General features: G+C 40.7%; 3 protein-coding genes and 1 pseudogene across 8 annotated transcripts; 1 reads left to right on the top strand and 3 right to left on the bottom strand.

Annotated features, from left to right (window-relative positions):
• Window positions 1-94201: 94201 nt before the first annotated feature.
• LOC126416768 (gastrula zinc finger protein XlCGF57.1-like) lies at window positions 94202-346369 on the bottom strand. The gene is made up of 13 exons (XM_050084613.1): window positions 346258-346369; window positions 301077-301126; window positions 267389-267537; window positions 265457-265643; window positions 232375-232475; window positions 227839-228007; window positions 224256-224374; window positions 224014-224170; window positions 201289-201398; window positions 158431-158572; window positions 130919-131098; window positions 130754-130830; window positions 94202-95724 (listed from the first exon to the last, which is right to left on the bottom strand). Exons 2-13 carry the CDS (start codon window positions 301099-301101, stop codon window positions 95185-95187), a joined length of 1956 nt encoding a protein of 651 aa, XP_049940570.1. The 5' UTR covers window positions 301102-301126; window positions 346258-346369; the 3' UTR covers window positions 94202-95184.
• LOC126417214 (5S ribosomal RNA) lies at window positions 298416-298534 on the bottom strand (annotated as a pseudogene).
• LOC126416769 (vesicle transport through interaction with t-SNAREs homolog 1B) lies at window positions 346331-364927 on the top strand. 5 transcript variants are annotated; one of them, XM_050084617.1, is made up of 3 exons: window positions 346331-346447; window positions 349104-349231; window positions 364461-364927. In XM_050084617.1, exons 2-3 carry the CDS (start codon window positions 349127-349129, stop codon window positions 364704-364706), a joined length of 351 nt encoding a protein of 116 aa, XP_049940574.1. In that variant the 5' UTR covers window positions 346331-346447; window positions 349104-349126; the 3' UTR covers window positions 364707-364927. The 5 variants fall into 5 exon arrangements, with proteins under 5 accessions (XP_049940574.1, XP_049940575.1, XP_049940573.1 ...); XM_050084618.1 differs by having other exon boundaries at window positions 346358-346447; window positions 349114-349231; XM_050084616.1 differs by lacking the exon at window positions 346331-346447 and adding an exon at window positions 346454-346614.
• Window positions 364928-394642: 29715 nt separating this feature from the next.
• Window positions 394643-422649, bottom strand: LOC126416321 (lysM and putative peptidoglycan-binding domain-containing protein 1). Of its 2 annotated transcripts, none has more exons than XM_050083983.1 (3): window positions 422302-422649; window positions 421479-421735; window positions 394643-399018 (listed from the first exon to the last, which is right to left on the bottom strand). In XM_050083983.1, exons 1-3 carry the CDS (start codon window positions 422467-422469, stop codon window positions 398751-398753), a joined length of 693 nt encoding a protein of 230 aa, XP_049939940.1. In that variant the 5' UTR covers window positions 422470-422649; the 3' UTR covers window positions 394643-398750. The 2 variants fall into 2 exon arrangements, with proteins under 2 accessions (XP_049939940.1, XP_049939941.1); XM_050083984.1 differs by having other exon boundaries at window positions 394643-399003; window positions 422302-422621.
• Between the last annotated feature and the right edge of the window lie 154067 nt (window positions 422650-576716).

The following is a 576716-nucleotide window of genomic DNA, read 5'->3' as shown; positions in this document are numbered from 1 at the left end:
CATTTAATATCTTTTCGAATTCAGGCATTAGTTTGGCCCACCGAGTATGTTTATGTGCACAATAAGTTCTACATAATCGTCCTAATTCTTTCATGACTCTTTCTACTAAATTACTTTGAGGGTGATATTTCGAAATTAAGATATGTTTGATTCCATATTGTCTTATCATATCTTGAAATCTTTGACTAATAAAGGCACTACCGTTGTCAGACATAAGTCGTTTAGGAATGCCCCAGTTAACAAAGTAATTTCGGGTGAGGCAGCGTATAACGCTTGCTGTATTCGCTCGTTTCAAAGTATATAGTTTCACATGTTTGGACCAACATTCCATTACAACAAACACATATGTTAATCCTCCTGAACTCCGAGGCAGAGGGCCGAAAAAATCTAATGATAGTAGATCCCACAAACCTCGAGGAATTACAGCATATAATTTATAACGCTTGGATTTGTTATTAACTTTAACCTTTTGACAGGTTTCACAAGCCGTAATAATACTTCTCACAATACGTGACATATTTTTGAAATAATAATACTTCATTAGATGTTTAATACATTTATGAATTCCAAAATGCCCGTAACCTTCATGAATATAAGTAATTAACTCGTCCACAACAGCTTTCGGAATGCAGATTTTCCATCTCTGGTGTTCCCTCTGTGCTTTCCAATACAACAAGTCGTTAAAATATAACCACACACCCCGGGTGTTAACTGTTTCGTCCCCATTATTAATGTTTTGTATAATTCGTAGAATAACATTTTTCTTTCCTTTATGTAATACGGTAACCTACTACTTAGGACTCGTATTAGATGACTTTCAATAATTGGTTCTTCAATTAATTTAGCACGGTTTAAATGCCATTCAAAATAATTCCTATAACCTCCCCACCGTTTAGAATATGGAGGAGGGTCTAACAACTCTAAAGTTAAGTGTTGTTGTTTTCCTCTTGACCAATAATTTTGTTTAAACTGCTTAACAAAATCATCCCAATCCCTGAATTCATTTCTATGCAGTACTGCCCATTCCGCAGCTTCTGCTTCTAAATGTCCTATTACAAATTGAATGCGTTTTTCATTACTCCATTTAGGAGATAATGATGTTTCAAAAGCTTTTATAAAGATTATAGGGTGCAGTTCGCCTCCTGGTTTGAATACAGGAAATCGACTTGCTACATTTGAATTTGTTGTTATGTCATCCAGACATTCTGCGAGAGAAATAGTCGGATTTTGTTTAGCTGGCAGAGACGGAGTTGCATCGGATTGGCTTGCCGTGACTGCCTTATTCATATTGTTGCCATCCGTGCTAGCAAATTCGATGCGACTGTTGTCTCTGATTATGTTATTACCTCTGCTACCTGAAATGTTCTCGTTATTATCTAATTCCGATAACCGTTTCGTAATTTCCTGTATCCGCATTTCTGTATTGGATACGCGATTAGCTAATATCGATTCTTCACTGTGTTCACGATGTGAACGCTCGGTACCTTCGTCAATATTATTATCTTTGGCAGTCTCAAGATTACTGCATATTTCAGTAATTAAAAATTTCATGTTTTCGATTTCGGTATGGTCCTTTTCTACTTGATGAGTTAATGTCTCTAATTCTACATTATCTATTGAAGAAATCTCTCCAGGTTTGGTAGAGACCTCTTTAATAGATTCCAATAATTCTCTGCGAACAGTTTCTGTTTGCATAGAAAATTCATCTCGTAACATATCGTTATTTTTCTGTATTTCACTTACAACTAAGATATTGACACTATCTAGTCTCTCGGATAAGTCAGTAATATCGTGTCGCATGCGAGCTTTTTCCTCGCGCGATTCCTGGATATGTTCTTCTAACCTTTTACAATTATCAGCAATCTTGTTACTAAGTCCTACTAATTTTTCCTGCATTTCAACTTTAGAAGACTCTATTTTATCACTTAATTCTCGACTGGTTTCATTAAGATATTCCTGCAACCTGTCTGTTGATTTTGTTAGCTCCCCTTTAAGTCTAGCAGTAGATTCCTCGTTAGACTGTTTTAATTCCTGTTTTAGTTCCTGTTTCAATCTAGCAGTAGATTCCTCGTTAGACTGTTTTAATTCCTGTTTTAGTTCCTGTTTCAATCTAGCAGTAGATTCCTCGTTAGATTGTCTTAATTCCTGTTTTAGTTCCTGTTTCAATCTAGCAGTAGATTCCTCATTAGACTGTTTTAATCTAGCCATAGATTCTTCGTTAGACTGTTTTAATCTAGCCATAGATTCTTCGTTAGACTGTTTTAATTCCTCTTTTAATCTAGCAGTAGATTCTTCGTTAGACTGTTTTAATTCAGCTAGGAAATCCCCGTTAGATTGTTTTAATTTAGCTATCGCCCTAAAAAGGGATCTCATGCTCCTATCGGACATAGATTGCTCTTCGTCTGACATTTCACTTCCCGACATTATTGTAAGATATTAACTATTTACACACGCAGACTTGTAATCAACAATCCTATAAAAGCACACTTCCTATGTACAACACTCCACTTCCAACTTGAAACAAACTCACCGGACACTAATATTGTAATTTGTAGTTCTCGATGATCAGTGTGCTGCTATGGGCTGCAGATGTAACAGCCGTCGATGCAGCCGCTGAGATGCTGCGACCCCGCTTCCGCAACCGGCCGGACGCTGAGTCGAACACCGGAAACGTCGCTGGCTACAACCACGCCCGGCACCGCCGTAGACAGGCGAAGCCCTCAGCAACACCTCTAATACCAGCCGGAGGAACGCCCCGCAGCTGACGTACTGGGCCTATTAGTTTAGGGAGAAAAAAGGTTGTCGGGGTTTGCAGCGTTCAGCTGCTGCCCAACAGATGCGCCTTCTCGTGGAACAACTGCGTGACCGTACTGCTTGGCTGCGGCTCCGTCAGATGCCCACACCCACGAAGTCGCCGCTGGCTGGTGAAGGCTCCACGAAAACTCGCGTTGACTTCCGAAGGACTCTTGATGTTTTGTTTCGTACCTGTGTGCCTTAGTTGCACACAAGTCCTGTTTCTAAGGTCGCCACGGTGCGGTGTAACTGACGTATTTAGGTTTTCGTTTGATATATGTATGACCATGTGCAGACTTCGTCACCTACGTCAGTTACAACCCACTTCAAAAATGATTTATATTCTTTTTAAATTGTCATAGAATGGTTCTTGAACGAAACTGTAAAACATCAGTTGAGTCGTGTGCAGAGAATTACATCACTTGGGCCAATTGGTTTTCGTAACTTTTTCGAATTTAAATTTCGTTTGTTTCTCCTCAGAAAATTATATCGACACACATTATCTTGATCTAATCGATATCAGAATCACACATTAAATAAACTTTTTAGATTCAAAGTTTCGGCCAACGCTGTCTGAATCAATAATCTTGTCAAATATATTATTAATCCGTTCACATAACTCTTCATAAATAAATCTTCAAGACACGTGTTTCACCTTTAGTAACATACACTATTTTATTAGCTTCCTACACATACAGATGTGAACTTGAGCGTTGACAGACAGTGACTAACATTTCAATAAGATTAAGATCTACATGATGTCATTGTTGTACAAAAAGAGTATAAAACTTCATTTTTAATTTTTAGAAGCACGACGCAACAACTCGGTTCCAGGATCTTCTGTTGCTCCTTGGCTGTCGACCCGCGACGTATAGCGGCCAGCAATTTCCTCTCTGGTCGCGGCAACGAAGATGCTGTCCCCGTTCGTTGCGCCGACCTCTCCGTACATGAAACACATAAAAAAAATACAAAACTTTTAGATAATTCACATTTATTACAAATAATAAGAAAACACATAAACAAAAACTAAATTAAACTTATAGTCACCTGCAAACTGGGCTGACTTGGTGGATGGGTGACGTTTAATTTCGTCCCACTACACCTGCCACCTTTAGAATTTGAAAGAGAGTATTCCAGTCAACATTGTCAAAAGCTTTCTCTAAGTCTACAAATGCTAAAAATGTAGGTTTGCCTTTCCTTAATCTTTCTTCTAAGATAAGTCGTAAGGTCAGTATTGCTTCATGTGTTCCAGTATTTCTACAGAATCCAAACCGATCTTCCCCAAGGTTGGCTTCTACCAGTTTTTCCATTCATCTGTAAAGAATTCGTTTTAGTATTTTGCAGCTGTGGCTTATTAAACTGATTGTTCGGTAATTTTCACATCTGTCAACACCTGCTTTCTTTGGAATTGGAATTATTATATTCTTCTTGTAGTCTGAGGGTATTTCGCCTGTTTCATACATCTTGCCCACCAGATGGTAGAGTTTTGTCAGGACTGGCTCTCCCAAGGCTGTCAGTAGTTCCAATGGAATGTTGTCTACTCCCGGGGCCTTGTTTCGACTCAGGTCTTTCAGTGCTTTGTCAAACTCTTCACACAGTATCGTATCTTCCATTTCATTTTCATTTACATCCTCTTCCATTTCCATAATATTGTCCTCAAGTACATCGCCGTTGAATAGACCCTCTATATACTCCTTCCACCTTTCTGCTTTCCCTTCTTTGCTTAGAACTGGGTTTCCATCTGAGCTCTTGATGTTCATACAAGTGGTTCTCTTATCTCCAAAGGTCTCTTTAATTTTCCTGTAGGCAGTATCTATCTTACCCCTAGTGAGATAAGCCTCTACATCTTTACATTTGTCCTCTAGCCTCCCTGCTTAGCCATTTTGCACTTCCTGTCGATCTCATTTTTGAGACGTTTGTATTCCTTTTTGCCTGCTTCATTTACTGCGTTTTTATATTTTCTCCTTTCATCAATTAAATTCAATATTTCTTCTGTTACCCAAGGATTTCTACTATCCCTCGTCTTGTTACCTACTTGATCCTCTGCTGCCTTCACTACTTCATCCCTCAAAGTTACCCATTCTTCTTCTACTGTATTTCTTTCCCCCATTCCTGTCAGTTGTTCCGTTATGCTCTCCCTGAAACTCTGTACAACCTCTGGTTCTTTCAGTTTATCCAGGTCCCATCTCCTTAAGTTCCCACCTTTTTGCAGGTTCTTCGGTTTTAACTGAAGTCTTACAATTTAAAATCTGGTTCCTAAATCTCTGTCTTACCATTATATAATCTATCTCATACCTTTTAGTATCTCCAGGGTTCTTCCATGTATACAACCTTCTTTCATGATTCTTAAACCAAGTGTTAGCTATGATGTGTCTGTGCGCACTGAAATTGGTCTAATCTTGTCTTTGTAACCCCAGTGGGAACAATATGTAGGGGGTTGTAATATATCCCCAGATTAAATGGTTAACCTCAGTTCTAAAAACTTGCACGCTGGGTTTTCAGATGACAGTACTGTCTGAAAGAAGCCGCACAAATATTCACTCAGATCTCAGTAAGATTTCAGAGCTGTGCAAAGATTGGCAACTTGTTTTAATTGCTCAGAAATGTAAAACACTGCACTTAACAAAACTAAAAAAAAAACAACATAGTATCCTATGACTGTAATACCAATGAGTAATTGCTGGAATCAGCCAACTCATACAAATACCTGGGTGCAACACTCTGTAGGGATGCAAAATGAATGATCACATAGACTCAGTCATGGGTAAAGCAGGTGATAAGGCTTCAGTTTACTGGTAGAATACTGGGGAAGCGCAGTCAGTCTACAAAGGAGATTGCTTACAAATCACCTGTGTGACCCATCCTAGAATATTGCTCAAAAAAGGGCAGCATGAACAGTCATAGGTTTGCTTGATTTTAGGAGAGAGTTACAGAGATACTGAAGAAAATTAACTGGCAGACTCATGTAGATAGACCTAAATCATTCTGTAAAAGCCTCCTTACAATGTTTTAAGCACCAGCTTTAAATGATGACTCTAGAAATATGCTACAACTCTGTATGTATTACTCATGTAGCGATTGTGAGGACAAGATTAGATGAATTACAACATGCACAAAGACATTTAAACAGTAATTCCTGCCTTGCTCTATGTGTGAATCATTCTTCACACAAATATGTGAGTGGAATGGGAAAAGCCCTAATAACTGGTACAGTGGAATGTACACTCTGCCATGCATTTCACACTGGTTTGCAGAGTATAGATATAGATGTAGAAATTATGATCAGTCAAAATTTAGCAAGCGGATAGCAAAGATGAAAGTCATACTAGAAATGTCAGAGGACTAGAAAAAATAAAATATGTGTGATCTATCTCATACTGGTTTTTAAATGAGACTGGTCACATTTATTTTTTGTCATAGGCCTATATACATAGTGGTAGCAACCAGATATAATTCCTCAAAATGGCAGGGATTTTAGTTCATCCATTTTTGAATTGATGGATGTGGCATTAAGTGGGGGTGGAATTAGTTATTGGTGGCATACAAATCAATTTTATACCATGAACATTAACGATCCTGAGAAATGGTGGACTGAAGTAAAATGGTAAACTGTCTCAAAGAATAACTTTAACATCATCAAATGTCTGGCATGTGGTGGAAAAGGTCCATCCAACCAGTCCATCGATGTTGCCTTATAAATTCAACCATATGAAGTACAATGGTTTTGAACTCCCACAGTAGAATACAAATTGTTGCAGCAAGGCTAGCCTTTGTGGCCATTTTATTTGCATATCTTCTGAATGTGCTCACCTCTGTTTATCATTTAGACTCGGAGCACATCACCAGCATCAATGCACTCATTGCAAACTTCGAGTGACTGCATATCTGATGCGTGGAATATCTTGTGTTCTGTTGTGTCTGCCTACCCACCTTTTTGGCATGCTATCTACCTGTTGACTATGCTGTTGCCTTGGTTTCATGTACCAGCATGTGAGTTATAATAAAGTGTGTTATCTCACTATTCGCAAGTACTTACTGTACACATTGTGAATTGATGTTTTCTGCAAATGGTGACTCCACAGAATGCCATGGATCACAAGGAGCATGTCAAGTGTGAATTTACAATGCTTGCTACAACAGACACTGGTCCGCTAGAACAGTTAATGTGCAAATCAGATGGAACAACTCCTGCTCCCATTCCTCAAGTGCTTCCAATCAATAGACATTCACTGGAAAATCCAGATGCTTTGCAGCCTGTAGACAATTTACCAGGTAGCTGCATCACATCTTTCATACCATGTAGCAAAATTGTTGGTCCACTATAAAAGCTGCAACAACTGGATGTGTGGTTGAAACTATTGGTATTTTCGTTTACTGCCTATGGTGTATAAGATTTTAATTGACAACTTGTGAATACCATGAGTCCTTTAGGCACTCAAACCCTTTTGTCATTGTCAGATATTATTCATAACATACCTGCCATGTGCAAGTACGCACACCTCAAAGATAATCTGCTTAACTGTGTTAAAAAATTAAGAGACCTAGACATTCAACAAGTGTTAAACCTGAGGTTACTGGTAACAAATCCCCTTCAGAACTTTGATGCTATGTATGATTCCTAGTGACTAAATCTGAAATTTCAGATATTACCTTGAGATAAATGTGGTATAATCAGTTACCTTTCACTTTTAAGAGTGCTGCAAGTTCAAATAGCATCATAGACTTGCTGATTTATTTGTTTGATTTTAAATGGTATCAACCTATTAACCATCTACTTTTGTTTATACATAAGATTTACAGATAACATATTCTGATGCTATTGTCTATAACAAAACTGAAATACACATTAATGTGATAATTTATACTTATGCTGTATCTTCTGAATGAGATACAGCCACACAAGAGCACCACAGACACAAAGATGCAAGCTGGTGCCAATGCCATAGAGACTCACCACTTGTACGAGTTCCACCAGCAACACGGGCAGCGCTGAGGATGAAGGTACTGACTTTGCCTTGGCCAATCGCTGGCTGAGTACAATCGGCCAATGAGCAGACAACAACGGACAGAAGTGTACTCAGAAGATAGAAGTGCAGTTTTCGCCGAATTGGTTATAGATCATTGTTCGAGGCTGACCTGGACAGGGAATGTTGTTTAGTGAACTCTTAGAAGTGAACAGACAGTTGTTGTAAATTGCATTTGCTATGTACTATGAAGTTTACCTATGATTATTTGCACTTAGCTATTGAGGACCTTTTTTATTTTATATTACATGCAGTGTTGCAGACAAGTCACAAAGATAAGTAAACCTTTTTACTCATTTGTGTGACTTTCTTAGTAATTTGTTGGAATGTTGTAGAACATTTGTTCTCCTATCCTGTACCTGACCCTGTGGCATAGTGTCTTAGTGTTGTACTGCATCAGAAGCCATTTCACAAACTCAGCCTACTGTAAGAACAGTGGCATCTCGGCCTCCACAGAAGTAGCAAAGAGGGCTTTACAAAACTGGCAATGAGGGTTTACAAAACTTAATAACACTGTAATGGATTTCAGCCGGGAATCTTTGGCTGGTTGAGCTTTTGATGTAATGTCATTTCTGTGGCTGGTATTTGGTGCATGCAAAAATTACATGATGTAGTCAGCTTTTTCTTCACTACCTTGGTTGGACATTGGGGAATCAACAACTGAAATATTATAAAGGTGACTGGCGTAACATCCAGGTGCTACTTACATTAGTATTATTATGGAGCTCTGGTACCCAATGCTCATTCTGGTTCTGTCTAACCACTGTTTTCCCAGCAGTTTGGGTCAAATACGAGCATAAAATCAACCTATGTTCTACTGAGTAATTTTCTACACCCTGTTCCATTCTTCCTGTGTTTGGTGATTTGTTTCCCAACTAGTATTTTCTTGGAATAGAGATGTACTTTCTTTAGCATAACTGACAGTTGTTTCATTTCCTAAAATGACTGTATGTCCTTTGACTTGCAACAAGTTTACATCAGTATCAAGCCATCTTGCAGTATGAAGCAGACTCATTATTTCTTGGTGATATAATCAGGGGTGGCTGTGTTCTGATATGAATTTTCTATTCTATGGAGAGTACTTTTTGACCCTCTTAAGATTAAAACTTAAGGAAATTTTTACTTTATTCCAAATTGCTAAATTTCTGCAGCATAAAATGGATGCTTCATTAGGAATTGTATATCCCTCCATATAGTTTATTAATGGGCAATAGAACTCATACCTTGTCCCTTCTGGAATGGCTACCTGTGTAGATCTGAACATAATTTGACCACCTGCTTTGTGCAAGATAATGTTGTCTGTCTGTCCTCACTATTACTTTCTGATACAGACAAATAAAATACCTTGTTACACAGTAAGCTGTCTTGATGGGTAACTTATTATTCCTGTATGTTGCTGTCTTGTAGGATTAATGGTAACAATGGTTGGAGCTGATGATACCTTGTTATAAGTAGAGGAGTTCTATCAGTATGTTTTTTATTTTGATGTTGCATGGTTTGATATAACTGCTGTATTTCCTTCCTTGTCAGAGACTTGCAGCTGAACGAGTACAAAATATTTTGTTAAAAGGCAATTTGAGTATGAGTCCTGAAATTAGTGCTGGTGTAGCAGAAACTAACACTGCTAGATGGCAGAAGCTCCCAGTGGATGAACCAGTTCACATACCCCAGCAGAAATTGAACACTTTTGTGTGGCAGTTCAATGAATCTCCAGCAGCAGTGCTGACTCATGACAGCTAACATGCCAACAGCCGATGGAACACGTGTCACGATGTGAAATATTTACACTGCAGCGGCATGGCATAAGCCAGAGCCCAATGCTGAAACATGAACATTTGCCAGCAGCAGCAGGCTCAACACTTACGTCATGACAGCAGTTCTGACCGTCACTGGGGCTATAACCAATCTTTCAAGACATTTTGATGGTACTTGGTGGTCAATGTAGTGACCTCAACCACAATGAGAGCTGCCTTGTACTAAAGCTGGCTGTCCAGCCAGGCTGGGAATTTTGACGCAGCCAGGTTTCAAATCAGCATCCACTGCATATTGGGTGCTGCTGTGAGGTTGCCAACATTCTTCGTGCTGTAGATGGCTGCCAGATGGGGCAAGAGTCAAACTTGTGTCCTCCTAGTCATAAAGACACAAAGACATAGGGCGACTGCCTGCACCCAACACTCATATTCACCTGGGCAGGACACAACCCTACCCCCCCCCCCCCCCCTACCCCCTCTGCTGGCATTATAAATGATGTAGCCTACAGGCGTACAATTGTGTTTCACAGTTCTTTACTTTTACTGTTCACAACCCCCTAATATTACACAGTTAATATGGCCAGTGCACTATTGTTTAACTTTCGATAAGCCTCATAACTAGTATGCAGGGAAACCTCAGCATACTGCTACAATAGTTTACTGTTGAACATCTACAAACAGTAAAAACCTAACCACACAGTTCACAGTGCTTGCAGAATAAAACAGTATGTATTGAACAGACAATGTAACTGTTTTAACACGAGGCCTAATTGTGTTACACTTATTTCACGGATACATTGTTGTTGATCTAACAAATACAGGTTTCTTGTCTGAAAATTGGCCTTGGGCTGACTGTCTTGGGACCACAAATCAGGCCTTTATATATCGTCACAATAATTGGTGCTGAAACTACACATTGTTTGATGTTTAATTTACAGAAATTACAATTAAAACTTAACTCATTCAATTAACTGAAAACTTGGAAAAATTCTTTCTTTTTAACAGTTTCTTCTACTACAAGGGTTAAGCTGAATTACTTGTTTAAAGGATGAAATTAACATATATAGCGTGGTCCATTGATCGTGACCTGGCCAAATATCTCACGAAATAAGCATCAAACAAAAAAACTACAAATTACGAAACTTGTCTAGCTTGAAGGCGGAAACCAGATGGTGCTATGGTTGGCCCACTAGATGGCGCTGCCATAGGTAAAACGGATATCAACTGCGTTTTTTAAATAGGAACCCCCATTTTTTATTACATATTCGCTTAGTACGTAAAGAAATGTGAATGTTTTAGTTGGACCACTTTTTTTGCTTTGTGATAGATGGCGCTGTAGTAATAATCACAAACATATGGCTCACAATTTTAAATGAACAGTTGGTAACAGGGAAGTTTTTAACTTAAAATACAGAACATAGGTACGTTTGAACATTTTATTTCGGTTGTTCCAATGTGATACATGTACCTTAGTGAACTTATCATTTCTGAGAATACATGCTGTTACAGCATGATTACCTGTAAATACCACATTAGTGCAATAAATGCTCAAAATGATGTCCGTCAACCTCAAAGCATTTAGCAATACGTGTAATGACATTCGTCTCAACAGCGAGTAGTTCGACTCCCATAATGTTCGCACATGCATTGACAATGCGCTGACTCATGTTGTCAGGCGTTGTTGGTGGATCAGAATAGCAAATATCCTTCAACTTTCCCCACAGAAAGAAATCCGGGGACGTCAGATCCAGTGAACGTGCGGGCCATAGTATATTCGACGACCAATCCACCTGTCATGAAATATACTATTCAATACCGCTTCAACCGCAAACGAGCTATGTGCTGGACATCCATCATGTTGAAAGTACATCGCCATTCTGTCATGCAGTGAAACATCTTGTAGTAACATCGGTAAAACATTACATAGGAAATCAGCATACATTGCACCATTTAGATTGCCATTGATAAAATGGGGGCCAATTATCCTTCCTCCCATAATGCAGTACCATGCATTAACCCACCAAGGTCGCTAATGTTCCACTTGTTGCAGCCATCATGGATTTTCTGTTGCCCAATAGTGCATATTATGCCGGTTTACGTTACCGCTGTTGGTGAATTACACTTCGTCGCTAAATAGAACGTGTGCAAAAAATCTGTCATCGTCCCATAAATTCTCTTGTTCCCAGTGGCAGAACTGTACACAACATTCAAAGTAATCGCCATGCAATTCCTGGTGCATAGAAATATGGTATGGGTGCAATTGATGTTGATGTAGCATTCTCAACACTGACGTTTTTGATTCCCGATTCTTGCGCAATTTGTCTGCTACTGATGTGCGGATTAGCCGCGACAGCAGCTAAAACACCTGCTTGGGCCTCATCGTTTGTTACACGTTGTGGTTGACGTTTCACATGTGGCTGAACACTTCCTGTTTCCTTAAATAACGTAAATATCCAGCGAACGGTCCAGACACTTGGATGATGTTGTCTAGGATACCGAGCAGCATACATAGCACACGCCCATTGGGCATTTTGATCACAATAGCCATACATCAACATGGTAACAACCTTTTCTGCAATTGGTAAATGGTGCATTTTAACACAAGTAATGCATCACGAAGCAAATACCGTCCACATTGGCGGAATGTTTTGTGATACCACGTACTTATACATTTGTGACTATTACAGCGCCATCTACCACAAAGCAAAAAATGTGGTCCAACTAAAACATTCATATTTATTTACGTACTACACGAATATGTAATGAAAAATGGGGGTTCCTATTTAAAAAAACACAGTTGATATCCGTTTGACCTATGGCAGCGCCATCTGGTTTCCCCCTTCAAGCTAGATGAGTTTTGTTCTTTGCAGGTTTTATGTTTGATGCTTATTTTGTGAGATATTTGGCTCGGTCACTATCAATGGATCACCCTGTGTAGTTATATACAATACTGGTAATTACTTCAGAATTAATTAACGGCTGGCTTTGCTGACATATTTTTGAATAGAGCCAAATAAATACTTAAAGAATGCTGTTAGTTGTTCCTCCAAATCTTTATAATTATTATAAAATTTATATTTGCTTATAAGTCAACAACAGAATTTAAGTTATGAAACAGTTATTGATTTTACCATATAACAAAAGATAGTAACTAGGCATAGTCAAAATAAATTATAAAATCAATTACATACATAAAACTAAGCACAAAATTAGATCTGGTGTTATATTCTTTAAAACTAAGGGCCAATGTTTCTCTTTTATGAAAATGCAGATTATACTCAGGTATGTTAATGGTAATTAGTCTGACATGAAAAAATGAACTATAAGGAGGCAGATGGCAAAACAAGAGGGGAAGTAAAAATATCCCAGCTTGCTTCGTCACATCACCCCCTCATTGAATTGACCAGATAGATATTTCAAATAGCTAACTGCGCAATTCAGTGACCACGAGTGACCCAGACAGTCAGTTAAAAATCTGCACACGAGAAAATATTACATAAGGAATCTTACCAAAAACTAGAGTACATATATTTTTTTTCAAATTTATACTTATATGAACTGGGCATATGAAAATCCCCGTACAAAATATTTACATACATTGTATTGTACAATGGCACAAAATATCCACAAGTTATACTTTTAATAAAATTTAGGCATCTTCATCATAAGTGATATCCTTTTTGGGTAAACATGGATTACATTCTAAGATACTGTCACTTTATACAAATCCTGTCTTGCTTTAAAAAAAAATCCTCATGGGTTGTAAAACCTTAAATTACACTGTGCATTGCAGTTCACTTTCAGACAGAAAATTTCACTTGCTCAATGTTTAGTATTTTTCACTCTCTGCCCAAACTCTTTGCCTTTACATATGTCTGCTTGTGTCTGTATATGTGCAGATGGATATGTGTGTGTGTCGAGTGTATACCAGTCCTTTTTTCGCCTAAGGTAAGTCTTTCCGCTCCCGGGATTGGAATGATTCCTTACCTTCTCCCTTAAAACCCACATCCTTTCGTCTTTCCCTCTCCTTCTCTCTTTCCTGATGAAGCAACCATGGGTTGCGAAAGCTTGAATTTTGTGTGTGTGTTTGTGTTTGTTAGTGTCTCTATAAACATACCAACACTTTCGTTTGGTAAGTTACATCATCTTTGTTTTTAGATATATTTTTCCCACGTGGAATGTTTCCCTCTATTATATATATAGACACACACACACACACACACACACACACACACACACTAGAGAAACCTTTTCTAAGTATCCTGCTGTACAAAATCAAATTAAAGTCGAAGATAGAATATTTCTGATCCGATTCACTTGTAAACTACAGATAGGATAAGAGAAGAGTTTGTCTGTCTCAGGAAACACGAAAAATGAGACGGACAGCTGAGGTAAACATTATCACCACATAATGAATCCAACACAGAATGCTATGCCTCCTACTTGCTTGTAGGCCTTACTTCTGTTTGAATGTACATTATTGTAAGTTCCGCCTCTCCTTTTATGAGACAGACATTGTTACCCGCACCATCATTCAACATCTCACTAGAATTGGAAATTTCACTTGTTTTGCGACTATAATTTACATTACCCTTACCTATGATCACAGTACATATATATATACACAGGGCTCTTCATCGCTGCCTGCTCTAGTGTGAGCCAAAACTGGAGCATTATATAGTTAAAATGGTTTGATCCAGAATTAAAATCATCTCCTCCATTTCTGTTACTTGAATTTCTCCTATTATTTCTGTGCCCATTCCCACTATTCTCCACCCAACCATTCCTTGAATTTCTACTACAATTAGTTCTGTTCATCCTATTTACCTGAAATTCTCTCCCTGCTTGATTATTGTCATCAAAATTCATCCTACGATCTTCCACTGAGGGCTTCACCCTCTCCACTTTATCAACATAATTCAAGAAATAACTAATATTATCTCTAGGGGCAGGTACAAGCAATTCTCTAACTTTCTGAGGGAACTTAGTTTCTAAACCCATAATTATTGATTCACTACCTAGCTCTTTGTCCAAATATTTCAGTTTGTTTATCCAAAGCTGTCAGAAACCTTTCACAGAACACTTCTTTGAGTCAAATGTCTCTCCGCCTCAAAATACACTCAAAATTCTCTGCTGCTTCTCTTTGAACCAACATTCATCAAAAAATGCTTTCCCAAAGCTTTTCCACAAAGTACAGCTATCAGCTACCTGGGCTGCCCATCCATAAGCATCCCCTTTCAAAAAGCCTCTCACAAATGACATTTTCTCTTTATCATTCCACGTTCCAGGTAAATCATTAAATTGCCTAATGAAATCCAGTGGGTGCACTTCCCCATATGATTCAAAATGATTAACTTTCTTACAACTAACAAAAGAAGGACTGTTTGGGATGCTATATACTCTATGCTTTAGATTTTGTACCTCTTCCATCTTTTTCTCTATTTCAGCCAATTTTGAATTTACATATTTATTTAATTTTATCAGTTTTTCCTCTACCACTATTGAACACTTGGTTTCAATCTCTGTTTCTAAATCAATTTTAATCTGATCAAATTGGTTCTCAAGTTTAACCCTGTTTTTAGCATAAAATTTCCTGGCAGCTTTGACTTCATCTTTACCCTGTTTTTCGGAAGCCTCCACTTTCCTACTATAGTCATCACAAAGTTTCTTTCTCTCTTCTACACATTTACTACTCATTGTTGATGTGGTCTTCAGTCCTGAGACTGGTCTGATGCAGCTCTCCATGCTACCCTATCCTGTGCAAGCTTCTTCATCTCCCAGTACCTACTGCAACCTACATCCTTCTGAATCTGTTTAGTGTATTCATCTCTTGGTCTCCCTCTATGATTTTTACCCTCCACGCTTCCCGCCAATACTAAATTGGTGATCCCTTGATGTCTCAGATAATGCCCTACCAACCGATCCCTTCTTCTAATCAAGTTGTGTCACAAACTCCTCTTCTCTCCAATTCTATTCAATACCTCCTCATTAGTTATGTGATCTACCCATCTAATCTTCAGCATTCTTCTGTAACACCACATTTCGAAAACTTCTATTCTCTTGTTGTCTAAACTACTTATCGTCCATATTTCACTTCCATACAAGGCTACACTTGATACAAATACTGTCAGAAATGACTTCCTGACACTTAAATCTATACTCGATGTTAACAAATTTCTCTTTTTCCGAAACGCTTTCCTTCCCATTGCCAATCTACATTTTATATCCTCTCTACTTCGACCATCATCAGTTATTTAGCTCCCCAAATAGCAAAACTCATTTACTACTTTAAGCATCTCATTTCCTAATCTAATTCCCACAGCATCACCCGATTTAATTCGACTACATACCATTATCCTTGTTTTGCTTTTGTTGATGTTCATCTTATATCCTCCTTTGAAAACACTGTCCGTTCCATTCAGCTGCTCTTCCAAGTCCTTTGCTGTCTCTGACAGAATTACAATGTCATCGGCAAACCTCAAAGTTTTTATTTCTTCTCCATGGATTTTGATCCATACTCTGAATTTTTCTTTTGTTTCCTTCACTGCTTGCTCAATATACAGATTGAATAACATCAGGGAGAGGCTACAACCCTCTCTCACTCTCTATACAAATTGTAAATAGCTTTTTGCTTCCTGTATTTTACCCCTGCCACCTTCAGAATTTGAAAGAGAGTATTCCAGTCAACATTGTCAAAATGATTTCTCTAAGTCTACAAATGCTAGAAATGTAGGTTTGCCTTTTCTTAATCTATTTTCTAAGACAAGTCGTAGGGTCAGTATTGCCTCACGTGTTCCAACATTTCTATGGAATCCAAACTAATCTTCCTCGAGGTCAGCTTCTACCAGTTTTTCCATTTGTCTGTAAAGAATTCATGTTAGTACTTTGCAGCCGTGACTTATTAAACTGATAGTTTGGTAATTTTCACATCTGTCAACACCTGATTTCTTTGGGATTGGAATTATTATATTCTTCTTGAAGTCTGAGGGTATTTCACCTGTCTCATACATCATGCTCACCAGATGGTAGAGTTTTGTCAGGACTGGCTCTCCCAAGGCTGTAAGTAGTTTTAATGGAATGTTGTCTACTCCTGGGGCCTTGTTTCAACTTAGATCTTTCAGTGTTCTGTCAAACTCTTCACGCAGTATGATATCTCCCATTTCATCTTAATCTACATCCTCTTCCATTTTCATAATATTGTTCTCAAGTACTTCGCCCTTGTATAGCCTCTCTATATACTCCTTCCACCTTTCTGCTTTCCCTCCTTTGCTTAGAACTGGGTTTCCATCTGAGCTCTTGATATTCATGCAAGTGCTTCTCTTTTCTCCAAAGGTCTCTTTAATTTTCCTGCAGGCAGTATCTATCTTACTCCTAGTGATATGTGCCTCTACGTCCTTACATTTGTCCACTAGCCATCCCTGCTTAGCCATTTTGCACTTCCTGTCGATCTCATTTTTGAGACGTTTGTATTCTTTTTTGCCGGCTTCATTTACTGCATTTTTATATTTTCTCCTTTCATCAATTAAATTCAATATTTCTTCTTTAAATGATGATTATCCAGTTCTTATAGGCATTATAAAATGACCATAGGGATTTACCTTGGATTACTTTTTTTTGAATAGTTCAGGTGAAACTCTTCTTCTGAAAAAATGTACATATATGTTACGGGTATGTTTGAATGCATTTAGGAATGGTGAGCTTTGTATCAGAGATGATTTTACGTTCATGCAAGAGTCATGCATAGGTGTATAAAGGAGACATTTTGCTGTACTTAAAGTAAGCCATTAGGTAGTAGGTTAAATGAACTTCTGGGTGAGATATCTCATTACAGGGAATTTCTATATTGTGCTGTGTATAGTGGAAACTTAGCATGTTTCATTTAGTCTGGTAGAGAAGTGTTGATGCTATGTATTGAAAACATGTTGATCATTGTGTGACATTAAGTATAGGAATCAGGGAGAAGAGCACATGAGAAAGAGGGCATATATACTTCCATAATATTGTAGTATGCCTCCTGGAATCTCAGTCTTCCATGGCTACAGCTGTGTGCATTTGTGTGTCTATGTGGTTGTGTGCACATTTACTAGAGAAAGGGCAAGAGCTCAAAATCTGGGGTAAATAATGTTTTCTGCTGCATGTTTCTATGTGCCGCACATCAGTTAGCTATAGTAGGTGTTTCCTTTTCTTTATTTTAAGTATTGTTCTATTATTCTTTGTTTTTAAATATTCCTCAGATACCCTCTTGAAAATGGTCTTGGTGGCTGAAACTGGTAGTAGCTATTGGCAATGTAAGTGCAACAGTTGCTTTTATTTGACATCACGTAAGTACTACAGTTGCAGATCCTGCACAATCATGTTCCTCATGCTGTACATGAAATAAAAGATAGATGAACCACTCATTCAAGAAAAGTCCACATTTTATATACAAAAGGGCAATGAGGGAATAAAATGAAAGGCTAGGCAACTGTAGTTTGCTAACAGAGACCATTAAATCCAATAAGAATCTAAATTGCTTCTGAATAAAAAGACTTGGTGAATAGAGTGTTGACATACCCAGTCACAGATAAGGTGTTGCATTAAGTCATTGGGCTTATCAACATAGATCCTAAAGAACTAAAAAAACAATGGCAAAACTAAGGATTGAGTTACAGTAATAGCATATTGAGAAACAAATATTACATTGGAACTTTTAATTGTTACGCATTGAATTAATAAAAGATGAATTCCCATGACCAGAAGCTTACACATATCTTCAAAGTTAGACACACACTTCTGGAATCCAAGTGAAAGTGAACTTGTGGGATATGTGGCCTGGATGCTTGCAATCCAAGCTTATCCTGCACATCCATCTTGCATCACCTGTCCTAGCAAACATCAAATTTGATCTAAGGTAGGCTGCTCCAACACTACCCAAGGGAAAAGGGTGCCCCTGACTGTTCCCCATCATGTTTGTGGGCAAGCCCAGCTAATGCATGTTACCCACTAGCCAACACTATTGCACACATACAGCATGTGCAAGGGGGTACTTAGACACCGCTGTCTACATGTGCTTGGCCAGTGGAGTATGATCACGTATGCTGTTTACCCATCCTCGTCCACCTTTGCCCATGCTTCTCCTGTTCCCAGGATGGACATCTGAACTGGAAGACCCGGGTCAAAGAAATTCCCAGTCCACGTAGAAAAAAAATAAGATCCAGATGTTGGAGGTGATGGTACAGTTGTCTTACATGGAAGCAAGGAAGGTCTACAAGGCTGTACAACTTCCAGTTCTTTTACCCTAATTTTTTGATGATATAAAGTCAGATGTCTCACTGAAAATACTTTGTGGGGATGTTAGTACCCCCAGCTGTGCAAGCAAATATGTCTGTAGTTTCTTTATAGTTTCTAATGCTACAAAATCAGAACTTAACACAGATGTCCATCTTGCGAATTCAGTCCAAAAAACATAGCCTGAGAATGAGACATCTCAGTCTATGTCCTCTTCACCATATCCATAGAAGTAAACAGTATGGATTTAAAAAAAATCCAGGAAGTCAGAGATCAAATATTCTGTCCTTGAGGCTGATGGTGAGGATTCTCTGATGCAGTTAGAAATATGTTCAGATGGACTGCCAAGTCTGTCTGCCCATACCCTCTTCATCTTCAGCCCACCTACCAGATGGCAGGAGAGGGTAAGAGAGAAGTCCATTCGGTATTATGATTCCTGTCCATCACCGGAATCTGGAAAGATATAGTAAATGTGAAAGACTAAAACTGTTAGCACATCACAATCCAGCATGTACGCATCCAGAGGAGACACATTTTAAGGCTATGGACAACTAACTATCCTCGATGAATAGGAGACAGAACACAGCTTAAAGATATTGCAGACCCAATGCTCAAAGTGGCCAAGGCTCCTCTCTGAACTGTGACATGCCGTCTTTATGGCAAGTACCAGACACATCTTTCTTACAAGGGAACCTCCCCATCGCACCCCCCTCAGATTTATTTATAAGTTGGCACAGTGGATAGGCCTTGAAAAACTGAACACAGATCAATCGAGAAAACAGGAAGAAATTAGTAAAATATACAAACTGAGTAGTCCACGTCAAGATAGGCAACATCTCGGACACTGGGAGTCAAGGAGCGCCATGGTCCCATGGTTAACGAGAGCAGCTACGGAACGAGAGGTCCTAGGTTCAAGTCTTCCCTCCAGTGAAAAGTTTAATTTTTTATTTTCAGTTTATGTGACAAACTATTATGTTTTCATCACTGTTTTGGAGTGATTATCACATCTACAAGTAAACCTAAATCGGGCAAGGTAGAAGAATCTTTTTACCCATTCGCCAAGTGTACAAGTTAGGTGGGTCGACAACATATTCCTGTCATGTGACGCACATGCCGTCACCAGTGTCGTATGGAATATATCAGACATGTTTTCCTGTGGAGGAATTGGTTGACCTATGACCTTGCGATCAAATGTTTTCGGTTCCCATTGGAGAGGCACGTCCTTTCGTCTACTAATCACACGATTTTGCGGTGCGGTCGCAAAACACAGACACTAAACTTATTGCAGTGAACAGAGACTTCAATGAACGAACGGACAGATCATAACTTTGCGAAAATAAAGAAAGTAAAATTTTCAGTCGAGGGAAGACTTGAACCAAGGACCTCAAGTTCCGCAGCTACTCATGCTAACCACGGGATCACGGTGCCCCTGAACTCACCTTCTCCTTGATGTTGCCTATTTTTCGCATGGAGTACTCAGTTTGTATATTTTACTAATTTTTTTCACGGTTCCATACAACTTCTTCCTGTTTTCTTGATTGATCTGTGTTCAGTTTTTCAAGGCCTATCGACTGTGCCAACTTATAACTAAATCTGAGGGGGGTGCGATGGGGAGGTTCCCTTGTTAGTAAGAGCACATTTACAGGGCACTAGAGATGTGCTTAATGTAAATGCTTGTGCTATGCCGGCATACCAGCAGGAGCTTGTTTCTAAAAATGAAAGACATGGAAAAACAGAACAGCAAATTTCAGTATCTGCAGAAGATGTGTCCACAAGAAGGTGAAAGCTGAAGCCTAATGACTGTTACTAATCTGATGGAGAAGGAACTGAATAAAGCAACTGATCCAGCCTTCACCAAAGAACTAAAATTAGTTCCAGTTTCAAGAACAGTATCAATATGCGAAATAATAAAGGAAAAACAACAACTCCATGTTAAAACCAGAGCAATATAAGCCTTACAGAGTGACTAAGATGTAGATGTCTTGCAGCAGACCGAGGTAAGCTGAAGACACACCACTACTGATGGAAAATTGGCATCCAGAGAAAAGAACAAGAATCTTACACCAGCAGTGAAATGGAAGACCATTTTGCATCTCAACAACTTGGGCCTAGAAAAAGGGATCACCAGAATGCTGTACCCTAGAGCACTGGTGCTGTCTTAATTCTGTAGTCTCTTAAAGGGGAATAAGGAGGAGTAGGGAGTGCTGCTGTGACCAACAGCAGGCACCATTAACTCTTCATTCCATTATCTGATTAAGTTTCTGGCCAAGCAGTTGAAACACTTAGTTGGACACTGTAAAGAACCTAGAAGAGTTGTGGGATTGCTCCAAGATACAATTATAAGCAAAGAAGTTCTACTGGTCAGTACTGAAGTCAAGTTTCTCTCTTTCCTTGGGTGGCAACAGCGGACTCCTGAAACTGCTGTGGAGGCATTTTAAAAATAGCACTTTGTTACTGGTCTGTCATGCACTTACCACCATGTATTTCAAGTATGGTGGCAATAATGTTCTCTCCTGGCTCGAGTAACTGCCGGCTTCTACATGGAGAGCTGAAGAAACAGCACTGGACACTGCTCAGATGAAACCTAAGTGCTACTGTTGGTCTGTGGAGGACATTGTCATGATTTGGTTGTGACATAAGAACACCTCACATTTGTGGGAACATGAAGTTTTCTTTGGAAGTGGAAGAATATTGTTGCCTACGTTTCCTGAACATTTTGCTTAACATTAAACTGTATGGAACAACCAAGCACAAAGTACATTGTAAGAATACCCACAAGGGTCTCTAATAGCTCCCATCATTTGGTGCAGCAATGCAGGATAGAACCCAAACTGAGAACCTGCCTTACAGACTGCAACATCAGTGAGAAATATTCTGCAGGAAACATTACTCAGAAAACAAATAAAATGTGAACCTCAAATCTAAGGAGAAAAAGAAAAAGTTGGAGGGTGAGAGTAGCAACCTGGTATTTCTATTATGTGTGGTACCATTAAAAGCCAAGATGGCTAGAGTATTGGGTGAATAGTGACGCGGCATGGTAGAAATTGATTAATAATTGTTTTAATAATTGGAAAAATTGATTGGAATGAATAACTGAAAGAAATTTGAAGGTAATTTATGAATCTGTGCACAATCCTGGGTGAACTTTAACTGATACCATTATCAACAGACCTTTAATGTCAATACATTCAGGTTCAATAAACATAATTTGCATTATGAACTGCTTCATGTTAATTACATTGTGTTTAGTCTTGATTGTGACAATATCAGTGCAGGAACGCTCCTCTGGATACTGCGTAAATTCTTCTTGTGTGCACCGAACCTCTTGAAGCAGGATCTCAGCGGCGAGTGAAATGATGAACAGAAAAGAGTTGACCTCTTTGCTTTTTGAATAACTTTTTATAACAATTTTAATGAATGGTTGAAATACACATTTTTAACAATGCTGGTATGATGGATTCAAGCATATGTCCATGAGCTACCACATTTCAAAACGAAAGGGTGAAGATACATGAATTAATAAATTGAAGAATGTATTTCTTACTTTGTTTCATACAGATATTCAATGATGTATTAAAACATTACCCTTGCCACAAAACAACTCCTTAATTTACCTTTGGCGATGTCTATAACATGTTCAGTTTACTTATAGCTTATATATAAGAAAAGAAAAGAACAAAAAAATAATATGATTCAATACAACTGCCCCCCCCCCCCCCCCCTCCTTTTGCCTGTGCACTAATGTCATATGGAGGTGCACAGTGTCTGAGCTTATTCCCCTTTTTGAAGGTTGATAATCCTGGCCAGTATGGGCATAGCCTTTATTTTCGGCCATTGGAGTTATCTTGAATGGTTGTCAATTTATATGGGCTTCACAGCTTCTTTTAACATGTACATATATAAGTGTTTTCTCCTAACAAAGTGCTTGCTGTAACCACCTAGTTCCATTGTTGTCAATCAGCATCTGCACAGTGTTTAGCTTGTGAAGCATGCGGATGCAGCGCAATGTCCATTATCATCACAGTTTTCATGCTCACATGTTCAGTACGAGGACATAGTGCCCGTTTTGTGCATTTGCAGTAGCTTTCACTGCACAAATTCATGAAGCTTGTGTTCAGCGGCATGATCCTTTGGGAAATCTTCAATGTGGTGACAACTGGTTTCCATATCAGTGCCCCGAGAAATTTATTTCACCTCATCGCTCTCACTTATTCAGTAGGAAGACCCGACATCCATTGACAAGATAAGTTCCTTGCTCCTTTACAATGTTGTTGAGTACAGAAAATTCATGCTACATGAACTGTTGCCAATATTAGTTTACCATGTGCATATCCACATATTGTTTTAACACACATACACTTAACACTTTGCAGCCAGGTTTAGTAAGTTTTTGTGCTTTGTCTTTGAGTGCTTTTCATACAGTTGCGTTACGTAAGGTTTCTGTAGTGTCCTTTCCACATACTGTGCACATAACATAATAAAATACAAATACAATTACAAAATACACTTATCCTATTCATTTTCCTTTATACCATTATTGTCACTTATATACATTATAGTCTGTAACATATTCTCTCCCCATTATATATATATTGTCATTACTTGTCATTTTGTTTTAGTAGATTTTGTTAAATTTCATTTTGTTACATTATTTGATTCCAATTATATGAGTACACATTTTACTCTCATGTGGTTATACATGCATCATATAACATTCGTACAACAATAGATTCTGCTTTCATTTATAGCATAAATTGACATACATTTCATTTCAATTTACAATGAATTCTTGTTGGAGTATATTTATCAATTTAAAAAGAATGAAAGAAGTAAATAATAGTCACTACAACAGATACTATGCACCACTCAGATAACTAAGCATGGCCTTGCCTCCCTAGCATTGTCTAGGAAGGATCTACAAACTACAGGGTTTTGAAAATTCTGCAGAAAGGAATTTATGTGCTGGTATGTTTTGTTAATAGATTTAATTGTAATACCAAGAACAAAATAGTTTTTTGTTTCTAAGCACAGTTCAAATATGATGATACCAATTGTATCAAATACTTATTCTATGTTTAAAAGTGCATCTCAATATTTACTTGTTATGTTGATTATATAAAGGATAACCATTTTATGTGCTGAGGTTTACAGAGTTGTATCATCAACTTAGGCTTTGATGCTTTCATGGGTGGTCAGTGCTCACAGTAGTTAGGTTTCGACCCCTTGATTATTTGGTAGTGCTCACCCTTAGTTCAGCATCGTAATATGTGACTTACTGCAACTGTTTTCTTCTTCACATACTTTCACACTATCACATTCATACATATCATAAACTTACAATTATATTTACCTGTAGTGTGGTCTTTCTAATGTTTATATGGTACCTAACACTGAACAAGCATTTATCTTTCTTCGCTTAAGGACATGTCGATGCATTGTTCTCTGGAAGAAAAAACTTAATATTAACTTACAACTAAATCTTCATAGATAAGTGTATAGTGCCTCGATCGCTACTAATACCTTTTTCTTATTCATTCACTTCAGTGTGCAATCATGCTATCAGAAAACTTATTTAATGTCATGTATGCATCTCTACTTACCTTATAAATCTGAAAGATAAAGTGTATTAGAGGCGTAGTGTGACCTCTTATTCAGTTTGCCACTTATACTGTACTCGCTTGTTTACCCACATAAGATTTTTCTCGTCCATCAAGTATAATTACTGCATGCACTTTCAATACTTAAATCTGTAAATATTGTGCATACATAGAAATAATGTACATAGTAGTACAGCCTAAGTAAATATCTCCTAGTTCAGCATCCCTTTCCTTTGTATACAATTCCTTAGCTTATCTTTGTGTGTGTATTGTGTAAATAGTCATAGAGGATAGACTCTCTCTTAATTTTCTGTGTCCTGGTTTATTCAATAGGCTTTACAAATGCTAGTGTGGGCTGTAGCTCATCAGGTTTGTTTGTTTCAGGTGCTCCAACACTTCCAGTTAGCGCACACACACTTGCGGTTTGTTGACTAGCTTGCTCCCCAATGCGCATGCACTGTGTCACACTGATACCACTTGCATCAAGGCGAGTTGTGTATTGCATTGCACGCTACCGTGCATTTCAAACATTCATTTATGTGTTTACAACTGGGCTATGCACAAGGCAAAGTATTGTATTTAGAGTATCGTCATCTCTAACACATAAAAGTAAACACAAACAAAAAATTTTCCTTAACAACTAACAACATAAATTCTGAAATGTGACTTTCCAGCATCCTAAATCTAATATTATTACACATATATACAACTTAAAGGGTATATAGCTCTTCTTCATTATATAAATGTTCTCAAGTCTTTGGCCCTTGTCCTTACCTGTGTTCACGTGTACCTATCTGTATGTTCCCAGAGAGGGGATTTTAGTAATCATGTATGGTCCGATGGATAGTAGTTGCCACTTATGGTTCAGTTTTCCAATTTTTGTGGGTTTGGGATTTGTTCTAAGTAACACCTTTTGTCCTATATGAAATTGTGCTGTACGTTTCAGCTTTCTGTCACAAAGTCCTTTCCTATATTTAGCCCAGGTCTCAAGGCTGATTACCACTTGCCATTTTTTATCTTCCAGTGATAATTCCTGTATCAGTATCTTGGGCAAAGGTTTCTCCCATTCGTCTACTTGTTTGCAACTGAACATCAGCTCATTTGGTGTAAATCCATTTGATGGTTTGAAGGTTGTTAACAGTTTGTAAGATGGGAATGACATATTCAATCCATTTGGTATGTTTATGAGGTATATAGGTCCTCACAAACCTATTGAATTCCTTAGACACCCTTTCTATGGGGAATGCTTCGGGATGAAATTTGGATACTAAAACCTATTTGATTTGATTGGAATCTACAAACTCTTAATTTATCCAACAAAATACAAGGCATTATCTATTAACATGACTTCTAGTTTTCCTACTCTTGCAAAATAATGCTCTTTGATTTGTCTTATAATTGAACTGGCTGTAATGTTCTGTACTGCATACAGTTTTACATATTTGGTGAAAATGTCGTAGAGGCCTACTATGTGCTTTACTCCCTAGTTACCTCTGGGATAGGGTCCAGCCACATGCAACAATACCTTTTCTAGAGATTTTTTAGCCACAATGAGATGTAGTTCAATCTGTTTGGAGATGTTAGAATGTTTTGTTTTCTGGCAGACAGTACACTTTCTTACCACCTGTAGTACTCTTTGTCTAAGATTGGGAAACTAACAAAGTTTACCTATTTTGTCAGTGCACTTTGCAGCGTCATAATGGCCCCAAGTGTTGTGTGTCTATAAGATAAAATCATCCACATATTCCTCTGGCAAACATACGTGCCATTGTTCTTGTTCAGTTTGGTTCCTATGGAACAGAACATCTTTGTGAATAGGGAAAAACCTTTTTAACTTTTCAACACCATTTTGCAGAAGTTTCACGCTTACCTTACTCCAACATGTGTCTTCTTGCTGTAATTGCTCCATGTGTTTACAGATGTGGACATGGCATGGTCGGAGTGTTTTGTCTTCCATCAACATAGCTCTTATTTCACCTTCCTGCTCTAAAAGATCGTTAAATTCCTCTAAGCCTTGTGGTAATCAAGAAAGAGCATCAGCTATTATGTTCTGGTTTCCTTTTATGTACACTATTTCAAACCCCCCCCCCCCCCCCCCCATGAACCATGGACCTTGCCGTTGGTGGGGAGGCTTGCGTGCCTCAGCGATACAGATAGCCGTACCATAGGTGCAACCACAACGGAGGGGTATCTGTTGAGAGGCCAGACAAACGTGTGGTTCCTGAAGAGGGGCAGCAGCCTTTTCAGTAGTTGCAAGGGCAACAGTCTGGATGATTGACTGATCTGGCCTTGTAACAATAACCAAAACGGCCTTGCTGTGCTGGTACTGCGAACGGCTGAAAGCAAGGGGAAACTACACCCGTAATTTTTCCCGAGGGCATGCAGCTTTACTGTATGATTACATGATGATGGCGTCCTCTTGGGTAAAATATTCCGGAGGTAAAATAGTCCCCCATTCGGATCTCCGGGCGGGGACTACTCAAGAGGATGTCGTTATCAGGAGAAAGAAAACTGGCGTTCTACGGATCGGAGCGTGGAATGTCAGATTCCTTAATCGGGCAGGTAGGTTAGAAAATTTAAAAAGGGAAATGGATAGGTTGAAGTTAGATATAGTGGGAATTAGTGAAGTTCGGTGGCAGGAGGAACAAGACTTCTGGTCAGGTGACTACAGGGTTATAAACACAAAATCAAATAGGGGTAATGCAGGAGTAGGTTTAATAATGAATAGGAAAATAGTAATGTGGGTAAGCTACTACAAACAGCATAGTGAACGCATTATTGTGGCCAAGATAGATACGAAGCCCACGCCTACTACAGTAGTACAAGTTTATATGCCAACTAGCTCTGCAGATGACGAAGAAATTGAAGAAATGTATGATGACATAAAAGAAATTATTCAGATTGTGAAGGGAGACGAAAATTTAATAGTCATGGGTGACTGGAATTCGAGTGTAGGAAAAGGGAGAGAAGGAAACATAGTAGGTGAATATGGATTGGGGGACAGAAATGAAAGAGGAAGCCGCCTGGTCGAATTTTGCACAGAGCACAACATAATCATAACTAACACTTGGTTTAAGAATCATGAAAGAAGGTTGTATACATGGAAGAACCCTGGAGATACTAAAAGGTATCAGATAGATTATATAATGGTAAGACAGAGATTTAGGAACCAGGTTTTAAATTGTAAGACATTTCCAGGGGCAGATGTGGACTCTGACCACAATCTATTGGTTATGACCTGTAGATTAAAACTGAAGAAACTGCAAAAAGGTGGGAACTCAAGGAGATGGGACCTGGATAAACTAAAAGAACCAGAGGTTGTGCAGAGATTCAGGGAGAGCATAAGGGAGCAATTGACAGGAATGGGGGAAATAAATACAGTAGAAGAAGAATGGGTAGCTTTGAGGGATGAAGTAGTGAAGGAAGCAGAGGATCAAGTAGGTAAAAAGATGAGGGCTAGTAGAAATCCTTGGGTAACAGAAGAAATATTGAATTTAATTGATGAAAGGAGAAAGTATAAAAATGCAGTAAGTGAAACAGGCAAAAAGGAATACAAACGTCTCAAAAATGAGATCGACAGGAAGTGCAAAATGGCTAAGCAGGGATGGCTAGAGGACAAATGTAAGGATGTAGAGGCCTATCTCACTAGGGGTAAGATAGATACCGCCTACAGGAAAATTAAACAGACCTCTGGAGATAAGAGAACGACTTGTATGAATATCAAGAGCTCAGATGGAAACCCAGTTCTAAGCAAAGAAGGGAAAGCAGAAAGGTGGAAGGAGTATATAGAGGGTCTATACAAGGGCGATGTACTCGAGGACAATATTATGGAAATGGAAGAGGACGTAGATGAAGATGAAATGGGAGATATGATACTGCGTGAAGAGTTTGACAGAGCACTGAAAGACCTGAGTCGAAACAAGGCCCCTGGAGTAGACAATATTCCATTGGAACTACTGACGGCCGTGGGAGAGCCAGTCCTGACAAAACTCTACCATCTGGTGAGCAAGATGTATGAAACAGGCGAAATACCCTCAGACTTCAAGAAGAATATAATAATTCCAATCCCAAAGAAAGCAGGTGTTGACAGATGTGAAAATTACCGAACTATCAGCTTAATAAGTCACAGCTGCAAAATACTAACACGAATTCTTTACAGACGAATGGAAAAACTAGTAGAAGCCAACCTCGGGGAAGATCAGTTTGGATTCCGTAGAAACACTGGAACACGTGAGGCAATACTGACCTTACGACTTATCTTAGAAGAAAGATTAAGGAAAGGCAAACCTTCGTTTCTAGCATTTGTAGACTTAGAGAAAGCTTTTGACAATGTTGACTGGAATACTCTCTTTCAAATTCTAAAGGTGGCAGGGGTAAAATACAGGGAGCAAAAGGCTATTTACAATTTGTACAGAAACCAGATGGCAGTTATAAGAGTCGAGGGACATGAAAGGGAAGCAGTGGTTGGGAAGGGAGTAAGACAGGGTTGTAGCCTCTCCCCGATGTTGTTCAATCTGTATATTGAGCAAGCAGTAAAGGAAACAAAAGAAAAATTCGGATTAAGTATTAAAATTCATGGAGAAGAAATAAAAACTTTGAGGTTCACCGATGACATTGTAATTCTGTCAGAGACAGCAAAGGACTTGGAAGAGCAGTTGAATGGAATGGACAGTGTCTTGAAAGGAGGATATAAGATGACCATCAACAAAGGCAAAACAAGGATAATGGAATGTAGTCTAATTAAGTCGGGTGATGCTGAGGGAATTAGATTAGGAAATGAGGCACTTAAAGGAGTTTTGCTATTTGGGGAGCAAAATAACTGATGATGGTCGAAGTAGAGAGGATATAAAATGTAGGCTGGCAATGGCAAGGAAAGCGTTTCTGAAGAAGAGAAATTTGTTAACATCCAGTATTGATTTAAGTGTCAGGAAGTCATTTCTGAAAGTATTTGTATGGAGTGTAGCCATGTATGGAAGTGAAACATGGACGATAAATAGTTTGGACAAGAAGAGAATAGAAGCTTTTGAAATGTGGTGCTACAGAAGAATGCTGAAGATTAGATGGGTAGATCACATAACTAATGAGGAAGTACTGAATAGGATTGGGGAGAAGAGAAGTTTGTGGCACAACTTGACCAGAAGAAGGGATCGGTTGGTAGGACATGTTCTGAGGCATCAAGGGATCACCATTTTAGTACTGGAGGGCAGCGTGGAGGGTAAAAATCGTAGAGGGAGACCAAGAGATGAATACACTAAGCAGATTCAGAAGGATGTAGGTTGCAGTAGGTACTGGGAGATGAAAAAGCTTGCACAGGATAGAGTAGCATGGAGAGCTGCATCAAACCAGTCTCAGGACTGAAGACCACAACAACAACATTTCAAAACCAAATTCTTGAAGATACATACACCACCTAGCTATTCGCCGGTGTAGCAATTTACAAGTTAACAAAAACGGTAAGGACTGATGGTCTCAGTACCCTTTTTTTGTTTACCCCAAAGGAAATATTCAAACATTTTAAAGGACCAAATAACAGCCAAACTCTCCAACTCACTCAGACCTTGAGAGAAGCATTGGTGCGTAAACAAAAATCCTTCTTCACGTCTGATTGAGATCAAATACTCTGTGTGATCAAAAGTATCTGGACACCCCCAAAAACATATGTTTTTCATATTAGGTGCATTGTGCTGCCACCTACTGCCAGGTACTCCATATCCGTGACCTCAGTAGTCATTAGACATTTTGAGAGAGCGGAATGGGGTACTCCGCGGATCTCACAGACTTCAAACGTGGTCAGGTGATTGGGTGGAACTTCGGTCATACAGCTGTATGCAAGATTTCCACACTCCTAAACATCCCTAGATCCACTGCTTCTAATGTGATAGTGAAGTGGAAATGTGAAGGGACATGTACAGCACAAAAGCGTACAGGCCAACCTCATCCGTTGACTGACACAGCCCACCGCCAGTTGAAGAGGGTTGTAATGTGTAATAGGCAGACATCTATCCAGATCATTACACATGAATTCCAGACTGCATCAGGATCCACTGCAAGTACTATGACAGTCAGGTGAGAGGTGAGAAACTTGGATTTCATGGTCAAGTGGCTGCTCATAAGCCACACATCACGCTGGTAAATGCCAAACGACACCTCACTTGGTGTAAGGAGTGTAAACATTGGATGATTGAACAGTGAAAAACATTGTGTGGAGTGACAAATCACAGTACACAATGTGGCGATCCGATGGCAGGGTATGGTGAATGCTCGGTGAATGTCATTTGCCAGCGTGTGTAGTGCCAACAGTAAATGGTGTTATGGTGTGGTTGTGTTTTTCATGGAGGAGGCTTGCACCCCTCGTTATTTTGTATGTCACTATCACAACAAAGACCTACAATGACGTTTTAAACCTCTTTTTGTTTCCCGCTGTTGAAGAAACAATTCAGGGATGGTGATTGCATCTTTCAACACGATCGAGCACCTGTTCATAATGCATGACCTATGGTGAAGTGTTTACACGACAATAACATCTCTGTATTGGACTGGCCTGCACAGAGTCCTGACCTGAACCCTACAGAACACCTTTGGGATGCTTTGCAATGCTGGCTTCATGCCAGGCCGCACCGACAGACTTTGTACATCTCCTCAGTGCAGAATTCTGTGAGGAATTGGCAGCCATTCCCCAAGAAACATTCCATCACCTGATTGAACATGCACCTGTGAGAGTGGAAGCTGTCATCAAGGCTAAGGGTGGGCGAACACCATATTGAATTCCAGCATTACCGATGGAGGGTGCCACGAACTTGTAAGTCATTTTCAGCCAGGTGTCCGGATACTTTTGATCACATAGTGTATTAGCATTTAATAAGGCTTGCTTGATGATCTTGAAATCAGTTTGACATTCCTTGTCCCATAACCAAGGTCTGTTCATAAGTTGGTTAGGGATGAATTTCCTGAAAAATGAGAGTAGACCTAAATATGCCTTTATTTGCCTCTTGTTCTGAGGAACAGGAGAGTTCCTAATAACATCAAGTTTTTTAGGATCTGGCAGTAGGCCTTCTGAAGAGATTGTGTGTCCTAAAAATTATACCTCTTTTTTGTCCAAAATTAGATTTATTGAGATTTGTCATTGCTCCATGTAACTCAATACTTTTTCAATTAATCTTAAGTGTTCTACCCAAGTAGATGTTGTGACTAAAGGGTCATCCACATATATTGTTACCTTACTCAAAAGTTCAGGCTCTAGCACTTTGTCCAGAGCAAAGGTAAATGCACCTGCACTTATGTTCAATGTGAACAGTCATGCTTGAAATTTTAAACTCTTGCCCCCACATACGAAGGTGGTATACTTCCAAATTCTTTCAGTAGTTTTATTTGCCAATACGAGGATCAGAGATCAAGAGTTCCTCCACGTTACCTGGACATGTTCGAACTGGTACAATAATGTTATTAATGTTACATGTGTTGAGGACCAAGTGCACCTTGCCATCTGGCTTACTCATGGCCAAAATAGGAATACAATAAGTGGAAAATGATGGTTGTATTATGCTCCATTCATGCATGCTGTTAATCTCTTTTATTACTACTTCCCTCTTTGTCCATGCTATAGCATATGAAGTAGAACAAAAAGTGTCATGAGGATATACTTCCATTTTGTACATAAAATCCCTAGTGATACCTTGTATTTTTTCAAATACATGTATATAAGCAATTATCAGTTCCGTAAGGTCTGCTTGCTGTTCTTGAGACAAGCACTTTGATTCACTTGCTTTTGTGTTTATTGTGTCGACATTTACCTCTTCTGCTGCCGACTTTTCATTATTGTATGTGCTGACAAACATGACTATGGGATTTACCAATTGAACCTCAAAATTGTGAGTAACTTCAGTTTTACGTCTGTCAGTACTTCCCCTGATTAAGTATATTGTGAATAATTGGTTCTTTACAGTGAAATGAGACTGGGCCTTGCCTACTGGATCAATCTGTACTTGGTATGTACCAAACAATGGAAAATCCAGGATGGAATGTAACAATATTAGAGAAGGAAAGTTGCATCTCTGCTATATGGTGAGTAGCAACTTTCCTTCTCTAATATTGTACTTGGTATGTCTTACATGTATTCGTACTGATTAAACAATCAGCTATTAATATCTCTACTATAGAAAAATTGGATCATACATAAAACTGTCTGAATGAGAGGGAAATTAAGGCTTGTATTTTAACTCTTTTCAGTTTCTGACCAGTCACAGTTTGTACTTGCAATTTTGCACTGGCAGTGTGAGTATATGCCCACATTTCTTCAGTTCTTGAAAGAATTCCTGTGACATCAAATTAGTTGTAGCACCTGTGTCAAGCACAATGGGTGTATCAAGGCCAAATATTTTGGTTTTAATAGTAGCTTGCACCTTGCTCTCTGTCAAGTTTTCCTGTGTACCATCATTACTTTGATACAGATCATCTTTCACATCACTATTTTGATTGTATCTGATAAAGCAAACATTGATTCAAGCTCATGATCCCACTCTCCTCCCTGGTCAGGGAAAGAGGGCCTATTGTGACTGGTTCAAGCTTTCCAGCATTGCAGTGGCATCGGTCTATGGATTAGGCATAACTTCCACTATATGGACTGTTGGTGTTTGATTATGACAATTAGTATCCTGTGAGGCTCTCGACTGAAATCCTCTTTGCCCTTATGTGCTATTCAGTATACGTGTGTTACTTTGCTGGTTGGATTCTGCTGTCTGTAGATTATTTGACTGTCTGGTATTGTTTTGTGTTTGCCAAGTGATCGGCTGATTATTGCCGGTAGATTGTCTCTGTACATATTGTACAGGCTGTCCATACTCTACTTGCCCATTGTAGTTGTTTTTGTTAATTTTTTGCCCATTTCTCTTACATCCACCCTTGAATTTACAGCTTTTGCCATTGCCGTTGTGATGACTGTTGCTGTTACCATAGGTCTGTGTATGGTAAGGTGTTATACTACAAATCCATTGTTCACTTGTTGGACTGTAAATCTCTGTGGCAGTATCTGCATATTAACAGGCTTGGGTTGTACTGGTCTCTCTTCGTATACCAAATATATTGAGTCCAGTACAGATAGAAAGTATTCAGTGTCATGTCCCGAAATGGTAATGAGTTTTTCTCTTATGTGGGCAGGAAGACAGCTCTTTAAAATTTTCAGCACGTCTGCTTGAGATATCGGGTTCATCCAGTATCTGGTTTTATTCAAATATTTTTCAGAATAGTCCCTTAAGCTTCCATGATTGCTATTGGATGGAGCGGGATTGAATACTTCACATCTGAACCTCACTTGTATGGCCTCAGACTAATATTTATCTAGAAAGGCTCTCTCAAACTGTTCATAGTAGTGGCAACATTCCGCCATGTTTGAAGCCCATAGTAGAATGTCAGCCTGTGTATGCAACAACAAATCTAATTTTCTGGGCTTCAATCTAGGTATAAGGTAAAACATTTTGAAATGCTCTGATAAAGACCATGAGGTTTATTCTTTTTGCTTCAGAAATTGTCAGTGCCTCAGTAATCCCTCATATGCAACTAATGTTGACAAATACACTGGGCTGTCAGTGACAGACTTGTTTGTGTTCACTTGTGGCATAGCGTATGGCAGTTGCGCTTGTTCGACAGGTACAGCTGGCGGCAAGTGTTGCTGCATTCTGCAACCTTTGATAGTTTCCTTTGATGAGCTAGTCACGTATTGTGGGTAACCAGTGGAAGTATCTAGCTTCTCTAAAAGCATGGGTTTGTTTTCTGTCAAATGTTGCTTTGGAATGTCAGTAGTTTTAGCAATACTGCCTCATAGCCTTTCCTCTGCTTCCTTTGAACTGGAATTTATTTTAGCTAGAAATAGACGTTCTTTCTCTTTTAGAGTTTCTTCTACTATATCTACATAAATTTTTAACTCTGACACAATCTTTTCAGCAAGGGTACTGCCCATACGCAGCACCCCAGCTTCAGCCTTTTCAGTTATTTCCTTTACATCTGCACTTACCTTATCTCTCTGTTTTTTGGCAAATTTTCACTCTAAACTTAACTAGTCCACTCTTAGACTTAACTTTTGTACTTCTGTAAATAAGTTTTTGCACATGTCTTGCAGCGTGCTGACTGTTCATCACATTTTTTACCGATGCTCCACTTGGGATTGCATCCCCTGAATTTGGGAATATGCTTCACTGAGATTTTGTAACTCACCTGCTAGTTGTTTATGTTTATTGTCTATGGACGATACTCTTTCCATTAACGTATTTATATTGTGGGATATGTCAGTAATTATTTCTTGTTTTAGTTGTTTACCTGGTTCTATCAGCTTCCCGGATAGTTTGTCAGATAATTCAGTGCGTATAGTTGTACTCATCTCACTGAACTGTTGAGTAACATTATTCTTGAAATCATTAAGTGCCTGATTTTGCTGTGTCAGCTTCCTGAATAGTTCATCAGATAATTCAGTGTGTATAGTTGTGCTCATCTCACTGAACTGTTGAGTAACATTATTCTTGAAATCATTAAGTGTCTGATTTTGCTGTGTAAACTGTTGTTCTATACCATTAAGTTTTTGTGTTACACTTCTTGAAATTCCCATTGTTTTGTAAACTGTTGTGTTATTTGTTGCACGAGTTGTATCAAATTGTGTTTCTCACTAGTATTTACATTGTTTTTATGAACTGTTTCCTGTTCTTGTGTTGGAAATGTTGTGAGCAAGTACTCAAAGGAATTTTCACTGTCATGCCCTTCAGTTACACTATTTGAAAAACCGTTTCTCAGTGAGAACTGAGAAATTATCTCATCAAACGTCATAAAAGTGACATCATGGTTAGTTATATTACCAGTGCCATCATTTATTGATAGTGGGATGCCAACTTCGTTGTTTTGGTTTCCATTGGCAAATCACGAGTTGACGTGTTACCTTCGACTGTTGCGAAGCTCGGATTTCTGACATCTTGGCATATTGCATTTTGTAATGAGTTTTCAACAATGGCCATTTCCTTTGACTCCGTTGTGAATAGTTTTTAACAAAATTATGAATAAATTTTTTTTTCAAAATTGAAATTTTGTCTGTATCAGTACTTTTCAATGGAAGCAGATGTAGATCCGTATTCACTAATGAACATGATTATTATCTGACACAATCTTATAGGATTTGAATGACTTATCTTGCACTTTAATGATGACCTTGTACAAATTTTTATCTTTTCTGTAGAAATACACTGCCCATAAATGACATTAATTGGAAGGAAAAGAGATTATCTGCTGCGAGAGAAACAGCACCAAGCACGGCCATATAAGCATACAGCGTAGCAAATTCCTACCTTTACTGCTGATATCAGCATTCTGGCTCAACTCATTTGTAGACAGAATTTAATTTTAATTTTCTCCTTCAATGTTTTTAACATTTCCAATCTCATGGACATGTAACAAATGCAATGAAAGTTTCATTAGTTTCTTGTAACAATAATGTGAATCATTTATCTAAATTTTTTTTGTCTCAGCAATTTAAAGGTTTGTTCATATTTCACTTTGCACTGTCCTTTAAACTGTCACCATTGAATAGTAATGTGGCATGATGGAAATTGATTAATTATTGCTTGAATAATTGGAAAAATTGATTGGAAAGAATAGTTGAAAGAAATTTGTAGGTAATTTATGAATCTGTGTACAATCCTGGGTGAACTTTAACTGATACCAATAGCAACAGATCTTTAATATCAATACATTCAAGGTCAATAAACATAATTTGCATTACGTACTGCGTCACGTTAATTCATTGTGCTTAGTCTTGATTGTGAGACTGCGTATGCAGGATGCTCCTCTGGATACCGCATAAATTCTTCTCATCTGCACCGAGTCTCTTGATGCAGGATCTTGGAGGCGAGTGAAATGATGAACAGATAGGAGTTGATCTCTTAACTTCGTAAATAGATATTGCTTTTCAAATTAATTTTTATAACACTTTTAAGGAATGGTTGAAATACACATTTTTAACAATGCTGGTACGGCGGAACCAAGCATACGTCTGTATGCTACCACTTCTCGAAACAAAAGGGTGAGGATACATGAATTAATAAACTGAAGAATGTATTTCTTCCTTTGTTTCATACAGATATTTAATGATGTATTAAAACATTATCCTTGCCACAAAACACCTCCCTGATTTACCTATGGCGGTGTCTACATCTTATTCAGTTAAGATATAGCTTGAAACTTCCTGGCAGATTAAAACTGTGTGCCCGACCGAGACTCGAACTCAGGACCTTTGCCTTTCGCGGGCAAGTGCTCTACCATCTGAGCTACCGAAGCACGACTCACGCCCGGTACTCACAGCTTTACTTCTGCCAGTATCCATCTCCTACCTTCCAAACTTTACAGCTCTCCTGCGAAACTTGCAGAACTAGCACTCCTGAAAGAAAGGATACTGCGGAGACATGGCTTAGCCACAGCCTGGGGGATGTTTCCAGAATGAGATTTTCACTCTGCAGCGGAGTGTGCGCTGTTATGAAACTTCCTGGCAGATAAAAACTGTGTGCCCGACCGAGACTCAAACTCGAGACCTTTGCCTTTCGCGGGCAAGTGCTCTACCATCTGAGCTACCGAAGCATGACTCACGCCCGGTACTCACAGCGTTACTTCTGCCAGCTTTACTTCGCAGGAGAGCTTCTGTAAAGTTTGGATGGTAGGAGACGGATACTGGCAGAAGTAAAGCTGTGAGTACCGGGCGTGAGTCGTGCTTCGGTAGCTCAGATGGTAGAGCACTTTCCCACGAAAGGCAAAGGTCCCGAGTTCGAGTCTCGGTCGAGCACACAGTTTTAATCTGCCAGGAAGTTTCATATCAGCGCACACTCTGCTGCAGAGTGAAAATCTCATTCTGGAAACATCCCCTAGGCTGTGGCTAAGCCATGTCTCCCTTAGTATCCTTTCTTTCAGGAGTGCTAGTTCTGCAAGGTTCGCAGGAGAGCTTCTGTAAAGTTTGGAAGTTAGGAGACGGATACTGGCAGAAGTAAAGCTGTGATTACCGGGTGTGAGTCATGCTTCGGTAGCTCAGATGGTAGAGCACTTGCCCGCGAAAGGCAAATGTCCCGAGTTCGAGTCTCGGTCGGGCACACAGTTTTAATCTGCCAGGAAGTTTCATATCAGCGCACACTCCGCTGCAGAGTGAAAATCTCATTCTGGAAACATCCCCCAGGCTGTGGCTAAGCCATGTCTCCGCAGTATCCTTTCTTTCAGGAGTGCTAGTTCTGCAAGGTTCGCAGGAGAGCTTCTGTAAAGTTTGGAAGGTAGGAGAGGGATACTGGCAGAAGTAAAGCTGTGAGTACCGGGCGTGAGTCATGCTTCGGTAGCTCAGATGGTAGAGCACTTGCCCGCGAAAGGCAGAGGTCCCGAGTTCGAGTCTCGGTCGGGCACACAGTTTTAATCTGCCAGGAAGTTTCATATCAGCGCACACTCCGCTGCAGAGTGAAAATCTCATTCTGGAAACATCCCCCAGGCTGTGGCTAAGCCATGTCTCCACAGTATCCTTTCTTTCAGGAGAGCTAGTTCTGCAAGGTTTGCAGGAGAGCTTCTGTAAAGTTTGGAAGGTAGGAGACGGATACTGGCAGAAGTAAAGCTGTGAGTTGTGCTTCGGTAGCTCAGATGGTAGAGCACTTGCCCGCGAAAGGCAAAGGTCCCGAGTTCGAGTCTCGGTCGGGCACACAGTTTTTATCTGCCAGGAAGTTTCGTATCAGCGCACACTCCGCTGCAGAGTGAAAATCTCATTCTGGAAACATCCCCCAGGCTGTGGCTAAGCCATGTCTCCGCAGTATCCTTTCTTTAAGGAGTGCTAGTTCTGCAAGGTTCGCAGGAGAGCTTCTGTAAAGTTTGGAAGGTAGGAGACGGATACTGGCAGAAGTAAAGCTGTGAGTACCGGGCGTGAGTTATGCTTCGGTAGCTCAGATGGTAGAGCACTTGCCCGCGAAAGGCAAAGGTCCCGAGTTCGAGTCTCGGTCGGGCACACGGTTTTAATCTGCCAGGAAGTTTCGTATCAGTGCACACTCCGCTGCAGAGTGAAAATCTCATTCTGGAAACATCCCCCAGGCTGTGGCTACGCCATGTCTCTGCAGTATCCTTTCTTTCAGGAGTGCTAGTTCCTCAAGTTTCGCAGGAGAGCTTCTGTAAAGTTCGGAAGGTAGGAGATGGATACTGGCAGAAGTAAAGCTGTGAGTACCGGGCGTGAGTCATGCTTCGGTAGCTCAGATGGTAGAGCACTTACCCGCGAAAGGCAAAGGTCCCGAGTTCGAGTCTCGGTCGGGCACACAGTTTTAATCTGCCAGGAAGTTTCATATCAGCGCACACTCCGCTGCAGAGTGAAAATCTCATTCTGGAAACATCCCCCAGGCTGTGGCTAAGCCATGTCTCCGCAGTATCCTTTCTTTCAGGAGTGCTAGTTCTGCAAGGTTTGCAGGAGAGCTTCTGTAAAGTTTGGAAGGTAGGAGACGGATACTGGCAGAAGTAAAGCTGTGAGTACCGGGCGTGAGTCATGCTTCGGTAGCTCAGATGGTAGAGCACTTGCCCGCGAAAGGCAAAGGTCCCGAGTTCGAGTCTCGGTCGGGCACACAGTTTTAATCTGCCAGGAAGTTTCATAACAGCGCACACTCCGCTGCAGAGTGAAAATCTCATTCTGGAAACATCCCCCAGGCTGTGGCTAAGCCATGTCTCCGCAGTATCCTTTCTTTCAGGAGTGCTAGTTCTGCAAGGTTCGCAGGAGAGCTTCTGTAAAGTTTGGAAGGTAGGAGAGGGATACTGGCAGAAGTAAAGCTGTGAGTACCGGGCGTGAGTCATGCTTCGGTAGCTCAGATGGTAGAGCACTTACCCGCGAAAGGCAAAGGTCCCGAGTTCGAGTCTCGGTCAGGCACACAGTTTTAATCTGCCAGGAAGTTTCATATCAGCGCACACTCCGCTGCAGAGTGAAAATCTCATTCTGGAAACATCCCCCAGGCTGTGGCTAAGCCATGTCTCCGCAGTATCCTTTCTTTCAGGAGTGCTAGTTCTGCAAGGTTCGCAGGAGGGCTTCTGTAAAGTTTGGAAGGTAGGAGACAGATACTGGCAGAAGTAAAGCTGTGAGTACCGGGCGTGAGTTATGCTTTGGTAGCTCAGATGGTAGTGCACTTGCCCGCGAAAGGCAAAGGTCCCGAGTTCGAGTCTCGGTCGGGCACACAGTTTTAATCTGCCAGGAAGTTTCATAACAGCGCACACTCCGCTGCAGAGTGAAAATCTGATTCTGGAAACATCCCCCAGGCTGTGGCTAAGCCATGTCTCCGCAGTATCCTTTCTTTCAGGAGTGCTAGTTCTGCAAGGTTCGCAGGAGAGCTTCTGTAAAGTTTGGAAGGTAGGAGAGGGATACTGGCAGAAGTAAAGCTGTGAGTACCGGGCGTGAGTCATGCTTCGGTAGCTCAGATGGTAGAGCACTTACCCGCGAAAGGCAAAGGTCCCGAGTTCGAGTCTCGGTCAGGCACACAGTTTTAATCTGCCAGGAAGTTTCATATCAGCGCACACTCCGCTGCAGAGTGAAAATCTCATTCTGGAAACATCCCCCAGGCTGTGGCTAAGCCATGTCTCCGCAGTATCCTTTCTTTCAGGAGTGCTAGTTCTGCAAGGTTCGCAGGAGGGCTTCTGTAAAGTTTGGAAGGTAGGAGACAGATACTGGCAGAAGTAAAGCTGTGAGTACCGGGCGTGAGTTATGCTTTGGTAGCTCAGATGGTAGTGCACTTGCCCGCGAAAGGCAAAGGTCCCGAGTTCGAGTCTAGGTCGGGCACACAGTTTTAATCGATAGGAAGTTTCGTATCAGCGCACACTCCGCTGCAGAGTGAAAATCTCTTTCTGGAAACATCCCCCAGGCTGTGGCTAAGCCATGTCTCCACAGTATCCTTTCTTTCAGGAGTGCTAGTTCTGCAAGGTTTGCAGGAGAGCTTCTGTAAAGTTTGGAAGGTAGGAGACGGATACTGGCAGAAGTAAAGCTGTGAGTTGTGCTTCGGTAGCTCAGATGGTAGAGCACTTGCCCGCGAAAGGCAAAGGTCCCGAGTTCGAGTCTCGGTCGGGCCGAGTCTCAGTCGGGCACACAGTTTTTATCTGCCAGGAAGTTTCATATCAGCGCACACTCCGCTGCAGAGTGAAAATCTCATTCTGGGAACATATAGCTTGTATATAAGAAAAGAAAAGAGTGAGAACATAATATGACTCAGTACATGGGCTAGCAGAGACTGCAGATAATTTTTCATCCTTACTACAAATTACACCAAATACTGGTATCCATGAGAAACTGGTTAGGTTGACAAACATCTGGCGTGTTTGGCATCATATGTTAGTATGGATGGAAATATGTAGGCCAAACACAATGCTATGGTTTGCAAGATGCATAGGACATGCAAAACACATGCACTTAGGATACATGGAAAAACTGGCAGTGGTAGTGCACAGCATCAAAGAAAGCCTTACATTTGCCCTTGAAGACACCTAGACATTGTCATGGTAGGGGAGACTGAGACTTTGTCACCAAGGAGGTAATAAGGTTAGAGCAACATGTGTTGTTTTTCCTGTGGGCCATCCCCCGCACACACACACTTAAAAAAAATTAACAAAACAAATAAAATAAAAAAATACGCCTGCCTGAGATAGGCAGTCAGACAGCTAGGTACGTGCAGCAGAGTAACAAATTCTTGAGAACAGTAATGGATGGTATTTGACTGGATAACAATTCAGTTTTCACACTATATTTATTTCTCACTTGTCATTGAAGTACAAGACAACAGAGGAAATGGTGATCCACTCTGTAGCAAGAGACTAATCAACAAAAGGCAGACACTTTTTCCTACATTAGCAACTGAAGGAATATCCTGATGTATTTTTAGTATTATCAAATGTCTCTTAATTCAATCAAACAGTTGTTATGTACAATGGTAAGTGACATTTCCAAAACAAGTACAGTGATCAGAGATTGCTTGTTTCAGTTTCAGGTGTGGCAGATAGCAATTACTGTTTCAGATACATTGACATGGAAGGCTGTGACTATAAAAGAGATTCAGATTTGTTCAAAGTACCTGATCTACAGAAGAAAAAAATTACATACAGACATTAAAGTTGGCTTAGTCGAAACATCTTAGAAATGATCTGTAATGGAACTGGTCAGCTGGTCATTTTCATCATGAGTTTTGCAAACAACCAGAGTACCCAATATAATGCATTGTAATATCCTTAGCAAATCCATTTCTGTAATGTAATACACAAATGCCCTTGAACACAAACTGGATGCAATTACAAAAAATGTGACTATGATAAATATCACACTTTGCTATGTATATTACAATGAATTGCTCTGTAAGTACCCAAAATATAACAATCTCTCCATTTCATAGATACTTCAGTACTGCTAATTAAATTTCCTTCATTTTTGCCAACACCATTACCTCAGCATTTAGCTACATTTCTTTTGTGATATAATGTTCCTGTAATAACTCCATCTAATGATGAGCCTGCAGTGGCTTGAAAACTAGTTAAAATCTCACAAATTTGCATCATACCAGTTCTGTGCCAATAACTGGAAGGTTAACTGTTTTTGAATGCCGGTGCCGGTCCATGCTGATTCTTCATGAACCTATCAATGGTTCTGACAAGTACTGAATTCTCCTGAGTGTTCAGAGTACCTCTAAAGCACCATGATTTTTGATTTTTATCTTTCATCTAGAAATTTATTCAGGCATTAAAGGGTTAATGGTACAATAAAATCATGTCAATAATCCAAAAAACAACTGGTTGCACATTTATATCCAAATAAATTGCCTATTACATGTGAAATGAAGGAAATAAACCAACAGATGGATTCAACTTAACCACCTGGCACTCATATCTAAATAATCAAACCTGAAGCATACTGCCAAGATGTAAATTATTCTTACAATAAGCCGTGTCTTCCAGTGAGCAAAATTTTTGCCAAGTGGCTACAAGAAACAGATGAGTAATATAATGTAATGTTGCACAATATTCCTTCTCAGACATTTATTAGCAGCACTCCTATTGCTAAAAAAGTGCACTTGATTGGATGATTTTCAGATTTGAACATTTTAATGGTTTTCTGCAATAATAGAGGGGTCATCATATGTCTTTCCATGTACCTCTTACTTTTTTTTTTTTTTAAAGAATCTTCAACTCCAGGTCATAGATGTTTTGTTGAATGTGCATTTGGCATTTTAGCAAGTAATGACAGATTTTACACTAGCTGACAGATATGAGTATTGAATGTGTTAACATTATAGTTATAACATGTTGTGTACTTCATAATTATGTGAGGATTGTTGATAGTTATAACTTTTATGACACTCTGACATGTCCATGACAAGCATATCTGCATGAAGAACTAGGGACAACTCTAGCAGAAAATTTGTTGGAGACAAATTGACAGACCATTTCTGCTCTAGTCATGGATCAGTGCCTTGGCAAAATTTCTGTAAGAATTAAATCTTAAATGGTTGGCCTAACTGGAATATGGAGGACAACATGCTTTAAATACCTGTGAAGTAAAAAATAAAACTTTTTATTCTTTTCCTAACCATCAACTTTATTTCTATCTGCCAATTCTATTTTCTCCCACTCTCTCCCGTAAGTGGTATGGTAATTTCTAGCAACAACTCTGTCTTCATACTCCTGTGTTTATATTTTTGTACCTCCAAATGACCCTTGCTGCATGTCAACACTGAAACATTCTGGTCAGGGGCATGCAGTAGGCTAAACACTGCATGAAAAGTTGCTCATGTGGCCTCTGAGGAAGCTAAAATTGCTAAAAATACAGGCCAAGGCATATTTTGCTGCATGCAGTCTTGAATATGCACCCCACCTGTGCAATAGCAGCATGAATTTCAATGGTACATGGCCATATTCACTTAGATGTAGCAGCTGTATTTCTGCTGCATTTTTTCCAGTTTGAATCCTGATGGAAAAACTGCACATATGGCTACAGCTTAAAAATGGGATTCCACAAAGGCTTTTCAACTTTCATCTTAGCTCCCCAAGGATGTCCTCTGGGTAGTACATAATGACAGACAAGCAGCTTGACATGCCACTACCACCCACCAGGGCCAAGGCACCCACTTCTTCACTTCAAATACTTGCAACTTGTCCACACTGCATAACTATTGTGGATGCAGAACAGAAAAGTGGAAGATATAAGTATAAACATCTTACAGCCCCCACCCCAACTTTTGCACCATGGGCAAGAAAGAAGCTTGCTAAAATATCACAATAAATCAAATAGTTTACTTGGCTGATATTCTAACAAGAATTCATCAGTATCTCATGAAAATTATCAAGTCTGAGCATTGTTATACCAATGATGAAGTAGAAGACCCCTAGGAAAAGTTACATGAATTGAAAAATGACAGCAAATCTCAACATTCATAAGATGATAATCAAGATTTTCAGTGATAATGAAGGACAAAAACTAATGAATAATTTGTTCATTGAGAAATTTTTGGTGTGATAGAGTTCATGCATTCATAGAATTTTTCACGAACCATAACATGACTAAACACATTCTTTCAGAAGAAAATAAATAGAAAATGCACCCAGCAAGGACCAAACAGGTATATAAAGAAGTTCACTGTATTTTATCAAACAACATACGAATTATACAGGATGTGATGACTGTGAATCATTTAGACTTTCAAGTAATTATAAACCCATAAGAAACAAAGTAAAAATAGATGCAAAGCTAGAAAGAAAGACTCATCAAGTAGGATATCATAAATGCAGAGCATGAGAATTTATTTAAGAATAATGATGTGTAGAACGTTAAATTTAGAGAAATGTTCAGTATCTGAGACAATGGGGTTTACAAAGACATAGACAAAAAGAGTAATTATTTAACAAATATGTCTGAGCAAACATCAAAAAACATTACAGCCATCAAGGAAGCAGAATAAAGAAAATCTCAAATGGAATGAGGTAGCAATGAGAAAGAGAAGCTTTCAAGCAAATGATAATAGTAACTTTAGTAGCAAACGAATAGTAACATGAATTACGCAAAGGTATTCCTAAATATCTTTGAGAGGATAGGAGAAGATACAATCAAAATTTGACAAGAGAAACAGTTTGAAATGATGAAAGTCTGAAGAAACAAAGCAAACTTGTGTTGGGTAGACATCACATCAGTTAAGTTGGTAGGTGGCACAGAAACTAACAGGAAGAAAATGTACAATCACTTGGTGATTTCTTAAAATGTTTGTATAGTTTAAAAGAGGAATCAGAAACACAGACAGGATTCCAGACGTAAACCCACTTTGGTAAAGGAAAGAGGTAAGGAGATGATGGTGTTTTAAAAGAAATTCTTAAAGCTGTACACAAAACAATATAAAAGGAACTTGGTAAATTATTTACAGCATGCTTGTGAAAGATTTCCCAAAAAAAGATGCTGAATGGTGGATTACAATGATTCTTACAGATACGTAACAGACTTAAGGAATTATACTTATCTGTCCATCCATTTAAAAACTGATCTGCTTAAATTTGTTTGCCACAATATGGTTAGACCATCACATCCATGATGATCCATCAGTGAGCATAAGTCATTGTTCTACTTTTTCTTCTTGATAAGTAGTTGCTTTCTGCCAAACAAGTGGTTATTCATTTTTATGTCCCCCCCCCCCCCCCCCCCCCCCCCCTCCCCTCCCCACTCCCACGCTCGAGGCTACTTTTTGCAACTGAAGATTTCTCTCCAGTAAAAGTAGTGTTGTATGTTATATTTGCTAGGAATTCTTCAACCCAATCACACAGATGGTCTGGTATTTTGTATGCTTGTATTTTGTTCATTATGTGACAGTGTGAAACTGTGTCAATGCCTTCTGGAAGTCAAAGAACATGGAATCATGGTGGACAATGGTATCTACAGCCTTCTGAGTCTTATGAATGAACAGAGTGAGCTAGGTTTCACACAAGTGTTGTTTGCTGAGTCAAAGTTAATTCTTCTAGAGGAGATGTACAGTCTCCTGAAAGGTTCTAATATGCAAACTTAAAACGTGTTTTCAAAGGCAACGATAGACTAATGTCAACATTATGGTCCTGTAATTGTGTGTGTTTGTTTGATGTCCCTTCTTGAAAACAACAATGATGACCTATGAATTTTTCCCATCACTTGGAACCATATGTTCCTTCACCATCATACGATAATCTGCTGCTTGAAGAGGATCAAGTTCTTTCACATACTCTATGTAGAATCCTATCAGTTACATTTGTCTTTAATCTGTTGAGCAATTTTAGTTGATTTTTTTCATCTTTTGGTCACTTATTTTAACAACAGTCATTTTGGTGTTTGTGTGATGATATAAAGGATATAAAGGAGTTTATTTATTTCTTTACTAGTCTTTTCCTTCTGGTTTTCCCCAACCCCTCACTACAAACATATCTTCTTTCCTCTTCCGCTATCCATATAATGCTTCCCTTCTCACTGTCCATCTCCTCCTCACCCTCTTGTTCTTCCATCTGCCCACTACCCCTCTACACCTAATGTGCCTCCAGCATTTCTCCCTCCTGTTCCCCTCTTTGCCCATTTCCTCCTCTTCTCTCTCTCTGTCCATATCATCCCCCCATCTCTGTCCATCTGCTCCTACTCCCTCTCTCTTTCTGTCCATTTCCTCTTCCCTCCATCTCTCTGCCAATATCTTCTTCCTCCTCCTCCTCCTCTCTCTCTGTCCTTCACCTTTCCACTCTCACCATACCCATCTCCTCCAACCTCATCCCTCTTTTCCTTTCCTTCTGTTCCCCTCTGCCTAGCCATCTCCTTCTGCCCACCTCTCTCCTCTCCCTATTCACCCACTCCTCCACACTTCTGCCTATTCATCTTCCCCTGCCCCCTCTCTCCCTATCCATCCTCTTCTCTACTCATCTCAGCCTTACCCTAGCTATGCCCATCTGCACATGTAGCACCTGTAAAACAGGCCACTAAAGCACCCTGATACTATTCCAACATAACATGCCTGCACACAGAGGCAGCCTAAATGTTGGGCACTGGAAAACTGTTACTTTCCCCTAGCGTATTGGCTACCAACAATGCGGTTTGATAACATGGGCTGATGCTATTCCCAAACAATGCACCTGTCATGCAGGGCAGCCAATATGGCAGGGGCTGGAAAAAACAGACATTTTTGCTGATATTTCTGCTTCTATGGAAGCTAGGAGGTTGTAAGCCCCACTCATGATGAGTATGACATATGGAAGTTTGAGTCAGTCCTGACAGCTGCTTAGATAGCTGAAGTGTTTAGGGTGATCATTCATGACCAGTGTCAAATCTGTGTTCAAGTCCCTGTCCAGCACAAATTTTCATGTGTCACCATTAGATAATATCTTCATACCTAATGAAGCTGATGTCAGAAAAATTCTGCAGTTGTGAATAAATTTCAGAAAGATGCTCATGAAGTTTGCTGTTTGTGTATCAGATTTTGTTTAAATTGATCCAGGAATTTGGGAGGAAATCCTGGACGTGGTTCTTTTCTTTCTTCTGCAGCTTTGTCCATGTATGCATTTGACACATGTACTGCACACATCTCCTCCACTCCTCCCTCTATGTCCATCTCTTCCTGCCCCCATCCCTTCATCCAGTTCATTCTCCCCATCTTCCTTTTCCGTCTGCCCACTAACCCTCTACACCTCCCACCTGTACTCTATTTCTCTTCCTCCTCCCTCCTCTTTGCCCATTTCCTCCTTCCACTCTCTTCCTCCCCCCTCCCAGTCCATCTCCTCCTCTCTCTTCCTGTCCACCTCCTCCTCCCATATCTTTGTATGTCCAGTAACACTCTGCTGGTTGACATCGGAGCCAACATCTTGCTGCATCAATATCCACCATCATCCACATACTGCTTCCCACAGAATGTATCCTCCATTCCAAAGATCATTCTTTGTTGCTCTTTATGGTCTTCTGTTAGGCTACAAATAATGCAGCTGGCACACACCTTTGAGTACCCCAACTCAAGGACGAGTGTGTCACTACTACCTACAGATGTCCAGCTGATTGTGATCTGAATGAGAATATCCACAAGTTCCAACACTGCAGGAGTTACAGCTGTGAGCGATCAGGTGGCACGTGGGAAATAGAACAGGTTTGCATGACATTGTTGCCCAATGACACACCATGCTTTTGATCATTGCCAGGTCTCTATAGACATTCTGCAAGTATCTATGAATATCTGTGATGCTCTGGTTTTCCAACAAATGAAATTCAATGACAGCTCTCTGCTTGGAATGTGCCTCTTTTACAGATGTCATTTTGAAGGCTATTTATAGCAATGCCACCTATCAGAACTTCATGAAACTGCGGGGCTGAAGTGGGAATATTCCACAATGTCCCACAAGAAATTTCACATTTTTTCAACTGAAATTGGCCAAGGAAAAAAATGTTGCATTACTTATTGAATGACCTTTGTATAATAGTGAAACATTGTTGACAAACATGAAAGTTGTATTTATAGTTTACTGGCTTATGATCAGAATACTACTACAGACTCTGAATTTGCAATAACAATAAACAAGGCTCAAGGCCAAATGTGGGAGGAGGGGAGATGGACAGAGGGGTGGAAGTAAATGAACATAAGAAGTGGTAAGGAGGAGATGGACAGAGAGAGGGGGGAGGAGAAGATGGACAGAGAAAAGCGATGAGAGGGGGCAGGAGGGGATGAAGAGAAAGGGAAGAGGAGAAGATGGACAGGAGAAGAGTGGGGAGGTGATGGATAGAGAGAGGGGGTGGCAGAGGAGTTGGACAAAGGGGGAGGGAGGAGATGGACAGATTGCAGGGGGGGGGGGGGGGAGGAGATCAGGATGAATACCCAAGTCCAATACATATTAGAAATGTATGCTTTCTCTTCTCTTTCTTTTCCATTAACCAAACTGAGCCAGAGCAATGCATGGCCAGGGACAGCTTGTTATGAATATAAATTTTAGGCTAAGGACCTTTTTGCCCTTGCTAGGAGGTTGCACATGTTATGATGTGTTATAATAGCTTATATAACAATAATAATAATAATAATTTTAGGTTATGTTAGGTGAAGGTACTGAAAACTGTGAATGTAAATGAGTTGGATTCTGAGGACTTTTTGTGTCCTGGATAGGGGACTACAACTATTAAGGTGTACTGTGATAGATTAAGTAATTTTCGGTTCATGAGGAATCATAGCAGTACCTGATCTGTTGGTCTAGGAACTGATTTTCCTTTACCTTTTAAGGAGTGGGTATCTACACAGTGTACATTAATGTAGTGTGAAGGAGTGGGGACTCATGGAGTGTATATCAATATTTACATAATGTTATCTAAAAACAAAGATGATGTGACTTACCAAATGGTCTTTAAATATGTCTGCTTGTGTCTGTATATGTGTGGATGGATATGTGTGTGTGTGTGCGAGTGTATACCCGTCCTTTTTTCCCCCTAAGGTAAGTCTTTCCGCTCCCGGTATTGGAATGACTCCTTACCCTCTCCCTTAAAACCCACATCCTTTTGTCTTTCCCTCTCCTTCCCTCTTTCCTGATGAGGCAACAGTTTGTTGCGAAAGCTTGAATTTTGTGTGTATGTTTGTGTTTGTTTGTGTGTCTATCGACGTGCCAGCGCTTTCGTTTGGTAAGTCACATCATCTTTGTTTTTAGATATATTTTTCCCACATGGAATGTTTCCCTCTATTAATTTACATAATGTTAGTACTCTTTGTCTTCCATGCGAGGAGAATCCCTGTCGATCCTTGCTACAGGTATAACAGTTTGTCAGTAACAACTTAACCTGTCACTGTATCATTATTAATAGAGGATAGTGGCTTATCATTTGTTAAATCCACATTATGTGTAATCAGCCCACTATCAGAGATTTCTACAATAGCTTGTAAATCATCTAATGGTTCCATATTGTTTCTAGTTATTGTAACAGTCTCCACATTCTTAAATGTAACATGTTCTGAATATCTGATATTGCCAATAATTCTGTTTCTACCATTTGTTCTTCATTCACTGTAATATCTTGCACTTAGTTAATAGTAACAAAATGTTCAATATTACCTTCTACTGTTTCTTTTATTACATTTAAAGAATCATTAAAATCTGGTACCATTTTATCATCTATTTTTGTTATTCATGCCCTTTCCTTTAACAGATTAGACTTATTATAAAATCATAATAACAACAATTTGCTGTTATGTGGCTTCTGCTTCAGGGAACCCATATCCTCAAAGTGTTGGAGTTTTCCTCTTTATCTTTAATGCTATTGTGAAACAGCTTTTTTTAAATATTCCTTATTTTGTGTATTAAGTTTCCATTTGCATTTTGTCTTCTTATACCCTTGATTATGTTCTGCTTTTTCTGTATCATGTTCATTATCCTGGTTTGTTTCATTTGACATTTTATTACTTGAACTATTACTGTTTTGCCATTTGTTGGATAATTTCTCTAGCATGTCAGTCTGTTCAATACTCTAATAATATTGATAGCTTTACCCAATCTTTATAAAGTAGTAATAGTAGTAGATTTCCCATACACAAACAGCAGTTGACTGACGTTGCCTGGTGAAACATTGTTGTGATGCCTCGTGTAAGGAGGAGAAATGCGTACCATCACGTTTCCGACTTTGATAAAGGTCGGATTGTAGCCTATGGCGATTGCGGGTTATTGTATCGCGACATTGCTCCTCACGTTGGTCGAGATCCAATGCCTGTTAGCAGAATATGGAATAAGTACTGCTACTAAGTGATCTTCTCTCCTAGGGTCATCTAAATATATTGTTTTATTTAAATGCCATTCAACACGATCTCTATATCTTTTCCAATTACTATTACCAGGCTTTGAACTAAATAATTCTAAATGTAATTTATTTTGTTCACCTTCATGCCAATGCTTGGACTTAAAAGTTGTAAAATCTTCAAATTGTAACCTACCCCATCATGCTGCATCCCCTTCTAGCTAGCTTACAGTAAAATGGATTTTCTTTTGGTCACTGCAGATCTTGGGTAACATACCCTTACATGATTTCAGAAATGAAACTGGGTATACCTCTCCTGATGGAGTAAAAGCTGGGAATCTATGGCTTAACCTTTTACCATATACAACAGAGAAGTCGTCACAAATGTTGTTTTGTAATATATGTTTGGCTATTGCATGTCATTCTTTTCTTATCTCATGACTTGCTCATTCAGAGTTTAGATAATCATTAATTGGTAATCCCTGTGTAGTATCTCTTTTACCCCTTTAGTATTTGATATGGATCCCACATCTCCCAGTACTTTAGTAGGTGAAGACAGTAACTTATCCTTGAGTACATCTTTATATCAACCCCAATGAAAGCCACTGAGTCAATCTGCTGACAAATGCTAATATACGAGATTGACATACAAAGCTTACAACTACCACTATCATACCTTAGCAAAAGATCTTGCTGAGCCAACGTACAAAGCTTACAACTACCACTATCGTACCTTAGCAAAAGATCTTGCTGAGCCTCTGAGAAAATTTTGGTCTTGGGCAGGCCTAAGGCTTTTATTGGTTCACTTGTTGACCAATCTGGTGTTTCAGAAGAAGATAGCTAAAGGAAAGATGAATTTTTAAATTTTGCAGTTAAGAAATAGTTCAAAGCAAGAATTATATCGATAGGTGTGTTACTAATAAACTGTACACCTGCCCTGTAATAATTGTCAAACTCCCAGCTAGGTGAATTCTTCTTAAATCTTGATTCAGCACCAATGTTTACTAGATCAGCATTCTGACAACTTGGAGTTACAATTGGACTTTATTACACATTGACTACTATACATCAGGCAGAGATCAGTCATCAGCATGTGTCTCTATGTTAAAGTGACACCCAGTCTACAATGTGATATTCAACCAACTAAACAAAATGCTATTTCAGAAAAAGGAGTCTGTTTGCTGCACTTCTGATGATGTTAAGCAGGACGTTACAGTTCTCATCGCCACACAAAGCCTATAAGGAATACCTCAGCCAAAAAAATAGAACACCCACAACAGAACATGCTTTGTAATAAACCTTCATACATAATAAGGATCCATCGAAATGACCTACTCTACTTTACCAAAACACACCACTATGTATGCCTTCTTTTTTATATCAATTTAGTTCAGGATTTTCCCATTAATGAAATGGTTTCCTGATTTGAAATCTTTACCAATACAATAGTGGAAGATCTCATACCCTCTCACCTGCCGTCCCATATAAATGAACCAGTGTCATACTGCCTAAGCACATTTAATAAATATTAAATTCATGTGAAAACAATTTCAGTTATTAACTTTACAACTGTTGGACTGTTGATCAGTATATTCTTTCATTTTGACTATTGATTACACTAGTGTATAATACCTTTTTTCTCAGATCAACCTAAGTCTGTATCTCATACATACATAAAACTGTATATGTATTAAGTCATTTTCTATCACATCATGTTTGCAAAAGGTGCCAGATAGATGATTAAGAAAAATGAATAAAACAGGAGCTCATTGGTTGCATAAAAAATGGCAGTTCCATGTAATATTTGATAATACTGTGGTTGAATTCACCTTTGAAAGATTAGTAGTGGTTGTTAAAGTATTTCACAGCAATCTTAAAATATCTGTATTCATGACTGGTAGAGTAAATCAAAATACGCCACTGTCCAAAATTAAAGCAACAAACAGAAATTTTGCAAGGTTGTATTTATTTTGTTACAGAACAGTGCAAGCAGGTGGCAGTAATGTAGAAACGATATAAAGAATACAAAAAGCAACAACTGCAATGTGCATAACAGTAGACAAAATCGGTCTTCATTTTTTCCAACTTAATGGATTTGCACACACACTCTGATGACTGGTTAATGTGCTCAGCATGGAGTGTGATCATCTTTGGCAGCAATATAGGCCTGACAACAATGAGGCATGCTGTGAATGATGTCATCAATCTCATGCTGAGGCAATAACCCCCACTATTCCTGCAAAGCTGCTTGCAAGTCTTGGAGAGTGGTTGGTGGATGCTGACATGACGCAACCCATCTGCCTAGTGCATCCCACACATGCTCTAAGAGATTACAATCAGGAGTGCGATCAGGGCCATGCCGTGAGTGCAATACCTTCAGTTTCCAAGAAAACAACACCTCCCTGTGCTCTATGAGGTCAAGCATTGATGCCCGTCAGTATGAAGTCTGCCCTTGTGACAGTCGCACATGAGGTCTCTAGATCTCATCACAATACCACCAGATAGCAGTTAAAGCTTGCTGATTCACCCGTACAATTTAATGAAAAGGTGTTCGATTGGTCAACATAATGTTTGCCCACACCAGTAAAGATCCTCCTTGATATTGGTCTCTTTCCATAATAATTGGGTCCCAAAATCATGTTCCATGTTCCCTCCAGATGCGGATCTGTTGAGAATCACTCTCCAGATCAAATCTGGACTCATCTGTGAAAAGAACACTGGCCCACTGTTTGACCATCCAGATGACATCTTGACGACTCCACTCTAGAAGTTCCCTTCTAAAGACGCATCACAGATGCGCATGCAGCAGGTCTCCAACGATAAAGGTCACTCTGTTGAAGCCTTCTGTACACCATTTAGCTCAATACAAAATGTTCAGCGGATGCTGTGGGGTCAAAAAAATGGCTCTGAGCACTATGGGACTTAACTTCTGAGGTCATCAGTCCCCTAGAACTTAGGACTTCTTAAACCTAACTAACCTAAAGACATCACACACATCCATGTCTGAGGCAGGATTCGAACCTGCGACTGTAGCAGTCGCACGGTTCCAGACTGTAGCACCTAGAACCACTCTGTGCTGTGAGGTCAGATGCCAGTTTCTGTGCATTACTAAGGCAGCACAATCTTGCTCTTACAACCAAATAATGGTCCTCCCTTTTTAATGTCACATATGGTCGGCCCTGTCCTGATCTTCAGGATACAGTTTTGGTCTCTATAAATTGTCACCACAGCCGAGAAACAACAGAACGATTCACATTAAGTCACCGGGCCACATCAGTTTGCAGCTGTCTTGCTTCCATTCTTCCTATGGCCCTTCACCATCTTCATAGTACAGTTTTGGTCCCTATAAATTGTCACCACAGCCGAGAAACAACAGAACAATTCACAATTAACCATCGGGCCACATCAGTTTGCAACTGTCCTGCTTCCTTTCTTCCTATGGCCCTCCACCACAGGGAGTCTGGTAGGCATCTTATCTGCCACACTGCACCACCTGTGACTGTGTGCACAGAGATTGTGAATGTGCAACTACCTGGCAAACACTACCCCATTTGATAGTGCTCTGATGTCATTGTTGGCATGGTTGTCAGTTGACCAGAATGCTGTCTTCCATGCTGAACATAATTGTATGGCCATCTGATGACAGATGTTTGGTTATACCGTGAATAAGACACAGGAATGGGAAATAGCAGTTTGTTGCTTTAATTTTTGGACACCAGTGTAGATTGTGGTGACTACTGAGAAGAGAAAAGCATCTTTTATCTGTGAACGACTTTCTTTGGACCAGTTAGATGCCAGCTTTCACATGTGCTGTAACACTCTTGTTTCCTGCTGTATTGTGTCCAGTTAGTGTTTGATAAATGTATTTCCATTTAAATGCATGTTATTAGTGACATACGTTACCTTGATAGCATTAATAACTGCAATAGCAATCTCAAAAACTGTTAGTAACATTAAAAACTGTGAGCATCTATCTCCTTTGTCTCATCTGCTTCGGTTCCCATTGTTCACTGCCAATGTGGACCATACTATTCCTTTGCATTTGGACTTCTTCATGCCTACTGTAAAGATTGACTGTGAATCTGCTATCATAACTACCTCATCACTCACGGCTAAGGCGGACCTATCTAACTATCTGACACCACCGAGTTAGCCTCACCCGTCACAATATGTGCCTCACCTGCTACCTTGCATGCCAATCATGCCATACCAAGCAGCCTGCTCAGTGACCTTATCCCTGCAAAGGGCATCACCACACTGTTTCACACTACAGGTGTAGTAACCACAACCAACTGCGGGAACGCCTTGGGCTGCGGATCGGAGCCTCCAGGCGGGGAAGCCGCCGGCGGTGGAGCACGCACCACCGGGTAAACACGAGGACGAGTCGGACGACAGACCAACGACAACTGACAACAACCGACCACGACTGACTATGACTGACACAACAAGGAAGAGATAAACAACAGAGGTTTGTAGAAACCACAACACCAAACACCAACAGTAAATCTACTCGGAACCAGAGCCAGACAAAAGTCAACAACGAGCAACGACAAGAACACAGTACTGCCAAGATAGAAACTCAATCCAGAGTGAGTACCAGACTGACTGGACTAGGGCAGAGCGGGTCCCTATATACGAAACTGGAGGGAGTGGCTTTTGGCCGCTGTCTGCACGTGGCGTAGCGGAGGCACCCTCGCTGCGCGGAATAGCTGCCGTGGACGCAGAGCCCTCTATGGGCTGACCACGTCCATTTGTTCTGGCGTGTGTTTGACTTCCACGGCGTGAGGTACTAGAACAGGTTAGAGCTACACAGCCCAATCGGTGAGTCTGCAGGTTGTTGCCTTGTTCCACTCAACCCCTCATTCTGCAGTGTTGTCACAATCTGCGTCCATGATGCCTGTCACCCCCCCCCCCCCTCCTGCCGTGATGACCCCTGGTCACACGGTTTCAATTTCGCCTGCTTACTCAGCAGTGCTGGTCACTTCTGCCATGCTGGTTCACCTGCATCCTTACCAGGCATTAGATTTTGCCTCTTCCTTGTTGCTGCCAACTTTTGCAGTGATGCCAGTTGCCCCTGCTGCATCGGACACCCGCACATCTGTGCATCTCACCTTCCACTCGCAAGGATTTTCAGGAACACTGATCGCTTCTGCTGTTTCATATACATTCGCTCTTGCACCTTATGCACCTCTCACCTCCCATCTGCACAGATTTCCACTGATACTGATTGCTTCTGCTGCACTGGATGCCTTTGTTCTCACACTTTCTGCACAGGCTCCTGTTGGTTTGCGCCTGCTGCCTTTGATTATGGTGCCACTGCCTCGTCTGCACATGCTTGGCTCGCCACTACTGCCCATGTGCTCAGCCCTGCTATTATGAACTACGCCACCCCTGCTCTGACACCCTCCAATGCCCTGTTGTCGGCACACCTGTTTTGCCCATGCCCATTCTGGACATTAGCAGACTTCAACAAGCCAGACCAGGCTTCCACTGCTTCAGTCACTGGTCTGATAACATCCTTTTGCCGCTCAATCAAAATTTCGCAACACATCCCAGTATGGCTCTCTTGCCTCAGTGCATGTTGGTTGCTTCCTCGTACACTCCCAAGCTGCCAGCCCTGCAAAAGACAGTCCTAAGATGTGGTTTGCCCTAGTGGACAATTCCTCGATTTCCATGGCATCTCAGATGGTAGCACGAGGTTAATTTTCTTAATCAGTCATTTGCACTACCACATCGACCTCATCAGTGATATATTGATTTCGCCGCCTAAGGATTGCTAATAGATGTCAGTTAAAAATTGCCTCATCGAGTGTCTCTCCCATCCTCCCATGGAGGCAATACACCACGTTATTCATAACAAACCATTAGGCGTGCGAACGCTGTCCCAGCTCTGGCGGCACCTTCAGTCCCAAATCGAAAGTGAAGTTATGCCTGACATCACTCTCTGAACTCTTTGGCTTCTCAAACTTCCTTATGATCTACAGCTGCAATTGCTTTCGCACGTCCTGGTCCCTCTGGAGTCATGCTTCCATTTCACTGACCAAGCATTCACTATTAATCACCACTGCCAGTGCATGCCTTGAACGCCATCACCGACAGCAGTGGTGGGGGCAGTGACCTCCCCACTACACCCTTCCTTGTGCGGCCACAGCAGTGTCTGCCCATGCCAGTCTGCTGTTGCTACAGTGCTGCCACCTGGTGGCCTCCAGCCTGCACTGCTGTGTCAACAATCTGACGTGCACTGGCTTGAGCAGAAGCCGTGCTTGATCAGCTCGAGTGCTCAGCAATGACGCGACCTGTCCTCCCATACTGCCTCCCCGCACCACCCCCCTATCTATCTCTACTGTTGATTTTACGTTATGTTTGACACTGCTGCTCGCAACTGCAGGCCTCCGTGCAGTCACCCAAACTCCAATGGCAGGAACGTTTAGGTGCGCCTCATATGGCTCTGAGCACTATGGGACTTAACATCTGAGGTCATCAGTCCCCTAGACCTTAGAACTACTTAGACCTAACTAACCTAAAGACATCACACACATCCATGCCCAAGGCAGGATTCGAACCTGCGACTGTAGCAGCAATGTGGTTCCGGACTGAAGCGCCTAGAACCGCTCGGCCACAGCGGCTGGCGTTTAGGTGTTGTGTCCTGCCTCGATGATACATGGTACCTACCAGCTCAGGTCACACAGCATCTGCCTCAGGCACACACTCACCACCTCTATGTGCAGGACATTGTGTCCAGCCTCTGCTTTCTCATGGACACAGGAGGGATGTCGACATCATACCTGCCGCTGCGATGTCGATTTATACCTCTCTGGCTTCGCCACTCTTCAGGTGCTTTAATCTCCTTTGACAACAGCCACTGCTGCACCTGCTGCCTGTTCCTACATCCATGCAACTGCAGTCCTTACAGAATGCATGTCACTGACCTCTCAGATCCTGACCATGCTCTCTGAGTTCTTGCATGAGTGCCCTCAGACAGCAGTCCTCAGTGCACAAAACTCGGAGCTGCTCTCACACATCACAGGGCGTTGCACAAACTGTCATGTGTACAGGCACACTTTCAGCGGCTCTCTACTGATGCCAGGGCTTTTGACCGTGATCTCAACCTGACAGTTGTGACCCAAGCTGACACACTGCTCCCTCTATCCACAGCAACTGTACGAACTCCAATACTCGGGGCCCAGCAACCGCACCCACTTCCGTGTGACATGCATACTGACTGCAACATCGTTCTTGCTGCCACACGCACTGCCAGCTGTTGCAGTGCGCCTCACTAAGGGTCTCCTTACATCAGCTGCCACATCACTGGCAGGCCCCACCCCTGCCTCCCATGTGCCAATACTCTGTCCTTTGTCAACGCTATGTTTCATTGGCAATCAGTGACCCGCATCTCTCGCCACATGACCCCCCCCCCCCCCCCCCCCCCTGCCTCACCTGCTGCTAAGGCACCATCACCAGTGGCACCTGTCGTAAAGTAAGTACCACAGAGGGTGCTTCGGTTTGACACAATGCTTGGTGCCTTAACACATCCAAGCTCTGCTGAGCTAAAGACATTGTAAAAGACTCATTCGATATGGGTATCTTATGGCCCTTGAACACTAACTGGTCCTCACCAATACACTTCGTGTTGAAGAAAGATGGTACATTTCGCATGTGCAGCAATTACAGAACCCTAAATTCTCACATGATCTTCGATAACTACCCTGTTCCCCACATCCAGCACTTCATACAGTTGCTACATGATGCCCCAGTGTTTATAGTGTTCAACTGCCGTAAGGTATACCACCGAATTCCCAAGCACAGAACCAACATGTCTAAGACTGCTATCATTACACTGCTTAGGATTTTTGAGTATCTGTTCATGCCTTAAGGCCTTAAAAAATGCTACCAAAATGGGGAAACATTTTATTGACTCACTGTTGTTTAAATTTCCCTTTGCCTATGCGTACCTCAATGATATTCTTGTGTTCTCATAATCTATCAGTGTGCATCAACAGCATGTTGAACAAGTTTGCGTGGCCTTGGAATTGAATGGCATCAAAATGAATCATGAAAAGTTGCAGCTTAGTAGCACCACTGTCACTTTCCTGGGGTGCTACTGCTTTGTCTGATGTCGTGTAGCCGGCCGCGGTGGTCTAGCGGTTCTAGGCGCTCAGTCCGGAACCGCGCGACTGCTACGGTCGCAGGTTCGAATCCTGCCTCGGGCATGGATGTGTGTGATGTCCTTAGGTTAGTTAGGTTTAAGTAGTTCTAAGTTCTAGGGGACTGATGACCACAGATGTTAAGTCCCATAGTGCTCAGAGCCATTTGAACCATTTGATGTCGTGTACCCCACTTTGGACCGAGTCGACCTCGTTCGCAATTTGCCTCTCCCAGAAGATTATTCTGAACTAAGATGCTTTCCAGGTATGGTCAGTTTTTATCGTCAACCCCTCTGCCATGGGGCTTCCATACAGATACCTTTGACTGATGCGTTGGCTGGGAAGTACACATCAGGCAAATGGCGTCTTTCTTGGACAAATGAAACGATTTATGCATTCAACAATCAGAAGACCACACTTTACAAGGCTGTTACCCTTGCCCACCCAATCCTGGAAGCACACGTGTCCCTCACAGCAGACACCAGTGACATGGCCATCGGTGCCACGCTACAACAGCATGTGGGTGACACTATGGAACCACTCCGCACCTTCTCGAAAAAACTGACAGCATCTCAATACAAGTAGTAAGCGGTTTATAAGGCAATGAAATACTTCCATAACAATATCAAAGGGTGTCCCTTCACTGTATACACGGACCATAAACCTCTTGTTGACACCATTCACAACCCTGTCTCAGGATCTCTCTCCCCACAGGTTTCATCATCTTGACTTCATATGCCTGTATTTCACAGACATGCAATGCATCCATGGGGCAGAGAACATGATGGTGGACTGCCTCACATGGGTCAATATCATTAATGTGCTTATCAATCTCAATGACGAGGCATGCCAGCAGGCCGTTGATACGTCAATCCAACAGCTACGCACTGACTGATCGAGTGCATTTATGCTTAAAATGCGCCACCCTCTCAGAGTGATGACACCAGTGCTCTGTGAAACATCAACAGACAGGGTCTAACCAATCATCCCTGTGACATTACATCTTCAACACCTTACTACCAGTGCATAAGAGCAACCACCACTCTCATAACCAAATGCTGCATCTGGCCAGGAGCCAGGCATGACTGCCACACATGGGTGAGGGCATGCACCCCCTGCCAATGTGGCATGGTCATCAGATGTGCCTGGCCCCCCCCCCCTCCCCCCCAATCTCCAGCCTTGGTACCTTTGCCATTCTCCCTGGCAGGCTGAGGCACGTCCACATCAATCTCAAGGGTCCACTCCCTCCAGCCAGGGCTTTCAAATATGAAAACACACTGCCTGCGATCAACCGGGGGCACCCAGTGGCTTAAGGCCATCCCTCTGAAGGACATCACAGCTTACACTGTTGCTCGCATGTTCATAAACATGTGAATCTCTTGACTTGGCTGCCCTTTATCCCTGATGATGGACCAGGGCTGCAAGTTGGAGTCTAACCTGTTTGACTGGCTGTGTGCTCTGTGAAGTGTGTTAAAGTTCCACACCAGGCCCTACCACCCGCAGAGCAACAGCCTGATCAAATACTGGCACAGGATACTCAAGGCTGCACTCATGGGCCATAGTGGGCTGTAGTTCGAGGCACTTCCCTGGAGACTTCTAAACATATGTGTGATGCACAAGGAGGACCTGGATGCATCACTCGCAGAAATCCTGTGCAGTGAGCCACTAATCCTGCCCACCACGTTCGTGGATGGCGTCCCACTTCCCTCTCAAGACTCACTATCTGCTCTGGTCAAGCGTGTCTGTATGCACATCTCTAACCTTTGGACACCACCACCTAACCCTCACACCACACCACCTGTGTTCCTCCATAAGGACTTGGAAACATGCTGCTATGTCATGTTACGAGATGATTCCACACATGCAGCTCTTCAACCCCACTATTCGTGACCACATAAAGTGCTTACGTGTGACACCAATACTATGTGCATCATACTCAGTGGCAAACCTCAAACAGCATCGGTGCACCGTGTGGAACCTGCTTGGACCCTGGGAGACTCTCCTAAGGCACTGGCTCTCCCATTGCTCCAAGATGACACCCCCTTGTGTCCACCCTCAGTGTACGAACACAATGACAATGCTCCCACTGAACCAATGCAAGCTGATATGCTTCCCATCTCCAGACCCAGATGCCTTATTTCACCACCCCGCTGGTATGAAGACTACTATGTCTCTGCACTTCCAGTATAGGGGGGTGCCTCAGTGGCAACTATTGATAAGTGAAAAGCATGTTTTATCTGTGAATGACTTTCCTTGGACCAGTCTGATGCTGCCTTTCTCAAGTGCTGTAACATTCATGTTTTCTTCTGTATTGTATCTAGTTATTCAGTCTTTAGTAAATGTATTTCCATTGAAACATGTGTTATTATTGATTAATGTTACCTTAACTGCTTTAATAACCACATATCCTTCCAGTCTTACTGCAGTACAAACTCATACCCAACAATTAAAAGTTAACACTACTAAGGTCAGAAACCTTGTGGAGCTGCACTAACTTGGCTTGATTTCTGAAGAGAAACAAAAGGAAAGGAAACTTAAAACTATGGTACTAAGATTATATACCACATATTCAAAAGGTTCAAAGATATCTGCTTGTTTCTGTAGAATGGGAATGGTTTCTACTTAATACCTTCCCTAAAAAAATTTTTATACAACCTGTACCATTCCACTTCAACATACCAACAAAAACAGGTACAATTTCTTTTCCTACAACACTTATTCAAGCTACAGCTACCTTCCCGTAGAAAGATATACACTTTACCACCTAATGATCTTACCTGATTGGTGTCCACGGGGAAAAGACCAAAAAAACATCTCCTCATGTTCTGATCTCAACAAGTCATGTGACCAACTACTTAGTCAAAAGTCTATCTGCAGCCCACCGCATTTGATCATAACAGTCATTTACACTTAACATTATAAATATATCCACAAAAATCATTTAGCAAAAATATTTAATTTTATTATTTTTTATTTTTTTAGATTGTTACATCACTGGAATCAGCACTCATTAGTCAAGGCTCTTACTTTATTTACTCCTGGTGTTTCCATGCTGCATTATTCTAATGTCTTATTTTATGATAGTAATATCCAATTTTTCACATAATAAACATACAGTCAAATCTTATTACAATCATCAATGCAAAGCCTTAACTGTTTTTCTGTGGATGAAATGTCTTGGCATATAGCATCAATATTAATGTTTTTTATTTATAAAAAAATAACTTAATTTACTCTATTGTTGATATACTTATTAGTTTCCCAGTCTCACACATTCACAGTCGTGATTTTAAGAGCAGTGGAAACATATTGCTTTGGCAGTTAATGATTGTATTGCCAAATGAGATTCCTCTCATTTTGTCAGAAAATTCTCGGCAAAATTCCACACAGTACACATGTTCAGCAGACAATGCGATGCCATAGCTGTGATATCTGTGTTATTATATAACACTGTCATCTGCTATCTTACAACGCCCTCATTTCATGAAAACTTCAACATTATCTCGGTAATACATGTTCTCTGTAAAGCAAAAAAGAAATGACACACCATTAAGGAATTATCTGAATGGGACGGAAATCAGTACATCTGATGTTCATATACAGACAAACAAATGATTACAATTTCAGAAATATTGGATGATTTAATCAAGAGAATGAGATTCACAAATTGAACGAGTTATTCAGCTTGGCATTGATTGAAAGGGTTGTTGGATGTAATCCTGAGGGATATCATGGCAAATTATGTCCAACTGTCACATCAGATTGTCAAAATCCTGAGATAGATGGAGGGCCCTACCCATAATGCTCCAAAATTTTTCAATTGTGCAGAGATCTGGCAACCTTATTGGCCAAGGAAGGGGTTGGCAAGCACAAAAACAAGCAGCAGAAACTCGCGCCATGTGCACAAGGACATTACCTTGCTGAAATGTAAGCCCAGAAAGGCTTTCCATGCAGGGCAATAAAACGAGCCATGTACCTGCTGTCCACCTACTGGGATCAGCAACCCCTCGGACAATGACGCATCGTGGGTTTGCATATGTACGAGGCATTGCCACTCAGGACTGCATTGGTCACAATAAGGACAACAGATAACAGATGGCAGGACAAGTGTCACCAGAGGTCCTGTGTGCCAGGGAATTCTTCCACACCCCAGCTGTATAGGGCAGTGCCGGTCAATATGTTGACAGTTCGCTCCACTGCAGCTCTGGGCCAATTCATGCACTGGCTCTAGTAGCCCATCAGCCAGAGTCTGGTCACAACATAACCTGTGACTTTCCAGCAATACCATGAGGTGTATCTGTCAGCCAACTACACTGAAAGCTCAGCATCCATTGTTGGGCATTAAGAGTGATATAGTCTTCACATACCGCTATATTTATTCACTATGTGTTCCAGGCATATGCCTGTTTTAGTGGCTGAGAAAATGCATTATATTTTACTGAGAAGATTTTTCCTTTGGTGTTAAATCTTTCTACTGTGGTCATAATAAATCATTGTTCTTGTTTACCTGACATTATTTTTTACCAAGCATCTTCCCATGGGAGACATAGCAGTGGCAATGTGGTCTTTGGACCCAGGTGGTCACATGTGTGTTTTTTTCTGTTCCTTATTCTCCCAGGACACCTGATGTTCAGCTTCTTTTTCTTGCTTCACCATGGCCAAACAGTCAGTATCTGAACCCCTAGACATGACACAACAAATTTTGCTCTTTCCACGACACACACAGCAGGTCATGCAAGGATTGGTTGAAAAGGAAGCAAGCTTTACAACAGCATCCGCTGATGGCCGCCAAAACTTTTTGTGGGCAGACATCATGGCTAAAGGCTTTCGTGCTGCACCTCCAGACAAGAAATTTGAACCTTGGGTGATGACTATGGCATGCCTTGAGCAGCATTTTCTGGAACATAGTATCTCAGGCAATGCCCATTGTAGAGGGTTTCTCGTCACCTATGTTGGACCAGAGGTTTACCTCCTCCTCCAGAAACTGACACCTGAATTAGAACTGCATGCACTATCATATGAGTAAGTAAAATTGTGCCTACAAGAATATTTTGACCCACATATTCATGACTGGAGGTCTGCCAGAAGCAATAGCCATGGACAGTGGGCCTTATTTTATATCCACCAAGTTCATGTCTTTCTGCTAGTCAGATGGAATTGCTCTTGTCCACACAGCTTCTTTCCACATGGCATCTAGTGGTCAGCTGGAGTGGTTTGCTTAGACATTTAATGATCAGCTATCAAAGCTTCATCATCCCCACTCTCTGGACAATGAGCTCTCCACCTTTTTGGCCTCCTATCGACTGACACCACAGGAGCTGACAACAGTCCAGCTGAACAACTCTTTCGATGGCTGCAGCGATCACTTCTCTCCCTCCTCCACCCACGGCAGCTGAAGGAGCTACCATTAAGGTCATACGCACCGCTTTTCCATCTGCGATGACACTTGGGTCCTGATGTCCTCCCGACAAGGCTGCCATTGGACTCCAGCAATATGACACAGCTGTTGGGATGGGAAATGGTCAAAGTACAACTACTGGATGGGTCATGCAGTCACGAACATCTGAATCAAGTCCACCCCAGGTTCATCTGCACCACAGTGGAACACTGTTGCCCAGACACCATCTCCGATCGCCCCTTTGTCTTGGACTTCAACCACACTGCTTTGGACCCAAACCTGCCAGGAGGCCCTGCTGACACCATGGATATTGGCCCTGATGGCAAAATCAACTACCATCTCTCTCATTCTTTTTTGGGGGGGGGGGGGGGGGGGGGAGATATTATGTACCCGCCGTTCACCTACCTAAAGGGATCGGCAAGCCCTCAGCACTGAAGCATCATGCGTTTGCATACGTACAAGATGTTGTTTACCCAGACTGTATCGATCACAAGGATGACAGACTACAAGGCAATCACCACCAGAAATCCTCTGTGCCAAGGACCTATTTCCTCTGCTGTGTCTCATGTGTGGAACTGGATCGTTATGAATTTCTCAGCACCCCAGCTATATAGGAAGGTGCAAGCCAACACGTCTCTCTACTTCGACCATCATCAGTTATTTTGCTCCCCAAATAGCAAAACTCATCTACTACTTTAAGTGTCTCATTTCCTAATCTAATTTCCTCAGCATCACCTGATTTAATTATACTACATTCCATTAGTCTCGTTTTGCTTTTGCTGATGTTCATCTTACATCCTCCTTTCAAGACAAAGTCCATACCTTTCAACTGCTCTTCCAGGTCCTTTGCTGTCTCTGATAGAATTACAACGTCATCAGCAAAGCTCAAAGTTTTTATTTCTTCTCCATGGATTTTAATTTCTACTCCAAATTTTTCTTTTGTTTCCTTTACTGCTTGCTCGATATACAGATTGAATAACATCAGCGATAGGCTACATTCTCCTGTTAACGACGTCTTCATGAGTAGCCCCCATCTGGAGATCCAAATGGGGGACTATTTTACCTCCAGAATATTTTACCCAAGAGGATGCCATCATCATTTAACAATACAGTAAAGCTACATGCCCTTGGGAAAAATTACGGCTGTAGTTTCCCCTTGCTTTCAACCGTTCGGAGTACCAGCACAGCAAGGCCGTTTTGGTTAGTGTTACAAGGCCAGATCAGTCAATCATCCAGACTGTTGCTCCTGCAACTACTGAAAAGGCTGCTGCCCCTCTTCAGGAACCACACATTTGTCTGGCCTCTCAACAGATATTCTCCATTGTAGTTGCACCTACGGTACAGCTATCTGTATCACTGAGGCACACAAGCCTCTCCACCAATAGCAAGGTCCATGGCTCAGGGGGGGGGGGGGGGGGGCGGCGTTCCAGTCATATCCCGAGACATACCTGTCAGCCAACTATGCCAAACGATCAACCTCTGGCATTAGGGATTATCAGTATTAGAGTCTTTATATCCCACTATGTTTATTCCCTTGTTCCAGGTATATGTCTGTTAGTGTCTGGGAAGATGTTTTGTTTTTAGGGAGAAGAGTTTTCCTTTGTTATTAAATCTCTCTAATGTGGTTATAATAAACCCTTGGCCTCCTTTACCTGTGACATATTATTTCTTATCAAGCATCTCCCCATGGGAGATAAAGCAAAATTGGGCATAGAATTCATCAACATACCACTGTGTATAAGCAGTAAAAGAAACAAAAGAATAATTTTGAGTATAAATGAAAATCCAAGGAGAAGGAATAAAAACCTTGAGGTTTGCTGGTGAAATTGTAATTCTGTCAGAGACAGCAAAGGCCGTGCAAGATCAGCTGAGTGGACAGTGTCTTGAAAGGAGAATATGAGATGAACATCAACAAAAACAAAACAAGGATAATGGAACGTAGCCAAACTAAATCAGATGATACTGAGAGAATTAGATTAGGAAATGAGACACCTTAAGTAGTAGATGAGTTCTGCTATTTGGGCAGCAAAATAACTGATGGTGGCCAAAGTAGGCAAGATATAAAATGTAGACTGGCAATGGCAAGAAAAGCATTTCTGAAGAAGAAGTTATTAACATCAACTATCGATTTAAATGATAGGAAGTGTTTTATGAAGTATTTGTATGGAGTATAGCCATGTATGGAAGTGAAACATGGACAATAAATAGTTTAGACAGGAAGAGAATAGAAGCTTTTGAAATGTGGTGCTACAGAAGAATGCTCATCAAATAATTAATGGGGAGGTACTGGATGGACTTCGAGAGAAAAGAAATTTGTGACGCCACTGGACTAGAAGAAGGGATCCATTGATAAATACATTCTGAGAATTGAGGGATCATTAGTTTAGTATTGGGAAGAATTGTAGGGGATACAAATTGTTGCGGGAGACCAAGAGATGAATACAGTAAGCAGATTCAAAAGGATGTAAGTTGCAGTAGTTATTCCAAGAGGAAGAGGCTTGCTCAGGCTAGAGTATCATGGAGAGCTGCATCTAACTGCAATACAATATGACAATGAGGTTACAGGGAACTTCACACTTCTGTCTTTTAATAGAAAAATCCTGAATTTAATTGTGTACCATCATAATAGTGCACACCTTTCTGTAAAATGTTTAAGGAAGTATTGTGCAAGTGCATATTGCTTTTATGTTTAGTATTCACTTTTAATGAATGTGACTGTTTCTTTCGAATTAGTGTATATTGTCAACAATGAATCCTGTGACGTGAATACATGTATAGGTATCACAAAGTTAAAATTCTAAGAAATCTCAGTAAGTGTTACAAGTAACCTTAGTAGAATCTTAATCCATGAAACAATTTTGGAAAAAGAAATTTAATATTTTGGCCTTCCCTCTGACATCCTACACTTCAATTTTACGACAGACTGATAGAAATAATTATGCTTTAAAATTCACTGAATGCTTCACATGTGACTCTCTTTACACTTATTTTGGCTTGGGACATGTTTTGTCTTCGAGGCTTTGGCTAAATTTAAATCTGTGATGAACCTCTCAAATATATGTTCACTCATGACACGCATGATTTCAGAGATCACCATGCAGTGCACAGGTCCTCTTATAGAGGTTGTAACACCAAGGTCGATTATAAATAATTTATACAATGTAATTGTTGTGACAGTGCCATGACATTTAACAGTGCCGCCACGACAGTACGTGCAAACGGCGATAGAGGCGCTCCGCAACTCGGCTGAGCGCGGGAGCGCCACCTAGCTACGAACGGCGCCGGCTGCATGTCACGGCACGGCAGTCGAATAAGAGATACTGAGTTGTTATCATGCAACCAGCTATTGTTTATTGGTGATTAAAGGTTATAACACTTTTTGGCGACGAGGTCGGATATTTTCACTGCGTTGTGGATTTGTGTGTTCGTGACGGGGCAGACATGGAACAGCTTATGCAAGCACTCATTGAACAACAAACACAGCTGACAGCTGCTATTCAGGCACAGCAAACTCAGCTGACGGCTGCTATTCAGGCGTTGTCGATGTCACTTACTCATCGTCTGTCTTCCTCTTCTCCGCCTCCATTCCCTCCTTACGACGAGGCCGCTGAAGACTGGGAGGATTATGAGAAGCATTTGTGGCAACACTTCTTGGCTTTCGGCGTTGTCAACGCTCCTATGTGTAAGTTGTTATTTCTATCTTGGATTTCCCCACTGATCTATCAGCTGCTATCTCAGTTAGCCCCTCTGCGGGAACCTGCCTCTCTGTCCTTCCAAGAAATGTGTGACTTATTGTCTAACTATTACCGAAAAAATACCCACGTCGTTTCCGCCCGCGTGGCGTTCTACCGGTGTCGTAAACAGCCCCATCAATCTTACCGGGCTTGGGCGGCGGAACTACATGGTCTGAGTAGGAAATGTCAGTTTGTCACAGACACTCATCATGAGTCTTATGCTGATTCAATGGTGAGGGATGCTATTCTACGGCTTGCTCCTGATAAAGAAGTTTGGCAACATGCCCTACAACTGCCAAACTCGTCGTTGTCGGAAGTTCTAAGCATCTTTGAAGTGTCTCACGCTGCTGGCGTGCAAATAGACGCGTGGTGTGATGTAGGCACTGTACAGTCAACTTTCGACACGGACAATTTGCCTGTTTCACAGGAGAACGAAGATGTGGTGGCGGTTCACTCGCGTAAACAACGTCGCGCTGGGCCGCAATGCTCGCAGCGAAAACAGCAACCACAGAAGCAGGTTCGTTCCGCACTTCCTTCTTGTCCATGTTGTTTCGTACAGCATGACAGGGCCGCGTGTCCAAAATGTTGGGCCACGTGTAATTCCTGTAGGAAAAAAGGCCACATTGCTTCTGTGTATCAGTTCCCTAAAGTTCCTGTCGATGAGGACGAGGCATCGTACATGGATGTTAACTGTGTGCTTTCTCAAACAAATAAGTTGTTTGTTACTGTTCGTGTTCTGGATAAAGACATTCGCATGCAAGTGGACACTGGCTCTGCAGTAACTCTCATTAATTCTCGCACGTATTTGGAGTTGGGCCCCCCTCCCTTGTCTCCAGTTACAGGAAATCTGAGAACTTATAATAAACAGAAAATTCCTAACATTGGCCAGTTTGATGCTTCCACTGCCTACAAGTCTGTTGTTAGGCCCCTCACGTTTTATGTGGTGGATCATGCGGCCACTGAAAACCTGTTCGGTTATGATGCTTTCCAGTTGTTCGGGTTCTCCATTGATGATGACGTGCACCTCATATCTGAGGATATTCTGTATCAACAGCTGGATGGATTGTGTTCTGAATTTTCGTCCGTGTTCTCTGCTGGTCTGGCTCATGCCAAGGATTTTGAAGCCCACATTACTCTTAAACCTACAGCTCGCCCTAAGTTTTTCCGGGCACGCCCTATTCCGGTGGCATTGTGTGCACCTGTCAAGGCTGAGATAGACAGGTTAACAGCTTCAGGGATTCTCCTTCCTGTTACCTCCAGCGAATGGGCATCGCCAATCGTGGTGGTTTCTAAACAAAATGGGAGTCTGCGATTGTGTGGTGATTTTAAAGCCACTGTCAATGCTCAGAGCCTCATTGACACTTATCCTCTTCCCCGTCCTGAGGAGTTATATACCAAGCTCGCTGGGGGCCAGTTCTTTTCCAAACATGACTTATCGGAGGCGTACCATCAGTTGCCGTTGGATGCTTCTTCCAAGGAATTTCTCATCATCAACACTCCTTGTGGGTTGTATCAGTACCAGCGGTTACCATTTGGCATCGCTAGTGCGCCGCCCATTTTTCAGCGGATTTTGGAACAGCTCACGGCTTCCGTTCCTGGCTGCATCAACTATCTGGATGACATTGTTGTCACAGGGGCCTCCACTGAAGAGCACCTTCGCAATTTGCATTCACTGTTTCAGGTTTTGCATTCGGCTGGGTTGAGGTGCAATCTGGACAAGTCACAGTTCTTCCAACCCTCCATTGTGTATCTTGGTTTCCACTTGTCCCGTGAGGGTATATGTCCTCTACGTCAGCACGTTGGGGCCATTAACGCTCTACCCCGGCCGTCTACGGTCAAAGACCTTCAGGCGTTTCTAGGCAAGATTGCTTATTATCACAAATTCATTCCATCCGCGGTGGCGGTAGCTCATCCTCTGCATCAGCTGTTACGTAAAAACGTCCCTTTCTGTTGGTCCGACGAGTGTGAGCAGGCCTTTTTCCGCCTGAAGGCTCATTTGCAGTCAGCATCTTGTCTTGCCACATTCCATCCGGGTCAGCACTTGGTTCTGGCGACTGACACGTCACAGTATGGCCTAGGGGCTGTTCTCGCCCATCGGTATGAGGATGGGTTGGAACGACCCATCGCCTATGCTTCGAAGACCCTCAACGATGCGCAACGGCGTTACTCTCAAATTGAAAAGGAGGTGCTCGCTATCATTTATGCTCTAAAAAAGTTCAGCATTTTTTTGTACGGTTCTAAGTTTCACCTCATCACCGACCACAAGCCGCTGATCTCTCTGTTCAGCCCATCGGCGTCGCTTCCGGATAAGGCAGCTCACCACCTGCAACGTTGGGCCTTATACTTGTCTCGTTTTCACTATGAGATTCACTATCACCCCACGGCCCAGCACGCCAACGCTGACGCATTGTCGCGATTGCCGATGGGCCCCAACCCAGTTTTCGATCGTGATGAACTACTCTGTTTCCACATTGATGAGGAAGAACGTCGTGCGGTCGAGGGTTTTTCACTTACAGGTTTGCAGGTCGCGTCGGCTACTGCACGGGACCCGGTCCTGCGTCAGGTGATCGGTTTTGTTCAATGGGGTTGGCCGGACAGGACCAAGGGCTGGGCATCAGATCCCCTTCGCAACTACCATGCCTTGCGCCTTCGTCTGTCTGTTCGTGATGGTGTTGTTCTTCTGGCCACGGATGGCGCATCTCCACGGGTCGTGGTGCCAGCCTCTTTTCGCAAAAATGTTCTCAAACTGTTGCATGAAGGCCATTGGGGTATTTCTCGGACTAAGTCCCTGGCCCGCAGGCACGTTTATTGGCCCGGTATTGATTCGGACATCGCCCACATGGTTGCTGCATGTGGTCAGTGTGCTCGACAACTGGCTGCACCTCGTACAATGCCCTCTCCGTGGCCTGATCTGTCGCAGCCAGGGGAACGGGTGCACGCTGACTTTGCTGGCCCCTTCCTCGGTACTTATTGGCTACTGTTGATTGACGCCTTCTCGAAGTTTCCGTTTGTTGTTCGATGTCCGTTGCCCACCACTGCGGCGACGATGCTGGCTTTGTCCAAAATCTTTGCGCTAGAAGGTCTTCCATCCACGGTCGTCATGGACAATGGCCCTCAGTTCTCTTTGCAGGCCTTCCGTGATTTTTGTACTGGACACAGATGACACTCTGCTGCAATTTCTGAGTTCTTATCGCTTCACGCCTCTGGGTGATCGCAGCCCTGCTGAACTCTTGCATGGCCGCCAACCGTGCACTCTACTGCACCTGCTTCACCCTGTCAGGCCTTGTGCTGTGTCCCCTAGTGTGGGAAAATACTCGGTGGGCGCCGACGTGTGGGCACGAGGGTATGGATCTCGCTCTAAGTGGATTCCAGGGGTGGTCAAGGCTCTTCGCGGCCGCCGGCTTTGTGAAATACGTACGGACGACGGCATGGTTGTTCGCCATTACGACCAGATGCGACCACGAGTGGTGGCCACGCCGGTGCCACCGCCACTTCCTTCGCCTCCACCAGCCCGAGAAGCCAGTCCTGTCGCTGCTGCCGATCTACCGTCCGTGTTGATGCAGCCGACGTTGCTACCACTTCCGCGTACGCCGGAACCGGCCCCAGTCGCGACGCTGTCTTCTCCGGGACCCATCTCGCTGGAGCACACCCCCAGGTCCACGACACCTGTGGATGCTGCTCCGGAGTTTTCACCCATCATCTCGTCCAAGAGGCACGTTCCACGCACGAGCTTCCGTCCTGGACATTTTCGACCATACTTTCGTGTCTCTCCGCGGGATCTTCTCGGGGCCTCACAAGAGGCCATGGATGTCTCCGCACTCTCCATGTCTCCAAGGAAGTGAGTGTTTTTTTTTTTTTCAAGGGGGGAAAAGTGTTGTGACAGTGCCGTGACATTTAACAGTGCCACCATGACAGTACGCGCAAACGGCGATAGAGGCGCTCCGCAACTCAGCTGAGCGCAGGAGCGCCACCTAGCTACGAACAGCGCTGGCCGCATGTCACACCATGGCAGTCGAATAAGAGATACTGAGTTGTTATGATGTAACCAGCTATTGTTTCTAAGTGAGTGTGTTTGAATATCCACGTAATTATTGGTGATTAAAGGTTATAACAGTAATTATGTGTATGTAACTATGAAGGTGTTGGTCTTTAATGATTAAGTTCATTGAGTTGTGAAAGGGAAGTTGATACATATAATATATGTAATACAATAACTTAAAAGATGTTTAAAAATAATGAAATTTTGTAAATTATGTCTGTTTATAAAAGAGAATTTGTAATTTGAATACTGGTTCACACTTATGGAAATTGTATGATGTAACTTAAAAGATGTTGTAATCCCCTCCGCTATGGAAGGGGTTTGGCGCGTGGGAAAAGGTGGATCTGGCGGTCGATCTGGGCAGCAAGAGAGAGAGAGCACATTATGCAGTCAGTGGCTAGACGTTGTACTGTTAACAACATGGGTGCCAAGTATTGTATTTGGAAGCAAATTTATGTTGAAATTGCCTCAGATGTGGTTTTGGCTGTCATGTGGTGCTCTTGTTATCACGGAATGGCTCCAAAATGAAGGAAACATGTCACCAAGAAGAATTTATAAAGAGCATTCAACTTCAAGAGCATGGGACCACTTAACCGCCACGTGGTTGCCACCACCATTGCACCACTGCTGCACCATCTGCAGTTCAGATATGTTGCAAAGTATGGGCCAGTATATTGATGTGAGTGTTTTTCAATAATAATTCCAGTGACATAAAACTGTGTTTGCACCTTAAAAACTGTCCTAATCACAAACCAATGCAGGGTCCTGTCCTTAATGTCTAGATAACAGAGCATCCTGTTTCTGAAAATATAATGGTTTGTTGTTGCACTAAAGGTGCTAAAGTTCAGTGCTAAAATGTTTAAATGTTGCTATCAAAGTTACCTGCTTCACAGGTAGTGAGAAAGGCACATATATTGGACTATTATGGAAAGTAAATTGCATTGATTAGTATCATGAACTTTTTCTGAAACTGATTGAGCTTAATATTTGAATAACTTGTTTTAAAGCATTAAAACATAAACAAATTTAAGTGGGGGTTAGAAATCCACTATAGTGTAAGATAATTTGTCTCTGAAATAGTTACAGAATTTCCAGTACAGTAACTGACTGTTTATGGGCCCCTACTATATTCTTTTCTATTATGAGAAAATTAAACTAAAGATTGTTTTGCTAAAGAAATCTGAAGTATTTCCATAAATGAGAGAGAGTAAAAAAGTGTTTGTACAGTGCCATTTGTCTGCATTTGTGGTGTGTGTGTTAGTTAAACCAGGACTCTTGTCATACTTCATTTAGTCTCGTAAGGTCTCTGATAACTTTTTGGTGCTGAATAGGTTAATGGTTGAGGTGGTGATTATTATCAATAGGAGTAAAGTGCTAATTATCTTTCTGTGATTGCCAATTTATGCAAATTATAACTGCTGCTTACCACTGGCCAGTTCATCTGGTATTTGTGTGTGTTCATTGCACTTTACAAAGAGAGGAAGAATGAAACCCCCTTTTGCTAAATTATATTTAAATTCTTTGAGAGTAATGTTCCAATTGATTATGCCTAATTTGGCTGGTGACCGTTTGTAATTTCATTTGTATGCATTTACTACGTTCTTTATTTTCAAGGTCTTTCGGCTTTCTATTAATTGTCATAGTAACGAAATTCATGTTCGATAACCTCTATCCATTAGGTAAACACACAGTCAAATACAAAATTCCTCCCTGAGGGTAACACTGTGTTAGTGTCATATTTAGCTGCTGATGTACAGTATAGGTGTTATAAGGTCATCTGGGTTGGCCCCCTGGCAGTTCTGGTGAGTTGTCAAAGAAACAGTATATTTAAATGATTGCAGACGAATGCTCAGCCTGTTCTCTAGCCTATATTACTGTTGTCCAGTCAATGTGTTCAGTGCTGTGCACTATCTGTGATTCATTGCACCTTATGCGTTTCTCTATACAGTATATCTAAAAACAAAGATGATGAGACTTACCAAACAAAAGCGCTGGCAGGTCGATAGACACACAAACAAACACAAACATACACACAAAATTCAAGCTTTCGTAACAAACGGTTACTTCATCAGGAAAGAGGGAAGGAGAGGGAAAGACGAAAGGATGTGGGTTTTAAGGGAGAGGGTAAGGAGTCATTCCAATCCCGGGAGTGGAAAGACTTACCTTAGGGGGAAAAAGGACAGGTATACACTCGCACACACACACATATCCATCCGCACATACACAGACACAAGCAGACATTTGTGTCTATACAGTATTACGTCCCATAATTGCGTTTGTTCTTTGCTGTAGCAAAATTGGCGATGAGTGAGGGTTACATTTTCTCCACATGTTAGTGTCAGTGCTATGTCATCCGGCAAATCTCTCAATGGGAGAAATACTCCAATGTATCATTGCCCAGCAACAAGCTTTTGCGAAACAACAGCAGGCTCTCACCACCGCTCTAAGTGGCAGCTACCTGCTCGCAGCAGGTTACTCTTCTATCAGTGCAACCATTGTCCTTTTCAGCACATTGTGAATCGGCTGAAAATTGGAACTTCTACAAGACATGGTTATGCCAACATTTCCAGGATTTTTGCATGTACGATGCCAACCTGTGTAGGGCTTTCTTTCTTTCCTGGTTTTCACTGCACATTTACCAATTTATATGCCAACTTGCACCTTTGCAAGAACTGACCAGCTTATCACCTGATGAAATGTGAAAGCTTCTCTCAAACTATTACTGCGACAGGATGCATGTCATTGTGATGTGTGTAGAATTTGACCATTGTCAGAAATGCCAAAACCAATCTCACAAAAAATATATGGGTCTATCCAACATTATAATTTGTCACTAGTACCCATTACAAATTCTACACTGATAACATGGTGTGTGATGTTATTCATCTGGCCCTGAATAGTGAAATCCGCAAAAAAGCACTTCGGTGTGGGAATCTGGCACTTATGGATGTGTTCAGTACAGCACAGTCCTTTGAAGTGTCATACGCCCCAGGTGATCAGATTGCTGCGTGGGGGGAGATATCGGAAGTTGCTCAGTCAACGCCTGTTAGGCATACTGCAAGTGTTAAGGATGATGGGCGAGCCATTGCAGCAGAACAACCTTCAATGCAGGGTCACATGGGGCAGCTTCGGTTACGGCCGCAGCATCAACAAAATGCATCACAGCAGGGGCCACGTGTCTCCCTTCCATCTTGCCCGTGCTGCTTCATACAAAATGAGTGTCCTGTGTGCCCTAAGCATTGGGCAGTTTGCAACAAGTATTAAAAGAAAGGCCACATTGCACGACATGGTGGACACAGTATTACCAATAGACATAAACCTTATCTCTACAATGACTGTTTCCCAAAACAAATGGTTTATTGACTTGCAGTGTTTAATAAACCACTAAAAATGGAAGTGGACACAGAAGCTGCAGCGACTTTAGTAAATGTACAAACATATGTGGACTCCCCTCCCCCAACAAAGGATTCATGGAAGTTGGTTAGCTACAATAAACAGCAGTTTCTGGTGCTAGGTCAGTTCTCCATTCCTGTCTCTGACAAACGTGTTGCGTGCCCCCTCAACTTCCTTGCTGTGGATCGTTCCCAGATTGCAGACCTGTTTTTGAGTTGGATGCATTTAATGCTTTCGGTTTCTCCATTGGCAATGAGGTAAATTTAGTGTCATATCAAGTTTCGTATCACCAACTGGAGTCCCTCTGCTCCGAGTTTTTGTCTCTGTTTTCCCCTGGGCTCAATTGTGCTACCAGTTTCCAGGCCCACATTACCATGAAAGAGTCTGCCCACCCTTGTTTTTCTCAGGTGCCTCTCACATTGCACAATTCTGTCAAGGCCAAATTAAACTATTTGATATCGCTCAGTCTCATTTGACCTTTTTCTTCCACTGAATGGGCTACACCACTGGTCATCATTAAGAAGCCGATGGGTATGCTTTGCCTCTGCAGCGACTTCAGTGTCACGATTAATGCACAGTGTGTAATAGATACATATCCTTTGTCCTGCTCTGATGAGTTGCTTGCAAAATTATCAGGTGGCCACTACTTTTCCAAGATTGATTCATCGGAAGCATAGCTCCAGCTCTCCTTGGATGAGGTCATTAGGTGCCTTATCATTGTCAGTACATTTTTTGGCAGGCGCCTTCTCATTATCAATACATCTTTCAGCCTATACCAATGCTCTTGCCTTTTGGTGTCGCTAGTGCACCTGCAATTTTTCAGCATTTTTTAGAACAGCTGACAGCTTCTGTACCAGGATCCATCAATTAGCTTGATGACATTATTGTTTTGTGTTCTTTCACCAAAGATAACCTTAGTAATCTTCGATCATTGTTTTCTGCTTTGTAGTCTGTGGGTCTCAAGTGCAACTGTGCAAATCTCAAATTTTTTCAGCTGTCAGTTGAGTACCTAGGTTTTGAGGTTTCTCACACAGGGGTGGTCAAGCTTGCATCACGATGTTGATGCAATTGTGGCTTTACCATGGCTGACCTCCATTAAGGAACTGCAGGCATTTCTAGGTAAAGTTGCTTACTACCATAAATTATTACCCTGATACATCCACCGTTGCGCAGTCCTTCATGCGCTTTTTTGTAACAATGAGCCTTTTTTCTGGTACCCAGCTGGTGAATGAGCATTCACTTTGCTTAAATCTAAGCTCCAATCTGCCCCACATCTGGCCACTTTTCAGCTGGGTCAGCATCTCGTGTTAGCTGCAGATGCCTCTCAAGACAGTCTTGGTGAAGAGTTGGTGCACAGATATGCGGACAGGTCTAAACAACCCAATGCTTATGCTTTTAAGACTTTAACTAGCGCTCAGCAGTTGTATTCTCAGATTGAAAAGAAGGCTTAAGTGATTGTGCTCACCCTCAAGAAATTTCAGGTCGTCTTGTATGGTTCTAGCTTCCATTGCACCATGGTTCACAAGCCATTGGTTGCTATTTTTAACCCTTTGGCTTCCATGCAAGACAAGGCAGCACGTCATTTACAGCAGTGGGCTCTCATTCTTTCCCGTTATCATTATCAAATCCATTACTGGCAGAGAGTGCAACATGCCAATGCCAATGCCTTATTTCTGCTTCCAATCGGACTGGAGCTGGCACTCAATCAGGACAAGTTGCTTTGTTTCTATTTACATACTAAGAACCAAAACAGTGTCAATGGTTTTCCCATCACTCATGCCATGATAGCATTGGACATTGGCATGGATCCTGCACTAAGTCAGGTCCTCTCTTTTGTGCAGCGTGGTTGGCCGGAAAAACCTCTGGGCTGTGCCTGGGATCCCTTCCATAATTACTTCGTCCTCCAGCACTGACTTTCTGTGTTTGATGGGGTTCTTTTGTTAGCTACAGAGGATGCTGCTCCATGGATTGTGATTCCCACTTCCTTATGTCGTAATGTAATGCAGCTTCTGCATGTCAGTTGTTTGGAGACCTGTCACACCAAAGCTCTGGCCCACCTGCATGTGTATTGGCCAGGCTTAGATGGGGATATTGAGCAGCTTATCACTGCTTGTGCTCACTGTTCAGCAACAGGCGGCCCTGCAGGTGCCTTTTTCCCCCTGGCGAATGCCACAGTGCCTGCGGGAGCATCTATGTGTTGATTGTGCCGGGCTCTTCCTAAATCAGTATTGGCTCATTGCAGTGGACACCTATTCCAGGTTCCCCTACATGGCACATTGTCCGTCCATGTCTGCAGTGACCACTATTTCAGCCCTGTCTAAGATTTTTACAATTGAGGAACTTCCTTGTACCGTAGGTACCAATAATGGCCCCCAGTTTGTTTCCTGAGAATTTGCATCTTACTGTCAGGGTAGTGGTGTTTGACATCACATAGCTCCCCCATTTCATCCTCAATTCGATGGTGAGGCAAAACACGTGGTTCAAACATTTAAAACTCAGATGCAGAAATATGTATCCGACAGGCCCCTTGAAGCTGCTTTAAACCATTTTTTTTAGTTCATACCATTTCACTCCAGTGGGGGACAGGAGCCCGGTGGAGCTGCTACATATACACCAGCCACAGACCCTCCTTCACCTGCTGCAGCCGATGCCATGTCTGCTGGCTCCATGATGGTTCCAGCTGGGTGCACCTGTCTGGCCTCCAGGCTTAAGCTGCCAGCCAAACTGGGTTACAGCCAACATCAAGCATCAGCGGGGCTGGTGCATCTGCGTCGTCCACACTCCTGACAGGTGGACATCGTGTCACTTTGACCAGCTGTGTCCGTGCACAATGGGGTCTGTTCTGAAGGCCCACTGCCTCTCCTGCACTCACCACCTCCAATGCCTGTTCCTGTGTCACAGATGGTCCAGTTCGTGCTGCTGTGGGGGTCGCTGCCATACAGATTACTGTTTGTGGTTCCTGCTTCTGCCCCCACTCCTCGATTGCTGTCGCTGTTGCAGTCCCTGCTGCACCTGATACCACAGCCACTACCATCTCTGGTGTTGCATTCTGTGCAGCCATCATCTCTGAAGCCTCCCCCCTGCCCCTGGTGCTGACCATTGACCTTGCTGTGGACTTCACTAAGGAGACTCCGTTCCTGGTCCTGCCCTATAACCTCTCATGAGAGGAGGTATGCTGCACCAAACCACCCCCTCATCACTTCAACTTCTGCTTGCCAGTGCCTGCTCACCACATGCTACAGCAGCCACCATCGTCAGGCGATGGAATGGTGTTTGGAGTTTTCCTTGACTTGTAATCTCAGTGCCTTGTGAGATCAGTGCTTTTTTTTCACGGTACAAGTGCTTTTTTGGTACCAGTGCTTTTTCTGTACCATGCATTTTTTCTGTACCATCTATACCATGCATTTTCTCTGTACCATGTCTTTTTCTGTGCCTAGTGTTTTTATGGAAATGTTTTCCCACCCCTGGAAGGGAGGAGTGATGTACTTTCAATCAAGATGGGCATGATTTCAAAGATCGCTTGTCCATACAGTTCACAGGTGCTCTTATAGAGGCGACATGCATTAGACCCTGGCCAATGAGTGCTTGGCCTAGTCTGTAACCTGTATTACTGTTGTCCAGTCAATGTGTTCAGTTGTAGCGATGCAAGGGGCGCCGAATTTGTTATACAAGTCAGTAAATTACTCAACGGACAGTATTTTTCAGTACAGGTATTTCACTCATTCCAAGCAATTGTTGATTCGTGACGACATTGTCCAGACATGAGTTGACCGTAATCTAAATCCGTTTTAGCAAACTAATAATTTCTCTCAGGCGATAAAATTTTATTGATTATGAAATACAAGTTCTTGAAGTTTATTCAGAATCGGAAATGGTTAATTACTAATTACATGTCATAATTTATTTGTTTAATATAAAGGTGTTTTGAATTTTTTATGCATAAAAAAGCGTGAATTTACGAGCTACTTTTACTCTGAGACGAGTTATCACTTAGAGTGCTAAAAGTGCGCGTGTACAGTTCGCTGACCTATGTGGTGAATTTTATTTTGTGATCTTGACCCAAATGGAGAGTAAATCCAGTTTCATTTAAACTTTACATGAGATAGACACATCACGCTATTACAAAAGAGTCATTTGGCCCATTAGGGAAAACTGAAACCTGTGTGCTCGATTTGAAATACTTTACATGTCAGTGCTTGATCGAGCTGTCCAGTAAATCGCATACAATAGTTACAAATGCATTTGGACTTAATGCACGAAGTTGGAAATTAATTTTGACAAGTGCTGATTTTGAGAAAAAATGAACCGAAAGTTTATTCAAAATATCGAGGTCCAGTTTTAATTGAGACACATATCACATTGTTGATTACTTTGCCTAGCAACACTGTAAAGCAGTTTAATAAGTTCATTAGAATGATTTGCGACTTAGTAAGGCCCATTACACACACAAAATGTTACATGAAGTTTGCTGACCGCATGAGAGTATGAGAGTGTTTTTCTTTCCATAAATGCCAATAAACTGGCAGTTTCAAAAGTTAATAATTTAACTGTTGTGTAACTTCATTGATTGTCCTACACCACTACGGAACTTGATGTATCGTGTCTCTTCACAAGAGATCTCAAGAAGCCGGGATAAGCAAGAATAAGAAAAAGACTAAAGAAGAGGCATTGGTATACAGTGCTATGCACAACCTGTACTTCATTGTGTCTTATGTGTTTCTCTATACAGTACTAGTTCCATAAATCATGTTTGATCTTATTATAGCACTCTCTTTTCTTTAGGAGCAGTTATTTAATGCAACTCTTTAACCATGGTGGGTCTTTCCCAATCATCACTGTGTAGTGTTTCGAGAATTTCCGCGTAAATTCTAGAGCCACTCGGCCTTCTACTGTCTTGAACACATGATATTTTAGATATGAGTACGAGAGTGTGGAATCCTACCTACTGCGCGTCACATGTCTGTGTGTGCAGTTTTAAATTCACTCTCAGGAAGAATGTAGATGCGGCGGTTGAGTGCATACAAGAGGATGGAGTATTTATGTAACTCTATGATAATAGTGTCAGTGGCTATTTTTAGTGAAAAAAGAACTCTTAAAAACCTCTTATTCCAAACTTGCTAGAAGCAAGACATGTTTATGATTTTGGTGTAATAGAGTCATGGTTATTATATCAACTCTGTTGTAAATGTAACTTAATTATTTTTAATGTGAGACGACACGGGTGACTTACAAAGTTGAATGTTTATGTGAGAAGTGTGAATTTTGTTCTTTGTTGAAGTTGAAATATACAGACAGTGAACTAAAATCATTCTTTGAGTACCTCCTTATTTCACAAATAAAGAGGGAGTCTTAGAGGGTCCTTTAACTAGCATCATCCTTCGGAGAAGTAGTTTATAGAGATTCCAGCAGCTGCCCAACCAGCGAAGAAGATCGGCTGCGCACTCCCAAGTAAGTCAAGTGTAAAGGAGGTGGGAAGGTGGCATACATACACTTCACACACTCTTCTGCCGTCGAAAGCGTTAGAACTGACATTGCCACATACCTGTCTAAGGCATATTGTACAATACTCTTGAACTTTATCCATTTGTAGCCAACATTTTCAGTCTCGGATATGAATGGCTGATGTTGGCTGCTCAGGTAATCTGTTATCTATTTCTTGTTGGTTTTGGGAAGCAGAAATATCTTTCTTTATATTCCTACTAAAACTCTAGTCAGCAATATTATAGCACCCTATGGAAGACTAGCTTCCTGCCCTGGATTAACTGAGCCAAAAGCTCCAGGCCTATCTGTAACCAGGAGATCTAAGATGTTACCCACATGAGTTGGTTCTCTGATATGAAAACCACTAGGGTTTACAGCTTGGTGACAGAACTGAGATACTGCAACATTTCGATGAGTTTCATATCATTATCTTCAGACAAAGTGTCAAGACAGTGCAACTGTCCCTATATGTATATTAGTGGGGTGGCTGCTCCCTCCAACTGGCTGTGGCACCAGGGTCTTGCATGGCCACAGAACAGGGAGGACCATTGAGGAAGAGAGGGGAATGGGGGGAGTGGGCTGGAGCTCGCACTTTTATATCTGCATGAATATTCTTGATCCATCTTGAATCATGCCTACTGCTGGACGCACTCTCAGTGTACAGCTGCGAACATATAGGATTCCATGCCAAACACAGTTGACAACTTTTGCCCCTATTTATGAGATTCTCATGGATCTTATTTTTATGGATTTCTTAATAATGCTTTCCCGACAACCTAAACCAACTTGCTTGGCACAGCAACCAGGTGTTCACAAAATCAAATGTGTGTTCTTCATTTAGACTGTGCTCCAGCCTAACTGATTTCTCTGTGTATCTCATATATACATACCTGATATGTTTCACACAATTTTTCAAAATATAGTGCTACATTTTCCCTGTATATTGATGGCTGAGTTTTGCAATGTACCTCTGCCTGTTAAGTTACTCTGGGTGGAGCAAAGAATATTTTTTGTCTTCTGCTCTGGTTCGGAGGATGATTTTTATCTGAGTCACTTAAGCAGCATCCTCCATCAAAACATAACTTTCATGTTTGTATACCTTCTGTTCAAAGGAGTAGTAGTTCAGTGTTACGATGTAGTTGGTAAAGTGTATAAGGAATGAGGAAGTTCTCCTTGGAAGGAAACATATATGAACAAATCTACAGCACAGCCATGGGCACCCACTATAGCACCCCCCCCCCCCCCCCCCCCCCCCAAAACACATGGTTTGGTTCAGTTTCACTGATGATATTTTCATGACCTAGAATCAGAGCCAGGATATCCTACCTTCATTCCTTCACAACCTCAATACTTTCTCTCACATCCATTTCACTTGGCCCTCCTCAACCCAGCATGCCACCTTCAAGGATGTTCACCATCTCCTCTGATAGCTCCATCCACATCTCTGTCCACATTCAACCCAACAACAATGGACAGTACCTATATTTTTACAGCTGCCATTCCTTCCACACCAAAATATCCCCCCCCCCCCCCCCCCCCCATACAGTCTGACCACTTGGAGATGGTGGATCTGCTGTGACAATAACTCCCATGCTTAGTATGCTTTAGGTCCCACCAAGGCCATCACCAGACCTAGCCGCAAACATATCTCCTGTGCCATTTCCCCATGCACTACCAATCCTCCCACAACATCCATGAACCAGCTACAAAGGAGCTCCCCCTTCATCACCCAATACGGCCCCGGACTGGAACACCTGAACCACATCCTTCATCAGGGCTTTGACTATGGAACATCATGTCCTGAAATTGAGGACATCCTATCCAAGAACTTTTCCACTCCTTATAAAGTGGTGTTCCATCCCAAACCTCAACAACATCCTTGTTCTATCTCTGTTGATTCATTGTGGATGCAGGACAATGGCTCATCAAATATTTAACAAGGAAAATGGCCACGCAGCCATGCAATTTGAAAATTTATTTTATTTTATTTTCACAACCACCTTTAGCGATTCGGTATACCATCTTCAGGCCCCATATGTGAGTGCCTATACATGAGGTGCACATGGGGCCTGAAGATGGCATACTGAATTGCCGAAACTGGTTGTGAAAATAAAACAAAATAACTTCTCAAATTGCATGGCAGCTTGATGATTTTCCTTGTTAAACACCTAGTTCATCCCTATGCTACTCCAAATCACAACCTATGCCTCAGAGATCATATCTGCATGGAAGATCCAAGTGCAAGACCTGCCCAATCCATCCACCCAGCACTTTCCATTCCATTCCTGTTACAGGCTTATCCTACCCCATCAGAGGCTGGTGAAAGCCACCATGTCATATACCAACTCTATTGCAGTCATTGCTCAGCTTTTCATATTGGTGTCACCACCAACCAACTGTCGACCAGGATGAATGGCCATTGCCCAACTGTGACCAAGAGCAAAGGAGTCCACCCTGTTGCACAACATGCAGCTGAACATAACATGCTTGATTTCAAAGGCTGCTACACGATCCAGGCCCTCTGTATACTTCCCTCCCCCACAGCTTTTCTGAACTGTGCAGATAGGAGTTATTCTTGCAACACATTTTCCACTCCAGGAATCATCCCGGCCTCCTATGGTAACCTATTGTCCCCACACCTGCTACCCAACTCTTTCTGCCCCCTGTGACCTATCACCTCCACCCAACTCATGTCCTCTTACCCTCATTGTTCTCTACTCTCTGGCTACACACCTCCTTCCCACAGCCTCCTGATACTGTTCTTGGCAGCCTTATTCTGCCACCTCTAGTTCCTACACACTTGCCAGGCACCCTACCCTACCCTACCCTCCTTGTTCCCTGCCCCACTGTGGATTGTTGCTCCCATTAAACGTGTTTCAGATGCGTTCTCATTGGAGCAGCTGGAGACAGTGGTCATCTGTGTATGAGGTGTGCTTGCTTGTGTGTTTTTCTTTTCTGAAAATGGCTTTGGAAAAAGCTTATATAAGAGTCTTTTTGTCGCCCCTGTCTGCAGCTCAACATGTCATGTTTACGGTGAGTAGCAGTCTATCCTTTTCAAAATATTGTTGATGACCAAAGTAGAGAAGATATGAAATGTAGACTGGCAATGGCAAGAAAATTGATTCTGAAGAATAAAAATTTCTTAACATTGAATATAGATTTAAGTGCTAAGAAGTATTTTCTGAAGGTATTTGTTTGGAGTACAGGCTTGTATTATAGTGAAACTTGGATGGTAAACAATTCAGACAGTTAGAGAACAGAAGTTTTTGAAATGCAGTGCTAGTGAAAAATGCTGAAGATTAGATGGGTTGAACATGCAATTAATGAGGAGATACTGAACAGAACTGGGAAGAAATGAGATATTTGGCACAACTTGACTAAAAGAAGGAATCGGTTGATAGGACATCTTTTGAGATATCAAGGAATTATCAGTTTATTACTGGATAGAAGTGTGGAGGCTAAAAATTTTAGAGCAAGACCAAGACATAAATTCAGTAAGCAGGTTCAAAAGCTGTAGGGTGCAGTAGTTACAAACCAGTTTTTGGATGGAAAACCAGTAACAACCAGTCCACAGTTATTATGGCGGCTTTGGTTACTACCACAGGTCCCCCAAAAACCCAAGTGGTGTTCCCTATAGCTTAATATTGCCTCCCTCAGCCAATGTCTGTGGTGCAGTGCTTATTTTGAGCAGCTGTTCATCTGGATGACAGTGTGTCTGGAAATGAAACACGATTCCTTTGATCAGGCAACATGTTTCCACTGACCCACTGTCCAATCTCAATGATCCTGTGTGCATCACAGCCATAGTTTATGCTGTTGTTGGGTCAACTTGGGAATATAATGGGTTGTATGATGCAGAGTGCCATTTTCGACAATATGTGCTGAACAGTATTCTCTGAAACACTTGTGCCTCCAGCAGCATTGTACCCTGTTGCCAGATCTGCAAAGATCACAGAATATTATGCTGTATAGAGTGAACAAGCCTCTGATCCCTACATTCTGCGATGAAGTGTGGATTTACAACTCCTTGTTGCCTACTCATGGTTTCACTTTCCATTGGTGCTCATGACAGTAGTATGCGAACAGCTGACCTTTTTAATCAGTTCCGAGATGCCAAGCCATAACGATCTGCCATTTTTCAAAGTGTTTATGTCAGTGGATTTCCTCTTATGTGGTCCACATCATCTCAAGAATGAGTCCACTTATATATCTTGTTTATATATAATTTTTCCCACGTGGAATGTTTCCTTCTATTATATATATCTTGTTTGCCACATGTGTCTGAAATACCACCAGGCCACATTAAACCTCACAATGGGGCAGCAGTCGTAATGGAAAGCACCCCAGCTTTTAGATTTCCTTAGTACAATGAATATTTTTATGGATAGAGTTGACAGTTGGCAGTGCACATTTTAGAGGAGATAACTTGGTATGATTTATTTGCATGAATTTAGAGTGAATAATTATCCAAGAGAATGGCTGGTTGGTTATTACACCAACATACAATGACTTAGAATACAAGTCACTTCTGTACTCATAATTTGCTGTGTCTCTAATGAGTTTCCTCCTTAGCCTAGAACGCAAACCACTCTATGGTGCTTGTAGTGTTCCAGTATCAGTGTGCCACAACCAAGTTGGTTTGTTTTATTGGTTTACAATAGGGCATGCCTACAATTATGTAAGACTTTACATCCAATTTAAGTGATGAGTGCAGCACACCACATTTTAGGTGGTAGTGCTTTATTAGCTGACAAGAAAGCACTCATATAATTAGCCAGGGGCCTGGCTACCATTTTAAGTAAAGTGCAGTGCCATCATTTTAAGTAAAGTGCAGTGCAGATGTTAAAATTTTCTTAAGTGTCCCTTAGGTATTAGGATGTAGATTGTAACCAGTATCAGAGCAGCTGGCTCTTTCCCACAGAGAATTATTTCACTTTATGACTGTTCCTGTTAACATCATCACAGAAAGGATTTTATCAGTTTTAAAGCTCATTCATCCATGAAGAATTTTTACACCTCAGCATGAGTACATCAAAACTGAGGACCGTGTAATAGAGGAAAGGAAACAATTCTGCTGCTGCAAAGTGAAGCATGTCAAATGAAGGAAGGAGGATATAAGAAGCAGACTGTCAAAAGCAAAGAGAGCATTTCTTGCTTAAAGAGTGTAGTGTATCAAATACAGGCTTTGAGTTGAGGAAGAAATTTCTGAGAACATTCATCTGGAGCATAGTGCTGCATGGACAGAAGATTATCAAATATTTGAAATATGGTGATGTAGAATGATGCTGAAAATTAAGTTTACTGACCAGATAAGAAATGAGTTGGTTCTCCACAGGCAAGGAATGAAAAAATATGTGGAAAACAGTGAGTAGATGAAATGACAGGATGGTAGAATATTTGTTGGCTGCCATGTCACTAGAGGGAGCCACAGAGGGCAAAAGCTGCAGGGGAAGACCAAGATTATTGTGTATCAAACAAATAACAGAACATTAGGTGTAAGTGCAGCTCTGTAAGGGGTTGGCAAAAGAGAGGATCTCAAAGTATGGTGCCATGAGAAGGAAGGAAGGAAGGTGTGGTTATAAGAGACAGAGCATGAGCTCAGCAGACTGGAGAATGAAACCAGCCATACCCTTTCAAATGAACTATCTGGGAATTTGCCATGAGTGATTTAGGGTAATCATAGAAAACTTAGGGTTATCATAGAAAACCTAGACAGCCAAAATGGGAATTAATTTATCATCCTCCCAATTATGAGTCCTGTATCTTACTACTGGATCACATAATAGGTAGTTTGTTGGAGTATCAGGAGCGGTTTATAGCAAATAATTATTGGGGGATTAGAGACCTATTTTGGGAAGGATATTATCGATTTTATGCACAGCACAAGATGATAGTTGTGTTTGTGTTTTAACATAACATTTACTCTAGTATTTATGAGCACAGTTAGGATTTCATTTCCTCTAGAGAATGTAGTGGCTTCAAATCTATGACACTTTGATTACTACTAAACACTGTAATTCCTTTTTTTTACATTTATTCAGAAAATGCTTTCAGAATGCTGCTTCTTAATATTTTTGATAAACTCAGGTAGTTACACTGCTGATACAGGGACAACCTTCTTTCAAGAACTACTACTTTAGATAGCGAAACAGTGTCTCATTTCAAATCAAACATTTTTCAGGTTATCATAATAGAAATCACAAAACTCTGGAATTAAACAGAAAGCAAGTTTAATCAATGTTTAAACAATGTGAATATCTACAACAAATAAATATTAACATGTACAGCATGCAAAATTGTCTGGAACTTCAGTAAATTATACATGAAATTAGAGAATGTATTAACAAAACTGCAAGAATCACAGTAATATAACATAATTTTGAATGTAGCACTCATATTATTACTCTACTAATACATAACAGGTATATCAAAGGAAAAAAAGACCCAAAAATATAGCATCTCTTTGCCTTTCAAATTTGTATTTTTATATACTGTCTGTCAATAATGCTTCAAACATTATAGGCACTGAACAAAATTTTGTATTGTGAAGGGAATAAAAGATCTGCATTAAAGCACCACAGTATACAAAGTCTCAATACAGTCAAGTGCAGAGTAGCAAAACCAGAATGTACACAGAAAAAGTGTTTAGTGAAAGAGAAGGCACTTTTATGTCTTATTTTAAGCCTAAAGTAAATACATTTCTCTAAAAATAACACACTATTCACTGAAACAAAACAGAGTGTTCTGTATATTCACAAAAGATTCAGAACAGTATAAAAATAATGAGCACAACCTCTGATGCAATATATACACATATATATCTCATTTTCATTGGTTGCTTCTACTTCATTCTATGAAATATTTTCCCTCCATATTTGATGAACACATGGTTAAATTACCAAGAACGAAAGTTCATACAGGTAAATCTTTACACACACACACACACACACACACACACACACACACAAGGGGGTGAGGTGGAGGGGGGGAGAGAGGGGGAGGGGGGGGAGAGGGGGAGAGAGAGAGAGAGAGAGAGAGAGAGAGAGAGAGAGAGAGAGAGAGATAGATATGACTAATATCACATATTTCTGCAGTAACCATTTACAGCTGAACATGATCATGATTACACACTTTGGTGCAAAAAAAGTATGAAATAATGATTCACAATGTAAAGTATGCATGCACAATGTACCTGTCAGTAAAGGGGTTAAACAATCCTGTATCATGTCCTTTAGAATTTCTCATAAAGTTCGTAAACAATAACTAAGAATGAAAGGATCTTAAAAAGGCATATCAATGTTAAGCTTTCAGAACAAAATAAATTTGTCTAGAGAAAAATAAGAGTGCAAGAAGTGGAAGAGAAGGGAAACATTTTTAGAAATTACAAGGTATTAAACATCCACAACTTCAGCTCATATGGATTCAACAGAAATCATCAATAAACTACCAGGCAAATGAGAAGTGCTGAAATAAATGAACAAAAGTATTTTTTTTTGCAGAGAGAACTACTATCTGTAACTGACAATTTATGGTTACGTGGAAATCATTTTTATTATTAACTTTGAGGAATCACACAATGCAGTGTGAAGAGTGGTGATCAGTAGCATGATGAGAGCAGGAATCAGCTACTAACGTGGAATGATTTCAAGAAAGTGAATTTCCGTTAATCCAATGCTTCAATGACTGCATTAGCTTAGCAAACTTGCTATTTAGTCCTTACCTTTTGAATTGGTAGAAAAGACACAGTGTGTTTCATTATATGCTCCAAGGATTATAAAAATCCATTGAGTTATTGTGAGAAAACTGTAGAAAATTTTGACTGATATAAAATTTGATACACTGGAGGAGGGAGGGGGCACGAATGTTTATTTCTCATATGACAACAAATATTTTTTCATGCATTGAAAAATACCTTAAATGAGTTCTGCAGAAGTTCTCCGAGATGCCAAAAGCACTTCAGTGATTGTCCAGACTGCTTTACTTTTTAAGATAAACAGAATGCTTATGTATAATGCCTTTCTGGGGTGAAAACTGTAGAATACTAAAAAGAATGACATGGCATAGAGTGATGTGATGCACAAAAGACTTAATAAGAAGTATCAGAGAGTGACTGTGTACTCACTTTATGAGAAAGATAATTTCATGTTGCACACACCATTACTGCCAATTCCTTAAAAACTATACCGTAAACTGGGGTGAATAGGGACTCAAGTGTGAATTGGGAGAGCAGTTCAGGAAAAAGTTTTGTGTGTTATCAACACAATGAAAAATCATTTGTCTGTAGTGAAATCTGATATCCAAAACACCTTACGAGTTTGTTTCTCTGAAATACTTGGTTACTATCATCTTTGACTTATTTCAGAAGTTTGCAGCCTTGTTCAAACTCGTCATTTGTTTGTGTCGTTCTTGTTTTGACAGTAAAACTTCAGCTGTACATGCTACATATTTTTGAGGATTCTTTTCAAAAGTTTCCAGGTAAATATTATCACAATACATGAGAGACATGCTCAGAGATTTATGATACAATCATGTTTTTGTAGAAACTGTAATATATTTTCTCTTATGCTGTAACTTTTTTTAACTTTCAGGGGTGATTAGGGACAGCATGGTTAGGAAATATCAGTGTGATCCTAGAGGTCATCGCCACAAACGTTACACAAGAGGACCTGGAAAGCACTATAGAAGCCATTAAAAAAGGGATATCACTCTGAAAAGCTTCAGAAAATTAAAAAAAAATTTGAAATCTGCATTGCAATGGTAGAGCAAAATGTCTAAGCAGGAAATTGAAAACAGAAATAAGAAGGGAGGACAAACAGCTCTTGGTGTGCCAACTGAAGTGAAGATTGTGGAAAGTGTTGTTACTTGTGGAAGATGGTGATATCCACTATGCATGTTTGACGTATGATGTTATGTTTTGTGAAATACTATCTGGACAGAGAAGGAAGAATAATAAAGCAATTTAAAAACAATCTTCCAGCTCCAGATTGGGCACAATTTTTCATCGAGAGACACAAAGTTATTTCTTCATGAATATGTCAAAATATATCCCAAATCAGGGCTAAAGTTACCTCATAGGATATTCTTCATTATTTTGAAGAGTTGAAAATAACTCTAAATGGTGTTCCCCCAGAGCAAATATTAAAGCATGATGAGACACCTGGTGGACGGCCCTGGAAGGAAAAAACTTCTGTACAAAAGAGGCTGCAAATATCCTGACAGGGTTACGAATCAAACAAAATCCAATGTAAGCATGACATTTGCTGCTACAGGCGATGGCACACTGTTGCCACCTTTCACGATATATGAGTTCTCATCTGTCTCCAGCTGTCATTGATTTGTGCAAAAAGCATGACATTGAGTGTGTTTTTTTACCACCGAACTCAACTCATCTTGCACAACCTCTAGATGTTGCACAGAACTAACAAGTGTTCAGGAATTGATAAGAAGTACTTTCCTCGACTTTTGAAAGAAACCCTTGACATGTTATCACCAACTGTAGAAAGAAACATTTGTTCAGGTTTCAAGAAGACTGGTATTTATCCTTTCAATCAAGACCAAGTTCTTGGAATGTTGCCATCTGAAGAAAGTGGAGAGGGCAGCACTGGCACTGTTAATGACAGCCTGGTTGAATTCTTAAAGCATCAAAGGTGGCCTGAAGGTAATTTTCCAAAACCAGGTAGAACAAGCAAACTGAACATACCACCTGGCAGGAGTGTTCATGCACATGACTTGTCAAATTCAGTGACTGAATCAGAAGAAGATAGTGATGGTGACACCAGTGATCACAGCTGTGAATAGAGAGAAGACTCCACACCTACTCAGAAACCAGAAGAACTGTCTATTCATGGGGTGTTACACGTTGGGGATTGGGTGAAAGTGAAATTTGAGAGTGTAAAGGGGGCTCCAAAATATTTTATTGGTAGAATTACCGAAGTTGTGCTTGAAGGAAAAACATATGTGGCATCATTTTTGAGACAAAACTGCAAAGACAATAGTGTTTATGTTTTCCCAGTTGTAGAAGATGTATCTGAATTTGATTCTATTCAGGTGATTCAAGTCATGAAAGAACCATTCATTAATAAGATGAGGCAGACATATGTTTAAATGATTTTTTAATATTTTAAAGTATTAAGGTTAATTTGTGTTTTTAAAAACTATTTTTGTGTCCCTTTCGACCCCTGTGCCTGTTGCAATAGGGTTCTGTGAGTTATATTTATCACTGTCCCTATTGACCCCTATCAAGGGGTAAATAGGGACACTTTATAATTGCTACTTACTACAAATTATATTAAGCAATACCAAATATACCTAGTTTCAAGGTTGAATGACTATACCATCTTCCACTTTAATGATTAAAAACTCATTTTCAGATTGTATTTCTGGATTTATTATTTAAAAACCTGAAATTCTGTCCCTATTCACCCCAGTTTATGGTATTAAAAATGAGTGAAATGGTAGATTGTATCACAAAAATAATACAATTTTCCCTTTAATTTCAACTCAGAAAATAATACTCGAATCAAGTAACTAACAGACAAGTGAAATGTTTACTGTAAAATACAAACTACTGAATAAAAACCAGCATAGTATTAATTACAATAATCAGAAACTCATTAGGAGTCTTTAAAAATTGGATGTGTAATGATCCAGACCATAAAACTTTAATTCTGAGCCTGCTACATGGACAAGGGTTGGTCAAACTTTCAGCTGCCAAATGAAAGTTATGTACATCATTTTTAAATGAAAAGAAAATAGTTACAGCCATACCTCTTTGCGGGACGATTCAAGGCAATCTAACACACGTTCGTAGTGTCATGTTATACATTTCTTTCACTTTTTGATGGGTTTGAAACATTACTACAGTTGCAGACAAAAACATGAGCAGCTTACTCATCTACACAACTTGAGTCCAACAGTAAAGTGACCAGTCCATACTGCATTCTCAACATGAGGACTTACGATTTCAAAGGTTTTCTGCAGATGGCAGTGATATTGGTACAGAAAAGAGATAGTGTATTTGCAGACGATGTGTGTTTGGAAGGTGTCCCAGTGTTTTGTTGTACAGACATCATTACAAAATGTAAGTGACTCTTTATTGTTCAGTAACGTGTCTATAACAAAAAAAAGTGTGTGCGAAAACGAAGTCCTTTTCTGCAAGATGCAGTCTTTATGAAATTGTTTATAGCAAAGTGAAAGGTCAAAATGCAATGATACTAATTTGGTTCTAAGTTTATGGTCCTACCTATTTGACATTCTACATTGATTTTAATGCAGAGGGAGAAGATATTCTTGCTTCTGCTTCAGGAAAAAATATTGATTGTGATAATCAAGTAACATAAAATCCAGAATGGAATAACAAATGTGCCTGTCTGCCACTCAACATCACCTCTTTGTGGTGGGTAAACTCTATTCTTTATCTTAAATGTCTTTTTTAATATTTAGAATGATATTATTTTATTCACTGAATCATAACGGATAACAGACTATCAAAAGAAATGTTGTGTTTGTCTGTTTTACTATGCATGAGAGATAGAGAGAGAGAGAGAGAGAGAGAGAGAGAGAGAGAGAGAGAGAGAGAGCAGACAGGCCACAGCAAATAGCAAACCACAGAAATGACTCACGTAGCCCTCCATGCAGTTAAAATCAAAGATGTATAGTGCATTGAAACACCATACCAAGAAAGAATATTACATGACATGTTTGTTAAAGGCTGATGTAGAGCAAATATCATCATTTCCTGAAAATTTAGTACTCTACTAAGAATTTTATGTCAATCACTGACTTAAATTTTGTTTGTTCTCTTTTTGCCTTGCTATATGACAAGCATCTCTTGATAGTTCACTGGTGAAAACTACAGCAGTGATGCTGAAGCAAAAGAATCACAGCAGTTTTTGCAACACACATCCACTTTAATGGAATCATGTCTAACATTTTATGCTGGAAACATCTTTGCAGATTTAGGAGATATACCAATTAACTATGAAACAGAATTCAAAACATTCAATGCAGCATACTTCAAGAGGAAAATGTAAACACTACAACTGTACTGTATTATATGCACCAGATGATACTGAGCTCTGACAAAGCTATACAAAGCATCTAGTTTTTTGTGGAGATAAAGAATACAAAAAGATATATCTAGTGTGGTAGTCTAATGACATGAACATCTGTCATAAATAAATAAATAAAATATCTGTAAAGTCTTAAACATGAATTAAAAAAAAAAAAAAAAAAAAAAAAAAAAGAGAAGAAGAAGAAGAAGAAAAAACCACTCACCCTTTTAAAAACTGGAAGATGTGTCCAAGGTACAACAGTACAGTACTTCAAGCAGAAGGAAGGGGAAAGAATCCTAACCATTTCTTCCACGAAAAGTAGTTAATCTTATCAGATATGTGCCATACAACAGAATTATATCAAACATTTCAAATTCTTAAATTTTACATACATTATTTTTTAACAAAACCTCTTTCTCTTGAAATTTTCTCTAAAAACATCAACTATCGCAACTTGATAATGTGCCCAACATGATTATTACCTGTGCTGAACCAGCATACTACATACATGAAATCTAACAATTACTAATAATGGTATTAGTCATTTTGCTTTGTAGATGAGGCATACAGATCTGATCATGATACACTTTTGGAAACCCACACGTATGTTCCAATTATATAACCTATTTTCCCACAAATCACGCAAAAAAATTAGATACCTTATTAAGGTATTCACATGAAGTTCTCTTGCCTTTAAAAATGCAATAAGTAGGAAATTTCACAACACCTCGACTAGGCCATTAAAAATGAGTTAATTAGTTAACACTTTGATTTAACAAATACTGAGTGTCACAGTTAGCACTTTGATTTAACAAATATTGAGTGTCACAGTTTGGGTAACTAATCTCTCTCTCTCTCTCTCTCTCTCTCTCTCTCTCTCTCTCTCTCTCTCTCTCTCTCTCCACCCCCAAAAAAATCTATTAGTATTTGGATCCAATTCAGCTGAGACAAATAAGTGATTTTATGTTTAAGTTTGCACGTGTAAAAAAAAAAAAGTGAATCAAAGAATATGCAAATATATTCAAGTGTAATATATCATATCACACACTACAGTGTGTTACCTGTGAGGAAAAATGTAGTATTGTAATATTTGCAATAAAGTTACTTTCACATCTCAACTTGCTTTGGAGCATCCTACAATCAGCTGTCAAGCAACACCTATATCAAATGGATATGAAAAATAAGACAATAGTCTTAGATTGTACTGTTAATACATTCAGCTGCTTGATATCCAGGTAACTGCTATTTAACAGCACAGAATAAATAATTATTACACAGTAAGTACTACAACATGGAAGCATCTTCATCTCAATTGTAAAATGAAATACTTCTCTAAAAATATATTCCACACTCTCACTCTCGCAGAGTGTCTCTCAAATAATTAAATGTATGTCCTACGAGGCTGGGTTCACATCTTCTTTTCTGACACTTGTGTTGCCACAATCCAATCTCTTTGCCATAAAAATTTACCTTATTGCCATAACATACTGTAAAGCAGTATGTTCCTTTGTTACAAAATATATATTTACCGGCATTTATTGACATTTTCTCATCAGGGCTGAAAGATTACTGGATCATTTGTGGAAGAAAATGTTGCAAGGAAAATATAATCAATGATAGATATAAGAGCTATTCAACGTAAAACTACAGCCTATCAAAATATAAAAAATGCTATAATCTCTCAAATTAGAATTGCATATCTTTCTGTGCTGCTTTTTCATATATTTCTGTAACTATATTACAAGAAAGTGCCAGAAATTTTACAAAATTTGATTTGTACAGAGCACTTATGTATCAAAAGACTTTATAATTATAAAAGAATGAGGTCAATATCTCAAAAAAATAATTCATATCTTACATCCTCATCATTTACATACAAAAAAATATAGTTACACGTTTCATCATATTTCTTTTTACAAATAATTAATTTTCTGCTGGTGCTCTTAGTTGCCAGATGGCTCTTAGTATCAGTCAAGATAACGAGTATTCACAAAATGTAATCTGTATTAATAAAAGTAGGATTTGATATTTCACTCTGAAAACAAACTGATAAATTTCATGGTCCCTAAAGCTAACATACATTGGACTCCTTACAAATACGGCTGTTTTTTTGCAACTGTGCGAGCCTCAAAGATGTCTATATTTTGTGATTACATCTGCATTTGACACAAATTATGGATCATGTCAAACAGATACTTCCCCAAACCATGGAGAAATTACGATCAGAATGATTTTACATATGGAAGGAAAATAGCAGACAAAAAAATTTCTAATCAAGAAAACTCACACAATGGAATGCAGTTTGCATAGAAATGGTGTAAATGTGAATAATTCTGATATAAGGAAGAGGTCTGTAACAATTGCCCTAAGGTTAACTGAGACATCTCCATTATTAAATGCAACAATCAACTGTTACTGAAGTCTGGCAGCAGAAAGAGAAAAAAGAACGGTTTGTAAAAGCATAACAGAAACTTCATACCTGAATCCTTTGATGATTCGGTGGTATGCAAAGAGAAATGTTCTGTACAAGAAGCATCTACATTTGTGCTAACAAAATCACTGACTTCAGACTCTGGATGTAATGTGTTCATTGAAGAAGAATCAAAAAGACAAACTTTAAGTTCAACACATAAGATGCCATCAAATATATATCTGAAATGACTGAAATGAATGCAACAGGTTCTGTTGTAACAATATAAACACCAGGGAGACAGGAGCTAACTAAGTGCATGCGCGCACACCCATCCACCCACCCAGCCACACACACAATTATTTTTATGACTTGGCGAGACGAAGTACATGCAAAATAACTTCGTCCACAGTCTGATTGTTGAGCAAAGTCTTGACAGCAGAGTCATCTATGACAACAGTGAACAGCAGCTTGGCATTTTCACGCAATCTATCTGTGTACAATAGCTCCTCTGAGGTTACAGGCTGATGACCACATCGACGAATGACTGCCTCTAGCAACTGGTCAACTTGTGTTTCTGGCCACCCAAAAGCCTTTAGAGTGGCTTCGTCCACTAGCAGTGCCAGCAGCTCACGAACTGAGTCAGCGAGAGCAGCTTCACTGAGTGATGGTATGCTACTAGGATCGCCTGAACTTCCATCACTTCCACTACCATTCAGGCCCACACCAGATCCAACAGGCCCTTGAGCTGCTGCTGCAGCTAGAAGCTGCTGTTGCAGTTTTTTCTTTTCTGTTTCAGCCAATATCTCCTCCAACATGTCTCTGTGCTTGGTGCGCATGTGACGGAGTAAACAATCTTGCCGAATGAATGCTCTTCCACATTCATCACAAGAACGGGGTGGTTCCTGCAAATAATTGAATCACCTATAGTTTCCTCTTATTTTCTTATAACTATTCTACAATGATTATTATTAATGTTTCTCACAAATGAGCTACTGACAAATATTCACATTTAAATGTGCAAGCTAGGCAAATCCTTAGTGATAACATTTTACAAAATAATATACATGATTTTTTGTGAAAACTCAATAAAAGAAAAGAATTTATGTTAAACCTGCTAAGTATTATAACATATTTCAAATTATGCATATGTAATGTGAACTCGCTGTTATTTGCAGGTCAACATTATGACTCACAGAAAATCAAGCACACAACAAATGATGTAGTTGTCATCATTTAATCAGAATAAACATACACGTAAATTCATAGAATTTACTCAGGATAGAGTTCAACAGTTCACTCTGAAAGCCTGATTTCCTTGCGTCTCCTAAGAGATATTAGAACAATAACATTACTATTTGCTTACTAAAATGTAGTACTTGATCTACAAGAGGACGGCTTGGGCCCTACAGGCGATATATATTGATGGATATTGAGCAGTGAAAGTACAGATACTCACTTTATGATCACAAAATAACACTGAAACTCCCTCACTCGAAACCTCTCTGCAATGACTACTATTGGTGGTGTTCCAACCATTGGATTCACTACACTTCAACAATATTGTATAGCCCAAGAACTCACCACTCATCCATATCTCACTGTCGTATATTATATTAAGGTGGGAGGTGGGCAAAAGCAAACCAGTTCTTCTAACACTTTTCCAATGACAGTAATACGAAATACACATGGGCCCCTCATACTCATTAATGAGTGCAGAATGTGAACTATTCATTACATGTGGTATATCTGTGGTCAGATGCTCAATGCTGATGACACTATACAACATGGTGAGAGAATCTTACAAAATAGGGAAATAAAAAGTATTTTCAATAATATGCAAAATAAATGAAAGTCACCTATAGCCGACTGATGCATAGAAATACACAACAGAAAACAATATTCACTCTAGCTTTTGAGTTCTTACTTTGTCTCCAGCAAAAGTACACACTTATCTATTTTGTCCATGTGATCAGATAGCACTCACTGTTACAGGTGCTGGATAAAATTTGTTAACATAGACGATGGATAGATCATGGTATTATAATACACTGCAATAGTCTGATTAAATAGCTTCACCGAATAATGAATGTTTTGCACTTAAAGATAATCAGCAAGATTAATTTTCTAGGTATTCTATTACAGAGTAAGGAGGAGGAGGAGATTAGTGTTTAACGTCCCATCGACAACGAGGTCATTAGAGACGGAGCGCAAGCTCGGGTGAGGGAAGGATGGGGAAGGAAATCGGCCGTGCCCTTTCAAAGGAACCATCCCGGCATTTGCCTGAAGCGATTTAGGGAAATCACGGAAAACCTAAATCAGGATGGCCGGAGACGGGATTGAACCGTCGTCCTCCCGAATGCGAGTCCAGTGTGCTAACCACTGCGCCACCTCGCTCGGTATTACAGAGTAAAAAGAGTGACACAGCAAATAGGATGTCACAGCTTTACTAGATCGTATGTTCTCTTCAATAGATTTGGAGCACAGTTTATGTGTACTATAATGTTAGACACAAGTGATTACTATTTTGAATGATTGTCTTTGGCACAGTCAGTGAGTTATGTTTTCTCTTTGTTTTATTTATGTTTTATTGTTGCTGGATGTGCTATGAAAAGGAGTCGTATGAGTTGCAGTTTAGTTTTATGTTGCAATAAATCTAATTTGTCTAGCCCCACAACAGTTGGTGACACCGATGCGGTCACCCATGTGAAATTCGATGGTCACTAACACTACATATTGTGCCACATCACACTAAGTACAAACATTCATGTCAACTGTGTCTGGCATCTTCTGCAACCCAGTTCACCATAACTCCACAATGTCAAACCTGCCACCAAGAGTGGGTTGTCTGCTGCATAGTAATTAATCATGTGACAGTAAAACTGCCACTGTTTTAGCAACAGAATCCCTTACTGTGGTTTGTGCAACAAGAAAGACAGTTTAGGGTAGTAGTTTAGACAAGAAGCACAGTTATATAGCTGCTGCACTCAAGGCCACAAAGGCACAAGACATTCTGGTGTCATCGAGTACTGATTGTTACGTAACCATCAAGAATGATGCCCTGATTACCTGGCTCTTGCAATTCAAGGGAGAAGTTACTTTACACTGAAGAGCTAGTTGATCAACCCCCAATGCAGCTACTACACCGAATGCGTACATTAGCAAGCAATACAGTCAGTGACACAATTCTGTGGAATATTTGGTTATTGTGTCTATCACCCAGTGCGCAGAAGATACTGACAGTGTGCACTGGTGATCTAGACGTACTCGCGCAACCAACGAATCACATAGCAGGAATGCATCTGTACACATGTGTCACAACAGTTTTCCCCCCAGCCTTGGGCAGATAACGGCCTTTCTACCCTACAATCATAGTCTTACAAGCTCACTGGAAAAGTTGCTGCATTATGGATCTAGACTACTAGTCACCAATCTTGTCGTCCTCCCCCACAGGGAAAGCACAGCTGCTCACCTTCATCAGCAAAAGTCTGCTGGTACCATCGATGGTATGGTTCCAAGCCGCAGAAGTGTAGAACAGGGAAACTCAGCGGGAAGTCAAGGGCAACGGCCAATGTTTCTCCAGGCAGCAGCCAACGGTTTGTAATGCAACATGGCACAAAGTTACAGTTTTTGGTAGAAGGGTGCTGACAGCTCAGTCTATCCATCTGCCCACCTGTTTGTTGCAACTGTGATTACTGCCACTTTTTTCCCACCTATGGTTCTACAATTGTAATGTATGGTCATGTCAAATTAGTGCTCAACTTAGACCTATGGTGCAAATTTGGGACATGATGCACCCTGTACACTAAGCAAACTTTTTATCGTTTTATGGACTCCTACCTGACCTCCATCATTGATGCCTTCTTGACACTAACACCAACCTAGCAAGCTAAGGGCGAATGCGCCATGTGGAAGACACAGCAATACAGATGATTACTGGTGATTCTCCATTCATAAGCCCCTCAGACAGTTTCCAGAGATCGCTTGCTAGACTCTCACACTAGCATCTGCACAGCACTCGATGGCGCACTATATTTTGACTTCACTGGACCACCACTTCGTCCTTGACCACAGCACTTGACACCCCCAGGAACTGAAGATAGTTAAGCAGGAATTCTCATCTGTGCTTGCACAAGGAGTCTGCCACCCATCAACCAGTAGTTGGGTGTATCCGCTGTACTTGGTCCCAAAGAAGAACAATGAATGGCATCTATGTGGTGACTACAGGCAGCTCAGTGTAAGAGCCATTCCAGATCGATATACAGTAACACTGGACGACATTACTAAGATTGCCGTCTGGACGGTTTGAATTTACCCGAATGCCTTTAGGACTTATTAATGCAGTCCAAACATTTTAATGGTTCATGGATGAAGCCACATGTGCTTAGACTTTTGTTATGTATATATCAACGTTATTCTGGTCATGTCAAACTAAGAGGCATAAACTAGACACACTTATGACAGATCTTCACTCATCTCTGTGCATATGGCTTGCTCATCAACCCTCAAAGTGCATCTTTGGAGCAGCTGAAGTGCAATTCCTAGGCTACGTTATCAATGCATGAGGCATAAGGCCAGTGTAAGAGAAACTATAAGCTATACTTCATTTTCTGCAGCATATGGCAGTTAAAGAATTATGATTATTTCTTGGCATAACCAATTTTTACCATTGTTTTGTTCACAATCAAAGTCTCTTAGCTGCACCACTGAATAATTTCTTGCATAGTGCACTTAAACCGAAGGATAAGCTCCAGTGAAATAGTGAGGCCGAGTTGGCATTTACCACGCTCCTGTTGGAGGGACAGCAGTTCACTTTCATCACAGATCATAGGCCACAAACATACGCTTTCTGCCAGAACACAGAGGAAGCATCACCATATCAGCTGTGACATCTCAGCTATATCAGACAGTTCACTACTAATAGTGTTCACATTGAAGAGGTACTGAATATGCCAGCTGATGCTCTCTCTTGGACGGAAGTGATCACTTATGCTGTTCATTCTGAAACTCTCGCCGCAGCCCAGCCATCAAATAGTGAGATACAAGATTTGCAAATAGTGAGATACAAGATTTGTTGGAGCAACCATCAGGCCTACAACTCTGCCATGTTGTGTTGCCACCACCAACAACGCTGCTGCATTGTGCCGTTGCCACTAACAAAACATAACCATTTGTGACTATTGACTTTCACCATCAGGCAATCACCTCTTTCTATCAGATGTTGCACACAGGAGTACGATCCACTACCAGCATGGTAAGGCAAGCTTTTTCCTGGTCACACATCGACAAAGATTGCATGCAATATGTGCGACAATGCATGGTATGTCAACAGGATAATGTTAGCCTGCATGTTAGGTCACCTCTTGACACATTTCTTCCGCCAAATGTCGATCAAGACCTTGTAGGACCTCTCCCGGCATAACAAAGATATACCTACTGCCTTACAGCCATTGATCATTTTACATGCTGGCCTGAGGTGTTCCTGATATCTGACATTACCACAGAAACAGTTTCAACCGTGATCTTCCATGGATGGATCACCCATTTCGGTATATCTTTACAAATTACAACAAACTGGGAAAGATAATTTGCATCATATCTTTTTAAAGCACTAAAACGTCCTACAGGGTATGAAGCACATTAGATCTACAAATTATCACCTGGCAGCAAATGGTTTAATTGAGCACATGCACTGCCAACTGAAAGTGTCACTTCAATGCCACAACTCACAGCGGTGGACAGAGATGTTGCCCATCATCCTGTTGGGTCTTCGAGCATCACTGAAAGGAGACCTGAAGTCATGATTGCGGAACTTGTTTATGGCCAGCTGATACAATTGCCCAATGAGTTCTTTGCCAAATGCAATACAACTGCATTGGTCTTTCAAATTTCATACAAAAGCTGCATATACAAATCTGGTAACTATGCTCAGTTGCTCCAAAGGATCAGTGGACCGATCCTTCGTTTGCTTTTGATGAGCTACGGAGTGCCATCTTGTTTTTGTACAGCATGACACATACACCAGCCACTGCAGCCACCCTACAATGAACCTTACTGTGTCATCAACAAGGAGGACAAGATATTCAAAGTCGATGTGATGGGTATGCCAACCATCAACAGGCTAAAACCAGCTTTTCGTGCACCCTACACTGGTACAAACTCCTCTACACAGACCACATGCCCAACAAATGATGCAACTACTCCACCACCTGTCACAGATCAGCTGCAATGGATGTCAGATGCTACCTCTAATGTACCATTACCAGCCTGTGCATGACTCATTGTTACCCGGTCTGGATGACACATCTAATTCAACAGAGAATATCGTTGACAATAAGGGAGATGGATGATGGAGTTCAATGTTATGTGCATGTAATGCTAGATGCAAGTGATTACTACTTTTAATTATTATGTTTGGTGCAGTTGCTGGCTTATGTTTTCTCTTTGTTTTATATGTGTTTTATCCTGTTGATGAATGTGCTATTGAATGGGGACATGAGTTACAGTTTAGTTTTTATGTTGCAATAAAGGTAATTCAGCTTGCCCTGTAACATACCTAATAAATTTTTGAAGCTTGTTGAACAACTGGAGCCCCCTGTATAATGCACAGTTTTTATGATGTTAAGTGTTTGCACATAACACATGCAGATCTGAGATTAATTGCTGTTGTATTTGTGTATTTTACTATTTTCTTTCTCCGGTCTCGATTCTGTTGGCACCGTGTGGTCTTTAAAAATATTTACAGACTCTAGAAGGCCGTGTCATGATCTCCAGCTTCCTGAAGATGGGTTTGCAGGAGTCTTTAGGTTTGCTTCCATTAATAATCTTCATGGTTCTCTTCTGTATTTTGAAAGTGCTCAGAACAGTTGAAGAATTTCCCCAGGACATCACAACACACAGACACCTAAACACGCACACCCATGGCGAGACTGTCCTCAATATGGTTGTATGCATCTATCCATTTGGGCAACTGTGTGATTGTGTGTAATTTTGCTAGAAAAAGAGGAAGAGCTCGAAAACTAGCATGAATACTGTTTTCTATTGTGTGTTTCTACACATCACACATCAGTCAGCAACAGGTGAGCCATTGCCTTTCCTTTATTTTAAGTATTATTCTATCCAGAAATTTCCATTGTTATTATACATATTCAATAATGATGATTGATTAATTTAAACAATGGAAAATCCAGGACGGAATAATGACAATATTATGAAATGGATAGACTGCTACTCACCATACAGCAGAGATGTTGAGTCACAAACGGTAGAATGTATAAGGGGCGTTCAAAAAGAAACGAGCCAGAGTCTGGTATGCGCAAACTGGTGACAGGAGGGCAATATCATGGCGGGTGTAACGAGGTGTGCTTCCAACCAGAGCATGAAAGTTCACAGCCCGTCACTAGAGGGCACACGTGCACGTCACGTGACTGAACAGAGTTAGCAGCAGCATGCATCAATTGTCCAACGCTGCTAGTCACATTGCAAACAGTGACATGGAGGCATCAACAGAAGAGCAAAGAGGTGTTGTTCATTTTCTGACAGTGGAAGGTGTAGGAAAAATGGACATTCATTGACGAATGTCACAAGTGTTACGGCGAACACACTATGTCTCTTGCAAAGGTCAAGGTGTGGCACAAACGCTTCAGGGAAGGACTGGTGTCATTAGCCAATGATGCATGGTCTGGAACACCACACTGCATCACTGATGACATCATCCAGCTGGTGGATGCACTCATTACCCAGGACCACCAAGTGACAATGAAAGCCAAGCCCAGCGTAACCTGCAAACCTTGACCACCCTTCACCAGGCGATCAAATCAAAGCAACCAGGCAATCTCACCCATGGGGTCACTCTGCTCCACAACAGTGAAAAGCCTCATATGGCCAACACAGTCGTGGCACTCCTGCAGAAATTAAAACGGGAGGTTCTCGGCCACAATCCATCCAGTCCGGACCTCTCTCCCTGTGATTACGCCATTTTTGGTCCCCTTCAAAAGGCTCTGAGGGGCAAACGATTCACCTCAAATGACCATGTCCAGCTGTATGTGCAGAACTGGTTAACATTGCAGCCTTGGGAATTTTATGAGACAGTCATTCACCACCTTGTGTCACAATGCGACAAGTGTTTCAATGGCCAGGGTCAATACTTTTAACATACAGATACTGGTTTCTGTAATTATGGCTCTGGCTCGTTTCTTTTTGAATGCCCCTTATAGTTTATTCGTCTCATAACGTACAGTTTAAAATCAAAGCTTTTTGTACTGGAGACATGTCAAATTACTTTAAAGAAATAAAGTTATAATAAATATCTAAAAACAAAGATGATGTGACTTACCAAATGAAAGTGCTGGCAGGTCGACAGACACACAAACAACCACAAACATACACACAAACATATATGTCTGCTTGTGTCTGTATATGTGTGGATGGATATGTGTGTGTGTGCGAGTGTATACCTGTCCTTTTTTCCCCCTAAGGTAAGTCTTTCCGCTCCCGGGATTGGAATGACTCCTTACCCTCTCCCTTAAAACCCACTTCCTTTCGTCTTTCCCTCTCCTTCCCTCTTTCCTGATGAGGCAACAGTTTGTTGCGAAAGCTTGAATTTTGTGTGTATGTTTGTGGTTGTTTGTGTGTCTGTCGACCTGCCAGCACTTTCATTTGGTAAGTCACATCATCTTTGTTTTTAGATATATATTTCCTACATTGAATGTTTCCCTCTATTGTAACCATAATGTTATAATATTATATTCAAGCAGGCATTTTTGAGTTTTTAGACAAGAACAATTTAACAAGAACATATATAACACTTACAGTCATTTTGCAGCTTGCAATACAATTTCTATAAAATATTAACAATTTATTATAGAATACATAATCTTTATTGTTTCCTTTCTTAACAAATTGCCCAACTGTCCTGCATCAATTCTTCAATTGAATAATAACATTTTTTCCACTAGTGTATTAAATAAGTATCTTTTTAGTGAGTCAAACTCCATATTTAACAGATTTGTGTTATTTAATTTAACGTAATTTTTTAACACTGTGTACAACGGTGTTTAAGTGTAAAGTTTTAAATTATGAGATGGAAGTTAGAAACTGTGTCTGTGATGAGTACTGCAATTGTGGTTGAAATGAAAATTGTCAAGTAACTTTTGATTTTTATACGTGGAAATAAAAATTTCATACATTTACAAGGAAGGAATGGTTAGTATTTTTAATTTTTTAAATAATGGGTATGATGTTCTTTTTTGGACTAAACACGTTTCATATAATTCTCTTTTGATGTGTAAGTAATATCAGGCTGTTTGTAGAACTTCCCCAGAAAATTATTTCGTATCAAATTATAGTTTGAAAGTAGCTGTGGTAGACTATCTTCCTGATGTCCATAAGGGTGGAATCAGATAAGACATTCATCACATAAGCTAGGCTGTTTAGTTTGTTAGTTAACAAGTCTACATGTGCCTTCCAATTTAAATTTTTGTCGAGATTTAGACCTAGAAATTTTACATAACTTGCTTCAGTCATTTCCTGATTGCCGTGCACTATTTTTATGGGAGATGCTGACGATGTTTTAACGCTGAACTGCACTAATTGTGTTTTTGTGACACTGAGTTTTCAACCATTTTGCTGAAACCATAATTCTAGGTTTCCCATTATATTTTCCACAGTATGATGAATTTGTCCTAAAATGTCATTTTCAATTAAAACTGAGGTATCATCTGTGAATAAAACAGAGTGAACATCAATGCTTAAAGGTAAATTGTTTAGGTACAGCAGAAAAAGATAAAGCCCTAAAATGGAGCCCTCAGGTCCCCTGTACAAATCTTTTTCCTGTCTAAAATTATTTTTTCCCATTTGAATTTAGAATAACTCTGTCTTCTTTCAGACAAAGAAGATTTGAACCACTGTAATGCCCTACCTGTGTCCTTTTTACACTTGTCTAAAGCAGAGCTTATCTTTTCAGTGAATTCCCTGATAGCATTAATTGTATTTTTCCCCTTTGAAATCCAAATTGATTTTTAACTATAATATCACTTTCTATAAGAAAGTTTTCAAGATGTTTTGCAACAATCCCTTCTATCACCTTAGGAAAACCGGTAGCAGGGAAATAGGACAGTAATTCCCCATGCCATCTGGCGAGCCTTTCTTGAACAATGGTCTTATTTCAGCATATTTTAAAACATCCGGGAAGTATCCTTCCACAAATGACTGATTAATATTTTAGCCAATGGGTGAGAAATGATGTTAGAAACAGCCTTGACTACAGTGGTTGGAATTTTATCCCATCCAGCTGATTTCTTGTTTTTTTAAAGAAACTATAGCATCATCTAATTCTTTTGAATGTTTTAAGGTGCGCATTCACAGCAAAAAGACTACTAAACACATAAGCTTTCAAGCTTTCAGCCAGAAGGCCTTCTTCTGAAATAGGCAATAAACACACACACACACACACACACACACACACACACACACACACACACACACATTCATGTGAAAGCAGCTCAATGAACGAGAGACAGTGGTCTGTTTGAGCTGTGTTTGCTTTGCGTGAATAAGTGTGTATTTTGTCTGTTTCAGAAGAAGGCCTTCTGGCTGAAAGCTTAAGTGATTAGCAATCTTTTTGTTGTGCCTGTCTGCAACTCATCATCCCTGCTATATGGTGATTAATTAGTTTCATGCTCATGGTGAGCATGTTGGCAATGATGGAACGTGAATTTACTTACTGTATTGGCAGTTGAGTGTACCCACCTAAGTTTACAATGTTAATTAAATGAAGTGAAAATTAAATAATAGTAAATAATAGTAAATCCTCCCCACTCCGCCAAGAGTGTCTTTCTGCCGTCCACCTAACCTTCGTAACCTCTTAGTTCATCCCTATGAAATCCCCAAACCACCTTCCCTACCCTCTGGCTCCTACCCTTGTAACCGCCCCCGGTGTAAAACCTGTCCCATGCACCCTCCCACCGCCACCTACTCCAGTCCTGTAACCCGGAAGGTGTACACTATCAAAGGCAGAGCCACGTGTGAAAGCACCCACGTGATTTACCAACTGACCTGCCTATACAGTGAAGCTTTCTATGTGGGAATGACCAGCAACAAACTGTCCATTCGCATGAATGGACACAGGCAGACAGTGTTTGTTGGTAATGAGGATCACCCTGTGGCTAAACATGCCTTGGTGCACGGCCAGCACATCTTGGCACAGTGTTACACCGTCTGGGTTATTTGGATACTTCCCACTAACACCAACCTGTCAGAACTCCGGGGATGGGAACTTGCCCTTCAGTATATCCTCTCTTCTCGTTATCCGCCAGGCCTCAACCTCCGCTAATTTCAAGTTGCCGCTGCTCATACCTCACCTGTCTTTCAACAACATCTTTGCCTCTGTACTTCCACCTCGACTGACATCTCTGCCCAAACTCTTTGCATTTACAAATGTCTGCTTGTGACTGTGTATGTGCGGATGGATATGTGTGTGTGTGCGAGTGTATACCTGTCCTTTTTTCCCCCCCAAGGTAAGTCTTTCCACTCCCGGGATTGGAATGACTCCTTACCCTCTCCCTTAAAAGCCACATCCTTTCGTCCTTCCCTCTTTCCAGATGAAGCAACAGTTTGTTGCGAAAGCTTGAATTTTGTGTGTTTGTTTGCGTGTCTATCAACCTGCCAGCGCTTTCATTTGGTAAGTCACATCATCTTTGTTTTTACATAATAGTAATAATGATAATAAAGCAACAGGAAGGGCTGAAATTGGTGTACTGAACAATGGGACATGACGAATGACATGACGAGGAAGACGAAAGTCTGTTGATCCAACTGTCATTGTTGGTGGCTCATACTTGTATCTGAGCTTTCATTTTTCTCCTCCATTTGTATTACTGCATCACAGTTTAGGTATGGAGATGCCTTTGATGGCTTAGCAGCCCAATCTTGGCATCAAAAATGTGGCCACATGCGTTACACATAATAGAGAGTGGAGGGTGTGGCTGGGCCTGGCAAAGCTTGCATTTCTGATGTTTTTCATTTTTCTGCCTCTGACATTCCTGATCAAACTGTAAGACAGCAGCTTAAGTAGTTGTGCGGCAATGTTTGCATTCTGCTGCTGCAGTGGACCAGTTACTTGGATCAGTATTTAGATTCCTTATGTTCTTCTTTAACAGGTCCTTATAGTACTTCAGATAAGCACCATAAAGCCTACTGCCTGTGCTCACTTCACTATACAAAATTTGTCGAGGAGGTCTGTTGTTTCTTATCCCCTGGACATGCTAAATCCATCTCAACTGGCGACCAGTAATGGTGGCTTCTGTACTGTATATATTTGCATGCAAAAGAACAGTAGTGTTTGATATGAAATCATCCCATTTGGTGTTCATAATGTATCTAAGCTTCTGTTTGCTGAAGTGTTCTAATTTCTTATGATCACAGTGATGAAGAGACCAAGTTTTGTAACCACAGAGTAGGGCAGAAACAATTGCTCGATGCATTATCAGTTCGGTTCAGTGTCAGATCTTTATTTGGGGAAGACCCGATGTAAGATTTGTCCAAATGCAACATGTGCAGCATGCATCCTGTTCTCCACATCCTTTTCTGATGAGCAGTTACTTGATAATATTCTTCCTGGATATAGAAAGTGATTATTGTACCAAAGGTGTGCTGAAAACAGATATACTGAAATCCAGAAAGGCCATTCCAGGAGCTGGCTGTGCTAGTATCTTTGCTTTTTGGATGTTGACAGTCCGGCCATACCATTTATATGCAGTACCAAAAAAATTTACAGCTGCAGTTTTGCGGGTGTGAGAGATGGACAATCACTGTTGGCAGCATACTGCAGTTCAGTTTCCTGAGTGAGACTTGTGAACTTTTTAGAGTGCTGTCTGGACTGACTAAAATCGGAAAGGCCATTCGAGGAGCTGACTGTGCTAGTACCTGTATTTTTTTGATGTCGATGGTCTGACCAAACCATTTATATGCAGTACCAAAACTATTTACAGTTGCAGCTCTGTGGATGTATGAGCTGGAGAAGTACTGTTGTCAGCATAATCCAGTTCAGTTATGTGAGTGAGACTTATGAACTTGTCTGGACTGACTAAATAGCCCTGTGTCAAACATGTATTTACGTTCTGCTCCTGCATTGTTTGCAGATGATGTCTCATAAGGAATGGTGGCTAGGTACCGAGCAAAGAATGCTGGCATGAAGACACAACCTTGTTTGAGCCCATTAGTAATAGGTGAATTGTCAGATGTTTAATTTTGGTATAGCACTTGCCCAGATATATCATCAAGAAAAGCCAAAATATTTTAAGACCCTCCACAGAGCTTCTCCGGACACTGTATCAAAGGCCTTTTCTAGGTCATAGAACACAAACAGGACAACTTATGTTGTACCTTGCACTTCTTCTGCAGTTGTCGTTCACAGAAGATCATATCACTGGATCCTCTGAAGGGGCAAAATCTGCACTGAGATTCAGGAAGTACAGTCTTGGAAAGAGTCTAGAGGCAATTGAACAGAATTCTAGTAAACATTTTACCAGCCACAGAGAGCAAGCATATGCCACAGTAATTACCACAAGTGCTTCGGTCACCTTTTTTTAAAGATGTTCACAATCGTGGAGTTCTTCATGTCACCTGGTAACTTATGGGTTTCCCACATTAGGGAGAAGAGTCTGGTTTTTACACATGAGCCACCATTCTGAATGATCTCCAGGGGAATGCTATCTGGTCTGGATGCCTTTCTTGGTTTCATACTATCTAGAACCTTGCTGAATTCATGAAATGTCAGTGAGACTGCCATATAAGGTTTTGTTGAAGGTTGTGGGTCATGTTTGAGAAAGTCATCGGTAGCAGTAGAACTACAGTTTAAAGTCATTGGCAGCAGTAGAACTACAGTTTAAGAGTGAGCTGAAATGCACTTTCCAGCAATTCAAGATGCCCCTTGACTGCCAGTGAGGGTTGTCGTGCTCACTGCGGCTTTCAGGGTTCCTGATGACGAGCAAACAGGCCCATGTATTTCTTTTATTCCAGCATTCCCTACTGTAGGGGGGAGTGAACATACTAAACTTTTACATGAATATTCTAAGCATTTTTCATTGGTCTGTCCAATGGTTTTTATAAAAAATCATTGCAAATTACACAATCCACGTTTGTTGAAGGTTGTTGGAAAGAAAATAAGCCACAAGAAAAAGTACAGCTTGTGAGCTACTGTTTGAACAGTATAGGACTGATCCAAGTTTATGAATTATCGTACAGAAATCATTTGAAACCAACTTAAAAAATATCCAAATAGGTAATTGGCATAGCTACACGGGTACTTAGAAAACTGATTTCTTATTCTGAAATAACAAAGTCCAAATACTTGGGGTCAATATCATCACTTGGTACCACTGGACTGTAACTTTTGCAGTAATCTTACTTAATCTTGCTTGTAATTCAAATCTGAATTTATGTACTACTTTGGTGGACAAGCCTGAATGCAACTCCAGCCAAGACACTGTGATGAAAGAACACCAGGGTATATTTTGGACCATGATCTTCCAAGACACAAGAGTCATCTATTGTCCAAAAACTGGACTGGTTTCATATGAAAACAATGTATGGACATCTTACTACCCATCTCCTGACAGGTGCTGCCCTCTGTTGTAAGTTATAGAATTACTTTGACAGAAGCAGTGGCAAAGGTAAGAGCTGCTTTGAAACTGACTGAGTCATAGTGTGCTTGTGTTATTGCGATATCAGTGCAAATACTCATTAAGTTTTGATGTCTTCTTTAACTCTGCTAAAGTTTGTTGGCTGAGTAAGAACTTTTTGAGGAAGAATACAATGATTCTGAACTGAAGGGGGAAATATAGGAATGGGCATAGCCTGATGAAATTTGTGAAGGACTCTTTCCTGCAACTGAGACAATCCAGCATCCAACCTGGGTTTGGATGATTGTTCAGAGAAGATGAAATAGTCTACTAGTAAAGCAATCAGTAAAGAAAAAGCTGGTACTGCCCCAATTGCAACATACTTTTCTGCATGTCAGAAAGTTTCATGCTTTTCTATACAAAAGCCAAATGCACATGAAATTGCTCAAGAACTCACCTTGTACTTTTTTTAAAGGATGGTTAGACTTTCTGTCATCATTACTGTAAAATTTGTAATGTATCACAGAACTAAAATAAATATGTTAGTGTGTATTACCGCTTTAGATACACCAAACACAATTGTGCCAGAAACATTTTAAAGAATGGCATAAATTCTGGTTTTTTAGACCCAAAAGTTTGCTAACTGGTTGGGTGTCAAAAGTGTTGAGGAGGTTATACAAGGAATAAATAGGTGTACTGAAAACTCTGAACAACTTTACTTAAAGGAATAAAACCCCACACTATCTAATGCCAGTGGTAGCAATTGCTCTCCTGTAGATATGAAGTCGTAGAAACTAGTAATAACTGTTAAATAAAAAATTGCATGAATGTGTTTGAACATAATATTTGAGAAATGTTAGTAAATTCATTACTGTTTCATTTTAAAAATGTAAACCCCTTCATGATTTGTTTTAAAAATGTATTTCTTCTTTGGTTGCTTCTTTTCCTGCATTTTTCTTCTTCTTTAATTCTTATCATGATGCTGCTTCTTCCTGTCTGTTATAATTTTTGATTTTGAGTCTGTTTTTCCCTAATGATCCATTTGCCACTTCTAGCAGTTGGGGATTGGAGGCTTACCAAGATACATGGAGAGCACAAGTGCAGCCTCAACGTCACAGAGCTGAGTGAAATGCAGCAGTGTGCAATCTAGAAAGAAGTCTGCATACCATTTTCACAAGCAATGCACTTAGATATGTATAAAACAACATAAATTGTGCGTGCGTGTGTGTGTGTGTGTTTGAGAGAGAGAGAGATCATAGTTAGAAGAACAAGAGTACTCTGCACTTTTCACTATTGCTGGGCTAATGCAGGTGCTTCTGTAAGGAGTTAGAACAAGTCATAGTGCTCATCTCTGAGTCACTAAGGAAAAAAAAGTGTGAGACACATGGATTCTCTATAAATAAGCAGACTGAGTCGTGAAGCAGTACTCGTCTCTGGCAACTAGGAACCAATATTTTTAGAGTAATTAGGAGAATTTGCTATACCGCAACTGTCTCTTGAAGGAGTTACGCTAGTAAGCCTTAAAGATAAAGCCACCATAAGACACATCTCCCAATAAGGTCAATATGTGAAGTAAACTGTTTAAACTATTTATGTGTTACCTGACTGAAATTCAGAATACTTCCTACGCTGATAACAACCCTCTCCATTTCCCTCACCTTTCCTAAGTACCTGAGGAAGGCTTTTGGTCCCTCTCACTGCCTATGACTACACAAAGCACCCAGCCCATAAGCAACTGTCACTCAAGTCCTGACAGGAACTAATGGGGATAAGACGTGTCAAAGAATTTTTGGTGGCAGATGTGGAGGGTGGAGGCATTTTGGTAGCCAAGACCAGAAATTAGGTGAGGGAATGGGAAGGATATCTAGTCAAACTTACAAATGCTTACAGCAAGACGATAGAAGATATTAAGTATAAAGGTAATATGGAAAGAAGAAGCAGCCCATTCTGAAGCCCAGCCAAGCTTATTGAAGGCACAAAAATTGAAGAAAAATGAAAGAAAAGCCCAGAAGGACTTGTAAGAGCACAGAAGGCAACACCAAAAGAAGAACAGCACAGCTATCACTACTGCTATTTAATCAAAAACCTCTGGTCCCTTCAACCCCCACAAACCAACCAACTGAACTAAAGACCACACGGGCGAGCAACAGCAGCATTAGTATTAAGATCTTATATGGCTGTATAAAATGAATCCTTTTAGAAGGAATGAAGTTAGTGGAATCAGTGCTAGAGACATACCAATATTAACAATTAAGTCTATCTAAAAACAAAGATGATATGACTTACCAAACGAAAGCGCTGGCACGTCGATAGACACACAAACAAATACAAACATACACACAAAATTCAAGCTTTCGCAACAAACTGTTGCCTCATCAGGAAAGAGGGAAGGAGAGGGAAAGACGAAAGGAAGTGGGTTTTAAAGGAGAGGGTAAGGAGTCATTCCAATCCCGGGAGTGGAAAGACTTACCTTAGGGGGAAAAAAGGACGGGTATACACTCGCACACACACACATATCCATCCACACATATACAGACACAAGCAGACATATTTAAAGACAAAGAGTTTGGGCAGAGATGTCAGTCGAGGCGGAAGTGAATGACAGGTGAGGTATGAGTGGCAGCAACTTGAAATTAGCGGAGATTGAGGCCTGGTGGATAACGGGAAGAGAGGATATATTGAAGAGCAAGTTCCCATCTCCGGAGTTCGGATAGGTTGGTGTTGGTGGGAAGTATCCAGATAACCCGGACGGTGTAACACTGTGCCAAGATGTGCTGGCCGTGCACCAAGGCATGTTTAGCCACAGGGTGATCCTCATTACCAACAAACACTGTCTGCCTGTGTCCATTCATGTGAATGGACAGTTTGTTGCTGGTCATTCCCACATAGAATGCATCACAGTGTAGGCAGGTCAGTTGGTAAATCACGTGGGTGCTTTCACACGTGGCTCTGCCTTTGATAGTGTACACCTTCCGGGTTACAGGACTGGAGTAGGTGGTGGTAGGAGGGTGCATGGGACAGGTTTTACACCGGGGGCGGTTACAAGGATAGGAGCCAGAGGGTAGGGAAGGTGGTTTGGGGATTTCATAGGGATGAACTATGAGGTTACGAAGGTTAGGTGGACGGTGGAAAGACACTCTTGGTGGAGTGGGGAGGATTTCATGAAGGATGGATCTCATTTCAGGGCGGGGTTTGAGGAAGTCGTATCCCTGCTGGAGAGCCACATTCAGAGTCTGGTCCAGTCCCGGAAAGTATCCTGTCACAAGTAGGGCACTTTTGTGGTTCTTCTGTGGGGGATTCTGGGTTTGAGGGGATGAGGAAGTGACTCTGGTTATTTGCTTCTGTACCAGGTCGGAAGGGTAGTTGCGGGATGCGAAAGCTGTTGTCAGGTTGTTGGTGTAATGGTTCAGGGATTCTGGACTGGAGCAGATTTGTTTGCCACGAAGACCTAGGCTGTAGGGAAGGGACCGTTTGATGTGGAATGGGTGGCAGCTGTCATAATGGAGGTACTGTTGCTTGTTGCTGGGTTTGATGTGGACGGACGTGTGAAGCTGGCCATTGGACAGGTGGAGGTCAACATCAAGGAAAGTGGCATGGGATTTGGAGTAGGACCAGATGAATCTGATGGAACCAAAGGAGTTGAGGTTGGAGAGGAAAATCTGGAGTTCTTCTTCACTGTGAGTCCAGATCATGAAGATTTCATCAATAAATCTGTACCAAACTTTGGGTTGGCAGGCTTGGGTAACCAAGAAGGCTTCCTCTAAGCGACCCATGAATAGGTTGGCGTATGAGGGGGCCATCCTGGTACCCATGGCTGTTCCCTTTAATTGTTGGTATGTCTGGCCTTCAAAAGTGAAGATTTTGTGGGTCAGGATGAAGCTGGCTAAGGTAATGAGGAAAGAGGTTTTAGGTAGGGTGGCAGGTGATCGGCGTGAAAGGAAGTGCTCCATCGCAGCGAGGCCCTGGATGTGCGGGATATTTGTGTATAAGGAAGTGGCATCAATGGTTACAAGGATGGTTTCCGGGGGTAACAGATTGGGTAAGGATTCCAGGCGTTCGAGAAAGTGGTTGGTGTCTTTGATGAAGGATGGGAGACTGCATGTAATGGGTTGAAGGTGTTGATCTACGTAGGCAGAGATACGTTCTGTTAAGTCTTTAAGTCTTTTGATGGGAAAAATTTCGAGCTAAGAGCAATTACTGTGGACCTGAATGCAGCATTTGAGGACATGCAGAATGAAGATAAGATATTGTTACAATATGGAAAGTCTAACATTACTTGGGATGGAAGGGTCATGTGAACTGTAAGTGATAAGACTAGCACTGAAAGCCAGATATGCAAATTGTTAGAAGAGAATTACTCAGGTAAAAGAACTAGATGTTTGAAACCAGACAATGCCCATATGAAGCAATAACATCATGGGGAGAATAGATGAGCTGTCCAAATCAGGCAGAGTGGCTGTATCCAGGGTGACAGATGTGGTCCAATTTAAAAGGTGCTTTACACTTCATTTATGCATTAGTATGAGCTTGTTTTATTCAGGTTTTAGCAAGTAACTGAATTCAAATGATCACACAAAGTAGTAGTGAAAAGATAAGTCCCAAAGAGAAACAGGAAGAAAAAAATAATATGGGGAGAAATATTATAATTATAGACAAAACGGTCACCTAGCTATAAACTGCTGAAAACCAAAGAGAAAGCAAAAATACAATGAGTAATAGCACCCACTAACACACAAGGGGCTAGAAGTTTCAAAATTACTGTCATCATTGTGATAAGCCAGCCATACAGATGCTAAGTGTAGAAAGAAATGCCAGAAATGTTGTAGTGCCTCAAGAATTTGGACGCAAATTCTAGAGACCCTCAGCTTTCCACCATCTTGAACACCCGATATTTTACGTACGAGTGTGAGAAACGGGAGAGTGTCTACTTCTTGCCGGTTTTGTGTGTGCGCAGGGTGGATGTGTATTGGGAGAATACGGCAACAGTGACGGTCGATCGGTGGGGGCAAGTGGTTGCCGCGCTCGTCAAGGAAGTTACATGACCAGCACCAGAAGCAAGCGCGCCTTACTCCGTGACGGTGCTATGTCTATCATTATTGTGAACAGTTGAACTGTGTAAAAGAAAAGAAAAGAGACTTCTTACTTACTTACTTACTGACTATCTAGAGTTGCAGGTGGCGGACTTGCGAGAACCTTGAGAGATTTTTGGAACTGTATTTATTGTAAAAGTAATTAATAGTTTCTGACAGACCATGAGTCATTGGGCTTATAAAATATGACTCATATATGTGAAAACTGTTGGAGAAGAAGTTGGGAGAGATTGTCGCAGCTGGGTATCCTGGAAAAGAAGATTGGATTTGTTGTTTTGGGGAAGGAGACCAGACAGCGAGGTCATCGGTCTCATCGGTTTAGGAAGGACGGGGAAGGAAGTCGGCTGTGCCATTTGAAAGGAACCATCCCGGCATTTACCTGGAGCAATTTAGGGAAATCATGGATAACCTAAATCAGGATGGCCGGACGCGGGATTGAACCGTCGTCCTCCTGAATACGAGTCCAGTGTTTAACCACTGCACTACCTTGCTTGGTAAGAAGATTGGAAAAGCACCTTCAAGTAAGTGCAATTATGAAGAGGACGTGTGACTCTTGCACACCAACACCACACGGCTTCCTCTAGTCGCCGGAACCCGCCAGAATGTGGGCATCAAGCAAAGGATTGTCAAACACGAAAACACTACTGTACACTAAGTATGGGCATATTAAGCCTCAGTGTACAGAGAAAGTGACTGGAAATTTGGTGGGAAAAAAGGGAAATGAATAACACTGAACATGAAGCAGTCACATGTTACCACAATAAAGTACACAAAAATTACAATTATAGGATGCAAAGCAAAGAATGAGATAATTACGACATAATGCTATGATTAAGCTAAAACGTTATGGTTATTAGCTGATAGGGGGCACATGTAAGTCTCTTGAAGAAAGAGTGGTCGGAAAAGAGTAATTAAGGTGAAGAAATTTGTAGGCTGAAAGGGGTCTAGCAAGATATGAGGATACATTGGCGACCATGGATATGTGTTTGCTCATAGCAGAGAAAGTGCAAGTAGAAAACAAGTTTCATGCCATGAGACAAGTGCCTGACATTCCGTGTGAAGGATTAATAGGAAGATATTTTTTTAACAAACAAGGGTCTATAATCACTTATGGTGAAAAAGTGTTCAGAATATGGGATCGAAATAGTCTGCTGTTGATAGTGTCTGAAACAGTGACACTAATATACAAAGTAAAGCAGCAAGTTTCTGAAATACCCATGGGTTGGGTGAAATCAGTATGTAATACAAAAAGAAGTATTACTAGTTGGATGAAAACAAAGATCAGTATGGCAGTCAATTCTAGGGAGAGAAAATCTTGAGAGTATATGTAGATAAAAAAGCAATTTTCATGGATGGAAACACAGTGATTACTCCCAAGCAGAAAATAGTATAAGTGTACTAAATGTGAACAAGGCTGAGTGTGACCTATGTCCAGTGAAAATAATGACAAACCAAATAGTAAATATTGGGAGGATACACGAAGGAGCAGACAGAGTAGACAAATATAAGAACCAAGTGACTCAAGTAAGACTGGCAAACAACAATGAAGAGAAATATCAATTAGGGGAACCATGTAGTGAGTACTGTGACATATTTTATTTGAAATGTGATTTATTATCCTATACCAAAACAGCGAAGCATGCTCTGCCTGCAAAATGTTGTAAATGTATGTCATTACAGAACACCAGTGGTAAAAAGAAATGGTTACAAGAACACAGTGAGAAAAAGCTAAATGAGGATACAGGGTCTCAGACACAAAATGATGTTCCATGGAGTAATTATCCAAATGGGATGGAAATTGGTAGATGTGATGTAGGAGGGTCGTTCAATACGAAATGCCCCAATTTTTTTTAAAAAAAGCCACTGGTGCTTCACATTTGATGTTTGTACTGTGTGACGGTGAAGTTTTGAACCATTCTGGTAGATGGCAGAGCCGTAGTACACCATCAAAATGGTGTTTACATATGACTCGCGTTACAAGCAATGTGCTGTTATTGAATTATTGTGTGCAGAAAAGAAACCATGGTGAACATCCATAAACATTTGTGTGCTGTTTATGGAGATGCTGCTGTTGACAGGGGTACGGTTGGGCAATGGGTGAAGAAAGTAACAGCCTCAGGAAATGTAGAAACAGAGCTCCATGATCAGCCAAGCTCAGGGTGTCCTGTCACAACCCCTGCTCCAGACATGCTGAATCATGTGGATGCCGTTGTTCATACCGACAGGCACATCATAACTCGACAATTGATTCTATAGTTGTTGGTCAGCATTGGAAGTGCATCTGCAATGATTGAGACTCTAGGATATTCAAAGAGGTGCTCATGATGGGTTCCACGAATGCTCATAGCAGACCACAAGATTCAAAGAAAGGCCATTTCATCTGAATTATTGGAGCATTTTGAGACTGACGGAGAGGTCTTTCTATCACAGATTGTTATGGGGGACGAAAACTGGTGCACCACTTTGCGCTGGAAACAAAAAGGCAGTCCATGGAGTGGCATCATCCTAATTCACAACAAAAGAAGAAATTCAAGACACCCAGTCTGTCAGAAAAGTCTTGGTTACAGTCTTCTGGGATTGTGATGGCATCATCTCAGAGATCTGATGCCAAGAGGGTCAATCATCAATTCAGAGGCATACATGAAGACTCAGAATATTGCATTGGACTGGTTCTGGCCCTTAAGCAAGCCATATTCAGCTTATCAGTGATTGATAGAGATGTTGGGTGTCCTCCTGAGGGATACCATGCCGTATTCTCTCCAAATGGTGTGTTAGATTATCAAAACCCCAAGATGGTTGGAGGTCCCTACCCACAATGCTCCAAATATTCTCAACTGGGGAAAGATCTAGTGACCTTGCTGCCCAAGGTTGGGTTTGGCAAGCATGAAGACAAGCAATGGAAACCCTTGCCACATTTGGGCAGGCATAATCTTTCTGAAATGTAAGCCCGGGATGGCTTGCCATGAAGGCCAACAACATGGGGCACAGAATATCACTGATGTATACTGTGTAGTAGGGAAGCTACAGATGACAACCAAAGGGGTCCTGCTATGAAAATAAATGTCACCCCAAGACCATCACTCCTGGGTGTTGGGCCATATGCTGGGTGACAATCAGGTAGTATCCCATTGCTGTCCAGGGCATCTCCAGACAGGTCTTCACTGGACATAGGGGCTCAATTCAAAGCAATGCTCATCACTGAAGACAATTCTACTCTGGCTACTGAGATTTGAGGGCAAAGATGTGGCTGGAGATGCCCCGAACAGCAGTGGGATACCAGCCTGATTGTCGCCCGCCATATGTCCCAACAACAAGGAGTGATGATCTGGAGCACCACTTCTTCTCCATAGCCTGACATTTTTGGTCAGTATCCACAGCACCTCTACGGCACACGATACATCGACAATGTTCTACGCACCATTTTGTTGCCCTTCATGGCAAGTCATCCTCAGGTTACATTTTTGCAAGATAATGCCTGCCCCGCACTTAGCGAGAGTTTCTACTGCTTGTCTTCATGTTTGCCATATCTTTTGGGTAGCAAGGTCACCAGATCAGTCCCCAATTGAAAACATGGGGTACATTATGGGCAGAATTTGGCACAATATCCTTCTGGAGGACATTGAACAACTCTATGAATCAATGCCAAGGCGAATAATTGCTTGCATAAGGATGAGAGGTGGACCAACACATTATTGTCTTGCTCAACTTGTGAAGCTCTTTCTTTTGAATAAATCATCCTAGTTTTCTGAAATTGTAATCATTTGTTTGTCTGTACATGTGCATCACATCTACCAGTTTCATCACACCTACCAGTTTCCATTATTACCAGTAATTCTTTTATGGTGGAACCTTTTTTTTCCTCTTTGACAGCCAACATCTTTGGACTTCAGTGGCGTTGTTAGTACCAAAGAAAAGAGATGCATGTGGACAGTGAAATACAGGTCTGTGACAGATTGTAGAAAGTTGAATGAAATTTCTGGAAGGGAGGCTTTACCATACACAATGTAAGTGAAATATTAGATCTGTTGTGAAATGCAAAGTATTTTTCCATTTTAGACTTCACGTGTGGATACCATCAGATCTTAACGGAATGACAGAATAGCAAATTTCCTGCACTATGAATGTAAAAGAATGCAAATGGCATTGAGCAATCACAGGAAGAGGACACAGGCCCTGACATCATGCACGCCAAGGTAAATGATCAGCATGTCTTGCGGAAGAACAAAAGGAAGAACTGCATGAGTTTTTAATACATTACACTCATGTTTTTGAATGATGCCCTGGTATAATCAAAGGATACAAATACTAAATGGAGATGTACCCACACAAAACCTTCTGCTTTTCATCTTATGTCATTCCATGGGCCAAGGAGGAGGCTGTGAGGAAAGAGATCAATAGAATGCTAAAATTATAAATAATACAACCATCCTTATCTTCATATTGTAGCCCTATTTTGGCCATTAGCAAATCAGATGGTAGTGTCCGGCTCATTCTCGACTCAGGATGTGGCCTGGCAACCTGAAAGAACAACTTCTAAAATTCCTTAACATTAAGTACTTCACCATAACAGATCTCCAGGCCTCGTACTGCCAAAACACACTACATGAAGACAGCTGTAAGTACACTGCCTTTTAATGTGGGGGCAGATGCGATGTGTTCTGTTTCTAGCTTTTGGTTTAAATATCAGTGCAGGCATTTTTTTTTTCTGCTTTAGATCGAGTTTTAGGACCGGAATTGTTAAGTAGAATTGCTATGTATGAAGATGATTCACTGATTGCTACCCCAACATGGTCAGAACACTTACGGCTCTTGGCTCAAGTCTTGTATAGGTTTTCAGAATACGGAGTCACAGCCAGCTTAATTAAGTCACACTATGGTAAAAGAAGGGTTATCTCAAGGCACACCTCCAGACCCTAAGAAGCTCGATGCTATCAGACACTGCCCTGTACCTGAATATAAGAAACAGCTTAAGGGATATCTTGGATTAGTATATTTCTTCAGAAAATTTATACCACAGCAGCTTTTAAATAGTGATGCTCCATTGAATTTTCTATGGAAGAATCACCCCTGGTTATGGATCAAGCAATGACACACTGATTTTGACAACATTACAGAAGCTCTTTCGAATGCCAACATCTTACATCATCCTGACATGACTCAAGACTTTTGTCTGTGTACAGACGTGTCCTCCCAAGGGCTGGGCACTTGTTTATTTCAAGTCACAGACACGAATGGGGAGTTTACCCCCAAGGTAATTAGTTTCGCTAGTATGACCCTATCTGAAGCTGAACAACCATATCCCACGACCAAATTGGAAGCTCTTGCAGTAATATAGGTGTTCAAAAAGTTCCAATATTACTTGTGGGGAAAGCATACCAAGGTGTATTGCAACTGTCAGTCTTTGTCCTTCCTACTCACTTGTAAACTCTTACACAGGAGGATCACTAGGTGGCATTTGTGTTTACAGGGATTTGATTTTGAAATTGTGTATATCAAAGGTAATCAAAATGTAATTATTGATGCCTTATCAAGGCTTCCACAAAGTCTAGACAAATTCTTGGAATTCCTGGAGAACAATTCAGGAAATCAGGGTTTTGTTGATGAAAGATAAAACACAACAGACATACTACATTAGGATGTGTAAAAGCCTGGAACAACTATAGCAGAAGGGTCCCAGATGGCAAAAGTAAGGCTAAAACTGCTGCAGAACAATTATGACAGGTTGAAAAAATCTTTTACGATTTACCAAGGTATATTGTTTCACCAACACCACCCACAGCAGAGCCAGTGGTGTGTTTGTTTACCAGAGGATCTTGTTAACAACTTTATATCATACACTCACAATGTTTGGGGACACTGTGGTGTCTTCAAATGCCTTAGTAAGATAAGCACTTATTGTTACTATCCAAATGTAAGACAAAACGTTCTGCAGGTAATATGGAAATGTGTTGTGAGTCAGAAGAATAAATATGCAAATAAGTCAAAACTGATTGAACTACACCCGATACTGCCTAAAAGACCCTGGGAGATAGTTTCCTTGGACATGGCTGGACGTATCCACAAGAGAAAGGAGGTGTAAGCCATGTTGTTGCTCTATACTATGTTTGCTCCAAGTATGCCAAAGTGTATACTCTATGGTCAACAACTTACCATCATCAGAAGAATTACAACAGATTAACCACCCAAGTAGGCAAGCCAGAAATACTGATGACGGACAATGCATCATACTTTACAGGCACCCATTGGAAAGAGTTCATGAACACTCACAACATTAAACATATACTTGTCTCCAGGTCTCACCTAGAAGCAAGTCTCATAGAGAGAACATATAAGGATTTTAACAAATTTACCCAGACTTACACCCCTCACAAACAAGCAATGTGGATTGAATAAGCTACCACATTCCAGAAAGCTGTTAATCATCTCCCACATAGCTCAACTGGCTTTATACCTAGGGAACTGCTGTTTGACAAACGACAAATAGACAACTGGGGAAAACCTATACCCATGGTAGCTAGGAAGAAAATATTGCATGAGGAGAAAATACGCTGGTTAGCACTTAAGAAAAGGTAGAATATAGAAAAAAAATGTGTCGTAAGTAATTAGGATACACTGTAGAGTACCACTAAGAGCGAAGAGTACTCCTCAGGCATCATCCAAAATTGACAAAGTATGGTAAGTTGAATAGCAAGTGGTGGAGTGGAATGAGGACAGAACTGTGCACGCGCAGTGGCTAGTTTTAAGGTTGACAACCTCCACGCATGCGGAGAGCACAGTGTAAGACGATGAATCGCTGCTAGACAACTATCGTAGCCTAGCAAAACAAACACCAAGCAATCTACACTTAGAGCAAACTTTATAATGTGAGTTGACTACTAACGAAATAAAATGTCTACACTACAGAACTAAACTAAGATGAAGAGATTAGGAATAACTAATCTAAGGAATACATAACAGAGGACAAAGTAAACACCATCTACAGGACACACAATATGATACTATGTACAAGCTACTTATATTTATACAAGTGGATATTTACGTGCTACGTGCAAGGGAATATCTACATGAGGAATGAAGGAATATAAATTAAGTCTTGAATATACTATGAGAGATAGGATTGTGCCCCGCCTATGACAACACTTTTCTTTCCTCGTGCAAAAGGATACGTCAAAATGACAACTGCAGCACAAACATGTGCACTCTTACAACACATAAAAAAATTGATAAAGAATGAACTGCATGCTGACAGAAATTGAATATATGAATACTGAAAGTGTGACGCATTAGTAACCAGCGAGCAACGTGTAGTGCTTCCGCCTGCTTTATTTATTTCATTTGTTGTCCTCGGTGTCGACGTACCAAGTTGCTACATCGGCTGAAAAATGGATTGTGGATTCCGACACTGACTACTGTAAATAATGTAGCCGACAGGAGCACAGTTGTGTTTCAAAGTACTTTAATTTCACTTTTCACAACCCCCCAATAATACACAGTTATATATGGCCAGTGCACTATTGTTCTAACTCCCTACAAGCCTCATTAAGAGTTATCAGGCGAATCATCCACATACTGCTACAATAGTTTACTGTTGAACATCTACAAGCAGTAAAAACATAACTATATAATTCACAGTTCTTTGGAATAATCAGGTACATATGGAAGAGACACTGTCATTGCTTTAACACATGGCCTATTGGTGTAACACTTCTTTCACTGTTAATTTGATGCATTGATGTCGTTCTAACCAACACAGGTTTCTTGTCTGAAACTCGGCCGTGGACTGACTGTCTCGTGACCAAAAATCGAGCCCTTATATATCATCACAACAATAGGTGCTGAAACTACACATTGTTCGAAGTTAAATTTGCAGGAGTTACAATTAAAACTTAACTCATTAAATTAATTGAAATATATAAAAAAATCATTCCTTTTAGAAGTTTCTTCTACTACAAGGTTTAGGCCAAATTATTTGTTTAAATCATGAAATTAACATATATAGTTATGCAAACAATACTTTTGACAAAAGTGTTAATTACTTTGGAATTAATTAAGGGCTGGTTTTGCTAACATGTTCCTGAATAGAGCCAACTAGATACTTTAAGAATACTAGTATTTCATCTTCCAATTGTTCATAATTAGTACAGAATTTATATTTGTTTATATGTCAACAACAGAATTTAATTTATGAAACAATTACTGATTTCACCCTATAATGAAAGATACTAACTAGGAATAGTCCAAATAAATTAGAAAATCAATTACATATATAAAACTAAGCACAAAATTAGATGTGGTGTTATATTCACTAAAACTGAGAGCCAACTTTTCCCTTTTATGAAAATACAGATTATACTGGCATATGTTAATGGTAATTAGTTCAAATTTGAAAAAAATGAGTTTAAGGAGGCAGATGACAATACAAGAGGGGAAGTAAAATTTATCCCAGCTTTACTTCGTTACAAACTATGCACTTAGTGTTATGTTTGTATTTAAGTGTCCTTCCAGCAAACGATGCAGAATTACATAGTGGGCAAAACAGGAAACACAATAGTCAGGTGTTTGGTACCAAAGCATAAGAAACACCAAAATAAATAATTATATGTATAAAAATATGTGTGCATGTGATGTTGTGAATGTGTGTGTAAATAAGCTACAGTGTGCCAGATGTATAAAAAGTTGAACTTAGGTCTTGTGCTTCCAAATGAAAGGAATCAGACCAAATATTACAAGTACATGAGACCGAGTTATTACACTACATTTGCACATGAAGACAAGTTATCTCAACATTGTTTTACACTATTTAACTGGCATAATTCTCATAAAGCACAGAAGAATATGCAAGAGTGATATCATGTAGCAAAAGGAAGTGTAAGTCACCGATGCTGAATTACACAGTTTGCTGTTGATGATGACACTTTTATAACACAATAGTGTACTGTCAGAATGTACCAGTAGATAGTAAACATGAAGTAAGTGGATTAATAAGAGTAGATAGTCATGAAATGATGTATTCAATAGTTTTCTAATGATGAACAAGGGCTTGCAGTACCAAAGTAAAAATGAATGCTTTTTCCTGTCCATAGCATTTTCTGTAGACCAGTAGATACATCCTAGTAAACTTGTTAGAGGCATAGCTAAATGTAGTTATATAGGTTTATCACGATTTCATGTTATGAAGCTCTCTTTCCTCAGCATATGTAATGATGGATACTTGTGTCAGGTGTGATGTAAGAACACAAAATTTGTACACATCATATGATAATGTTGTATGCAAATATTATGTCAATACTGGAAAATGAGATTGAAAAATATGACAATCTGTGTAATGTTACGGTGATACTATGAATACAGATTGTTCACAAATGAACATTCAAAAGGGTAATGTCAGAGAGCAAAATGGGATAAAAAAATTGATAGTGCAAAAATGGAAAAATGTTACACGAGACAAAATCACAAGAAATGTACGTAATATTAACTGTCTTGTATGTATAATTTCTGTGCAGTGTTATGTAAATTTTCGTACAATATTTATGTAAAGAAATGTAATGTCATATGAAAAAGTATGTGTACAGAGTAAGAAATATGCAAACCCGACATGCCAGTATACGAGGTGCGGCTAGAAAAAAACCGGACTGATGCTGGAAAAAACATTTATTTACAATTATTTACAATTTCATGTTATCTCCTTCTATGTACTCTCCTCCTCGATCTCTACACCGCTCCATACAAATTTTCCAGTGTTCATAGCAATGCTGCAGATCATTTTCGGTAAGTCCATACATTACTTCCGTCGCTTTTTCTTTTACTGCTTCAACAGTCTCAAATCTAGTTCCTTTCAAAGCTGACTTGACTTTAGGGAAAAGAAAAAAGTCACAGGGGGCCAAATCAGGTGAGTAGGGTGGATGATCTAAGATGGGAATGTTGTGTTTTGCCAAAACATCTTCACTGACAACGCACTGTGAGCTGGGGCATTGTCTTGGTGAAGCATCCATGACTTTTTTCTCCACAAATCGTTCCGTTTTCTCCGTACTCGCTCACGTAGGGTAGCCAGGACGCTAATGTAGTAATGCTGATTCACTGTTTGTCCCTCTGGTACCCAATCAATGTGCACAATCCCTTTGATGTCAAAAAAAAAAAAACAATCATCATTGCCTTGAATTTCGATTTTGACATTCGTGCTTTTTTTTGTCGTGGAGAACCAGGAGTTTTCCAATGCATCGATTGGCGTTTAGTTTCGGGATCGTAAGTAAAAAACCACGATTCATCGCAAGTAATAACATTTTGTAAGAAGGTGGGATCACTTTCAATGTTTTCCAGGATGTCAGAACAAATCATTCTTCGGCGTTCCTTCTGTTCAATTGTGAGACACTTTGGAACCATTTTTGAACACACTTTGTTCATGTTGAAACTTTCATGAAGAATCTGCCTAACACTTTCCTTGTCAACTCCTGTTAACTCAGACACTGCTCTGTTTGTTAAACGGCGATCTTGTCGAACAAGTTTACCGATTTTTTCAATGTTTGCATCAGTTTTTGCTGACAATGGTCTGCCAGTGCGAGTGTCATCACTGGTGTCTTCGCGGCCATCTTTAAATCGTTTAAACCACTCAAACACTTGTGTTCGCGATAAACAATCATCGCCGTACACTTGTTGTAACATTACAAACGTTTCACTTGCAGATTTTCCTAGTTTGAAACAAAATTTGATGTTAACACGCTGTTCTTTCTGTACACTCAACATTTTCTGACGCACAGACAAAACGTCAACTACTTAAAACAGACGCCACGGGCAGACTGAGTGCAGGAGGCAGATGAAACTCGAGCAGTAGGTGGAGCGAGAGTCACGTGACAGGCCACGCGACTTTCAGCCTTATTGCATTCGTTTTATTGTTTCACCAGTACTAGTCCGGTTTTTTTCCAGCCACACCTCGTATTTTAAAATTTAAGTAATTAGGTTATCGTAATAATGATGAAATGTAAAAAGTATGTATATGGTGAATTGTAAAGCTGAATATGTTTTCCAGGACTGCATACATGAACTAATAACTGTAAATGAGCTACAAACATTTTCTGAAGGTTTGAAAGCAAGAATTCCATATGTTCCCATGAAAAATGTGTGCCAGTGCTAGACAGTGATGAACAGTTATATTCTATGTGGACACTGGTATCGAAAACACATTTTATCACAGAGAGGGTATGGAAACAAATATGGAATTGTAGACTTACGTTGAACCCATTCAAGTGTCTTTGGGATGCTGTAGTGTGAGCCTGGTTCAACAACTGAAATGTGTGGATTACAACAGGGCCATAAATGACGAACCTACTCACTACAGCATTGATGGTTTCACTATGCACAGTACACAACATTGTAACAATGGGATGAACACTTTTATTGACTCTGGGTAAATAAGTGAAATTGTAGCACACTCATGGACAGCGCAACTTAATGACAGTGTTAACAAACTCAAGTGCGTATGCAGCATATGTCAGATAAGCTGTGAGCGCCGGACAATGTCGCAATAGCAGTGGTTGGATTCCAACAATCAAACTATAGACTCTGAATTCAAATGCAGCTGCTGATAAAACCCTTAAAATTTTTTTGTAAGTAGCAGTAGTAAAGTCTACATTCAACAAAAATGGATATATATGTTATGTGATGTCATGTTCCAGGAGTAAATGAGGTAAACTTGGCCACGAATAGAGGTCTCAGTACCCTGACAGGTCAAGAGTTTAAAGAACAACAGAGATGAAAAGGTGCATATAGTGTAAATGCATTGCAACTGTATACGGATGTCCAGTTATATGGGCACACCAGTATACAGTGGGCATGGGAGGGGAGGGTGGGGGGTGGGGGGTGGGGGAGTTGTGTAGGTTCTTTAAATGGCCTACGCAAATAAAAAAAAATATTTGTAATGATTCTTATTCACGCTATCCCTGTGCAGCAAAAATATTGTAGGGAGGCATGATTATATGTGAGTAAGCTGACAGAAAATTTAAAGGTATACCATCAGTTTTTTTTTGGTACCTCAATTGTTTTTTTCACCCATGTTGGTGCCTGTCGGTTCTTTCAGCTGGTGCAATGAAGACATATGTACTGGCACTGATTAAAAGTTAGAATATGCAGAAGTGACAAGTTTTCATTCTCTTACTGAGCTACATCCTAATCCCCACATCCCGATGCGATGAGGACTTGCATTTTTGAATGGACGTTTTCGGAGAAGAAGACAACATGAAAAGAGAATACCCAATACAGCCACTCTTGGCATTATTGTACATCATTGAGGAGATGAGATAAATATCAAACTGTACACCAATACTCAAAGGAATAAATCTTCAATCAGTGTTCCAGGGTTGCCACAACAATTCTTAACCCGCACACATCCATATCTGTGTCTGTTTCTGGACTTACAACTTGTGTGATTGCTAAATGTGCATCGGCATAGCTACATCAGCTCTGAACAATTAACATCATCTCTCTCCCTAACCACTACAGCCTCTTGTACAGACTGGATTATGTCCAAAATAGAGGTATTTGAATTTGAAACTTGATGCAGTGTTTTACACTGGATATTTACATTTGCTTTGTGACAATAGTATAGTATTCACCAAATGAAACAGTCAAAATTGTTATTTCTACACCCCGCTTTTTACTGGATGATGCCCATTCTGCACAATTAAAAAACTCAACTTCCTTTTACCACCTACAGACCTTATTCACAATGTGTTTGAAGCTGTCAACAAATACAATAGCATCAGCAACCAGCATCCAAATGAGTAAGTTAATCTACCTCAGTTACATTGTTCGTGAAGTTCAAATATGTTTCCTACAGTTCTACAGCTCTGATTGCACAGTATTTCTACCATCTACATTCTTCACCTGCAGACTAAAGCACTTACAATATGTCTGAAGTGTCCCAAACAGCATCACACACAGTATGTGAATGCAGAAGTCACAACAAGATATGTAGTAGCTCCTTCTATATCAACAACTACATCTACATCTATACTTCACAAACCACTGTCCAGAGCATGGCAGAAGCTGCAACTGCTTAAATGCCTTTGTAGGTGTAATTAATTACTTTAATCTTGTCTTCATGATCCCTATGGGAGCATTATGTAGAAGACTATAATGTATTCTCAGTTTCTTACATAATAATTATTTATGAAATGAAGTACATAAGCTCTGATGGATCTATTGTTGTCTTTCATCAAGTGTCTGTCACAGGTGTCTTAGCACTTCAGTTATATCCTCCATTGGGTCAAGCAGAGGCAATGGCCTTGCCGCAGTGGATACACCGGTTCCCGTCATATCACCAAAGTTCAGTGCTGTCGGGCGTGGCCGGCACTGGAATGGGTGACCATCCGGGCCGCCATGCGCTGTTACCATTTTTCGGGGTGCACTCAGCCTCGTGATGCCAATTGAGGAGCTACTCGACCGAATATTAGCGGCTCCGGTCACAGAAAACTTAACGACCGGGAGAGTGGTGTGCTGACCACATGCCCCTACTATCCGCATCCTCAGCTGAGGATGACACGGCAGTCGGATGGTCCCGATGGGCCACTTGTGGCCTGAAGACGGAGTGCTTTTGTGTCAAGCAACATGAGTGTTATACTAGTAATCTCCTCTGCAGACTGACTGAATTCTTCCAGTATCCTACCAATGAACCACAGCCTGCCACCCAATTTACCTATGTGATCATTTCATATCATATCTCAACAAATTGTTAATCCCAGGTATTTGTATTCCCATGATATGAAATCAGCTCACAGCTACTGTGAATGCTGACACCATAGCTCTTGATACAATTAACTAACAAGAAACAGTTATTTTTTATCAATATTATGCTGTGGATTCACTTTCCCAAGTGATGTCATAAGTTCAGATTTTGTTTGTACAGCTGAGTATTTTCTCTTATAATTTTATGTTTGGAGAGTGCCTGTACAGTTGTGTAGGCACTTATTTTATATTAAAAGTTTTCTCATTACAATTGATGGACAAACTCAGAAATTTCCAGGTTTTAACAAATCATTTTGACGATCCTAAGCATTACATAAGGACTAATCCACCAGTTTGAGAGATAAGCAAGCGGTATGAAGCAGTTTGTATAGCAGCCACTGCTCTTCCACATGACAGCAGTCTCTCAATGAATTCAGCTAATTTCTTTTGCTTTCATCAACTGTATAAGAGTTAATATTTCTGGAACTCAGGATCATATGGGAGGCCTTACATGAATTGTTGTACAAGCTCATAACAGTACTTGACAATGTATGCAAAATCATGCAACTGGATTTTTTTGTAGGCTGACATTATCAGTATATTACTGGTGCCAAATTACACCAGACTTCTCAAGCAGAAGGGTTCATTTACCTGAATTTGTCATCAATTGATTTTGTTATTCTGTCCTGTTAACATAAATCTGAAATAAAATATCTTCAGAAACATCTAACATATTCTAAAGAACATTAAAAAGACAGTAACAATGTGCATTATGAATAGCAATTATGTTCACTTCATTACTCTAATTAACAACAGAATGTACTAAATGTAAACTATTTTCCAGAGCAAATAAATCTGGGTCTTTCTTTGTGTGTTAATAGCTGTTACACGAGGCCTATATGTGTCATGTCTTGTTCTCAATTTCATCATTTCGTTTGTATGTACGAGGTGTGTTTTTTTAAGTAGGGTCCGTTTTGTTGTAGACACTAGTAGTTCGTGCGCATACTGCAATGAGTGCGTGCGTCGTGTACTGGCATGCCTCGGGAAAAACTGTGCTCAGTTTCAGCTCTGTAGCTAACATGTACGGTTCTATTCTGTGCTTTCAAAATGTTTAAGACTATCAACTCGCCCGCCGCATGTGAGGTTCCATCAGTGACATGGTTTTCGTCAGCAAGGAACCTGTCTACTGCAGAAATTGATCGACAGATTTGCGAAGTGTACAGTGATACTGTTATGAGTGAAAGCAAAGTGCGTAAGTGGGTACAAGAACTCAAAGATGGCCGTGACGAAGTCCATGATGAGGACTGATCCAGTTGCCCTTCATTGATTACAGACGATTTGGTGGCTTTAGTTGAAAGGATTCGTGAGAACAGGCACTTCACAATAACAGGTCTCTCAAACGAATTTCCAGATGTGTCGAGATTAGTGCTTTATGAAATTATTTCTGAACACCTAAAGTTTAGGAAACTACGATCCTGTTGGGTCTTGAAACTCCTAACAGGGGACCACAAAAACCAAAGATTTGAGTGTGCGATGAAGTTCTTGACACACTGTCACGAAGAAGGTGACAGCTTCTTGAGTCAGACTGTAACTGGAGACGAGGCATGGGTTTCGCATATCATGCTCAAATTGAAGCAACAGAGCATGGAATGGAGACACACACACTCGCCTGTAAAGGTGAAGGCCAAACAGACTCTGTCTCAGTGCAAAATCATGGCGTCGGTGTTTAAGGATAGGCATGGTGTTTTGTTGGTTGAGGAACCACTATCAATGCAGAAGCGTACTGCCAAACCCTGAGAAAGCTACGCAGAGCCAATTCAAAACAAAAGACGTGGCATGTAGACAAATGGAATTGTCCTTCTCCATGACAATGCAAGACCTCACACTGCAGGTCAGACCCGCAATTTATTGGACAGTTTTGGCTGGGAAGTTTTAGACCATCCACCCTACAGTCCTGATCTTGCACTGAGATATCACCACCTGTTCCTCCACCTCAAACAACACCTCAGTGGCAACCGTTACAATGACGACAATGACGTTAAAACGGCAATGAACTCTTGGTTATCGGAGCAGGAGGCAAGTTTTTATGAAGACACTATTTTAACATTGGTTGAGAGGTACAATACATTTTTGAACAAACTTGGCAACTATGTCGAAAAATACAGTGAAGTATGTACTTTCTGAAAATAAATTTACTTTTTTGAAATAACCTTTCATTGTGTACTTATGTTCAAATGGATCTTACTTCAGATATATGCCTTGTATATCATGAAATTTACTATGAATGTTGTCATATTTACATATTACTTTTTCATTAAAGATGCAAGAAGGGTTAATGCCTATATACTTACAAATTTTTGTTTCAAAAAGCGTAACTTACTTCATATAATCATAAGCAAGTAGTTTGGAAACTGGTTTATGACAAACACACATTGAGGACAGTATTCAGAATGTATCAGTGAATTTCCTTACATAACAACATTAAGAAAACTGAAAAAATGTGATACCTTTGTATGTGTCAAAAGATGTATCTTCAATGAAGATTTCATGGCGAAGCTCTTCTGGCAAATTGGGCATTTGTGTGCTAGAAACATGAAAAGAAAGAATCACAGTTTTGGAAAGTAGATTACAAGAAAGCCTACTACAATAAACTACATAACGGTTTCACATACCTTTTATGCCTGAGTGTAGAATAGTGTGACGAGCCAGATCTTCCTTTCGGACAAAAGTTTTTGAACATTGCTCACATTCATATGGTTTTGCACCTTCATGAATATATTTCACATGCATAAGAAGACGAGATCTGCGATTGAATGCCTTGCCGCAATGGCTACATGTGAACCCATTTTCACCTACACAATCATAACCAGGAGTGAAAGACAATATTTACATATCTGTTTGGTGTGAAAATGAACTATACTAAAAATAAGTTGTGAAATTAAAAGAAATGTTTGAATCTATTTGATGTGCATATAATTTTTTTAGTCTCCCCCACACATCATACAAACATGAAAGCCAACATCAAATATGGTTATTCAGCTTTTGGTTGCAATATGCAAGACATCATTGGTGGAGAAATCATCTTAAAACACTTAGAGTTGAGTTTCAAGACATTGCTTGATTAGCAAACTGAATGTACAATGTTACTGTACATTACAAAATTGTTAAGGCTTTCGTGGCCACTTGTTGACAAACTGCCTATTGGCTTCTGTCGCGGGTTCTTCGGCCGACGTTCATCTAATGATTTTTCTGACGTTTCGCCAGCACGAGTGGCATGGAGGCTGTTCAAGTGTCTCAGGAATTCACCGAGCTGTTTTTCACCATGGCTCCACACCACGAAAGTATCATCGACGGTCCTGTACCACACCTTAGGTTTGCACTGGACTCGGCGACTTGCAAACCTAAGGTGTGGTAAAGGTACGTCGATGATACTTTCGTGGTGTGGAGCCATGGTGAAGAACAGCTCGGTGAATTCCTGAGACACTTGAACAGCCTCCATGCCAACATAACATTTATGATGGAAGTAGAAAAGGACAAGAAACTGCCATTTCTAGATGTGCTGGTCACAAGGGACGGCGAAAACCTGGGACACAGTGTGTATCGGAAACCAACACACACGGACCGATACCTGCACAATCTGTCAAACCACCACCCGAGCCAGAAAAGAGGCACGATTAGTACGCTCGTAATGAGAGCAGGACGAATATGTGAGCCTCAACACCTCAAACGAGAAATGCAACACCTGGAAACTGTTCTGCGGAGCAATGGGTACTCCACAAATTACATTAGAAGTGTAACAGAGCCAAACACTCGGCGAAGTAAGGAACCAGAAAAAGAAATGTCGGGTACGGCCTTTCTGCCATACATTCCCAGAGTGACGGACAGAATCGGCCGTATATTGCGCAAACACGGCATAAAGACGATTTTCAAACCGACAAGGAAGATCAAAGAGTGTCTTAGATCGGCGAAGGAGAAAAGAGACCCACTTGCAATGTCGGGAATATACCGTATACCATGCACATGCGGAAAAGTTTATGTCGGAATGACTGGACGATCAATTAACACCAGTATCAAAGAGCATAAGCGACATTGCAGGTTGGGGCAGGTGGAGAAATCGGCCGTGGCAGAGCATGCACTGAATGAGACCGACCACGTAATAAAATTCGCCGACACGGAAGTTCTGGCTGTAGAGAAGCACTATCACACGCGCTTGTTCAGAGAAGCTGTAGAAATCCAAAAACACGCAAACAGTTTCAACAAAAAAGAGGAAAGCATTAAGGTAAATGGATCCTGGCTGCCTGTACTGCAGCGAACGACCGTCGAGGGTAGCAAGAGGAGAACCGCACCAGAAATGACCGCAGAGAAGCCCTCGGACGTTGGCGCGCAAGGTACATACAGTCTGCGGCCGCGAGCTCGCCTCCAGTTCACCACCGGCAATGGAGAGTGAAGCTTTGACAATGCCTGGCGAAACGTCAGAAAAATCATTAGATGAACGTCGCCCGAAGAACCCAAGACAGACATTTATTCTGGTCAGTTTATGAATTTGCTGCATGACCACTAAAGTATGGGAAAAGGCACAATGTTAATATATCATTTCTGGCATCCTTTACCTGTCTTCCAGCAAAATAATGGGAACAAAACAGATATTGAGATATTTGTCTACTACATGAAAATATTGACAAAATCAAAGTTGAACATGACATAATATTTCTATTTAAGAATTTGCACGAAAAAAATCTGCAAGGACAATCTAATGTGTAAAATGAGAACTTTCGTGTTTCCATTTCAGAGAACACACAAGATAACGAGAATAAAGTAGTAAGCACAAAAGTCAACAGCAGCAGCAATCAGCACACAGATACAGTACACACTTAAATCTTTTGACAGCAGCAGTACGCAATGACAACTTAATCACTCTACCAGGAATCAATAAAAATGCCTAGGATGAATAATCTTCAGTTTTCGTATGAAGTGATACCTGTCAAGTACCAGAGACAGTCAAAGGTCATGACAAAATAAAATCAACAGAATGTCTCAAGTAAATGCATGTGCTTGTCACCGAAAAATTACTGTATCTGGGAAACATATATGATATTGATGGTTCAGAGCAATACTATTATAACTAGCCTTTCTTAAACATTATTGCATGATGAATTGAAAGTTCTAGTATTTCCCAGAAATCAACCTGGAAACTTAAACTTGCGAATGCTGCTTAAAATATCTTGTTGTTCCATTGTTATTAAGTACTTTGTACCAAAAAACTTTCGAGAAGTTACCGTTCTAACATATCTTTCTAAAGAATTCAAAAGGTTGGTATGAATGTAACAGAACAATTATGCTTCAATAATTTCACTTGCCTGTGCTTTTATTTACAGTTGTTTTGGCTGTTTTATCAGGGTTGTCTGCTGATTGCCCATGGACAACATTATCTACCCCATCTGAATTCTCAGTTACGAGAGCCCGCACTAATTGGCAGTCATGTGGAATAATAATAATAATAATAAGACGAAGAAGAAGAATTCCTCATGGCAGTGTAACTCCATTGATTTACTATAATAAGATTGCAATATTACTAAATGTATAGAGTAGTCCAATAAATTAAGCTTACGCACACATTTTCCTTTGTACCTGAAACCAATGGTTCACTATCATCACTTGCAGAATTATGCGATGGTTGATATTCTGATGAATCATTGACACTGGAATTTCTTCTACAGAAGAATCACCACTTTTCCCATCGTCAATAGCTAAACAATAATAATCATAATCATAATATTTTAGACCAATCTGTGCCAATAGTGCTTAATGTGCAACTGTATTATTACCTTCTTGGTTATTTTTTGTTTCCTACACTTTTTGGCAAGCATGTGGAATTTCTATATAATAATAATTTCTCATGACAGAATAACTCCACTGATTTATTATGACGTTTTTGCAGTACTGCTGAATGTATTAGTGCAGCCCAATAAATTAAGCTTAAACTCATTTTCCTTTGTACCTGAAACCAGTGATTCACTATCATCACTCTCAGAATAATGTGATGATTGATAATCTGATGAATCGTCTGACACTGGAATTTCCTCTACAGAAGAATCACCACTTTTTCCATCATCAATATAATAATAATAATAATAATAATAATAATAATAATAATATTTTAGACCAATCTGTGCAATAGTGTTTAGCCTAGAACCACATTACTATATTACCTTTTTGACTGTTGTTTGTTTGCTGTTTGGATGAAAGACTGCTCCTACGGGGCACACCTTCATGTTTTGCGTTTTCTGATGAAGAGTCTGGTTGCGGAAAATTGTTCTTTCTTACTTTTTCTAAAGCCATTTGTAACATTAATCTGGAATGTCTCATTTTATGCTTGCAACCAAAAGACAGAATGTAAGCTAGGTCAGGCTAAACAATCAATTAGGATAACTTTGTACCACTTTTTACCATTTTTGAAAATACTGGACATAAAATAAATTACACTTCACAACAGACTTTCTGACATTTTACATCTATAGTTACTGAGCGCTTTGAAAACTGAAAATGTGTGCTAACTACACCATATTAAAGTAAAATTTCAGTTTTAATGCTGGTACAAAGTTACACCATCGTTCAGGATAACTTTAGACCAGTCTCAAAAAACAAAGAAGTTTTCCTATTTCTAATGCTCTGAGTAAAGTTAGATTGTGCTAGAAGGAAACCAGGTGGTAATAAGAAGTAAAAACAAACAGTGTTAATTCAATACTACAGGTTTACTTTGAAATATCAAGATACTTGTATCGACCTGGTGTTGTTCAAATTAAATCACTGTCACCAGAAACGATGTTCATAGCCAACACAATTAAAGGATAATCATAAGCCTAAGAGCTTGTAGGACATTGGAAATACAACTGAAATATTAACTAGAAATCATGGTAGTAGTAAAACTGTTACTTTTAGTAAAAAATAATGCAAATAGATGAAGCAGCAGCCATCTGAAACAAATTTGATAAGTAGTACAAAGATACCATGACTGGTAAAAGTTACCTTGATTGACTGTATACAACACAACACATTGTACTGTAACCTGATTCATTGATTGTTACTACAATACCTTTAAATGATCATTCAAATACAATAATCATGCTTATGGCACTAATGACTGGTTGATACTACACAATAAACACAGCACAAAATGGATAAATATCTACAAAAACAATCTGCTGCTTCAATTCAGTGAAACAAAATCATAAAAGGCAGTTATGTTAAAAGACAACCAAGCTGCTGAAGATAAGAATGCAAAATGATTGTAAAGGCAGTTGCGATGATATTACACTGAGAATATATGAAGTTTGTACCTAATATGTTTGGACACCTTCTATGTATGATGGATCAGTAAGCGGGGCAGTTACGATTTTATTTCACAAACAAAACATTAGCTTGGACAACACAGTGGCACTGTAACTTCATTTTCTCCTAAAGTGTAGTTATGATAGTACTGCTCTGAATCATCAGTATATCAGGTATAAAATATATCCATTACCAAAAAATATCAGTTTCTAATCCACACTCTACAACATTGCCATCAAAATAGAACATACATATTAATTCATTAAAGGACATTTTGAAATTATTCCTCTCAACTGTTTTTAAAAAGTTTACAGTTTATTATATATTGCATGATTGGCCAGTTTCGGTCTTACATACCATTTTCAAATGCAATAGGTGTCAATGTCTTGTACAAATACCCTGTTACTAAACAGTGGATATAGCCAAAAACAAAGTGAGCACATAACATGCAAGGATCAAAACTAAAACCAGAAAGGTTCCTGCCTGAAGTAATAGTCATATTCTTTACAAATTTTGCATTACAGGACACTATAAGTACTAGCTTTTGTTGTTGGACACCTTTTTGAAACAATTATTATGATATGTCCTTACATCACAATAATGTTAGAAGTAGCCATTAAAAAAAGTGTAAAGATGGGGGGAAAAATAACTTTTTGTCAAAATATTTAAACAAAACACCAAATTTACAATTTAATTGATAAATATACTGTTATAAGGGAACAGGTCAATGAATTAATCAAAATTTAAATAATAATTGAGCTGCTACTGACTACAAAAGTTTTAAAAGAAAAAAATGAATAGAAGCAACGACTCATCTGTAGATAATGGATAACTGATGCATTTCCATTTTAGAGCCACCCTGTGACGAAGCAAGCTGGGATAATTTTAAGTCCCCTCTTGTTTTGCCATCTGGCTCCTTAAATTAGTTTTTTTTTCCACTTTTAACTAATTACCATTAGCATATGCGAGTACAATCTGCATTTTCATACAAGAGAAAGGCTGGCTCTCAGTTTTAAAGAAAATAACACCAGATCTAATTTTGTGCTTAGCTTTATGTATGTAATTTATTTTGACTATTCCTAGTTAGTATCTTTCATTATAGGACGAAATCAGTAATTGTTTCATAAATTAAATTCTATTGTTTACTTGTAAACAAATATAAATTCTGTATTAATTATAAACATTTGGAAGACGAAATACTAGTAATCTTAAAGTATCTTTTTAGCTCTATACGAAAACATGTTAGCAAAGCTAGCCCTTAATTAATTCCCAGGTAATTAACAGTTTTGTCAAAAGTATTGTTTACATATCAATATCAAAGCTAGCCCTTAATTAATTCCCAGGTAATTAACAGTTTTGTCAAAAGTATTGTTTACGTAACGATATCAGTTTATTTCATCATTTAAACAAATAATTCGACCTAACTCTTGTAGTAGAAGAAATTGTTAAATGGTGGAAATTTTTTATGTACTCGGTTAATTTAATGAGTTAAGTTTTAATTGTAATTTCTGTAAATTAAACATCGAACAATGTGTAGTTTGAGTGCCTACTATTGCGATGATATATATGGGCCCGATTTTTGGTCACGAGACAGTCAGTCCACGGCCGAGTTTCAGACAAGAAAACTGTGTTGGTTAGAACAACAACAATGCTTCAATTTAACTGTGGAATAAGTGTTAAACAATTAGGCCATGTGTAAAAACAATGACAGTGTCTGCTCTATATGTATTTAATTATTCTTCAAGAACTGTGAACTTTGTGGTTAGGTTTTACTGCTCGTAGATGTTCAGAAGGAAACTACTGTAGCAGTATGTGGAGGTTTGCCTGCAAACAATCCATGAGGCTTATCGAAAGTTACACAATACTGCACTAGCCATATCACTGTGTATTATTGGGGGGTTGTGAACAGCAAAAGTAAAACAATGTGGAATGTAACTGTGCATCTGTCAGCTACATTACTGACAGTAGTCAGTGTCCAAATTACAAACCCCATTTTTCAGCCAGTGTAGCAACGCAGTATGTCAACACCAAGGACAACAAACGAAGAAATAAAGCTGGTGGAAGCGCTAAATGTGGTGCCCTGCCAGGTGAGGATTATTGTAAGTAGCCACAATAAAACAAGGTTTCGCAAACTTTGAAAACTGAAACCAACAGTGGTTTACAGTGAAGAGGTGACACAGCCAATCAACACTGGAGTTACATAACAAAGAAGTATGACAGCAGCCAATCAGCGAGCTGGTTCTATGGAAGCAGCCACTGAGTACAGGAGCAGCCAATCAGCACGCAGGTTGACACACCTGACTGGAGGTAAACAAGACACCCTGCCGAGAGAATTATAACTTGCCACAGCCGTGCAGACAGAGGACCGAGACGACAACCACAACAACAACCACAGCAGAGCAGCAGCCGATGAGTGATTAAAAAACAAGGTAATTAATTGCAAAAGCTGTTTTATATTAAGTGATAAATAATGAGCAGCCTTAACGAACAAGACAGTGTGACTGAGGACAAAGCTGTAGAGGTTAAGTTGTTAAATGAATAGAAGGACCTAAGTGACTGGTTCTGTAGCTGACTATAAATCAGACATGAATGTAACTTTGAAGGATGGGGACGAAAGTCCTATTGCAAAGAGTAAAATGGACAAAAACAGTACTGAAGTGGGTGAGATCATTAAGGTTAAGAAGGAGGAATCTAGTGGTGACAGTCAGCAAGGGCAAAAGTTTATGACATATGGAGATGTGGAAGCAATGTTAAGGTATATTATGAATAATATAAATATGAAAGAAGACAGTAATAATTTGAGAGAAGACTTAGCAGGGTGGAAAATAGTATAAAGAAAGAAGTACATAATACTAATGAGAAATTAACATTGAATAGTAAAGGTGTAGGAGAGAGAAACTTTGTGACGACGATAGTAGGAACGTGGAGGTTTTCGAGAGCCATGTGCTGAAAATAAGAGTTAAACTTGACAACGGGATTGATCACATTAGAAATGATTCAGAAACTGAGGTAGAAAACAAGTGTGCTGTAGTGGTAGAGGAAAAACTGGAATAAGTAAATAAAATTGTAGATTCAAAATTGACTGAAATAGAGAAAACAGAGGAAGAAGTACTAAATATAAATCATAATGTAAGTGAAAGTGTGTCTGATTCTGACTGTAAGTGTAATGATGATAGCCATGACGAATCCAGTAGTGATGAGAATGGGGTATTTGAATCTGTAATTGATAATGAGGGCAATGTGTGTAGTAAAGAAAGAATTAAGGAGGATTTGTTGTATGACGATCACATGATAAGTAAAAAGGAAATGTATCGACAGAAGGTGTACAATATATACATGTTAAGTGTTTACTGGGCAGTGGTAGTGACTTGAATGGTATTTAACAGGCATTTTCTGAATCTATTAAGAACACAGGGGGCATGGTAGCGATGCAAGTTTCTAGAATAAAAATTGTTGGTGCTACTGGTAAGCTATTACAGAGTGTGAAACAAGAGATACTATTAATTGTGGAATTGGCAGGACAGTTGTTGAAATGCAATTTCTTGATGATTCAAAATCTCAGCATTTATGTAATGTTTGGAACTAATTTCCTTTGCAATTAGCTGGTAGGGGGTTCAACATTCCGTGTTGGATTCATTATGTGGTGACAATGCTTATCCCAGCTGTCTGTCTCATTTTTCATGTTTTATGAGGCAGTCAAACTCTTCTCCTATCCTATCTGTAGTTTATAAGTGTATCACAAACATTTTATCTTCTACTTTCAAGTGATTTTGTGCAGTAGCATACTTCAGTATAGAAATATGTTAGAAAAATTTTCTTCAGTGTTACCTAAATATCTATTTATGTCATATTAGTTATAAATAATGATTCACAAGAGGATGGAAGAAAAGAAAGTGATACCACGGTTAAAGATTTTCTGTCAAACAAAAAGGTAAGTTAAACTGAAAATGAAAGGTGTCAGTATGTGTGGAGGATAATTAATATCTGAAGTAATGAGCTCACTGGTGCAGCAGCAGAGACAGTGTGCAGTATAAACCATCTTAAATATGAGGTCTTAATATTCATTTTGGTATAAAAGAAGTTTTTGTGTTCAATGCAATCAGTGTATGTGAGATAACTATTTATCTGTGTCAAGGTACAGCCTTTTCTAACATAAGGAATTCCAACTTTAAACATAGTTGCTTGGAGTAATGCGTGTGGAAAGAGTAAACAAGGTTTGTACGTATATCGCCCTTCAGGCTAGACTACAGTGAAACAACAGTTTGTCTGATCTGTAATGAGAGTTAAGTTTGCCTTAGCATTAAGAATCTGTTACTGTGGGCTGTTTTTCAGTCTAAAAAAATTTTGCATTAGATAAGCAGAGCAGGTGTTTATTTGTTGGACAATGCAACAATAAAGAAATAATAAAATAATAAATAATGTTAGGGTATTAATGGTTAGAGAGCCTGTCTCTACTGTAGGGATATTTTTGAGAATGCACTCCACTAGCTAACAAGGTAAGCTAGAAATAATAATAGAAATTATAGTAATATCATGAGAACTATGTAATGTATGTATGTATATTTATGAAGTTATGACTATCATTTGTCATTGGTGTTAAACAATTTTTTCTTAGACTTATGTTAGAAGCATACGTGTACTAATGTAGTGAGTGTATTTTGTCTCATTTTTTCATGAGGGGAACCGCCTCCAAGGCAACTGACATCAGTGCATTTCCTTGTTAACTGCCACTTCGACCTGTTGAAGGCATGGACAGCTTGGTGAGAAAGTGTATAAAGGCTCATTAAAAATGTGAAAGTGATTGTGAAAAGTACTAAACATTGACAAGTGAAATTTTCTGTCTATTGCAACCCATGAAGATTTATTTTGTTTAGCAAGACAGGACTTGTACAAAGTGATATGTATTTTAAAATGTAATCTTTGCTTAACAAAAAAAGGACATCACTTATGATGAAGATGCATAATTTTTGTTAAAAGTATAACTTGTGGGTATTTTGTGATATTGTACAACAATACACTATATGTAATTATTTTGTATGGTGATTTTCGTAAGGCCAGTTCTATTTGCAATATCTATCTGGTCAATCCAATGAGGGGGTGATGTGATGAAGCAAGCTGGGACCATTTTAATTCTCCTATTTTTTTGCCATATGCCTCCTTAAATTAGTTTTTTCAATTTCAACTAATTACCATTAACATATGCGAGTATAATATGTATTTTCATAAAAGAGAAAAGTTGGCTCTGTTTTAAAGAATATAACCCCAGATCTAATTTTGTGCTTAGTTTTATATATGTAATTGATTTTCTAATATATTTTGACTATTCCTAGTTAGTATCTTTCATTATAGGGTGAAATCAGTAATTGTTTCATAAATTAAATTCTGTTGTTGACGTATTAACAAATACTAATTCTGTACTAATTATAAACAGTTGGAAGACAAAATACTAGTAATCTTAAAAGTATCTATTTGACTCTATTCAAAATCATGTTAGCAAAACCAGCCCTTAATTAATTCCAAAGTAATTAACAGTTTTGTCAAAAGTATTGTTTGCATAATTATATATGTTAATTTCAAACAAAAATTAACGAAGTACTCTCCTCCATCACTCCAGTTCAAAAATGACCATGGGGAAATTGCTCATACCAACACCGAAAACTGTGAAATTCTTGCAAAATACTTTTCTAAATTACTGAATTGTGAAAAGCCTGTAGGAAAATTTGAGTTCCATCCTACACAACGAAACCCAGACTCAAAGCCACCAAGTTTACAAGAGATTAAAGAGATAATTCAGTCACTGAAAAATAACAAAGCATCAGGAGAAGACCAAATCATCGCAGAATTATAGAAAAATGCAGGAGAAAATCTTATTGCAAAACTCAAAGAAATTATATATGAAGTCTGGAAAACTGAAAAAATCCCCACAGATTGGAAGACTGCAATCATACATCCTCTGTACAAAAAAGGAAGTAAAACAGACCGCAACAACTATCGTGGAATCTCTTTATTGTCAATAACATACAAAATTCTGTCTAAAGCCCTACTAAACCGCGCAGAACCTCAGCTGGATTCAAAACTAGGCGAATACCAAGGTGAGTTCAGAAAAGGTCGATTTTGCGTAGAACAAATCCTTAACTTGAAAAACTCAATGAAATATTTACATAGTACTTCAAACAAAAGTTATGTCATCACGTTTGTCGACTTTAAAAAAGCATATGACAGTATAGACCGAGAATCCCTTTTTGAAGTATTAGCAGAATTTGGACTAGATCAAAAGACAACAAACATCATAAAAGAAACACTCACGGAGACCAAATCCAAAGTAAAATTTATGGGAGAATTGAGCACAGAATTTGAAATAGACACAGGAGTACGACAAGGGGATGTACTGTCCCCAGTGCTCTTCAATTGTGCTCTTGAAAAAGTTGTTAGAGAATGGAAAAAAGCAGGTGCACCAGCACACAGACTGGGACCAAGACATAAGGGCATAGAATTACACTGTTTAGCATTTGCTGATGACATGGCACTGATTGCACAAGACATTACTGATGCACAGAAACAGCTAGAATTATTACAAGAACAGGCAGCTAAAATAGGATTACAAATTTCATTTGAAAAAACAAAATTTATGACTGACGTCAAAGATGCACCTTCTGATCTCAAAATTGGTAATCACTACATCTCTCGAGTAAAAGAATTTAAATATTTAGGTGAATGGATTGCAGAAAATTGTAATGAAAAGAAATCTGTCAGATCAAGAGTCCAGAAAATGGAGACGGCGTTTCAGTTAACAAAAAACATTTACAACAAAAAGAGTCTCTCGTGGAACTGCAAAATACGACACTACACAACAGTAATTAGACCCGAAGCTCTCTACACATCTGAGACACTAAACCTTCAACACAGAACACTAAGAGAGGAATTAGAAGTGAAAGAACGTAAGATAATGAGGAAAATCCTAGGACCAAGAACTAAAGATGGGGTACATTATCCAAAACCCAATGCAGAAATATATAAAAATATCTCCAAAATAACAGACACAATGCGCGTGAGAAGAATCCAATTCATGGGGCACTTAGAAAGAATGGACTAAAACAGATTAATGCACAAAATCCATACATTTTTAAAGAACAAAACTACAAGACCGAACTGGTACAAACAGACGGAAAAAGACCTGAGAGAATTAGGGTCTCCAAATCTACATGATAGAAATGAAATCAGAAAAATCACAAATACCCGGGGTTTTGAGGAAGAAGAGAGAAAAACTAATTGACATACATGGTTTACCAACGAAAGCGAGCCCATTCGTTGTTTATGAAGGAATACTGGGCGAAAAGGAAGGCCAACAAATGTTGATTACGCATGGTCCTAAGTGATCCATCCACGAAGAAGAAGAAGAATATGTTAATTTCATGATTTAAACAAATAATTCGGTCTAAACCTTGTAGTAGAAGAAACTGTTAAAAGAACGAATTTTTTTTATGTATTCAGTTAATTTAATGAGTTAAGGTTTAATTGAAATTTCTGTAAATTTAACTTTGAACAAAGTGTAGTTTCAGCACCTATTATTGTGATGATATATAAGGGCTCGATTTTTGGTCACGAGACAGTCAGTCCACGGTTGAGTTTCAGGCGAGAAACCTGTGTTGGTTAGAACAAAAACAATGCTTCAATTTAACTGTGGAATAAGTGTTAAGCAATTAGACCGTGTGTAAAAACAATGACAGTGTCTGCTCCATATGTACCTAATCATTCTTCAAGAACTGTGAACTTTGTGGTTAGGTTTTACTGCTCAAAGGTGTTCAGCAGGAAACTATTGTAGCAGTATCTGGAGGTTTGTCTGCAAACTATTAATGAGGCTTATTGAAAGTTACACAATAGCGCACTGGCCATATCACTGTGTTTTATTGGGGGGTTGTGAATACCAAAAGTAAAACACTGTGGAATGTAACTGTGCATCTGTCGGCTACATTATTTACCGTAGTCAGAGTCCAAATTACAAACCCCATTTTTCAGCAAATGTAGCAACGTAGTACGTCAACACCAAGGACAACAAACAAAGGAATAAAGCAGGTGGAACTGCTACAAATCCCTCCCCCATTCATAATCTTTTGTTCCTTTCCAGTCTGATTTTCTGAGTTTTGAATAAGTCTCTCTCTGAGACACCCATCATTCATCTGCAGGTGAGTTCGTTCCCTTGTCTCTTTTTTGTTTTTTTTGACATTGAGAAACTTTATTAATTTAATAGAAACTGACTGAAGAAATAGAATGGTAGAAATCTGTACAGATGATTAAAAGGAGAAACATTAGTTTCTTAGGGTAGCTATACTGTTTTCTGTGTTAGGTTGTTTGAAGACAAACAAAATAAGATTTATTTCCAAATTTAATCAAATAGAACTCTCTAAAATCTGCTGGAATTTTTTTAGAAAAGGCTCCAAGAAATCATTCATCATCATATACACATACATTTATATATGGAGCTTGGAAGGAACTGGAGCAAATGGAAGGTTACAAATAGGTGGTGTAATTAGTATGTGCAGGCATTCAAAAGTGTTGCTTGAACATAGTCCTTTTTCAGAATTCTTGGTCCTGGTGTTGTTTGCAGTTTTGTGTGAAATCAATATTACAAATAATAAAAGACTTAACTTTATTAATTAGAAAAGGATAGATTGCTCATCATTGTCAAGAGTAGCAATCTATCCTTTTCCTAATATTGTTGGTATTCCAACCTGGAGATCCAATGCTTTAACTTTAGTATTTGCATGCTTTACTTACACAAATAAAAAAAGTAATAATTAAGCTTATTCAATACAGACATTTACAAACCTCTAACTGTTTATTCAATATAAATACAGAAATCTTGTTTATTGCATAAATCAGTTTTTTAACCTTTTCAGGGTTGTCTTCAGATGGTGCCCTGGAGTTTACATGACAGTTTCTTTGTGTAATGCTAGTTGCTGGTTCTGTGACAAGAAGATGGAACATGTTTAATGTATCACCATGAGTATTATCTTTATGGTGATTTGGATCCAAAAACTTACCGCAACAATATGAGTGGCTTTGTTTTTAGTATCCACCTATCAGCTACCATTGTGGTTGACGGTTGGTAACACACTCACTCACTTTTCACAGGATGTGTATATAAATACTGATAGTTACAAAACTTAGCTAGTATCCAGCATGTGACAATAAAGGCATGAAACTTGACCTTCTTGAAGAAATTGAAATCTTTACAGCATGTGACTACCTATTCACTGACTAGGCTGAAATGAGAAACAACCCCTTCTATCTGACAGTAAACACTGCATCTTTTGAACATAATTCTGCTTGTCCAAAACAAAGGTACCGCTGCCCTTGTTTGTAAGTGAAATAACTGTCTATTCAGCCTATCACAGGTTTGGTGTTGACCCCACAAAAAGTGTGGATAGAAAGACTAATAACCTCCCAAAGAAAAGTTCCTTGTCACACAAGACTATCAAGAGTCTTAATTCTTACTGTGCTGTTCCCCCTAGGTTATATGGCATTCCTTAGGTCCACAAGGAAGGTGTTCCTCTTCGTCCAATTGTAACATTGGTGCTCTGACATACCATGTAGCAAAATGCCATGCTATTCTGTTGAGCCCTTTGGTGGGTAAGTGTGAGCATCACATTAAGAACACGGCCGATATCTTACATTGATTAGAGGGAATGTGTTTAAATGACTATTATTGCAGTAAGTTTTGATGTGGTCTCTCTCTTCACTCATGTTCCTCTCTCTGATTCATTACAGTTGATTAAGATTAGGACTGATGTTGAATTAACAAACCTATTTCAACAGGTATTGACTTCCACTTATTTTTTCTTCAATCACCAGTACTACAAGCAGGCAGATGTAGTTGTGATGTGAAGCATCTTGTCATCTATTATTGCCAATTTGTTTATGGACGACTCTGGGGAACACACCTTGGTGTAAGCAGCTTTGAAACATACATTTCTGATACACAGATGAAACTTTTATTGTTTGCACTCTTAGCAGTGGCTTTTCAGAACATGTGAAATCAATCCACCCAAATGTTTGTGTCACAATGGAGGTGGAAAAGGATGGCTGCCTTCCCTTCCTTGATAGGTTGGTCAGGAGGAAGGTTGATGATATGCTTGGACATACCATTTATAGGAAGCCTACTGGCACTGACTTGTATCTGCAGGCTGACAGTTGCCACCATCTGGCTCAGTGTCAAAGGATACTTCGTACCCTGGTTCACAGGGCCATGTCATCTCAGACCCTGAGAATTTATCAGCTGAGGTGGCACATCTAGTCACCTTTTGTCAGAATGGCTACAGTGGAAGATAGAACAGACATGCATTGTACTGTCTAACAACTGTGCTCCGGGTAAGTGATAATCAAACTGAGGCGGCACCAAAGATTACAGCCTTTTCGCCTATAAGTTCTGTAAAGGATAACCTTCGTTTGCATAAGGCAGGTGTCTTCCGTATTCCTTGCAGTTGTGGCTTGTGATATATTGGTCACACTATCAACACAATGGAGGACCAGTGTACTGAACATTAGGGGCAAACATGTTTACTACAGCTGAGCAAATTCGCCACTGCAGAATATTGTCTTGTTACTGGTCATCCCACAGAATATAGCAACACAGAGATAGTGGCATGCACTTTCAGTTTTTGAGATAGTGTTAAGGATGCAGTTGAAATGAAATTATCTAGTAACCTTATAAAGTGAGATGTTGTAGGTTTTTTTTTTTCAGAATTAATTCTACCTCATGCATTGATTATTAATTTCGCTATCAATAACTTCTGGCATTGGTAATCTTTGGTTTGTGATGGCACCAGTGTGTGTGTGTGTGTGTGTGTGTGTGTGTGTGTGTGTGTGTGTGTGTGTTTCTGTGTAAATCGAGGTTTTAAATTCCCTTGTGTAATGCTTACTTGCTGCAGTTTTGCTGGCATCCTACCGAAATATCAGCAGTTGTTGACAATGTCACCCAGCTGCATTCCCGTAAATTATTTGTATACACCAGGAAAAATTCAGGCATCACATATACAATATGATGCAAAGAGTATCTAGGAATAAATATGTGTTGGATAAAAAGAAGAAAAACTGCCTCTACATGCATCAAAAACATACATCAGAAATCACAGGCCTCAGGTAAATGTAAATGTCGTGTGCCTAGGGTCTCCCGTCGGGTACACCATTCACCGGTCGCAAGTCTTTCGATTTGACGCCACTTCAGCGACTTGCGATGGGGATGAAATGATGATGATTAGGATAACACATCACCCAGTCCCTGAGCGGAGAAAATCTGCGACCCAGTCGGAAATTGAACCCTGGACCTTAGGATTGACATTCTGTCGCGCTGACCACTCAGCTATCTGAATTTAAGAGTTTGTTTTGCCTAGTAGACTATTATATGACTGTGGACAGGGGCCAAAAAGTCTGAGAGCAGAGTTTTGTATAGGACTGGACAGGGATGGCATAAATAATCACCTGCAAGTTACTACACTGCAAACATAAGTTCTGGCACAACAGCAATGTAGTGTGCAGCAACATTCATTGTGCAGTTTAAGGGTAGTCTTTGCTCAGTGCCTTGTCTTGCAACACATCAACCCTGAAAGCATCTGGTCCTGGCCACAGACATGTCCGAGTACAGGGTGTGGGCAATTCTGGCTCACTGTCATTCAGATAGTGCCAAATAGCCTTTCCATTCAAAACGCACAGCTCTGTTCAGCAACATTATTACCAGGTGGAAAAAATAGGCCATGCCTTAAAAAAATGAGTGTTCTTTTATGTTGCAAAATTTCATTTAATTACCAACCATAAGCTCTTTGTTTCCCTCTTTATCCTGTCACCTATCATACTTGACAAAGCCAGTCATCGTCTTCAGTGTTAAGCTCTGATCTTGTTCCAGCACAATTATGAGATCCATTTTCACCCAAAGCTGCACCATGTGAATGCGGATGCTCTGTTCCAGCTTCCCACAGGCTCTGACCTCTCATTTGACTAGGAGGAACTGCTTTGTTTGCAACTGGATATGGAGGTGAAGCATCAGCAGCTCCAGCACTCTGGCAAGTCATACGCATGATATAAGAATGGTAGCCCGACAGCCCACCAGACCAGGTATTGGACTTGCTTCAGTACTTTTATGTGATGCAGCATTGCTTCTCTTTCTTGGATGGCACAATTCCCCAGTCTACAGAAGAGTTCACTCTCTGCGTAGTGATGCCAATGGCTCATCGATGGCAGGTGCTTCACTTATTACATCAGGGTCACTGAGGAATCTCTCACACAAAAGTATTTGTGTATTGTCAGGTGTTTAGGCTGGGCATCGATAAGAGGTAGACTGCTCCAAGTGTTCAGGTCAACAGGTGGCACCGCACATTTTTTTAATGCTATGGCCAGCCCCTACACAGCTTTGGGAAAGAGTCCACATTGACATCACTGGTCCTTTCTAAACACTTTCTGTTTATTGGCAACCAATGTTTTTTCTCATCTTCCTTATGTTGCTCATTGTCCATATCCAGTGGCAGATACGATTGTCAAGGCCATGTCAAAGATATTCTCCTTAGAAAGCTTAGCTTGCGTCCTGGCTCTGGACAATGGTCCTCAGTTTGTGGTGCAATCTTTCAAGGACTTCTGTACACGCAATGGATTTTGCCACATTTAGGCACCTCCCTTCCATCCACAGTCGAACTGTGAGGCAGAACGCCTTACCTGACTGTTTAAGATGCAGATGCACAAATCTGTACAAGATTTTCTGGCTGAGGAGGTAATTTCATTTTTTAATCTCTTACATAACAGTACCATTTGGGGCCAAGAGTCATGCTGAGTTGCTACATGGCCATCGGCCACAAACACTGCTCAACTTCTTGTTACCGGGCAGGTGTTTCCCAGCAGTGCTGGTTTGGTTGATATCATGCCCAGCACACCAGTTTGGGCCCCGGCATTTGGACCTTGCCCTCAATGGACTGCAGTCATCACCAACAGTCAGTGTGGCTACCGCTCCAGGAATCAACTTGAGGCAAGCCGCCAGAACAGTTGAATCCCAGGACAGCTGCAGTACCAGGCCGAGGGCCTGATGCCACACTCTCTGTCAGCCCTGGCCGCTCCAGGGGGTTGCGCAGGCCGCATCATGCCTGCCTGTGCTTGTGGGCTGGACTTTGTCAGCACTGATGGCAGATTTGCTTCCTGCAGAGGGAGCTGATGCCTCCCACCGGACTGAGCAGGTGTCACAGTCAGTGGGGACAGAAACCCTGTCTCTGCCGCCAGAGCCCCACCTCTTTCAACTGCCATAGTCGCTGCCCATGCCTGTGCCCCTCGTAGTGGACTCCAATGTTGAGATGGCTGCCTCTCCTGTTGCCGGTCCTGTCCACTGGTTGCCCCGGAGTCCACAGGCAGCAGGGGTGCCCTTGTTCCACTCATTTTTGCCAGGAGGTGCTAGTCTAGGTAGATCGAGAATTTCTCACGCCTGTGGCTGTCCCACCCCACACTGCCTTGGATGCCATGGACATCTCTTCAGTCACAGCTGTGAGGATGGCAATGCCTGCTTCTTTCCTCTGCAAGGAATGAGGTGTGTAGTAACCTGACGGTTACAACATGTACTACCCGCAACAGATGTAAGTTGGGCCACTTGAGCTTGTGTCTACATTCATAAGGCACAACCACAACTACCCGAGGCAGTCCAGTCACCGACCTCCATCGCCTGGTCCACCGTGAGTGCTCAGCACAACATGAGATACTTGACAGTGATAGCGTCTTTATGAGGGCATGCACAGGGCTCTGGTCCCTCAGTTTGAAGACTATTTACGTCAGTTTTATAAAAAGGATTTTTCAGTTTTCTGTTGGCTGAGCACTTCTTCACTGCTTTGTGTCTCGATTTTCTTTCTCTATCTGAAATGACACTTCTCAATGTTTGTTTGTTGGTCTAGATTTTTTCTTTTAGTTACTTGATTTTGTCTGCCTTGTTTTTTAAATCTTCTACTGTAATTTTTTGTACACTATAATCTTTCTTTATTTCAATATCCTATGTGATATTCCTTATCTATATTTTGCAGCTGTGAACATGACTGCATTCAATACACAGGAGTTTTGAATAAAAACTTCTTCAGTTACAATATTTTTTGTGTTTTATTAAATTAAATGATGCATTTAAGATCTTGTGGTCTATATTCAGGTGCAAATTGCACATTTGTTCTTGACTGAAGTGAAGTGCATTTTCCTGTTATGAGACAGTTAGATGTTAGGTTTGTATTTTGTGAATCGAGTGTGGAAATATGTGAGAAACAGCAGAAAAAAAACAGTGAAAAACTTATCAAAGAAACAAGGAAGAACATTTTTGACCTGAGGTCAGCACATGTTGATTTATTCATACTGTCATTGCATATTGTCTTACTTGAGGTGCACATTTGTATATGATTGTTTAAAAATAATTCAGAGATGTAGTTTAACCTGATTAGATCATATATAAAGTTTATCATACAGTGTCAGAGATGTAAGCTTTAAGAAGCTGATATATGCAAGGAACAAATTCACAATAAGTCTTCAAAATTACAAAAATAACTGAGGCTAGCAAAATCTGTTCGTTCATTTAACAAAGATTCAGACTTTTTGGACTTGTGGAGGTCTATTTACAATTGTTCTAATAGTTTTAGGGTCTTACCACTGGCTTCATTGTGTAGTACATGGGTTATACCAAAAATAAGGTTTCCAAAGAGCTACAGCCTCGGGGGAAGGTGCTAGGCTACATTTGACAACAGTGCCATATGCAGTGGTTCCTCCACTCCCGAACCCGCCCATCCATGGTTCGCTACATCACCCAGTGTTAGCTTGGCAACAGTCAGAGATAGAAGTATTGACTGCTGCTCCTGCCACGTGTAAGGTTCAAGCAGTAATCTGGTTTCTCCACACAAGGAGGTTACCACCCATGGAGATTCATCGTCAACTGACTGAGATTTATGGTGAAGAGTTCATGTCCGTTCAGCACGTCCACAAATGGTGCTGGGCTTTAGCTGAGGGTTGCATGGAAGTTCACGATGAAGAAGAGTGTGGAAGACCGCCGGTTTCGGATGCGATTGTCCAGATCAACAGCGAGCTGATTAAGATTGGAGGTTCATGGTCTGTAAACTTGTTGAATGCATTCCTGAAGCTTCCCACAGCACAACTGAAAGAACTTTACCAGAAATGTTGGGTTATCGCAAGGTTTGTGCTCGCTGGGTGTCCCAGATGCTGACTTATGGACACAAGGAGCAATGCCTTGACTGTACTTGCAAGTTTCAACAATGTGATAGGGGAGGCAACAAGGAGAAGTTGTTGGTCTCTATCATCATGGGAGATGAAATGTGGGTGTTTCATAATACCCCCAAAACAAAACAACAATCTCGTCAGTGGCGTCAATCCGGTTCACCGCCACCACAGAAATTCAAACAAATGCAGTCGATAGGAAAGGTTACGGGGACAGTGTTTTTGGATCAGAAAGGGGTACTTTTCATCAATTTCATGCAACCTGGGACGACAATAAACTCGGACAGATGTTGTGAAACATTAACCAAACTCTAGTGAGCAATCTAGAATCGTTGGAAAGGACGACTGACAGAGGGAGTAGTGCTTCTTCAGGACACGCTCAACCCAATGTTCCTTGTCAAGCACAGGAGCTTTTGAAGAAAGATCACTGACACTACGTGATAAACTTTATCTTTGATCACATCAGGTTAACATGCATCAGTGAAGTGTTTTTAAGCATTTTAAACAAATATGCATCTTGAGTAACATTATGTGCAATGGCAGTATGAATAAACCAATGTATGCTGACCTCAAAAGGTTAAAAATGCCCTTCCTTGCTTGTTCATTAAGCTTTTCACTTCTTTCCCCCCTGTTTCTCACATTTGTGCACTCAATTCACAAAATGAAAAACCTAACCCACATAATTTTCTCATAAAATGAAAATACATTTAACTTCACTCAAGAGCAAATGTAAATTACATATTAATTTATTTGCCCCTGAAGATGGACCCATAGGGTCTGAAATGCATTGTGTAATTTAATAAAACATGAAAAAATATTGTGACTAAATAAGTTCTCATTCAAACTTACTGTGTATTGCTCTTACTGTTCCTCAGGTTCTCTACTGTCTTCCTGACTCTGTTTTCTGGTGTGTTGATTTGATGTCCAGTAAGCAAATTGTATTTTTCCTGATCATGCTCATTACTGGCTCCATCTCATAGAAGCTAGGGTCCAGTGTCTGTTTTCTTGACATATTTTGTTTATACATGTTCTGAATAGGACATCTATAGAGGAGACCACAAACAGATCACATGTATGACTCATTCCAGACTGCACAATTGTTTGGGGTCCCCATCAGCAGAGCTGCGTGAAATTAGAAAATAAACTTTGGAAATTTAGCATTTATATTTTTTGATATATGGGTCATTTAAATGTGTAAACATATCAAAAAATATAAATGCTGAATTTATGGACTTACCTCAAAAATTGGATTTTTAACTGTTCACAGTTTTCTTTTTTTTTTTTTTAAACAAATATTGTTAACTGATTATTTCTATAACAGAACACCACAGCATCAGTTCTCATTCAAACTGACACATGTTATAGGCCTATATACAAATGTTTATCTACTGAATGTAATTACTGACATTGTTTCATTACTGTCTGGCTTCAACGACCTCCTTTTGTCACTTATAACTAAATTGTACATTGGACCCACATTGTTCATAGGTGCCCAAATTGTAGATAAAACAGCTCTTCCAAACTGATAGCATTTAAACTTTTAACACTACTAAGACATGTGTCACACATTTGCATTGTCAGAATACTAAACCTAATGCAGATTCATTTTTTAAATGATCAAGAATGAACTCTGCCGTAGCATTTTTGTTTCCAATTACCTGAAAAATTAAGTGATTGCTGGTAAGTATGTGTCCAAGTACTGACCTGTATGGAAACAAGGATTCCATATTGTGGTTACTGGACTGGGAATAAGTTTTTCTGGCAAATAACTAAATTTCTCTTGATGGAATTGAAGCTTTGTGCTTTTCATTTTGCAAGATTGCAGAAATGCCATTTTCAATTTACAGACAATAAAATTTAGAACCTTTAGATCTTTCATTATGTCACCTCCAAAATTTATTTTGGGCATCCTGCATCTGAAATTTTTAAATGGTCCCTAGTCCATATTTTAACTGCATCATACAAGATCCCATGTATGCACCAGAGTCTGATATTAATTCCATAACATTTTCATATTAAATGCTGTAGTCATTTAAGACATCTACTGTGGCCTGGGCACAAGTACTTCTGTTAGTAACATGTGAAATGTTACAGGAAACCAGATGCAGTTTCTGTTCTGATATTTCTGTCTTTGGTTGAAATAAAACTGGAAATAAGTGCCTTCCATTTTTGAAGCAAATTCCATCAGCAATAACTGCAATAGGAACCTCTTTCGTATCATCTTTGATTTCTCCTTTCATTCTGGCAGTGCCCTGATATATTCTCCCAAGTCTCTTGAACTGGGTACACAACCAGCACTGGGTAAATATCTATTAAAAAATGACCTATCTTCAACATAATCTAGTTCTGTCAATGAGATGTTTGCCTTTATGTACATTTTAGTTCTCTGTGCACTGTCTAGCATCTCACCAATAGCAGCCTCCCATTCCTGCATCCACTGCACACATTTTTTTGCCCCATGACTAGCACTTTAAAGGCTAGGTCCTGACAAAACATTCAGCAATGCATTTCAAATGGCAGCATACATGTTGCCATCCTGTCACATCGCACACTGTCAAGGTTTCTCAAGAAGAAAGTTTTGACAGCTGACGTCATCTGTCCACTGTGGATCATGTGACCCCATGCCCATTTCCTTCCGATACACAGCCATGCACAGGTATTTCATTTCACCGTGGTTTTTGTGACTGACATCACGTTGTTTATCATTTGTTATTTTTGTTATATGTAATAAATTTTTTGTTACATTATTTCTTTTTTTAAAAATTATAGTTTTATAATAAATGATGAGAGGTTTCAGTCCCTTCTTTATGAAAGCCGACAACATACAAATAAATTCCACTTACTAATCAGTCTGATTCTACTTACAGTACATTTTTCACTTCAAGTTGCAGTCATAATGCTATCCACTTCACTGTAAAATATTAAATAAGATACAGGTATGTATAAACATTTACTTTATAAATGTAGTAGAGGGCAAGTAACACTTCAATTAATCTTTTATCATTTATTACAAAATTATATATTTTAACAAAAGAAATAACAAAACAAAAAATTATAAGAAATCACACAAATAATTAATAACAAACAACTGATGTCCACTACAAAAACCACAAAGAAACTAAATATGGAGATCCGTGCAAGGCCGTGTATCCGGAGGAAACAGACTTGGGGGGTCACATGACCAACAATGGACAGATGATATCAACCGTAAAACTTTCTTCCTGAGAAACCTCTATGGTAACATGACTGACATGGCATGACATGATGGCCAGCATGGACACTGCCATTTGAAATGCACTGCAGATTGTTTTGATGAGACGTGATGTGACGTGACGTGACAGTGAGTGTGAATTGACCTTTATCATATTGTAGAAAATAGTATTAAATAATTACAAAAAATAAAGGTAAAATAATACAGATGACAGAAAAAACAGCCATTCCTGCTTTCCTAACAAACATTTCTGTGTTTTGTGCAAAACTGCTGTATTTAAATTTGGATAGGGAATGAAGCGAATAAAGGTGAAGAAAAGGTGAAGCAAAAGACTGATGCATATCAAATACAAAAATTCTAACACTACTGCACTTTCACATGTAACAAAATGTACTGTTTAAAGTCACCTAGTAAAGTTTTGTAAGGTTCAGATAGTGATTTTCTACTACGTATCTCCACTCTGATGCTTTTTTTTGCCTCACATTTATGTTTTCATTATTCCAATAGTGCACGTAATAGGCATAAAAATACTCATCAGGGATGAGGTTATTTGAATTTTGTGCTATATTTAGCAGTTGATGTGACATTTACTGACACTTTTGCTCAGCAAGTCACACTAAAAATAATGCAAACCAAGTGGCCATGATGTTGATTTACATGTTTGCAAAGCTAAGGTGACGTATCTGGCAGTTTTAGCATTGTATACCTGCAGACCGCAAGGAGTGTAGTTAAAGTGTACACTACATTAAAGATCTCCCTAAACCACATCGTTTTTAGTGTAACTTTCCCGCAAAAGTGACATCAGTAGATGTACACAGTACCTGCTTATCTAGCTGTTTTAGGTATTGTAAAGAAAAGTGCATGAAATACTGTTAAGTGCATTAAATATGGCACTACACTACACATCAATCTGTCACTGTAGCCTTCTTCACACTCACTCACAACCAAAATATCACCTTCATATCAACCTACACACTGGGACTGTGATACAGTCCAGTTTGTATCTGCAGTCAAGATTACAAGGGAAGGTACTATACTACACTTCAGCTTTTTTTATTATAATTTGGATGGTCTTACATAAATGCTATGTGAACAAATGGGTACAGTAGTTACTACTTTTTAGTAGAAAAATTCAAAACTGTGGATTGTTTTGATTTTTTGGTGAATTTTTTGTATTTTTATTTTCCAGTTCATAAACACAGGGGAAATTTTTGTCATCAATATATCTGAAGCAGCAATATATTTTTTTATTGTTTTCACTACTGCATTTATAATGGGGGAATATTACTGTCATCATCACTATCACTGTCACTTTCTGACTGTCAGTGTTTTCTTTTGTATGAAAGTCAATCATGTACTCAACAGGTACACTTTCCACAGTGACAACATTGTCATCAATGTGTACGAAATCTTGAACCGGATGCTCCTGCTGCAGCTTTTCCCATGATGAAGCAAGTAGATTTTCAGAGCTGTCATTAATACTCAGGTTTTGTGTGTCACATCCATTTCCCTGATTGGCTTCAAAGAATCCCGCCGCTGGAGATGGTGGCCTTCTGAACCTCTGTCGCCTTCTGAACCTCTGTCCATACCTTGGCAATATAATGCAATGCATTTATAATTGACACTTTAAAGGAGGCTGAGTGTTTCCCAGTCTCCATCAAAGTTGATGCCTTCTGCACAATTCCTTTCGTGTAGTACGTTTTGAAGGCATGAATAATACCCAAAGCCAAGGACTAAATTTCCTTGGGAAGTTTGTTGGCAGAAACTCTAATTACACATTATATAAACTTATATTTTTGGGATGTGCAGGGCAAAAATTTGCTAAAAAGAGAATTTTCCTGCTATGGGTTCCCATTCTTGCATCAGAGCAATGTAATTGCTTCTCAAATAATTCTGATATTATCCATGGTTTTCACAGTTAATCATTGGAACTGTAGTTTGTTGGCAATGTTTTTGTATTTTTAAAACAATGTGGTTTTTTCAATTTGGCCATCACCAATGATTTAATTTTTTCAGAACCATCCCACATTTGTGCCCAACATTACTGTTGGGTGAACTTTACTGTGTTTGTCTCCATGGCAATTTTTGCCTTTGAAGGCAAGTGTTTTGTTTGGCAGGTTGCTGAAAAAGAAACCTGTATCACAGATGTGAAAAATATCCTTCAGTTTATATGGATTCATCAGTTCCTTTAACCTGCAACTCTGTCATTCACTAACAGTTTTTATATCTACATTGTTTCCTTCACCCATACAGTTTTGTACACAACATTGTACCGCTTCTCAAACCTAACAATCTACCGCATTTAAAGGTTGAAGTCCTTGATCCCAAGCACACTGGTGACTTTCAGCACCTTTTTGTGTAACATCACACAGTTCACTGTAATGTTTGAAGCACATGGTGCCTGAAATTAGTTCTTTGGAACTTCTTATAGCTCAACACATGTAGAATAACTAGTATATTTAAATTTTTGGAATTTGGTCCACTGTTGCTTGCACTTTCCAAAACAGAGTCTCTGTTTTTCATGACAGTGTTCAGCATAGACACAGGTATTCCTACACTCTGTGCTAATGCAACATATGCCCCACGATGAGCTTCAACTCTTTCGAGAATTTTTGCCATTTCTCCCATAGAAAGGATTTTCCTGTCTCTTTTGGTAACACCTTTTTTTCCATCTTAAAACTGCGACAGTAAACAACAATGTGAAAGAAACAGCTAATGACACACTTCAATCACTAAACACAAGGCTATCAACACGCTACACGGTACACACAATAAACTGTTCGCATGGCAGTTGATGGAGTAGCTAAGTCAAATGAAATTGTCTCACCTCAGTTGTAGAAACAGTTTTAATAGTGCTGCCAATGATGTCAATCTTCACTAGCAAATGACACTATGTTCTGTGCTTATACAAACCATAAGGGAAACTATTGTATATTACTGGGTTACAAATACTGGGAAGTAGATGTCTGCCTATGATCATCATAACAGGACAAAGTTAAGCTGAAACAGTATGGTTACAATAATGTAAGAATGATACTTATTGTGCAGCACGCAGTACTGAAAGATAAATTTGGTAAAGATAGGAAACAAATGAATGTTCCTCTGAAGTCACACCTTCCTCCAACTTCTGTCAGGACTGTTACTTCCATCAGCCACCATGCCAAGTAGAGGTTGGCAGCAACCGGAGATAAATCACCAAAAAAAGTTCTGACTTTTATCAATTCAGATCTGCTGAGTAGAGCACCCTAGTTGTTGTTGTTGTGGTCTTCAGTCCTGAGACTGGTTTGATGCAGCTCTCCATGCAACTCTATCCTGTGCAAGCTTCTTCATCTCCCAGTACCTACTGCAACCTACATCCTTCTGGATTTGCTTAGTGTATTCATCTCTTGGTCTCCCTCTACGATTTTTACCCCCCACACTGCCCTCCAATACTAAATTGGTGATCCCTTGATGCCTCAGAACATGTCATACCAACCGATCCCTTCTTCTAGTCAAGTTGTGCCACAAACCTCTGTTCTCCCCAATCCTATTCAATACTTCCTCATTAGTTATGTGATCTACCCATCTAATCTTCAGCATTCTTCTGTAGCACCACATTTCAAAAGCTTCTATTCTCTTCTTGTCCAAACTATTTATCGTCCAGCACCCTAGTATCAAGAAAGTTAACTGTGTAATGTTTGTAAATACTTCTTGAAGGCCAACACAATGCCTGCATAATTTTATGTCAATTGCCCTAGTTTTTTTTCTCCACAAACATTGTTTCATAATGCACAAATCGCAGGAAAATCATAGATGTATTGACACAAAAAGGGGGGCGAATTAACATTTGAACACATTAAATTTGACGAGAGTAATAAAAAAACGTTGGAAATGGAGATAAAATGTTAATTCCAGGAATGGAAAAGTAGCGTTACACTGTAATTTCTTTATACCCTTGTTTTTTAAACAGGTGGGTCTTTACTTTGGGATCTTAGTTAGCTGCCCCTACTTTTTAATCTTCATCAATCTATTCCTCTATTCACCCAAGGAATGAACTATTGTTAAGATAGTGGAAGGTAAGTAGTGGTCAGGAATTTTACTTATTTCTAATGTTACACAATTCATGTTTATCATATTTGTTTTACATTGTAACTTTAATTTCAGAGCGAACCGTTTCAATGAAGCTTTAGAGACAACATATAACTGTCTTATGGGTTGCCTGAAGAAGCTGTGAAGCCTAAAAAATATTAAGCATCTATTACAGTACGGTGTACTGTAAAACTGTTCATAAGATCCTGAAATTCATTATATTGTTACAGTCTTTTTGTGACTGTAATATTGAAATTATTATTAAAATTAACAGTAATTTAAGGTAAAATTTAGAGGTATGTTTAATTTATGTATAGATTGTGTAAAACTCTCTGTTCTTTTAAATACCTGTATGATGGAAAATGTGAGCTCGAAGTTGGGCAGACTGTATAAAGCTCTTGCCACAGAACTGGCAGATATGAGGTTTGATACCCGTGTGCGTACGTATGTGACGATTCAGTGTTTCCTTTGCTGCAAATTTGGCATAGCACTGAAAAGAAGGATAATAACTTAAGTGATTTTCATGTATACAGGTAATATTTATTTACTTGGTTAGATAGTTACTTGCATCACCCAGTAAATATTCTTTAAAAATGTAATGGCTAAGTACATTAGATTGTGTTTCTTTTTTTTCTTTCTTTTTTCTTTATCTTAAATTCATGATTGCTTTACCAGACAGAACAAGAACTTACATATGATGCACAACTACACATCCCTATGTGGAAATGGTACTTTCCACAAGGGAGTTAAACTTTATAACAAATTTCCCATACACCTAAAATTAAATACTGAGGTCAAAACTTTTTGGAACTCGTTACTGTTATATTTACAGATGCACTGCTTTTCATCCATTGAAGAAAATTTAAATTTATGAAATGTTCTATACAAATACTTAATTATGAAGTATATAATTTGTAATTTTTAATAAGTATTGATAGAAATCACTTTCACCTCTATACTTATAAACTGACTTGCTCAATGTCTTATGCATAAGCTGCTTTTGAAGACAAAAGGACCAATACAATACAATCCATGGATAATAATTGCAAACACTCACTACGACGTAGAACAAATAAATTTTACAACTAAAGTAAACATATTCAGAGAAACATACAGAAAACATGTTTCTTATTTATGTGATTTCTTAAGTTACACTTTTTTTCATGCACGGTGATTAATTTATACTGAACTATGTTCAATCTTATTCTTGAAGTTTTCCTGACATAAAGAGTGTTCCATAAAGTTTTGGGATTGCAGTTGGATGTCATCAACATCTAGCCATGATATTTTGGCTAAAAAGCATTTAGCATCTTTAGGTGAGTGTTTTAGACAGTCTCAAAAAACTCACCTGAAGATGACTGAACAGTTGTTAGGCAAATTATTGTGGCAAAATGTCAACATCATCTGGCTGAAATCCTGAATCTTAAATTTCTCTTCCTCTTTTCAACACAAAACCACAGATACACATATACCATGCTACTACACATTCAAAAATTCTTCTATGGAATAGAAAGCATCCTCAATAAGATAAAATTTCATTTTGTGTTTGAAGTTAATTTTATTAGAATATTTATTCAGTTACATTACTGATTCAGTACAACCGGAAGTTGTTGTTGTGGTCTTCAGTCCAGAGACTGGTTTGATGTAGCTCTCCATGCTACTCTATCCCGTGCAAGCTTCTTCATCTCCCAGTACCTACTGCAACTACATCCTTCTGAATCTGTTTAGCATATTCATCTCTTGGTCTCCCTCTACGATTTTTACCCTCCACACTGCCCTCCAATACTAAATTGGTGATTCCTTGATGCCTCAGAATATGTCCACCAGTCGATCCCTTCTTCTAGTCAAGTTGTGCCACAAATTCTCTTCTCCCCAATTCTATTCAATACCTCCTCATTAGTTACGTGATCTACCCATCTAATCTTCAGCATTCTTCTGTAGCACCACATTTCGAAAGCTTTTATTCTCTTCTAGTCTAAACTATTTATCGTCCACGTTTCACTGCCATACATGGCTACACTCCATACAAATATTTACTGAAATGACTTCTTGGCACTTAAATCTATACTTGATGTTAACAAATTTCTCTTCTTCAGAAACGCTTTCCTTCCCAACCACTGCTTCCCTTTCATGCCCCTCGACTCTTATAACTGCCATCTGGTTTCTGTACAAATTGTAAATAGCCTTTCACTCCCTGTATTTTACCCCTGCCACCCTCAGAATTTGAAAGAGAGTATTCCAATCAACATTGTCAAAAGCTTTCTCTAAATCTACAAATTCTAGAAACGTAGATTTGCCAAGGAAATCTATTTTCTAAGATAAGTCGTAGGGTCAGTATTGCCTCACATGTTCCAACATTTCTATGGAATCCAAACTGATCTTTACCGAGGTCGGCTTCTACCAGTTTTTCCATTCGTCTGTAAAGAATTCGTGTTAATATTTTGCAGCTGTGGCTTATTAAACTGATAGTTCGGTAATTTTGCACATATGTCAACACCTGCTTTCTATGGGATTGGGATTGGAATTATTATATTCTTCTTGAAGTCTGAGGGTGTTTCGCCTGTCTCATACATCTTGCTCACCAGATGGTAGAGTTTTGTCAGGGCTGGCTCTCCCAAGGCTGTCATTAGTTCTAATGGGATGTTGTCTACTCCCGGGGCCTTGTTTCGACTTAGGTCTTTCAGTGCTCTGTCAAACTCTTCACGCAGTATCATATCTCCTATTTCATCTTCATCTACATTCTCTTCCATTTCTATAATATTGGCCTCAAGAGCATCGCCCTTGTATAGACCCTCTATATACTCCTTCCACCTTTCTGCTTTCCCTTCTTTGCTTAGTATTAGGTTTCCATCTGAGCTCTTATTATTCATGCAAGTGGTTCTCTTCTCTCCAAAGGTCTCTTTAATTTTCCTGCAGGCAGTGTCTATCTTACCCCTAGTAATATGTACCTCTACATCCTTACATTTGTCCTCTAGCCATCCCTGCTTAGCCATTTTGCACTTCCTGTCGATCTCATTTTTGAGACGTTTGTATTCCTTTTTGCCTGTTTCATTTACTGCATTTTTGTATTTTCTCCTTTCATCAATTAAATTCAATATCTCTTCTGTTACCCAAGGATGTCTACTAGCCCTCATCTTTTTACCTACTTGATCCTCTGCTACCTTCAATATTTCGTCTCTCAAAGCTACCCATTCTTCTTCTACTATATTTCTTCCCCCATTCTTGTCAATCGTTCCCTAATGCTCTTGCTGAAGCTCTCTAAAACCTCTGGTTCTTTCAGTTTATCCAGGTCCCATCTCCTCAATTTCCCACCTTTTTGCAGTTTCTTCAGTTTTAATCTACTGTTCATAACCAATAGATTGTGGTCAGAGTCCACATCTGCCCCTGGAAATGTCTTACAATTTAAAACCTGGTTCCTGAATCTCTGTCTTACCATTATATAATCTATCTGATACCTTCCAGTATCTCCAGGCTTCTTCGTGTACAACCTTCTTTCATGATTCTTGAACCAAGTGTTAGCTATGATTAAGTTATGCTTTGTGCAAAATTCCTCTTGCATTCCTTACTCCCATTCCATATTCACCTACTACGCTTCCTTCTCTTCCTTTTCCTACTGTCAAGTTCTAGTCACCCATGACTATTAAATTTTTGTCTCTCTTCACAACCGGTAGTGTCACCACAAAAATATTACAGTGTAACACAAACATTTAAATGTTACCTTGCAGAAGATCAGCACATGTTACACTGACGTGGAAAATGTATGATAAAATACTTGTTTCTATAAATAAAGTTTAACCCAAAAGCAGAAAGTATATGTGTTGATAAAAAAAAACTGTTGATTAAAACTTTACTTTTGCTTACATATGTCTCCACAAGACCCTTACATATTTCTCAAGACTAATTTCACAGAATCAACATGCCATTATTTCCTTTCTGCTTTTTTCCAAAATTCCACAGGAGCACTCCTGCATACCCTACTAATTTAACAGTCTGGGTAGAAATAATTTGGTGGTTTTTGATTCATTGTGTTGTTCAGACACTTCCTTCTGGAGGCTTTTCATGACAAATTCTATAAGGAAATAAATATATTTGGATGTGGGCAGCAGAATTCAAGCCTTAAACAGGAGATCGCTGAACAAATTCTCATTCTGTTTCCACTTGACAGTTTTTGTTTGGTTCAGTTAAGAGTAAAATAACGTAGGCCATCAAGGAGTAAAAAAAGGAGGAGGAAAGAAACAAACAGCAAGCTCCACCATGTTAATGTGAAGTAACTACAAGCTGATAACCAGTTACATGTTATTACCTACTTCATTTCTTGTCTTTATTTACAAACAATATGCTTTCATTCTCAAAAAGGGTTTCCTCCATCACTTTCCTCTGTTTTTTAACATGGGGAATCCTGTAAGCACGGAAGATAATGTTTAATCATCTCTTTTGTTTGAGTTTGTTGCAGCATCTATCAACATCTGATACACAAGAAGGACTTCCATCATCATCATCATCATCATCATTATTATTATTATTATTTCTTTACTTTCTCAGACGTTAAGTCTGGTTAAAAATGGGACGTGACGCGGACCTCGATCAAGCGTCACTTCCTTTTAACTGAACGGTATATGTTATATTGCATTTAGGAACTTTCGGGTAATTGAACATGTATCAATAATTACGGATTTCTGTAATTGTATATATAAGTTTGGATGTAGCTGTATTGTATTGATGTAATGGTGGATATTGTGTGGTATGGCTCCTGTAGTTGATAGTATGATTGGTATGATGTCAACTTTATTCTGATGCCACATGTCCTTGACTTCCTCAGCCAGTTGGATGTATTTTTCAATTTTTTCTCCTGTTTTCTTTTGTATATTTGTTGTATTGGGTATGGATATTTCGATTAGTTGTGTTAATTTCTTCTTTTTATTGGTGAGTATGATGTCAGGTTTGTTATGTGGTGTTGTTTTATCTGTTATAATGGTTCTGTTCCAGTATAATTTGTATTCATCATTCTCCAGTACATTTTGTGGTGCATACTTGTATGTGGGAACATGTTGTTTTATTAGTTCACGTTGTATGGCAAGTTGTTGATGTATTATTTTTGCTACATTGTCATGTCTTCTGGGGTATTCTGTATTTGCTAGTATTGTACATCCGCTTGTTATGTGATCTACTGTTTCTATTTGTTGTTTGCAAAGTCTGCATTTATCTGTTGTGGTATTGGGATCTTTAATAATATGCTTGCTGTAATATCTGGTGTTTATTGTTTGATCCTGTATTGCAATCATGAATCCTTCCGTCTCACTGTATATATTGCCTTTTCTTAGCCATGTGTTGGATGCGTCTTGATCGATGTGTGGCTGTGTTAGATGATACGGGTGCTTGCCATGTAGTGTTTTCTTTTTCCAATTTACTTTCTTCGTATCTGCTGATGTTACATGATCTAAAGGGTTGTAAAGGTGGTTATGAAATTGCAGTGGTGTAGCCGATGTATTTATATGAGTGATTGCTTTGTGTATTTTGCTAGTTTCTGCTCGTTCTAGAAAGAATTTTCTTAAATTGTCTACCTGTCCATAATGTAGGTTTTTTATGTCGATGAATCCCCGTCCTCCTTCCTTTCTGCTTAATGTGAATCTTTCTGTTGCTGAATGTATGTGATGTATTCTATATTTGTGGCATTGTGAACGTGTAAGTGTATTGAGTGCTTCTAGGTCTGTGTTACTCCATTTCACTACTCCAAATGAGTAGGTCAATATTGGTATAGCATAAGTATTTACAGCTTTTGTCTTGTTTCTTGCTGTCAATTCTGTTTTCAGTATTTTTGTTAGCCTTTGTCTATATTTTTCTTTTAGTTCTTCTTTAATATTTGTATTATCTATTCCTATTTTCTGTCTGTATCCTAGATATTTATAGGCATCTGTTTTTTCCATCGCTTCTATGGAGTCACTGTGGTTATTCAATATGTAATCTTCTTGTTTAGTGTGTTTTCCCTTGACTATGCTATTTTTCTTACATTTGTCTGTTCCAAAAGCCATATTTATATCATTGCTGAATACTTCTGTTATCTTTAGTAATTGGTTGAGTTGTTGATTGGTTGCTGCCAGTAGTTTTAGATCATCCATACATAGCAAATGTGTGATTTTGTGTGGGTATGTTCCAGTAATATTATATCCATAATTTGTATTATTTAGCATGTTGGATAGTGGGTTCAGAGCAAGACAGAACCAGAAAGGACTTAATGAGTCTCCTTGGTATATTCCACGCTTAATCTGTATTGGCTGTGATGTGATGTTATCTGAATTTGTTTGAATATTAAGTGTGGTTTTCCAGTTTTTCATTACTATGTTTAGAAACTGTATCAATTTAGGATCTACTTTGTATATTTCCAATATCTGTAGTAACCATGAGTGGGGTACACTATCAAAGGCTTTTTGGTAATCAATGTATGCGTAGTGTAGCGACCTTTGTTTAGTTTTAGCTTGATATGTCACCTCTGTATCTATTATCAGTTGCTCTTTACATCCTCGTGCTCCTTTGCAGCAGCCTTTTTGTTCTTCATTTATAATTTTGTTCTGTGTTGTATGTGTCATTAATTTCTGTGTAATGACTGAAGTTAATATTTTGTAGATTGTTGGTAGGCATGTTATGGGGCGATATTTAGCTGGGTTTGCTGTGTCTGCTTGATCTTTAGGTTTCAGATAGGTTATTCCATGTGCAAGTGTATCAGGGAATGTGTATGGGTCTGCAATGTAACTGTTAAATAATTTAGTTAGATGTGAATGTGTTGAGGTGAACTTCTTTAGCCAGTAATTTGCTATTTTATCATTTCCAGGGGATTTCCAACTGTGAGTAGAATTAATTGCTCGGGTGACTTCATGTTGCAAAATTATCACTTCAGGCATTTGTGGTATCATCTTGTATGTGTCTGTTTCTGCTTGTATCCACCGTGCATGCCTGTTATGTTGTACCGGGTTTGACCATATGTTGCTCCAGAAGTGTTCCATGTCTGTTATGTTTGGTGGATTGTCTGTTTTAATGTGTGTGTTATCTATTGTTTGGTAAAATCTCTTTTGGTTTGTGTTGAATGTTTGGTTTTGTTTCCTTCTATTTTCACTTTTTTTGTATCTTCTAAGTCGTTTGGCCAATGCTTGTAATTTCTGCTTCTTTTCATCTAATTGCTCTATTGCTTCTTGTTGTGAGATTTTACCTAACCTTTTTCGTTTTTTGTCTGATATTTCATTTCTTATAAATTGTGTTAGCTGTCCGATGTCTTTTCTCAGTTTTTCTATTCTGATCTGTAGCCTGTGTTGCCATGCTGGTTTTGTGGGTTTCTTCTGTGTATTGGTTTGTTCTGATCTCTGCCTAGTGTGTATATTTAGTGTAGTGAGTGCTCCTATATAAACCAGTAGTTGTAACTCTTCCATAGTTGTATTTTCATTTATTTTGTTGTGTATGATTGTGTTGATAGTTTTTATCGTTGTTTCGACTTGTGGGTTATTTGGCGGTCTATGCAAGAATGGTCTGATGTCTGTATTTGTGTCTTTGTATTCTATATATGCCAGCTGAAATTTCTCTTCTATATCTAACACGTGTGTCTCTTTGTGTTCTATTTGTGCTTGTTCTGGTGGCTGTCTTAAGATTTCGTTTTCCTCTGATTGTTTAATTGATGCGTGTTGGTCTTTGTTTGTTTGCTCTGGGATGTTTGAGTCCATTACTGTATTTTCTTCTTCTTCTGATTGCACATTATTTTGTTCCAGTATTTGTTGTACTTGTTGTTTGATGTTTTCTAATTCTGACTGGGGTATACTGTTATTTTTTATTATTACACGGACCTGATCAGCTAGTCGTTGTTCTGTTAAAAATTTTAATTCCGGGTATCTGGTAATAAATGTTGTGTATACTTGTGATCTGTATCCAGTTGTGTTGGTTCCTAGGTTTGTTGCTTGGTAATAACAGAACATGAGGTGTCGATTAACTTCATCTGACCATCTCATCCTCTGTCTTTGTTTTCCTTCTAGGGTGGTTGCAGGAAGCATATCCTGCAAAACACCTCTATTTGGATTTAAATCATTTTCCAGTTGGCTAGCAGTGTTGTTACCATTGTGGGCGGGCATAGGGTTCAAGCGTCGTCCCCGACCATGACGGCGCTTGTCCGAGGCTTCTTTAGTTCTGTCCTGAACCAAGTAATCACACTAAAAGGGGGTTAGCCCTATTAGTGGTTTTTTCTTTTCGTCGCCTTTTACGACTGGCAGAACATACCGGAGGCCTATTCTTTTCCCGGGCCTCCACGGGGTTTATTATTATTATTATTATTTCTATTTTTCTCAGACCTTAGGTCTGGTTAAAAATGGAGTGACGCGGATCTTCATCAAGCGTGACTTCCTTTTAACTTTTATTATTATTATTATTTGATACACAAGAAGGACTTCCATCATCATCATCATCATCATCATCATCATTATTATTATTATTATTATTATTATTATTATTATTATTATTATTATTATAAAGTTATGGGGTAGGGGTGCCAGAAACCATTTGTTCAAACAAGCAGAGGTCCTCAGGGGTGGACTGACTTTTTTTTAACCATCGATATGGTGGTGTAGGTTAGGGCTCCAGACATAATACCCAGCGGCTGTTCATCAAAGCGGGTCCTGGTTTGTGAGTAGTTGATGAAAGAGAATGTTGTCTCATGTTCTAGAGTTTTAAAAATAATAATATTACTCAGAGTGGTGGTGTAGCATAATAGTTAAGACTGATTCCTGATGTGCTGAAGGTTATGGGTTCAAGTCCAGTCAGGCACTTTCAATCATTATCAAAATATTTTTTTCAAATAATTGCTTTAAATGTAAGTCTTTCATTTCTAATTCTTTGTTGGATCATTTTAATCATCATATTAACTTTTTCATTTAATTTCTCCCATTTTATCAGTTTACACTTTCATCCACATTATTGTATTCATTATTTCTATTCCTCATTCTGCTTGAATTTTGTTTTGTTTATAATCACTTCTTTCATTTCAATTTTAACTGCATTACTTTGTCCATAGAGCAACAAGAATTTATGTTTTAATACTTGTGTGACAATTACCATCTACAAAATACACATCTTGTAACAAAAAATATATTTTGACTCTATTTCACAGCCACTATAAACATTATTTTGTCTTTTTTTTTTAACCAATAGCTCAGAATTTTCAAACATTTTAATATTATAAATAAAAATCACATCTAGAAAGATTCAAAATGAAAAATGAATGTCAGGAAGAAGAATGAGAGCAAATAAAAATGGTAATACAATGATAAAACAGTGTGGCAAAGGATTAGATACGAAAAAATTACATTGAAAGCAATTAACTGAATAAAAATAGTGATCAAAGTCATTTAGATAAAGACTTAAAAATAAAAATTTCTAAGCACTTGACAGGACTTGAACGCACAACCTTCAGAATTTCAGGAATATATTTTGACCACTACACCACCCCACCACTCTGGACAACATTATTATATTTAAGACTATAGAGCATCGTGTGAAATTGTTTTTTGTCAATTACTTTCAAACGAGAGCACACATTGATGAATGGCTGCAGTGTGTGATACATGGTACCACAATCTACACAACTATAGAGAGGTTTTCAAAAAGTCAATCCTACCTCTAGGGATCTCCTGTTATGAGTGTTGTTATCATAACTTCAAGACTGCCTGGTGATTTGTGTGGCACATCTTTGATTCCTGCATTTTGTAATTATTTACCATTTGACATTGAGTCCTGTTAATCACCCTGGTGTTACAAACATCTACATCTACATACATACTCCATAATCCACTATACGGTGCGTGGCGGAGGGTACCTCGTACCACAACTAGCATCTTCTCTCCCTGTTCCACTCCCAAACAGAACGAGGGAAAAATGACTGCCTATATGCCTCTGTACAAGCCCTAATCTATCTTATCTTATCTTTGTGGTCTTTCTGCGAAATATAAGTTGGTGGCAGTAAAATTGTACCGCAGTCAGCCTCAAATGCTGGTTCTCTAAATTTCCTCAATAACGATTCACGAAAAGAACGTCTCCTTTCCTCTAGAGACTCCCAACCGAGTTCCTGAAGCATTTCCGTAATACTCGTGTGATGATCAAACCTACCAGTAACAAATCTAGCAGTCCGCCTCTGAATTGCTTCTATGTCCTCCCTCAATCTGACCTGATAGGGATCCCAAACGCTCGAGCAGTACTCAAGAATAGGTCATATTAGTGTTTTATAAGCGGTCTCCTTTACAGATGAACCACATCTTCCCAAAATTCTACCAATGAACCGAAGACGACTATTCGCCTTCCCCACAACTGCCATTAGATGCTTGTCCCACTTCATATCGCTCTGCAATGTTACGCCCAAATATTTAATCGACGTGACTGTGTCAAGCGCTACACTAGTAATGGAGTATTCCAACATTACAGGATTCTTTTTCCTATTCATCTGTATTAATTTACATTTATCTATATTTAGAGTTAGCTGCCATTCTTTACACCAATCATAAATCCTGTCCAAGTCATCTTGTATCATCCAACAGTCACTCAACGACGACACCTTCTCGTACACCACAGCATCATCAGCAACCAGCCGCACATTGCTATCTACCCTATCCAAAAGATCATTTATGTAGATAGAAAACAAAAGCGGACCTATCACACTTCCCTGGGGCACTCCAGATGATACCCTCTCCTCCGATGAACACTCACCATTGAGGACAACGTACTGGGTTCTATCACTTAATAAGTCTTTGAGCCACTCACATACTTGGGAACCAATCCCATATGCTCGTACCTTAGTTAGGAGTCTGCAGTGGGGCACCGAGTCAAACTCTTTCCGGAAGTCAAGGAATATGGCATCTGTCTGATACCCTTTATCCATGGTTCGCAAGATATGTGAATAAAGGGCGAATTGCGTTTCGCAGGAGCGATGCTTTCTAAAGCCGTGCTGATGCATGGACAGCAACTTCTCTGTTTCAAGGAAATTCATTATATTCAAACTGAGAATATGATCGAGAATCCTGCAACAAACGGATGTTAAGGATATTGGTCTGTAATTTTGAGGATCAGTCCTTCTACCCTTCTTATATACAGGCGTCACCTGCGCTTTTTTCCAGTCACTCGGGACTTTACGCTGGGCAAGACATTCGCGATAAATGCAAGCTAAGTAAGGAGCAGTAGAGTACTCTCTGTAAAACCGAATTGGAATCCCATCAGGACCTGGCGATTTATTTATTTTCAACCCATTCAGCTGCTTCACAACCCCAGGAATGTCTATCACTATGTCCTCCATACGGGAATCTGTAAGAGACTCAAACAGTGGTATGTTTGTACGATCCTCCTGCATGAAAGATTTCTCAAAGGCTAAATTTAAAATTTCAGCTTTCGTTTTGCTGTCTTCCGTTGCCAGGCCAGACTGATCAGTGAGTGACTGGATGGAAGCCTTCGACCCGATTTTACGTAAGACCAGAATTTCCTTGGGTTTTCCGCAAGATCTTTTGCTAAGGTATGACGGTGGTAGTGGTTGAATGCTTCGCGCATCGCTCTTTTTACAGCAGCATGAATCTCTACTAACTTTTGCCTGTCCTCATTCTCCCGATCTTTCTTGTACTGCGAGTGCAACTGCCTTTGCTTCCTGAGCATTCTCCGAATTGCGATGTTAAACCACGGTGGGTCTTTTCCGTCCGTAACCCACTTTTTCGGCACATACTTGTCCAATGCGTGATTTACAATGTGTTTAAAATTTGCCCATAATTCTTCCACGTCCATTGTACCGGAAGTAAATATAATTCTTCCACGTCCATTGTACCGGAAGTAAATGGAGTCGATTCATTTACTAAGTGGGATGCTAACAACTGCTTATCTGCTCTTTCTAGTAAGAATACTCTCCTAGCCTTCTTGACTGACTTTTTAACTTTTGTAACCATAGTCATAATGACAACATCATGATCACTAATCCCTGTCTCAACACTGACACCGTCAATGAGGTCTGGTCTGTTCGTGGCTACCAGATCTAAAATATTTCCATTATGCATTGGCTGTCGATTTAGTTGCTCAAGACAGTTTTCAGATAATGTGTTCAAAAGTAATTCACACGACGGCTTGTCTGTACCACCTGTAATGAATCCATAGACATCCCAGTCTATACTAGGTAGGCTGAAGTCGCCTCCGACTAATATAGAATGATCCGGGTACTTCTGCGATACAGAATGTAGACTCCCTTTAAATAATTCTAGAACTATCACGGTGGAACATGGTGGCCAGTATTAACACCCCACAATTAACTTTATTTCCCCTAGCCTTATTAAATGTGTCCAGATAACTTCACAATCACACTCTACTTCGACTTCAGTAGACACAAAATTTTTGTCAACTGCAATGAAGACACCACCTCCTACGGTGTCTAATCTGTCTTTCCGATACATGTTCCAACCCTCACTAAATATTTTAGAACTTCCTATCTCAGGGTTCAGCCAGGTCTCAGTCCCGAGAATAATTTGCACCGCCACACGCTTCCTGGAGGGCAATAAATTCAGGAACTTTATTCCGAACACTCTGAAAATTTATTGCTAATATCTTGATAGCTGAAGTGTCTTTACACTGAGCACGTCCTGATTTCCCTGCCTGCACGTCGACTGGTGAGTGTTCATCAGGACACCTCGCACTACTGCCTAGCCTAAAAAAAACCCATGTGCACGCCACAAGTACTCTGCTACCTGAGAAGCCACTTCCTTTGTGTAGTGCACCCCTGACCTATCTAGGGGCGTCCTACAATTCCCCAACCAATAGCGCAAGTCTATAAATCTGCAACCAAGACCGTCACAGAGTCGACGAAGCCTCTGGCTGCGACCCTCCACTTGGCTCCAAACCAAAGGCCCCTGATCCACTCTGGGAACGATGCTGCAAATAGCGAGCTCTGCTTGCACCCCGCGTGCGAGGCCAGCGGTCTTCACCATATCCGCCAGCCGCCTGTACGAACCGAGGATCGCCTCAGAACCCAAGCGACAGGCATCATTGGTGCCGACGTGAGCAACTACTTGTAGACGACCGCACCCCATACGCTTGATAGTCGCAGGCAAGGCTGCCTCCACATCTTGGATGAGGCCCCCCGGCAGACAAACCGAGTGCACGTTGGATTTCTTTCCAGCCCTGTACGCTATTTCCCTAAGGGGCTCCATCGCCCGCCTAACGCTGAAGCTCCCAATAACGAGCAAGCCTTTGGCCCTGTATGCCTGCTTGGCCCCTGCTGAAGGAGCGGCCACCTGCCCACCGACAAGATGAACGGGCGAGGCCAGCCTGCCAGCCTCCACATTGGCCCTCCGCCTTGAGCGACGCGGACGCATTGCAGTCCGCCATTCACCCTGAGGTGAAGGCGACCCCAACGCGCCGGGTAGATTAGAAGGTGCCTCGGCGGCCGGGTCAGCGGACGCAGCAAGCGACACCTGGGGTGTCTCAAGCGACGCGCCAGCCCCTTCGCTGTCGCTGCACCTCAAGACAGCAGCCTGAAGGTGGCTGACCGTGGCCAACAGCACACTCAGCTGATCGCAAACCGCGGTCAGTTCCTCCTGCGCCCGCACACACCCTATCCATCCTACTGCTAATATCTAACGACTCCGCGAATTTATACTCTACGGCTATCAATATGCAATATTACTCCTCTCAAATATGAGAATACGCAAGGATTTTATGTAATTAAATATGCAAGTGCACAAACAATCAGAAAAAAATTAAGAATCAAACTACAAAACAAATATGACAGCTAAATATGCGAAATGTCTGCTTGTGTCTGTGTATGTGCGGATGGATATGTGTGTGTGTGCGAGTGTGTACCTGTCCTTTTTTCCCCCTAAGGTAAGTCTTTCCGCTCCCGGGATTGGAATGACTCCTTACCCTCTCCCTTAAAACCCACATCCTTTCGTCTTTCCCTCTCCTTCCCTCTTTCCTGACGAAGCAACCGTTGGTTGCGAAAGCTTGAATTTTGTGTGTATGTTTGTAATTGTTTGTGTGTCTATCGACATGCTAGCGCCTTCGTTTGTTGTTTTTAGATATATTTTTCCCATGTGGAATGTTTCCCTCTCAGATATTTCTAGTTTTGACAGAATTGTGCTGTCATCTTCAAATTGGCATTACACTGTATGAAAAGAAAATAGGTAATCAGTAATCTGCACAAGATACAACAATTTTTTTGGGATGACCCGAATTTTACAAAAACTTTTACTTACCTTTGTGTATGTTCACATACAAATGTCAATGACATTTTGAGAACAAAGTGTAAATACATTAAATACATAAAAAAAACTTCACATGGTTTGTCATTAATAAAGCTACCAGATGGGCTGTTAAATGAATATAACGTACAAGAACAATGTGCACAGCATCAGTACAGTTAAGACTACACGCCATATCAATGACCTCACATGGACTATGAGGTGCGACAATAAAGTAATGAGACTGATTTTCCTTCCAAGATGTGGCCACCCTGCAGGTTTGCGAAGGCTCAATATCTTCGACCTTGGTCTATAAGCTGCTTCTAGTCCAAGCGGCACATGCAACTGCTCAGTCGTGAGTTGTGCTGTAATAAGCTAATACGTGTCTGTGTGTCACGTCACGGAAATGGAACTGCATAATATTGTGCAATAGTATGCCATTTCTTTTTACGTTATATTGGGTGAAAATGAGACGACAACTTACGGTAAGCTTCAGAAGGCTTTTGGAGAGGAGGTTATGTCAAGAGCTCAAGCTTTTCATTGGCATAAAATGTTTCGTGAAGACAGAACGAATGTTGAAGATGAAGACTGCAGTGGACGACCATAAACCTCACGGACGGATGTCAACTTGACCAGGGTGGGTGAACTCGTATGATGTGATCGAAGATTATCTGTAAAAATGATTGCAGAAGAACTGAACATCAAGATCTCACACCACAACTGTGAGAAACATGTAAAAATTTGGCAGCCGATCTGTTAGAGCAAATGGAAATCTATCCAGAATTGTTGAGCCATGTTATCGCTGGTGATGAACGTTGGTTTTCTCAGTACGATCCAGAGATAAAACGCCAAAGTTCGGAATGGTGCTCAAAGGGATCACCCAGACCAAAGAAAGCTCACATGTCAAAGTCAAAAGTGAAATGCATGCTTGTGTGCTTCTTCGATTCCAAGGGAATTGTTCATAAAGAGTGGGTGCCTCCTGGACAAACAGTTAACCAGTATTACTACAAAGAAATTTTAGAAAGACTTCATAAAAGAGTTCTTCGTGTCCGTGCCAACATTGCTGATAATCGGATTCTGCATCATGATAATGCGCCATCCCATACTGCTCTGCCAGTACAGCAATTTTTAACCTCAAAATAAATTTCAGTAGTACCACAGCCACCTTATTGGCCAGATATTGCTCCGTGCGACTTTTTTCTATTTTCAAGACTCAAAACGGTGGTCAAGGGACACCATTTTCAAACAACACAAGATGTCCAAAAAGCTGTGACGATGGTCTTGGAGGATATTACAGAAGATCAGTTCCAAAAATGTTACCTTCAATGGCAGAAGCGTTGGAAAAAGTGTGTGCAATCAGAAGGGAACTACTTTGAAGGAGACAACACTAAACTTGGTTAAAATGGAAGCAACATTTTTTTTCACATCAGTCTCATTACATTATTGTCGCACCTCGTAAACTGAGGCGTCGCAGTGCCCTTGTGACTCGCTGTGTAGATGTCAGGTGGCACCATTATTAATGAAATACACTCCTGGAAATGGAAAAAAGAACACATTGACACCGGTGTGTCAGACCCACCATACTTGCTCCGGACACTGCGAGAGGGCTGTACAAGCAATGATCACACGCACGGCACAGCGGACACACCAGGAACCGCGGTGTTGGCCGTCGAATGGCACTAGCTGCGCAGCATTTGTGCACCGCCGTCGTCAGTGTCAGCCAGTTTGCCGTGGCATACGGAGCTCCATCGCAGTCTTTAACACTGGTAGCATGCCGCGACAGCGTGGACGTGAACCGTATGTGCAGTTGACGGACTTTGAGCGAGGGCGTATAGTGGGCATGCGGGAGGCCGGGTGGACGTACCGCCGAATTGCTCAACACGTGGGGCGTGAGGTCTCCACAGTACATCGATGTTGTCGCCAGTGGTCGGCGGAAGGTGCACGTGCCCGTCGACCTGGGACCGGACCGCAGCGACGCACGGATGCACGCCAAGACCATAGGATCCTACGCAGTGCCGTAGGGGACCGCACCGCCACTTCCCAGCAAATTAGGGACACTGTTGCTCCTGGGGTATCGGCGAGGACCATTCGCAACCGTCTCCATGAAGCTGGGCTACGGTCCCACACACCGTTAGGCCGTCTTTCGCTCACGCCCCAACATCGTGCAGCCCGCCTCCAGTGGTGTCGCGACAGGCGTGAATGGAGGGACGAATGGAGACGTGTCGTCTTCAGCGATGAGAGTCGCTTCTGCCTTGGTGCCAATGATGGTCGTATGCGTGTTTGGCGCCGTGCAGGTGAGCGCCACAATCAGGACTGCATACGACCGAGGCACACAGGGCCAACACCCGGCATCATGGTGTGGGGAGCGATCTCCTACACTGACCGTACACCACTGGTGATCGTCGAGGGGACACTGAATAGTGCACGGTACATCCAAACCGTCATCGAACCCATCGTTCTACCATTCCTAGACCGGCAAGGGAACTTGCTGTTCCAACAGGACAATGCACGTCCGCATGTATCCCGTGCCACCCAACGTGCTCTAGAAGGTGTAAGTCAACTACCCTGGCCAGCAAGATCTCCGGATCTGTCCCCCATTGAGCATGCTTGGGACTGGATGAAGCGTCGTCTCACTCGGTCTGCACGTCCAGCACGAACGCTGGTCCAACTGAGGCGCCAGGTGGAAATGGCATGGCAAGCCGTTCCACAGGACTACATCCAGCATCTCTACGATCGTCTCCATGGGAGAATAGCAGCCTGCATTGCTGCGAAAGGTGGATATACACTGTACTAGTGCCGACATTGTGCATGCTCTGTTGCCTGTGTCTATGTGCCTGTGGTTCTGTCAGTGTCATCATGTGATGTATCTGACCCCAGGAATGTGTCAATAAAGTTTCCCCTTCCTGGGACAATGAATTCACGGTGTTTTTATTTCAATTTCCAGGAGTGTAGTTTTAGAAATAAAAATTGTTCTGTATTCTTGCTCCCTCAAGAAGTGTCAGAATGTATCTTTGGCAGTCAAAATAGCTCATGTTATTAGAAAAAGAGTTTGGTCAGCAGCATAAGAACAATAATGAAGCAAAAGTTGTCAAAACTATTACTGGAAAGCTGGCAAACAGTAAAGCAATAGTTATTAAGGAAGACAGAAGCAATGCTGCAGTTGTTTTTTGTGAAGCCGACTGCATTCAGAAAACTGAAAATATTTTTGAAAATAATGGCATAGTGCACATCTATAAGGATCTAATCAACAAATTTAACGGTGAAATTAGGAAAAAAAATCGATCAATTTTCAGACTTCTTGTTGGATGAGAGCACCAAGCAATTGCTAAAAAGTATGTCATGTGAATTACCCTGTTTAATAACACAAATTAAGACTCAAAACCATGACAAAGGGGCGAGACCAATTGTTGACGGAAGACGTGCCCCTAATGCCATCTCAATAGATTTCTTAATAAAAAAATTGAAAGAATTGTATGTTTTTGAAGAAGTTTCTAATGTAAAGAATAGTGTAGGGTTGGCAAATGTTTTGAAAACAGTCATAGTGCCAGATATTTTTCCCTCTCCCCCCCCCCCCCTATTTCCTCCCACTCCTTCTATACTCCCCTACCCCATAGGCCTCCCTTTAACCTCCCCCCTACCCTCCCAACCTTCCACCCGTCTCACTGGTTTTTGGATTTATTGTTCTATGGTGCATACAATAATTTTTTTTGTATGACTAGGCTTGGATGGATTAGTGAATGGTATGTATAGGATATAAATAAAGAGATCGTTGTGTACAGTGGGCGAGCTCACCAGCTGTTGTGGTGTACTGAGCACCTTGTAGCACATAATGACAGTCTAGGAGGACTACAAATGCCTGTTACCTTCACAATGTTGCATACATGTAATTTATATTGGTGAAATGCATCACATCTTTGAATATGAATCAGGTATAAAGATTTACCTTTGTGATTCGTGTAGTATACAATATGTTTTTTGAATTGTTTATAAAAAAAATTGCATGGGACCGATTTTTTGTAAAATTTGGTTCGTCCCACAAAGTGATTGTATCTTGTGCAGATTACTGATTACCTATTTTCTTTTCATAAAGTGTAATGCCAATCTGATGATGACAGGAAGATTCTGTCGAAACTAGTAATTGGAGTAAAAGTCTTAAAATCAAATGATCTTGGCTTTCACGGAAAAAAATACATATATAAAGACAGAGATTGCCTCAACAACAGTGTAAGTTATATAGTAAGAATAGTGTTACAAGTCACTATAATAAAAGAAAGCTGCCTCAGCTGAATGTCGCAGTAGCACCGAACTATACAAGGCAGACCAACAGAGACGAAAATAGTTGAGAACTTGACTCAAACTGCAATAACTGGACAACATCCAAAGCTCTCAATGGCACAAATACAACCAGCTTCCTTAGCAAATTGATTGTCATGTATACAAATGATTTTTTATTATGACTCTAAAAAAAAGTAGTCAATAGATGTTAATGGAATTCCTCTATTTTCATAATGCATTTCAGGTGTAGCTCATCATCAGATGACCACGATGCAATATGAGTACACTGCTGTGACACAGAAGTCGTTCAACTTAAAAGACATGAAGATAATTTATTCACTGAATGAATACTGACATGACATTAGACAGCTAAAAGACAAGCACCTACTAGATTAATCTCTCTCGCGGCATTCAGTCGTACTTATAGTAGTTATACAAATTACATTTTATGCCATGCAAGGCAACTGCAAATCACTGCTGCTCCCATGTAGGACAGCTCGTTACCGCACCCTCGCTGAGGTCACTTTCCAACAAGCTGCAGTTGTTCCCCATTGACATATACAGGTTCCACCTACTCTCTCAGCCACGAGAAAGAAAAAGAGGCAACTACCTGTGCAGGTCAGGCCACTCCAGCCGAAAATCCCCCACAGATGACAGTTGTCAAGATGTAATAAATAACATCAGCATCATCACTGACAACCACTAGTTGAACCTGGGACAATTTCTTGTGATATCGGATGCTTTTTGTTACAATTTGAAGAACATTATGCCCTGAGATTCAAAGGCCACTGTGTTGAAGAATTCCAATGGAAACTTATGTCCTGTCAACAGCACTTTGAATCTGCCATTTTACCAGTATGCAGCCACAGTGTTATCATCAATGGGGCTTCATCCAATCACAATTGCTATGGCTGACTGTCTGCCACTGAAAACACACTTACACCACGGTCAACATCCCAGTCACTCAATTCAACTGCAAAGCTCTGGTAAAGTGCAGAAAAGATACTCAGGCTCATAGAAGAAACCTATGTACCAACGATAACCATAATTATCACAAGTGAATACAGAACATTCTGTAGCACCAACAGCCATTAACAAACTCAGTTCTTAACTAAGGCTATGTACATACGAACACCAAAACCAATTCAGAAGGGTCAGCTTAGTGCCATTGATGCAACACTACTGGTAACAATCACCTACTAGAATAATCTACTATTTATCAGCCTACAGCTCTTGGCTTCTGCATCAATTTTTGGATGTGTTCAAGTCTTTGGTAGATAGAAGGCAGACCAAATGATCCAATGTGAAACATGTCAACACTGGGGATCACCCCCCTCCCCCATCAGTGAGTGCTCATAAAGGTTATATCCAGATAAACGATGGCAATTCATAATTAAATAGGAAATGGAGAAGGCGATGCAAGTCAACATCACTCAGCCATCAGAGAGTCCTTGGTCCTTCCCTGTGGTCCTTGTGAAGAAGAGGAAGCATGGCATATGGCATTTTTCCACTGAATACTTGTGACTGAACAAAATCACCAAAACGGGTGTATACAAGTTGCCATGAATTCATGATAGCTTGAAGGTAATTAATTATTTCTCCACAATGAATATGTAGACTGCCTACTAGTGAATTGTAGCTGATGAGGCTAACTGGGAAAAGACTGCATTTATAACACATGAAGGCCTCAAAGTTATGCCATCTGGTCTGCTGAGCACTCCATTCACCTTTGAATGTATGATGGACAACCTGCTTTAATGTTTTCCCTACCTGAATGAAAATGTTCTTTTCAAGAAAACATTTGAAGAGCACCTACGCTGTTTGACAACTGTACTGAAGTATGTCCATGGCATAGGTGTTTGCCAGAAACCAAGGACGTATTTCTTCACCTCCCAAGAAGTAAAATCTTAGGGCATCTAGTTAACAGAAAAAGAGTGTTCATGTTGATCTAGAAAAAGCACTCGGCACATTTATGATGTGAGAAGCTTCCTCAGAATTTGCTTCTATTACAGGCTATTTATTAAAAAGACCTCAGCTGGTAGGTGCAAGAACTACTGCAGGAAGATGGCAAATTTTCTTAAGTAAGGAGCAAGATAGGTCCTCCGGCATTCATGAGAAGCAACTGACATCAAGTGGTCATGTACTTCACATGAAACCTTACCATAGTTTTGAGATGCAGACTGACTTTATGGCTTCTGATACCAGGAATGTGAAGATATGTCTTGATGGAAATAACTCTAGTTGAATGTCACAGTGACCGCGAAGACATGAAAACGAAATCAGAAGACGAGGATCCACAGTGCTACCACGCAAAGGACCACTGTCTAGATCCAGACGCGGAAAGCTATATCCTACTCTGAAACAGAGTGGCACTGTTTTTGCAAGGAGGAATGCCAAGTGCAATGCACCATCTACCATGGTGACACATAGGTCACTGATTCAATTCTCACCTCCTCCAGTTATTTATCAGTTGGCATTTAGGATTTCTGAAGGTTCTGGGATAACAGCTTTTGCTGGATATATGACATCTAAGGTTTTTGACGCCGATTTAAAGCGTGGAGTAGACGTACAAACTTCCCACTTCTTCAATATGATATGACTTACTTAAGATTCACAGCCGATCTTCTTGGCTGGCTAGCTGACTGATGGACAACCTGCTTTAATGTTTTCCCTACCTGAATGAAAATGTTCTTTTCAAGAAAACATTTGAAGAGCACCTACGCTGTTTGACAACTGTACTGAAGTATGTCCATGGCATAGGTGTTTGCCAGAAACCAAGGACGTATTTCTTCACCTCCCAAGAAGTAAAATCTTAGGGCATCTAGTTAACAGAAAAAGAGTGTTCATGTTGATCTAGAAAAGCACTCGGCACATTTATGATGTGAGAAGCTTCCTCAAAATTTACTTCTATTACAGGCTATTTATCAAAAAGACCTCAGCTGGTAGGTGCAAGAACTGCTGCAGGAAGATGGCAAATTTTCTTGAAGTAAGGAGCAAGATAGGTCCTCCGGCATTCATGAGAAGCAACTGACATCAAGTTTTTGATGTTGCTGAGCAACAGCCATATAATAAATTTTAAATGAACATACTGCTATTTGACGGTATTATTGTTTATTTAGTTATGACCCAGGTTTCGGCTTTTTATGCCATTTGCAAGTGATCGAGTTTATGTCATTAACATATATTGCAGGACATCAAGCTCAAAACTGGCCATAAATTAAAGAAAAATATTAACTCCCCACAAAATGCCACATGTAAAGTTGTGGCTGATTTGTTGTGTACATGTTTATTGCAAAAGAAAGAAAAAAAGAAAAATTGTGAACCATAATCTTTGCAATAAACACGTATATATCAAATTGTCAACAACTTTACATGTGGCATTTGGGTCATAACTAAATAAACAATAATACAGTCAAATGGCAGTGCGCTCATTTAAAAATTCTTTAGTTTTGTCACTTTCTTGTGATAGTGTCAAGGCAGAACTAAACACTGATGCTCTTGGTTATGGGATAGGTGGACTCTACTGCAAATCCAGAAAGGTGCTGGAAGAGTGAGTGCTTACACCTCTGGAGTACTCTCCAACTCCCAGAAGAATTTTTCTGCAATACAGAAAAAGTGGTTTACAGATATTTAGGTACTCGGGAAATTCCTAGCCTATTCATATGACACACCATTCACTGTTGTAAATGACTAAAATTCTTTATATTTGCTGACAAGCCTGATGGGATTAACTGGCAAGGTGGGCATTGAAGCTTCAGCAATAAGACATCACAGAAGTATACAAAAATGGAACCAAACACATGAATGCCAACTGACTTCACAGAATCCACTGAAAGAACATCAAAGCACTAGTGGTATTCCAGTCCTCGCTGCAATAACAAGCATTGCAGCATTACTGAAGACTATAACAGTCTTAGAGAAGAAAGAAGCTATCAAAGGAGAATTCAGTCTAGTAGATGGAACACAGTAGAAAAGCAACTATAAATAAAGAAAAAGGCAAATGGAAATAACTCACCCAATATACTGTCACCAAGGCTACAGTTTTCTTGCTGATGACATAATTATAAAACATGGAGCATCTCATGTAATGATCTCTGGTCACTGAAAAGTGTCACTCAAGACTGGTGCCAAAGGCACTTTCACAACAAAATATCATCCATAGTATAACTGTCCACCTTCTACAAACAAATGGCCTCATAGAATGTTTTAATATGACACTGGCAGATATGCTCTCAATGTATGTTGACAATGAACTCAGAGGTCTGGATATGATGCTCCGTGTAAAGACTGTGAATGTTGTAAACAAACACTGAAGCTACAAACCTGGTGACCTAATAAGGATTTTTACACCTATATAGAAAGTCACTCTATTAGAAAAATTATTAAAGCTCTACTTTGGTCATTACTGAAACATATGTCGCTTGTCAGAAGTCATCTACAAACTTGATGAAGATGGCCCCACATTATGGAGACAAAAGCGTTAACACCTGGTCATGTACTTCACATGAAACCTTACCATAGTCTTGAGATGCAGACTGACTTTATGGCTTCTGACACCAGGAATGTGAAGATATGTCTTGATGGAAATAACTCTAGTTGAATGACACAGTGACCACAAAGACATGAAAACGAAATCAGAAGACGAGGATCCACAGTGCTACCATGCAAAGGACCACTGTCTAGATCCAGACGCGGAAAGCTATATCCTACTCTGAAACAGAGTGGCACTGTTTTTGCAAGGAGGAATGCCAAGTGCAATGCACCATCTACCATGGTGACACACAGGTCACTGATTCAATTCTCACCTCCTCCAGTTATTTATCAGTTGGCATTTAGGATTTCTGAAGGTTCTGGGATAACAGCTTTTGCTGGATATATGACTTCTAAGGTTTTTGACGCCGATTTAAAGCGTGGAGTAGACGTACAAACTTCCCACTTCTTCAATATGATATGACTTACTTAAGATTCACAGCCAATCTTCTTGGCTGGCTAGCTGACTGCTGCTGGAAAACTCTCTTGACTTCTTCTCCATAGAATGATGCTTGGTACAGGAATATTTAAGCCTCTCTCTCTCACTTGCAAAATAAGTAGATATGAGAACTTTACTTTTCGTCAACCAACAGTATATTTGGACTCCATACAGAATAAAATTCTCACTTTCCACATACGTATACGAAATCCAGTAAGTCTCTCATTCCGTCCAACGTCAGAAACAAATTGAATTACATTTATAAAAGAGTTGGCTTAATAACCATGACTCTACTTCACATGAATTATAAAAAAGGTCTTGCCTCTAACACGGCTGGATTAAGAGATTTTTAAGATTACTTTTTCAACGGTTCTTCTTTCACATAACAATAGTCAATGAGACAATAGGCACAGGGCTGCATAAAATCCACAGTTCTTCCTTTAAAACATCTATGGATTGCCCGTAAAGTACTTGTCAGTGCCATTCAACCGCCGTGTCTACTTTCTTCTCGTGACTGACTTTAAACCTGCACACACAAACATGTGACATGCATTAGGTAGGATTTTACCATCCCACACTCGTATCTAGAATATCGTGTGTTTGAGACGGTAGAAGGCTGAGTGGTTCCAGAATTTACACCCAAATTCTCGAATCACTATAGTCTCTGAATAACATTTTTCTTTCTTGCCATTTATACTAAACGTTCCTGCTCTTTCACTAAACTACTATCACACAAGTTGAACTGAAATTTGTTTACACACAGGAAACCATTTATAATCTGAAATGCAATGAGGAAGACATCTGCTGCATGGGATGGATTATGCTAAAGAACTTGCCCCCTTTCTATCAGCAATTTATCGTAGATCGCTGGAAGAACGTAAAGTACCTAGCGACTGGAAGAAAGCGCAGGTCGTTCCCATTTTCAAGAAGGGTCATAAATCAGATGCGAATAATTATAGGCCTATTTCGCTTACGTCAATCTGTTGTAGAATAATGGAACATGTTTTGTGTTCTCGTATTATGACGTTCTTAGATAATACAAATCTCCTTCATCATAACCAACATGGATTCCGCAAACAGAGATCATGTGAAACTCAGCTCGCCCTATTTGCCCAAGAAATTCACAGTGCCGTAGACACTGGCGAGCAGATTGATGCCGTATTCCTGGACTTCAGGAAGGCATTTGATACGGTTCCGCACTTACGTTTAGTGAAAAAAATACGAGCTTACGGAATATCGGACCAGGTTTGTGATTGGATTCAGGATTTCCTAGAAGAAAGAACACAACATGTCATTCTTAACGGTTCAAAATCTGCAGATGTAGAGGTAATTTCGGGAGTACCGCAGGGAAGCGTGATAGGACCTTTATTGTTTACAATATACATAAATGACTTAGTTGACAACATCGGTAGCTCCGTGAGGCTATTTGCAGATGACACGGTTGTCTACAAGAAAGTAGCAACATCAGAAGACTCGTACGTACTCCAGGAGGACCTGCAGAGGATTAATGCATGGTGCGACAGCTGGCAGCTTTCCCTAAACGTAGATAAATGTAATATAATGCGCATACATAGGGGCAGAAATCCATTCCAGTACGATTATGCCATAGGTGGTAAATCATTGGAAGCGGTAACGACCGTAAAATACTTAGGAGTTACTATCCGGAGCGATCTGAAGTGGAATGATCACATAAAACAAATAGTGGGAAAAGCAGGCGCCAGGTTGAGATTCATAGGAAGAATTCTAAGAAAATGTGACTCATCGACGAAAGAAGTAGCTTACAAAACGCTTGTTCGTCCGATTCTTGAGTATTGCTCATCAGTATGGGACCCTTACCAGGTTGGATTAATAGAAGAGATAGACATGATCCAGCGAAAAGCAGCGCGATTCGTCATGGGGACATTTAGTCAGCGCGAGAGCGTTACGGAGATGCTGAACAAGCTCCAGTGGCGGACACTTCAAGAAAGGCGTTACGCAATACAGAGAGGTTTATTATCGAAATTACGAGAGAGCACATTCCGGGAAGAGATGGGCAACATATTACTACCGCCCACATATATCACGCGTAATGATCACAATGAAAAGATCCGAGAAATTAGAGCAAATACGGAGACTTACAAGCAGTCGTTCTTCCCACGCACAATTCGTGAATGGAACAGGGAAGGGGGGATCAGATAGTGGTACAATAAGTACCCTCCGCCACACACCGTAAGGTGGCTCACGGAGTATAGATGTAGATGTAGATGTAGACTTTATCAGCATTATAGCCTCAGGACCATAAAACGAAAGGCATAACTGTAACATTTCCCTTCCTGCTGTTATCAGCTACAAGAAATCATCAATGTATAAGAAGAACTTCAGTCTGAACATGAGACTTACAAGAATAGCATGTATGCCATCAAAAACTGGGTGGCCTCACAAATTGTGAGTTACCTAAATCAAAATAGGACACGCAGAATGGTGTGTTAAACATCAACCAACATTGATAATTTACTGACTCAACTGTTCTTTTTTGCTGCCTAGATTACTAAAAGACTATGCTGGTATCAGTTGCAGGTTGCTATGTAATGGTTGTCAGGAGCAACAAAAATTTGATTTTCAATATTTCATATAATTATTGATTGAATTTAAAAATTTAAAATGCTGTCATAATCTACTCATATAGATGCATAATTTGATGTTAAAAGTTTAACATAATAAGACTAGTTACAGTTACAACTTTTTTTTTAAGGCAGTGTAACTGACAGTGCGCAAATCCTTGGAATTGATTAATTCAATATCTGAGAACGAGAGCACTTAGCAAACTTCCTGCAGACTTTACACAGTTTCAAACCTTTATGAAATTTTTTTCTCACTGACAGGCCCCAGAAAATGATGAAAAGGAAAAAAAAAATATTGCTTACTACATTTTTGCTGTTTATGCAGTAAAACTTCAGCATCAGACATGATGTTTTAATTTATGAGTCTTTACTACAGTACCGACTCAATTTGCAACATAGTTCACAGATAGTTTCCACATACTGTATAACACTAAATGTATCTGCAAACTTACATCATTGCACGACACATAGTTCAAGAAACATTATGTCATAGACACTTAGATGTGTGAAAAACTAGTTTCTGCTTAAAATGGTGCACAGCAAAACTTCAACATCAGGCATGACATTTTAATGCATTATTTCTTTACTACTGAGTCTATTTGGAATACAGTTTGAAGACAGTATCTACACATATCACTCAATGTAACTGCAAAATTACATCATTGTACAACACATATTTCAGGAATATGACATCATAAACATTGAGGTACATGAAACACTTGCTTTTGTTTAAAATGAAGTGCAAGTAACCCAGACTATATTCAACCAGTATTTCACAATGTAAGTGCTTAGTGACTTAGAACAAACTTTAAGCATAGTTGCAAAACTTTTCTAAGCTTTTTCTCACCAAACAATTAGCGGTTAAAAACAAATTTCATGTTCTTTCTGTGAGTGAAGACGCGGATTTAGGCCTAACATCGATAAGGGATCATGAACTTTTGAAGAAACCTTATCAACAGAATGATGATACAGGCTCTAAGTTCAGAATTAAGGAAAACAGTGACGGTGAGAAATTGAGCATGCCATCTTTTGCACGAAGTAATGGGACGAACGATAAAGACAATATCATCAAAAATGTAGGCCTACAACAGTGCAAAAGTAGTGTATTATTTTTAACGGACAGTCACAGCAAAAACATGATGAGACTTTTCAAAGAAAACAAAAAATATGACGCAGCAGGTATTGTGAAGCCAGGTGCAACTACATAAAACATTATTGGTGTCAATTTACACGATAAAATGTCGGGAAAAAATGACTACATCATGTGTGTAGTGAGTGCAAATGATATTGCAAAAAACAAAGCAAATAACTGCCTAATGGAACTAAAAAAGTTCCTGGAATGCAGTAAACAATGAAATATAATAGTTGCAACTTTACCACACAGATATGATCTAACGTATCACTTGTATGTCAACAAAGAAATTCGAAAAACTAACATTAAAACTAAACAAATGTGTTCTTTGTTTGGAAAATGTAGCATCCTTGATACAGGCAAATTGGACAGATGTCAGCATACCAGAAACGGGATGCATCTAAATTACGAAGGAAAAAACTTTGTGTGTAAATTGATTAATGAAATCATTGCGAAGAGGGAGAGAACGAACAGCAAAATTGATTGGACCGGTATGGGACCAGTCTCAGCAGTAGAAGCAGCAGCATTTTCAAAAGCAGCAGAATCATCAGTAGGAGGACCAACAGATGAAACATCAACACATGCAGCACAAACTGTTGCCCGTCCTGCATGCAACAGAAAGTAAACCCAGCATTTTTTATGGTGCGTAACACAAGAGAAAAGGATTAATTGTGTGAAACATCTCTCTCGTGTGTTCAGTATGAGTCTTCCACATCTCAAGCAATACTATCAACCAGTGTACTGGAAAAAGCCACTCCTAACAAACAACATGCAAATGCAGTGGTGAGCAAAAATCAAATATTGTCTTTATTCCACCAAAATATATGTAGTCTCAAGAATAAAACAGACCAGTTACTAATATATTTAAAAGATGAGTGTGAAAGTCAGCCTGCTATACTGTATTTCTCAGAACATCATGTTATGAGTGGAATCCACATGCTACAAATTGAGAACTTTAATTTAGCTGCACATTACTGTAGATCTATTATGAGAAAAGGTGGAGTTGTAATATTTGTAAAAAACAATGTAGTGTATAAATCTCTAGACTTAAGCAAATACTGTGATGAACAGCATTTTGAGGTGTGATATTGAGTTAACAGCAGATAGTGCAACAGTTATTGTACTGGCTATTTACAGGGCAACTGCTAGAAATCTGAATGTATTTCTGAGACAAATAGAATCACTTCTGTCCCATCTATGTAGGAAAACTAAATCAACCATTGTTATGGGTGACTTCAATGTGGACTTCTTAACAGAAAATAGAAACAAAACACGTGATGTACTGTTTCAACTTAGTACCAATGGTGGACACTCAACTAGAGCAACAGCCAGTTCTAGCATTTTAATAGATAATGTATTTGTAGATAGGGATATTTACAATAATTTAACTGTGAAAAATATTATAAATGGCCTCTCTGATCATGAGCGGCAATTCCTCACTCTAAACCAAATAAATGTACAAAGGAAAGAAAATTTCATTTGAATAAACTTTAGGACAATAAACAAACACACCATTGAAAGCTTTAATCAGCAATCATAGCTAGTGGACTGGTCTCCTGTGTATGCCGCAATTGATGTTAACTCAAAATTTAATATATTTATAAATGAAGTTACAAGTCTCTTTGAAGAAGCCTTTCCAAAAAAGTCAGTGAGAGAAAACCTGTTAAAATCGGGAAACAAGCCTTGGATTACTAAAGGCATCAAAATGTCTTGTAAAACTAGAAGAGAACTATATGCATCAGCCAAGAGATCAAATGATCCCAGTAGGAGTATGTACTATAAACTCTACAATAAACTTCTGAATAAGACCGTACAAGCAGCAAAGAACATGTGCCTGAAGACAGAAATTGATTACTTGAGCAATAAAGTAAAACTATTTGGAATTTTGTAAGAAGGAAACAAGGAAAAATGCAGTTTGTAGTGAAAGTATCCAAATAAAAAGTGAGGGTCATCTTGTTAGCAATCCAAAAATAGTTGCAGTCACATTAAATACACATTTTTTAACAGTAACAAAAAAAAATAGGTTTACAATGCTACATGAACCAAGCCATCAATCTTTTGAAAGCCAGAGTACCTAGCTCAGTACAACACATGAAGGTAACAACAGTCACTGTTCAAGAAATTGAAAGAGTTATTAAATCTCTGAAAAGCAAAAACTCTAACAGGATTGACACTGTTTCTAACAAATTATTAAAATACTGCTGCAGTCATGTAAGTAAAGTCCTTTGTCACATTTTTTATGCACCACTTAGTCAAGGAATAGTTCCTGAGAGGCTTAATTATGCAGTTGTAAAACCGCTGTATAAGAAGAGAGATAAGACAGACGCTGCTAACTATCAGCCAATATCACTACAGACAAGTTTTTCAAAGGTTTTAGAGAAACTAATGCATGCCAGGATAGTTAAGCATCTCAGGGATCAAAATATCCTCAGTGAAAGTCAGTTTGGATTTCAGAAGGGTTTGTCCACAGAAGATGAAATATTTGCATTTGCTGGCAAAGTCTTGGAATCTATCAACAAAAAACTAAAGGTGGTAGGGATATTTTGTGACCTAACAAAAGAATTTGACTGTGTCAGTCACCAGATTCTTTTACAAAAAGCTGCACATCTTGGTATAAGTGGTTCATCAGGGAAATGGCTAGACTCATACCTGTCAAACAGGAAACAGAAAGTTCTAGTGGATAGTCAAAATGGAGTCCCATTATCTTCAGTATGGGGTACCATCAAGTGTGGAGTGCCCCAAGGCTTAGTTCAGGGCCCCCTACATTTTTATTATCTTTATAAACGATCTGCCTCTCTGCACAGAATATTGTAGATTCACCATTTTTGCTGATGACACTACACTACTTATCGCTAATTCAGTATATAAACTTGAGGAAACAGCAAAAAATGTTTTAAGTGAAACAGTGAACAAGTTTAATATTAATGGTCTTTCTTTAAACTCAGTTCTTTTTCTTTAAATTCAGTTCCACACAACATTCAAAGATGAAGAAATAGTAGTAAAAAAGGATGAGCAGGTGATAACCAGAGTAGATACCTCAAAATACCTAGGCTTGCATATTGACAGCAAACTGAACTGGTCAAGCTACATCCTGGATCTATGCAAAAGATTGAGTTCAACAGCTTACGCATTACACATTGTTTCTTCTTATAGAAGTATGGAAACCATGAAGTCAGCCTATTATGGTTATTTTCATGCCATTATGGCATACAAAATTATATTTTAGGGTAATCAGTCACTGGCTAAAAAAGTACTGTGTGCACAAAAAAGAGCCATAAGAATCATGGGTGGAGTCCATACTAGAGCCACATGCAGAAATCTTTTCAAGAAACTTGCAATCCTTACATTCACTGCACAATATATATTCTCTTTGATGTGCTTCATAAGGAAAGAAAAATCCATTTTTAAACTGAATAGTGAGCATCACAGTCATGAGACAAGAAGAAAACATGATATCCACTATGAACAGGCAAATCTAAGTATGGTACAGAAAGGAGTCCAGTTCACTAGCTGTAAGATTTTTAATGCCCTCCCTCCAAGAATTAAGTGTTTGGTATAAGATGAGCTCTTGTTCAAAAAAACTTAAAGGCAGTACCTATTAGAAGGATGATTTTATATGATAGAAGAGTTTCTGAACTACAGTGTTTAGCATTTCTTGTATTGTTAAATGCAAATATGTGCCCAAATTTACATTTGTAGTCCTGACTATTGTTTATTGTAAACACATATTTTGCAATATTTATTTTCTGTAACACATATTGTTTCGTAATATTTATCTCTCAAAATTGATGTTCTGTAGTAGAACCTAATTTACTGTTTACTGTAATATGAAATCTCTTTTTTTAATTTTTTATTATGTGCTACTATAGATTTCTGACACGTTCCTCATCCTCTGATATTGAGACAACATTTATCACCAGAACAAGTAATAAATAAATAAAAATTACATGTCTAATGTCAAATATTTAATACATTAACTAATTTGTAAAGTAATCAGACTTCTGAAGTTGTTTTATATATGGAAGTTCGATTCCTTACAGAGTTAGGGTTCTACTGGTTTCAAATGAAACATAATACACCTCCCCTGAATTGCTACTTAAGAATGACATCACACCAACAGCTAAATAGTCCAAATATCTAGATTTGTCCATTTATATACAATGTCATTTGCACTCTCTTTGTTTTGCGACTGTAATGCTATCATTAACACACTTATTGTTTTTGTTGTTGTTGTTTTTAAAGTTTGGACAACTGAAAACTCCAGAAAAGCCTCAGTACTAGTTAATTAATGTGTTTTTAACATTGCATTCATTTCACTATCTCTTACAACACTTAATACAGCTTTACTTACTGTCATATATTAAAAGTGATTTATTGCTTTTTTGTGTTTTATATCTCCAGACTAATAGCTATGCTTTAAAAAATATTAATTATGGCTAAATTAATGTTTCTGATTGAAACATAAGCCTGTCTGGAATTGTAGTTCTGGACTACAGTACTACACGTACTCATAGACACAAAAAAGTGTAACATTGCTTTGTTACCTGAACTAATAATCTTAAATTTGGCCACTTCACATCAAAATAAAATAAACAACAACACATAACCAACTAGAGTAATGCTTATAAGGATATTAACAATTCTTGAATATTTTATATGACTAAATTGTGAATGGGACCAAAAGCACGCAAAGAGATGCACAATCTTTAATGTGCCTAAGCACAAATAATACCTTATTTAAAAAGAAACCAGAGATTATTTACAAATGGAATGCAAAATGCAGAGCCCCCACAACATTCAATCTCTCCAGATTTTGTTTTTTCCTTAACACGAGACAAAGAAAACAATGACTATGCCACTACAGATATGTGACCGTAGGGGGTCACATTAGTGTTATTTCCCATAAAATACTAATAAAAAATCATGAAAGCATAGAAAAATACAAACAAATCACTTGGAGGTGCAAATGATATGATATGGTATGTAGCTAACTGCTGCTTCCAACAGTGAGGAATTCTTATTCAGAGTGACAAACTGCTGAAACAGATTTGCTGGGAGACTTTACAATGCAACTATTGTACTGCAAAAATGAAAATCTTGTGTATTTTTGTGAAAAGATTTCAATAGGTTCAGAAATATTCTATGGCGGATGGGAGTGGGGATGGAGGATGCTCATCAGCTTCTGTAAATCAGGTTGGACAATGTAGATTTTGTAGATAACAGTATTACAGACAGCAAGCTCAATTGCAGGACTTCCTTAAAGGGTAGCAGTGTCTGTGCCTGTGTCCGTGTCCGTGTGTGTGTGTGTGTGTGTGTGTGTGTGTGTGTGAGAGAGAGAGAGAGAGAGAGAGAGAGAGAGAGGGGAGGGGGGGTGGGGGGATGTTACACACTGACTGAAACAAAAACTCACAAACCCAGAAAAATATTAATATTTAGCAGTGAAATTTTGGGATTATGTTGGTCTAGGTAGTCATTAACAGTGCAATATCAAATGCTAATGTGAGTGCGAGATAAGCCATTGCAAATGTGAAATGTTGGTACATTAATGACCAGCATAACTGCCAGAATGTTGAATGCAAGCATGCAAATGTGCATGCATTGTGTTGTACAGGTGGCAGTTGTCAGGTTGTGGGATGGAGTTCCATGCCTGTTCCACTTGGTTTGACAGTACAGGATGGTTAATGGTGTTTGTGATGACACTGGAGTCGATGTCTGATGATGTCCCATATGTGTTCAATTGGAGATAGATCTGGTGACCACGCAGACCAAGACAACATGTCAACTGTGTGTAGAGTATATTGGGTTAGAACAGCAGCATGTGGACAACTGTTATCCTGTTGGAAAATGCCACCTGGAATGCTGTTCATGAATGACAGCACAACAGGTCGAATTGCCAAACTAATGTACAAATTTGCAGTCAGTGTGTGTGGGATAACCACGAGAGTGTGCTTGCTGTCATACAAAATCGTAACCGAGACCATAACTCCAAGTGTAGGTCCAATGTGTTTTGTTCATGCAGTGCGTCTAGTATGCAGACAGGTTTCTTGCAGGCTCTCAACTGGCCTCCTCCTAACTGACACATGGCCATCACTCACACCAAGCCAGAATCAGCTTTCATTGGAAAACAAAACAGACCTCTACCCCACCCTCCAATGAGCTCTTGATTGACATCATTGAAGTCACAAATGGCAGTGAGGTAGGGTCAGTGGAATGCATGCTATGGGACATCTGGCTCAGAACTGTCCTTGAAGTACCCAACTTGTATCAGTTCATTGAGTTACCATGGTGCCAATTGCTGCTCAAAGTGGTGCTGCAGATGCAGTACAATGTGTCAGAGCCATAAGCTGAACATGAAGTTCTTCCCTCTCTATAGTGCCATGTGGCCTCCACAGCCTGGTCTTCTTTCGGCCATACATTTTCATGACCACCGCTGCCAGCAGTCATGTACAGTGGCTAAATTCTTGCCAAGTTTTCCTGCAAATATCGCAGAAGGAACAGCTAGCCTCTCATAGCACAATTATCTAACCTTATTCAAATTCAGGGAGGTGTTAATAATGGCATCTTCATCACCTTCAAAGGATTCTTGACTAACATCAACTCACCACATCCAATCTCCAAAGGTAACTAATGCTTACAGCATTTACTTAAAACAAACCTAATTTGCATTTTAATAGTGGTACTACTAGTGTCAGTGTTATGCACCACGTGTGAAATTCGAATATACATCATCTTTCAGATGCACAAACACGCCTACCAACTTTTATTTATGTCATGTCGCAACCTTTCCTAATAAATTACAGATTATGGACAAATGTTCAGTGCTCAAGAACAAGATAATCTTATGTCGAAACACAAATATCTTAGATGAAACCAGTAGCAGTCTCATAAACATTTTTTGCAGTTTTGACATATCAAAGCTGCTCAATAGTGCAACAAGGGTAAGAAAGCCTCAGCAGCAGTAATCAGTCAAGTTGTTACACATACAGACAGGGAACACTTTGTTATTGCCAATTAATGAAAATAAAAGTTGCAGTAGATAAGCCCACCAGGCTTCAGACCTATAAAAAGACTTCTTTCTAAATCAGTATTTCTCAAGGGTATTGTCACAGCACAGAGTAATACAGGTTCCAAATCATAAAATTTTTAATGGAGTTCAACGACCTCGGTGTACGATAGGTTGGTTATGCCATGATTAGTGGTGGACCAGGAGGCACGGTGATGCAAGACCAATGGGCAGCACAGTCTGTAACTCTGCAGTAGCTGAGTGAGAGAGAGCACATGCAGCAGGAAAACAGAGAAGGACAGCGACTAAGCAAAATAGCACACACACTCATTTGTGCAGCAGAATTCCGCAAGAAGTGATAGCTACAGCTAGGAAAAACACTCATTGACTCATTTAACTGAATTACAGCACGGGTAGCAGAATAACAAGGCTATATGTGGTCATCATTAATAACCCGCATGTCACAGAACTATGGAGAGCTCTTTAAATACTGGAGTAGGAAAGAACGATTCAGGACAATGGGAATGACGGACTCCGTGTCAATGACATTCCATTCCATGACCATGTTGTTTTAGTAAGTCTTGTCCGAGATCAACCAGCGCAGTACCAGCCAGCTGTGGAGTGCCTCAGAGCTGAACTCCACTGATGAACATTATGCCGTGTCACACCACCCACTACTGATGGGAGAGCTGATGAACTACCAGCAGCAGTGCAGTACCAGGTGCTGTACTCTCTGGTTGTGGGATGGAAGATGACGACCAGGCTGGCAGTACTGGGTTCAACACCTTCCGCCTACACCACACCGCAGATGAGTGGTTCAGGGAAGAAGAGGCACGGAGTGGGATCATACAGTCCCTCAGTCGATAGCTGCTATCCATGCTGCACCAGGCTGGACTAAGCCATATTGATGCAAGAGGAACAACACTCGCTAGGATTTAGGCGCAAGGACAGCGCAGTGTCCAACACCGAGAGTCCGCCCACAACGAGGGCAGGAGGCAGCTACGACCAACAGTGCACCACCCTTTTTAAAGTTGTTACAGTAAATGATTCACTGAATAAGCATGCTTTTTAGTGCCAGGAGTGCTGCTATCATCATGCCAAGGCATCACCTGCTTGGTCCCTCTGTAGTATTATTACACCAAAGCTGGGCTGAAGTAAATACAGAAAACAATGTAGATACAAAATTGTGTACAATATTTAAAATAAACTTTGAGCAGTCCATTTCCAAAATGTATGCACTAACAGCTATGCTCAATAAGAACAAATGGGTAACAGCAGGTACAACAAAGTCCTCCTTCACCATGAAATACCTCAGTTTCACGAGAAAAACCCACAGTGAGCCAGAGTTCGTAAACGACTATTAAATGTACAAAAATATTTACAGGAAGGAAATGACAAAACAATACCAGATGCTGATAATAAAATTAAAAGAGTTTGTAATGTTGTAAAACAAGAAATAGGAAAACAGAAACAAAATCACAATAATTTACAGATAAAAGAAAGGGTTAGGTTGATAAAGGATCCACAAAACTAGCAAATTCTGTGAATATTTATCAGGTACAGCAGAGAAACTACCACAAAAATTTCCAGTATCGAGTATTGTACCATTCAAAATTCATACAATAAGTTCTTTTCTACCACAGACTGTGAATGCAGGAAAACCATGTAAATTAACAAATAGGAAGTCAGAAGGCGTAGATGAAGTGCAGAGTCTCTGCACTTGGAAGAATGCATAGGCAGTATACAAGCCCCATTAATTGTCATAATAAATGAGTCCTTCAGCAAAAAGATAACTTTCCAGAATATCTTAAACAGACAACAGTTGTGCCCCTACTTATGAAAGGTGACGCAAAAAGACACAGAAAACTACAGGCCCATTTCTCTGCCATCATCTTCTCAAAAAGAATAAAATCATTTATAAAAGACAGACAAAAGAATTAATTGAAAAAATATAACTTTGTTGGTGAAGTACAATTTAGTTTCCCAGAGTAGCAGAAGAACACAATTGGCCACAGCAGAATTTACAAAAGTGGAGCTTGGTACACTAGATAAGGATGAAAATGTCAAAAACCTAGAGTCATTAGGTTGGTTCATATCTAGAAAACAGTGTATAAAGGATAAAGAGAGCATAGGCTTTAAATAAAACAAAAACTGTAGTGAAACAATTTTATCATATCCCAAACATATTAACATAGGAATCCCTGAAGGCAGTATCTTAGCAACAATATTGTTTATATATCTAAAAACAAAGATGATGTGACTTACCACATGAAAGTGCTAGCAGGTCGATAGACACACAAACATACACACAAAATTCAAGCTTTCGCAACAAACGGTTGCTTCATCAGGAAAGAGGGAAGGAGAGGGAAAGACAAAAGGATGTGGGTTTTAAGGGAGAGGGTAAGGAGTCATTCCAATCCCGGGAGCAGAAAGACTTACCTTAGGGAGAAAAAAGGACAGGTATACACTCGCACACACACACATATCCATACGCACATACACAGACACAAGCAGACATTTGTAAAGGCAAAGAGTTTGGGCAGAGATGTCAGTCGAGGCGGAAGTACAGAGGCAAAGATGTTGTTGAAAGACAGGTGAGGTATGAGCAGTGGCAAATTGAAATTAGCGGAGATTGAGGCCTGGTGGATAACAAGAAGAGAGGATATACTGAAGGGCAAGTTCCCATCTCCGGAGTTCTGACAGGTTGGTGTTAGTGGGAAGTATCTAGATAACCCGGACGGTATAACACTGTGCCAAGATGTGCTGGCCGTGCACCAAGGCATGTTTAGCCACAGGGTGATCCTCATTACCAACAAACATTGTCTGCCTGTGTCCATTCATGTGAATGGACAGTTTGTTGCTGGTCATTCCCACATAGAAAGCAAATGAAACCCTAAAGGATGTTTATAATTGGTCACCATGTGATAAACTTACATTTATCATAAATGAAACAAGCATCATGGACCCCTGCTTAAAGGCTGAAAACAATTTTGTACATTAAATGTGGATGAAAATTTCATAGATTGTGTAATAAATACAGAATTTTTAGGAACTGATAGTGATGTCACATAAAGTGGAATGAACACATTAACTAGCAAACAAAATGTCATCAGCATGATATGCCCTTAGAATCCTGTCAACGGTGTGTCTTCAGATGATGCCTTAAAGTTACATACTATTCATGTATGGGATTCATTTTAAATGGAATCATTTTTTGATAGTACCATGCACAAAATATGGACACAGTCTTCAAACTACGGGAAAGAACCGTTGCAATAACAACTACAAACAGATATCGACCTCTCTGTAAAGATCTGTTTTAAACAGCTGGGGATTCCAGCAGCACTATGTGAGTACATTTACCAATCTGAGAAGCATATCAAGAAGAATATCAGCAATTATCCCACAAACAGCAGAGTTCAGGAGATCATGCAACATCAACCAGGTTAAATTTACACAAAACGCCATGTTGTACAAGGGATTACAACTTTATAATAAATGGCACAGGGAGGTTAAAGAGACAATTATAATCGAATTATTTAATAAGCTGGTTAATGCATACCTACAAAGTCAACAATTATTCAGATAACAAGAGCACTGAATGGTAAAAAATTAGCATTATTTAATAATAAACAGCTGTCATTCTACAGTAACATTTCATGCTTTAATGATTCTTACAGCAAAATCCTAGGCCAGGACCTGAGATAGATTATTCTATTTTTTTTCCATTTTCTTGAGCTCAATATCTCATTCACTGTGATGAGGTGCTGACTCAGCTTTTTCAAACGGGTCACCACACAAGAATTCGATCATCCTTACATACTGGTTTCCTTATAAACAACAATTACAGCACTTTTGCTATTTAGAAGTGTATTGCCTGTATAGTGAGAAGTATAGAGCCACATCTTTCATTAATAAATGTAAATATTAATTTTATGGAGACCAGAATGTTAAAGTTTGTCAACTATAGATCACAAATGTGTTTGTAGCATGAAATTCCTGTAAACACGGTAGTTGCGTTTTTTATGCATCATTCAAGTGTAATTTTTTATTTGCTTGACTTTCCTTTTTTATTTTATTATCTGGCTCTCTTGCATCTTAACAGCAAAATTAAGGGCACAAGACAATGGGGCGTTATTTTGATAATTTCCTGCTTCTTCTTTTTAAACTGTTCCCTGTTCCACTGTTACTTCATTTTTTTTTTTTTGGAGCAAGCTATCCAGTAACTACACCATCACCATAATTAATGATTATATTCGCATAACTGTCCATCAATGTATGATAGGAAAAAAATCTCACTCTGGCCTGACCAAATTTCGTATTAAACCAGTAACTTTGTAACACTTTTGAGTAAAATATATAAAATCAATCCCATTTTATTTATAAAGTCATAGTACAAAATTATTCAAGATTATAAGAGAGACCGCTCAGTCCAAATATCAACAATGGAGGAAAAGACAAATTGGTGCTTAACATAAAGACGAGAAGAGAAGAGAGAGAGAGAGAGAGAGAGAGAGAGAGAGAGAGAGAGAGAGAGCGAGCGCAAATAATTAAAGCCACAAAGCCACAAGGGATTTTATATTTGATGGATGGATCTTTCTTTTTTAAAAATTATGAAGTTGGGAATCCGTCAGGGAAGCTTGAATGGATATTGCAGTTGCTAATGCACAGTCTGCCAAAGGTAAGGATTTGCATTTGAATACTAATCTGGTACAAAGTTTAATTGTGTCACTTACAAGTAGTGCAGTGCATACTCAGCTCAGAGTAGGAGAATTCACTCTCCTAAAGAATTAATGGACATCAGACACAGCTTAACAAAATAGATGAGAAAAGGACAATTGGGTGTAAAATGAAAAGGGAAGCAAAAATCACTAGATAACTTTCAAAAAGCAGGTAGTTGAGGGAAGGATCCAGATGGCTCAGGTAGTGAAGCAGCTATTGAAATGAAGTGTGTTATGTCCAGCTGCATGTTGACCTCTCGGACCGTCTCTAATGACCTCGTTGTCGACGGGACGTTAAACACTAACCACCACCACCACCACCTCTCGGCCACAGTTTGGTGGTAGCCATTCATCCTGGTGGACAGCTGGTTGGTAGTTATACCTAAATAAAAAGGTGTGTGATGATTGCAGCAGAGCTGGTAAACGACCTGGCTGCTTTAACAGGCAGCCCGCCCCTGATAGGGTAGGATAAACCTGTGACAGGATTGGAATAGGAAGTTTTGGGTGGGTGGACTGTGCAGGTTTTGCACTTAGGTCTTCCACAGGGATACGGTCCTTGTGGCAAGGAGTTCGGATATGGAGTAGTACAGGGATGGACTAGGATGTTGTGGAGGTTGGGTGGGTGATGGAACACCACTTTAGGAGGAGTGAAAAGTATCTTGGGTAGGATGTCCCTCATTTCAGGGCACGATGACAAGTAATCAAAGCCCTGGCAAAGGATGTGCTTCAGTTGTTTCAGTCCGGGGTGGTACTGGATGATGAAGCGAACACTCCTTTGTGGCTGGTTCTTGGGGGCAGTGGAAGGATTAGGGGTGTGAGGGGAAATAGCATGGGAGATCTGTTTGCAGATTAGGTCTGGGAGATAGTGCCTGTCTGTGAGGGCCTTGATGAAATCCTCAGCATACTAAGCAAGGGAATTTTTGTCACTGCAGATACACTGTCCCCACATGGCCAGGCTGTATGGGAGGGTTTTTTTGGTGTGAAAGGGATGACATCAAAATACAGGTACTGTTGGTGGTTGGTGGGTTTAATGTGAACAGAGGTGTGAATGGAGACATCAGAGAGGAGTAGATCAACACCTAGGAAGGTGGCATACTGGATTGAGCAGGACCATTTGAAGTGGATGGGGGAGAAGATGAGCTATTGAAGGAAAGAAGGAAGTGTGGCTTGGCCTCGAGTCCAGATCATGGATATATCATCAGTGAACCTGAACCAGACTAGGGGTATGGTGTTTGGGAGGATAGGAAGGTCAGACCATGGGCAAGAGGGATGTTGGAGTTAGGGAGGTGGCATCAATAGTGACAAGTAGGGACGTAGGAGGTAGAGGGGTGGGGATAGGGGAGAGTCGGTGAAGGAAGCAGTGTCTTTGGCATGGGAGGCTAGATTACAGGCAACTGGTTGGAGGTATTGGTCAATGAGGACCAAAATTCTTTCAGTGCGGGCACAATAATCAGACACAATGGGGCATCTAGGATTGTTGGGTTTGGGATTTTGGGGAACGTTTAGAAGGTGGGTGTGCATGGTGTCTTAGGGGTGAGGAAGGAAATGGATTCAGGGGAGATATTCTGGGAAGGGCCTGTGGCTTCTCCTTTGAAGGGAGGATATATAAACAAGTCTGCAGCACAGCCATGGGCATCCGCATGGCACCTTCCTATGCCAACCATTTTATGGACATTCTAGAGGAGACCTTCCTAGCATCCAAAAACACCAAACCCCAAGTCTGGATCAGGTTCATTGATGATAGCTTCATGAACTGGACTCAAGGCCAAGACACCCTAAAATCTGTCCTTCATAATCTCAACACCTTCTCTCCCATCCGCTTCAAGTGGTCCTCCTCAACACTGTGTCACCTTCCTAGATGTTGACCTCTTCTTCTCTGATGGTGCCTTCTGCACCTCTGTGCACAGTAAACACACCATCCACGAACAGTACCTGTATTTTGATAGCTGTCATCTCTTTCACATGACAAAATCCCTCCCATACAGCCTGGCCACACAGGGATGGCATATCTGCAGTGACAAAATCGCCCTTCCTCAGTATGCTGATGGTTTCACAAAAACCTTCACAGACAGGCACTATCTCCGAGACCTAATCTGCAAATAGGTCTCACATGTCATTTCCTGTCACACCCATAATCCTTCCAGCAACCCCAAGAACCAGACACAAAGGAGTGTCCCCTTCATCACCCAGTACCATCCCTGACTGGAACTACTGAACCACACCCATTGCCAGGGCTTTGATAACCTATCATCGTATGGGGCATCATACCCCAGATACTTCCCACCACTCCTAAAGTGGTGTTCCATCACCCATCCAACCTCCACAACATCCTAATCCATCCCTAGGCCAGTCCTATTCCCAACCTTTTGGCACAAGACACAAGTGCAAATCCTTCACAATCTGCTCACCCAGCACTTCTTACTCCATCAGGGGCCATGCCACCTGTGAAAGCAGCAATGTCTTTTACCAGCTCTGTTGCAATCAATGCACAGCTTTTTATATAGGTGTGACTACCAACCAGCTGTCCACGAGGATGAGCGGCCAGCACCAAACTGTGGCAAAGAGCACAAAATGCAACTAAACATAACACACTTGATTTCAATGGCTGCTTCACTACCCAAGCCATCTCGATCCTTTCCTCCACTACTTGCTTTTCTGAACTGTGCAGACGGGAGTTATCCTTACTGTACATTCTCCACTCCCGTAATTATTCTGGCCTCAACCTATGGTAACATACTGTCCCCACACCCTCCATCCAACAGTTTCCAGCCCCACTGTCCTTTCATCTCCTCCCCATTCTCATCTCCCACCCTGTTTATTTGCCACTCTCTGCCAACACATCCGCCTGTCTTTCCATGCTTCACTCTTTTTTTGCTCCTCTCCACCACTCCAGATTGTTGTTTGCATCCCACACAATAGTTGCATTCCAGCCCGAGATGCTGGAGCTAGAACTCATATGTGCATGACGTTCACTTGCTTGTGTGTGTGTGCGTGTGTGTGTTTTTCACTGATGAAGGCTGTGGCTGAAAGCTTTGTATAGGTGTCTTTTAATTACGCCTTCTGCAACTTAATGTGTCTTCTTTATGATAAGCAGCAATCTGTCTTTTCCTACATTGTTGATATTCCTACCTGGAGTTTCCTCTGTTCAGTCCAAAGATTTATAAGCAGTATTCAGGGCCTTCAGATGGCCATCCGTTATAATTTAGTCTGTCATGATGAACAGTATGCCTTATTTCACCCTGCATGTAGATGAAACATATCCAATCAAGAAGAGAGATATCAAATGGTTTACTAATGCCAATTCCAGCATAACTACCTCCAAATTATGGAGATGAGAACCATATTAGTTTCATACCCTTACTGCTTTGTCATCTTTTAAGCTTCATTTTCCCCCCTTTTACCTTTCTTTCAGCTCTTGCTCCACTTTTGAAAGTTATCTAGTTATTTTTGCTTCCTTTTCATTTCACACCCAATTGTCTTTTTCTCATCTACTTTGTTTAGCTGTCTCTGATGTCCATTAATTCTTTATGAGAAAGAATTCTCTTACTCTTAGCTGAAAATGCACTGCTCTACTTGTAAGTGACACAGTTAAGCTTTGAGCCAGATTAGTACTCAAATGCAGATCCTTATCTTTGGCAGGCTCTGTGTTACCAACTGCAGTGTCCATTCAAGCTTCCTGATTCAAAACTTCAGCATGCCATTAAATATAATATCCCTCATCGCTTTCATTATTTGCTCTCTTTCCCTCAACATTCTTTTCAACTTTTTTTTTCATTTGCCTTTTGTATACAGCTGTGGTGTGGTATAGTGTTCTGACTGAATTGTAGGATGCCATAATAAATGACTGGTTCAGTTAGTTCAACAGTTGGAGAAAGGCAAGTGTATACCGCCTCCGACAAGATAATGTCTACCGAAGCACTGAGATGCTGAAACCAAACCTTGTGTTGATTGCAACTTTATCTTTTATTTTTTATTCTATTTGAAGTATTTTTCTTCTTACTTGACTGGTTTGTAGTACACATTTTATCAGCAAACTGTCTGCCACTCGATTATTATGCAAATACTTAAATATCTACCAACACATTATACTGGGACTTATTACTCCTATAACACATTTTTTGTATCTCACTCTAAACTTTGTCTTCAAGGTGTGTTTTCCACTTTTCTGTTAATAACAGCACTTTCTTATCAATTTATTTGTTTCTAACGTGTTCCACCTTTCACAGCATAGAAACTCATAATTTCAAATACGAATATTGCTAATTATACATTTTCACTTACCTCCTTGCATTCATAAGGTCGCTCGCCAGTGTGCATCCTTCGATGTTTCTTCATCGCACCACTTGAAGGAAATCTCTTTGGACAGAAATCACAAGGATATGGCCTCTCACCTTGAACAAAAATAATCATTTTCTGAATTCAAAATTTCCGTATGAAAATTCATTATTTCAGGAGGGAAAGTTCACAATTTTCTTCACAAAAAACAGTGACAGTGACGTTTATGGCATACACACTAAGCAGCTGTTGAGAAATATTGGTACAGCAACACTTTTAAATTGATTAGTCAAATTATGCAGAACTGCAACAATTAAAATTCTATTCATGGAGAGCAGTGGGAAAACAAAAAACATCCGATTGGACAAGTGGCTGAACCTCAGACCACTGCAGCAGCTATTTACCAGCAATTATCATTTCACTGTTCTATAACACTTATAATCACTGATACAGCAAGTGATTGAATAAACCGAACAGTAAAATGAGTATGTTAAATTAGTTCTACTCTCTGTGTCATGCTTTATGATAAAGGGAGAGGTAAGGATGTGGGAGCCTAACAATAAAAAAGTAAAAAAACATACAAAACTTCCTAGTTTTTCTGACATTACTAACTGTTCATTCATCAGATGAAATGGAAATATATAAAAACAAAAAGAAATACAGAGAATTGGGAATCACCAGATATTTCAAAATAAAGTAAGGGAGTATCTTACTAGTCATTACTCCTATAATTTATCAGAACATCTGGACTGAAGTATGTGGCAAATTAACACTAATATTCAAATTAAACACGTTTTAACTTTTCCTGTATGTACTCATAAGCAGATAACAGCAGGCTGTAAAATTTGTAAAGTTACATTAATGCAGTGTATGAAGTAGTAAATAAAATCAGGGGCTGAGCAATGTAAGAGGAAGAGCAGTGACTTTTTGAAATATACTTTTTCGGTTAATATAAGCAATATCCTGATTTACAGTATAATAAAAAAAGCAATCAAGAAATGATTCTTGAAATTAACAGTGTGAGTGGGTTGGATACAGTTGTAATTGTTTTATAATATATCTTACAGAAATGGACTGCAGTAGCCACTTTCACATGTTAATGTATAATTTGACTATTTCCACAGCCCACAATGCTCCCCCCTTCATGATGAGATTTGTAGAAAAGAATGTGGAAATCAATGAATGAAAAATCTACAGGTACACAAGGAAAATGTATTTCAAATCTTCCATATCCTTTACAGTCCTGCAAGTTACACAAACATACATTATTGACATGATGGCAGACTGCAGTAGAATGTATATGATTCCTCAACTGATACTTTGTCCAGCTTTTAACATTTGCATGTCTACTATAGCCGGCCAGGGTGGCTGAGCAGTTCTAGGCGCTACAGTCTGGAACCGTGTGACCGCTATGGTCGCAGGTTCGAATCCTGCCTCGGGCATAGATGTGTGTGATGTCCTTAGGTTAGTTAGTTTTAAGTAGTTCTAAGTTCTAGGGGACTGATGACCTCAGAAGTTAAGTCCCATAGTGCTCAGAGCCATTTGAACCATTTTGTCTACTATAGTCAGCAAAGCACAGCTAGAGGTGCGAGCTGTGTTTGGTGGAATGCTAACCAGAGGGAGGGTGTATACCCCTACTACTAGCAATCTCAAAAATATGGGGGAGTAAAACAGCACACACCTATAACTGTGAGACTAAGGTCACACGTGTAAGAGATGCTGCTGTTAATAGTTGTTGTCATTGTCCTATGAGATATCCCTGCTGCTTACAATGTTAGTATCACTGCCTATTGTACATTAGTAATGAATTATTAGTTGTTTGAAACTGAATGTTAGAAAAAGTGCTGACTGGGAACTTTTTGACTGGAATGTTTGCTTTTGCAAAAACTTCAACACTTTTCCTCTGAAATGGCCTTTGTTTTCTTCGTTTGGCTGTACTTAAGCTTTCAAAAATAATTGTTCTCTTGAAAAGCAGCAGCATTTTACTGCCAGTTAAGTGAATGCATCTCCGATATAAGGTGTTTCTGGGCTTTACTTGTATTTTCCTGCCAAATTAGAAGATAACAAAATCTGCAGACTACTAACTTTGACTTTTCATGGGCAGTCATAGCCCTACAACCTATGCTTGACATTGTTACAGATGGAACTGGAAAAGCACTTAGCATAGGAGTAGAACCGAATGTACAGCAAATTGTTTTTAATATCAGAGGAAGAACCTCAGTGACATCGAAAAAAGTTACAGATTTTGTTTTGGAATTGCTACAGCCTGAGCACGGGCACTAGGCTATAGCCGCAAATGGCCATGAGTGTAAATGTCCTAGAATTTAGACTGCCAGAGGGGAAGATACAATGTGGGGCAACAAAGCCCGCCTACACATTTCTTTCTAGTAAAATGCTGAATAATACATTGCATTACGCAATGTGTATCTTAAAAAGACCATTCAACAGTCCACAACTGGCATGGCACCAGCTCATTGAGCACATCGATGCATCATTGTGTTTGTACACTTTATTTTGCAAATAGGTTCTCGCATACATTATCTTTCCACATTGGGCTTCAACTGATGATGTATAATGCCAGTAACTCCTTACATTTTCCATAGTGTATGCAGAAAATAAAGCAATTTCAAACTATCTCTTATAAATAGCTCATCTGCATACAATTCACTATGAAACAGCATCTGTTAAGTAATTTTGGGTTTTCGCATTTTGACGTTCAATTTGTATCTATTTCACAGTTATCAAAAAATGTGAATTTTTCCGGTCGCCACACACACATATAGCAAGAGTATCAGCAACATTTACCTAAGTTTTTCTACATGAAAATGCTAGTTTAAATCAGCCTTGTAATTCATGAACTTGAATGGAGTCAGATGAGCAATGTGGGTGCAGAGGCAGTTGTCACAGGTCTGAGCCAACTCCTTCCTCCACAACACATAAACAATATGTGACCACTGTGTATGCTCACATCGTAGCTCATTCTACATCTTGCTAACCATACAAGTACTGCAGTCCAAAAAACTAAGAAAGAGTGTACACCAGAAATTTCCAAAATCCTGTTTCCAAGTATTCTTTTTTTCACCTGAATCAGGTTTTAGCTCAGCGATAGCACCACCCTGGTCCTTGTTCACTGCTACTGCCATGCAGCAGCATCCCTCAGTTGCTGTTGGAATACTGGTTATTCTTTGCATTTTACTGTCCCTATTAATTCACATCAATAAAACAAATATCACAGTGGACTAATTTGGGACCCGGTATAGCACAGGCACATAAAATTTCACTTTAAAAATGAATTTGTTTGTTATGGGAAACAAACCAACACCTACTTTCAATGCTGGACATTGCATGAAAAATGTGATGATCAATATTTGTACGAGGTGATACCAGCTACACTTTGCAAAAACAAAATCATAAATATCTTAAATATCTGACAGAAAATGCATCAGGCTACTCTTAGGAGGGACATCCAAAGTGAGTGAGTGTGTGTGTGTGTGTGTGTGTGTGTGTGTGTGTGTGTGTGTGTGTGTGTGTCCACTGCTAACTAATCAGTCACTGTATTTGTAAATAATAATTGTCATGTCCAATGGCTGCTAATATAGCGGAAACGTTATACGTCCTCAGTTATAATTGCAAACTTGTGCACTCACTCTCGTTTCCACACTGGTGGTCCACTTGTCGTACACAACAAGCCTCGAGCCACCAGCTTACGAGTAAATGGGCAATGGCTGATATTTGCAAATCTAGTCTCTGAGTGAATGGAGATGGGAAGTTCGGAGATGATGCCATAAGACCAGCTGGTGAGTTTAAAATGAGTATACAGAAGGCATGGCTGATTTTGTCTGATTTCTACTGGGCATGTGAGCTGGAACAGCCTGATCTAGTAGATAAGCTTCTCAGAGGCAGAAGAAATAATGACAGATAACCTGTGTGTATTTGATGCCTACTTCAGGAGATGCAAACTAAAACAAAACCCACTGATGACAGAAGTTGTTGTATTCCATCTGGGCAACTAGCATGCACATTAACATCTGTAGGTAATACTCACAGACAATGTATTGCAATGCACCATCAATCCAAAATACCTGGGTATAATCTTGAATCTTCAGAAAACAACTGCAAATGTGAAGAGCCTCAAAATTTCTTTCAAAAGTTAACAAGAACTTCTTGGAAAAGTGACACAAACACTTTGACAACAACAGCACTGACATTAGTTTATTTATCAGCTGAGTACTGTCAAGCTGTATATCTTAACAGTTCCTTCATTCACCTAGTGAATGTTCATCTTTGACAGGAAATACACATTGTATCTAGTACACTTCTGCCAATACCTATTTAGTGGCTTCCAGTGCTAAGCAACATCACTTCACCACACATGCTCTTGTTGTATTACACACAAGAATACAAAACAATCAGCAGAATTGTGATTTATTTATCTCATGATATACATTTGCAATCCATTTGGTTCATGTGCAGCAGACATGTCAAAAATTTATAATACAGCTACCAATAATTTTTATGCTAATAAACAATAGTATCAAAATAAATAAAAACACTAAAATGACATTTCTCTGGATGTATAAAACATTTATCCAACTCAAATTTCCAGTCTGTCCTGCATGAATCCATCCATGAGTAATAACATTACACATTGAGTAATGACATTTCAGGGTCAGAGCATCATATAACTTTCTTTTAAGTGGACTTCAACTCATCTGCACTCACATGTTCCACTTTAATTTAATGCAAAGCTGCTCAATTTGTTTTCTAGGTACTCAATGTTGCCTGTCAGCTCAAATTTTTATCCAAATGTAATCCTAAGAGTTTGACTGAGTCAACTTCTTATATGCCTTAATCTGCTCACATTCTGACTGTTTGGTTTTGAATTTATCATGTGAGTCTTAGATATACTTAGATTTAACACGCTTAGCTCAAATAAAATTCTAAAGTGCTGAGGGTACTGATCAAAGATTTGGGAATTTTTTCCAAATGCTGGTTTTCTTTTAACAAGTATAATCTAAACAGAACTGACAGGGAGCTGATACTTAATTGTAAGAAGAGAAGCAGGACTGTACCTAGTATGGAGCCTTTTGGAACACCATGAGATACCTTTTCCCAGTCAGAATAATAATGTGTGCCACTTAAATAAATAATAACTCTCTGGTTTCTGTTTGATGAGTAGGATTTAAGCCATTGTAGGTCAAAGCCTTTAATGCAACACTTTTCAAATTTGTAATAAGCAATGCATGGTTTATGGAATCAAACACCTCTGTGAGGTTGCAGAAAATTCCTGCAACCTTACTGCCATTGTCCAATGATGTACTCATTTTCTCAATGAAACCGTTCACTGCATCTGTGGTGTTTTTGCCTTGCTGAAAAGTAAACTTACTGTTTAGAATAATAGAATAATTTCAATGAAGTTTTTGATTTGGGCAAATATATTATTTTAGAATTGTCTGGGAGAAATGAGACAGGATGTTAATTTCCCATTACCTCTCTTGATGCCTTTTTGAAAGGTGGTTTGACTTCGGCATATTTGAAACCTCTGGGAAATAGTCCTCTTCAAATCAGTGATTTATTATTTGAGCTAATGGGTTTGCAGTTTTGTTGTGTTGTTTTTTAGTGCTAGGATTGCATTTTCTACATCCTTCATAGAACCTTTTCAAAATTTTTGTATGGTGTTTTCTGTTTTCAATAAGTCCAAAGGGATGTATATGAATGTGTGGTGTTCGTTCTTTCAGACATATCTGAAAGAATATACACATTCATTCATATAACTGATTTGCCTCAATGGGCAATGAATCTACCATCTTCAGTGTGGATGCACAATGGTATTTGATCACTTGTGAGAATCTCAAAGTAGCACCCATTGAAGACATGGATGGGACTGCAGATAGGTGGTGCTGGTGGAAGTGTGGGTCAGCTGAAAAGTGTGCTGAGATAGTCCATGTAACTGCAATAAACACTGTTCCTGGGTGGTGAAGTGATTAACGCAACTGCGTAGTAAGCAGGAGAACCTGGGTCCGAATTCCAGTCTGGCATACGTTTTCACTCATTTCCACTGATTCTGGATAAAGTCCCAATGCAGCTGAAATCCACAGGTCCTTCCCTCTCTTTACCTTTCTCCCCTCCACCTTCAATTTACATAACAAAGGGATTCAGTTTGTTGTGAAATCTGTTACATTTACTTCAGACTTTGCTACATTTATAAAAAATCCACTGAAGTACTTTGGTATTTAAGTTGGACTTACAATAGCATTTCCTTCAACGTTAATTTTTAAAACATCTTCCTTACATGCTAACTCATATTTAATGACTGACCACACAGCCTTTGTGCTACAATCTGGAACCGCGCGACCGCTACGGTCGCATGTTCGAATCCTGCCTCGGGCATGGATGTGTGTGATGTCCTTAGGTTAGTTAGGTTTAAGTAGTTCTAAGTTCAAGGGGACTGATGACCTCAGAAGTTAAGTCCCATAGTGCTCAGAGCCATTTGAACCATTTGAACACAGCCTTTGTCTTATATGTCTGTTATCTGCCAGGTTTTTTGCTGCTTTGACAACTCTTTTAAATGTAATTTTATAGAGTCTAACATATTCAGTGAAATCAGTGTTAGTGAAATCAGTGTCTTTTTTATATTTTAATTATCTGAGCAGTTGCTTTTTCTTCGCAGACATGTTGTAATTCAATAACATTCTTCAATCTGATTGAAATTAATCAGTTGGCTTGGACAATCACCATTAGCCTATTAACCAGGGTTTCAATCCTGTGGCTTGTAATGGATCTGGGAGATGTTATTTTTTTTACCGTATTTGTCGATACTGAATTGAAAATGTTTTCTTATATTTTTGTCAGAATTTATTATAATTTGTCTTATTATATGTTAATTTACTTCTGTTTTTGAGAGTAAAAGCATATTGATTACTATTAGAAAATGTATCGAAGAATAGCAAAGAGACTGATTACAAATGGAAACTTGTGAATTGTGTAAAATATCTTTGACGTTGGAGTAGTCTTTGACTATAGTCAGTCCGAGTTGGAAGCTAACTCTTGGTGCGTGTTGACGGAAGAACAATGTGAAGGTCGCAGTCATAAATAATTTTGAATTATGTTACTATTATTTTTGTATTAACTAAAAAGAAGAATCTACATTTGAAGAAACTGTATTTGAAACACCAAAATGAGAGAAACACGTGGAACCACGTCATTTTCTGCAGCCGACAACGATGCATTGTGGAATCATACTTAGACAACTGAAGCCAAGACTTATATTTGCTTGCAAACATCTAATGGAAAAGGTACTGTCACGAAATATGGCAAATTTAAGTTTATAAAAAAAATAGTGACCATATTTTCAACTTGTGTAATAGCCGGGATGCCATATTTCAACTGGGGACTGTATGTAGCCGGGATATTGTGTTCACGAGATCTTCAACAGTGCTACGAGGAAGAAAATTTTTGTGTGTTAATACCAGTTTCCTCAGAATGTGTGTTACAGTGTTTGTGTTCATAGGGAAGTAAAAGTTTTGGAGAAGAAATGTTTCGGCAAAAAATATAATTTTCGACAGAAGAAAATACTTCAAGAATTTTGGTCAACAATCACATGGATGGAAAACGTGGTTTTGCAACCGTAGAAGAGTGTTCCAGATAAGTCACGAAACCCTCGTATTTTGTTAAAACAATATTTTTATCTTGTTTTATATTGTTGTGTATAAATTTTTGTTCTTCACAATGACTTATGAGATTTTCGAGAGTATTGTGCCTAAAGTAGAAAGTAGTAATTAAATAGACTTCGAACATCAGGACAGGTCAAATGAAAGAGAAAGAACCGATCAATTTGATTTAAAAAGTTTTCTTGTAAATTTCTCGAAAGAAATTAAACAATCATTTGACGACAATAAGACTTACTGGGATGAAAAAATTGATAACATTTTGTTGCAAGTCCAAGCAGTCAATACCCAAGTGGGTGAGCTTTCGAACAGAGTTGGCAGTGTTGAGGAAAAAATTGAATCTGTGGAAGCAAAAGTAAATGAAATTGATGTTAAATTGAGCGGTGAAATTAATACTGTAAAAAATGAGTTACTGGTAGATAGGGAAAGAAATTTGATTGATTTTAATGAGATAAAAGGGGAAATTAAAAATTTGGATGAGAATACAAAAGTTTTAGTTAAAAATGTACAACAAGAAACTGACAATCGTTTGGTTACTCTAGAAGAAAAAGTAGAATGCAATGATTTGAAAAACAAAAAATCTGTCAAAGAACTTAGCGAAAAAATTGTAAGTTTTGACATTGAATTTCAAAGCAAAAATTACAATGTCAACACGTGTAATCTTATATCCAATATTCCAGTGAAGCACTTTTCGGTAGATGGACCCTTACATCCCGTTGATTTTATGCAGTATTGTAAGGATTGTTTTTTACCTCACTCACCAGATGAAATAAAAATTAAATTTGTGAAAAAATTCTTGGAAGGGGAAGCTTTGACTTGGGCAAACCAGATTGTAACTTTGGGGATGACCTTTTCAGAATTTGAATCAAAATTTTTGGAAAAATTTTGGGATGATCTTAAACAAACTAGAATCAAAAGTGAATTTTTGAATGGGCGAAACTATAGGGAATCAGATGGGAACATGAAACACTTTTGCAAAAGTGAACTTCAAAAACTTATTCATTTAACAAGACCTTTGGATGACTTGATCAAAATTGATACCTTAAAGAGAAGATTGCCATCAGCAATGCAGTTGAGTTTAGTTCATTGTCCTGATAGTAATGTAGAGCAGTTTCTCAATTATATTGAAAAGTTGGATAGGGTAACAACACGAACACACAGTGGGTTTACTCAGAAAGGTAATGGTCAAAATTGGGGAAATGACAACTTTCAAAAAAGGGAACAAAACAATTATCATGGCGTCAGTCAAAATTCAGGGGGATATAACAATTTTGAAAAGAAGGACCATAATTTTTATCCAAAACAAGAACAACATTTTTGCGTTAATAATCAACAAAATAGAGAACACTTTAGGGATCAAAATCACAGAAATTTTGATAGAGGTCAGTACAATAGAAACTACCAACAATCAGGTAATGTTTGGCATAGGAATGGGATCAGAAATGTTGATCAGAGACATTGGCAGAACCATAATCAGCAGTTCAAACAGGAACCGGAAATAAAAAATGAGTAGACGCCCCCTTGAAGGTCCGCAAGGTTGAGGCAGAAGGCGAGCATGATGAAAGGACCAATGGATGTGACTATCATAAACCCAAACAGGTCAGTTCCAAACCTAAGCTATCACATGAGGTCATTAGTTGTTACTTATTGAAGAAATTTCAAGAGGAAAATAATAATGATAAAGATAACATTTTCAATACACAAGAACATACAGTAGATAAAAGTAATTGTGATTCATTTAATTTAACTGAGTTTTACACTTGGGCAGAAAAGAAAAACACTTTGTCGGGTGATGTAATTTGCAGTAGTTCAGAGATGTGTGTGAATGAAAGAGAGAATGCATGCTGTGAGAATGAAAATGTTAGTGAAAGGGATCTGGTAACTTTAGAAAGGGGAAATAATATTTTGGGGGATAATTTGAATGTGTATGACCTGAATATGTGTAATGATAATGATGTTGTTGATAAAGTTGATAATGATGGTAATGGTATTGATGATGATGTTGAGGAAAGGTATTTCATTAGTTTAAATAGGGAGTTGGGTATACACATGGTTGAAAATGGATTAAATAGTGAGAATATTATAGAAATTCCCAGGGATGTTACCAGGATGAATAAAGCTCACAAGCTGGATGTATGTGAAAGTGTGAATTTAGATGTTGTTGGTAAAGAATCTGACTACACAAATAACGATGACACATGTATAACTTCTAACCTAAGTGAAACTTTTACAGATACTAATGATACACACACATTTCTTATGAATATATGGCTGAACAGTGAAACTATTTCTTTTGACAAGAACTTTAGAAAGATGCTTATTAATGTATGTGAAACTGTATGTCCTGAGTGGTGGAAAAAGATGAGATATTTTATTTTTGAAAAGCTGAAGGATAAGTACTTCAGTAGGATACAATGTGATTTGGATGAAAATTCTTGGCTATTTGAGATAATAGAGAGTACTCATGACAATTTTGTATCTTGTGCAAATTTTATAACTGTGACAAATAATACATGTAATGATATACCATATGATTCTGATAAGTATAGGTTCGGGGAAATTGAAAGTGATTTATTACATGAGGATACAGGTTCTGAGAAAAGTGATCAATTTTGCAGTCCTTATATAAAAGTTCAAATTGGGTCATGGATTGGTAAATGTTTAATTGATACAGGAAGTGAGATCTTGGGAATATCTGAAAGGTTAAGCAAGAAATTGAAAGTGGGGAAAGATTATGTTGAAATGCCAGTTGTTGGGGTAAAGATAAAAGGTGCTACTGGGAAGAGCAGTAAATTGGTAAAAAGCCAGGCTTTAGTGACATTTTTAATTGAAGGCAAGTTGTTCACACATGGATGTTTTGTAATTCAGGAATTTAATGAGGATTTTCTTTTGGGTATGAATTGGATAGTAAAAGTAAATACAGCATTTGATTGGGTTGGAAGAAAACTTTAGATAGAAATTAGTGAAAGGGAATACATTCAGACAAATTTTGTGAACACACTTGGTGATCAGAGTAATGGAAATTTTGACAGTATTAATTTACTAAAAGAAAATAGATTGGAGAATATTGAAATTCATAGATTTGATACTGATGAAGTTGAATTTGGGAATTTAGTGAATTTGAAAATTTCAGAAACACAAAATTTATCTGGGGAGCAAAAACAACAGTTAGAAAATCTGCTGTGGGAATACAGTGATGTTTTTAGTGACATACCTGGTAGGGTAAAGGGTTACCAGTGTGAGCTTCAGGTAAAACCTCATGAACGATTTTTCATAAAACCATACACTATTGCAATATCAAAAAGACCTGCTGTTGAGAAAGAGCTGAAAAAGATGGAAGGATGTAATATAATAGAAAGGAGTATCAGTGCATATAATAATCCTCTAGTAGTAGTTTCGAAAAAAGATGGTGGAGTAAGATTGGTTTTGGACTCTAGACACTTAAACAAAATTTTGTGCAGACAGACAGACCATCGTGAAAATATTGATGAGTTACTCTATAAATTTACAGATATAAAATATATGTCAAGTTTGGATCTAACTTCGGGTTTTCATCAAGTACCACTTTCGGTTAACTCTAGAAAATATACTGCTTTCTTGTACAATGGTAAGAGTTACCAATATTGTGTTGTGCCATTTGGGTTAAATTCTTCTGATTCCGAATTTATAAGAGCTTTGGATCATGTACTGGGGCAAGAACTTGCGTCTAAACTGATAATCTATGTAGATGACATTTTGGTTACAGGGAAAAATTGGGAGGAACATTTTTTGATTTTGAAGTTAGTTTGTGAAAAACTTAGAAAAGGGGTGATGACATTGAAATTAGAGAAATGTAAATTTGCAGTTTCTGAATTAAAATTTTTGGGTCATGTTGTCACAGACAAGGGAATTTTGGCAGATCCAGAAAAACTTAAAGCAATTTCAGAAATTCTTATTCCTAAGACTAAAAAACAATTAAAGTCGTTCTTTGGGTTATGCGGTTATTACCGAAAACATATAAGTGATCAGAGTCTGAATGCACCATGTTTAAGTCAATTACTTAAGAAAAACACTGTTTGGGTTTGGGATAAAAGTTGTCAGGAAGAGTTTGATAAAATTAAGCAAGAGTTGAGGAAGCAACACTTATTACACAGACCTGATTTTAATTTACCATTTTGTTTGAACACTGATAGCAGTAATTATGGGCTTGGAGCAGAGTTATTTCAAGAAAGAGTAGAGAATCGAGTTAAGATACATTGTACCATAGCATTTGCAAGCAGAATATTGCTCAAGCATGAGAAATATTATACAGTCACAGAGAAGGAACTTTTGGCAATTCATTGGGCTTTTACAAAATTTAGAATTTACCTTATTGGACATAAAACCATAGTATTTTCGGATCACAAAGCTTTGAGTTACTTACAAGAGTGCAAATTATACCACAGTAGATTGACCAGATGGGCAATTTTTCTGCAACAGTTTGACTTTGAAATCAAACACATAAAAGGTTCTGAGAATGTAGTAGCTGACTCACTTTCAAGGTTACCAATTGGGGGAGAAAAGGAGATTTTTGAACAAGAGGAGGAAAAGCAATTTAAAATTAGATACTTGAAAGGGGTGGAAAATGAGAAAACAATTAGAGCTATGTGTAACAAAATTAGAAAAAATCAAAATTTGGATCAGAGTTGGAAATTAATCAAAGATTGTTTAGGCAAGAAGGGGTATGAGAAACTTGATAAATTTTACAAATTACATAAGGGGATTTTATTTCGGAGAACAGATGTAGATTCTGATAATTGGAAACTGTGTTGGCCAGAGGCAGATGCTGAAAAGCTGATCATTTACATACATGAAAGTTTTGGTCATTGTGGGATACAGAAGTGCATTCAAAAGATACAAGAAAATGTTTATTTTTACAATATTGGAAAGAAGGTAAGAAAAGAATTGGCAACCTGTGACAAATGTCAGAGAGTTAAAGTGAGCAATCAAAGACGTGGTGGAGAGATGCAAAACATTATTCCGGAAAAACCTTTAGATCTTATCGCAGTGGACTTATATGGAATGTTACCAAAGAGTAAAGGTGGTCACTGTTACATATTTGTTATGGTAGACGTATTTTCAAAATTAATTAAACTGTATCCAGTGAAAAAAGCTACTAGCCATGAAATTATAATAAAAATTGAAAGAGATTATTTCGCACAGGTGGGTAAACCAAAAGCTATATTATCAGATAATGGTTCACAGTTCACCTCAAAAAATTTGGAAAAAGTTTATTGAAAGATCAAAATTGAAGCATATACTTATATCTGTTTATTCTCCGTCGACCAATCCTGCAGAAAGATATATGAGGGAAATTGGGAGACTTTGTAGAACCTATTGTAGCCATAAACATCCAACTTGGTTTGAGCACATTCGAAATTTTGAAGATATTATGAATAGCCTACAACATAGTTCCACAGGATTTTCACCACATGAGATTATGTTTAATATTAGACCTCCAAATCTTATATCAGAACTTATTGAATTTCCTACATGTACACCTTTAACTATGCAAGAGAGAGATGATATTGTCAGGGAAACTATGAGGAAACAAGGGGAAAAGAGGAATAAAAGACATAACAATAGGGTAAGATTAACCACTTTTAAAATTGGGGATCTTGTTCTGGTCAAATCTCATGAAAAATCAAAAATGTTAACTTCAGAAATTAAAAAATTCTTTGATATCTATATTGGGCCGTTTGAAGTCATAGAAAATCCACACCCTAATGCTTATCGTTTGGTGTATCCTAAGTCAAAGAAATTATTTGGTCTCAGGAATGTTGTGTCTTTAAAACTGTATAAACAGAAATCATAATTTCAAAATTTAAATAATCTATTATCATCTAAAACAAAAGTCCTCCACTGGAATATGCTTGTTAGAACAAAACTACCTGTACAACCAAGTATGTATATTTGCATGTATAAATTAATAATTTGAAGTCACATGTTAATTGAAACTCATGAAAAAACACTGATGTAACAAAGAATGAGAGAAAGATTTATTTTTACTTTTTTACAAAAAAAAAGTCTCCCTAGTGAGCATTTCTGAATTTTTCTAATTTTGGAAGCTAAGTCTTCCCTGTGGGTGAAGGCATGCATGTGAGGACATGCATGCAAAGCTATAAGTTTCAAAACCAATTTTAGATAAAGCCTCATGATATATGAGCAGTTTATTGTTGTTTATACTGATGTTGTGGGGAGCAAAAGTACTCTTCACAAGAATGTGACTTGTAGTAATATTGTAGTAGAGAGGCAAGTGTATATAAACAATTTCAAAAAATTTAGATAATACTGATGTATCTTTAGCTGTACTAAAAGAAGAAAATCATAAGAAAAAAAAAATACAAAAAAAAACATGAGTAAAAAAAAATTTAAAAAGAAAATCATAAGCAAAAAAAAAAAAATATATATATATATATATATATATATATATATATATATATATATATATACAAAAACAAAAAAAACCATGACTAATAAAAAAATATAAAAAATTTAAAAAATCAGAAGTTAAAAAAAAATATATATATATAAAAGGCAAATATAGAGAAAAACACATTACACTATATATGTCCAGTATCATTTTTACTGTACAATATGTAAGCATAATCAAATTAATATTTAAAAAAAAATTAAATCTTATTCTAGGAAATGAGTTTTACCTTTCTATTATTTTCAGTCTGTTTGCTGTATGTTAGAATATTTCTCATGTATGTTTTATACCATGTATATTTGTCATGTCAAATAATTTCTTTACTTGAATTTTTTTTGTGTATGAGATAGATGGGGAAGTATCATTGCAACAACAGCCAGTAACAAGTCCACAGATTCAAAGAGTCCAAATTTGGAAGAGGTTATCAGACTGCATCATTAATGTACTAATTGTGTAATACAGATCCATCACTGAGTGTTGTCGGGATTTTGTTGCATATGTCCATAACAACAAAAGCCCTGGGGAGCAGTTGTAATGGATCTGGGAGATGTTATTTTTTTTACCGTATTTGTCGATACTGAATTGAAAATGTTTTCTTATATTTTTGTCAGAATTTATTATAATTTGTCTTATTATATGTTAATTTACTTCTGTTTTTGAGAGTAAAAGCATATTGATTACTATTAGAAAATGTATCGAAGAATAGCAAAGAGACTGATTACAAATGGAAACTTGTGAATTGTGTAAAATATCTTTGACGTTGGAGTAGTCTTTGACTATAGTCAGTCCGAGTCGGAAGCTAACTCTTGGTGTGTGTTGACGGAAGAACAATGTGAAGGTCGCAGTCATAAATAATTTTGAATTATGTTACTATTATTTTTGTATTAACTAAAAAGAAGAATCTACATTTGAAGAAACTGTATTTGAAACACCAAAATGAGAGAAACACGTGGAACCACGTCATTTTCTGCAGCCGACAACGATGCATTGTGGAATCATACTTAGACAACTGAAGCCAAGACTTATATTTGCTTGCAAACGTCTAATGGAAAAGGTACTGTCACGAAATATGGCAAATTTAAGTTTATAAAAAAAATAGTGAGCATATTTTCAACTTGTGTAATAGCCGGGATGCCGTATTTCAGGCTGCCCCAAAGTTGGAGTGGTCACCTCCAGCCCAGCAAGGCTTCATGCAAGTCAAGAACCAACTATCAAACTTCTGGACATCAGTCTTCCTCAGTCACCTGGAGAAAACTAAATCAAATCACACATAGGGCAGGCAGAACAGTCACTACTCTCTACAATTGGGAATGGTGAAACTATTCAAACTGTGACAGTAGCAAATGGTGCCAACAATGACATATACCTACAAAACCTACATCAGTGTAGCTCTAAAGTAATTGAGTGGTTGGAAAACATGAACATTGATCTTTCATTTTTTTTCCTTTTATTTATTTAACAGATTTCTTACAATTTCTTTGTTTATAATTGTTTATAGCACCAAATTCGAAATAAATTACAACAAAGATTCAACCACAAAAGAAAAAAAAAGGAAGATTTTGGTGTGTTTCTGCTCCTCTATATTTTTTCATAGGCTACAGACACACTGACACTGACACTGGAGATGTCCACTGACTACCAAAATCGGTCGTTTTTTTCAAATCAGTATGTCAGTAGGCGTGTTGTCTCAGTGCAGCGGATCTCACTGCCCAAACATATAAACTTCAGATGATAAACAGAGAAATTCAAATCAGTCTGTTTTCTTCAATCAAATTGCTTGACATATCCCCACACAAAACACAGTGTGAGAAATTTGAGAAATGTAATAACAGGGATACATCTTGGAATCTATAGTCTGGAATTGCTGCATGACAGGAAGCAAGTTTAGAACAACTTAAAAATTTAATAATAATTAATTAATCATTATCTTATATTACATTATGTATGCTTTGTGGGTGTCTAGCCATTTCAGCCTCATGTCTGCACCTAATGCAGCATGTCATCCACAACACAGGTAATATCTGTATCCAAAATTTTAGGCCCACATTATACCCCCAAAAAGTTAGGTCTTTAAGTGAGAAATATGGCGTATGTCAATTTTGATGCTTAAAGTTACTGTAGTGGATCTTTTTTAGGTTGTGGTTGGTTGACATTCACTATCTAAGAATTATTACTATTCCTTTCTGGTGTTTTTATGCCAGCAGGGCGGTGATTCAGTTATATGAGGTAGTTTGCAAATGTGTTTCCACTTTTCGGTGCTTTGGATGTTCAGAGTATCTTATTTTAAAAGGCATGTTTGTCTTTCACCCATATGCTGAATGACAGTCATTGAAGACTAACTGACATAAATGCGTTTTGCTGAATTTGTTCGAAGTTATGCAGAGTGTAATGTTGCTTTTCAATGTCCATGAATCATCTCACATATGTAATAGAATGTCTCTCATGTATTCACAAAACTTCTCTGGTTATTTGAATAACTTCAGGAGAGAGTTTACAGTACTTGCAACACTTACTTCCGCACACTTACTTCCACACACAGAAGTGTCATGCCATCCATCCTGCCCAAGTAGGTTAAAATAGATTCTAAGCTAACCTATCCTAACTAAACCTAATCTCCTTGATCCCACCAAAAACTGATGAAGGAGATTGGATGTACTGTAACCAAGCTGTTGGAGAATGTAATCAGACCAGGTTGGGTGACAGAATCTGATAGCCACTGTCAGTGTCATGTGACTGCAGCTTTATTATATTGATTGGCAAGGACATTACTTTTTTGCTCAAATTATCATTTTGCTTGCATCATTACTCCCATCTGAGGAATAAACATGGACTTCATTAGTTAAAGTATTTCCTGTCTCTTCCCATCACAAAATCTCATCATCTTCTTGCCTAAGTTTTTATTAAATTATTCTATCAATGTTTTCTTAGATTTGATACATTGTTTCTCCATTTCTAAATTAATTCCATCCCATATAATATCCTCGCTGATGTCAGTTTATCTCCTGCAACTTCATGTAGTCAGCTGTTCTTAAATTGCAACACAAGGGAAAAGATGAGAATTGTTTTGGTCAGAAATGATATGTTCTTTCAGATATAGTCACAAAATTTTCAGTTGCCTGTTACTAAAAATGTTATTTTTTTTATCAGAATATTGATTTAAGGCATGAAACTTTCTTTTCATTCAGATTCACTCTACATAAAAGGATGGGTGACTGGAGATTAGTCCCTGTCAACAATGAAGACATTAAACATGGAGCACAAGCTTGGATGCAGGATGTATGAGAATGAAATCAGCTGTGTTCATTCTCCACAACACCTAGATTTGGATGACTGGACAAAGATCTGAACCCCAATCCTGCCAAATTCAATATAAATCACCATCTACTCAGTAATCTGGTGCAGGCCTACTTGAATTTTTCTGTTAAGGTTTCTGTTTCAAGCTCTTTACACTTGCTTCCAGTAATCAACTTACTGACCTGTATCATCACGACATCATACATAAGTAGTATATCTGCTTTGCATTCCACGAAACCTTTCTTGCAATACAAACAGTTTTTTGCAATTTATACATTCTGTCACTCCTAGTTTTGTGATTTAATTCTGTGGGTTGGATAATTTTTTTCCAAGCTGTTTCAATTCACGATTTTTCTGCTAAAAGTGAGTTACCATTCTAATACCGGTTCCCAACAGATCACGGAAGTTAAGCGCTGTCGGGCTGGGCTAGCACTTGGATGGGTGACCATCCAGTCTGCCGAGCGCTGTTGGCTAGCGGGGTGCAGTCAGCCCTTGTGAGGCAAACTGAGGAGCTACTTGATTGAAAAGTAGCAGCTCCTGTCTCGTAAACTGACATACGGCTGGGAGAGAGGTGTGCTGACCACATGCCCCTCCATATCCACATCCAGTGTCGCCTGTGGGCTGAGGATGACATGGCGCCCAGTCAGTACTGTTGGGCCTTCCAAGGCCTGTTCGGATGGAGTTCAGTTTTAGAGTTACTATTCGCTAGTCATCAACACAATGTAGAGATTCCATTTGGTTCTCTGTCTGCAGTGCAGCAGTGTTCAGTATAACTGTTTATCCAGCTGATCATAAGAAAGTTGCAAAGCAAGCTTAATTAGAGATTTGATCACTGTCAAAGCCAACTTTAGTTCACTAATCTAAGAAAAAATTCTAAGTTTTGGTCGTAGGTAAATCCAGCACACACATCAAAATTATCTACATAGTTGCACCACGCTCATACTTGTAAGATTATTGACCTTAATGTCTCACGATATGTTTTCTTTTTTTTTTTCAGTTGATTACCAAGATGACAATGTCATTGTTTGGATTTCAACAATGCACATTTATATTCATAAAAGATACTCATACTGATCAGCTTGCAATTATTGAAATCCATCATCTTTACAAAACGCATCAGTTATCTACAAAGACTTCAAGGAATCTAACTTAAATAAATAAAGGAAAATCCAGGATGGAATGTAACATACTCGTCCATCCTTACACAACCCCTGCTCCCACCCTTACCTCATGGCTCATACCCCTGCAATAGACCTAGATGCAAGACCTGTCCCATACATCCTGCTACCACCACCTACTACAGTCCGGTCACTAAAATTACCTATCACATCAAAGGCAGGGCTACCTGTGAAAGCAGTCATGTGATCTACAAGCTAAGCTGCAACCACTGTGCTGCATTCTATGTAGGCATGACAACCAACAAGCTGTCTGTTCGCATGAATGGCCACCCACAAACTGTGGCCAAAAAACAAGTGGACCACCATGTAACTGAACACGCTGCCAAACATAATACCCCTCATCTCAATGACTGGTTCACAGCCTGTGCCATATGGATCCTTCCTGCCAACACCAGCTTTTCTGAATTGTGCAGGTGGGAACTTTCCCTGCAATACATCCTACGTTCCCGTAACCCTCCTGGCCTCAACCTTCGTTTGTCACTGTCCTCACCCATCCAGCCCCCTCCCTATTCCCATTCTAGCACTACACAGCCGTCATTTCACCACCACACCCAGTGTTTTAATTTCTTTTATTTTTATTTCTCTCCTTCCTACTACTTGCCCCCTCCCCCCTCCACACCTTCTCTCCTACCCTCCGTCTAAACTGCAACACTTCACTGTCCACCACTCCCACCATACTACCTCTCCCCCTCCCTGCCTCAGCCTTCTCCTTACCCCACCCAGTCGCCACTTCCATCATGCACTGGTGCTGCTGCTTGCAGTGTAGTTTCAGCTCTCAGAGACTGCAGATGTGTGTGCAAGTTGGGCTTGCATGAGTGTGTGTGTGCATGTGTGTCTACTGCTGACGAAGGCCTTAATGGCCGAAAGCTTCGATTGTGTGAATCTTTTTATTGTGCCTATCGTGGCTCAACATCTCCACTATATTGATAAATAAATAATGGGCATTTTATAATAACTGTTCCACTGATCTGAACGCAGACAACTGACCTCACAGGCAACACTTTTTCATTTGGTACTGAAGTTATTTTGTATTAGTTACTGACTGAATATTCTTAAAGCAGCAATAATGGTAGGTTCTATTTCCTGGAGTGGAGTTTTAGGTATACACTTTTCTCCATACTGTAAAGTTCCATTTTAATGTCACTTTAACCAGCTTCACCCTGACAGACTGAGATGCAAAATGATGGTATATTTAACTGTTATTTTTTTGATCAGAAGTAATATGAAAGTTTTTGTAACTACATGTGTAGTAAAACTTATTTATTTATAATGTTTCATCTAAAAAAAAAAAGAGAGAAAAAAGAAGAAGAAAAAAAAGAAACCAAGCAAGAACAATCTTTGCAGAAGCATGAGGGAAAATGAATGGCAGCAAGTGGACCAGGGAAGCTGGACAGTTGATATGCCATGTGATACACACCAAGTAAATGCAAAGAGCATGGCTGTAGCAGCATATAGGAGGAAAAACACCTCAGAAAATTACCAAAATACATCTGAAAGGTACTCCTCAGTGTTGTTAACAAGTACACAATTAAAGCTCACATGACTGGCAAATTTCAGTCCTATAGAAAATTTTCAAGTACGATTGATGACAATATATTGTAATATTATCAGACTATTAAATGGCAGGCATAGTGGATTGGAGACCAAGCACGTAACATGCAAATTAAAACCAGAAAGTTTACTGATAATAAATTATCAATTTTGCAGTATGACTGTAATGGAAATAATAATTATTCATTCCATTTTGAGTACGACGGAGACAGAGAACTGTGAGAAAGATCACATTCATCGCGAAGAAATGAAGCCTGCTGCTTTTGCAAATCCTGCTGCTTTTGCTACACAACCAGAAGGCTTCTATAATGTGAATACAGTGGAAGTAAAATAGACGTACAGAGTATTTCAATGAGCTGGGGAATTAATTAGTTTTGCAAAGGTATAGATTAATAAGCAGCAGTGCAGGCCTGAACTTGGTAAAAGATATTTTGTTTGGTAGTTACAGTGGCAGACACAAGTACAATTTATTTTTTGTCTTTTAAACTGAATGTCAAGTTGGCGGTACAACCAGATGTCTTATGTGATTACTTTGCTGTAATCAGAAATAGAATGTCCAGTGAGACATAAAATGGAATCTATAACTCCTGTTATTTAGTAGCATGAGGTGTTTACTGAAGTGAAACTAATTTTTGTGTAAATTTGTGGTGCACAACACTGCACTGAAGTAGTAACTCTAACTAGAGTGTTTTTCTTTTTTTTTTTCCCTCTCCTGGCAAAGCAAAAATAACAACGAATCTCACTATTGTGTAGCAGCTGGCATGTAATAATAGCTTATTCTTTCACACAGTCAAATTTAAAAGCAGTAATAGCCAAAGAATTTCTATGGAAAAAAACAGGGAATGAATACTTTGATCATACTAAAACATAAATCAATATATTTTACTGTCAGATTATTTATGTTGCTTGCAGTGCATCCAATGGCAACAGTATCGCATACTTCGAACTTGGACGAAGCACAAGAAAAATAATTTCTGCGTTTACATGCATGCATGTCTGCCTGCCTGCCTGGACGCACGCATGCATGAATGCGCGCACGCGCCCACACACACCCACACTACTACTACTACTACTACTACTATTACTACTACTTCTTCTTCTTCTTAATTCGAGCAATGTTTACAAAAATGAATTCCTTAGTTTAAGATGATTAACTCTTGCAACATAAATGAAATCTGGATAATGTACTGAGGTAAATAGTATTGCATCCTAAGATGAAGTTTATTTCTGTGCATACAGACTAGCTGGATGTTACTTCCATCAGAAGCATGATTTTTGTCTGTACTTTTTGTGTTACTATTAGAGTAGTGAGAGACTCTAATAACCACACTGAACTACTGATGGGTTTCAGAGTAACAAACGTGTATTTAAACCAAGCATCTTTGGTTGCTCAGTAGTGCATTGATTAAGCCACAGTGTGTGTTGAAATTACATAACACACCTCATGTAATTATCAGCTTTTCTTAAAAGGGCTGTTAGCAGAAGTACAAGGGATTTTACAGTGTTTTCTAGTAAAGCCCATCAAGAATTTTATAGAAACCAAAATTTTATATTTGAGAGCCTTTCACAATAAAAGTATACAGTTTTGGACACAGTTAATGTAGGACTGGGAGACAGTGTCACTAAATTTTTAAAAGGTTTGCACTCTCAAATTTGAGCAACAATGCAACTGCATGTTTGAGAATTAACATTTCCTGAATTATGAAATTTGGAAAGATGACAAGACATTCTTAACTTGGAAGAGAACCAGGGCTTACAAATTAGGTACGTCAACTTAAAACAAACTGTTATTATTAATGGGGTTGAATTTTTTTATAGATGGTTTCAATGACTCTTAAATTTATAATGTAATTACAGGATCACCATATGTTTTATGTATTTATAACATAGTCTTAATATTTCAAATTTTTTCTGCATGTGAATCGGCTTTCTTGAATTCTACAAGATGTTCTTTAATTAGATGACTGTCTATTCGTCAGCTCTCTTCAGTAATACTTTTGGAAGGCAATGCCAATGGGGAGAATCTTACACAGATTTTACTCTCCACACACTTTTGCAGTGGGTGGATCAGAACATACAATAAGTCTTCCAGTATTACATCTCTGATCTTCTGCCTCACATATTAATAATATCACACACAACTTAATTTTACATGAACATTTAAATGTACATAGGTTAGCTGTTTCCAAACCAATGGCTGAAATTAACTGGAAATTAAACATGTCTCTGCCACCTAGTAATTTGGCACCTGACTATAAGTATTGTTTGTGCAAACACAAAGGACATGGTTTAATATTTAAATACAAATGAGGGACTCTCACTGTACAGGCATAGACATACATTCTAATTCAGAACAGAGCCTGACAAAAATGATAAATTAATTGTAAAAACCATAATGTCACAATTATGATTTATGTGCAGCATACCCAAAGAGTTAGTTGCAGATTCATAAATTTTAAAAATCAGTCTGCACAGCCAACACATCTGGATGGAATACTTATCCATATAGTGTTACCTCAAACAGGAATGAAGATATGGACATGATCATTACACAATTTTTTAACACATGAGCTTTTATTACTTGACTGACCTGTATGTGTCCTCAAATGCACCTGCAAAAGTGTAGCACCCTGAAACTCATGATGACAATGTTCACATGTGTAAGTCTTCTTTCGTATCACCTGACCTGCATGAGCACGTAAATGCTGCCTCAAATTATCTTTCCGACTGAACATTCGCCCACACACCTAAGTAAAAGGCACAGAAATGGGGTAAAGAAACATATTACATGATCTGATAGTGTAAATTTAAAGCTAGATCAGCAACAGTTACCTGACATGGAAAACTTGGCCTTGACTTCCCATCACAGCCTGTTTGTGCAACATGTCGCTCCAAATGATATTTTCTGCTAAAGGTTTTCTGGCAACGTGAACATGAATAGGGTTTCAGACCTATCAAAGAAAAGAAGTACACATCAGGGTTACTTTTCCGCAATACGTTTTCCTGATAAAGGTTCTGTAGTATAAATAATGTTAGCTGTAAACACTTGGTCACATGTGAAATTGTTGGCAATTAATGTCGCAATGACACTGCTGTTATTTGGCAGGTATTTTTTTTCTCCATATGTGAATCTGAATTACTTTACCAAGTGTGATTTGCAGTAATAATACCCTATGCCTAATCCTTAACTATTTGCCTTATTTATTCCATACCAAGTGACACAGCTAAAAACCATACCTATTTCCAAATTTAGCCCACGAAATGCACCAGCAGGGATTACTAGGAACTGAATTCATCAATTATATGTACATTCTTATGTTTTAAGTTTGAGAATACTGAAATAATATCCAATTACATGAAGAAAGATTAGTTTAGTTAGGGCGGAGTATGAAGTTGTTTAGATACATTTTATATCATGTGTGTTTTCTGTGTGTACTTTACTCTAGCTTGTAAAAGGATTACTCTGTGTATTTTATTGTAGCTTGTAAAAGGACTACTCTGAAAGATGGCAACTTTCTTTCTTTTTCAATCTTTTTGTAGGTAACTATTTATGGCTGTCAAGTATTTGAACAAAAGCATTTCAAGCCTCCAGCTGTACATGTACACCTTTATTCTCAACCAGTTTCAGTTTTAGCAACCACCATCATGGAGGATTGAAAAACAAATAAACACAAAAACATGTTTAGTGTTCATGACAAGCTTTTTAGGCACAGGAAACATATGTGTGATGAACGACTGCGTGGAAAGTGCTTGCAGAGAGCTGTACATCCATGGATCAAAAATACACTACATCCAAACAGGATATCACAGCATGACCAATACAACCTTCTCCATAATAGCACACAAACTCTATAACCTTCAAAACACTATGGACACAAAAATATAACAGTATATACTAGACAACTCTTAGCAAGCAGGCTTGCAAAGGTATATATTACAGACTAACTGTCCAAGACAGTACTGCCAAGGATTACAGAAACATATGACAATCTACACTCTAGTGCAGGTTGACAATAAATGTCAGTATTGTAGAAAATGGAGTCCACAACATCGATGCACTACTGAAGTCTGTAGTGACATTTTATCTAATCATAGTGAAATATTTATGAAAATGAAGATTATTAAAATGTCGTTAAACAGATCTTATCAGAATCAAATGGCATTTTTAACACGTGTTAAATCGTAATACTAGTGATATATCATTTTCATTATTGATGCAAAACTGTATAACAGAAAAACAAGATTCATTTTGTACTTCATCATATCAAGAATTTCTTTTAGATTTGCCTGCCATGTTGTGGTTTTATGATTTAACACTTGTTACATATACCATCTGATTCACATAACATCCTTTTAACCACATTTTAAAAATCTTGAATCTATTAAATATTTTATCATAACTAGACAAAATGTTACTAGAGACTTCTACAGTACATTGATCATATGGATTCCACTGGTTGACAATCTTGATGTTTATTGTCAACCTTGACTAGCGCATATATCCTATACTCTTTGGCTGTATATCACTGTATGTTTTTGTAATCTTTGACAGTGTTGTCTTGGACAGTTAGTCTGTAACATAAACCCCTGTAAGCCTGCTTACTAGCTTTTAACAGCCAAGAGTCATCTACTTTACACTACTGCATTTTTATGATCCATAGTGTTTCGGGTGTTACTGAGTTTATGCATGCTATTACAGAGCAAGTTTTTACCATGCAGGTACATGCTGTTTGAATTTAATGTATTTCTGATCCATCAATGTACAGCTTTGTAAGTACTTTACACAGGATCATTCTTTGCACATATGTTTCGTGTTTTTAAAAAGCTTGTCTGTATATACTACGTATGTTTTGTGTTTCTTTATTTTTTAGTCCTCTGTGATGATGGTTGGTAAAACTCAAACCAATTGACAATAAGGGGTATATGTACAGCTGGTAGCTCAAAACTCTTCTCTTCTTTCTTCTGGTGTTGACCTATCGACAACTCAATGCTTCCACTTTTCTATGAGTGTCTCCTTTAATCCAAAAGTATTTACAATCTAACTGAACTTTCCTACAATATTTCTATCACATATATAAAACAAGCATGGATGTTAATATTAATTAGTGTAACTTTGACTATTAGGTTCACATAAACCACATTTTCAATTTTGGAAAAATACAGCATGACTCAAGGGGTTTAAGTGTCTGCATACCACATGGGCTATTTGGAACTTCCACCCTGCACTAGTTTATCTGAACTCTGGAGATGGGAAATTGCCTCCAGCACATCATGGCACCCTGACACTCTCCTAGACTTAACCATCATTAATGTCAACATGTCACCCTCACTCTTCCCACATGTTCTCTTCTTTCATTATGATCATCTTTATTCATTATATATTTTTATACTACTTCTTCTTCCTCTTTCTTCAAGTGTTAGAAATTTGCTCAGCGCATCTATTGTCTGTGGTTGGTTTCCATGTGATCTCTCAACCTTCTTCTTGGTCTGCTTGTTGAGCTCCTCATTCTTAATTGCAATATCTCTTTCACATCCTCTTAATCTATCTTTACCTCTCACTCTGTCCTAATAATCTTTATAGTGAAGCTGGCATAGAGCTTAGCAATGTCCTATCTCTGACATCCTTTTCTACCTGTAATCCTCTCCCCCTTCATCTTTGCCTACCTCATCCTCACTACAGGCGGGTTTTTGTACTCTGAATGACCCACCCTTCGATTTTACATTCCGAAATCTATTCCTCCTCTCCTCCCTGAAAAAGGAATGAATGGTTTTAATATCAAGGATAATGTAATGTACTTTTCTTTGTGTTCATCGGCACTACTAAATATTTTGCCTCCTGAATGTACGCACTGTCCAACAGATCTGGAAAACATCATGGTAACAACTCAGCACTGATTGGTAGACAGGCATAAAAAGAAGACTGAGCTTGTCTAAGCTTTTGGACACAACCATATTAATTTGGAGAGAATGTCATCTGCCCATCCAAATTTATATTTCTGTAATTCCCTAAATCAACTGGGGCAAATTCCAAGGTGGTTCCTCCAAAAAGACATCACCAATTCCCTTCTCCAACCTCTTTCAGTCTGAGCTTCTGCTCCATCTCTGATTATGTCACTGACAAGATGTTAAACCCTACTATACCTTTTTATCACTCCTGACATTTGTCCTGCCCTATTGTGCTGATGTAAGTTCCTGCTTTTGCCTAAGTATGCTTTCATTTGGCAGGCAGAAATGTTTTACTCTCAGTCTTCATGGAAAGGCTGCATTCTTGCAAACAAACTCAACATACAACAGCCATGAACACATTTTTAAAGTGTTCATTCTTGTCTTAACCAAATGAAAATTTTTTCATGGGATGGTGAGGTAAAAAAATTGCAAAAATGTCTGCTGTTAACAGAAATGAGATATTGCTTACCCGTATGAGTGTACATGTGCCTTGCAAGAGTTCCTTTGTCTGGACATCTTGCATTACACTCTGGGCATGTATATGTCTCTCCTTCCATGTGAATCACTCTTCTGTGTCTCTCCAGACTGGACTTCAACTTGAAGCTTTTAGAGCAATCAACACATTCAAAGTCACCCCCCTGCAAAATACAGTGTACTCAATATATTAAACATAAAATATAATTTATGTAGGCCATCATGAAGAGGGATGAGAAAGCAGAAACCACGTGACTTGATTGATGACAGAGCCTAACATTCACAAAAAGATAATATGTTAATATTAACAAAACAACCATATTGTTGTTGTTGTTGTTTTTAGTCCTAAGATTCATTTCATGCAGCTCTACATGACAATTTATTCTGTGCAAGCCTCTTCATCTCTGCATAACTATTGTCAGCTACACAAATTTGACCTGCTTATTTTAATCAAGGCTCAGTCTCTCTCTGTAATTTCTGCCCAACAACTTCTCTCTATTATCAAACTGATCAGTCCTTCACACCACAAGATGTGTCTTATCAATCAATCCCTTCTTTTAGTCAAGCTGTGTCTTAATTTCTTTTATTGCAGTTTGATTCAGCACATCCTTATTAATAATCCGACTTATCCATCAGCAATCTCCGGTAAAACAATACTTCAAAACCTTCTATTCCATTCTTGTCTAAATCGTATATCTTACAAGTTTCACTACCATATAAGGCTATACTCCGGACTTCAATAAAGGCAAACTAACATTTAAATTTATATTTAGTGTTAACAAATTTATCCTTTTCAGATATGATTTTCTTGCCATGGCTATTCTGTATATTATATTCTCACTACTTCAACCATCATCAGTTATTTTGCTACTCAAATAAGAAAACTCATCTACTACATTTAGTGTCTCATTTTTTAATTTAATGTCCTCTGCATCACTAGATTTGACTCAACAACATCCCATTACCCTTAATTTATTTTTGTGGAAGTTCATCTTAAAAACCTCTTTTCAAGGTACTCTCCTTTCTGTTAAACTGCTCATCCAATCCACTTGTCATCCCTGAAATAATTAGTGTCACTGTAAAATCTCAAAGTTTTAATTTCTTCTCCCTCAATTTTAGTCCTCTGTCCAACTTAACCTATGTCTTCTTCACAACGTGCTTAATGTACAAACTGAATAACATTAGGGATAGGTTACAGCCCCACTTCACTCCATTCTCAACTACTACTTCCCTTTAATGTCCTTAGACTCTTGCCACAGGAGTTTGGTTTCTGAAAAGTTATAGATAAACTTTCACTCCCAATATTTTATCCATGTTATCTTCACAATTTTGAAGAATGTATTTCAGTCAAAATCCTTTCTCTAAATCTACCAATGTTTCTTTAATGTATCTTCTAGAGTATTCAAAGGGTCAGTGTTGTCTCAAGTCTGCCTATATTTCTCCAGTATCTGTACTGGTCTTCTCCACCGAGGTTAGCCTCTATCGCTTCTCTCATCCATTCTTCACTAAATAATTAAATAATCTGTCAGTATTCTGCAACCATGATTTATTAATTGAGAGTTCAATATATATCTATCAGCACCAACTTTCTATGGAACTGGAATTGTTAGATCGGTCTTGAAGATTGAAGGTACTTCATCTGTCTCATACATCTAGCATACCAGGTGACATAGTTTCATTGTGGTACGTTTTCTCAAGGCTCTCAATAATTCTTAGGGACTGTCTACAGCTCATGATTCAACTTAGGTCTTTTATGGCTCTGTCAAGTACTTCTCTATTCCTTTTTGTCTGCTTCATTTCCCATTTTCTCTTTTCATGAATTAAAATCAGTATCTTCTAAGCTCTAAGCTATCTGAGAATTTCTACCAGGCCTTCTGTTTTTGCATACTTGGACCTCTGCTGCTTTCACTATTTCATCTCCCATCATTACCCATTTTTCTATTGTATTTCTTTCCCGTTTCAGTCAATTGTTGCCTATTATTCCCTTTGAAACTCACAACAACTTTTGGTTCCTTTAGTTTATGCAGGTGTAGTACCTTAATTTCCTTAACTTCTGCAACTTCTTTAATCTGAAGTTCATAATGAATAAATTAAGACCAGAGCCCATAATTGGACCCAGAAATGTTTTTCAGTTTAAAAGCTGGTTTCAAATTCTCTCTCTCACTATTATACTGTTATTATCTATTTGAAACCTTCCAGTACCTCCAGGTCTTTTCCTCATGTACAACCTTCTTTCAAGATTCCTAAACCAAGTGTTGGCAATTATTAAATCATTTCTGTAAACGTCTGCTAGGTAGCTTCCCTTTTCATCCCTTTCCTGCAGTCCATGTTTTTCTGTTACTTTTTTCTTTCTCTTCATTTTCCTTCTATCAAATTCTAGTTTTGAGTCCCCAACCACAACTAAATCTTCATCTCCCTTACTGATCTGAATATTTTTTCATATCATCACACACTCTTTCAATCTCTTTATCATCTGTGAAAGGGAATAGGCATAAAAAATTGTACTATTGTGCTGGGTGTTATATTTGTATCCATCTTGGCTACAATAATGCGTTCACTATACTGTTCATGGTAGCTTATAAACATTCTTCTTAGTTAATAGACCTAATCCCGCATTAACCCTCTTTGCTTTTTTGTTGATACCCTTGTAGGCACCTGACCAGAAGTTCTATTCTTCCCATCACCATTTGTCATTAATTTTTACTGCATCTAACTTCAACCCAGACATTATTCTTTTTAAATTCTCTAACCTGCCTACCTAATTAAACAGTTTAACATTCTATGCTTCAACCTGAACAGTACCTGTAAAAGTCAGCTGTAAAGAGCATAATTTATTTCGAGTATTATACTGACACAACAGAAACACACAGCAAAGACAATAAAGTATAAGCCTTGATGTCACACAAACAGAAGATAACCAGCCAACATTATAGTCAATACATAGTTCGAGATCAAAGCAAAAGTTATCAACAGACAACAGTGAACATTCCATCAAGTGAGTGCACAAGGGGATGAGTCCTCTGCATGGCAGGTGCACGGTAATAGCCGATCAGAGGGGTTCTGATAGGTGATGTGACATGAGCTCCATCTTCCCACAGAGCACTTCTTGAGGAAACAGCTTCTAGATTGCAGTACCACCATTGCTGAGGGCTGGAGGCAGGGATTGGTCTCTGACAATTGTGACAGCTTCATGTTGCTGTTATTACAATACCAGTATTATCCTTCCTGATGACAACATCCTCCTCAGTAACCCCCACCTGGTGATGCAAATGGGCGACTATTTTACCTCCCGAATATTTTATCTGTGAGGATGCCATCCTCATTAAGTAATACTGTAGAGCTGTAGATCCTCCTTGCTTTTAGCTGTTCACAGTACCAAGACTGAAGGGTTCTGTTGACTAATATTATAAAACTAGCTCAGTCAATCATCCACATTGTTGTTCTTGCAACAATTGAAAAAGCCATTACCAGTCTTCAGGAACATTTGTCTACGTTAATGATTTTTGTGGTTACATATAAGCTCAGCTGAAAAATGCAATTTACATTTTGCCGTAAGTGTTTCACCTGAATTTATTTGACAAAACATGAATAGTAAAACATATATTTTATTTAGTGACTGTAGTTGGCACCAACTGAGGGCTGAGGCAACAAAAACTTCAACAATACTATTTATTCCACAATCCAAAGCACAAGACCCTGGTTCATAAACATGAAAGGTTTAAAACAAGGCATATCAAGCACCTAGTCAGTAGTGATACTTGGAATGCTACCCTTATACCAACACAGATGGAGAGGACATATGACTCACATCTTGGTGAAATGACAAAGTTGCGAATGCTGTTACTATCAGATTGTGTGAAATGCCCCTTCAGTTGTGAGATGCATATATTTTTACTCACTCTTTAGGTGAAAATGATCAAGACTGGAAACAGAAGTTATGAGAAGAGTACAGAGATTATCAACAACCAAATAGAAGACGATGAAGCTAATTCATGACAACATAGTCTGTATTACAAAGGGACTAGTGGCCAGCCTGTATTGAGTATTGTCTCATAATCAACTGCTACATAAATATCCTTCTATTTTCAGAGCCGTTTTTTCCAAGCCTCGTAGAACTTCTGGACAGTGCTGCATAAAATCATCATTTAGAGGTTTAGTTTTCACAAAATATATATAAAGTAATTACATGAACTGAAAACTGAGGACAAAATAAAATGCCAGGCACTAGTACTGAATCTTTTCCACAAGTATTACAAAGAGGGTGGTCAGCTAGCATCAAAAAGGTGATGTCACATGTCCTATTGGAAACCAAGCCAAAATAAATGAACGGATGACTTACTTTTACTTTTGAGGCAAACACTGTCTGAATATCATTTTCTAACATTGAACATTTTTTGGCTATGAGAGCTGACTCTCAATGCCATCACTAATGTGAGGAACCAAGATTGAGATGATTCCATATTTCATATCCTTAATATTAATTTTTTACATAAAATTTCAATAACAATATAAAGTAAAAAGGTTTACATACCGAGTGGGCAGTGTCGAGGTCTTCACCACAACAATGACATTTACCTGGACCCAAAGCTGAAGTTTCGTCTATAAGCTCATTTACTGTGTTCAACACTGTGCCTGTGAACATAGTTTTGGACATCAGAAAGATATATTTTTTAACATATTAGAAACAGTACAACTGATAATATGTAGTTACATGATGTATCACTTTTTATATTTGTTAAAATGCCGGCTAACGTGAAGTATACAATGAACCCATGCCAGCTCTAAATTTAACATACAAGGGCTACTTCCACCCCCCCTTAGGTCCAATTGTCACAAAATTAAAACTACAGTGAAAACCCAATGAAGTTCTGCTTAGCTGTATTACACAATATCTCTAGTATGCCTGTCAATCGTATCACTTGCACTTGTAAGTCCTGCGCATTCAATGAGCACACAAACATGCTTTGAACAATAGTCCCACATAAAATGAGAAGTGCGTGCCGTCATTAAATTTCTTCATGCTGAGGGATGCAATGCAGCCAAGGTGCAAGAACTTTGAAGCAGGACGTACATGTATTCATGAGCCAGACAATCAGGGAAGGAAGCGCATATCGACTGATGATCTTGTTCAGTGAGTAAATTGGGTAATTTGAGACAACTGTCGGTTCACAATTTCTATGGTGAGTGATTCGTTTCCTAAAATTTCAAGGGTGGCTCTCTATACCAAAGTGTTGCGAGACTCAGTACCACAAACTCTGTGCGAGATGGGTTCCCAAGATGCTGTCCAACAATCACAAACCAACGTGAATGGGCACTGCCTTAATATTTCTCTAAAACTATCCTTATGAAGCATAATTTTTTTGAATAAAATTGTGGCAGGGAATGAAACATGGGTCCATTTCAAAAGTGAAGAAGCACAAGAGCAGTCCAAACAGTAATGCATTCTCATTTCCAGAACAAACCAAAAATGTGCATATGAACTTTCTCAATCAGCAAAAAAAATATATGGCTACTGTGTTCTGGGATCAGAAAGCAGTTTTGGTGGTGAAATTCATGGAAGACTGCACAGTCATCACTGCAGCTCTGTGCAGCATGACTCTTCAATGTCTACAAAAGGCAGTTCAGCACATGCGAAGAGGAATGTTGTAATTAGGCATTGTCCTTCTACATGACATTGCCCAGGCATAGACTGTCGCTGCAACAAAGATGTTTCTGCAGCATTTTTGATGTGAAGTGTTTGATTACCCACCACACAGCCAGATCTTGGCTCCCTCTGATTTTCGTCTCTTTGCTCAGATGTAACACTGGCTAGGAGGATGGCAGTTTTGCACAGTAAACAAGCTGCAGACCAGTGTAGATGACTGACTGAAAATACAGGCATCTTCCATGTATGACAAGGGTATTCGAAAGTTGGTACCATGCTATGACTAGTGCTTAAGTTGGAGTGGCAACTATGTACAGAAACGCCAGAAATAGTAACTAAATGATGTTGGAAACTGAATGAGCCTTTTGTGTGTGTGTGTGTGTGTGTGTGTGTGTGTGTGTGTGTGAGGTGGGGGGGGCAGGGGGGGGGGGGGAGAGGAAGGATGAAGATTTGGTATTTCTTAATAATTTTGCATCTACTTTTGATAGCAGATTCTTTAAAAACAAAAATAACTACATATCAATAAGTCATCAAAGAAATCTTGGATCATTACAGGAACCAAATAATTTAAAAATGAAAAATGGACATCTATAAAACATTCAGAACAATTAATTAATATGCATATATACCCTGATAAGTTTTTGAATGGTGTATATTTTCCGCACTAGGTAGTTCAAAATACACATACATAAGTACACAAATTCCTGCACAGCTACGTTATCTCAGCTAGCTACATTGTCTCTGCTACCTACATTGTTACACCACTGCAGCTTGACCGTGGTGAGGGGCTGTATCACATGGAATGGGCAAGGGGAGAAAGGAGGCAGGCACATGGAGGAGGGAAAGATGTTTGATGGATGAGAGGGAAAGTCAGCAAGTGCACAGGATAAGAATGTGGCACATGTGACCTACTGACACCTTCCTATCTGATTTAGTCTCCTTCTTTATCTGTTTTTGTCGTTCTCCCAGTTCACTCTTCCCATCACTGTCCCCCACAAGCAATTCCCCCCTGCCTGCTTCAGAGCAAAGAGTCAAACTCCACAACATATGGACACTACACAGACAACAGACCCACAGTGACAGGATGAAGTAGTTCTAGAAAATGAGAACAACGAAAAGAGTAAAGCTAAATTAGTTGTTATATGTGCTCCCTAAAAGGGCTAAATGAAATAATAATAATGATAATAAAATAATTATTAAAAATCTAGAGATATCAATAATCACAACATTTTTAGAAATACTGAAAGTTCTTCAGAAGTGCATAAGATAGACTTGCAGCTTATCACAACTATTGCTTGACTTTCCAATCAAAGATGTATTAATTATGCAAAACAAAATTTCAGAGAAACAAAAATGCAAGGGGAACAAATACAATGCTGTAGTCCACAGATAACATAGCCCTCTTGGTCAAAGGTAAGCAATATGTAGAAGACATGGATATACTAAAAAAAAATAATGAGGAAAGAAACTTACAGAAAACCATTAAGAGAAAGAGGGAGGCGTTAGCGAGATATCTGCTGTGGCAGCCAGTAATGAATAACTTCGGTCTATTTGTTCCCATCACTACCAAAAGATTTCTGTGTAGCATTTACCTCCAACAGGGGTCGCCTGTTTCTGCATTCCAGTGGAGCACAAGAATCCAAGTTTGCAAACTGCTCTCCCATTGCCTTTGTGTTAACTGATTTGGGCAAAACTTTTCACAGTGTAAGGATACAGTTAAAGGTTGAAAAACTGTTGTTCTCTAATATACCATGATGAATTATTCCTTATTAACAGATTCTCCCCCACTCCCTGCACCTCAATCCAAGACCTATTTGAATGCTCTTTCTCTGAGCAGCTTCACAATATCATGCACTAATCTATCACAAAAACTGCCTTTCACACTATGTGGAAAGTTACTCTGAATTGATGTTTTATGGCATATGTGGGTAAGAACAATATGTCATGTAGACACAACTTTGTAATAGTTACATGTCTGACAGAACAGATACCACTCGTGATGATGTGGCTGATGTGTATATTTATACAAAACATAGGATGGGGAAGGAAAGGGAAAGGAGGGGTGGAAAAATGGGGACTTCAAGCTGCAGCAGTGACAATGCAATGGCAAAAGTTCAAAATTTGTGCTGAGCTGGGACTCAAACCCAGATGCTTCATGTCTTTAGAAGAGTTGCCCTAACTGTCTTGGCCATCTAGCCCCAAATTCAAAACTTATCACACAGTGCAATGCAGTATCCCTCTTGCATCAACTCCCTGCTTGGAAATTATTATAAATATATGCACTAGATTTCTGTAAGATTGCGAAGGCTCCTGACGTTTGTTTCAGTGTGGATGCACTGTTCCTGACTAAATCCTATGTGAATCAATAACTTATGAGTCGCGAGTTGCTGGGCGAGGGCTGCTGAATTACAGTGTGCGATAAGTTGAGAATTTGAGTCTGCTGGAGAGCGTGTCTACTTGGCTGAGGTGATTACGGCAACTAGTTGGGCACAAATTTTCAACTTCCACCGCTGCATTACCACAATGCCCTGTGCGGCTGGTAGTCACATATTTGCCACCCATCCTTTCCCTTTCCCTCCCCACCCTCAATATCATATAAATTTGTAACGTCTACACAAAATCTATGTTACTAAATGGCTAAAAAATTCAACAAGTCCCAGTTGAAGATTGCCTATCTAATAGCTCCCAGTGGGCAACAAAAATTTTGATTCCTTTATTTAAGAAAGGCAGCACTTAGTGACTTCCAACAAAATTTACAAATTTGTGAAGTTTGTTGTATCAAGCCTTTATGAAACTTTCTCACTGACACCCCCACAAAATAACGAAAGGAAAAAAGTTGATCACTTACTACATTTTTGATGTTAATGCAGTAAAACTTCAGCATCAAGCATGAAGTTCAATGCATTATTTTTTTACTATTAATTCTATGTATAACACATTTTATTGACAGTATCCACAGACTGTAATTACAACATTATATCATTGTACAATGCATAGTTCAGGAGATTTGTCATTGTATATATTCAGATGCATGGAAAACTGTGTCCTACATGTGAGTTCAATTCTTTAAAGAATCAGATGGTCATGTTTTGATGTAGCCAGTAATTGGTTGTGCTGGATTTAGTCATTTTATTTGTATGTATATTAACCTGACATGATAAGGGTGCATATTTTTGTCTATTTCACAGTGTATAGTTTCAACAAAAAAGCTTTTCCAATTGTGACAGCATATCATAGTTATTCCATTGTTTCATTTAGGTGTTCAAAGCTTACATTTATTGTAAAGATAATACAATTTCAAGTACTATTTCCGTGAACTTTAACGGTAAACTTCAAGATTTTTGTTAGAGTTTGTAGGTCACTCCCAAAGTGTTATCCATTCACACATCATGTCTGTTGATCCACAGAGAAGGAGTAGTTGTAGGAATGTGGAAAAAGTCAGGGTGTACATTAACAAACGAGAAAAACATTTCCATGGGCAATGACACAGTGTACATTAACAAATGACAAACAAACTTTCAAACTTATCAAATCTGCACACTGTACTAACAATAAACTATCACAATACTGCTAACTACTGTTTGTGCTTGTGTCAGCTAAATACAACCTATCAAATAAGCAGGAAAGCCATTACTTTAAAAAATACTGCAACTACCTCAGTTATATTAAATAGTTGCTGCGTATCTACTATTGGTAATATTTATTTGATTACATTAGTATTTTCGAAAGGAAATAGTTATTACCTCTTGAAAAACAAAATACACTACTACTTGTCACACAGCACTACAATGAATGCTGCTGCTTTCCATACAGCTACCAGAACTTTTCAATCCTTGAATCTTGTGGACAACATTAATAGTAAGCCCACAGTTATCTATAATGAAATACTGTCTGAAGTAAGCTTCATAAATATTCAGTCCGCTCTGATTTCAAAGTGGTGCAAAGATTGGCAACTTGCTTTAAATGTTCAGAAATGTAAAACTGTGCGCTTCACAAAATGAAAAATGCAGCACCCGATGACTATAATGTCAACGAGTCACAGCTGAAATTGGTGAACTTGTATAAATACCAGTGTGTGACAATTTATAGGGATATGAAATGGAATGAGCATGTAATCTCAGTCATAGATAAAGCAGGTGGCAGACTGCGCTCCACTGGTAGCATACTAGTGAAATTCAACCAGTTTACAAAGGAGACAGAATACAAAACACTTGTACAACCAGTTCTTGAATATTGCTAAAGTATATGGGACCCACACCAAATAGGACTAACTAGGGATATTGAATGGATACAAAGAAAGGCAGCACAAATAGTAACGGCTTGTATGACTCGCAAGACCCAGACTGTCACAAAGATGCTGGAAGAACTTAACTGGCAAGATGCCTGAATATGGATGTAAACTATCCTGCAAAAATCTACTCAGAAAGTTCTAAAATCAAGTTCAAGTGCCGCCTCAATAACTTATACAGTGGGATGTACCTTTGCAGCACACTTCACATTGATTTGCAGAGTAGGGAGATAGATGTCGATCTAGATAATCAGGTAATTTGCAGGAGTAACTAGTGAGATATGATTTAGTTTTCTTTCGGACTGATCAGAATGCCCAGTTTCTTTCTTTATGTTAGATAGGAGCTCGCTGAACTCCTTTGCACCAGAGTACATAACTCTACCATGGACTGTACACAAGAAGGCAAAGCCTACATGAAAGCTGCTTTTATGTGATGTATGGTGACTGTGTAGATGACAGTTCAGCTGAAACTGATTTTCATTATTAGCTATAAATGTTCTGTTGAATGAAACTTTATTTACTTTAGATGCTGAGCCCAAAAGACAAATCCATAAGAGAACAGTGGGTAAAAATATACAAAATAAGCCAACATCCTTATATTTAGGTCAAACAAATTGTACACCCAATGTTTTATTTAGTGGGTGACCATAATGTCTACTTCTGGTGTCACATAATACGAGTCTTTGCAAGATTAAGTCAAACTGTTTGCAGTGAACCAGTTGTATCTCCATTTGCCTATGATCTGAATTGTGCCTGGTAAGACAGTTTGGACCTGTGCTAACAAGTGCTTGGTTGTAGGTGTAACTGTGTGTGTGTGAATACTACAAGAAGAGCCAGACTGCTCGAAAACTAGTGAACAGAATTTTCTGTTACATGTGTCTATGTGCCACACATCAGTCTGCTATAGGTGAGTTATTGCTTTTTGTGTATTAATCCATTCAGACATTTCCATTATTACTTTAATATAGTTTTGTTTTGTCATTTATCACTTCTTTCATCTTTGGCTATGATTTGTGAATGTGAAAAGTCCCAAGTTGCACTGTGGTGCACAGTCCATAAAATCCATATGTCCCCCTACAATTGTCTGAGCAAGTCTGTTAAAAGATTGAGGACAGCTTCAAACATATATTTATAAAATACTTTTGCTATTTTGCTGAACTCTTCATTGAATGTATACTTTATGCTGTAAGCAGAAACAGTAACATCATTTATGAATTAATAGCTGAACATACTTCCATTTAGTGACTTAAAACAGTCCTGTTTGGAAAAATAACTGGATTCAAACAACTATTGAAACTAAAGCCTTTGCCATTGTTTCCTTTCCCAAACACATATGATCATCGGCAAGATTTTACTTTCATTATGTACCTGAACAATTTTTAATTGTTTCATCACCAACCATGCTGAGGGAAAATTCGGCTTAAACATTTTTGTTGTTACTACTGCAATACTGTTTTACGTTAATTAGTAGTTTATGTGGTTTTCAGCACAATAATGCCTTCTGAATTGATAACCCATCGTCTGTACCAACATGACTGTTTAGGAAAATGGCTAAAAGTTTTTGAAAATCACTTAAACTGTACATACTATAAGAACTGTTTATTTTTTTATTATTCTCTAGGAGATGGTCTGATGGGTTTTCCTGAGAAACTTAAAATAGCTCTCCCTTCTGAGGCGCACATTTTCAGGAGAAGTCATGACCTGAATGTATGTCCGAATGACACAGTGGCTCGATACTTTGAAGTTTATATTTACTGCCAGGCCCCCGGAGTAGTCAACATTCCATTGGAACTACTGACGGCCTTGGGAGAGCCAGTCCTGACAAAACTCTACCATCTGGTGGGCAAGATGTATGAAACAGGCGAAATACCCTCAAACTTCAAGAAGAATATAATAATTCCAATCCCAAAGAAAGCAGGTGTTGACAGATGTGAAAATTACCGAACAATCAGTTTAATAAGCCACAGCTGCAAAATACTAACACGAATTCTTTATAGACGAATGAAAAAACTAGTAGAAGCCGACCTCGGGGAAGATCAGTTTGGATTCCGAAGAAATACTGGAACACGTGAGGCAATACTGACCGTACGACTTATCTTAGAAGAAAGATTAAGGAAAGGCAAACCTATCTTTCTAGCATTTATAGACTTAGAGAAAGCTTTTGACAATGTTGACTGGAATACTCTCTTTCAAATTCTAAAGGTGGCAGGGGTAAAATACAGGGAGCAAAAGGCTATTTACAATTTTACAGAAACCAGATGGCAGTTATAAGAGTCGAGGGACATGAAAGGGAAGCAGTTGTTGGGAAGGGAGTAAGACAGGGTTGTAGCCTCTCCCTGATGTTATTCAATCTGTATATTGAGCAAGCAGTAAAGGAAACAAAAGAAAAATTCGGAGTAGGTATTAAAATCCATGGAGAAGAAATAAAAACTCTGAGGTTCGCCGATGACATTGTAATTGTGTCAGAGACAGCAAAGGACTTGGAAGAGCAGTTGAATGGGATGGACAGTGTCTTGAGAGGAGTATATAAGATGAACATCAACAAAAGCAAAACTAGGATAATGGAATGTAGCCGAATTAAGTCGGGTGATGCTGAGGGAATTAGATTAGGAAATGAGACACTTAAAGTAGTAAAGGTGTTTTGCTATTTGGGGAGCAAAATAACTGATGACGGTCGAAGTAGAGAGGATATAAAATGTAGACTGGCAATGGCAAGGAAAGCGTTTCTGAAAAAGAGAAATTTGTTAACATCAAGTATAGATTTAAAGTGCCAGGAAGTCGTTTCTGAAAGTATTTGTATGGAGTGTAGCCATGTATGGAAGTGAAACATGGACGATAAATATTTTAGACAAGAAGAGAATAGAAGCTTTCGAAATGTGGTGCTACAGAAGAATGCTGAAGATTAGATGGGTAGATCACGTAACTAATGAGGAAGTATTGAATAGGATTGGGGAGAAGAGAAGTTTGTGGCACAACTTGACCAAAAGAAGGGATCGGTTGGTAGGACATGTTCTGAGGCATCAAGGGATCACCAATTTAGTATTGGAGGGCAGCGTGGAGGGTAAAAATCGTAAAGGGAGACCAAGGGATGAATACACTAAGCAGATTCAGAAGGATGTAGGCTGCAGTAGGTACTGGGAGATGAAGAAGCTCGCACAGGATAGAGTAGCATGGAGAGCTGCATCAAACCAGTCTCAGGACTGAGGACCACAACAACAACAACAACATGCTCCTCAGTGCATAGACAAGGTGTCACTTGTTTCTCAGTTTTAATTGCAATTTGACTATTGTCATTTTTTGTTAACACCATCCATACCACCCACCACTGTGTGACAAATCAAGCTGAGATAATTTTAATTCCCTTCTTGTTTTGCCATCTGCCTCCTCAAATTCGTTTTTTCATTTTTAAATAATTACCATTAACATACGTGAATAGACTCTGCATTTTCATAAAAGAGAAAGGTTGGCCCTCAGTTTTAAAGAATATAACACCAGATCTAATTTTGTGCTTAGTTTATATATGTAACTGATTCTATAATTTATTTCGACTATTACTAGTTAGTATCTTCCATTATAGGGTGAAATCAGTAATTGTTTTGTAACTTAAATTGTATTGTTGATGTATAAACAAATATAAATTCTGTACTAATTATAAACATTTGGAGGAACAACTACTAGTAATCTTAAAGTATCTATTTGGTTCGATTTGAAAACATGTTAGCAAGGCCAGCCCTTAATTACTTCCAAAGAATTGACAGTTTTGTCAAAAGTATTGTTTAATAACTATATATGTTAATTTCATGATTTAAACAAATAATTTGGCTTAACCCTCATAGTAGAAGAAACTGTTTAAGAGAACCAATTATCGATGTGTTCAGCTAATTTAATGAGTTAAGTTTTAATTGTAATTTCTGTAAATTTAACTTCGAACAATGTGTAGTTTCAGTACCTATTACTGTAAGAATATATAAGAGCCCGATTTTTGGTCCCGAGACAGTCAGTGCATGGCCGAGCTTCAGACGAGGAACCTATGTTTGTAGTTGAACAGTGAAAGTAAAAGACTGTGAAATGCAACTGTGCTTCTGTCGGCTACATCATTTACAGTAGACAATAGCTGCACATCCACACCCCATTTTTCAGCCAGTATGTTGACGCCAAGGGCAATCAACAAACAAAGAAACAAAGCAGGCAGAACCATCACAATTGGAAGGTTGGTTGCTGTTGCAAATCCTATTCACTGTCAAGAACCAGGTATCACACAAGATTCACATGTTCTTCTTTCCAATTACAATTATTGGTGTGTGTAGTAGCCTGATATTATGGCTTTGTTGCTGCAAAGTTTGTCCACTGCAACTTATTTATCCAGTTCCTCCCTTCAACAGTTGCTTTCATTCTCTTTTCATTTTTCAATGATTCTCTTTGTAGCTTAAAACAGCTGTTGACCTCTAATCTACAATGCATCTCAGTGAACAAATATTGATGTGTACAGTATTTTCTATTATCCCACTTTTCAGTTTCCTTTTTTATCATCGCTATCAAACTTTAGTAATGTAAGGAGACACGGTGCGTGTAACATATGTTCGGCAGAAAGGAGAGTTGACCATTTGCAGCATAGTCAGAGGCTCAGACAGTTCTGTGACCGTGTAGGCTGCAGATTCCTCGACTTGCACCAAAGAGTGGTTGGGTTTTGGATTTCAATGAATAGGTCAGGTGTCCACATACGCAGGAGGCGGCTACACAGGTAGCAGGTTCTGTGTGGCATGGACTGGGCGGTTTATTAGGTTAGAGGGTCTGTGGAAAACACAAGAAGGGTTTCAGTCACAAAGGGTGCAGGTTGAACACAGGAAGAATGTAGATGCAGGAACCATTAACAGTTGTAAATTGTTGTAGCTGTGTTGGGAAAATACCAGAGTTCCAAACATTAATAGAAAGCACTGATGCTCAAATTGTTGTAGGCACCAAAAGCTGGCTAAAGCCAGATATAAGCACAACTGAAATTTTTGCAAAGAACCTAACGGTGTTCCGAAAGGGAAGGCTAAACACGGTTGGCAGTGGCGTGTTGGTTGCTGTTAGAAGTAGTTTAACTTGTCGCGAAATTGAAGTAGATACTTCCAGAGATTTAGTATGGGCAGAGGTCATTGTTGGCAAACGGAAGAAAATAATAATTGGATCCTTTTACCGACGTCCCAATTCAGATGACACAGTTGCTGAAAGGTTCAAAGAAAACTTGAGTTTGATTTCAAACACGTACATGACTCATATGATAATAGTTGGTGGAGACTTTAATTTACCCTCGATATGTTGGCAAAAATACATGTTTAATTCCAGAGTTACGCATAAAATATGATCCGAAATTGTGCTAAATGCATTCTCTGAAAATTATTTCGATCAGTTAGTTCATGAGCCCATGCGAATAGCAAACGCTTGTGGAAATACACTTGACCGCTTAGCAACAAATAATCCTGAGTTAATAATGAGCATCAAAACCGATACAGGGATTAGTGAACACAGGGTTGTCGTAGCGAGATTGAATATTGTAATCCCCAAATCCTCCAAAAATAAGCAAAAAATGTACCTATTCAAAAAAGCAGATAAAAATTCACTTGGCGTCTTCCTGAAAGACACTCTCCACTCATTCCACATTAATAATATAAATGTAGACCAAATGTGGCTTAAATTCAAAGAAATAGTATCGGCAGCAATTGAGAGGTTTATACCAAATAAACTTAACAAATGACGGAGATGATCCTCCTTGGTACACAAAATGGGTTAGAACACTGTTGCAGATACAACAAAACAAACACGCCAACTTTAAACAGACGCCAAATCCCCAAGATTGGCAATCTTTTACAGAAGCTCAAAATTTAGCATGGACTTCAATGCGAGATGGTTATAACAGTTTCCACAATGAAACTTTTGTCTCGAAATCTGGAAGAAAATCCAAAGAGATTCTGGTCATACGTGAAGTATGTTATTGGCAAGAAACAATCAATGCCTTCTCTGTGCGACAGCAATGAAGATACTATTGAAGACAGTGCTACCAAAGCACAGTTACTAAACACAGCCTTCTGAAATGCCTTCACAAAAGAAGACAAAGTAAATATTCCAGAATTCGAATTGAGAACAGCTGCCAACATGAGTAACGTAGAAGTAAATATCCTCGAAGTAGTGAAGCAACTTAAATCACATAATAAAAGCAAGTCTTCTGGTCCAGACTGTATACCAATTAGGTTCCTTTCAGAGTATGCTCATGCATTAGCTCCATACTTAACAATGATATACAACCATTCGCTCGACGAAAGATCCGTACCCAAAGACTGAAAAGTTGCAGAGGTGACACCAATATTCAAGAAAGTTGGTAGGAGTAATCCAGTAAATTACATGTCCATATCGTTAACGTCAATATGCAGCAAGATTTTGGGACATATATTGTGTTTAAACATTATGAATTACCTCAAAGAAAACTGTCTATTGACACACAATCAACATGGTTTTAGAAAACATCGTTCTTGTGAAACACAACTAGCTCTTTATTCACATGAAGTGTTGAGTGCTATTGAGAAGGGATTTCAGATCGATTCCATATTTCTAGATTTCTGGAAGGCTTTCGACACTGTACCACACAAGTGGCTTTTGTGAAATTGCATGCTTCTGGAATATCATCTCAGTTATGTGACTGGATTTGTGATTTCCCCTCAGAGAGGTCACATCTACATTTATACTCCGCAAGCCACCCAACGGTGTGTGGCGGAGGGCACTTTACGTGCCACTATCATTACCTCCCTTTCCTGTTCCAGTCGCGTATGGTTCGCGGGAAGAACGACTGTCTGAAAGCCTCCGTGCGCGCTCTAATCTCTCTAATTTTACATTCGTGATCTCCTCGGGAGGTATAAGTAGGGGGAAGCAATATATTCGATACCTCATCCAGAAACGCACCCTCTCGAAACCTGGTGAGCAAGCTACACCGCGATGCAGAGCGCCTCTCTTGCAGAGTCTGCCACTTGAGTTTATTAAACACCTCCGTAACACTATCACGGTTACCAAATAACCCTGTGACGAAACGCGCCGCTCTTCTTTGGATCTTCTCTATCTCCTCCGTCAACCTGATCTGGTACGGATCCCACACTGATGAGCAATACTCAAGTATAGGTCGAACGAGTGTTTTGTAAGCCACCTCCTTTGTTGATGGACTACATTTTCTAAGCACTCTCCCAATGAATCTCAACCTGGTACCCGCCTTACCAACAATTAATTTTATATGATCATTCCACTTCAAATCGTTCCGCACGCATACTCCCAGATATTTTACAGAAGTAACTGCTACCAGTGTTTGTTCCGCTATCATATAATCATACAATAAAGGATCCTTCTTTCTATGTATTCGCAATACATTACATTTGTCTATGTTAAGGGTCAGTTGCCACTCCCTGCACCAAGTGCCTATCCGCTGCAGATCTTCCTGCATTTCGCTACAATTTTCTAATGCTGCAACTTCTCTGTATACTACAGCATCATCCGTGAAAAGCCGCATGGAACTTCCGACACTATCTACTAGGTCATTTATATATATTGTGAAAAGCAATGGTCCCATAACACTCCCCTGTGGCACGCCAGAGGTTACTTTAACGTCTGTAGACGTCTCTCCATTGATAACAACATGCTGTGTTCTGTTTGCTAAAAACTCTTCAATCCAGCCACACAGCTGGTCTGATATTCCGTAGGCTCTTACTTTGTTTATTAGGCGACAGTGCGGAACTGTATCGAACGCCTTCCGGAAGTCAAGAAAAATAGCATCTACCTGGGAGCCTGTATCTAATATTTTCTGGGTCTCATGAACAAATAAAGCGAGTTGGGTCTCACACGATCGCTGTTTCCGGAATCCATGTTGATTCCTACATAGTAGAATCTGGGTTTCCAAAAACGACATGATACTCGAGCAAAAAACATGTTCTAAAATTCTACAACAGATCGACGTCAGAGATATAGGTCTATAGTTTTGCGCATCTGCTCGACGACCCTTCTTGAAGACTGGGACTATCTGTGCTCTTTTCCAATCATTTGGAACCCTCCATTCCTCTAGAGACTTGCGGTACACGGCTGTTAGAAGGGGGGCAAGTTCTTTCGCGTACTCTGTGTAGAATCGAATTGGTATCCCGTCAGGTCCAGTGGACTTTCCTCTATTGAGTGATTCCAGTTGCTTTTCTATTCCTTGGACACTTATTTCGATGTCAGCCATTTTTTCGTTTGTGCGAGGATTTAGAGAAGGAATTGCAGTGCGGTCTTCCTCTGTGAAACAGCTTTGGAAAAAGGTGTTTAGTATTTCAGCTTTATGCGTGTCATCCTCTGTTTCAATGCCATCATCATCCCGTAGTGTCTGGATATGCTGTTTCGAGCCACTTACTGATTTAACGTAAGACCAGAACTTCCTAGGATTTTCTGTCAAGTCGGTACATAGAATTTTACTTTCGAATTCACTGAACGCTTCACGCATAGCCCTCCTTACGCCAACTTTAACATCGTTTAGCTTCTGTTTGTCTGAGAGGTTTTGGCTGCGTTTAAACTTGGAGTGGAGCTCTCTTTGCTTTCGCAGTAGTTTCCTAACTTTGTTGTTGTACCACGGTGGGTTTTTTCCGTCCCTCACAGTTTTACTCGGCACGTACCTGTCTAAAACGCATTTTACGATTGCCTTGAACTTTTTCCATAAACACTCAACATTGTCAGTGTCGGAACAGAAATTTTCGTTTTGATCTGCTAGGTAGTCTGAAATCTGCCTTCTATTACTCTTGCTAAACAGATAAACCTTCCTCCCCTTTTTTATATTCCAATTAACTTCCATATTCAGGGATGCTGCAACGGCCTTATGATCACTGATTCCCTGTTCTGTACATACAGAGTCGAAAAGTTCGGGTCTGTTTGTTATCAGTAGGTCCAAGATGTTATCTCCACGAGTCGGTTCTCTGTTTAATTGCTCGAGGTAATTTTCGGATAGTGCACTCAGTATAGTGTCACTCGATGCTCTGTCCCTACCACCCGTCCTAAACATCTGAGTGTCCCAGTCTATATCTGGTAAATTGAAATCTCCACCTAAGACTATAACATGCTGAGAAAATTTATGTGAAATGTATTCCAAATTTTCTCTCAGTTGTTCTGCCACTAATGCTGCTGAGTCGGGAGGTCGGTAAAAGGAGCCAATTATTAACCTAGCTCGGTTGTTGAGTGTAACCTCCACCCATAATAATTCACAGGTCATAGTAACTGACGGAAAGTCATTGAGTATAACAAAAGTGATTTCTGGCGTTCCCCAAGGTAGTGTTATAGGCCCTTTGCTGTTCCTTATCTATATAAATAATTTGGGATACAATCTGAGCAGCTGTCTTAGGTTGTTTGCAGATGACGCTGTTGTTTATCGAGTAATAAAGTCATCAGAAGATCAAAACAAATTGCAAAACGATTTAGAAAAGATATCTGAATGGTGCAAAAATTGGCAGTTGACCCTAAATAATGAAAAGTGTGAGGTAATCCACATGAGTGCTAAAAGGAATTCATTAAACTTCGGTTACACAATAAATCAATCTAATCTAAAAGCCATAAATTCAACTAAATACCTAGGTATTACAATTATGAACAACTTACATTGGAAGGAACACACAGAAAATGTTGTGGGGAAGGCTAACCAAAGACTGCATTTTATTGGCCGGACACTTAGAAAATGTAACAGATCTACTACGGAGATTGCCTACAATACGCTTGTCCATCCTCTTTTAGAATACTGCTGTGCTGAGTGGGATCCTTACCAGATAGGAGAGATGGAGTACATCGAGAAAGTTCAAAGAAGGGCAGCACGTTTCGTATTATCGTGAAATATAGGAGAGAGTGTCACGGAAATGATACAGGATTTGGGCTGGACATCATTAAAAGAAAGGCGTTTTTCGTTGCGATGGAATCTTCTCACAAAATTCCAATCACCAACTTTCTCCTCCAAATACGAAAATATTTTGTTGAACTGACCTACATAGGAAGAAGCGATCACCACCATAAAATAAGGAAAATCAGAGCTCATATGGAAAGATATAGGTGTTTGTTCTTTCTGCACGTGATATGAGATTGGAATAATACAGAATTGTGAAGGTGGTTCGATGCACCCTCTGCCAGGCACTTAAATGTGATTTGCAGAGTACCCATGTAGATGTAGATGTAGATGTAGATGAACAACATATACATATGCAGCTAAAGTCTTTCATAAATGAGAAGCCCAGAGAAAGCCTTTATCCAACAGTGGATAATGAGGAAGCCTAGAGATGTCCTTTATCCAAGAGTGGATGTCATTTTGTATACACAGTTGGCTGAAGGGGACAATACACCAACAATGAGGATCATGATGATCATGCAGCTTGTATACATGTCAGATGATGCTGAAACTACAGTCTGAACTGCCACCATTGACCCACTTGCCACACTAAGATTGAGAAGGCTGACATTCACCACCAACACTTAGCTATTCACGTTGCACATGTATGCTGATTACTTTTCTCCTGCTATGCACCTTGCCCCTTGGACAGCGGAATTCTTGTGGCACAGCTACTGTATAACAGGAAGGTCCCCATTCCTATGCAGTACTGTCATTCCAGCTAGTCACAAGATACACACTACAGTGTCATTCAAACACTAGAACATCTAGAATTGGTAGTGTGACAAAGGAGAACAGTGTGCTTTATGCCCTTGAGCATACACTTAGTACAGCTGTGTCAACGTGTTTATTTTGGTGAAGTTATGTGGAATGAGAAGAATGTAACACTAAAGTCAGCAAAAAGCTTTTTTCTTTCTGGACTACTACTAATACACAGGAACATTATAACTAGACCTACGTAATTCTATACGATACATTTTGACATATAACACTAATGATTTTAAAAATATATGTGAACTTTGATGTAATCTTTATCATTGCAATGTTTTAAAGTATATGAGCTTTAGCAACAATCATATGCATTTTTCAGCAAATAACTTTAATGGTTGCATAAGTCTTTTGCCATTGTTTTATAAAAAATCAGCCATTTACTGATTTAACATTCCCTTTTGCATTAATGTCAGTGCTGTTTTTATTGTGGTCATCAGTCTGAAGACTAGTTTGATGCAACTCTAAATGTTAGTCTATCCTGTACAAACCTCTTCATCTCTGCACAACTACCACAACCTACATCCAGTTGAAGCTGCTTACTGTACCCTTCCTCAACAATTTTTACAAACCACTCCCCCCCCCCCCCCCCCCAACCTCTCTCTCTCTCTCTCTCTCTCTCTCTCTCTCTCTCTCTCTCTCTCTCTCTCTCTCTCACACACACACACACACACACACACACACATTACCTTCCATTACCAAATTGACAATTCCTAGATGCCTCAGGATGTGTTTCATCAACCAATCTCTTCATATGGTAAAGCTGTGACACAAATTTCTTTTTTCTCCAGTGTCAATACATACAAGAGATATGAATACCTTGATTCTTTCCTTGCAATGTCATGCAATTAGATCCATTAACCTAATCGTTATGAAATTTATAGAAGTATAGAGTATTTTTTTCTAATTAGTCAGGTTAAAGATGCAGGAGCTTATAATGTTATTTGGTATGAATGAGGGAACATGCCACATGGATACTGTTAGTCTGCTACTTTAATGTTTTAAAATTTTGACAGATATACATGATACGAGATGTGTGAGGATAATTTGTACCCTCAAATAAAAAAATAAATAAATAAAATAAAATAAAATAAAGTAAAATAAATAATAATAATAATAAGCGCTGTCATGATCGGGGACGGCGCTTGAACTCTATGCCCGTCCACAATGGTAACGACACTGCTAGCCACACGGAAAATGATTTAAATCCAAATAGAGGTGTTTTGCAGGATATGCTTCCTGCAACCACTCTAGAAGGAAAACAAAGACAGAGGATGAGATGGTCAGATGAAGTTAACCGACACCTCATGTTCTGTTATTACCAAGCAACAAACTTAGGAACCAACACAACAGAATACAGATCACAAGTATACACAAAATTTATTACCAGATACCCAGAATTAAAATTTTTAACAGAACAACGACGAGCTGATCAGATCCATGTAATAATAAAAAATAACAGGATACCCCAGTCAGAATTAGAAAACATCAAACAACAAGTACAACAAATACTGGGACAAATGTGCAATCAGAAGAAGAAGAAAATACAGTAATGGACTCAAACATCCCAGAGCAAACAAACAAAGAACACCACGCATCAATTAAACAACCAGAGAAAAACGACATCTTAAGACAGCCACCAGAACAAGCACAAATAGAACATGAAGTGACACACATGTTAGATATAGAAGAAAAATTTCAGCTAACATATATAGAATACAAAGACACAAATACAGACATTAGACCATTCTTGCATAGACCAACAAATAACTCACAAGTCGAAACAACAATAACAACTATCAACACAATCATACACAACAAAATAAATGAAAATACAACTATGGAAGAGTTACAACTACTGGTTTATATTGGAGCACTCACTACACTAAATACACACACTAGGCAGGGATCAGAACAAACCAACACACGGAAGAAACCCACAAAACCAGCATGGCAACACAGGCTACAGATCAGAATAGAAAAACTGAGAAAAGACATCGGACAGCTAACACAATTTATAAGAAACGAAATATCAGACAAAAAACGAAAAAGGTTAGGTAAAATCTCACAACAAGAAGCGATAGAGCTATTAGATGAAAAGAAGCAGAAATTACAAGCATTGGCCAAATGACTTAGAAGATACAAAAAAAGTGAAAATAGAAGAAAAACAAAACCAAACATTCAACACAAATCAAAAGAAATTTTATCAGACAATAGATAACACACACATTGAAATAGACAACCCACCAAACATAACAGACATGGAACACTTCTGGAGCAACATATGGTCAAGCCCGGTACAACATAAGAGAGATGCACAGTGGATACAAGCAGAAACAGACACATACAAGATGATACCACAATTGCCTGAAGTGATAATTTTGCAACATGAAGTCACCCAAGCAATTAATTCTACGTACAATTGGAAAGCCTCTGGAAAAGATAAAATAGCAAATTTCTGGCTAAAGAAGTTCACCTCAACACATTCACATCTAACTAAATTATTTAACAATTACATTGCAGACGCATACACAGTCCCTGATACACTTACACAAGGAATAACTTATCTGAAACCTAAAGATCAAGCAGACACAGCAAACCCAGCAAAATATCGCCCCATAACGTGCCTACCAACAATATACAAAATATTAACTTCAGTCATTACACAAAAATTAATGACACATACAACACAGAACAAAATTATAAATGAAGAACAAAAAGGCTGTTGCAAAGGAGCACGAGGATGTAAAGAGCAACTGATAAAAGATGCAGAGGTGACATATCAAGCTAAAACTAAACAAAGGTCACTACACTACGCATACATTGATTACCAAAAAGCTTTTGACAGTGTACCCCACTCATGGTTACTACAAATATTGGAAATATACAAAGTAGCTCCTAAATTGATACAGTTCCTAAACATAGTAATGAAAAATTGGAAAACCACACTTAATATCCAAACAAATTCAAATAATATCATATCACAGCCAATACAGATTAAGCGTGGAATATACCAAGGAGATTCATTAAGTCCTTTCTGGTTCTGCCTGGCTCTGAACCCACTATCCAACATGTTAAATAATACAAATTATGGATACAATATTACTGGAACATACCAACACAAAATCACACATTTGCTATACATGGATGATCTAAAACTACTGGCAGCAACAAATCAACAACTCAACCAATTACTAAAGATAACAGAAGTATTCAGCAATGATATAAATATGGCTTTTGGAACAGACAATTGTAAAAAAAAATAGCACAGTCAAGGGAAAACACACTAAACAAGAAGATTACATATTGGATAAACACAGCGACTGCATAGAAGCGATGGAAAAAACAGATACCTATAAATATCTAGGATACAGACAAAAAAATAGGAATAGATAATACAAATATTAAAGAAGAACTTAAAGAAAAATATAGACAAAGACTAACAAAAATATTGAAAACAGAACTGACAGCAAGAAACAAGACAAAAGCTATAAATACCTATGCTATACCAATATTGACCTACTCATTTGGAGTAGTGAAATGGAGTAACACAGACCTAGAAGCACTCAATACACTTACACGATCACAATGCCAGAAATATAGAATACATCTGTGGTGTCACCGCCAGACACCACACTTGCTAGGTGGTAGCTTAAATCGGCCGCGGTCCATTTAGTACACGTCGGACCCGCGTGTCGCCACTGTGTGATCGCAGACCTAGCGCCACTACAAGGCAGGTCTCGAGATACGATAGAGCACTCGCCCCAGTTGTACGGACGACATTGCTAGCGACAATACGGACGAAGCCTTCCTCTCATTTGCCGAGGGACAGTTAGAATAGCCTTCTGCTAAGTCCATGGCTACGACCTAGCAAGGCGCCAATTGTAACAGTGCATGTATCTTACGAGTCTCATTTGTATAGTCAAGAGAGATGTATCACAAGGAGTAAATAAAGTTAAGTATATTCCAAAGCTACATATTTTCTTGATAGCAGTCATAACGTATCTTGTTCCAGACTTGACGCCAGTCGGCGTGTGTGTACGCGTGCCTTTCTTTCGGCTACTTCAGTGTGGCGTAACAGTCTTGTTACGTCACAACAGATTGGCGACGAGTAAAGAGTTCTTTGCACCGGGGCTTGGTTGCGCTAAGAACTATGAAGCACATTTGGAACTGAAAGTAAACGCGCAACCGAAAATTTTCAGAGCGCGCAATGTTCCTCACGCATTGCGTGATGAGATCGCAAGAACATTACACGATTTAGCATCACAAGGTGTGAGTGAATGTGCGCAATGCCTCTTCCCTTTCAGCTCCGCTCAATCGATTGCGCCGTACAGGTGTTCCGTTTCTCTGGACGACGGAATGCGAACGCGCTGCTCGCCAGTTGAAATCGGCGTTGCTTTCTAATACTTGCCTCACGCCTTTCGATCCCCAGAAACCCCTTTTGTTGATGGTAGATGCATCGGATTTCGGGATCGGTGCTGTGCTTGCGCACAAAGTTGGCTCGATTGATCGCCCTATTGCCTTTGCGTCAAAATTGCTCTCGTCTGCGCAAAGAAATTACTCACAGATAGAGAAAGAAGCTTTGGCTCTCGTATTTGGTGTTACTAAGTTCCATGATTTCTTGTATGGTCGTCACTTTACCATCATCACAGACCACAAACCTTTGACATCGCTTTTTCATCCGACCAAGCCTGTACCTCCACATACAGCACAGAAATTCATTCGCTGGTCTATTTTCCTCTCGCAGTACCGCTACGATATCTTGTATCGGTCCACTGCTAAGCACGGAAACGCCGATGCGTTGTCCCGTTTGCCTGTTGCTGAGGATAAAGCATTCGATTCTTCCGAACTTGCTTGCATGTTCATTGATTCGGAAACCGATGAAGTGGTCGAATCGTTTCCGATTGAATTTCGTCGTGTAGCTACAGCCACAGCTGCTGACCCTGTCCTTGCTACCGTTTTGCGTTTTGTTGCTACGCAATGGCCCTTGTCAAAGTCACGGATCGAGGATCCGTTGGTTCACAGATTTTTTGCTCACAAGGAGAGACTTTTTGTTCGACGTGGTGTTTTGTTGTTGCGTTCTGATAATGATCAGTCCAGAGTCGTGGTCCCACGTTCGTTACAGTCCTCTGTTTTACGGCTTCTTCACCAAGGACATTGGGGTATCGTGCGAACGAAACAACTTGCTCGTCAGCACTGTACTTGGTTCGGAATCGATGCTGCGATTACGAATATGTGTTCTTCTTGCATGGCGGGTGCCGAACAACAATCCGCACCGCCGCGGAAAGTCTTTGCATGGCCAAACGCCACTTTCCCTTGGCAACGCTTGCACATTGATTTTGCTGGTCCATTCTGGAATGCTCGATGGTTGGTTCTGGTCGATGCCTTCAGTAATTTTCCTTTTGTTGTCCGGATGTCTTCCACAACGTCCTCCGCCACCATCCAAGCGATGTCTGCTATCTTTTGCATTGAAGGTCTTCCGCACACTATTGTTTCCGACAATGGCTCACAATTCATGTCCGCAGAATTTCAGTCATTCTGCCAGGCCAATGGTATTCAACATCTGACGTCTGCGCCGTTTTCGCCTCAGTCAAACGGTGCCGCTGAACGATTGGTCCGGACATTCAAGTCACAGATGTTGAAATTGAAAGAGTCGCATTCTCGAGAGGACGCATTGTTGCTCTTTTTGTCTTCGTATCGCTCTCAGCCCCGAGATGGTCGCTCGCCGGCTGAGTTGCTCCACGGTCGTCCTCATCGAACCTTGATGTCTTTGCTGCATCCGCCGCATCAGGTTCCTGTGCAGCGACAGACTCCTGCTTTTGCTCCAGGCGACGTTGTATTCTATCGCAACTATCGAGGTTCACGGCGTTGGCTCGCAGGGCGCATTCTTCGCTGCCTTGGCCGCGCGATGTATTTGGTTTTGGGGGCCTCTGGTGAGGTGCGTCGGCATCTCAATCAGCTGCGCCTCTGTCGTCGCACGGGTTCTGCCGCTCCCCGTCTGCTTTCAGCGACGGTGCCGTCCGGTCAGCGCCCTGGGGACCCATCTACTGGCTCGCCACATCCCCAAGTGTTACCGACGCTGCCTTACATTTTGCCCCATGGTGACGCGCCGCCGCAGCAGCCGCCGCTGCCGCCGCCGCCGCCTGTTCTCCCGCCGGCGCCGCCCGCAGTGGACGCTTCGCTGCAACTGCCAAGCGCCTCCCTGGGTCACGCGCCGCCGATCGCTTCCCGTGACCAGCTGTCCTCCGCCATGGAACTCTTGCCCGCTCCGGACCACATGACATCATCGCGCGTCGGGTACCCCGACGCAATGGAGGTCGACCCTTCGGCCCCTCCTGTCTCATTACGGGCGCATACACCGCATGTTGACGTGCACCCTGGACTAGGTTTTCAGGCGTTTCCTAGATCCCCTCGGACCGAATGGCCGGGTGCGGGTGGCACAGCCTCGCCTGTTGTTAGGCTCCCCACCTCATCGCATACGTCAACATGGGGTCCTCCCCACGGCGGACGGAAGGCTTATCACACGACCGTTCGCCGATTTGCGGGGGAGGAATGTGGTGTGGTGTCACTGCCAGACACCACACTTGCTAGGTGGTAGTTTAAATCGGCCGCGGTCCATTTAGTACATGTCGGACCCGCGTGTCGCCACTGTGTGATCACAGACCTAGCGCCACCACAAGGCAGGTCTCGAGATACGATAGAGCACTCGCCCCAGTTGTACGGACGACATTGCTATCGACAATACGGACGAAGCCTTCCTCTCATTTGCCGAGAGACAGTTAGAATAGCCTTCTGCTAAGTCCATGGCTACGACCTAGCAAGGCGCCAATTGTAACAGTGCATGTATCTTACGAGTCTCATTTGTATAGTCAAGAGAGATGTATCACAAGGAGTAAATAAAGTTAAGTATATTCCAAAGCTACATATTTTCTTGATAGCAGTCATAACGTATCTTGTTCCAGACTTGACGCCAGTCGGCGTGTGTGTACGCGTGCCTTTCTTTCGGCTACTTCAGTGTGGCGTAACAGACTTGTTACGTCACAACAACATCACATACATTCAGCAACAGAAAGATTCACATTAAGCAGAAAGGAAGGAGGAAGGGGATTTGTCGACATAAAAAACCTACATTATGGACAGGTAGACAATTGAAGAAAATTCTTTATAGAATGAGCAGAAACTAGCAAAATACACAAAGCAATCACTCATATAAATACATCGGCTACACCACTGCAATTTAATAACCACTTCTACAACCCTTTAGATCACATAACATCACCAGATACAAAGAAAGTAAATTGGAAAAAAAATACACTACATGGCAAGCTCCCGTATCATCTAACACAGCCACACATCGATCAAGACGCATCCAACACATGGCTAAGAAAAGGCAATATATACAGTGAGACAGAAGGATTCATGATTGCAATACAGGATCAAACAATGAACACCAGATATTACAGCAAGCATATTATTAAAGATCCCAATACCACAACAGATAAATGCAGACTTTGCAAACAACAAATAGAAACAGTAGATCACATCACAAGTGGGTGTACAATACTAGCAAATACAGAGTACCCCAGAAGACATGACAATGTAGCAAAAATAATACATCAACAACTTGCCATACAACCTAAACTAATAAAACAATATGTTCCCACATACAAGTATGCACCACAAAATGTACTGGAGAATGATGAATACAAATTATACTGGAACAGAACCATTATAACAGATAAAACAACACCACATAACAAACCCGACATCATACTCACCAAGAAAAAGAAGAAATTAACACAACTAATCGAAATATCCATACCCAATACAACAAATATACAGAAAAAAACAGGAGAAAAAATTGAAAAATACATCCAACTGGCTGAGGAAGTCAAAGACATGTGGCATCAGGATAAAGTTGACATCATACCAATTATACTATCAACTACAGAAGTCATACCACACAATATCCACCAGTACATCAACGCAATACAGCTACATCCAAACGTATATATACAACTACAGAAATCTGTAATTATTGATACATGTTCAATTACCCGAAAGTTCCTAAATGCACTGTAACATATACCGTACAGTTAAAAGGAAGTCACGCTTGATCAAGGTCCACGTCACTTTCCATTTTTAATCAGACATAACGTCTGAGACAGGAAAGAGAAATAATAATAATATTTGAAACAGAACCATAGTGTGATTTAAAAACCCATACTTCTATTTTTCTATTTCATAATTTTTATTTACTTATTTGTCACATTTTATACACTTTGTTGCTGCTCTCAAATACTCTTAAACAATAATAGCAGGCTGGGTAGTACTGCAGTCAAAGGTGAATAATACATAAAGACAAACTGTGAATGAGAACTGTTACGCCAGCATTATGGAAGTGTCTCTTACAGTATGAAACTTGAAAAAAATAATGAGTGTAGTGTAGTGAGGAAACATGTTTTATTCTAAAAAAGACAAATGAACTGTGTGAAACTGGATTTAACGTCAATGATTTCTCATTTCAATAATTTATAATTTAATAGCAAGCAGTCAAAGTAATGGGGGATTGATGGGGGGAGGAGTGGGGGGGGGGGGGGGGGGGGGGGAGGGGAATGAAAGCAATTGGTGTTCAGCTTACTGTCTTGAGATTGTCCAGTTTTCAGACAGCTGAGAGAATATCTGGAAAATAAATAAGATTAAGGTTTAGAATGATGAAATCATTAGAAAGGTCATAATGAATAATGTTCAAATAATTTGCACGTTAATTATCAGTCTAGTGACCCTGGAGGGTAGCAGTAATGTTATAAGTACTGAAAGACAGATGGGAGTAGTGTTACTAGAATCAAAACCAAATTACAACCCTTAGGCTGTGCTTTCCTGATGTGCAAGCCACTTATCAGCTGTAAACTGGACTCACGTCATATGAGAAAAATGTACAGATGTCTTGCTGCACGTCACTTGACAGGTGCTGCCTTCTGTTGTCAATTTCTAAAATTTCTTTGAAAGAAACAGTAGCAAGTGACTTGCTGTAACGACTGATTGAGCCAATGTGAGCTCGCACTGTTGTGAGTTTCATGTGTGAAATCTTCAGGTTTTGCAGTTTGCTGTAATTATGCTACAAATATGTCATGTTGCTAGAGTGAGCAAGAAATTCTGGAAGCTCAAGAGGAATAATTTAATGAGTCTGGATTGGAGAGAGAAATACATCTGCGATAACAGGCTGAAGAGAATTCATGTTCAGCTAAGCTGCATTCTGCTACAATTTTTCATCACTTGGGACCAGAAAATGTAGCACGTATTTTTGGCAAAATTCGTATCTATTTTTTTTTGTAAAATATGCATCTATTTTTGCCGAAATCTGCAACTATTTTTTTTGTTTGTAAATGTTTAGACATGCAAATTTAAAACGTTGTCATGTTACATGAGTGAAGACAAACGAACTATTATTTCTTTGCAACTGATTGTTAAAAAAAGTGCTCATTGGGAACTTTTTGACTGGAATGTTCGCTTATGCAAAAACTTCAACGCCAAATGGCCTTAGTTTTCTTCGTTTGGCAGTATTTAAGCTTTCAAAAATGATTGTTCTGTTGAAAAGCAGCAGCATTTTCCCGCCAGTTAAGTGAATGCATCTCCGATAATTGGTGTTTCTGGACATTCTCTTTTCCCACACAATTTGAAGATTAAAACATCTGCACACTGCTAATTTTGACCTTTCTTGGGCATTCATAGCCCTATGATCCATCCTTGACACCGCTACAAAAAGAACTAACGAAGCACTTAGCATAGAAGTAGAACCAAACGTACGGCAACTCAATTTTAACATTAGGGAAATTTCAGCGCCATGAAAAAAAGTTACAGATTTTGTTTTACAATCACTATAGTGCAGTGGGCGGGCACTATAGGTTATAGTGGCAGATGGCCATGAGTATAAAGAGACTAGAATTTTGACTGCCACAGGGGATGGAGCAGTGTGTGGACACAATCCCTGCTTCCATTTCACTGGGCAGCAGCCTACAGCAGAACTGACACATTTTCATACATCACTTACCTCTTTTGGCGTTGCAGGGTTGTAAACAAAATCGGTGATGGACCAGGATTAGCCGCTTCAATTATTTCAAAATAAGAAAAGAAAATGCGTAAGACACAACACAAAGCATTTGGGGATGGCTATGCACAACTGCTTGTTGAAGTAAGCAGAGTATTGTTAATGACATAGTTCAGGCCCGACCTCTGGCGGTATTCAATGCAACTACAGTTCATAACATCCGCCACCTAATTTGCCATGTTAAAACTGTCTGCATTATCCTGTCTTTTGAGCTTTAGCTAACAAATAAACATATGTGTTTCTTTCTTATAAAACGCTAGGTCCCATGGCTGAATACTACTTTGCATTACGCAACATGTATCTTAAACAGACCATTCAACTGTCCACAATTGGCATGGCAGCAGATCATTGAGCACATTGATACATTGTTGTGTTCGTACACTTTATTTTGCAAGTAGGTTCTTGAGTATGTTAACTTTCCAAATTGGATTTCTGCAGATGATGTACAATGCCAGTAACGGCTTACAGTTTTGATATTATATGCAGAAAAAAAGCTATTTAAAACCCTCTCTGATAAATGGTTCACATGGATGCAATTCGCTATGAAACAAAGCTATTAAGTAATTTCACATTTGAGGCAGGATTCGTATCTATTTTGCATTTATTGCAAAATGCGATTTTTTTCGGTCCCTTTTCATCACTAATATTGTTGGTACAGACACTGCTGCTGTAATTACATTTCAGTTCTGTTTTATTAATCTTAATCTCAACTCTTTTACACGTGAAGCTCATTATGAGGCAGCATATTGTGGTGTCACCGCCAGACACCACACTTGCTAGGTGGTAGCTTAAATCGGCCGCGGTCCATTTAGTACATGCCGGACCCGCGTGTCGCCACTGTGTGATCGCAGACCGAGCGCCACCACAAGGCAGGTCTCGAGATACGGACTAGCACTCGCCCCAGTTGTACGACGACTTTGCTAGCGACTACACTGACGAGCCTTTCTCTCATTTGCCGAGAGACAGTTAGAATAGCCTTCCGCTAAGTCCATGGCTACGACCTAGCAAGGCGCCATTAACCGTATCTGAAGATAGTCTTATTTGTATTATCAAGAGCGATGTACCACAAGGATAGAATAAAGTTAAGTATTCGAGGAGCTGCATACTTTTCTTATTAGCATTCACTACTTATCCTGTTCCAGAATTCACGCCCGTCTGCGTTAGATAGCGTGCATTTAGGCCGCCTCTATCTACAAGGTGTTGGCACATTTACCAACACATCATTGGCAACGAGACAACGGAAAGGGTCTTGTTCTTTCTAATTGCTTACATTTACTTGTGTCATGGCTTCGCCACAATCTTCCGATGTACTGTCCGAATTTTATCGCTTGCAGAATCAGCAGACGCAGGCGTTATTGGATGCCCTTGGAAAGCTCGTCCAGGGTCAACGTGCCCTTCAAACCGATACGGCAGCCGCCGCTTCACCGCTACCGCAGACACAACATGCAGTTGCACCGCCTTTTAGGCCCTACGACCCAGACGTGGAATCGTGGACCGAGTGGTCCCGCCAGTTTGGATTTCATCTCGCCGCCTACAGAATTCAAGGTAACGAGCGGCAGCCTCATTTATTGTCGTGTGTAGGGGTGCAAACGTACCGTGTGATAGTGAAATTGTTTCCCCGACGCAACATAGCAACTCTGTCCTATGAGGAAATGTTGTCGGCATTGGACGCCTATTTCAAAGAAACAGTTAATGTAGTTGCAAAAAGGTATACTTTCTTTCGTACAAAACGTACGGCCGGTCAAACTAATAGGGAGTGGGTTGCAACTTTGCAAGGCCTTACTAGGGATTGTGCGTTTGAATGTGACTGTGGCCTTACTTATTCAGATACTATGGTGCGTGATGCAATTGCACAGAACGTTTCTGATGTTCGCATACGGGAACAAATTTTGAAACTAGTTAATCCCTCCCTTCAACAAGTGATAGACATATTGGATAGGCAAGACACACTTGACTGTGCTCAGCAATCATTTGAAACTTTGCCAGCTGTGTGTCGCATTAACCGGCCCGCCGGGCGCGCTGCAAGGAACTGTAAACAGCCTTCGCGCACGTCCGCACAACCTTCGTGTCCCACGAAAGCGAGCCAATGCAGTGCTGAAATCATGCCCGCGGTGTGCTACTAGACATTCGCGTGAACATTGCCCGTCACGCCAAGCTATTTGCTTTTTCTGTCATACGAAAGGACATGTTCAAAGTGTTTGCCAGAAAAAGCTCAGATCAGACACTCTTAATCATTCCAGGCCCTTTGCTTCGCGCCGGAATCGAACCAACGACACTCAGGCTCGTGGACCTTCGCCCATGGACATTCATGTAGTTAATTCCGCTTCGCCCAGTGCCACTTTCTCTAACAGTGACTGTGTTCGTCCCACAAAAAGTGTGCACCGACGTCGCCGGAATTCACGTCAATTAGCAAGTGATTCTGTACCAGTGTCTGTTCAAATTGCACAAAACAGTCACTCTTGTCGTCAGCTGGACAATAAACTTTTTGTAGATTTGGACTTTAATGGCAAGGTCATACCATTCCAGCTCGATACCGGAGCTGCAGTTTCACTGCTCAATCACAACACGTACAACCAACTGGGCAAACCTCCGTTGCGTGCCGCAAATGTTCAGTTAAAAAGTTATTCAGGACAGCAGATCCCTGTGTTCGGACAGTGCACTCTTCTTGCAACATACAAGGGACAAACAAAACTTGTGTCATTTTACGTTCTTCGTTCTTCTACTGCAGTGAACTTGTTTGGTTTAGATTTATTTCAGTTGTTTAACATGTCTATAGTAAATCAGGTACTATCAGTGAATCAGACTGTGCCTTCAGACAGTGTTTCTCGTCTATGTGAAGAATTTGCAGACGTTTTTGCACCGGGCTTAGGTTGCGCTAAGAACTATGAAGCACATTTGGAACTGAAAATAAACGCGCAACCGAAATTTTTCCGAGCGCGCAATGTTCCCAACGCATTGCGTGATGAGGTCGCAAGAACATTAAACGATTTAGCATCACAAGGTGTAATTGAACGTGTGCAAGCTTCTCACTGGGCCTCACCCTTAGTAATTTTGCCAAAACCTTCCGGAAAACTGAGACTTTGTGTGGACTTCAAGGCAACAGTGAATCCACAATTAGTGACTGCAACTTTTCCCTTACCCCGCCCGGAAGAGCTTTTTGATAAACTGTGCCCGGGTAAATACTTTTCCAAGTTGGACCTCGCAGATGCGTACTTGCAAATCCCAGTGGACGCCGAATCCCAGCGCGTCTTGGTGGTTAACACGCATCTTGGTTTGTTCCGCTTCAAAAGACTGCCACTCGGGTGTGCATCCGCCCCTGCATTGTTTCAGCAATATTTACAAACTGTTTGTGCGTCGGTCCCTACTGCTGCGAACTATCTGGACGATATTGTGATCTCCGGAAAGACGGCCGACGAGCATTTAGCACACCTACGAAGATTATTTCAGGTATTGCGACAAAATGGTCTTCACTTGCGGAAGGACAAATGTGTGTTTTTTGCTCGTGACTTACCATACCTGGGCCATGTCATCAATGCCCAAGGCATACATCCGAGTCCAGAGCACCTCTGTGCCATACAAGATTTGCCTTCACCACAAAATGTGAAGCAGCTACAGAGTGTGTTGGGTAAAATTAACTATTATCATCGCTTTCTGCGCAATGCCTCTTCTATTTCAGCTCCGCTTCATAGCTTACGCCGTAAGGGTGTTCCGTTCGTCTGGACGACGGAATGCGAACGTGCCTTTCGCCAGTTGAAATCGGCGTTGCTTTCAAATACTTGCCTTACGCCATTTGATCCCCGGAAACCCCTTTTGTTGATGGTAGATGCATCGGATTTCGGGATCGGTGCTGTGCTTGCGCACAAAGTTGGCTCGCATGATCGCCCTATTGCCTTTGCGTCAAAATTGCTCTCGTCTGCGCAAAGAAATTACTCACAGATAGAGAAAGAAGCTTTGGCTCTCGTGTTTGGTGTTACTAAGTTCCATGATTTCTTGTATGGTCGTCACTTTACCATCATCACAGACCACAAACCTTTGACATCGCTTTTTCATCCGAACAAGCCTGTACCTCCGCGTACAGCGCAGAAATTCATTCGCTGGTCTATTTTCCTCTCGCAGTACCGCTACGATATCTTGTATCGGTCCACTGCTAAGCACAGAAACACCGATGCGTTGTCCCGTTTGCCTGTTGCTGAGGATAAAGCATTCGATTCTTCCGAACCTGCTTGCATGTTCATTGATGCGGAAACCGATGAAGTGGTCGAATCGTTTCCGATTGATTTTCGTCGTGTAGCTACAGCCACAGCTGCTGACCCTGTCCTTGCTACCGATTTGCGTTTTGTTGCTACGCAATGGCCTTTGTCAAAGTCTCGGATCGAGGATCCGTTGGTTCGCCGATTTTTTGCTCATAAGGAGAGACTTTTTGTTCGACGTGGTGTTTTGTTGTTGCGTTCTGATAATGATCAGTCCAGAGTCGTGGTCCCACGTTCGTTACAGTCCTCTGTTTTACGGCTTCTTCACCAAGGACATTGGGGTATAGTGCGAACGAAACAACTTGCTCGTCAGCACTGTACTTGGTTCGGAATCGATGCTGCGATTACGAATATGTGTTCTTTTTGCATGGCGTGTGCCGAACAACAATCCGCACCGACGCGGAAAGTCTTTGCATGGCCAAAAGCCACTTCCCCTTGGCAACGCTTGCACATCGATTTTGCTGGTCCATTCTGGAATGCTCGATGGTTGGTTCTGGTAGATGCCTTCAGTAATTTTGTTTTTGTTGTCCGGATGTCTTCCACGACGTCCTCTGCCACCATCCAAGCGTTGTCTGCTATCTCTTGCATTGAAGGTCTTCCGCAGACTATTGTTTCCGACAATGGCCCACAATTCATGTCCGCAGAATTTCAGTCATTCTGCAAGGCCAATGGTATTCAACATCTGACATCCGCGCCGTTTTCGCCTCAGTCAAACGGTGCCGCTGAATGATTGGTCCGGACTTTCAAGTCACAGATGTTGAAGTTGAAAGAATTGCATTCTCGGGAGGAAGCGTTGTTGCTCTTTTTGTCGTCGTATCGCTCTCAGCCCCGCGATGGTGGCTCGCCGGCTGAGTTGCTCCATGGTCGTCCTCATCAAACCTTGATGTCTTTGCTGCATCCGCCGCATCAGGCTCCTGTGCAGCGGCAGACTCCTGCTATTGCTCCAGGCGACGTTGTATTCTATCGCAACTATCGAGGTTCACAGCGTTGGCTCGCAGGGCGCATTCTTCGCTGTCTCGGCCGCGCGATGTATTTGGTTTTGGGGGCCTCTGGTGAGGTGCGTCGGCATCTCAATCAGCTGCGCCTCTGTCGTCGCCTGGGTTCTGCCGCTCCCCGTCTGCTTTCAGAGACGGTGACGTCCGGTCAGCGCCCTGGGGACCCATCTACTGGCTCGCCACATCCCCAAGTGTTACCGACGCTGCCTTACATTTTGCCCCATGGTGACGCGCCGCCGCAGCAGCCGCCGCTGCCGCCCTCGCCTGTTCTCCCGCCGGCGCCGCCCGCAGTGGACGCTTCGCTGCAACCGCCAAGCGCCTCCCTGGGTCACGCGCCGCCGATCGCTTCCCGTGACCAGCTGTCCTCCGCCATGGAACTCTTGCCCGCTCCGGACCACATGACGTCATCGCACGTCGGGTACCCCGACGCAATGGAGGTCGACCCTTCGGCCCCCCCTGTCTCTTTACGGGCGCATACACCGCATGTTGACGTGCACCCTGGACTAGGTTTTCAGGCGTTTCCTAGCTCCCCTCAGATCGAATGGCCGGGTGCGGGTGGCACAGCCTCGCCTGTTGTTAGGCTCCCCACCTCATCGCATACGTCAACAAGGGGTTCTCCCCACGGCGGGCGGAAGCCTTATAACACGACCATTCGCCGATTTGCGGGGGAGGAATGTGGTGTCACCGCCAGACACCACACTTGCTAGGTGGTAGCTTAAATCGGCCGCGGTCCATTTAATACATGTCGGACCCGCGTGTCGCCACTGTGTGATCGCAGACCGAGCGCCACCACAAGGCAGGTCTCGAGATACGATATAGCACTCGCCCCAGTTGTACGGACGACATTGCTAGCGACTACACTGACGAGCCTTTCTCTCATTTGCCGAGAGACAGTTAGAATAGCCTTCAGCTAAGTCCATGGCTACGACCTAGCAAGGCGCCATTAACCGTATCTGAAGATAGTCTTATTTGTATTATCAAGAGCGATGTACCACAAGGATAGAATAAAGTTAAGTATTCGAGGAACTGCATACTTTTCTTATTAGAATTCACTACTTATCCTGTTCCAGAATTCACGCCCGTCTGCGTTAGATAGCGTGCATTTAGGCTGCCTCTATCTACAAGGTGTTGGCACATTTACCAACACATCACATATAACATGAGTTCTCAAGATTCATTTGCAGAAAACAAGGCAGTTCACTGGTAAAACAAGCAGGAAAGAAACAAAATGATATTGCTCTGAATTTGGCATACCACTCTGCATATACAGATTATTTTAGACTTTGGCATATGAAAGGCATTTTCATATGAAACTACTCAGGAACTTGCCTCAGACTTTTCTTTCTGGAAGGATAATTACACTTTTGGCCATCATTATTGTAAAATTTGTACTCTACAAAAGAATTCAAATAAATATAAAAAATAAACCTTAAAGCTTGGTATTTTTGTGTGTATCACCTTTACGATATATCAAAACAAAATTACCAGTAATGTTTCAATGATGGCGAAAAGGGCTGGTTTTCCGGACTCAAAAGTTTTCTGTGTAGCATGTTCTCAAAATGTTAGTATACATGTATGCTGATCAGTATCCCCATTTATAACTATTTTTTGCCAGCTTTGACGATTACAATAAAATCAGCAAAAGTAGTGTACCTTTTATCTGTTGCTGAGGGCTACCATTAGCTTGTGCCTCTGTTGGGTTAGCTGCTTCACTATTCTCTGAATTTTGCCTGCCTCGTAAACTGTTCTCAGGCCCATTGGCGTTGTCCATGTTACTCTTGTCTACCACTAATAACGATCCATCAGCTAATGCACAGTAACGCATATGCCTTTTGCAACCCTGAAAAATAAACGTGTTAATGGAATCTAATTACAGAATACAAATGATAATTGGCAACAATGTGAGAAATGACAAACAGCATCACTTCAAAGTTTATTTCTTAAAAGCAAATTATTGCAGATACAACTCATTTTCCTCAAGATGTTATGGATATGATTTTGAGGGTGGCGGGGATGAAAGCAACTAGTGTTCAGTTTATTGTCTTGACATTATCCAGTTTTCAGACAGCTGAGAGGACACCTGACAAAAAAGTAAGATTACGGTTTAGGATGATGAAATGATTAGAGATTGAACACACACTTAGAATGAAAAAGGATGAGGAAATCTGCCATGACATCTTCAAGGGAACCATCCTGCCATCAAACAGCTGGGCAGGGATCATTAGTAAGCCCCTTACTCTAAATGTAACTCCAGTGCCTTAACCAATGTGTCACTTAACGTGCATACAAAATCAATGGGCCAACTATTATGGTGCTGATTATTATTGCGGTCAGCGAATTAACAGAAGCATCAGAGAATCAGTGAAGTGGTAAATCAATGGAACAATCATATAATGGTTCCAAAAATTCTATGGCTTACTTGATCCACACTGTAATATCATCATTACAAACAAAAACTTGATGATCTGGGATGAAAAAGTGTAAATTACATATTGATACTTCAAGGTGGTGTCTGTTGCAGCTTGTAAGAAACTCCTAGTAAATGCTGCTTTCCCTTAAAGATGTGATTTCTTTTATAACAAAATGAATATAACTTATGCCTTATTTTAACTCTATGTGAAAATGAACACATACAAAAAGAAGTTGAGTATTTTCTTGAAAATGAGAATGTGTACTGGTGCAGAAATTTTAATACTTAAATCAGTGGTTCTAGAGGTTTTGGCAGCAGTTAATCTCACTTTAAAAACTAATGCTGGAAAGACAAGGTACTCTGACTAAATATGCAAAACAGCAGATACTAAAATTTTCTGGTGCTGGGCTGAATTTACACTTGTGAGTGAAAATGTGCCAAACTGCTTTCATAATGATGAAGTGGGAAATTTTTTCCATCATAAAATACTGTCATTTAAAAAAGGAAAACCAACATTATGAATTCCAATATCCGGTCACAGTCATGAGAGTAGTTGTTTTTATTCAACATACTTAAATAAGTCAGCTGGGGAAGCTGATACTGATTTATATCACATACATTTTGTATGGAATGTGTAATGAAATATATAACATGGGGCTACTTGTAAATGAGAGAAATCAAATAATTTAAGCAAATGCCTCAAAACAACAAATTCTATAATTTTACAATATAGGTGGAACATATAAGATTTTCTTAATATACAGATATTTCAAAAGTGAAAGAGAGACCCAACCAGTACTATACACTTATACACAAAGTATTTAAGTTTCAACCAGTTAGAACTGAAACTGTTCTGAGTAAGAGCCTGAAGACAGGTCATGAAAAATGAAACACAGCACAACAAAAAACACAGCGCTCAACGGTTATGCTTTAGCTGTACAATCAGTTTTGCATGGAGAGAACTGAAGAATGTACTATGACAAAATTTTGCACAATACAAATTCCTGCTAACAACGATCACAAAATTAAATGTTGTTTTCATGTAAAACAAAACAATTGTTAATTCTAAAGACTAACATCACTTATTTTAATAGCAGTTAGAAAATAGGAAAAGAACCAACTTATTAGATGAAAGAAAAAAATGCAGTATGAAATGTTACTAAAGACTGACATACTGCTGGAGTGCTAAATGTTCTGTTACAGCCACAGCAGGCGAATGGTTCTGCACATTCATTTGGTTTATTATTTTGTTGTTCATTTTGTTCTTCCTTAGCTTTCCTCTCATTCAGCATTGTCTGTCTTCTTGTCCCCATTCTTGTAGCAACTGTAAAAGTAGTCATTTTTGTAATTAAAATGTTATAAACAATATAAGTTGTAAAACAAAGAACATTAATGTTCATAAACAGAATGCTAATAAAAATATGACGCTAATTTCTGATATCTATCAAATACTATTCTAATCTGGAAGTGTAATATACACATCTCCTACCTGACAGATGTTAAGAAGCAAGAATGTGAGCATAATAATACAAAAAGAATGGAATTTAACATCATGTTGACTGCAACTCATTGAGAGAGGTATCATAAATTTGGATAATACAATGATGTGAATGAGATCAGTTATAGAGGCTTGTCAACTTTCCAGTTCCGGGCATCCACAGAAGGTAGAATATTGCTAATTGGGAGCTCATGATGGACACATGATGGAGCCACTTGTGGATATGGCTGCATATGAGGGAAAAAAGTCCAGTGAGCACCCCATGTGCATACAGAGAAGAGTCATCCCAAACACATAACGGGTTCTTCCAGATGACATGAAAGCACAGGCTGTAACCAACTTCAGGTGGTAGCTCCTGTTGGTACTAACAATGTGTATCACTTTGGACCAGAAAAGATTGTCTCTGGTTCTGGTAGTTGGCTGGTTAGTTAATTACATGTTCCATACACCATTTGAACAATTATTTAATTGAAATGAAGTGGACTGAGTCAGTTTACAGGATATATATACATTATTAGTGCTAACATCAACACATTATCATTTTATTTCTATTTATGCAACTTCATTTAATTAATTAATTAATTTTTTGCAGTCGGCAAGACAACCATCTTGCTTGTAAGATGAAGGCCAAGCCCATCACTTGTAGCATCATTGTCAGGACCAATTGTGAGCCTTTGCTACTGCTGAGTGGATGGCCAGAGGCTCAGACAGTTTTCCAATCTTGTAGGCTACAGATTGTAGGACTTGTGCTGTAGAGTGGAGAGGTATTGCGATCCACTTAATAGATCAGGGGTCCATTACAGAATGGAGGCAGCCACACAGGTACTGGTGGCTGTATGGGATGGAGTGGGAGTTTTTTTAGGTTAGAGGGTCTTGGAGAAGTCCAAAACAGAGCTCAGTGTCCAAGAGTGAAGGTGAAACACAGGATTATAACTGTAAATAGTCACAGCTGTTTTGGGAAAGAACTGGAGATCCAAGTGCTCATAGAAAGCAGAAATTTTTATAGGTATTGAAAGCTAGCCAAAATTGGAGATAAGTTCAGCTGGAGTTTTTACCAAGAACCTAAAGTGTTCAAGAAAGAATAAATTAAATTCAGTTGAAGTTGGTATGTGTGTTGCTGTTAGAGGTAGTTTATCTAGTAGTGAAATAGAAGAAGACTAGCAACCCAACCACCACCACCACCACCACCACCACTGATTCTTTAAAAACTTGATCTCCCATGTATAAAACAGCTTCAAACATCTGATCACTTTACATAATAATTAATATGTAAAATATTTGACCACCTCCGTGTGATGTTAATGAAGCATGTGGCATGTCCCCGCAGACCGATGTGGCCGCAGTACGCTCCCAAGCGTACCTCTAAGAAACTGCAGCAAAACCCACGGCAACTTCCTTCATGTCCGCGGTGTTTTACGAAACATTCATGAGAAGATTGTGCACAATGTTGAGCTGTGTGTCACAAAAAAAAAAGGGTCATGTGTCATCCGTTTGCAAATCCGACCGCATACATGATGTTCATGAACATGATGCTGATTCTGTGTTGTCAATTGCACTTCTTCCCTTTCAGGGAAGTTATTCCTCACTGTCCAAATACTTGGTCGAGATATTCGCATGTAGGTGGATACTGGTTCTGCTGCCCCTGTCATCAGTTCTCAGATGTATCTTCAGCTGGGTCCTCCAATCCTGTCACCTGTCACTCGGCAATTACGGACTTACAATAAACAGAAGATTTCTCTCTTGGGACAATTTGATACTGAGGTATCTTACAAATCTGTCGTTCACACTCTTACCATATTTGTGGTCAACCATAGTAACATGAAGAATCTTTTTGCTTTCGATGCCTTTCGCGTTTTTGGGTTCTCCGTAGATGACTCTGTCAATATCGTCTCTGATGCTATTCGTTATGCTCAATTGGATTCCTTGTCAACAACATTTTCGTCCCTTTTTTCTCCTGGGTTAGGCCATGCAAACGACTTTGAAGCTCATATCACACTCAAAACCACTGCTCAGCATAAGTTTTTTTGGGCTCAGCCCATTCCTGTGGCCCTTTGTGAACAGGTCAAACGGGAGCTGGATCATCTCACTGTTTCAGGGGTCTTGCTTCCTGTCGCTTCCAGTGAGTGGTCCTCTCCTGTCGTTGTCTTTGCTAAGCCAAATGGTGATATTCGTTTCTGTGGCAATTTCAAAGCCACTGTAAATGCCCAATGCCTTATCGACACTTACCCTATGCCTCGACCTGAAGAATTGTTCACTACACTTGCTGGAGACCAGTATTTTTCTAAACTTGACCTGTCAGAAGCTTATCATCAACTTCCTCTCGACGCTGGTTCCTGGCAGTTTCTGGTCCCTAACACGCCTTTTGGCCTCTATCAATACCAACGATTGCCATTTGGGGTTGCCAGTACCCCTGCTCTCTTTCAGCGATTCTTGGAACAATTATTGCTCACTGTCCCTGGGTGTATAAATTACCAGGACGAGATAGTTGTCACTGGCTCCACCACTGACGAACATCTTCAAAATCTCCGCACACTTTTTCATGTCTTACAGACTGCTGGTCTTAAGTGTAATCTTCAGAAATCAAAATTTTCTCAGGCATCTATCACGTACTTGGGGTTTCAACTCTCTCGGGATGGTATTCGTCTGCTTCAGCAAATTGTCACTGCAATCGTTGCCCTACCTCGCCCTACATCTGTTAAGGAATTGCAGGCCTTCTTGGGGAAAATAGCATACTATCACAAGTTTTTACTGTCTGCTGCTCTGGTGGCTCAGCTGTTGCATAAAAACGTACCTTTTCACTGGTCCGCATCATGCGATGCGGCTTTCCAGAAATTGAAGACTATGCTGAAATAGGCCCCGTGCCTGGCTACTTATCGACCTGGCCAACATCTTGCTCGTGCCACGGACGCCTCTCAATACGGGGTCGGTGCAGTCCTCGCGCACTGTTTTTCTGATGGTTCTGAACAACCCATTGCCTATGCCTCCAAAACGCTCACAGATGCCCAAAAAAAGTATTCTCAGATTGAAAAAGAATCTTTGGCCATTATTTATGCTCTTCATAAGTTTGGTGTTTTTCTCTATGGATCCAAATTTCATCTTGTTACGGATCACAAACTACTTGTTTCCTTGTTTCATCCATCAATGTCACTTCCCGACAAGGCTGCACACCGCCTCCAGCATTGGGCTCTTTACTTGTCTCGTTTCAATTATGAGATTCATTTCTGGCCAACGGCTCAACATGCGAATGTTGATGCACTGTCTCGCCTTCCCATGGGTCTTGATTTGGCATTCGATAGGGACGAACTTTTGTGTTTCCACCAGGATGTTGCCGAGCAGCGGGTCGTGGACCGGTTCCCCATCACCGGGGAGCGGCTGGCGGCTGCTGCGGGTTCTGACCCTACCCTCTACAGGGTTTTACGCTGTATTCAGAAGGGTTGGCCAGATCGTCCGTCCGCTAAGACTTCTGATCCGTTGCGGAACTACGACGCTTTGCATTACCGCCTCACGGCTAGGGATTCGTGTTATCCTCCTTTCCACCGAAAATGGTTCGCCGCGTGTTGTGGTACCTGTGTCTTTGCATGCTTCGGTCTTGTGCCTCCTTCACCAAGGGCACTGGGGTGTCTCTCGCACAAAGTCTCTGGCACGCCGTCATGTGTACTGGCCCAGCATCGACTCTGAAATTGCACACATGGTCGCTGCCTGTGGCCCTTGTGCGTCACAGGCTGCCGCCCCGAAGTCATCTTTGTCACCGTGGCCTTCGCCTGAGAATCCCTGGGAGCGTATTCATGCTGACTTCGCAGGACCTTTTTTAGGTACTTGTTGGCTTCTCATTATTGATGCCTACTCTAACTTTCCTTTCATTGTCCGTTGCACATCGCCTACCACTGCGGCAACCACCAATGCTCTAGCTCGCATTTTCTCTTTGGAAGGCCTTCCCTCTGCTCTTGTTACTGATAATGGTCTGCAATTTGTCTCTTCTGATTTTGCGGATTTTTGTGCCCGTCATGGCGTCATGCATGTCATGGCCCCTCCGTTCCATCCACAGTCAAACGGTGAGGCTGAACGACTGGTCCGCACATTTAAGGCTCAGATGAGGAAACTCCTGACTTCTTCTGCTGCTGATGATACGGTTCTCCAATTTCTGGCTTTCACCCCCATGGGCGACCACAGCCCGGCTGAGCACTTACATGGCCGACAGCCCCGCACGCTACTTCATCTTCTGCGGCCTTCCACCTCACGGCCGTGGGTGCCTTCGCTTGGCCGGTTCACCGCCGACGACCTTGTATGGGTACGGGGATATGGCTGGCAGCCAAAATGGAGTCCTGGCCGCATCTTAGGACACCGTGGCCAACGCCTGTATGAAATCCAGACAGACACGGCTGTTGCAGTGCATCATTCAGACCAGCTTCGGCCTCGTGTGCCGGCAACGCCTGTTCCAGATGCCGCTACACAACCTCCGGCTCTACCTGACACTCAGGATACTAGAATCTCCCATTACTCACAATGCAGTCCTCTCACCATCATATTGGTGCCAGCACAAGAACTGACGCCACCAGGAGACGTGCCCATGCAGGAACCAGATGACCATCATCTGTCGGAGCAACTCTACTCCCCTCCTTCTCCTACAGACGCGGACACATCGCCCATGTCTCTTGTTATAACAACCGGACTTGCCGCAACGGGCAGATTGGTGCACGGGGCCCCAGCAGATTCGACCCCCACGTCTCCTGTCTTCTCGACCCGTTATCATCGGGGACACTTCCGTTCATACAGGAAGCCTCCTCCTCGAGACTTTACGGCCAGTCAAACAACACCTATGGACTTAAGCAATCTACAGGCCACCTCCATCAAGATCTGTGCAAAAACTTAAAAGGGGGGAAAAGTGTTGTGACTTGCCGATCTTTCGAAGTGCCGCCGTGCAGTTACACGTGTCCTCTACATGCGGCGCTGTCTGCCAGCCATGCAGCAGCAGCGCCACCTAAGCGGCCAGCAAGCCAGCGGCCGCTAGACTCGGACTCAGTTATGATTTGACTGTTAAGAGTGTACACACGTCTTACTCTGTTTACTTGATCTGTGACTTTCATGTATTGCGTCTTCCTTGAAATATATTTGTTCAACTTGAAATTATAACAGAAGTAAATATCCAAAATTCAAATCACAAACAGCCACAATCATAAGTAATTTAGAAGTAAATACCCTTGTTGTACTGGAGCAAATGAAGTCACTTAATAAAGGAAAGTCTTCCACTCCAAATTATACTGCAACTTTCTTCCTTTCAGAGTACGCGGATGAAACAGCTTCATTTTCAGCAATCCTTTACAACTGCACACTCCATGAAAGAACCACATCTAAAGACTAAAAAGTTGCACATGATAGTCCAACAAACAAGAAACGAAATAGAAGTAATCTGATGAATTATAGACCCATATTATTGACATAATATTCAGAAGGGTTTTGAAACAAGTGCTATGCCCAAATATTATGGATTATCTAGAAGAAAGCAATATATTGAAATATAAACAGTATTGACTCAAAAAATATTGTTCTTGTGAAACAATACTGGCTCTTTGTTCTCATGAAGTAATGAATGTTACCTACAAGGGCTCTGAAGTTGATTCCATGTTTCTAGATTTCCAGAAGGTTGAATTTTCTCATTTTGTGATCTGTTTAATTGTTAAAAACCATTCAACAGCCAAGATTGCATAAAATATTTCTTTATTTTAGACAACCACTTTCAACAGACTATGCTCTCATCTTCACATGTTAAAATCTTCTGTTGTAAAACATCTTCATTTTATGCTGATCTCACACAGATGATGTCTAGCAGATATCCACTTGACATTTTGTGTGTGATGTCAGCAAAAAATAAATGTGTTTTACAACAAAAGATGTTAAGATCTGAAGATGACAGCATAGTCTGTTGAAACCGGTTGTCTTAATAAAGAAATATTTTATGCAGTCTTGGATGCTGAACGGTTTTTAACAATTTCCAGAACGCTTTTGGAAGCCTTTCTTCACATGCGGCTTCTAATCAAATCGTGTGTCTATGGAGTATTATCTCAACTGTATCAATGGATTTGTATCAAATTGATCACAGTTTGTAGTAACCGATAGGAAGGCATCAAGTGGAAGAGAGCTGATAACTGGGGTTCCCCCAAGGAAGTGTTACAGACCCTCTGCTGTTCCTAATCTACGTACATGATTTAGGAGATGATATGAGCAACCCTCTTCGATCATCTGCAAATGATACTGTCATTTATGGTCTAATAAAGTCACCAGAATATCAACAATGAATTTCAAAATGATTTAGACAAGGTGTCTGTATGATGCAAAAGGTTCGAACTGACCCTACGCAATAAAAAGTGTGGGTTCCTGCACACTAGTACTAAAAACATTCCATTAAATTTTAGCTACAAAATAAATGACACAAATTTAAAGGATGACAATTCAACTAAATATCTAGGGATTACAATAACAAGCAATCTGAATTGGACCCATCACATATGGGTGATGAACCAAAGACTGTGTTTTATTAGCAGAACACACAGACGATGCAACAAATTTACTAAACAGACTGCCTAAACTGTGCTTGCCTGTCCTTTTCTGGAGTACCACTGTGTGGTATCGATACTTAGAGGCAGAAATGGAGGAGGATATCAAAAAATTTAAAGAACGGCAGCTCATTTTGTATTATCATGAAATAGGAGAGAGAGTGTCATGGATATGATAAGTGAGTTGAGATGATGAACATTAAAACCAAGGCATTTCTCACCTTGGCAAGATCTTTTCTTGAAATTTTAACTATTAGTTTTCTCCTGCAGATATGAAAATATTTTGTTTACCCCACCTACAAAGAGAGACATGATCATCATAATAAAATAAGAGAATATGTGCTTTTACAGAAGGATTTAGGTGTTAATTTTTCCCATGTGCTATTCAAAAGTTGGACAATCAAGAAACAGTCTGAAAGTGGTTCTATAAATCATCTGCCAAGCACTTAAGTGTGAATTGGGGAGTATCTAATGGAAAGTCCAGGATGGAATAACAGTAGTATGGAAATGACAGATTGCTAAACAAAGGACTAAGTCACAAACATGCTCAATGAAAAAGAACACTAGAAATATTTTCAGTTTTTGGACAAAGACCTTCAGAAGCAGAAATCTCAGACAACAACTAGTACACAAATAGCCACTGTCTCCAAGCACTAAGGCCATTGGTTGTGCCTGTCTGTGACTCCATATTGTTGGAGAGTATCACATGTAGATCTTGACCCAAGCGTTCACCTGAGTTATTTAGGGACCACAGAAAACATAAATAATTGATTTTAATTCTGTTCCTCCTAAATACATGTCCAGTTTCTCTATCTTTGAGCTACTTTATTCTTTTCAAAAGCATGTTGATAAAGTGTCATACTTAAAGAGTGGTAATATTGTGTTTAACAATTTCAGGGACTTGCTTGCCTGATGTGGTACACCGGTAAACATAACAATTCATATTAAAATGGTCTTGGATACGCAGTATTGGTGTTCATAACAACATTTATTTTATAATTTGTTATGCACCAGCTTTTGGCTTTCTGGGCCATTCTCAGATAACTTACGACTAAACAGGTAGTCTACACAACATCAGCATTTGGTTCTCCGAAGATATGTGATCTTTTCCAACTATATATCGATACAAAAACACAAGCATAATAAAATTCAGAAAGAAGCTTGACACAAATCTTATATTACTTTACACTCAATGGTTAAAAGTATAAGGGTGTATACACAAAAAACGATATTATGAAAAGAGTAGTTTCTACTCACCATATAATGGAGATGCTGAGTTGCTAATAGGCACAACAAAAACACTGTCACAAAATAATCTTTCCGCCAACAAGGCCTTTGTCAAAAATAGATGACAGACACACATGCATGAATGCACGCTTGCCCACACATACACACGCAAACTCGACTCACACACATCTGACCACAGTCTCTGGCAGCTGAAGCCACTGGCAGTGTGGCTCCAGCTGCCAGAGACTGTGGTCAGATGTGTGTGAGTCGCGTGTGTGTGTGTTTGTGTGTGTGTGTGTGTGTATATTCTGTCTATTTTCGACAAAGGCCTTTGTTGGCGGAAAGCTTATTTTGTGACAGTCTTTTTGTTGAGCCTATCTGCAACTCAGCATCTCCACTATACAGTGAGTAGCAACTATCCTTTTCATAATATTGTTACATTCCATTCTGGATTTTCCATTGTGTACATGTGAGGATTGGCACAAACTACTATTTGGCATAGAACAACAAACTGGAGTGCAATCGTATGATGTCACAATTTTTTATTTAATTGTCTTGATTGCACATATTTTTGGAACTGAATTACTGGTTTTGGCTACACTGTAGTCATCTTCAGAATCTCTCATTCTGCAGCACTACAACAAGTCTTCACCACATGACTCATGTTATTTTAAGTGGTTATTAGTTGTTGCTGTGCAGCAGAATGAGAGGTTCTGAAGGCAGCCAAAACTAGTAAGTCCTGTTCTAAAAGCTTTGCAATCAAGACAACTAAATAAAAAATTATGTATAAATCACTATGTTATATGGACAAAGAAACTGGTGAGTGTGATGAACAAGCCGAAAAAAGGGGGCAGAGGAGAGAAGCCATCAATGGAACAGGGGTGGGGAACAATTACACTATTTACAACAAGGATACTATCTAATGGTGAGAAAAAATATTAACTGGCTGTGGCTACTTTCGTAAGGGTGACTAATGGACCTGTGTTTGATCATTAAGGATCAGGTCAGAATTCTTTGATAGGAATTTACTTGCAGTCAGAATCAGTTCATACTGAATTATAAAATAAATATTATTGTGGAATCCCAGCAAAATAATGATGCTAACTAAATGTATTGCAAAATATATGAACAGGCATTGTAGGGTGCACACACCTAAAGGAAAAAAGCTTCTTGAATACAACTATGACCCTTCAATGTGGGTCTTTTCTAGTAACACACAACGTATTAACAAATAGGAAGTACTAGAACTTGTAGCACTTCACAACTACTTCATCTCTTCAATTCTATCACAAGTGAGTATTTCTAAGTTTTCCAAGCTTCTCCAAGAACACCAGAAAAATTTCTCTCAAACTGTTTCACTCTTCCTAAATCTACCAATTCACAACAGCAACTGCAGATAACTAACTCACATTATTAGATGTTCCAGGCTGCCATTTGTGAAACACCAACCACACAATGTACCATCTTCAAGTTCATGTCTCAGGGGATATTGTCTCTGCCATTCTTGAGATCATGACCTCGACTCTACAATCCTTTGCTCACACCTACTTGTAACTAGTCTCTGCCAACCTCGGCTCATGCCTAGCTGTACTATGTCTCTGCAACCCTTAGCTCATATATAGCTGGATCTCGACTCTAGCAAGCTTGGCTCATACCAAGCTGGACCTCGGTTCTGGTGTCCTTGGCTCATGCCTAGCTGGACGTCATCTCTGACATTCTTGGCTCATACGTAGTTGGAGCTCGTCTCTGCCGTTTTTCAGCTCACCTCTCGCAGAACCTCATGTCACCCATCCTTGAGTTCACATCCCACAGGACCTCATCTCTGACATCTGCAAGACAATGCATCACAGGACATCATCTCCGCCATCCTTGATCTCTCATCTCACTGGAACTAATTTCTGCCACCCTTGAGCTCATGTCTCGCAGAATCATGTCTCTGCCATCCATGAGCTCATAATCTTAAGTATACCATCCTCGGCTCAAGCCCAGCTGGTTCTCATCTCCACCATCCTCAGCTTATGCCTTGCTGAACCTCGTCTCTGCTACCCTTGGCTCACACATAGCCGCACTTCACCTCTCCTGCCTCCGAGTTCACGTCTCACAAAACTTCGTCTCTGCCATCCTTGCGCTTACATGTCATGGGAACTTGTCTTTGCCATTCTCGAGCTCATGTTGTGTGGGTCTGACGGCATTGAGCTCATGACCTTGACTCTGCCACCTTCGGCTCACACCTAGCTCGACCTCATCTCTGACATCCTTGGCACATTCATAGCTCTGTCTGCCGTCATCAGCTTGTGCTAGCTGGACCTTGTCTCTCCCATCCTGGGCCACACATAGCTGGACCTCATCTCTGCTGTCCTCAGCTCATGCCTAGCTGGACCTTGTCTTTACCATCCTCAGCACACACCTAGCTGGATATCATCTCTGGTGTCTTCAGCTCACGCCTCGCTGTACTCTGTCTTTGCCGTCTGAAGTTCATGTATTGCTGGACCTTCTCTCGGCCATTCTCAGCAGGTGCCTAACTGGACCTCATCTCTGCCATCCTTAGCTCACACCTAGCACCTAGCTGGACCTCGTCTCTGCCATCCTCGGCTCATGCCTAGCTGGACCTCATCTGTGCTGTCCTGAGCTTACACCTCCCTGGACCTCATCTCCGCTGTCCTTGGCTCATGCCTACCGGGACCTTGTCTCTGCTGTCCTTGGCTCCTGCCAAGTTGGACCTTGCCTTTGCCATACTCATTTCATGCCTAGATGGATCTTGTCTCTGTCATCCTTAGCTCACACCTAGCACCTAACTTGACCTCATCTCTGCCATTCTTGGTTCATGCCTAGCTGGAACTCACCTCTGCCATCTTTGTTCGTGCCTAGCTGGACCTCATCACTGCCATCCTCTGCTCTTGCCTAACTGACCCTCATCTCTGCAGTCCTCGGCTCACACCTAGCTGGACCTCATCTCTGCTGATCTTAAGTCGGGCCTAGCTGGACCTTGCCTCTGCCATCCTCAGCTCACACCTACTTGGATCTTTCTCTTGCCATCCTTGGCTCACTCCTAACACCTAGTTGGACTTGTCTCTGCCATCCTTGGATCACACCTAGCTGGACCTCGTCTCTGCCGTCCGTGGAGCATGCCTAGATGGACCTCATCTCTGCCATCCTGGTGTCATGCCCAGCTGAACAATGCCTTAGCTATCCTCAGCTAACACCTAGCTGGACCTCATCTCTGTTGTCCATGAGCTCACACTTCACTGGATCTCATCTTCAACTGACCATGGGCTCATTGTCTTGCTGGACTTTAATGTCATTGATATACCACCAGTCAAGAACATTCCACTGAAAAGTCAAGTATTGACTTTCAGCCATTTAAAGGAACTGTGTAGTTGTATTTTATTCATTAACCCTAATAAATGTGTCATTCTTCCTGGATACCTGGGTAAATCCACTGTAGTGTGTTGTTCCCCTTAGTTGCAAATACAAAACACAATGTATTGTCAAACAGCTTTTTGGGATATTTTATGCTTTTCTTAAATCATGAATTACTTTGACGAAATAAATCTCGGGTGAACAGCCTGGTATGAGTGTGCATAGGACACAATATTCTGGCAATCAACCTCGTTGCCATCATCAGGTGTGCTGATGATGGCAACGTGGTCGATTGCCGAAATATTGTGTCCTATGCACACTCATACCAGGCTGTTCACCTGAGATTTATTTTGTCATAAAATACACCTGGAGAAATTGAAGAATCACATGAATAACTTTATCTGATGCTCTGAATGCCCATTACAACATATTTTTTGTTAAATTCATATTTTATTAATGGTTTTTCCATGTGCAAAAAGCTCTATGCTGTATTATTCCAAGAAAATAGTGAAAAGTTTCTTCTTATCCTGAATTCTACATCTACATCTACATGATTACTCTGGTATTCACAATATCCTGAATTCTACATCTACATCTACATGATTACTCTGGTATTCACAATATCCTGAATTCTACATCTACATGATTACTCTGGTATTCACAATAAAGTGCCTGGCAGAGGGTTCAATGAACCATCTTCATGCTGTCCCTCTACCATTCCACTCTCGAACGGCACGCGAGAAAAACCATCACTTAATGCACTTAAATTTTTACGTGCAAGCCCTAATGATGATCATTTCTCCCTATGTAGGTGAGTGCCAACAAAATTTTTTCGCAATCGGAGGAGAAAACTGGTGATTGAAATTTTATGAGAAGATCCTTTGTTTTAATGATTACCACTCCAATTCATGTATCATGTCTGCGACACTATCTCCCCTATTTCGCGATAATACAAAACAAGCTGCCCTTCTTTGTACTTTTTCGATGTCATCTGTCAGTCCCACCTGATGCGGATCCCACAGCGGACAGCAGTACTCCAGAATAGGGCGGACAAGTGTAGTGTAAGCAGTCTCTTTGGTAGACCTGTTGCACCTTCTAAATGTTCTGCCAATGAATTGCAGTCTTAGGTTTGCTCTACCCACAATATTATCTATGTGGTCGTTCCAATTTAGGTTATTTGTAATTGTAATCCCTAAGTATTTAGTTTAATTTACAGCCTTCAGATTTGTGTGACTTATCGCGTAATCGAAATTTGGCTGATTTCTTTTAGTACTCATGTGAATAACTTTGCACTTTTCTTTATTCAGGGTCAATTGCCACTTTTCGCGCCATACAGATACCTTATCTAAATCATTTTGCAAGTGGTTTTGATCATCTGATGACTTTACAAGACAGTAGTGACAGCATCATCTGCAAACAATCTAAGACGGGTACTCAGATTGTCTCCTATGTCGTTAATATAGATCAGGAACAATAGAGGGCCTATAACACTTCCTTGGGAAACGCCAGATATTACTTCTGTTTTACTCGATGACTTTCCGTCTATTACTACGAACTGTGACCTTTCTGACAGGAAATCATGAATCCAGTCGCACAACTGAAGCGATACTCAGTAGGCACGCAGTTTGATTAGAAGACGCTTGTGAGGAACGATGTCGAAAGCCTTCTGGAAATCTAAAAATATGGAATCAATTTGATATCCCCTGTCAATAGCACTTATTACTTCATGAGTATAAGGAGCTAGTCGTGTTTCACAAGAACGATATTTTCTGAATCCGTGCTGACTATATGTCAACAAATCGTTTTCTTCGAGGTACTTTATAATGTTCGAATACAGTATTATTATTTATTTTATGGCCTTCATTGGACCACTCTAGTCAAAAATACAAAGTTGTAAACAAGTTGTTACACAGGGATACAATCTGGCTCAACAATAACTTAATATGATATTTAGGTAATATAATTATATAGAGTCTATTCTTATATGAAAGGTGTTTTGCTCTTCTGTCTGGCCAATATTTCTTCATTCTTTCAGATATTTTCTTTCTTTCTTCATCTTAAACCACTCTTCCTGTACTCCTTTTATTGATTTTCATTTGTAGTCTGGTTTGTGGGTCTTTCAGTATTCTGGTTTTCTCTGTCTTGTTTTTTAGGTTCAAATGGCTCTGAGCACTATGCGACTTAACTTCTGAGGTCATCAATCGCCTAGAACTTAGAACTAATTAAACCTAACTAACCTAAGGACATCACACACATCCATGCCCGAGGCAGGATTCGAACTTGCGACCGTAGCGGTCGCTCGGCTGCAGACTGTAGCGCTTAGAACCGCACGGCCACTCCGGCCGGCTTTGTTTTTTTAGGTCATCTACTATAATTTGGAGTTCTTTTATATCTTCCTTAATTTCTGTGATCCATTTAATGTCGCTCTTGCTATTCCACAATTTTTATATTATTTTTTTACTAATTCTGTTTTCTGGAGTTCTCATCAGATGCCCAAAGAATGAGATGCATTTCTTCCTAATCGTGCTCATGACTGGTTCTATTTTCTTATATACTGTTTCATTTGATGCTATTCTCCAATGTCCATTTATTTTATACTGTTTATTTATACACGTCCTAATTATTCTTCTTTCTATTTATAGTATTCTGTCAATTTCCGCTGTATTAGTTGTTTTGAAGATAGTTTCAGCTGCATACGTTATTTCTGGTTGTGTAATTGTTTTATAGTGTTTTAATTTTGCATCTATAGATAGTTTTTTTTTTGTTGTATTAAGATTTGGTAATGTAATTTGCGTAGTTCAGTTTTTTTATTCTATTCTGCCATGATGGCTTCTCATTTAGATTGTATGTTATTATTTCACCTAAATATTTAAATTTATCAACAATTTTGATTTCCTGTTCTCCTATTGTAATTTTGTTTGCAAGTGGTGGATCAGTTAGCATGATCTCCATTTTTTCAAATGATATTCTAAGGCCTACTTTCTCTGCTATTTCTTGTAGTGATTTCACTTGTTGCCTGGCTTCTTGAACGGTGCTGGCTAGGAGAGCAAGATCGTCAGCGAATCCCAAGCAGTTTAAGCTAATGTCATCTTTTGCACTTCCAATTCTTATCATCTTTGGATTGTACTTTTACTATTCTCTCATTATGTATTCCAGTGCACAGTTGAACAGTAATGGTGATAGGCAGTCACCTTGTCTTAAGCCTGTTTTTATGAGGAATGGTTCCAAAATTTCTCCTCTAAACTTCACTTTTGTTTTGGTGTTGGTTAGAGTGAGTTGTATTATTTTAATTAGTTTTTGATGGAGTCCTAGATTTCTTAAAATTTTTAATACTGAAGGTCTGTGGAGACAGTCATTTGCCTTCTTAAAATCTACAAATGTTATTGCCAGAGGTTTCTTCCGTTTCTTGTAGTATGCCATAGCCAATTTTAAACTAATTATCTGCTCTGCACAGCTTCTCCATGGTCTGAAACCTCCCTGACATTCCCCTAACTCCTGCTCTGATTGCTCCTTGATTCTTTCATATAGGATCTCGGATAGAATTTTGTATGTGCAATCTAGGAGAGAGATTCCTCTGTAGTTGTCTGGGTTGCTCTTATCTCCCTTTTTGTGTAGTGGGTGGATGATAGCTGTGGTCCAATGTTCGGGGAATCATTCTGCTACCCAAATTTTTGTTAGAGCCATGTGTAAGGAGGTCTTGAGTGGATCACTTGCATATTTCCACATTTCAACAAAAACCTGATCTTCTCCACATGCCTTATAATTTTTTTGTTCTTTAAGAATTTTTTCTACTTCTTGGAATTTTGAAGGGTGTGGTTTGTTAGGTTTGGTTTTTATTGGGGTATTTATGTTGATTTGTAAGGGTTCTTTGGGTTCCTCGCAATTCAGAAGTTTGTTAAATGCTTTTGCCATGATTTCTGCATTTTCCTTGTTACTGTGTGTCATTCTTCCATCTTCATCTTTTAGTATTAGTGTAGGGGCCTCATATTATTGTAGTTGTTGCCCAAAGATTTTATAGTAGTTCCTGGAGTTGGTTTTATGATAATTACCTTCTATAGAGTTTATAATATCTTTATGGAATCCTCTATTGATTCTTCTAATATTTTGTGTGAATTTTTTTCTTTCATTTTTTAGGTTGATGGCATTTTCTTCAGTTTTATGTGTTTTAAACTTTAACCATGCTTGGTGTCTATTTTCACGGAATTTGTCACATTCTGATGTCCACCATGCATGTTTCCTTCGTGGGTTCAAGGGAGCTAGATTCTCTGCTTCTTTTTTAAGATTAGGTACTAGTTGTTCTATATCATCTGTTATTTGATGGTTTGTGTTACTTGTGTTACTAGAATTTAGAACTACTTAAACCTAACTAACCTAAGGACATCACACACATCCATGCCCAAGGCAGGATTCGAACCTGCGACCATAGTGGTCGTGCTGCCCCAGACTGTCTTGTTGGTATTTATTATTTTTAATTATCTGATGAGGGTCAAACTTCCTTTTTATTTTATTAGTTTTTCCGGTCCTCTTCTTTAACGGAGTGAATTTGATTTTAATTTTAACTATATAATGGTCTGAGCCTGTGTCTGCTCCTCTCAGTACTTTAACATTGTGGTTCTCCTTATGAAAATTTTTGTCCATACAGACATGGTCTAGCTGCCACTCCCCCTTCCTCCAGTCCAGATGTTCCCATGTTTTAAGTTTACTTGGCTTCCTCTTAAAGTATGTTGCTTTAGATACAAGGTTGTGTTCTCTGCAGAGTTCTACAAGAGTTTGACCATTTTTGTTCGTAAATTTATGTGGACACCATTTTCCAATTATATCTTTATATTTCCTTTCTTTTCCCAACTGAGCGTTGAAATCTCCCAATAAGATTTTTACATTCTTTTTATTTACTCTGTTCACAGTTTGTTCTAGAAGGTCCCAAAATTTATCTACCTCTTCCTTTGTTTTTGTTAGAAAATTTTTTTCATTTGTTGGGGCATGAGCATTTATTATTGTATAGGTTTTATTCATTGTTTTAAAGCTTAGAGTCGCAATTCTTGGTGATACTGTTTGGAAATCTGTTACTGAATCTATTATTTTTATGTTTACTAAAAACCCTGTTCCAAACTGGGGACATTGTTTCATTGCCCTCGGTCCTGATTTCCCATTATAAATTCTGTATCCTTGTGATTCGAATGGGACCTCTGTGGTGTTTCTCATTTCTTGGATCCCTGTTATTAAAGTTTTTGTTTATTTAGTTCATCTGTGAGCTCCTTGAGTTTTCCGGTCTGAAGTAGTGAGTTTATGTTGTGTGTTGCTATATAATTTATCTGCTAATGTTTAATCTTCTGTGCATTTTGATGGTTGCAAACGCTGTCTTCTAGTTGACTACCCATCGAATTCGATGTAGCTTTTTCCTGCCTTTTTGAGCAGGATGGTGGAACTTTTTTCCTAAATGGCTTTTCCATTTTTGACTTTTGAAGGTTGTCAACCTTAGTTGGAGCAAGCTCCGATTTACAACTACGGTTGTTAACCGCAGAGGGTGTGTTTGGTCCGCGAGAGCTATTTTATTTCACTCAAGTCCACCAGAAAACCGGTGAGGACTTCCCTATCTGCCACCTGGGACGCGCCACGTAGGAGTATCACCTCTCCTCCTACTATGACAGCATAGTAGGTTCAAATGGCTCTGAGCACTATGGGACTCAACTGCTGAGGTCATTAGTCCCCTAGAACTTAGAACTAGTTAAACCTAACTAACCTAAGGACATCACAAACATCCATGCCCGAGGCAGGATTCGAACCTGCGACCGTAGCGGTCTTGCGGTTCCAGACTGCAGCGCCTTTAACCGCACGGCCACTTCGGCCGGCCCAGCATAGTAGGTTCGTGGCAGTATATGTTCTAAAACCCTACTGCAAATCGACATTAGTGATATAAATCTGTAATTCAGCGGATTACTCCTACTTCCCTTTTTGGGTATTGGTGCGACATGAGCAATTTTCCAGTCTTTAGATACATATCTTTCTGTGAGCAAGTGGTTGTATATAATTGCTAAATATGGAGCTATTTTATCAGCATACTCTGAGAGGAACCTGACTGGTATACAATGTGGACCGGAGGCCTTGCATTTATTAAGTGATTTAAGCTGCTTTGTTACACCGAGGATATCTACTTCCAAGTTTCTCATCTTGGCAGTTGTTCTTGATTGGAATTTGGGAATATTTACTTCGTCTTCTTTGGTGAAGGAGTTTCGGGAAACCATGTTTAATAACTCTGCTTTAGTGGCACTGTCATCAGTGACTTCATCGTTGTTATCGCGCAGTGAAGGTATTGATTGTGTCTTGCCAATGGTGTGCTTTTGTATGACCAGAATCTCTTTGGGTTTTCTGCCAGATTTCGAGACAGAATTTCATTGAAGTACATGCCATATTTCGAACTGCTGTAAAACTTTGCCAATCTTGGGGATTTTGCGTTCTTTTAAATTTGGCATGCTTTTTTCGTTGCTTCTGTAACAACGATCTGACCCGTTTTGTGTACCATGGGGGATCAGTACCATCACTTATTAATTTATGTGGTATACATATATATATCTCAATTGCTGTTGATACTATCTCTTTGAAAACATTCCACAACTTTTCTACACTCACATGATCAGATCGGAAGGAGTGAAGAGTGTCTCTTAAAAAGGCGTTAAGAGCATTTTTATCAGCTTTTTTAAATAGATACACTTTGCGTTTCTTTTTGATGGTTGTAGGTGTTACAGTATTCAGCCTAGCAGCAACTGCCTTGTGGTCGCTAATCCCTGTATTCGTCACAACACTCACTATTTGTCCAGGATTATTTGTTGCTAAAAGGTCAAGTATGCTTTCGCAACCATTTACGCTTCGAGTGGGCTCATGAACTAATTGTTCAAAATAATTTTCTGAGAAAGCATTCAGTACAATTTCGGATGATGTTTTATGCCTGCTGTCGGCTTTAAACGTATAATTTATCCAGCGTATCGAGGGTAGATTGAAGTCACCACCGACTATAATTGTATGAGCGGGGTACTTATTTGAAACGAGACTCAAAGTTTTCTTTGAACTGTTCAGCAACTATGTCTTCTGAGCCGGGGGGTTGGTAAAATGATCAAATTAATAGTTTAGTCCGATTGTCAGGTATAACTTCTACCCATACTATTTCACATGAACTATTTACTTCAATTTCGCTACAAGGCAAACTACCTCTGACAGCAATAAATATTCCACCACCAACTGTATTTAATCTATCCTTCTGAACACTGTTAGATCGTTTGAAAAAATTTCGGCTGAACTTATTTCCGGCTTTAGCTAGCTCTCTGTACCTACAACTATTTGAGATTCAGTGCTTTGTATTAGAACTTGGAGCTCTGGTTCTTTCCCAACACAGCTACAACAATTTACAACTACAATACCAATTGTTTCTACAACTACCTTACTGTGTTTTACCTGCCCACTTTCTGATGGACGCCCCTTCTGTGGTTCCCTGAGACCCACTAACCTAAAAAACTGCCCAGTCCCTTCCACATAGCCCCCGCTACCCGTGTAGCTGCCTCCTGTGTGTAGTGGACTCCTGACCTATTAAGCGGAACCTGGAAACCCACCACCCGATGGCGCAAGTCAAGGAATCTGCAGCCTACACAATCACAGAACCACCTGAGCCTCTGATTCAGACCGTCCACTCGGCTCTGCACCAAAGGACCACAGTCGGTTCTATCGACGATGCTGCAGATGGTGAGCTCCGCCTTAATCTCGGAAGCAAGACTGGCAGTATTTACCATTTCCACTAGCCGCCAAAACCAGACAGAATCTGCTCTGATCCAAAGTGACACACGTCATTGGTACCGACATGAGCCACCACCTGCAGTTGGCTGCACCCTGTACTCTTCATGGCATCCGGGAGCCCCATTTCCACATCCGGAATGACTCCCCCCGGAATGCACACAGAGTGTACACTGGCTTCCTTCCCCTCCTTGGCAGCCATGTTCCTAAGGGGCCCCACTATGCGCCTAATGTTGGAGCTCCCAACTACCAGCAAATCCACCCTCTGTGAACGCCCAGACCTTGCGGGCCGAGAAGCTTCCTCTGGAACGGGGTGGACGACTGCATCCGGCTCAGAGACATCAGCAGCCACAGATAGCGCCCGAAACCTGTTCATCAAACGAACTAGGGAGGCCCTATGATCGGCCCCATGGTAAGTTTTTCGCTGCCTGCCAGACTTTGGAATGATCTCCCCCTCGACCATGGGTGAGGGGTGAACCTCAGTGCAGGTAGTACCCAGGGAGGTCACAGCAGTGGACCGGTCGGAGGACACGTGCAACGTGCTCGACGTCCCTCGCATCCCTGTGTCTGATCCCCCACAGTGACGCCCCTTGGCAGCACCCTCAAGCAGTGTGACAGAAGCCAACGCAGCCTGAAGCTGTGAGTGAAGGGTCGCCAGAGCTCAGGTCGCATCTGTACACAACAATCACAGTTCCTATCCATTACTGCACTCCTCCTGTTTGAAGCTCGTAAAAATATTTAAAAAGCGAATGGTGTGCTCGCCTTAGTAGCAGCAGGAACTAGTGATGTGCTCTCTCTGATGGTCTAACTGACACTTTCCTTTCAAAAGCAGGTGTGGTGGCACTGTTTGGAGCTATGGGATGGGCAGGGTTAGCTAATCAATCATTTGCAAGATATCACCTTAGGGCAGAATGCAGGAGGAGCCAATGGCCTTGTCACAGTGGTAAAACTGATTCCTGTCAAACCACCGAAGTTAACCGCTGCCGGGCTCGGCTAGCACTTGGGCGCATGGCCATCTGGTCTACTAAGTGCTTTTGGCAAGCGGGGTGCACTCAGCCCTTGTGAGGCAAACTGAGGAGCTACTTGACTGAGAACTAGCGGCTCCGGTCTCGTAAACTGACATAGGTTGGGAGAGCAGTGTGCTGATCGCATGCCCCTCCACATTTACATCCAATGACGCCTGTGAGGTGAGGATGACGGCCGGTCGGTACCGCTGGGCCTTCCAAGGCCTGTTCGTATGGAGTTTAGCTTTGTTTTAGAATGCAGGAGGAAAGCAATGGGCATTCACAGTTTTCTGGAATTTACAAAATCATACCTGGTTTGTCTAATAGTTCCTCTGCCTCATCTGTTATTAGTCAGAACAGCAACTATGGTACTATTAGCTGTCACCTTCTGTTTTCAAAGCTCGTGTATTGAGTAACAATGTTCCTACTGCAGCCAATAGCTTTTTCTGCACCTTTTGCTTCATGTTTGCACAGAACAACATAATGAAAGGGGATCGGTATTCCTGACAGATTTGTATTTGCATTCTTCTTCATCACATCTGATTCACTGACCTCTGTAACCCTAATACAAACTTTCATTTTCAGAGGCATTAAAGTGCACTACATGTAACAGCCAATAAAAATGTTTACAGTTCTGTGCAGCTTAACAATTTCATAAATTTACGTGAAGGAAGAAATTTTATTACTTTTGTTCAAAGCTCATGGCCCAGAGAAAAAGTCTTTAGTGATGGAGGAGTTGATCGCTGCTTGTCAACAGCCAGAAGCACCACTGGCAACTTCTGATCTGTTTCATATTGGGACTCTGTTAAACAGTTACATGATCCATAGACATTTGATTGATTCTTTTACCAATAGTATGTGGAATGAGTCAGTTAATAGGGTATGTAAATGTGTTTAGTGTTAACATTAATAAACACATCATTTTTTGTCTTACTCCTGCAACTATACTATTAAATACTATTTCTTTACCACCTACCATTTTCTATTAAAAAGTGAATGAATTTTTATTAAAATCCATGGAATGGAAAAAGTTGTACAGGAGAGATGATTTTAGGCAAACTGCGGCAACAGTACAGTAGCAGAGCAGTCTCCTCCATCATGCTCAGTTCGCTTGTGTTAGTGTTTTGCTGGTTGTTGGTCTTTTAGAGAAACACCAAAGAAAGTTCTCATCATCTCCGCTTCAGTTCTAGCAGTCTGGTATAATGAACCTCAGTCCTGCAATATGAGTCACTTAGTGGTAGTGGGTGGATCATGCCCTGATCTGAAGGTGGTTCACGTGAAATGGTGAAAAGACAAGCCCCTTACACAAGCGAATGAGCATCAGTGAACAAAAGCGAATGAGCATCAGTGAACAAAAGCGAATGAGCATCAGTGAACAAAAGCGAATGAGTATCAGTGAACAAAAGTGAATGAGCATCAGTGAACAAGAATTCTCTCTGGTGTAAACAGTACATGAGTTCTAGTGAACTGCTTTCCATCATGTCCAGTTCGCTTGCATTAGTGTTTTGCTGGTTGTTGGTCTTTTAGAGAAACATCAAAGAAAGTTCTCATCATCTCTGCTTCAGTTCTAGCAGTCTGGTACCTTTGCTACTTTTCTTGCATTAGTTGTAAGCATGACAGAGTGATTTGAGGAGGATGTTGCTGACAAGAATATAGATATCATATACACTTATGTGGTCAACGAGATCAACAAAACAGGTGCCTAAGGAAAAGAAATATAATCAATGGAAAATTGCTTAAATACTCAGATGTTCAAATGACGACGTGAGAAAAAAAAATAAACTCATTAGACACTTGTATTAAGTGGAACAGAGTGAATAAGCCCAAGCTTTTTTTTCTATGAAAAAGGAAATCTTTACATGGTTGATGTCTCAGTCTTTGTTGTTGTTGTTGTTGTTGTTTTTGTCGCTGTCGTCATTTTGTGATCTTTAGTCCGAAGCCTGGTTTGATGCAGATCTCCATGTTGTCCTACCCTGTGCAAGTCTCTTCATCTTCAAGTAACTACTGCAACCTACAGCCCAAAACTGACATTGAGCAATATCAGAACAAAATAAAGCAGAACTAAGGATTCAAAGGATGAGAGATGACTTCATTATTCAACAAGTTATTCATAAGAAGAACTGAAAATTAAGGATCTTTACAGTTACACAGGGCACTCTAGTAACCTTCTCTGTCACAGGTGGTTAAAAAGCTGAGAAAGCCTTTTAGTTCCTCTTACTTTAGGTAATCAGTTCCAACAAAACTCTATTACTTTGAACTCTCCTGAGATACCAGTATCTACACTACAGCAGAATATCGGAAGCAATTTCTATTGTTGGGACAGCATTTAATAAATAATTTTGATAAGTTCACCGTATTTCCACAATTATTTTGTTATCATTAGTTACATGTACTCTAGCATCCATTTGATAATACCACAGGCATAATCAAAAGCTTCTTAATGACTCCAAAAGTGTTACATTTTAACTTTGAACATGCACATGTACACGTTGGGTCCTCAGTTTACTTATTTATGCTAATCACATTTTTATCACTTATTTCCAGGTCTGTTGTTTTGATCCTATTTCTGTTGCTAGTTCAGTCAACAATATTGAGCAGGTCATTTATTATGCCAAAATGACACACTTGTAACTTTAGAAAAGAAAAGATTAAAAAAAAAAAATTTGGTTCACAGAGTTTGCTCATTTGTCTCCATTACAGTACAAAAATCTTTCTGCTCATATACTTCATCCAATTTATAATGCAGCTAAACTTCCTCTTTATTAGTAATATTAAAAAAAACATAAATAGTCTAATTAAAAATTGATATTAATGAGTTCAGTCTCATGAAAAACAATGAAAATTCTGATATTTAATTAGTACATGTCCATTATAACTTTGAGCACTTAACAATGAGGCCATTAGAGCCCGGTTTCTTAATGAAAATTGGAAGACTGTCCATAGTATGTTGCTTATCAAATATTAAACAAATCAGTGAGGTTTCCCATTTCTTTATAAAATGAAAACAATTGTAGACTGACATAACATCTGCAATTTAATACAAGTCGAGTCCTGGGTACGTAGTAAAAAGTAAAGCTGTCACAACCAGAAGGTAGCTCTGAACTCTGCAGTGCTTCATTAGGTATGGTCCTAGTGTAGCTGGTAAAGCCTTCCTCCAACCTTTGAACTGACTTACTCTAGTTACTGGAGGGTGTCGCTTGACATTTTTCACACTAATAAATATTATGACAGGTGAAAGAAGTGGTAAGTGGCAGATAAGTAAACTAGGGCAACCACAGTAAATATCAGACCCAAATACAGATCTGCAATACTAGTATTTTAGTGTGAGGTGCTCTTCTGCATTTTCATTTACTCTCTGCAATTCATATTATGGTGTTTGGCAGAGTGTACTTTTGGTGTCATCACCATTTCCCCCAAATGACAGTTTGTTAAAAAGGGAGGAGTAGGCCAGCTTTTCCTCTTCCAGCTGCAACAGATCACATTTGCAGATGCATTCATAGTTCAGGGCCGGTATCTTCACTGCCAGAGTTGGTTGTGGAGTAGACAATCAGCCATCTCATTTCCCGAGATCGGTTATGACTTATGGTTCAGGGTAAGACAACAGAGCAGCCAATGCGGCATGTAAAAGACCATAGATAGTCGACAGTACCAGATAGTGAGGAGAGTATCAGCTAATAGCCTGCATATCTCTCACTGAGTCAGAACATATCAGCAAATGGTCATGGTCTTTCTTCTCAGTAAAACAGAGGACTCCAGCAACAGCTACAAGTTCTGATTTGAAGACATTGTAGGTCTCGCAGAGAATATAGCTCCTGGTTGTTAGCAACTTAATTTGATCTCATGGATGTGGGGCAGCCGTATCAGTTTATTGTCAAGCAGGATTTTACAACTACTTAGAGACGCTTTGATCCTAGGAGAAGTTCTGCAACCAAGTACATGAGCCATGCCACGGCAGAGGAGAAATAAAAGTCATGGCTTTCGGCCCAAGACAAGGGCCTTCACATGACTCCTTTGAGTCAACACTTAGTGAGGTTCATAAACCTTGAGTAGTACCAAATGTAAACAGAGAGTTATGCATGTTAAAACCCCCAAGAAAGAGGAAATGTATGTGTGTGTGATGGGGGAAGTTGCCTTATCAGGTCAATGAGGGTACTGTATTTTCCCATCTGGTGGCAGACAAGTATCTTGAATCTGCACAGTGACCACCTCTTAACTGTTTTGGAGGGGCACCCATTCACTGCAGACATTTGTGTGAATTACCACACACAATCCTCCAGACTCCCTCTCAGGTTTGGTATGGCTACTACAGTTAGTGCGATGGAAACTGGCCTTAGACTAGTGATTACCAGAAAGATGACGTCCTTGCTGAGCAATAGAGATTGCAGGACAGAATGACTGTAACTGTCATAGTTCAGGCAGGTGGCAACAGTACCCATTATAAGTCTACTGCATAAATGCCATTGGGGTTAATTTGGGGTTGGGTGGGGGGCAAGAGGATGGGAGAAGAAGTACTGGGTAACGAATCACCACCTGGTACAATGTTCAGGAACATAGGGTCTATGTCAGGTACAGTAAAGGGTTTAGTGGCCACTGGAATCACTTTTGAAGATCTGGAAAGGTTTTTCCCCTTTAATGGAATACAAGAAGGGTGGGGCTTACAGCCTGCAGTTCCTGCAGCTGCTGGCCACTGTCAGGCTGAGAGTTCACATGGCTCTGAGAGACGTGTTGCCCAGATCAGGTTCCTCTATTAGGGGACACCAGGGGACAGGACTCCTTCTTTGGATGAAGATGGGAGATCAAGGTCACTGATGATAAAAGCGTGGGGATAATAAAATGATCAAATTCACCTCAGACTGAGGGTATTTCTTTCCAATGTGACGAGGGGTTCGTGTTGTCTGAATGGGTCGCAACATGTTTTTAACTGTTCATTGTAATAATAGGATGAAAATGTTTGTAATTTATTTTTACTCACAAAATATGGTAATTAATCAAAGGACATGTAATACTGTATTGTCTGTTCTATCTAGTAAATACGACACATCGGCAAGCAGGAGGGGTGCTGGTCCCGATAGTTGACACAAGTTGTAGGGCAAACAAAAGGTATTCTGTCATGCTTAGTAGGTCCGCAATTGTGAAAGGTGGGCACACTGGAACAATAACATGACTTCGCTCTGAAGTGGATGCACTTCAATTGGTGCATAGGTGGTAGTACAAAGGGCTTGAAATCCCAGTGGTAAATCATGCTCTTCAACCTTTCCTGGAAGCATGGTCCCCTTGAACAATAGAGTAAATGCTCCTATGTCAATTCTCAAACAATGGAAAATCCAGGATGGAATGTAAGAATACAAGAGAAGGAAAGTTGCTGCTCACTATATAGCGGAGATGCTGAGCCGCGATAGGCACAATAAAAAGTTCACACAATCATGGCTTTCGGCCATTAAGGCCTTTGTGAGCAGCAGACACACATACACACACGCGCGCGCCCACACACACACACACACACACACACACACACACACACGCACACGCAAGCGCAACTTGCACACACATCTGCAGTCTCAGAGAGCAGTCTCAGTGTAGTTTCAGCTCTCTGAGACTGCAGATGTGTCTCCAAGTTGCACTTGCGCGTGTGTGTGTGTGTGTGTGTGTGTGTGTGTGTGTGTGTGGGCGCGCACACGCGCGCCTTTGTGTATATATGTGTCTACTGCTGACAAAGGCCTTAATGGCCGAAAGCCATGATTGTGTGAACTTTTTACTGTGCTTATCGCAACTCAGCATCTCCGCTATATGGTGAGTAGCAACTTTCCTTCTCTCCTATGTTAATTCTGTTATCCCTCAGCCCCTTCTGAATACCACAGATGCACTCATTGTTCCAAGTTGGGGCGGATGTGTTCATATGATTGTAACATCAAGTGCAAGTGAAAGATAATACCCTATGTTTTGTTTAAACTTCTATGGGTAGTAAAAGTAACTGAAATAGTGCCCACAGAAGTGTACAAAAGTGGACTGAGTGGAGTCTGCTGTCTCAGTCAGAGGGTAGCCTCTCCATGTCTTTCACAGTACTGTTACCTCTCTAAATTTACTATCAATATGTTCTATAAAGAACAGAGGTTTGCTCTTTAGAAAGGTCTTGACATCTGTTCCTGTACAGACTAGGTACTGTGGTGAAAAGGGTTCACCCAATTATCATTACTGCCCCACCTAATATGGTATATCCAGCGATCGGAAATCTTTATGATTGTTTAGGCAAGAATCACAGTGAGAGTTCTAATTTGAAAAGACTGTCGGAATCTTGCAACCACCAGCTCGAGTTAAGCGGACTGTCCACTCTGGTGTTACCCATTCCAACCAAGGGTGTTATCCGTGGTGTGCCACCCAGACATGGAAAAAGCCACCTGGCATGCAGAGGTTGCCCAGAGTCCCTACACCCCAATGGAGGTGGGGATCTACTCTTTGGCATACAGTGAAGACACCAGCAGTGGTGTTCCACAGGGCCAATAACTGCTTAAAGGAATGCAAGTCAATTACTGGGGGAAGGGGAATAGGGAGGAGAAGGAGGAGGCGGTAGTCAAAATACTCAGATTTTCAATTTTTGGATTTTCATTTGATTCCTTTTGATCCTCAAGATATAGTTCTTGTTTCCTTGAAGTTCTCATTTTTGACCAGCTTTACATGACAGTGTTACTGCAAGATTGTCCAGTTTTAAGCCATAATGTTTCAGCAAGACATATCATCTCTTCATTTCATATTACAAAGAAGGGAGTTTCATGATACCTGATTCCCAGATAGCTGGACAGGCCATGAACCTTCTTCGAGTTTTTCCTCTCGGTTTCCAAATGGCAGAGTGCTTGTTAAGCATACATCTACTAATCTCTCACAGAATTATAGACACTGGTATCACACAGCAGTTGCAGAAGTGGCATCCAACCTACTGACTAAACTCAGGGACAAAACTGACGTAAGGTAGGGTGTGTCTGTCATATCAAAATCACGAAACAAATTACACAATAATGTGTTTGATAAAACAAGCAGTTTATCTTTTTTGCTTTAAAATAATACTTAACCCGTTCTATATACAATGTGCATAAATTAGTGCTATACTTGAAGTTGTGAAGTGCTTTCTGTATCACACCGTATTATCAACTTTGGTGCACATAATGATGAAGACAATAAAATTTAACAAAATTAGGGCAATATACACTGGTGCACAACACACCTTTCAGTTCACATTGAGCAATGGCTTACAGAGTATAAATGTAGTAGATTTTATCTTCTGACTCATGGCACTGCCTCTGAAAAATATTCTATGTTTAAAAGCTTTAATTATTCTTGTGGATTGTTTTCACTATTCAGAACATTGTCCTCGATTTGCGTGGTAATATTATCTTTTACTAGTTGTTTATCAGGAACATTTCTTGAAATGTCTGTACTACGAGTTTAGCTGCCACAGCTGCAACATTATTATTTTAAGTAAAAATTAATTAAGCTTCACAAGATCTATCCATGAAACTTAAAACTAAATTTAGGAATAGTTTTTAGAATAAAGGGACTATATTTAGGAATAGTTCTGAGAACAAAGAGATCAACACATACTGTTGTCATTGTTGCTGTTATGGTCTTTGGTCCAAAGAATGGTTTAAAGCAGCTCTCCATGCTACTCTATCCCATGCAAGCCTCTTCGTCTCAGACTGCGATCTACATCTTTCTGAATTGGCTTCCTGTATTCATCTCTTGGTCTCCCTCTACGCTTTTTACCCCACGCTTCCCTCCAGTACTAAACTGGTGATCCCTTGATGCCTCAGAATATGTCCTACCAATCAACCCCTTCTTCTAGTCAGGTTGTACCACAAATTTCTCTTTTCATCAATTCTATTCAGTACCACATCATTAATTACATGTTCTACCCATCTAATCTTCACCATTGTTCTGTAGTATCACATTTAGAAAGCTTCTATTCTCTTCTTGTCTAAACTGTTTATCATCCATGTTTCACTTCCATACATGGCTACAATCCATACAAATACTTTCAGAAACGACTTCCTGACACTTAAATCTATACTTGATGTTAACAAATTTCTCTTTCTCAGAAACGCTTTTCTTGGCATTGCCAGTCCACATTTTATATCCTCTCTACTTCTACCATCATCAGTTATTTTGCTCCCCAAACAGCAAAACTCATCTACTACTTTAAGTGTCTCATTTCCTAATCTAATTCCCTCAGCATCACCTGATTTAATTTGACCACATTCCATTACCCTCATTTTGCTTTTGTTGTTGTTCATCTTATATCCTCCTTTCAAGGCACTATCCATTCCATTCAACTGCTCTTCCAAGTCCTTTGCTGTCTCTGACAGAATTACAATGTCATCGGCAAACCTCAAAGTTTTTATTTCTTCTCCCTCGATTTTTATTCCTACTCCGAATTTTTCTTTTGTTTCCTTTGCTGCTTGCTCAGTATACAGATTGAATAACATCAGGGATAAGCTACAAACCTGGCTCACTCTCTTCTCAACCACTGCTAGCCCTTTCATACCCTTCAACACTTGTAACTGCCATCTAGTCTCTGTACGAATTGTAAATAGCCTTTCGCTCCCTATATTTCATCTCTGCCACCTTCAGAATTTGAAAGAGAGTGTTCCAGTGAACATTGTCAAAAACTTCCTCTAAGTCTACAAATGCTACAAACATAGGTTTATATTTCCTTAACCTATCTCCTGTGAAAAGTTGAATGGTCAGTATTGTCTTGCATGTTCCTACATTTCTCCAGAATCCAAACTGATATTCCCTGAGGTTGACTTCTACCAGTTTTTCCATTCTTCTGTAAAGGATTCATGTTAGTATTTTACAACTGTAACTTATCAAACTGATAGTTCGGTAATTTTCCCACCTGTCAGCAGCTGCTTTCTTTGGAACTGGAACTACTGTATTCTTCTTGAAGTCCTGAAGTCTCATACATCTTGCTCACTAGGCGGTAGAGTTTTCTCACGGCTAGTTCTCCCGAGGTTATCAGTACCTCTAACGGAATGCTGTCTACTCCCAGGGCCTTGTTTCGACTTAGGTCTTTCAGTCCTTCGTCAAATCCTTCACGTAGTATCGTATCTCCCTTCTCATCTTCATCTACATTCTCTTCCATTTCCATAATATTTCCCTCAAGTATATCTCCCTTGTATAGACCCTCTGTACACTCCTTCCCCCTTTCTACTTCCCCTTCTTTGCTTAGGACTGGTTTTCGATTAAAAAAATGAGTGTCCTGAAAATTGCTTTTGGGATGCCAGTTTAGTCCGGGTTTTGTGATGCCAAAGAAATACTTTCATACAATCTATTTTTTCCCAAATTTAGGTGTAGATTTGTATTTTAACTGTCACTGTTAAGCAAAATAATAATTTTTCTTTCATTGTTGCAACTGACAGCGTCTATCAAGGGCCTTTATTGTGTGTAATGCTTCTTTCTATTATTAACTCTTGCCTTGGGATTCAGTTCAATTTAGACATTGCAGCTACTTGGTTCTCTGCCCGAGGCTTATTGTGCTTAATTCATATTTGCATGTGTGTCAAGTGAGCTCCAAATACCAAAGCAAAAGTGATCCTTTCCAGACAAATATACAGAAGAATGGTCTTTCATCAAACAAGGAAGACATGACCATGAAGTGGAACGTGGAATATGTAAGCCATATGTTTCCATTTCACATGGAGGAAGGGCTAACATTACAGATCATTTAGGCACCCAAAAGCATAAATCAAACATGTGCTCTGCTAGCATTAAAAAAAAAAAAGACAGCTTTTTTATTTCTAGCCATCAAAACAGAGCCAATCAGTATCAGCAGCGGAATCAAGAATGTGTTATCATACTGTACTTTTAGGCTAAGCGCTAATCTTTCTAATGATTCTGTCACAGCGAAGAGTGTGACATTGGGCAGAACCAAAACAACAGCACTTCTGAAAGCAATTTTGGCACCTGACACTGTCAAATAAAAATACTACGACCTTTCACTGTTCCGATATTATTCAATAGCTACAGATGCGAGTAATCCCAAGGCTGGAAAAATATTTCTATTTATTGTTCAATATTTTACACCTCAGAATGACATTCAAGTGAAATTGTTTAAATTAGTTTCGCTCCCAAATGAAACCGCCTCTACAATAAGTATGTACTGCATTAGAAGAAAACAAAATTGATAAGAGTAAGTGTATCACATTTTGTGGTGACAACGCTAACACTGATTCTGGAGGAGTGCGATGAGAAGGTACAAACAATGTATTTCCTAGACTGAAAAGTGAAGTAAACGAAAATCTTTTAGGAATTAGCTGCCCTGCTCGCATATTACACAATGCTACCAAGACAGCCACTGACATCATGAGTGTTGACGTAGAAACCTTTATAATTACACTTTTCAATTACTTCTCTGTATACACAATATGAACGGAGTGTCTAAAAGAGTTTTGTGAGTTTGTGGACATAGAGTATAGTGCATTGTTGTCCCATACAAAAACGAGGTGGTTATCTTTGTTTGTTGCTGTAGAGAGAGTACTGAAGTTATGTGATGCTCTTAAATCATTCTTCCTCTAAGAAGAAACTCCATCCAAACAGGCCTTGGAAGGCCCGACAGTACCAACTGGCCACCGTGTCATCCTCAGCCCACAGGTGTCACTGGATGTGGTTATGGAGAGGCATGTGGTCAGCACACCTCTCTCCTGGCCGTATTGTCAGTTTACGAGACTGGAACCACTATTTCTCAGTCAAGTAGCTCCTCAGTTTGCCTCACAAGGGCTGAGTGCACCCTGCTTGCCAACAGCGCTCGGCAGACCAGATGGTCACCCATCCAAGTGCTAGCCCAGCCCGACAGTGCTTAACTTCGGTGATCTGATGGGGAACCGGTGTTACCACTGTGGCAAGGCCACTGGCCTTAGAAGAAAAGACACCTAAGTTTCCGACAAATCTCTTCCAGAATCCGTTAACGGAAGCATATCTGTGGTTCCTGCATAGTCAGTTGCGCGTGTTTCAAAGACAAATACTTAGACTTTGAGAAAGCAGACAGCAGTGTTATAGAAGTAGCTGCAATTTTGAAAAATATTAGCAGAATCATATAACGTCGTAAACAAGAAAGTTTTATTCCACTCAAAGTGACATCTTTCTTGGAGAACAGTGAAATTGCATTAACTACTGAAATTCAAAAACTTCATGTTGATGTAGAACAATTTTATGAAACGTGTACAGCTTATTTAGAAAAATGGTCAACAAATCTCAATGAGTTTTCCATTTTTAAACAGGTGTTGCTGGATGCAGAACCTGAGTGGAGCAATGTGACAAGGACAATAACATTTGCACAAGGTAGAGGATTGTCAGTAGATGATAGTTTATTGTTTGACCAGTTTTCTTTACTCAATCAGAAACCAACAAAAGTAGCGATAACTGAGGTGGTAATCATGTCAGGAGAAATGGGCCTATTTCTTTCGGCAGACTGCATGCGGAGAACAGTATACTCAGTTGCTGGATCTGTGTGAATTTCATCTTCAGTATTCCATGGTATCATGCAAACATGCAACAAGTATTTTCTCTCATGAACGTGCAATGGACTGGGGATCGAAACAGATTACATGTACCAATGGTTGAAGCAATAATTAAATGTGTTTTTAATTATCAAATGAGTTGTTCTAAGTTTTATGAATACATCATACAGCAGAAAGATCTTCTCTCAAAAGCTCAGAATTCAGATAAATATGAGGTGCAGGATAACAAGTTATGTGAACTTTGCACTTCCACATACAGTATTTCAGTAGACAATTTTGTATCTCATCTTAATGTTCTTGTGTTACCAGTAGTAATATTGCAAAATGTTATTACCATTTGAATGCCTTCCCTTGGGTTTTATTAAATTAATTACAATATAAAGTGTTTATTTATTTATTTATTTATTTTACTAAATCAACCGAATCCAGCAGTAATTTGCGCATATATTTCACTTTTTTAGCATTAAGAAAAGTGTCCCGAAATGTCCCGGTTTATGAACACAAATTATGGTCATTTTTATTTAATTTTAAAGAAACATCCCAGTTTGCTAGCAACAAATTCTGGCAACCCTAGCCATTCCTGCTTAGCCATTTTGCACTTCCTGTCGATCTCATTTTTTAGACATTCGTATTCTTTTTCACCTGCCTCATTTATTGCATTTTTATATTTTCTCCTTTCATTGATTAAATTCAATATCTCTTGTGTTACTCAAGGATTTCTACTAGCCCTCATGTTTTTACCTACTTGGACCTCTGCTGCCTTCACTATTTCGTCTCTCAAAGCTGTCCATTCTTGTTCTACTGTATTACTTTCCCCCGTTCTTGTCAGTCGTTCCCTAAAGCTCCCTCTGAAACTCTCTACAACCTCTGGTTCTTTCAGTTTATCCACGCTCCATCTCCTTAAATTACCACCTTTTTGCAGTTTCTTCAGTTCATAACCAATAAATTGTGGTCAGCATCCGCGTCTGTTCCTGGAAATGTCAAACAATTTAAAATCTGGTTCTGAAATCTCTGTCTTACAATCAGATAATCAATTTGAAGCCTTCTGGTGTCTCCAGGTCTCTTCCATACATACAGCCTTCTTTCAAGATTCTTAAACCAAATGTTAACTATGATTAAATTATGCTCTGTGCAAAATTCTATCAGACAGCTTCCTCTTTTGTACCTTTCCCCCAGTCCACATTCATATACTACTTTTCCCTCACCTCCTTTTCCTACTATTAAATTCCAGTTACCTATAACTATTAAATTTTCATCTCCCTTAACTATCTGAATAATTTATTTTATTTCATCATACATTTCCTCCATCTGCTCATTATCTGCTGAGCTAGTTGAGGTATAAGCTTGTACTGCTGTGGTGGGTGTGGGTTGCGTGTCTACCTTGACTACAATAATGAGTTCACTACGCTGTTCACAGTAACCTACTTGTGCTCCTATTTATGATATATTATGATATGAAATATGAGCAACTAAAACAAATTACCAATGATTTTTCCCACAGAAGCATGTGTGTGTGTGTGTGTGTGTGTGTGTGTGTGTGTGTGTGTGTGTGTGGATGAGGAGAGGTAAGGGAGACAGTCATACACCCAATACAATATGGCTATGGAACATGACAACTGATGTCTCACACTTGGAAGGGTCAACTGCTTAAAATGAGTAGTTCTGAGCTGTGAGAATAGAAGCATGCAATAAATAAAAATATAAATGTATGAAAAACAAACTAATTCAAATCAAATTACAGAATCAGGAACACATGAAGAACCTTATATAAAACAAAATTTTAAGTGGCAGGATTTTAGTTCATGATCTCAGTAAGTAAGACATACAAAATTATTACTTGTTGTTCTATCAATGACAATTATATTAAATATAAGTTATTGACATATATTTTTAGGTTACAATAAAATGCAATAACTTGCAGCAAAATGCATATTTACCTTCAGTTGTCCGTTCCTCAGCCATTCTGAAACTTTGCTGGTTACCACTCCTGTAAAAAGGAGGTATTTGATGAGGAAAAAAAAGAAAGAAAGAAAGGTAGGAGAGACAAGTACTTGATGCAAGTTAATAGAAGTTACAAAGCACAACTAAAAACACTTAATACTCGTTTCTGAGTGCTGCACATTTCTAAATTTCTTTGAATGCTATCACAAATGTGTGAATGGAACCTGTATATATGGTTTTCATCAAGCGAGTTAGTACAGTAGTTAACACAATGGACTTAAATTCAGGAGAAAAGTGGATCAAATCCCCATACAGCCATCAAGATTTAGGTTTCCCATCATTTCTCTAAACAGCTGAAAAGAGCATGCCAATTTATCACCTATCCTTCCCCAACACAAAACAATATCCTGTCTCTAATGACCTTACAGTGTATAGTATGTGCCTGATCTATGATGATGATGATGATGATGATGATGATGATGTGTGGTTTGTGGGGCACTCAACTGCACGGTTATCCTCGCCCGTACAAATTCCCAACCTTTGCTTAGTCCAATCTGCCACTTTCATGAATGATGATGAAATGATGAGAACAACACAAACACCCAGTCATCTCGAGGCAGGTGGAAATCCCTGACCCTACCTGGAATCGAACCCGGGACCCCGTGCTTGGGAAGCGAGAACGCGACCGTGAGACCACGAGCTATGGACTGCCTGACCTATCCAGAGTGACTTAACAAGTGCCCACCCTCTAGCACAAGTCATAGAATCTACAGCCAAGCTTATCATGGAACCATAGGAAGTGTTTGATATAGACCTTCCACTTGATTTAGAGCAAAATGAGGTCAATGTAACACTTTCTCCCTCATTCAGTTCATTGGTCTTCCTCAGCTCAACAATTCACCTTCCTCAATGTCAACTTCACTTCAAGGATGGCTATATCAGTAGTTCCATCCACATCAAAGCTACCAACCACCACCAATAAAACCTCCACTTCAACAGCTGCCACCCATTCCATACCAAGAAGTCCCTGCCATACAGACTACCCACCTGTTGCTATCACATCTGTCATGATGAGCAGTCATCATCATCATCTTGGACAGTTTCCAGCCTCTGGCCAGGTCTGTATGGAACACAGGCTTCTCCATCGTCTTCTGTCTTGCCACCATCTCTCCATCTTCACCTTGGTCCAGTCTTCTCCTTTCTTCTGGTCGCATTCCTCTACTCCTTTCAGCCATATGTCTCTCAGTCTTCCTCTTGGTCTCTTTCCTTCCAGTTTCATCTTTTGTAACCTCCTGGGTATCCTCTTTTCCTCCATTTTCTAAATGTGTCCATACCATATCAGCCTTGATTTCTCTATCTCCTCCTGTAACAGTTCCACCTTCATTAACTCTCTGATCCTCTCATTTCTTAACCAGTCTATCTTTGTCACTCCAATCCTGTTTCTCAAGAATTTCATCTCACTAGCTTGTACTCTGCCTTTCTCTCTTCCTTTCATAACCCAGGTTTCTGATGCATATGTCAGGATTGGGACATATATGACCACTATATAACCTTTTTACTGATTTGGGGTACATCCTTACTCCATATCAGGCTTCTGACACTCTTCCAAAATGCTTCTGCTTTTCTCGCCCACTCGTTTATTTCTCTGTCATTTTTCCCATTTTCCTGTATTAGGGTTCCTAGGTACTTCAAACTCTCCTCTCTCCTCAGTTGTTCCTCACCAATTGTTATTCCAGTTGTTCCTCTCTCCTTCTTTCTTGTTGTGATAATCATCTCACTCTTACTTATACTAAATTTCATCCCATATCCTTGTACTGTCCAACTGCTCTTGTACTTCCTCCTCCTCATTTCCCCAAATCATCAGATCATCTGCAAACACCATAGCTTTCATCTTCCTTTCACCAATTACTTGTGCTACTGTACTCATTATATCATCCATCACTACAATGAAGAGTAATGGTGAAAGTGCACTTCCCTGCCTCAAGCCATTCTTCTGTTCAATCCAAGCTGACCTCTCTCCTCCCCCTTTTACACGGCTCACATTCCCATGGTACATTTCCCTTATCCTCCAAATTATCTGTTTTGCTATTCCTCTGCTCTCCAGGACTTTCTACAATTTGCTCCTACATACACCATCATACGCTTTTTCAATGCCCAGGAAGGCTATTAGTAGATATATTCCATATTCATAGTGCTGTTCTTACAGCAAAAATTAGATCCACCATGGACCTTCCTGTTCTGAAGCCATGTTGCTCTTCTCTCATTCTTCCTTCTAAGTTTGCCCGAATTCGTGCTTTCAAAATTTTCTCAAAAGTCTTTGCACAATGAGTCATCAATGTTATCTCCCGATTGTTCTTGCACTCTTTTCTATTTCCCTTCTTAAAGCTCAGGACAATTATTCTTTTCTTCCAGTCTTCTGGGATCATCTTCTGTCTCCACACAATTGTCATTACTCGATATAGCCATTGTATCCCCACCTCTCCTGCTGCTCTCACCATCTCTACACTTAGCTCATCCAGACCTGGTGACTTCCCTCCCTTCATCTTGCCCTATGCCTCTTCCACTTCTCCCCATGTAAGGTCTTTTTCTATTTGCTGTTCCTCCTCTTTTTTCTCCTCGGCTTGTTCCTCCTCATCCAGGGCCCCATTTGACTTCAGGAGTACTTCAAAATACTCCTTCCACATATTCTTGAGTTCCTCCTTATACTCTACATCTTATCCACTTTTGTTCACCATTCGAGCATAATCTACGGTACTGTTCTTCCTCTTACTTTTAATCATCCCATATAACACTGTTTTTTAACCTCTCCATATATGCCAAGGGTCTCACTGAGGCCTTCACAGATAAGTAATTATTCAGCCAACCCAAGAAATAGATCTCTTGTGCCTCATCTCACCAGTCACCTACCATACACCACACACCTACAATCTGGGCATAAAGAAGCACTGCTCATATGACTCAGTTAACTCAAGACTAGACCAACTGAATCACATTCTCCAACAGCATTTCCATTATCTTTCATCCCGCCCTGAAATGAGAAACATTCTTGGCACTCCTTCCACAGTGGTATTATATCACCCACTCCACCTACACAATATCCTTGTGCATCCCTACTCTATCCTTGTTCTCAACCCCTTGCCTCACAACTCATATCTCTGCAGCAGACCTAGATACAAAACCTGTCTCATACATCTTCCCACTAACACTTACTCCAGTACTGCAACAGGCATCTCCTACCCCTTCAAAGGCAGACCTGCCTGTAAAATCTGGCATGTGATCTACAAACTAAGCTGCAGTCACTTTCCCACTTTCTATGTGGGCCTGACTACCATCTGCATGACTATCTGCTGCGAACTGTGGCCAAGAAACAGCTGCACCAATCTGTTACTGAACATGTAGCTCAACTTGATCTGCTTCATGTTAATGACTAACAAAGAAATAGAGGGGCTGGCCAGTACTTACCTCAGCTCAGTACAGCCGATAGATACACAAAATAGAACAGAAAATTTACATATCCTAGCTTTTGGAACTTTGTTCCTTCGTCAGGGAGGAGAGAGGGGAAAAAAGGGGAAGAAGGGAAAGTGGATTCAGTTACTCACAACCCAGGTTATGAAGCAACAGGGGAAAGGTAAACAGGGAGGGTAGCAAAGATGGAGGCATGGGTGTCAGAGGGAAGCCAAAGATATTCTACTGTAAGTACTGTGCCAGCTTCAAACCAAAGAGGATGCATACAGAAGCAAAGAGGTATATAGTATAAAGATAAAAACAACTATGTAGGATAAAAAGATGCGTGAATGGCTAAAGAGGAAAGGGAAAGAGAAGAAGACTGAAGAGTAAATGGGACTGAGATTGGTTAACGTAAGTTCAGTCCAGGGGGATGGCGGGATGAAAGGATGTATTGGAGTGCAAGTTCCCATCTCCGCAGTTCCGAGGGACTGGTGTTGGGTGGGAGAAGCCAAATGGCACATACGGTGTGCAGGTTCCTAGGTCCCTAGAATTATGCTGGAGGGCATCCTCCGCTACTGGGTATTGGACATCTCCTAGGCGGACAGTTCGTCTGTGCCCGTTCATGCGCTCAGCCAGTTTAGTTTTCATCATACCAATGTAAAAGGCTGTGTAGTGCAGGCATGTCAGCTGATAAATGACATGTGTTGTTTCACATGTGGCCCTGCCTTGAATTGTGTATGTTTTACCAGTAGCGGGGCTGTAGTAGGTGGTCGTGGGGGGCTGCATGGGGCAGGTTTTGCAGTGGGGTCGGTTACAGGGTAGGAACCGCTGGGTAGAGAATGTGGTCTGGGAATATTGTAGGGTTTGACAAGGATGTTACAGGGGTTAGGGCGGCGACGAAAGGCAACTCTGGGTGTTGTGGGGAGAATATTGTCAAGGGATGATCTCATTTCAGGGCTTGACTTGAGAAAGTCATATCCCTGGCGGAGTAATTTGTTGATGTATTCGTGGCCAGGATAATATTGGGTGACAAGGGGGATGCTTCTGTGTGATCTGGGGGTAGGAACATTGTTGTTGGACGGGGAGGCATGTATTGCTCGGGAGATCTGTTTGTGGACAAGGTCTGCAGGATAGTTGCGGGAGAGGAAAGCACTGGTCAGGTTATTGGTGTAATTGTTGAGGGATTCGTTACTGGAGCAGATACGTTTGCCATGAATACCTAGGCTGTAGGGAAGGGAGCGTTTGATGTGGAATGGATGGCAGCTATCAAAGTGAAGGTACTGTTGTTTGTTTGTGGGTCTGATGTGGACAGAGGTGTGGATGTCAACTTCAAGATGAAGGTCAACATCCAGGAAGGTGGCTTGGGTTTTGGAGAAGGACCAGGTGAAATTCAGATTCGAAAAGGAGTTGAGGTTATGGAGAAAATTAAGGAGTGTTTTTTCACCATGAGTCCAGACCACAAAGATGTCATCTATAAACCTATACCAGGCCAGGTGAAGCAGCTGTTGGGTCTTCATGAAAGCCTCTGCCATGCGGCCCATGAAGAGGTTGGCATAGGACGGAGCCATCCTGGTTTCCATAGCCGTTCCCCTGATTTGTCTGTAGGTCTGGCCTTCAAAAGTGAAGTAATTATGGGTGAGGATGAAGTTGGTAAGTGTGATAAGGAACGAGATTTTTGGAAGATCTTCGGGTGGGCATTAGGAGAGGTAGTGTTCAAGGGCAGAGAGACCAAGGGTATGTGGGATGTTTGTGTAAAGGGATGTAGCATCTATGGTGACAAGAAAGGTTTCAGGTGGGAGGGGAGTGGGAATGGATTTGGGGCGTTCTAGGAAGTGGTTTGTGTCTTTGATGTAGGATGGGAGTCTGCAGGTGATAGGTTGGAGGTGTTGGTCTACCAGAGCTGAGATACATTCTGTTGGGGCTTTGAAGCCTGCTACAATGGGACGGCCAGGACGGTTCTCTTTGTGGATTTTGGGTGATAGGTAGAAGGTAGGGGTACGTGCCTTAGGTGGAGTGAGTAGGTCTATAGAAGCCGTTGTGAGGCATTGTGAGGGACCTTGGATTTTTAGGATTTTCTGCAGCTCAGTCTGGATGGAGGGAATGGGATGCTGGGTAACAGCTTTGTAGGTTGAGGTGTCGAAGATTTGACGCAGTCCTTCTGCCACATACTCCACACGGTCAAGTACAACAGTTGTGGAGCCTTTATCCTTCATCTTGTTGAAGCTCACATCCACACCTCTGTCCACATCAAACCCACAAACAAACAACAGTATCTTCACTCTGATAGCTGCCATCCACTCCACATCAAACGCTCCCTTCCCTACAGCCTAGGTATTCGTGACAAATGTATCTGCTCCAGTAACGAATCTCTCGACAATTACACCAATAATCTGAACAGTGCTCTCCTCTCCTGCAACTATCCTGCAGACCTTGTCCACAAACAGATCTTCCGAGCAATACATGCCTCCCCGTCCAACAACAATGTTCCTACCCCCAGACCACACAGAAGCATCCCCATTGTCACCCAATATTATCCTGGCCTTGAATACATCAACAAATTACTCCACCAGGGATATGACTTTCTCAAGTCAAGCCCTGAAATGAGATCATCCCTTGACAATATTCTCCCCACACCATCCAGAGTTGCCTTTCATCGCCCCCCCCCCCCCCCCACCTAACTCCTGTAACATCCTTGTCAAACCCTACAATATTTCCAGACCACCTTCTCTACCCAGCGGTTCCTACCCCTGTAACTGACCCCACTGCAAAACCTGCCCCATGCAACCCCCTACGACCACCTACTACAGCCCCGCTACTGGTAAAACATACACAATTCAAGGCAGGGCCACATGTGAAACAACACATGTCATTTATCAGCTTACATGCATGCACTGCACAGCCTTTTACATTGGTATGGCGACAACTAAACCGGCTGAGCGCATGAACAGGCACAGACGAACTGTCCACCTAGGAGATGTCCAATACCCAGTAACAGAGCACGCCCTCCAGCATAGTTCTAGGGACCTAGGAACCTGCTACACTGTACGTGCCATTTGGCTTCTCCCACCCAACACCAGTCCCTCGGAACTGCGGAGATGGGAACTTGCACTCCAATACATCCTTTCATCCCCCTGAACTGAACCTACATTCACCAACCTCAGTCCCATTTACTCTTCAGTCTTCTTCTCTTTCCCTTTCCTCTTTAGCCATTCACGCATCTTTTCATCCTACATAGTTGTGTTTATCTTTATACTATATACCTTTTTTACTTCTGTATGCATCCTCTTTGGTTTGAAGCTGGCACAGTACTTACAGTAGAATATCTTTGGCTTCCCTCTGACACCCATGCCTCCATCTTTGCTACCCTCCCTGTTTACCTTTCCCCTGTTGCTTCATAACCTGGGTTGTGAGTAACTGAATCCACTTTCCCTTCTTCCCCTTTTTTCCCCTCTCTCCTCTCTGACGAAGGAACAAAGTTCTGAAAGCTAGGATACGTAAATTTTCTGTTCTGTTTTGTGTATCTATCGGCTGTACTGAGCTGAGGTAAGTACTGGCCAGCCCCTCTATCTCTTTGTTAGTATTTGTTTCACATATTTATATGAGATTTTCCATTAATCATTTAGATCATGTTAATGACTGTTTCACAGCATCCGACATCAGGATCCTTCATACCAACACCAGTCTCCCTGCAACATAGCCTTCATTCCCATAACCCCTCTGACATCAACCTTCACTAGTCTCTGCCCTACACCCAGCTATCCCTTCCCTTCAGAGCTGTACACACCTCCTATCCCCCAACACTCCCTCTACTCTTTTCCTCCTCTCTATTTCTATTCTGCTCCCCCCCCCCCCCCCCTCCCCTCCCCACATGCACAAGCTCCTGATTCTGCATCTAGTAGTTCTATTCCGTCCCCGGCATTTACACAGGCAGTGCAGAATCTTGCTCCACCCCTAAGCTGCTACCACCCCCTCCATAACCCATGTCTCCTCCTTGCCCCCACCACCAACCACTCACCCCAGCAGATTACTAATCCCATTAGTTGCAGTCGGATTTCAGTACCAGGAGGCAGTGGCCGTGTGTTGTTGTTGTGTGTGTGTGAGTATAGCACAGACATTGAGTCACAGACAGGCAGAACAAAAAGACAACTAAATGTGTAAGCTTTGGGCCAGAAAGCCTTCTTCTAAAATACACAAAAAAAAAACACACACACACACACACACACACACACACACACACACACACACACATTCCTGCAAATGCAACTCGCACACACATAACCACTTTCTCTGGCTGCCAAGGCCAGACTGCAAGCAACTGCACATGATGGGAGAAGGAATCTGGGTGGTGGGGGTAAGGAGGAGACTGGGAGGGCGAGAGATAGCAGAGTAGTGGTGGGGGACAGTAAAGTGCTGCTTTGGGAGCACACAGGAACAAGGTGGAGAGAGAGTATGGCATCTGGGTGCAGTCGCAAGGTTAGACGGAGGGTGGAAGGGGGGCGAGGGGGGGGGGGGGTGTGAGGGGCAGAAAAGGTGAAAAATAAGTTGTCTGTTGGTACATTTGTGGAATAGAAGCCTGTTTAGTACTGGAGCGATAACAAGGAAGTGAGTAAGTGGGTGAAGGACAATTACATGAAGGTTGAGGGCAAGAGGGTTACAGGAACATAATAATTGCAGGGAGAGTTTCATCCTGCACAGCTCAGAAAAGCTGGTGTTGGTAGGAAGGATCCAGATGGCACATGCTGTGAAGCATGTCATTAAAATGAAGAATGTTATGTTGGGCAGCATGCTCAGCAACTGGATGGTGGGCCAGCTGTTTCTTGGCCACAGTTTGTCATGTTTGTAGACAGCCTGTTGGTTGTCGTACCTGTATAGAACAAACCACAATGGTTGCAGCTTAGCTTGTAGATCACAGGACTGGTTTCAAAGGTAGCCCTGCCTTTGATGAGATAAGTGATACTTGTGATCGGACTGGGTTAGGTGGTAGTGGGAGGGTGTAAGAGACAGGTTGCACATCTATGTCTGTTACAGGCATAAAAGCCATGAGGCAAAGGGTCGGGATCAGGGATGGACAAGGATACTGTGTAGTTTTAGTGGGCGGTGGGATACCACTGTGGGAAGGGTGGGGAAGATAGTGGGTAGGACAGTTGTCATTTCAGGAGACAATAAGAGGTGTTTCCACTCCAGCACTATACAGCCTTCTATTCCACAAGCGCACTCACAGTCTTTTTATTTATCTCTTTTTCCACTCCCCCCTTCACCCTCCCCCCTTCCATCTAACCCCCCAACTCCACCCAGCTGCCCTATCCTCTCACCACCTCATGCCTGTATCCTCCCATAAGCAGCGCTTTACTGTCCCCCACCCTTACCTTGCTCTCTCTCCCTCTCCCAGTCTCCTCCTTAACCCCATTACCCAGATTGTTTCTCCAATCATGCACAGCTGCTTGCAGTTTGACCTCGGCAGCCAGAGACAGTGGTCATTGTGTGTGAGCTGCATATGCGTGACTGTGTGTGTGTGTGTGTGGTGTGTGTGTGTGTGTGTGTGTGTGTGTGTGGGCACATGCACATGCATGTGCAAGAGAGAATGAGAGAGAGAGAGAGAGAGAGAGAGAGAGAGAGAGAGAGAGAGAGAAGAAGAAGAAGAAGAAGAAGAAGGCCTTCATGCTGAAAGCTTATGTGTTTAGTAGTCATTTTGTTGTGCATGTCTCGACTTTTCCGCTATATGGTGAGTAGCAATCTATCGTTTTCACAAAATTTTCATTATTCCATACTGGAATTTCCATTATTTATTTCCACACTCTAGATCTGAATCTATACTTTGCAAACCACTGTGAGATTCATGGCATAGCATACGTCCCATTGTACCAGTTATTAGGGTTTCTTCCTGTTTCACTCATATGTGGAGCATGGGAAGAATGACTGTTTGTATGCCTCTGTGCATGCAGTAATTATTCTAATCCTATCTTCATGATCCCTATGTGAGTGATATGTAGGGGGTTATAGTATATCCCTAGAGTAATCATTTAAAGCCAGTTCTTGAAACTTTGTTAGTTTACGTCTGTCTTCAGGAGCCTGCCAGTTTAGATACTTCAGTATCTGTGACACCCCCCCCCCCCCCCCCCATGGATTAAACACATCTGTGACCATTCATGCTACCCTTCTCTGTATACTTTCAATATCCCTTGTTAGTCCTGTTTGCTACAACTTCCACACACCTGATCAGTATTCTAGGACCGGTCACATGAATGATTTGTATACAATCTCTTTTGTAGACTTCCCAGTATTCTAGCAATACACCTAAGTCTACCACCTGCTTTACCCATGACTGAAACTATGGGATCATTCCATTTCATATCCCTACAAAGTGTTACACCCAGGTATTTGTATGAGTTGGTCAATTCAAACAGTGACTCATTGATATTATGGTGATGTTGTTGTTGTTGTGGTCTTCAGTCCTGAGACTGGTTTGATGCAGCTCTCCATGCTACTCTATCCTGTGCAAGCTTCTTCATCTCCCAGTACCTACTGCAACCTACATCCTTCTGAATCTGCTTAGTGTATTCATCTCTTGGTCTCCCTCTACGATTTTTACCCTCCACGCTGCCCTCCAATACTAAATTGGTGATCCCTTGATGCCTCAGAACATGTCCTACCAACCGATCCCTTCTTCTAGTCAAGTTGTGCCACAAACTCCTCTTCTCCCCAATTCTATTCAGTACCTCCTCATTAGTTATGTGATCTACCCATCCAATTTTCAGCATTCTTCTGTAGCACCACATTTCGAAAGCTTCTATTCTCTTCTTGTCCAAACTATTTATCGTCCATGTTTCACTTCCATACATGGCCACACTCCATACAAATATTTTCAGAAAAGACTTCCTGACACTTAAATCTATACTCGATGTTAACAAATTTCTCTTCTTAAGAAACGCTTTCCTTGCCATTGCCAGTCTACATTTTATAGCCTCTATACTTCGACCATCATCAGTTATTTTGCTCCCCAAATAGCAAAACTCCTTTACTACTTTAAGTGTCTCATTTCCTAATCTAATTCCCTCAGCATCACCCGACTTAATTCGGCTACATTCCATTATCCTCGTTTTGCTTTTGTTGATGTTCATCTTATACCCTCCTTTCAAGACATTGTCCATTCCATTCAACTGCTCTTCCAAGTCCTCTGCTGTCTCTGACACAATTACAATGTCATCGGCGAACCTCAAAGTTTTTATTTCTTCTCCCCCGAGGATAGACTACAACCCTGTCTCACTCCCTTCCCAACCACTGCTTCCCTTTCATACCCCTTGACTCTTATAACTGCCATCTGCTTTCTGCACAAATTGTAAATAGCCTTTCGATCTCTGTATTTTACCCCTGCCACCTTCAGAATTTTAAAGAGAGTATTCCAATCAACATTGTTAAAAGCTTTCTCTAAGTCTACAAATGCAGGAAACGTAGGTTTGCCTTTCCTTAATCTTTCTTCTAAGATAAGTCGTAGGGTCAGTATTACCTCACGTGTTCCAACATTTCTACGGAATCCAAACTGATCTTCCCCGAGGTCGGCTTCTATCAGTTTTTCCATTCGTCTGTAAAGAATTCGTGTTAGTATTTTGCAGCTGTGACTTATTAAACTGACAGTTTGGTAATTTTCACATTTGTCAACACCTGCTTTCTTTGGGATTGGGATTATTATATTCTTCTTGAAGTCTGAGGGTATTTCACCTGTCTCATACATCTTGCTCACCAGATGGTAGAGTTTTGTCAGGACTGGTTATCCCAAGGTTGTCAGTAGTTCTAATGGAATGTTGTCTACTCCGGGGGTCTTGTTTCGACTCAGGTCTTTCAGTGCTCTGTCAAACTCTTCACACAGTATCACATCTCTCATTTCATCTTCATCTACACACTCTTCCATTTCCATAATATTGTCCTCAAGTACATCGCCCTTGTATAGGCCCGCTATATACTCCTTCCACCTTTCTGCTTTCCCTTCTTTGCTGAGAACTGGGTTTCCATCTGAGCTCTTGATATTCATGCAAGTGGTTCTCCTTTCTCCAAAGGTCTCTTTAATTTTCCTGTAGGTAGTATCTATCTTACCCCTAGTGAGATAAGCCTCTACGTCCTTACATTTGTCCTCTAGTCATCCCTGCTTAGCCATTTTGCACTTCCTGTCGATATCATTTTTGAGACGTTTGTATTCCTTTTTGCCTGCTTCATTTACTGCATTTTTATATTTTCTCCTTTCACCAATTAAATTCAATATTTCTTCTGTTACCCAAGGGTTTCTACTAGCCCTCGTCTTTTTACCTATTTGATCCTCTGCTGCCTTCACTATTTCATCCCTCAAAGCTACCCAATCTTCTTCTACTGTATTTCTTTCCCCCATTCCTGTAAATTGTTCCCTTATGCCCTCCCTGAAACTCTGTACAATCTCTGTTTCTTTCAGTTTATCCAGGTCCCATCTCCTTAAATTCACACCTTTTTGCAGTTTCTTCAGTTTTAATGTACAGTTCATAACTAATAGATTGTGGTCAGTGTCCACATCTGCCCCTGGAAATGTCTTACAATTTAAAACCTGGTTCCTAAATCTCTGTCTTACCATTATATAATCTATCTGATACCTTTTAGTATCTCCAGGGTTCTTCCATGTATATAACCTTCTTTCATGATTCTTAAACCAAGTATTAGCTATGATTAAGTTATGCTCTGCGCAAAATTCTACCAGGCGGCTTCCTCTTTCATTTCTTAGCCCCAATCCATATTCACCTACTATGTTTCCTTCTCTTCCTTTTCCTACTGACGAATTCCAGTCACCCATGACTATTAAATTTTCGTCTCCATTCACTACCTGAATAATTTCTTTTATCTAATCATACATTTCATCAATTTCTTCGTCATCTGCAGAGCTAGTTGGCATATAAACTTGTACTACTGTAGTACACGTGGGCTTCGTGTCTATCTTGGCCACAATAATGCGTTCACTATGCTGTTTGCAGTAGCTTACCAGTACACCTATTTTTTTATTCATTATTAAACCTACTCCTGCAGTACCCCTATATGATTTTGTATTTATAACCCTGTATTCACCTGACCAGAAGTCTTGCTCGTCCTGTCACCGAACTTCACTAATTCCCACTATATCTAACTTTAACCTATCCATTTCCCTTTTTAAATTTTCTAACCTACCTGCCTTATTAAGGGATCTGACATTCCACGCACCGATCCGTAGAACGCCAGTTATCTTTCTCCTGATAACGACGTCCTCTTGAGTAGTCCCCACCCGGAGATCCGAATGGGGGACTATTTTACCTCCGGAATATTTTACCCAAGAGGACGCCATCATCATTTAATCATACAGAAAAGCTGCATGCCCTCGGGAAAAATTACGGCTGTAGTTTCCCCTTGCTTTCAGCCGTTCGCAGTACCAGCACAGGAAGGCCATTTTGATTAGTGTTACAAGGCCAGATCAGTCAATCATCCAGACTGTTGCCCCTGCGACTACTGAAAAGGCTGCTGCCCCTCTTAAGGAACCACACGTTTGTCTGGCCTCTCAACAGATACCCCTCCGTTGTGGTTGCACCTACGGTACGGCTATCTGTATCGTTGAGGCACACAAAGCCTCCCCACCAACGGCAAGGTCCATGGTTCATGGGGGGAGGATTATGTTGATACATTTTACATTTCTGAACATTTAGAGCAAGTTGCCAATCTCGGCATCATGTTGAAATCTATTCAATTCTGAATGAAATTTATGGAGCTTCTCTCCAATAGTACCTCATTACAGATAACTGTGTCATCTGCAAAAAGCCTGATTTTGCTATTAATATTGTCTGCATGGCCATTAACATACAACAGGTATAGCAAGGGCCCCAGCACTCTTCCCTGGGGTATACCCAAAGTTACTTATACATCTGACGATGGTTGTATGTCCGTCTGCTTAGCTGAGTGGTAATGTGCTTACCTCCTGTGCAAGTGGGCCCGGGTTCGATTCCCAGCCGGGTTGGAAATTTTCTCCACTCGTGGACTAGGTGTTGTGTTGTCCTCATCATCATTTCATCCCTACACTGGCGCGCAAGTTGCCCAATGTGGCGTCAAATGAAATAAGACTTGCACTTGGCGGCCCAATTTCCCCAAATAGGGGCCTCCAGGCCCACGATGCCATATACTCATTTCCATTTCATTTCTCCATCCATGATAATACGCTGCGTCCTCCCTACCAATCCAGTCACAAATTTCATGTGACGTCTCATGTGATCATACTTTTGACAATAGGCATAGGTGTAGTACTGAATCAAATGCTTTTCAGAAATCAAGAAACACTACATCTACCTGGCTGTCTAATCTAAAGCTCAAAGTATGTCATGTGAGAAAAGTGGGAGTTGGGTTTTACATTATCAATGTTTCCAAAATCCATGCTGGTTGGCATTGAGGAGATCATTCTGTTCAAGATACCTCATTATGTTTGAGCTCAGAATATGTTCTAAGGATATTGGACAGTAGTTTTGTGGATCACTTCTACTACCCTTCTTGTAGACGGGTGTGACCTGTGCCCTTTTCCAAGAACTGGGCATGGTGTTTTTTTTGGGGGATCTACAATAGATTATTGTTAGAAGAGGGGCTAACTCAGCTACAAATTCAGTATAGACTCTCACAGGGATTCCATTGAGGCCTGGAGCTTTGTTCAATTTTAATGATTTCAGCTACTTCTCAACGCCACTGACACTAAAACTTTTTTCATTTGTCTTTTCAGTGGTACAAGGATTAAATTGGGGCAATTATCCAGGGGTTTATAAAAGAACATTTAAAAATGAAGTTAAGCATTTCAGCTTTTGCTTTGCTACCATAATTTCAGCTCCTGTCTCATTCTCTAGGGGCTGGACACTACCTTTGGTGCCACTAACAGCCTTTACATATGACCAAATTTTCTTTGGGTTCTGTAAAAGACCACTTGACAAGATTCTGCTATGGTATTCACTGAAGGCATTACATATTGCTCTCTTCAAAACATGTTTCATTAAGCATCTACGTATCTACAGTCCTAGGATTTGTTTTACACCTATTATGCAGTAATCTCTGTTTCTTTAGAAGTTCCTGTACAGTGTCTGTATAGCATGGAGGTTTCATCCTGTTGTAAACTGTTCTACAAGGTACATATATATCCAGTGCATGGTCAACTATTCTTTTCAACTTGAGCCAGAGTTCTTCTCCATGCTCCTGGCCTGTGCTGAAAGTTTCAAGTTCCTCACTGAGTTTTGATACTACTGACTTTTTAGCTAGTTTACTGAACACCACAATACTGTTGTTACTCCATCCATGACTTTTCACTTTTTAGTTGAAATTATGATGTAAATTAATGGCATCTACTAAATTATGTAGTAAACTCATAACAATGTCATAATAAGTAGTATTTTAGTGAGGTAATCTGACACAGCTGTCAGGAATTTGAAGAACTGCATTTTAGTAAACAGTTGCACAAATTATTCTTTACTTTTTACCGGATTTATTCATGTGACTTATCATTTTTCTGTGATGATGGTCACTATGACTGAAATGGTAAAAAATGAAGAATAATTTGCACAGCTGATGGCTAATATGTAGCTCTTAAAGATCATAGAAATTAGTAGTTGAACAGGTATGGAAGAGAAATACTATTTGTCAAATTCTTTGTAGTCTATAACAGTACAAGATGAAGGCAGCAAATAACTGAAGCTATATCCAGCACTATAATGGTCCTAGGGAGAAGAGCAGTAACACGCTCCAATGTTCTCACATTAGTGCCACTGTATAAGTGCTTTGTGCCCTGTATCAAGCAATTACAAGAGAAGAAATGCCACATGAAAGTAACTAATGCAAAAAGTATATACACAGACTGAAGTGATGGATGAAAATCTGTATCAAGGTTGGGATTCAAACCTGAATCTCCTGGTAACCATTACGCCATCCTGGCACAGTGGTTTCGCACTGCTGCACAGACTACCCTAGCACATGAACCTCCTCAATCAAAATTTCCATCATGCCCCAGCCTACTTGGTATTCCCCCTAAACTCAAACAACTTTGCAGAGGCTCTCCAACTGCATTGGAATATCACATCAGCATCAAATCAAACAGAGGATCTTGCATTAAATTCTTTAACATCCCTACCTGAGTAAAAACTAAAACTAAACTCCGCCCGAACAGGCCATGAAGGCCCAACAGTACCGACCGACTGTCATGTCATCCTCAGACCACAGGTGTCACTGGATGCGGATATGGAGGGTCATGTGGTCAGCACATCGCTCTCCCAGCCATATGTCAGTTTACGAGACTGGAGCCACTACTTCCTGATCAAGTTGCTCCTCAGTTTGCCTCACAAGGGCTGAGTGCACCCCGCATGCCAACAGCACTCAGCAGACTGGATGGTCACCTATCCAAGTGCTAGCTCAGCCTGACAGCACTAACTTCGGTGATCTGACGGAAACTGGTGTTACCACTGCGGCAAGGCTGTTGGCTTCTCTACCTGAGTAAGGGTTCTAACATAGCAGCCTCCGACCCATAGAATTTCAGTTTTATTTGTATTTATGGTGATATCCTTCTAAGTAGTCCATGCCTGGATGGGGGCCTATCTTACCTCTGGGATATTTTACCTAAAAGTATGCTATGATCGTTTAACTATAAAGAAAATGTAGATGTTATCACGATGAATAGTGGCTATAGTTCCCTCTCCTTTCAGCCATTTGAAGTATCAGCACAGTAAGACCATATTGACTTATGTTACATGGCCACATCAGTGAGTCCTCCACACTGTTGCTCCTGCAACTACTGAAAAATCTATCCACCTCTTCAGAATCCACATGCTTGATCTCTTCACAGCCAGCCTTCCGTTGTGGCTGCAGCTGTATCATTTAGACGAATGCCAATTCATCTCGGCAAGGTCCTTGCTTGGGACACTCTTCATACACCAAATGAAATTTTGTGTGTGAAATTCCTTGGCATCAGCTGAATAAAAAGGTAAAATGAAGCTGACACTCAAATCAACCTGATCAATAAACTCAGTTGAGCATGTTTTGCCCTTGAAGTTTCTCTCACTGTGTTGATCTCATCACAAAAGTAAAACTTGCAGGCAGATTAAAACTGTGTGCCAGACAAAGACTCGAACTCAGGACCTTCGCCTTTTGCGGGCAAGCGTTCTACCAACTGAGCCACCCAACTGACGATGTGTCCTCACAGCTTCAGTTCTACCAGTATCTCGTCTTCTACTTTCCAAACTTCATAGAAGTTCTTCTGCAAACCTAGCAGAACTAGCACTCCTGGAAGAAGGATATTGCGGAGACATGGCTTAGCCACAGCCTGGGGGGGTGTTCCCAGAATGAGATTTTCACTCTGCAGCAGAGTGTGCACTGATATGAAACTTCCTGGCAAATTAAAACTGTGTGCCAGACTGAGACTCGAACTCGGGACCTTGGCCTTTCAAAGGCAAGTGCTCTACAAAAGTGTCAGCTTATTAAAAATATGGAATTATCTTCCAGGGCCTGTGGCCAAGCAAACACACATTCTGATGCAATAAGCTGCTGAGAGGCCTCACTTACACAATGGAAGTCTCTGTCCTGGTCCCAGAATGAGATTAGTTACCACACGCCCAGTTGCTGAGGTGCCTAACAGGTACAATGGAAGTCACTGTCCTGGTCCTAGAATGAGACTGGTTACCACACATGCAGCTGCCAAGAGGCTTCACTGATATGGTGAAAGTTAACTGTCCTGGTCCTAGAGTGAGACCAATTACCAAACATCCAACTCGAATTGCAGCTGGCAGAGCTGGAACACTATCGAAAAAGCATATTATGGGGTCCTGAATGTCACAACAGTGACCTGTATTGTGCCTGGCACTGCACCGCTTCTGTGGCCTATATGATCAGAAATCATGTCATGTCACAGTATGGTGCAATCAAGTGACAATAAATACTGTTGCTACAGCTATGCAATATCTGTCATCATCTGTAGACAGTCCCAAGAGGAACTTGTCATCAGCTGTTGACTCAATACTGGTCACCAGCCTACCCCGCTACTAGATGCTGTAGATGCTGCCTCCACTAACAGTGGAACTACCAGGGGTCCGCATTTGGCACATGCACCTGAACTGTTGCTGAGCCACTCCTGCCCTGCACACAAGAACTCTGCTACCACAGATTTGTACCTGAACGTCAGTGATGCCATATCCTTCGCTGGGCTCCTTCATTTGCTGCTGCGCTCAGATGCTTCCTGCACTGGGCCTGCCACAGGCTGTTAGCTGTTAATTTGTCCACGTCAAACAGCACGATTGATTTCCTGAGGAGACTTTCGTCACTGCGTGCCTTTCGCCTACCCAGGCTGACGTACCTCTACACTCACCAAGGCGCTGACAAAGCTTCGTAACTACTGCTTCTTGCTCAGTTTGGCAATTACAAGAGCTGGCTCCCCCTTGTGGCCACATGCGGAGCTAAGCAGACATCACCTTCCAGGGCCAGCCTGCACCACTGGATGTTGACCACAAGGCGATGTTTCAAATGCTGTACTGAATACACTGGCTACTGTTTTCTCACTGCTTCTATGAGTCTGCAATGGCTGTCTACCTAGCACTATTTAACTGCTGCCCCACCAGACATTCGGCAACATCACTGAAACCACAATGAGGTCAATAAACACTCAAGCCACCCTGACCTCATTTCAGTTTGTTCAGCAGGAGTGAGAAGTAAGAATAAAAATAAGTTTTAGCTTAATTGTAATCTGTGCACTTGCAATACAAGATGCAAAAATAATTTTCTTGTAGGCACCCTTGTCTAAGATTCAGAGTGGATGTACATACTCAGTCACAAAACCATTCAAGATTTTATCCAAAATAAAACAAGAAATTTTGAATCCGTACTGAAATGAAAGAAAGATAAAAGTGTATCTCTTAGCCACTATTTTTACAAATTATGTATCTAGTCTCTTTCTTCTTCTTTAAGTGAGTTTTCTACACCATGTGGTGTCTCTTGCATGCAAGTTTCCATCTTCTTCTATTCTGCCAGTCAAGAGGACTGCATGGTCCTGTCCTGCATCACATGCCTTACTCCATTATTTGAATGTAGCAGGGGTCTTCCTCTTTTTCTGTACCATGGAGATCTCCAGTGCCACATTTTAGAGGGCCATCTTTCCTCTGGTATTCTTCTGAGATGTCCATGGCACGTCAGCCATTTATTTTCAACTGTGTCTACTATATCTTTTTGTATTCCATTGTTTTTAATTTCTTCTCATTGACCCTGGAGACTCCCCACACGTCAGCGCCATACAGAGCAATGCTCTCAACTCTAGTTTTGCATATCCTCCTCTTCAAATTTTTTGTAGCCATTTTATTCCAAATAATGGAGTGAAATTGTTTAATTGCCATCTTTCCCTTTCCTATTCTGTGCCTTATTTCCTCATTGTTTCCACCTTTGTCTGAAATGATAGTCCCTAAACATTTGTACGAACAGTTACACATTATTATAGATCCATCATCTATTACAAAATACCACTGACAACCAAGTATTCTGCCTTTGTAAAGTTAATTTTCATTCCCCACTGCTCATGTTCTTCTTTAAGCTTCCTTAAAATGTAAGATACATCCTCTTCTTCCTTAGCAAAGATGACCTGACCATCGGCAAAATTTATGAAGAACAGTAGGTCATCACCTACTCTAATTCCCATGTTTTTGCACTCCCTTTTCCAATTTTGCGGTGTTTCGTTCAAAAATATTTTGAAGAGGGTAGGTGCTAAACAGCATCTTTGTCTCAGTCCTTTGTTAACATTAAGTTTCTGTGATAGTAACTTCCCAACATTAACATGATAAGTATTATTCGAATGCAGCTTTCTAACAGCTTGTACATAAAATGTATGAAAGTTCTGGTTTTTTGCTTCCCACATCCTAGAAAGTGGTACACCATCACAGGCCTTCTGCAAAAGTCTATGAAAACCATGTGTGTCACCAAGTTATGTTCCAGTCTCTTGTCAGTGACCTGTCTAATGCTGCAGATATTATCAATACAAGAAATTCCTTCCCAAAAGCCACTCTGTTCATCAACTTCCTCAATTTCTCTCTCATCTCCAGTTTCAAGTATCTTACCATACAATATTGACACAGAACTGAGAAGTGCCATGTCTTGCTAATTTGCACAGTCATCCTTGCTTCCTTTTTTAAAAAATGTTGTGTTGTTTTAACTCGCCAGGGATTTCCCCTCTGCTAAGACAGCAGTTATATATCTTTTTGAGATGTTCAGATAACACATTTGGCCTGTCTTTCAACAACTCCATGTATACAACTCCAGGTCTTGGTGCTTTGCCATTTCTGAACTGCTTAACTGTATCCTGAACTTCCGCAGCGGTTATCTTATGGATTTCTGTGTCTTCCATCTATCTAGTCTTACCAGCTGTGAGTTTACACTACTTCTGGCATTTGCTCTTAGCTGTTTTACCACATTCCACGCTTCTTTGAGCTCCCTATGCTTCACATTTAAAGTCCCACATAGCATTTTTTCTCTAATTACTGATTTCTTTGCCTCTCCCCTCAGTCTTGCATATCCACTCCTGTCATGTTATTGCTCATAAGATGTCTGTTAAAGGCCTCCTCTTTCTCCTTCACCTTTGCGGCAATACCATCGCCCTGCCACTCACATTTAAATTTGCCATATGTGTTCTCAACTACTCTGAGAGTTTCAAGGGCAGCTTCATGACTAGCTATTGCAATTGTCTTATATGATAATTTCACATTAGTATAATCAGTCTGATGTAGCTTCCCATTCAGCCTAAATTTGTATAAGAAGGCAACTGCAGGATCTGTAGTAAACTTAGTTTCTACTGTTGCTGGTCCAGTTTCTCTCCATTCTAATTACAATTGGTTAAGTTGTTTGTGTAACCAGTCTTTTGTCAGTGAAACACTTCCTGAATGGTTGACATATCCTGAAGTTGACCCTTTGTATAAGAAAGGCGATAAAGAAATATAATCAAAATTCTGTCAAATTTCACTTTTGCCTGAATTCCCCAAAATTTTAGACAGATAATATACAGTCATCTTAATCATCTGACCACAAATAAAATATTATCCAGGTCACAATTCGAATTTCTAAAGGGTTATGATATTGAGAAGACTATCTATACATACAGTTGAAATGTACTTAATTTGTTAGACAATAAATTACAAGCTACTGGTATATTTTGTGATCTGTCAGAGGCATTTGACTGCGTAAATCACAATATTCTTTTAAGTAAATTGAACATATAGTGTAACAGAAAATGCTGCAAAATGTTTCAAATTCTATATCTCTGACAGAAAACTAAGGGCATGAATAGGAGAGAGACTCGTATTAAGCTATCAGGCATCATCCAACTGGGAACCGATAAGATTCCATCTTAGGCCCTTTCTTTTTCTTGTATATATCAATGACTTTTCAAAACAGTAACATTACCAGATGCCTAATTTATTTTGTTTGCTGATGATACAAATGTTGCAATAAATAGTAAATCAAGCATAGCCTTAAAAAGGTCAGCTACTGAAATTTTCATGGACATTAATAAATTGTTCCCAGCCAATTCTCTGTCACTATACCTTGAAAAAACATACTATGTGCAGTCCAGAATTTATAAAAGTTTTCCTGCCAGTATATGCCTAAAATATGACGAGAAAAGATAGAAGAATTTGAAAGTGTTAAATTTTTGGGATTATGGTTTGATAATAAATTTAACGAGGACAAGCATACACCAGAACTGCCACAGCGCTTAAACAAACCTCTGTTTATTATGTGAATGTTGTCAGACATAGATTATATAAAAATAAAAAAAAAGCTAATGTACTTCACTCATTCAAAAACTGCATACAGGATTAATTTCTGGGGTAACTCATCAAGCCAATATAAAGTTTTCCAAACCCAAAACGTACAATACAAATTACTTGTGGTGTGAATTCAAAAACATCCTGCTGAGGGCTGTTTAAGGAATTGCAGACACTACATACTGCTTCCCAATATATTTATTCCTTAATGAAATTTGTCATTAAAATATAAATTTTTTTCAAATCAACAGCTCACAAAGATTTAAAAGTCGCTTACTTTGGTTCAGAAAGGTGTCCGCTATTCAGCAATAGCCATTTTCAACAATACGCCAGTAGCCTTAAAAAGCTTAACTAATAACAAAGTTCAGTTTGAGAAGAGTCTGAATGATTTATTGGTGGCCATCTCCCCCTACTCCACTGATGAACTTGTTAGCAGAACTGACTGACTTGTGCATGTTATTATTAATAGCATTTAATGTGAATATTGTGTGCAATCTGACTTTTGCACAAATTTTGTACAGTAACTGCGATCATTGTAAATAAGTGCTGCAGTTTATTATTATTATTTTTTTATGTGATATGTGGTTACATTAGCCTAAGAACTATCAAATGCACCTAAGTGTATAGAACATTTAATATTTGGTAACAAGTTTTAAAATATCTTTTTAAATGTAACCCCCCCCCCCCTTTTTTTTTTTTTTTTTTTTTTTTTTTTTTTTTTTTTTTTTACCGATTCCAGATCCACCAGGGCAATTTCATTTGGGATCTGTGGAAGGTACATTAACATATCTGTTCTCATTTTGTAAATATCTATTGTGTAGTCTTATTTTCTGACATGTTGGAGCAACTGGAACAAAAAGTACATCTAGTCTAATCTAATCTTGGCATCTACCAATTTTTTTAAAGGTGAACCAAAGTGCACACAGTAGTAGGAATTGGTTGGCTCCACATTCTGCTCCCCTGTAGACTCTGCAATCCTCCACCTTTGTACAATTACTTTCTTTCCCTATGGCATAATCAATTATAGATTGTGACTTCCTTGCAGGCTGTGTCCAGGTGTATTTATGGATCTCTTTGTGTTGGAAAAAGCCATTACATATCTTAAACTCGACTCAAGAATTGAAAAATTCTGTTAGTTACACAGAAAGTAACAGTGTTAATTGCAAAGCTGCACAACAAGAAGGCCTAATAATTTATTGTAATAGCACTCTGTATTCACATAAGATAAGTATCAAGCTGCAAATAGCCATAGTGTACAGGGGAGGCAAGGATCAGGAAAGCCTCAGGATTTTACACCCATCTCCCTAACCAACAATAATGAGGAGTTGTCTTCCACTGAAACTGAGACTCACTGCACCTGTTGGGAAACACACTGTGTCCTGTGTCAACAGGAGGCAAACGCAAATGGGTAAGGGTATATTCATTGTCAGCAGTTCAAATGTGTGGCAAATAATTGTACCTCTTTCACTGCTTTTTAAGAGTGCTTGAAACTCCATCACCTTGTTGCGAGTGCCTTGACAGTTAATTCTCTCACCTCCAGGAAGTATTTCTTTTTATTTCACTCTGATACTTCTGGGTATCCTACAGCTAATGTTATCTGGAATGGATGGAGAAAGTAATCCAAAAAAATCTTGTATGCACCCCACACACATCAGCTAACTGGGTAGCAGCCTCTAATGTGTAGTTTACATCCGATCCATTTAGAGAGGCCGCAAGGGAGGGGAAGGAACAACAAATGCTCCCGTGGGTATGTCTGGGACGTTAATTCAAAACGATGAATAGACTATTATGACAGCCACTAAGGGAACAGGTTGCAACCAACTGCAGACTGTGGTGCATGGTGGAACAAATTGTGCAGCTCTTAAGTCATACTTGGATCATTTGAGTGAATGGCAGAGGAGATTGAGAATACTAGCATCGCTCATGGAGTTTCAACAAAGTTTACAATCTATAGTATTGTCTACAGAACATATTGTGGCCCCCAGGTTCCAAGCCAAGTGGAAGGCTTGAACTAGAGGCTACAAAAGTTCTTTGACAACCTAGGCTGTGAGTTCCTAGACTGTGACTTCCTAGACTTACGAACCCTCTAAATGCGTCAGTAAATGCATTCACAATAAGTATTCTGACATACAGAAGAAAATATCATTGGAACAGTCCTGGAAGTGCGTAGTGAAAGCTATCGCAATGAGCCGATTGCGGCATAGTTTAACCCGGCATGAGTGAGGTCGGGTATGTCATACCTGAGGTGTTTTGAAGTGCTGATTATTAAACGTCATTGTTGTCACACAAATCTTGCTGTCACAGTAGCTGGAGATAAGGGAGAGGGAGACAATATGCTGTGTTGAGTTTATTGTTGCGCCAACATCAGAGGGAGATACACGTGTGCAAAGGTGGCTACGATATTTCACATCCGATCTCTTAGTCGGTGTTACATTTTTGGGCTGTCGGCAAGTTTATGAGATATATATAGCTATTTATAGTATACTTTGATTCTTTTTTATATTTTATATTTCTCAAGGTGTCTTATGAAGAAAAAGAACATCGGCTACAAGAACTACTAGAAGAAGTTTTAGAAAACTGTTCAAATGCTAGTTCCTATGACTCCGAGAGCAAAGAAGAGATTGACAAAGTTTCTCAAAGAAGTGAAGAAAATGATTCGGAGCAAGAGGGTATTTGTATGGTTTGGAAGAGCCAAAATCTGCATTATCAGCTCCTAGTCAGTCACCTGAGATATGTGGGATTTTTTATGGATCCAAAGATGGTACAAAATGGATGAAGGATTGTCCTAGGCAAATTGTTCATATTCGTTCCGAGAATATTATTACCAATTCTCCAGGTGTAAAAGGTGCTGCAAAACATGCCAAAACAGATACTGAATGTTGGAGCCTTTTTATAACAAACAGTATATTGAATACTGCACTTACACACACAAATTATCAAATAATGAATATCAGAGAAGATACCCAGAAAATAAAGAGCAGTACCACATGAACGATGCAAGTTTGGAGAATTTGAAGGCATTTATGGGAGTTTTGTATATAATGGGCCTAAACCACCCAAATAAACAAAACTAGAATGATTCATGGCGTACGGATGGTACTGGAGTTGAAAGCTTTTGGACTACAATGTCACTGCAGAGGTTTTACTTTCTCCAAAATTGTTTGAGATTCAATGATAAGATCACCCGGGACGAAAAGAAAAAGACTGACAATCTGGCTGCTATAAGAGATATTTTTGATAATTCTGTTGAAAATATTCAACAACACTATATGCCGTGTGAAAACCTTACTACTGATGAGATGCTGTGATCTTTCAGAGGGAGATGTCCTTTCCATGTACACACGCCAAACAAACCAGCCAAATATGGCATAAACTACAGGGTGTTTATAAATGAATACCGGAGTTTTAACATTTTGTAATATTTATTTACATTAAACTTACAGTTATAAATGGTATTTCAAATGAAAGAGCAACTCAAACACTTTTACCAAGAACCTTATAAATGTTCAATGTGAGCACCATTTGTCACACAGCACACATCAAGTCTATTTACCCATATACCCAAGTGCTGGATAGGCCGGAAGGGGCCCATTGACAAGGCTTGCTTTGCATGGCCTCCACATTAACCTGACCTAAAGCCATGCAATTTTTTCCTTTGGGGCTTCATCAAGGATCATGTGTATGTGCCTCCACTACCAGCAGACCTCCCTGAATTAAGAAACTGGATTGAGGCAGCTGTTTCTAAATCACTGAAGACACACTTATCAATGCTTGGGAAGAACTCAGCTATAGACTTGATGTGTGCTGTGTGACAAATTGTGCTCACATTGAACATTTATAAGGTTGTTGGTAAAACTGTTTGAGTTGCACTTTCATTTGACATACGATTTATAACTGTTAGTTTAATATAATAAATATTATAAAGTGTTAAAACGCCAATATTCATTTATAAACACCCTGTATATGCTCTTGTAGATGTGAAGACATTCTATATCCTACAACTGGAAGAATACTCAGGAAAACAACCACCAGGACCTTACCAGCTTAGTGATAAAGCATATGATACTGTAAACCGTGTACTGGAGCCAATAAGAAAAACAAATAGGAATTCAACATTCGATAATTGGTTTACTAGTTACCCCCTTATGATCCATCTCTTGAAAGAACATTCACTGACTTCTGTCGGCACAGTCTGTAAAAACAAGAAAAGTGTACCAGAGATTTTAAAAAAAGGAATAGAAGTAGTATATAGTTCTCGATTTGAATTCCAGAATGACGTTACACTGGTGTCCTACGTACCTAAAAAAAATAAAGTTGTGCCGGTTATCTCAACTTTACAACCGTTGGTTGCGAAAGCTTGAAATTTTGTGTGTGTATTTCTTTATTGTGTCTATCTACCAGCACTTTCCCGATTGGTAAGTCATGGAATCTTTGTTTTTAATATATTTTTCCCAAGTGCTTCTTTCTATTATATATATATATATATATATATATATATATATACTCCTGGAAATGGAAAAAAGAACACATTGACACCTGTGTGTCAGACCCACCATACTTGCTCTGGACACTGCGAGAGGGCTGTACAAGCAATGATCACACGCACGGCACAGCGGACACACCAGGAACCGCGGTGTTGGCCGTCGAATGGCGCTAGCTGCGCAGCATTTGTGCACCGCCGCCGTCAGTGTCAGCCAGTTCGCCGTGGCATACGGAGCTCCATCGCAGTCTTTAACACTGGTAGCATGCCGCGACAGTGTGGACGTGAACCGTATGTGCAGTTGACGGACTTTGAGCGAGGGCGTACAGTGGGCATGCGGGAGGCCGGGTGGACGTACCGCCGAATTGCTCAACACGTGGGGCGTGAGGTCTCCACAGTACATCGATGTTGTCGCCAGTGGTCGGCGGAAGGTGCACGTGCCCGTCGACCTGGGACCGGACCGCAGCGACGCACGGATGCACGCCAAGACCGTAGGATCCTACGCAGTGCTGTAGGGGACCGCACCGCCACTTCCCAGCAAATTAGGGACACTGTTGCTCCTGGGGTATTGGCGAGGACCATTCGCAACCGTCTCCATGAAGCTGGGCTACGGTCCCGCACACCGTTAGGCCGTCTTCCGCTCACGCCCCAACATCGTGCAGCCCGCCTCCAGTGGTGTCGCGACAGGCGTGAATGGAGGGACGAATGGAGACGTGTCGTCTTCAGCGATGAGAGTCGCTTCTGCCTTGGTACCAATGATGGTTGTATGCGTGTTTGGCGTCGTGCAGGTGAGCGCCACAATCAGGACTGCATACGACCGAGGCACACAGGGCCAACACCCAGCATCATGGTGTGGGGAGCGATCTCCTGCACTGGCCATACACCACTGGTGATCGTCGAGGGGACACTGAATAGTGCACGGTACATCCAAACCGTCATCGAACCCATCGTTCTACCATTCCTAGACCGGCAAGGGAACTTGCTGTTCCAACAGGACAATGCACGTCCGCATGTATCCCGTGCCACCCAACGTGCTCTAGAAAGTGTAAGTCAACTACCCTGGCCAGCAAGATCTCCGGATCTGTCCCCCATTGAGCATGTTTGGGACTGGATGAAGCGTCGTCTCACGCGGTCTGCACGTCCAGCACGAACGCTGGTCCAACTGAGGCGCCAGGTGGAAATGGCATGGCAAGCCATTCCACAGGACTACATCCAGCATCTCTACGATCGTCTCCATGGGAGAATAGCAGCCTGCATTGCTGCGAAAGGTGGATATACACTGTACTAGTGCCGACATTGTGCATGCTCTGTTGCCTGTGTCTATGTGCCTGTGGTTTTGTCAGTGTGATCATGTGATGTATCTGACCCCAGGAATGTGTCAATAAAGTTTCCCCTTCCTGGGACAATGAATTCACGGTGTTCTTATTTCAATTTCCAGGAGTGTATATATATATATATATATAAAAAAAAACAAAGATGATGTGACTTACCAAATGAAAGTTCTGGCAGGTCGACAGACACACAAACAAACACAAACATACACACAAAATTCAAGCTTTCGCAACAAACTGTTGCCTCATCAGGAAAGAGGGAAGCAGAGGGAAAGACGAAAGGATGTGGGTTTTAATAATGTGTGTGTGTGTGTGTGTGTGTATGTGTGTGTGTGTGTGTGTAATGGTTCAGGGATTCCGGACTGGAGCAGATTCGTTTGCCACAAAGACATAGGCTGCAGGGAAGGGACCGTTTGATGTGGAATGGGTGGTAGCTGTCATAATGGAGGTACTGTTGCTTGTTGGTGGGTTTGATGTGGACGGACGTGTGAAGCTGGCCATTGGACAGATGGAGGGCAACGTCAAGGAAAGTGGCATGGGATTTGGAGTAGGACCAGGTGAATCTGATGGAGCCAAAGGAGTTGAGGTTGGAGAGGAAATTCTGGAGTTCTTCTTCACTGAGAGTCCAGATCATGAAGATGTCATCAACAAATCTGTACCAAACTTTGGGTTGGCAGGCCTGGGTAACCAAGAAGGCTTCCTCTAAGCGACCCATGAGTAGGTTGGCGTACGAGGGGGCCATCCTGGTACCCATGGCTGCTCCCTTTAATTGTTGGTATGTCTGACCTTCAAAAGTGAAGAAGTTGTGGGTCAGGATGAAGCTGGCTAAGGTAAAGAGGAAAGAGGTTTTAGGTAGGGTGGCAGGTGATCGGCGTGAAAGGAAGTGCTCCATCACAGCGAGGCCCTGGACGTGCGGAATATTTGTGTATAAGGAAGTGGCATCAATGGTTACAAGGATGGTTTGCGGGAGTAACAGACCGGGTAAGGATTCCAGGCGTTCGAGAAAGTGGTTGGTGTCTTTGATGAAGGATGGGAGACTGCATGTAATGGGTTGAAGGTGAACCACAACACCCCAATTCAGTAGTTAACCTTTCCTCCAAACCTCTCTCCCAATCTGAAACCTCTGTCCTATCCCAAGGCCTCACCTACAGCCCCACTCCCAGATTCAACCAAACAGCCCTCGTCAACGATTTACTGTCCTACACTCGTACTCTCTGCTGGAAATATCACTTTGCCATGAAGAAAAATGATCCTAATCCTACTCCTAATGATCCAACTCCCCAAGACACTATCCAAATTGAACCCTGCCTGGAACAGTTCCGTCCTCCGTCACAGTGGGACCCACCTCCTCTTCCTCAAAATCACCCTCTCCAAACCTTCCAGGAATTTCTGACTTCCAGCATTGCTTCTCAGTCCTTCTTAAAAAACCTTAATCCTACTCCCAACATCACCACTGCTAAAGCCCAAGCTATCCGTGAACTGAAGGCTGACCGATCCATCGTCATTCTTCCGGTGGACAAGGGTTCCACGACCATGGTACTTGATCGTCGGGAGTATTGGGCTGAGGGACTGCGTCAGCTTTCAGACAACATCACATACAAAGTTTGCCAAGGTAATCCCATTCCTGAGGTCCAGGCGGAGCTTCAAGGAATCCTCAGAACCTTAGGCCCCCTACAAAACCTTTCACCTGACTCCATCAACCTCCTGACCCCACCGACACCCCGCACCCCTACCTTCTTCCTAGAATTCACAAACCCAATCATCCCGGCCGTCCCATTGTAGCTGGTTACCAAGCCCCCACAGAACGTATCTCTGCCTACGTAGATCAACACCTTCCACCCATTACATGCAGTCTCCCATCCTTCATCAAAGACACCAACCACTTTCTCAAACGCCTGGAATTCTTACCCAGTCTGTTACCCCCGGAAACCATCCTTGTAACCATTGATGCCACTTCCTTATACACAAATATTCCGCACATCCAGGGCCTCGCTGTGATGGAGCACTTCCTTTCACGCCGATCACCTGCCACCCTACCTAAAACCTCTTTCCTCATTACCTTAGCCAGCTTCATCCTGACCCACAACTTCTTCACTTTTGAAGGCCAGACATACCAACAATTAAAGGGAACAGCCATGGGTACCAGGATGGCCCCCTCGTACGCCAACCTATTCATGGGTCGCTTAGAGGAAGCCTTCTTGGTTACCCAGGCCTGCCAACCCAAAGTTTGGTACAGATTTATTGATGACATCTTCATGATCTGGACTCACAGTGAAGAACTCCAGAATTTCCTCTCCAACCTCAACTCCTTTGGCTCCATCAGATTCACCTGGTCCTACTCCAAATCCCATGCCACTTTCCTTGACGTTGCCCTCCATCTGTCCAATGGCCAGCTTCACACGTCCGTCCACATCAAACCCACCAACAAGCAACAGTACCTCCATTATGACAGCTGCCACCCATTCCACATCAAACGATACCTTCCCTACAGCCTAGGTCTTCGTGGCAAACGAATCTGCTCCAGTCCGGAATCCCTAAACCATTACACCAACAACCTGAAAACAGCTTTCACATCCCGCAACTACCCTCCCGACCTGGTACAGAAGCAAATAACCAAAGCCACTTCCTCGTCCCCCCAAACCCAGAACCTCCCACAGAAGAACCACAAAAGTGCCCCACTTGTGACAGGATACTTTCCGGGACTGGATCAGACTCTGAATGTGGCTCTCCAGCAGGGATACGACTTCCTCAAATCCTGCCCTGAAATGAGATCCATCCTTCATGAAATCCTCCCCACTCCACCAAGAGTGTCTTTCCCCCGTCCACCTAACCTTCGTAACCTCTTAGTTCATCCCTATGAAATCCCCAAACCACCTTCCTTACCCTCTGGCTCCTACCCTTGTAACCACCCCCCGGTGTAAAACCTGTCCAATGCACCCTCCCACCACCACCTACTCCAGTCCTGTAACCCGGAAGGTGTACACGATCAAAGGCAGAGCCACGTGTGAAAGCACCCACGTGATTTACCAACTGACCTGCCTACACTGTGAAGCTTTCTATGTGGGAATGACCAGCAACAAACTGTCCATTCACATGAATGGACACAGGCAGACAGTGTTTGTTGGTAATGAGGATCACCCTGTGGCTAAACATGCCTTGGTGCACGGCCAGCACATCTTGGCACAGTGTACACCGTCCAGGTTATCTGGATACTTCCCACTAACACCAACCTGTCAGAACTCCGGAGATGGGAACTTGCCCTTCAGTATATCCTCTCTTCTCGTTATCCGCCAGGCCTCAACCTCCGGTAATTTCAAGTTGCCGCTGCTCATACCTCACCTGGCCTTCAACAACATCTTTGCCTCTGTACTTCCGCCTTGACTGACATCTCTGCCCAAACTCTTTGCCTTTACAAATGTCTGCTTGTGTCTGTGTATGTGCGGATGGATATGTGTGTGTGTGCGAGTGTATACCTGTCCTTTTTTCCCCCTAAGGTAAGTCTTTCCACTCCCGGGATTGGAATGACTCCTTACCCTCTCCCTTAAAACCCACATCCTTTCGTCTTTCCCTCTCCTTCCCTCTTTCCTGATGAAGCAACCATTGATTGCGAAAGCTAGAATTTTGTGTGTATGTATGTGTTTGTTTGTGTTTCTATCGACCTGCCAGTGCTTTCGTATGGTAAGTCACATCATCTTTGTTTTTAAATATATTTTTCCCGCGTGGAATGTTTCCCTCTATTACATATATGTGTCTGTATATGTGTGGATGGATATGTGTGTGTGTGTGTGCGAGTGTATACCCGTCCTTTTTTCCCCCTAAGGTAAGTCTTTCCGCTCCCGGGATTGGAATGACTCCTTACCCTCTCCCTTACAACCCACATCCTTTCGTCTTTCCCTCTCCTTCCCTCTTTCCTGATGAGGCAACAGTTTGTTGCGAAAGCTTGAATTTTGTGTGTATGTTTGTGTGTCTTTCGACCTGCCAGCGCTTTCGTTTGGTAAGTCACATCACCTTTGTTTTTTTGATATATTTTTCCCACGTGGAATGTTTCCCTATATATATATATATATATATATATATATATAGGGAAACATTCCACGTGGGAAAAATATATCAAAAAAACAAAGGTGATGTGTGTGTATATATATATATATATATATATATATTTTCTGCCACCACAAAACCACTCCCTTTAATACATTTACCCGTAGTTTTTTCGAAATTTTCCCGAATTTCTCCACCCTTTAACGTGTTTTGGCGGCAACACAACCACCTAACCTTTATGCACATCGTTGCCTACCAACCCAAGTTCACCACAGGATCAACATAGCCCATCTCGACCAACACTTTTCGCCTTTTTTCACACCAGATCTCCAGCTGCTTTCTAGTCACCTTTATCTCTCCCCATATATTTTTATTTTCATTTTCATTTCAGCCTCATGTTACACTTTCCACCTTCTAATACCATGTCACCCTCACAACACCCCCACAACGACCCCATTAAGTTTTATTTACATTCCCTCCGCAAACATGCCTTTGCCCTTGCCAGATTACATTCCAATATTTTATTTTCTCAGGCTTGTCTGACATTTGGCATTACCCCCAAAGGCCTCACACTTAAAGTTCCCATCTCTGGCTGCAACCCTTCTTTCCATCAGTCCCTATACCAGTTCCAAACTGAACAATCCATTGCCCTCACCCACCTAATCCTTCACCTACACATCAACTCAGCCAATGAACACGCCCGTTCAACTCCTATCCTTAATAAAAGTCCTCAATCTTTCCTCTCCCACATCCACACCGGCTGTTCAGAGCATCCTCCTATAGGCCAACCGCAAATTAGAATAGCATGCCACCCTCCACCTTAAAAAACTATCCAATCTCCTGGTTTCCCACCTCCGGAAAGGCAACTCACTCACCCTTCACAACCTTTCCAGCAAACCTCAACCTCCTCTCATTGCACACAAACCCAGTCTCTCCCATCTACTCAATCTCCCACTTCCAGCTCCACTCCCTCCAAAACCTCAAAATTCCAATCAACACAATCTGGAACCACAACACCCTAATTCAGTAGTTAAGCTTTCCTCCAAACCTCTCTCCCAATCCGTAACCTCTGTCCTATCCAAAGGCCTCACCTTCAGCCCCACTCCCAGATTCAACCAAACAGCCCTCGTCAAAGATTTACTGTCCTACACTCGTACTCTCTACTGGAAATATCACTTTGCCATGAAGAAAAATGATCCTAATCCTACTCCTAATATCCAACTCCCCAAGACACTATCCAAATTGAACCCTGCCTGGAACAGTTCCGTCCTCCGTCACAGTGGGACCCACCTCCTCTTCCTCAAAATCACCCTCTCCAAACCTTCCAGGAATTTCTGACTTCCAGCATTGCTTCTCAGTCCTTCTTAAAAACCTTAATCCTACTCCCAACATCACCACTGCTAAAGCCCAAGCTATCCGTGAACTGAAGGCTGACCGATCCATCGTCATTCTTCCGGTGGACAAGGGTTCCACGACCATGGTACTTGATCGTCGGGAGTATTGGGCTGAGGGACTGCGTCAGCTTTCAGACAACATCACATACAAAGTTTGCCAAGGTAATCCCATTCCTGAGGTCCAGGCGGAGCTTCAAGGAATCCTCAGAACCTTAGGCCCCCTACAAAACCTTTCACCTGACTCCATCAACCTCCTGACCCCACCGACACCCCGCACCCCTACCTTCTTCCTAGAATTCACAAACCCAATCATCCCGGCCGTCCCATTGTAGCTGGTTACCAAGCCCCCACAGAACGTATCTCTGCCTACGTAGATCAACACCTTCAACCCATTACATGCAGTCTCCCATCCTTCATCAAAGACACCAACCACTTTCTCGAACGCCTGGAATCCTTACCCAGTCTGTTACCCCCGGAAACCATCCTTGTAACCATTGATGCCACTTCCTTATACACAAATATTCCGCACATCCAGGGCATCGCTGCAATGGAGCACTTCCTTCCACGCCGATCACCTGCCACCCTACCTAAAACCTCTTTCCTCTTTACCTTAGCCAGCTTCATCCTGACCCACAACTTCTTCACTTTTGAAGGCCAGACATACCAACAATTAAAGGGAACAGCCATGGGTACCAGGATGGCCCCCTCGTACGCCAACCTATTCATGGGTCGCTTAGAGGAAGCCTTCTTGGTTACCCAGGTCTGCCAACCCAAAGTTTGGTACAGATTTATTGATGACATCTTCATGATCTGGACTCACAGTGAAGAAGAACTCCAGAATTTCCTCTCCAACCTCAACTCCTTTGGCTCCATCAGATTCACCTGGTCCTACTCCAAATCCCATGCCACTTTCCTTGACGTTGCCCTCCATCTGTCCAATGGCCAGCTTCACACGTCCGTCCACATCAAACCCACCAACAAGCAACAGTACCTCCATTATGACAGCTGCCACCCATTCCACATCAAACGGTCCCTTCCCTACAGCCTAGGTCTTCGTGGCAAACGAATCTGCTCCAGTCCGGAATCCCTAAACCATTACACCAACAACCTGAAAACAGCTTTCACATCCCGCAACTACCCTCCCGACCTGGTACAGAAGCAAATAACCAGAGCCACTTCCTCATCCCCTCCAACCCATAACCTCCCACAGAAGAACCACAAAAGTGCCCCACTTGTGACAGGATACTTTCCGGGACTGGATCAGACTCTGAATGTGGCTCTCCAGCAGGGATACGACTTCCTCATATCCTGCCCTGAAATGAGATCCACCCTTCATGAAATCCTCCCCACTCCACCAAGAGTGTCTTTCCGCCGTCCACCTAACCTTCGTAACCTCTTAGTTCATCCCTATGAAATCCCCAAACCACCTTCCTTACCCTCTGGCTCCTACCCTTGTAACCGCCCCCGGTGTAAAAACCTGTCCCATGCACCCTCCCACCACCACCTACTCCAGTCCTGCAACCCGGAAAGTGTACACGATCAAAGGCAGAGCCATGTGTGAAAGCACCCACGTGATTTACCAACTGACCTGCCTACACTGTGAAGCTTTCTATGTGGGAATGACCAGCAACAAACTGTCCATTCGCATGAATGGACACAGGCAGACAGTGTTTGTTGGTAATGAGGATCACCCTGTGGCTAAACATGCCTTGGTGCACGGCCAGCACATCTTGGCACAGTGTACACCGTCCAGGTTATCTGGATACTTCCCACTAACACCAACCTGTCAGAACTCCGGAGATGGGAACTTGCCCTTCAGTATATCCTCTCTTCTCGTTATCCGCCAGGCCTCAACCTCCGGTAATTTCAAGTTGCTGCCGCTCATACCTCACCTGTCTTTCAACAACATCTTTGCCTCTGTACTTCCGCCTTGACTGACATTTCTGCTCAAACTCTTTGCCTTTACAAATGTCTGCTTGTGTCTGTGTATGTGCGGATGGATATGTCTGTGGTCCTTTTTTTCCCCCTAAGGTAAGTCTTTCCGCTCTCGGGATTGGAATGACTCCTTACCCTCTCCCTTAAAACCCACATCCTTTCGTCTTTCCCTCTCCTTCCCTCTTTCCTGACGAAACAACCATTGGTTGCGAAAGCTAGAATTTTGTGTGTATGTTTGTGTGTCTTATCGACCTGCCAGCGCTTTTGTTTGGTAAGTCTTATCATCTTTATATATATCTGTGTGTGTGTGTGTGTGTGTGTGTGTGTGTGTGTGTCGAATGAAACACATTTGGCTGGGCTGCCAAGAGGGCACTGCATGAAATTTTTAGTAACTGCCACAGCAATAATATTATCAAAAGGTCCTCCATAAAAACCAAGGCAATAGGGGTTTTATATAAAGGTTTACAGTGGTACCAAAGCTAGTATCCAGACTCTAACAGTGATATAGGAACTAAAATTACAGGTAGGAGATTAAAAGTAAAAATGCTTCACTCTGTTTCCTTATGTTCTTTTCCAAAGGAAAACCCAGGAGTAATGTTCCAATTTCATTCTCGTGTTGTTGTTGTTGTTGTATTCACTCCACACTACTCTATCCTGTGCAAGTCTCTTCATCTACGAGTAACTACTGCCACTTACAGCCTTCTGAATCTGCTTAGTGTATTCATCTCTTGGCCACCCTCTATGATTTTTACCCTCAATGCTGCCCTCCACTACTAAATTAGTGATCCCTTGATGCCTCAGAATGTGTCACCAACCAATACCTTCTTCTAGTCAAGTTGCGCCACAAATTCCTTTTCTCCCCTATTCTGTTTAGTACCTCCTCATTGGTTATGTGATCTACCCATCCAATTTTCAGCATTCTTCTGTAGCACCACAGTTCAAAAACTTCTGTTCTCTCCTTGTCTAAACTGTTTATCATCCACGTTTCACTTCCATACATGGCTACACGCCACACAAATACTTCCTGACAATTAACTCTAAACTCAATGTTAACAAATTTCTCTTCTTCAGAAACTCTTTCCTTGCCATCACCAGTCTACATTTTATATCCTCTCTACCTCGACCATCATCAGTTATTTTGTTGCCCAAACAGCAAAACTCATCTACTACTTTAAGTGTCTCATTTCCTAATTTAATTCCCTCAGCATCACATGATTTAATTTGACTGCATTCCATTATCCTCGTTTTGCTTTTGTTGATGTTCATCTTATATCCTGCTTTCAAGACACTGTCCATTTGTTCAACTGTTATTCCAAGTCCTTTGCTGTCTCCGAACATTACAAGGTCATTGGCAAACCTTTTATTTCTTTCCCCTCAATTTTAATTCCTACTCCAAATTTTTCTTTCATTTCCTTTACTGCTTGCTTAATATACAGATTGAATAACACTGGAGATAGGCTACAGTCCTTTCTCACTTGCTTCTCAACCACTGCTTCCCTTCCGTAACCTTCGACACTTATAACTGCCATCTGATTTCTGTACAAACTGTAAATAACCTTTTGTTCCCTGTATTTTATCGCTCCTACCTTCAGAATTTGAAAGAGACTGTTCCAGTCAACACTGTCAAAGTCCACCCCTGGTAGCTGAGTGGTCAGTGCGACAGACTGTCAATCCTAAGGGCCCGGGTTCGATTCCTGGCTGGGTCGGAGATTTTCTCCGCTCAGGGACTGGGTGTTCTGTTGTCATCATCATCATCACCATCATCATCATCATCATCATTTCATCCCCATCGACGTGCAAGCCGCCAAAGTGGTGCCAAATCGGAAGACTTTCACCAGGCGAATGGTCTATCCTACGGGAGGCCCTAGTCACATGACATTTACATTTTAACACAGTCAAAAGCTTCCTCTAAGTCTACAAATGCTATAAACGTAGGTTTCCCTTTTCTTAACCTATCTTCTAAGATAAGTCTTAGGGTCAGTATTGTCTCACGAGTTAATACATTTCTATGGAATGCAAACTGATCTTCCCCAGGATCATCTGCTACCAGTTTTTCCATTCGTCTGTAAAGAATTCTTGTTATTATTTTGCAGCCGTGACTTAGTAAACTGATGGTTCGCTAACTTTCACTCCTGTCAGCACCTGCTTTCTTTGGAATTGGAATTATTATATTCTTCTTGAAGTCTGAAGGTATTTTGCCTGTCTCATACATCTTGCTCACCAGATGGAAGAATTTTGTCATGGCTGGCTCTCCCAAGGCTATCGGTAGTAGTTATAACAGAATGTTGTCTACTCCCAGGGTCTTGTTTCACCTCAGGTCTTTCGGTGTTCTGTCGAATGCTTCATGCAGTATCATACCTCCTATCTCATCTTCATCTACGTCATCTTCCATTTCCATAATATTGCCCTCATGTACATCGCCCTTGCACAGACCCTCTACATACTTCTTCCATCTTTCTGCTTTCCCTTCTTTGCTTAGGACTGGTTTTTCACCAGAAATCTTGATATTCATACATGTGGTTCTCTTTTCTCCAGAGGTCTCTTTAACTTCCCTACACGCCAGCATCTGTCTTACCCCCAGTAAAATATGCTTCTATATCCTTACATTTGTACTCTAGCCATCAGGAATCGCTTAGCCATTTTGTACTTCCTGCCGATCTCATTTTTGAGACATTCTTATTCTTTTTCGCCTGCTTCATTTACTGCATTTTATATTTTCTCCTTTCATCAATTAAATTTGGTATCTCTTGTGTTAGCCAAGAATTTCTACTAGCCCTCATCTTTTTACCTTCTTGATCCTCTGCTATCTTCACTATTTCATCTAGCATAGCTACCCAGTCTTCTTCTACAGTATTCCTTTCCCCTGTTCTTGTCAGTTACTCCCTAATGCTCTCTCTAAAACTCTCTACAACCTCTAAGACAATCATTATTGACAAAATTATTTAATCAGTTACATAAAAAATTTACTCACCAAGCAGGGGCAGAACACACACATAAAGGACTGCTGTGATTGGCAAGCTTTCGGAACCAGTGGCTCCTACTCCAGGCAGAAGGTTTGAAGGAGAAAGAAGAAGAGTCAAGGAAAAGGACTGGAGAGGTCTAGGAAAATGAGTAGATTTTGGGAAAGTCACCCACAACTGTGGGTCAGGGGAGATTTAATAAGTGTGAGAAGCTATGTGCACAATACGTGACAGACGTGAGAGAGGACGATGAAAAATAGACGGGAAAGACAATGAAAGATGTAAAAAACTAAAATGGAGTGAAGCAAAGAGTAGTTACAGTGAAGAACAGCTGAGACGGAAGAAATTAATGCAGGTAAGAACCAAGGAGGAGTTCTGAGAAACTGGTGTCTGGGGGTTAGAATCAAGATCGCACGTGTGGTGAAACAGACACCAAGGTTACGTATGTCATGTTGTAGAGCATGCTCTGCAACACAATACTGCGAGTTGCCAGTATATACTCTCAGCCTGTGTCCACTCATCCTAGTTGATAATTTGGTGGTAGTCATGCCAATGTGGAAGGCTGAACAGTGTTTACATAATAGCTGGTATATGACATGTAACTTCATAGGTGGCTCTCCTTTTTAAAGTATATGTTTTGCCAATTACAGGGCTATTGCAGGTGCTGGTAGGAGGGTGCATAGGGCAAGTCTTGCGGTGGGGACCGTTGCAGGAATAGGAGTCACAGGGTAGGCAGATGGGTGCAGAAGAAGCATAGGGTCTGACAAGAATATTGTGGAGATTGGGAGGGCAACGGAAAGCTATTGCTTTACAGCAGTACACCAACATTCTCACTTCAGCCTTCACTGCACATAATTATCTCTCCAGCCTCGTTAAAAAGAAAATTTCCTGAGCCATCACATCTAATCCTGGTACTGCCGATTCCTCCACAAAACAGCTTTGGAGCACACCATTGGTGATTCAGTGTTATCCTGGTCTGGAATGTGTTAATCAGCTACTTCGACTGGGCCATGACTTCCTAAAATCATGCCCTGAAATGAGATCCATTCTGTCGGAAATTTTGTCCACCACACCTAGAATAGCTTTCTGTCACCCTCCCAATCTCTGTAATATTCTTGACACACCCTATGCTCCTGCACCCATCTCCCTACCCTATGGCTCCTACCCCTGTGACCATCCCCACTGCAAGACTTGACCTATGCACCCTCCCTACCACCACCTATAATAGCCTTGTAACTGCAAAACATATACTATCAAGGGGAAAGCCACCTGTAAAATCACGTCATATACCAGCTATTATGTGAACACTGTTCAGCCTTCTACATCGGCATGACTACCACCAAATTATCAACGAGGATGAGTGGGCATAGGCAGAGTGTATATAATGGCAACTCGCAATATTGTGTTGCAGAGCATGCTCTACATGACACTCGTGACCTAGGTGGCTATTTCGCCACACGCGCCATCTGGATTCTAGCCTCCAGACACCAGTTTCTCAGAACTCTGCAGGTGGGAACTAGCACTACATGTCCTTAGTTCTCGCCACCCTCTTGGCATTAATTAACGTTAATTTCTTCCGTCTCAGCTTTTCTTCACTGAAACTACTATTTGCTTCACTCCGTTATAGTTTTCTACAGCTTTCATTGTCTTTCCCATCTATTTTTCACTGTCCCTTCCCACCTCTGTTATGTACTATGCATTTAGCTTTTCATGTTTATTAACTCGTGCACGGTGTTTTAGTAGTAATCTCTGTCTTGCATATTTCCCTACCATCCACCTTTAAGCTCTCAGGTTTTCAAATCCTGTCCAATGCAGCCCCCAACAATCAATCTTTCCTTCTCATCCCTTACAGTAAGTCTCCTCTCATCCACAGTTTTGGGTGGCTTTCCCAAAATCTACCCACTTTTCCTAGACCTCTCCAGTCCTTTTCCTTCACCCTTCTTCCTTCCCCTTCAACCCTTCTGCCTGAAGGAGGAGCCACTGGCTCCGAAATCTTTCCAATCACAACAGTCTTCTATGTATGTGTTCTGCCACTGCTTGGTGAGTAGACTTTTTATCTATCCAATTAAATAATCTCTACAACCTCTGCTTCTTTCAGTTTATCCAAGTCCCATCTCCTTAAATTCTTACCTTTTTGCAGTTTCTTTTGTTTTAATCTACAGTTTATAACCAAAAAATTGTGGTCAGGGCCCTTATCTGCCTCTGGAAATGACTTACAATTTAAAACCTGGTTCCTAAATCTCTATCGTACCATTATATAATCAATCTGAAACCTTCCAGTGTCTCCAGGTCGCTTCCATGTATACAGCCTTCTTTCATTTCTTAAACCAAGTACTAGTGATGATTACATTAGGCTCTGTGCAAAATTCTACAAGGTGGCTTCCTCTTTCATTCCTCAGCCCCATTCCATATTCACCTACTACTTTTCCTTCTCTTCCTTTTCCTACTACCGAATTCCAGTCCCCCATTACTATTAGATTTTCATCTCCCTTCACTATATGAATAATTTATTTTATATCATCGTACATTTCTTCATTCGTTCATCATATGGGGAGCTAGTTGGCATATAAACTTGTACTACTGTGATAGGCGTGGGCTTCGGGTCTATCTTTGTTACAGTAATGCATTCGCTATGCTGTTTGTAATAGCTTATCCGTGTTCCTATTTTATTTTTTTTTTTCATTATTCAACCTAGTCCTGCATTACCCCTCTCTGATTTTAAATTTATAACCCTGTATTCACCTGACCAGAAGACCTGTTTCTCCTGCCACTGAACTTCACTAAACCTCACTATATCTTTAAACTTTAACCCATCAATTTCCCTTTCTAAATTTTGTAGCCTGCCTGTCCAGTTACGGAATCGGACATTCCACACTCCGATCCATAGAATGCCAGTTTTGTTTCTCCTTATAATGACACCCTCCTGAGCAGTCCCCGTCCAGAGATCCCAATGAGAGACTTTTTTTACCTCTGCGATATTTTACCCAAGAGGATGCCATAATCATTTAATGATCCACTAAAGCTGCATGCCCTTGGGAAAAATTATGGCTGTAGTTTCCCCTAGCTTTCAGCCATTCGCAATATCAGCACACCAAGGCCATTTTGATTGATGTTACAAGGCCAGTTCATTCCATCATCCAGACTGGTGCGAAACTGCAAAAAGGTTGGAATTTAAGGAGATGGGACCTGGATAAATTGACAGAACCAGAGGTTGTAGAGAATTTCAGGGAGAACATTAGGGAACAATTGACGAGATTGGGGAAAGAAATACAGTAGAAGAAGAATGGGTAGCTTTGAGAGATGAAATAGTGAAGGCAGCAGAGGATCAAGTAGGTAAAAAGACGAGGGCTAATAGAAATCCTTGGGTAACAGAAGAGATACTGAATTTAACTGATGAAAGGAGAAAATACAAAAATGCAGTAAATGAAGCAGGCAAAAAGGAATACAAACGTCTCAAAAATGAGATCGACAGGAAGTGCAAAATGGCTAAGCAGGGTTGGCTAGTGGACAAACATAAGGATGTAGAAGCATGTATCACTAGGGGTAAGATAGATACTGCCTACAGGAAAATTAAAAAGACCTTTGGCAAAAAAAGAACCACTTGCATGAATATCAAGAGCTCAGATGGAAACCCAGTTCTAAGCAAAGAAGGGAAAGCAGAATGGTGGAAGTAGTATATAGAGGGTCTGTACAAGGGCGATGTTCTTGAGGATAATTTTATAGAAATGGAAGAGGAGGTAGAAGAAGATATAATGGAAGATATGATACTGCGTGAAGAGTTGACAAAGCACTGAAAGACTAAGTCGAAACAAGGTCCCGGGAGTAGACAACATTTCATTAGAACCACTGACAGCCTTCGGAGAGCCAGTCCTGACAAAACTCTACCATCTGGTGAGCATGATGTATGACACAGGCGAAATATCCTCAGACTTCGAGAAGAGTATAATAATTCCAATCCCAAAGAAAGCAGGTGTTGACAGATGTGAAAATTACCGAACTATCAGCTTAATAAGTCACAGTCGGGGGGGGGGGGGGGGGGGGGGGGGGGGGGGAACCGCAAATTCTTTACAGACGAATGGAAAAACTGGTAGAAGCCGACCTCAGGGAAGATCAGTTTGGACTCCGCAGAAATATTGGAACACGTGAGGCAATACTGACCCCTACGACTTATCTCAGAAAATATATTAAGGAAAGGCAAACCCATTTTTCTGTCATTCATAGACTTAGAGAAAGCTTTTGACAATGTTGACTGGAATACTCTCTTTCAAATTCTGAATGTGGCAGGGGTAAAATACAGGGAGCGAAAGGCTATTTACAATTTGTATAGAAACCAGATGGCAGTTATAAGAGTCGAGGGACACGAAAGGGAAGCTGTGGTTGGGAAGGGAGTGAGACAGGGTTGTAGTCTCTGCCTGATGTTATTCAATCTGTATATTGAGCAAGCAGTAAAGGAAACTAAAGAAAAATTCGAAGTAGGTGTTAAAATCCATGGAGAAGAAATAAAAACTTTGAGGTTCGCCAATGACATTGTAATTCTGTCTGAGACAGCAAAGGACTTGGAAGAGCAACTGAACGGAATGGACAGTGTCTTGAAAGGAGGATATAAGATGAATATCAACAAAAGCAAAACGAGGATATTGGAATGTAGTCGAATTAAGTCAGGTGATGCTGAGAGAATTAGATTAGGAAATGAGACACTTAATGTAGTAAAGGAGTTTTGCAATTTGGGGAGCAAAATAACTGATGATGGTCAAAGTAGAGAGGATATAAAATGTAGACTGGCAACAGCAAGGAAAGTGTTTCTGAAGAAGAGAAATTTGTTATCATCGAGTATGGATTAAAGTGTCAGGAAGCCGTCTCTGAAAGTATTTGTATGGAGTGTAGCCATGTATGGAAGTGAAACGTGGACGATAAATAGTTTGGACAAGAAAAAAATAGAAGCTTTCGAAATGTGGTGCTGCAGAAGAATGCTGAAGATTAGATGGGTAGATCACATAACTAATGAGGTGGTATTGAATAGAATTGGGGAGAAGAGGAGTTTGTGGCACAACATGACTAGAAGAAGGGATCGGTTGGTAGGACATGTTCTGAGGCATCAAGGGACCACCAATTTAATATTGGAGGGCAGCGTGGAGGGTAAAAATCGTAGAGGGAGATCAAGAGATGAATACACTAAGCTGATTCACAAAGATGTAGGTTGCAGTAGGTACTGGGAGATGAAGAAGCTTGCACAGGATAGAGTAGCATGGAGAGCTGCATCAAACCAGTCTCAGGGCTGAAGACCACAACAACAACAATCTCGTTAACAAAGCACTGTGCTCAGAGGTTGGAAGAGTGCGTGGGCCACACCCATCTACAAGTAGAGCAGCAGAACTGATCCAAAAAACTACCATCCAGTATCATTGTCAGGTATTTGTTGTAGACTCTCAGAACACATTCTAAGCCCAGTTCTAATGAAATGCTTTGAACTAAATGACCTCCTCCTTGACAAACGGCAATGAACTCTGCAAATATTGAATATGTGAGACCTAATATGAGCTTTTGTAATGTGATGTATCCCAAAAGCTATGGACCAATACAGTCAGATACAATGCTTCTTGAATTCCAAAATGCATCTGACTCAGTAATCAGGCATAAACTTATCAAAAGTACAATGATCACGTGGAGTATCAAGTGAGACTTGTAACGGGACTGAGGATTTATTGATGGGTGGTGGGGTGGACACAGTATGTTATCTTGAATGGACCGTCATCGACAGATGGGAAAGTAACTTCAGGTGTGCCTCAGGGAAGTGTGCTGGGAACATTAAGGAGTCACAGCTGGAATCAGTCAATCATACAAATACCTTTCTGAAACAATCTGTAGGGATATGAAATGGAACAATCACATGGTTTCAGTTGTAGGTGAAGCAGGTGCCTGACTGCAATTGACTGGTAGAATACTAGGGAAATGCAGACAGTCTACAAAGGAAACTGGATACAAAACACTTGCGCAATACAGCGTAAGTGTGAGAGACTCATACCATATAGGACTATCAAAGGCTAGTGAATGGACACAAAGAAGGGCAGCACAATTGCCGCATGTTTGACACACGAATGTGACGGAGATGCTGAAAGAACTGAACTGGCACATGCTTGAAAGTAGATGCAAACTAATCTGTGAAAAGCTACTTTTTTAAGTAATCTCTGCCATGCCCTAATAAGTGATTGTCATTAAACAGCAGGTTTTTTTCCACGTTAGCAGCCCTCATTCAAACTTACTTAATTAATGTAGTTCATAAAGTTTTCATTTCAATTACCTTTTAATTCCTTTTATTTCTCTGTATAGAAGTGTCATTGTCAAAATGCCTGTTAGATGATTTTTTTGTAGTTCTACAAGTCATCACTGTGTAGGTCCCACTATGTGCATGTAACGAGATTTCCAAAGTACAAAAGTAAACTATCTTGCGTTTTCATTTTGTTACGATTATCAGAATCTTACTTGCATTGCTGTATTCACATTTTGAATTTTCATAATACTCCAAAACATTTCAACAAAAGGCAAAGATAGCTCTAAATGACAAACAATAGAAAATCCAGGATTGAATGTAACAATATTATGAAAAGGGAAGTTGCCACTCACCATATAGCAGACGTGCTGAGTCGCAGATAGACACAACAAAAAGAATGTCTCAAAGCTTTCGGCCTTGGTCAACAATACACACACTATTGTTGACTAAGGTCTTACCTGCCGAAAGCTTTATTGTGACATTCTTTTTGTTGTGCCATGCCTAGCATGTCTGCTACATAGTGAGTAGCATCTTTCCTTATCATTACCTATCGCCAGGTATTTAGAAATAAGCACTAACGTTCCTGACTTTCATTTATATCAAAATGTATGATTCTTTATTAAACATAAATAAGAATATACATGCATACTATGAGAAATCACACAGGGCATCTTTTAAATCTGTTGCCATACTGTTTTTCACAAATTAATCTTAGGTTTATTTCCGAAACTAAATATATTCTTAGAAGAAATACCAATTCTGAACTATTAAAATTGAAAGCACACGAACAGTATATAACAAATTCATTTTCACATCATCATCATTAAATTCTGAAATATAATGCAATTTCTTCCGTAATGTTTAAAATGCAATCCTGTCTTCGCCTTCTAGAGGTACCTAGCGCCATGTATTTCACTGCAAGAAAACAGGCCTTTTTTTAACTTCCTACTACTGTACTATACAGAATGTGAACAATTACAGATGAACTTATCCATAAATCGAATAAAAGATATTTTTGGAAAGAGTACGTTTATTTCATGTTCTCTCTGTTACAGCAAGAAAGCGTGATACTAATCATCGTTTTATAAGTATTTGAAATAATTATTACGCGAGTACAACGGCATTACATCTTTAGAAAGTACGTTTACTATTTAGCAAAGCTCTCCACAGAACAATTTAAAAGCCCTTCCATGTTCCACCAGCGAATGGAATGAAATAGGTTCTCAAATACACAAATCCATGAGTTTCTCTGGGTCACACAACAGAAAAACACGTTGTATGAGAAACTTTTATCGAACGCAACACATCTTTCGTTTCAAAATAAACACTGCTTGTTTGCTAGCATCACAACTCAAACTGTCTTGAATATTGTATAACTTAAAGGCGCTGAAGGTAGGGATTATTTCTTTGGACTGGAGTTCGTTTGCTACAACCCATTTCTTTCGCGAAATGGAACTAAATGAAATTGTATAAAAATTACAACGGATGGAAATGGGCAGCACAAACATTTATTTGTTGTGCAATATACTTACAGTTCATTGTAGGTGTCAAATCTTAAATTCTAAGTGAAAATTGAAAACTCAGTTTCCACGCCCCTGATAAGTCGTCAACCTCAGCGTCACCATTACAACACAAGAAAGCTACATTTCAGGGGCGAAGATATGCATAGCGGGGAGCGTGGGGAGCTCACTGTGACACTAGATTTTGCTTTTTTGTAGACAGGTGTGGATTTAAAAATTGGCTTGCAGTTTTAGTAATGAAACATTAATTTAGTTCGTTCCAACACGCATTATAAGTGCGAGGTACAGTGATGTTCCTCAATTAAAGACGCTGTCATTCATAGAGATTATTTGTTACAGTTCTCATGAATGATTGCAGATGATTCAGTGGTGAGCAAGTACAACAAAAATATTTTGAACTGAAAATTTTCCTAATCCGGAATATGCGTTATAAGTGATGAACGGAACGGAATAAGCCTTGATGATTACATGACATGAAAATTGCTTCAATTTGAAGAGTGAGTGTTATTTATAGACTGTCAAGTTAGCGAGACGATAGACTACAGTAAACAGGTGTCAGATAATGTGAGAATTAAAAGATTTTAGACACACACACTTACATACACAGCTAGTCTGTTGAGATTCTTATGCTAGTAGACACGAATGCTTGAGAAGTCCAGTTTTACCTGTTCGTAAGAACAGTCCGCCACAAGCATTGTGTCATATTTGAAATGCTGAATTGTGTATGATACACAAAAGTTCCTTACGATGCCTTCATTTATCTATTTTCAAATTCGTTGTCAACGCTCACAAATATAATTCTTAGATGACCGTTCCAGTACTCAATCCGATGTACCGTTGAGTAATGTGAAGATATTAGAATAATACATTCCAAAATGTAGCTATGTATGTGTTAAGACAATTTTCGTGGAGAAAAGAGTAAAACGCTTCCCAAAAATTGCCAAGCTGTGCGCCATACAACAGCGGTCAGAACGAAAATCCATAATAATTTAATCAAGACAGTATTCAATATTCTTTGTATTACTTGTAGAAGCAGGTCATCACCAAAAGCTTTCAGTATAATTTAATACCAGGAAATTCAGCAATAAATGTAAAGAGTATTGATGTAATTTGTCCAATCTTGCCAACTTAAGGTATTTTATCATATTCCTAGGCTCGTCACTTAAAGCTGATTCTTGAAACTTTGTAAGTGAACTTGTACTGAATAGTTTGTGTCTGCCTAAAAGCATCTGGTATTTGTTCTTTTAGTGTCCCTATGATGCTCTCCTATGGGTGAAACCGTCCTGTGACAAGCCATGTTCTTTGTATACATGCAATATCCCTTGTAAATCCTATTTTGCTTAGGCCCCACACGCTTTTGTATACATGCAATATCCCTTGTAAATCCTATTTTGCTTAGGCCCCACACACTTGAACAGTATTCTGTGATCGGTTGCGGAGTGCTTTGTAGACAATCTCCTTTGTAGGCTTAATTGCATTTAGCCAATATTCTACCAATAAACCAAAGTGTGCTACCTGTTTTACCTATGACAGTCTATATGAATATTTATTTTCTGGCACTGCCAGGTACACGTATGAGTTGATTAATGAAGAAGAACCCTCAAGATAGTTGACTGTGTCAAAGCTGAAACAAACGCAGGGAGAATGAACTGTCAGAAGCTGCTTCTGTAGATTGTACCAACACTTAAATATCACCAATCTGCTGTGTTTTATTTGGTCATCAAAGACTGTGAATGTGCACTCTACATAACCACATAAAGAATTTACTGCTTTAAAAGCTGCTTCTGCTTTCTCAGTCTTCAGTGTTTCTGTTGTTTACCTACACCTGCTTGTATAATATTCTTATATACAGAAGTTGTTTTCATCTTTTGCTGGCATATCAGCAATAAACTTCTTTTACTTATATGTTTTAAGCTCCAGTCTTCAATAAGTTATAGATTCACTAGGTAAAAATACATTTTTGTTTCATTTTTAATTTGAGTGAGCCATAACATCCAGAAGTTTGCCTAAAACCAGACTATTAGAGACCTGTATACTGGATTACACGTTCAGTTTTTAATTGTCAGACAATCTGGATAGATTGCTAGCCACTAAACAGAAGAGGTGCTGAGAGAAAGACAGACAGAATAGGAAAGGATGATTACTTCTTGTACTCAGCTATGTATAGCCCTTTTCTACATTTTTCTCTACTGCTCACCATCTCTTCCACTTTCTGAATAGTGACAATCCTCAAATAGATTCTCTCTCCATTGGAAATTTTGTTTTTGGTTCTTGTTGCATAAACCCCAGATCATGTTAAACCAAGTTTTATGATTTATTTATACATTTGTGTCATTTAACAGGTATACAACTGATGTAATGTAATGGGCATGTTTGTAAACTTTTTGTCCCTTCTGAGAAAATAGTGTGTATTACATTGTATATTATATTTGCTTTCTTTGTTAATGTTTCTGCTGTTGAATATATCAGATAAGCTAGACTCATATTTAAGAAGAATGCAGCTGTAAGCCCTACCTAACACTTCTGGTATAGACCTACAATTTCCTGAAAACCCCATAACAAAATCCAGATTGGTTCGTCAGATAAGGCCGTAACTCAGTCTTTTCACCATGATTGCCAAGTTAATAGATTGCTCTGTCTCTAACATCAACAGAATGCGAACTCGTAACTATGCTCCTCCTCCTCCTCCTCATCATCATCATCATTTTTCTCCTCCCTGGAAAGTAACTTCAACCACTTATCAATACATTTTAAATGTTAAACTGTTGATGTAACAATGCTACTGTGACTAAAAGTCTAGCTTTGTATAATTAATTAATGAAAGACAGGAAGAACATAGATTTATTATTGTTTTTTAGTTTGTTATAGAACACCTTAAAATATGGTGTCTTGGGCAGGAAACATTCAGGATGATCCAGTTCGACGCACGGTTTTGGAAGGGCATGCGGCACTGGAACGAACAGCGGACAGTTTGGCACGTTCCCAGGTGAATGAATGTAAACTCATGTCTGGTACTTAATTGAAGTTAAAAGAGCAATACACCCATTCCATGTATGGAGTTTCCAATGTAATAGGAGGCACAATAGGCTGGATTTCTGATAGGTGGTGCAATATTGTCTAATTATATTATTACATATATACATTATGGTTCCGACCTTGGTTATCTGCTGTCATGCCATTCCTGCATTTTGAAATAGATGCCTTAAATTTTGATCCTTATCTGTAGTCATACTATAGGCATACTTTACTCTGAAAGCCAGCAACTCTTCTTTATTTTTTTGTGTATGCCTGTGGGCGACTCAGTGCTTCAGCTGTTTGATGAGTGATCTCCTTTACTCCTGAAGTATTTACATACCCCAAAACTTTCTTCTTCTTCTTCTTCTTCTTCTCCTCCTCCTCCTCCTCCTCCTCCTCCCTCTCCCTCCCTCTCCCTCCCTCCCTCCCCTCCATCCCTCCCTCCCTCCCTCCATCCCTCCCTCCCTCCCTCCATCCCTCCCTCCATCCCTCCCTCCTTCCCTCCCTCCCCCCCTCCCTCCGTCCTCTCCCCCTCCTGCCCCCTCCCTCCCTCTCCCTCCCCCTCACTGCCTCCCTCCCTCCCTCCCCCCCCTCCCTCCCTCTCCCTCCCCCTCCCTCTCACTGCCTCTCTCCCTCCCTCCCTCCCTCCCTCCCTCTGTGTGTGTGTGTGTGTGTGTGTGTGTGTGTGTGTGTGTGTGTGATATTTCACTATAAAGCCCTGTATTTTTTTTAAAAAAAAGTAAGTTATGACAGTCATATACATTTCTGCATATTACCTCATCATATTGCATTATTTCTGGGTTTCCTATTAATATATTACCTTTGTAGACAAGTTTTTGTTTTCATGCTTCACATCTAGCTTCTCCCAATTTCAGCAAGTTGCTCTTTCTTCTGTCCACTAAGGTTTCTCTGCAGTCTAATGTAAGTTCTCTGTTACACAATCCAAACAGTAAATAATCATTACTTATCAATTTAATATGTTTGCATAATGTATGAAACAATAAATAATGCTCCTGTTGGTTTTGTACTCAAACTGTCCCCAATTTGTATGTTTTTCAGTGGTTTCCTTTGGTTGTAAGTATTTGTTTGTATGTGTGGGGGAGGGGGAGCGCAAAACAGCTAATTATAAAAAAAAACCTGTTGGGTTGGGAAGACCTAATTGTAAATATATGTTAGATTTTTCTTTCTAGTTCAGAACAGTAGCATACATAATTTTTTTTCTGAAATACACATCATTTTTCATATAGCTACATCATGCCAAAAAGTTTCTATATTCGCTAGAATAGAAGTTAATTGACAGTTATAATTTATAAAATGTATGCGATCATGTTAAATATTGTATAACTGGTGATTCATCATAACCTCAAGATAGTGGGTTCTAAAGTGAAATGTGACAATAAATAAAATGTGATGTATCAAGCAAATAGTTTTGACAACTCATTGGCTAGTAAGAGTTCTGTTTGAGAATTTCGTTTTGCAAGTAGTGGGATAGAGAAAGAATGGTGTAATCACAACAATATAAGTTTGAATTTTCCACGACATTGATCAAAGTAGAAAGGAAGAAAATCTCTATCAGACAGAAATTTTCCATACAGTAAGTTAGAAATATCGGAATCATGTCAGCAGATTTTTTCAATTTGATTCTTTAGTTTCAGTGTAGGTAACAGCAATGGGGTTATCACAGAAAGTAAGTTCTGCTGACGAAACCCTACATTACAGAATGTCTTTTATTTTCTCTCTCTCTCTCTCTCTCTCTCTCTCTCTCTCTCTCTCTCTCTCTTACTCTTACTCTCTCTCTTATTATTTTTACAAGTGTCGTGAAAAAGTTTGTCGTTGGGTTGGAAGTATATGTCACTTGAATTTGGTTGAGATATGTCGTCTAGCAATAACATGTGCCTGTTAATATGGACATTATGTAAATAGCCACCATACATGAGACTCAGTTTTTTTTTTATTGAATGGCGCATGACATGATCACTATAAAATTTATTTCAGTCAATGATCACAAATACTGTAGTGGCTGTATCGGTTTCAACCTTCTGGTCATTACCAGCGGCCTATTAATATAGCTTTGCTGATAGCTGCATCAAAATGTTCTAGGAGTCAACGGTAGGAGCCTCAATGAAATGTTGACTCATAGCATGTTACGATGCAGCCATCAGCAAAGCAATATTTATAGGCTATTGATAATGACTAGATAGTTAAAACCATTACAAACAGTTAATTATTTTATGAGCATTAACTGAAAACAAAAATTATAGTGAAAAGTAATGTGCTCACTGATGCTCCCAGTCAATAAAATGGCAAATATGAACTTGACATGATGGCAGCTGTTCTTTCATATCAATGAGAGTTACTGGGACAAGGCAATGAATCACTCATTTGTTTTTGTAGGTGGATGTATTATTCCTCTAAAAAAAATGAGAATGTTCAGTAAGAAGAGAAAAGTAACTAACTAACAAAGTAAATGAGACACTGGTGTTAAGGGTAGATGCTGGGAATGATATAGGATGGGAATTTCATGGTCATGTCACTTGTCCATCCAAAACATTGAAAATGAAAATGTGCAAAAAAGTAGGTCACCAGCTGATTATTACCACAGATGGCAAATTTCCATGGCAGGGCTGTACAATGTAATTGCATCCTGCACCAATTTTTCAGCAATGGACATAATATTGTAGAAAAGTAGTGGAAGGTACGTACTTGCATGTACGATAAACACTATTATTACATTATTAGTTTTACTCTTTTTTTATGTCAGGACTTACTTTCTGGATGAGCCTCATATAAACTATTTGTGTATTTGACTGTTTTATTACATGCTTTACTGCAAATTCTTTTGAATCAGAGGTGAGAGTACTTCATTGCATCCATTTGTGACTGTGTATAACCTTCAGATCTTTTTCTGTCTGTAAAAAAATCTGATGCTGAGAGATATGTACCAATCAGTGCATCAATTTACCTCCTCACAGAATAATTATATCTGTCTATTAATTCAACACTAGCAGCATTATTAGAAGTAGATAATTAAGTTGTGTACGGTGACCTCACAAGCTTTGCAAAAATGCTCTTGAACAAGTGAAATTTATGTAGTCTTAGTTGAATTGAAGTTGTAGAGAAATGCATTATTTGTCTGTAGATGATAGGTGGCACAATAACAGTTATTCACTTCTACTCCCTGTGTTCTGAAAGAGCTGCAGTTGTGTGCTGGTTTTGTTAAAAAACTATGAATTAAAGTCTTGCCCACTCAAAAACAAATGTAATAATTCATCCAATACCGCTTAGACATGATGCACAAGGTCTAAATGGAAAAATCATAGCTGCAAACCACATTATATTAGAAAAAATCAACACTGCTACAGGCATGTGTAGGAAAAGATTATCTGTGAATTTTGAAATAAAATGCCTGAAAAGAAATGAATATACAACTCATGGTTTACATCTAAACAAATAAGGAAAGATTCGCATTTGTAATAGGCTTGCTTCTTTCATACACATGGCGAAAACTGAAAAACCAAGTATCTGTACAAGAAAAAAAGCATACACAAATGGACAATCTGATAGAAAGTGCCAGTCTCAAACTGAAAGTGCCACCCACGAGAAAACAGACCATTATGGACCATTTTATGACAAAAAATAGGCCCAATGAAAGTCATAACAACACATTTACTAGGTCAAATTTCAAGCCATCTAATCAAGGCAGTTGTTAATGGACAGATGGGTGAAAAAGGACAGAAAAAAGTGAAAATTGGGAAAATTTTGACAGAAGAAAGGCAGGAACCCACAAACGGTGAACCAACAAGCCACACAGTAAATGACGGATCCCTGGAAAAAATAAGTGGTCAAGCAAGAAATGATACCCTCCATGTCCCTAATTTTAAATTACTCCATCAAAATGTTCAGTCACTCCCAAATAATCTAAATGAAATAGAAATAATATTAAATGATCTAAATGATATTTATGTACTATGCTTTACAGAACACTGGCTCAAACAAGATATGTTAGAGCAAACATACCTTCCTCAGTTCAAACTTGCAAGCATGTTTTGTTGGAAAATATTGAGTCATGAGGGTACGTGTGTGTGTGTGTGTGTGTGTGTGTGTGTGTGTGTGTGTGTGTGTGTGTGTGTGTGTATGTGTATGTATGTATATAATGTTAAATAAAATATTGAATTCACTAGTGTAACCAAATACCATAAACTGTCCTGTGAAAAAGATATAGAACTAACAAGGCAAAATACAGGTATTATTTGTGTATACAGGTCATCAGATGGAGATAAAAAAGTGTTTTACAATAACATGGAGGAACTCTTGTAAGAAATTCACTCTCCCAAGAAAAATATAATTATATTTCTCAACATCCAATAAATTCAGAGATGACATTATAAATTTACTGCAATTGTTCAACATCAGTCCAACAGTAACGGAACCAACTCGAGAAACACCTACTTCTGCATCTATTATTGATCAATCTTGATAAATACGTGCAAATATGCCTATAACACACAAGTTGAAAACATGGGTTTTAGCGATCACTATGCTCAAATTCTTGCAATGAATGTTTCAGGACACCAAATTCCCAGTCGAATACAACACACTGTGAGGAATTTCAGTATAAAAAATGTGGAATATTTTTGTTCTCTCCAAGAGGGTGAAAGTTGGAAAGATGTATATGACTGTAATGAGACCAATGAGAAATATAAGTCTATGGCTACATTCAAACATTTTTTTGAAATAGCTTTTCCCAAGAAAACAACTATGTTAAACTCTACTCAAAAAACAAACAAGTGGATTACAAAAGGGATAAGGATATCATGTCAAAATAAAAGGAGATTGTATGAGTACTCCAAGCATAATACCAGCCCTGACTTTATTGCATATTTCAAAAGATACAAAAGAATACTAACATGAGTTATTTCAGAAGCAAAAAAACTAGAAAATAACAAAATATTGTGTGATTCCAAGAATAAAACTAAAGCAACCTGGCAAATTATAAGGAAAGAAATTGGTACCAGGCCAATTGATCACAGTAATAAAGAGCTGATTATGAATAAAAATAAACTTACTGACCCCAGACATGTTGCTAGTGCTTTCAACAATTATTTCTCAAATGTAGCACAACAGTTAATAAATACACACCATGACAAACAGCCAACCAGTCACTCAGATCAAAAAATTCATTCAAACACATTCTTCTTGTATCCAGCAACACCTGAGGAACTGTCAAGAATCCTCACAGAATTACCTAATAAATATTCAGTGCGTGTTGATGAGATACCAGATGCTATTATCAAAGCTAGTGCAACATTTATTGTGGAAACACTAACAGACATAGTAAATTCATTGTTTGAGAATGGGGAAAAGAAGGGTGCAAAAAGTGATATTGATAATTATAGACCAGTTTCAGTTTTGTCAGACTTCAGCAAAATTATGGAAAAAATGCTCCTTAGAAGATTAACAGTTTTCTTAAATAAAGAGAGGCTGATAAGTGACTCCCAACATGGGTTCAGAGCTGGAAAATCAACTCAGTCAGCAATTTTTGCCTTCTTAAATGAAGTATAAAAAGCAGTGGATCATAAACAAACAACGTGTATCTGGGATATTTCTGGATCTAAGTAAAGCCTTTGATGTAATTGATCATGGCATTCTCATGTGTAAATTAAGTAATTATGGAATTAGAGGCCAATCTGAAAAGTGGATCCAGTCGTACCTCAGTTATCGTCAGTAGATTACAGAAATAAAACACAAAAATAGTGAAACACAAAAAATTTCTTGTTTTTACAGTGATGAGCAGGAAATCAAGTATGGAGTCCCACAAGGCTCAGTTCTAGGATCTGTCCTATTTCTGCTGTATGTAAATGACTTGGCTAGTAAAATACATGATGGAACCACTGTACTATTCGCAGATGACACTAATATTCCAATTAAATCACAGAATGAGGAAAATTTGCAGAAGGCTGCAGTATCAGTTATGTGTACCTTAACACACTGGTTCAATGCCAATAGGTTCATCATAAATTCTGAAAAAATTGTGGCAGTTAACTTCCATACCACACAAAACCTGCATCCTGCAAGCCCTGTTTTCAGTATTGAAGGAAAAAATGTGTTGAAGGTCAGTCAAACAAAATTTCTAGGTGCACATGTTCAGGCAGATCTGAAGTGGGAGGTACACCTAAGCAATTTAAAAAAAGAGGCTGAATTCATTAGCATATGCTGTTAAGATCCTCACTCAAAATACAAGCTGCTCATCAGTGCTGGCAATGTATCATTGCAGTATAGAGTCACTACTTATGTATGGAATAATTTTTTGAGGGAATTCCACAAATACTACAAAAACATTTAAAATACAGAAAAAGAGGATTCCTGTAGACCCTTTTTTAAAACTCTGAAAATATTGCCACTGCCTTGCTTGTATATATATGAAATACTAATTTTCACAAAAGGGAGCATCTTAAAAAAGGAAAATCTCTTCAAACCCAACTAAGATATATACACATATGAAACTAGACAGAAGATGAACCTACACAGGAACACAATAAGTACAAACTTATGCAAAAGAGGAGTGTATCATTCTGGAGCTATGTTATATAACCATATGCCTTCTTACCTGAAATGCATACCAACATTAAATGCATTTAAAATAAAGTTAAAATAGTTCTTGCTTGACCACTGCTTTTATTCTTTGTCTGAGTTTATGGAACATTATAATAAGTAAACCTCATTTACCAAATTTCACTAATTGCCAGTTCATAATATAGTTTACATTGTGCTTGTCATGTCATCTCACTTAATAACTGCTATTATCACATGTAGAAGCAATGTAGTACACCAACCTACATTATTATGCATTTTTATATTGTCAACAATGTAGTCAAAATGACTACTGTATTGTAAACTAACTAGGTTTACCACTGTTCTATATCAAATGTACAAACAATGTACAAAACTGATTCTTGGACCAATAAATAAACAAATATGAAAGGGGCAATAGTGGTCATCTTTGCATCTAAGTTGCTTGATGTCTGTGATTGTAGATATAAGAGTTGCTGATTCTGATTTACAAACTTGTGTGTGTGTGTGTGTGTGTGTGTGTGTGTGTGTGTGTGTGTGTAATGGACACTATTGAACATGGCAGCTGAGAACAATCTTTTAAAATAACTCAGATTCTCGACTCACAGTATCATCAATTCAGAATTGTATTATAGGAATAGTTGTCAAAGGACTTTCTCCTACCTGTGAATTGTCATAAAAAACAAAACAAAAAAAAAAAAAAAAAAACAGAAATTATTTGCCCTGTAATCCTTTTATTGGTGTAGCTGCCACAGCATTGAGAGCATGATTATAATGAATTCCAAATTATGACTCGTTGTGCTAACAGCTTTGATTATCGCCCTCTTTCCAAGCTAACATTGTATCACTGTGCATCCCCATCTTTTGTACAGATTGCCATTACATATCATTCTTTTCCATTATGTATGGGAAAAATTATTGGTCAGATTTGATGTATTGCAGTGTAATAAAGCATATCAAAAACTGATTGTTTTTGTTGTTATATTTTGCCTAAGTAAGCTATATTTTTCTGAGTAACATTATTCTTTGCTATAGAGGGAGTTGCTTATGAGCATATTTAGTTCACCTTGATATTTAGCTTTTCTAATCATCTAGCACTAAATATAAGTGGTAAGTGATCAAAGATTTTAGCGGTAGCATTAATAATCCCATGTTTGAACTGAAGTCAAATTTAATAAAAAGTAATGAATGCCATCTTTTTCCTGTAGTATTGTAATTTTTGGAGTCATTTGTCCCTTCCAAACACTGATTTTTTACAACAGATTTCACAAGAGAAAGCATGAGCTGTTGTGCTTTCGTTAAGTATTTTAACTCTTTAAACAGTAGTTTACAAGATAATTGGGGAAGAGCACCATGTGTATTCCTGTGGTACACTTTTGTACAATGAAAACTTTCTTTTTCAAAGATGGGCAGAATGATTAGATGGGCAGAATGAGAACTATCTGCTGAACTAGCTGCAGTTGGTAGCAGTAAAACATCCTTTTATATTTTTAAACACCACTACTGCATAGTTTCGATTGTAGAGTCGAAACTATGCAGTAATGGCTAGTGCATCAGATAGTTATCATTCTGCCCATCTTTGAAAAAGAAAGTTTTCATTGTGCAAAAGTGTGCCACAGAAATACATGTGGAAGCAACAGCAACACAATTAAGATGATAAAGTCACCATTATGTTCTTCGCCATACATGCTAGTAGCACCTAGTTGGAAAAAAAAGTTTCCCCACTCCCGCCCCCCACCCCTCCACCCCCACCCCCACCCCCACCTCTCTCTCTCTCTCTCTCTCTCCCTCTCTCTCTCTCTCTCTCTCTCTCTCTCTCTCTCTCTCTCTCTCTCTCTCTCTTTCTCTTTGAGTGAGTGGGAGATATTAGCCAGAATTTTTGTGACATTATGATGAGAGCTTTACAAATCTGGTTCCTTAATGGCTAAGTAACCACCGGCAGGATTGCAGTTCATCGCCCACCACTAAGACTTTGTGTTTGCTCTTTTGATTTTCAATGTCATATTTGTTTTAACTACTTTTGAGGCATTATTTAACAACCATTAATTTATTTAAACTAAGTACTTTTGGCACTGTCCTATACCATTGTTTTTAATCATCCTTCATTATGTAAATGATGGCCACTAACCAAGCACAACTTGTGCCATTGCTTGGCACTTACAGTTAGCTGTCCATTCATATTAGATCACTAAGACGATCACTATCGCAACCAGCATGCTGCACAGTGCAGTTATTGTTTACTTTTGTGTGCTGCCTCTTCACTGCAAGCCTATGCACACACAGGTTTTCTCCATGATTTGGTGAGAGTGACTGTCTAATAACGCCTGGTTAGGTGTTTCGTGCCCATAGATATGGAAAGTCGATTCTAGTAGTTATGTGTTTTAGAAGGAATTTTTATAAAAAATTATTTACCTTACCAGGCTTCTGGTTTTATATTTGACATTGTGATTAAGCTCCATTAGTGGTTACTTTTTGATAAGTGTGGTTTATTCTGTCTATGGCAAGTTCTTTTTATAAATTATTTAAGGTAATAGTTAACAAAGATTGAGGTAGATTTTTGGTTACCGCTTTATGTAATACATACATTATTGTTAATAACACAACTCTCACACACGTCCACTGTCTCTGGCCATCGAGGCTCAACTGCGAGCAATTACAAAAAAATGGTTCAAATGGCTCTGAGCACTATGGGACTTAACTACTGAGGTCATCAGTCCCCTAGAACTTAGAACTACTTAAACCTAACTAACCTAAGGACATCACACACATCCATGCCCGAGGCAGGATTCGAACCTGCGACCGTAGCGGTCACGCGGTTCCAAACTGACGCGCTTAGAACCTCACGGCCACATCGGCCAGCGAGCAATTACACATGATGGGAGAAGCAATCTGGGTGGTGGGGTTGAGGAGGAGGCTGGGGTGTGGAGAGGGAGGGATAGCGAGGTAGGGGTGGGGGACGGTAAAGTGCTGCTCGTGGGAGCATATAGGGACGTGGTGGGGAGAGGGAGCAGAAAAGGAGAAAACTAAGAGACTGTGGTTATTTTGTAGAATAGAAGGCTGTGTAGTGCTGGAGTGGGAACAGGGAAGGGTATAGGTGGGTGAAGGATGGTGACTAATGAAGGTTGAGACCAGGAAGGTTACAGGAACATGGGATGTATTGCAGGTAGAGCTCCCACTTGCGCTACTTAGAAAAGATGATGTTGATAGGAAGGATCCTTTGAAGCAGTCATTAAAGTGAAGAATGTTTTGTTGGGCAGCATGCTCAACAACTGGGTTGTTGCTTGTCATGCCCAAGTAGAATGCAGCACAGTGATTGCAGCTTAGCTTGTAGATCACATGGTTGTTTTCATAGGTAGCCCTGTCTTTGATGGGATAGGTGATGCTTGTGATCAGACTGGAGTAGGTGGTGGTGGGAGGATGTGTAGGACAGGCTACACATCTAGATCTAATACTGCCTCCTACTTCTTCCCCCTCTCACCTGTATCACTGATTCAGTTTCTACAATGTGCTGAAATGTGACCAGTTTCTTCTGAAAACCAATACGGTAAATGTAGTTGCCCCTCATTCATCAGTTCCAGCCAATAACAATTAAAATAAAACTACTATTAATGAAGGACATCAGTCCCCAGCTCCCTACACCTACCACCAAATCAAACTTTGAATCAGTGTTTTTTTTTTATATAAACTAACATTAGGAACATGATTAAATAACAGCATATATAAGGCATGGTCCCACTAATAAATACTCCTCTCTGATGGAGGCCCCTTCCAGCAGTGCCTGGAATTTAGTCTATTCAGCATCATGACACTGTGGTCACATACCCAGAAATGTTATATTGAAGGTGATGCTGGCCCCGGAAGCCTATGCTCAAAAATAAAAACTTATTTCATTAACAGTGATAATGTGAGTGAACAAAATTAGTCTTACTACAGTGTAACTCACACATGGAAACATCTGAAAATGCCATTTTCTGGTCTGTGTGTCTTGTAAATTGTTCACAGAAGCCTAGAATACCATTTACTCCCATGAAGAAAGTTGCCTTCAAATAATCTGGATTCACTGAGAAGATCACCAATAATGATGTGGTGATTTTATGACATTCATAGGCGTTGTGAGAACAGGAATTGATATGTTAAAACCTGTCACTCCACCGAGCGAGGTGGCGCAGTGGTTAGACACTGGACTCGCATTCGGGAGGACGACGGTTCAATCCCGCGTCCGGCCATTCTGATTTAGGTTTTCCGTGATTTCCCTAAATCACTCCAGGCAAATGCCGGGATGGTTCCTTTGAAAGGGCACGGCCGACTTCCTTCCCCGTCCTTCCCTAATCCAATGAGACCGATGACCTCGCTGTCTGGTCTCCTTCCCCAAACATCCCCCCCCCCCCCCCCCCCCTGTCACTCCTTTCATCACCATGTACACTTGAATGCCCTACGACATCAATGCCTCAGTGCTCTTGAACTGGGGAGTTTTCCAGATTGTTAGATATTTCGGACAGTGATATGCTACCATCTTCGGGCAGTACCAATGACCAAATATTTTCCTGTAACCACTGGCCTGTACATCTACTCTCTCCTGCAGTTGTGGGCACAATCCTTGGGCACTAACGCATTTGAAACACTACTCTGGCAGGGAAGCAAGTCTTGGTGGCGGGCATGATGCGAAATTATCTTCCCCACTTGCTGACACTGACATGTGCATTGCGTAAGCTCAAAGCTGACTTCTTTATGTAACTATCAAATGGTCTCCTTATTTATAAGCCCACAGTGTAGCCCAATCCAAGCCAATTTCTTTGAACCACATTCCTAAAATGTAAATAACTGTTTTAACCTTTGTTCCATTATAATGCATTCTTTGACTTTTGGAGACTCAGTGTCTTCAACAACAACTGACTTTGATGGTTATTGTTTATCCATGTGGTGCTTGCCCCGCATTCTTGTACACTGCAGACTATCTCGCATTTACACATTTTCTAATAGTAGAACAGACTGCAATAGACTCCCAGTCCTCTGTTGCTCCATTTCACAGAACCCACAAAAGTTTTGATATTGGGTGACAGGTGGACGTAAGACAAGATATTGTGTTTCCAGAGAATTCTTCGAATTTTAGGTGAAGTGTTTCTGACGAAAGGGACAAACAGTTACACAATAAGTTTTTCTTCTTCCTCTCCTGGATCCTGTGTCATTGGCTCCTTTGCACATTTGATTTACAGCTCTTGTCAAAGTTTTTCCTGTCTGCAGTTGTTTAGCTCTGTTGGTAGGCTGTCTTTCCTGTAGATTTCACGGGTCCTCTGTGCAATTGTGCTTAGGGCACATTTACTTTGTGAGGGCAGATGACAGCTGGAGAACGTTAGTGTAAATCTGTGTTGGCTTTTGTTCAATGTTTTGTTTTAGTGTCATCTGGTCTTCACTTAATAAGCCACCGTCTTGGTTGCAGTTTCAGAGGTAGCAAATGGTCTTGTAGGTAATCTCATCCACATGGATATATGAAAGGTGTATCGTGCATGTATTGGAAAAGCCTAGAAAGCTTGCATTGCACTAACTCAAGAAATTCCACGTCAAACATGTATTAAATGCATTGGCTTCTATTGATGGTGGTTGGGCAGTCCATCGGTATTTCATCAGTCTGTTCGTAATAATTTATATGAAATGGCAAGTGGGTTAGCCTGATGATGAATTCAGAGTTGTCATTGACGGCCCAAAGTTCTTTCCAAAGATCCACTTAGAGGTTCTGTCAAAACAAATCCATGATAAATCTTGCCGTGAGCTCTATGTTGTGCTGAGTCAGTGGTTTTGTGGCAGCTAGAGAAAATGCACTAAATAGTTGTGCTGAATTTTTCCAGCAAAGAATTAATTGTGGCTTTAGTTTTGCAAGCCCATTCTTTGCTTTCCGTACATTATGCACAATGGAATGAAGTGGAATATCTTCTTTATGGACTTATGAAGTTGTGTAGAAGAGGCAGCTGCTCATGCATATTGATGTAAAATGCCTGGGCAGATGCCCAAAATTCATAAATGCTCGGGCATTTATGCATTTTAAAGATCAATTGATAATCAGTGCTTATAAAAAATTTTAAACTGATATTTTGAATTGGAATAGGTGTTTTGCAACACTGTTTCTGCAGTGGTTGGATAACCATTTTGAAAAAGCTGCTTGAGAGTTCAGGAAGAGTTATTAGGGGAAATAAATTGGACAATAAATAAAATTAAACTTTTTAATGACATAAATTCTTGGGGCAGTACATAATTAAAAAAAAAAAAAAACCTTAAGTTTGAAAGTAATTCTTGAAATAAAGCATAATTTATATTAAGTAGGTAGCCTGTAGTTAGTACTTTTACTTATACTACTGCAAAAAAATTACAGGAAAAAATAATTTATCTGTAATGATTTTAATTAGGGATGAGTCATGTGCTGATTCCAATTCCACAAGTCCAAAAATTGCCAGTTCTGTAGGAATTGACTAGTATCGGAATCGAACGATTCTAGTGTCTTTGGGATCAATTCTTTGTTATTAAATATTTTCTATGTTGATGTTCTCATTTTTATCATCATAGCAGGGCAGTTATACAAAAGTAGATAAAGGAGCAGAATAGAAAACTAGATCTGTCTCAAATGTCACTATATCTGACAATAAAACACACTCTTTTTTCACTGGAAACAATTTAACATTTAAGAATATATTTACTATCAAGAAACACATGCCAGTTGTTTAATACATTCAGGAATGATTTTGCTATCAATAACCATTCTTCAGTAATATTCAGAGAGTTTACAGAGATTATAAAGTGTGTTACATTACAAAGCGATGACTTAAGGACTACACAGCTGTGTGTGTGTGTGTGTGTGTGTGTGTGTGTGTGTGTGTGTGTGTGTGTGTGTGTGTGTGTGTGTGTGTGTGTGATGAGTCCTTTATTCGTACAGCAAGTAATAAAGCAATGAATGACATATGTGAGTTTAAATGTAAACATTTACTAACTCCTGATATTGGGAGTATCGTGCCATTACTTGTTTTAATTGGTAAATTATACATTCTAACAGTAAAATTTTAAAAAGTATTTTTGTTGTAAATGCTCGGATTTTTGACATTTAAAACTGCTTTGGGCAAATACCCATTTATAAATGTCCTGCCTACTGGGCACTAGGCCAGCCCACATCAGTACCCATGAGTTATATATTTTCATAGTATTGTCATTGGAAGTATTCCAGACAAGTTAAGTGATCTTCCTCTTTGGTTGTTAAGCACTGTAGGAACAGTTTGTGTATTTTCTGCTCATATTCTTGTAGTGGTAACAGGACTGTTGGATTCTCTTTATCTGCTGGGAGGATGATTGTCTCGAAGGCATATAAGCACTTTCCTCTCCACCTTGGAAACTGTTTCGTGCAGTATTGCTTCTCCCGTGTCATGTGGAAGAGTGAGGGCAATTATAAGTTTTCCTTCACTCATTATGGCAGGCTTGCCTGTTCCACACAGCTCATGGTGAGTATCACCAGCACTGTATCCTTTCATATTGAGAAATATCTTACCAGATTTTACAGTGAGGCAGTTGTTTAATTACAGACTTAATTTTATACACTGGTATATGAAAGCAATCAAATTGTAGGTTAATGTCATTGACAAAGAGCATTCCTGACAGTCATTGCATTGGGTTATCTGGTATAATTGCTGTGGCAGTTAATCTTTACAGCAAGGTTCCGCTTAACATTTTGTAAGTGCTTAGTAACTTTGTCATGTGAGTCACATAATCTGCTCTTTTCTATCTCATCCTGTACCTCTCTATTACATCACTGCAACCAGTTTTGAACCTGACAATCACTGGGACTGTGTAGTGCTGTTGAAACCAAATTTTCATTAAATGACCCTCTGTTCCTGTAGTATTTTTACACATTCTCTTTATGGTCAAGAAGTGCTTTATAAGCCAGTCGAAGTGCCTTAGAGAGAGAGAGATATTGATTTATAGGAGAACAGATGTAACTACAGTTTTCATGAGTAATGCATTCCGGCCCATATATCATAATTATACAATAAAATTGTTGCAGAATTTGTTGATTATCACAGTAACCTGTCTTTATCAAAATCTGAAGTTAATGTTCTGGTAGCATGCTTGTCACTGATTATCATTGTGATTATTACACACTTGGTGGGGTAGCACAGTTATTAGCACCCTGGGCTCACATTCAGCAGGACGGCTGTTCAAAACCCCTCCGGCCATCCTGACTTAGGTTTTCCATGATTTCCCTAAATTGCTTAAGGCAAAGGCAGGGGTGGATCCTTCAAAAGGGCACAGCTGCTTTCCTTCTCTATCCCTCACTAAGCTGAGCCTGTGGTCCCTCTCTAATGGGCTCGTTGTTGATGAGACATTAAACACTAATCGCATTAATCTCCTCCTCCATGTTTATTACAACTTAATGCTGATGAACACTGAGAAGTGAGTGTTACAGTTGTTGTATTTGTGTATGTTGATTTCATTGCATGAGATGCAGAGCCTGGGAAATAAGGCTGGAAACTTGAGGCTTTAATTTGGCTTATGTTATAGAGAAGTTGTGGGATTTTTTTCAATTAGATTCTGAGATTGTATGTTTTTGAAACATGTTTTAATATCTGACTGACACTGTACTTATATTTATGCAGGCAATTGCGGCTGAAACTGAGACACTAGGAGGAGAAGTGATCGCTGAGCTGGGGGAGCAGAGGGAGAGTTTGTTGAGAAGTAAGAGGAGGCTGGCAGAAACAGATGATGAACTGACACGGTCTAGATCATTAATGCACAAAATAGCATGTCATGCTATAAAAAATAAGGCAATTCTTATCATACTGATTGTGCTTGAAGTTGCCATTCTTTCTAGTATTGTATATATGAAATGGTTTAGGAAGTAGTTCCTGATCATTTGGTCTCTGCCACCAAGAATGTGAATGCAGTTTTGTATAAGATTTTGATATGAATAATAATCAATTTTTTTCCATTTTCATGCAGTTGTCATGTATTGTATTTGTATAAATAAGTGAAACCCATAAGTTTCACTACTTTTATTTTTAATAAGCTCAGTGAAGCAATGAAACTGTGAGATATTGAAGTAAAAATTATTTATTTAAAAGTACCCTCTCTCTTCATATACATTATTGTTCCAGACCTATTTTGTATGGTGAATTGCGTTAGGTAAAATATCGATTTTGTATGTACATATTACTAACTTTTTCCCTTGACTGCTGCTGAGTGGCATCTCCATGAACTATTGTGCTTGTATATTAATTCTGCTGTTCAATATATGTGTATGGAAAGTAGAATTGATAATCACACTCTTATTATGGATAACTGCAAACAAGCTTATTGCATTCAGAAAATGAAATTAAATATTAAGTAACCAGAATCAGACAGGACCAGGAACGACTCAAGAAACTGTAGAACTGGCTGACTGAACAAGGCCATTGGCAGTGAAAAATCTGAGTGTAACAGGTAACAGCTGCGAAATAGACAACAAAGATGGCACGCGAGAATTACAAATCCAGTATAGTGAATCCTATGATTAAGACAACAATATGTAGTGATAGTGATAACATGAGCATAGTGGAATCACAACTGAAGAGTGACCTGCTGCACTGCTAGGTTTACATGGTGATCATTGGCGCTGATAGGCCGCCAATACGGGTGTGGCCCTAGAGCCAGCACTTTTGGTGGCAACACCAGTGCCCACATGTGTAGCAGTTCTATCTTGTGGCTGTCATTGCGGGCATGTCTTCCAGCTGCCTTCAAACTCACTGGACTGGGATACCAGACCACTCCCCCCAAAATGGGCACATATGGCTGGAAGTGCAGTGGATGATTCTTTGGAAAACAAAGGTGGCATGGCTGGTGGGATGAACCTGTGGCATCTGGCAATGCACTGGGCATGGTGGCATGGATGAGGATGGTGAAGAGGCCAAAGCTGCAGCAAGACCTCTACCTCCATGTCCACACCCATGGGAACCACTGCTGATGCTCTGGAGTGAGAGTTATAACTGTGTGGGTGTAGGATCAGCATAGGTGGCTATTCCTGGTCTGATTGAACCACTAAGAGTGGTCTGCAGGGCTATGGTTGCACAGACAGGAGGTACTGTATGTGCTCAGAAACATTGTGAGTGCTGCTGCTGTGGTGGTGGTGGTGGTGGTGGTGGTGGTGGTGCTCACTGGTTTTAATGTATGGTGTTTAAATGTCTGCACCATACACTGTGATTTGCCATTGGAGGATGGGTGGAATGGCAAACTAGACAGGTGTTTGATGCTGTTTGAGATCCAGAATTGTTCAAACATAATGATTTGGGTAAGCCCTTTGATGGCTAGAATCTAGAAGAGTGCATTAAGTACGAGTAATCGGAGTAAGTGACCATGACAGTGAGCCACATAGAGTCCAAAAAGGGGCCAACAAAATCCAAATGAATGTGGTCCTATGGACAGTAGGGGAATGGAACAGATGGCAAAAACCTGGGGTGGAGCAGCCTACTGTAAGGCGCACCATGGTCTCCACACCTTAATTCATTCCTGTTGGCATGTTGCCTCATGAGGGCTTTCATCTGTGACATATTCCAGTGCACACAGTAGAGGAGTCGCAAAACTAGAGGGTGCAGGGTAGGCAGGATGAAGGTACTGAGTTTCTGCCTCTGCACTGAGTGGCAGACATTGGTGGCAACTGAACAGACTGTAGGGAAGGTAAACCCAGGTCCGGAATTCTGCATTGCCATTATTTGAAAAGTAACAGGGCCAGCCAAGGAACACTTAGTGAACGACACGCTGTAAGATAGGAGTGCAGCTATTTGAGTAGCTGTAATGGGAAACCGATCTAAGGTGTGCCGCTGTTCCATGACAATGTGGAAACACGAGATTTCCTGTTGGTCAAAGTCCCTACAGGTAGACAAGAGAGAGTACCCAGATTTGCATGGTGTGCCTTGGGCTCGTATTTAATGGTATAATTGTAGGAGCTGAGAAAAAGCAATAAGTGCTGGACCCATTGTGCTGTCTGCTGTGGAAAGCAGGAGTGCAGCCCAAAGAGTGACACCAGTGGTTTGGGGCCTGTAATGAGTCTAAACTTGCTCCAGAACAGGTAAACACAGAACTTTTTAATGGAAAAGATAATCGCTGAAGCTTCCTTTTCTATCTGTGAGTAATTCTTGTGAGTGGGTGTTAGCATCTTTGATGCAGAGGCAATTGGTTGCTCAGCACTGCAATAATGCAATGAGAAGCATCTGCAGCCAAAACCAGAGGATATTGAAGGGGAAAAGGGCATAAGGCAGTGCTCCGAGTACAGACACACTTCAGCTGCCTGAAAGCTGCTCACAGACAGCTGTCTACCTGTACTGAAAGCCCTCCTTCCACAGCTGGTTGAGTGCATGCATAATATGGACCACATGTAGGAGGAACATTGAATAATTATTCAATGTTCCTGGAAAAAGCCTGCAGCTCCTGTAAGTTTTGGGAATGGATTAGAGTGTCGGTAGCTGCAGTATTGTGGTCCGTGGACTGGATCTCTTCTTTGTTGAGCAAGTATCTGTGGTATTCGACTTCAAAAAACTGGCACTTGTGTAAGTGGCACTTAATTCTGTGCCACACAGTGTAGTAAAGAGGGTACACAGTGATGGACATGTTTAACTGTTTCAGGTATTTGTGGAAGATTGCTGCAGAGGTAGAGATTCCAAATGGCAAGCACATGTAATAGTGTAAGCTGAAGGAAATATTAGTGACCATGATGTGTTGCGACTCCTCATCCAGAGGAATCTGTAATATTTATCAGCAAGATCTATTGTAGAAAAATACTTCCTCTGACAAGCTTCGTGAAGTGGTCCTCTGAACGTTGCATCAGGTAGGTTTCCACTTGCGCCTGGGTATTGATTGTTGAAAATTGTTGACTAGCGGAAGGGAGCCATTGGCTGTCTTGACCACTACTAGGAGTGTGGCCAAACTGGTTTCAACAGCTTCAATCGCCTCTTGTGGAGGCAATCAGGTTCTTGATTACCGGTGGTCCATAAGGAGACAGGGATCGGTTGTGTCCAGCAGAAATGGGGCACCATGTCTGGATGTAAGTAGATACAAGCCTGGAAATCTGTAGCGTACAGCAGGCCAGGTTTTGATAGAGTTACAAAGACAGCACAGAAGTCGTTGAGTTCCTGAAGGGAACCACATGCGTGGCGACCTGATGCTCATCAATGATGGTGAATCCAGACAGCATTAGCAACCATGTGAACTTGTTGTAGGCAGTTTTAATCGTGAATTGACCTCTGAGGGGAATCAGACTGTCCCCAAACAGCAGCCCCTGTGTCTGCGTGGAAACAGATGTCCCAGTCCGCAGTTGTGAGGTTGATAAAAGACTTGGTAGTGGAAGGATCACCCTGCGGAACAGTCACCTGAAGTTCATGCACTGCCTCTTGATGCATGTGGGAATGGAGTCTGATTGTCCCGATGGTTTATGGCATACAGTTCAGAGAAATCCATACCTCCCACAACAAGTGATCTGGATGACTCCATTCGCTTGTTCAGAAGGGGTGGCTATCTGTCAGGTGCCATATGTGCAGCAACTCGTACGGTACTTTGGTACTTCCCCTACCACTCCCATGCACCACAGTGGGGAGGGGGGGGGGAGAAACACAGGTCATTGTTCACTTTTTCCCAGCGAAAACAAATCAGTACATTGTGTAGCGACCGATGTGTTAAGTGCAAGAGAAATTCTAGTTTCTGTGTGAGAATACTACGCCACGCCGAAAACAGCTACTTCAAAGTCTACTCATAAGGCAGTGGCTGCAAGATTTTCCGCATTATACAACAGATGGGAAATTTTTTTTCTGCCAAGCATGCAACAAGCAGGTTAATTGATGTTCTTATTTCCCTGTCACTTAGGATTCTTTTTTATCGCTATCCTTTAGTAATACAAAATACTCTTTATATGTGATTCTAAACTGCATTTCCCTTTTCTCTCGTATTAGGTTTCAAGTGTTAAGAAATCTCACTTAACTCAGCATGCAGATGGAATCGCACATAAAGCTATATAAAAAAAAAAATAATAAAAAAAAGTTCTGCAGTGATTTGTGGCAGCAAACATCCCCTTTCGGAAACTAGAAAACCCTATTTTCGGAGGTTTTCTTGTGAAGTACTGACATCAGTCTATTCCTGCAGAGTCAACTTTACGTAAGAATTATGTGGATTCATCTTACAATGCTGCATTGCACAGAATCCGAGAAGACGTTGGAGAATCTTGTATATGGATTTCTGCGGATGAAACTACTGACAGTCTTGGCTGTTACATTGCAAACCTGATTATTGGCAAGCTAGATCCAGATGCTCCATCCAGGGCTCATTTGACTTACTCAGAACAGCTTGCAAAAACTAACCAACACACAATAGCACAGTTTGTTTACAATGGGCTTAAGGTGCTATACCCAAATGGAGTGGATGAGAATAAGGTGCTTCTGGCCATCACTGTTGCTGCTGCATATATGATAGCAGCGTTTCAACTATTAAAAGTATTCTACCCATTGATGCTGCAAGTAACTTGTGTAGTGCATGGGATCAACCGCATAACAGAGCAAGTAAGGCTACAATTTCCTAAAGTAAATAAAGTAATATCTATGGTGAAGAAAATTTTTGTTAAGGCACCATCAAGAATACAGGCATTCAAAGAACAGCTTCCAGATGTCCCAGTGCCCCTGTTGTCACGCGCTGGGGCACATGGCTGATAGCAGCAGAATACTATAGTACGCATCTCTCAGTTGTCCAGGTGGTGGTTGAAAATATACCGGAGGATACTGCATCCATAACTGCAGCAATGGAGTTACTCAAAGATTCTTCTTTAAAACGGGACTTATCTTACATTAGGGCCCCACTACACATTTATGGCAAGAATAATTTCACAATTAGAAGGCTCAGGGAGACCTATCTACAACAATATTTCTGTGCTTGAAGAAGTCAAAATGAAAATTAATGAAGTGCCAGGTGAAGTAGGGGAAAAAGTACGGGCAAAAATGCAAACGGTTTTGCAGAAGAACACTGACCTGAAGGAGTTGTGTGCAGCTGCTGACATACTTAGTGGAAAATCCAGCACTCCTGACTGCAGCATTCCTGTCCAACATGTGCCGAAAATGAAGTACGCCCCTGTCACATCTGTTGATGTAGAACGTTCTTTTTCAGCGTATAAATTGATTCTGATTGACAAGCGCTACAGTTTTTCACGAGAAAACCTAGAAAAGATTTTGTTTATTTATTGTGAAGCCAACTATAATCAGAATATGTGAAACTACGAATGTATTAATTAAACCTTTGCCACATCTTTTTTATGGAGATCTTTATCTTGCAGGAACTCAAAAATATTTGGAGTTATGTTCAACATTAATGTTGTAGATTGCTGTGCTCTGTAACTGTGTAAATATTCAGTCTCCTTGTTTTAATGACTAATAAGATGTTCATACTGTCAACACTGTGTATTTTAATTTATTTTTATTTTCTCTGCATCATTTTTATTAGAGCCTATTTTAGGTTTTATATAGCCTAAATGAACTACTGAAGGAGCCTTTTTTAGGTGCCTAAAACACACTGTTTTATGACCTAAAAACCTCTCTAATATATATGTTTAATATATCAAACTATTCAGGAAGATGTGTGCCACAAAATAGGCATATTTGGAAAAATTGAATTATTTTTTAAATTATAGACATTCACCGCATTCAATATACACTCCTGGAAATTGAAAAAAGAACACATTGACACCGGTGGGACACTCAGATGTTTAGGACGGGTGGTAGGGACAGAGCATCGAGTGACATTATACTGAGTGCACTATCCGAAAATTACCTCGAGCAATTAAACAGAGAACCGACTCGTGGAGATAACATCTTGGACCTACTGATAACAAACAGACCCGAACTTTTCGACTCTGTATGTATAGAACAGGGAATCAGTGATCATAAGGCCGTTGCAGCATCCCTGAATATGGAAGTTAATAGGAATATAAAAAAAGGGAGGAAGGTTTATCTGTTTAGCAAGAGTAATAGAAGGCAGATTTCAGACTACCTAACAGATCAAAACGAAAATTTCTGTTCCGACACTGACAATGTTGAGTGTTTATGGAAAAAGTTCAAGGCAATCGTAAAATGCGTTTTAGACAGGTACGTGCCGAGTAAAACTGTGAGGGACGGGAAAAACCCACCGTGGTACAACAACAAAGTTAGGAAACTACTGCGAAAGCAAAGAGAGCTCCACTCCAAGTTTAAACGCAGCCGAAACCTCTCAGACAAACAGAAGCTAAACGATGTCAAAGTTAGCGTAAGGAGGGCTATGCGTGAAGCGTTCATTGAATTTGAAAGTGAAATTCTATGTACCGACTTGACAGAAAATCCTAGGAAGTTCTGGTCTTACGTTAAATCAGTAAGTGGCTCGAAACAGCATATCCAGACACTACGGGATGATGATGGCATTGAAACAGAGGATGACACGCGTAAAGCTGAAATACTAAACACCTTTTTCCAAAGCTGTTTCACAGAGGAAGACCGCACTGCAGTTCCTTCTCTAAATCCTCGCACAAACGAAAAAATGGCTGACATCGAAATAAGTGTCCTAGGAATAGAAAAGCAACTGGAATCACTCAATAGAGGAAAGTCCACTGGACCTGACGGGATACCAATTTGATTCTACACAGAGTACGCGAAAGAACTTGCCCCCCTTCTAACAGCCGTGTACCGCAAGTCTCTAGAGGAACGGAGGGTTCCAAATGATTGGAAAAGAGCACAGATAGTCCCAGTCTTCAAGAAGGGTCGTCGAGCAGATGCGCAAAACTATAGACCTATATCACTTACGTCGATCTCTTGTAGAATTTTAGAACATGTTTTTTGCTCGCGTATCATGTCATTTCTGGAAACCCAGAATCTACTATGTAGGAATCAACATGGATTCCGGAAACAGCGATCGTGTGAGACCCAACTCGCCTTATTTGTTCATGAGACCCAGAAAATATTAGATACAGGCTCCCAGGTAGACACTATTTTTCTTGACTTCCGGAAGGCGTTCGATACAGTTCCGCACTGTCGCCTGATAAACAAAGTAAGAGCCTACGGAATATCAGACCAGCTGTGTGGCTGGATTGAAGAGTTTTTAGCAAACAGAACACAGCATGTTGTTATCAATGGAGAGACATCTACAGACGTTAAAGTAACCTCTGGCGTGCCACAGGGGAGTGTTATGGGACCATTGCTTTTCACAATATATATAAATGACTTAGTAGATAGTGTCGGAAGTTCCATGCGGCTTTTCGCGGATGATGCTGTAGTATACAGAGAAGTTGCAGCATTAGAAAATTGTAGCGAAATGCAGGAAGATCTGCAGCGGATAGGCACTTGGTGCAGGGAGTGGCAACTGACCCTTAACATAGACAAATGTAATGTATTGCGAATACATAGAAAGAAGGATCCTTTATTGTATGATTATATGATAGCGGAACAAACACTGGTAGCAGTTACTTCTGTAAAATATCTGGGAGTATGCGTGCGGAACGATTTGAAGTGGAATGATCATATAAAATTAATTGTTGGTAAGGCGGGTACCAGGTTGAGATTCATTGGGAGAGTGCTTAGAAAATGTAGTCCATCAACAAAGGAGGTGGCTTACAAAACACTCGTTCGACCTATACTTGAGTATTGTTCATCAGTGTGGGATCCGTACCAGATCGGTCTGATGGAGGAGATAGAGAAGATCCAAAGAAGAGCGGCGCGTTTCGTCACAGGGTTATTTGGTAACCGTGATAGCGTTACGGAGATGTTTAATAAACTCAAGTGGCAGACTCTGCAAGAGGCGCTCTGCATCGCGGTGTAGCTTGCTCGCCAGGTTTCGAGAGGGTGCGTTTCTGGATGAGGTATCGAATATATTGCTTCCCCCTACTTATACCTCCCGAGGAGATCACGAATGTAAAATTAGAGAGATTAGAGCGCGCACGGAGGCTTTCAGACAGTCGTTCTTCCCGCGAACCATACGCGACTGGAACAGGAAAGGGAGGTAATGACAGTGGCACGTAAAGTGCCCTCCGCCACACACCGTTGGGTGGCTTGCGGAGTATCAATGTAGATGTAGATGTAGATGTGTGTCAGACCCACCATACTTGCTCCGGACACTGCGAGAGGGCTGTACAAGCAATGATCACACGCACGGCACAGCGGACACACCAGGAACCGCGGTGTTGGCCGTCGAATGGCGCTAGCTGTGCAGCATTTGTGCACCGCCGCTGTCAGTGTCAGCCAGTTTGCCGTGGCATACGGAGCTCCATCGCAGTCTTTAACACTGGTAGCATGCCGCAACAGCGTGGACGTGAACCGTATGTGCAGTTGACGGACTTTGAGCGAGGGCGTATAGTGGGCATGCGGGAGGCCGGGTGGACGTACCGCCGAATTGCTCAACACGTGGGGCGTGAGGTCTCCACAGTACATCGATGTTGTCGCCAGTGGTCGGCGGAAGGTGCACGTGCCCGTCGACCTGGGACCGGACCGCAGCGACGCACGGATGCACACCAAGACCGTAGGATCCTACGCAGTGCCGTAGGGGACCGCACCGCCACTTCCCAGCAAATTAGGGACACTGTTGCTCCTGGGGTATCAGCGAGGACCATTCGCAACCGTCTCCATGAAGCTGGGCTACGGTCCCACACACCGTTAGGCCGTCTTCCGCTCACGCCCCAACATCGTGCAGCCCGCCTCCAGTGATGTCGCGACAGGCGTGAATGGAGGGACGAATGGAGACGTGTCGTCTTCAGCGATGAGAGTCGCTTCTGCCTTGGTGCCAATGATTGTCGTATGCGTGTTTGGCGCCGTGCAGGTGAGCGCCACAATCAGGACTGCATACGACCGAGGCACACAGGGCCAACACCCGGCATCATGGTGTGGGGAGCGATCTCCTACACTGGCCGTACACCACTGGTGATCGTCGAGGGGACACTGAATAGTGCACGGTACATCCAAACCGTCATCGAACCCATCGTTCTACCATTCCTAGACCGGCAAGGGAACTTGCTGTTCCAACAGGACAATGCACGTCCGCATGTATCCCGTGCCACTCAACGTGCTCTAGAAGGTGTAAGTCAACTACCCTGGCCAGCAAGATCTCCGCATCTGTCCCCCATTGAGCATGTTTGGGACTGGATGAAGTGTCGTCTCACGCGGTCTGCACGTCCAGCACGAACGCTGGTCCAACTGAGGCGCCAGGTGGAAATGGCATGGCAAGCCGTTCCACAGGACTACATCCAGCATCTCTACGATCGTCTCCATGGGAGAATAGCAGCCTGCATTGCTGCGAAAGGTGGATATACACTGTACTAGTGCCGACATTGTGCATGCTCTGTTGCCTGTGTCTATGTGCATGTGGTTCTGTCAGTGTGATCATGTGATGTATCTGACCCCAGGAATGTGTCAATAAAGTTTCCCCTTCCTGGGACAATGAATTCACGGTGTTCTTATTTCAATTTCCAGGAGTGTAAAAGGTAATTAATGTTCACTACCATTACAGTGTGTATTTAAAGCAAACCTGATTTGCATCCTCACATAGTGGCACTACTAGCACCACTCTTATGCGACTGATGCAAAATTTGGATAGCTATCATCTTTCAGATGTAGACACACATCTACCAACTTTTGTTAGTGTCATACAACTCCTTCTTGGTGTTGTGACTCTTATTCCGATTGTGCTAGGTAGTGCAGTCTTTTATGTTGCGTTAGCAGTTGGTGTTAAATCTGTGAACAGATGCATATCACTTACATGTACTGCCTAGCACAGTTTGTATATTGACAGTGTAATTTATATTACAATGTGACAACAGTGACAAACTCAAAGTGTTGTTATCTGACTTTAGTGAATTTATATTCACATAATATGATGGTGTAAATGCTTTTAAATACCTGATGATGGTCTGTCAACTGAAACTAGTTTTTAAATACAGCAGCTCGAGGTATGATAATGACATCCTATAACAAACTACTGCTAGAATGGGAGCAAGCTATGTGCACACTCTCTGCAGAATGGCACACATATCTTGTCCAGTCCGAATGTCTTTCTGCTATTAAGCTGTTATTGCTTTCCTGTTTTACACTCCCTTACATCAGTATCTACTATGTCAGCATACGGTGATTGAGAAGTGGAACCGTATTACCACCTTAATCAGTGAAACTGTTTCAGAAGATTGAATTTAATATCAGTTATGGTGTTAGTATGATTTGTGAGTGACTGAAAAGTTGATTTTCATCCATTTACTGACTTTATTTAAGACCAAAACTTGTGGGTTTTAGTCAGATCAGATGTCAAAATGTATGATGAAGCTTTTGTAGTAACTTTTTCACAGCAGGTCTCTCCCATCCCGTGAAACCTTGCTTGGCACATACTGATCTATGATTTGTGGAACAATTCTTACGAAGTTTATCCATTTGCGCCCCCCGTGTTTTGTTGACTACTCAGATATTCTGTCATTTTTATCTTATCACCCTCAGAAACTCCCTCCTGACACATTGCAGAATCCAGAGCATAAACAGACATCCAATGCAACTCAAATTCAGTTACAGTTGTTGAACTTCCCACCTTTTTCTCATCCCTACAGTTGAAACACTGTGTAATCACTAATCCTGTCTATCAGACTAAATCCAAAACCAATACTGAACCCTGCCTGTCTCAGTTTAATCCTCCATTTAATCATGGTCCAGTCCCACTGCCTGCCAAATCATCCCTTGTTAACTTCTCAGAATTTCCTAACCTTGAATCTTGGCTGACCATTTCCCAAATCCCTTAAATTGGAAATCAACCTCTCATCCACAGAAAGAACTGCAATCCACACCTAAAAACAGGTACTAACCTTACAATCCTATCTGCCGACAAAGGCTCCACCAATGTGGTTACAAACCACACGGACTCCACTGGCTATCAGAACCAACTACATACAAGCACTGCCAAAGTGACCACAGTCCAGAAATCCAGCAGGATCTCCAGTCCCTCAAGTCCTTAGGTCCATCCCAGAACTTCTTACTTCACTTGCACCACTCCCCACACTCCTGCTTTCTGTCTGTATACTGATGTACATAAATACAACCACACAGGATGCCACAGTGTGTGCTATTACTATGCTCCACTAGAGGGGATCTCCTCCCTTGTAGACCAACACATTCAGTCTAGTGTCTGTAACCAAACCGTCGTATATAAAAGACACCAATTATTGCCTCTACTGTCTCTCCACAGTCCCTATTCCTTTATCAGCCTGTGCCTTGGTCATCACTGTTAATGTCACCACCTTCAACTCTAATAGCACCAATGCTCATGGCCTTGCCACTATTGAACATGGCACTCTTCACCACTGCAGTAGTAGAGCTTCACATTTTTAGCCTAAATCATAACATCCAAGGGTTAACAATACGAGCTCAGAGTATTGTATTTTGACGACATTGGGTTTCTAGTAATGGGTGCCAGTGAAATACAAAAACGCTGCAGATAATAAACAAGTAAGAACTAGCATCAAGTGCTAAATTAACAGAAATAAGTCTGGAATAGTGAATACTGTTTGTGGATTAGAAGCTCTCAGCGAAAGACAAAATTCAGGATATTACAAATATGAAAATTACAGAAAAATATGAGCCAATATGCATCAGCACACTTAAAGGACTGTTGATGAAGTACAGAGAGTGGATTTGGGAAAACATCTACATAACATCCTAAATAAATTGGCAACAAGTCCTGCCACTGCCAAAAGTATGTCATCTGCTCTGGGTCCCTTCACCAGCTGCAGACATATCTTTAAAGTGAAATCTGAAATTGACTGCAGACAATGGCAGTTTTAAATCTTACAGATGTGTACAATAAAGTGGACACATTGTACATTTGTAAAACATTCAGACAGTGGAAGAAGTCACCAAATAACATAGTGGCTTCTCTGTTAAATGAAATAGCACAGCCCCCCAGTAATATCCACAATATCCCAAATGAATTATACCATCTGAAACATTTCCTCATAAAATTTAGTTACACTCAAATGAGAACTGAGAACCTTATGATCAAATTGAAAAATGTGCACAAAAGCTTGATGCAAAGTAGAAGCAGGAATGTCATAAAACAAAAGACAACTGGCACAAAATCTGTAAGAATATTCGCAACCTGCTGTTACCGACCAGTATAAGGGTTAAGTGGTACTACAGTGTCAATAAAGAAATAACAACAAACTCAGGACTGTACTCCATTCAAACTTTCAGATTCTCCACTGTGTACCACCTGCAGTCTTACTGTCACCAAAGCACATAAAATTGTTTGCAGTAATGCAAACAGTGTATGGTTGTCCATGAGAAAAAAATTACCAATAACCAAAGGATATCGTCCACCACAATAACACTGATATTCCTTCTACATCCAGGGAAGAACCTTACCTGAAAATGAAAAAGGCTGTCAGTTAATAAAAAGGACAGACTGCAAGAACTACAACAGATTAATAATTATGAGAAATATGTATTCTTCCTCAAAAGAACTGTAATGTGAATTCTACCCAAATGTCAATTAAAAAATTACTCAATTGCCAATTTCTTACAGATTTTTGTACGAAGACTGAAATGTGAATGTGTTGTAGAGTATATGATTATTTATAAACTGAATTTGTTTTCTGTTATGTTCTTTGATTATGTGAATGTGTTAACTGTAAAATAAAATTTTGGAAAAAAGTTGAATTCTTTCTAACCACTCAGAATCCCAAACCTCATGCCTGGTACAGATCACTGATGACATAATAATTATTCCTCCCCCATTCACTTCACCTGTTGTTCCTCAATGTCGATTTCCACTTCAAGGATGGTTACATCAATACCTCCGTCATCATCAAATCTACTAACCACCAACTGTACGTCACTTCAACAGCTGCCACCTGTTCCACACCAAGATGTCCCTTCCTTACAGCCTAGAGACCTGTGTTGCATCTATACTTACAAGCAGTCCTCCTCCAAATACCCCAAGGATCTCACTGAGGCTTTCACAGGTCACAATTACCTTCCCAGTCCAACCAAAAAGCAGCACTCCTCTTGTTACTCAGGACTGGAGCAATGATATCACACACTGTCAGTGTTTCGACTGTTTCTCATCGTGGCCTGAAACGAATATCCTTTCCACTATTTTCATCGGCCCTCCCACAGCAGTAGTCCACCATCCACCCAACCTACACAATATTCTTGTTCATCCATACTCCACCCCTGCTCCCAACCCTTTGCGTCATATCCCTGCAATTGACTTAGATGCAAGACCTGTCTACATCCATACTCCACAGAACACTGTATGTTGCATGATGGAGAGTATCTTGTGCCAATATGTCTATATGCCTCCATGTGAGCCCTAATTCTTTTCACAAAATGTATGTTAGAGGCAGTAGAATAATTTTGCACTCAGTTGAAAATGCCAGTTATCTAAACTTTCTCAATAGTATTTAGCAAAAAGAATATCTTTGATTGAGGGATTGCCATTTGAGTTCATGAAGCATCTCCATATGTATGGTGATATATGTAAGATCATACTTAACAAGGGAAACTAGTATGCGAAGATGGGGGGGTGTTAAAAACATAATGAAGTTGAAACGAAAATACACAAACAGCGTTTCAAACCAGATGCCATTAGGAATATTCAAAAAGTAACAATACATTCATAATGGACTTGAACATAAATGGGTTAAGTTCAAAGTACACAAATGGCAGAGAAACAAAACGACTTGCAAATCATTTTGTCAGAAATACCAAATATCAGGATTGTATTGTTGAATGAAAACTGGCTTACAAAGGATAATATCAATATCTTAAATAACCTTGATAATTTTATGTTGCCAGCAGCTTTTGTGGATGTAATGTAACTTGAGGAGGATCGTGCACACCAGTGGAAAGCTCAATGGAATATAGAGCAAGACTCAATTTCGATTCCCTTAATTAAAAATGTATATTTTAAAGCTGCTGCGTAGAGTTAGGGCAATATATTGTAATTTTATCTGTGTACAGAATTCTGGGTGCAGAAATAATGAAACATTGTTGAAATTCCAGTATCTGTTGCAAAAACTTCTAAAAGAAACCAGATCAAGTTAGTAAAGCCAATAGCTCAACAAAATTCATTGGTATGATTCAAACATTGAGTTTCAGTGCAAATTTCACTCAAGTAAATGAAGTGTCTGCAACCTGTATAGATGATATTTTAACCAGTTACACTTGTAATGAGGCAAATAAGTTTTGTTTAGATTTAGGACTTTCTGATCGTTGCGCTTTGTTTATGGAGTTACCAAAAATGATATAACCTTGCTCGAAACAAACCTACATCAAATGCCAGTTCACCAAAGAAAATATAAACTTATTCTATCGTAGATTAAATAAGGTGGAGTGATCTATAGATCGTAGTATTTCATGCTCTGAAAATTTTGCTACTTTCTTGGAAAAATTCCTGCATGTTTTTAATGAAACTTTCTCTCTTACTGTACATAATAATAAAAAAAGTAGGAAATAAAGTGGATTACTGAAGGAATAAAAATCCCAAGTGCAAGAAAAAGACTGCTACATATCCATATCCACATCCACACTCAGCAAGCCACCTGATGGTGTATGGCAGAGGGTACCTTGAATACCTCTATCGGTTCTCCCTTCTATTCCAGTCTTGTATTGTTTGTGGAAAGAAAGATTGTCGGTATGCCTGTGTGTGGGCTCTAATCTCTCTGATTTTATCCTCATGGTCTCTTTGCGAGGTATACGTATGAGGGAGCAATATACTGCTTGACTCCTCGGTTAAGGTATGTTCTCAAAATGTCAACGAAAGCCCATATTGAGCTATTGAGTGTCTCTCTGGCAGTGTCTTCCACTGGAGTTTATCATCTCCGTAACACTTTCACGATTACTAAATGATCCTGTAACGAAGTGCGCTGCTCTCTGTTGGATCTTCTCTGTCTCTTCTATCAACCCTATCTGGTACGGATACCACACCGGTGAGCAGTATTCAAGCATTGGTTGACCAAGTGTACTGGAACCTACTTCCTTTGTTTTCAGACTGCATTTCCTTAGGATTCTTCCAATGAATCTCAGTCTGGCATCTGCTTTACGGATGATTAATTTTTTTATGGTCATTCCATTTTAAATCACTCCTAATGCCTACTCCCAGATAATTTATGGAATTAACTGCTTCCAGTTGCTGACCTGCTATATTGTAACTAAATGATAAAGGGAACTAAAACTTAACAAAAGTCCTGATTTTGTTACCTATGTAAAAGATTACAAAAATATTTTAAAAAAAGTTGTACTAGGATCTATTACTTAAGAAGACTTTGAGCCATTTACATATCTGGGAATATATTCCGTGTGCTCGTTCCTTCATTAAGTCTGTAATGGGGGACCATGTCAAACACTTTCTCAAAATGAAGGTGTATGGAATCTGTTGCCTTTCATCCTTGGTTCATTTCATATCATTTGAGAAAAGGGCAAGCTGAGTTTCGCACTAGAGATTATTTCTAAATCCACGTTAATGTGTGGACAGAAGCTTTTCTGTGTCAAAGAAATTTATTATAGTCTAACTTGGTATATGTTCAAGAATTCTGCACCAAACCAATGTTAAAGATATTGGTCTGTAATTTTGTGGGTCCCTTGTTATATACAAGATTCACCTGCACTATTATCCAGTTGCTTGATACTCCGGACTGGGCGAGATATTTCTGATAATGCAAGCTAAATAAGGGGCCAATACTATAGATCACTCTCAGTAAAACCTAATAGGGATTTCATCTGGACCTGGAACTTACGTATTTTCATCTCTTTCAGTTACTTCTCTATGCCAGAGATGCCTATTACTGTGTTGTCAGTCCAATGGCAGTGTGTGTGTACGATCCTCCTGCATGAATGCAGAACGAGGTGGCATACTGATTAGTATGGTGGACTCACATATGGGGGAGGGGGGACAGTGGTTCTACACCTATATATCAACCAAGCCCAAACCTCCTTGCAGTATCTTCTCTCCATCTGCAAAATTTTCCTGCTATGTAATCCCAAATTTCTGGAACCCATAACACACACTGAAACTCTTGCCCTGCCGGAACTTCAGCAACATGGACACCACCACCACCTTGAAAAGCTCTCCATCCTGCTCACTTCCTACTCCTGCCTCGGAGTACCACCGTCCACCACCTCTACAACAACCTCCAAGCCTTACCCATGTCCCCTCACAGCTGACAAACCCTGTCTCGCACACCTACACCTACTACACTTACCCCACCCTCCAAAACTCTCTCTCACCACCACACAGAATCCAGAACCTGAACAGACCTGCAACACAGTCATGAAACTTTCCTTCAGAAGCCTTAGTCCCACAGACCTCACCTTTTGCCCCACTCCAAAATTCAACCATGCAGGACTAGTTAAAGACCTTCTCTCCTCCCGATCCCTACAGTAGAAACACTTTTCCGCCACCAAACCGACCAATCAGACTCAACCACAAGACCAATATTGAACTTTACCTAACTCAGTTCACTCCTCCATCCAACCGTGATTCACCCCCACTGCCTCCAAACCACCCCCTGTTAACTCTCCAGAATTTCTTATCCTCGAACCTTGTCAGTCCCCAAATTCCTCAACATGCAACCTAACCTAACATCTGGAGAAAGAACTGCAGTCCCCCATCTAAAAACTGAACCCCCACCCCCGCTTAAAATCTTACCTGCGGACAAAGGCACCACCATCGTTGTTTTGAACCGCAAGGACTCCACCTACAAATCTTGCCACAGTAATCCAGCAGGATCTCCAGTCACTACTCAAATCCTTATGCCCATCCCAGAACCTCTCCCCAGAGTCAATCTCTCTACTTACCCCTACCATTCCCCATACTCCTACCTTCTACATGCTTCCCAAAGTCCATAAACCTTACCACCCAGGACGCCCCATTGTTGCCGATTACTGTGCCTCCACTGAGAGAACCTCTGCTCTCATAGACCAACACCTTCAACCTATTACCCGGAACCTACCCCTCCTGTATAAAAGATGCCAACCATTTCCTCCACCAATTCTCCACAGTTCCTGTCCCTTTACCACACGGTGCCCTGCTCATCACTATTGATGCCACCTCCTTGTACATTAATGTTCCTAATGCCCATGACCTTACACTATTGAGCAATACCTTTCCAAACGCCCTATGGATCCCAAGCCAACAACCTCCTTCCTAGTCACCGTGACCAACTATATCCTCATCCACAATTACTTCTCCTGTGAAGACATTACCGACAAACAAATCTGGGGTACAACCAGGGCACTCACATGGCAACCTATTCATCAGCCATCTAGAGGAATCCTTCCTAAAAACCCAGAATCCTAAACCCCTCACCTGGTTCAGATTCATCTATGACATCTTTGCTATCTGCATCGAAGGTGAGATCACCCTATCCACATTCGCGCATGCCTGTGTGTGTGTGTGTGTGTGTGTGTGTGTGTGTGTGTGTAGTAGCAATCTGTCCTTTCCATATTGTTATCCCAGCGCTTCAGAAGGCCAAATTAATGCTGTATCATCTGCCATGTGCCAATCCTGATCTGTGCTTCTGAAACCAGGACAAGCAAAATACTGGCGTATGAAATTTAATTTCATACAAACGGAGTGGGAGTAAGAATGATGGACAGAATAAGAAACTAAAAGATCATGGAGGTGATAAGTGGAATACCCTTACAGGCGTGGCTTGTAAAGAGAACGACACGCAACATGAATACAAAGAAAGATATAAATTGTAGATCCAGTGCCAAAGACCAAGAGGTGTTTGGCTGAAAGCAGTGGAGGAGATTATTTGAAGAAAGTAAGATGGTGGCAGACTATTGGTGAAAGGATAGACGACACCACCTGTGTTGCAGATAAAGTATCATATTAAGTCAAGTCATAACCTTATCAGTACACTCCTAAATCTCAGACTTGAAGAATGGCAAACTATAGAATTAACAAAGGTAAAGAATGTTATGCATTGAGTTAAAAAGAAATCTTGAGGCACATCTACTCTGCCTGCCTTAAGCCTTACAAGCAGTCCAACAAATTTACTCAGGGGAAAAATTAGTCCAAAAAATACCAAATGCTTTCTTCTTAAGGCAGAAGGAAAGGTGATACTTTGCCAGGTAAAGCAAAATAGCTGACAGCAGTGTTGCGCCACAAGTAAGTACAGGTGTTCATTTGGAGAATTCTTGTATTGTGTAGCTATGACTGGAAAGCAGTAGTAAAGGGGCTGACTGTTACATCGGATGACAGCTGCGCACAATGTTGATATTTAGCAAACCATTCTTTGAGGTGCGCTTATAAAATCTCATGCAGGGGAGAAGGCATGGCTGGGCGGGCACTGTATACGAGTGTGAAGTAATCAGGGCAGCACAAGGCACAGATGTGCTGTGAAGAACCCATATGTTGCAGGTATAGAAGCGCCTAGTGACCTATAACTTTTAGTCATTTTGATGTAATTGTATTTACTACAACTCTCCTGAGCTCTGGAGGTTTTAACTGCTGTGAAAGGAGTCTCCAAAGGAAATGCAGTTGACCCCCGTGTCATGGGTTACAGGGAGGGGTGAGTGGGAGAGAATGTAGCAAGAAGTCAGTGAAGTGAGCAATCAGATCATGGTTAATCACCTTGCAGGCTCACAAAGCAGACAAATTAATCCTCTCTCCCCCTCATATTGAACATGGCCCTTTGGCACATCGATAAGAAATTACACTTGTGAGGGGTCACACCTCACTCTGCATGATATTTTAATTCCATGTGTATTACGTGCACACAAGTAAATTCTATGGACTACAAAGAATCTTAGCAAAAATTTCAGTCAGTAACAGAACAACTGTGACAACAAACTTTTGTGGAGCATCGGAGCTTTACCTCAACTTCACCTGCCAGAAATTTCAATTTATTACATGGTGGCTGGTTCATTATATATTATGCAGCAACTAGCCATATCTGCTAAAGTGGACTTACCAGTATGATATTGCATTCCATCTGGCCTGGGTGCTTGCACTGATTCAGTTGTGAAGGTTATCATAAAACCTTTGTATCTTGTTCTGAAGCAAGTGACTTCACAGGTGTTTTAACTGACCTTTGGTATTTCAGATACTGACACTAGGATGAAGTTGACATGGGTTGGTCCCACATGTTCTATTGGGGGTGGAGGGTTGTAGATCTGATTGGTGCTGCCTCATGCAAGCAGTTCGTAGGGACAAAGAGCCATGTGTGGATGGGCATTGTTTCTTGAAAATGACACCATGAACTGTGTCATATGAAAAGTAATGAAAGTAATGCATGAGGATGTCTATGGCACACCATTATACCATCAAAAGCTCCCTTATTCACTACCAGTGATGACCTGAAGTCATATGCGATGGCTCACCACATCATGATGCCACCTGCTGTGCCTCTTCAAAACAGTGAGAGACTGGGACTTCTCCCCAAGTCGCCATTATATTCACCAGCTACTGTCATCCACGGTAATGCATAACCATGCTTTATCACTGAAACAATGCAGTGCCATTCATCTGCAGACTGTCCATCCTGATCATGGTGTTGCTTGACAAGTTTTGTGAAGTCCATTACATATTCTCATATGGCAAGTGCAGATGGCTTGTTGGTTGTATGATGATTACAGGGCCCAAACTACTAGATCATCAGTCCCTTTTTCCATGAACACACAGGTCTACTGTGCAAAACCCATGGGAAGAAAACCCCGAGATCTACCAAAGGTCAATGAGGCTAGGTAAGGGACAAAAAAGAAGAAAGGGGAGATACAGGCAGAAAGGCATGTGAGATGTCCTATCTAGGGAGCAGATGGAAGCTATTGAACACAGGATGGAATGAAGAGAGACATTCCCTCCTCCCCCCCCCCCCCCCCCAAAAAAAAAAAAAAAGAAAGAAAGAAAGAAAGAGAGAGAGAGAGAGAGAGAGAGAGAGAGAGAAAAAAAATCACTTAACAGTGGTAAAGTGCCTTCTTACCATCTCACCTTTAAAGAGTGGTAAAAGCCCCCTTCACAAATAAAATGTAGAACTAAGTCAGCTGCCGAGGCATCATCTCCTAATATCAGGGGTAGAGTGTCCAGGAGATTAAGAGTCTGCCACAGTGTGGATAGGTTGGGTCAATTCAGAAATATGTGGACCACTGTCTAATAGGAACCACAATAACAGTGAGGTGGGTCCTTGTGACAGAGATGACCATGAGTCAGTCAAGTATGGCCAATGCAGAGCCGGCAAAGGTCAGTAGGATCCTTTTGAGAGGCCTGCATGGAGGACGCCCACAGATTTGTAGTCTCCTTTATCACCCATAGTTTGGTGAAGTCAGAGTGAGCTACACCTTAAAACCTGACAGCATAATATTGATTGAGGTTTGTTTCCGAAATACCTATCGAGAGTTGGCTTACTGATAGCCAGTTTGGTTAATCTAGCAGCGAGTTTATTCACCGGGGTGCACACGGAGGTCCTTGAGTGTCCACATTGTTCAAGGGCATATAGGAAATTCTGGATAGCCACGACCAAGGAATGGTGAGGGTAACACTGGTCAATAGCTTCCAAACTGCTCAAGAAGTTGCTGCAGATGAGAAAGGAGTCACCAGTGCAGGAACAGATATGCTTAAGAGCATGAAAGGTGGCTACCAACTCCACATTGAAAACACTATAGCCATCTGGCCAGAAACACAGTTCAGTATGTCCTGCATGGGTATTTAAGCAAAGCCTATGTGACCTACCTTTGAGCCATCAGTATAGACTACTTCTGAACACTGGAATGTGACAAGGATGAAGAAAATTGGTGGCAGAGGGCCTTGGGATGAACAGATTCTTTCGGACTTCGTGATAGGTCCAGACACAGTTGTGGTCAGGGTGTACACAAGTGGACCCGGAGGAGAGGTGATGAGGAAACAGCTGGAATTCGGGGAGGAGAGACTAGATGTGGATTGTGATCTTAATACCTGATCTGGGCTGCCATTGCGAGAGATGGGTTTCCCTGTTTGGAAAGAGGAGATGCTAGTTTTAATGCTTAGGGAAGCTGCAAACATGCGTAGCATAATTGACAAGCTGCTGTTGGTGCCTGATCCACAATGGAGGGAGCCCAGTCTCCACAAGTAAGCTGTTTACAGGTCTAAATCGAAAGGCTCCTATTGCAGGATGAATACTGCAGTGGTGTATTGGATCCAGTATCAGCAATGCTGAGGATGATGCCCACACTTAATAGTTCATGGTCAAGGTAAAGCTCCAGTTGTGGGTGAGAACTGAAAGCCACAGGTAAGGACCCACAACCGTACCTTGCAGTGGACGTTTAGTGATACCCACACTGGAGCAGGCAAAAGTCGACAGCATACCAAGAGGGTAATACTGAGGACCCTACAGCTGCTGCTAGGCCATTGAAGACTTCTAGAGAGAGAGAGAGAGAGAGAGAGAGAGAGAGAGAGAGAGGGGGGGGGGGACTCAGTACAGTGCCCTGCAGGACCCCAATCTCTTGGATATGAGGGGTACTGTGGGAAGCACCAACTAAAACTCAGAATGTATGGTGCAATATAAGTTCTGGATAAAAATGGGGAGCGGACTCTGTTCAAGCAACTTGAGTTAAGTAGTAAGGATGTGGTGTCAAGCCTTACATAGATCGAAGATGATGTCTCTAAGGTGTTGACGTCTGACATAAGCTGTTTGGGTGGCAGACTCCATGTAAACTACGTTATCAGCAGTGGAATGCCCTTGGCAGAAACCATCCTGGGAGGCAGCCAGGAGACCCCGAGACTCAAGGAGCCCACACAACAGCCGATAGATCGAAGATGATGTCTCTAAGGTGTTGACGTCTGACATAAGCTGTTTGGGTGGCAGACTCCATGTAAACTACGTTATCAGCAGTGGAATGCCCTTGGCAGAAACCATCCTGGGAGGCAGCCAGGAGACCCCGAGACTCAAGGAGCCCACACAACAGCCGCTGGATCATCACGTGTTCAAGCAACTTACAGAGAATGTTGGTGAGACTTATTCGATGAAAACTGTTTCTCTCTCGAGGGTGCTTACCTAGTATCAGCACTCTGACAATGTTACTTTCTTGCCATCGCGATGGGAACTCTTCCTCATTCCAGATGTGGTTAAAGATGGCAATATGAATCGACAGTCCACTGGTAGGTACTTGATGATTTGGTTGTGGATGTGTATCAGGGCAGTGGGCTAGGACACTGACAAATTCCCACTCCCTGAATGGAGCATTATACAGCTCCAGGGTGTGTGTAGTGAAAGATAATGGCTTTCAGAACACAAAAAGCAGGTGGAAAATTTTCAGATGCTATGGCTTGAGCATAATGTTTGGCAACTGCGTCTGGGTCAGTGTTGACAGTGCCATTCAAGGTAATACCAGGTACACCTGCAACTGTTGTACCCATAGAGACATCTGATCTTAGCCCAGACCTGAGAAGGCAAGGTACATGGCCTGATGACAAATGCACTGTTCCCTGCATTCTCACTTCTGTCGTTTTATTAGGTGACAGACCCAGGCATGGAGATGCTTAAAGGTAAAGAGGTGCTATGGGGAGTAGAAAAAGAGAGAAGAGAGATGACGTGTGTACGATCAACCCCCCCCCCCCCCCCCCCCCTCTCAAAAATATCTCTTCTTCATACCTGCTCTGTGTTACCACAGATGATGTGTCACTGATCTCACTTGTACTAAGATTACAGTACACTCTAGGTGCCTACTTGCTTCCACTGCCCTGAGTGAAATGTTCTAACAAATGTTCACCAACCTGCAGTCTTCTATAGCTGTCCCCCGCACAGAAAACAGCATGTAGGTCATAAATCCATAATCTTGAGGCTGTAAGAAACTCTTTGCGAGGAACTGTTATTTTAGAAATGATTAAATTTGCAATCAGTTTGTTTATACGGGATGCCACTCGCTTTTTATTGGCAGAATATGAGAGACTGCACAATTACATTACCTTTTAGTCACAAATGATTTCTATTCTGTAACAAATTAATGAAATGCATACTTCCGTAATTAGTATATACTGTTCTCAACTGTATATCCAACTAACCATACATTGCTAATAAAGTCTTAACTAACACTAAATGCTGCAGACTACATGTCTGTCTTCCAACACTGCTGAACCAGCTCCAATTTACACACTAGACATTGCTAACTGAGTCTTAACTGATACCGTGGCGGATAACATCTCCTTCCTTCGAGACTGCCGAATGAGCTCTGATCTTACAGCCAAACCACTTCACCTGCCATCCAGATAAGGAGCGATCCGAAGCATTTCACCTGCCTCTTCATTTCTCAGTTGTTTATTATTCTGCTGGTTATTAATACTTTGAAATAATGGAATGATAGCACACTATTGAGAGATGCTTTAAATATGACAGGCAAGTAAATATATTGTTTATTTTGTCTAATATTAATAACAGAAGATTACCATTTTGGCACACGACTTCTGGATGCAACAGCCAATCGCAGAGAAGGACCACATTTTTGGTTGTCTTCTCATGATACCCATACCGAACAAGCCATCTGTCATCATTACCTCACACCACCTTACATCATCTTGCCACAGCTGTCTTCTCAACTGATATAAAAAAAAAAAGCTGCTTGTAACCAAATATGATCGCTGCAAAGCCAGAAATATTACAGTACCCTATCGATAGGTGTTTATTATGTCATTGGAGAGTCTGCTTAGGATCTCTAATGGCCTCTGATTTCTAATGACCACCAAGGTACCGACTTCCATGAGCCCAGTGATCACAACACAAGTCACCATGGACTCTCCAGTGGATGGATGGGTGAAAACAAGGGCTGCAAACAGAAAGGTGAAGGGCTGAGAAAGTTCTATACGCCACACTGAAGTGTGTGTGGGGTACCAGTAGTATTCAAGATGCAAAGGTCAAGTTGTGCCAGAAAGCTTTCTGAGTCTTTACCACAGCAAGTGATCATGGTTCCTCCCCACAAAGGGTTATGGGCATTAAAATCACGCAAGATTGAGATACTTTACCACTGGGAGGAAGGTAAACATTGCAGATGGTAATATCCCAAAATGCCCTTACCCTGAGAGGCACAAGTTTGCTATACAGTGTGTCCAGAAAATATGTAATAACTCTGCACGACACCCTGTCATAGGTAGCATAGTTATTATATCCCCAATATCCACGAAGGACCAAGGGTTAGCGTTGCTGGAAGCAAAGTCTCCTGAAGGGCAATGCAGAAGGCAGGTGAAGTGTTTGAAAGATGTCATAGCTCAGCCAGCTTGGAGGTGGGAAAGCCATTGGTCCCAAAGTAGATGTGGAGGAAGCAGCAACGGGGGAACCCCCAACCATCAGGGAGGGCAGACATGGTTGAGCATCCTTGATGGCCCACTGTAGGAGGTGCAACATGTGGGAATACAGTTACCAAAGAAGGAGACATCATCATAGCTGTAGCATACGACATCATTGTACATGCTGGGTGCAACTGCTCGTACTACTTCTAGCCTCTTGGTGTGTGAGTTTGTCCAGAGTCTTTTATTCTTTTATCTTTGTCTTCTTTTCTCTCTGGAAAGCAGTACAATCTGGTGAGCAGTGAGAATTGTGTTTTCCAGTTGACACAGATCGGGCAGGGGGGGGGGGGGGGGCGCACAAGGAGCGTGTGCATCATGCAGCATTCATCCACAATCTCTACAGATTGGACTAGCATTGCAATGCGTAGATGTGTCCAAATTTCAGACAGTTTAAGCACCACATGGGATGGGAAGTGGGAGGAACTGACGAATGGATGGATGGACACATGGTTTCACATCGCATCGGAATACCATCACCTTGACTTTTTCTGGCAATGAATCGCCCTCAAAAGTCAAGATGAAGGCACTGAGCAGCAACCCTGTTGTCCTTTGGCCTCCTGTGTGCAAGGCGAACAAAGTGTACACCCCATTGCTCCAAGTTGGTGCGTAGCTCATTACCAGATTGTAAGAGCAGCTCTTGGCAGAAAATGATGTCATCATATTAAGACTTACAGGGAGCAACAATCATTGGTACACCACCCAGTGTGTTACAAGCGTTGTTGGTGACCGGGCAGAGGACTGTTGATCAAAATTGTCCCATGCTTTATTTTAGAAATGGCTGCAGATTCCCCAAACTTGTTCTCCATAATTTCAACAAAGAATAATGGCTTGGCGTCTAAGAGGAAATCCTCATCAGTCCGTGTGCAAACAAAGTATTGGAGGAGCATTTTTCTGCTTGCCGCTTATCCCATGTTCCTCCCACAGCATAGCTAGGAAAGGGAACTTTTTAGAGTCATATAGCTCTTTCATACAGATTACTGGGGCTGTATGGCCATTAGCAGGAGATAATTTCATCTGCTACGGTGCCACCTACTCCGAATGAGTGCCACCTGGCCTCTGCACCTGCTACCTGGCCGGTAATAAGTTGCTCAGAGCTCCATACTCCAATCATGATGAGCATATACTCCATGGCATACTCTGAGTTTTCAGTTCAGGCACCAACAGCGCGATCCCAGCGTAGTCTGGGAACTACCACCATGCAGCTACTTGACAACTTCCCCCACAATGATATGGCTACCATGCTGGGTTTAGGGTACATTACCTTATTGTAGTGAAGGATGATAAGATGGAAAGGGACAAAGGTGGAGCATACATTGCATTGGGCAACATTCCCTGCAGAATATACATTTCTGGAGAATTTTGAAACATTCTGGTAGAGGTCAGACCCAACAATGAAAAATTGAAGAAAACGCCAGAAGCATAAACTTTAGTCCAAAATCATAAACCAAGTCCAAGCAGGGTCTGCAACAAGAAAACCATCCAATGGAAATGCTGCGGAGAAAAGGGATAGTGGAAGTATAAGATTCCAGCATGAAAAAGAAGTAATGCTGCAAAAGCTGTGGTCCTGTGGTAGCCAAGCAGGTACTCATAAACGTGTCGTGAGCCCCGTGGCTGGAAGTGCAGACGTTTAGTGGTTACAATGTGCTTTGCACACAATAAGGTGACCTTCCCTTTTGGTGGTCAGATGTAGTTGACCAGAACCTTCATCAGAAGGATGCCCGCCCTTGGGTTCCCATGCAGTCTGTCAGGCCACTGCTAATCTCAATGCGCCACAAATCTGAATGACACACTATTCAACCAACCAGCCAAATGGATACCCGCAATGAGCCCCCTTTCAAATCCTGTCAGGTGCTGATAATGCTGTCTCACCTGAGTATTCGGCATCTCTGTCCTTCAGTTGTCAATGAGTATCTGACAGTTCTTGCCCCATTATACAACCTACTAAGCCTGATGATAATACTAAACATGAATGACTAATCCACTCTGGTGACCTTTATACTGTCAGAGAGAACTGCAATTCTAATCATTTACATACCTGCTGATGGTATGTACCTGTATGTGTATGCAGTGGCATTGGCATCCAACCATGTCTTGTGGGTGCTTTACTTAATTTTTTCACTCTCCTGGCATAATGTGCCCTCTGTTTATGGTTACTGCTGCAGAATTCTGCTCTCTCATCAGTCCATCTCTGAACTGTAAGAACGACAGACAATACAAGGCGTAAAATACTTTTTTGAAGAGTTCACAGGGATGTTTGTAATTCACGGTGAAGCAGGGCATAATGGTGGAGCTGTTCAATGCACGAATCAAGGATGTGTATCAATGACGTGGTGTACTCCTAGATTGTATAAATTGAAGTCACTGCCATTACATGTGTCATGTCAGAATTCGGCTCCGACTGAATAATCTGTCACTGCCATACGATTTTTAGTACAGTGCAGATGCCTATTTGTGAAAGTTATTTTTTGTGAGTGCTGTGGCTGGTCATCTCACGGTTTACAGTGAGAAATGTGGGAAAAACCATGTTAGTTAAAAGTACATTATTGAAATATTTTCCATAATACCAGTCCTATAGAAATTCGATGGACTTTCTTCAATGAGACTCCAAAAGCAAAACAAGGTTTTGCAAGTAGGTCACCTTATGACTGCTCAAGTCAAAACTGAAAAGGAAAGTTTACAGTCTGTAAGTATTTTCCAGACTTTGGGAGGCTTCATTTGGAAATTCTCACTTTACCAAAAGCAGTGTAGGCTATTTGTACGATTTTGTTTCTGTCTCTACAATCGCTGCTTTCACTTACTCTTAAAAAAAGAACCAGTTGGCACTAACTCATACTATATTCTTTCAAACGTATTGATTATACGAAGGTCATTATGAAAGTAAGCTGCTCTATGTAATTTGATGAGTAGGATGTCCATTTTATCCTGAAGCACTTGTCATAACCTTTCTGGTACTCAGAATTTGCTTGCCTTTTTTCTTGTCTTTTCTTCTTTTTGTTGGGGATAATGAATGGTGTCATTCCACAGACTGGCATTTTGTTCCTGGAATTTAAAACAAAATACAGGTCATGTCACCGGTAAAAATGTGGCACAAAAACTTCTTGTGCTGAAAGAAGAAAGTCTGTGAACCTCCCATTATTGTTTTTTGTGTTTATCTGTCAAAATTCAAAGAAAACATCTGGCACACATCTTTTTATGGATCAAGTCACCACCAACAATTTCATAAATAACTGGATGTAAAGTTTCAGAGAAGCACAAGCTCTGTTCATCAGCAGTATAGTTTTAATTAATTTTCAGACCTACTTTCAAACTAGCTCTACGAAGTTCTCCTACTCATTGTTTATTATCTGCATTAGAGGATAACAGTACAATGCTATGATCAAAACAATGGTATTTCCGATCTTCTCCATTAATAGACAACCCTTTGTTTTTCCAATTTGAGAATCTGAAAACTTCCTCTTGGATTCCTGAGACTTTCCTAATACACTGTAACAAAGCAGTGATGCTAGAGTATCACTTAAAGACAGAAGAAAGAATTTAGGGGAGGGAGAGAATTAATCACCAGTTATGGACTTATCCTTTGCGCATAAAGCCTAGATTTCCTACCAAGTACAAAAAGTCTATCCATTGCAAATGATTGTTTGAAATTAACAAAATAAGTTATTAAAATTCATCACAATATTTCTTACCATGTGCTATTCACATTACAGCAACTGTTCTAAACACTAATGGAAAAGTGTTTACAGCAGCACTTTTGTAATGTGCACCAAGTTGGGTTTTCATGTCATGAGTTCACCATGCAGGATAATTTGTCAATACTCATTGCAGGCACTCATAAATACAGCTGAGATCTTCAAGCTAAGAATGCTTGAAGAGTGGATGGACAGCTTTGCACCCAAACATTGCCATTGCATGTCAATAGAAATAACTGTTTATATCAATAATCAAGTTTTGAAAACAGCGGCTCCTCTGCCAAAACAGCTGTTTATTGACTTACTAAAGATTTGTCCAAAAGCTGGATTTTTCTACCCTCTCCCCCCTCTCTTTTACATGCCAAGTATATCTCCTTACAGATATTAACTTCCATCCTGGATTTCATTAACACATCTAATTTTATTTTCTTGGGGTATAGGATTTTAGCAAATTAGTCTCAGAAGTAACTGACAGGCATTGCATATTACTTCACTAGAGGTAAAACAAGCACACACATGGTTTTTTATGTTATCTTGAAGTGCAGGTCTGCTGCGCACCACCTCTATTTGGTAATTAGTGATCGCTCCTGTGCATATGCCGCATCTGGACTTTACTTCCGTGCAAGCAAACCAGGAGCTATGATATTAGGTATCACCTTGATGTAAACTATCCATATAAACATCTTGTCCTAGAATGTCAAACGAGTGAGAGAATATTTAAATACTCTACTGGTTGGTGCCCACTCATCATCATCATCATCATCATCATCATCATCATCATCAACAACAACATTGTCACTTTGAATCATCACTGGAATACAAATCACTTGTTATCATTGTTGAAAACACCATCAGCAAGCTTCTGTAGACCCTCATTATCACAAACTACTCTCTTCACCATGATGGGTTGTTTAATGTGGTCAGCTACCACGTGAACATGGCTACCACTTCACGTTAGAATAAATTTAAGAGCCACCTATTACCTAGAAATTGAACATACATTCATTTAGTGCAATACACATTCATAAGCTGAGCCCATCATACAATTTAAATGTCTCAGTATCTTCATGCGACTACAACTCATCATGTGATGGATTGGATTAACAATGTTATACCAATATTAACTCAGTGTACTTAATTGTAATGCAGGTAAACATTTTTGTTGACTTTGCATTTCCGTTACGTAAAATGTTTAAAAACATATGCTCATTGTTTGCTGTCCCATATATTTATTCCAAGTTCACCCTGATATAGCTTGGCAGGTTCTTTATGTTTCTTAATTTACATGTGGTTAGTTTCAAGTATGAAGGAAGGAAGATATCTAAGTAAATTGACACAGGTGAACATAGTTTTCTGCAATAATGAAGGCCTACGGCTGATAGAAAATTCCTGGAATGTTTGTGTCTAGAACATAAATTATAGCAATGAAACACAGGAAAGAATCTCTAGTCATTCAAAATGTGGTGTAACCCAAGAAGGTTATAAATTAAGTGGGCAGATAAGCTACAAAATAGAGTTACTGGAAAAAAAAAAAAAAAAAAAAAAAAAAAAAAAAAAAAAAAAAAAAAAAGAATAAATACAAGGAAAACTTTTATTAGGATGAGGGTCAGATTATGGGATATCCATTAAAGTATCTAGAAATCAGCTAGCCTGGTACTATAGGAAGCATCAGATGGGAAAAATTGTAGTGGCAACAAAAAGATTACAGGTGGTGTTTGTTTCAAATAAAATAGCATCAACCCAGTTGTCAAAAAATGGACAACTTAAAAAAGTTTTTCCTTGTAGATAACCAAATCAACAAGCTTTCCACCAATTGTCTGTAAAGATACTGTACAATAAAGTGAACAAATTAAATCCAGAACTATATTTCTGCAATACATTTTTTCCCAGAATGGTTGAAAACAATGACCGTAATCTCTATTTCTGAAGCAAATTATATAGAAGAATTTTTGACATAGGCTCTACGTAATACTATCAAGTTATAAAAAAATCAAACCTTTCTTACAGATGAGAAGCTGTAAAGATGATATGTGATTCAAGAGCAACACATTCTTAACAGCTTACATTCTGGTCCCATCTTTTCCTGTATAATACCCTTAATAATTGTACTATATAAAACAAAAATATTCGAACTGCACAGAAATTTTCAATGCCAACATTTTCAACAAATATCACAATCTTATTATGTAATGTATACTCAACAATTTGTGGATATGGCAAATCTGGACGTTTAAGCATCCCTGTCAAATACTGCAGGGCAATCAACAGTCACATGTTAAACATTCACAACAATTATTCAATTCAAAGATAAACTATGAGAACACCAAGAAATATTTCATGCATATGACTTCTTCACATTAACAATTGATACAAACAAACGACAACTACTTCTTAATATTTACACACTGTATAATACTGTACATATTTACACCAGTATCTTACATTTATAAAAACGATGGCCCATTATGTACAATTATGACACACGTAACAAAAAAAATGTTGTCAAATGTATTTTAGGAAACTTTACACCAATACAAATGGGATGTGCTGTCCTGATTGTGCAAACAATGTTTCATACATAAAATTTTCATACTTGATTAGAAAAAAATGTAACATATTTAGTGCCGTTAACACAATTTTACACACTCCTTGAGACTGAATGCGCATTTCCCTTATCCTGCTCTTCATAAAAAGGAATCTCGGCAGTACACCAGAAGTATTTCATCGTCAATTACTGTGGAAGGATATCTGACTAGGTCACAACCTTACCAACTCTTACATCCATAAGAAGCCAATAAGAGGCAATTCATAAAGAATAGAGAACTGAAAACCTGGAGGGGGAGGGGGGATAGGGCAGGGCAGGAATTGTCCCAGGAACTACAGCATACGGGTGTACATATGTTATTTTCATGCAGAACAGATGTACAACAATTGCTTTTGTTGGAATTTGAAATATTTTGTTGATAGTACCTGAACATAAAGCTGTAAATGAATAAGTATACAACCAGGACACAGAAGACCAAGGGAGCAAGAGCGTGTACTAGAGGCTGACCACGGATTGGGAACAGCATTAAAATCAAGTTATGGTGGCTTGTGCAGAACAGAATGAAAGAAGAGGTTAAGAGTGGAGAAATGCCCACAAATTTCACATTTCCCCCATCACCTCTGTCACAAGCTACTGCTCTTTATTACAGTAAACTTGTTTTACAGAAAATTAACAGGTTTTACACAAATATTCAGACTTTCTTTACTTCACGAATCATTTATCCTTTAAGGATGATAGATTTGATACATGTATGTTAATGTAACCAGTGACGTAGTACTTGCCAAACAAGACCTTGTTTTAGATTCACAATTTTCCTCCAGATTTTCCCTAGGGTCGACTAGTTTTCAAAATTGGTGTAGATCTTGCTGGATAAACAAATTAACTTTTACTGTCCACATTTACAACATTCGGTCCCAATGTGGTCACACTGCACACAACAAAAAACAAACCTATAATAAAACAAATTATCAAATGGGGAAAAACCACCTCCCTGGAAGAAAGAAAGTACTTTTTTAAATAAATTAGTTCACAGTGCAATATTTGTCTACTGGTGTCCCAGTGTGACTTATCAGTAGACACCAGTTTTACAGTTAAAGAGAGCAAGTTTTCAGCAGTAAACTAGCACATGTGCAAAAATGGAATAATGAAACAGCTGTGGCTAGTTGGAAAATTAATGCAGAAACATCAATGAAAACATTAACTTCTACAATACTGACACAGCAAGGAAGTGATCTTAACTTGTGTGTACAGATTACACATACAACTTTTAAATTAACTACTATTAATAAAGATTGTTCCATCATATCTTTTTCTTGGTAGGGATGTAAGGAAACCAAAAGGGCAACTCTTCCTGCTCTGTCATTACCACACTTTTACAATGATTATTCCCAGTCATAGCAGAAAGGTGAATTAATTGAACAACATTCTCACTATGGTTTTTTTAAGGTACTTTACGCTCTTTTCTATGACATTATTTTAGCAAAATAATCTGTTTTTACTTCCATCGAAAGGATAGGTACTGTCTTAAAACACCGGTGTAAAATGTTGTGTGTAATGAGTCACTGAACTAATATGAAAAGGAATTTCTTTTCTTCAAGACTCATTTGGAATAGAACTTTACTCCAGGGAGGTATTTACATCAATAAACAGTAAATACAAGTTACGATGCAATGAAAGAAGCACTCTTGCTATAGTGAATACAACAAACTGTTGAAACAGTCAAAGAAGCAACGTTACTCAGTTCAGTTAACTGTCTTGTATGCACAAGTACTGAGTCATACTACCAGCAATCATCCCCATTAAGTATCAGCATGTTACACTAACTCACCTAGATACACATTACTTCAGGAAAGTGAATGCATATTGGGCAAAATATATGAATTTCTTGTCATATATTTTTTGCTTTGAAGTACATTGTCCAATTATTTTATCATAGTTCTCAAACGAATGAACATAAAGAACTGAAAATCTCCATTGAATAGATTATTGCACACCTGGAATAGCTGCAACAATACATTAATCACCAGTTAACTGTATTGTTGTTTGAATATTATGGTAAGTTTACTTAATAGCAGCATGCTTATTACAATAACAGGTTAAGAAAAAAATTGTTATAATGACATTTAACACGAGAAAGATCTGTTAAAGTCAACATTCACATTACATAACCAGCCTATCAAAGGCAACATTCTGTTCAATAAGTGGAGTCCATAATTAACATCCTCACCGAGTATCATCAGTAATGGAAAGACCTTGTATGCAAACAAAATATTCTTATCTATCAGGTACATACCTATATTTTTTATTGCACTTAACTGCAAAGAATAGCTGCATGTTCACAAATTTTACTAACACTTTATCAGAAACCCTATCAAGATCAAAATAAAACAATATATTTTCCCACACATTATTCAAACTGTAACTGCCACAATCCTCTCGAATGTTTATATGTAGGTGTGATGAATATGAAAAATAATATTTTAATTCAGTGTGCAACTTTAAAAACAATTACATGAACATTCTTGTAATTTTACACACAAAAATGAGGACTGTATGTCTAATGTAAGGCATATTTAAAATCCACATAATTGCCTTTTAAATCCATTTAAGGGAAATTAAAATAATCCATTTTATTGAGGCCCAGCTCTCATTTTTGAATCACTTCTTGTTTACAATATACTGAGGAACTGTACTCACTCCAAAATATAACTTTTGGAGACTATAAAAGATCTCACCAGACCTTAGCCATCAATTAACAGGCTAACCCATAAAATAAAGGCCATAAAGAAGCTACCTTTTAATAAATGGAAACAATTTTCAAAAGTTACATCTTTTCTGTATCATTTTGAAAAGGCAGTGTTTATCACTACATAATAACGGATTCAGTGGAAGACAGTTACTCAGAAATTATCTGTGACAATGAGGGAAACAGTAAGAAATTTATAAAGCTTTGGAAAAAGTGTGCAATCCAAATGTGTCATACTAAACTGCATTAAAAACATGATAGGGAAGAAAGCAAAAGTAGCTTGGAGAGCAATGTAGGTTTACTATTAATACAACTTTACCAAACCCGAATCACAGTACATATCCGAAATACTGTGTAACAAACATTAACTCATTAGAAAGTTTAAATCAGATGATATGTATGATGAATGAATTTCATTTTATTCTTCTGTTTAGCCAAATCTAACACAGTTGGCTCGAAACACACATTAACTCTCAACTCTTGTATTAGACCTTTAGCATAACACAATCAAAGGTTTATGCAAGTCAGCACATCCTGAAAGAGCATTACTCAATCAGTCACAAAGGAGAGTTGGCCAGAACTCACCGTACTGTCTGCAATCTACCTGTACAGTATAACAGGCAAGAACTGCATAACATTCATTAGGACAGAGTAAATGCTACAATTCAAACATTTCATCTTGTTCTTTCTGCAACCTCTGTAACGACGAACGGACTTTGCGCCCTTGCGTCATTACTAAAGTTTGAGGCATACTCAGCACATCATTGTGTGACTGTGAAGATGCTGCAAGAACTGCTGTTGCACCCTGCATTGGTGTCACCCCTGAGGATGCTTCAAACTGCTGCTGCCGAAGCCGGGATCGTGTAGTTCTTCTACGGCCAAACATGTCGTCATCAGAAGAACTACAGAATCTGGAGACAAGAGAACTGATATTATAAGTGTTGTCTGTCAAACAATTTAACGTAAGACTCACCATCCAGAAGATAAGTTTTAAAAACTAGGTATAGCTAAGGCAAACACCATGTGGCTAAATATTTCTGGCTTAACTAGACCATGATGTTAATCCATTGCCTGCCTTTTGCAAACTATATTGCTATTGTTTCCTTTGTCAGCTTTTGTTATGACTGATATAATAGAGTGACTATATGAGGACATGATGAAGCATATTGCAGTTTATTCTATGTTTGTGCTTAGCTTGCTACATATTTCTGTGCAAGCCCGAGAACTAACTCCAAAGTTTCATCCTGTTACTTGTTTCCCCTCACGTCTGTCTGCACACAGTAAATATATAAATAGTGATACAAATCAACATAGTAAAGAAAAATAGGAGATTATGATTCAGAGAGAGAGAAAGAGAGAGAGAGAGAGAGAGAGAGAGAGAGAGAGAGAGAGATTAAGATAAGTGACCATTGATGTAAGAGTGTGGGAGAACAATCTAATACCTAAAGCTGTACAAAAGATTTTTGAACAAAAGCTATGTGGCACTTTTAGGTGTCAATCATCATTGCTCAACCACAGTTCAGTACTATTGTGAGAAGTCTTGATAGAATATACAACTTTAAAATGTGGATTACACACAGTTCAATATTGAAAATATAATTCATTGAAATGTGGCTAATCAAGTGGCACGTCCTTACCGTTACAAGCCAGTGAGTTCTCCCTCAGATAGAAGAGGTTTCATACAAGGTGCATTATTAAGAAGAGACCTGCAATATGTGATTCATTTGCTTTACTCATTACCACTCATTATTTCAACCTATCACTCAGTTTACCCTAAAGACATTATGTATGTATGTCTGTCTGGGCTGTCAGTTGAAGCTTTTCACGTACATTAAGGTTGATGATATCACTTATTTTGAATCATTCTGTTTGCCAGTCACATGTTGTGATTATTTTATGTTAGGTATTAGGATGCTAAACAGCATGTTTTTAGGTGCATTTGCTGAATATGGTCATGTGATGAGTTGGACAACTAAGTTTTTCTTCACAAGCAATATTACTGCAACTATGGCCAATATGTTTACATTACCAGTTCTTATAAATTTCTGAATTTTTTATTCATTTTTAAGAATGTGTGCCAATGCCAGCAACTAAATGGGTGAGAAGGTGCTTCCCCTCCAGGCCAGACCTGCAAGGCGAATCACAAAAGTGGAGTGATATCACCCGACTCCCACTGGATGCAGCTAAGCTAGGGGGAGGGCATTTATGTTTAACTGGAAAGCATTAATGTAATCAAAATTAATGAGAAGTTTGCCTAGGTTCCATCTTCATCATTCATCAAAGTAATTCCTCCAACATTATAAAAAAATGTTTTCATTGAAGGTAGCAACACGACCCAATGTGTTTCTCTGCTTAGGTCTTGTACTTAACATTACAGTAATGTAACTGTGTACAGTGAAAAACGATATGTTTGACAGTGTGCCAACTGTTGGAGGGCAATCTCTATTGTAATATACAGTAAAACTTCCTGGAAATGGAATTGCAAGGGACTAAAATAATTTTCCAAATTGGACAAGTTTCCGGATTACACAAAACTCACTGGACTACACAAAATTTGTCAGGTATCATAAACAGAAGTACAGTAAAAATTCTTAATTACGCATATACTGTATTTATGTACCTCCACTCCAGCACAGCACTGTATACTGGACAATAGAACACTGGACTATTACACTAATTGATAAATAAAACAGCATTTCTATATTTTTATTCTGACTTTAAATTTGTTTATTACTGTATGTACATACATATTATTCCCATGTTTATTTGCTTTACATTTCAATTTTTTCACAACATATCAATGAGGGAACCTTGTTTTTAATTTCCTGTTCAAAATCGTTTTCTCTGGGCAATTTTTTGCATCATCATACAATAGTTCCAACACGTTGGGAGAATCCTCCTCCTCCTGTTTCTTCTTCATCGGCCTCTGTGTTGCGGACTTCTATTAAATTTGTCGCTGAAGTGAAAGTGGAGTGAGTTGACAAAGTCATCGCTTCGAATGTAATCATCTGCACTGCACGAAATGTTTCGCATTTTCTTTAATTCTTTAACTTCGATTGCCACAGAAGCATCTTGTGCCTGACCCCCAAACCCCGCTTTGTTGAAGCACTTTGTGACAGTTTCGGGTTTTATCTCCTTTACTGCCAAGCCAATCCAATTTACTGCATCCAGGACAGGAACTGACCGTGCAAGAGCAAACACACTTTCAGCTTCTTCAACGATAAGAATATTAGATTTCATCAGCAATCGCCTAATGTCACTTGAATACGTAAATAATTGTTCATGGGTTGTGAGGCTGGTTGAACCTTGAGGGAACCAAGCCAATTTCACATTTGATAACATTACTTTCGGGTGGCAGGTTGCATTGTCTAGGAAAAGGAGAACTTGGTGATTTCCTTTTTCATTTTGGCACTGAAAGAGCTCTGCCATTCTTCCACAAGTCCACACACCATCCACACCTTTTTATTGTTTCGCCATGGGACTGGAAGCTTACTGGCATCAATGTTTTTGAAACAACACTGTTTTGCCACCTTTCCAATCACCAGTAGCTTCTCCATTTCACCTTCACACAGCAGTACAGTGAATCTTTCCTTGGACATTTTTCTGCCGGTGCACTTTTCACCTGTAATTGCTAGCGATTTTGAAGACAGCGCGCAATAAAACAGTCCCATTTCATTGGTATTGAACATGTCTTTCAGGTCATAAAATCACCATTAAGTTGGACAGTATTGTCTTCCATTGAGTTGCTACACTTTCCTGCACATCCTTAGCTTCCCCACGCACTTGACTCCCACATGATGTGCCTAGTTCTGCAACTGCGTAACTCCAAGCTCTTTAGAAACTTTCAGAGCCTCACTGCAACAGGAGTCCAGATAAAGGTAAGTTGGTTAATTTCTTCATTTCCGGTCTTGTTTGCGCCTCTTTTCATCTGCCCATTCCCTTTTATCCATTTTCCCCAGTCTTATCCTTGTTTCTTAAAGTCTCATAAATTTGTGTTTTATCACATTTGAAACAACAATTTCGTACACAGATATATTGCCTCTCTCACTAGCCTCGATTACACTAACCTTTTCGTTAAGTGTTAATGACACATACAGTAACATGATGTCGAACAAACGGTATCTCAAAGTGTTACTAGTCAACGGAAACTGGCAGAAAATAATGACCTTGCCGGGTAAAACCATTGTTTAATGGAACAAGCCCCACCTCTTTCACTGTGCACATTGCAGTATAGTGTTGGTATATGCGCAACAATGTTCCTGCATGCGCTGGTGTGCGTCAATAATGAGGAAAACGAGAAAGCGGACAAACAGAGCGCTGACGAACAAACCGTTTCCTTTGATGTACAACACTGAGCGTAATTTACTCATCGTTGCACAGAGTGGCGCAGTTTTAGGTCCACACCAGCAGCGTCACGCTGGACCTCTTTTCTCGGTTTTGTGCCACTTAACAGAGGTGTTAAAAGTAATGTTCTTGTAGAGTTGTTAATAACTAATGAAATGTAATACAGTAGTACTGTATAAGACTGTATGAGCCTGTCGATTCATATTTAACATGTCAAAATCTGTCAGAGTATGATGATTTACTTCACACATCCGTATCTCACATTAAGTTAAAAGATCCATAATGTTTCGAATCTTGTCAAGATGTTTCAGGATTACAAACTGTCCACAGGACATCAGTTCAGTCTCACTAATAACTATTTTAAACTTATCAAGGTGTCCAATAGCTGCACCCATGTTTACAGATGCCACTGTTATTGAAAAGCATCTACCAAGACAAAGCATCTACCAAGACAAAGCATCTACCAAGACAAAGCATCTACCAAGACAAAGCATCTACCAAGACAAAGCATCTACCAAGACAAAGCATCTACCAAGACAAAGCATCTACCAAGACAAAGCATCTACCAAGACAAAAGCACAGGATGAGAATATACCAGTTGCTGCGAACGACTCCTTGGCAACACCATAGCATCTCACTGGTTTGACACAGACTGTATACATCCTCCAAGTGTCAGACTTCACATCCAAAATTCCAATTTTAATTCGGGAGCAGCAGTGGTGGAACATTTGTTTGAAACTTTTGAGAATATTTCACATAAATTTCCGCAGTATGTTGTATTAGGTATAGATTTCAAATTATCAACTATAGACTGGGAGAATCAAATCCTAAGAGCAGGTAGTAGAGACAGGGAATTGTGTGAAATAGTTTCAAATACTTTATTCAAAAATTGCATGGAACAGTTAATAACATAATTAACTTATTTTTGAAGGCAAAAATTTAAATCTGCTGGTGAAAAACAGATTCAAACTTCACTAATCAGTGTAGAAAAAGGAGTTGGTAAGCACGAGGCCCCGACAATCACAGAATATGGCTGTAAACAGGAATACAAAGAAAGGTATGAAGATATTTCTGCTTAGCAAGAATAACAGATTTCAGATTACATGAGTTGTCTGCATGAATATTTCCTCTCCAGCATTCACCAATGTAGAGTATCATTGGAGTTCAAGAGCATTATACAGCACACTTTACACAGTTATGTGCCTAGTAAAGTTGTGAGGAATGGAAAAGAACCATCGTGGTTTGACAGCTATGTCAGAAAGCTGCTACGAAAGCAAAGAGAGCTTCACTGCAAATTTAAATGTTGTAAAAGCCTCACAGGCAAAAAGTAAAATAAGCCAAAATTAGCATAAGGAGGGTCATGCGTGAAGCATCAACATAGAATCTAAACTAAAATTCCATCTACTGACTTGGCAGAAAAACTGAAGCAGTTTTGGTCTTAAATCTTAAACGGATTGAAGCCATCTGTCCAGGTACTCTGTGACCATAATTGTACTGAAAAAAGAGGATGGCACAGAAAAGGCCAAAATGCTAAACTCATTTTCCCAATACTGTTTCACAGACAATCACACTGCAGTACTTCCTTTAAATCATCTCACAAATTAACAAAATGGCTGATACTGAAACACCTAACAATGGGATAAAAGCAACTGCAATCATGAGTTAAGTGTTCCTGCTGATTGTAAAAAAGCACAGGTCATTCCCATTTTCTAGAAAGGTCCACACAAAACTGTAGGCCTATATCTGACACCAGTCAGTTCTAGAATTTTGGAATGTGTCCTATAATTGCACATTATGACATTTATGGAGACAGAATCTCCTCTGTATGAATGAACATGGGCTCCAAAAACAATGATCATGTAAAACCCAGCCCACTCTGTTCATCCATGACACCATGAAGGCAGTAAACACTGGGGTCCAGGTAGACACTGTGTTCCTCGGCTTCCATAAGGCATTTGGTACAGTTCTGCACTGTTGCATAATGAACAAAATACAAGTGTTCAGATTATCAGACCAACTATCGTTGGATTGAAGAGCTTCTAGCAGAGAGAACAGCATGTCATTCTCAATGCAGAGAAGTCTTCAGACAAAGAAGTGACACTGGATGTAACCCCAGGGAGTGTTACAGGTCCATTACTTTTCACACTATATATAAATGATATAGTAGGCATTATCTGAAGCTCCATGCAACTTCATGGACAGTTCTCTTGTATACAAAGAGTGTTGCAGTGAAACATAGGAAGTCTGCACAGAATCGCCACTTTGTGCAGTGTGTAGAAACTGACTCAACATAAACATAATGTATTGCATATACATATGAATAAAGATCCACTGTGTACAAATACACATTTGGGCAACAATCACAAAAAACAGCAATTTCCGTAAAATATTTAAGAGTACGCGTACAGAGTGATTTAAAGTGGAACGGGTTCATAAAACTGACTGCAGGGAAGGTAGGTGTCAGGGAGAGATTCATTGGAAGAGTCCTCACAAGGGAACCTCCCCATCGCACGCCCCCCCCCCCCCCTCCGATTTAGTTATAAGTTGGCGCAGTGAATAGGCCTTGAAAAACTGAACAAAGATCAATCGAGAAAACAGGAAGAAGTTGTGTGGAACTATGAAAAAATAAGTAAAATATACAATTTGAGTAGTCCATACGCAAGATATGTAACATCCAGGAGAGTGCGAGCTCAGGAGCGCCGTGGTCCCGTGGTTAGCGTGAGCAGCTGCGGAACGAGAGGTCCTTGGTTCAAGTCCTCCCTCCAGTGAAAAGTTTAATTTCTTATTTTCAGTTTATGTGACAAACTCTCATGTTTCCATCACTTTTTTGGGAGTGATTATCACATCCACAAGAAAACCTAAATCGGGCAAGGTAGAAGAATCTTTTTACCCATTCGCGAAGTGTACAAGTTAGGTGGGTCGACAACATATTCCTGTCATGTGACGCACATGCCGTCACCAGTGTCGTATAGAATATATCAGACGTGTTTTCCTGTGGAGGAATCGGTTGACCTATGACCTTGCGATCAAATGTTTTCGGTTCCCATTGGAGAGGCACGTCCTTTCGCCTACTAATCGCGCGGTTTTGAGGTGCGGTCACAAAACACAGACACCAAACTTATTACAGTGAAGAGAGACATCAATGAGCGAACGGAGAGATCATAACATTGCGAAAATAATAAATTAAACTTTTAACTCGAGGGCAAACTTGAACCACTGACCTCTCGTTCCGCAGCTGTTCACGCTAACCACGGGACCACGGCGCTCTTGAGCTCACACTCTCCTTGATGTTGCCTATCCTGCGCATGGACTACTCAGTCTGTATATTTTGCTTATTTTTTTCATAGTTCCACACAATTTCTTCCTGTTTTCTCGATTGATCTGTGTTCAGTTTTTCAAGGCCTATCCACTGTGCCAACTTGTAACTAAATCTGAGGGGAGTGCGATGGGGATGTTCCCTTGTCAGAAAATGTAGTCTGTCAACAAAGGAGGTGCTTACAAAACTGTCGTCGAGCCAATATTTGAATACTGCTTCTCAGTATGAGATCTGTACCACGTAGGATTGTTAGGGGAAATAGAGGAGATCTAAGGAAGAACAGCTTGTTTTATTCACAGGTTCATTTAGTGAGGACAAAAGCGCCAGTGAGAGAGAGAGAGAGAGAGAGAGAGAGAGAGAGAGAGAGAGAGAGAGAGAGAGAGAGAGTTAGTTCTGCATCAGGGTGCAGTTTATTGTAAAGTTACGAGACTGTATATTCCTAGAAGAGTCACTTGTGGAAAGACCATGAAGATAGAGAGATTTGAAGCCACATGGAGGTTTACTGGCAATATTTCTTCCCATTAACTGTATGAGACAAACAGGAAAAGAGGGGAGTGACAATGGTACATTAAGTACCCAGCACCACATAGCGGAAGGTGGCTTGCAGAGTATAGATTTAGATAGAGATGTAAATAGAATCTGATTCAAAGAGCTTGTTCATTCAAGCAAAGTGGAGCAAAGGCAAGAAAACATCATAACAAGAGCCTTCTGCATATTATGATAAAGCACACTGTTTTCAGACTACATGCAAATAGTAACCTTAATGCACTTGCAAGGACGAATAAACAAAAAGAGTTAGGATTCCACAAGAAATACTGACACTCCAGTTCTACTTCTATACAAAAGAAGTCATTTCCTTTACAGGAAATATACATTTCCAACATTATGATGTCTATCACAAAAGGAAATATAAAGCCAATCGTTAACAAGAACATTAATTCTTACATATCAATCGCAATCTATCCAGGTTCTGGTGGATTATTTGGTTCTTTTTTCAGTGGTATGTGTTGTTTCCGTTTCTTCTATCACAAATGTGATACTTAAAGTAACAACAGGAACACCAATCCTTTAAGGTTTCAGTTTTAAAATTATCCTTACCACAATCACAACAGTCACACAAGCTCACAACATGAACTTATTCTTTATTGTTATTTTATAAGAAAGAGTGTTCTAATGATAGTGTTGACAATAACATTTCTTACAGCAATGATCTTCAGCATGACTTAACAGTTGTGAACTGCTTGATTCCCAAAGCCCTACATTTGTTTCACGAAATAGGTACAAAAAGCTTCCTGCATAGCCACTATTCAAACATTGATAGTGTCCCAGGAGTAATGGTCAATGTTCAAGGATGCAGGAGGAATGCTCATTTGAAGCAAAACACTTTGTATGGACACATGCCCTACTCTGAATGGTTTCTGGGATACAACACATTTAAGGTTCATTGTTATCTTCTACATTATTCAACACATTGTCAGATTTACACATATACAATTGTTAGTAAACACAACATGTGTTTTACGAAGTATCAACTGAAAAATACACACTTAGTCACCTCTAAGCATTATCGTTGCAGCTGTGGTACGATTCACGAAAAATATTCAAATACCCCATCGTCACTTTACACTGATCAGCCAGAACATTAAGACCACCTACCTAGTAGCCAGTATGTCCACCTTTAGTAAGGACAGCAGTGTTGAACAGTCATGGCACGGAAGCAATGAGATACGGCAGGTCGCTGGAGGGAGTTGGCACACACAATTCACTTTATTCCTGCAAGTTTCGGGGAGTAAAGAACAGGGGTGGGGATAAACTCTGATGCCACATTCAATCACATCCCAGATGTGTTAGATCAGGTTTACATACAGTGAGCAGAGGGGGCAGCACATCAATTTGAACTTGCCACCGTGTTCCTCTAACCACTTCGTCACAACCCTGGCCTTGTGACATTGTCCATTATCTTGTTGATAACTGCCACCACCATCGGGAAGCATGATCACCACCTTGTCTTCGTCCCGCAGTACAGGTTCGAGGAGCTGTTCCCTGACAGACGATGGATTCGCGCCTTCCCATTGGTACAGTGAAGAAGGTATTGGGATTCATCAGATTATGCAATGCTCTGCCACTGTGCTAATGTCCAGTGCCGATGGTCAAGTGTCAGTCTCAGTCTTACTTGATGTCATGGTGTTAACATTGGTACATGCATGGGTTGTCGGCTGTTGAGGTCCATCGTCTGGGGTGTTCAGTGCACTGTATGTTCAGATGCACATGTGCTCTGCCTAGCATTAAACTCTGATGTCAGTTCAGCACCAGTCCACCACCTATGCTGTTTTACCAGTCTGGCCAGCCTATTATGTCCGACATCTGTAATGAGGTGTGGCCACCCAACCCCTTTATGTCGAAGTGGCTTCACCTTGGTTTTGCCACATGCTGAAGACACTCACCATAGCATTCCTAGAATATCTGAAAAGTCGTGCAGTTTCTGAAATGCTCGTGCCGAGCCACCAGGCCCTCACAATCTGTCCTCGGTCAAACTCCTACATATTGCGCGTCTTCCCATAGCCTACAAATGGGCAGCACATTCACTGATACTATGTAAACCATGCTTGTGTGACCATCAGCCATGCCACACCAGGTGATGATCCTACTGACTGGACGGGATGGCAGAACATGCATGACTGAGTGCCTCTGCATGTTCCCTGAACAGGGCAACAGCAGCCATGATGCAACCAAGGAGTTCATCTCCCATATTGCCTTTTGTTTGTTCACCTCAGACTTTACCCAACTTCCTGGGCCAACGGAAGCGTCCAATTCTGCCCGTCGGCTCTGACCCGTGACATTCCTATTGTGGCGTGTGACATCACGATGGCGCGGAGTTCAGTTTGTGAGAGTGGCTTATTTGTAGGTGTTGTTTTGACACCTGCTGCTCTCTGTTGGTGTGTTTATGGGTAGCGTGTTATGTGGCGTACTGGGTTCAGTTGCGTGGTAGTCTTTGACGCGTGTGGTTTTGGTGCTGACCGTGGGGTTAGAGGAATATTTTTCAGTGAGTTGACAATTTAGTTTTTGTTATGCCCAAGTTACTGTAGTGTTGTTCTCGGTTCGTCATATGCGAATTTTTTTAAAATTACTTTGTTTATGTCTTTGGTAGATATGGATATGACTGACAAAATCAACAGTCCGCATTTGTGTGCGCTGATGGTGGACAGTGCTTTGTCCCTTATTAAGTTCCTTCAGCTATTTGGTCTGTTGGCTGAAGTGGTCAAGTGTTCTGTATGTTGGGAAGAAATGAGACTTACGAAAGTTCTGCCATCTCTGACCAGGGACAGCTACATGTGGCGGTGTTGTAGGGATAATCTATGGAGCTCCACTAAGCACCGTTCCTGGTTTGAGAAGTCTAGGTTGGGCATGCGAGAAATTGTGGTAATGACTTATTTTTGTTATAAATCCTCTCAGTTTCTGTGTGCATGAGGTGGGTGCGAGTGAGAGGACGGTGCTTGATTGGTATTTTTTTGTCGTGAGGTGTGTTCGGAATATATTAAATACAGGGGTAAGTTGGGTGGGGCTGGGGTGGTTGTGGAGGTTGATGAGTCGTAGTTTGGGAAGAGAAGAAAGTATGGGAAGGGTAAGTTTATGGTTAGTTTATGGGTGTGGGGGGCTGTGGTATTGGGGGGGGGGGGTGTTCAGAATGTGTATTTAGGGTTTTGGAGGAGCAGACAAAAAGGGAATTAGTGGGACTGATTGAGGATTTCATAGAAGAGGGTAGTATTATAGTTTCAGAAGCATTTCCTTCTTATAGGGGGTTGGGTCAGCAGGCGTACAATCATCTAGTAGTGAACCACAGTGTTGAGTTAAAAAGTTATGATACCGGCACCTCTACGAATACCATAGATGGGTTTTGGGCGGCCATTAAGTCAGTTATTGGGAGGGGGAAGAGGCACTCTTCTAACCTTCAGTCTCTTTTAGATGTTGGCGGAAGAGCATCCCCGAGGGCTACTGTATTTAGTTTTCTTTTCTTTTAAGGGCAGTTAGTAGGATGTGTAGGCTGAAGGATGTGGGATAGTGAAGTGTCTGGTGGCGGGTGGTGGCTGCGGCATAGGGGAAGTTAGTTGTTGGTAAGGTTTTTGGAGGTAGGTGGGTGAGGGGTGGTGGTCGTTTTTTGATTTTGTTGTAGAGGATTTTTTTTGTTACAGTTGATGTAGAGTGTGGTTGAGACTTTTTGGTTTTTATTTGTTTACGGGTCTTTGACTTTGGGAGGTGTGGGGGGGGGGGGGGGGTTGGGAGTTTTTTTTTGGGTTGTGGTTTTTGTTTTGTTGGTGTGTGCGCGCGCGCGCGTGTGCGTGTGCGCGCGCGCGCGTGTGCGTGTGCGCGCGCGCGCGTGTGCGTGTGCGCGCGCGCGTGTGTGTGCGTGTGCGCGCGCGCGTGTGTGTGCGTGTGTGTGTGTGTGTGTGTGTGTGTGTGTGTGTGTGTGTGTGTGCGTGTGCGTGTGCGTGTCTGTGTGTGTGTGCGCGCGTGTGTGTGCGCGACTGTGTGTGACCTAGAGGGCAGTGCCGGAGCTTTCTTGTGGCGAGTTGTTTTTTCAATGTTTTTTTTTTCTCTGTCTAGATGGTTGATGGGGTATTTGTGAGTTGTTTGGTTGTTGGTGATTTGTTGTCATGATTTGCTGTTGGGCTATATAGGTCAAGGGAAGTGTTCGATTCCAATTTTGTTTTTCTAGGTTCTTTTTTTTTGTGGTAGCGATAATTGTGGTGGTGGTGAAAGTTTTGAGTTTTATGATGTGGTATCAGTAGTTGCTGTTTAGCTATATAGGTCAAGGGAAGTGACTGATTCCACAGGATATTGTATACAGTGGAATTTGGGAAGGTTGTGGGGTCTTACTATTTTATAATTTTGTGTCGTTTGGTTTAGTGGCGTGTGTTCATATTTAGTTTATCCACACCCAAAAACCCCCAGTTTCCCCCACCTGTCCCATTAGTTTCATTATATTTTTGGAGGAACATGTGTTTGATGATTTTTCGATCTAATTTCGTGCTTGTCGTCATGTTTACATAATGACGTCATAGGCGCAGTATGGGAGTAGTTGTGAATGGCCATTTCCGCCATGTTGGTGATGTCATGGGTCAAAGCACACTGATGGAACCCGACGCTTCCGTCATCCCAACTCCCTCACAAAAATAGAATGGCATAATGTCTGGCAAGCTTGGTGGCCAGTAAATTTTCCACCATAATCGATACAACAATTGGCAATGGCCTTGCCTCAGTGGCTACACCGGTTCCCGTGAGATCACCGAAGTTAAGCACTGTCGGGTGTGGTCGACACTTTGTTGGGTGACCATCCAGGCCGCCATGTGCTGTTGCCATTTTTGGTGGGTGCACTAAGCCTCGTGATACCAATTGAGGAGATACTCGACCAAATAGTAGCGGCTTCGGTCAAGAATATCATCATTACAACCGGGTGAGGATGACACGGCGTTCGGATGGTCCCAGTAGGCCACTCATGGCCTGACGACGGAGTGAGGGGGGAAACAATCTATACAGCAATTATGGTAAGACATACGCATGTGCGTCACAAGCCTAAAAAGAAACGTACATTATATGAGTTCTCTTGGAAACCATTTGGAGTAGGGCATATATCCATATAAAGTTCTTTTGCTTTAAATGAGCATTCCTGACATATTCCTGAATACTGACCATTCCACATGGGACACCCTGTATTTAATATTAGTGGAAAAAATTTGGAACGGTCATTTCTCTTTCATTATTTAACAGAAACAATTGTCAAGTGAGTAAAGGGAGAGCTGTACCTCAATTTACAGCTCAGATTAAAACTGGAATAAAACAAATCACTTTGTGGCCACTTAGCATGTCAAAAATAATTTTATTATACAAAGAACATTTTAGAAGTCAGCCTAAGACCACAATAAAGAAAGTTCACAGCTTCCAGAAAGCATTGTAGTGTGGTTTGTAGAACCAACGTGTAGAGCTAAGTGACTTACTCAGGATGATAATGGAAAGATGTGCTGCAGAATCCTTCCATATAACTCACAAGAGCAATACCATAATGTGTCTTGTGTGTTGAAAATCAATAGTACTAACAGTAGCAAGCATGAGAAAGTTTGTGATAGTGAGATACGCAGTAGCAAAGCAATCTACATATTCTATCCATTGTGTACATTTTCTAGTGCAAGGTGGAGAAAAAATAAACACAACAAATATTACATAAATATTTGAAAAAGTACATTCCATATGCATGAAGTAATTTTACAATAGCCTGTATGGAGAGGTGGGCTGTATGGGCATTGGGGTTTATCTGTATGTGCATCATACAGCCACGACATTACCACCAAAGGGAACACTTGAATTACATAGAGTAGAACAGAAAAACAACTAGTGATGTCACAATGCATTCTTTGTCTCTTTCTACATTGAAACCACAGCACTCTCACTTCTTAGTTGCAAACCACTGCAGTTAACATGCTTTACATGTCTCAGTGCGACATCACCCAATAACTGGTTACGAATCATTCAAGTGAATTAATACTTATGAATATAAGTTTGCCGTCTGCAAGTGAACAGTAATGATGGCTGCCAAGCACCCATTTTGTCTGGCAGGATGAAGTTTGCAAAAAAGCCATGGCACAGTTTAAATTAACAACTAGTCAAAATTTATAGCTGTACATAGTAGGAAAATGCAAGCATTTGTTTAAGCTGAGAAAACTAGCTACAGTCAACAGAGCTACACAGTTCAGAAAAACAGATTAATGATGATTGTCACTTTGTGGAGCTAAGCGAAGTGATCCAAAAACAATGACAGACTGAGATTGAATCTGTAATGTATGTCACAAAATGAGCCTGGATGAGTGACTAGCAGGGGGAAAAAAAAGAAAAAAAAGTCAGATAGTAAAATCTGATTAATTTACATTTCAATTTCTAACTGCAATTTGCACCCACCCACAAGGGTAAAAAAACTACATGACAAACTGAAGACTAAGGACTAAGAAACCATCATCACAAAAAAGATGACACACTTAAAAATTGAACTGAAATGCCTTGGACTTACCAAAGGTCTCCGGATGCAAAAAGTTACCTAGATGTGTATAAGGAAATACTGGTAGAAATAATTTTGTTAGTTAAAGAGACACTTTACTCTCTTCACTCCCAGTTGAACAGGATATGGAAGAGAAAAAGGAAGCTATAGCTGAATCTCTGGTTTCATATTTAAAGTGTCTATGTAAAAAGAAAAATATCAATAGCCTTTTCAAAAACAAATGTAAGAAAAAACTGGTTTGAGCCCTTGTAAATCTGCACTGAGCCTTGGCCCAAATTCATTCAAATCATCATCAAATGAAAATGTGTGTGCACTACAAAAAAGTGCAAATAGTCTGCAGGTACAAATGATGCGAACTATCCTCAGCCTAGATGTTCCAAGCCATCCACAACTAAAGAAGAACTCTCAAAGGTAAAGAAAAATCTCTTCCAAAAGTGTGATAATTCTTTGTCAGAAGATGAGCTTCACGTAATAAAATTGTCAGACTCTGAAAACTGATGAAAGATTCTGACCCTTCAGATTATCCTGTTGTTGAAGATTTGTTGTTCAGTAAATGTGGGTATCAATATTCACTGCCCATTCTGTTATGGGATTGGTAAGCTGACTCCACCAGCACTACAGGTTGATGGGCATTGAAGTCTGTATAAATTTCCAGGAAGGATTTTAGTGAAAGAAGTTTAATGTTTTTGACAGTAAAAGTTTTTGTAGTATGTTTTCAACAAAGGATTGATAACAGTGAGAAACAATGATTTTGTTAAATGAGAAAATTTTCACTAATTATTGTGTATTTTGGTACGCTGATTCTGAACGTGAAGTTAGAATCGCTCTATTGGGCTCCAATTACTAACATAATGTGAATATATGTTAGTATTTTAAGCTGAATTGTTTATTATTGCATATTAACTTTTATTTCTTTTACCTGAAGCAAAGTTATTTATTATTGTGTACTAACATTTGTTTCCGCTATTTGCAAGTACCACTAAACTGAAACAATATCTTCCAATTAGATGAATATTTAACGAGAGCAGACATCAGTGAAATCAAAACCCTACGTTTGACATGTTGTAAACAAAGTTTATAAGTGTGATTAAGAACTTCCCAAATTTTTATTGTTTTGTGATTGTATATAGTTTGTTTGCATACTAACAATGCCCCGTACGTGTGTTAATCACCCAAACAGTTTTTGTTACATCTGTGGCAAGGTAACTTTTAAATCTCAAAAGAGCGATAACCCCACGGATAAGAAAATCATATGAACTTTATTTTGGCTATAAATTAGGCAGACCATGCCTCATCCTAGGAGAAATGTTCCCTTCAAAGGCAATTGTATAAGCTTAAAACATAGAATATGGCATCCTAAGATTGTGTAAACTGTGCCGTTCCATTTCCTCAAGCCTATCCCTCATCCCATGGGGTGGCCAGAGACGGGAACACTACAGAATTTTAACTTTCTGCATTGTACCTGCTAGCTTGCTCTGTTGAAATGGCTAGTTTGGTATGGCCACTTGTTCGGACTAATTTGGTGGGTTCCATTTGCAGATCACCCATCCTGAAGCTGCTCGCTTTGATTGAATCTTCTCACAGCTTGCGTAGGGAGTTTACACATCACAGCTATCAGTATTACAATTCCCACATTCTCAGGGGCTACAATCTAGAGTTTAAATCATGACCTCTCCACATCTGACAGCTTCAGGTGTGCACACGATCTTTATGACCTACGGATTGAGTTAGTGCCATGTAGTGTGTCCCTCCCATGACAGCCTGTACAACTACAAAATTTAGAAAAAAAAGAGGGAAAGGATATAATCCTAAAGTGAGACAGAAAATAATTAATAAGCCAAAAGTTGTGGTGCTATGTCAAACCAAAAAGAAGCCCCAGTCATAGCCATGCTGTGAATGGGGAAGCCTGCCTAAGCTGGTACTCCATTTAGCTACCTCATATGACATGCAGGAGTTACTGAGAATCTGCTCTAAGCCCAGTCTTGAAAGGGAGCGTATGCAGGGACAATTAGATATGAGACTTGCAGTATGGAAACACTATTGCAAGGGATCTCTAGACTCTGTGTTAGCCAAACACAGAGCAAAGTCCCCACAGTGGGTTAGGCATCCGTGGACGAGGGGCAGGAAAGGGGAAGAGAGGGATTGATACAAGAAATGTATCTGAATTTGGATCACAAGATCATAGAACACCACCGATTAACAGTAGTCACAGATGTCACTGAGAATATCTTTTCTGTGAAACCACGCAAATTTAAACGAGACTGCTCAAGGCAGTACCACAACATACTTGTATGAAGCTTGGCAAAGCGTGCCAGATCAAACAATCCAGACAAAAATATAGTTGACTACATGTGACAACACCTACATCTGCCAAGATAACAGTCCAACCCAACATTTTAGAACCTGCCCTCATTTTTTTTTTAATACATGAAGAACACACTGAAAGAAAGACTTTCAAAATTTTAGCAGTATTTTTCAAAAATGTTGAAAATTGTCAAACTCTTAGCACATTAGACAACTGGAGGAATGTGCACCCCTGCCATATCCATATCAAACAGCACAGGCACAATTTGGCCAGCACATATCCTTGGTTGATGGCACAAACATCAACAGATAACATGTCAAAACATGATCTTAATTTATAAAGGGGATTTCAGTTTTCATTTATGGTTTCTCTGACAACTGGTCGCAGTTTATATTTGCTTGAATTAGCTATTCACTTAATACCCATAATAATAAATAGTTACCTTTGCAGTATAGCTAAGTGTTAACTGTGGAGATAAAACTGAATTAATTTCCTTCATAATTTCTTCATACATGTTTGCTGAAAGCATATGTCTGTGCAGGTTTCACAGTAACACAATTAATGCTTTCAACCTTGCATAGATGAAATATGAAAAATGTATGTAATTGTCCTGAAGACCCACATGTATTATTTATCAGCTAATTTCATGGATTCATTTGAATGAGGTCACCATTTCATAAGACATTGTGGAAAGATTAGCAGAAACAGGAAAAAACTGACAATTTCAATGACCTGTGGTTCAAATGGTGATTGTACATAAGGTACACAACATAAAATACAGTAGCTTCCTAGCCCAACGAAAATATGTAGATCCAAAAATAATAGTATTCACTGACACAAAAGAGACTAAATTTTTTCAGTAAATGAAGGAGGGAGGAAACAGAAACCTAAGCAGTGTGGAAAGCCTATTTTGTTTCTTAAAATCTGAAAATGAATTGTATAAAGGGAAGATAGATTTTACAGTAAGTACAAAATGTGTCAAAATAAAGCTGACAAAAGCATGAACAAAAAACTATTTGAAAGATTAATAATTTCTCATGAGAGTCAATAAACATGTACCGAGTGAGATCTAAGAGACTGGGCACTCTCAATTGCAAGTGAGATGAACACTACTGGTTTCCAAGCTTCTTTGACCTGGTTAAACAGTTTCAGAACATTAGATGAAAAGAAGGTTTCAAAATTACGTAGTTTACCTCGAGTAAACTTTTAGGAGATGTCATTAACAGGTAATACTATAGAGAAATTCATAACTGACATGAGGACAAAGCTTCTTGTTAGCCCCTAAAATGTCTTGTATGAAGACAATCAGTCAGGTTTCATATAAGCACTATGAGCAAACTGCACTTTATCATTTCAAAGAAAGTAAGTTATTTGTGATGATATGAGTGCTATGATACATTCATATATGACGATTCCAGTGATAAGTAGAAGTGGATTAACATTTCCACAGTTTCATTTCAGTCTTCAGTAACCTCGAGGCAAATTAGGACCAAAAATTTAAAAAAAAGGGCCTATTACTTGCAAAGGGGAGAAGAATTTTCAGTGTCTTCTTAGAATTTGCAGAAAATAACTGTTTTTGTTGGATTTTTGGTCTGGACATAGCAACACCTCTGTCTTTAGGATGATGATGATGATGATGATGATGATGATGATGATGATGATGATGATGATGATAAGATTTAATATAGTTAGGATTCCACCAGGAACTAATAGGGTTACTAAACCTCTCTTAAAAAATATTTCAAACATTTAAAGCAATTTTCAAAAAATTGTCTGACAATATAATTTCTGATAGCTCTTTGTCGTTTCTGATTTATCAGCAGGACAGTATTGGTAAAGTTCAGTCATTTTCACATTGTCAGTTTGCATCACCACATTTTATAAATTTGAGAAAGTATGCATGGTACATAGAACAATGACCACAAACATTTCTTTCCCCATTCTAGTTCTGTCTAAATAAAATTAAAAATTACTGTGAAGTGCCTGAATGCATCAATTTTTTTTATCAGATATGCCTAGTGTAAGGAAAACAATTGTTTTCTTCATCCAATAGGTACTTTGCATTTTTGAAATGACTTCTGGGAATAAACAAGGAACTATTTCATTGTTAATAAAATAAAAAATTATCATAACAACTGATGAATTATTGTATTTCATGTCAACAAATTAGTCTCTATTGAGGGAAGTCATTTGTAACATAACATCATTCACTGCCTTCATTTTCTTTCCTGTGGCAGACACTTGTATAACAATTACATCTGCAACAGTTCAGCTGTCAATATGAACTGCAACCAGCTCAAAAAAATTAATGATTTGAGGCATTTTTGGTATGGTTTAAGCGATTAAAATTCACTTGTGTGTAATCTGGGCTTACACAGTGCTATGTTCTCTTGCTGCGGATGTCTCTGCTAATTCAATGACTTGCTTGCTAGGCTGTAACAGTTGTACAAACCACTGTTATTAGCGGTTCTTTGTGCAGCAAAAATGAGTAACTTTACCTTTTTTTTAATCTAGATCTACATCCATGCTCTGCAAACCACTGCGAAGTGCGTGGCACAGGGATCTTACTGCACCAGTTATTAGTGTTTCTTACCATTCCACTCACATGCGGAGTGCAGTGCAGGAAGAATGATTGTTTGAATGCCTCTGTATGTGCCACAATAATTCTAATCTTGTCCTCATGATGCCCATGTGAGCGATGTGTAGGGGATTGTAGCATATTCCTAGTCATCATTTGAAACCAATCTTGTAACTTTGTTACCAGACTTTCTCTGGGTAGTTTATGTCCACCTTGAAGAGTCTACCAGCTCAGTTTCTACAGCATCACTGTAACACTTTCCTACACGTCAACTAAAACTATGACCACTCATGCTGCCCTTCTCCGTAATAGTTCATTATCTCCTGTTAGTTCAATTTGGTATGGGTCTCACACACATCAGCAATATAGTAGAATGGAGTATATGAGTGATTTGTAAGCAATCTCCTTTGTAGACTGATTGCACTTCCTCAATATTCTACCAACACACAGAAGTCTACCATCTACTTTACAGCCTTTGTGATCATTTCATTTCATATCCCTACGAAGTGTTATGCCCAGGGATTTATATGAGTTGGCCAATTCTAACTGATATTACAGTCATAGGATACTACGTTTTACATTTCTGAACATTTAAAGCAAGTTGCAAATTGTTGCACCACTTTGAAATCTTATCAAGATCCGACTGAATATTTATGCAGGTTCTTTCAGACAGTACTTCATTTGCATTATCTGCAAAAAGTCTGAGGTTACCGTTAATACTGTCCATAAGGTAATTAATATACAACATGGACAGCAATGGTCGCAACACACTTCTCTGAGGCACACCCGAAATTACTTCTGCATCTGACAATGTGTCCATCCAAGATAATATGCTGTATCCCCTCTACCAAAAAGTCCTCAATCCAGTCACAAATTTCACTTGATACCCCATATGATGGAACATTTGACAATAAATGTAAGTGCGGTACTGAGTCAAATCCTTTTCAGAAATCAAGAAATAATCCATCTATCTGCCTGCCTGCCTTGCTCCAAAGCTTTCTGTATGCCATGTGAGAAAAGTGTGCTTTAGCAGCTAAAATTTAGAAAGAGCGTTTCTTTCAGGGTATTCTTTCTGTGTGAAAAAAATTTCAGAGTAGATTTTGACATGTCTGATTTGACCATTCCATTGTGAGCTTACTGTCAACATATAAAAATAGGTGATACACAAAAGTTTAATCCAAAGAATCACTGTCATATATAAAGTGAAAACTTTCATCATTAGGAATCACACAAAGTAAACAAATCATAAAAGAATCCTGATCACTAGGTGTGTTAAGACGATGTAAATATAATGCTAAAAGAAATGTCTAACATAATATTGTTAAGCAACTGAGATGCAGAAAGTATATCAGTGCAAGGTAGATCAAGTCTTGCATATATGCATTTTGCCAATGTCTAAATTCTGAAAGTATAGAGCCAATACATACCCACAGTGATTACAGGTTTTATTGACACTTTTCAAATGGACACGGCGGAAATTACGTATGTTTCAGTTTAAAGAACACAGCATTTGACGAAAAGACTAAACCACGGCAGTCAATCCTATAGCTGGTATGTCTTTCCCTTTTTCCAAGCCTGCTAATTCTCAATAAGAGGACTTAAAGAGTCTAATGGGGAATATAGACCATAAGTAACAGTCCTGCACATCAATTAATGCCCAAGATGCTGTTTTTAGTGTCACAAAACTGTTGGACAGACTACAGACCAAACTGTGAACCTATAAGTTCAGTTTCTTTGTTACCAACTGGCAGTGCACTGGTTTTCAGATCCAAAATTCAAATCCACCACAATTTTAAACTGTTTAAACACTCAAAAATGTTTTGAAATTTTTTCTCACATTTAAACAATTCATTGTACTTACTAAAACAGTTTACATTGTACGAATAATATTTATTCGTGATGAAGCCGACCTATAAGAAAATGGATGTGTGACAATCTGATATAGTGCAGGAGCGGTGTAGATGCCTATCACTGAAAAACTAATGCATGGAGAAGTCTGAAGGAGGTCTTTACTCAGCAGTGTATGTCAATTGTTTATTATATTTGACCCTTGAATAATAGATTGTGCATATCTATTACTTGTAGCCATCTGACTTTCACCAAATACCACATTTATGGAGATTCTCCCAAGTGCTTTAATGAACATTACCTTCAAAGTGTCTGTCTGTCTGTAATACTATTACAACCACAAACAATATCTCAGATTAAAACTGTGACAGAATTTCCCAGGTTAGCTGATGTTCACACTTAATGATCTCTTTGTAGCAGTGGTTACCTAAAATGTTTCATTGGACTGCAGTATTTTTTGGGTACTGTATGAGTGACAATGTTTGAACTCTATGGCTATAAGAAACATAAAAGGGCTTGATCAAACAATCTTTCAAAGAAACACCTAACAGCAAGTCTTTATCTTTCCAGTGAACTATATCTGTAAACCCATTTTTTTTCCTGGAGGACTTATTGGTATCATACAACTAAGCCTATTTGTAAAATTATGAAGCAAATCATGGTTTATTTTTATACAGAAATAAAAGACCAAGCCCTACTTTTATTCAACACTTTGATCCTCAAGATTAAATAAAGGAAATGTTGACTGCCAGGAGCTTCTATAGCATTGATGACTGCATGAAACATCACTGAGCTAAGTATAATTGAGAAAAATAGCTACTCCCATAAAACTCCAAAGTATTACTTCTGAGATTATAAATACCTCTGTAAAGTGCTGACCAACAAGAGGATACTAAATTTTTTTTTTGTTTTCTTTAGTTATTCTGTATCAACACTAACAATATCCTGTTTACTAAGGTGCTAAATAAATAATCACAGAAGAGAATCACATCAGTGGCAGTCTCCATCCAGAATATAAGCCCACAGATTAATCCATACACACTGACAAAAATCTTATGTAACATAAAACATAGTACATCTGATGCCACCAATGATGATTTTTACAAAATGCACTACTACTGGTCTGATCACAAACACTTAACAAGGTTGGCTTGAGGATGATGATTACTTACTAGCAAACAACATTTTAGATGGAAACCTAATGAAATGAGTCAAATGTCTAATTCCATCTGCTTGGTTGAGGGATTTTGAGGTGGGGGGAAAGGGGGGGGGGCAAACTGAAGCAATGGTGGACATCCCCTTACATTTATCGTAATTTATGTATGGTGTATGAACACAATATGCATCAAAATACTCATCTAAGACTTATCTGCTACTTAATGTATGTTGCCTGAATTTATATAGCAGTTTCCACTTTTATGACAAAAAGAATGTTAAGTATGGCAAAGCACATTCAAATATGGCACGAATGTAAGTATTAGACTACTCTACAGCCCAATCTGCTAGCACAACCTCTGACATTCACATTCACTGGCTTTGTCAACCAAATTATCACTTTCCAACCTAACCTAGGCCTCGGGCTAAGCTGCAAATCAGTCTTCAGTCTGCCACCATAAATAAGATTTCAGAGTGGAGGGTGGGGATAGCAATATCACACTCTAGACTAAAAGGATTAAAGACACGAAAAATTAATTTTCATTAGAGGAGTTAATGCGAATAATGACTATGAGCTGTTCATTCTGCCTAGAAATATTTTGAGGATAATGCATTCTAAATGTTCAATAAAAATAAGGTGCATGTGCTCTAGCTACAGGTGGAACGTTCAAACATGATGCAAGTCGTGTAGTAATCAACACAGAAAAATAAGCCAGGGTGAATTAAATTCCAATTTTTATCAATTAATTCAGGTTATTCTGAAGGTGGAAATTTTTAAGGTGCATGCAAACTTACTCACTATTTCCTTGTGTTTTCTTCACTTGACTTTTCATGTTTGCTATGGAATTGTCAATATGAACCAGAAAGTCATTGATGCTTCTCTCTTCTGAGTGAGTGCTGTCTGGAGAGCCTGGTGACCTTGCAGGATTAACATCAGTTGATGACTGGCTTGCTGATAAAGCCTTGTCTGCAGGTACTGGTATAAGCAAATATTCACGAAGAAAGAGACTATCTGTTGCCCATAATCGGTTAAGTCGGCGAATCTGCTCCATCTGTGTCAAATATTAATTTTCATTATTGACTGAAATATTTCAGTGACATAGCTACTTAAATTAGATTTCACCCACATTAGAAAACACTTGACCCATAGCATTTTTCTCACAATGAGCAGGATGAAACAAAGAATACAACATTTCTGAAGCAACTTTTTATAATTTTGACTGGTCAGAATTCGATGTCTACGTCGAATTATGGGAAATTCAAGTTACAGGTATTCATTATGCTTGTATTACCTTGTAATATTAATTTAGCATTCCAATAAATGATAAATTGAAATTTAGAACACACATCTACATCCAGTGCTAAGGAAGGTACCGTCAAGCAACAGGTTCCTCCTAGGTAATGAAGAATTTCACTGACCATAGTTCTATACGATACAACTACATGTTTTAGATACAAACAGAAAACTTATGTGTGTAACTAACATTGTTATGTTGTACTTAGTTCCCACAATCGGTAGGCTGGATATGATAACACAGCTGCTGTATGCAGTCAGCAGATATTTCTACCGCTGTCTGACACACTGTTACAACTATTTTCATTGATATGTCATACTTACAGTTACACCGTATTTCAAAGCAATTCCTTGCAGAGTATCGCCTTCCACTATTATGTGTTTGATACAATTATCTTGCCGGCTAACATGATTACAAAAGCTGCCATACTTTTTAGGTTGTTTCGCAGATTCTCTGATCGACTGTTTTTCGTCTGTCGTGCTACTTGCCATGTTATATTAAAAGTCAACTACTCCTATTAGGCAAAACACTCGCTACCTCGCTCTCCATGCTTCTTGTGTGTGTCTCATGTTTGCCGCTAGTGCTATCTATCTGAACCACCGGTAAGCTTTCTAGCAATCGCCAATCGTTAAAATTAGGCAAATGATATACACATGCATTGACTATGGACAGTATAAAAATAATGGCAAACCTACATTATCTTCATCGATTACTAAAACAAAACTAGAGTAGCCCATCCACTGTTAAATGTCGTTACACAAATGCGATTGTAGTACACCTTATATCTATGCCGAATGACCGCGGGCTTCAAATACAGAAACAGAGTAGTCTCATGTACATAAAACGATAAACGTGCGAAACAATAAAGAATTGGCAAGAGTAAAATTAGCACGAACACGGAAGGTCAAACGTAATATTTTCAAGGAGTCCATTGTGCGTAGAACTTTTATGGAACTTTTTTTGGCCTTCATGTAATTTATTACAATAACAATGTCAATTTCTCCGTTCAGCTGTATCTCATAATTTATTGATCAAAATGTGTGGGGAAATTAACTCTTAGCTACTATGGATGTTGACAGGAACACAACTACTATTGAGGAGTCTCTCAGACCGGATTTTTATTTTTCAGTCATAAAACCACTGTTTTGTCACTCTGTTATTCGTTACACTTCTGGGAAACAGGCTTTATAGAAATTTGCATTTTTCAAACAACGCAGAATTTAAAACACTTTGAAAACTAAAACACAGCAAAATTTGCAGTTTAATTTTATTGTATGTACAAAATTTGCAGTTTGTTTTTATTATTTAGGTACTACTAAAATAACAGCACATAGTTACCTCTCTGGTTACTCACACATTATCATCAGGGAGATATTACAGATTCGCAACGTAACTGTATGGAAAAACACATTTCAGTTACAACAAATTGTATTTGGAATCAGCTTTGAATTTACTATTCATCGTTTCAGCCTTAGAGCGATTATTCCACCCCACAATTCTATCAAGGGAGAAATTTCGCCAAATTTTTATTTTAAAAATCAAGAAGAGCGTAATTACCCTATTATTCTTCTGAGGCCCTGAATAAAATTGTAATTGCTTTCAGTCTGTATGTATTTCACGCAGACCCTCCTACAGTTCTCCAAACAAATCGGAACACCACGCTGTTGACACAGATAAGTCGTTTACCATTTCAAACGAGAACAACAAAAGGTTGACGTTTTTCATTGTTCAGAAAATTGCTTCTTTATTTGAGGCTCATATCTGCAAAACAGTAAGTTTTCTCCGAGACTTTCAGATATCTGTTGCAATACAGGCAGCTGCAAGACAATGTTGACTTTGCTTGTTCTTACTTTATTTAGCGGCTTCTGTTTTCTCCACCGAAAACATCTTTATATTCTTACCGAAGAAGTGCGCTTTTCATTGTTATCGCGTGTCGCATCCTCATAACTTTCAGTTTCCTTCTCCGAATTAGTATTGTGATCATTAATTACTCGATACAGGGTCAGTATTACTGTCATCAAAGTGTTCATCTGAGAATTCCCTGAGGCGTTCTTGAACACTCACATCTATCTCGCATAGAAAACGTTTTTGTTGAAAGTTTCCGTTTCTCCGTGGTGAGGAAAGCTAGACCATCTATGCAACGTTTTCTGTTAGAAACGTTTTCTGCTGCTAACAGAAAACGTTGCATAGATGGTCCAGCTTTCCTCACCAGGAAGAAACGGTAACTTTCAACAAAAACACGACGCGCAAACACTATGGTACGTCCGTGAGACCTCTCATGGCCCAAAAGTAAGAAACAAATTGCAACAACAGTGCCAGATTTCTGGCATGTGGAGCTTGCCATCCAATAGGAAGCCACACAAAGAGTCTTGTTCACCTAACAGGTGTGTGTGAAATATCACCACTGAAGACTAAGGACTCTCATGGGTATGATGGAGTGCCTAGCCGAATATTGAAGTACTGTGCTGTACATGTTAGCCCTGTATTTAGCCATATTTGTAATTTTACCTTTAGGAATGGTCAGTTTCCTGAACGATTGAATTACTCAGCAGTAAAGCCGCTTTATAAAAAGGGAGAAAGACAGAATGTAAACAATTTTAGACCTGACATGTGGAGTAATCGGGTCTACTGCCGGATGTTTGTGTCGCTCTGGCACAATATTTCGGCTATGTAACTCGTTGCCTTCTTCAGGTGCTACCTGAGACTGCCGTGTTGGACCATAGAGATGGGGCCCCTCCACGCCCGCACCAACATGGTGACCAAACCAAAAGTTCTACTGTCACCTCCGTAAACATGTTAGTTGTCTAGTAAGTGGATCACAGGATGCTGGGCTGTGATGTTGTCCGTGCGTCTGGGTAAGGCTACGCATTAACACGGTCCATCAGGTAATAGATGGTGGACGAAACGCGAGTGAGGGTAGCGATTTGAAGAGCAGAGGGAAAAAAGTGCCATGGCTCGTGCCGTGGGAAAAAAACCTCTGCGACAGTGGGATGGGTAGTAAGAGCAGTAGTGGCTTACTAGCTGCGATAGCTCATGCAAGGTTGGATTTGTTAGTATAGGTATCATGCATCATTACCGTGACAAGCGATGGCGATGTGTCCCAGTTGCTGCAGCTGCTACATTCCTGGAACAATCAAGATCGTTATACAGTAGTGGGAGATCATCTCACTGTGTGGGGGATGTGTGGAGCTTGTTTGCATGCAGTGTACGGTACGGCTTCCCTGTGTGGTGCCAGTTATTCGACAGTGTATTTCAGCTGGATATCCAGTAATGGCGTCTGATTAACAGGGGCTCGCCTGTGCCGTTATGTTTGCGTATGCTAGGCCATAGATGTTATGTCCTTACAAGTATGTCTTTTGGTCTTTTATGTTTCCATCTATGGTTGTGGTCGTAGTTCTCCAGATTCAGAATAAACGGGTTCTGCGAATGTCTGGAGTTTCTGTATAGTCTTGTGGTGAGTTTGTGGATTACCTACGTGAGAGTCTCAAGTCGGTATTCCCGGTGAAGGTCCACGATGCGTGTGTATCGTGGAGCATTGCTTATGATTTTGAGTACTTTGTTTTGTATGAGCTGCAGACGGTGCAGGCGTGTAGGCGCAGCGTATCCCCAGACAGGAGCTGCATACGTCATCAGGGGTCGGATAAGTGTCATGTACATGGACCTCGACACCCTTCTGTTCAGTGTGCTACGCCTGTTGAGCATAGGATAGAGCTGTTTGAGCCTCGCGCTAGCTCGGTTGGTCATGTGTTATATTTGGTCCCCCCAGAGTAATTTCCAGTCCAGCCAGACACCGAGGTATTTGACTTTCTTGCGGAAACGTATTGGACGTGCATGTAGAGTTATTGGTCTGCAGTAGCGGTGTTTGCGCAGTTGCTTCGGTCTTCTAGTGAACAGAACGGCTTCGCACTTGTCGACGTTTACTCTAACACGCCATTTCTCCAACCAAGGCTTGGTGCAGTCTGTAGGCGTGACGTAATGTTTGATGGTTTCCAATCTTGCGCAAGGATGGCTGTGTCATCCGCGTAGATTGCCATCATTGTGTTGTGTGTGGTTGGGAGATCGTTTATGTAGAGGTTAAACAGTAGGGGCCCTAGGATGCTTCCCTGGGGTACTTCCGCGTGTATACCATGTCGTGTTGATTGTTTTCCCTGCACGTCAGTGTTGAAACTCCTGTCTGTGAGGTATGAGTGTATTGGACGCAGCAGCCCATTGGGGAATCCTGCGTCGCTGAGTTTGCGGATGAGGCCGTTGTGCCATAGACGGTCGAAAGCCTTTTCGATGTCCAGGAACACTGCCCCTGTAGCTTTGTTTATGTTGAAGCCATGTGTTATATGTTCAACGACCCGTAGGAGTTGTTGTGTTGTGGAGTGGTGATTCCTGAAGCCGAATTGCTCCGGTCTCAGGATGTCATTTGTTATGCAGTGCCTAGTGATGCGTTTGAGAATCACCTTCTCAACAATCTTACTGAGCGAGCTCAGACGGCTGATGGCTCGGTAATTTTGTGGGAGGCTGTGGTCTTTCCCCGGCTTCCTGAACATCAGGACCTTGGCCATCTTCCAATAGGCGGGGAAGTGTTGGTGTTTTAGTATGGCATTCGTTATGTGTGTTAGGTACTCAGTTGCTTTATCCGTGAACTCCTGGAGGACACGGTTTTGAATGCCATCATGACCAGGGGCTTTCCTAGCAGCAGAATGCATTATAGCCCAGGGGACTTCGGCTGTGCTGTGTTGGGTTAGAGGATCTTGTCCAGTATTTATGCCCAGAGGGCGCTGGGTGTTCTCTTTGCCGTCCGCGCCCGCCTGGCGCTGCTTGTAAGGTGTTGTCTCTTCCCCAGTGTTCTCTCGGACGTCAGCGCCCGACTTGGGCGCCATCTGTGGCAGCTCTCTGAGGCCTGTCCTGTGTCGGGCGTTCCGCGCCCACCAGGTGCTGCTCCTGAGGCTTTTACCCCTCCATGGTGCTCCCACGGACGTCCGCGCCCGCCTCGTCTACCATCTGTGGTCGTGGCAGTTGTCTGGGGCCGGACCCGCATGTAGCGTTCCGTTCGTGGTCCGCGCCCGCTTGGCGCTGCTCCCGAGGTGTTGACACTTCCCTGGTGCTCCCATGGACGTCCGCGCCCGCCTAGTCCACCATCTGTAGTTGTGGCAGCTGTCTGAGGCCCTTCTCACGTCGGGGGCTCTGTTCGCGGTCTGCGCCCGCCTGGCGCTGCTTGTAAGGTGTTGTTTCTTCCCCGGTGTTCCCTCGGACGTCCGCGCCCGACTTGGTCTCCATCTGTGGCAGCTCTCTGAGGCCTGTCCTTCGTTGGCGCTCCATTCGCGGTCCGCGCCCGCCTGGCGCTGATCCTGCGGTGTTGGCACTTCCCTGGTGCACCGGCGGTCGTCCGTGCTCGGCTCGTCCATCATCTGCGGTCGTGGCGGCTGTCAGAGGCCCGGCCTGCGTCGGGAGTTGCATTCGCGGTCCGCACCCGCCTGTCGCTACCCCTGCAGTGTTACTACTTCTTGAGGAGTTTGTTGGTTCATTTTGTTGAGCCCTGATAAGCTCCAGAGCCAGACTCCACGCCGAGCTGAGCTGATAACCGCTGTCTCGGTTTATTAGGTTGTCTGTGACCTTGATCTCGATGGCCTCCTTTATGACACTGTCCCAAAATATTGGCTTCTGTGTCACAATTTTGGTGTTGTTATAGTCCATTGAGTGGCCGAGCTCCAGACAGTGCTCCGCTATGGCAGATTTTGTTGCCTGTCCGAGTCTGGTGTGCCTCTGGTGTTCTTTGCACCTGACGTACACCGTCCTGGTTGTCTGGCCAATGTATGACTTTCCACACTGGCACGGGATGTTGTAAATGCCTGGTTTACGTAGCCCCAGGTCGTCCTTCACACTCCCTAGCATGGTCCCAATTTTGGTGGGTGGACAGAAGATACTCTTTATATCATATTTTGAAAGAATTCTGCTTATCTTTGCAGAAATAGGTCCAGCATATGGCAGGTATGCCACCTTCTTCGCCTCCTCTGGCTCCTCTTGTGTACCCTGTGGTTGACTGGTAGTACAAAGTGCCCTTTGGATGTCCGTGGAGGAGTATCCATTTCTGCTGAACACCAGCTGTAGATGTTCTATCTCTGTGGCCAGATTTTCCGTATCTGACAGAGCTCGAGCCCTGTGAACTAATGTTTTCAAGACTCCATTCTTCTGTGCCGGTTGGTGGCAGCTACTGGCTTGAAGGTATAAGTCAGTGTGGGTGGGCTTACGATACACACTGTGCCCCAAAGTGCCATCTGCCTTCCTCTTGACCAGGACATCCAGGAATGGGAGTTGTCCATCCTTCTCTAGCTCCATACTAAATTTTATACTTGGGTGGCGTGAATTTAGATGTTCCAAAAAGTCATCTAGCTTCTCCCTACCATGGGGCCAAATGACAAAAGTCTCATCAACATACCTAAGAAAGCACTCTTCTGTCCACCCTCCAAAATTGGGACCGTGCTAGGGAGTGTGAAGGACGACCTAGGGCTACATAAATCAGGCATTCACAACATCCCGTGCCAGTGTGGAAAGTCATACATTGGCCAGACAACCAGGACGGTGGACGTCAGGTGCAAAGAACACCAGAGGCACACCAGACTCGGACAGGCAACAAAATCTGCCATAGCGGAGCACTGTCTGGAGCTCGGCCACTCAATGGACTATAACAACACCAAAATTGTGACACAGACGCCAATATTTTGGGACAGTGGCATAAAGGAGGCCATCGAGATCAAGGTCACAGACAACCTAATAAACCGAGACAGCGGTTATCAGCTCAGCTCGGCGTGGAGTCTGGCTCTGGAGCTTATCAGGGCTCAACAAAATGAACCAACAAACTCCTCAAGAAGTAGTAACACCGCAGGATCAGCGCCAGGCGGACGCGGACCGCGAATGGAGCGCCAACGAAGGACAGGCCTCAGAGAGCTGCCACAGATGGAGACCAAGTCGGGCGCGGACGTCCGAGGGAGCACCGGGGAAGAAACAACACCTTACAAGCAGCGCCAGGCGGGCGCGGACCGCGAACTGAGCCCCCGACGCGAGACGGGCCTCAGACAGCTGCCACAACTACAGATGGTGGACTAGGCGGGCGCGGACGTCCATCGGAGCACCAGGGAAGTGCCAACACCTCGGGAGCAGCGCCAAGCGGGCGAGGACCACGAACGGAACGCTACATGCGGGTCCGGCCCCATACAACTGCCACGACCACAGATGGTGGACGAGGCGGGCGCGGACGTCCGTGGGAGCACCATGGAGGGGTAAAAACCTCAGGAGCAGCACCTGGTGGGCGCGGAACGCGAACGGAACGCCCAACACAGGACAGGCCTCAGAGAGCTGCCACAGATGGCGCCCAAGTCGGGCGCGGACGTCCGCGGGAACACCAGGGAAGAGACAACACCTTACAAGCAGCGGCAGGCGGGCGCGAACGGCAAAGAGAACACCCAGCGCCCTCTGGGCATAAATACTGGACAGGATCATCCAACACGGCAGTCTCAGGTAGCACTTGAAGAAGGCAACGAGTTACATGGCCAAAATATTGTGCCAGAGCGACACAAACATCCGACAATAGACCCGATTACTCCACATGTCAAGATCCTGCTGGGAAAGCCTGAAAATTTTAGACCTATTTCTATGCCGTCAGTGTTTGATAAAGTTACTGAAAATGCTATGTATGAAAGGATAATTGATCATTTTATATCACATAATTTGCTATGAAATGTACAGTTCGGCTTTAGAAGTCGTTTGACAACTGAAAATGCTATATTCTCTTTTCTCTGTGAGGTATTGGGTGGGTTAAACAAAAGATTTGGAATGCTGGGGATATTTTTTTATTCAACTAAGGCGTTTGATTGTGTTAACCACAAAATATTGCTCCAGGAGTTGGACCATTACACAATACGGGGAGTAGTTCATAATTTGGTCACCTCTTACATTAGCAAAAGACAGCAAAAGGTCATTGTTTACAATGTTGAAAATGGCTGTGATGTGGGTTCTGAGTGGGGTACGGTCAAGTGGGGGTTACCCCAGGGATTAGTGCTGGGGCCACTCCTGTTCCTTATTTATATAAATGATATGCCCTCTAGTATTATGGGTAGCTCTAAAATATTGCTGTTTGCTGATGACACTAGCTTGGTAGTAAAGGATGTTGTGTGTAACATTAGTTCAGTTTCAAATAGTGCAGTTCATGACCTAAGTTCATGGCTTGTAGAAAATAAACTATTGCTAAATCATGGTAAGACTCAGTTTTTACAGTTTCCAACACACAATTTGACAAAACCTGACGTTTTAATTTCACAAAATGGGCATATGATTAGTGAAACTGAACGGTTCAGATTCCTAGGTGTTCAGATAGATTGCAAACTATTCGAATGGTATCTGAAAGTGAGTGATCGTCAACACGAACATTAGTCTACTTTGCTTATTTTCATTCGCTCATATGATATGGTATTATATTCTGGGGTAGCTCTTCCCATTCTAAAAGGATATTTTTGGCTCAGAAATGAGTGGTTTGGGTAATAAGTGGTGTAAGTCGACGAACCTCTTGTCAATCCCAGCCCACAATTCTGCGTATTTTGACATTGGCCTATCAATATATATATATATATATATATATATATATATATATATATATATATATATATATATATGACTTACTGTCATTTCCTGTTAACAATATTAGCTTATTCCCAAGAATAAGCAACTTTCTCTCAGTTAATACTTGGCAGGAATCAAACCTGCTTTGGGATCGGACCTCCTTAACTCTTGTGCAGAAAGGTGTGGATCCACTTTCAATAAGCTACCAGGCGAATTCAAAAATCTTAGTAATTCACGCGCCTTCAAATCGAAACTGAAGAGTTTCCTCATGGGTCACTCCTATTCTGTCGAAGAGTCTCTTGAAAAAGTAAGGTGATTCTTGTTGTGTTGTTAATTGCGTTTACTTAAACTTATGGATTAACTTTTTTGGGTTCATAAACATTTCATTTTTATCTGTTCTTACTTTTATGTTGTAATTCCATGTACTGACACGTCCCATGACCTCGGAGATTTGTTCCTGAATTTGGTCATACGTAACTTGACGTGCAAAAAATTAAAAAATAAATAAAATCATAAGACAAAAATCTGTAGCGGCCTGAGAGACCACTCTTAACAGTTAAGAGTTAACATCGTAATTGGAATAAAAAAGTGAATACCATATTTTCGTACCATAAAACACTTTCTGGGGGAAGATTAACGACAGTACCATTCTGCTGTTTCTTTTATCTCAATGAAATCGGAGTTAAATCAGTTAATTATAATCCATATTTTCGTATCGTAAAACACTTTCTGGGGGAAGATTAACGACTATATCATTCTGTTGTTACTTTTATCTCAATGAAATCAGGGTTCAATCAGTTAATTATAACCCCTGCAGGTCTCACAAATGCGTTCATGTTATAATTCACAGACATTACTGTTATGATACTGAGTATTCTAATCACAAGAAAATTGATTTAGACCTTCTTTTGATGAAATAATTATCATTCATTACCTATGCTACACCACTGACCAGGCAGGACTGAACGGACTGCGCCATTATATTAATCTGCGATAGCAATATGACAATAAAATGGATATTTTTAATCCTCAGGCTTCTGACTGGTTTGATGCAGCCCGCAATGAATTCCTCTCTGGTGTCAACCTCTCCATGTCAAAGTAGCACTTGCAACCTACATCCTCAATTATTAACAGGTGTCCTACCACCTTGTCTCTTCTGCTTGTCAGTGTTTCTCATACATACCTTTCCTCGCTGATTCTGCGGAGAACTCATCGGTTCACTTAATTTTCAACACTCTTCAGTAGCACCACATTTCAAAGTCCATGTCTCACTATCATACAATGCTATGCTCCAAACGCATACTCTCAGAAGTTTCTTCCTCAAATTGAGACCTATGTTTGATATTAATTGACTTCTCTCTTCCTTTTTGCCAGTACTAGTCTGCTTTTTAAGACCTCCTTGCTCCGTTCGCCGTAGGTTAATTTCCTGCCTAGGTAGCAGAACTCCTTAACTTCATTTACGTCGTGATTACCAGTTCTGATGTTAAGTTTCTCGCTGGTCTCATTTTTGCTACTTCTCGTTACTTTAGTCTTTCTTCGATTTACTCTCAGTCCATATTCCGTACTCATTAGTAGACTGTTCATTCCACTCAGCGGATCCTGTAATTCTTTTTCGCTTTGACTGAGGAGCAATATCATCAGCGTATCTTATCACTGCTATCATTTCAATATTAATTCCACCCTTGAACCCTTTTCTAATTTCCATCATTGTGTCATCATGTATAGACTGACTTACATCCCCATCTTACACCCTTTTTAAACCGAGCATTCCGTTCTTTGTCTTACGCTCTTATTGTTCCCTCTTGGCTCTTGTGTATATTGTATATTATCCGTCTTTCCCTATAGCTCACCCCTATTTGTTCTCAGAATTTCGCACGTCTTTCGCCATTTAACTCTATAGTATCGTAGCATAAAAGTACAATAACAGTGAGTGTCACAGCACTGGCAAGTTAAGTAGTCATTGTTCTATCATTACAAAAGAATTCATCGACGACTAGGCCTACGACAAATACTCTTCTAGGTCACTCAACAGTTTTATTTTAAATAGCTCCAATGGTAAGACCTGAACATTGTTACTACAATAAACATTGCCATATCCACCATTGGGCAAGTGTCTTCAGTCTTGGTCAGTCGATATTTGGTCTCTTTAGTCCGAGGGTGTCAGTACAGAATTTGATGACTGTTATGATTCAGCTTAACATGATTGAGTCACTTGAACACTTATTGTATGTAAACATTCGTACCTTCGGCTTTCTTTCCTAGCAGTAGCAAACTGATACATCCTGCAGTTTTTCCGCGCCTACATCTATATACTGTGCAAACCACTGTGAAGTGCAAGGCAAAGGGTACGTCCCTTGGTGCCAGTTATCAGGAATTTATCCTTTTTCCATTCACATATGGAGTACGGCAGAAATGATTGCTTAAAAGCTTTTGTGCGCGCTGGAATTAGTCTAATATTGCCTGTGCGATCTTTATGTGAGCAATACGCAGGAGAATGTAGTATATTCCTAGATTCATCACAAAAAAGTATTCTTTCACAGAATAGCTTACATCTGTCTTAAACGCATCCGCTGCTTCAGTTCTTTTAGCATCTTTGTGACTGTCCAATGGATCAGATAAATCTGTGTACTGTGACCACTTGTACCGCCCTTGTTTGTATCCGTTCAGTATCCACTCTTACAAGGGGAGGCCGCCAATTGTGAAATTCAGATTCGATTCATACTGCGCACAATAAAAGCTCATGACCAGAGGTGAAACGTGGCAAAGCACCAAGATGCACATCTCAGCCGTTGTCGAGAAAATCGACAGTCAAAAGAAACCGTTGCGGTGAAATACTCTCTACGATTAATAACTCTCTGCAGCGTTGTGGCGCAGCGGTAAGCGCTCGGGGTTGTAATCCGAAGGTTGCCGGATCGATTCTCGTGCCATGCAACTTTTTTTTTTTTTAGTATTTGTTTTTTGTAATTCAAATATATATATATATAAGAAAAAATGCATCTCCTCAAACACAAAAATCAGACACTACTGCGCAGTAATTAAGCCAGCAGCACTATATGCTAGTGAAACGCTCACACTCCACACAAAATGTGATTTAGAAAAAATACTAAAAGAAGAACGCAAAATTATGAGAAAGATTTTAGGTCCAAAATTAACAGAAGAAGGATACCGGATACAATCAAGAAGAACCACAGAAACTATATCAAACCTGGCAGCAGACATAAGAAGGCGAAGATTAAAATTTTATGGACATGTCACTAGACTTCCCCCCACAAGACTCACCAACAGAATTCTCACTTATATAGAAAAAGTCAAATCAACAACACCATGGATTAGCCAAGTAAAATTAGATTTACAAAAAGCAAATATTGAACTTAAAGATGTCAAAGATAGAAAAACTTTTAGAAATGAGGTGGAAAAGTGGATTGTATTGTCGGAGAAGGAAGCACTAAAGAGACCAGGAACAAAATGGACAGAAGAAAGAAAAACAAAACATGGAGAACGAATGAAAGAAGTATGGAAGAAACGACGTCAGAAAGCTTTGCGTGATCCTTCTGAGTCCATTCGCGATAAGTAAGTAAGTATATATATAATTCCCGGCAATCAGTTGCAACAATCATGCATATAATAAGTTGTTGAAAGTCGTTTGTCGTGGAAAAATTGGCGACTTCGAACATCATTATGTTTTCCGCGAACAAAGTTGTATTTCATAAATGTTATTAATTATCTTCATAATGTTATCCACGTATAGTTAACGGAAGACGTAGAAACGATATTCCGAAACGAATACGTATAGCGTAAGTCAAACGTTCGAATTAGAATAGAGACCCCACGAACACAAATTTGCTGTGGCAGGTATGAAATATAAACTCCGTTACTCGCTCGTTACACTTGAAGAACAGATGTTGAATGGGCCGAAACGAGCCGCCGCATAACAGCGTAATTGCGTGCTAACTTCGAAAGAAGGTAGATGCGGCCCCTAGCGCAACTTATAACATCTTCGAAAATCAGTGCGGACGGGAGAGCTTTGGTACACCTTGTTAAAAAAAAAGGGAAAAATGGAGGCGGTACAATTGGTGAGCGATCCGCCTTCACCAACATACATAAGCAATTCATTAATATATATGAATTACAAAAAACTAATAATAAAAGAAATTGCATGGCGCGAGATTCGATCCGGCGACCTTCGGATTACGACCCCGAGCGCTTACCGCTGCGCCACGACGCTGTAGAAAATTATTAATCGTAGAGAGTATTTCACCGCAACGGTTTCTTTTAACTGTCGATTTTCTCGACAACGGCTGAGAAGTGCATCTTGGTGCTTTGCCACATTACACCTCTGGCCATGAGCTTTTATTATGCGCAGTATGAATCGAATCTGAATTTCACAATTGGCGGCCTCCCGTTGTTAGTCCTATTTGGTACGGGTTTCACACACGTGGAAATATGTATTTTACCCTAGTATTCTACCAGTCAATCACAACCTGCCACCTGTTTATCCATGACTGAGTCTAGGTAATCGCTCCATTTCATATCTCTACAAATTTTACTGCCAGGTATTTGTAGGAATTGAACGAATCTGTGACTCATTATAAACATAGGATAAAATTTTTCCTTGTGTGAAGTGCACAGCTGTACACATATGAATATTTAAAGTGACTAACGAATATGTGCAACACTTTGAAGTTATCAAGATCTGACTGAATATTTGTACATCTTCACTATAGAGAACTGCATCATCTGCGAAAAGTCTGAGGCTACTATTAATATTTTATACGAGGTCATCAGTACACAACAAGGACAGCAACAGTTCCTACACACTTCTTTGGGACACACGAGAACTTACTTCTTCACCCATCCAAGATAACGTGCTCTGCCCTCTCCACCAAGATATCCTCAGTCCAGTCACAAATCTTGTTCGACACTCCATATGATGGTACTTTCGGTAACGAGCGTACGTTTCGTACTGAGACAAATGGCTTTCGGAAATCAATAAACACCGCTTCTATATGATTGCCTTGATCCACGGCATTCAGGATGTCACGTAAGAAAAGCCCGAATTAGGTTTCACATCTTCGATATTTTCGAAATCCATTTTGTTTAGCATGGAGGAGGCGATTCTGTTCGAGACATCTCATTACATTTCAGCTCAGTGGCAAAGATATTGCGAGGTAGTTTTGCAGATCACTTCTGCTACCCTTCTTGTGAAAACTTGTGTCCTGTGCTTTCTTCCAAGCACTGACCACAGGTTTTTGTTCGGGGGATCTTCTGTATATTATGCTTAGAAGAGGGCAAATTAGTTACAGAATGTGACAGAGATTCCATCAGCCCCTGGAGCTTTGTTCCATTTTAATATTTTCAGCTGTTTCTCGACGCCGCTGACTCTAATATCTGTTTTAATTATCTTTGCAGTGGTATGGGAATTTAATTGGGACATTACTCCTGGAGTTTCCTTTATAAACGAACATTTGAAAGCGAAGTTAAGCATTCCTGCTTTTGCTTTGCTTCCCTCCATTTCAGTTCCTACCTCTCCCTTGAGAGTTTGGACACAAACTAATAGCTTTTAAATACGACCATAATTTTTTTGAGTTTTTTGAAAGATCTTCCGATAATATTCTGCAGTGGTAGTGATTCAAGGCTTCACGCATTTCCTTTTTGACAGTCAAGAGCGCTTTATTGAGCATCTCTCTATCTACCGACAAATGCTTTGTTTTGCTCATATTATATTATTTTTATTCCATTTGAAGTTTCCTTACAGTGACTGTATACCATGGAGGGTCTCTCCCATCATGAACTGTACTACTTGGCAAATACCTACCCCATTCATAGTCAGTTATTCCTTAAAACCTGAGCCATAGTTCCTCTACAAGCTCCTGTCCTGAGTTACAAGATTCATATTCCTCGTGGAGACATGACACTACCGCTTTCCTGTCCAGTTTACTGAGCATGTAAATCTTTCTGCTCGTTTTAGTTGCCCTTTGTACTTTGGTACTCATTGTTGCTACAACTGCCTCTTGGTCACTGATGCCAGTTTCAAAGTGAACTTCGTGTTTGTTGCCATTAGGTCCAATGTCTTTCCATCGCGAGTGGGATTCCGAACTATCTCTTCTAGATAGTTGCTACCCAAGGCAGCAAGAGAGTCAGCAAGAGAGTCGCTTATCGCACAATTTTTTATTCCATGGCAGTATACCTATCAACTGAATATAATCAGCGCCCAAAATGACGTTTGCTTATGTTCCAAGTTTTCTACACCCCTCAGCCTATGTTTTAAGTTTTTTTCACACTCACCGAAATATGTCAGTAAAGCGCTTAATCAAACAATATTTTCACTTCTTCTTGCTCGATTCAACTCCTCTTTCTTAACTCTAACTTCGCCTTTTTTCTCTTTTCTCTTAACCTTTAATAGCCAATGACATTTTCCTTGTTTTTGATTTGTGCAAATTCAGAAGCCAGTTGAAGGCGAATACTGTCGCCATGTACACGTTAATATTCAATATCATTATAAAAATGACAAATGACCTGCAAAACTATTAATATTACAATAATAAGTTTGCAGGTCATTTGTCATTTTTATAATGATATTGAGTATTAACGTGTACATGGCTACAGTATTCGCTTTCAATTCGTTTAAATTATTTATTTTTGGCTTTCAATCTGTGGATGATGAAGTCATAACACTACAGTGAATGGTCTTCTAGTTCGTATGTTCATCCCAGATTTTAGCAACTGTAGGTATAGGCCTATATTCTATCTATATTACCTCACTGGAGATTAAGACCATTAAATTTCAGATTACTAAAGTGGATCTTTGGTAGGAAGTTGCTTATTTCCCTTATTGTCAGTACACCTTTACATAATTCTTCCCTTCTGCTAATGTCCTCTTCTCCCGTTCACTAGTTCTGTTCTTAGCAACATTTCCTCTAATTTAATTTTTTTATGATTTTTTTAGAGCTTACTCTTTCTGAGTACTAGGTAAGAGAGACCATAAAAGCACATTTTTCTTTTCGTTTTCACTTTTCTTTCATGCATTCTGCTCTTCATATTTTACATTTCCCCAGGTAGATTCTTTAATGGTAAAGCAGAGATTTCAAACCCAGACTTCAAACTGCAAGAAGATTTTGATTCTGACTATAAATTAATGGTTACTAATTTCAGACTAAAACCGAAGAAATTTCAGAAAAATAAAAATTTAGGAAATGGGACCTGGATAAATTGAAAGAACCAGAGTTTGTTGGGAGTTTAAAAGAGAGCTCAGACAATGATTAAGGGACACAGGAGACAGAAATGTAATCGAAGGCGAACTGATAACTATGATAGATTAAATAGTAAAAACAACAGAATATTAACTAGGCAAAAAGACAAGACCCAGTAGAAATTCTTGTATAGCACCCAAAATATTGAATTTAATAGCGAAAGCGGCAATGGAACAAATACACAAAAAATCCATAGAAATCCTTGGATAGTACCCAAGACACTGATTTGATCGATGAAATATGATATTGCAACGAGCTGTGCTGCCTCCAGTGTGGAACAGCAGTTAGCATCAACTACCGGCGTGTTTCGAGTCGTTATTCAAAATCTGATCGCCAATAATGATTTGTTATTTAGTATTTATCGTTTGTAAAGGTTATCGAAATTTCTTATGTTCGCAATGTTTGCATATTCTGGAAGACATTCTACATCTACATCTCCTCTTACACTCCGCAAGCCACCCAACAGTGTGTGGCGGAGGGCACTTTACGTGCCACTGTCATTACCTCCCTTTCCTGTTCCAGCCGCGTATGGTTCGCGGGAAGAACGACTGCCGGAAAGCCTCCGGTGCGCGCTCTACTCTCTCTAATTTTACATTCGTGATCTCCTCGGGTGGTATAAGTAGGGGGAAGCAATATACTCGATACCTCATCCAGAAACGCACCCTCTCGAAACTTGGTCAGCAAGCTACACCGCGATGCACAGCGCCTCTCTTGCAGAGTCCGCCACTCGAGTTTGCTAAACATCTCCGTAGCGCTATCACGCTTCCCAAATAACCCTGTGACGAAACGCGCCGCTCTTCTTTGGATCTTCTCTATCTCCTCCGTCAACCCGACCTGGTACGGATCCCACACTGATGAGCAATACTCAAGTATAGGTCGAACGAGTGTTTTGTAAGCCACCTCCTTTGTTGATGGACTACATTTTCTAAGGACTCTCCCAATGAATCTCAACCTGGTACCCGCCTTACCAACAATTAATTTTATATGTTCATTCCACTTCAAATCGTTCCGCACGCATACTCCCAGATATTTTACAGAAGTAACTGCTACCAGTGTTTGTTCCGCTATCATATAATCATACAATAAAGGATCCTTCTTTCTATGTATTCGCAATACATTACATTTGTCTATGTTAAGGGTCAGTTGCCACTCCCTGCACCAAGTGCCTATCCGCTGCAGATCTTCCTGCATTTCGCTGCAATTTTCTAATGCTGCAACTTCTCTGTATACTACAGAAAAGGTGACAAAAGTCATGGAATGCCTCCTAATATCGTGTAGAGCCTCGTTTTGCCCTGCTCAGAGCAGAGACGTCTACAGACGTTAAAGTAACCTCTGGCGTGCCACAGGGGAGTGTTATGGGACCATTGCTTTTCACAATATATATAAATGACCTAGTAGATAGTGTCGGAAGTCCCATGCGGCTTTTCGCGGATGATGCTGTAGTATACAGAGAAGTTGCAGCATTAGAAAATTGTAGCGAAATGCAGGAAGATCTGCAGCGGATAGGCACTTGGTGCAGGGAGTGGCAACTGACCCTTAACATAGACAAATGTAATGTATTGCGAATACATAGAAAGAAGGATCCTTTATTGTATGATTATATGATAGCGGAACAAACACTGGTAGCAGTTACTTCTGTAAAATATCTGGGAGTATGCGTGCGGAACGATTTGAAGTGGAATGATCATATAAAATTAATTGTTGGTAAGGCGGGTACCAGGTTGAGATTCATTGGGAGAGTGCTTAGAAAATGTAGTCCATCAACAAAGGAGGTGGCTTACAAAACACTCATTCGACCTATACTTGAGTATTGCTCATCAGTGTGGGATCCGTACCAGATCGGTCTGACAGAGGAGATAGAGAAGATCCAAAGAAGAGCGGCGCGTTTCGTCACAGGGTTATTTGGTAACCGTGATAGCGTTACGGAGATGTTTAATAAACTCAAGTGGCAGACTCTGCAAGAGAGGCGCTCTGCATCGCGGTGTAGCTTGCTCGCCAGGTTTCGAGAGGGTGCGTTTCTGGATGAGGTATCGAATATATTGCTTCCCCCTACTTATACCTCCCGAGGAGATCACGAATGTAAAATTAGAGAGATTAGAGCGCGCACGGAGGCTTTCAGACAGTCGTTCTTCCCGCGAACCATACGCGACTGGAACAGGAAAGGGAGGTAATGACAGTGGCACGTAAAGTGCCCTCCGCCACACACCGTTGGGTGGCTTGCGGAGTATAAATGTAGATGTAGATGTAGATGAACAATTCAACGCGGCCTGGACTCAAGTCACTGGAAGTCCCTTTGAAGAAACACTGAGCCATGCCACCTCTATAGCCGTCCATAATTGTGAAGGTGTCGCTGCTGCAGGATTCTGTGCACGAACTGACACCTCGATTATGTCCCATAAATGTTCGATGGGATTCATATCAGGCGATGTGGGTGGTCAAATCATTTGCTCGAATTGTCCACAATGTTCTTCAGACCATTTGCAAACAACTTTGTGCCGGTGAGATGGCGCATTGTCGTCCTTAAAAATGAAGTCCATGAATGGCTGCAGACGGTCTCCCAGCAGCCGAACATAACGCCGATATTGCACTATCAAATTTCTTTGTCAAAGATTTGATCAAAGATGTGGTCCAATATTCCGTCCAATATATTTGACAAAGATCTTTGACGTAGCGCTACAAGGGGTATTACACTGTCATCAAATTTTTCGTCAAAGTTCAAGATGGCTGACAACAACTTGTTATTAACCGCAGCAGTTCTACGTACTCCAATTGCATTGTGTGCACATGCGGAAGAGAAGTGGGGGGGGGGGGGAAATGGAACCATACATACGAGGTTGACAGTCTTAAAAGTCCTGGGATTACAACTTGATAGTAAATTCAGTTGGGAGGAGCACACCACAGAACTGCAGAAAGGCCTTAACAAATCTGTATTTGCAATTCGAGTGTTAGCAGACATAGGCAACATAAATATGAAAAAGCTTGCGTACTTTCATTCCATAATGTCATACGGGATAATATTTTGGGGTAAATCTTGAAGTCAAACAAACGTTTTCAAGGTCCAAAAGCGTGTAATACGTATTATTTGTGGAGTAAATTCACGGACCTCCTGCAGAAACCTCTTCAAAGAACTGGGTATACTAACTACTGCCACTCAGTATATTTACTTTGTAAGTGGGCTGTTTAGGTTTTTTTATTGGTAACGCCACCTCTGTATGAAAATCACTGGCTGTGCTGTGTGCAGTCCGTGGCTGCTTTGCATTGTTGTAATACTCGCCATTGTAGTGTTAGGCAGCTGGCTGTGAACAGCGCGTAGCGTTGCGCAGTTGGAGGTGAGCCGCCAGCAGTGGTGGATGTGGGGAGAGAGATGGCGGAGTTTTGTAATTTGTCATGAACTGCTATATATATTATGACTATTAAGGTAAATACATTGTTTGTTCTCTATTAATATCTTTCATTTGCTAACTATCCCTATCAGTAGTTAGTGCCTTCCGTAGTTTGAATCTTTTATTTAGCTGGCAGTAGTGGTGCTCGCTGTATTGCAGTAGTTCGAGTAATGAAGATTTTTGTGAGGTAAGTGATTTCTGAAAGGTATAGTTTAATGTTAGTCAGGGCCATTCTTTTGTAGGGATTTTTGAAAGTCAGATTGCGTTGCGCTAAAAAATATTGTATGTCAGTGAAGGACAGTCATGTATAATTCTTCAAAGCGTAATTGTAGAGAGAATCTCCTTTGTAGTTGCAGTCTTTCATTGTTGTACAGTAAAACAGTTGTGGCATGCATGTAAATTTGCACCAAGTATTTCGCAGCTGCAATTATCTAGATATTATTTTCAGTGCTATGTTAATGTGTTCCCCTATTTTTGCTCTTAAAAATGTGTTTTTCTGTGTTGTCGTGTGAAATATTGTGACAATAATGGCGTGTGAAAAACGTAACACTAGGCTCCTAAGTAAACTGAGAAATCATAGTGACGACGAGCGTAGCTTATCAGCACCACTGTGTAGTGAATTAACAGACATTCGAAGCAGTAATTTGGGAATTGTGCATAGGGAAATGGAGCGGGCGGCAAATAATGGTGTAGACAGTGAAACAGGTAGTGAACAAGGAAGCATTATCGATCGATCGGTCGGCAACAGCTCGCCTCAGGAATCCGAAATGACTGAACACAATATTGCAAATACTGTAGATTCAGGTTTTGCGTCCTCACCGTTTTCTCAAATGAGTCAAGACACATTTTCCGCTTGTCAAAATGTAAATGTTGCCGGTGCAAATGCAGTGCCGAAAAGCATAGAGGAACCGATTCCAGACACTAACACATTATTATTGCAATTAATGCAGCAAATGAAACAAAATCAGAGACAAACACAGCAACAGTTAGACACAATGGAACAAAATCTTCAAAAGTTAGACACGATGGAACAAAATCAGAGACAAACACAGCAACAGCTTCAAAAGTTAGACTCATTGGAACGAACTCTTGAACAAACACGTGAGGATTTAACTACTGAGTTACATAACATTGAATCGAAATGTCAAAAAGTCTGTAATGACGTAAAAACTCAAATTTGTGAGCATTTTCAACCTATTTTTTCGCGGCATGAAAATGCATTACAGAATCACGAAGCAGCCATAAAAGAACTGCAAACTATTGTTCATGAAAATCATGAGACCTTGCAAGCTAAATTTGACTCAGTTGCATCTACCGATTCGGTTACGCAACTTGCAAAAACTTAAGAAAACTTAAAGGACGCAGTAGATACGATTTCAACACGAATGGACACTCTGAAACTTGGCTCAGAAAAACACCTGAGGGTATAATTACATTAATCCTCAAGGGGGTACACGCCTACTTTGTGTACCATGTGTTTGGCAAGCACAAGGAGCCCTAGCTAATATGGTATTTGCTTATACAACTTTACACATTGGCACCATATTTCTCTAACACAAAATTACACAGCTATCTGATCATTTAACTGAGAGATAAACATTTTTTTTACTACGTCAGTGACACATGTTTACGCAATTACAGAGTTGGATTACTTCACACGTACGAAACTGTATTTTGTCTGTACTTTGTGAACTGTTCATATTTTTTCAGAACAATTGTGATACTATGAGAGCTTTGAATGATGTATTTGGTATGAGATCATGATTTTTAAAGTACGTTTGAGGTAGATGACACTATTGAAATGAGCAGAGAATTTTCTTTAGGTTTTGAAATTATTGCATAAAGCTACGACGTTTTTGAGATTTGACTGAGGTGTTTTGATGTTATTTTTACGACGACGAATATGTATATATGTAATAAGGTAAGGAATAATGAGTAGTGGTTAGGGACTCTGACTTGTGAGAAAGGATGTTGGAAACCAAGAATCGTACTTTAAGAGTTATGAAATGTGTGTAAATGCTTGAATGTACCACAATGCCGACGAAAATTTTTTGGACACTGTTATATTTACAGGATTTTGTTTCTGCACATTTGTAACGTAAATTTTCGACCTGTGAAATTTTTATATGAGACGGTCACTGTAGCGAAAACTGGTGTCATAAATATTTCGGTAAGAAGGTTAAGTGACCACCTGCACCTAATGCGTCGTGGGCACCCAGCTGGGCGACAGTCGCCTGAAAAAAAAAAGCCATTAGCGTGTGCCTTTCAGAGGTACAGGTGGAAAAAAAAGGGAGCCCATTATCCTCGCTATTGATAAATACGACACGCTCATAACTTGGAAACATTCTTACATCTGCACACCTGATTACGACAAGTGTCTATCTACGAGAATTGTGAGAATTTCTACTAACTTATGAAATGCCATATGGCTAATGAATGATGTTTCATGCCGTCCTTTGTACATATTTGCTCATTTTGTTTAATATCTAGTTGCTAGCTACACTGCAACATTGGTTAAAATAAAATTTAATATATGTACTAATATAGTTATTTTATGCCTAGAGATCCAGTCAATAAGACATTTATGATCTACTTACAAGAAAACGAGGGCACGTAAATAGACATTTCCTTTCACAGGAATTGCATAAATAATTTCTTAATGATTTGGTAACTTATCTGCTAGTGTAAGTTCTCGTGATGCATCACTCTAGTGTTAAGATGTGACATAGGTATTAGACATGGTCATTTTCAGTGTAATATTTTTTCTGCTTGAGCTTTGTCATGTTTAGATATAAGCTGCTGTTTGCCAGGCATAGTGCTACTGAATTTTAATTTGTGTTACTCTGCTAAGCCAGATTTATTTTTCTTGTTTGCTGCACGTTTCCTTATATTAGTTGTAATATTGCAATTGCTTTGCCAGTTTGAATTTTTTGTCATTGATGTTTGTGTTACTTGTTTTGTGCTGCTGCATTGCCTCGTCCCTTAGTTTAGCATCTGAGCTCAGTAGATTTAAGTTAGCTTAAGAGGGGGTAGACTATATAAGAGAATGAGTTGCGATGAATTGGAAGAAACGCATTGAGAAGATATAAGAAACAGATTTGGTAAAAATGAGTATTGTGCACTGAGAAATAATTATTTTGAAAGAAATATGAATAGAATACAGAAAGCAGGTATAGATAGGACTTTTTGGGAATAATGATGAATGAAGGGAGATCTCCAAGAAGTAAAGAAAGTTTTGTTTGCAAAATACTGTTGTACAACGAACCCTGTCCTTTCCTTTTGTATTATCCCACTATATGTTTGTGTACCCTTGTGTATTTGTTTTCTTCCTATCTCTGTGTAGTTTCATAGAATTTTTTTTTCTTCTAATACTAAGCTACCTTCACTATGATGAGGAATACTGTTATCCTCCAATATAATTGGCATTAATAATATGTTATTTACCTTGTAAATGTGCTTAAACATTATTTATTCTGGTTTGTTGCTCACATGTGATGGTGATGTTTCAAAAGTTCTTGTGATCTTTATGTATTTACTTATGTCACAACTCCTGTAACACTGATGTATATGTCTATTTCTATTCTTTTGTAAAGCCTGTTTTACTACAAATGTTATCTGTATTTTGTACATTTGTAATTGTATTCTTATGTTATAAAATTGTAATTAACGCCAGGTCATCAAATTAAGTAACTTTTCAGTTCCATTTCACTCCACATGTTTCGGTTGGTCATAGTATATGGACAATATGTGAGAAGTAGGGACTGTTAGTGTTTGCACGTGTGTTAATAATTCAGCAAGGGACTGGAAAACAGCATTGCTGGTTCAAAGGACAATTTCAAAAACTTTGTGAGTGCACAAGTGGTGGTTTATGGACTTCCTATATTGTCCGCAAGACTCTTCGATGGTGATTGTGCACCTGCACAGTCGCAACAGATGGCTGCTGGCATCTCTACAAGGACTACAGTGGGTCTGCATCTTTGATGACCCACCAGTACCATTATCTCTACAAGGACTACAGTGGGTCTACATCTTTGATGATCCATCAATACCATTATTTCTACAAGGACTGCAGTGGGTCTGCACCTCTGGTGGCCCACCAATACCGTAATCTCTACCAGGACTACAGTGGGTCTACTCTGTGATGACCTACCTACCAATACTCCTCAAAACTTCGATTGACTCTGCTGTGGGTTTGCTCTGTTGTGGCCCATTACCTATCTGCATGTCAAGAGTCAGCACTGTCGTTCCGTTGGAAGGACAACACTACTTCTTCAAGATTGCATGGAAATCCACTACTTCCGTGTGCATTTTCTTCTACTGCTCAGACTTTGAGAAAAACACTACTATTGTACCGTGATGAACGATCAGGACTGTCTTTATGGACTGTGAGAAAATTTGAGCTTTTGACCAACATTGTATCAATAAGTGTGTGCATTTGATTTCTTTGTTATTGTAATTATGAAAAATTTTTTCAAATCTGTATTGGCCACTGGCCAAACCAATTTGTAAAATTTGTTGTGGGGAGCATGGGGGCTATGTAAGTAGGCTGTTTAGGTTTTTTTATTGGTAACGCCGCCTCTGTATGAAAATCACTAGCTGTGCTGTGTGCAGTCCGTGGCTGCTTTGCATTGTTGTAATACTCGCCATTGTAGTGTTAGGCAGCTGGCTGTGAACAGCGCGTAGCGTTGCGCAGTTGGAGGTGAGCCGCCAGCAGTGGTGGATGTGGGGAGAGAGATGGCGGAGTTTTGTAATTTGTCATGAACTGCTATATATATTATGACTATTAAGGTAAATACATTGTTTGTTCTCTATTAATATCTTTCATTTGCTAACTATCCCTATCAGTAGTTAGTGCCTTCCGTAGTTTGAATCTTTTATTTAGCTGGCAGTAGTGGTGCTCGCTGTATTGCAGTAGTTCGAGTAATGAAGATTTTTGTGAGGTAAGTGATTTCTGAAAGGTATAGTTTAATGTTAGTCAGGGCCATTCTTTTGTAGGGATTTTTGAAAGTCAGATTGCGTTGCGCTAAAAAATATTGTATGTCAGTGAAGGACAGTCATGTATAATTCTTCAAAGGGGACGTTTCAACTTCTTAATTAAATTTGTCGTAAATAATATATCTCTTTTTCCAACAAACAACTCAGTTCATACATACAATACCAGGAACAAAAATGATCTGCACAAGGACTTAAAAGCACTTACTTTAGTTCAAAAAGGGGTCCACTACTCAGGAACACTCATCTACAATAATTTGCCAGCAAACATAAAAAAATTAGTTACAAATAAAGATCAGTTTAAAATAAGCCTGAAAGACTTACTACTGGCCAACTCCTTCTACTCCATTGGCGAAATTTTTAATAGAAACAAATGATGTATTGTATTTATTCATACTATTAGTATTGTTATTTCAGCTTTAAAAAAATCGACATGTTCCACATCCACGAGGATCTCCTCAGCACGGATCTATGGAACGAAAAACTAATCTAATCTGGGTGAAGCCGAGGGTTTTACGACGACACGATAAAAGCATTCAACAAAACTTGTTACGTGAGCTTACAGTGGAAGACGTCAAGTCGTACATCAATTACTTAAGAATGGATGAGCATACATTTCTGTATGTGCTCAATGAAGTGTATCCTCATATCACAAAGCACAATATTCACTTAAGAACTGCTACATCTTCAGAAGACAGGCTCACTATAACACTCCGATTCCTTGCTACAGGAGAGGGTTATGTTAGGTTAGGTCAGGTTAGGTCTCCAATCTTCTTAATCTATTTTTGTATTCAGAGTGCCTCACGTTGTAAAGTGCCTCATCAGCTTCAGACATCTCTATTAATTTTGTAGTTGTCGGCACACACCAATTGTATTTACTGGCAATGGTTATAAAAACAATACAGACGACAGAACGCTGCAGCGATGCTAGCGCTCCATGTGGTAACATGTCACATTGCAGTGAACAGAAGACAAGCGGTTTCTTTGATCAAATATACAGCGAGGCCCTAGATTTGATCAAATATTGGACGACATTTGACAAAGTCCCTATTACACTATCAAATATCTTTGACAAAGATATTGGACAAAGAAATTTGATAGTGTAATACCGGCCTAACCATTATCAGTCAATGATAGATTCAGTTGGACCAGAGGACACAGTCCAATCCACGTAAACACAGCCGACACCATTATGGAGGCGCCACCAACTTGCGCAGTGCCTTGCTTAGAACTTGGTTCCATGGCTTCGAGCGTGTACGCCACATTCGAACCCTACCATTACCTCTAACCAACTGAAATCGTGACTCATCTAACCACGCAATGGTTTTTCAGTCCTCTAGGGTCCAACCGACATGGTCAGGAGCCCAGGAGAGGTACTGCAGGCGATGCCGTGCTGTTGGCAAAGGCACTCGCGTCGGTCGTCTGCTGCCAAACCCCATTAACGAAAAATTTCGTCACCCTATCCTAACGGATACGTTCCTCGTACGTCCCACATTGATTTCTGCGGTTATTCACGCAGCGTTCTTTGTCTGTTAGCACCGACAACTCTACATAAAAGCTGCTAAGTGAAGCCGTCGGCCACTGCGTTGTCCTTCGTGAGAGGTAATGCCTGAAATTTGATATTCGCGGCGCGCTCTTGACACGGTGGAATATTGAATATTGAATTTCCGAACGATTTCCGTAATGGAATGTCCCATGCGTCTAGCTCTAACTACGATTCCGCGTTCAAAGTCTGCTAATTCCTGTCCTGTGGCCATAATAGCGTCGGAAAGCTTTTCGCGTGAAGCACCTGAATACGAACGATAGATCCTCCAACGCACTGTCCGTTTATACCTTGTTTACAAGATACTATCGCCATGTGTATGTGTGAATATGTGAATATCGCTATCCCATGACTTTTGTCGCCTCAGTGTATTCAATGTTTGTATAAGTAGAATCATTCTCCATCCAGGAGGCAGTTCCGTTCTGTCTGTACGTTAGTGTTCATAATAAACACGTTTTTAGTGTTGTGTTGTGCTTAACTGAAGTCCCTGATTTCGGATTTGGATTAGATTCTGGTTACGACGTGACGTTGTTTCAAAAATGGTTCAAATGGCTGTGAGCACTATGGGGCTGAACATCTATAGTCATCAGTCCCCTAGAACTTAGAACTACTTAAACCTAACTAACCTAAGGACATCACACACATCCATGCCCGAGGCAGAGAAAATCCCTGACCCCGTCGGGAATCGAATCAGGGAACCCGGACGCGGGAAGCGAGAACGCTACCGCACGACCAGGAGCTGCGGACTGACGTTGTTTAGTGGAGACGACAGATACTTGAAAACACCAGTACTACAGTGGCTCCAATCACGCGGAATAAAAGCAGTCGCCTACACGGATAAGAACTGGAATACGAGCAGTACATAGTTCCAAACGTCCATACATTCAGGAGACCAATTGATTCCAGAACGTCAGTATGTCAGCTGCACATCAGGCATCCATCATTATTTTTTGGAGACGCTGTCCAGGATTCGACGAAATGGCTGAAACGATTCTACCGACTCGCCAAATACAGCAGGTGACGTGACATGATGGGTTCGGCAAATGCGTACTTTTACCTGGATGGCACAACCCAGCAGAGGTTCGAGAAACTCGATAGCAGCTTAAATCACTTAACAAAATCAAGTCTTCTGGTCCAGACTGTATCTCAATTATGTTCCTTTCAGAGTATGCTGATGCATTAGCTCCATACTTAACAATCATATACAACCGTTCGCTCGACGAAAGATCCGTACCCAAAGACTGGAAAGCTGCACAGCTGACACCAATATTCAAGAAAGGTAGTAGGAGTAATCCACTAAATTACAGGCCAATATCGTTAACGTCGATATGCAGCAGGAGTCTGGAACATATATTGTGTTCGAACATTATGAATTAGCTCGAAGAAAACGGTCTATTGACACACAGTCAACACGGGGTTTAGAAAACATCGTTCCTGTGAAACACAGCTAGCTCTTTATTCACGTGAAGTGTTGAGTACTATTGACAAGGGATTTGAGATCGATTCCGTATTGCTGGATTTCCGGAAGGCTTTTGACGCTGTACCACACAAGCGGCTCGTAGTTAAATTGCGTGCTATGGAATATTGTCTCAGTTATGTGACTGGATTTGTGATTTCCTGTCAGAGAAGTCACAGTTCGTAGTAACTGACGGAAAGTCATCAAGTAAAACAGAAGTGATTTCTGGCGTTCCACGAGATAGTGTTATATGCCCTTTCCTGTTCCTTATCTATATAAACGATTTGGGAGACAATCTGAGCAGCCGTCTTCGGTTGTTTGCAGATGACGCTGTTCTTTATCGGCTAATAAAGTCATCAGAAGATCCAAACAAACTGCAAAACGATTTAGAAAAGATATGTGAATGGTGCGAAAAGTGGCAGTTGAATCTAAATAACGAAAAGTGTGAGGTCATCCACATGAGTGCTAAAAGGAAAAAGGAACTCGTTAAACTTCGGTTACACGCTAAATCAGTCTAATCTAAAAGCCGTGAAGTCAACTAAATACCTAGATATTACAATTACGAAAAACTAAAATTGGAAGGAACACGTACAAAATGTTGCGGGGAAGGCTAACCAAAGACTGCATTTTATTGGCAGGACACTTAGAAAATGTAACAGACCTACTAAGGACACTGCCTACACTACGCTTGTCTGTCCTCTTTTTAGAATACTGCTGCGCGGTGTGGAATCCTTACCAGATAGGACTGACGGAGTACATGGAAAAAGTTCAGAGAAAGGCAGCACGTTTTGTATTATCGCGAAATATGGGAGAGAGTGTCACAGAAATGATACAGGATTTGGGCTGGACATCATTAAAAGAAAGGCGTTTTTCGTTGCGATGGAACCTTCTCACGAAATTCCAATCACCAACTTTCTCCTCCGAATACGAAAATATTTAATTGACACCGACCCACATAGGGAGGAACGATCACCACGATAAAATAAGGAAAATCAGAGCTCGTACGGAAAGATATAGGTGTTCATTCTTTCCGCGCGCTATACGGGATTGGAATAATAGAGAATTGTGAAGGTGGTTCGATGAACCCTCTGCCAGGCACTTAAATGTGATTTGCAGAGTACCCATCTAGATGTAGATGTAGATAGCTGGGACCATCCAGGCCAGAATGAAGAAAATATTTGGTGATAGCACAAAGTCCGTTCAGTGGAAGGGCAATTGAAGAACACGGTCCAAAGTCGTGGAGAAACGACATTTTGATGAAAGTAGTCGCGGGAGATGCGTACCAACAAGCTCCTCTGGCGAAACATTTCACAACAACAGTGGAATTCACCAAATGGAGGCAACGCATCAAGGAAATGCAAGAGTGGGATGAAACAGGTACGATCGACTCCCGGATGTGGTTCCTATGGCAATTGCAGAAGACCACCATGAACTGGCCTCTGTCATCCACCAGGTAGTAAGAGAAGAGATACAGCAGTTTATGGTTCAAATGGCTCTGAGCACTATGGGGCTTAACTTCTGAGGTCATCAGTCCCCTAGAACTTAGAAGTACTTAAACCTAACTAACCTAAGGACATCACACACATCCATGCCCGAGGCAGGATTCGAACCTGCGACCGTAGCGGTCCCGCGGGTCCAGACTGTAGCGCCTAGAACCGCTCGGCCACTCCAGCCGGTGCAGCGGTTTATGGCAGTCAGAAATGCCAGACTGACAACACAAGAGACAGAAGCGACGAATGTCGACCCCTTACCTCAGAAGGTAATGTAGAATACCGAAGAACAGCTATATCGGTCTTTAATACCAGTTTCTACCACCAGTCGAACACGTGGTAAAGAATGGACTTAACAGACTTGGACTTATGCTGCACCCGGCAGACGACAACCCAGTATCTGACCAACGCAGGTACAATTAACATTCCGCTGAAGAACAGACATTCGGAGAACAGAGTACAACACGCAGGTACGTTTCCCCAAAATGCCTTACCTTTCCCCGTCGCAGTACAGGGGAACTAGCCACTCGCCTAGCCACCAAATCCAGGCCGGCCGCGGTGGTCTCGCGGTTCTAGGCGCGCAGGTTCGAATCCTGCCTCGGGCATGGATGTGTGTGATGTCCTTAGGTTGGTTAGGTTTAAGTAGTTCTAAGTTCTAGGGGACTGATGACCACAGCTGTTAAGTCCCATAGTGCTCAGAGCCATTTGAATCATTTTGAACCAAATCCAGGAAAACTAAGCGAGGCGGCCAACTATAGAGGCCATCATAGATGAAAATTCTCCTTGGCCAACAGTTGCTACGATATCAGGAAACATCATCGACATCATTATAGATGGCCAAACTGCTCAGGCGGTAGTCATCTCAGGGTCTTCTTTTTCTGTGATGTTGTTTGCTTACCGTAGCCAGCTAAAGAAGACTGTGTTCTGTGATATGAATACGATTGTACTGAACGTCACAGGTGGGAAATACATGCAGCTGCTAGGACCATGCATTGTGAAAACAACTACCAATGACAGAACACTCCCTTAGAATTTGTCGTTTTAACAGAATGAACTCATGACGGTTTTTTTTTTTCGGGTAGGGCTTCCTGCAGATATCACAAGCAGTCAAATGGTTCAAATGACTTTAAGCACTATCGGACTTAACATCTGAGGTCATCAGTCCCCTAGACTTAGAACTACTTGAACCTAACTAACCTAAGGAAATCATACACATCCATGCCCGAGGCAGGATTCGAACCTGGGACCGTAGCAGCCGCGTGGTTCCAGACTGTAGCGCCTAGAATCGCTAGGTCACAGTGGCCGGCTCACAAGCAGTCCATAGACTGTGGAAGATCAGATATCCATATGGACAAAGATATTCCAATAAGCACTTATAATAGCAATTACTCTGAGCAGTTCTTTGCTATTGAAGATGTGTTATCCTGCCATCGTCAACGAGACAAGTTCCTGTCATTAGTCTAGATGCTCAGTTAAACTCTAAAGCTTCTGTCTATTGCAAAAAGCAGAATGCTACTCAGTTTCACAAAATAAATCCATGTGCCAGTGACGATTATAAGTACTGCAGATGGTCAAGGAGAAATTTGGATCACTAATTGTCATGTGCAGCTACAACTGACCCGTAAAGTTACGTGCATAAGTACCGCAGAACCAGTTTAGGATGGACAGCTTAGTGTCAGCGACGAAACATTGTACCTCACTACCACTAACATTACAACCTCACTAGGTGACGCTGCTATCTCATCGATGGTGGGTCGGTGGTCATAATATTCTGGCTGACAAGTGTATCTTCTCCACTGCTGGCATTGCTTGAGAAGAATGTCGAGACAGAACTTAACAATGACGCTAACGGTTATGGGATAGGTGCAATTCTAGCGTGAATTCAGGATGGGGCTGAAAATATGGTACTACTCTATAACCATGAAATAGCGCACTGCAGTTGTTTGGGCGACCAACAAGTTCTGTTATTTGGCAACAAGTTCTGATCGTATTTATTTGGCAACTATTCAATGGTTCAAATGGCTCTGAGCACTATGCGACTTAACTTCTGAGGTCATCAGTCGCCTAGAACTTAGAACTAATTAAACCTGACTAACTTAAGGACATCACACACATCCATGCGCGAGGCAGGATTCAAACCTGCGACCGTAGCGGCCGCACGGCTCCAGACTGTAGCGCCTAGAACCGCACGGCCACTCCGGCCGGCTGGCAACTATTCACCATTGTGATAGATTACCACTCTGTGCTGGTTAAATACCTTGAAGGATTCGTTTGATCTACTGTTGAGATGTACAGTCGTGCGCAAAAGTATCCGAACGACCTGAATTACATTTCGCCTGATTCGCATGCAACTCACATAACGCAGCTGTCTAGCAGGTCGTCTAATCACTCCTTGGTACAGTCGTTTGACTATTGAAAATGGCTCCAACAAATCACCACTAGAAAACTCGCCTGTGTAAAGCAATAATTCAAGATGCAAAGTAATAGAACGATACTATAAATATCAGGGAACACCTTATCACAGATAAGACTGTCCTTAAGGCTTGTAAGCTCACATTTATTGCAATAAATGACATACCTGAAATGTTACCACTCTCATTATTACGTCAGATAGGTAATGCACTAGTAAGTTCGTCGTATTCACGATTCCTTCTTCAAAGTAACATATCGTACTTGTTATTTAACATGACATTAAAAATTTAAGTTATTCACGAGCAGCTAGCTGAGAATGTGTATGAACTTCAAATGACACGACGAACCGTCTCGTTCTGCATTTGGATTCAAACCCAGGTCATGCAGACTAAGATTTCGTGACTGACGGAAACTAACAGTCATTCCTGATTAGGCATGCAGAGAGTGATACACCTCGATTTTAGACAGTATCAGTTAGCAAATATCAACTTTAAATTACATAACGTAAACATTTTTAACGGACGCAAATTCCTACCCAGCATCTATTGTCCCTGTTAACGAACTGCAAGAGATGTTAAATATTACTTCTTCACAAGTAACTTACTTGAAATGCCGTGATGTAAAGCTTTGAGTTGGTCAGGGGTTCGAACCCAGAACCTAATCGGATTGTTATCGAAGCACAATCAACTGTGACATATAGGATTTTTTCGCGCAGTAGTTAGACGTTTTAACTGAAATGACGAGACGAAACATTAATTTTTCCTTCCCAGGACTCCAACCCGAAACCTATCGCTGTAATTTATTAGAGAAAACGAACGTTAAATATGGGTTTGTTACATCAGCAGCGACATGTGAGCATGTTTGAACTAGAAATAATATGACGAAGAGTTCAATGCTGACTGGAAATGGAACCCCACACATACCGTTGTTGACTACACACAAAGAGACGTCAGCTACAGAATTTTTTCCCTCCAGCAGCTCGGAATAACATCCTTGAACTTAGAGTGATCTCTCAAATAGTTCTGTGTCTCACTGGGAGTCCAAAACGACAGATATCGTTAGTGTTGACAACGAATGAAAATGCATTAAAAATCAGAATTATTATCCATCAGTAGATAGGTGTTCTCATGCTAGAGATTGATAATACATAATGAAAACTTTAGTGCTGGGCCAGCATTCGAACCCATTCACGCGCAATGTGTGGGGATGTTGAGGAATCTGCAGTATTGGACAAACAACAAATTGTAGTCGAGCTGTATTGTCACGAAGGGATCAAATTCTGCGTAAAGGGCGGTCTGAGTTGCATCCCAAGTTCAGAACCAATTTTATCGACATACAGAAGCTCAAATAAAAGATGGAATAAGGGTCCTGTGACCCTACATAGCGTTTGTTTCGTCACTATAAATAAGTAACTGTTATAAGTAAGGTTACTGGTGACAGAGTTCCCACATTTCGCCACACCTGACTTTATTGTGGTGCAACCTAACGACTACTTGGTAGAGAAGGAATATCATGTTTAATGTGAATTTCAGACCACAATGCCATTATACCTTCTTCACTTGGCGTAGCCAGAAGAGAATAGAATCTGTCTCTCCCAATCATGAACAGAAGTTGGAATCGAACCCAGATCATCATCTTAGGAACCTGTCATCAATCCAACTGCCCACCACATCAGGTTCTGTAGGACTCATTTTTCTTTCATAACACCGTTGCGGCACACTCGATGAGAATTCTGACACACAGGCTCCCTGTAGTGGTTTGCAGAATGTTCAGTACATTAATTTACTTGGTTGACTGAATCGCCATGAACTAGCTGCCTCAGCTACCCAGTGCATACATTCGACTCTATTTTATAATCACCGAAATAAAATCATGTAACTGCCACCTACACAGAACTGCCAACAGTGTAGAATGCAGAAATTTAAAGAGGAAGTGTTCCTTTCCATTTGAGCTACTCTACTGCGCTGTTTGTTGAAAACGCCGTGCAGTGCAAAAGAAAAGCTGCAACTGTCTGTCTCTCAGAAGTCTAGATACGGTCTTATGCATTATCTCACAGCACTCTGGAATGCTGAAGTTCTGGAGGAGCTATTGGTGACTTCTGGAGGTGCTGTAGGTAGATGACAGCTAGTAGCGTCACAGGAAGTGTCACACACTGTAGATAAGATGTCGCGAGTTCCATTCTATTCGCTACTACATTTTTTACAACGCAATTCTGCTGTCTGCTGAAGTTACCAATTTAATGGAACTTTGAACATAATTACCTTCACTTCTCAACACAAAATAGCCGCATGTGGAAAAAGGGCTAACTTCTGCGACATTTTGTTCTTTTCAGGTTTAATAGACGGCCAGGCAGCAGATGCATCTCGAAGCTTTTGTACGTATTATGTATGGGGAGAGGGCATCGTGCCAAAATAGTCAGAAAAGTATTTTCTACATTAGCTGTCGTTTGGTAGTGGCATTTTATTCTTCTTCAAACCTTGTTTGACAGCTTTAACTCAGAACAAGTTTTCTACGTGCATGTAATCAATAAACTGCATGTGCAATGTCAGACTGTTATAGACCATTAATGATTAATTTCTCTCTCATGTTTAGTATTGTTTTAACATCACTAAAAGAAACGTTACGAAAATTGTGCACAGTATTAAAAGAAATGAAATAAAACTACCCACGATAACCTTACGACGAAAGTCTGTTTTGATAAAACTGAGTATCCGTACACAAGCGTGCCTCTATTGGCACGGATTAGTAAAATATTACTCACTTAGATTTCCATTGGGTCTGTGTTTAATTGGTATGCTGTGTCATACTCAACAGGTATGCAAATGTGGCATTTCATAAATAAAGTTATGTATTCCTAGAGACCCAAAATTTGCTTGTCAGCAGCGGAAAGAGGCGTTATCTGTTGTGCAGCATTGTAAGTTTTTCACCATTGCACTATGAGCTGAAAGTATTTTCTTGCGATTTCCTTATCGATGTTTGATCTGACTACTTGTAGCTCTTTCACAGAAGGGATAAAAACGTTACAGTCAGCGAGACTTGAACCGCGAACCATAATAGACGCTTTTTCAGAGGCCAGCACGTCACCACATGGCTAGAGAAGAGGTATATGTTGTGCATTTCTCTTACGAATCCAGTAGAGTCTAGAACTCGTAAACCGCTATTTAAAGGACGAGTTTAGTTGCTATTTACACATGCAACGATTTTCCTCGGCTGAAAACCGTAAATTTACTATCTTTTGTTACACCTGAAGTGATAATAACTCAGATTATCCAATGGAAATGACAGGAAAAATCAAGTGAACTTTGAGGCTTAATTCTGTGCACACCAGGAAGTAACTCGTCGATCACAGAGTTGCCAAATATACCTTGCCTTGTTGCCAAATCTGTTACAGTATTAGCAGGAATAAGACGAACCGATGTGATCCTACAGCGGGCTTGGAAGTGACCACAGCTGGCCTTTCAAAGACGCGGCTGCGACGGCCTGGAATACGTAATGCGTCTGATTCGCATTTCTGTAACCAGGTTTAGGGACTGGAGCGTAGTTACTAATAATACTCAGAACTGACTGCAAACTAAGCATCATAAATCAGTAACTCTCATAGTTGTTTTTATATTTCTTTCGTAACTGTACTCAAACCTAAGAAACTCATTCACGGACGTTTTCGTGCCTCGCTGATAGTCGAGCACAGCAAACAAAAAAAAAAAAAAAAAAAAAAGAATGTGTGTGCGTGTGTGTGGGTGAGAGAGAGAGAGAGAGAGAGAGAGAGAGAGGGAGAGAGACAGAGAGAGAGAGAAAGAGAAATAAAGATAAAGAAGAATGAGAGAGAGGGTAAAAAATTGTTGTAAAGAATTTGAATACCAGTATGTAAAGAAATCTTTCATTAAAATAACACGTTCCACATCATTACGAAGTGTCGTATTCATGATCTATGGAACAAGTATTAATCCAATCTAATCTAATCAATCATATTGCTGACTAGCCGTGAAGAGTCATGAATTACCGAAATTTTCGCCAATATCAGTAACCGAATCTAAACTTGAAAATAAAAGACGACAGTTTTTGTAATAAACCGGGACTCCTATCAAGACCCTTTCATCCCTGTTAACTAACCATGAAAGATGTCTGATGTACCTCCATTCATAAGTAACAAAGTGTGTATGCATTTAAAGATGAAGTGCATGATGTGAAGTTCTGTGACGGAGGTACGAACCCAACACCTATGACGGATTGAACCTGAGACCTTCGTATCCGTTCTCTTGCTCTTTATCACTTTGCACTATGCAGGTACTACTGTGGTTTTTGCTTAGCATTAAAATTAAGGATCTCTCGTTTGTGCCTGCATTGGCTCATGTGTGTCCTTTAGGAGTCCTTACTTTTGGGTTTACCTTCGTATACGTGTGTGTAAATGCCTTCCGATGCCCACTCAAGGAAGGTCATGTTGTTTTATTTAAATGATTACAAAATCATGTAAAACGAACAGTGAGGTGGTCAGTATAAGCACATTACTGTTGTCAGTATGATGTTGCACCGCCCAGGGCCTGTAATGATAAAGGGCCCGTTTAGGTTGGCTCTGAGCACTATGGGACTCAACTGCTGAGGTCATTAGTCCCCTAGAACTTAGAACTAGTTAAACCTAACTAACCTAAGGACATCACAAACATCCATGCCCGAGGCAGGATTCGAACCTGCGACCGTAGCGGTCTTGCGGTTCCAGACTGCAGCGCCTTTAACCGCACGGCTACTTCGGCCGGCGTCCGTTTAGGTCAGGCATATTGTATACAGAAGTGGAAGAGAGAGCACCACTGAATTCTACAATCCGTATGCATTGCATACACACAGAAATTTCTGTTACAGTGTACTAATGGAGCCCAATGAGTGAATTGCATATTTTCCGATGAGAAAGAGCACTGGGAAGCAGTCTTCGCTACATTAGGTTACTTAAACTGGTGTCACTCAGCTAGAATTTATGGTCAGCGACTAAGTGTAAGGACAATGAGTGGGATGTGGGTTTTGCAACTGTGAAATACTTTCCTACATTATAGAAGCGAATATTAAATTTGAACTAATATTCCTAAAATTTTGAACTTGGATAGCTGAGAATGAAAATCTTTCTGTTTATTGCAAAGGAATACAATTGATTTTCTAAAGCATTCTCTGTCATACTCAACTTGAAACAGGTCACGTCGACCAAATCATATGGAAGAACTGACAGCGACGTATTTCGGAAGGCAGTAAGATCCAGTGGCTTTTGGTTTGGCGGTATTCGAAAGCCATTTCTAGCCGCAAGTAAATGAAGAAAGGCAGCGCGTTTTTGTTATCAAGTAACGTCTTCATCAATTACTTTAATTGTAATGTAATCTACGAGAAATTGCTGATGTTTGATATCAACATGAAAAGGATTCCGTAGACAGGGAAAGAACCTGTTCTTGGGAAACTACTTCCATAGTGACCAAAAGGCATTAAATGATCTTCAAGCACATGTGTTCCAGTAGCAGTATGAAGAAAATGATAGTAATAACTACGATAATAATTGAATTATCCGGTAACTTTACACTTCACAGTGGATTTTCTCGAACTAAGATATTTCCTGAATTAGTGAAAATTTCAAAAGGGCTTCACATCGAGGCTATGATGCCTAGAAGAGTCTTTACATAGTGCTGACGTGAGAATAGCATAATCTCCGCGTCAGAAGCTTCCTTCTACTTAACCATTTAATAGACTCGCATTTTTCCCACTGTGACTAATTTTGTAAGCTAATCACATCATCCGTTACAGCACACTTCTGGGGCTGGGAAATGTGGTCTGCTGGAACCAACTATCGCAAGTGCAATGCGTGGGTACAAGCATTTACTTTTAAGAGGCACAAACAGATTTACTTTACCTCTGGTAACCCCAAGAGAAAGACGTTATAATCCAGAATCAACATTAAACATCACGTTCCTTCATTCCCAACTGGACAGAGCCGGTTTGCTTTGGGAAATGACGTAGGCGAAGGTTACTGTAAACAGAAATATTGTCGCCAGTAAACTTACTTACATTTATCATCATCATCATCATCATCATTTAAGACTGATTGTGCCTTTCAGCGTTCAGTCTGGAGCATAGCCCCCTTATAAAATTCCTCCATGATCCCCTATTCCGTGCTAACATTGGTGCCTCTTCTGATGTTAAACCTATTACTTCAAAATCATTCTTAACCGAATCCAGGTACCTTCTCCTTGATCTGCCCCGACTCCTCCTACCCTCTACTGCTGAACCCATGAGTCTCTTGGGTAACCTTGCTTCTCCCATGCGTGTAACATGACCCCACCATCTAAGCCTGTTCGCCCTGACTGCTACATCTATAGAGTTCATTCCCAGTTTTTCTTTGATTTCCTCATTGTGGACACCCTCCTGCCATTGTTCCCATCTACTAGTACCTGCAATCATCCTAGCTACTTTCATATCCGTAACCTCAGCCTTGTTGATAAGGTAACCTGAATCCACCCAGCTTTCGCTCCCATACAACAAAGTTGGTCGAAAGATTGAACGGTGCACAGATAACTTAGTCTTGGTACTAATTTCCTTCTTGCAGAAGAGAGTAGATCGTAGCTGACCGCTCACTGCATTAGCTTTGCTACACCTCGCTTCCAGTTCTTTGACTATGTTGCCATCCTGTGAGAATATGCATCCTAAGTACTTGAAACCGTTCACCTGTTCTAACTTTGTTCCTCCTATTTGGCACTCAATCCGTTTATATTTCTTTCCCACTGACATTACTTTCGTTTTGGAGATGCTAATCTTCATACCATAGTCCTTACATTTCTGATCTAGCTCTGAAATATTACTTTGCAAACGTTCAATCGAATCTGCCATCACAACTAAGTCATCCGCATATGCAAGATTGCTTATTTTGTGTTCACATATCTTAATCTCACCCAGCCAGTCTATTGTTTTCAACATATGATCCATGAATAATATGAACAACAGTGGAGACAGGTTGCAGCCTTGTCTTACCCCTGAAACTACTCTGAACCATGAACTCAATTTACCGTCAACTCTAACTGCTGCCTGACCTTTAATTGCTGCAAAAATTTGCCTCTTACTCCATAATCTCGTAGAACAGACAATAACTTCCTCCTAGGAACCCGGTCATATGCCTTTTCTAGATCTATAAAGCATAGATACAATTCCCTGTTCCACTCATAACACTTCTCCATTATTTGCCGTAAGCTAAAGATCTGGTCGTGACAGCCTCTAAGAGGCCTAAACCCACATTGATTTTCATCCAATTGGTCCTCAAATAATACTCGCACTTTCCTTTCAACAATACCTGAGAAGATTTTACACACAACGCTGATTAAAGAGATACCTCTGTAGTTGTTACAATCTTTTCTGTTTCCATGTTTAAAGATTGGTGTGATTACTGCTTTTGTCCAGTCTGACGGAACCTGTCCCGACTCCCAGGCAATTTCGATTATCCTGTGTAGCCATTTAAGACCTGACATTCCACTGTATTTGATGAGTTCCGACTTAATTTCATCCACCCCAGCTACTTTATTGCCCTGCAATCTATTGACCATTTTCTCCACTTCCTCAAATGTGATCCTATTTCCATCATCATTCCTATCCCATTCTACCTCGAAATATGAAACATTACTGATCGTATTTTCACCTACATTCAGCAACTCTTCAAAATATTCCCTCCATCTGCCCAAGGCATCCACAGGATTCACCAGCAGTTTTCCTGACCTGTCCAAAATACTTGTCATTTCCTTCTTACCTCCCTTTCGAAGACTGCTAATTACGGTCCAGAATGGTTTTCCAGCAGCTTGACCCATAGTCTCCAACCTGTTTCCAAAGTCTTCCCAAGATTTCTTGTTGGATGCTGCAATTATCTGTTTGACTTTGTTTCTTTCTTCAACATAACTTTCTCTTTCTACCTGAGTTCTAGTATGTAGCCATTTTTGATACGCCTTCTTTTTCCTTTCACAGGCTGCCTTGACCGTGTCATTCCACCAAGCTGTCTGCTTCATCCTACTTTTACACACTACTGTTCCAAGACATTCTTTAGCCACTTCTAGTACTGTGTCCCTGTACCTTGTCCATTCCTTTACCAACGACTGTAATTGACTACATTCAACTAACTGGTACCTTTCTGAGATCGCTGTTATGTACTTGTGCCTGATTTCCTTATCCTGAAATGTCTCCACTCTTATCCTCCTACATATGGACCTGACCTCCTGCACTTTCGGCCTCACAATCCCAATTTCACTGCAGATTAAATAATGATCAGTGTCATCAAAGAATCCCCTGAATACATGCATGTCCCTCACAGCCTTCCTGAATTCCTGATCTGTTATTATATAGTCAATGACAGATCTGGTTCCCCTGCCTCCCCAAGTATACTGGTGAATGTTCTTATGTTTAAAAAAGGAGTTTGTGATTATTAAGCCCATACTGGCACAGAAATCCAAGAGTTGTTTCCCGTTCCTGTTGGCCTCCATATCCTCTCCAAATTTACCCATAACCTTTTCATACCCTTCTGTTCGATTTCCAATCCTGGCGTTAAAATCACCCATGAGCAGAACACTGTCCTTGTCCTTTACTCTAACAACTACATCACTGACTGCCTCATAAAAACTATCCATCTTATCTTGATCTGTCCCTTCACAATGCGAATATACTGACACAATCCTAATTTTTTTGCTAGACATTGTCAAATCTATCCACATCAGTCGTTCGTTTACATACCTTATTGCAACTACGCTGGGTTCCATTTCTTTCCTGATGTAAAGCCCTGCACCCCATAGTGCTATTCCTGCTTTGACTCCTGACAGGTAGACCTTGTATTCTCCCACTTCCTCTTCTTTCTCACCCCTTACCCGAATGTCACTAACAGCTAAAACGTCCAGCCCCATCTTACAACCGAGCGAGGTGGCGCAGTGGTTAGACACTGGACTCGCATTCGAGAGGACGACGGTTCAATCCCGCGTCGGGCCATCCTGATTTAGGTTTTCCGTGATTTCCCTAAAATCATTCCAGGCCAATGCCGGGATGGTTCCTCTGCAAGGGCACGGCCGACTTCCTTCCCCATCCTTCCCTAATCCGATGAGAGCGATGACCTCGCTGTCTGGTCTCCTTCCCCCAAACCAACCAACCAACCATCTTACTTGCAGCGTCTGCCAGCTCTACCTTCTTCCCAGAGTAGCCCCCATTGATATTAATAGCTCCCCATCTCATTACCATTTGTTTGCCAAGTCGTATCTTAGGAATCCCTGGTTTGTCAGTTAGAGGTGGGACTCCGTCACCTCCAAAGGTCCGAGGCATTTTGCTCTGATTGTTGCCAGCATCATATTTAAAGTACCAGGGAAGCAGGTTGCTAGCCTTACTTGCCCCGAGTCCCATTGGGTTTTACCCCTAACGGTTGAGGGACTAACCGGTGGATTTGGTAGTCTTTGCCGTATGAGCACAAAAGTGACCACGACTCAGAATATGTCCGAGATGCCCAGCCTTATTCCAAAGTAACTGGTATCCCGACTGTCGGGACCACTTACTTGGCCACTCATACGTTGCCCGTGGTTCACGAACAAGGACATGACTACAGGAACCCACACCATGAACCACTCTTACTTACATTACAAAATTTTATTTTATTTGATGAACCGATAGCCATTTGAAGGATCAGGGCTCTTATTTTACTTGTACTTGATTGAACTAGAGACGTTGAAAAATTTGGTGCTGGGCTATGATTCGAATTGGTTCAAATTTAATATTCGCTTCTATAATGAAGGAAAGTATTTCACAGTTGCAAAACCCACATCCCACTCATTGTCCTTACACTTAGTCGCTGACCATAAATTCTAGCTCAGAGTGACACCAGTTTAAGTAACCTAATGTAGCGAAGACTGTTTCCCAGTGCTCTTTCTCATCGGAAAATATGCAACTCACTCATTGGGCTCCATTAGTACACTGTAACAGTAATTTCTGTGTGTATGCAATGCATACGGATTGTAGAATTCAGTGGTGCTCTCTCTTCCACTTCTGTATACAATATGCCTGACCTAAACGGGCCCTTTATCATTACAGGCCCTGGGCGGTGCAACATCATACTGACAACAGTAATGCGCTTATACTGACCACCTCACTGTTCGTTTTACATGATTTTGTAATCATTTAAATAAAACAACATGACCTTCCTTGAGTGGGCATCGGAAGGCATTTACACACACGTATACGAAGGTAAACCCAAAAGTAAGGACTCCTAAAGGACACACATGAGCCAACGCAGGCACAAACGAGAGATCCTTAATTTTAATGCTAAGTAAAAACCACAGTAGTACCTGCATAGTGCAAAGTGATAAAGAGCAAGGGAACGGATACGAAGGTCTCAGGTTCAATCAGTCATAGGTGTTGGGTTCGTACCTCCGTCACAGAACTTCACATCATGCACTTCATCTTTAAATGCATACACACTTTGTTACTTATGAATGGAGGTATATCAGACATCTTTCGTGGTTAGTTAACAGGGATGAAAGGGTCTTGATAGGAGTCCCGGTTTATTGCTAAAACTGTCGTCTTTTATTTTCGGTATGTGTGGGGTTCCATTTCCAGTCAGCATTGAACTCTTCGTCATATTATTTCTAGTTCAAACATGCTCACATGTCGCTGCTGATGTAACAAACCCATATTTAACGTTCGTTTTCTCTAATAAATTACAGCGATAGGTTCCGGGTTGGAGTCCTGGGAAGGAAAAAATTAATGTTTCGTCTCGTCATTTCAGTTAAAACGTCTAACTACTGCGCGAGAAAATCCTATATGTCACAGTTGATTGTGCTTCGATAACAATCCGATTAGGTTCTGGGTTCGAACCCCTGTCCAACACAAAGCTTTACATCACGGCATTTCAAGTAAGTTACTTGTGAAGACGCAATATTTAACATCTCTCGTAGTTCGTTAACAGGGACAGTAGATGTTGGGTAGGAATTTGCGTCCGTTAAAAATGTTTACGTTATGTAATTTAAAGTTGATATTTGCTAACTGATACTGTCTAAAATCGAGGTGTATCACTCTCTGCATGCCTAATCAGGAATGACTGTTAGTTTCCGTCAGTCACGAAATCTTAGTCTGCATGACATGGGTTTGAATCCAAATGCAGAACGAGACGGTTCGTCGTGTCATTTGAAGTTCATACATATTCTCAGCTAGCTGCTCGTGAATAACTTAAATTTTTAATGTCATGTTAAATAACAAGTACGATATGTTACTTTGAAGAAGGAATCGTGAATACGACGAACTTACTAGTGCATTACCTATCTGACGTAATAATGAGAGTGGTAACATTTCAGGTATGTCATTTATTGCAATAAATGTGAGCTTACAAGCCTTAAGGACAGTCTTATCTATGATAAGGTGTTCCCTGATATTTATAGTATCGTTCTATTACTTTACATCTTGAATTATTGCGATACAGAGGCGAGTTTTCTAGTGGTGACTTGTTGGAGCCATTTTCAATAGTCAAACGACTGTACCAAGGAGCGATTAGAGGACCTGCTAGACAGCTGCATTATGTGGGTTGCATGCGAATCAGGCGAAATGCAATTCAGGTCGTTCGGATACTTTTGAGCACGACTGTACATAGAGGCTTCAGCAGTGCGATGTCAAATCATATACAATAACAGACGCGAACATGAGGTCGCTGACTGACTTTTAAAAAGTCCTTTGGCAGAACACAGGAGTGTGGATAAAAAATTTGTCACCGCTGCATTAAATGATGTTGCCGTTGAACTGAGATAAGATCTAGCACTGCTGAAACCCGTAGAAGTCTTGAAGGCGCCGACCAAAGGGGAATTCCAGTTAGTAAAAAGACCATCGCACAAGAGGAATTATGACATAATGAGATGGAAATTGTTGTTTGTCATCCCAGCTCATCCACGGCCAGCTATCGTGAAGTATTTTCACGATGCTCCAACGTTTCGTCTCTTGGGATTAATGAAGAATCTAGACAGAATCAGATGCAAGTCTGCCGATTCAGTAGACACTATGTGAACCACTGTAAGCGCAGCCAGTGAAGGAAGGAAATTCCACAAATACCTCCACGTCATCTCATAGCAATTTACCCTGCAGCAGGGCGATTCTGTCGTATTGGAATCGACATTGTAGAGAGCTGTGTATCAGGCTCAAATGTACAGAATACCATAAGGGGCCGCCACCACGCAGGCACATCACACGGCAGGTGCCTCTGAGTCCCAAGCAAGACCCTCCTAGATGGCACTCGTTATTCGTAATCACTTTCTGCTTCCACCGTCACGTCCGCCAGCACGCCATAACCAACCGCCAATAGCGTTGCCAGCTGCCAAAGAGAGTGCTGTCATTTGGGGACTATAAAACGCTTCCGCATGGTACTAGCGGAGATGGAAATCCTTCTGTTGACAGGAAGAAAAGACGACGCATTGCGGACACTCACTCAGTTCCGACCCTGCGATCACAGACACAGTTCAACGCCTACAGCCAGCTAAGACCGTTCCTGGAGTTACGCTATAATGCACAGTGTCATCAGCAAACCTCAAAGGTTTTATTTCTTCTCCAGCCACCTAAACTTCAGTAATCTTCAGTAGCGCCGCGATCCAAAATTTCTATTCTCTATCTGTGTGTACCGTTTATTGTCCTCGTTCATCATCATCATCATCTTCTTCTTCTTCTTCTTAATTGTCACTTTGGACTGGAAGACTATATGCATTCTACACATTTATCCACCAATCATTTCTGTTCCTGACTTTCGTGCTCCATTGCCTTTCTCAAGCCTGTCGCCTCTGATTCTCTGTTGATATCATCCTTCTATCTTGTCCGTGGTGTCCTCGACCCCTTCTGCCCACAACGGATCCTGAGAATGCTACTGGCATCCTCTTCCATCCTCTTCATCTACATCTACATCATACTCCGCAAGCCACCTTATAGTGTGTAGTGGAGGGTACTTTCGGTACCATTATCTAATCCCTCCAACTCTGTTCGACTCGCGAATAGTGCATGGGAAGAATGATTGTTGATAAGCCTCTGTATCGGCTCTAATTTCTCGAATTTTCTCCTCGTGGTCAATACGCGAGACGTATGTGGGGGGAAGTAATATGTTGTCCGACTCCTCCTGAAAAGTGCTGGCCCGAAACTTCAATAGCAAATCTCTCCGTGATGCACAACGCCTCTCTTGTAACGTCTGCCAGGGGGGTTGGTTTAGTATCTCCGTAACGCTCCCTCGCCAGCTAAACGATTCCGTGACGAAACGCGCCGCTCTTCGTTGGATCTTCTCTATCTCCTCTATGAATCCTATCTGGTAGGGACGTCAGATAGATGAACAATATTCAAGAATCGGGCGAACGAGCGCCTTATAGGCCACTTCATTCGTGGATGAGTTACATTTCCTTAAGATTCTTCCGATGAATCTGAGTCTGGTGTCTGCTTTTCTCACTGTATGTTTTACGTGGTCATTGCACTTATGGTCGCTCTGGATAGTTACGCCTAGATATTTTACGGCAGACGCTGTCTCCAGCTGTTTATCATAAATAGTTCAAAATGGCTCTGAGCACATGGGACTTAAATTCTGAGGTCGTCTGTCCCCTAGAACTTAGAACTACTTAAACCTAACTAACCTAAGGAAATCACACACATCCATGCCCGAGGCAGGATTCGAACCTACGACCGTAGCGGTCGCGCGGTTCCAAACTGTATCGCCTACAACCGCTCGGCCACTTCGGCCGGCTATCATCAATAGTATAGCTATACAGTAGTGGATTTCTTTTCCTATGTATGCGCAATATGTTACATTTATTTACGTTCAGGGTCAGCTGCCAGACCCTGCACCATTTATCAATTCTCTGCAGGTCGTTCTGCAAATTCTTCTAACGCTGCTTTGGTATAGACAACTGCATCATCTGCAAATAGCCTTGAAGAGCATCCGACGCTTTCTGTTACATCACTTATACGTAGTGTAAACAGCAACAGTCCTAACACACTTCCATCCTAAGTAACTGTCTTGCCCACATCAATCATTTCTTTTCTTCATCATTCGGCAGTTATCAGCTTGTGAGTGTATATCGCCTATTCCTTTTTTTTTAATACCCTCTATTCGTATGACTGGATGTCCCTCCTGGAGCCAAATAATTTCCTTATAATATCTTTCACTCGAAGCCTATCAACTTATGTTCATCTGTTTTCCTTAATCTCACTGTTACAGTCTCATCAGACTCATACAGAGCTACCGGGAGACTAACACTCTGATACAGTTTGATTTTAAAACTTCTAGAAACTGCTCAACACGTCCAGTAATCGAAAATATCCTCTATTTGCCGCTGCGATCCGTCCCTTAAATCTCAATGTACATTCTATTCTGCTCACTAAAAATTCCTCCCAAATATTTAAATATGTCAATTCTTTTGAAAGTGTCTTCATTAACTGTAAATGGGGTACCATCTTTGGGTGCCTTATTCACAACCACGTACTCAACACTGCTTTCCTTGCTATATTTCTGTAAGAACTTGTGATGAGCTGTAAGTCCTCTTTGCTCCCACTTATTAGAACAACATCCTCCTCACATGCAAACCGCTTTATTGAGTTACTACCCAATCTTATTGCAGCTGGGTTTAATTTTTCGTGTACTGTGTCTGATGACGGTAATGCGTCTTCTCGTCTAAGACCAGCTTCAGAACGATCTGTCATCTGTGTGCTGGCCTTTACTCTGCAGTAGGTTTCCTCTAAACACATCTGTACTAGACGTAATAACTTTTACGGGAACTGCAGCTCTTTCAAGACATTGGTGATTGTGCTCCTGTGTAAGCCGTCACAAGTTCCTCCGGCCAGTTGCCGTGTGTTCCTCGTGTGTTGCTGGCTGTGTTATTGTTGCAGTGTACTGTAAGCGGTAGAATGGTCCGGTATGCATGTAGGGAACAAGCCGAGATGGTGTTTGTGTACGGCCAAGGAGATGGAAAAGGCTGAGAGGCAGCACAGGTATGCCAAAACAAGTTCCCTCACTGATTTGAAGGACAGGGTTCTACAGGATATTGAGACGTACCTTAGTAAAAGCTCCAGACAAGTGACCCGCCAACCTGGTGTAAGCCAAAATACAATTATGTGTATCTTGCATGACAACGGCTACTATCTCTATCACGTGCAACGACTGCAAGAATTATCAGCAGCGGATTTCCCTCTACAGGAAGGATTTTGTCAATGATTTTTGTACCAGGCCTGAGCCGTGGTAAAAATCGCTGTTTTGAAGAGCGAGCCGCAGCGCGTAGTGTGAAGCAGTGACCCTCCGTTTCTGGCGGTGGCGCCGCTGTGGCAATCGCAGCTTTGGTGTCTCCCTCTTGTGGGAAAGGGGAAAGGTTGCCTGTTCACGTGCATTTAAGGGGCGCTATGAGTTCGCCAGTCGTTCAGTTTGGGTCAGTCTCTCGTCCCCAGCTTGCTAGTCTGTCTCTCGTCCGCACTTGTTAGGCAGATAGTGTCTGTCAGTCTTTCGGAGTGCTAGTATGTCTGTCGTTCGGTTCAACCTTTAAAGCCGACGAAATGAGAGTCGTTCCCCTCCGCCAGTGAGAGAACTCAGCGAATGGTCGCCCGGTTGGGGCTTAGTTCCTGCATCTGAGTCTGCGCGTTAGGCCGCCAGTCTGCTCGAGTTTGCTCAGGCAATGGTCATTGGCGGTTGGATCGATTGGTTGGTCGGTCGCGCACTGAGACACTAGATGACTTGTCCGTCTTAAGCGTCAGCGCATGTGAGGACGCCACGTGAGTCCAGTGGGCCGCGGCGTATAGCGAGGGGTAGTGACTTCGCGGTCGACACGAGAGCAACAGGAGTCAACCCACGACATCGGTCTGGCCGGTGCGAGCTGCGACGCCGTGAGACGGGAGATCGGCGCGCCTTCCTGCGTCCGTTGAAGCGGCTGGCAGCGGACGCTTCGGGAGAGCGTTTTGGCGGTGCTGCGCCAGGTCTTCTCGAGAAATCGCCGTTTATTAGAAGTTAAGTGATTGGTGATATCTTGTTTGATTTACTCTTGTTAAATTCTACTTCTTTTCTTGGTGAGGTCACCAGCCGTTTTGCTTTGGGGTTTTCCCACCATTCTTCTCAGTTTGCCCACCCGCGGGAAGGTGGTTGTTTATAAATTGGGTGGGCCGTTTTTCCCTTGTGGAGTAGGGGCGGGTTAGAGCAACATGCGGTTCGGGTTGTTCGGTAATCTCCCTACCAACCTACCGTACGTTAGTAGCTGCCTCTGTCATGTTTGTCGGATTTGGCGTGTTAACGAATTTATTGCTTGGAGTGTAACGGCCTAATACCTGAAATATGTTTTGATCTTTGGAAACTTTGATATTATTGCCTATCATCTTGAGAGGCGTTATCTGTGTACTGTAGAGCATCTTAACTATTGTTTGACTAACCTTCTAGAATTTTATATAAGACTGCATTTCATGGGCTTTTATTTAAATGATCATTTTAGTGTATAAAGTTGCCACCCTTTCACCGTAAGACTTTTCCTTGCAGTTAAAATCAAGTTGCACCTTCGGTGGCGAGGTTAATATTTTAATTGTTAGTGTTTTGTACCATTTCTATCCCTCCTACGGGGGGGGAGGGGGGGCGGGGGGGGGGGGTGCATAGTTTGTGTGCTTGTGTAAATTGTTAAAACTCTTAGTTTAAAGTTATCTGGTGTGTTGCAGATTTGCACCAGTGTAGTCTTTCAGAGGCTGGCCGTGTCAAAAGGGAGCGGCAAGGTTCTCTACCCGAAAGCTCATACAGTCAAAACTTGTTTCTTTCTGCCTCTGAATAAATTGTAGCTTTGATATTTAGAGGGTGCTTTCTGATTATAATTTTAAATCTGTTTCTTTTAAAACATGCTTTTAGCTACTATTAAAGTGAATAAAATTCCCATTTGTTAAAAGGAATTTGGTTATGATTTCATCAGTTACTCCCTGGCAACTACTTCCATGCTTACGTAGTGTGATTAATTGTGTTAATGTTCTTGATGAATCGCCAGTAAATAAAATAAATTCTTAAGAATATTCTTTGAAAATAAATCACGGTTCAAGGCCGTCACAATTACGAGATTTCTTTCATCAGTCTCTTTTACCGAAGAAGCAACCTTTACCAGAACTGGCATCATAAACCTGCAATGTCTTCATCTGTGGGCTACAGACATGGCACGTGGTCAAAAGTCATTCGTTAGCGCCATCTACCGCGGCAGGCAGTGATGCATTTCCGGACCCATGTTCGTAGGACCTTTTTACCTCCATTCCCAGTCAGGAATACGTCCTTGCAATTTGCTGGTTTTATTAATGTTCACCCTGTATAGTTGACCTATTACTTCTAGAAATTTCTATATTTGTACACTCCAGAAAAAAACACAGGAACGTCTTCCCAACACTTATCAAGGGTAATCATAAAATTTTAATTATTACTTCGAAAATATAAAATTACGTAATTAATTTCATGTTTGTTTGTAGGCCCGCTTCAGACTGAAATACCTGTGTCACAGTGCCGTAGTACGTCGCTAGAGGAATCAAAACGAAATGCGCAGCCCGTTGATGAAGTATCATGAGGCATGCCTGCCCGGTTGGCTGTGTGGTCTAACACGGCTTTCCGGGCGGAAATGAGCGCCGGTCCCCGGCACGAATCCGCCTGGCGGATTTGTGTCGAGGTCCGGTGAGCCGGCCAGTCTGTGGATGGTTTTTAGGCGGTTTTCCATCTGCCTCGGCGTATGCGGGCTGGTTCCCCTTATTCCGCCTCAGCTACACTATGTCGGCGATTGCTGCGCAAACAAATTCTCCACATACGCGTACACCACCATTACTCTACCACGTAAACATGGGGGTTAAACTCGTCTGGTGTGAGACGTTCCCTGGGGGGTCCACCGGGGGCCGAACCGCACAGTAACCCTGGGTTTGCTGTGGGGCGGCGGAGGGGTGAAGTGGACTGCGGTAGTCGTCGTGGGGTTGCGGACCACTGCGGCTGCGGCGGGGAGGGAGCCTCTCCGTCGTTTCTAGGTCCCCGGTTAACATAACATAACATCCTGAGGCGGTTCGTTTTCTGCTGTTGAAAGGAACAATGCTGTAACAATTCATTCTTTGCTGGTAGAAGTGTAGGTCAACAAGGCACCATCACTTGACATAGTGGTCAGGTGGCGCAGACGTTCCATTGTGGTCAAACAAGGTTGAATGACAAAGTAGCAGGCTGGCTTTCAATGAAGAACCGGGAATCGCAGGAAGTGGAAGTCCAGGTGCTCACAGACCGTCGCATCACAAAAAATGGTTCAAATGGCTCTGAGCACTATGGGACTTAACATCTCAGGTCATCAGTACCCTAGACTTAGAACTACTTAAACCTAACCAACCTAAGGACATCACACACATCCAAGCCCGAGGCAGGATCCGAACCTGCGACCGTAGCAGCAGCGCGGTTCCGGACTGAAGCGCCTAGAACCGCTCGGTCACAGCGGCGCAGCGTCGCATCACCACCGAGGCGATTGGATAAAAGTGAAAATCAGTCAAGGATCGTTTTCAACATCTTGCACGATGTTTTGACCAATGCAAAGGTTGCTACCCGTTGGGTTCCTCGATTACTCGCACCTATTCAAAACTCCGTCGAACAGAGGCAGAAGCGGAAATGTTGCAGACCAATCTACGCTGAAAGGGGGGGGGGGGGGATGCAACATCCTCAAGGACAAGGACATTTTATTGACAAGTAAGGTGATAGGTAGTTCATCATAGGAAGCTAGTATGAAACAAATTCAGACCAGATGAGACAGCTGTGACAGTAAAGGGTGCCCGAACAGTCGCATCAGTACACAGTGTTTCCCCTCTGGTGGCAACGCAGGCTTGTATTCCCACAAGCAAACTATCAGTAAGGTGGCGGACGGCATTCTGCGCTGGATTGTCTCAACCACATTGCGCCTTTTGTTGCAGTTCGGCAATGGCCCTCGCAAGCTCTGCACGGCGAGCGAGTTCTCGCTTCGTCATGTCCCATACGTGTTCAAGTGAGTACAATAAATGGAAAAGGATGTAAGTGCCAAAAATTAAAAAAATGACTTTTATAGTGAAAAGGGTTGTATACGCCAAGCGTAATGAAACGAGAAAGGTCGCAAGTGCCAGAAAAAATCCTACTAGTCTCAAGAGCAGTTCGAAGATAGCAGCACCGTGCAAGAGCCAGTGGGGCTGAGGTGAGAAGGGGTTTAAGTGCCACCGCCATGATGTATGTGCCTCAGCTACACAGTTGCTTTAGTTGGTGACAGTACGTTGACACGGCGACTGTATCAGAACGAATTTCGAAAGTGAATAAAAAGTCAAAATATTATGTATATAGCTGAGGCACCCAAAATAAATTGAAACATCTGATTCAGTTTTTGGTTTTCAGGTGGCTTATACTTACCGATGAAAGAAGAAGCGGAATAAACTGAAGACAAACAACTTTACTTCATAAAACCATCCGAAATTTTATTTTATACCCTTTTTATATTAGGCTAGCATTGAAAGAGTAAAATTATATGTAACGTTATTAAACGTTCTCAAAACTACAATGGACTTACCATCTATTTTTAAACATAAACCCCCTTGACTTACATCCTTTTCACAAAGTTAGTAAGGCACTTACAGCGTTTTTCAGAAAACGAAAGGATGGCACTTACTTCTTTTTCCATGTAACTTTTGTTCCCTAGTCATAAAAAAAACTGTTTTCATGTTTTGTAGAGATATTTTGATATATACGTATTTTTTCATAAAATTAATATAATCATCCAATATTTAAGACTCATTTGTTTGAATATTGAAAATTTTAGTTTGTGGCACTTACATCCTATTCCATTTTTTGTACACAGTTGGCGAAAGATCTGGTGATGTTCCTGGCCAGCGCAGTCGTTGCACATGGCGAAGGGCACGCTGCGTCGCAGTTGCCGTATGTGGACGTGCGTTGTCCTGTTGAAAAATCACATCATCTTATTGTCGGAGAAATGGCAGTGCCATGGGGATGGCAGTCTTCGTGATGTAGCGGGCACTGCTTATTTTACTCTGCAGAAACACCAAATGTGATTGTGATTTTAACTGATGGCAACTCACACCATGAAGCCAGGCATGAAACATGTGTGCCGTGGGCGAATGCATTCTGGAATGGGCAGTTCACCAGGTCTATGCCATACACTTGTACGTCCATCTCTGGCATACAGACGGAAACTGTTCTCATCACTGAAAACAACAGAGCGCCATTCCACTCTCCCTTCACCCCTTCACGACATTAGATACGGCGCCACGCCCTTTTTACATGGATTTTAACACGAGTATGTGCTGTAGTAATGAGCACTTTCGATCATACGTGGAAAATCTTAACAGGCTTCTTCTCCAGAGGGGCGTCACAACGAAAACGGAATTAACTCAAAGGGACTGTTTGGTTAACTTTCTGCAAGTTCGGAAATTGAGAGAATCGATGATTCAATTTTGTGCGTATCAAATACTCATAAAACTCCTTCGCTTTTTCCAAATTGCATCAATCACCAAATACCTCTGTTGACAAATCTCTGAATACCGATCGGTGTCTCACTTTAATATCCAATGACCTTCCAAAATTCATCAATGAAACTCGGTCCTCAAATCAGTAATCACGTGACGACGGCAGATTAAAAAAAATTCATACATGTCTTTATCATATTCCAACATATCAATGTTCTTGATTGAGCAACAACTCAACTTTCACAGTTATCGGTGTATATTTTCACATCAGAAGTCACACACTAACACATATGTTCTTAGCATCAAATTAAAATAAGATCTGATCTTAAACATGCCATTTTTCCGTTCCAAGATAGTTCTCCATTACTACAAAACATTTCAACAATAATTTTAATTCATTAATTTAAGTCAAAGGCGATAACGCGCGCGGACAGGATCATCTCTCTCCCGACGACCTTCGCGCCGAGGGCAACAGCGGCCAGATCACGGTCATTGGTGGCGGCGTCAAAGATGCTGCCACTGTGAGTTACGGCGCCTCGCCTCGTTATGAAACAGAATATGAACAGAACACCGAGTATACAGTTCAAACATTTTTAGTTACAACCACAATACCTTCTTGGCACACCACACACACAGTAGCCACGCTTGGTGCTCTCCTGGTACCAGTGGTAGCCTGGCCAGAGCAACACGAGATCGCAATCCTGCTGTAAGCAGACGATTCCCAACGGTCTCTGACAACACAACAGGCGCAACATGTGCCTGGATTTCGTCCGCGGACGATGTTCGTTCGGCCACCACGACTCCCACAATGCGTGGATCTTAACATGCGTCTGCACTACTCGGAGTCCAGAACCCAATCCGCAGATGTGGGAATGTTTCACAGAGCTTCCTGCTTCTCTAATGCAGCCCCATTCAAATGGCTGAAGCTGTTCAATAGGAGTGTGTACTTGTCAGTGGGGCATGTTTGTGCCATAGAATGAATGTTACGAACACTGTGCACCTCCAAACTCAACACAGTTACTGCCCGCAAAGTCAAAAAAGAAGGTGCACGGAGTGACCTACTGCGTACCATGTGATCGCCGATGACCGAGACAAATTAATCACTAACACTACAGCCGGCTGGTGTGGCCGTGCGGTTCTAGGCGCTTCAGTCTGGAACCGAACGACCGCTACGGTCGCAGGTTCGAATCCTGCCTCGGGCATGGATGTGTGTGCTGTCCTTAGGTTAGTTAGGTTTAAGTAGTTCTAAGTTCTAGGGGACTGATGACCTCAGATGTTAAGTCCCATAGTGCTCAGAGCCATTTGAACCACCAACACTACAACCCCTAGGTATGCACATGCTGTGTCTTGGTGCCACTGAATGCAGTCCTCAAGGACGTTACATTTTTTCCAGCAGTGTAGATGATGTCTTTAGCCACTTAATCCCAATGGGCGAGTAATAGGTATATCTCTACGACTCTGGGACAAAGGTGTAAAGTAAGTAGTGAAACACATGGTTTTACCACAACTGAAAAGCGCGAAGACCCAACCATCATCTGGCAGGGCGATAATGAGTGATTTCTGAGACTTCCCATGGTATGGTGCTAACAGATTATTTTCTCAAAGTCCAAACGGTCACAGGAGTGCACTACCAAAATCTGATGAGGTTAGGGGAGTTTCTGAACACAAAGCGTTGCGATAAAGTGTGCAAGAGAGTGTTTATCTTCAACGACAACACCTCAGCTCATTCTGCACTGATCTGTCACACATGCTGATTGATTCTTTGTGCTATCTCCGATATCCTCCTGAAGTGGCACCTCTTTCCTTGGTTGAAGAAATCACTGGTGGCAGACATTTCCAGAATGACGACGAGATGTTTTTCGTTGTAGTACGTTTCCTGAACAACCAAAATCCAGAATTCTACAGTCAAGGTCCATGCCAAGTTATCCATCAGCAGGAATAAACGGGCAGAAACAGTGGTTTTTAAATAAACTTGACCACGGTTTCGACGAATCTAAACCCGTCTTCTTCAGAAGGGCAGACAGCTTCACATTAGCAAGTCAGTCAGTAAAAGCTGTCCCCACATGACATTTATCGGTAACAGTCTGTATGGCCATATGTAAAAGGCCCCTAAAAACAAGGGCTTGTCACAACAGTAAAAACAATCACGAAGAATAACAGAGCATGTGAGGAGCTACGTCTTCTGAAGAAGACAGGTTTGAATCCGTCTAAACCGTGGTCAAGGTAATTTGAAAACCATCATTTTTTGCAACCAGTTGGCTGTTCTTTATTCCTGCAGTTGTGTAACCGTTGCTTTAGTGCAGCCATGTTCAAAAAATTGAAATGTGTCATATTGAAAGAGGAATGTACAGTAGCATGCAAAGTGATTGGGTCAAGGCGATACTACATCTACACGTACATGGATACTCTGCAAATCACATTTAAGTGCCTGGCAGAGGGTTCATAGAGCCACATTCACAATGCTCTATTATTCCAATCTCGTATAGCGCGCACAAAGAATGAACACCTGTATCTTTCTGTACAAGCTCTGATTTCCTTGATTTTATCGTTGGTGATCGTTCCTCCCTATGTATGTCGGTTCAACAAAATATTTTCGCATTCGGAGGAGAAAGTTGGTGATTGGAATTTCGTGAGAAGATTCCGTCGCAACGAAAAACGCCTTTCTTTTAATGATGTCCAGCCTAAATCCTGTATCATTTCTGTGACACACTCTCCCATATTTCGCGATAATACAAAATGTGCTGCCTTTCTTAGAACTTTTTCGATGTACTCCGTCAGTCCTATCTAGCAAGGATCCCACACCGCGCAGCAGTATTCTAAAAGAGGAAGGGCAAGCTAGTGTAGGCAGTCTCCTAAGTAGGTAACTTTAACTGTACAAATTTATTACTATATGCATAATACAGTTAGTAGCCTACTGAATATTAATAACAAATGGGTCCTCCTTTTGCTTTAATGAGCTTCTGAACACGCTGTGGCATAGCTTCGACCACATTACAGCAAATGTTTCGTGGTTCGTCGTCATGAAAACGCACTTTAAACGCATTTACTAACACGCATTTTACAGAGAAATCCTTTCACAGTACTCCAAAAACTCTCGATTGGATTTAAATCTGGTGAATTACCAGGCCACTGAAGCACATTAATGCTATTGTCTTCCATGAACATCTTGACAGCTGTAGAAGTGTGACACAGTGCCACTTCATGTTGAAATGTTCCTCCACCATCTGCAAAGATCTCTAGGAATGGCAGAATCTTGCGACTAAGGATTTCCATGATTTGGCGGATTCGTCATGCCATCAACCGGAACTAGTGCCCCAGAGCCACCTGCTGCGAAGAAACCCCAGTCTGTTCAAGATGCTAAGCTCTCACTGTCTCATGGATGCTTCACCTGACAACCCTTGCTCTGTATCCCTGAACAAGAAAATAAGACTCACTACTGACAATTACACGTTTCCTGTCATTGGAGGTCCAAGATTTGTGTATTTTGGTCCATTCCTAGCGTTTTTTCTTTGCGGCAGGTGTTAACAACTGCGTCTTGATTGTCTCTCGTGCCTTCCACCCACACAATCAAGAAGCATATGCCGTACCGTTGAAGAGTCAGTTTCAACCCCAGTAGCCAATAAATCTCTCTGAATGTCTTTACTTGTCTTGCGAGGGTTAGTTCTACTGTTTCTAAGTAGAGGTTTGTCAGTTCCATGGGTGGATTTTTGTTTTCGTCATCTACCGTTCCTCTTTGTAAACAACGAGGCAGTATTACTATTAGGCTCTATTAGGTCTTGAAACACTAGATTTCACCACACTAGCAACAGAGTGTCTCGTACAGTCATAGATGTTTGTTCATGAAGAGCAACTATTTTTGCCCGCTTCTCAGGTGAAATATCCACTTTAACACAAACACAAAGTTTTCCTGTCGAGAACACAGAAATAACATACGCTGTTGCTATATATACAAGTACTCAACCGAACTGTAGGGGACCTACAATTGTTGTTCATAGTCAAGGCAACAACTGAGCTGATAAAATCTGTAAAATATGAGATTGTCCCAATTAATTTGCACAATACTGTATAGAGAGTGAGAAGAACCATCTTTGACTTTTACGATCTCAGCTTGCCTTCGACGTGATAATTAATGGATGCCATTTGGATACATTTGAAGCTCTTAAAACTTTACTAATAAAAAAAGTCTACAGCACTTTTTCTTTGATCTATTAAGATGCCTCTTCTCCCCGTTCCTTGCCTTTTTCCTTTGTTGTGTCCGTTTTAGTGCTGACTCGCACTTCTTTAATAGTAGCTTGATACTTCAGTTATTTAGCACTGGCTCTATTGTGAATACTCGCAACCGCCAGCGTCTAGTTTTCTCCTTGGAAATCGCGTATGCATGAAGGGCGTCATCTACCCTGTTTGTAGTGTACGTCCAGCTTTTCTGTAGCAATAGTTAAGGACACAGGGTATTTTCCCTGCTCCATATAATGTGAAAATCAACACCAGTTTATTTCATGCACTACTTATTTTGTTTATGTTTTGCAGTTTAACAGTTTACCACTGCTAATGCAGAATACTTTCTAAACAATTAACAAGTATTTTGAATAATTTAGGGTATATTGAAGTTTATATAAAACAATAGCCAAAAATTTATGCTCAAAATTTTATAAAATGCTTTTCAGATTCAAGTGCAATTCAGTCCCATAAAACATATTTAAAGGAGACAAAATTATTATCGGAAACGTATGACATGATGGCAGAGATACTAGGTCTGTTTAATTTTGCGCACTATACACGATAACTAGAAGAACTGGACAAGTGCGAGTGGGACTCACGCTCTGAGGGTTTCGTACAAACTTAATTACGTGTATAGGTGGTTCATCTATAAGTTTTGATGAGCGACTCTGCAAGTACGAAATTATGTGAGACAAATGACCGTATCTTTTGACTGCATTGACTTAGAAGCTTAAATTATTTTACACCGCCAAGGGACAGTAGTCCATATCGTTTGACATAAATTTCAACTTGATACCTCTACTCGTTACAGAAAAAAGGGAGTATTAACAGACGGATAAACAGAGAGGCAAGCGGCAAAAAAAGTATTTTTATGTGATATAATTATAAATTAACAATTTCAGATTTTTTCGTTTACTTGTACTGTGAAACCTTAGTTCTTCCCAAATTTCATGATTATAGGTCAATTGGAAATGCACTATAGGTTTTGATGGGTGGGTTTGCGAGTATCAAAATATATGACATAAATAGCCGTGTCTTTTGATTGCACTGACTTAGAAGCTTAAATATTTCATACCACCTAGGGACCACAGACCTTAGAATTTGACATAAATTTCAACTTCATATCACTACATGTTCCTGAGAAAAAGTGGTCTTAACAAACGTACAGCCAGAAGGACAACAAAGTAATCTATAAGGATTCCATTTTTACCGATTTATTTATGAAACCATAAGAAATATTAGGATAACTTATATTTAGATTTTTAGAATATTTTTCCTAATGAAAATTTTATTTCTCTATAATTTAATTGAATCTACAATAAAGTTTTAGTCTACTAGCTAGGCAAATTACAGAAAAATAATTAGTGTTATGCTTTATAAACTTAAGGAGATGTGTGTACTTAAATTCTGAAATCGAAACTTGGGACACTGTGAACGGTGATATGATTCGTATTAAATTGTGCCTCAGAATATTCTTGAAGCATAATCTTCGTTCTGCTGCATTTTGTTCACCTTCAAATTTTCTCTCGGTATTCCTTTTAGCACTTCTTACTTCTTTGGTAACTTGAAAAGCGAGCCTTCCGGATTCCTATGTCTGTTGTCTGTCAGAGGCAAGTAACTAGTCTTTCATGTTAGAAGCACATTATATGTCCAAACGTCCAAACAATTGCAGTCTAGAATGAGATTTTCACTCTGCAGCGGAGTGTGCGCAGATATGAAACTTCCTGGCAGATTAAAACTGTGTGCCCGGCAAGTGCTCTACCAACTGAGCTACCGAAGCACGACTCACGCCCGGTACTCACAGCTTTACTTCTGCCAGTACCTCGTCTCCTACCTTCCAAACTTTACAGAAGCTCTCCTGCGAACCTTGCAGAACTAGCACTCCTGAAAGAAAGGATATTGCGGAGACATGGCTTAGCCACAGCCTGGGGGATGTTTCCAGAATGAGATTTTCACTCTGCAGCGGAGTGTGCGCTGATATGAAACTTCCTGGCAGATTAAAACTGTGGGCACACAGTTTTAATCTGCCAGGAAGTTTCATATCAGCGCACACTCCGCTGCAGAGTGAAAATCTCATTCTGGAAACATCCCCCAGGCTGTGGCTAAGCCATGTCTCCGCAATATCCTTTCTTTCAGGAGTGCTAGTTCTGTAAGGTTCGCAGGAGAGCTTCTGTAAGGTTTGGAAGGTAGGAGACGAGGTACTGGCAGAAGTAAAGCTGTGAGTACCGGGCGTGAGTCGTGCTTCGGTAGCTCAGTTGGTAGAGCACTTGCCCGCGAAAGGCAAAGGTCCCGAGTTCGAGTCTCGGTCGGGCACACAGTTTTAATCTGCCAGGAAGTTTCAATTGCAGTCTAGTTATAAGCACGTCACTGAAAACTATCAATGCACACTAAAGAATATCTGCGTCAGGAACATTTGTAGCACGTAGGCAACAAACTTTCAGTGAGATGAAAACAGAACATTTCAGCAAAGCAAAACTAAATAGGAGCAAAGATGATCATTTACAGACGATACATATCAGCAGTGGTACCAGAAATATCCCAAATAGAATCACTGGAAACAAAAATTTAACGGTTCTTTCACGTAATATTAATGTTTTTCTATACTGAAAAAAGTGGGTATGGTAGTGTGATGAGGATGATGAGGTCTACACGACCTTAAATCTAAAATTTGGTGTTTAACAGTAATTTTTCATACTAGAGCCAATAATGTCCATACTAGCGTTATCAGGAAAGATTGTAGAATTTAATGAAGTTGTAAAAAAATTCCGTTTTTCCACTACCTTAATGTACCAGTCATAAGCAATTACAGCGCTGCGGACCTCATCAGTTGAATTAATATGTAACATATTCAGGTGCGTATAGTTGTTGTGCAGAAGTTAGTTTGGTTTGTAATTTAGTTTTCTAGTATTTTGCTAACCTCTTTACCTTTTTATTTATATTGTAAATAAAGTTAGTTGTCGGGGCTACGATGAGGTTATTACAGAGGTGAGATATGTTTTAAAAGAGTGTTTCACGTGTCAGAGAAAGTAAACATCGTTATAACAACATTTGACCGACACGCATTGCCGGATTATGTTAGAACGGCCTTACCTCCGGTTTAGCCCTACTGTTCTGTTCAGGTCTATTCGACCCGAAATCGTTACAAATTTCGTTTCTTATTATTTAAATATGAAAATTACTTTATGAGATTTGGTGACTTTGTCTGAAAACGCACGGATGGTATGTTGTTGAAAATGTTATAAAACATTTTAAATCATCTGGTCATAAACCTTAAGAGTTGCATACATAATGTTCGGGTCAATTTGACTCGACACGAATATGATTAAAGGCAAATACTTCCTGGTTGTCTCATATTTTACTGTAAGAATGACTTTCAATGTTCATACTAAGTCTCAACACGCAACGTGTCAACAAAGGATCTGAATTTACAACAATGGACTTGTCATTACGACTTGTCAACTGTTTGAATTATCCATTGTTTCGGCTCAGTTTGTGTTCTGTGTCGTTTGTGATCAGTCTGAATTATGACATCATTGCCGGAATCTGAGCTGGAAGAATTAGTTAATAGCTGAACAGATGTAGGACCACTTTCCGAATTCGAAGATCTCGTCAGTAATGCATGTGAAAGGGAGTGTTCTGATGACATTGATGACAGTCCACAGCCTATTCAAAGTATCGTACAGACTTCTAAAAACGGGAGCATAGAATGGTAGTTGCAACCACCAGCACAACACGGCCGCCTACCTGGTTCTAACGTCATCAGGAGTAACCCGTGAGTTACTAGATATGCAAGCAGCAGAATAAGTTATGTAAAAAAGTTCTTTTCTACAGGACTTCAGAATGAAATAACAGAGATGTCAAATATTAAGGGGCAACGAGTTTACGGTAAACAATGGACAAACATTGATGATTCTGTTTTTCATGTATACTTAGGGCTCATATTCCTTGCGGGAATCTACAGAAAGTTTGTGGAAAAGGATACTCAGCGGAACATATTTCGAGCAACCATGTCCCTAGAAACATTCTGTAAAATATCGTGCGTCTTGCGATTTATTAAGAAATCCACAAGAGAGGAAAGACGACGTATTAATAAACTCGTCGCAGTTCCCAGTATCTGGGAGAAGTGGTTACAAGTCCATCCGAAACTGTATAAGCCAGGAAAAAATGTGATCGTCGACGAGCAACTGGTAGCATTTAGAGGCCGCTCTTCACTGAAGTAGTACATCCCAAGCAAACCGGCGTGTGACATCAAGTCTTTATATGTACTAGGCGGCCGGAGTGGCCGAGCGGTTCTAGGCGCTTCGGTCTGGAACCGCGCCACCGATCCGGTCACAGGTTCGAATCCTGCCTCGGGCATGGATGTGTGTGATGTCCTTAGGTTAGTTAGGTTTAAGTAGTTCTAAGTCCTAAGGGACTGATGACCTCAGATGTTAAGTCCCACAGAGCCATTTGAACCATTTATTTTCATATGTACTGAAAGCTCAAATTTATGTAGGAAAGAAGTGTGGGGGTATGAAAGTAGTTGCTGATCTTACTTCTGATTTGCGAGGTCAGAATGTAACATGTGTCAATCTTCTATGACATACAATTAAGGGGCAGCTGATCCTGAAAAGGAAACTGACACTGTTAGGAGCCATACGTAAAAATAAGCCAGCGTTTCCGCAAAATATGAGCAACAAGGAGATCCATAGCTCTTCATTTTACTTCACAAATAACACTACGGTGTTCAGTTATATTTTTAAGAGAAATAAGAATGTTGTACTAATTAGCACTCTCGACCATGGTGGGGAAATAAGTGACAGGGCTGATAAGAAGCCAAAAATGATTTTAGATTATAATTAAACAAAAGAGGCTGTAGACACACTTGATCAGCTAACAGGTACATACACATGTAAACGAAAAATCAATAGATGGTCCGTGATAGTTTTCTACCATATTCTTGATATTGCTGCGTATAATGCATATGTCTTGTGATCTTCTATTGACTTTAACTGAAATGTAACATAATTGACTGGAAGGAGAATATTTTTGGAGGAACCTGGAAAGTCACTAGTTGCAGAGCACATTTCATCAAGGAAGCGTTTTCCAAGAACAGAAGATTCTTTGAGAATGGTCAGGAGCATCCAAGACCATGAAGGAGTGGCACAAATGGCTAAATCAGTAACAATAAGAACTTCTGCGAAACATGCACGCTGTAAGTTCTATCTTTCTAGCAATGACAATAAAACAAACACGTTGATTGGAAAGTGTAATAAACATGCATGCAAAACACACGTCACCTACTTGTGTCCAAACTGCAGTAAGTAAGAAGGAAAGAAAGTGATATGAGTAGACGGATAGATGGTTGTTGAGAATAAATTTTTGATGGAAATGTCGATCGTTCCTAATACACCCTGCATGAATATTAAAATAATAAATTTCCTTTAGTGAAGCTCTGTGTGTTTTTATTATTACTATTGCTATTATTATTATCGCTATGATCATTAACAACAATGTCGATGGCTTACAACCGTACGAAAAATGCGTGTGAGTAAAAGTTTTTTTCAGCTTTTTATTATGTCAGGTCATATTGACCCGAATAGTACATTTGTATAGTAAAAGTGAACAGAACAGCAGGGTTAAAGAGCGGCTATATACATACCGAATCCGACACAACGTTATAAAACGCCTGAGATTGGAACACGCTGCGCTAACGTGTTATCACCAGGCAACGAATGTGGCATGCGTTAAGGCAACTAACGAATCAGAAATCACATGTTCGTTACTGCAGTGTTATTCGGGCGATCACGCTGCACGGAGTCTCGTATTTACTGAAGAGAAAATGTTCAACAGCTGAAAAACACGTAGCTAATTTCTTACACTGGAACGAATAACGCATAGAAATCCTAACAGCAGTCTGACATTCTTACATACTTCGTATAAGTTACCAAAGGAAAAAGAATCACGGACTGAAGTGCGTCGATTTCACCACTAAAAAAGGAACGCTGAGTAAGAAACCAGAAATCGAGAAAGATAGGTCTGATAACACCAGACAGTGAGATGGTCGATCTGTCTGGTGGGCTTCACTTGCTGAAGGTATGGAACTGAAAGGCTACCTCAGCTCACTTCTAAGCATAAAAAACATACCAACTAAGCGAAAGAAAGCAGGGGAGACATAGATAAAAGTCTCCAGTAAAATGGATCACTACTACGATAGGACATCATTGACTTCAGGACTCGTACGGAGGAACTAATTGTGAGATTTTTAATGTAGGCGAGTATCTCGCGTCGTTATCACCGGAGATGCATTTCAGATGTACTGATGGCTTTCTGCTGAGGGGCCTCCGTAGGAAGGACGAGAGCAGAAGGGAGCGGGTTACAGTAAAATCTTAGTCGCCGTGCCACCCACCAAAAACCTCCATGTTATCTCTTCGAACTATTCCTGGCTGAATGGGGGTGGTCTTAACGTGTGGCCCTTGGAAGTCCATTGGGAATCACTGCTTGGCACAAAGTCCATGTGCCATCTAGTAGTAAACATTTTCTCCACGATTTGACACCTGGAACAAGTTTACAGATATGCATCAGAGTGCCTAAAACACAGTAGCCTGGAAACGCGTGTTGCCACTTACAAGGGGAGGCCGCCAATTGTGAAATTCAGATTCGATTCATACTGCACATAATAAAAGCTCATGGCCAGAGGTGTAATGTGGCAGAGCACCAAGATGCACTTCTCAGCCGTTGTCGAGAAACTCGACAGTTAAAAGAAACCGTTGCAGTGAAATACTCTCTACGATTAATAATTTTCTACAGCGTCGCGGCGCAGCGGTAAGCGCTCGGGTTCGTAATCCGGAGGTCGCCGGATCGAATCTCGCGCCATGCAACCTTTTTTTTTAGTATTTGTTTTTTGTAATTTTTATATATATATATATATATATATATATATATATATATATATATATATAATTCCCGGCAATCAGTTGCAACAATTATGCATATAATAAGTTGTTGAAAGTCGTTTGTTGTGGAAAAACTGGCGACTTCGAACATCATTCTGTTTTCCGCAAACAAAGTTGTATTTCACAAATGTTATTAATTGTCTTCATAATGTTAACCACGTATAGTTAACGGAAGACGTAGAAACGATATTCCGAAACGAATACGTATAGCGTAAGTCAAACGTTCGAATTAGAATAGAGACCCCACGAACACAAATTTGCTGTGGCAGGTATGAAATATAAACTCCGTTACTCGCTCGTTGCACTTGAAGGACAGATGTTGAATGGGCCGAAACGAGCCGCCGCATAACAGCGTAGTTGCGTGCTAACTTCGAAAGAAGGTACAGGGTGTTTCAAAAATGACCGGTATATTTGAAACGGCAATAAAAACTAAACGAGCAGCGATAGAAATACACCGTTTGTTGCAATATGCTTGGGACAACAGTACATTTTCAGACAGACAAGCGTTCGAAATTACAGTAGTTACAATTTTCAACAACAGATGGCGCTGCGGTCTGGGAAACTCTATAGTACGATATTTTCCACATATCCACCATGCGTAGCAATAATATGGCGTAGTCTCTGAATGAAATTACCCGAAACCTTTGACAACGTGTCTGGCGGAATGGCTTCACATGCAGATGAGATGTACTGCTTCAGCTGTTCAATTGTTTCTGGATTCTGGCGGTACACCTGGTCTTTCAAGTGTCCCCACAGACACCAGAGAACCAACTCGTGAAGCTAACGTTTTAGACCTCATAGCAACAAATAGACCGGAACTTTTCGACTCCGTGAATGTAGAAGAGGGTATCAGTGATCATAAGTCAGTGGTTGCATCAATGACTACAAGTGTAATAAGAAATGCCAAGAAAGGAAGGAAAATATATTTGCTTAACAAGAGTGATAGGGCACAAATCGCAGAATATCTGAGTGACCACCATCAAACGTTCATTTCTGAGGAAGAGGATGTGGAACAAAAATGGAAAAAATTCAGAAACATCGTCCAGTACGCCTTAGATAAGTTCGTACCGACTAAGGTCCAAAGCGAGGGGAAAGATCCACCGTGGTATAACAATCATGTACGAAAGGTACTACGGAAACAAAGAAAGCTTCATCATAGGTTTAAGAGTAGTCGAATCATAGCTGATAAGGAAAAGCTGAACGAAGCGAAAAAGAGCGTAAAGAGAGCAATGAGAGAAGCATTCAACGAATTCGAACATAAAACATTGGCAAACAATCTAAACAAGAACCCTAAAAAGTTTTGGTCATATGTAAAATCGGTAAGCGGATCTAAATCCCCTATTCAGTCACTCGTTGACCACGATGGCACCGAAACAGAGGACGACCGAAGAAAGGCAGAAATACTGAATTCAGTGTTCCGAAACTGTTTCACTGCGGAAAATCGTAACACGGTCCCTGACTTCAGCCGTCGCACGGACGCCAAAATGGAAAATATTGAAATAAACGATATCGGAATTGAAAAACAACTGCTATCACTTAGTAGCGGAAAAGCATCCGGACCAGACGAGATACCCTTAAGATTCTACAGTGATTATGCTAAAGAACTTGCCCCCTTTCTATCAGCAATTTATCGTAGATCGCTGGAAGAACGTAAAGTACCTAGCGACTGGAAGAAAGCGCAGGTCGTTCCCATTTTCAAGAAGGGTCATAAATCAGATGCGAATAATTATAGGCCTATTTCGCTTACGTCAATCTGTTGTAGAATAATGGAACATGTTTTGTGTTCTCGTATTATGACGTTCTTAGATAATACAAATCTCCTTCATCATAACCAACATGGATTCCGCAAACAGAGATCATGTGAAACTCAGCTCGCCCTATTTGCCCAAGAAATTCACAGTGCCGTAGACACTGGCGAGCAGATTGATGCCGTATTCCTGGACTTCAGGAAGGCATTTGATACGGTTCCGCACTTACGTTTAGTGAAAAAAATACGAGCTTACGGAATATCGGACCAGGTTTGTGATTGGATTCAGGATTTCCTAGAAGAAAGAACACAACATGTCATTCTTAACGGTTCAAAATCTGCAGATGTAGAGGTAATTTCGGGAGTACCGCAGGGAAGCGTGATAGGACCTTTATTGTTTACAATATACATAAATGACTTAGTTGACAACATCGGTAGCTCCGTGAGGCTATTTGCAGATGACACGGTTGTCTACAAGAAAGTAGCAACATCAGAAGACTCGTACGTACTCCAGGAGGACCTGCAGAGGATTAATGCATGGTGCGACAGCTGGCAGCTTTCCCTAAACGTAGATAAATGTAATATAATGCGCATACATAGGGGCAGAAATCCATTCCAGTACGATTATGCCATAGGTGGTAAATCATTGGAAGCGGTAACGACCGTAAAATACTTAGGAGTTACTATCCGGAGCGATCTGAAGTGGAATGATCACATAAAACAAATAGTGGGAAAAGCAGGCGCCAGGTTGAGATTCATAGGAAGAATTCTAAGAAAATGTGACTCATCGACGAAAGAAGTAGCTTACAAAACGCTTGTTCGTCCGATTCTTGAGTATTGCTCATCAGTATGGGACCCTTACCAGGTTGGATTAATAGAAGAGATAGACATGATCCAGCGAAAAGCAGCGCGATTCGTCATGGGGACATTTAGTCAGCGCGAGAGCGTTACGGAGATGCTGAACAAGCTCCAGTGGCGGACACTTCAAGAAAGGCGTTACGCAATACGGAGAGGTTTATTATCGAAATTACGAGAGAGCACATTCCGGGAAGAGATGGGCAACATATTACTACCGCCCACATATATCTCGCGTAATGATCACAACGAAAAGATCCGAGAAATTAGAGCAAATACGGAGACTTACAAGCAGTCGTTCTTCCCACGCACAATTCGTGAATGGAACAGGGAAGGGGGGATCAGATAGTGGTACAATAAGTACCCTCCGCCACACACCGTAAGGTGGCTCGCGGAGTATAGATGTAGATGTAGATGTAGAAAGAAGTCACAGGGGTTCATGTCTGGCGAATAGGGAGGCCAATCCACGCCGCCTCCTGTATGTTTCGGATAGCCCAAAGCAATCACACGATCATCGAAATATTCATTCAGGTAATTAAAGACGTCGGCCGTGCGATGTGGCCGGGCACCATCTTGCATAAACCACGAGGTGTTCGTAGTGTCGTCTAAGGCAGTTTGTACCGCCACAAATTCACGAAGAATGTCCAGATAGCGTGATGCAGTAATCGTTTCGGATCTGAAAAATGGGCCAATGATTCCTTTGGAAGAAATGGCGGCCCAGACCAGTACTTTTTGAGGATGCAGGGACGATGGGACTGCAACATGGGGCTTTTCGGTTCCCCATATGCGCCAGTTCTGTTTATTGACGAAGCCGTCCAGGTAAAAATAAGCCTCGTCAGTAAACCAAATGCTGCGCACATACATATCGCCGTCATCAATCCTGTGCACTATATCGTTAGCGAATGTCTCTCGTGCAGCAATGGTAGCGGCGCTGAGGGGTTGCCGCGTTTGAATTTTGTATGGATAGAGGTGTAAACTCTGGCGCATGAGACGATACGTGGACGTTGGCGTCATTTGGACCGCAGCTGCAACACGGCGAACGGAAACCCGAGGCCGCTGTTGGATCACCTGCTGCACTAGCTGCGTGTTGCCCTCTGTGGTTGCCGTACGCGGTCGCCCTACCTTTCCAGCACGTTCATCCGTCACGTTCCCAGTCCGTTGAAATTTTTCAAACAGATCCTTTATTGTATCGCTTTTCGGTCCTTTGGTTACATGAAACCTCCGTTGAAAACTTCGTCTTGTTGCAACAACACTGTGTTCTAGGCGGTGGAATTCCAACACCAGAAAAATCCTCTGTTCTAAGGAATAAACCATGTTGTCTACAGCACACTTGCACGTTGTGAACAGCACACGCTTACAGCAGAAAGACGACGTACAGAACGGCGCACCCACAGACTGCGTTGTCTTCTTTATCTTTCACATCACTTGCAGCGCCATCTGTTGTTGAAAATTGTAACTACTGTAATTTGGAAAGTTTGTCCGCCTGAAAATGTACTGTTGTCCCAAGCATATTGCAACAAACGGTGTATTTCTATCGCTGCTCGTTTAGTTTTTATTGCCGTTTCAAATATACCGGTCATTTTTGAAACAGCCTGTAGATGCGGTCCCTAGCGCAACTTGTAACATCGTCGAAAATCAGTGCGGACGGGAGAGCTTTGGTACCTCCTGTTAAACAAACGGAAAAATGGAGGCGGTACAATTGGAGAGCGATCCGCCTTCACCAACATGCGTAAGCAATTCATTAATATATATACACTCCTGGAAATGGAAAAAAGAACACATTGACACCGGTGTGTCAGACCCACCATACTTGCTCCGGACACTGCGAGAGGGCTGTACAAGCAATGATTACACGCACGGCACAGCGGACACACCAGGAACCGCGGTGTTGGCCGTCGAATGGCGCTAGCTGCGCACCATTTGTGCACCGCCGCCGTCAGTGTCAGCCAGTTTGCCGTGGCATACGGAGCTCCATCGCAGTCTTTAACACTGGTAGCATGCCGCGACAGCGTGGACGTGAACCGTATGTGCAGTTGACGGACTTTGAGCGAGGGCGTATAGTGAGCATGCGGGAGGCCGGGTGGACGTACCGCCGAATTGCTCAACACGTGGGGCGTGAGGTCTCCACAGTACATCGATGTTGTCGCCAGTGGTCGGCGGAAGGTGCACGTGCCCATCGACCTGGGACCGGACCGCAGCGACGCACGGGTGCACGCCAAGACCGTAGGATCCTACGCAGTGCCGTAGGGGACCGCACCGCCACTTCCCAGCAAATTAGGGACACTGTTGCTCCTGGGGTATCGGCGAGGACCATTCGCAACCGTCTCCATGAACCTGGGCTACGGTCCCGCACACCGTTAGGCCGTCTTCCGCTCACGCCCCAACATCGTGCAGCCCGCCTCCAGTGGTGTCGCGACAGGCGTGAAAGGAGGGACGAATGGAGACGTGTCGTCTTCAGCGATGAGAGTCGCTTCTGCCTTGGTGCCAATGATGGTCGTATGCGTGTTTGGCGCCGTGCAGGTGAGCGCCACAATCAGGACTGCATACGACCGAGGCACACAGGGCCAACACCCGGCATCATGGTGTGGGGAGCGATCTCCTACACTGGCCGTACACCACTGGTGATCGTCGAGGGGACACTGAATAGTGCACGGTACATCCAAACCGTCATCGAACCCATCGTTCTACCATTCCTAGATCGGTAAGGGAACTTGCTGTTCCAACAGGACAATGCACGTCCGCATGTATCCCGTGCCACCCAACGTGCTCTAGAAGGTGTAAGTCAACTACCCTGGCCAGCAAGATCTCCGGATCTGTCCCCCATTGAGCATGTTTGGGACTGGATGAAGCGTCGTCTCACGCGGTCTGCACGTCCAGCACGAACGCTGGTCCAACTGAGGCGCCAGGTGGAAATGGCATGGCAAGCCGTTCCACAGGACTACATCCAGCATCTCTACGATCGTCTCCATGGGAGAATAGCAGCCTGCATTGCTGCGAAAGGTGGATATACACTGTACTAGTGCCGACATTGTGCATGCTCTGTTGCCTGTGTCTATGTGCCTGTGGTTCTGTCAGTGTGATCGTGTGATGTATCTGACCCCAGGAATGTGTCAATAAAGTTTCCCCTTCGTGGGACAATGAATTCACGGTGTTCTTATTTCAATTTCCAGGAGTGTATATATATATATATATATATATATATATATATATATATATATATATATATATATATAAATGATTAATGGAAAATCTCATATAAGATGTGAAACAAATACTAACAAAGAGATAGAGGGGCTGGCCAGTACTTACCTCAGCTCAGTACAGCCGATAGATACACATAAAACAGAACTGAAAATTTACATTCCTAGCTTTCGGAACTTTGTTCCTTCATCAGGGAGGAGAGAGGGGAAAAAAGGGAAGAAGGGAAAGTGGATTCAGTTACTCACAACCCAGGTTATGAAGCAACAGGGAAAGGTAAACAGGGAGGGTAGCAAGGATGGAGGCATGATTGTCAGAGGGAAGCCAAAGATATTCTACTGTAAGTACTGTGCCAGCTTCAAACCAAAGAGGATGCATACAGAAGTAAAGAGGTATATAGTATAAAGATAAACACAACTATGTAGGATGAAAAGATGCGTGAATGGCTAAAGAGGAAAGGGAAAGAGGAGAAGACTGAAGAGTGAATGGGAGTGAGGTTGTTTAACGTAGGTTCAGTCCAGGGGGATGGCGGGATGAAAGGATGTGTTGGAGTGCAAGTTCCCATCTCCGCAGTTCAGAGGGACTGGTGTTGGGTGGGAGAAGCCAAATGGCACATACGGTGTAGCAGGTTCCTAGGTCCCTAGAATTATGCTGGAGGGCATGCTCCGCTACTGGGTATTGGGCATCTCCTAGACAGACAGTTCGTCTGTGTCCGTTCATGCGCTCAGCCAGTTTGGTTGTTGTCATGCCGATGTAAAAGGCTGTGCAGTGCAGGCATGTCAGTTGATAAATGACATGTGTAGTTTCACACGTAGCCCTGCCTTGAATTGTGTATGTTTTACCAGTAGCAGGGCTGGAGTAGGTGGTTGTGGGGGGATGCATGGGGCAGGTTTTGGAGCGGGGTCGGTTACAGGGGTAGGAACCGCTGGGTAGAGAAGGTAGTCTGGGAATATTGTAGGGTTTAACAAGGATGTTACGGAGGTTAGGGGGGCGACGAAAGGCAACTCTGGGTGGTGTGGGGAGAATTTTGTCAAGGGATGATCTCATTTCAGGGGTTGACTTGAGAAAGTCATATCCCTGGCGTAGTAATTTGTTGATGTTTTCGAGGCCAGGATAATATTGGGTGACAAGGGGGATGCTTCTGTGTGGTCTGGGGGTAGGAACATTGTTGTTGGACGGGGAGGAATGTATTGCTCGGGAAATCTGTTTGTGGACAAGGTCTGCAGGATAGTTGCGGGAGAGGAAAGCACTGGTCAGGTTATTGGTGTAGTTGTTGAGGGATTCGTCACTGGAGCAGATACGTTTGCCACGAATACCTAGGGTCTACCCAGCGGTTCCTACCCCTGTAACCGACCCCGCTGCAAAACCTGCCCCATGCATCCCCCCACAACCACCTACTCCAGCCCCGCTACTGGTAAAACATACACAATTCAAGGCAGGGCTACGTGTGAAACTACACATGTCATTTATCAACTGACATGCCTGCACTGCACAGCCTTTTACATCGGCATGACAACAACTAAACTGGCTGAGTGCATGAACGGACACAGACGAACTGTCCGCCTAGGAGATGCCCAATACCCAGTAGCAGAGCATGCCCTCCAGCATAATTCTAGGGACCTAGGAACCTGCTACACCGTATGTGCCATTTGGCTTCTCCCACCCAACACCAGTCCCTCTGAACTGCGGAGATGGGAACTTGCACTCCAACACATCCTTTCATCCCGCCATCCCCCTGGACTGAACCTACGTTAAACAACCTCACTCCCATTCACTCTTCAGTCTTCTCCTCTTTCCCTTTCCTCTTTAGCCATTCACGCATCTTTTCATCCTACATAGTTGTGTTTATCTTTATACTATATACCTCTTTACTTCTGTATGCATCCTCTTTGGTTTGAAGCTGGCACAGTACTTACAGCAGAATATCTTTGGCTTCCCTCTGACAATCATGCCTCCATCCTTGCTACCCTCCCTGTTTACCTTTCCCTGTTGCTTCATAATCTGGGTTGTGAGTAACTGAATCCACTTTCCCTTCTTCCCTTTTTTCCCCCTCTCTCCTCCCTGATGAAGGAACAAAGTTCCGAAAGCTAGGAACGTAAATTTTCAGTTCTGTTTTATGTTTATCTATCGGCTGTACTGAGCTGAGGTAAGTACTGGCCAGCCCCTCTATCTCTTTGTTAGTATATATATATATATATATATATATATATATATATATATATATACACATTTGAATTACAAAAAACTAATAATAAAAGAAATTGCATGGCGCGAGATTCGATCCGGCGACCTTCGGATTACGAACCTGAGCGCTAACCGCTGCGCCACGACGCTGTAGAAAATTATTAATCGTAGAGAGTATTTCACCGCAACGGTTTCTTTTAATTGTCAATTTTCTCGACAACGGCTGAGAAGTGCATCTTGGTGCTTTGCCACATTACACCTCTGGCCATGAGCTTTTGTTATGCGCAGTATGAATCGAATCTGAATTTCACAATTGGCCACTTCCCCTTGTTAGAGCATTTTCTGTTTCCATTTTTCGTTGGTCGATGAATCTTAGCTTCCTCTTCATCACCACAACAACGCGACGATGGGTTCCTTACAAGTTCTCTCTAATCAATCTGTAGACGGTGAGGCTTTAAAAAGCCACATGAGACGGTAATCCCTTTCATTTATCATTTGTGGGGATTTTTATGAATATAATATGTTGTGAGATGCTGTTACCTTCTGCTCCAGAAATCTAGAGCTTCATACAAATCCAAGAATTACATCTACAGACTATGGAGAAACATTGTCATCGACTCGTTCACTGTTACGTCGAAATATTATCCTGCTCTCGTTGACATTACTCAGTGGGAAGTGGTGGTCACACTCCACTGACTGCTTGTCTATAGAGACACCTTACGAACTGAACAGTGCCTGACAGGAAGCCGCTGAAATAGATGATCATGAACACGAAGTGGTTTTTCCATCCAACTGGATTGTCTTTGAACAGCAAGGCAATGTCTGAGATTCCGTAGATCACATACGTCAGAGATTCACCAGTTAACTGAAGTATCCAGTCCGATCAGAGAAACTAGGACTTCATCTTTACCCTGCAGAGGCCGGGGGTAGGATGTGATGTTCTGTAGCATACCACAGAATAACGGAATTCGAAGCAAAAAACTGGTGGATGCAGCATCCGAGGAAGCCGGTAACGTCGTTACTGTACTAAAAATTACTGTCCTTGTACATAAAGTACTCTAGCTTTTATAGTGCAAGATTGCGGGTCATTCGAGAAATTAAAGGCTAGAAGTGGGAGGTAGGGTGAAATCTACTACCCTGCTACGGTATAGCTCATTCCATAATATGGGGAAAATCGAAGAAGTTCGATCCAGAATTGGACACTACACTTTGCACAATTGATTCGTACTCTATACGCCATACACTGGGGGAGTGCAACAATTTACTCACGTGATGGCAGCCCAAAATTTGGCTGGCGAATTGTATTCCGGTTTTGGTGATGAGTATAAAAGCATTTTATGAAGTGTTATGTTGCTAGCGTCTATATAAAGAATGTGTGTGTGTGTGTGTGTTTGAGATTTACGGGCGCTAAACAGCGGGGTCATCAGCGCCCAAACGCATAAAAACAGGAACACATGCAGTGAAGGGACTAAGACGAACAGCGAACAAGGGGAACAGCGAAAAGACACAGACCTGACGCAGTTACAAATCCTCACGTACAGAGGCAAAACAAGAGGAGAAGGAGTGCACTAAAAAAGGAAAGGAAACACAAGGAAGGGAGGACAGAAACCGAAGGGAAACAAGGAGGTATTCGTGACTGGCGGACCTCTTACCTAAAATCTGGGTGAGCCAGTCATCCAGCAGCACATTAAAACCCTCTCCCTAAAATCCGTGGCAACAAATTGGACAGGACACAAAACCGTAAAACCTTCACCACAGACGATGCGTCGTCTTTCAAAATAGAGGGCAAATCCGGTGGCAAAGAAACCACCGCCCTCTGGTCAGAGAATAAAAGACAATCAAGTAAAATGTGGCGGACAGTAATCTGGACGCCACAAGCACTGCAGATTGGGGGATCCTCTCGCCGGAGTAAAAAACCATGTGTGAAGGGACTGTGCCCGATGCGGAGGCGAGTGAGGAGAACCCCATCCCGCCTGCATGACTGGGAGGAAGTACGCCATGGCCGCGTGGTGGCCTTCACCAGACGCAGCTTATTTTCACCGACTGCCAGCCACTCCTCTTCCCACTGACGCATAACGCGAAAACGCAGGAGGGAGGTAACAGCATGGAGGGGGACGGCACATTCAACAACGTCAGGGAGGGAACATGCATCTTTGGCAGCCACATCCGCCAGCTCGTTTCCCCTAATACCCACGTGCCCCGGCACCCAGCAGAAGGAAACCTCCTTCCCCTGCCGCTGCAGGTGGAGTAGGGCATCATGGATGTTCTGGACGACCGTATCCGCTGGGTACAAGTGTTGCACGGTCTGAAGGGCACTCAGGGAGTCAGAACAGATGAGGAACTTACGACTGGGGACACATCTCATCTGCTCCAATGCCCGCAAGATCGCAAACAATTCGGCATCAAAGATGGTAAACGCCGCAGGAAGCCGTAACTTGACGAGTCGATTAGGGAAAACAACAGCACAACCAACAGAGTCCCCCTGTTTAGAGCCATCCGTAAATACTGGCACATGGTCGGGATGCTGGTTTAAAATATCAGAAAATAAGGAGGTAAAAACAAACGCAGGAGTGCAGCTCCTCTGGTACTCCGACAAGTCTAAAAGGACGCTGGGCCTCTGGAGCAACCAGGGAGGCAGGCGAGAAAAACCTTGTCTTTGGGGGGCCACACGCTCCACACCAAGGGACTCAAGCAAATGCTTGGCACGAATCCCAAATGGTCTCGTTGCCCTGGGACGACTGGAAAAGAGACGGTCCATAGGCGTTCGGGCAACGGTAGGGTACGCAGGGGAGGTAGGACAGGCAACGAATTGACACACCCGTCGCACCATGAGGAGTTTCCGCCGGATGGCGAGCGGCGGTTCCCCTGCCTCAGCACACAGGCTGGGGATGGGACTAGTACGGAAGGCACCAGTGGTCAGCCTGATACCCTCATGGTGTACTGCGTCAAGAATCTTCAGATACGAAGGCCTTGCTGACCCATACACGGTGCAACCATAGTCAAGACGCGATCGGACGAAAGCCCTATAAAACTGCAGCAGACGCGCCCGATATGCTCCCCAGGACCGATGGCTCAGACACTTCAAAATATTCAGTGCCTTCAGGGCACGCACCTTGAGGTCTTTAAGGTGAGGCAACCACGACAACTTTGAATCAAAAGTGAGGCCCAGGAACCGCACAGTGTCGCTAAAAGGAAGAATGGTGTCCCTCAGACGCAATTCAGGGGAGGTACAAAGATGTCGAGAACGATTAAAATGAACACACACACATTTGTCTACAGAAAAGGTAAAACCCGTCTTCGCAGTCTATGCCTCTAATCGCTGTATCGTAAGCTGCGACTGCCGACTAGCAGTGACAAGACTGGAGGAAGAACAGAAAACAGCAAAATCGTCCACAAACAATGAGCATTGGGCAGGACTCCGGATAGTGGACGTGATACTGTTAATGGCGACGGCAAAGAGGGTGACACTTAAAACGCTTCCCTGAGGAACACCATTCTCCTGCACATACAAATCAGATAGCACATTACCAACCCTATAGCGAAAGAGGCGGTGGGAAAGAAAGGACCGAATGAAGATGGGGAGACGGCCACGAAAGCCCCACTCATGGAGTTGATTGAGGATATGGCGGCGCCAAGTAGTGTCATACGCCTTATGAATGTCAAAGAATACACCTAGACAATGCTGGTTACGCAGGAAGGCCTGCTGGATGGCCTCCTCAAGCAGGGTCAAGTTGTCTATAGTGGAACGCCATCTCCGAAAGCCACACTGAGAGGGGATAAGGAGCTGCCTGGTCTCGAGCAGCCAAACCAGGCGACGATTGACCATGCGTTCCAACGTCTTCCCGACACAGCTCGTCAAGGCGATACTTCGATAACTACTGGGATGCGTTCGGTCCTTCCCTGGTTTGAGGAGGGGTATCAAAATCGCCTCCCTCCACGAGTCAGGGTACGTGCCGGATAACCATATCATATTAAAACAATTCAGGAGAACTTCCTTGGAAGGCAGTAACAAGTGCCGCAGCATGCTATACCGGATTTGATCATGACCAGGCGCAGTATCATGAGCCACAGACAGTGCCGAATCCAGTTCCCACATTGTGAAGGGGCAGTTGTAGGGTTCAGAATTAGGAGACCGGAAGTCCAAGTGACCCCTCTCGATGGCAGTGCGGTAGCGGCAGAAATCTGGATCACAGTTAATAGTGGCGGTAGATTCCGCAAAATGCATGGCCAGTGTCTGGGCAATGTCTCTCGGCGCCGTGAGAAGACTTCCCTGATGCAGCAATGCCGTGACAGGTAGCTGGCCGAGTTTCCCGGAAATCCTCCCGATGGCTTCCCATACTTTCGTAGAACTAGTGGAGCGGGAGACGGAGTTCAAGAACGATTGCCATGACCGTCGTTTGCTCTCTTTAATCACGCGCCGCGCTTTAGCCCTTGCCACCCGAAAGGCTGCAAGATTGTCAGCTGTGGGACGGCACTTGAAGCGGCGCAGAGTGGCACGGCGGGCTCGGATGGCTGAGCGGCACTCAGGGGTCCACCAAGGGACAGGACGCCTCTTGGGATGACCGGATGACCGTGGGATTGACAATTCAGCAGCATGGGAGATCACAGCTGTAACATGGTCTACCCATTCGTGGACGCTGGCACGGTGTTCCAAAACAGCCAGGTGGCTGAAAAGTGTCCAGTCAGCCCTGCAGAGGTGCCACCGGGGCGGTACCGGAAATGCCATAGCCTCATCCAGGAGGCGAATCCAAAGGGGGAAGTGGTCACTAGAATGGAGGTCAGCATCAACCTCCCATAGAGCAGAATCCGCTAGTGCTGGAGAGCAAAAGGAAAGGTCAATAGCTGACGACGACCCAGAAGCAGTACAGAAATGAGTGGGAGCACCAGAGTTGAGGATGCACAGTTCTTCAGACACCATGAGGCGTTCCAGAATGCGACCCCTGGGGCAAGTAGTCGAAGAGCCCCATAAGACATTATAAGCATTGAAGTCCCCCAGAAGAAGAAATGGGCGGGGAAGTTGGCCAGTAAGGTCCGTGAGAGCCTCAGAGTCTATCGCATCCTGAGGGGGTAAGTAAAGTGAACAGACTGTGAGCCTCTGACCCACAAGAAGGTCAACTGCAACTGCTTGCAAGTCTGTAACGAGAGGGAGCTCAGATGAGGGGTGCATGTCACGGACAAAAACCGCAACACCACCCTTTGCCCTTTCCCCCGTCAGATCATCTTTCCGATAGACGGTATAGCCCCGTAAAGAAGGAGCATCAGTGGCCCGAAAATGTGTCTCTTGGAGACATAAGCACAAAGGGAACTCACGTACAAGGAGTTGTAGTTCGGCCACATGCGTCCTGAACCCATTCAGGTTCCACTGTAAGATGGGAGCCAGTGATCAGGGTGGCTGAACTTTCACCCTGCCTCTGTGTTTTGGAGGAGAGCCCGTACTGGCCGGAGATTTATTCCTGGGGCGAGAAGAGCGCCCCCAGTCGACATCAATGTCCATCAGCTCCGATGACGACCCACGGGAGATGTCAGACAGTACGATGGCCTCGTCATCGGACCGACCCTGACCAGTCTCCGCAGGTGGCAAAAACTTCACCTTTGGCGTCTTTGTCTTAGGGGGCTTAGAATGCAGAGCCTTGTCAGCAGTTGGAGCTTTACTCGCCTGGGCAGAAGGCGCCATAGGGGAAGAGGCAGGAAGTTCCCCAATGTCAGCAACCACGGCCTTGTCCGACGTTGCGGGGAGAGCTGGAGGTTGCAAAATAACCGCAGCAGCACAAGTGCACTGGCAAACGCAGGTATTAGTGCCAACACTAGCAACCTCTGTTTGCGTAGCAACAGTGGCCATTTGTACTGGTTTTATCAGGGCGGAAGCGAAAGATGTAGTAAACACAGGAGGTTGCATGGCCTTAAAGAGCTTCTTGGCCTCACCATAGGGGATGCGCTTAGATGTTTTGATCTCCTGTATCTTCCGTTCCTCGAGATAGATGGGGCAGACCCGGCTCCAGACAGGGTGACTCTCAAAGCAATTCACGCACTTCACAGGCGATGAACAATCGGCTCCTTCATGGGCAGGCTGACCACTTTTACCGCAAGTGGCTATCCCATTGCACCCCAATGTAGTATGCCCAAAGCGCTGACATTTAAAGCAGCGCATTGGGTTGGGGAAATATGGCCGTACTGGCAAACGTAAGAACCCCGCTTTAACATGCTCTGGAAGTCTCGGGCAACTGAACGTGAGAATAAACGAGTCGGATTTTACTAGGTCCCCATCGACTCGCCTCATAATATTCTGCACGTCAACAATACCTTCGTCAGCCCACTCAGATTTCAACTCGTCTGTGGAGATATCCACCAAGTCCCTACATGTCACAACACCCTTACTATAGTTGAGTGTGGAGTGGAGCTCGGTCTCGATAGCGTACTCTCCGAGACTGGGTGCTTTCCGAAGAGAAGCGACTTGACGGGAACTAGAAGTCTCAACTAAAAGAGTACCATTGCGCAGCCGCTTAACAGATTTCAGTGTACCTGCAATTCCTTCAAGACCCTTGTGGATGTAAAAGGGAGAAACCCTCTCAAAGCTACCCTCCTTCCGTTTAATAATCAAAAACACATTCTGATTTTCAGCATGTGCTCTGTTACGACAGTCTGATAAATCTCTAGCAACACCAGGAGCTGGAGGACTCGCAGCACGAAGTCGCTTTTTCGAAGGGGTGTGTTTGCCTACCAGCGGCCCACCCAATCCACTGGTAGGGGGAAATGTAGAGGTCGAAGGGTCCATTGCGGTCCCACGAGCAGCTAGGGAACTAAAGGTCCGCTCAGACAGATCCCCGCGTGCCTGAGTAAGCCGTATACAACTGGGGTGCGGCAGGTGCCCCAGAGGTTGCCCGCTAGCGACTGTTCCACCCCAACAGCCTTGCATCTTAAAGGCGCGCAGCACACCGTAAGATTGAGGGTTTTTTATAGAGGTTTACCTTCCTCGCAATCCAGGCGGTCAAGCCAAGATTACCATTCCCCGCAGCACACAACATTCCACCGCCGCACCATACGGTGGTCGCTGAAGCATGTCCGGGGTTTACGGTGACAGGAGACTGGCGGCGCTGACCAGTCCCCAGCTCAGGACCCCGGGGTCGCCAAGCCCGTACTCAGCAAATGAATGCTGAGCCCCTGGGGGCTATAAAGAATGGGGACGGGTTGTTAAAGAGCTTTAAGTTGTTTCTTTGATGAGAAATGTCGAGCATTACGAACAGCAGGAAAGTATGGACAATGGGAAGTTCTCTGAGCCAACGGTTGTCAGATTTTTGATACCATCCTCCAAACTAATGGTGGTCAGAACAGACTTTCTGCAAACTCACTGAGTTGTTCGAGGACGGGCTAAAAAGCAGTGACTGATTTTTTATGCGGAAATTCTTAAAGCTTTTTAAATAAATCAAACGTTAATAACGTTCTGTTTCTCTGTTCTTTACGTCTGCATATTTAATTTCACATTACCCTGGCGATGAACGCATTTTTCCTAACGAGAGATCAGTCTGTTGGCAGTGTCATTGTGCCACAACCTCAAATCTGCTTGCACCGTTTCACCACTGTCAAAGTGAAGTGCTCGAAGGTATTCTTTAAGTTTTGAAGACAGATTGAAGATCATATGGAGCCAAGTCGGGACTGTGCGGAGGAGAACTCAGGGCAGTGAACTCATGACGTCGGATTGTTGCAGACATTGCAGCACTCTTCTGAGGTCTGGCACTGTCATGATGTAGGAGGGGGTACTCCATGTGTGGATGGTTAGAAAGTCTACGAGGGTAATCCCAAAAGTAAGGTCTCCTATTTTTTTAGAAGTACATAGACCTGTTTATTTCTACCATGATTTACATCAGTTTACAGCTTGAACATTTAGCTATTTTTCGACGTAATCACCATTTCTGTCGATGCATTTTTGTTGACGCTGTGGCAGTTTTTGTATGCCCATGTCATACCAGCTCACCGCCATGCTGTTCAGAAAGTTATGAACCTCTTCTTTCACCTCGTCGTCGGAGCTGAATCGCTGGGACCACAATTAACGCTGACAGGTACTGTGAGAGAAAAAACTCAAACGGGCAATTCAGAGAAGAGGAATGTCGAGGAAGGGCGTACACATTCTTCATGACAACGCTCGCTCACACATCGCTCGGCAAACCGTTGCTCTCCTGCACCAGTTTCAGTGGAACATAATCACCGACCCACCCCATAGTCCTGACTTGGCACCCAGTGACTATCACATGTTCCCTAGGTTAAAAGAACATTTGCCCGGAAAGCGATTCAGCTCCGACGACGAGGTGAAAGAAGAGGTTCGTAACTTTCTGAACAGCATGGCGGCGAGCTGGTATGACTTGAGCACACAAAAATTGCCACAGCGTCTACAAAAATGCATCGACAGAAATGGTGATTATGTCGAAAAATAGCTAAATGTTCAAGCTGTAAACTGATGTAAACCATTGTAGAAATAAACAGGTCTATGTACTTTTAAAAAAATGGGAGACCTTGCTTTTGGGATTACCCTCGTATTATCGCACGATGTTTCTCGTGCACCGACATGAGCCTCACCGTCATGTTACACGCTACAACTGGGAGACCTCAGCGACAGAGAGCTACAAATATGAAGACATAATGACTAAAGAAGCAGAATGTTAATAAAGTTTGTTTTACTTAAAAATCTTTAAGAATTTTTACGTAAAAATTCGGAGGCATTACTTTTCGGCCCATACATTGATGGGCCAAAACATTATGACCATTACCTACTGCAAGACCGTATATTGACTAATGGCTGCGGTGCCAACGAGATATAAGGTCCCTGCAACGAACCTGTGACGTAACACTAGTCGGTTTGTCGGTCACACTTCGCGAACGCTCGGCTGCATGCAGGGCCCATGGGAAATCAATATGTAATTGTTAAAGTACCCACTAAAGGCCTTAACTTTGTCCTGAGGTATTGAGAGCTTGCATGCATCTAAACGCGAGGTCAAGAATTATTAAATTCGTCCGAAACAGTTACTCGCTCCCGACGGCTGCTGCTGGCACTCGTAAGAGCTGCAGTGTCACGTGGTGTGACGTAAGCGTCATGCCCTTTCTTTCTCGTGGGCCTCGAGTGGAGGGCATGCGACGCAGTTAGGAAAGTATATAAGTGGAGCAGAGACGAATAGAGAATCATTCTAGCGCCGATTCGAGCCATAAATTGTAATACCCACTCACATAAGCGACTTTGACAAAGGGCAGATTGTTATTGCTCAGAACCTGGGAACAAGCATCCCGGAAACGACGTAACCGGTCGGCTGTTCGTGTGCTTCGGTCGTGAGCATTTTATGGAAAGTAGTTGAAGGTCGGTGGAACTACGACTGGGCGGTAAGGCGGTAAATGTCCGCGCCTCATCACAGAACTTGGGCGTCGGAGGCTTGTCTGCTCTTTAAAGCAGGATAGGCAGCAATCTTTGGTAGGTGTGACGACAGAGTACAACGATGGTGCAGGCACGACTGTTTCGCAGCGCACCATACAACGCACATTGTTGAACAAGGGAATAATCAGCAGAGGACTCTTAAAACATGTGTCCGTGTCGACCCAACGACATCCTCAATTACAGTTTCAGTAGACACGAAATCATAGACAGCGGACTGTGGTCCAATGGTAATGTGTCGCTTAGTCGGATGAATAACGTTTTTTGTTACAGTAGTCGATGGTCGTGTCCGGATTCGTCGTCATCGTGGCAGCCATTACTTGAAACATGACCCGCGTCACAGAAGCAGGCAACTGGGGTAGTACGTGCGGCGGTCAATAAAAATGCAATACTTTTTTTCTCGACCAATTTCGGTTGGAAATGGGGAATTTGTGATTCGCCTTTCAGCCCCGATAGGTGGGGGCACTATACGTAACCCTCAAAATGGTATCTGTAACAGAGATGCGTTCCAAGCAGACAGCTGTCATTCGGTTTCTTTTGGAGGAAAACCAGGGTATCGCAGATATTCATAGGCGCTTGCAGAATGTCTATGGAGATCTAGCAGTGAACAAAAGCACGGTGAGTCGTTGAGCGAGATGTCTGCGAATGGGCTTGCTCTGAACTTTGAAAACGCACAGTGCATCCAATTTTCTGCTGCAAAAAGTATAATTCCTTCAATAAACGCAACACATCAAAAGAAGTCAATAGCCAGGGTAGAGCATACTAAGTTTTTGGGTGTACATATAGATGAGAATCTTAATTGGAAAAGTCATATTTTGGATCTCCTAAAGCGACTAGGTTCAGCAACTTTTGCAATCAGAATAATTGCCAATTTTGAGGATGTAGAAGTTAGTAAGCTAACATACGTTGCATACTTCCACTCTCTGATGTCATACGGAATAATATTCTGGGGCAACTCAACACTTAGGCAAAAGGTATTCACTGCTCAAAAGAAAGTAGTTAGAATAATGTATGGGGTTCATAGTCCCACATCTTGTAGGCATCTGTTTAAAAGGTTAGGAGTTCTTACAACTGCTTCACAGTACATTTACTCAGTAATGAAATTTTTTCTCAACAACATGGACCAGTTTAAAATCAACAGCGACATTCATGATTACCATACCAGAAAAAGGAAAGACCTACACTATCCTTTACTTAACCTATCTTTGGCACAGGAAGGGGTAAAATATGCTGCTATAAAACTTTTTGATAAATTGAAACTTCCTGGTAAAATTACCAGACGGAATAAAATGTCTGACAGACAGCAGTAATAGTTTAAAAAACAAATTGAAATCACACCTCCTTGACAACTCCTTTTATACCATAGATGAATGCTTGAATCTGAGTAAATAAATCTGGAGATATAATATATACATTTTGTGCCATTTAAGGGAATGGGATAGATAATAGAAATATTTAGGTGTTGTTGTTGTGGTCTTCAGTCCTGAGACTGGTTTGATGCAGCTCTCCATGCTACTCTATCCTGTGCAAGCTTTTTCATCTCCCAGTACCTACTGCAACCTACATACTTCTGAATCTGCTTAGTGTATTCATCTCTTGGCCTCCCTCTACGATTTTTACCCTTCACGCTGCCCTCCAATACTAAATTGGTGATCCCTTGATGCCTCAGAACATGTCCTACCAACCGATCCCTTCTTCTGGTCAAGTTGTGCCACAAACTTCTCTTCTCCCCAATCCTATTCAATAATTCCTCATTAGTTATGTGATCTACCCATCTAATCTTCAGCATTCTTCTGTAGCACCACATTTCGAAAGCTTCTATTCTCTTCTTGTCCAAACTATTTATCGTCCATGTTTCACTTCCATACATGGCTACACTCCATACGAATACTTTCGGAAATGACTTCCTGACACTTAAATCAATACTGGATGTTAACAAATTTCTCTTCTTCAGAAACGCTTTCCTTGCCATTGCCAGCCTACATTTTATATCCTCTCTACTTCGACCATCATCAGTTATTTTGCTCCCCAAATAGCAAAACTCCTTTACTACTTTAAGTGCCTCATTTCCTAATCTAATTCCCTCAGCATCACCCGACTTAATTAGACTACATTCCATTATCTTTGTTTTGCTTTCGTTGATGTTCATCTTATATCCTCCTTTCAAGACACTGTCCATTCCATTCAACTGCTCTTCCAAGTCCTTTGCTGTCTCTGACAGAATTACAATGTCATCGACGAACCTCAAAGTTTTTATTTCTTCTCCATGAATTTTAATACCTACTCCGAATTTTTCTTTTGTTTCCTTTACTGCTTGCTCAATATACAGATTGAACAACATCGGGGAGAGGCTGCAACCCTGTCTTACTCCTTTCCCAACCAATGCATCCCTTTCATGTCCCTCGACTCTTATAACTGCCATCTGGTTTCTGTACAAATTGTAAATAGCCTTTCGCTCCCTGTATTTTACCCCTGCCACCTTTAGTATTTGAAAGAGAGTATTCCAGTCAACATTGTCAAAAGCTTTCTCTAAGTCTACAAATGCTAGAAACGTAGGTTTGCCTTTCCTTAATCTTTCTTCTAAGATAAGTCGTAAGGTCAGAATATTTAGGTATAACACTATAATGTAAAAAAAAACCTTGTTTCCTATGCGCATTTCTTGTGTATTTGACACGTTCCACATCATAATGGTTTTACCGTGCTATTGATCAATGGAACACGTAACTAACTAATATCCATCATCATTGCGACAAGGTCGCGCAGATGTCACCGATATCCCGCGCGGCGGCTGGCTACACACAGCTGTGTGACTCCTGCAATGTAGGGACATGCAGATACTCTCATTGAGATAACAGTCAAACACCTCGCTGCTCAACTGGATGTCTCTGTTGGTAGTGCTGACACTCGTTCACCAGTTGGGATATTCAAACGTGTGTGCCCGCTGGCTTCCTCGTCACCTAACAGAAGAGCAACGAAAGACCGTCTGTGTGCAACTGCTTGCGCGTCACGAGGCTGATCGCGACAATTTTTTGTCGGACATTGTCACAGGCGATGAAACATGGGTTCACACTTCGAATCGGAAACAAAACGCCACTCCATGGAGTAGCGTCACACCATTTATCCTCCGAAGTACTTCAAAGCCACACCCTCAGCTGATAAAGCCATGACGATGGTCTCGGACTCCGAAGGGGTTATTCTGCTTCGTGTCCTCCCTCGTGGTGGAACAGTGAACTCTGTGTTACCCATAGGAAACTGAGCAAACAACTTCAGCTTGTTCGTCGCCACAAAAATGTATACGAACTTCTCCTTTTCCACGACAAGCAAAGACCCCACAAAAGTCTGCGCACCCGAGAGGAGCTCGCTAAACTTCATCGGTATGTTCTTTCTCATCCACCCTACAGCCCGGATCTTGCATCTTCCGACTTCCATCTGTTTAGCCCACCGAAGGATGCACTCTGAGGGAATCAGTACCGTACGTGGATTGTGGGGAGGTTATTGATGCAGCCAGACGTTGGTTCCGACGTAGATCAGCAGAGTGGTATCATGCGGGCATACAGGCCCTTCTAGTAAGGTAGCGTAACGCCGTCGTATTGATAATAATAAAGATAGCGATTTGTAGCCAAAAGGGTGGGGAATGATATGGAGTAATGGAATCGTGAATTAAGCCTACCTGTTTTCAGAAAAAAAAAATGTGTTGCGTTACTTGCTGAAAGCCACTCGTATTATGCTGTGGGGGGCGATCACCTGCGCAGCCATGAGACCTGTGGTAGTAAACATTATTGCGGATCCTTCGTGCTTGATATCTTCCCCGGCGGTGGTAGCATCTTTCAGCAGGACAACTGGCCGAGTCACTGATGTCTTGTTTCTCCTGATGTGTACCCGATTGAACGCACCTGGAAAGTTATCGGGCGCCAGCTTTGCGCCCGCTACCAACAGGCCCAAAATTTACGGGTTTTGCGTGACCCGTGAGTAACCATCTGGTGCCACATACCTTGGGAAAACTCCAGAGGACTTGCCGAATTCTCACGCAGAGTCGCTGCTGTACTGCATTCGAAAGGCAGACCAACACACTGGTAAGTAGGAGGTCGTAATATTTTGGATCATTATTGTATGTGAAGACAACGTGGAGAGACGTACTTGTCAGGCGACTGCCTCAGATACAGTAAATTATTGCACTATAGATTTCGGCCTGAGAGTGAATTTTAAGTGGTTATGAACTACCTTACAGCATGTAGAGCTTAAACGGAACCAACGATGCGTCAAAAATTTCTTTCCTAACGCTTCACAAGATTAGAAACAGTAATAATATAGAGAACATAATACAGAAGCAGCATAGACATTTGAATTAGGCAAAGAAACTATCTGACTTTTGATGTCAGTACAGCATAACAAACGAAATTGTTATAGAACTGAAAGAAAAGGCCACCCCAGACATTGCTTAACTTCGGCATATTCGGTATATTCGACGAGGCAAGGTGCTGCCTAAGAATTTTGTTATGACTGTGATAAAAATAAAACGGAAGTGAGCAGGACATTTAGCTAGTCGAATTCGCGGTACATGGACAGGATAAAGACTAATATATATATATATGACATATGGAGGACAATCAATGATGCAGGCATCTGAAAATGTTACCAAATCAGTTGTCATTCATTTTCACTTTATTTTTATATTGCGTACTGTGACGTTACTCCTGTGTAGCCATTCTCAAGTAACTGCAATCAGAAAAACACAAATACACTCCTGGAAATTGAAATAAGAACACCGTGAATTCATTGTCCCAGGAAGGGGAAACTTTATTGACACATTCCTGGCGTCAGATACATCACATGATCACACTGACAGAACCACAGGCACATAGACACAGGCAACAGAGCATGCACAATGTCGGCACTAGTACAGTGTATATCCACCTTTCGCAGCAATGCAGGCTGCTATTCTCCCATGGAGACGATCGTAGAGATGCTGGATGTAGTCCTGTGGAACGGCTTGCCATGCCATTTCCACCTGGCGCCTCAGTTGGACCAGCGTTCGTGCTGGACGTGCAGACCGCGTGAGACGACGCTTCATCCAGTCCCAAACATGCTCAATGGGGGACAGATCCGGAGATCTTGCTGGCCAGGGTAGTTGACTTACACCTTCTAGAGCACGTTGGGTGGCACGGGATACATGCGGACGTGCATTGTCCTGTTGGAACAGCAAGTTCCCTTGCCGGTCTAGGAATGGTAGAACGATGGGTTCGATGACGGTTTGGATGTACCGTGCACTATTCAGTGTCCCCTCGACGATCACCAGTGGTGTACGGCCAGTGTAGGAGATCGCTCCCCACACCATGATGCCGGGCGTTGGCCCTGTGTGCCTCGGTCGTATGCAGTCCTGATTGTGGCGCTCACCTGCACGGCGCCAAACACGCATACGACCATCATTGGCACCAAGGCAGAAGCGACTCTCATCGCTGAAGACGACACGTCTCCATTCGTCCCTCCATTCACGCCTGTCGCGACACCACTGGAGGCGGGCTGCACGATGTTGGGGCGTGAGCGGAAGACGGCCTAACGGTGTGCGGGACCGTAGCCCAGCTTCATGGAGACGGTTGCGAATGGTCCTCGCCGATACCCCAGGAGCAATAGTGTCCCTAATTTGCTGGGAAGTGGCGGTGCGGTCCCCTACGGCACTGCGTAGGATCCTACGGTCTTGGCGTGCATCCGTGCGTCGCTGCGGTCCGGTCCCAGGTCGACGGGCACGTGCACCTTCCGCCGACCACTGGCGACAACATCGATGTACTGTGGAGACCTCACGCCCCACGTGTTGAGCAATTCGGCGGTACGTCCACCCGGCCTCCCGCATGCCCACTATACGCTCTCGCTCAAAGTCCGTCAACTGCACATACGGTTCACGTCCACGCTGTCGCGGCATGCTACCAGTGTTAAAGACTGCGATGGAGCTCCGTATGCCACGGCAAACTGGCTGACACTGACGGCGGCGGTGCACAAATGCTGCGCAGCTAGCGCCATTCGACGGCCAACACCGCGGTTCCTGGTGTGTCCGCTGTGCCGTGCGTGTGATCATTGCTTGTACAGCCCTCTCGCAGTGTCCGGAGCAAGTATGGTTGGTCTGACACACCGGTGTCAATGTGTTCTTTTTTCCATTTCCAGGAGTGTATATATGACATATGGAGGACAATCAATGATGCAGGCATCTGAAAATGTTACCAAATCGGTTGTCATTCATTTTCATTTTATTTTTATATCGCGTACTGTGACATTACTCCTGTGTAGCCATTCTCAAGTAACTGCAATCAGAAAAACATAAATAGAATACAAATGAGAAAGCAACCATTGATTACAATCACCAGAATAAAACAAACTCAAAAACAGTAATGCAACATTACTTAATAGACATTCTGCTGAGTAGTTTCCCTAGCCAGAATCCCATACTAGCAAACCAATGCGACTTTGTCCGATGTTGCTCGCACCTTAGGTAATTGGGCTTTTACGTTTAAAATGAACAGCTTGATAATGTCATAGGGTCAAGCTACACACGTCTGCTTTCATCCCCAGCAGCTAACTCGCTACAAATAGTAAACTGTATCCGTGGTCCTGCAGTCAAATAGTCTGTGCATTGGCTAGAACTGTGAACTAACGCCGGCCGGAGTGGCCGAGCGGTTCTAGGCGCTCCAGTGTGGAACTGGGCGACCGATATGGTCGTAGATTCGAATCCTGCCTCGGGCATGGTTGTGTGTGATGTCCTTAGGTTAGTTAGGTTTAAGTAGTTCTAAAGTTCTAGGGGACTGATGACCTCATAAGTTAAGTACCATAGTACTCAGAGCCATTTGAACCATTTTTGCGAACTAACCAAATAAACAGAAATATTAAATAAGAGACAAATAAAGAATTAACAGAAAGGGAACCGTTCTAACGATAGTAATGGATGTAGACGACACCAGAGATTTCTGTTGAAAAATGTTTCTTCAAGAAAGTAAGCCTTAGATGTATGGAAGGTGGTCCTACGGTAAGCAGTTATAACACGGAGAGAAAATAACCTTATCTTGTGGTGTTGCAGTTCTTCTTGTTATGTCCATCCTTGCACTGAAAATAGGACGAGGAATTACGCCTTATGCAAGACACCTTCTTTCTGTTTTGTTTCATCTATACATGTTTCAGCACTTTTTGTGCTATCTCCAGTGGATTATTTTTTATTTTCTAACTGTATAATTATTGGTACATATTAATAGTTAGCGAAACTTTTGGTACATAATATTTACAATTTTGAATCAATAATTGTTGTAAAATATTATACATCGTTTGTTCACAGTTCACAGTTGAAATATGTATTAACGACCTGATACACTTGTGTTGTTTATAACATTTTGTCAAAGTTCTATTTATAGCTTAATTGTCAAAAAGAGCGGATGTATGCATTGGTTTACATACCTTACACGATGCTATTGGACATTTATTTTTGTAGCTAGTCTGCTAAACCATCTACAACTTCTCATCTCCAAACAGCAAAACGTAATTTTTTATTTTTCTGTTTATTATGCATTTACAAACGGAAATGAGTATACATCACGTTTATTGTGTGTAACTTACGGTTTTGACACCGTGGTGCTTTCTCATATGTTGTTGGCGAAGTGAATAGGCTGATTTCGTGACCTGTGGTCGCTTGACACTGCACTTTCTCCGATTTTTCAAAACATAGGCAGAGAAAGTTTCGGTATATGTCAATATGTAACAACAATTTTACAGTTAGAAAATAAAAAATAATCCTGCACAAAAAGATCTGGAACATATATGGGTGAAATAAAACAGAAAGAAGATGTCTTGCATAAGGCGGAATTCCTCGCCCTATTTCCTAAGATAACCTTATTAAATGCTGAATAACCTACTTTGAGAGTGTTAAGAGAATGGTAGCAAAATCCCTAAACTAAACAGTCATCAAACACACGCAAAAAACTACGTCCATTTGGTGATCACAAAACATGATATATTAGCCAGTTAAAAACAACCAGAGTTCATTGGTAATTTGCACACTAATACATGAGAGGTACCGAATAGAAACTCATAATCTACCTATTTTCAATTCCATAATGCAAGAGGATGAGTTCTGCAATGGGTTCCAGACCTCACGAAACTTAGTGTCCCATCAAAAGTTAAAGTACTGAAGTGTCCCTACACCACTCTGAATCTTTCGCAAAGACGAAGCAACCCACGCTACCACAGGAAGGTCTGTCTTTTTCCCAGTCAAAGGTGCCTTCTTCAAGACCTCGAAGTGTCCAGAGTCGCTCCTCCCTGGAGTGCACCACTCAAGAAGTGTCTGCGTCGACTTGACTCCAGAAGTGTTCCGCCACTGCTTAACTCTCATTGGCAGAAGGCCAAACCCTCCACAAATACGTCGTTAGTATCTTCTACAGCCATGATTTTGTCTCAGCCAGAGGATTTTACACACTAGACTAATTTATTGCAATTATATTTAAATAAAGCAATGTTGCAAGCATTTAGCCACACATAGATCATGTACAATAAATATAAATAATAGTTTGTTCATACATAAATATCTAGTATTCTTAGCAAGTGCACGCACATTAAATGACAACAGATTGTTGTTAAACATTGTTTAAGCAATTATTTATGTCTGCTTGGCACTCTTTTCAATAGTGGTGTCAGCTAACAAATTCGACTGACCACATCTTAAATTACCATGCTTTTACGTTACTGACTGTAATTGTACTTAAATAAAGTTATCAGCAAAATAGTCACATCCCTTACATAGCTACACAAGTATGACAAGACATGAGATATTCATGCTACATTCAGTTTCTGTGTTATTGTAGAGGATACAATGTTCTGACAAACATTTCCATAATGAAAAGAATATAAAACGTAATAAATCTATAAGTAAAATACTTACAGATATGTCACTTTCACGGATCATGGTTATAGTGCAATGCTGTCACTTGAGATAAAATTTGTTGAAATCGCATGAATTGTTTAAAAGTTGTTAATTCTAAGGTCCACTGCGACAATATTTAGTCAGTGTCAATTATTAACTTCTGTAGTTTTCAGGGTTTTGAAAATATTATTGTTTCACTGGATGCACCTCATTTTCCTGAGTTTGCAATGTATTCAGATTTGTTTTATTATGTATCTCAGATTTATTACAGAATTTCTAAGAGTTGTAAGTAACCATATTTCAGATTGTCCGATGGTCTGCAATTTCTGGTGTATTTTCTGCACTCAGGATACAAGAGCAACCGTCTCCCTGCTTTGGGATTTTCCCATTTCTGACCACACTGACTGCCTTCACACCTGTGCAGGGCCATAGCAGTCGCTTTGCTGGAGCTGCCACGGAGCGCCCTGGCTCCTGATGCCGCTGGCTAGCGCTCAGCCACAAAAATAAGCTCACCCCATCTCACACTAATTCTAGGACGCTGAATAACTCGCCTACATATGCATAACGCTACAGTAACAAGTGCACTTACAATGTTTAACCTGTTAAATATATATGTTTTGTGTTAAAATCATTTTGATAGGCATTCAGACACACAGGCACGCCATTTACTATTGTCAGGGGGTCACTGAACAGTGTGCAGCGACACCTCCTGGGAAACAAAACAAACAAACATAAACTTCTGTGGACATGTATGCTCTATGTGGGATCTATGTTATCTAAGATATTAACAGGAATGTTAGGAAAGGAAGAATGGTTTATTATCTCTTTATTCTGTGCACAAGGATCATAACGAATAATATCGAAATATAAGTTATTCCAATAATACCATTATAATGGTTATTATACACAATTTGCAACAATAACATGAAATAAACTGACGTAAAGATTTCAGTCTTTGTTTTTTGAAACAGATGCATCAGGAACAATAGGATCAAATGATAAACAATATATATGTATGTGACATTATTTTCATCATATTTTAGTTTGACATCATATTAATAAAAAACACAAGTCAAGTCTCTGTTCATGATTGTCCTCACATTTTGAATACAACATTCAACAGAGAACCTTTGGATGAAAGTATGAAAACTAGTGGATAAAAATATAAAATCTAAAAATTACAAAATATAAAAATATAAAACTTGAGGCTAATGCCCTTAAAGACTTGGCCACTTTATGTGAACATACTGCCCCATACCCACATTGATTTTGTTTCTCTTTTTATAGCTCTAGCAATGGAACTGCTGCAATCATATAAAAGATGGGAAATAAATAAAATAATCAAAATAAATCAAAATGAATACACTTACATTCGTTCATTCATTTACCTACCATGTTCTGTAAACGCTAGAATCAAGGAGCCTCCAAGGATATGGAATGAGCCAAGTTATAACGATTTATAATTTAAGCAGCAACAAGCCACGAATTTAAAAGTGTTTTTTTTTTTTAACAAATCATAATGAACAGGTAGAGGCTGGGAACTTTTGTAAAGTGTAGTGACAACACATTTTGGCAAGTGCTAATCCACACACATTCATAATTACTTCTAGATTACATTATATAAAGCAGCATGTATGTACACTATCCAATCACGTTAATGTATCCTCCTGTCAGAAGCCTGAATACCCGCCTTTTGCACCAAAGACCACTACAAGACATTGAGGAAGAGGGCCAGTGAGGTTCTGGAAGCTACTGACAGCGATGTGGACCCATGCTGACTCCAGTGCCGTGGCCAGCTGCACTAGATTTGTCGACTGAGCATCCATGGCGTGAACAGCCTGATCAACGTGATCCCACAGATACTCGATCGGATTTAAATGTGAGGAGTTTAGTGGCCTGGGGAGTACGGTAAACTCATCCTGGTTCTCTTCAAACTATGCACATACACTGCGACCAGTATGATATGTTGCATTGTCCCACGATAGATGCCAATGTGTTAAGAAAAAATAAACTGCGTGTAGGGGTGGACATGATTCTCTAGGATAAATGCATTCTTGTCTTGATTCCTTGTGGGTTCCAGAATGATAAGATTACCCAGAGAATGCCACAAAAGCATTCCACATACCACAACGCTGCTTCCTCTGGCCTGGGTCCTTTCAACGATTGTTGCGAAATGTTTGCTTTCAGGTTTCAAGACATACACGCCAATGGCCATCTCTCATCTGGAAAGTATGCCCAGTGGTGCACCACAGTTGCCTCAGCGCCAGTTTTGTACAGTGCCACTTTCCCATGCACAGTATTCTTTGACATTGCAGCATATGAACAGCTACAATCTTAGCCATTTCAGAAATAGTTACACCCTTGGTCCGAAAGCCAACGATGATGCCCCTTTTGATTCCAGATAAATGACTCCACTTCCACATTATGGTAGGGACTGCGCTATTTTCTGCATCCCCTGGCCAGCTTTATATAATCTCCACTGCTAGTGTTGCCACCTACCATCTGTGAATGGTTATTGCACATGGGTGTTGAACATAGGCAGTGGTCATATAAATACAACCAGACCATGTGTATATGTATATATGCACAATATCTGGGATCTTCTTCCAAGCCCCTTGATAAAAATCAACCAGATTTGGCAGAGAAACAGTGAACTTCACCAGTATCAGCATTGTGCGGTTTATAACCTCCATGTCCAATAGCAGATGAAAGAATGGGGAAAACGTCTTTTATCAGACCCTGCAGTGTAGGCTGCCCTGCACAACAGGTGTGTTGCATGGGAGTAGGATTGGCCTGCCATATGACCTGATTTGTAGGCTACCCTACTAGCCTACATGTCAGTGGCTACAGAAGGTTTCCTACACCCAGATGTGTAGGTTGCCCTAGTTGGGGTAGTATTACCCTGCTTCATTGATCTATTTTGCAAGGGCTATGTGTGTAAACAGGGATGGCTAAGGTAGACAGACAGTGAAGGGGATGGTCAGAGAGAGAGAGGGTAGCAGGGGATGAATGGGAAGAGAAGGGCACATGATAGGATGGAAAGTGAGAGAGAAGGCTGGGAGGAATGGACAGAGAGAGTGAAGAAGGAGAAGAGGAAGAGGGATAAAGAGAGAGGGGTGGAGGGTGTAGGCAGAGAGAGAGAGAGAGAGAGAGAAAGAGAGAGAGAGAGGAGAGGATGGGATGAAGAGGTAGAGAGGGGGTGAAGATGGTCAGGAAGAGGAGGGCAAGAACATGGATAGAAATAGGGACAGGAAGAGGAGGTGGGCTGAGAGGAAGGAGTCCACACATTGAGAGAGGGAGGGGGAAGATGGGCAGAGAGGAGTGAGGAGAAGATTGACAGAATGAGTGAGGGTAATATCATGAAAAGGATGATGAGGAAGATATGGGCAGAAAGAGAGCTGGGCAAAGAGGGGAGGGGAGGAAATGGAACAAGAGACAGGGGTGGAAAGAATCTATGCGTTGTATGAGACATACGCATATGCGGGTGAAGCTGTGGGCCAAATATATAGAGCAGTATGTATGTATGTATGACCAAGATTTCCTCCCAAATCTGTGGATCGATTTCAACCGAATTTGACACACAAACAGCAAACTTCTAAGTATCAGCACTGTGAGGTTTATAATCTTTTAGCTTCAATAGCAGTGGAGATAGGGCAAAAAACGTGTTGTTTTTCAACTCCTGCTGTATAGGCTGCCCACATGAGAAGATTGTAATGTGGGAATAGTATTGGTCTGCCTTATTGGACCTGATTTGGCAGGCAGCTTACACACCAGGGGCAAGAAACGTTTTTTTTAATCCCTGACTTCTGTGCTGCCCTGAGCAACATGTCTGTTGTGGAAATAGTATCGGCCTGCTTTCTCAACCGGTTTTGCAGGATATGTACATGCAGATAGGCATGGCTGGGGGAAGGTTGAAATTGATAGAGGAGAAATGGATGGAGAGATAGGACAGGAGGGAATGGGCAGGATGAAGGGGGCAGGAGGGGATGGACAGAGAGAGGAGAGCCAAGAGGGGATGGACAGAGAGAGGATGGATTGAGGGAGGGGAAAGAGGAGATGGAGAGAGAGATGGGGGAAGAGGGTGGGGGGAGGAAGAGTGGAGCAGGGAGATGGACAGAGAGAGGTGGGCAGGAGGAAATGGAGAGAGATGGGAGGAGGTTATGGACATACAGAGAGGGGAGGACGAGGTGGACAGAGAGAGGAAGATGATTAGATGTACAGAGAAGGGGGAGGACGAGATGTACAGAGAATGATGGAGGAGGAGATGGTCAGACAGATGGGGAGGAGGAGATGGACGGAAAGGAGGGAGGAGAGGGTGATGCAGGAGCTAGGTGGAAGATGTAGAGGGGCAGTGGGCAGTTTGAAGAGGGAGGAGGAGATGGACAGGGAAAGTGGGAGGTGGATGAGGGAGGACTGTAGGTCATAGATGGGGCAAAGGAGATGGACAATGGACAAAGAGAGGAGATGGAGAGAGAGAGAGAGAGAGAGAGAGAGAGAGAGAGAGAGAGAGAGAGAGAGAGGATGAGATGATGGACTAATAGAGGTGGGAGGATGAGGTGGACAGAGAGACAGGGAGAGGAAGGGATGGACACGGAGAAGGGGCATGTGGACGTCTGTACAATACATGCGTTGATGAAAGCATTGTGAGAAGAGCTGCAGGGAAAAGGCCTAACCGCTTTTTGAGAAACAGCACTTCCCTTTCTCCTATATTACTATGATACGGTTGTTAACTATTGTATGGAAGCAAAGTATTTACATAGCTTTAGCCAGATCACTGTCAACTGTCATGGAACGAGGCGGCACATTGGATTTGCATTTGGGAGGACGATGGTTCAAATCTGGGTCTGATCACCCAGATTTAGGTTCTCTGTGATTTCCTTAAAGCGCCCCAGGTACATTCCGGGACGGTTCCTTTGAAAGGGCACGGCTCCGATTGCCTTCACCATCCTTGACTCAATCCATCTCTAATGACATCAATGTCAACGAGATGTTAAACCTAATCTTCCTTGCTTCCTTCCTATCAACTGCCTGTATACTGGAAAAGGCACAACCTTTCTTTCTCTTCCCTAGAGTTAATCCCATCTTGTACAGGGTCCACATTTACAGGACTTGGCAAATTTTATTTTAATTAACTATGTAACTCGATGTCCTTCCTGATGCCTTAGTCGTCTAGGTAACTTAGAGGAGGTAAGTTATTTTTAACATATTCTTACTGCTTGTGGATCGTATTCTCTGAGGTGAGATTTGGGGACCAGCCGACTATTTTCTTAAACGAGGGTGGGAAACCTCCCAAAAACCACACTCATGCCGACTGTTATACCAGCCCACGGTCATTAATCAGCTGTGCAGGTTCAGTATGGGTCTGGCTCACCTCCGGATCTCCCAAGGTAATGTGCTACCCCATATGAGCAAGTCTCTGAATGTACAGAAACTGTCAAATCACACTTTACACTTCCATCTCCAAATATTCTGATAAATTTCATGCGTGACTAATGAGGCATTCTTTTACTCGGTTTCTGAATATTTGGTTATTATCGGTTTCCTGTCTGATCTTCTTCGGCAACCTGGTATAGACTTTTTGCACCAAGTAGAAAACTTCATTTTGAACCGTAAATACGGGTGCGTAGTCTATTTGGAAATTACTTGTACCTCTACTACTGTGGTTGTGAAGTACAGCGGTCAGTCTAAATTCATTGTGGGAGTAAATGTATCTGGACGTAGATATGAGATTCTCTAAGTTTCGGTAGTGGTTTCTGCCAAGATGTTCAGTTATCATCTTTGCACAATATTCTTATTACGCATTCTTGGAAAATAAATACAAGATAAGAAGAAATAGAGATCGGCTTCAAAATATTTGAGAAACTAATGACGTCAAAAACATGTCTGTTGGCATGACATGTGGCCACATGATCTTTGGACCTTGGTTTGAACCTCGTTCTTCAAAATTATATGCAAGCTGCCTCTATCAATAACCACCTCGCATGACAATAAAGTATTACAGTATGTAGCTATTTACATTCCCAGCATTTGAAGTAAAAAAAGAAAATGGCATCGCTATCATTAATTCAGCTTGTGATAAAGTAACCGTGGGAGAAGAAGACACAACGCGTAAGACGTGGCGTCATCCTCAATAGGCGGAGTGCAGGATTCTTCAGTGTTCTTCACGCTAGCATTAGCTTTAGAAGTAAGAACCCAGCCACATTTTCTTAAGAAAAGACAAACTCAAACGTGACTTGCTACAGAGGACCCTGTCGCTTTCCTGACAGCGTCGACCTCGACATAAAACAAATCATCTTGAACGGTTGGCTGAAGGCCGATTCACAGTAGCGTACTCTTTCCACTGGGCGCTTTCTGTCTGTGAGCTAGTCTTACACTTTTCTTCTCATCTGTTATCCCTGGGACTGGATTACAATTTATTATTTATTTACCTTAAAAAACTACTGTTTTCATAGTTAAAAATATCAAAAAATTGCAGAAATGTGTTTTATTTTAGACAAAAAAGTTTAATGTGTAACATCCATAACCTTTTTGGAATTTACTCCTTTTATATAATTGTTAACACACAGCAAACTGTTTTGATATGCTCGTGGATCCTGGGAAAGCAGTCTAACAATAGCGGCAGTGACAACAATGGGGTCAAGCGGGTAGTGCCCTAAGGGAAATGCGAAGCACGTGTTGCAGTGGCAGATAGGGAAGCCCTGCTATTATTTGGCGCCCACAATTAGAACAGGAGCGGGAGCACAAGTCACTAGTACAGGTACTACATTCTCTCGGGCACACAAAGTAAGGTGACTTGGGGAATGCTGAATTAAATGACTAAATCCACGGACCAAGACTCTAAATTTGCATGCTTATCTTTGGCGCAGATTACTCTCGGGGTGGTGGGGGTTGGGGGTGCGATCGTCCCCTCCGCACCCTCCCCGTATAATCCGTCCCTGTTGTAATTATAGCTATATAATTGTTTCTGAAGCACCCGTGGTCTGGGGGTAGCGTCTTTGATTCGTAATCAAAACGTCTTCGGTCCCGGGTTCGATCCCCGCCACTGCCTAAATTTATAATCAGCATTGGCGGCCGAAGACTTCCGGCATAAGAAGTCAGCCTCATTCTGCCAACGGCCTTGTCAAAGAGGACGGAGGAGCGGATAGAGGCGCAGGGCACTCTCTTGTCCTAGGGGTGGGAAATTGCCCCTAAAGGCGGAAGAATCAGCAATGATCAACGACATGAGGATGCAGAAGGCAATGGAAACCACTGCTTTAAAGACACGTAACGTGTATCCACAGGACACGTGGCCTGTAATTGAAGAAGTGTCATGATGATCTCTCCATTGGCAAAAGATTCCGGAATAGTCCCCCATTCGGATCTCCGGGAGGAGACTGCCAAGGGGGAGGTTACCATGAGAAAGAGATTGAATAATCAACGAAAGGATAACGTTCTACGAGTCGGAGCGTGGAATGTCAGAAGCTTGAACGTGGTAGGGAAACTAGAAAATCTGAAAAGGGAAATGCAAAGGCTCAATCTAGATGTAGTGGGGGTCAGTGAAGTGAAATGGAAGGAAGACAAGGATTTCCGGCCAGATGAGTATCGGGTAATATCAACAGCAGCAGGAAATGGTATAACAGGTGTAGGATTCGTTATGAATAGGAAGGTAGGGCAGAGGGTGTGTTACTGTGAACAGTTCAGTGACCGGGTTGTTCTAATCAGAATCGACAGCAGACCAACACTGACAACGATAGTTCAGGTATACATGCCGACGTCGCAAGCTGAAGATGAACAGATAGATAAAGTGTATGAGGATATTGAAAGGGTAATGCAGTATGTAAAGGGGGACGAAAATCTAATAGTCATGGGCGCCTGGAATGCAGTTGTAGGGGAAGGAGTAGAAGAAAAGGTTACAGGAGAATATGGGCTTGGGACAAGGAATGCCTTTCAACAAACAAATCCTGGCTGCCGAAACTGCATGCCCAAGGAATAGCACTTGCTTCTGTCACAGTCTGTTATCCTGTGTTTGTGTATTCTGTCAAACACTGTTCTGAGGTGTTTCTTGTGTAGTGTTGTCATCGTGGAAAATAGCAGAATATCATTGAAATATACGTAGCTTACAAACTTGCAATGTCTGCACGGCATTCTTCAGACCAGATGGCAGGAACAGGCGAAATGGGTTCAAATGGCTGTAAGCAGTATGGGACTTAATATCTGAGGTCATCAGTCCTCTAGACTTAGAACTATTTAAACCTAACTAAACTAAGGACATCACACACATCCATGCCCGAGACAGGATTCGTACCTGCGACCGCAGCAGAAGCGCGGTTCCGGACTGAAGCGCCTAGAACCGCTCGGCCACAGCGGCCGGCCGGCGAAATGGGGTTACCACCACAGTTTTGGGTATATTTGCTTCTGCTGTAGGTACCTGATAGAGAGTTTCTTGCAGTCAGTCTTGGTGAAGACTTTGGCACCCACTAGTACATTTGTGAAATCACTTGTATTCGGTACCAGACAGCTGTCTGAATAGTGCATGTGTTTAACACGTGGTAGTATCTGCAGGGCCTCCTGATGCCAACTTCCTTCCTGATCAGATGCAGTGGTGATGCTGACTGATCTGCATGTAACCCCACTTGCCAGAGTTGCTGTCTTTTTGGATCAGAAAATTTAATAAGTATTGGTAATTTTAATGCTGTGGTAGGGGAGAGAATAGATGACATGATTGCTTGAGAATATGGGCTCAGTTAAAGGAATGAGAGAAGAGAGCAACTAATTGACTGCTGCAATAAATTTCAGCTAGTAACAGCGAATAGCCTTTTCAAAAACCACAAGAGAAGGAGGGATTCATGTAAAAGGCCTGTAGGCATGGGATGATTCCAGATGTATCACATCATATTCAGTCAGAGATTCTGAAATCAGAATGTGAATTTTAATGTACACCCAGGAGCAGATGTAGATAAAGGTCACTACTTAGTAATGATGGAGTGTAGAATGAAGTTTAAGAGAATCGTCTGGAACAATCAACGTGAAAAAATGAGTTTTTGGGATACTGAGGAATTATTAGGCTCGGCTGGAATTCTGTAAGGTTACAGATTGTGTGACAAACAATATGAGGATAGGTAGTTCAGTTGACGAGGAGTCGACATCTCTAAAATGGGCTATTACAGAAATGACAAATTTAGAGACAAGAAAGGTAACTGTGAAGGAACTGAAGAAATATTTCAACTGATTGATGAAAGAAGGAAGTATAAAGATTTTCAAGAAAAGACAGAATTACAGTATTGCAGGTCACTTACGAATGAAATAAATAGAAACTGCGTGGAAGTCAAGGTGAAATGGCTGCAGGAAATAAGTGAAGAAATCGAAAGGATTCAGCTTAAACATAGGTCAACAAAACCGTCGGGGAAAGTAAAATCAAAGGCGTCGACAAACTACGCAGTAATAATGTCACAGTTAACGGCAGAACAGGGAGAGGGTAGATGGAAAGAGTACACTGAATGCCTCTACGAGGTGAGCACTAATGACGTGACAGAAGAAGAAATGGGAGTCGATATGTAAGACAAGGGAAATTCAATATTAGAGCGAGAGGTTAACTATGCTTTGGAGACCCTGTAGTCAAATAATGCGGGCAGCGTAGCTAACAATCCTCCACAATTTCTGAAATCATGCGGGGAGTGGCACCCAAACGACTATTCCCTTTGATTTGTAGAATCTGCGAAACTGCTGACATCCCACCAGACTTCCGGACAAATGCCATTCACACAATTACGAAAATACCAGGGGTAAGTTAAGTCCAAGAATTATTGCACAGTCAGTCTCACGTCTCACACATTCAGTTTGCTGGCAAGAATAATAGCAGAAGAATAGAAAAGAAAATTAGATTTCTTTTAGGTGACGACCACTTTGCGTTCAGGAAAGTTGAAGGGATCAGAGACGCAGTTCTGACGTTGCACTTGATGATGATAAAAGCAAGAGTTAAGAAAAATCAAGACACTGTCATACGATTTATAGAAGCAGAAAACGCATTCGACAATTACCCTAACTTCGTTAGTTGAATCGGGCATTGAAGGAGGCCAAGTTTAATTGATGGGTGTAATACTATAAGGCTAGATGGACTACTGCGTGTTCTAAAATGAACCACAGACTGTTCTAAGCTCATTAAAATACTGTAGACAATAGTTAACAGTTATTCATTCGGAGTCGCTATGGGAAAATATTTGAATGAATTAAGCTGAAATGGGCCAGTGTTGTATAAAGTGACATACCAGCAACAAGGTCTCAAAAATTTTTCTGTGTGGATTATGTTTCTCCAGAAATACAAATATCGAATACGTTGAACAGGCGGCTCCAAGAAGTTCCGTCTAAAGGCCCTCGATATGGGAGGTCGCATGCTATATCTTGAATAAGTGCATTGGAACTGCACTTGGATCCCCCCATACCAATGGGATGCTGCTGAATAAGCATATATAACATGCAAATATGCAGACCCATGGACCTGTAAAAACTGGGTGATCAGCTAGGACCGTCGCCTGAGGATTGGGCCACGTTTGCAATATGGGATTCACTAGTGTCGAGCGTCTTTGCCAATGAACGAAGGTCGCGATGTAACCCTAGCATACTGCACGGCGATTTAGCTAATAACGCTCTCATTTACTACCGAATTCCTTTGAGAATATGGTAAATGGTGCCCTTGGCAGCATAAATGTTCGGTAGGCACGGAATTTGTGTCCTCGATGGTTACTCGCCACACGCTGCTAAAAACTGCATGGCAGTTACCCATAAAACTAGGTGAAACTACCTTACCCCTGGTCATCAAGGGAATGGCCGTTCTCAGGCAATATGAGATGTGTGGTAGAGCACATGGCGTTTATTCATCAAATGTAGTGGACCGAAACACTGACACAAGTAGTAATTTGTTCAGTTCCAAGTTCTCTCCAAGTAGTACTTTGCATTACGGTGCAGAGCCTTTGGCTAACTTGGGTAAAGATTTTCAAGAAACAGGTGAGTTTGTGAGGGCCTGGGCTTAGTAGGTGGGTCTGAACAACTGCGAACTGAATCTTCTAAGAGCTACAGGTCCAATCGCGTTACTCATTGTTTAGATACCGATGTTGAGTGATCAGCTAGATGAAACCCCGTCCACGTCGGTCCCGTTAGTGCTGTCCAACAGTTTTAGGTTCTGGCTGTGGCGAAGAGCACTTCTCAGTTTAGGATTTGAACCCTAGAGAATGAGGGGGCAGAGAGTTTTTCTAAAGCCCAGATCTAGCAGCGGTGTGTGGAGCTAAGTAGTGGATGCTTCCGTAGTCAGTAAATAAACTGTCACATTCTGTGAGGTGCCAGCAGCAGTACATGCTTACAGGGTCATTACAAATGATTGAAGCGATTTCACAGCTCTACAATAACTTTATTATTTGAGATATTTTCACAATGCTTTGCACACACATACAAAAACTCAAAAAGTTTTTTTAGGCATTCACAAATGTTCGATATGTGCCCCTTTAGTGATTCGGCAGACATCAAGCCGATAATCAAGTTCCTCCCACACTCGGCGCAGCATGTCCCCATCAATGAGTTCGAAACGGTAAGGCTTCTGCTTTACCCTTTTCCGTACGTTTAGCTCCCTGCTTGCTTTATTCGTCGACTTCCGCGGGCTACGCGTGAAACTTGCCCGCACGCGTTCAACCGTTTCTTCGCTCACTGCAGGCCGACCCGTTGATTTCCGCTTACAGAGGCATCCAGAAGCTTTAAACTGCGCATACAATCGCCGAATGGAGTTAGCAGTTGGTGGATCTTTGTTGAACTTCGTCCTGAAGTGTCGTTGCACTGTTATGACTGACTGATGTGAGTGCATTTCAAGCACGACATACGCTTTCTCGGCTCCTGTCGCCATTTTGTCTCACTGCGCTCTCGAGCGCTCTGGTGGCAGAAACCTGAAGTGCGGCTTCAGCCGAACAAAACTTTATGAGTTTTTCTACGTATCTGTAGTGTGTCGTGACCATACGTCAATGAATGGAGCTACAGTGAATTTATGAAATCGCTTCAATCATTTGTAATAGCCCTGTATATTAAATTTCAAGCATAGCGAAGCAGGTCTCACGTAAGATACAGAGCCTTTATAGACATTTTGTCATTTACTACGACAGGGTGAATAACTGAAACCTGGTTTTATTTTACGAAATCTTGCATTCAGTAATAGTACTTTTATTGCATTTTTGAAACCTACATACCTTAAATAGGGTCGGAAAATAATGTCTTTGGGATGACATCTTTCCTCCTGGACACAAATTTGAATCCTCTCCGAAAATTATGCTCAGTTCTCTCCAACATTTCGTTCGGAATAGGTTCAATTTGCTGATGAATAGAATAGAAATCTTTAGGTCATCGATTGTGTGGGGCTTGTTCAAATACACTCTTGATTTCAAGTAGCCCCAAAGAAAGAAGTCACATATCGATAGATCTGGCCAATAAATATCGCCATATCATGAAATGACATGTTCTGGTAACTCCCATGGATGATCCCACCGTGTGAGCTGCGGCAACATTCTGTTGGAACCATATTTCTCCGACGTTCACTTGACGGCTTTCAAGTTTTGGACGAAGAAAGTTGCTTAATATTTCGACGTAGTGCACTGATGTCACGGCAGCTGCAGTTCCTCCCTCTTTAAAAAGTAAGGTCCAACAGTCCCTGTGTTGGAGATACCGCACCACACTGCTACTTTTGAAGAGAAGTTCCTGGTGTAATTCATGTGGGTCCTCGAACTCCCAGTACCGAGTGCTCTGTATATTAACGTAGCTACCCAAATGAAAATGGTCTACATCCATCATGAAAATACTGGGACATCTGCTTCTTCCGAAAGAATAGCGGCCATTAAGTGACAACATTATCTGCGCTGCACAAAATCCATTTCAGCAGAGAGTTCGGCGCCAAATTTGAATTTTGTTTGCATTTTATTTTTGTGTGTGCGCTTCTTAGCTGTGTGTGTTGCCTTTTATATGGTATTCCTTTTGTGGGTAAATGGTGCGTCTTTGCAGATTTTAGTGTATCTATTTTTCGTATATGTGTGTGTGTGTGTGTGTGTGTGTGTGTGTGTGTAGACTTTCTCTGTTTGTGCTGTTTTTATTTGTAAAGTTCCTTTAATGTGTTAAATAGTGTGCCATTGCAGAGTGTAGTGCCGAACTGTCTGGTGAACAAACGAACAGTGACTGGGCTGGGACACACAACAAACCACAATCACACTGTGTTTTGGTGAAGTGAAAAGTGTTTTACTACGTTATTTGTGGAAAATACTTGTTATAGTTACGAGTGCATCGCAACACCTCAGCATTATGCCGGGAATGGAAGAGCTTGCCACACGAAAACGTAAGTAAAAACGAATATATGCGCGAAAACATGGCGACAAACTAAATTACATTCTAGAAGATAGGTTAACTCCCAGCAAAAACCTTTCGCATCAACATCGTTTGGTTGCAGATGACAAGCTACCTGTAGTAATTAACACACAAGTGACCCAGAAAATTAATGCACACCAAATGTAAAAGTATTTACAAAAAGAAACGATCTATTGTTTGAACCAAAGATGCACATAATTTTATAATCATTTAACAAAAATATTCACATTACAGAATTAATAAAAACGAAAACCCACTGATGATGGCACAGTGGTGCCGAAACATGTTTGGGTACTGAGAAAAAACGGTGTTTTGCATAACTGGCAGACCTCACGTCCAACAATATATTACTGAGTGTAAATATGCAAATGTTTCAGGAGTTTGATACGTTTCTTCCCAAGATTAGCAACTGTACAGAGAACAAAAGTAGTTGAATAATTGTTTGAGAAGCTCAGTAATATGCTTCTTCCATTTCAAGTTGTCATCAATAAGAACACCCAAAAAGTTGGAGCATTCTACCTTACTTACTGACTCCTCCTCATGTGCTAAATCAGTTGTTGGTTGACTCTGTTTATTGTACAGACTTGACTGTAGTGCATGTTTTTTCAAAATTTAGGGAGAGTCCATTTTAAAAGAACCACTTAATAATTCTATGGAAAAGCCATTTACTAACTCTTCTGTTGCTTTCTCTGTAATGGGATTTATTATAACACTAGCATCATCTGCAAAAAGTACCAGTTTCGCTTGTTGAATGTTAAGTAAAAGGTCATTCATTTATATTAAGAACAGTAGTGGACACAAAAGTGAACCCTGTGGGACTCCCTTTGTGATTTTTTTTATTTTATGGCAGTCACTAAAATTTTCTACCTTTCCGACATTGTTTGAATTATTGAGCAGAACTTTTTGCATTCAGTTTGTCAAATATGATTCAAGCGAGCCATATGTAAAGTCATCAATTCCATAAAACTTGAGTTTTTCTAAGAGAGTATTATGACCACACAATCGCGGGCCTTGTAGAGATTACAAAAATATCAAAAGGCGATATATTATTATTCAAAGCTTGAATTATTTGATGAGTAAATGTATAAATAGTCGAGCAACCTTTCTGGAATCCAAACTGTGATATGCTAAGTAAATTTTTTCCAACCGAGTGCGCTACTGATCTTGAGTACATTACTTTTTCGAATATTTTGGAAAAATATATGAGTAAGAAAACTGGACGATAACTGTTTATGTCTGTCTTCTCACCTTCCTTGTGGAGTGCGTTAATAATTGAATTTTTTTAACCTGTCTGGAAAAATTCCGTGTGACAGGGATGCATTGAATATATCACTAAGAACACTACTTATTAATCTGGATTCCGACACAGACTAGCAGATGCTTCTCATTCTTACACGAAGCGTAACACAATATCTTCAAAAACAATGAATCACGCAAATAATGCATCACACAACATTACGCATAATGATTCTGAGTGAAAAATCCGTTGCTTAATTTTTCCTTGTATGCAAAATGTAGATGAAGTTATTCCAATGTACTTCGTTCAATTGCAGTGACATGCTAATCCTGTGCTTACCCAAGCAGATAGTACACGTAATGGCAGTTCGACGTTTGTTTTCTTGCCGTCTTCACTGTGTTGCAGTTTTAATGGCCAGCGTTGTAACTCAGTTCTTACGTAACATTGGGCATGATGTAGGAGACGTGGAAATCGACCTTCGGAGCAGTGGACGAATGCTCGCTTCTTAGGAGTGCGGTGTACCGGAAAGGACTAGCGCGCGCTTCGCTGCTGCTGGCGGCTGCTTTCGCTACGCTGCACGGCGCGTGGGCGTCCCGTGATGTCGCTCAGCGCGGAGTGCCGCTTCCCAAAGGTCGCCGAGCCACGCCGTGGGAATTATTAACGGCCGCTGTCGCTGTCGACGCCACTGCCCCTACGGCCGTCTGCCGACACTCGCAGGGAGAGCAGCGCGCCACTTCTGTGTCGTCTGGCTACTCATTTAGGGCTGCCACGTCTACCGTAGTTCCCTTGTTCTCATATTTTCAGTCTCCTTTCTCGCGTATTCAAGAATGTTTGCCCGTATTTCGTTCAAATATACACTGAAGTGCCAAAGAAACTGGTATAAGCATGCGTATACAAACACAGAGATATGTAAACAGGCAGAATACGGTGCTGTAGTCGGCAACGCCTATATGAGACTCTAGGCGCTCAGTCCGGAACCGCGCGACTGCTACGGTCGCAGGTTCGAATCCTGCCTCGGGCATGGATGTGTGTGATGTCCTTAGGTTGGTTAGGTTTAAGTAGTTCTAAGTCTAAGGGACCGATGACCACATATGTTAAGTCCCATAGTGCTCAGAGCCATTTGAACCATTTGCCTATATGAGACAACAAGTGTCTGGTGCAGTTGTTATATCGGTAACTACTACTACAATGGCAGGTTATTAAGATTTAGGTGAGTTTGAACTTGGTATCATAGGCGGCGCACGAGCTATGAGCTTCAGCACCTCCGAGGTAGTGATGAAGTGGGGATTTTCCCGTACGACCATTTCACGAGTGTACCGTAAATATCAGAAATCCGGTAGAACATCAAATCCCCGACTTCGTTGCGGGCGGAAAAAGATCCTGCAAGAACAGAACTAGCGACGAGTGAAGAGAATCGTTCAGCGTGACGGAAGTGCAAATTCCTGCAGATTTCAGTGCTGGGCGATCAGCAAATGTCAACGTGTAAACCATTCAACGAAACATCATCGATATAGGCTTTCGGAGCAAAAGGCCCAGTCGTGTACCCTTGATCACTGCACGACACAATGCTTTACGCTTCGCCTTGGCCCGTCAACACCGACATTGGACTGTTGATGACCGGACACATGTTGCGTCATCGGACGAGTCTCGCTTCAAATTGTTTCTAGCGGATGGACGTGTACGGGTATGGAGACCTCACGAATACATATCAGCAGGGTACTTCTCAAGCTGGTGGAGACTCTGTAAAGGTGTGATGGTTGAAATGGCTGTGAGTACTATGGGACTTAACATTTGAGGTCATCAGTCCCCTAGAACCTAGAATTACTCAAACCTAACTAACCTAAGGACATCACACACATCCATGCCCGAGACTGGATTCGAACCTGCGACCGTTGCGGTCGCGCGGTTCCACACTGAAGCGGCTAGAACCGCTCGGTGACACAGGCCGGCTGTAATGGTGTGAGGCATGTGCAATTGGAGTGTTATGGACCTCTGATACGTCTAGATACGACTCTGACAGGTGACACGTACGTAAGAATCCTATCTGATTCCCTGCATCCATTCATGTCCATTGTACATTCCGACAGACTTGGGCAATTTCAGCAGGACAATGCGACACCTCACACGTTCATAATTGCTGCAGAGGGGCTCCAGGAGTTTAAACACTTCCGCTGGCCACCAAACTCCCCAGACATGACCATATCTGGGATGCGTTGCAACGTGCTGTTCAGAAGAGATGTCCACCCCCTCGTACTCTTACGGATTTATGGACAGCCCTGCAGGATTCATGATGTCAATTGCCTCCAGCACTAATTCAGACGTAAGTCGAGTCCAAGCCACGTCGTGTTGCAGCACTTCTACATGCTTTTGGGGGGAGGGCCCTACGCGATATTGGCTCTTCAGTGTAGTATTGTGAGCTTGGAGAGCAATTTTTTTCCGATTTTTAACAGTTCTATTTCGGTTACTGAAATACTCCAAGCGATGGATTGAACTGTATACTGGCGTCATAGTTTTGTTCCGAAGCAGTAATAAACGTGCCGCGCAGCTCATTAGCATCGCTGCCAACATTAAATTAGTTGTAAAAGCTTATTCTCAAACGGCCGAGGTCGCTAATACGCGCTTGTGCGGTGGCGCTCCACCCAGGGGTAAGCCGGTTCGCATCCTGGTGGTGGTGGTTGTGGAAAAAATTTTCACTGCCAGTATTTGGTCGGCAAGGGGAGGAGATGTGGTGGCGTAAAGTTCCTGATCACTAGACTTTGCGCCAACATACTGGTTTAAATATCGAACCTCTCTGCAGAGTCTCATGAAGTGAGGGCATGTGACACTATTGACGGCGATCCATCCGTCGGATGGGGGCCTTAATCTTGGCGGCGCCGATGCTATACCCGGCACCGGGTTTCACCCTCTCTCCTCTCTCATCATCATCATCATACAGCATAAACATTACACTACACTACACACACACACACACACACACACACACACACACACACACACACAAAATTCATACATGTAGTTCTACAAATAGTGTGTAATGAATCATGTTGTAAATTAACAACTCAAATGTGCATGTGTGTAAGGTTATGTTCGTATAAGGTCCTGGAACTGCCACATGGAACACAATTATTAAGTTCGTTAAGCTGGAGACCGGAAGCTGAAGATACCGAAATGGCAATGTTCCTCCAACTCGTCTAGAATTTTCTTTTTCCTTTTGTGCTCTTGTGGCGGCTGGGTCACTGGATGTTCGTCTCTTGCAATATACCAGGGGAAGAATGACTTTTTGTTTGGAAGTACAACACACAAAGTTATGAATTTGTTAGATAGAAATCTTTAAAATTAATAGGAGTTAATCATTCCATGTAGGCTTTCACGGCCGGCGTCTTTATCAGTAGACTCTTCCGGGCTAAGTTGCCGTGGTCGATCTGTAGAACTTCTTCTCCCTGACGTTTCGTTCTCAACTGCGGAGAACATCTTCCGAGGTGAGTCGACGACTGGCTGCTAGGAGCTGGGCCGCCGCTTATATAGAGATCGTAGGGGGCGCCACCACACGTCACATGGCGTCGATGTGCAGCTATCTCTGGCTATCGTCTGTTCTCTCGATTGCAGGCAATCGATTGTCACGTGATTGATGCAACGTCGACCGCCATATCTTATCCAATTTTAATCCTTCTTCTTTACGATTAAAATTGTATTGATGTTTGTGGATTTCAATTGCCTCTCTATACATACGTGTATAATAGTGCGACGTCCTCGCTAGCACGCTTGTTTCACCAAATTTTATGTCGTGATCTCCATCCTTAAAAACATGTTCCGCTACTGCCGATTTGTCGATATGTCCCAAGCGACAGTTTCTTTTGTGCTCCGTCAACCGTGTATTGATGCTTCTTTTGGTAGTTCCTATGTAAACCCTGCCGCAACTACACGGAATTTTATATACCCCTGGGGTGGCTAGGGGGTGACGAGCATCTTTTGTTGATCTTAGGCATTCACTAATTTTCTTAGTAGGCCTAAAAATGGTCTCTACCTGAAACTTGGCTAGTACTTTTCCAATGCGATCCGTGATATTATGGATGAACGGAAGAAATACTTTTCCAGCTGATGGTTGTTGCTGTCTCCCATTTTTAGGCATTTTTCTATTTGGGTGAAGTGCTCGATTAATCTCGTTTTTTGTATAACCATTTTTCGCAAAGGCCATTCGTAAATGATTTAGTTCTTCTTGTAAGTAGCCTGGTTCACAAATATTATTGGCCCTATCCACTAGTGTTTTTATGACCCCCCTCTTTTGCCTAGGGTGGTGGTTTGAGTTCTTATGGAGGTAGCGATCGGTATGTGTACCTTTCCTGTAGACCTTATGGCCTAAGGTCCCATCCGCCCGTTTGATAACTGATACATCCAAGAAGTTAAGTTGTCCATTCTTCTCCTTCTCCATAGTAAATTTAATCTTTGGGTTGATGCTATTTAAGTGTACCAGAAAATCATTCAAGTCTTCTTCCTCATGATTCCATATTACAAAGGTATCATCCACATACCGATACCACTTCGAGGGGCTTTTTTTGGCCGACTGCAATGCTTGATGTTCAAAATATTCCATGAATAAATTCGCAATTGCGGGACTTAGGGGGCTTCCCATGGCTACCCCATCGATCTGTTCATAAAATTCACCATTATACTGAAAATAGGTTGAGGATAGACAGTGTTGGAACAAGGCTACTATATCAGTAGGGAACATATTGGCTATATGGGAGAGAGCTTCATCAACTGGAACCATCGTGAACAAAGACACTATATCAAAACTGACAAGTATGTCATTAGGACCGACAGTAATTTCCCTCAATTTCTCAATGAAGTGTAGAGAGTTTTTAATATGACTCTCAGTTTTGCCTATGTGAGGTTGTAACAAAGAGGCAAGGTGTCTGGCTAGTTCTTGGGTAGGAGCTCCAATTGCGCTGACTATTGGTCTCAAAGGAACATCAGGTTTATGTATCTTTGGTAATCCATATAATCTCGGAGGATAAGCCTCCGTTTCACAAAGATACTTTTTAACTTCTGTAGGAATTGAAGACTGTTTTATCAGACGCTTGGTGGCATTCAGCACATTCGTTGTGGGATCCTTTTGCAACTTCTTGTATGTGCTGGGTTCCAGGAGATCACTGATCTTCTTGTGATAATCCTCAGTATTCATTAAAACAGTAACATTTCCCTTGTCAGCGGCAACTATAATAACATTCTTGTCTGCATTGATCTCCCGCAATGCCTTCCTTTCCCCTTGAGACAGATTGCTGCTGGGTGGCTTAGCTTTGCGTAATATCCTGGAGGTTTCCATTCTAATTTCATCAGCAGAATATGATGGTAACTGACGAATTCCTGCCTCTATATTAGCAATAATGTCCTCCACAGGAATCTTGGATGGAGTTATTGCAAAATTCCCTCCTTTAGACAGAACAGAAAGTTCTTCCTTAGACAATTCTTTTTCCGATAAATTAATAACCGTTTGGGAATTGTTTGGAATCGCTGTTTCCTGTCGACCCTCTTGTAGACGATCAAACTTGTCCTTCTGCCTATTGGAAGACACTTCTGCACTAATCTCCATAGATCTAAATGTTAAACTGTCCACTTTGTTCCAATGACAAAACTGCATAGTATTGCTAATAAGTAAATGAAGATTTAGCAGTTGGCCATCACATACCGCCAGTCCTCGTCGTGTCTGATGTATCCGCTCACGTAGTAATGCCAGTTCCATACGAGAATAAATACGGTTAGCTTGTGGCGAATGAAACATTCTTCTCACTTTTAAAAACTTGGGAACTATACCGGTATCACGACAGCGTAGCAGAAAAGTGAGTGAGCAAAGTTGTTGACCTTTCTTCTTGCGTAGGTTCTCCAGTCGTCGTACCCTAGTTGACATTTCCTCCCCGTAGAGGCGTCGAATCATTCCATGTAGGCTTTCACGGCCGGCGTCTTTATCAGTAAACTCTTCCGGGCTAAGTTGCCGTGGTCGATCTGTAGAACTTCTTCTCCCTGACGTTTCGTTCTCAACTGCGGAGAACATCTTCCGAGGTGAGTCGACGACTGGCTGCTAGGAGCTGGGCCGCCGCTTATATAGAGATCGTAGGGGGCGCCACCACACGTCACATGGCGTCGATGTGCAGCTATCTCTGGCTATCGTCTGTTCTCTCGATTGCAGGCAATCGATTGTCACGTGATTGATGCAACGTCGACCGCCATATCTTATCCAATTTTAATCCTTCTTCTTTACGATTAAAATTGTATTGATGTTTGTGGATTTCAATTGCCTCTCTATACATACGTGTATAATAGTGCGACGTCCTCGCTAGCACGCTTGTTTCACCAAATTTTATGTCGTGATCTCCATCCTTAAAAACATGTTCCGCTACTGCCGATTTGTCGATATGTCCCAAGCGACAGTTTCTTTTGTGCTCCGTCAACCGTGTATTGATGCTTCTTTTGGTAGTTCCTATGTAAACCCTGCCGCAACTACACGGAATTTTATATACCCCTGGGGTGGCTAGGGGGTGACGAGCATCTTTTGTTGATCTTAGGCATTCACTAATTTTCTTAGTAGGCCTAAAAATGGTCTCTACCTGAAACTTGGCTAGTACTTTTCCAATGCGATCCGTGATATTATGGATGAACGGAAGAAATACTTTTCCAGCTGATGGTTGTTGCTGTCTCCCATTTTTAGGCATTTTTCTATTTGGGTGAAGTGCTCGATTAATCTCGTTTTTTGTATAACCATTTTTCGCAAAGGCCATTCGTAAATGATTTAGTTCTTCTTGTAAGTAGCCTGGTTCACAAATATTATTGGCCCTATCCACTAGTGTTTTTATGACCCCCCTCTTTTGCCTAGGGTGGTGGTTTGAGTTCTTATGGAGGTAGCGATCGGTATGTGTACCTTTCCTGTAGACCTTATGGCCTAAGGTCCCATCCGCCCGTTTGATAACTGATACATCCAAGAAGTTAAGTTGTCCATTCTTCTCCTTCTCCATAGTAAATTTAATCTTTGGGTTGATGCTATTTAAGTGTACCAGAAAATCATTCAAGTCTTCTTCCTCATGATTCCATATTACAAAGGTATCATCCACATACCGATACCACTTCGAGGGGCTTTTTTTTGGCCGACTGCAATGCTTGATGTTCAAAATATTCCATGAATAAATTCGCAATTGCGGGACTTAGGGGGCTTCCCATGGCTACCCCATCGATCTGTTCATAAAATTCACCATTATACTGAAAATAGGTTGAGGATAGACAGTGTTGGAACAAGGCTACTATATCAGTAGGGAACATATTGGCTATATGGGAGAGAGCTTCATCAACTGGAACCATCGTGAACAAAGACACTATATCAAAACTGACAAGTATGTCATTAGGACCGACAGTAATTTCCCTCAATTTCTCAATGAAGTGTAGAGAGTTTTTAATATGACTCTCAGTTTTGCCTATGTGAGGTTGTAACAAAGAGGCAAGGTGTCTGGCTAGTTCTTGGGTAGGAGCTCCAATTGCGCTGACTATTGGTCTCAAAGGAACATCAGGTTTATGTATCTTTGGTAATCCATATAATCTCGGAGGATAAGCCTCCGTTTCACAAAGATACTTTTTAACTTCTGTAGGAATTGAAGACTGTTTTATCAGACGCTTGGTGGCATTCAGCACATTCGTTGTGGGATCCTTTTTCAACTTCTTGTATGTGCTGGGTTCCAGGAGATCACTGATCTTCTTGTGATAATCCTCAGTATTCATTAAAACAGTAACATTTCCCTTGTCAGCGGCAACTATAATAACATTCTTGTCTGCATTGATCTCCCGCAATGCCTTCCTTTCCCCTTGAGACAGATTGCTGCTGGGTGGCTTAGCTTTGCGTAATATCCTGGAGGTTTCCATTCTAATTTCATCAGCAGAATATGATGGTAACTGACGAATTCCTGCCTCTATATTAGCAATAATGTCCTCCACAGGAATCTTGGATGGAGTTATTGCAAAATTCCCTCCTTTAGACAGAACAGAAAGTTCTTCCTTAGACAATTCTTTTTCCGATAAATTAATAACCGTTTGGGAATTGTTTGGAATCGCTGTTTCCTGTCGACCCTCTTGTAGACGATCAAACTTGTCCTTCTGCCTATTGGAAGACACTTCTGCACTAATCTCCATAGATCTAAATGTTAAACTGTCCACTTTGTTCCAATGACAAAACTGCATAGTATTGCTAATAAGTAAATGAAGATTTAGCAGTTGGCCATCACATACCGCCAGTCCTCGTCGTGTCTGATGTATCCGCTCACGTAGTAATGCCAGTTCCATACGAGAATAAATACGGTTAGCTTGTGGCGAATGAAACATTCTTCTCACTTTTAAAAACTTGGGAACTATACCGGTATCACGACAGCGTAGCAGAAAAGTGAGTGAGCAAAGTTGTTGACCTTTCTTCTTGCGTAGGTTGCCTGCAATCGAGAGAACAGACGATAGCCAGAGATAGCTGCACATCGACGCCATGTGACGTGTGGTGGCGCCCCCTACGATCTCTATATAAGCGGCGGCCCAGCTCCTAGCAGCCAGTCGTCGACTCACCTCGGAAGATGTTCTCCGCAGTTGAGAACGAAACGTCAGGGAGAAGAAGTTCTACAGATCGACCACGGCAACTTAGCCCGGAAGAGTTTACTGATAAAGACGCCGGCCGTGAAAGCCTACATGGAATGATTCGACGCCTCTACGGGGAGGAAATGTCAACTAGGGTACGACGACTGGAGAACCTACGCAAGAAGAAAGGTCAACAACTTTGCTCACTCACTTTTCTGCTACGCTGTCGTGATACCGGTATAGTTCCCAAGTTTTTAAAAGTGAGAAGAATGTTTCATTCGCCACAAGCTAACCGTATTTATTCTCGTATGGAACTGGCATTACTACGTGAGCGGATACATCAGACACGACGAGGACTGGCGGTATGTGATGGCCAACTGCTAAATCTTCATTTACTTATTAGCAATACTATGCAGTTTTGTCATTGGAACAAAGTGGACAGTTTAACATTTAGATCTATGGAGATTAGTGCAGAAGTGTCTTCCAATAGGCAGAAGGACAAGTTTGATCGTCTACAAGAGGGTCGACAGGAAACAGCGATTCCAAACAATTCCCAAACGGTTATTAATTTATCGGAAAAAGAATTGTCTAAGGAAGAACTTTCTGTTCTGTCTAAAGGAGGGAATTTTGCAATAACTCCATCCAAGATTCCTGTGGAGGACATTATTGCTAATATAGAGGCAGGAATTCGTCAGTTACCATCATATTCTGCTGATGAAATTAGAATGGAAACCTCCAGGATATTACGCAAAGCTAAGCCACCCAGCAGCAATCTGTCTCAAGGGGAAAGGAAGGCATTGCGGGAGATCAATGCAGACAAGAATGTTATTATAGTTGCCGCTGACAAGGGAAATGTTACTGTTTTAATGAATACTGAGGATTATCACAAGAAGATCAGTGATCTCCTGGAACCCAGCACATACAAGAAGTTGAAAAAGGATCCCACAACGAATGTGCTGAATGCCACCAAGCGTCTGATAAAACAGTCTTCAATTCCTACAGAAGTTAAAAAGTATCTTTGTGAAACGGAGGCTTATCCTCCGAGATTATATGGATTACCAAAGATACATAAACCTGATGTTCCTTTGAGACCAATAGTCAGCGCAATTGGAGCTCCTACCCAAGAACTAGCCAGACACCTTGCCTCTTTGTTACAACCTCACATAGGCAAAACTGAGAGTCATATTAAAAACTCTCTACACTTCATTGAGAAATTGAGGGAAATTACTGTCGGTCCTAATGACATACTTGTCAGTTTTGATATAGTGTCTTTGTTCACGATGGTTCCAGTTGATGAAGCTCTCTCCCATATAGCCAATATGTTCCCTACTGATATAGTAGCCTTGTTCCAACACTGTCTATCCTCAACCTATTTTCAGTATAATGGTGAATTTTATGAACAGATCGATGGGGTAGCCATGGGAAGCCCCCTAAGTCCCGCAATTGCGAATTTATTCATGGAATATTTTGAACATCAAGCATTGCAGTCGGCCAAAAAAAGCCCCTCGAAGTGGTATCGGTATGTGGATGATACCTTTGTAATATGGAATCATGAGGAAGAAGACTTGAATGATTTTCTGGTACACTTAAATAGCATCAACCCAAAGATTAAATTTACTATGGAGAAGGAGAAGAATGGACAACTTAACTTCTTGGATGTATCAGTTATCAAACGGGCGGATGGGACCTTAGGCCATAAGGTCTACAGGAAAGGTACACATACCGATCGCTACCTCCATAAGAACTCAAACCACCACCCTAGGCAAAAGAGGGGGGTCATAAAAACACTAGTGGATAGGGCCAATAATATTTGTGAACCAGGCTACTTACAAGAAGAACTAAATCATTTACGAATGGCCTTTGCGAAAAATGGTTATACAAAAAACGAGATTAATCGAGCACTTCACCCAAATAGAAAAATGCCTAAAAATGGGAGACAGCAACAACCATCAGCTGGAAAAGTATTTCTTCCGTTCATCCATAATATCACGGATCGCATTGGAAAAGTACTAGCCAAGTTTCAGGTAGAGACCATTTTTAGGCCTACTAAGAAAATTAGTGAATGCCTAAGATCAACAAAAGATGCTCGTCACCCCCTAGCCACCCCAGGGGTATATAAAATTCCGTGTAGTTGCGGCAGGGTTTACATAGGAACTACCAAAAGAAGCATCAATACACGGTTGACGGAGCACAAAAGAAACTGTCGCTTGGGACATATCGACAAATCGGCAGTAGCGGAACATGTTTTTAAGGATGGAGATCACGACATAAAATTTGGTGAAACAAGCGTGCTAGCGAGGACGTCGCACTATTATACACGTATGTATAGAGAGGCAATTGAAATCCACAAACATCAATACAATTTTAATCGTAAAGAAGAAGGATTAAAATTGGATAAGATATGGCGGTCGACGTTGCATCAATCACGTGACAATCGATTGCCTGCAATCGAGAGAACAGACGATAGCCAGAGATAGCTGCACATCGACGCCATGTGACGTGTGGTGGCGCCCCCTACGATCTCTATATAAGCGGCGGCCCAGCTCCTAGCAGCCAGTCGTCGACTCACCTCGGAAGATGTTCTCCGCAGTTGAGAACGAAACGTCAGGGAGAAGAAGTTCTACAGATCGACCACGGCAACTTAGCCCGGAAGAGTTTACTGATAAAGACGCCGGCCGTGAAAGCCTACATGGAATGATTCGACGCCTCTACGGGGAGGAAATGTCAACTAGGGTACGACGACTGGAGAACCTACGCAAGAAGAAAGGTCAACAACTTTGCTCACTCACTTTTCTGCTACGCTGTCGTGATACCGGTATAGTTCCCAAGTTTTTAAAAGTGAGAAGAATGTTTCATTCGCCACAAGCTAACCGTATTTATTCTCGTATGGAACTGGCATTACTACGTGAGCGGATACATCAGACACGACGAGGACTGGCGGTATGTGATGGCCAACTGCTAAATCTTCATTTACTTATTAGCAATACTATGCAGTTTTGTCATTGGAACAAAGTGGACAGTTTAACATTTAGATCTATGGAGATTAGTGCAGAAGTGTCTTCCAATAGGCAGAAGGACAAGTTTGATCGTCTACAAGAGGGTCGACAGGAAACAGCGATTCCAAACAATTCCCAAACGGTTATTAATTTATCGGAAAAAGAATTGTCTAAGGAAGAACTTTCTGTTCTGTCTAAAGGAGGGAATTTTGCAATAACTCCATCCAAGATTCCTGTGGAGGACATTATTGCTAATATAGAGGCAGGAATTCGTCAGTTACCATCATATTCTGCTGATGAAATTAGAATGGAAACCTCCAGGATATTACGCAAAGCTAAGCCACCCAGCAGCAATCTGTCTCAAGGGGAAAGGAAGGCATTGCGGGAGATCAATGCAGACAAGAATGTTATTATAGTTGCCGCTGACAAGGGAAATGTTACTGTTTTAATGAATACTGAGGATTATCACAAGAAGATCAGTGATCTCCTGGAACCCAGCACATACAAGAAGTTGAAAAAGGATCCCACAACGAATGTGCTGAATGCCACCAAGCGTCTGATAAAACAGTCTTCAATTCCTACAGAAGTTAAAAAGTATCTTTGTGAAACGGAGGCTTATCCTCCGAGATTATATGGATTACCAAAGATACATAAACCTGATGTTCCTTTGAGACCAATAGTCAGCGCAATTGGAGCTCCTACCCAAGAACTAGCCAGACACCTTGCCTCTTTGTTACAACCTCACATAGGCAAAACTGAGAGTCATATTAAAAAACTCTCTACACTTCATTGAGAAATTGAGGGAAATTACTGTCGGTCCTAATGACATACTTGTCAGTTTTGATATAGTGTCTTTGTTCACGATGGTTCCAGTTGATGAAGCTCTCTCCCATATAGCCAATATGTTCCCTACTGATATAGTAGCCTTGTTCCAACACTGTCTATCCTCAACCTATTTTCAGTATAATGGTGAATTTTATGAACAGATCGATGGGGTAGCCATGGGAAGCCCCCTAAGTCCCGCAATTGCGAATTTATTCATGGAATATTTTGAACATCAAGCATTGCAGTCGGCCAAAAAAAGCCCCTCGAAGTGGTATCGGTATGTGGATGATACCTTTGTAATATGGAATCATGAGGAAGAAGACTTGAATGATTTTCTGGTACACTTAAATAGCATCAACCCAAAGATTAAATTTACTATGGAGAAGGAGAAGAATGGACAACTTAACTTCTTGGATGTATCAGTTATCAAACGGGCGGATGGGACCTTAGGCCATAAGGTCTACAGGAAAGGTACACATACCGATCGCTACCTCCATAAGAACTCAAACCACCACCCTAGGCAAAAGAGGGGGGTCATAAAAACACTAGTGGATAGGGCCAATAATATTTGTGAACCAGGCTACTTACAAGAAGAACTAAATCATTTACGAATGGCCTTTGCGAAAAATGGTTATACAAAAAACGAGATTAATCGAGCACTTCACCCAAATAGAAAAATGCCTAAAAATGGGAGACAGCAACAACCATCAGCTGGAAAAGTATTTCTTCCGTTCATCCATAATATCACGGATCGCATTGGAAAAGTACTAGCCAAGTTTCAGGTAGAGACCATTTTTAGGCCTACTAAGAAAATTAGTGAATGCCTAAGATCAACAAAAGATGCTCGTCACCCCCTAGCCACCCCAGGGGTATATAAAATTCCGTGTAGTTGCGGCAGGGTTTACATAGGAACTACCAAAAGAAGCATCAATACACGGTTGACGGAGCACAAAAGAAACTGTCGCTTGGGACATATCGACAAATCGGCAGTAGCGGAACATGTTTTTAAGGATGGAGATCACGACATAAAATTTGGTGAAACAAGCGTGCTAGCGAGGACGTCGCACTATTATACACGTATGTATAGAGAGGCAATTGAAATCCACAAACATCAATACAATTTTAATCGTAAAGAAGAAGGATTAAAATTGGATAAGATATGGCGGTCGACGTTGCATCAATCACGTGACAATCGATTGCCTGCAATCGAGAGAACAGACGATAGCCAGAGATAGCTGCACATCGACGCCATGTGACGTGTGGTGGCGCCCCCTACGATCTCTATATAAGCGGCGGCCCAGCTCCTAGCAGCCAGTCGTCGACTCACCTCGGAAGATGTTCTCCGCAGTTGAGAACGAAACGTCAGGGAGAAGAAGTTCTACAGATCGACCACGGCAACTTAGCCCGGAAGAGTTTACTGATAATAGGAGTTAATTTCAGTGGTTTCTACTGCACATTAAATTTATACATACTCAAGCATTTCAGTATTTCACAGAACATGCACATCCGTGATATTCTTCCTCTTTGCCTAAACAAAGAAACTGAGTTCAGTGAGGCACAAGATATTTTAAAATAGTTTGCATTTGATGTAAATGAAGATGAACGGTATGATGAGTTCTGTAATGTCATGGTTATTTTAAATGACAACGCCCATCTTGTTGGTAATGCTTGTGACAAATGGGTATGTGCGTTTTGTTATTCTACGTGCGAAGGATTTAAAAACATCCTACGCTTTGTTATACCGTAAATATCCCAGAATCTAATGGCCAAACAGAAAGAGTGTTTTTACTTATGAATAATAAATGAATCGATGTGAGAAACAGAAGTTTTGTTGAACACATGAACGCGGAACTGGAAATAATAACAAATTTCAGTTTCCACTATAAAAGTTTTTTCAGATATGTGAAAGATGGTGTTAAGTTTCCTTCTGAATGCAAATAAAACAGTAAATATTTGTAACCATATTTCTGTAGCCAAGTGTTTTATGTCTTTTAAGTGTGCGAGAATAAAAATTCCATTGAACTCATCAAAGCTAAAAATTGTAATACTTACTATAGAAAACGTTTATAGTGTAGTGTTACATTCTATGTCGTATAACACGTTAGCAATTTTCAGAATATCCCTTATTTTCAATTGAAAAACCCGACAAACCCATTCGCCGTACTTTGTCCCTGCTGGTACACAGATTTCTCGTCGTTCTGACTGTTTTATACGTGCCATCATATGCAGCGTTACACTTGAAATCGACATGCACATAATCAAAAATCAGATTTCCGTGAGACGTACATTGGTATTATTTTTTCCTGTTTCACCCCTGTTCCATGCTTGATACAAGATTATAAAATCCAGCAAACGATATCTTGCAGCCGCTGGTATTAAAAGAATATTTTGGTACCAGATGCTGGATCGCAAACCACATGCTCGTATGGATCCCGATCATGACTGAGTATTGAGATAAGGTAGGATAAAATGAATACCGTTATTTATCATCACATTGCGTGTTGCAATGCGTTCACTGTCATCAAAATATCAGTATGAAGGAAATAACATATTAAGACGTCCAGTGAGTATGAGACAATCCGAGAGAAGCAAGTTGAGCATCACCTTTTATTTCCTTAACGTTCGTGTTTGTTTCCTTAATGTTCATGTTTTATTAATCGTGAACGCACTACAATACGTAAGGTGATGGTAAATAACGGGTTTTAATTTTGTCCTACTCATTAATTTTATTCTATCAATATTCAGTCATTGTCCAGTTGTGATACGGATCCCTGTGAGTGTGGTTTGCAACCCAGAATCTGGCTCCAAAATTATACCTATCAGTTCCTAACTTTTTCAATACAGGGGTAGCAAGACTGAGTTGTTTAGTTACTACGTGTATCGTGTAGCGACCTTGTAGCTACCGTAAAATAAGAGAAAGTAAACAGTGTAAACATTAATTCCAAAGCACATCTCGCAGTAACTTGATTTTTGATTACAGGTGTATCGATTTTAAGTGTAACTTGGCATGCATTGGTTCCTTTAGAGTTAAAAAGTTGAGAAGTCCAGTTTGTCTGAGACAATCTGAGAATTAAGTCGCACATATTTTGTTTTATTTCCTACAAGCTGATATTCACTTCATGGTGAACAGGATGATGACTAGCTTCTACCAATGTTTCTAACAAAGTAAGGGTTTGACATGAAATCCAAGACAGTTGGAAGGTAATATACTCCTCACAGGTATTCTGTCAGTTTTAGTCTTTGCTTACCCATCATAGGTGTAATCTGCCCGAACATCTGATAAGAACATGTTTGTGAGATTCGACGGAAAATTTTTCGACCGTGTATAAGTAATTAGGTTCACAGCACTGCTGTTCGTATTAGAGAGATGGAAGCAAAAGACCTATCCAGAACAGAGAACACGTTGTCGATATAAAACCGAAATACGAGCATGTGGAGAATCCGAAAGGAAATCGGAGATGAACAGAGCCATACAAAATACGAGGAAACAAAACCTAATTTACATTTATATCAACTCTTAGCAAACTTCCCATTGTACTATGTTGTTGTTGTTGTGGTCTTCAGTCCTGAGACTGGTTTGATGCAGCTCTCCATGCTACTCTATCCTGTGCAAGCTTCTTCATCTCCCAGTACCTACTGCAACCTACATCCTTCTGAATCTGCTTAGTGTATTCGTCTCTTGGTCTCCCCCTACGATTTTTACCCAACACGCTGCCCTCCAATACTAAATTGGTGATCCCTTGATGCCTCAGAACATGTCCTACCAACCGATCCCTTCTTCTGGTCAAGTTGTGCCACAAACTTCTCTTCTCCCCAATCCTATCCAATACTTCCTCATTAGTTATGTGATCTACCCATCTAATCTTCAGCATTCTTCTGTAGCACCACATTTCGAAAGCTTCTATTCTCTTCTTGTCCAAACTATTTACCGTCCATGTTTCACTTCCATACATGGCTACACTCCATACAAATACTTTCAGAAATGACTTCCTGACACTTAATTCAATACTCGATGTTAACAAATTTCTCTCTTCAGAAACGCTTTCCTTGCCATTGCCAGTCTACATTTTATATCCTCTCTACTTCGACTATCATCAGTTATTTTGCTTCCCAAATAGCAAAACTCCTTTACTACTTTAAGTGTCTCATTTCCTAATCTAATACCCTCAATATCACCCGACTTAATTCGACTACATTCCATTATCCTCGTTTTGCTTTTGTTGATGTTCATCTTATATCCTCCCTTCAAGACACCGTCCATTCCGTTCAACTGCTCCTCCAAGTCCTTTGCTGTCTCTGACAGAATTGTACTATATATTAGAGTTCTAAGCTTTTCCATTGTTCTCCTTGTATTTTATGCTATCTTCATTGTCTCCTCAGACTGCACAGTATTGATATCTTTTTATTTCACACTGTCGAATTCGAGACATCCTCCAGGATCATCCATACACCAAGTACATCAATTGAAAATGGACTATGTCTGATATGGGAATCAAACACAAACTGTAACCTTGAATTTTACACCGGCCAAATTCTGCCACACATTTCCACATAGTCGCACCACACTCTGTTCTCATAAACGTACTTGAATTTTCAGGCACATCTGATCTGCATATGGGATGCGGGAAAAATGGCTGCTAAAATGCCTCTATGGGCTATGCAATTAATCTAATCTTAGCTTCGCGTTCCCTATGAGAGAATACCTAGGAGGATGCAGTATATTCCTGAACTCCTCACATAATACTGGTTCTTGAAAGTTTGTATGTAGGTTTCGCGGGATAGTTTAGGTCTATCTAAACTATATTTACAAATATGTACATATTCCACAAGCCGTCGCATGAGGTGTCACGGAGGGTACTTTCCACAATTACTAGTCGTTTGTTTTTACGTTCCACTCGCAAACAGAGCGAAGTATAAACGACTGCCTATATATATCCGTATGAGCCCTAATTTCTCTTACCATGTCTTCGTGGTCCTTATGCAATATTCACCAGGGTGCCAGTAGAATTCTGCTACGGCCAGCTTTAATTGCTAGGTCCCTAAATTTTCTCAATAGGGTTCCGCGAAAAGAACGTTTTTTTTCCTTCCAAGGATCCTCATCTGAGTTCATGAAGCATCTGCTTAATACTCGCGTGTTGGTAGAACTTACTGGTAACAAATCTATCAGTGTATCTCTGAATTTCTTCAATGTGTTCCTTTAACGTGACCTATTGGGTCTCCCAGACACTTGTGCAGAACTCAAGAATGGGTTGCACTAGTGTCCTACACGCAGCCTATTTTGCAGATGAACGACACTTACCTGAAATTCTCTCAATAAACGAAAGAAATGTTAATAGTAACTTAATCTCTTTGCAAACAATGCAACTATACACACTGCTGGAAAAGAAAATTAGTACACCCTTATAGAGGTTTCCAGTTCACTCAAGCATCATCGTTACATTTACAAATCAATAGAACGAGCGGTTCTGAGGTACCAGGTATCGGCCTGTGCTGAAACACCAGTATTAGTATGTGTTGTTGCTACCACAGTCGGAAACGCAGGTGTTGACTCTGTCATCTAGTCGATCGTACAGTTGGCGAAGATTGTCCTGAGATACGTTATGGCACGCCTGCTCGATCTTCACATAGTTCTGTAAGAGTTGTTGGTTGAAGAGTCGCACGAATCACTTCTTGTCCCATCAAATGCGACATGTGCTCAATTGAAGAGAAACCCGGAGTTTGTAGTAATCGATTGTAAATGGATACAACCATTACTCTTTTACATTACTCTTTTTTTTTTTTTTTTTTTTTTTTTTTTTTTTTTTTTTTTTTTTTAATGGACTTGTAGTCCGGGGTGATATGTTACAATACAGCATCACCGGTCTATTGCGGTCTAACTGTGTTGGTGAGGCAGTAAATTTCCACAGGGCAGTGACTGCGTCACTGCAATTCACTTTGGAGGTGTGGCGGTGGGACTTGTAGTCCCGTACCACCCTCTGACGGTGATGGTACTACATGAGTCAGGCAGTAAAGTTTGGCCTAACAGAGGCAGGTGAAGGTGTGGCGGTGGGACTCACCCTCCGCATGTGTGAGTCTGTTACATTACTCTTTTTTTTTTTTTTTTTTTTTTTTTTTTTTTTTTTTTATGGACTCGTAGTCCGGGGTGATATGTTACAGTACAGCATCACCGGTCTATTGCGGTCTAACTGTGTTGGTGAGGCAGTAAATTTCCACAGGGCAGTGACTGCGTCACTACAATTCACTTTGGAGGTGTGGCGGTGGGACTTGTAGTCCCGTACCACCCTCTCACGGTGATAGTACTACATGAGTCAGGCAGAAAAATTTAGCCTAACATGGGCAGGTGAAGGTGTGGCGGTGGGACTTGTAGTCCCGTACCGGCGTTACATTACTCCACTGCGGCGAATTATTAATCCCGAGAGTGGTGTAATCTGCCTGCGAGAATTGGACATTCCGTGCTACGGACGCACCTCTCTGGAATAAGTAATCGAAGATGTATATTTGAGGACTCTGTATGAAGCGATTACAGAGATCGGATGTGTTCTATGTTGGAGAGATTTTGCTATTGTAGTACGACGCTATTAAGCTCCATTGTGAATGTTTAGTGGTCGATGGCACAATAAACAAATTCAAGAAAATAATACGCATTCAAGGTGTGTATTTTTAAATTTATAAAAGATTTGACAAACATTCTTCAGATATCACGTGACGTAGATCGATCGGAGGTGCAGTATGGAATGATAGTGCGAACCTGAATCTTTTCACAGTCAATATTCTTCGAGAGAATATCTCAGAAGCAATAACATATTCGTTGATAAAAAAATTGGACGCATCAATCCATAAGCATCACACAACAAAGCACCTAGTTGTGTAGAACGATCTTCGTAGCGAAATAAAACGTTTTAGAGATTTCAGGTGGAGCTGTTCCGACGAGATCGACGCTGCGGGACATATATCCAGCTCTCCTGTGGTATTTAAAACCAAAGACTTATATTCTTTAGCTTTTAAAAGACTGAAGCTAAAACCTAAATAACACCACTGGAAATCATAACTACATCTACATCTACATGATTACTCTGCAATTCACATTTAAGTGCTTGGCAGAGGGTTCATCGAACCACAATCAGCCGGCCGAAGTGGCCGTGCGGTTAAAGGCGCTGCAGTCTGGAACCGCAAGACCGCTACGGTCGCAGGTTCGAATCCTGCCTCGGGCATGGATGTTTGTGATGTCCTTAGGTTAGTTAGGTTTAACTAGTTCTAAGTTCTAGGGGACTAATGACCTCCACAGTTGAGTCCCATAGTGCTCAGAGCCATTTGAACCACAATCATACTATCTCTCTACCATTCCACTCCCGAACAGCGCGCGGGAAAAACGAACACCTAAACCTTTCTGTTCGAGCTCTGATTTCTCTTATTTTATTTTGATGATCATTCCTACCTATGTAGGTTGGGCTCAACAAAATATTTTCGCATTCGGAAGAGAAAGTTGGTGACCGAAATTTCGTAAATAGATCTCGCCGCGACGAAAAACGTCTTTGCTTTAATGACTTCCATCCCAACTCGCGTATCATATCTGCCACACTCTCTCCCCTATTACGTGATAATACAAAACGAGCTGCCCTTTTTTGCACCCTTTCGATGTCCTCCGTCAATCCCACCTGGTAAGGATCCCACCACGCGCAGCAATATTCTAACAGAGGACGAACGAGTGTAGTGTAAGCTGTCTCTTTAGTGGACTTGTTGCATTTTCTAAGTGTCCTGCCAATAAAACGCAACCTTTGGCTCGCCTTCCCCACAATAGTATCTATGTGGTCTTTCCAACTGAAGTTGTTCGTAATTTTAACACCCAGTTACTTAGTTGAATTGACAGCCTTGAGAATTGTACTATTTATCGAGTAATAGAATTCCACCGGATTTCTTTTGGAACTCATGTGGATCACCTCACACGTTTCGTTATTTAGCGTCAACTGCCACCTGCCGCACCATACAGCAATCTTTTCTAAATCGCTTTGCAACTGATACTGGTCTTCGGATGACCTTACTAGACGGTACATTACAGCATCATCTGCGAACAACCTAAGAGAACTGCTCAGATTGTCACCCAGGTCATTTATATAGATCAGGAACAGCAGAGGTCCCAGGACGCTTCGCTGGGGAACACCTGATATCACTTCAATTTTACTCGATGATTTGCCGTCTATTACTACGAACTGCGACCTTCCTGACAGGAAATCACGAATCCAGTCGCACAACTGAGACGATACCCCATAGGCCCGCAGCTTGATTAGAAGTCGCTTGTGAGGAACAGTGTCAAAAGCTTTCCGGAAATCTAGAAATACGGAATCAACTTGAGATCCCCTGTCGATAGCGGCCATTACTTCGTGCTAATAAAGAGCTAGCTGCGTTGCACAAGAACGATGTTTTCTGAAACCATGCTGATTACGTATCAATAGATCGTTTCTTCGAGGTGAGTCATAATGTTTGAATACAATATGTGCTCCAAAACCCTACTGCAAACCGACGTCAATGATATAGGTCTGTAGTACGATGGATTACTCCTGCTACCCTTCTTAAACACTGGTGCGACCTGCGCAATTTTCCGATCTGTAGGTACAGATGTATCGGTGAGCGAGCGGTTGTATATGATTGCTAAGTAGGGAGCTATTGTATCAGCGTAATCTGAAAGGAACCTAATCGGTATACAATCTCAATACTATACAATACAATACAATATCAAAAATAAATAAGAAGGAGAGAATTTTCTCAAACAAACTTTCCTAAAATAATTAATTAATTACTTAAAATATTATAAATCGTGCTGGCCAGGGAAGTTGCTGCATGTCTTCCACCGCACTGGCAGTGTGTGGGCGGCACTATCCTATTGCAATAACACATCTCCTTCTTTTCGCAAGAACAGCAAAAGAACAGGCCTGACAACATTCTGCGTGTACAGAACATTACTTAGCAACCCCTCCAGAAGTACGCAAAGCGAACGAGATATAAAATAAATAAAATAAATTAATTAAAAATATATTGTTATTTAGATATTGATTATTCTATCTGTATGATGGTGATTGTGATTGCAATTGTGTTCGCTTATCTGGAACGTGGACGTTTGATTATTCGTTATCAGACGCTTGACAATGGCTTTTTCGTAAAGGCAATGTTACTCGTAGTTGACCGTGAAATAAAACTGAATAATCGTACTTCGTAATTAAATCGTTTCCAAAGACTGCTGCGGTAGGTGCGGACTCATAATCTAAATCTCAATATTACAATAATTTGCCAGGCATGCCAATACGTCGTACAGAGGTGATTGTCTACTAAACATAAAAAAGTTACACAGTTAGTTAAATCAGATATATTCAATGAATAAGCCTACAGTTATTAATCCTACTTACTTTTATAAATATAAATTCTTTACAGAATCGAGTGCCTAGTGTGGTTGCAACTCGCAGTATTCTTCTATAACATGAAATATGGCGGTGTGCCAGACAATAAAATAAAATACGTGCTTCTCGCACCACTTCTACCAGAGCTCTCCTTTTCTTAATCAAACATAAGAGTAACGTAATTGTGCTTTTGTTTTATCAGCGACACAGCGCTGCAGTTGTGTGCCATAGGCTTTATTTATTTGTCACTGATTATTTATTTAATTAATATTTCGCGTTTCCGCGGAAACTCACGCTCGGCATGCAAATGTGCCTTTATATTGCCCCCTGAATTGCGAGGCGAAAGGACACACCTGCAGGCGAGCAATTCACCTAAAGGCACAAGAAAATCTAAGTTATCTACAACTATTTACATGACTTACATTACACATTATACACATTATATACAAAATTTGAATGACGCGGGTGCGCCGTAAAAGTTCTTATGTTGGCAGATAGAGTGCGCGCATGCGCAGAAGCGTCTGTGTATCTGCGGGACTGCCGTTATATCGTACAGTTAGATCACGTGGCACAGTATTGCAGTTCATATTGTTCGTGTGCGCGCGTTTTTCAGTCGTTGCACAAAGAAAATATTCAACCAAGATTACATATGAAGACTACATTCTATGACAGGTAACTTAGTTTTAAATTTACAATATTTGTTATAACACAATACAACTTAGATTGTTGAATGTTCTTAGTTACATAGTATTGTTTTGAAATACTTCAAAGAAAAATGTCCGTATTTTTCAGGTGCATTGACCTATACACATCGTGTTGTTATTACAGTTCATATTCATCCGCTGCACAATAATTTTTTACGGGTTAGTATCGTCGTGGTAAAGTTTTTTGATCACAGTAACATCGTTGTATAACAACGTGATTAATACATAAGCGTGTCCATTTCTCATTTCCATTATAGTCGTAGTGATGCAGTTGGTTGTGACTAAAAGCATTGCTTATTACAGATCAGACGTGACCCGTCGAGTAATTGGTCCACGTGCAGTTCGTTTTTTACATTCCGTGGAAGCTTGGTTGCAGAACCTCGGACGGCACATAGCTGGCGTCGATCCTTGGACAGTCCAGGTAAGAGTGTCCGTCACATATCGAGAACATTTCATTCCCTGAAGTTCCAACCAAAATTCTTCCACCCGTCGTGTTGTTTTCTGGACAGGCACTTTGTGTCCATTTAATCCAGTTAACATCTTGAAGTTGGGTACTGTAGTAATGTCACTAGACGATGCACGAATTATGCACTTCACATTTTCAGTTTTTTGCTGAATATAGCTCACCTAAATGTTCGTAGTTATTAATCAAGGAAATCGTTCATCGCGTTCACATAGATACGCTGCATAATGAATGGCATTAACAGTTTCTTTCACATAGGTTTCCGCGTAGTTGCAGAGTTAGTAATGTTCGTTAATGTCCGTGAACAGTGGTTCACTATGCAATGTCTTTTTGGCACTCGTTTTGTTCAAATTTTTACATAGTAACAGTTACACTATACATCAGTTAAAAAAATAAGTAATTATACATACACACGTCACATATTTTCTTAGCATAAACATAATATAGTTGCACATAAACATGTTTACATCATCATTACATCGCTATAGGTTAATACATTGTGTCACATTTGATTTCATGAATTGCAGATATTTACATCCTCTTTAGCGGTTTTGCTGGGATATTATCGATGTTTTTTGTGATGTCATCTGAAATTAAGATAGGTTAGAAACAACATTCATTACATCAGTAGGCAAGACCAGGCGTTTTCACTACTCAATAAATATTCAAAATAGTAAGAGAGAGAAAATGTTCGATTCCTCGCGTTTTGTGCGTGTGTGTAGAGTGTCTGTGTGGCCTTGACTACTGATAGATGCTTTTCGTGTTGAGAGATGTGCGTCTAATCTATTTCTCAAAGTAAAAGATCGCTTCACAGATGACGTCTGTCAGTTCGTCAGGTGTCACACCAAGTCAGTGGTACCTTCAGTAACAAATGTTCCGTGAAAAATTAATGTGTCATTCACTGCTATGTAATCATAAATTTTACTTTAATATTCAGTCTTCTCGGTGGTGCCGCGGCGTTGAAAGAAAAGTTCTTCTGTCTTCAACTGCGTCACTGGAACCGCTGAAATGAAAATTTCTATACTACTTATAATCTATGTTGTAATTTGTTTTAGTTCTTGCCACACAGCAGGTCGTTGAGATAACGGTACGTTATATGTCTTATGGTAGAAGATCTTGTGAGGCTTAACTTCAATCTTGTACACATACGTGTTGATAACACCTAATCGTTTGGTAAAAACTAGTAAATATTTGGATAACACTTCCTGTAGTTTTATACGTTCATGTACACTGAGAGCTGTAGCTTCACTTATCTTATGATCAAGCAATGTTTTCAAGTCCATTAGCTCTGTGTCAGATGAGTGTGTTTGCATGTCTTGAATGTCATTGTGAAGTACTAACTGAACCTTGTACCCTGTACAGTGTTTGTCATGCTTTAGAGTTCTCCTGTCCAAATCAATAATAATTACACAGCTTTTATCATTTAAAATACATTTACCTTTGGAGAAGTCTATAATGCAGTCCTTCTCGCTCATAATATCTATTCCTAATATGCAATTAGTCACAAGGTTTTGTACAACCAGGAATGGCCATTGTACGGTTCCATTACCTATTTTAACGTTTACAAAAACTTGCTTCGTAACCCTACATGACTTATTACCTAGTCAGTAGTTATTTTACAGTTTTGGGCAGGAAACTCAGGCACAGGTTCCAATTCACACATCTTTTTATAGAAATTAAAAGACAAAACGCTCACAGCTGCACCTGTATCTAGGATAATAGTAGTTGGAATCCCACCTACTACACCAGTAGTAGATGCTAAAACAATTTCATTTGTGTTTAAACGACATTGTGTACTGACTTGTAAAAGTTCATCTGATATATTGTTATTGTGGTTGTATCTTATAAATAAAACAGGTAGTTTTTGTTTAGAATTACTCGGCATATCATTATTCTGTTGTTCAAGTGTGGTGTCAAATAACTGATTAACCTTGAAGTCGCCCCCCAAGAATTCTTCAGCCACGACCTGGGGCGAAGTAGTGACTGTTTCTAGTTTGTTGGATTGTCATTTGTACTAGGTACTGACACAGATTGAGGTTGTGCATCAGGTGTCATTTCTATTATATTCACATTCGGATATTGCCTATTATGATCTCCAAACTTTTGCGGTTGTTGTTGCTGTTGCGCATTATAACTTACCTGTCGGTCGTAAGGTATGCTCCAATTTTGTCCTGGTGGCTGCTGTGGTAAAGCAGAGTTTGAATAAAAGTACTGATCGTTACGAGTCCAACCTTGATGCTGTCTTGGCTCGTAGTTATTATTATTTCTATTTCTGTTTGTGTTTTTGTTATTACCTTTGTATCCGTTGTTACCGTTGTAGTTATTACCGCGGTGCCTCTTGTATGGATTGCCGCATGAAATGTTATTACTGTTGTAACTATTGTTTGTATTGGAATACGCGTGTTGATTTTGATTTCCGTACTGAGACGGCATGTGAGTTTGCTGTTTTTGTTGTACCGCGTATCCAACTGTGGGCGCGCCAGAATTGAGTTGGCAAGCCTGCATGTTTTGCATACCACTAGTGTAAACATTGTGGCTGCTGTTTTGCCGCGCGAAGCGCTGATCTTCAAGTAACATGTCAACCGAATCTAAGGCTGTTAAAAAAATAATCTGAATCGTCATCCGGGATATGTAGGAGTTTTTCTTTAATGATGAAAGGCAATTTGGCCTTCAACGCACGGAGTATATCACGCGTTGCGACTGGTTCGTCTAAAAAATGTCCCATGTTCAAGTATTTTTCAAAATATCTGCGTAAGTTACCATTTTTACTGTTAAAAGTTTCAGGTTCTAAAATTTGTCTTCTGAGTCGCTCCTGGACGGATTGCGACCAGAATTTGTTCAGAAAAGCACGCTCAAACTCACTGTACGTGGTACATACGTCAGCTTGACTGTATGCCCAGACAGCTGCATCGCCTTGGATGTAACCGACAATATATGAAATCTTTTTCCGGTCACTCCAAGTGCGTGGAAATGCGTTACTAAAAGATTTAAGAAAAAATCACCGGATGAATGGTTCGTTTTTCTGGGATAAAAATCTGAAATTGCCTGTGTTTCATTAAGCTTTCATCTTCCTTCGCATTGTGATATGGATTTATTCCACTGTAATTACTGGTATGTTCAGCTGGCGAGTAATTACGATAATGTTGCTGTGGTTTACCATGATAATAGCTTGTGTTTGTGTTTCCACATCGTGGTATGTGTTGTAGTCGTGGTGTGTTTTGTTCTTGTGTATTTGTCGTGTGCGGAACGTGTGTATCATACTCGAATGTATATTGGTTTCTGAACTGTACATTTTGACTGATATTTTCGTTACATTCAGACTGTAATTGATCGGTGAATTGTCTCATGGGTGCAGTGACGGATTGTACTGCGTCACTGATCAGCTGTTTGTTATTAGTAATGTATTGCGCTACAGAGTCGTGCACAATTGTTGGTAAATTTTCACGTAAGCATCTATCAAAATGTTTGTCTTTGTTCTCAACCCAATCATGAAATTCTTTATTAATATTTTGAAAATGAGCTGTGGCATCTGATTGTAAGATGTCAGTCAGGTGTTGTTCAACATTGTCAAATTTATTCTGTACGTCAGTAATTCGTTTTTCAAGGTTGTCATGTACTGAAGGATATGTTTGAATTTGTTCAGTAAGAACTTCACACGTGACATTAAGGTTTTTTACTTGTGTCTGTAAAAGTGCTACGTCAGTTGTAGTCTTTTCTTGTCTCGTATTAAGCTGGGAAAATTTAGTACTGAGTTCAGTCATCTGTTTGGTCAGTGTGGCGTCTATAAGTTCCACACGCTTACACAAAGTGTCATTACCTATCTTGATTGCTATGAGATCAGATTTGATTTCGTCATTTTGTGTTTTTAACTGTTCATTTTGTGTCTCTAATTGTGCCTTTAAGGTTGCCATGTTTTCGGCGTTCTGTTTCCTTATGGTTGCCATATTTTCTGCGTTTTGTTTCATTAGCATTTGTAACATGTCGGCAATGTTTACCATTTGCAAGGTCTCTGCCCCCGCCGCGTCATTAGACGTGACGTCATGCATTAACATGGGCTCTGATTGAGATTTTGAAATTTTTGTAGTGGACGGCCTATTGTCAAAATTTTCGTCAACACATGCGTCAATGTTTGATGAATCGTCACTACCGGTTGCTGTCGTAAAGTCATTTTCTAACACTTGTCTCACGTCCGAGTCGGATTGCGTCTGAATAGTACGTCCTTGCTGTTCCATCTTTGCGTATTGTTTTCTAGTTATTACCATGCCACACGTGATATATGTTTCAAGAAAATTTTTTGACACTGATTTTAAAATAAAATGTAGTTGAGCATGAATCGCTCGTAGCAACAATGGCTGTCTGTTAATTTAAAAATATAAACTGAATTTGAGATTATTGGTAATGGCTGCTGGCCATGTTACATGATATCGTACAGAAGTCGGCCATATTGTACACTCGTGTATTGGTACTGTTGCATACGTTATTGTTTAGGGAAAAGTACTGAGAATGAAATTTATCACTGAAACTGTTATGCGGAAAAGAAACACTACAGAATTTACTGAAAAGCTAATACACTGAATTATACGTCTGGTCAAGCCTGCTAATGCAAAGATGCTACGTCTTACCTTATTTTGCTGGAAGTTTCATTGCGTCTTCCCGCAAAATTTCAGAATTGGAAAATATCTTCAGATTTTGTTATCTCTCATACATTGACGTCCAGGTCCAGAAAGTTGATTTTTTACATGAAACAAAGAGAACAATGTAACAAATGACAAAATAACAAGTCCGACACGCAGTCGCCAATATAAAATAAATAAAATAAATATTGTTATTTTAAATATGTTAATTATTCGGTATCAGACGCTTGACAATGGCTTTTTCGTAAAGGCAATGTTACTCGTAGTTGACCGTGAAATAAAACTGAATAATCGGACTTCGTAATTAAATCGTTTCCAAAGACTGCTGCGGTAGGTGCGGACTCATAATCTAAATCTCAATATTACAAAAATTTGCCAGCCATGTCAATACGTCGTACAGAGGTGATTGTCTACTAAACATAAAAAAGTTACACTGTTAGTTATATCAGATATATTCAATGAATAAGCCTACAGTTATTAATCCTACTTACTTTTATAAATATAAATTCTTTACAGAATCGAGTGCCTAGTGTGGTTGCAACTCGCAGTATTCTTCTATAACATGAAATATGGCGGTGTGCCAGACAATAAAATAAAATACGTGCTTCTCGCACCACTTCTACCAGAGCTCTCCTTTTCTTAATCAAACATAAGAGTAACGTAATTGTGCTTTTGTTTTATCAGCGACACAGCGCTGCAGTTGTGTGCCATAGGCTTTATTTATTTGTCACTGATTATTTATTTAATTAATATTTCGCGTTTCCGCGGAAACTCACGCTCGGCATGCAAATGTGCCTTTATAGAGAGCTGTAGCTTACTGCACCACAGACCACAAGCCTGGTATGGGGCCAGTGTGGCTCTACGAGATGGTGCTCATCAGGTCTACATCGTATATGAAAACGACTATCACTTGCGTGCAGGCAGAACCTGGTTTCATTGCTGAAGATTATGGTGCACCATTCCACGTTCTGAGCGATCCTCTGAACATATCAGTCGAGCTGTGCATATCGATGCTGTGGCATGAGTGGAAGACGGGCTAAAGGTGTGCGTACCCACAGTCCCAGTGCTACTAACTGGTTCGCACCAGTTCGTGTTGACAAGTCTGACCTCACAAGCATTATTAGTTGTGCTGTGGTAGCTGTACGATCCGACACTGCTGCCCTTACAATACAACCAGCCAGGCCGTATTGTAAGGGCCGCAGTGGCACTTCGTACAGCTACCACAGCACAGGTACACTACTGGCCATTAAAATTGTTACACGACGAAGATGACGTGCTACAGACGCAAAATTTAACCGACAGGAAGAAGATGCTGTGATATGCAAAATGATTAGCTTTTCAGAGCATTCACATAAGGTTGGCGCCGGTGGCGACACCTACAACGTGCTGACATCAGGAAAGTTTCCAACCGATTTCTCATACACAAACAGCAGTTGACCGGCGCTGCCTGGTGAAACGTTAGTGTGATGCCTCGTGTAAGGAGGATAAATGCGTACCATCACGTTTCCGACTTTGATAAAGGTCGGATTGTTGCCTATCGCGATTGCGGTTTATCGTATCGCGAAATTGCTGATCGCGTTGGTCGAGATCCAACGACTGTTAGCACAAAATGGGATCGGTGGGTCCAGGAGAGTAATACGGAACGCCGTGCTGGATGCCAACGGCCTCGTATCACTAGCAGTCGAGATGACAGGCATCTTATCCGCATGGCTGTAACGGATCGTGCAGCCACATCTTGGTCCCTGAGTCAACAGATGGGGACGTTGAAACGTCCCCTTTGAACAATTATACACGACTGTCCTTAAACTGACACACAATATTTTTTAGCGCAACGCAATCTGACTTTCAAAAATCTCTACAAAAGAGTGGCCCTGACTAACATTAACCTATACCTGTCACAAATCACTCACAAAAATCTTCGTTACTCGCACTACTGCAATACAGCGAGCGCCACTACTGCCAGCTAAATAAAAGATTCAAAATACGGAAGGCACTAACTACTGATAGGAATAGTTAGCAAATGAAACATATTAATAGAGAACAAACAATGTATTTACTTTAATATCATCAAAAGTGATAATATATATAGGAATTCATAACATCCATTCTTACAAGTATCAAAACTCCGCCATTTCTCTCTCTATATCCACCACTGCTGGCGGCTCACCTCCAACTGCGCAACGCTACACGCTGTTCACATCCAGCTGCCGCTGCCCAACACTACAATGGCAGACAACAATGCAAACTAGCCACAGACTGCACACAGCACACCCAGTGATTTTCATGCAGAGTGCTATGTAACGTTGCCAATAAGAAAACATAAACAGCCTACTTACATAGCCCCCATGCTCCCCACAAAAAATTTTACAAATTGTTTTGGGCAGTGGCCAATAATGATTTGATAAAATTTTTCATAATTACAGTAAGAAAGATATCAAATGCACACACTTCTTGATACAGTGTTGGTCAAAAGCTAAAATTTTCTCACAGCCCATAAAGACAGTCCTGATCGTTCATCATAGTAAAATAACAGTGTTTTTCTCAATGTCTGAGCAGTAAAAGAAAATGCACACGGAAGTAGTGGATTTCCATGCAGTCTTGAAGAAGTAGTGTTGTCCTTCCAACAGAAAGACAGTGCTGACTCTTGACATGCTGACAGATAATGGGCCACAACAGAGCAAACCCACAGCAGAGCAGTGGCCAATAATGATTTGATAAAATTTTTCATAATTACAGTAAGAAAGATATCAAATGCACACACTTCTTGATACAGTGTTGGTCAAAAGCTAAAATTTTCTCACAGCCCATAAAGACAGTCCTGATCGTTCATCATAGTAAAATAACAGTGTTTTTCTCAATGTCTGAGCAGTAAAAGAAAATGCACACGGAAGTAGTGGATTTCCATGCAGTCTTGAAGAAGTAGTGTTGTCCTTCCAACAGAAAGACAGTGCTGACTCTTGACATGCTGACAGATAATGGGCCACAACAGAGCAAACCCACAGCAGAGTCATTCGACGTTTTGAAGAATATTGGTAGGTAGGTCATCACAGAGTAGACCCACTGTAGTCCTGGTAGAGAGTATGGTATTGGTGGGCCACCAGAGGTGCAGACCCACTGTAGTCCTGGTAGAGATTGTGGTATTGGTGGGCCACCAGAGGTGCAGACCCACTGCAGTCATTGTAGAAATAATGGTACTGGTGAGTCAGCAAAGGTGTAGACCCACTGTAGTCCTTGTAGAGATGGCCAGCAGCCATCTGCTGCGACTGTGCAGGTGCACAATCACCATCGAAGAGTCTTGTGGACAATATAGCAAGTCCATAACCACCACTTGTGCACTCACAAAGTTTTTGGAGTTGTCCTTAGAACCAACAATGCTGTTATCCAGACCCTTGCTGAATTATTAACACACATGTAAACACTAACAGTCCCTACTTCTCACGTATTGTCCATATACTATGACCAACAGAAACGTGTGCAGTGAAATGGAACTTACAAGTTACTTAATTTGATGACCTGGTGTCAATTACAATTTTATAACATAAGAATACAATTACAAAGGTACAAAATACATCATTAAAGAACATAACAATACAGAGAACATTTGTAGTACAGGCTTTACAAAAGAATCGAAATAACATATACGTCAGTGTTACAGGAATTATGACATGAGTACATACATAAAAGATCAGAATAACTTTCGAAACATCTACGTCACACATGAGCATTAAAACAAAACAGCATAAATAATGTCTAAACACCTTTATGAAGAAAATAACATAGTATTTGAAAAATTCTACAACATAAATCTTATTAGCTAAACACATAAAGACAGGAAAAACACAAATACACAAGGGAACACAAACACATAGTGGGATAACACAAGGAAAGGACAGGGTTTGTTTTACTGCAGTATTTTGCATGGAGATCTCCCTTGGTTCATCATTATTCCCAAAAGTCCTATCTATACCTGCTTTCTGTATTCTATTCATATTTCATTCAAAATAATTATTTCTCAGTGCACAATACTCATTTTTGCCAAATCTGTTTCTTATAGCTTCTCAATGCATTTCTTCCAATTCATCATAGTTGGTTTCTTATATAGTCTACCCCCTCTTAAGCTAACTTAAATCTACTGAGCTCAGATGCTAAACTAAGGGGCGAGGCAATGCATCAGCACAAAACAATTAGTACCACCAGCAATGACAAAAAAATGCAGATTTGCAAAGGAAGCAGCATTATAGAAATTAGCAAAGCAATTGCAATATTACAACTAATATAAGGCAATGTGCAGCAAACAAGAAAAATAAATCAGTAGTAAACTAGCTTAACAGAGTAATACAAAGTGAAATTCAGTAACACTATGCCTGGCAAACAGCAGCAGAAAATGAAATAACTTATACCTAAACATGACATAGCTCAAGCAGAAAAAATAGCACACTAAAGATAACAATGCAGATAAGGGAAATGTATAATCACATCTTAATGTCTAAGTAATTAAAGTGGTGCACCACAAGAAGTTATTCTACCAAAAAAGTTACCAAGTACTTGACAAGAAAATGATATATGCAGTTACTGTTATTAGTCCCTTCTTATTGTTCTTTCCATTCCAAGAGCTCCTTTTTCGAAGAATGTGGGTCATAAAATAATTATTTAATAGATCTGTTGACAGAAAGTGTTCACATTAGCAAATGCATTTTATTTTATTTTATGAAACCAATGCTGCAAGACAGCTGGAAACCAGATATCAAATGAAATAAGCAACTATGTACAAAGTAAAGCATAAAATAATCATTCAGTAGTCATGAGGCATTTCATAAGTTAGTAGAAATTCTCTCAATTCTCGTAGATAGACACTTGTCCTAATCAGGTGTGCAGATGTAAGAATGTTTCCAAGTTATGAGCGTGTCGTATTTGCGATGCTTTCTACAAAGGAATGTCAATAGCGAGGATAATGGCCTCCCTTTTTTTTCACCTGTACCTCTGAAAGGCACACACTAATGGCTTTTTTTTTTCAGGCGACTGTTGCCCAGCTGGGTGCCCACGACGCATTACGTGCAGGTGGTCACTTAACTTTCTTACCAAAATATTTACGACACCAGTTTCCGCTACAGTGACAGTCTCATATGAAAAAAAATCAAAGGTGGAGAATTTGCGTTACAAATGAGTAGAAACAAATCCTATGAATATAACAGTGTGCAAAAAATTTTCGCCTGCATTGTGATACATTCACGCATTTACACGCATTTCATAACTCTTGAAGTATGATTCTTGGTTTCCAACATCCTTTTTCACAAGTCAGAGTCCCTAACCACTACGCATTATTCATTACCTTATTACACATATATATATTCGTCGACACTTCTTCAATATTTCATCATAATAAATACATATCATAATAAACATTCCTCAACAACATAATACACATCGTCGTCGTAATAACAAGATCATAACACCTCAGTCAAATCTCAAAAACGTCGTAGCTTTCTGCAATAATGTCAAAACCTAAAAAAAATTCTCTGCTCATTTCAATAGTGTCATCTACCTCAAACGTACTTTAAAAATCATGATCTCATACCAAATACATCATTCAAAGCTCTCATAGTATCACAATGGTTCTGAAAAAATATGAACAGTTCACAAAGTACAGACAAAATGCAGTTTCATAAGTGTGAAGTTACCCAACTGTGTAATTGCGTAAACATGTGTCACTGATGTAGTAAAAAAGTTTCTTTCTCTGTTAAATGATCAGATAGCTGTGTAATTCTGTGTTAGAGAAATATGGTACCAATGTGTAAAGTTGTATATGCAAATACCATATTAGCTAGGACTCCTTGTGCTTGCCAAACACATGGTACAAAAAGTAAGCGTGTACCCCCCGAGGATTAATGTAATTATACCCTCAGGTGTTACAGATTATTGCAATGGAATAAAATGTATCACAGAAAACTTTCTTTGTAATTCAAAAACCTTTAAAAATAAATGTTTTAAGTATAAAATTAATCACTCAAATACAAGTACTGTAGCGCTAAACTGTGCGTCTTGTTGTAAGATAATCTCTGTGGAAGTGTCGTAGTTGTCGTCCTCCGCAAGCTAAGTTCTGCAGAAGTCAATGTACTTACCTCATGATAAACAAAAGTGAAATGCTTTGCGTATAGATATCTTAGTTATTACGCTTATTGCCATGATGAAGAAAGTACTGTGCTGTAACGTATTGTTGTGCTACGGAAAAGGCAGTCTCATTGTAGCTATACCACAAAAGTTACTACTAAAACATGTTTTACTTTCCAGAATAATGCAGAAAAACTGTGCAGATATAAAACAGAAACACTGCAAAAGCAACATTGTAAATTGTCACTCATTAGTAGCGTCGTGATAAAATCATGTAGCTGTCACATAAACTAACCACTGTGTCATCTGGTATCTCACTAAAAGTACTTTAAATCCAGAATGTATTTTCAAGTAAACCAAAATGTTGCATTAAAATCTCATTAGCAGTACTAGTAAATGTTCTAAGTATGTAAGCCTTATAGTCGTTACATAATCGTGCAACTAACAAGCAAAAATGTACAAATAACAACACTGTGTCGTCTTTTCACTATAACAATGCATTCGTAATTTCTGTTTAAAAATGTTCCCTCGGTTCTAGACTGGATATTTAACTTCAAACATTGTTGCATGTTAACAGATTCTAAGTCTGACAAAGCATACTAGAAATGTGAAGCGAAAAAATTTATGGTAAAGACTAAGTTAAAAAGCAGATTATCTTTCAATAAACGGTTTTACATGTGAAATGTGGTGCAATCCTTTGCTCTTCCTAGTACGCAGAGTTTCAACTTCAACGCAATTATCATGTGGTATACATCGGTAAAGAATGCTAAAATTTTTCTCAAGGCTAGCGTCTTATGTTATTTTTCTCGGAGCCAGCGGGCGCACGCGGCTGCCTGCTGTGCGAGTCATTGTCTGTCTCTTTGTTGGCGCGCGCCGTTATTAGGATTAGGAGACCTAACTTCTACAAATTCACTCTGACGAGAAGGCCCTGCCCTGTTTGAATCCCGCCAGTTCTGATGCAATTCAGGTCTGTCGTTACGAATACATCGTCTGTCGTCATGTCGGTAGATTCCATAGTTTCTTCCTTGTCCGTCACGTGGTGGAGAATTTCTCCTTGAATCGTAACTGTGCGCCGAACTGTTGCGTCTGAAGTTATTCTGCCTCCCTTGATAATAATGGTTTTGGTTCCCATATTGTCTGTTTCTCTGATTGTCTCTGTGATAGTCATTACTATGGAAATGCGATCTTTCTCTGTAACTATTATTACTCTGCCAGTGGTTGTCATATGGGTGGTGTCTGTTTTGGTCACGATTTGCGTTGTAAGAATAGACTTGTTGTGTCCAGTTATTGTTTCTGTCGTCACGGAATTGTGACGGATATGACCTGTAATTGTTGTGTTCCTGTTTCCGCTTTCCGCGATTGTCAGTGTCAATTTCTAATTCTTGTAAGAGTCCCTGAAAAGCTTCAATGTCGTCTTTGCAACGTCCTGCCAAAATAATATGTCGTAAATGTTCAGGTAATTTGATTAAGCAAATGCGGATGAGTTCTGAGGGGCTGTATGGGTTTGACAGGTACTGATTCTTGTGCAACATGTCTTCAAAATATTTCACAAGATTGGAAAATTCAGATTGTTCGAAATGTTTCATCATTATGATGCTATGTTTTACTCGGTCTTGTGTAGCTTGAGACCAGTATGCTGAGAGGAAGGCATGATAAAATTCTCCTTCACTGTGACAATCGTGACTGACCGATCGCATTCTTACAGCTGGTTCATTCTCCAAATAGCCACACATAAATTCTAACCTGTGCTCCAATGACCAGTTGGGAGGAAAACAATGAGAGAATTGATGGAGCCACGCTTGTGGATGAATGTCGTTGGCAGAATTCTTAAATGTTTTGAATTTACGTGTAGTAATGAACAGCTTATAGTCAAAATCATCATGTCGGCGAGTCGCATATCGGTCATTGTTAGGTCGTGTCGGCCGTTCCATATCAAAATTCGGTGCACATTGCCAATTTCTTTCATAACTTCCGAAATGCCCTGTGTTATTATTTTGCGGCTTTTCCATATTTCTAAGTCCCTCTTCCCGTGCTGGAGCGCGAGTGTCCTCTGAAATACGTAATTCTTGTATTACCTGTGTCAGCTGATCTTGTACTTCCCGGATTTCTCTTTGGTGTTGCGTATTAATTTGATTAAGATTTTGTTTCAGTTTCCTAATTTGTTCGCTCTCTTCTGTGTCATTAAAGACTACCAGTTTTGTGTCATTCAGATTATCATCTACCTTCGTGGATAAATTATTTAGCTGATCCGAAAGTTCAACTACATTCTCTGATAATGAACTAATTTCCTCCATGTGTCTTTCTGAACCAATTTTCAGAGTATCTACTGTGTCCCTTAGGTTTTCTTGAGTTTTTGCAAGTTGCATAACCGAATCGGTAGATGCAACTGAGTCAATTTTAGCTTGCAGGGTCTCATGATTTTGATGAACAATAGTCTGCAGTTCTTTTATGGCTGCTTCGTGATTCTGTAATGCATTTTCATGCCGCCAAAAAAGTAGGTTGAAAATGCTCACAAGTTTGTGTTTTTACGTCATTACAGACTTTTTGACATTTCGATTCAATGTTATGTAACTCAGTAGTTAAATCTTCACGTGTTTGTTCAAGTGTGGTGTCTAGCTTTTGAAGATTTTGTTCCATTGTGTCTAACTTTTTAAGATTTTGTTCCACTGTGTCTAACTTTTTGAGATTTTGTTCCACTGTGTCTAACTGTTGCTGTGTTTGTCTCTGGTGTTGTTCCATTGTGTCTAACTTTTCAAGCTTTTGTCCCATTTGTTGCATTAATTGTAATAACAATGCACTGGTGTCTGAAACATGTTCCTCAGTGCTTTTCGGCAGTGAATTTGCACCGGCAACATTCACATTTTGACAAGCGGAAAATGTGTCTTGACTCATTTGAAAAAACGGTGAGGACGCAAAACCTGAATCTACAGTATTTGCAAAATTGTGTCCTGTCATTTCGGATTCCTGAGGCGAGCTGTTGCCGAGCGATCGATCGATAATGCTTCCCTGTTCACTACCTGTTTCACTGTCTATGCCATTGTTTGCAGCCCGCTCCATTCCCCTATGCACAGTTACCAAATTACTACTTTGAACGTCTGTTAATTCATTACACAGTGGTGCTGGCAAGCTACGCTCGTCGTCACTATTATTTCTCAGTTTACTTTGGAGCCTAGTGTTACGTTTTTCACACGCCATTATTGTCACAATATTTCACACGATAACACAGAAAAGCACAAATTGAAGAGCGAAAATAAGAGAACACATCAACATAGCACTGAAAATAATATGTAGTTAATTGCAAGCGCAGCTGCGAAATACTTGGTGCAAATCTACATGCATGCCACAACTGTTTTACTGTACAACAATGAAAGGCTGCAACTATAAAGAAGATTCTCTCTACAATTACGCGCTAGCAATAAACAATAGCTACACTAATTACACAAACTACAAGAAAAAAATCGGAAGATTCCAGTGAGGTATCCTCGGCTAAGGGTCGACATATGAAACGTCCCATTTGAACAATTATACACGACTGTCCTTAAACTGACACACAATATTTTTTAGCGCAACGCAATCTGACTTTCAAAAATCTCTACAAAAGAATGGCCCTGACTAACATTAACCTATACCTTTCACAAATCACTTACAAAAATCTTCGTTACTCGCACTACTGCAATACAGCGAGCGCCACTACTGTCAGCTAAATAAAAGATTCAAAATACGGAAGGCAATAACTACTGATAGGGATAGTTAGCAAATGAAAGATATTAATAGAGAACAAACAATGTATTTACCTTAATATCATCAAAAGTCATAATATATATAGGAGTTCATAACATCCATTCTTACAAGTATCAAAACTCCGCCATTTCTCTCTCTACATCCACCACTGCTGGCGGCTCACCTCCAACTGCGCAACGCTACGCGCTGTTCACATCCAGCTGCCGCTGCCCAACACTACAATGGCAGACAACAATGCAAACTAGCCACAGACTGCACACAGCACACCCAGTGATTTTCATACAGAGCACTATGTAACGTTGCCAATAAGAAAACATAAACAGCCTACTTACAACGTTTGCAAGACAACAACCATATGCACGAACAGTTCGACGACGTTTGCAGCAGCATAGACTATCAGCCCGGAGACCGTGGCTGCGGTTACCCTTGGCGCTGCATCACAGATAGGAGCGCCTGTGATGGTGTACTCAACGACGATCCTGGGTGCACGAACGGCAAATGTCATTTGTTCGTATGAGTCCAGCTTCTGTTTACTGCATCATGATGGTCGCATCCGTGTTTGGCGACATCGCGGCGAACGCACATTCGAAGCGTGTATTCCTCGTCACCATACTTGCGTATCACTAGGCATGTTGTTATGGGTTGCCACTGGTTACACGTGTCGGTCCCCTCTTGTTCTCATTGACGGAACTTTGAACAGTGGATGTTACGTTTCAGATGTGTTACGACCCGTGGCTCTACCCTTCATTCGATCCCTGCGAAACCTACATTTCAGCAGGATAATGCGCGACCGCGTGTTGCAGGTCCTGTACGGGGCTTTCTGGATACAGAAAATGTTCGACTGCTGCCATGGCCAGCACATTCTCCAGATCTCTCACCAATTGAAAACGTCTGGTCAATGGTGGTCGAGCAACTGGCTCGCCACAATACGCCAGTCACATCTCTTGATGAACTGTGGTATTGTGTTGAAGCTGCATGGGCAGCTGTACCTGTAAACGCCATCCAAGCTCTGTTTGACTCAATGCCCAGGCGTATCAAGGCCGTTATTACGGCCAGAGGTGGTTGGTCTGGGTACTGATTTCTCAGAATCTATGCACCCAAATTGCGTGAAAATGTGATCACATGTCAGTTCTAGTATAATATATTTTTCCAATGAATATCCGTTTATGATCTGCTTTTGTTCTTGGTGTAGCAATTTTAATGGCCAGTAGTGTAATAATGCTAGTGGGTGCTGCGAGCGACTGTGTGGTGTGGACGTCCAGAACCTCGTTTACGGGTGTGAGAATATTTAAGTGACTACTGATACCAGCATAGTTGCACAGCTGACATAGCAAGTCCAACTTATGTGTCAGTTCTCTGAAAGGATCATTCTGCCACTAGGAAGACTACAACTTGACCTCTGTCAAAGTCCCTCATTTCGCTGTAGGAAGTAAGAGTGCATCTCCATGACATGGTTGCCTGCTTGCTTCGAACGTTTGCACCACACTAATACTATTAAAAAGAAGGCTGGGCCCAAACTGAAAAGGTCTGCGATCGGCTGACACAGTGACGTCAGTGTAGGAGCAAGGCGAGGCTGTGGCTAGCACAACGAGAAGTTGTTAAGCACAAATAGCTACCTATAACTGCAATTAAGTTCTCATAAAATTGTGTAAAATAGCTATTTTACATGTTTTGATGTCAGTAGTGGATGAAGAGTGCCACTTCCAGGATTATTGCTTTTATGCTGCTGCCACTTTTAGCACTTGCGAATGAAAAGTCTTGTTCTGACACACAGTTTGATAATTTCTAGTGAAAAATCAATATATTTGGCTTGGACAGCAGCGCAGATTGTCTTTACTATATTTCAGTCCTTCAAAATACTTTCTAGACCGTTAAATTCATTAGAATGGTTCAAACTGTGACACGTCATGTAGCCAGTTGTCTGTCGAAACTGTAAGCCCACCGCTAGATAGAACTTCACTCCGGCCAAAGCATTCCACGTCTGTAGCAGAACCACTTAAAGTATCAATAGATGGTGTTACAATTGTGTCATAATATTTATTTGGACCATACATGATGTAGCCAGACAGGTATCAGAATCTTTCTGCGGAGATTATAGGCCCCCTGGTGCCGGCTGATTCTTCTGGTGTAGGGGGTAGAAACTGGTACACCTGCCTAATATTGTGTAGGGCTTCCACAAACACATAGCAGTGTTGCAAGACGATGTGGCATGGACCCGACTAATGTCTGAAGTAGTACTGGGGGTGGGGGGAGGGGAGAGGGGGGGGGGCAACTGACACTATGAACCCTGCAGGGCTGTCAAAAATCCCTAAGACTACGAGGGGCGGAGATCTCTTCTGGACTGGATGTTGTAAGGCATCCCAGATATGCTCATTAATGTTCATGTCTGGGGAGTTTGGTGGCCAGGGGGAGTATTTAAACTAAGAAGAGTGTTCCTGGAGCCACTCTGTTGCAATTATGGACGTGTGGGGTGTCTTATTGTCCTGCTGGAATTGTCCAAATCCGTCGAAATGCACATGAATGGTTGCAGCTGATGTGACAGGATGATTACGTAGGTGTCACCTGTCAGAGCCGTATCTAGATGTATCAGGGTCCCATATCACTCCAACTGCACACCATTACAGATCCTCCTTCAGCCTGAACAGTCTTCTGCTGGCATGCAGGGTCCATGGATTCATGAGGCTGTCTCCATACCTGTACACGTCCATCTCCTCGATACAATTTGAATCGAGACTCGTCCGACCAGGCAACATGTTTCCAGTCATCAACAAAGCAATATCGGTGCTGATGGGCCCAGACGAGGCTTTGTGTCGTGTAGCCATAAGGAGTACACGACTGGGCCTTCGGCTCCGAAAGCCCATGTCGATGATGTTGCGTTGAATCGTTCGCACGCTGACACTTGTTGATGGCCCAGCGTTGAAATCTGCAGCATTTTGCGGAAGGGTGCACTTCTGTCACGTTGCACGGCTCTCTTCAGTCGTCGTTGGTTCCGTTCTTGCAGGATCTTTTTCCGGCCTAATTTACGTCGGAGATTTGATGTTTTAGCGGATTGCTGATATTCACTGTACATTCGTGAAATCGTCGTACGAGAAAATCCCCACTTCGTCGCTAACTCGTAGATGCTGTGTCCCAACTCTCGTGCACAGACTATAACACCACGTTCAAACTTACTTAGATCCTGTGAAAGGTGGCTACACTGAGCCACTGCGCCAGAGATTGCGCCAAAGAGTATTATTAAGCCGCCTACACAGTGCTTGGGGAGAGCTCGTAGTAGTCAGTGCCTGTCGAGGACTCGGGGTAGTCTGTGCTGAGATGTCGTAGTGAGGAGTGTTTGTTGAGATGTGCTAGCAGGTAGTGCTTGCTGAGATGTGATACTGAAGAGTCTTGTTGAGATGTGGTAGTAGAGAGTCGGTGTGGAGATATATTGTAAGGATTAGAGTGATTTTCATCAATATAAATGAGGTAACGAACTTCGTTTCTTTTTTCTCATTATTTCAGTGTCCTAAATAATGCGTCATTACAGGTTCAGTCAACAAAGCATCTGGCGTGTGTTCTTGTATTAGAGTTTAATTCTGCTTTCCTTACGCAATTATAGTATTTCTAATTTTCTTTTATCACGTCAGTATCACGTCGGTAAAATTGGTATTTAAAAATTCTTGTCTTGTTGAAGAAGAACCGTGCCAGATGTGCGTTGAGTCATACTTCCACATACAGAACAGTTATACTTGTGCTTTGGTTTCGTAGGTTTCATAGTTGCTGGGGACTTAATTAATTAATTGTGTTAACGAAAATTTTCATTTCATTCTTTGTTGTTGTTCTTTGCAGTCAGATAGCGTAATAATACTAGTCAGGGCCAACCGTTTACGAGACTTCGTAATCGAGCATACAGCTACTAAAAATATTCTCATTCTAAATAATTAAGCCCCCATGCACCTGATAACCTGCCATTGTAGCAGCAGTAACCGATCTAACAACTGCGCCAGACACTTCTTGCCTTATATACGCGTTGCTGACCGCAGCGCCATGTTCTGCCTGTTTACATATGTCCAAAGTCCATCCCTGTCATCTGCTCTACCGAAGATTCATTTGATGGAGGAATATCATGAGCATTATGCTCCACGAGTAGCAGACGTAATCGATGGTTCACTTCTATCGGAGGAGGATTCAACTGGAAATGACGAAGTCCTCTTATCTGCGAGAAAAAATTTCCAGTGCCTCTTGGTTTCATTGTGCAATCTGAATATATTTCATCTGGGATGACTGAAGGTCTGAAAACAGTCCAGATAATGAGCGAACAGTTACCATTGTGCCTTTCTGCAATGGAAGCAAACGATTTCTACTGCCTACGCTCATTTTTTCGGCACTAGTGTACAGTTCCTTTAATATTCTTCCCTGAACATCTTTGTGCATTTTGAATCTTCGGGCAATCAGAATGTTAAATGTGTCGTTTGGAAATCCAGAAAAAAAACAAAAAAAAACTGCTACCTCTTCTTTGGGCATCAGGTACCTTATGGCTTTAGCTGCGGTACATGAAAAAAGTTGCATTGCTAAATAAGTCCTTTGTCATTCTCACCCCTTGACAGTGAGACGAATTTGTGACACTTTCGGACACAGCCTCATTTAACTCCTATTTAACGCGAACGGTCTTTCTACAACGGTTTCATTAACAATTTTCTCACCTGGAAGTCTTACTCCATCATCCAGAAAGTGGTTCCTCAATAATGTAAATAAATGAACATCTGAAAACACCCAGATTCGTTTACTTTCATACTGCTGCCTTTGAGAGCAGGAATTTGTCTCTGTCACACTAAGAACTTACCAAACAGATCGATTTTTTGTGCCGAGGTCGCGCACTACCGCAGCAACATTGAACCCATCATTTTGAACAGAGCAAATAACTGATCAGCTGTTATCTACATATCATAATCATAGCACACATACACGTTCAACTTTTGACAATATTGATGACTAGGCTTTCTTCAGCTACATAGCATCTGCAAGTACACCAGGAAACACATCTATTAGAATGTGATGCCCATCTTGTCAGTGTTGATAGTCCTGTAAGTGGGAAACCAACCTGATTTCTTAAAAACAAATAACACTTCCTAGATACAGCTTAAAGAGTAACTGCGTTACAGATATCTTCTCTTTGCCACTTTTCTTGTTTCTTTCTACTCAGCAAGTAGTTTATCTGCATTCTAGAAAACAGTTTGCCTAATATTTCAAACACCTTTTCCTGCATTCGTTTCTTTTGGTACTTTTGCTAATTTTTTATTTTCTCAACACACTCTTCCACTTTTAGTCTCAGGCACTTTTCGCTGTACCTCAGTTTTGCACACACAGCTCTCAGTATGCGCTTCCTACAGCTTACACGAAATTCACTCATTTGTTTAATGTCAGTCTCACGCTCGTCTGCAGCTTTTATCTAGTCCATTTTTTTGGCACATTAGCCAGGTGCACGTTACAGACGTAGCCACAGGCGTGAAAAGTAAAGAACACACTGTTGATTTCGTAACACTGAAGCGATCTTTTTGGTTGAATTTCGCAAGGCAGACTTTCTGCAATTGAATGTCTTTTGGGAACGAATGATAGATTATATCCGAGCCCTCAGTATTCCTATTGTATGACAGGCATCCCGTTACAACACCGTCAGGCATTCTAAGACTAAATGTTCATCAAACCCCGCAAAGGACCACAAACAAGTAAACATCACAACTCTGGTATGCCTCTCAGTACACGATGGAGTCTGTGGTCCCACGAGCTGCTATGATGGCGGCATGCGTAGAACCGAATTGGCAACAAAACAACTATTGACGTTGGTGTGTAGAACATATGCATCTGGCGATATACCATCAAACGTTCGGAAAAAACATCATCCACATACTTCCGAAGACAACACAAGCCGACAAGTGCGACAATTATCGCACAATCGGCTTAAAACCTAATGCATCCAACTTGCTGACGAGAGTAAGATACAGAAGAATGGAAAAGAAAATTGAACATCTGCTAGTTGACGATCAGTTTTGCTTTAGAGAGGTTAAAGGCACCAGGGAGTTGCGGTTGAAGACTGAAGAAAAATCAAGACACGTTGATAGGATTTGTCGACCTGGAAAATGCGTTCGACAGCGAAAAATGGAGAAAGATGTTTGAAATTCTGAGAGAAATACGGGTAAACTTTAAGGAAATACGGGAAATATAGAATATGTAAAAGAGCCAAAAGAGAACAATAAGACTGGAAGACGAAGAACGAAGTGCTTGGATGAAAGGGGATGTAAGACACGGATGTAGTCTTTTGCCCCTCCTGTTCAACCTATGCGTCGAAGAAGCAATGACGGAAATAAAACAAAGGTTCAGAGTGGATTAAAATTCAAGGTGTAAGGATATCAATAGTAATACTCGCTGGCGACATTGCTATCCTCAGTGAATCTGAAGAAGAGTTACATGGCCTTCTGAATGAAATGAACAGTCTATTGAGTACAGAATATGGATTGAGAGTAAATCGAAGAAAGACGAAATTAATAAGAAAAGCGAGAAACTTACTATCGGTATTGATGGTCACGAAGTAGATGAAGTTAAGGAATTCTAACACCCAGCCAGCAATGACGAACAGTGCAAGGAGAACATCAGAAATAGACTAAAACTGACAAAAAGGGCATTCCTGGCAAAGAAAAGTCTACTAGCATCGAACATAGGTCTTAATTTGAGGAAGAAATTTCTGAGAATGTACGTTTGGAGCACAGCATTGTATGGTAGTGAAACACGGACTATAGGAAAACCGGAACAAAAGAGAATCGAAGCATTTGCGATGTGGTGAAACAAAAGAATGTTGAAAATTAGGTGGACTGATAAGGTAAGGAATGAGGAGGTTGTGCGCAGTATCGGAGAGGAAAGGAGTATGTGGAAAACACTGACATGGAGAAGGGACAGGATGATAGGACATCTGTTAAGACACCAAGGAATGACTTCCAAGGTACTAGAGGGAGCTGCAGAGGGCAAAAACTGTAGAGGAACGCAGAGATTGGAATAGATCCATCCTTGACACCAAGTCTTTTCCTGACCATCTCGCATGCCATTTGAATGTCCATCTCTTATATTTGTGATTCTTGTACAGGGCGACGAACACGTTACCTCCATTTCCCATACACCTATCCTTCCGCTATACTCCAACCATACTGCTGTAGCTGTAGGGTTTTAGTTTCCTGCACGTGGTAGTATGTGATGTCCATACACACCGACTGCAAACAATGATCTTCTTATCCCATGCTGCCATTTTCTTACGTACGTTAGAACGATTAACAGATCCCTACCCTTCTGCACTTGCTTCCCTTTGACACGAGAGACAGCACGCTTGACAGCAGGTGAAGTGAGTCGCACTGACTCAGTTTCAGTTTCAGTAGGAACAAGGTAGATTAGGCTTAACACCCATCCGAGGACGATGTCGGCAGAGACGGAGCATAAAGTCAGAATTTCGGAAGGGTGGGGAAGGAAAACGACAATGTTCTCTCAAAGAAGCCACCCCACGCTACTTACGTCCAAGTCAACGAGTCCTGTGTTGCGTGGACATGGAACAGTATCCGTAGTTGGTTCAACACAACCACCCGCAGCAGCTGGCAATCACTCGAAAGAAGTCACAGCGATTTCCAGCTTCTTATGAACAGCAACTAACTCACCCCATGCCCGACAACAGCGTTTGCAGTGAGCTGCATTATGCCTAATGCAGTTCTTTTATGAACGGTAAACACACTAATTTCAATGATTTTCTTTTAATGGTTATCATATGATGTAACGCTACATGGATCACAAACTTTTTTTAAGAACGCCTAAGAATGTTGTTTATGTTACAACAAGAGAAAACTCGGCAGTAAAATGTATTCACTTCCTGTAGCTACTGGGAACTTTGTGTCTGGAAATTTTGTTTGGCCATTGATGTGAAAGATATTTGTAGAAACTGAAGGAACCACAGTCGTTGCTGGAACTCATGTCTGCAGGAGGATTAAGAGAAGCTTCGTGCAAGAGAAAAATTAAGGTTTTCGTATGAATAATACCGATAGGAAACACTCGTAATCTCAAAAGAACATTGTGAAGCGGAAGAATTATCTTTATCGTGACAGCACATCAACAAATGATCGATGAGATATAACTAGGGCACCCGCGGGTATCCTTCAGTTTGCCAGAGCGTTAAAATGTTTGATAAAAGTTCTATAATATACCTTCGAAGATAATAAAATTACGGGGTGACGAAAGAAAGGAATGTTGATCACAAAAAATGAAATAGGAAACGTATGGATACCAAAACAATACATTACAATTTCTCAAAAATCATTAAGGGAACCATAGCATGGCGTGTTTCAATAGAAGTTTTCTACGTTATTGACTAGGTTAATATAAGGAAGAATAGACGCCAAAAGCGAAGAGACACTACCCAGCTTGGCTTCGAAAAATATAGACATTTTACAAAAGCAATGATGTCGGTACGGTTAGCATCTTAATAAGCGAAAACAACTATATCTACTGAGCACATTTTAAGCTCTACACCATGAAATGCTCCATTTTGGCAGGAATTGATTTTCTTTTGTATTTTAATTACATTCTTCTTGTTTCTATTAAAGCCTGTGGAATAAAATAACCAATTTGGAATGAATTTATTTAAAAAAAACTGTATAGATGGTTGCAATAAGTTTCTTTTTACACTGCATAGAAAGACTCATTTCAACTTCATCTCTTATAGCAGCCGTGAATGTTAATGTAAATATTTAAACGACCGCAGACTAAAACACGAGGTTGGCGTATAAATATCCACCACGGATTAAATTTCAAGTAGGACATACGATCAAGGCCATCAGGTTTTCGCTTGGTTTCTCTTGGTCATTAGTCAAATGCGAGAACTGAAAATCCTCTCTCAACGATTCCGAACTGGGATTCCATCTGCTCCGCTCCCAGTCTGTTGGGATATTTAGCTGAAAAGGACAAAATCCTCCAATAGCCGGCCCTTCTCTCACGAACAAGGAATGAAAAATATAAAAAGAAAAAAAAAGTGTCCTCAGTAGATAAAGATAGCAGTGCCATTGCGTTTAGAAACACTGTTTCAAGATGAGGATATTGACGGATACATAGACAGGCAATTATATGAGAAATAATAATAATAATAGAAAGCAGAAGAAGAACAGTAATAATAATAAGAATAGAAATAACCTGGTCTCATTTTGGGATTGAGGGATGACCGTGGATTTCCTGCCCCTTACAATTTACAACCTCAAATTGCAGAATGGAAAGTTCGCATAATGAATGCACTACCTCAGGTAGTAACTCCAATAAGGAATTCACTATTACAACTCGTAATGTAATCGACCGTAAGATTCTGGGGAGTCCCAAATTTGCAACGAAGAAGAAATGGAATATACTCTGATGTCTTCTATGCTCAAGAAGAATTACTACTTTGGAACATTAAATGTAAATTCTCTTCTGAAAATTAGAAGGAAGGAACTGGAATTATTTCTACAGAAGAACCATAAATAAATTTTAGCAATGTAGGTTGGAGACAACATTCTTAGACCAGAATGTAGTTGATTATTACGAATTATAAAAAAAACAGCAATAAGAATGATGGAAAATATGCCGATGTTTACAACAGCATTGTATCCAAACAAAAAACTCATAGATACTATTATAGATTTTAAGTCAAAATCAGAAATAATGTCCATGTCAATAACAAAGTGCAAGAACGAAATGCATGCCTTTATAAATTGCCTTGTGCCTATAAAAGGATACAACAGCAAAAACTTGCAAAAAGTAAAACGATTTTGGGGTATTTTAGAACCGGAAATCTCCAACATACTCGTCCTTAAAAATAGTGTTAAAATACTTCTCGGCGACTTTAATCGCAAGTTTGGAAAGAAAAGAAATTTAAGAATATTGTACGCGAATATTCAGCACACTTAAGAACAAACGTAAATGGTTAAAGACTGATCAATATACGTAAAATGTTCGAATTAAAACAATTACGCACATTTTCGCAAACTAACAAGAAAACCTGAAAGTTGTCTATCTCCATGTCCAAAGCTAGGAGAATTTCAACTGAATCACATAGCAATTTCGAAAAGGAATATCAAGGAAATTATGAAGGTCAAAGTGATCAGAAATGGGGACTTTAATGTTTGTCATCGAGTTTCTGAGGTTAAAATACGATTTCTCCCATCTGAAACAGAAAACCAAGACAGTAATCAGATACAACATGCGTAGAGTCAACAGTAAAATAGAAAATACAGAAAAATTTAAAGCAGAAACTAAGGCAACTAAAAAAGATGGTTGGCAAGATCTCAGATACAAATTGCTAAAACAACACAGAAAACATTAATATTGGCGAAGAATAGAAAGCAGACATGGTGGAATGCGCAATGTGAAGAAGCGCTAGAACACAGAGCTGAAAATTGTAGAAAAGGAGATATTAAAAAATAGGACACCTAGATCAGTTCAGATAACAAAGAAAAGAAACATAAATAATAATCAGGAGTATCAAAAGAACGTTTCAAAAATCTCTGCTCACTAAAATATGACATTCACCACAATAACGCTACAAATTTTTACCGAACTTAAAACACGTACTTCAAGGTTATCAAGTACCATGTCTTTATTTCAAAAATGAAAATGCCAAAAGAGGACTAAATAACAAGGAAAATTGTGAAATACTAGCAAACGTTTGTTACTGTCTCTTAAACTGTCCAGCTCAACAGTTAATTTATAATTTCCAACAATACTAGAAAATCTCGAGGAAGTTTTCCCACAAACAGAGCAAGAAATTCATGAATCCATTAAAACACTCAAAAACAAAAATCTCCATTACATCAGATATGCTGAAATAGTCACAATCACAGATAATAATTTACGCGTGCTTTCTGAGAACATTTGGAAAACAGAAAAGATTGCAGTAGAGTGGAAAATAGGATTGTCTATCCAGTGCACAAAAGGGAGACAGACAAAATGTCAACAATTACAGAGTAATGTCACTTCTGCCAGTAGCATGCGAAATATTATCAAAAATTCTTTTGAACAGAGTTGAAGAAACGACGTAACTCGCAAATCTCTAGCAAATACTTTATCTAATGTTAAATTTAAGAGAGAAGTATCTCAGTGATTTGAAATAAAAACTGGTGCTGGACAAGAAGATAGCTTAGCACTTTTACCACTTAAATGCGTTTTAGAAAAAGTTGTAAGGATCTGAAATTTAGAGCTAAAAGGTTACAAAATTGGAATAATAATTCTGGGGGATTCGGATTAATAGCCTGGCTGTTGCAGACGGTTTTGCAATACTTTCAGAAAATCTGACATAAGCAGATACTCATCTAAAGATTCTGAAAAAAGGCGAATAAGAGTAGTCTCAAAATTTCACCTGAAAAACAAAATTAATGCAAATCTTTCAAAAATCACCAAAATACATCATCATCATCATCATCATCATCATCATCATTTAAGACTGATTATGCCTTTCAGCGTTCAGTCTGGAGCATAGCCCCCCTTATAAAATTCCTCCATGATCCCCTATTCAGTGCTAACATTGGTGCCTCTTCTGATGTTAAACCTATTACTTCAAAATCATTCTTAACCGAATCCAGGTACCTTCTCCTTGGTCTGCCCCGACTCCTCCTACCCTCTACTGTTGAACCCATGAGTCTCTTGGGTAACCTTGCTTCTCCCATGCGTGTAACATGACCCCACCATCTAAGCCTGTTCGCCCTGACTGCTACATCTATAGAGTTCATTCCCAGTTTTTCTTTGATTTCCTCATTGTGGACATCCTCCTGCCATTGTTCCCATCTACTAGTACCTGCAATCATCCTAGCTACTTTCATATCCGTAACCTCAACCTTATTGATAAGGTAACCTGAATCCACCCAGCTTTCGCTCCCATACAACAAAGTTGGTCGAAAGATTGAACGGTGCAGAGATAACTTAGTCTTGGTACTGACTTCCTTCTTGCAGAAGAGAGTAGATCGTAGCTGAGCGCTCACTGCATTAACCTTGCTACACCTCGCTTCCAGTTCTTTCACTATGTTGCCATCCTGTGAGAATATGCATCCTAAGTACTTGAAACCGTCCACCTGTTCTAACTTTGTTCCTCCTATTTGGCACTCAATCCGTTTATATTTCTTTCCCACTGACATTAGTTTCGTTTTGGAGATGCTAATCTTCATACCATAGTCCTTACATTTCTGATCTAGCTCTGAAATATTACTCTGCAAACTTTCAATTGAATCTGCCATCACAACTAAGTCATCCGCATATGCAAGACTGCTTATTTTGTGTTCACATATCTTAATCTCACCCAGCCAGTCTATTGTTTTCAACATATGATCAATAAATAATATGAACAACAGTGGAGACAGGTTGCAGCCTTGTCTTACCCCTGAAACTACTCTGAACCATGAACTCAGTTTACCGTCAACTCTAACTGCTGCCTGACTATCCATGTAAAGACCTTTAATTGCTTGCAAAAGTTTGCCTCCTATTCCATAATCTCGTAGAACAGACAATAACTTCCTCCTAGGAACCCGGTCATATGCCTTTTCTAGATCTATAAAGCATAGATACAATTCCCTGTTCCACTCATAACACTTCTCCATTATTTGTCGTAAGCTAAAGATCTGGTCCTGCCAACCTCTAAGAGGCCTAAACCCACACTGATTTTCATCCAATTGCTCCTCAACTAATACTCGCACTTTCCTTTCAACAATACCTGAGAAGATTTTACCCACAACGCTGATTAAAGAGATACCTTTGTAGTTGTTACAATCTTTTCTGTTTCCATGTTTAAAGATTGGTGTGATTACTGCTTTTGTCCAGTCTGATGGAACCTGTCCCGACTCCCAGGCCATTTCGATTATCCTGTGTAGCCATTTAAGACCTGACATTCACTGTACTTGATGAGTTCCGACTTAATTTCATCCACCCCAGCTGCTTTATTGCACTGCAATCTATTGACCATTTTCTCCACTTCCTCAAACGTGATCCTATTTCCATCATCATTCCTATCCCATTCTACCTCGAAATCTGAAACATTACTGATCGTATTTTCACCTACATTGAGCAACTCTTCAAAATATTCCCTCCATCTGCCCAAGGCATCCACAGGATTCACCAGCAGTTTTCCTGACCTGTCCAAAATACTTGTCATTTCCTTCTTACCTCCCTTTCGAAGACTGCTAATTACACTCCAGAATGGTTTTCCAGCAGCTTGACCCAATGTCTCCAATCTGTTTCCAAAGTCTTCCCAAGATTTCTTCTTGGATGCTGCAATTATCTGTTTGGCTTTGTTTCTTTCTTCAACATAACTTTCTCTGTCTACCTGAGTTCTAGTATGTAGCCATTTTTGACACGCCTTCTTTTTCCTTTTACAGGCTGCCTTGACTGTGTCATTCCACCAAGCTGTTTGCTTCATCCTACTTTTACACACTACTGTTCCAAGACATTCTTTAGCCACTTCTAGTACTGTGTCCCTGTACCTTGTCCATTCCTTTTCCAATGACTGTAATTGACTACATTCAACTAACTGGTACCTTTCTGAGATCGCTGTTATGTACTTGTGCCTGATTTCCTTATCCTGAAGTTTCTCCACTCTTATCCTCCTACATATGGACCTGACCTCCTGCACTTTCGGCCTCGCAATCCCA

Source organism: Schistocerca serialis, chromosome 8 (genome assembly GCF_023864345.2).
Source record: "Schistocerca serialis cubense isolate TAMUIC-IGC-003099 chromosome 8, iqSchSeri2.2, whole genome shotgun sequence".
NCBI classification, from domain to species: Eukaryota; Metazoa; Arthropoda; class Insecta; order Orthoptera; family Acrididae; genus Schistocerca; species Schistocerca serialis.
Note: the sequence above shows the minus strand (reverse complement) of the source record. Positions and strands in the feature narration are given on the sequence as shown.

What these genes read in the sequence shown, in the direction of transcription:
- LOC126416769 (XM_050084617.1), top strand. Translation starts at nt 349,127, where the DNA reads ATGGTGTCTTGGGCAGGAAACATTCAGGATGATCCAGTTCGACGCACG. An exon ending in ACAGTTTGGCACGTTCCCAG is followed by an intron (nt 349,232 to 364,460) that starts GTGAATGAATGT and finishes ATATTTATGCAG; the next exon opens with GCAATTGCGGCTGAAACTGA.
- LOC126416321 (XM_050083983.1), bottom strand. Translation starts at nt 422,469, where the DNA reads ATGGCAAGTAGCACGACAGACGAAAAACAGTCGATCAGAGAATCTGCG. An exon ending in CTTTGAAATACGGTGTAACT is followed by an intron (nt 421,736 to 422,301) that starts GTAAGTATGACA and finishes TATTTGACACAG; the next exon opens with ATGGAGCAGATTCGCCGACT. An exon ending in AAAACACAAGGAAATAGTGA is followed by an intron (nt 399,019 to 421,478) that starts GTAAGTTTGCAT and finishes TTATAATATCAG; the next exon opens with TTCTCTTGTCTCCAGATTCT.
- LOC126416768 (XM_050084613.1), bottom strand. Translation starts at nt 301,101, where the DNA reads ATGGCTGAGGAACGGACAACTGAAG. An exon ending in TGAGGAACGGACAACTGAAG is followed by an intron (nt 267,538 to 301,076) that starts GTAAATATGCAT and finishes CTACTTTTACAG; the next exon opens with TTGCTACAAGAATGGGGACA. An exon ending in TCACATTTTCCATCATACAG is followed by an intron (nt 131,099 to 158,430) that starts GTATTTAAAAGA and finishes ATGATTGTGTAG; the next exon opens with GTGAAAATGGGTTCACATGT.